Source organism: Dama dama, chromosome 16, assembly GCF_033118175.1.
Source record: "Dama dama isolate Ldn47 chromosome 16, ASM3311817v1, whole genome shotgun sequence".
In the NCBI taxonomy this organism is placed as follows: Eukaryota; Metazoa; Chordata; class Mammalia; order Artiodactyla; family Cervidae; genus Dama; species Dama dama.
Window position 1 is genome coordinate 29,602,581 of NC_083696.1, and position 563,265 is coordinate 30,165,845.

The following is a 563,265-nucleotide window of genomic DNA, read 5'->3' on the forward strand; positions in this document are numbered from 1 at the left end:
AAAATTCTCTCTACTCCCCAATTATGGGAGCTTTCGGTTTCTCAAAACCTAGATAGGTCTGCCCCCAGAAAAGACCAATTATGATTTATCGCTAGGCCTAGGAAACTTGCCACTGGATATCTAAAAACTGCTGAGGAGAGTGGGTGTAGGGTAGGCAAGTCAGCAGCAGCTGCTAAAACAAAACGAGATGCGTCATAATATAGACACTTCTTTTCCATTTAAGCCATACTTAAATGTTACCACTGAGTGTAAGCTGAATTGATGTGCACATTGTGTCCCCCCCTCAGTTTCTGAAGGAGAACGCATCTGACAGAACACAGCCCACCCTCCTGCTCACGCTGGTGTTTCAGACTCACAGTCCTCTCGCTCCGGCCTCCCCGGCTCCCTGGGCATCGGGAAGGAGGGACCCCACATGCGGCTCCCCTCCTCCTCAGAGCACATCCCCATGGCTCTCTCAGGATCTGGCTGCCCCCAGTTTTACCTCAAACAGCTTGCATCGGGCTTTCTGGACAATCACTCTGCTTCCTGATGTGGGGTACCAGGGGGCTCCTAGCATGTCCAGGAGGCACCTGAACCGCAGAGGGCATGTGGGGATGAGCCCCTGCCCGGGCGGTCCTGGGTGCCAGTTCTGTCTTCTATACCCGGCCCTGTTCTCCCTGCTGGGACAAAGGTACCAGACAGGATGAGAGGGGACAGCAGAAAGCTACATCTTCTGTCGAAGCAGGGGAGTGAAGAATAGGGATTGGAAAAGGATCCGGACCCGGGCAGTGGGCAGAAATTCAAGGCAAATTGATACCGAGCCTGTCCCTGTTATCCAGAGGGGCCTAGTGTTTGCACAGGAAGAACAAACCTGAGGAATGTTCTACCTTATTCAACAAGGAATCCAAATTGTGCTCTCCAGGGAGGAAGATAATGGACTTGACTGTGCCACGGTCCTTGCTTTTCTCTTCCTCTGCCAGCCCATCACCACCCCACCCACAGCCTGTGGTGCTGGGGATGATTTCCTTCCTCTGCCTGACACTGGGTTTGACATGGATTTCATACATTTTGTCAAACAATCCTGTTATTAATCATCACCAAACCATCTCATTCCTAAAGAAGTAAATTTAAGGCAAAATAAATATGTGTGTCTTAAAGCCTTCTTCTAAGATCCAGGTCCGCAGTTTGTTTATAGCATGGGTCCAGATCATATCCCTCATACACAGACTGATAATAACAAAGGACGGTTGTGGTGTAGGACTTCCTTTTCCCCCAATCCTTGATATAATTGTGCTAGCGAACCGTACTTGGTGTTTGGGGTAGGAAACTTGCATGCTTGGATCCTGAATTTCATACTTCTTAGATCTTCTGTAGAAGTAGAAAGTCTTTTAAATCACTACTGAAAATCTCAGCCTCTGGTTTTTCTCACAATGTGATGAATCCATGTGCATCAAGTTAGGATTCTTGTTGCAAGCAACAGAAGCAGACATAATGTTGAAGCAAAAGAGAAGTGATCCAAAGAGTACTTAAAAGCCCACAGAGGACTTCCCTGGTGGTCCAGTGGTTGAGAGTCCACCTGCCAATGCAGGGGACATGAGTTTGATCCCTGGTCTGGGAGGATTCAACATGCTTCAGGGCAACGGAGCCCACAAGCTACAACTACTGAGCTCATGGCCCGCAGCTGCTGAGACCCAAATGCCCTAGAGCCTGAGCTTGGCAACAAGAGAAGCCACCACAATGAGAAGCCTGCGCAGCAAAACGAGAGAGTAGACCCTCTTATCCATAACGAGAAACACACGTACAGCAACCGTGACCCAGCCAAAAAAACTTAAAAAAAAGAAGCCCACAGAACTGTGGAGCAGAGAAGGCTTAGCTCTACTCAGCCAGCAGCAGTGCCCAAAACCCAGGTTCAGAGTGGCCAGGGAAGGAAATTCCTGCTGTTGCCACTGAGTTCTGCAATTCAGGACCCTTGTATTAACAATTTGTCCTGCAAGCTCTGCTGCCTTCAGTAGGGAGACAGGCCCTGTCCCCCACATCTCTTAGGCTGTAAGAAGAGCTGGGGAAGGTGTCCAGCTGGTTTCACTTCTGTGACATTATTGGATGCCACCGACTGCATCCCCCATAGATGGGGGTGGGGCGGTCAGAACCTGGGCAGCTAAAGAGAATGACGAATGTCCACACACACTGTCTACTCTTTAAGACTCTTCTAGGGCATTGTGGAAGGATGAGCGCCATGAAACAGCCTAATACTAGCAGAAGATGGAGGAGGGCCCTTGGCAGAAAGCCGGTTTGCAGGCATCTGAGGCGGGGGTCATCAGTGTGGCACCATTAACCCTGGGGGACCCAGCAAGTCTCTGCAGTGGGGGCTTCATCCCACCCTCTCTGAACTAGGTGCCAACCCAGAGACGACAGCGGAAGCTTGGTCCACACGTTGCCAGACGGAGAACCACTGCTCTAACTGGTAGTTCTTTCCTCCCAGAAAGACCTCCTGAATAGAAACACAGTAACTACCTCAGAGAGTAAATTAGACTTAGAATCCTAATAGGAGAACTAGGTATCCTGACTCCACAAGAATTTTGGAGTCTATTCTTAAAAATAAACATTTTTCTGTACATCTGTGTCTCTTTTTCTGTTTTGCATATAGGGCTATTATCGTTACCATCTTTCTAAATTCCATATATATGCGTTAGTATACTGTATTGGTCTTTATCTTTCTGGCTTACTTCACTCTGTATGATGGGTTCCAGTTTCACCTATCTCATTAGAACTGATTCAAATGAATTCTTTTGGACTCTGTGGGAGAAGGCAAGGGTGGGATGTTTCGAGAGAACAGCATCAAAACATGTATATTATCTAGGGTGAAACAGATCACCAGCCCAGGCTGGATGCATGAGACAAGTGCTCAGGCCTGGTGCACTGGGAAGACCCAGAGGGATCAGGTGGAGAGGGAGGTGGGAGGGGGGATCGGGATGGGGAATACTTGTAAATCCATGGCTGATTCATGTCAATGTATGACAAAAACCACTGCAATATTGTAAACTAATTAGCCTCCAACTAATAAAAATAAATGAAAAAAAAAAAAACATTTTTAAGAAAAGCCAAGAAACAGGACTTCCCTGGCGGTCCAGTGGTTAAGACTTCACCTTCCAGCGCAGGGGGAGTGGGTTCAATCCCTGGCTGGGGAGCTAGGATCCCACATGCCTCTCGGCCAAAAAAACAAAACAAAAGGTACAGTCAAGAGAATCCTGAAAGTGAGGTGTTATATGCAGTATAATGACAAGCACGCATGTTGGCACATGTTCTTAAAGCCGAGTCACTACAACAGGTCGGTGGAACCCGAAAGAGGGACCCCCGGGGACTGTCCCTATCAGGGCGCCCTCCCCGGGGCCCCAGCCAGCCGTTCTTGGGCCTCCTACACCAGTCTGGGCGGCATCTGACCCAGTGAGTCTCTCTCCTCCCTGACAGCTTCCCTTGGCTGGTGGAACATTCCAGGGCCTTCCTCTGGCTGAGGGGGCTGGGCCCTGCCCAAGCCCTGACCTCCACTCGGCAGGCACCCTGGGCTCCGTCCTTAGGTCTCCACCCCGTGGCGCCTCACTCTGCTGGCCTTTCACAAGCCACCTCTGTGCAGAGGGACTACCTCCTCCCCGGACCACACACCTGAATACCCACGGCCCGCCAGCTATTTCCACTGGGTGGTCAGCAACAATGTCAAACTAACATGGGCTGATTCCACCAGCCCACCCACCCTGCACCAAAACCACAGTCTCCTCAAGTCAGTCGATGGTGGCTCCAACTATCCAGGGACTCAGGCCCAATTCTGTAAGCATTCTGCCCTGCTCTCCTCTCACCCCCATGTCTCCGTCACAAGGACGTCCCTGTCTCTGACCGCTCCTTGCTCCTTGCCCTCCTCTGAGACACCAGCATCGCCTACTCTCCCTGCTCCCACCCTCACCGACCAGCAGAGTTTCAGCAATCATTTCCAACTGCCTTCACGTCACACCCCTGTTCAGAGCATGGTGGAACCCAACATTCTTAAAACAGCGTTCAAGGCCCTACATAGGATGGACCCCAGGCAATCTACTTATATACTTGACTGTCTCCAATACAAGTGCCTGGAATAATTGCAGGTATACCATGGGTACCTGACAAGTATTTGTTGAATTAGTCTAAGGATTTATGATCTGCTGGATCAAAGAAAAAGCAAGAGAATTCCAAAAACACATCTACTTCTGCTTCATTGACTGTGACAAAGCCTTTGACTGGGTGGATCACAACAAAGTGTGGAAAATTCTTAGAGAGATGGGAGTACTAGACCACCTGACCTGTCTCCTGAGAAACCTGTATGCAGGACAAGAAGCGTTAGAACCAGACATGAAACAACGGACTGCTTCAAAATTGGGAAAGGAGTACGTCAAGGCTGTATACTGTCACCCTGCTTATTTAACTTCTATGCAGAGTACATCATGTGAAATGCTGGGCTGGATGACTCACAAGTTAGAATCAAGATTGCCAGGAGAAATATCAACAACCTCAGATATGCAGATGATACCATCCAAATGGCAGACAGCAAAGAGGAACTAAAGAGCCTCTTGATAAGGGTGAAAGAGGAGAGTGAAAAAGCTGGCTTAAAACTCAGCAATCAAAAAACTAAGATCACGGCATCCCGTCCAATGACTTTATGGCAAACAGAAGGGGAAGCAATGGAAACAGTGGCAGACTTTATCTCTTTGGGCTCTAAAATCACTGCAGATGGTGACTGCAGCCGTGAACTTAAAAGATGCTTGCTTCTTGGAAGGAGAGTTATTCTGCTCATATGAGGTACCTAGAATAGTCAAATTTGGAGAGAAAGAAAATAGGACAGTGGGTGCCATGGGCTGTGGGGACAGAATGGAAGGTTACTGTTCCATGGGTGAGTCTCACTTTGGGGTGATAACAAAATTCTGGAGGTGGATGGGTGGTGATGGGCACACAATGGCATGACTGTCCCTAACGCCGCTGAAATGTACATTTGAAAATGGTTAAAATGATAAATTTCACATATATGTTACTGCAGTAAAACATTAAATTAAAAAAATGTTGAATTATATATCCTTTTATCTAGTAACAAAAAGGCGGTTCTTCAGAGCTGCCTCCCCCCACTTCAGGTTGCGTGGACCCACCGTGAGCAAGTCCAGAAATTATCCCACAGATGCACTGCTACCTGTGTATACGCAGAATGCCCAGGGCACTGGAAACACTCACAGCTTCCTCGGTAGAGGGCCGGTTAAATAAACCAACCATCAAAGCGTAGCACATGACTTTACAGTTGATGCCAGGCCCTGTTATCAGGGCTTTACGTAAATTGATTTATGTAATTCTCACGACCACCTAATGATATTGTCCATGGCCTATAGATAAGGCAACCGAAGTCCAGAAGATTACACAGGTCACATCGAGCAGGGCTGGGATCTGAATAAACGGACCTAAGGAGACGACTCAGCCATGGGACATTCAGATGTCGCAGCCGTGGAAAGACCCGTGTGCACTCTGCCCCACACACGCGTAAGCCGGGGTCTGCATGTGTGCCGCGGAGTGCCTGCTCCGTCTCTGCCCTCACTCTGCTCACAGTGATGGCCCTGGAGGAGGAGATGGTCAAGAGGTGGAACAGTGCTTGCTCTTTGTTTACATGCTGTTTATATCTGTTTGCACATCTGATGTATGCAAAAAGAATTTACAGTCATCAGTATGTAAAGGAACGTTCGTTCTAAGAAAGGCTCACTGTTAAAGGATGCTGCAAAGGAAAGCAGGCCTCCATGCCCACCTGTAACTCAGAGAGGAGACCCCTGCTCTGGTGCACCTGCTCAGCCACCAGCTCGGCATCATCGTCACAGCTTATTTACAAATAAAGAGTTTTCTAGAAAGAAGTACACTGACCTAGAGGGAAGGTGGCCTGAGGACCAGGGCCTTGGTTCCCCCCAGTTGGGGCAGTTTGTGGGCCATGACTTCAACTTCCTTGATGTCAATCTGTCCATCTGCCCAGCTTCTGTGATTACTAATAACCTCTCCTGCTCTACAAAATGCCTCCTCAGCCCCCAGCTGCGGTGAAACCACAATTTCTGCAGTTCTCTCTTCCTTGACATAATCACTTAATTTATTAAAGCAGCTAAAAATCATAAAGCTACAATTCCTTTCCTTTACGTTATGTCTTTGCTTTATAACTCAACATAAATACACCCTTGTGCCTGTATCATCCCATGGGCAAACACTAAAATAGGCTCCTATCTAAATTGCTGATTTATCCCCCTAATTCACATTTTCTTGAGCCTCCCTCCTTAGGCGGGACTGATGTCCAAGTCCCAGGAGACGTAAATTTTGCCATGAGAACATGAAAACCCGAGTTATCACTCCTGCCTTTCCAATCTAACCAAGAGTGTTCTTGCTGGCCTTAAGAAACACATTCCACTTCCAAAGTTTGTCCTGCCAGAACTCATGTGACAAAGGTGGCCTATTAGTTGGAAAAGAACTTTCTGAACTTGAGACTCTAAGCAGTGTGGTCAGGTAGGCGGTTTCAGTAACTCCCACTCCACCCCACAGGCAAGAACACCTTCTGTGCTGGGCCTGCAGTGGTGGAACCATCGCCAAAGGCTCGGGCTGGAGGAAGCTATAGGCAGAAGGAGTACAAAGAAGGCTTAAGAAAACAGAAACCTGCGTGTGGACCCGATCCCTTCTGCTTCCCAGACAAAGCCACAGAGGAACTGTTTGGAAAGTGGCGCGAGGCTGCCCTGCGGGGTGGAGCTTTGCCCTCCAAGGTGGGCATCCCACGAGGGAGCCCTGGCCACCCCATCAGCTGCCCAGAAAAGGCCAGGGGCCTAGGCAGTGCTACTGGAGGCTGAGGACAGTCCCTGGAGCAGTTCGGCCCAATTCAGTCCTTGGGTCTAAGAAAGCAAACCCCTGAACTTACTTTATCTCAAACAACACTTTGAACGGACCAGATTAGTTTTATGGGAGCGGTCTGGAGAAGAGGAAAACATGCGGTCAGAGAAGTCTTTATCTGCATTTTTGCACTCTGATTCGTATTCCCAAACACGCACACGCAGACAGATAGGCAAGCATGGGGTTCCGGTACCGCCACCAGCCGCCCTTCTCAGGCCCAACCCTCACGAGCATGCTTTTTGGCTGGTCCTTGCACCAGGGTCGGGCCTGTTCTGCTCCGATGCTCCAATGCCAGGGTGCCTGGATGCCCACCCATCGTCCAGGCAGAACGGTAGTCCTGGGAACCACTGGGAACATCTGTGGTTTTATGGTAACTTCCTTCCGCCCCTAGGCTTAGCTGATAGCCTCCTCCCTCTTTTTCTCACACCCCCCAGTCATTGGACTGGAACAGAAATACCTCATTAGCCGGTCAATCTCCCAGACAGCACCAAAGAGTGGGAAAAGATCTATAAAACCTCACCCATGAATAGCCCCAGCCAGCTTTTCCTCCCTTCCACCTTGTAAACTCCCAGGGCCCAGCCAGGGAGGGCGAGGTCATTGTCCCACGACAGTAGCCTCAGGGCTTGAGTGTTCTCCTCATTGAGCTTGGCCTCTGGGCACTGCCCTGGGAGGTCCAGGCAGCCCTTTAAACCCCCAGGCGTCTCCAGCCCCAACCTTGGGCCATGGAGGTTCCAGGTGGTCAGGCTTGGGCTCAGCACCATCCTGGCACCTTGTATGGCATCTTTGCCACGGCTGGGCCCTGCACAGAGGGTGCCCCCCCACCTCTCTCTGCCCCCTGCGATGGTCCAGTCCAAGGTGTCCTGGGGAGAGGATGCTGCAAGGTACCATCTGACACGTGTTACCTGCTGGCAAAGTGCCAGAGGAAGCATTCCTCCCCACCACCCCCAACTTCTTGGGAATGGGGTGTGGTGAGCTTTCCACCCGAGGGAAGGCACAGGCTCGGGACACCCAGGGTTCTGTTTGGCAGAAGGCGCTGGGACACCATGCTCCTTGCAGGGCGGGTTGGCCTTGCTGAAGTTCTGGGCAGATTCCTTCTCAAATGCCTCATCCTCCCGCCCCCAGCTGGCTGCATCTATAGAATGAGGTGGCTGGCCTGGAGTGTAAGGCTCTAAGAAAAACCAGCTCTTCGTGAGGAGCCACTCAGCTTCTGCCTTCCAGCTGTCCGGAGGGTTACCGCTGCCCTCGTTGAGGCCGGCTGTGGCCGGGGCAAGCCGGTGTGGGCAGACCGCCCTGCAGAGGCCCAGCCGTCTAGATGGCACTGCCCAGGCCTTTGCCGAGTGCCTGTGGGGTCAGGCCAGTTGCAGAAACCTTTCTTTTAGAGGTCTTCCCTCCACTGAAAGCGGTGGGTTAAGGTTAGGGACGAGGTTTGCTATTTCAAGTCACTGCCCTTGGAGCACCAGGTTCTGCCCAATGTGACATTTCTGTATCTTGTTTGGGGTGGTGACTATTATTGCCATGTTTTGATGTGGAATTCCAATCAAAATAAGTGCTTTGAAACTCTTTACTGAAATAGAGCCCAAAAGGGAGACCTGAATCTCTTGACTTCTTCCCTGTCTCCTCTCCCACCTCTGGGTCCTGCATGGGTCCCACCAGGGCCCCCAGCCCTGGGTCCAGGCCCAGGGGTGGTGGAGAGGCCAAGTGGGTGGCTAGGGAGGGCAAGGGGCTCTCCAGGCCAGCCAGGGGGTGACGGCCAGGCCTGGGCCAGGGTGCAGTCCCCCCTGTGGGGCCCCGAGAACCAGGTCAACACGTGGGGAACTGAGGCAAGGGCTTGGATCCTGTGCTGGGTGGGGGAGCACCTCCATTTCAGGACAGTCACTTGGCAATTAACCACTTCACTTGCTCAGAGAACAAGACCACCTCTCCTCACTGGTTTAACCAGGTCTCAAACCAGCTGTCACCTCAGCATGGTTCTGGACCGAGGGCAATGCTAACGGGGCGAGCAGCCCAGTCCAGACTCCACAGCTCAGAAGTCCAGCACCGACGTACAGCTACTGCAGAAGGGGCCAGGGTTTCCTTGCTTCCCCGGACCAGGGAGCTGATGGAGCCTCCTGCTGGGTGTCCCCCTCTGGGTGGAGGTGTCGCCTGGTCAGTGACCACGCAGCTTCTTAGCGGCTCATTTCCTCATCTCAGCTGGAGGGCAGAGCTCATTCCATCCTGTCTGCTCACCCTGGGAACGTGATTGGAAACGCTGATGCTGGAAACATACCATTCCTGGGGTAGCAAAGATCAGAAACTGCCGCTAAATAAGCGACTCCCAGGCAGGCGAGTCCTGGGGACTTGTCCACGGGAACATAACTAGCAGATTCCAGCTTAGTGCTCACTTGGCCCCACCCAGGCCCATCCCGACAGCAAACTCGGTTAGGAAGACAGAGCTCTCATGTCTTCTGTTGACTGAATGACAAAACCGGGTGTCCCTAAGCATTTATTACCAAAGGGACGATCTACATCCTGAGATGAACTGTGGGGAGAGCCCCAGGCCAGGGGGTGCTGCTGGTGGTTGTTTAGTCGCTCAGTCGTGTCCGACTCTTTGCAACCCCATGGACTGCAGCACGCCAGGCTTCCCTGTCCTTCACTATCTCCCAGAGTTTGCTCAGACTCATGTCCATTGAGTCAATCATGCCATCCAACCATCTCATCCTCTGTCGTCCCCTTCTCCTCCTGCCCTCTATCTTTCCCAGCATCATGGTCTTTCTAATGAGTTGGCTTTTCACATCAGGGGGCCAAAGTATTGGAGCTTCAGCTTCGGGGTGAAGACAGGTGGACACACATTCAAATCCCGCCAGTCACTATGTGATCTTGGGGATCCCACTGTGCAGGCCTGACGCACAGGAGGATTCGGGAAGGGCAGGCTCCCATACCCTTGTCTCCCCGAGACCACCACCTTCTGTGCCTGGGGATCCTGGGTCCTCTGCGAACACTCACGCCTGGACTGAGGCATCCCTCCCAAGGTGCTCAGGTCCTGCTGATAAAGCAGCCTCGGTCCTAGGACCTGCCCCTTACCACAGAACTATTTTCACAGCACAAGCCACGTAAAAATGCAGTGTTAGTTCCACAGCCTGTGTCCTCGCTGACTGGTGGCCACTCTGGAGCCCAGCAGTCCCAGCAAGGCTCTGGCCTCTCAGGAGGTGTGGGGGGGAACCTGGACAACCACCCCAGGAGCTCAGAAGACGGGAACACCAGTGCGGCCGGAGGGCCACCCCCCCACCCCCCAAAGGCCCGTGCCCATAGATGCAAACTACCCACAGCCATGGCCAGTGAGGCTGTCACTCGGCATGGGTCTGAGCGCCCCTCCTGCTGCCGCACCTGTGCTCAGAACCAGCGCAGGGCAGCAGGCCACGGGGGCAAGGGGACCCGCTGTCTGGGGCAGAACTCCTCGCGGGGCAGCTCAGCCGTGCCTCAGTGGTTTCTAAAGAAAACAAACATGTGGTCAAACAAGACCAAACCACCAGGCTGACTGGTTGGCTGCAGCCAGACACCGGCTGTGCCCCAGGCTTGCTGCTCTGCCTCTCAGAGGGCCAACACATACCAACCACAGGGAGAGTCATTTATTTCACGTTTTCACAAATAACAGCATTTTGACACTTATTCCTATTTAAAAATCAGACTTTTATTATACCGACACGGTAAACAAAGCACACAGAAGCAACATATGCAAAGACATGTAAGAGCAGAGAATCAACCCTCAGGAAACTTTCTAAAACGACAGTCACTGTTACATAATTCTGAAGGTCAGGAGCGTCTAATGAAGGGCTGTGTTCAGCTGCCCATCGCCCCCAGGCTGGCCCCAGGCGCCAATGGCGCAGGCCGGTGGGTCCACTCCCGCTCAGCTGAGCCTCACGCCATCCATCACGTGCCTGCACCAACCACTGTGGCTTCTGGGGTGTTTTAAGGCCACCCTTCCCTTTGGGCAATCCCGGGAAGCTTAGTTTCTATTCTTAACTTCAAACATTTGTGGGAAAGAGAAGCACCATTAGCACAGGTTCCCGTGGCGTACGGCGATGCCTGACGGAGCCTTTATCAGGTGCAGGAGGCACACGCACCCCCCCGCCCCCTCCCGGAGTATCAGCACCACTTTGAACACTAGAGGAACCAGGGAGGTGAGAAGAGGAGGAGACAAGAATGCGGACACTACACCCTTTTCTCTTTTAAGTATTAAATTCAGAAGTAAACAGGAAGAAGGAAAAAAAAAAACATGAATCCATTATATTATCAACAAATCTTAAAGAATCTTTTCCTGCACTTCTACCAAAAGTTATTAAAACTTCTGAAAATCTAAATAATGGACTTATCAATGTAATTCTGAGTAGGTGGGCAGCAGCTCCTTGGGCCTAATAGACAAGCTCTGGTTTTCTCAGAGTGCGGAAATGCAGATCCACATGCTGAGGGATGGGTGGAGAAGGTGCAGTGAGTTTTCCCATGTGCCTCAGGGACCTTCCGTGTTTGGGTGGAAGAACTGACTTAACTCAAAGGGGAAACTGGGGAAACTCAATTAACATTCAGGATCTTGAAGTGGTTCATCCAGGATGGGCATGAAGGCATCACATGGCCCCACGGAGACTGCTGATGAGGGTCCGCCTCTTGACACAAGATCTGCGGCGAGGACCTTTGGGGGGGTCACCCCACAAGGCGCAGGCAGCCACTGACTGCCGGCTTCAGCAGCCCCATCGCTCTTCCTTTCATGTCCAGGGTCCATGCAAGCCTGGGCCCACCGGGGCTACGAGCAGATGCATGAATAAGATTCTCGCTGTGATCTTTCCTGCAAAGGAAACAGCAATAAAGTTTACTGCCGGGTCACAACGGAGGAATTCTTGTAAACAAGTAACCTTTGCTCTCAGCTTTGGAGAGAGGACCATGAGCAGAGAACAGGGAGAGACCAGGGCGCATCTCACAGCCCCGAGAATGGGCTTTAACAGCTGCACCGCGAGCCATTTGCTTCGCTCACACACGGCTGTGAAAGCCAGTGGCTGTAACTTGGGCTTCAGTCACAGGACAGATCCTAAAGAGGCGGCCTGTTTCAGGCCCGCAGTCACTCCGCCTGCTTTCTGGCCATGGTACACCATGACAGAGGTGGGCGCTGCCCACGTCACACGCATGGCGCTAATGGCATTCTGCCTTTTCGGGGGGAAGCTCATTTCTCTTGTGTCAACACAACTCTGACTCTACCGACCCCCACACACAGGACACATACAGAGGGGCCACCACCGCTGCCGGTCAGCTCTGCTGCGGACGCTCGGGCCGGTCTTCGCGCAGCTGCAGTCCCAGCTCCCAAGCCGCTGGGCACTTACAAACAGGAAGGCTTTGCTCTAGGGCTCGACTCCTGTTCCTGCTGAACTGAGCCAGTGTGTAAAATGAGAACTGATATCAGCTCAGTAGGCACCGGAGGGCGGGTCCAACTGCCCGGAGAAGCAGTGCCTCGGCTGGGAGCTCGCGCGGCCTCGTCCCACGGGCGCTGCAGGAGAGACGCAGACCTGGACTGCAAACACAAGAGAGAGTTCACCGCGCTCGGAAATCACAAGAGGAAGTCTCCTTTCAAAGTACCCAGCTCTACTCACATGCCATCTACCGCTGACAGTCTTACTGGACATCTGTAATTCATTTGCTTTTAGATTTTTAAAAGAATAATTTTGCAGCTTTCAATACATTTGAACTTTCAGACAGATGTTTACTTAGTGGATTTATATTTCTGTAGACTTTGGGACCAAAATGTTTGCATTCGTAACAGGACAAAGTGCATCCTTGGGGCCAGGCGGGCCCTTATCCTCCAGAATCCTGCTCGGCCCCGAGCTGACCGCTCAGCAGCGGCCTCTGCCTCAGCAGCTCCACCTTAACTGGCCCCATCTCACCTTCTCTTCAGGTGCAGAACTTAGCCACTGTGAACAAAGCGGAAACCAGTCACTGTTCACCAATCAGCTAAGCTCTGCACCTCGTCAGAGAGGTCGTCGCTGGGCATAAGGAAAGGGCCGGCGAGCATCTTCCGAGGCTGTCAGCTTCTTCTGCTTGCAGAGAGGAGCTACGAGATTGCATCTGTTCCCCGAACTGCAGAGAGCGCAACTACAGCTTCTGGAGCAGCAGTCAGGGTCATGGTTGCGTGGTAATCCCTGGCAATGTGATTTTAATCTTAAGTCACAAATCAGCATGCCAGGAACCCAAGCAGCCAGAGCACTCCAGGCGGCGGTGCCGCCCACATCGGACGCACCAGCTTCCTCAGACACAAGGCGACGACACCACCTCCAGGCCTGCCACGCTACCACCTGGGCCTTACTTCTGCTTGGTGTTTGACATCATTTTTAAAAATCAAAGGACTCACAGATGACCACACAAATGCCAGCGCAGCTTTGGGAGATGAAAAACGCACCAACCAGCTGGTCGGGGGTTGCCGTGCTCAATCGCTCAGCCCATCACCCCGTGGGGCGAAGGTTCTAAGTGTCAGGGGTGTCTGTGGGGACCCTCAAGGGGTGGGACGGATTCCCGACTGCTGGAGGGGGCAGCTCAGGGGGCAGCCCCGACACGGCCCTTCACCGAGCAGGCGGGGAGCGGGCAGAGGGCATGTGAGTGGCCCCTACGTTCATCCAGGAGTGCAGAGGGGTGGGGGGCTCCTGACCAGACTCCTCCTCTGCCTGCTTGGGGCAAAAAAAGCACAATGAAGAATCACCACGTGCGGTGGCCTTCCACCACTTGGAGCCAGGGAACATCAAAGGCACAGTCTGCACCACCGCAGTTTCACACACTTCCAGAAACACACACTGGGAAGTGACAAATCTAAAGAGAAATGCAATTTGTACTGATCACTGTATGAGGCTGGCAACACGTAACTGTGTAACCGCTCTGGCTTTTAAACTGGGCTGTCTCTGAACAGGCTCGCAAGCTGCCCGATTGGAGCGCTGGGGAAGCCTGCACACGGCTGCTTCGCTACGAGACACACAGTTGGGGCAACAATTCCCACTACTTCCCCCCTCCTGGCCAACACAGCTCTTCAACCCTCTTGGAAGAACCTCTTCAGTAGTAAGAATTCTCTCAGATAAATAAGGCAGTTAAACATATTAGACAGAAATGGCTTTTTATAAGAGCAAAACATCAGAAGCAAATTAAATGTCCAACAATATCAACATAAAATATTAAATATCCATTAAAATTATAGAAAATCTATACAACATGAAGAATGAAACCTGAAGTTAAAAAAAAAAAAGACACAAAATCAGACATGCCCTGTTATCATGTAAACCTTGAAGAAACCCGGAGAGTCATAGAAATGATAATGGTAAAGAAAAAAAATACTTTTAATTTATAAGTTTTACTTATAAAACCTACAAATCATTGCTAAATTACATTTAGAATGCATAAATTCAGTTAAAACTGCTCGAATGTAGATCTAACAGGTCAATTTCAAGCACAATTAACAGAGGAAGCAGTTTAAATCATTTAGGACTCCCACTCCGACTCTGCTCCAACATGAGGCAGTCTGCTGTGGACACGCTGTGTGGAGAGGTGCCCGGCACAGGCCACCCTGCCAGCCTCTCCTGCCGGGGGGACCACCCGGGGGTCCTCAAGTTCCCACACACCTCCTCACAGCTCAGGATGCCGGACAGCCCAGCAACACACCCCCACATTAGCCTTCACCCTGAAGACTGGGGAGGTAGGGTGGGGAGGTCATGCTCTCCAGCTCACCTTCTAACCTACTCAAGATGTTCTCCTGTGAATCCTGTTCCCCCAAATAACAAAACCTGAAGCGGTCAAACCAGCGCTGGGGAGGGGGCTGTTCCGCGAGGGTGGACGGCATGGGGTTTCGTGGCCGCTCAGCCAGATGAGATGCCACCTACCCCTCACTCAGGGCGGGAGCCCAGGACTAAAGCCGCCAGGGCTCTCGGCTCACCATTTGGCTTACTGACTCACTTGGCTCCTAGGAGGAATCTCAGCTAGAGCCGAAGAATGGAAAAGGGAGAGAGAGAGAGAGAATCACCTCTTTAAAATAACATCTCAGCCACCACCTCGGCTGAGGATCTGTCCATCTGCTCCCTGCTCAGCTCAAAGCACCTGTGGGCGAGATGCTGCTGCCTCGGATCCTCACTCAGCATCAGCTCCCCGTAGAGGTAGATGCCCATGGCCTGTGGGAGGCAGAGGCCAGAGAGCGTAAGGAAAAGGAATCACGTGTCCCCAGGCGCTCGAGTGCACAGTCTGTGTTTGCTTCACACAAACGTGCTGGGCTGGAAGTTACAAAGGCCCTAGAAAAGGCAGACAGCTGAAGAGCGGTGCTTCAGGAACCTGCAGTTTCCGATCCCCTTCTCCTCACTGAAACTCACCCAAGGAATTCTCGGCTATCAATTCCATCAACCCTGGTGGCTGAACTGAGGACAGAGGGGGACAGGGACAGGGAGGCTCCCAGGACGACTGACCCTAGGGGAACCCCTGCAGTTGCGAGGAGACCTGAGCGCTGTGTGTGTGACACAGACGTGGGCCTGCCTCCTGCCAAGCACAGCTGGGAAATGAAAACCACCTGTCACACGGGTGGGGGGGACCTCAGGCCGCCCTGGAAGACTCCTGCCGCCCCAGCCCAGCCCGCCTGCCCTCCTTCCACGGGCACACACTGGCTCTTCTGTCTCGAAAACAATGCTGTGAAAATCACATCTGTGTTTTTCCTACAGTTTTAAAAACGGTTATGTTCGCAAAGACCAAAAAGATCCCTTTGGTTCCGCCTTCGCTCTTGTTCCAAGCTTAGCTGTGCTATGCTATGTTCTGCTGGAGCAAGGGCTTCCAGCGACAGTGCAGAAACGAAAACTTGGTGGTGAGGAGCTCAAAAATCTCTTTCTGAAAAAGCTGATGGCAACCCTTATCTGGCAGAGATCATGGTTCCAAATACAGTGCAGTCAGTTTTGGTTTTCAGAACAGACTTTAAGTCGCTCTTAAATTTTGTCCCTCCATGTTTCCAAACACCTCTTGCTTCAACTGTGCAAATGTGACATTTCTTCTGGTACAAAGTCATGTCTTTTTCTTTGTGGGAATAACGAGCCCTTACTTGCTGGCTGCCCCCTGTATTCCATCCTCTCAAAAGAGCCTTTGTTTGCGCTGCCCCAACTCGCCACCCCAACAGAAACATGGCTCCGTTCTCTCAGCCCGCAGCGCTCTGCAGAAAGCTCACTCAGAGGCATGCGCGGGCCATGCCGAGGGAACGAGCCACAGCCGAGGGGACACGGCACGTGCAGCTCCACGGCCCACCAGGCGGGGGATGGGGCAGGGGCGGACCCCCACGCTGCGGCCCAGCGGAGGTGGCAGAGACGACATCTTCAAACAGGTTCACGGGCTCCTTGCAAGGTGGCCGCTCTCCTCGGTGAACAGTGAGCAAAGTCCTCACGGGAAGGCAGCTCAGCACAGGGGTCGGCCTGGCGTGGCAGGTGCAGACACAGACCAGACTGTCCCAGCCAGCCGGGGCGGGCCCGGTCTCATCCCGACACACACAGGCGCAGATACACACCATCGCATCACTGGGCCACAATCCCCACCTAACGAACCTGGGGTTCAAAGATGTAATGAGGTCTGCCCATGCTTTATTTGGTAACGGCAGTGGGCCACAGCTCCATCAAACCAGGGGAGCTTCTGAAAAAAGCTGGGTAGGTACGCTCCTTCCAACTCTTCAAAATCATTGCCAAGTGCTGAAGTATTTGTTATTTAAGTAGAGAAGGCAACAAACTGGGCCCCCATGTTAAGCATACTGCACAGTCAGGGACAGCATTTAAAGAATCCCCATCTGCTGAAAAATGAAACTTACCTGATCCTCCTGAAGGAACCTCTCCACGTCTCTGTACGCTTTTGTGTATTTGTGCTTAACAATGAGTTCACACCAGCGATGGCGAACCTTAAGAAAAGAGAGAAAATCCTATAAGCAACAAACTGGTAGGTTTCCGTGGCCTAACAAGTTTAATGATGGAGAACTTTTCCTGTTAGAAGAAATTACTCTGTTAACACTGTTGAGACTTTAAAATTTCATTTTAACGTCTTTTACAAAGAAAGGAATCATGCTCTTCGTTAAGAGCGCTGCCAGTCAACTTTACGGGAAGAAAGTGCATGTTTCACTTAGGTGTTCTGATGTTTTAAAATACAATTTTGCCATACAGTACATAAATGCAGAACGTAATTGGGGAATTAAACGCACGCCCCCAGCCAGGCAGGCTGGTGCTCTGCCCTGCAGGATGCTGTCCATGAAGGTTTCCTTCATAAACCACAACTACTTAATTTCCTGCAATAAGTGATTTGGTTCAATGCTGCTGATTGTAACAATACACCCAGTAAAAGGCAGAAGACACTGCTCTCCACATTCCTAAGAGGCAGGGAGCGCCTTCTGAGGAGCTTGGGGTATCTGCTGGAGGGGAGAGAAGAGCAGACCACCTTGATGCAGGCAGCTCTGGCTGCATGTTTTGCTGCTCAATCTACGGAAAACAGACAAGTTACATGTGTGTCCCTTTTAGTGAAGATGAGTGATGAAAGATTCACCAGCAGGAATTTGTCAGGAAGCCCTCCCCCAAATCCTACAGACAATATGGGAGTCTGATCCCCGCACTGGCTGCCTCTGCTGATAAGAGGCAGTCTCGCCACTCCCCCACCACCTCTTCATCTCTAGGCCACTTCAGACATGCTCTTTACATCAAGATTCTACCTAAATCCAGTCCTGGGCCATTGTCTACTGCAGTAAAGCCCTCTCAATTATGCTCAGTGAGCAGTCCACCGTTTTATATTCCATTATTGGTTCAACATTAGCTATACATGGAAGTGATTACATGCATTTAAAAAATAAAAAAGCCTCCTTCCATCACTCTTTGTTTTTACTGCCTTTGAAAGAGGAAGACCCTTTACAGCAATCCATTTGTGGCAATAGTAAAATGTAAGCAACTTCAACATTTTGGCTGGGGCCCCTGTAAATTATATCATTATGCACTGATGGCCGGATCTCTCCTTTAATCTACTATAAATAGATTTACACACAAACAATTAGGAACGAAGTAAAGAAACATTCTTTGGAAAGACTCCTTCCCCCAGGCCACAGCACACTCTGAGACACACGCTGGTGCCCTTTGCTTACAGGCAGCCAGGCCCTTTGAACTTCTAAGAACAGGATGCCAACGAACTTTTTACATCCACAAAGGAATTTCGGAGGTGCACGGAAATGAGCTAATAGCCTAGGATCATCACAACAAAAGGGAAGCAGGTTGGGCTGGACAGGTCTTGGAAATCTTTCCACCTTCAACAAACTGTTCTTTCCTATATGGCCAACAGAAAGGGACAGCATAAAGGGGAAAGGGTAGTGACCAAGATATTCTAAGCAGAATAACCACTGAACAGAGCCCAGACTGCACCAATCAGAGGAAGCTCCCAGAACAACCGGATCCCACTCTTGTGTTTTGGTTCGAGTACAGGACAGAACCAAAAGGGTCCCTTGGTCCATTTCTCTGGTTTCTTTCCCAACTCAGTGAAACCTAGATGCCTCAGGTACATCCATGCAGCACCGGAAATGCCATGTTCTTTGTTCATAAGCTCCGGTAAAGGAGAAGGCCTGGTGGGAGGGCCACCGTGCAGCGTGAGAGCAAGGGCACTGGGCCACCTGCTCTGGGGCCTTGCAAAAGAGCCTTACTTCTCGCAATTGCACTTGGGGACAGCCGTCCCACTTCTTAGCAGGGTCAAGTATAAGAGAGTCTGTCAGCTCCATCGTGAGCTAAGGACAGGCTTGTGCACCAAGCCTTTGACAAGGACAGCTGCTGATCATTCCAAAACTTGGGGACGTTATATTTTCTTAGACCTCATTCTGAGAATGGAGGTATTTATTACTGGCCTCCCATTCCCCCCCAACACCCCTGCTCTCCTTTATCTTATTTACACATACAGAAACAACAAAACACAAATTAGGGTTTGTTTCTTAGTAGGGTAAGTCCACTATGATTGGAAGAGGATCCAGGAGCTGGGCTGAGTGAGAGAGGCCTTCACAGTCAATATGAAATCAGCGTTGCCACTTCTCTTCCTGTTAAAAATCAGTGTATTGTCACAATTAATAAGAGATCTAGTCTTCTGACCCCTGAAAGCTAACATGGCATCCAGGAAGTACAGACCAACCCCTTTCCCCACCCTACAAAGAGCAGGAAAAACAACAGGCCTTTTCATTACAAGAGAATTAAATATATTGCAAAATTTCAATGACAGGATGTTTAAAAGACATCACAGAGACGCTGTGTGAGGCTGAGGGCCCACCAAATATTTCTCGCTTGTGGACAGGGTTTTTATTTCTCTTTGTATTTCTTTAAGAAACAAAGAAAATCTCTCTTAGCCGAGGACCCAAAATTTGCAAGGAAACTGGTCACCACTTGGAACGGAGATCTTCCTGAAAATGTGGCAGCAGGGTGACATTTGTCTCAATTTCTCCCAGCAGTTATTTCCACAGCGGGCACTCATGGACTATCTTCCTTTCTCCAGACCACTGAGAAGCTCAAAGAAATCCCTGACAGAGGCCCTCACACACTCATACCCAGCTTCCTCCCCTGTTGATAAGGGAGGAAAGTGAAGTTCTCAGTGCTGGGGAGCAGTAGAGAATTCAGAAGCGGAGGCAGGGCTCTACGAACAAAACCATCCACTCTGTAGACCTGCTCTTCTTTATTTTCTAATTAATTTATCATCAATGGGTCAGTGGTCACCTCGTCTTTCAACTTCTTCTGTGAGATGAAAAGTGAACACTGTATATACACCTATGGGAACGTCTGGCCCAGCCACAGTATCTGTGGCTTCTTGACTCTGTTCATTCAGCATCGGCATTCAACGGGTAGATACATACACCAAAACCGATCAATACTTACACTTTAAATATTCACATTATACCACAATGTCTCAAGAGAGATAAAAAACTTTTAATGACTTTTTCAACTGTGATTCAGATTCATAAAGTCACTCCAAACCCACACTAGGAATCACCTGAAAGCCTTCAGCCAGCCAACATCTTAGCCTGAATTCCAGCAACGCTGTCAGGCTACCAAAGGAAAGAGGCAAGGGTGAGGGAGGGGGGGAAACGGGTCAGGAAAAGAATAAGAAAGCTGAGAAAATCAGAAAAGGGATAGTTCAGGAGTGGGAAGAGGTGGAGCTGCCCGTGGTGGTGAAGAGCAGGGCTGGGGGACCCCTGTTCCAGGAGCTCCAGAGCGTGTCGTCTCACAGGGCCCTGGAAGCCCACCTTTTCCTGAGACTTCAGTGCAGACAGTGGCTGGTTCAGCCCAAATCCTGCTAGCTAGTGCCAGGGCAGGAGTGTGCCCACTGCCCAGGGCCAGGCTGCCGGTCCCATAACACAATGAAGCGTATCTGTGCTAACAGGCCCGAGCCACCTGAGAGACGTGAGCAGACATGGGCCAGAGATCCAAATCCTTTTCTGCAGAGGCTATGTATGCATGTGTATACACACACAGAGAAACAAACCTTTCTTTTTTAACAGTTTCCCTCACTATGGCAACTACTGGTAAGTTTCTGTTGCTCTTTTCTGTTTGATGATCTACTGAAGCGATCTCAGGACCCCTGGGTCCTGATCCGCAGAGCTGTCTCCCAGGCTGGGGGAGAGAACAGCCTCTGCTCGTGGGCTGCTGTGGGCGCCCACCCAGGTTGCCACAGCAAAAGCATTAGGACAGCGACCCTCATAGTCATTGCCTGTCTACTTCAAAAGTTCTATTTACTGAATTTATAAAAACGTGAGAGTATCAACTCCAAGGAAAAGTCTGTTAACTGCTGAAAACCAGAAGAGCAAAGTGCCTGTCAGGTGGGCAGTGAGGAGGGAAGGACTGGGATGGGGGGCGGGACCACACAGCAGCCCAGGAAGACGAGCCTGGACTCAGGACAGTGAGACAGCAGCCGAGCGGCCGGCGGGGAGGAAGCCTGCAGGAGGGTCCTCAAGCCTGGGGCAGCGGGCACTTCTCAGGCCACCCCTGGGAAGTACACCCAGGGGCCAGATGCCTGGGGACTTTGCAAACTGTTTGCAAAGACAGCCTGGCCCCAGCACCAGCCTGAGTTGCATGGCATTTCTACCATTTCAAGGACGTTATCGCTACCCAAGAGGCAAGCTGAATGACTTCTGGCTGGCTCCTCTGATATCCGGCACCTGCCTTGTATGGTCAAACCATGACTCAGATTCAGGGACAAGTCCCATGACCCAATGGGCACCTCTGTGATACAACCACTGCCTTGCTGGGGCTCCCTCCTGGAAAAGGAAAGAAAAACTACTGAAAGATAACTCCCCACCTGCCCACCTCTCCCCAAACTCTTTTCAATCTGAAAATTTTAATGTATCCAGAACTAACTGCTATTAAACTCTAGAACAGGGGTTGCCAACTTTTTCTGTCATGAGTCACAGTGAGCATCTATAGCTTCTCAGTCCATTTGCCCTGTATCACAGGAGCAGCCACAGGCAGTATGTCAATGAGAGGGCATGGCTATCTTCAGATAAACTTTTATTTTAAAAAACAAGCAGTGGGCTGGACAGCAGCAGTCTCAAGGCTGCTGACCCCTGATCTGCAAAGGAAGCCCATGCTGGTGAATGTTTAACACCGCCCCCCCCGCCCGCCCCCAATTCACCAGCATGTCGCCACAGAACACAGAGCCAGGCAGCCTTTGTGAGCCGGCTCCGGCCAGTGTCAGCCCGTCCTGCCAGGAAATCTAGGGTGTTCTTGACTGTGGGGCTTTTCTTTCCTCTGTGGGCCGAACTGCTTTGCACAGGAAACCTGCTCTGGCTTCCCTGGGAAACAGAGCACCTCTCAGCCTACAGCCAAGTGTGAACGCAAGGCGCCTGGCGTGGGTGTGTGGGGGATTGGACACTGAGGAAACACCAATTTTAGGAAGAATAATCCCCTGAACCAGCTCACTCCCAGTCCCCCACACTGACCAGATGCTTCTGTTTCCAACAACATAACCTAGACCCTGTGTTCATTAACACTTTACAGTTCTCAATGTTCTTTTATACCTTTTATCTTTTTTTTTTTTTGGTCTTCCAATTTTAACAAGCCATTTCAAAGAAATAAAAATTCTTATGAGAATGATCCCCTACAGGCTACTTACTATCTAATGGACTAATTTCCCAAAGTAGTTTTCAGACATTCCTTAAACCTAATTCTTATAATAATGTAACTTGGAACTCCAGTATATATACATATAGACAGATCAAGAAGGAAAAATATAAGTGAGTTCTTCAAGTGGTTTAAATCAGTCAGGTAGAAAACATCTTAAATACTCAACTCCTTTGGTTGGGGGTGGGAGGCTGGGTTCCTTGGAATGGAGTCTGAAAACCTGCCTCACACAGAAGAGTTACTGTGACTGAAGAGCCAATGGACTCAGAGGCTGAGCAGACATGCTGAAGGGGTGAGACAGAACGGGTCAGTTCCAACAGCTTGGCCAACACCCCTCAACTTGGTTCTGGAAGCCACGCGGCCACTGACCACACAGCCCAGGTCAGAAGCAGAAGATCGGCCTATCTTCTGTCACCACAAGCCCAGGGCTACAGCGTGTTTTGGCGCATCTCACAGCCATGCTTGAAAAAGCACCTGTGGCTCCTGTACCTGGCTGCTTCCCTGGCTTTATTATTGAGTATTAAAAGCTGTAAACTGGTAACTCAGCACATATAAACAACATAGACACATTATTTTATGTTTTTCCTTATTTTCCAGGTGTCACTGCCAGATTCACTAGCTTAGTGTGGTCCATATACTCTGATGCGACGACAAGCGTAGGATGCTTCCTCCTATTGATATACCACAGCTCCATTAGTCTTTCAGTCATCCGACGATGCCAGAAGTCCATTTCTAGTGTGTTCTAGAAAGTCCCGAAGTGTGTTACTAGCTTTTTACCAAGAAGCTACAAGGGTCTACGAGTCGACACAGGTCCAGAACAAGGACACCTGCTGTGACACTGGGCCACGGTGCTGGGGTCCCCCTCACTCAGCACACCCTAGGTTAGTCAGTGACCTGAAACTGATATGGCCGCACACCTTAACTCACCTCTTGAGCCCGGAATTCATAAACCCCACCTGCTTCCCCATGCCTGGGCCACTCTCCCGGAGCTGGGCTTACAGCTTTTCCAGCTCTCTGAAATTGCTGTTTCCTTACTCAGTAGTTTCTGTCTTGACCAACAATAAAATACAAGCTTGGTGACAGCTTGGGCCTGAGTGGCCCCGGGCCATCTCCAGGCCCAGTCTCAATGCCTGGCACATAAGTATCTGCTTAATAAATGTTTCTGAATGAACGTACCATTTTAAGAACTCAGACTGCTTTTCAGCTACTTTCAAATTACAATGCACGGCTGGAAGCTGTAAAATGCTTTGAAGAATGCCACCCAACCTATTTATGACAGGAAACATTCCTCTTTTTCAGTCCTTTTGATTCTAAAATTTACTGTTGAAGGGGGGAAAAAAATCTATCCAGGGAACATGATCTGGGCAGCACATTAAACCTCATTTTGAGTTCCATTTTAGATCTGCAAACAGAAAGACCAAGGCTCATGGCTTTTGTGAGTTGATAAGTCTAACACCGCAATAAACAAATCTACTCTTTCAATTTGTGTCCTTAAATTGGATTTATCATTGCTTTAAAGTGGGTTGACTGCTGCTGAGGGAAGCATGACGGCAGCTGGGGGGCGTGGGGAGACCTTTCCAGAGCGGCTCCGGGACAGATGGCCTTTCCAGCATTCCATTCCGGTGCATCTGGATGGTCTGGGATGTCTCTCATGCGGCACAGTCCGGTGGCGGGGGGGGGGGGGGCATGCCTGTCACACTGAGATTTCCGACACTTCCCTTCTCCTCTCTCTCACCTTATAGCTCCTTACTTTCAAAGGGCTGCGATCTTCACACTGTTTTAACTAAAGGGAATGCAAAGCTGCCCTGTGTGCTGCCCGGAGGCCAGGCCCTGAGTTAAGATAACATGCTCTCAGCTCTTTTTCCTAACCTTGCTGAGTCAGTCCCCAAAGCTCTCAGCTCTACGGTAACTGGTTATAGCCAGTAATACCAGATTTTACCAGCTATGACCAGAGCTATGGCAACGCGCAAAACAGGAATCATCCAAACCTGCTACGGGCATCATCACACTTGACATGCAAATGGAGTGTGACAGTGAGGGCCAAAGGTGATGCCAAACATCAAGTTTTACATGGTCTCTCAGGCAAGTTCCAACCTTTCTTCCTTCTCCTGTATATATACTGTTTCATTTAATGTCATCAATACTATTCAAGAAAGCTGGCTCCAAAAAGTAGAATTCAGGAGCCCATGATGAGTCCATCCTGAAGCACAGTACAGTGAGCCTTCCCACCCTATCAAAGTGAAAGTGAAAGTCACTCAGTCATGTCCGACTCTTTCAACCCCATGGACTATACAGTCCATGGGATTTTCCAGGCCAGAATACTAGAGTGGGTAGCCTTTCCCTTCTCCAGGGGATCTTCCCAACCCAGGGATTGAACCCAAGTCTCCCGCATTGCAGGCAGATTCTTTCCTAGCTGAGTCACAAGGGAAGCCCAAGAATACTGGAGTGGGTAGCCTATCCCTTCTCCACTGGATTGTCCTGACCCAGGAATCGAACCGTGGTCTCCTGCATTGCAGGCGGATTCTTTACTAGCTGAGCTATCAGGAAAGCTCAGAGCCTTCCCTCACTGAGCTTCCTCCCTATCAAAATGGGACACTAAATGGCAACATTCCAATGTGGAATTAGATTGTCAGGAAATCACACACTGCACCTCCTTTCCTCATTAGTATTTGACAAATGGCCTTTGCTAAAAAAAAAAAAAGAAAAAGAGAAAAGACTTTTACTGTTGGCAGAACAGTGACCATGGGTTACTGCCTCTGAGAAGCTCTGAAGGGACACATGTACCTTCTCTCCGTTTCCTCAGGGGCCAACGTGACCGACTCCAATGGGCCACAGCAAGTCTACCAAAAAGGTTTGGTCTCTCTTGAAGGGGTTTCCCTATAGCCTTAGTTATCCAATCACTTTATCGTGTCATATACTAGTCACTCTATTCCAGAACACTTGGAGATCCAGGAAACATCATTATCCAAAAGCTAGGTTTTGGGTATTAAGGATGCCCTGGTGAATAAAAGAGACAAGCTCCTGCCCTCTTAGAGCTTACGGTTCAGTATAAAGTCTAAGAAAAATTCAGTAAACTCATGTTAGTGACAAATGTCACAACAGGACATAACAGGGTTAAATGAGGGCAGTGGGGTGGCCCAGGGGTATAGACAGGAGACCCCCGAGAAGAGGCCACTCAGACGGAGAGGTAAAGGAGGAAAAGACACTAGTTGCTGAACGGGACAGCCTAAGCTCAGTGGGTTTCTAGCCCTACCACATGTTCCATGAAAAAATTCAACGCTCCCTTGCCCGCTTCTTCTTAATGGCTACTTCTTCCAATAGCTTCCTAATGGAAGTTAGAGAAATGGACTTATAAACCAGCAATTCCACTTCTTACGTATAAGACCCAAAAGAAGTGACAATTTATGTCTACACACAACACTGCACCCAAATGTTCATAGCAGCATTACATATAACAGCCAAAAAACCCAAATGTCTATCAACTGATGAATGGTTAAACAGATGTGACTTATCCATACCATCAAAAAATACTTGGTGATAGAAAGAAATGAAGTATCAATACATGCAAAACACAGGTGATTCCTGAAGACAGTATGCTACGTGAAAAGAAGCCATTTACAAAAGGTGTATGTGATCCCATTTACACGGAAGTCCCCAGTAAGCAAATCTGCAGACACAGAGAGACGAGTGTGGCTGCCAACGCCTGGAGTGGGGGGAGAGACGGGAATGCCAGCTAAAGGCTACAGGGTTTCTTTGGGGGATGACAGACATTCTACAACTCAGTGTAGTGATGGCTGTACAGCTCTGCGAATATACTAAAAACCACCGAACTGTGTATTTTGAAACAGGTGAATCGTATGTTAAGTGAATTATTTCTCAAAATATTTGCTATGAACAACCACCCCAGAGCCAAGCTGGGGAAGGCTGGCTCAGGAAACGGTACCGGAGGAAACTAGCTGCTCTCTGACAGAGGAGCCCGGGGGCAGGCCTGGCTCCAGGCTGCTCTCCCCACTGCCTGTGGACTTCCGATGCTCTAAGCCTGGGCATCTGCTTCTGCCCACCGACGGGCACCATCAGTTGGTGGATCGGACACAATCCACGTGGCTCACAGCAGCATGGCAACAGCAGACCAAGCAGCTTAAAGAGTCACGTTCGGTGCCACCCCATAAAGCTGCTTTTTAGAATTTCATACCCTGACAAACCAAAAATGCCTTCACACCACATCCGTGGAGGTGCTTCCACTTTTTACAAACAATGTGAATTCAGTACAATTGCTTTCTCTCTGCTGTCTGTTATCAGCACAAACATTCACCTCGAAGAGGCGTAAGCTGCCAGGGAACCCTGCAGGGTCTATGCAGCGCCACCTCCCTGCAGGGCAGGCTCGGAGACCACGCTCAGGAGGCTCCCACAAGCTGAGGAAGGGTGCATTCCATCTGCAGCCTGAAGGTTCCACAGTTCGAAGGCCAGAGAAATCCAACTTTCAAATCCTGGTGTACCACGGAACTAGAGAGCGAAGGGAGGTGCTTGGGAAAGGCCCCAGAGGGAAGAAGAGCAGTCTGGGAAGCCACTGTGGCAGCAGTGAGCCCTCTGTCCCGGGGCTTTTAAGGTGCGCTCCACGGGCCGACAGCTCCGTGCGTAACTGTGGAAGAGAACGGCAGTGCTCAGACAACTGTGCGCTTTCCGGAGGTGTGGATTTCACTACAGAAATCTAACGCAAACGTACACAAACCACTGACACAGGTATGAAGAACCTAGGGAAACCAATAAGACCCCACACATTGATTTTACTCTTAACACCATTAACAGGAACAGGAGCTGGGTTTGCAGTGCTATGGAAAGAAGAGCATCAGGGCAATGTTATTTATAACCCAGAAAATGTGTGCATCTCTGCCTCTGAGATCATCTGGACAGACTGGGGGGGGGGGGGGTGCGGGGGGGTGCGGTCACATACACAGACAGTAAGAGTAGATAATGACTCCTAAACCTTCAAATATCTATACAACAGGCCCTGTTGCTAAGTGGAAGAAGCAATGGCAACAAATTAAATGATCAGGAACTTTTTAAATAACAGTCTGGCTAAACCTACAGCTAAATATCCTCCTTTAAGTGTCCTTTTCCTCTTTTATGTACAGATAAATTCTAAATGTTATGACCGATTATAACTATTTAACAAAGGTTCATCTAGTCAAAGCTATGGTTTTTCCAGTGAGAGTTGGACTATAAAGAAAGCTGAGTGCTGAAGAATTGATGCTTTTGAACTGTGGTGTTGGAGAAGACTCTTGAGAGTCCCTTGGACAGCAAGGAGATCCAACCAGTCCATCCTAAAGGAAAGCAATCCTGAATATTCATTGGAAGGACTGATGCTGAAGCTGAAACTCCAATACTTTGGCTACCTGATGTGATGAACTAACTCATTTGAAAAGACCTTGACGCTGGGAAAGACTGAAGGTAGGGAGAAGGGGACGACAGAGGATGAGACGGTTGAATGGCATCACCGACTCGATGGACATGAGGCTGAGTAAGCTTTGGGAGTTGGTGATGGACAGGGAGGCCTGGTGTGTCCACGGGGTCACAAAGAGTCGGACACAATTGAGTGAACTGAACTGAAAGAAATATTAGGCAGATTATGCCAGTGGCTCTTTTTTCTTTAAATAACATCTCATTAGCCACAAAGTGTAAATAAGATGCAGGCTCTGGCCTCAGGAATAGGAGAGGAATACTAATCTTAAAAAAAAAAAAAAAAAAAATCAAACTTCTTTGTCATGTGAGATCAGTTTTCAAAAATCCTTTCATCACTGTATATAGCAACTGAGACCTGATTGGTTACAAGGTTTCCATGGAAAAATTCTAGGGGCACTGAATTGAAGAAGAAAGAAAACTCCAAGGAAGAAATATCTAGAGATATCTTCCTGACTTTGAAGACATGTTCTAAAACATTAAATGTCTCATAAACAAAATACAACAAAGAAAAAAACACACAAATATAACTAAAGAATTACGTAAGAGCTTTGTTTATTCTCACATTACAAAAGGCACATGGTTTAAAAATCTCGCTATGTCTGAAGTAACTAAGGAAAATCACCCCAGTCCCTTTTATCACCCATATCCTGCCCAGCTCTCCAAACCCACAAATTACAAAGCTGTGTCAAAAGGACAGCTGTGCCCCTCACCAGCACTGCTCTAGCATTTTAAAAAATATTAAGCCACAGTACTTCTAGCTCACATCTTAAAGTTCAGATCCATCAGTGTTTGACTCTCCGATGTATCAAAGAGCCGAGGAGCCAGACCCCTCGTCCCTGGGAAGAAACTGACAAACGGCCAGATGCTGGCTATGGCAGGTGTCAACCGCCTTTCCGGAAGCTCATTCCACCTGCCCCCTGTATCTGACCCTGGAAAACCACTTGGCTGACTGCACCACACCACTCGGGCCCTCCACAACGGTCTCCTTTCTATACCTTCACTCTGAGAACCTGCCTCCTGGGGCTCTGTTCCATGATGGCTGCCTCCTGACACTGCTGGGCGGTGACCTGGGGAGACCCCCAGCACAGACTCCGAAAGGGCAGGTGGGAGGAAGAGGCAGCCACCGAGGGGACTGGGCCAGCGCTCTGGCACGACTCCCAGAACAGCCCCGGGGCCTCGGCGACCCTGCAGAGCCCAGGGGTCCTACCGGGGCCGTGGCGCCAGCCCGGCAGGCTGCCCTCACACACCGCCGCGATCACAGGGCTGACGTCAGCAAGGCCGGGTTCTGCTTCTGTGCTACTAGATTCCGCATCGAGGCGGACCAAGGGGAAGGAGGCAGCAAGCCCGACACACGGCAGTTTACTCAATATAAACTGCTGAGCACCCTGAAGCGGCAACAGAGCCCACCAAGATCACATCGGATCTCTCCTCTGAACTTCCTGGCAGAACAAAATAGCAATGTTCTCTTTATTTTGGAGCCAGAATGCTATGGAAAAACCACCAGGGGAGAAGGGGAGAGCTGAGCTGCATGGTTGGGAATGGACCCCGAACACTGTGCAGAAGCCGGTCCCCGTGACCAGAAGAAATTTTAGTATAAAGGGAATGGGCAGAGTCATAGCTACTCATCAGGCTTAGATTTCAAACACATGATACTCACCTAACCTTTTTTTTAAAAAAACGTATTTATTTTAATTGGAGGCTAATTACTCTACAGTATTGTGGTGGCTTCTGCATTCATTGAATCAGTCACGGGTGTACATGTGTCCCCCATCCTGAGCCTCCCTCCCGCCTCCCTCACCATCCCATCCCTCAGCATCATCCCAGTGCACCCACTCTGAGTGCCCTGTTTCAGGCATCGAACTGGGACTGGGGTTTATTCTCTGCCCTTTTAGTATGCATCTCCAGAGATCTGTTGATCATGGAATGTTTTCAGTTCATAGAAACTACGCTTTTGGTCCAAATGAAATTCAGAAACGGGCATCAGAGCTGTCAAAATTTTGTGGGCCTTCAATCATACCTTCCACCTGTAGACTTCAAAGAAAGGCTGTAGTATTTTAAAATAAACAGTGAGTTCTCCTATTGATGAAGTATGAACATCCACGCCCTCCCTGCAAAGGGAGGTGGCCAGTTTACATGGTTTTCAAGGGCTCTTTCCCCAGGGGAAAGGCAGTGGTGGTGGAAGCGCCTGCAAGGTTGGGTGTTCTTCTGTTTGCAACCCACCTGGAAAGTGTAGATAGACAGATGCTGGCTTGGCTTTTTCTGGGCACTAGTGGTCAAACAGGTTTGTCCTCCCTCACTAACCTGCTTCTTCAGATTTACTTGCTACTACACTAGTTTGCAATCCCTTCTTTTTCTTCCATGTGAGACATCTCTGCTTTCACCTCCCCCAAGGTTACATTCTTTGGAGTCTTGAGAGAATACAGTTGGCTCAGGGCAGCCCCTAAACATAGTTAACCAACTTCAAGCTATTCCACTCTGTGTTGTAATTGTCAGGCACTTTGCTAGATGAGATGAAAAAACTGCCTTTTGTGGTCAGTTGCTTTAGAGCAATGATTCTTTAACCAGGATGACTGTATCTGCCAGATGATATTTGGCAACTTCTGGTGACATTTCTGATTTCCAAAACAGGGGTGGGGCAGGAAAGGAAGAGAACTGCCACTGGCATCTCAGGAAAAAGGGCTGGGGATGTGACACATTTTATAATGCACAGGACACCCCCCAACAGAGAACTATCCACTCCAAAGTATCTGTAATGCTAATGCTGAGAAACTGGTTTAGAGTAACCCCCTCCACCATTCCCGGATAGCTCAGCTGGCAAAGAATCCACCTGCAATGCAGAAGACCCCAGTTGGATTGCTGGGTTGGGAAGTTCCCCTGGAGAAGGGATAGGCTACCCACTCCAGTATTCTTAGGCTTCCCTGGTGGCTGAGACGGTAAAGAATCCATCTGCAATGTGAGAGACTTGGGTTCGATCCCTGGGTTAGGAAGATCCCCTGGAGGAGGGCATGGCAACCCACTCCTATATTCCGGCCTGGAGAATTCCTGCCTCCTTCATGGACAGAGGAGCCTGGCGGGCTACAATCTATGGGGCTGCAAAGAGTGTCAGACACAACTGAGTGACCTAGCACCTCCACCACAGAAAACGCTAACAAGCCCCCAGGTTAAGGATTCTGTGACCAGATGCTGCTCAGGGGCCCCTAACAGAGGGTAGATTCTACTTCTCTTCTCTTTCTCACGTCCCGTCCTAACAAATTAGAGACAATATATAGGTGGTTTGAGCTCAACAACAAAACTTGACCATTTCACAAGAGAATGTGAATCTTAACATGACTTCAAAACCTCTCATGTTGTTAACAATCCCATGAAGAGGGGACTTGTGGCTCCATATTAATCCTGAGGAGGCGGAGGCTCAGGAACCTTGGCCACAAGTCTTCAGGGAGGAGGCAAGAAAGCTGGTGAAGACTGTGAGATCGTCTTGTCTCTTGTTTTCTTAACTGTGGGCGGCAACTCATTTGTTGCTGTTCAGTCGCTCAGTCGTGTCTGACTCTTTGTGACCCCACAGACTGCAGCACACCAGCCAACCCTGTCCTCCACTATTTCCCAGAGTTTGCTCAAACTCATGCCCACTGAATCAGCGATGCAATCTGACCATCTCATCCCCCGCTGCCCTCTTCTTCTGACTTCCCAGCATCAGAGTCTTTGGAAAAGAATTGGCTCTTCACATCAGGAGGCCAAAGTATTGGCATTAGTGGGTCACAGAATCAATTTGTGCATCACAATGCACATGTTTAAAGAAAATGAAACAGGAAATAATAGCAAACATAAAAGTAGTTCTGTGACGCCCTTTTTTGCCAGTTAGTTGTGGTCAAAAAGGCTGACAGCCAGCAGACTAGTCCGGGTACTGCTGTGCAGATTAGGAAAACGGGGCCCAGGAGGATGGGTGATTTGCAGGTGGCCACCAGCCATTTGGGGACCTGTGGCCTCATCCAGCTTGTTGCTAAGATGTCTCTGCCAGTAGCAGGTACAGATCTGGGAGAGTGGTACCCCTGAACACAGGTTGGGGCCAGGGGCAGATGGAGATACGGCGCTCATTCCTTCCCACCCCAACCTAACCCAGGGGGCCTTTGCCTTTCAACAGTGTTTCCCCAAATACAATGAGGGGAAGACCTGGTGCTGATAATGACCTCTCCCAGAAAATTAATTTTCTAGCTCAGACTACAAATGATACATCAGAGCTGAGCATAGTACTGTGGGGGAACTTTCTAACACCCCACCACTCCCATCCAAGCCAGATGAAACAGTGAGTGGCTGTTTCTGAATTTTCTGAAAACTCACCCGAGGGGTGCCCCAGTTTTGAAGTGTTGAACTGTAGACTATGGAAATAAAGTTGCTTCAAGGTCAGCTGTGGGGCTCTTGGGGACAAAGGTCACACAGAACCAAGGTGCATGGAGCCTCACCTTGTTAACATGGAAAGGCTATTTTTAACAGCTGAGGAGACCTGCTAAAGCAGGCAGTAAATTATTTTAAAAGGAATCTTAGAAAATACCTTTTGTTTCAAGAATCAGTTGTGTATTTTAAAACCTTTATGGGGCTTCCCTGGTGGTTCGGTGGTAAAGAATCCACCTGCCAATGCAGGAGACATGGGTTTGATGCTGGATCAGGGATCCCACAGAACCATAACTAAGTCTGTGCGCCAAACTGTTGAGCATGTGCTCTAGAGCCTGGGAGCTGCGGCTCCTGAAGCCCGGGCTCCCTGGAGTCCGTGCTCCACATGAGAAGCTGCCGCAAAGAGAAGCCCGCGCACCACAGCTGGAGAGTAGCCCCCGCAGCAACGAAGACCCGGCACAGCCAGAAATAAATAACATTATCTAAAAACACAAAAACTTGATTGTTGTTTTTTAAAAAAAACCTTTATGGGTTCTTTGTTTGAACCAATATGCTCAGAAACTATAGACAATGCATTTCTATGAACTAAGTTCCCCTTTCAGTTCATTTTCTGACCTAGTTTAAAGCATATGGCTAGAGGTTTCTTTGATTGAGGAGGTAAAATACGGTAACTACTCCTGTAGCCAGTACTACTTTCTAGGCTAAGGAATGCAAACGTCCCCCCACCAATGCCCCACTTTTCAGAGGGCGGCAACAAGAGTGTCAAGGCAAGGCACACGTCACCGTGCCCGGCTTATTGCACGTGCCCTCATGCACGTCTCCTTTTAAGATTCTGAACACACGTGTCCCTCCCTGCAGGGCAGACCCGTGTACTCACACCACGTGACGCAGCACGCGGAGGACAGGAGGCACTAACATGGATGAGTGCGCCCTTGACAAGCCCACAGCTGGCAAAGAACATCAACCTGGCTGCCACACCCAGAAATCCTGACCAACAGACTGGACATTCCGTGGATACAACCGAAACAGAAGCAACAGAGCCAACACAAATACTGAGCGACACAAGGATCGTCATTAAAATAAACTTCCCGGGGAGACAGCACCAGCCCACCCACCCAAAGAAGCGGGGAGGGAAGGGACAAGTGGGCGTGACAGCAAAGAAGATAAACCAGCTACTGAACTGAGGGACTGGTGCACGGCAGCAGAGGCTTCTCACACAAGAGACGTCTGGTCCGTCAAGAACACGCTGCTCCACCAAGGAGAGAGTTTCGCAGCGTTAGGCAGGTAGGGGATTAAATGCGCTATGCAAAGAGCAGGCTCACCTTCTCAAAAAGTGACGTCACATCTATGCTTTCAGGAGAAATGCTAGTCCGAGGAGGAGTGGCGGGAGAGGGGGTGCGCTTTATGTACCTCCTGGAAATGTGAGCAAAAGCATTGCTGTCACGAGCACGCCCTGCTTCTGTGCGAGACATTCCCCAAGCCCACCCGGCCGGCCGGGCTGAAGCCTCCTGCACAGACACCTAACTCAGCACCATGGTCCCAGGGCCTGTGGCAGCGCCCTGAACAGTGTCAGCTCCATAACTCACATGCTTCCTTGCCAGGAAACTACCTTTGGAGCCATTTCCCATAGGGATGCTCCGCACACAACCTACCACACTCCAGCATCTTCAGCCACGTTTTGAAGGACTGCTCTGTATTCCACATTTAAAAGCCTTGATAATGACTGAAAGGAACTATATGCTTGGTCAAGGAGAAGCACCAAGAATAAAGTCAGAATCCTCACTCTTCCAGCAAATAATTCCTTCTCCCATGAAATGTCCTGTCACTTAAAGGCAGATGGTTAGTCAACAAAATTCCTGCTAATCAGTGTCACAATAAATCACACGTAACTAATGAAGTTTCTAGAAAACACCCTGGTTGGCCAATATCCTATTGCTTTCCTGGTTCTGAGTGACATTTCAAGGAAACCTCACAGTGAGACACACTGTCAGTGTAACTGACTAGATGCCAGGGCCCCAGAGGGCCTGGGAAGGGGGCAAGGCAGTGGTATGTTAGGCCTCAGGGCCCTACAGCCCTAATCCGGGCCCTATCCACCCCTGACCTCAAACCTACTGGCCCCAGGGCAGGGGTCAACAAATTTCAGGATGGCGCAGGCCAAACTAGCCCACAGCTAAGAGTGCTGTGGATGTTTTAGAATAGCTTTGAAAAGGAACAGTAACAGAAAGAATTATCTTAAGATGTGGTAATTATATGAAATTCAAGTTTCAGAGTCCATAAACAAGTTTAGTGAAACACAGGCACTTCTGTTTGCTGACATACTATGGCAGCGTTAACAGCAAAGTTCAATAGTTGTGACAGAAACTGTATGGCCTGAAATATTAAAATCTGCTCCTTTACAGAAAAAGTTTGCTGACCCCTATCCTAGCACAGGTCATGTTCACGCCTTTGCATGCTGTCAGCTCTGTATGGAAATCACTCCTGGACCCCCTGGCTTTGTATGGCTAACTCCTTCTTGCCCCCAGGTCCTGGCTTGACTGTCACCTTTTCTCGTGGCCTTTCCTGAACTCTATCCAGAGACACTGAGCTCATTTTCACCAGTAACCTCCTCTGTAGCTCTTATATCAAACTATCCTGCTCATTTACTCATGAGCTGTTTTTCCAAAGAATCCCAACCTGCTGAGGGTGACCCTTGCCATTGCTATATCCCTTGTGCCTGGCAGAGTGAGGATCTGTGAATTGCATGGACCATGCCAGTTACTTAAACCAATCAAAGCCTCCCCCCCAGGCTCCAGTCTCTCAACACCAAAGAGTCAAGCCTGAATAGACTGCTCTGGCTTTGGACATCACACTGCAGTCTGAGACACAAAATAAGCAGCCAAAATAAAACCGGCTATATTTCTCAAAGGTTTATGAAGTTACATATAACAACAAAGTTGATCTGTAAGTTAAGAACACAATGTGCTTTATGTTTATGCCAACAGGAACGGGGGAAAACAGGGTCTCCCACCTCCCAGCTTCTGGTGAGGAGTGACAGGTGCCCGGCACCTGCTTTGATCTTCCCGCCTTCGTCTGCCCACTACCCGTCACTGGGGCCTGGCATTTCAGTGGTATTCAGTCCTGATTAAAGCATAACCTCATGCCTATAAATAGAAACCTCTTTTAAACACTAATTAAAAATAACAGGCTGGCATTTGGAATCTCCTATAAACAAAAATATAAGAGCTGAAATAAACAGCAACAGTTGCATGTTTGATCTATGCTGAGATGGGTAAAAAGCTACATATGTTCCACTGGAGTTTTTCAATTAACTCCTGAATTTATGTGAGGGTTTTAAAATGTATAACAAATGCCGATCTTACTTTTTAATCTAATAATGAGAAGGCTTTTCTTGACTTACTCCATCTTAAGAATTGTGAAAATAATTTTAATAATATTTTATTTAATCCAACATGTCCAAAATATCATTCTGACACGGTAATCAATGAGAAGAAATTACTGAGACATTCTGCTTCTCCTGATACTATGTCTCCAGTACCCACATATTTCACACTTACAGCCCAACAGCCACATACCAAGCGCTCAACAGCTACATGGGCTGATGGCTACCATATTGGACTGCACAGCTTTCAAACGTTCATTTATTCTCAAATGAACACAAATCAAATCTGTTTGCTTTTTAAGAGTTTTATATAGGAGAATTTTTCTGTGTGTTTTTTTTAATTTAAGATGACTAAATACATTATTTATTATTTTATATATTAAATAAAAAAACAACCCTGGAACTCATCTTCGGATTCACATTGCATTCTTCATAATAAGCTAAAAGATATTAAGGACCACATCATATTGCTTTCCCACAAGCATCCAATTTTGCTTTTCAAACCACGGCTGTTAAGATTTAGTTTTCATTTCCTTTACACATGGCTCCCTTCCTGTCCTAACTGAGTGCAACCAAGAAGCTCTGGCACATCTGAGCCAAGTTTCCTTAATATGCAACAGGACGGCGCCACCAACATGCACACGATGATGCACCCGAGTTCAAAATTCAGAAAGCTTCCATCCGTCTGCTCATTCCTTTAGGAGACTTATGTCTGTCTTAACAATTTAAGAGGAAAGGGGGGAACACTCAGGACTTAAAAATACCGTGGTAATGACCATGATCAGAGGCCCCTACTGGAGCACACACAGCCAGGGAAGCAGTCCCCATAGTCCAGGACACACTGGGACCACCAATCTTCACCAGCAGTGAGGGCCCACGGTTTAAATTCTGAGGGTGTTCCTGTTACCTCGGCATCCTGCTCCGAGAGGTGGTACGTCCTCTCAAGGCTTTGCAGAGTTCGCGGAGTCACAGTCTTCTGCTCCAAGAGATGCTCCAGAAGTAAGACCAGCTGGTCTGGAAGAAGCTGAGGACAAAACCACACAGCCTGTGAAAATGCCATTCGGCTTACAAGAAATTAAACCCAAATGTTTAGACCAAAGCCAGCCAAACCAGGGTAACCTGGGCACTCGCACTGGCTGTCTGGAAGACTGGAGACCTGACTCTGGTAAAACCTCAAGGTTTACACTGCTTCTCCAAAGACACTGGATTCTGGCACCTGATCAAGTCCAACTTTCCATAGGTTTTCATGTTAGTTCTCTATTTAAGGGCAGATCAAAACTGTGTTTATCTTTTTTTTAGGTTGTACACCATGAATTTTTTTAAGACGTACAATGTGATGCCAATGTACATACACACCATGAATGATAAAAACTATGCTTATCTTAAAACATTACCATGGTTTTATAGATCTTTTTCTTTACAGGATGTATATGCCAAAAAATGTCATTTAGCCTAGACAAATACTCAAGAAACCATCTGATCATAGGTAAACACATGAAAGTTTAACAGAAATAAGAAGGAACTTTCCTATTTCTTTCTTTAGCACATCAATCTTGCAAATGTACACCAAGAAATAAAGAGCATGCAATGAAACTAGAGCCATGTCTCATAATCCATTATAAAAACTATAAGTTTACTATTTCATTAAAAAAAAGGTTGTTATGTATGATTATATACATACATACACCCACCCACCCCAACTACACAAGGTCACTCACATTCCTGAGTTTTCATATAGGGTAAGTAAAAATGGCATTACCATTTAAAGGCAAAAAGAGGAAGATGTTTTTATATATTAATAGTTCAAAAATAACACAAACTAATCTGTGAAGAAGCAATACTGGTGAAATCCAAGAACATATCTGTCTTACTGACTCTACCACAGTTCCTAGACCAGCCTCTAGCACACAGCAGAACTCAAACTATTGACAAAAGGAAAAAAAAAAAAAAATCAATTTAAGATGCATCTTGTAGGAACCAAAAAATATTTATTCTAAAATGAAGGTTTTAAAAGAATTACTATGAATTCCACTACTCTTGACATTTAGCTTTTCTCCATTCCTGCCTATGCCCAGACAATCCCTGTCAACTAACCCAAATTTACAGTTCTGAAAGTCAATTACTATAGCAACAGAATATTAACAAGAACACCTGGATTTTAATCTCTATTTTGTTCTCTAAAAGAAATTTTAAAAATTATTGGTTTCTGCCCCATCCTCTCTTTACCTTTCAGCCCCCAAGTGTGCACTCCGCCTCTGCCTCCCACCTCCATTCACACACACACACACTTTTCCAAAATGTGCTTGTAGGAAAACCCAGTAGAGACCGCATACATGACATTTACCACGTAATTCCACAAAGAAAGCATTTCCTATTATTTTCTCACCTCACTTTTCTAAGGTCTAATAAAACCCCCACTTCCCTCTAGACAGACGGACACAAAGGCACAACACTTGATTCTTGGGTATTTTCATTTCATAACATCACTCCATCCGCTGAAGACTCAGGCTGACAGAAAAAAGGTGCTTCAGCAAAAACAGGGTTACAACTCAGCACTGACCCTGTAAGGTTATACATAAGAACACTAATTTCCTTCCATTGAAACTATTGTGTTTGTAAGATGCTTTAAAGATATCAATTTACAACATAATGACTAGTACCAAAAAGCCAGTTTTCCATTTTCTACAGTTTCAGGCACATGAGGCTACTTTTAATATCTTGTTATTAAATCTGCTGTTTTATAAAACAGACCAAGTACAGAACCACAGCTTCTGGGAGCATCCATACCATTTACACCATTTACACCGTGAGCGCTGGGCAATCGGGCCCTCACGGCCCCGGGCAGAGGGAGGCCTCTCACCCAGCCCCTGGCATTGCTGACCAGGAAGCAGAGCTGAGACTCCGTGCTCCGTGCGCGCCCCAGCATCCAGGTTCCCTCACCCTTTCCCATCCACCTCCCTGCAGTCTCCCTTTCTGGACCTTCCAAGAGGGGCTGTTCTCTGGTGGAGGCTAACCCTCCAGCCCCAGCCCTGAGTATAACCCTCATTCCCCAGTAAGGCCACTCCCTGACCGCACGCCTGCACTGGAACTCTTCTCAGAGAGTCTGTTCTTTCTCCTCAAAATGGTCTGTCCCCACCCATGGCTACATCCCTTCCCAAAGCGGCTCCACGTGCCCCCCCCACCCTGCAGTGGCCTGGCTGGTGCCCGCCCAGCAGCAGCCCACCTGCCTGTTCAGGGGCAGGGTGGGGGGCGTCCCCAGGTCGGGTCAGAACGCTGGCCAGCCCTGCATCCCCACGGGCACTCTCAAAATTCATCAGCAGTGCTTCCACAGGCAGCCAATTCAGGGTAGCCACAGCTACGCAAGAAGACAGCTTCTAGGGAAAGGCCCAGCCTGATACAGCACAGAACACCCATCACCTGGGGGTGGGGGCCTCAATCACTAACTAAACACAGCAGGAACAAGCCCAGCCAATTTGCGGAATTACAGAGAAGGAAGGAGTAAAAAAAAAAGCATCTCCCTATTATACGCCTGAGCTTACAAGAGGCCTATTGTCAGTTGAGGATTTGGTTTAGACTACAGAGACCCAGGGAGGAAAGAAACCCTAGGTAAGATGACCAGTTTGGTCTTCAACTTACCCTAACTGGATTTAACCAATCAACTCCAGTTCAAAGTCAGAGTTACTAATATGTGATCCTATCAAAATATCTGGATTCACACTTACACCTCTCTTACAGTTTCCTTCGAAACAAAAAGTGCATACATACCTGCATAGAGAAACAGAACCAAGAGGATCACTGCAAGTTTTTGTCCTCTCCTAATTTTACACAATGGAAAATTACTTAAGACCAAGCCCCCTGACTTAAGATGGGCAGCCAAGATGGAAGGGAGGGGAGTCAAGCCTTGGTGGTTGTTTGTTAAGTTTAATTTACTTTAATTGGAGAAAGGTAAGGAGCAGGCATGCACACACCCCACCAGCTCTCCCTCCGTCACGAAGGCATCCCGTGACTGATGCAAGAACTGGCTTGTTCAGAGACAGGCAGAGGCACCAAGGACCCACAGAGAACGAGAACATTCCTCCATAATGTGCAGAATTCTTCAGAATGGACTTGTGCAAATGACTTTCGGTAAACAACGTGTAGCCATCTGGCTTTCAACTGTAACTCTTCTAATGGGGGGGGGGGTGTATTTCAAATCAGTGATCAAATGCTATTTCAGTACACAGAAAACAAAACTAATTCAGTATCCTTCACTCACAAATGAGTGAGTAAATATTACATAATTTTCACATAAGATTAAAGATGGAAGAGAGGATATTAAAGCAAAAATGTGGTAAGTCGCTCATTTTAATACAGCACGTTTCTCTTTGTAAAATAAACATTTACTCCCTATAAAGCCACCCTATAATGAAAAAGAAGAACTAAGTAATAAACTAAAATGTTTGCAAAGCAACTGAGAGATATTACACACGAGCAGTCACGCTCAGAGGCAGTGCAGGGTGCCATCCGCCCTGGCAGCTGGCACAGTGGCACTGGGAAATGCTGTGTGGGTCACTCCACTCCCACCCACGTAGAAATCAAATTAAATTTCACATGACTTCTAGGCCAACTGTGTTTAATACAGCAGTACGGAATGGGGTGGAGACAGACATGGCTGTAGTCACACCATGGAGTGATTAAGAAAAACAAAGCGCTTGCTTCAGCGCATTATCTCCTGAGAAAGCAGCCCCTTCTAACATGACAGAAAGAACCTGCCTTTATTTTTGAGGGTCTAGTAGTGCTCACACCCACAGTTCAACAGTGATAGGAATAGAAAGTTCTTTCCTTTGCACAAACAAGGAACTCATGACGAGGTTATTATTTTTTCCATATGAAATCAGCTTGGTATTTTTAAAATGCATCTGCCTCAGAAATTCAGACAAAACAGGTATGGGGTGCCAAAGTCATGTGGGTCCTTGAAATAGAGAACTTTACATCATTAGCAAACTTAACTCGAACACAGAAAATAAAACACCAAAGGAGGTCAAATCAATACAATGATATTTGTTAAGAATTTTAGAAGTCTGTATTCTTGCTCTAAACATGGAGGACTCCATGACTGCTAATTACCCAGAAATGCACAAAGAGAGAAGAAAAGTCTACCTTGTAATTTTTCCCAGTCAACCTAAGGGTTGAGGCAAGCCGCACAAGTCTGAACAGTTCTAAAGGGTTTCTACGCAGGCTCTTGGAAAGAAAACATGGATTTTCCAAATCCACCCTCCAAGTCTACAAGGAGCACAAAGAAAAGAAACCCTGACTCTTTCCGAAGCCTCGCAGCCTCTTGCTGCTGTCACGGGAGCATCACTCACTCCTGGCTCCCTGAAGACCACCCACACAACCGAGGCCCCTCCACCACTTCTTCGACAAGCAGGACTCTGAAAGGGCCAGCTAGCCTCGATCAGATACTGTTCCCAAACGCATCTCACTACTGACCTTCCACAGGCGGGACCAACACAAGAACCCGGGGCACAGAAATGTCCATGTCAACAGCTGCACCCCTCCAAAAGCGAAGGCGGGCACCTCCCCTCGCAGCCCAGCTGGCGAGCTGCAGCCGCACACGAAGGAAGTCTCAGAGAGGCTTCCAGACGGGGAGTGAGCCTGGGACTAATGCGGCCTCCCAAAGACAGTGGCGTGAGTTCTATTATTACCCCATTATCACTCTGGGATCTGTGCCTAAATGAAGCATGCTTCCTCCCTGATGCCATTTCCTTTTATCCTGGCTGGAGACTAAAAGCAGATCAATGGGGGCAATACATATGATGTCACTTCACTTTACAGCAACGGCCTCCCTCTCTTTCAGTTTGTCTGAAATACACAGAAAGATCAATTCTTCCCAAAAATGGTTAAAAAATGCTTAGGGAGCATTCTTCTTCCAGAAAAGCATTCTCTGCTATATTTGTCTATGTTACTACGGCAGGAACTGTTTACACTGAATAAAAACAGAAGAAATGGGGGAGGGAGGAAAAATCTCAAATTCTCCGGTAAGCTGGCTGAAATTCAACACAAGCAGAGTCCAAACCAGAATCAGGGTGGCTGACCTTTGAAAGTCACACGTTTTCTGGCATAGAGGCACAAAAGAGACAGCAGTTGTCCTTTGCCCCTTGGATTAAAAAGGTAATCCCGCAGATGTAAAAGGTCTTTTAAATAAGATGTCCCCCAAAGTCTTACAAACTTCTTTTTACTCCTCTCAGAAAACACACCCGCCATACTACACACTCTCAGGTGCCCCCAAAGTCCACAGGTGTGACAGCAAACTGTTTCCATTCAGATACTCTTCCTAAGGAACAATGAACTGACTAAAGGACACAAGACAGAACTTAAATAAATCATCTTTCGGATGCCGTTTCAAACTAAAATATGTGAAAATCTCTAACTGTATAAATTTTCATACAATGATTTTTGAAAATGGTGTACAATGAAGATAAAATCTACGAAGTTCCTCAAAACAAGAGTTCTTCCTCACGATCCAAAAAGAAACACAAAATCAAGAGTATCAGAACTCTGTTGAAGCTGACTCTGCCTGCTCCAAACACTGGCCAGGGCTGTGGCCCTCACATCATTGATCTTTCATCTGTCATTTTCTTAATGATAAACATTTTTAAGTGAGAAAAAATGAACTATTTAATAACATATACATAGGCAAGTGTCTGGCCAAGATCTGTTGTCAATGAGAATATCATGATAAAATGTTTTTAGTCTAAAATAACAACTTGTATAGCAGAAAAACCCAATTGATCTAAACTGCTCCTGAAAACAAAACTTACAAAAGAAAAACCATCCTCTCCATATTGAAGAAAAAGAATACATTTTAAAGAACTGCCAAATTTAAGAATAAAAGTCTCTGGTTCGTATTACTTTGGGGACAGAAATTTGATTTGCCAACCAATGAAAGCCACCAAATAAAATAGTTAAAAATGAAAATTTTCTTCAAAATCAATGAAGAGACATATTTATCCAGCATAATTAGTATTTCTGATTATCAAACATCTTTATAGACAGTATGTCTACAGACAAGTTTTAGGAAAACTCAAGCATATTTATAGAATCCATTTCACACACACAAAAAGTATATACTGTGTTTTGGGAAAAACAAGTCTAACAGCTGCAGCTGAAAAAGATTACGAAGTTTTTGAGCCATGGTTTTGTTACGGTGCTTCCAAAAGTGACACCACAGTGACCAAAATACACACCATTATTAGCAAAGAGTACCTGAAATAATTCACTGGCATATATCATTCTCAAATCTCACTCATGTCAGATTACAAAGGTCAAATTTTCATGCGCTAACACTTTCCTAACTTTTGTAAAAATATTAGCCAAACTGTATGCAATTTGATACAAAGCATATTATTTAAACTACATAAAATGCAATCCTCTTGTCAGCTCTTATAATCACGTACACTAATGGTTTCTGTCATAAGAGTTTGGAAAATAAATCTTTGTAAACATTCAAACTGAAAATTCCAAAATATTTTATAAGAGATGCTTGGTATCTTTGCGTCTGCTTTCCCTATTTAGGAACTTGCCAGACCAATAACCAAAGGGGCCAAAGGGATACCATTCCTGATCTGAATTTTATGCTTCTTAAGAAAACTACTGCTCACGAAGAAGAAACTATAAATTCCTAAATGATTCAGTCCATTCATCCTGTCAGGACAACACTCATGCTCCATGTAGGGCTTGTTTAAGGCTTTCTAAAGAATTTGGAACACTTGAAACACTCAGATACTTCTAACTTCTTGTATTCATAGGTTTTTTTTTTTTAATAGAAATCTGCTTCCTTTCTTTAGAATTAACGCTCTTATCTAAGTTAATACTGTATTTAATAATTTATCTTCCAAAAGAGTATACATTTATCTTAAATAAGAGTATTGATTTTTTTGAATCTGAATTCCTAAGTTATAAAGTGCTATTTTTTAATCCAAAACTGTTTGCATACCAACTAATTTATGACTTTCAAAAGCCCACCATATGAAAAGACCTTTATTGTGAAAACTGACGGTCAAAATCTGTGTGTCAAAATCGTGGTTATGGTATATTAACCATCATGCAACAGAATTTTTTCTTTTCATGCAACAGAATATTAAGCAGCTACTGAAAAGAATGAGATGTAACTGTTTCTGTAGAATGCTAAAATAGAAAGAAATGTTATTAAGTGGGTGATAAGTTAGGAAGAAAATGTAAATTATGGCTGATTTCTGTGAATAACCTTCTAAAGATACACAAAAAGAAATAAACTCTTTACATCAACTTCTTCCCTAGTAACCTACATGAGCTGCCTGGTCTTTTTTTTCTGCCTCTAGATCAAGCTGAACTATTTTTCTTAAATCATGTTAAAAATTTCCCAGTAATTTACTTATAGGAGAGAAGATCCACTTTATAAAGAAATTTAATACTGCAATTTCAGCACTGAAATGCGTAAATGATTAAAACATATGCTCCAGCAAAGTACTGAGCTAGAAACCTGGAAACCAGGGTCTTCTGTAAAGGAGTTCAAAGTAGATCCCCTAGCAGGAGCGTGCACCAAGAAATCTATCACGGTCTCTTTATTCTTAGTCATAACAACAGTATCTGAAAGCAACATAGATCTCAAAAGTTTTGATGTCACTACTTCTCTAAGCAGAGATGAATAACACCATTAAATCTAACACGTAAGTTGTGTGCAAGCAATGCTCAAATATTGAAAGAATTATAGAGCACTTCCCTTGCTGCAATCTATTCAAAGTCAGTCCTCAACACAAGGGTTTATAAGGTATAAAGAATAAAAAGGGAAAAAACAAAGAAATATAGAAAGAATTTAAAATTTTCCAAATGATTTGAAAATATACATAAAGCACTGCATCAGTCACGTGCTCAGATTTTTATGTTGTCATTTATAATACAAATGAACCATCAAATATTGTCAAGAGTTTTTTCCAAGGGAAAATCAGTAACTGTAATTTCACTCAAACCCAGAATTTCTTCCTTTCTTTAACTTATGCTATTACTCCCAATATGTCAAAATCAGATCATCTGTGAGGGATAATCTGTTATGAATTTAGTACTTCTAGAAAATAATTGCTTCAACATTAGGTTCTTTTAACATTCAGTTGAGTTTATTTTGTATAGCCCTATGTTCCTGGTCTATAGTGCACAAAATTAAGGTGCTCATATGCACAAATAGAGGCTTTCCCAGGTGGCTCGGGGTAAAAAAAAAAACCAAAAACCCCAAAAATCCATCCTTCTGCCAATGCAGGAGACCTAGGTTTGATCCCCAAGTCAGGAAGATCCTCTGGAGAAGGAAACGGCAATCCACTCCAGTATTCATGCCTGGGAAATGCCATGACATAGGAGCCTGGCAGGCTACAGTCCGTGGAGTTCCAGAGAGTCAGACATGACTTAAGAGACTAAACAATATTCCTAAGGATTAGGGATATTCAGTCTGAAAACAGTGGCTTCCTCCATTAATTACAGGTGATTAGCGGGGGGGAGGGGGGGGGGACAGGATTTACTGAAATTAAGCTCTTTAAAATTTTATGGATAAAAATAGAATCCTTCTCTTTTTAGTTTATACAAGTAAAGCTGAGTTCAAACAAAACCATATTTTAACCTCTATAAAAAGAATGTACCTTTTAAAGGCAACTCCTTAAGGGGTGGAACCCTATCTTGCTCATTTCATGTGTCACCTACTTCATGCCAAATACTCTTATCAAATTTAAATAAAGGACTTAACATCCAACATGGAAAGATGGAGTAACACAAAAAAATGCCTCCAAGAACAGCTGTCAAGCAACAGTTCACTGATTTAGGTTAAAACTCTACGGACAGAAAATTTACACAGCTACAGATGAAAATTCAAGCCACAAGTGATGCTCACTTCTAAAACAAAACAAGTCCCCAAAATACACAACTTAAATATATCAAAACTTTAAAAAATGTTCTGGAAACCTGTATTAATAACAGATTTTTACTTTAAAAGTTAACGGTAAAATAATTGAAATGCCTCCTCAACTGTAGTTGGAAGCAATCAACAAAATGATGGTTCTGCAGTGTATTTAAACAACTAATGAATAAGCTAGACTGCACTGCATGTAACAACCCATCTCGCACGAAGCGCAAGGATTCAACAGCAGGATCTCTCACAAAGACTGTCCCTTTGCTTTCCAGTCTCGTTAAAACTTGTTATTACAGGTTATGTTTTAAAAAATTATCAAAGTTAACATCTACAAAAAAGTAAGCCACAAAAACACTAACCAAAGTTGCAAGGTGAGGAAAAGCCAGAAAAAGAGGAGGGAGAAACCAACTCATACTCTGGTGCTCGGCTTAAGACGAACAACTGAAGAACAGATACACACATACACTCAAATTTTTAAGCAGAGAACATAATTCACAAACAAATTTCACTCGTGGGTATTTATTCTGGTGGAAAATACTAACATTCTATTACTCCTAGTTCCTGTCCTTTCTTCTTCATAGATGCATAGTCAAAACAACATAAGTTACCACTTTCGTTAAGATTTTAATTTCTAATATTCTTCTTATACTTTCTACCAAACTCAAACTAAACATAAGTATTAGTCACACGATGACAGTTTGTTGTGGTTTCTGTCATAAAGTCGACAGAGAAACATATTCTTAAAGATATGTACAACCAACCACAACTAAAAAGAAACGGGGGTGTGAGGTGGAAGAGGGTGAGGAGTCCAAATACAAAAATTACTGCTGTCAAAATAAAGGAATCAAGTTGTTTTTCCTTAATAAAAATGTGGTGAAAGGATTGTACAATTTACTATCCAAAGTCTCTGTTTTCTCTCACAGAATGACTTAACGTATATAAACCCTAGGAGTCAGATTTCACTCCAGTTCCATACACTTTCGGATTCTAGTCCAGACATTTTATATCCTGGATTAACTTTGAAAAGTTTTATTGAGGAATAGAGCAAAGAATTAACTTCTTAAGGGTCACTTAGACACAGAAATTCACATTACTGAAAAAAAACAACGGACTTAAAGAGCTTCAGGAAAAAGAAAGGCAGAGAACAAGTTTCACACACTTTCAAGAAATGCTTCCTTCATTTTTAACGCTTCCTTCTTTCCCTTCCACCTCAACCTCAATGCATGTGAAGGGAATAAAAGCTTTTAATGGGTCAGCATTTTGTGTGAGACAGAAATGGCTGTCTTACATGCACATCATGTGAGACGGTGAAAAAACAGGTGAATGGGAACCAGAACCATAAACTGAATGCACATGAATGACGCCAGCTTTGTTTACCTGAAGTTGCACGCTATGTACAAAGGACTGAATAATTCATAAATTAATGTACTTCCCATAAGAACTATTCCCAACAAGCAGACTGAAACAGTATTATAAAAATGTTCTTACTTTTATCAGAATTCAGACATTATATACACACACACACATATTTTTATATATATATATATATATATATAATATCATTCAGATAATCTTACGTCTACTGTGAGCTCCGACTTGGACTCGTGGTCCGGACCAGCCTGAAGCTGGTTACAGGAGCAGGAAATCTGAAATTCGGCCTTCTTTGCTGCCACAGAAAAATGCTCTCACATGAACTCAAATATGTCAAAGGCAATCAACAGAAGTAAGTCTTCAAAGATGCAAAAACAGACACATACTTATTAACCACTTATTAACCACGGACCTAAAATCCTAGCAGGTCTGAGACCTGCCAACACCTTTTCATATTTCCTGGTTGGCATGAAGATGAGTAAACATAATGTATGTTTACTAGTAGCAAGTAAACTACTAAAATCTAAAGTATTGCAAGTTATTCTTCAGACTCCTGAAGCAACTTCACACAAACAGTACTAAAGTTTTGGCATTCTTTTTATATCTGCCTTTATGTATGTATAACGTGCTCATAGAAGAAAAATTTAGTAGTATTTTATCAGCATAATTCATTTTAATAGCACAGAACTTTTGGAAATTACAAGAAATGTTAAGACATTTCTAAGTTTTTGAGTTGTTTATTCAATTTTAATGAAAAACAGTCAAGTCTGCAAAAAAGACAAACCTTCCCTCTTCTGAGTATCCAAGCTCATCTGCTTTATAAATTTAAGAATTTATGTTAAAAAAAAACAGAGGAACTGAAACTATTTTCTTTGTGTAGTTTTTAAGAGATTTTTTTCTTATATAGTTAAAACTAAAAGGAGAAACTTCAAAAAATGTTTTACTCTCTACATTTTAACAGAATTTCTGAAACTGCTTTTATGGAAGTTACGACATATCAATTATAATCTACACATTGTATTCCAGAGTGAAGCTGACTTACTTATAACAAATCAACTTGAAAAACCAGGGATCACAGACCTCCGCCAAAACAAAAAGGGAACACAGATTTTTAAATTTACTAAATGAAACTTCACAGATTGAAAACTATCTTCCTGCCGATTTTACAATGTAGGATCTCATCTCAGAACTTTACAAGTAGTAGTTACCTCTGAAACAAAACATGAACAGGCTGCTCCCTCTAGGACAATCCTAACGAAGTTTTCTAAACAGTCAAAGTTTAAAACTTGGGCTACGTTTCCAGCTAAGAATGTTTTCTAGGAATTGAGAGTAAAGACCCGAACCTTTACTATGCTGGCACACACCCCTTAACAAACAGCAAAGAGGACAGTGCTCTAGAGACTCAAGTTAACCTGTAGACACTTCTAAAGGTTCCAGTCTGAGCAGTAATCTGCTACACTTTTCCTTTAAGTAAGCAGCACTTCAGTATTTGTTTAACCGATCTGTCTTCCCTGAAGGCTTCGTAAATAAAATACACACAAAAAATTACAATACCAACGCCCATGTCCTTGAATGCACTCAAAGTTCAACATGTTTACAAGCACAACGGTGTGAAAACAAAGGCAAGAGCCCGTCAGAAGCACCATATAGTATTTTTGAAGGCAACTACAACTCCCATTCACGTCAAATGATACCCCCGTGGTAGTGGGAATGCAACCTCCCCAGAATGGACTGTTAGCTGTGAGCAAATAAGGACAGATTTACGAAGCAGAACGATCACGAGTGAACCAAACTTGGCTTTCTTTCTTGCTAAAACTAATTTGGTGGAAAGACTGAGGTTAAGAGGAGGAAAATGAGAAGGGATTTGGTAGACGGGGAAGAAACCACCTTAATTCTCCTAACGAACACCAGCTGACGGCCCCGGGCCCAACCTGGAAGGAGGCAAACTTCTTACTTACTGAGGCTCCCGTCGGGGCGCAGGCCGGAGCCCGGAGTCAGCCCGGAGTCCGCCCGGATCCGTCTCGGGCGCCGGTTGATATCGGCAGCGGCCGCCGCGCGCCGCCTCCTCCTCCCGGGCCAATCCCCGGAGAGGCCGCCGCCGCGCCCGCCCCGCCCCGCGGGCCAGCCGAGCCGGGTTCCCACCACGCGGCGCCCCTTCCCAGCCACACCCCTGGCCCCCACCCCGCCCCGCCAGTCCGCTCCCACCCAGTAATTACTCTAATTAGAAGTTTTAGTCTCAGCAGTTAAACAATGTACGAACCAGTCCCAACACAGCCTGCAATTCAAATGGCTTTGAGAACAAAGGCAATCATAGCTGTGGCAATTTTTCTTCTAATTTATAGAATGTGAAGACTTTCTCTCATTGCTCACTGTACTTAAAAAAAAAAAAAAAAAAAAAGCTTAGCCTCTAGTGTACATGCCACTTCACAAGGATATTAGCGTGTCTATGGAAAAACACCAGACCATGCCCTCCCGTTACAACAAAGACAAAAAAGAAAAAGAAAAAGAAAAAAATACCATTTCCAAAAAATGAATATTGAAATTGTGAGTGTGAGTTTAGTCCCTCCTGCAGAAGAACGTTCACAAATGTTCCTGGATCACCTGGTGCACACGTGAAAGATGTACAAAGATATGGGAGAGCTGTTTTCTCTCCAGTTTACAGATTATGTGAATAAAAGGGAAAACTACCCAGGGCATCTTTCTAGTAAACAATCTGCATAATTCTTAATTAGTCCTGGTGGAACTGATTAGGCCTATTTTCCCCAGAAATTGATAGTCCATTCACAGTTCTGAGTATTAATCTCTTCAGTCCAGTTTGACATGTACAGGGGATATTTCAGGATCAGGAAAATTATAACCATAAAACATGTGCTTAGAAAAATTAAAAATAAAAAACACCCCAGAAAAGCCTTTCTCTACTTCCTTTTCCAGTTCTAATCTTTAAAGCAATCTGCATCCATTTTAGAATTACTGAATAATCTAGAAATTAAGTTAATGTGAAAGATTACAGAAAAATAATAAAAACAACTGCCTCAAAAACATTGCATAAAATATGTTGTATGACCCATGTCTTCCCCTTTAAATATATATATTTCAAAAAACATTTTCATTTTTTCAAAATTTCAGGTAGCTATGGTTTTCAGTCCCACTCCATGCATTTACTAGATATGTCCTAAAATCTCTCCATTTTTAAATGAAGAAATCTTAATTACCACACTATGGAAAATTAATTTAGTACTTTATTTTGTTACAAAATGCTATGTTTGTTTAGCAGCTAAATTTGCCTCTCTAAATATTAATGGCAGGTATGTGAACACAACCCTGTAAAGTTTCACTGCAGTAACCACCTTGAAAGTTAATCTTTTAATAACAAAAGAAACTAATTTCAAGTTAAAACAAGCAGAAAATAAGAAAACCAAATGCAAACAAGGAAACAAAACCAAATGCAAACACTTTCAAATGCTAATGTGTCTATCTCACCTAAAACTTTAAAGCCCCGAAAGTAACAGGACATTCCTAAATACTTAAACCAAGAAATCCAGGTTCCTGGGAAGTAAAAACTTTAAAAAGGATTACCAAACACTTGTGCAGATGAAATAAAAACAGCAACTGAGGACACAAGGAGAAAGCTCCTTCAGGAAAGAGCTTATATTCTCCCAAATTTATCTTTTCCAAAATTCCCCACCAAGTCAAGATCTAAATCTTTAAATGCTTTAAAAGTTTTTTTTAGCTAAGTATGCATCTTGTGTGCAACACAGGGCACCGCTTTTTAAATGCTAGGAACATTAGTAAGTTTGAGGGATATTTTCAAATGTATCACAACATTAAAATTAGTCAATTTTTTAAAATGAATTTTTTCGGTTTGGAAAATGCATGATAGCCACCTTCAGATAATTAAATATTCTTCAGTAAGACAAGAATAAAAAAAAAGTTACAAAATATACCAAAATGTTCTTGCAAAAGTAAAACATCTAACAGGCAAGCACCATGACGCATTTTTTTTTTCCAGAATTTACCTTTAAAAGGAAAAAGCAGTAGCTGATTAATAAGCTGTTGGTCTGAATTCTGCTTTAAGTTCAAAAGGTAGAGAGCAAGAGATAAGATAAAAATCACATACCACATACTGTCCTCAGAGTATCTCCACCTGAGTTCTCACCATCATCAGATTTCAGTTCTCACTGATTCCAATACTATTTGTTCAAGCTCTTTTAATAAATACCATTCCTCCCTTTGCAAGCCAAATCAATAACCCTATCCCACGAAATTATTATTTTTTGAAAGAAACCCTATCTGGGAAACGTCCCCCCGCCCCCCACCTTTCCTAAGCACAGCACAGTCGTCTGCCGGCCAACACTGCTGGGGCCACCTGTGCCTCACACCCGCCTCCCAATGCCCTTCACCACGGAGGTGGGGGACTCCTTTCCAAGGCAAGTCCCCAAATGCCACTACCAACTCGGCCTGGCCGGCTGAGCGGCTGGACTTGCCCTAAATCCTTGCACTTCTTGCTCCCCGCTGCTCTCAACTAACTTTAATTACGGGGACTGACATCTGTCCTCGGAGCATGTTCCTCTCGCAAAGCAGGGAATGATCCAAATTAGAAGCATGACAATGGATTATTTATGAAAGAAACTAAAATCGAAGTATCCTGGTCTCAATGGAGCTGCGGCTGTGGTGCAGCAACCGTGGAACTCTCTTGGTTCCAGAGCCGAGGTCCCGGTGAGTGCGCGGGATCCCTCACTACAGACACAAGCCCTGAGTTCTCCGCCAGAGGACAGAACCACCAGCGTCCACCTGGAAGGAGCAGCAGCCTCCGCAGGGAAGAAACGGTGTGTGTTTGGGGGCGGGGGAGGGCGGTTTAGGGAATCTCATGTGACTCCAGCCCCAAAGCCCGGCTCCAGGAACGGTTTAACCACGCAAGGGGTTCTTCCTTCCCACTCTGGACACTCACCCGACACTGGCTGCGAGGACCCGGCTGAAGTCCGCCCCCCGTGACACTGTCCAGGGCGGCCTCGTGGCCTGAGCATCAGCCCACCGCGCGCGGAAGGCACCGCCAGGGCGAGACAGGGGTGGGGCGGGGCAGGGGGCGGGGCGGGGCAACCGCGGAGGGGGCGGGGCAACCGCGGAGGGGGCGGGGCAACCGCGGAGGGGGCGGGGCAACCGCGGAGGGGGCGGGGCAACCGCGGAGGGGGCGGGGCAACCGCGGAGGGGCATCCTGGCCCTATCCCGGCCCCGGCCTCCAGAGCTGCGGCCCGTGTGCCGGCCCCGCCTGGTGCTGGCAATGAAGCTATCCCTAATTAACCGTCCTTTCCCCCGAATGCCTCAACAGCGGGCACTGGGAGCACCTTTCCGCGGGTCACCTACAACACGGGTCTAAGCCCGCCGGGCTACTCACCCAGTGACCTTGGATGCAAGTTCTGCGACTTTTCTTCTCTCATCCATTAAAAACTCCACCCCTCTCTCAAGGGTGTCAGGAAAGGGTCAGGAAATCAGGAAACAACACCCCTGGCGCCCTCTCCCCATCTTTATAAAGACCCTCTACGCTGGCTCCGGGGCGTTAATCTACAAGGGCCCACTGTCCTCCCCAAAGCTCCTTAAAAGACCAACTGTGCAGACAAGTAGCAAAGGGTGAAGAATGCAACCAGTGACCCTACCAAATTAACCAGTCAATGTAAACCAGTTGCCCAAGAAGCTCCTCTCTCCTCCCCGGAGATTTCCAGGGTCTCCCCTAACCCCTTCATCAGGCCAGCACTGCTCTAAGAACTTGGATTATTACACCCACTTTGCCCACCACAGCCAGGCTGGAGGAGTTTCACTAATTTGCACAACTCTGAGCCCCGACTTACCATCTCTCTGTCCTCTGACTAAAACAATGACATGTGTGACCAAATGTGTCTGGTTCAATATGCTCATTTCCAGTTCCGATCCCAGTATGAACCGATATCCCCCCTGCCTGGAATTCTCTTGCACTCCCACACTATGTGAATCACTTTTCAAAGGGCTACCTTTTTCAAGAACCCTCCCAGAAACAATTTGTGCTTTTCCGGTTTTGTCTTGATTCATTCCCATGTAGGCAGTTCTATTAGGCCACGTAACACAATCATTAAGAGTGCTACTGTGCAGATGCTCAAATTTCTGAGTTCCTTGCAGGCCTGGGGTGTCTTCTTCCAATCTCCCCACCCCCCAGGACCCACCACAGTCAATTCTGAATTAATATGACCTGTCTTGTAGCAAGATCAAAGTTTCAATCTTGAGCCCATTAACACCAATTTTTAGCAACTAAATGAAGAAAATTTGTTAGAATCAGTTCAACCTTAGAAGAAAAATTTTAAGATAATAACTTAAAAAAAAATCTTACGCCATTAATTTAACAGGAAAAGAAAGCCTTTACAGGTAAATGGCATATCTATTTTCAGGGACATTTTCTACTAGGAAGCTGTTGACAGATTAACCAGAGCAGCTCTCGCTTTATGCAAATGCAGATGGCGCTTTTCTCCCAGGGAACTTCACACATTATCTCAGTTGACTTTGCCATGGCCTTGGGGTGGGAGTGAGGGGGGAGAAAGAACTCACTTCCCAAAATTTTAGGAGATGACGGAAAGGGAAAAGGTCTCCTGCACTGCAGGCACATTCTTTACCTTTGAGCCACCAAGGGGGCCCTAGCCACTTAACATACAAAGTGGTTAAAACTACATAAAATTTTAACAGATGTGCACACTAAACAGGATGTTTATAGTGTTAAAAATAGAGTATCATTTTTATTGGAGATTTTCCTTTGAAGCTATGTTAATAAAAACAAATTATAGCACAAAAACATTCACAAAACATAACTAAGTTAATGAAACTATAATACTTGTATCATTCTTTTGAATAGAGAAATGCCAATTTCCCCCAATCTAAAATTATAAATTATTTGGCTGTCACACTTAAAATTTCTTTTTATATTCAGCAGTGATATTGGATATTATAGTAAAATAAAACCCGACTTAAGCAAAAAATATAAATAACTTTTTTCCATTGTGTTATAGCATATATGTGTGTGTACAAGCATATGAAAGTGTTAGTCATTCAGTCCGACTTTGCAACCCCCAGAACTGTAGCCTGCCAGGCCCCTCTGTCCATGAGAATTCGCCTGCAAGAATACTGGAGGGGGTAGCCATTCCCTCCCCTAGGAGATCTTCCTGACCCTGGGATCAAACCCAGGTCTCCTGCATTGGTAGGCAGATTCTTTATTGTCTGAGCCACCAGGGAAGTGCACGCGTGCGCACGTGTGTGTGTGTAGCGTGTGTGTGTGTGAAGCATGTGTGTGTCTCTGTGTATGTGTAAGCATGTGTGTGTGTGAAGCGTGTATGTGTGTGTGAAGCCTGTGTGTGTCTCTGTGTATGTGTATTTTTCCTGATAGTAGTTATACAAAACTGTAAAAGAAGCTTTAAAAAACCATTTCTAGCACACCCTGTATTTGTCTTCTACCCAACCTTCTGAGCTCCCCAATTCACTTACCCTTTACATTATCAACATTCTCTGGGTTAGGAAGCAGGACACCGTGGGTGCATGTGCGTGTGTGCACACGCTAAGCTGTGTCCTACTCTTTTGTGATCCTATGGACTATGGTCAGCCAGGCTCCTCTGTCAATGCGTTTCTCCAAGCAAGAATACTGGAGCAGGTTGCCATTTCCTTCTCCAGGGGATATCCCTTCCTGACCCAGGGATGGAATTCATGTCTTCCGTGTTGGCAGGCGGAGTCTTTACCAACTGAGCCACCTGGGAAGCCAATCAGGATAGCAACCATGTCCGAATCCCTAGGACCTGTGACTATATTAGGTTACATGGCAAAAGGAAATTAACATTGTTAATCAATTGACCTAAAGATAGGGAATGATCCTGGATGGCCCAGGAGGGCCCAATACTATCACAAGGTCCCTGTACGTAAGGAAGGGAGGGAGGAAAGAGACAATCAGAGAGATGGCAGCATGAGAAGGACTCAGCCTAACCTTGCTAGTTTTGAAAGTGGAGGAATGCTGGGACCTCAAAACGCTGAAAAGCCAAGGAAATGAATTTTTCCCTAGCGCCTCCAGAAAGAAACAAAGGCCTGATGACAGCTGATGTTAACCGAGTGAAACTGATTTGGATGTCTGACCTCCAGATACTGTAAGACAATAAATCTGTGTTGTTTTAAGTCACTGGATTTGTGGTAATTTGTTATAGCAGAAATAGAAAACTAATACATCTGGGTTCCAAGTTCCTCTCATAATCAACCTCACTGCTTTTTAATGTTTGGCTCAACATGTGAGGAAAATGAAAGCAATCTTTAAAATCTCTTAGCTATACCTGAACTCTAATCTTCTAAGGGAGAAGATTTCTTCCAAGTTCCTCCTCTCACCTCTGCGCAAGTACACATCTTTATGGGGGGATTTCAGGCTCATTTCTAGTGGCTGCAAAGTCTGTGGGGCCATTGGGGTGGGATGAGAAAGCAGAAAGCTGGATGGGAGGTCTGAAAGCCCTTTTGGGCCTGGTTCCTAACTGCCTGGCTGCTTTTACAGTGCCACAGAGGCCAGGGCAGAGCATGTCAATGAAACAAAGGACAAACATGAAACAAAGCGCCATAAGCAACCACGTCTTGATCAAATCTAGGAGCGATTCAAGTTAATAAGTAACATAACCCCACCACCTTTTTCATGGCTTTAATTATTACAGCCAGTAAAAAATATTTAGGCCATCTCTGTTTAGAGATGTTTTATTTACCCCTAAAGGCTAAAGTCTTCATTAAATGCAGAAGAGTTGTGTTCAATTCAACACATATGGTGAGATCACAGGCCAGTTTACTCTAATTTTTAAAGTGTCATTCCCCCTTCCCCCAAACACAGACACACAAACACTATACACATGGACTCTGAATACACCAAACTGCAATTACAATCTGGCTGTATCAGATTTTACATTATTACATAACTGGTTTAAAAGTCAGTCTTATTTATGAATAGTTTTCCCTTATTTTCTGTTTCTGTAGAATGAAGCAATCTTTTCAGGAGGCCATCTCCTACACTGTTTAGGGGGCATGTTACTGCTGCTAACAGGGTCTTCCTTTGCCCCTAAGTGTTTCATTCACATAGGTTAAACCTGGTTAAGGTCCTAAATGGCAGAGGACCTTTTGATTTGAGGAGCTTGACAAAGTGTGTAAGTAGCAAAAGGAAAGGGAAAGAGGCTGGAACAACCCACACATTCTCAAGATCAACACCGGTATTCTTTTTCCATTGTGCAGAAACTTTGTCAGAGAACAGCCTGATTAGGATGTTTTCCAAAGTTCACACTGTTACCTTTTCCAAAGGAAAACCATTAAACAGCCTTATCTTTCCAGGTAAATTCACTGAGTAATTAAGTACAATTCCTTACTATGTCTTACATTAGAAAAGCCATTTTCCCCAATCATTCCTCACCCGGATGTGTTTTGTATCTTTCACTCTCGCCTGGCATTACTGCCTATGGAAATGAAATGGCATGAGAGAAGACGGGATCATTCAAAATTAAGTTACTGCACCCTTTCAAGAGGAGGCTGAGCTGAGGGTGGTTCTGTGATGCACAGACGGCCCCACCTCCACGAACATGCAAGCAGCAGAGGACAAGAAAGTCTGCAGCACCAACAGGCGTCTCTTGGAGCATGTGGTCAGAGACCAGTGAAGGAGACGGATGGGAGGAATACACCTCTGCTCTCCCCTTTAATCTCAGGAATGGAGATGGGATCTGGGGCAGGACTGGAAAATGTGGTGCTTCAGGCAATGGGAAGTAACCCCAGATGAAACACTGCTGGGCTTGCACTTCTGACCTTTTTCTCCTTTAGAAAAAGGTGCTTATCATGTGGCTTACAATGGTCTAAGGCTAGAAGCTAAACTTGACTTTGTATTTGATTGCCAATTTTAGTGGCAGAATTGCACATCATGATATATAGCCCTGTTTGGTCTCCAGTTCTCGGAAAACTATTTCTGGCAGCTATATTCTAAAGGGGGCGAAACAAATGCAGACTAAAGAGGCTGGGCATTAAATTTTTACAAAGGACAGGAAAGTAATGGCTGTTTGATTTCATACACTCCTATCAATGTAGATGCAAGCCTGTAGGAAGAGGCTTGGGGAAGCAGAGCCCACTGCTGAAGCTCTCAGTTCAAAGCCGCCTGACACTGTGCTCCTCGATCCCCTACTGAAGTCCCATACTCTCCTTCTAGTTCCTCCTACATGCCCCTAATGCTATTCTTATTATAATCTGAGAATTAAATTAAAATAGCATCTTTAACATGCTTTAGTTCTGTGGGAAAAGGAAATTATCAATCATGCAGTCACTATAAAAAAATTAACATCCTGAAAACTGTTTTTACAAAATCTGAATTAAAAAATGTCAACAATCTTATTTAATCTGCCATCACAAATCATTGTTCTTGACAATAAATAACGTCTGTGGCTATTTAAAAGATTTCTTAAAACCAGTAACACAAGAAATGAGTGAGTATATAAATGTTTATATATCTATAAACAAGCATGATGCCCATAGCAGGGACAAACGAATTAGCAAACTCCTAAGTTGCTTCTGTTTGTACAGCTTGCCCTGAAGCTTTTGAGAGAAGTATTTCTTAAGTAAAATGCTGTGTTTCGCTGGTAAGAGAGGACTTGCTTAAAACTGTGGTCTCATTTTTGGTGAAGCCATGAAAAATTAGCATTGAAGATAACCATGTAAAAGTACATGGACTTGTTTCTATTAGTAGCACAGTATATTATTGACTTATTATTCATAAAAGTATCATTCTTAAACCTGCCAATGTAATTACAGTCACTTAATTTTTGTGCTATGAAAGTGAAGAACAACTTGTGACCACCTCCTTTGAGCAGAGGAATAAAGGTAAAGATGGCAGGATGTCTGGCTTCCCCATTACAGGGGAGTTTCAAGCCCAGAGGCACTGAATCACTTGCCTGCAGGTACAGAGGTTAGAAGTCTGGTGCCGGCTCATCCCCAGAGCTCTGAACACTGCTATTACTAGACGGAACAAATCCAATTTTTAAAATCTTATCTCAAAGGGTTTTTTTATCCCCACAATATTTTTATTTGGACCTGTCTCAACTGATCCGCAACGTTCAAACTGCAGACTCCAGAAGCATATAAAGTGGCCTGCCTGATCCCCTCCTAGCCCTCCCTGCCACCACCTATTAAATGTTTAAAGGCACTGAACACATACCCACAGGTGTTCCATTTGACTGACTTCCGTCCATCCAGTAGATCCACAATAACTTCTCCATGTGAATTTAAACAGTGCCTAATTTAACAAGATCACTTAGACTGCTAAATTTACAGGCAACCATATTAAATCCACCTCTTCTATAAGCTAACCAAGGTTATCTTCAAGGTTAAATTTCCAACAGCAGTATTAAACCACCTGGACAGTGGGACTGCTCCTAACATCTCCCTTCTCATGGCAGGCGAGGCACTGGCGAGCACCTGTCCGTTCAGAACTGGATACTTAAAATATTTGAGTCCAAAGAGCTTCTACAGGAAAAAATGACTGTGGGACAGCAATGAAGTCAATATTCATCCAGTACCCCTTTAAGCACTGAGCACTCTGCTGGCTATAACAAGATCTATAACTTCTAAGAATTTTAATACAGGACTAATTAAAAAGTACCAGAAAAGAAATTCTCTTTCAGGGGATCTCAAAAGTAGAATACCCATGATTTGCTTGGACTGAAAAAAGAGCATTTCACAACAAACGGAGTTATTTACAGCTGCTTTGTCTTCATTTCCTAGGTTTAACTACCAGAATCTCTTAAATTGTCAGTTGCCTGGATTTATCTGCTGTAGTTGCAGAGAATTGTGGCCAACAGAGGTTATATCATTAAGCTGTCTATAATTTTATTTGTTTTCTGGGGGAAGAGTATATGTGTTTTATATTCAGATTTAAAATTTGTGTAAGTTGCCTAGAAACCAAAGCACAGAAGAAATCACAACCTGATGCACACTAAATGAAGCTGCTGGAAATGGTATGTTTCCCCAACTACACTCTAGGTTGGGTTTCTTCCCATCTAGCCTGTCATTCAAGGTTAATGATATCTAGTTTTCCAGAGAGTTTGGTTTAGTTACACCATTGCTTTGTATAAAACTGGAGAGAAATCAGTATGTCTTTCTGCTCTGCTTGAAGGCACTTCATCTTCAAGAAATGAGCGTCCTTCCTCCTCTACACCCCCACGATCAGGACAGTGTGTGTAGCTTCAGATTTGGGAGAACGAGGTCTAAGTAGTAAAGAGCTTGCTTTGCATGGAGCATGGATGGACAAATGGATGGATAAATAGATGGAAGGTTTCTCACTCTAGAGGCATCTCCCGCCCTGAGAAACTTCTATCCAAGGAGCACCACGCATTTGGTACACGTCTGACATGCCAACCTTCCCACCGTGTCAACACACGTCATGGTCACATTGTGTAAATGGGGGCTCAGTCAGAAAGTTGGTCAGGATTACTTTATCTGAGAGTGGACAGACACTGACCCTTAGGAATTTCTTAGCTTGACCTGCCAGGTAATAGGCCACACAATTTAAATAACTCACTTATAATGTTGCCATAGTTTTCAGGACTAATCGCTTCCTTTCTCCAGGAGTGTCCGAAAGCCTACAGAAAGCAGGTGGAGAGGAATGAACAGAGCTCATGGAGTTTCCTGTTCAGTTTAGTAAACTGGACAGTTAATTACTCCTAAAACATTCTTTATTCAGTTCTCCAGCAGTCTCCTAGAAGAAACTATGCCCAGAACAAAGGTTACGCTTTACTTACTCCACAAAATTAGGGGTGGAAGAGAAATGTGGCTACCTCAAGGGGAAAAATGCAAGCTAAACTCCTTGGAAAACACATGAGTTCATCAGGTTTTGGTGCTGAGACACTGTGTTTTGTTTTTTAATATCATCTCAAGCAATAAAACCCTGCACACACTTTATAACCAAACGAGGCAATACTTTGAGAATGACTTCAGGTGCCAAGGACAAAAATATTTTTCATGGGAATTTGTACAATCATTTTCTATTAGTGAACTCTAATCAGCTTTCTGGGTAAAATAACAAAAGAAGACTTCTGGTTAAAATAAACAATTCTTCAAGTGGTTAGAGGTTGTTAAAGAAAATTTCCCTCTTTTAAAAGCCACAATAAAGGCTAAAAGGTGGACAAAAAATGTTATTCCCAAAACATCATGAAACAGTTACCTCTACCCAAACTAAACTACCATCAGTGCTCTGAGGTCTTTTTGGTAAAATGCTTCAAAAGCCTCTATGGCTTCCCCTACAGTTTTCATGCCCACTCAGGACACCTCTTTCTTCTGTGATGTTCAAACTAAAAAGAAGCGTTATCTGCTGCAAATGAAACGTCTAACAGGTGCTACCACTCTCTGCAAGTGGCACATTGAGGAGGTACATCTTGCCAAATCGCAGTTAGCATCTGATCCCCTAATAGTTGAACAGGCAAGAGAAGACACTCAAGGCACTGATGCAAGGACAAGCTCGTGGTCAGGCTGGAAGAACAAGATCACAGGGCTCCAAAACCCACAGCCCCCACTCGGCTGACTTGCAAGCCTAGAATCTCGAGGTCAGACGTGGGACTCGTGGCGACAGCTTTCTTCCATCTGAGTTCTATCATGCCTGGTGACACTTGGAACCGACTACGATGTTTTCCCCACACTGAAAAATAATTCCCTACCATTCTGACATCTGCTGAAAAGAATGCAATGCCACACTTTTCTTTTTTAAGAGCAAGAAAATACATATTTTGTTTTATGGCCAATATTTAAGATAATTAAGGAGTAAGGAAAGCTTTTCAAAAAAAGATTAAATACCTTTATAAAGGATGAAAAACCTTTCCCCACCTTCCATTATGATTCTTGTCATTTTAAGAGTGCTACTCTTAGGAATTTATTTAAAATTTAGAATTTTTTTTCCATAGGCAAAGATTAAAAGAAAGTAGGACCTACCAGATAAATTCTATCTTTATAAATTATAACTTCAAAAATAAAATAAAAAGATTTTATTTTCATATTTTCAAATAGCTAAAATTTTTAAGTGTCCCTGGGTGGCTGAGGGGTAAGGAATCCACCTGCCAATGCAGGAGACTTGGGTTCGATCTCTGAGTCAGAAAGATCCCCTGGAGAAGGAAATGGTAATCTAGTCCAGTATTCTTGCCTGGGAAACCCCATGGACAGAGTTGCCTGACGGGATACAGTCCACCAGGTCACAAAAGAGTTGGACAGAACTTAGCGGCTAAACAACAAAAATCTGAGAAATTAGTGGTAAGATCTTGAAAAAGCAAGCAAGGTCACTGGGAGATGGCAACTGGGCTCAACCTTAGGCTTCAAGAGGTGCTCACACAGGATCATATATGTGTACATCCTCATAAAAGAACTCTTAAACACAGCAGGGATTCGTAAAGACATCTCAGTCAGTAGGTGGCAAAAATCTAGGGAGATTTAAAACACAAGTATTTGTATAATCCTTTGTATTCAAGAAAACTCAATGCGACCAGAGTTACCACAGGAGTAACTCTGTGGTTACCTAAAGGTCTACAATCAGGAGTCTCGCGCTCCTGTCCGAGGTGAAGCCTATGAAAGCGCAAGGGAGGAGGCAGCTGACAGCACAAATTAAGAGGGGCGGGTACCTGCTTATATTGACAGACAAGCTGCACCACGAGCAGCTTCTTTAAAAAACAGTCTCTGAATCTGGTGTCAAAGGAATTCGTACAGAGAAGAGCAAATCACCAACATAAAGGAGATTCCTTAGAGTTTCACTACTGCGTAGCTAATTCAAGATGTTCCGACTGTTCCTCAACTTCAGTCACACGGCTGACTCCGGGCACTGGCTGCTCCTAGGGGATGCAGAGCTGGAGCAGACTTTTCAAATATGCCAACAGTTGATGTCCACAGTTTCAGGAGAAAAGTGCTATGTGGTTATTGTTAAAAATGTTTTCCTTCCAAACTATTAAATGAAATGCTATGTGTACAGGGTGTCTTTCCACTTCAATCCCAGGTTGGTAACAATAAAACCAAATAGTACCACTCAATCCAACCCAGTCATGAAAGAGAATGGCAGCAGAGCCTGCCTGTCAAGCTCCTCTTTCTAGAGGTTCATATTACATCACTGAAACAGTATATCCTTTATCCCAGTGTGGTTCATGTCAAGTCAAAGATGGTCAGCTGATCAGAATTGAAAGCATTATTGTTCCAACCTTTCTCCATTAAAAACACAAGGATATTTACATCTTCCAAATAAGCACCTTTAGCTTTTGGCTCATAACAACTGATTCAGTGTGTGGCTTAAGGACAAAATTATTAATATCCACATAGGAAATCCCATGGACGGTGGGCTACAGTTCACAGGGTTGCAAAAAAGTGGGACGTAACTGAGCAACTAAACAAACAAAAAACAAAGACTTTCAAGCGGCCTTCCCTGGTAGTTTAGCGGCAAAGAATCTGCCTGTCAAGCCAGAGACCTGGGTTTGATCCCTGGGTCGGGAAGATCCTCTGGAGAAGCAAATGGCAATCTACTCCAGTATTCCTGACTGGGAAATCCCAGGGACAGAGGGTTCCTGATGGGCTGTGATCCATGGGGTCGCAGAGTCAGACACCAGACGTGACTTAGCGACTAAACAACAGCAAGAGACTCTCAAGACTAGCTCTTTACTTCCAAAGTGTTTCAACCTCAATCCTTATGCCATGTATGCCCCATTTAGAATTTCCAAGTCACAAGGAGCACAGTCTCAAATTCTCTTATGTCTGTGTCAGAGTACTTAATTTGCATTTACCAGCTTTTTCCTTGGATATCCTGAGGTTATTTCATCAAATACACCTATATAGTAAGAAAGGAGAAAATGGGGGAATAAAGTATGAAAGGACATATTTCTGTTTGTCAAAGATCCCCCTTATGAAGATACCTAAGCTACTATTCAAAAGTATAGTTAAGAATAAAGTTAAAATAATTGCTGCATGCATTTTGGCTTTCAGCATGAAATAAGAATATTGATTACATTTCACATGTATCTGAAAAATATAGCTTTCAAATACGTACCCTGCAGGACTCCAGACCAAACTTCTAATAGAGGACAAAGTGGGGACATGGCCTCAACATGTCATTTAGAAAGCAATTCTCTCACTTTTGATAGTTTCAATGCACTGACCCAGCTGACAGCAAAACAGGGGCAGAGAACAACATACAAAAATTTTAAAGCCTCCATTTGATTAAGCACATAATGTAATTTGATATGATAAATTTCTATTTACAGTATACAACATTTAATTGCTCACACATGAGATATCTGGCATTTAACTTCTGCCTACATGATATTGTTTCTGAAATGTCACAAAATAAAAACAAAAAAAGCAGTATTGTGATTTGCTGACTCTCACCAAAGACTCAATGCAAAGCTCATGTTTCTAAATGTCAAAAATTCCCGATGTGGTATTTTTGGTGAAAGGCATACTAACTAGATTTATTATTAACTATATTATCATATAATTAACCTAACATTTTATTTTCAAGAAGAGGGGCACTTTGAGTCAGAGAATTGTACCTTCAGTGAATCTCATTTAACATGAAGAGTCACTGACAAATGGGGAGAGGACCACACAGGTAAACCATCAATTCTCACAGCTCACCACAGCACCTATGGAAGAAAGACGAGCCAAAGTAACAAGGCCGGAAGGAGAGGAAAGCTGGACAAGGAGGTTCTGAAAGAGGGAAGGAGTCACTGTGTGAGCTGCTGCAGGGACCAAAGGCGAGAATGGAGACACAGGCTGGGCACTTGGCACCTGGAGGAGAGACTAGGAGCAGAATGAAGAACAAAGGTATCAAAAGAAGAGGTGAAATGAGGACACGCCGAGATGGCACCTCAACTGTGCCAGCCACCAGTGTCCACGATCCGGGCATAGAGAACTCCCTCAGAGATTAACAGCACCCAGGCATGGGGCTATTCTTAGCTATCTGAGTTGGCTGAAGTCAACCAAGTCAGGTGTGCCTCCAGCTGCAGTTTCCAATCTGCTGGGAAGTTATATGGGTACCCCCAAAATAGCAAAAATAACCATTCTAAAATGAACTCTAGTGTTCGAGCACTTGGCTCAATGTTAGAAAACCCTTCTCCACATTACACACAGGAGCACACACATACCCTACCCAGCGGACCTCTGACCGGTCCCACTGGACACCTAAGGTGAAGGTGAACCTTGCTGCCTTTCATCGCTCCCCCAAAGACACAGAAAAACACTTCTCAATTTCACCCTGCAGCTTCTGAGTCAATGGAAGCACCTTTGAACAGCAAAACTTACTTATATCAAACAAATCTGAGAGGCACGTTTTAAAGACAGTGTCGTAAAGCCTGCCTCATCTCCCCAGAAGCAAAGTCCTCTCTGGTCCTGAAGGGACAGGCCTCCTGATTGGCCACATGAGGTCAAACAGACCGCTAGGCCCAGAATGGCTCCCTTGCACCCGCCGGCCCCCGGTGCAGCGCTGGCCAGTCCCAGTACTCCGAGAGGGCCAGGAGGTGTAACCACAGCGCCAGGAGGCGCGGCCAAAAAGGACAGCACGCTACGAGCAGCTGGCCTCGGCGAGTCAGGGCCAGCAGTGTCTTCTTGGACACATGAGACAAAGGGCATCTTCAGGCCTGCTCCGAATCACACCAGAGGTTTCCCGGCCCCCTCACGTTAGTGTGAGATGCTGGAACATGTGCCTTCTGATCAGGCCACTTTCCACGTTATGCTTAATACAGCAGGATGAGAGGAACCGCAAAGCGTAGCAAACCACAGGGGACTCAGCAACTCACTCACGTCCCCCTGTAAACACTGGAAGAAGAGGTCTTCAGCACAAACACATGTAATCAAAAGAAGGGGTGGGGTCTGGAACATCAAAGCCCCTCGGCTGTGGCACACAGCTGACAAATGGGAGACCCTCCAGATACACGGGAACACGCTGAAAGACGGGAGCAGAGAGCGTTCACCTGCCTGAACGGAGGCACATTTTGAAAAGCGAACCTAAAGACATGATCCAGTGAGAGCGGAGGGAGTTTATGTAATAATTCTCCCACCCTTTGGAATTTGCGCTGAAAGAGGATGCAGAGTTGAGGTTCAGCAGCTCTCTGGTGCCTCGTGGGAGTAAGCCCCAAAGGTCCCTTTTCATCTTCAGGAGCACGCAGTTCAGACCTCAAGCTCCGCCTGTGGGCCACCATCAGGGCATCAGCACAGGCTGTGTTCCCGGCCTTTGATGGATGGTGAGGTATCAGTCAGGTATATGCTTCTACAAAAAGCTGCTCTGAGGAACATATTTCCTCCTCACGTTCAGGTGGAGACCTACCTGACACCACGTTCTGGTTCTCTGGGAACAGGTGGAGCAGGGCCAACATGTTCTGTTACTGGGTGTTGTGAGGGAAAGCAGCCTACTTAAGCTTCACGATGTTCTTCTTAAACTAAGAAGAGCAGATGCATGAAGAACAAATACAGAGAGAAGCACTGACTCCATTTCATTGAAGTCAATACAGGTAAATGAAGAGAAATGTATTGCCAAAACAATGACTGCTCCTCACCCACACAAACATGCATCTGCCATGTACCTGTGTGTGCTAACACTACTTCGCTTGTGCGTGCCCGCACAGAGATGAACTAGGCACTGCAAACACCACACTCCCCACCGGCCTGGAACCACACCTCACCAGGAGGGGTCTTCACCAATGTAGAGAGCAAGATGGGTCAGAAAAGCCAGCCTGGCCAGAAGATAAAACAAAAATACCAAAGAAGTAGCAAAACATCAGAGTAATAACCCCTTTCAGGATTCAATTATGCAACTTTGAAGTTAAGACTATTTGCATTAAAAAAAAAAAAAAGACTATTTGCATTTTAATAAAAGCCAGAAAGCAGGAGACCATTGTGTAACTGCATATTCCCTAGAAATAAGTCGAGAGTATCAATTTCACCATAACTCTGAAAGTAGAACAGAAATAGCCTCACAGTTAATTGCTGAACAGAGAGGCTCATCTTCCATAATTTCCATATTGTGACTACACACAAGTCACGAGGCGAGCTGGCAGCATACCCTCAGATCTTGAAACGGATGTCAGTTTGATTCACACTGAGAGAAGAAGAGGAAAAACAGGACTCTGCTGGCACTTTTAACATCGACTGTCAGACACAGAAAGTCAAAGGTAAATGGAGGCATCCACAGGCCCTCATCACCCAGTCCAACCGTCCATTCGGGAGATAGTCCTATCAGATTACAGTCTGCATTTACAAAAGTTTACTCCAGTACACTGGGGATTGTTTTCAAATGGATTTAATTAAGGTATACAAGTCCTAGACAAAGCCAGGACTATGGCTGCAGTTAAATGCTGATTCCAGTATTCGTCAATCAAGTCATCTTTTATGACAAGTAAAGATCTTTCCACACAGCATTTCAAAATCACTGAATTAAAACAACAAAACAAAACAGTAATCTGAATGAACCACCTTGGAAGTCACAAAGTAGAAGTGACAAATAAAAAAACATGCTCTCATTCTTTTTCAATAATTATTTCCACCAAAAGATTTAAAGCACAAATACCAAAATATTAAGAGTAAGTAGCTCTCTGGATAACTGGATTACCAGTAGTTTTCAATTTTCTTCTTTACACCTTCTTAGATTTCCTATATTTTCTCTAATAGTATCACTTTTATTATGAGAAAAAAAATTGTTAATTTCCTTGACTCATGGTTTGTTTGAAACTGGAAGGCCAGGCCTGAATACACCTAGCTGAAATAGAAAAACAGGAAAGGTGCCACACCAGAAAACAAAACTGAGTTATCCTGGGCAGAAACTGGAACACACCATGGCTGCAACAGTCAACTTGGCATTCAAACCAGATTTCCACAATCTGAGCAGTATGACCTGGTGGAACATGGAGGCCACCGAATCCTCCCCTATTGGGCATGCTGTAGTCCCTGCCAGCCTGAGGTGTCGCCCAGACTTTAGCAAGGGACTCTCTGAGGCACACGCTAAGGTTTAGTGGAAACTCAGCTTTTTATGTTAACAGGGGCTTGGTTATCACAAATAAAACCAAATTAAAGTTCATTCCAACCTCCTGCCCCTTTACTCCCTGAGTAAACCTTTCTCAATAGCTCCCAAGATATGGCTGAATTCACTTTTTCCCTCTTTACCATGTTCCCTGATAAGCTCCTGGAGGTGTTTATAATCACTGAAACATCCAAAATATCAATAACAGATACATGGAGGAGTAGAACATTCTTAGAAAAATTTACAAGCTGATCAGTGCCCAAACAGCCAGTAAGATGCTGGGTCTCTCAAACCCTGTGGTGAAGGAGTGGATGGCTTGAGACCAAGCTGCCTGGAGCAGTGATCGGAGGGTGGGCAGGCGTCCACGAGCTCGGGAGGGCACTGGGAGCTCAGGCGGGAGAAATGCAGAGCGCAGGGAGAAGGGCGCTCACGCCTGAGCGTGCCGACCAACTAGGGCACTGAGAAAACAGCCTGTGGAAGCTGTGGCTCTGGGGTGGGGGGTGGCGATGGGGCTCGGCTCCTGTCAGGCACACACACCTCCTAAAAGGCAAAGGCCAGGAAAATTGAGACTGGTAAAACGATCTGAGGTCTGAGTCTGTGCAACACCCCTAAGGAATTCAGTCATGTTATCATGAAGCCTGACAGCTTCATTCTTCACTCTCCTCTCTGCTCCACACCTCCCAACCACATCTCTTCCCAGAAGTATGTGGTTGGCCTCTTGATATCACCACTTCCCCACTTAGAGGACAGTGACAGGGATGACTCTGCATCGGGGAAGGCAGCAAGTACAGAAGGCTGCATCCTAGGGAATACCACAGGCCCATTAGAGAATCAGTGTACAGAAACGAGCACAGACCAAAGACACGCAAGCACCTCCCCCTTACCAGGACGCTTTGCTCCATGTGCACTGTCTGAGAGCAGCTGCTGCCCCGTCACCTCGGCCCCTTCCCTCCACACACACACAAACATTTAATATTTTGGTAATGTGGACCAAAAGCCTATCACAACTTGGAGCCCATGGCTCTCATGGTATCAGAAACAATGCCTCACTTTTAAAACTATCCTGAAATGAAATTCTGCGATACTGTAAGTCATATAACACATATGGGGAGACCTTAACAGAATGCCTCATCTCTGACACAAAGCAGAATCGAAAGGAAAGTCTGTCAGAATGCATTCATTCAGATTTCAGTATTTTCAAGCCTCAGTACCCTGTAAGGCATAGTGAAGCAATGAGAGGCCTGAGAAATCCCCATAAACGCAGCACTATTAACACAAACTAAGCAGGTGTGCGGTGTAGTTACTCAGATACAGAAGCATTCCCACTGATGGCAAGATTTTCTGAAATGGCAAACAACTCTTGGGAAAATTCAACAAAACACAATCTTCCCAGATTTACCTGGCACTTACATTCCTAGGTAATTCAGTAAATATTAAAGCTGTGTATATGAAAGAGCTTAAAGCTTAGACACAGATTTCTCACCTGCGTGACTCTCCAGCAGACACCTGGAGACTGTGGGAGGCAGCGTGACTCCCTGCCACACTGGAAACTGCTGGCATTGTACACGCAATGCTCCTGGACTGAACCCACTGAAGTCCAGGAGCCCCCCCAGTCCCTGTAACCCCCACATCATCCCCATGGGGGTGATTCTGCCCAGTGAGAACCACCCCCTTTCACCAAACTGCCCCCACAGTGATGAAGCACCTATGGAAGCCAGACCAATTCATGCAAATTGTATTCAGTTGAGGTTGTCTCTTCAGTGCCCAGATCATAAGAAAAGCATCTCTGCCACTATCTCCCTCCCACAGACTTCTGTCATTTGGGGGCCTCTCGTCTTTTCCTCTTGTGAGGTAAGGTGCCTGCCCTCCCTGAAGAGTATTACCTTTAACCTGGCCGTTGCTAAAAGCTACTTTGGATCATCACAAACTCAAAGGATAGATGGGCCTGTAACAAGCACTCTGAGGCTCCTGCTTCTGCTCACACGCAACAGTGGTCATGAACCTCACTCATGATGCAAGGGCTGTTTTACCAGAATGCTCAGTCATGACTGATGATACGACTTATTTAGAAAAATAAGTTTATTTGATAAGCTCACTGCCAGAATAAAACATACCTGCAAAACCTAGGATAAACAAAATAAGGAGCAACTTTCAACACTTGGTCTTGAAAGTGTACAGTAATCCCTGCTATGTCAAGTGATATGACAGATTCTTCCTGACAACTTTTGTGAGGTCTCTGGAAATAGCCCAGATTTATACAAACATCCTTTAGTTGCATTTTTAACAAAGAAACCTTAAAAGCTACCTAATTCTGTAAGCTAGAAACTTTACCATTTAATTATTTAAAGCACCATTAAAACATGATTCTATATATACATGTGTCTACCCTATATTAAAACAATGTATGTAATCAGAAATATAAACTTATAACCTTTGGTTTGAATAATAAGAGAAACTAAAAATAGAAAAGTACAAATATAAAATCCCTTCTAAAAGTAAACTAATTTTATATCAAGTTTATAAGAAAAACAAAACAAAATGGAAAGTTGTCAAACTATTACAACAAAGCCTGATGGTAGAATCTAGACATTAGAATCGAGTACCAAGGACTGTAATTTTAGTTAACATTTATTAAATATGTTTGAAAGATTGCAAAACCTGAAAATTGTTCCTAGCTTTCTTCTGTGCAGAAGAATATTTTTAAAATGGTCAAAGATTAAGGTTATTTCTTAAATATGGTTTGTGATTAAGGATGTGGAAAAAACAGAAGCCTCATACATCACTGGTAGGAATGTAATAGGGTGTAACCATTTTGGAAAACAATCCGGCGGGTTCATGAAACGTTAAACGTAAATTTACTGTATGACTTCTAGGTAACTACCCAAGAGGACTAAAAGCATATAGCCACCAAAAAAAAAAAAACCCCACCCAAAACATAATAAAAAACTTCACACATATCCACACAAAAACTTCTGTTGAGTCTTTAAGTTGAAAGTTTGAAGGTCAGTTGCACAGTTGAGTCTGACTCTTTGCAATCCCATGGACTGTAGCCTGCCAGGCTCCTCTGTCCATGGAACTCTTCAGGCAAGAGTACTGGAGTGGGTTGCAATTTCCTTTTCCAGGGTATCTTCCTGACCTGGGGATCGAACCCAGGTCTTCAGTGGTGCAGGCAGATTCTTTCACCACTGAGCAACTAGAGATAAAAACAGCCCCAAACCAGAAACAACCCCAAAGTCCATCACCTGTGAATAGACATACAAAAATGTGGTACATCCACATAACAGAATACTACTTAGGAATAAAAAGGGACCCACTACCGACACATGCACCTTCAAAAACACTACGTGAAAGGAGGCAAACACATAAAACCATATACTGTGCTATTCCACTGACATGAAATCCAGAAAAGGCAAACTTATAGTATAAAAACAGGAAGTAGATTACTGGTTGCCTGGTGCTTGGGAGACGGGGGGTGGGGGGGAACAAGGAGTGACTGCTAATTGCCACCAAGGATCTTCCGGAGATGATGGAAAATTTCTAAAACTAGATTCTGGTGCTGACTGCACAACTTGGCAAATTTTCTAAAAACCAGTGAATTGTACACTGAATTATATGGTATGTACATTACACCTTACACAAGCAGTTAACAACACATATATACACACAGAGAGTCTACAGTTGAAGCCCTGGACAGCTACAAAGTGTTAAATCTGTGTTTTGGTTGTCTCTCTTATTTTCTTGACTCCACAGTGGAAAAGATGACATCAGGCTATTAACATTATGAGAATGCAGAATCTTGCTATTCAATTTCCTCTTAAAGATAATAAAGGAGCATGAGGGGAGGGAGTCATGCAAGGGGAGCAAATAAATCTGCTCTTTCCTCATTATGTAGTTCAAACCGGGTCATGGCCCTATTAGCCAGTAACCACGAGTAGCTTACTTATTACTGGGCGCTGCCGGCGGGGGCAGTGCTGGGGCCTGGGAACAGAGTCCAGCCCCCTACAAACACAAGCAAGACCTTTGTAATGGGCAAAGCCAGGCCAGGCACTAGGCTATGCACGATAATAGACATCCAAAGCAATTAGGAAATGAGAAACTACAGAAATTCTTATGTATTAAAATCTTATGTTCATGTATTAAAATCTAACACAAGCCACTTACCTCGAAATTAGGTTTTGTTAAAATCGGTATCAACTTAGTAATTTCACATAATCAGAAAAACGTAATCTGGTAAATCACGTATACTATGCACAACACCCTAAGTCAACCTACGACGCCTGCACTCCCGTCTCTTAAAAGAGGCAACTTTCGCCAAGCAGCTACTAAATAAACTCGCTAGCTCTGCTTTGCAGACTCATGACGGACCATCTTTGCAACAGGACAAGAGACTAGATGGCATCTGGCACTGTTACTACCGAACCAGAACGGGCTCTGGGGCTAAGTCTGAGTGCCATGGGCTGACACGGCTCACAGACGGAAGGTTGGAAGGGCCAGGGTGACAAGCATACGGAACAGCCCCTGCTGGAAAAAGGGTCATGAAAGAAATAAGTGTGAGGATAAGCTAATCAGAGTCTCTGGAGTTTCCTGACCACCCATAGCCAGGCCAACAAGACTGCCCCTGCCATCTACTCACAGAAGGTCCCAGCCAGAAGACATGCATTTTAGGACCATCATATACATCCCTGTATAAAAGCTTCTGAATGAGGGGAGGAAAAAAAAAAGTACGTAAGTGGCTAAGAGGGCCAATCTGATAGAAACGGTGTGGAATTATTTTTAGTTGAAGTGGATAGCATCTTATGAAAATGAAATGTTGTGGAAAAGAATATTCAGGGAGGAAAAGGGAAATACTATATTTGTCCCCTGCTCTCCCACCGCTCTTAAGCATTTCCTCTACTCTGGGAAGAAAGCAGTAAAACTGTTCTCCCTCTGCTCAGAGACACAGTGACCAGCAGACCTACTGGCAGACCCCGTGCTTGGGCTTGGAGTACAGAAAAACACCACCTCACACTGCTGTGGCTCTCGGCTGAGAGGTGCCCCCGTGGCCTATAAAATCCCTCCAGGGGCTCTCACTGCTTTGCCTGGGAGGAAATGGGGAGACCGTCCCAGGGGGCCTCCTTAGGGGCCCACACCACGGGCCCCACACCACCCTGACTGCTTCTGAGCCTGCAGCTGAACAGCTCCCTGACTGCTCTCTGTCAACAGAGGTAAGAATATTCCAAGAATGTCAAGGAGGACTAACAAAAATGACCACAGTGTTTTCTCATGACTCATTCCCCTCATCCCATCCCACTTTCTCTCTCATTCCTTCATCTCTATTTAAAATACACTTCACAAGGGAAAAGGAGGGATTAGGTGAATAAAAGTGGCTACCTTCATAATCTGATGGAGCAAGCTGGCTAGTATAACATCTGACATGAAAATTACCCTACATTAAAAAAAAGTACTTTCCTTCCCATAAAAAATTTAAGCATGCTCATAATTTAGAGGGCACGTGGAGTTTAAATCATGAGCAATTAAAAAGCCAAAGTCAGTCCATAGAGTTTTGTCCAATGACCCTTTTAACTACTTGAAAATGAGATCTGATTATCAAGTACTGTTACGGCTTATCTATAAAGATTTCTTCCCCAAAAATACTGATCCTGGGTTTACATGAGCAAGGACATTCTGATAAGCCTTTTTAAAATCAGGTACAACCCACTACTCATAGTTGAGACAAACACTGGGCCCATTTCTTCTGTGTCTGGGTGGGTTTCTATTAGTAAGTCAGTACCTGGAGAAACTTACTACTCCAATCCAGGTCTACATAAGAATCGTATTACTGCAAACTCAGACCTCTGTAGCTATAGGATATGTGTATGTATCTCAACATTTGTTTTTAAAAGCTTCTTGGAAGCTCAGGACACCAACAAGCACTATATTTCTTGATGGCCACACTTTTTGCAAATTAAGATCACTTTAATTAAGACCTGAAGCCAAATCAACAACACAGCCCTGATGACGTCAACTAAAATTCTCTTTGGAGGATCCCAGTGGAAACTTCCAACAGAATGCGAGGCAGTGTTTCCCTGAGGCAGAGGCCCCAAACAGCAGATTCCTGGGTCAGCGTGGGAGACAGGTGCACCTTGATGTATGGCTGGGACCTGTCAGGGCAGGGATGAGGCTGCCTCCTTGGTCTTAACTATGGGGACACTTCAGCTGGTCCTACAGACACCAGCCTAATGCTCAAAACTCACACCCTTATGGCCATTTCTCCCATGGTTACATTCCTTGGTCTAGCTTACTGGTTCTCATGGTTCCTTCTGTTCTCATTAATATACCACCAATGGCAAATGACTTTATGCCCTGGTAAGAAAAAGCCCTTTATGCCCTGAGAAAGCCCATCACCAATAACATTAATAACTATTGTTGTTGAGCAGTGACACAGTGCCAGCTCTTTGCCAAGTGCTTTGCGGTAACTATTTTACAGATGAGAAAACTGAGGCTTACACAGGCTAGTTTATTCAAGATAAAAAAGCTAGTAAGAGGTGAATACAGGATTTCAATACCACGAAGGACTCTAGTGGGGAGGAAATGTACTTTATGATTTCAATTTACTTCTAAGAGTGCAGATGACCCACAAGGCATTAGCTGCGGCCATCTCCAAAGTTCTGTGGAGAGAGAAGTTAATGGAAACCACACATGTTCCGGGAAAAGAAGAAAAAAAGTGTCTGTTCACAACAGATTAACATTTCTCTTGCCAAGAAAACTAGAGTCGGGAAACTGCCTGGGAAGTAAACGTTCTTGACAACTGAACTCTTCTCTACTGAGCTCTTGTTAAAACGGAACTACTGTCAAACAGTATTTTATGGTTTACTTAATTTTGAATTATTTCTGATACTAAGATTTACTATAATGAGTTGTCATTTTAAAAAAGGAAGTAACTTTTAAATATGCTGTTAACAGTTTTTCACAGAAAAATTCCCACCGTGAGTGACAAAGAAACACTTTTCTTTTTAACCTTTATTTAAATATGTGTCTTTAACCTTTAATTAAATATGTGTCTCACCCTCCAAGATTATTGGAACATCATTTTAAAGACAATAAGAATATTGAAGGTCACATATATTTATAATACATCCCTCTCTCTTCTCTGTAACAGTGTATTATTGCAAAATAGGTCTGACATAAAAAATTAAAAATCGAGAAACAATGACTACATGTTCATGAACTATAACAATCACTTCCGGTGTTCTACTGGCTTCTCCTCCTCCTAGTCAAGAATTTGAAACCAGAGCAAGGAGTCTCATAGCAACAAGTCGAATTTCCTCTCTTCTTTTATCTTGAACTCCACTGGATTACAGCAGTTCCCCCAAAACCCAATGTGAAGTTGAGCAAAACCAAGCATAAAAGTATTTTTCACCTTCTGTTCTGGAGCCAGGTTTGTTTCACCTTCACTTTTTCCACTGAGCCTCTCCCTAGGATGGCTCATGATGACAGTGACTCTGCATTATGCACAGGGCAGTTCTAGGGAAGCATGAGTCAGAGTCAGACGCAGACGCAAACAGCGCCAGCTCTGGAAATAGCGGCTGCAGCCTTCCTCCAAGATGGGAGATAGTGGTCACAGAGCAGGCCTCGGCCCAAACCTCCCCAGCTCAGAGGTCAAGGGCCGGTGAAACGGGTAAACTGTGTGTGTTCGCACACACAGGCACCCAAGCCATACGTGCACAGTGGTACATCAGTGATCCTCTGTTGGAAGACAGTTCAGCATCCTTTAGATTTGTCTCATGATAACCCAGTGCTCTAAGATTAGGTAATGCTACTGTTAACCATGCCAGTGACTTAACGTTTAATAAGGACTCAAAGTACACCACGTGTTAGCAATACAGGAGTATCAACCAGCGCATTCTCTCCGGCACCTATCATTTTGCTGGGAAGGGTGCCTTCAACACGAATGGAACGGCTCGGCACCTGCCTTCTCTGTTCGCCTGTCTGGCTGGGAGCCTACCTACCAGCTGTGTTGCAAGGACACACAAGTGAGCTCCTTCCCTAAGCCATAATATTCCCATTCACTTTGTCCTGCCAGTAGCAGAGAGAGTTCTGGGGAGCTAAACCTTTCATAACCCAAGTCCAGCATTTATTGATACTGTTTTGGGGGTAGAGCTGGTGTCATCTGGCCCATAAGCAAACAGCCAAGTCAGAAAACTACAGAAAAACTTCACTTTAAATCTGTAAAGCATCAAGGGATGAATATATTTAAACATGGAAAGCAGTCTTGCATTTAGAAAAAATTATAATGCATACATTAAAAAATACGTGCAGAGGCTGAAGAAAAGGCATTTGTGAGAGAACCTTTCCTGCATTCCAAAATATAATGCCTTGTTATTGGGTCACACTGTTGTTGGATTAAAAACAGCAACAACATTTTTGATTTGTTGTTTGATTACACACAGCAAAAACTGGGATTTTCATGTCATAGTAGCTTGGTCCACGACAAATATCACAAAAACCTCAAATGATCTAGATCTTGTAAAGTTTACGACCTTAATATGAAAAGCTAGGTTTCACACCAACCCTTGCAGACACCAGACTGTCTCACCAGAGTCTTGCCCACTCTCTGGAAGGCCTGAGCTTTCAAAATCTGACCCAGTCCACACCTAGCCAAGCCAGCACTCGAGGGTGCTCCATGCAACGACCCCATTCTGGACGAGTTTCCAGGCCACACGGGGTGGCCTTGGAGGGGGCAGGCTGAGTCTCCCATGGAGTCCTTTCCACCCTCAGGTGTCCCTGCTCCATGACACAAGAGACCAGCTGCGCGGGTTTCTCCTCGGCCAGAACCCAAAGCTGCTCCCCCCTCCACAAGCCCACTTCAGGAGCTGTTCCAGCAGAAGGCTGAAAAGAGCACAGCGGGGCAGAGCTGGGCTGGTCCCAGGCCAGTGCTGCGGACCTCCAAGTTCTCACGTGTAAAACAAGGGTTGGAGTTAGAGAGGCCCGAAGGCCCTCCCCAGCCTAACAACTCCAGTCCCGTACGGCATCCCACAAAAAGTGCTGAAGTGAAGCGTGAGCTGTCGAGCTCTCCACCGGACGCGCTCCCAACCTCCGTGCACTCTTGTGGCCCGGCACACTCAAGTGTCAAGGACTTCAAGTAGCTTTCAGAACATTCTAGTCACTAGCGCACTCCTCCAGGTGCTCGATTTATAATTTTTCCAGTTATTTACGACAGCTCCTTGGTGGTGGTGATTTTAGTCTCTGAAGTTACCTCAACTTCTTAGTTCTTCCTGATATCCTGTGCCGCTGGACCACACGAAGATGAGATCTCCAGTTACAAAAACAATGTTCGGAACTATGTTAGAAACTCAACATGACCAAGAACCATTTTAGACAATACAAGCATTCCAAGACAACCACCTGTACGAAAATTCACTTTTTGTCATGAAATAAACACTGCAACCCTGCCTGGGGAAAGTTCTCTCCTTAGACCAGAAATGACTGCAAACGACAACAGAGGAGGAGGTGCGCCCAAGACTAAGTGTCATTCATTAGCTGGTATTTGTACAAGCTCCACCAGCCTTCAAAGGAACTTCAAATCAAAACAGTTTGAGAAGAAACAAAAGCGATGACTTGGGCACAAAAAATGATTATACACTCATTTAAAGCAGAGCTTTGCTAGAACAGAAATCTTATCAACAGCCTGAAGAGCACTTTTGAGAGCTTCCTGTTTGGAACAAGAACAATGACAATTTATTCTTCTATAGTGGACAAACTGAAGAGAGATGCAAATGAAACAGTAAGTAGATGAGTGCTGAGAAACAGGATTGGTCTTCTTGAACAAAGTCAAAAGATAAAGACAAAACGTAACAGACTTGTATGCCTATTATGCCTATATTTGCTGCAAACAGAAGAACAATTACAGGAAGAAATCAAGGCTGTTTAGGAGTGTATGGCTTTTTTTTTTTTGGTCTGTAAATAAATTTAAGAATGTCTTCCTGTCTCGTTATTGTGGAGAAGGGAAAAAACCCAAATGAATGGTGTCTATCCACATACCATTAGGTAGCAGTCTTTCACCACCTTATTTGAAGAGGCGCTCTAAAACACACTAAGTACTTAGTAAACGCTAGCTGTTTTAGATAAGACACCTCACTTAACTCCCCAAAGACTCTGGCAAGACACCGATCTCCCTCTGGATGCGAGGTGGTGGTGCAGTCAAAGGGGGCTACCGTGGGAGTCAGGCCCGAGCCACTCAAGGTCTAAGGCCACCCAAGGTCTGCACACTGCAGGGAGCAGAGTTACCTCTCCAAGACACCAGCACCCCTCTGCAGGAAACAACTGGATTTTATCAGTCAAAATCCCAGAGACACAAGAATGGATTACTCCACAAGAATCAAAAGAAAGCAACAGCTAACAAGGCTACGCGGACAAAGAGGACCAGAGTCACAGGGAGATAGAGTGGGAACAAAAGTAGGTCACTACAACTGACGCATGAGGACTCTAGGTTCAGTGACTCATTCGGGGAGCCTGGGTGAGACACTCAGATTTTCCACTGAATGCACTACTGCCTTCAGATCTGCAAAATGGAGGGCAAAACCTTATTAGGATTATTTGGACACATACAGATCCTCACCAGAAACAAAAGCCTTAAAGAGTTAAAAAAAAAAAACACATGGCTTAACACCCATAAGAATGGCTAACATAAAAAAATCTGATGATATCAACTGCTGATGAGCAGGCAGAGAAACTGGCTCCTGAGGACCATCACTGGTCCTCAAGACATTATTGATACATAAAAGCAGCCAGATCCAAAAGACTCAAGTGCACATGATTCCATTTATAAGACATTTTTAGAAAAGGCAAAGGTATTCAGACAGAAAACAGACTAGTAGCTGCACAGGGTTACCGACAGCGACTGACAATGAATGGACACAGGGGAACTTTTTGGGGACAGAAACCTGTTTTAACACTTAAGGTAGTGGTGGCTGTACAACTGTGTATGAGTGAGTTTCCTGGCATATCAAATATATACAACATATAATTCAATAAAGTTGTTAAGAGAGAGAATCAGAATCACTATCTTCTGTTGTCTATGAGAGCACTCAGCATCCTTTACGTTTAATGTCAGGAATAAATGTAAAAGTGCATCTTTCCAAACTTAAAACTAAAGCTTCTAAGTGTGACAGTTAAGGAGAAAACATCAGAAACCAATCCGTGTATGAATGTAGTCCAGCAGTATGTTCTGTTTCTCTTCTGGATTCTCTCTGTTGTTCTACTTGAACATCTCACGCTATTCATGAATATCACAAATTTTTCTTGGACACCAAACAAAAATTGCCCCAGAAAATTAACAGAATGAGTGTTACTACTTTCAGTTATACATGAAACCACACAAAATAACTACTGTTGCCTTTTCAGTGGATATGTCAGAAAAATCAAAACATATATCTGAGACCATTTCCCCCATTTTACATGGTTTCATTGGTATTAATTAGGAAAAGTTTAATTGCTTTCATAAAATCTGAATCTCCACAGATGTACGATTTAGATTTTAATACTCCAAAAAACCAATGCTTATTTGATTTATAGAAGGATACATAAAATGATCAATGATTTGGATATACACTTCATGTTATTTTTGTGGCCCACCTGACAAGTTTGTTTGTGCTCATCATCAAAAAATAAAAGGGGAAAAGTAAATAAATAAAAGGAGTGTATAACTGTCTTTAGAAATACTGTTAAAAAAAAAAAAAAGTCATCTGTGGTGCTGAAAACACATGGGATACTTTCTGAGTAAAATAACATCCAAAAACCAACAAGAGGGGGAAACTCTGAAGACCTCTGGAAGTCCCCACCTGTAATATTCTCATTTTGCCTTGAAACCACACGGGAACGAAAAGAATCCAAAACTGAAAGACACAAGTCAAGTTCAGAGGTAGCCTAAGTTTGCTGCAGCACTCTGACTTGACATTAGCGAGCCAAAGAGAAGTACAGCTTCCCCCTGAACAATGTGAGTTTCAACTGCATGTGGCCCACTTAGACGTGGAAATTTTTCATTAATGAATACTACAGGACTACATGATCCATAAGCAGCTGAATCCAGCGGTGTGGAGGAACCTCAGATATGGGGACTCACTGCAAGTTTTTCCTGGATTACCCTCCAAGCTGTTCAAGGGTCAACTCTACTGACTTCACAGTTTCAGTAGGTTCTCATGAAAACAACCTGAATTTGGGGTACAGAAATTATGACATCCTCAACTCTACAATGCATCAAGAGTTGAATGAACTGGAACCAATATTTGTATCGCTTCATTAGCCTGGACAAGGCTTGTGGATAATGCAAATAACCCAAAGTGATACAACTTCCTGTCCTTGTGAGATCCAAATCACTCTGTATATATACCTGATGTTACCTCTGAAATGAGTTTGATTCAATTCTGCTTTCTTTCCAGTTTTTTATATCTCAACAGTAAAATCTCTAAGGACTGTTTTCCATTCCCCTGTGCTCCCTACTCCTTACTAAGGGTTTTGCATGTTGTGGATATGCAATGAAGTTAGTAAATAAATTAAGTAAATACAGAATTTAATAAGGAATGCATTACACAGAATCAGAGACAGTATTGCATTTCTAGCCTTGAGTTTCCAAATCATCCTGATTCATAAGCGTCAGCAGAATTTCTATGATGGGTTCCAGCCTTACTTCCAGAACATGGATGCATTTATTTTTTAAAATCACATATTCAAATAAAGACACTAACACTATTTACATGTATGTCAATCAAACCCCTATCTGTGCTTACAAATCAGGTAAAAGCATTAAAATGGATTCAGTTAATTCAATTACCCAATTTCCCACCATAACTTCCAGCCTGCATGTGTAAAGGGTTGCTTTATCAAAACAAGGCCCAGGAATGGAAACCCTTGGTCCAGGATAGCCTCAAGTAAAACGCAACATATACATAGTCATGTCCTTGGTTTGTGCTACACTGGTTTGGATTTATCACATGCTATTTTGTAAATGATCTTTGATATGTTGTGTGTTTTATCTCCCATGGCCAGAAATGACATCTCCTGTTTCTTTGGTATTTTCCAGCAGCTTCTTACACAAGGCCTTATATACAACAAATCTAAGAAAATATGCTGACTGATTAGATTCATTTAAGGTTTTCAGCTCTCTGAAGAATAGAGTCCTTTTTTCCCTGTGTTGTTTTATGCACATACAAATGAAAATTACATAAATCCAGAGTTTTTTGTGGGAAACTAACATATGAGAGGAATATGATGGAATTTCTAAAGAGGTGTTTGCAAAAATAACAGTGCTTTTAGGCCAGTAGTTCTGCCCGAGTGGATCAGAGTGAGCTTATTTATCGCCACATACAGAAAGCAGACTTCGGAGTATCCACTTAAATTTCTCACAAATATAAAGCCAACTCAAATCCAACTTAATATAAAATTAAATTCTCTAAAATTTTAAAGTTCCTGACAACAAGGGGCTTTAAAGAGTAAGAAGTAAAATAAATTTAAAGCACTTTACATACAGTATCTCATTTAGTCTTCAAATCCACTCTCTGAGCAAGCAAAAACAGTTGCCATTCTTCTCATTTTACAGAGGAAGAAAATAAAGCTCAAAAGTGAGTGACAGTTGGGAAAATGGACCCACGATGAGATATATTAAATAAAAATTTTTGGAATTAAAAAAAAATATCTGGGCATCCAGGAGAAAAAGCAGGTCACTCTGATGAAAAGAAATGAGGCTAGTGTCAGACTTTATGCAAGACAATGAAGGAACATATTCAAGATACTTAACATATGAGCCAAGGATTTTATGTTTAGTTGAACTGACCTTCATGTACAAAGAGTATAAACTTATAAACATACAAGAGCTCAGGAAACACTGCTGCCCCAAGCTCTTCCTGAGAAATCCACTACAGAACTAGCTTCAAAAAACCAAAATGACTAAAGATCAATATAAGAGTAGATGATGAGCATTAAACAGACTTATTTGCAGAATTAAAGCTAAGTGATTTTATAAAGGATACAGTATAATATGTAATGGCTACATGCTCTGACATTGTAGATATAATACAGCTATCACAAAGGGTAAAGGGGGGGGATGGGAAAATTACATGAAAAATACATTAGTTTGTTGACTGTGTTACAGGTATTTATCTGGAAACTGAAAGATAAAACACTTCAAATCACAGGATGGAAGATAAAGAGGAGGGGGTGAGAAAAGGTAAATATCTAATTTTAGATATTAAATATTGCAGGAAATATTGCAGAGAAATCAATAAACACGAGCAAACAAGTGAACAAGAGGCAAAAATCTGTTATCATGCGAAAGTAACCATTAGAACAAAAACACAAGCCTTCCTAAATACCGAAAAAAGGACAACAGAAAAAAAATGTATCATAAAATGGTGAATATTAGTTTTATAATGAATACAAATTGGCTTAACTGGACAAAATACAAGGATTTTCAGATAAAAGCAAAACTCAAGTTGACAAACTTAAGGAGCACATAAGTAGGAGGCAGAGTTGGAGTCAGTGTCCATCTTCCTGGCTTTGAGATTTTTATAGAAAAGACGAAAAAGATGACCCACAACTGATAGTAAAGCTCTACCAAATGTGCTTTAATGAAAAACTCTGTCATTAAAATTTCTTAATGCAGAAGCCAGGTAAGACTTTATATAAAGGTACCATTAGTGAGATTCATGCATCTAATTGATTCAACAAATATTTGCTGGGGGTGTATATAATTAGGTCCTTTTCTAAGCACTGAAAACACAAGGCTTGAGTCTCATTTTTCCTTTGTGCAGAGACCCAAAAATATAAATGAAATATATGCTGGCTAGACTTAAAGACACATGCTAGCGTCGACCTCCTAAAATAGAAGATTAATGGAAACAGTGACAGGCCCTAAACTACACTGACACCGGTAGGTGCTACTAAAACAATGCATCTTATTAGTGCCAAATGATACCAGGCACAAACAGCAGTTCACTAAAATGCCTAATATGAGGAACGATTGCCAAGTAAAGCATTCTGTCACAGGAATGTAACTAATGCTTCCTATAAAACTAAAAGTCATGAAATTTTTCCCTGCCCGCCTTCCTTCTCTAGCCAAACTCTTATGTTTTATATTAAAATGGCTTTCATCTCTCACGGCTTATAAGAGTTGATGGCTGCTGGCATCAAATCTGCTAAAATCAACACCAGTGTAATTATCTGCACACTTTCAAGTGTTTTCAAAATACATGCTGGTTGAGATTTTCCTAACTTTGAAACGTATGCTTTAAATGTTGGTGGTCTAGGACTGTCAATAGCCTGGGTTAAAAAGAATTTTAAAATCTTGCCCAAAGCATTCTCTTCTACAGCAATTATTCGACTTGTTTATAATTCATCTACCTTCACAAAGCGCTTGACGTAGTCTACAACATCCTCATATCATATTGCTATTTTGTGAACTACTTTAACGGTACATTTACATGAACTGATACATGTGAAGCACTTAAAAGAGTGCTTGACACATGACAAGTGTCAGCTATTATTATATTAATAGTTCCATTCAAAGGTTCTTTTTAAAATATGTGAATAAGTGCGTGAGGGTAAATGGATAACAATACTTTAAATTTTTCCTATCATGTCAGCTGAAAATGGGAAGGAATTTCAGTACACTCGGAATTCTCACTTTTTTTTTTAAAGAACTGCAGTCTTAAAAAAAAATAAATCTATGAAATAGATGAAAATGTAACGATACAAAATTATACAGGTCAGAATTCCTTCGTGAGGCTATCAAAAACACATTTTTATCAGCAATTCTATCTTGATCCAGCCAAGGGGTAAAAAGAAAAACAACTAAGATCCTGGGAAACTAGGTCTAATCTGAGACCTGGGTACAGAATATTTCGTAAACTATGTAGGGATTTCTAGGGATTTACAGAGAAAAAAGGGAGACCCACGAAAAAGACTGAGTTTCAAATATTTCAGCAATATAACAAATTGCATATTAACAGCGTTGTAATTACCCTTTTGTTTGGTTTCTTTTTAATTATTTTTAATAAATTATTCTGCCTTCCCCCATCACTCAAGTAAGTTGTCATCCAAAGGCACAATCAGAGCAATGCAGGACACAAAGGCACTCACTGATAGGGAGGGCGTCAGGGAGGGGCGGCTGGTGCCTCCAGAGCTGTGACTCATTCGATCCTTAAAGCTTTTCTACGAGATCAAGTATCAATGAAGCTATTGTAAGAGATTACAGCTATATATATGTAGACTGGTTATGAATTCTCACAGGGCAAGAGCTTTTTTGAAAAAAGGAAAGGGCACCAATGCCTGGGAAACCACTCAGCATGAAGGCTGCCTCAATTACATAAGACTGGCTGCCGCACCTACCATTTTGCTAAATGTGAGTAGTTCCTATAAAGAAAAGAAGACCCTTTGGTTCGGCACTCCCTAAATTCATCTGGCACCATTCTGCCAAGCTTTGTATACTAAGAGCTCCAGAGTCAAGCCTAACACAGTTGCCATCTGCTGTTACAGATCCAAGAAAGAACCAGATAATTTTTATTAGTCTTAAATACTGTTTTCCAGAAATCATAAACCAAATAGAAAACAGATCTTGGTCACAAAAGACAAATAGCAGTAAAGGACTTTATTAGTTTAAAATTTGTACCTACCTTTATCATGTTGAATATTTCAGTATCAGAATTGTAATAAAAACATTCTCCTAGAATGTGTAAAATTTTAAAAAGACCAAGAAAAGTGGCAAAATGCCTAAACCAAGTTGGATTTAAAAAATGTTCGGTGAATTATTATCAAGTCTATCAAGGACTTCAGAATCAAGAGTGTGGAAAGAACAAGTGAAACAAAAGCAGAGTGAAAATGGTCCAGAATTTAGTATCACAAACAAAATAGTTCCAGTATTTTTTTCTGAAAGACTCAGAAAATCGAATTTATCATTTTTGGCTCCTACTAAAATGGCCACTGAATACTATAAACCCATTTTCATAACCATCTTCCTAGACTTTCATGTTTCACTCGCTATTTCAAGGAAAATTTCACTAAAATTTAAACAATATTATGCTCAAGGGTTATTATTTTTCAGGTTCTAGCAGAAAAGAATTAAGGTAACCTTACAGGATGCTTTAGTTGGAAACCATTTGTACCTAGTGCTTCTCATGACTACTCATAACAGAGACCAATCTCACCCTCACCAAGACTCTTATTTGGAAACAAACTCACAGGAAGGAGTGCTTGTTAATAACAACAGCAAAGCTTAGTATTGTTGAATTTCCAATGTTTTGAAAGTATGCCAGTGAATACTTCTGACATCATGACCAGAAATGAGTATCTTAAAATGTGTTCCCTCTGTTATCAGACGTGCATAAAGTAGGAAGCATGCTTCCTTCAAATATGAAAACTGGAATTTTCCTTCTCTAAAAAAAAAATCATTAACATCATTCAGGTATTTTCTACGAATATATGATTTCATAAATTATTATTCTACAGTATATCCTAATCCCTGAAATACTGATAAAAGAAGTATCAAAAACATTGTATTATTTTACACGTATATATTTATAAGAACTTTATATTAGTCCTCAATCTTTGAATACAATGGATAATTGGCATTTATCTTTGAATTAAAGATAAAAGCAGGAAAAAATGTGTGTTCTTTCAAAACCAATAGTCAACTGAATAAAATATATTAACATTATTTTAAAAAATATGCACTGTACAATTCACTGTTGGCATCACCATTGTTTAACCAGTCCTTTGCAGAGCAGGCTTATCCATTCATCCTAACTGTTCTTTGTATAGTTGTTCACGTCCCCTTGCCTTTCTGTTGCATAAATTATTCAAATTAAATAAAAGGAACTTGAAATAGTGAAAAAGGAAGAATATCAGAATGTTAAGGAGAAAAATACCTGAGGACTAAAAGCAAAAGAGAGGTGAGTTTTTAAACTGAAAATTAAGAAAACAAATAAACAAACAAAAATGTAAAGAAATTAAGGTACACCAGTGGAAAAAAAGAGCTAAAACATAAAGATAAAACGGAAACAAATGTCAGAGAACATAGGAGAAAATGCAGACAAAAAAAGCCTCATTTTCAGAAAGACAAGAAGTGAGAGCCTGTTAGCTGGCACAGAAGGACAGCAGAGCTACCTGGTGGGTGGGTGGGAAGGACGCGACGCAGCAGGACAGGCCAAGGGAGCATCTGAAATCACTTTTGCAGTGGTACCTCCCACTCAAGCAGCTTACTTTATTTCATTATTCGTTATTTTAACCCACAGTCGAGCACAGGGTAAGTTTGTTTTGCCTCTCCTTCTGAGTTCACTGCAAACCTCAATTAATATTTCAAGCTACACCAGCTTATGCCCACCACTTAGCACTTTCAAGATTTTAAGGAGGGAAATTAATTATTCCTATAAAATTACATTCTTTAATGTTTAACTCCAGCCAAATGCCCTTTTTTAAGACTCTGGCCTTGCACTGCTTTTTGTTTCCCTTCCTCAGGCAGGTCAGAAGACTGCTTTCCCCCAGTCAGTAAAAATCAGTGGAAAAATGCTATGACCTAGCATAGTTAAATACAGACCAGTCAACCCCCATGTTCATTCCTGGGGCTGAATCCTGCCTGAGGCCTGAAGATGCAAATAGAGACTTAGGGGATGGAGGAAAAGGGCAGCAGGAGGGAGAGAAAGGGGCCAAGACAAAGTAGGCAAATAAAAGCGATAGCTAGATTTTAAATGTCCAACCCACAGAAACAACTAAAACTCCTTCTTATTTTATGGTCACATAAAATAAATAAAAGGAGAAAAATTCTAATGTTATAGAAAAACAGTAAATGCATGAAAAAAAATTGACTAATATTGCTTCTACCTGTGGCATGGTGAACATTTTAAAAACATAGTTCAACTCCATGCTAAATTAACCACCTAGGTTCCAATGAGTAACAGGTTCAAATCCCAGCAAAAGGTTAACATAAGACCTAGGTTTGAATATTCAATACCACAGAATTTGATCTGTATTTTGGAATAGACGCTCAAGCGATCAGGGGACACACCTCGGCTACGAGCTGCTGGACAGCTTCTGCGCCTTTCGGAACTCGTTCTAACGCCCTTGGTGGCTAATCGCACCCCCTTTCTCCCTGTCCTTGAAAATATCACATGCTTTGTTTTGCCTCAGTGAGCTCCAAACTCTCTCCAAGATACAGCAGAGGCCAAACAGTGGGCAAAGGGCTGAGTCGCTGTGCGCAACCAGAAGGAAAAACTGGAGACATTGATAATTAATACTCTCTTGCACAATTCTTAAACTCCCCCCGTCCTGGCCCCCCTCCCCCCACCTCCACCCTCAAAGCTAGTCATCAGCTTTAAGCTTCATTCCTTGAAAGGAAGCTCGGCATGACAGTCTCAACCCACTTCATTTTCATGTCCTCCTCAAAACTACTGCCCACAATTTCTAAGAAAAGTCAGAAGCACGTCCTCCCCATAAGCTCCAACACAATAGCCTCTCTCAAGGAGAAATGCTCAGTGAAGAACTCCAATTTTCTTGGAAGGCAAACTCCTCAGTCCCTAGCCTTCTCATACTCAGAGGGCAGTGGTCAGGTCACAGATATGGTTACTTCAAATTCAGATTTCAGTAGTGATGGTACCTGGTAATCCACAAAGGGTTTCCCCTCTTTTTATGCAAGAAACATTGTGTGCTTGGATAATTTTACTTTGGGTTTAAAAAAATAATAGCTAAAAAATATTTTTTTAACCACTAAATGAGCCAATTTGTAGTTCTTTTTCCTTCTTTGGACATTTTATGATCTCATTCATCCATCACCTCACAAACATTTTTAAAAACACCTAGACCATGAAAAGTTAAACCAACACAACCTACCACAGCATGCTAAGGTACAGTCAGAAAACTCAAGCCAGTTCAAAACGGCCACTTTTTCTGTTACTGATTAACTGAAGTGACATGTATGACTCTTTGTTTAAAAAGGGAAGGGCTTTTCACACACTGAATGTCTCCTTACAAATGACCATACTCCTAGGCCAGTTCTTTTTGTATTTCTCGCAGAAGCTGCCCTCAGTATCCTTAAATGCACTCTGAAACTTTGGTATCACCTTCATTATGATCTGCTTTGTGCACATTCTCGGACGCTGCAATGCCCATACTAAGGCAACACATCACAGAAGTTGGCAGCAATGCTATCAGCAAGAATTTGGCTTCAGAGTCAGAAATGATTCATCATACATTCTAGCAGCAGAAAAACAACACACTGCTATTTTAATCCCTTGGTGCTTTCAAGAATCAAAAAACAGTAAAATAATTAAAGCAAAAGCAACAAAAATCCTATCTGCTGCAATGTTTGTAAAAACATTCACTTTTAAGAGTTTTCAACAAAAGCACTCAGGAAATAACAGACTACTTACCTTATTTCATAATATTAACTACAATGACAAATCAAGTTTTAACTTAATACAATTTCAGGACAAAACAGGTAGTCCAAACTTCTGCAAAGTAGCATACTGAAATTCTAAATACAGAAAAACAAATTTCTCATTTGCTTTAAGTAAACAAAATCCCTCCACTGTTTCAAAAATAATACACTTCTTTCATCTTCTCTCTCCATTTTTGAGAGTACTCTATAGTCTAAATTAACGAGTGTGAGTGGTCTCTCCCAGGATCAAACAGAGAAACCTTATACTGTGGGTCATTTATTCACAGCACTCCCTGGTTTTTAGAGATATTATATCATAATAATATAATACCGTATACCATAATAAATGTTACTGGTCTAATGTAATAATGTAATGGAACTGGCTTTTTGTCCTAATGCTCTATTTAAAGAGCATGAAAGAAATCTGCATCCTGGGTCGTTTTCACTTCCTGAGAACAAAGTACGTTGATAATCACTAGGATTATCAATCAGTATTTCTATAGAACTATACCTAGGTAAATCTTAAGGTTTACTGCAAATTAAATTAAAACTTAAAAAAAAAAAAAAAGATGCTACCCTATTGTTGTGACCAAGTGTTCGGGTGGCAGATGGGGAGACTGATCAATAACTCCATCCAGTGCTCTCTTTCGGGGACCCCTACCTTCTCAAACACTTCTCTGTCCTTTCGTTTCCGTTTTCGGGGTCTCCGGTTCACTCGGACCCATTTCGCGACCTGAAGTTCAAAAACCACAGGGCATTTTTACACACAGGACGACAGGTCCCCAGGGCCGCCCCTCAGCGAGAGAGAAGAAACGATCGACGGTCTCACGGCACAGCCTTCCTCGGCTTCACCTGGGGGAGCCACCGGCACCTTTAGGGCCTCCAGAGGCCGCCTCAACGCTGCGGGCCCTCGGGTCTGCGGCGAGCCGAGGCCGTGACCTTCGCCCCGGCCGCTCCCTCCGTCACTAGCCCGCTTGGCCGCCCCCGCACCGGTGCGCGCAAGAACCCCCTGCCGAGGGCCATCTTACCCACCGTGGTCGCGCGCCGCCGCCGCCGATCCCGGGCTCCGCGCCAGGGATGCAACGCGGGACCCACGGCCCGGGGAGGCAGGGGAGGGAGCGCGTGGACCGCGTCGCCCGCACTCACCTCGGCGCTCACTTGCTGCGCGAGCCCGCACTCCGCCCGGGCCTGGCGCTCCTTCTGCAGCGGCTGCGGGCGAAGGGGACAGAGTCAAGTTTATCTCGGGAGCCGCCCCAGCCCCCCTCCCCCGCGCCCCACCAACTCGGCGCACTGACCCCCTACCTCGCCCGCAGTAGGTGAGGGTGGGAGCCGGGCGGCGGAGCCCGCGCTCAGAGCCGTCCGCCCCGCCAGCCGGCGAAAAGCGGCGGGCGCTAGAGGCCCGCAACACCTAAGGCGCAGGGCGGGCGGCGGGCGGCGGGCGGCGCGGGGCCCGGGCGGCGGCGCGGGCGGCGGGCGGGCGCTGGGCGGGGGCGGGGCCTGCCTTAAAGGTATAGGCGGCCGCGCCACCCTCCCCGCAGGTCGCCTCCGCCCCCACCCCCGCCGGCGTGCCGGCTATTTTATTGTTCTCTTCGCAAACAGCTTTCTTCTCCGCGCGCGGGCCCGCGCCCTCGCTGGCGCTGGCCGACCCCGGCGCGCGCGCTTACCTTTCCAGTCCCCACCCATGCGGGACCTGGGGTACCCGCGAAGAGGCTTCTCGGCCGCGGTGGGAGCAGAAGTGCTACCCGCCGGCCGGCGAAAGGGCTTAGCAGGAGAAGCGCCCTCACCGCAGCGGTCAGCCTGAACTCGCTCTGCGGGTCAGAAACCCAAGTGTTCAGATGGCCTTCGCGGAGGGAGAGGAACTTTCCTAATGGAGTTTCCTCTGGGAATGAATTAGACGCCATTAAGTTGACGATTTTCAGTGACCCCTCCGGACTCCGGGGAGGAGGCAGGTGACCTCCTGGGGGAGAAGCCGCGAGCGCGTGAAAGGCAAACTCCGAGCCCTGCCCGCGCGTCGCGGGAGCTAATGCGCTCTCGTTGAGCGCGGCCGGCGGTGCACTCGCCCGGCCTTTGGACTCCCCCCCCCTCCCCCACAAAGCGACTAGTAGAATTTAAGAAGGGGACAATACCTTTTCAAAAATAGGGGTGAAGTTTCCACTTGGTTTATAAAAGTGTACGATACCCTCATTTTTTTCCGCCGACCCCCCAAAAGGCTTTCTTTCCATCCTCAGCAGCTGAGCCAGCCTGGGGGATTCAGTGCTTGGGGAAAACAGTCGGGTCGCACCCGCGTTTGCTGATCTTGGCCATTCCTTTAACTTTATCGCATTTCTCTAAAGAAAATCTCTCTTGCCCTCTCTTTATTGCTACGCCATCCTTCTTTCAAGATCAAAAGCTTTAGATCAAAGCCAAGATCAAACTCACTACTTTAAATAGAAGCAACTTTGCCATGGAGTATTTTACACAAAGGGGAGCTACTTAATGGAGACATCAGAGTAGAAAACTTCATTTTATCCCTTCATCCCATATTCATAACTGAACTACTTAAAATTACATTGATGATGCATTTCTGTTTCCTAAAACAAACAACAGTTCTGCTCAAATGGGAGATTCTTGACTTGTGTTTGTGTTTCCCGGAATTAAAAAAAAAAAAAAAAGAAAAGAAAAGCCTATAGAGCGTTAAATCGATATATTAACCATTATTGGCTAAGTGCTATGAAATGCATGCTCATTTGCTAAAGATTTTTCAAAGTGTTATCGAATCTTTTTATACATGATGTACAACCATCACATACAATTTTTGTACTGTAAAAGAAATGCATAAAAATAACAGCTTGCAAGTCTCAAATGCACATACATAGGCAGGTAAAAATTACAAATGATAAAGTGGATTATGTAATTGTAGAGCTGCTTAATTTTAAATGGAAGTAAAACTTTGAACTATGTAAGCTTTCATGCTACTAAAAACAGTTCCAGAATCAATAGAAATCTATCACCGACCGACATTTCCCTCTACCCAGTAGAAGTTTTTTCCTTGGGAATTCACTGTCCCTAAAAACCCTGATACAAGCAGTTCAATATTGATGTATGGTGCCATGCCTAAATGAACCTTTCTTAAGCGTCCTCTTGGTTGATTTAGCAACAATTAAAAAATATGCAGTCTTAGAAGAAACAAAGCCAAAGTAAATTCCAACAATTCAGCAGCAGGAAGAAAGGTAACTATTGCAAATTAAACCTCATACATACTTGTATAAAAATTTGCTGTTACAGCTGGGTAGTTAGTACTTAAAAGCCTTCTCCCCTTATAATTTTCATCTGGTTGTGGACTCAGATACATACATACATACATACACACACACACACACACACACACACGATCATTCCTCATTCTAAAAATCCCACGGAGCCACTGGAAAGATCTTAGGAACTGAGACCTGGGAACACCCGCTTGCTGCCATTGACAGTCTCCTTTAAACTTCCTAGCACCCAGATCACAGAGAACCTAACAGTTTCTTGCACAAGCTGAGCAAAAACAAACATCCTACTGATACTCTGCTCTCCTAGGACTTTGAGTGGGTAGCAACACTTTGTTCTCTTGCCCCCCAAACCCGATCCATCCTCAGCAAAGAAACCAGAATGATACTTACAAAGGTAGTTCAAATGGTATCTTCTTTGCCTGGCTGGCTCCTACTTATTCTCCAGGTCTAGGCTTAAGCAACACTTCTCCAGAAAGGTCTTTCCTTACTCCCCAATCCAAATTATGTCATCCTGCTATTTTTCTAATAGATCCTATTTATTTCCTTTAAAGTAATTCTCTTTTATAGATATTTAAAATTTTTTATTAAGAGACTTCATTTTTTAGGAAAATCAGAAAGATTTGTGCAGATGTCACAAAGTTCCTGTATGCAAACATAACTCACAATTTATTTTATTATTAGTATCTTACATCAGTGAGAGAATCTGTTACAGTTAATGAACCAATATTTGATACATTATTAAGTAAAGTCTAGGCAATGGCAATCCACTCCAGTATTCTTGCCTGGAGAATCCCATGGACAGAGGAGCCTGGCGGGCTACAGTTCATGGGGTCACAAAGAGTCGGACACGACTGAACGACTGACACTACTATAGTTTACATTAGAATTCACTCCTGTACCGTACAGTTCTATTATAACAATTTTTATTAATTTACTGAATGTCTGTTTCCCTGATTGGATTTCAATGTCCAGGAAGAAAGAGTTCTGTCTCTTCTATTACTGATCTTTATCTAGTCACTAAAAATACTGCCTGGCACATAGTAGAAAAATGCTCAATAAATGTATTAAGTGAATGGAAATTCTCCAGGCCAGAATACTGGAGTGGGTAGCCTTTCCCTCCTTCAGGGGATCTTCCCAACCCAGGAATCAAACCCAGGTTTCCCAAATTGCAGGCGAATTCTTTACCAACTGAGCTATCAAGGAAGTTCTACTACAGTTCTACTATAACGATTTCTACTAATTTATCAAACGTCTGTTTCCCTGATTGGATTTCAATGTCCAGTGTAAGAATAAATGACTGAATAAATGGCATATGAAATTTCATGGGGGAGAATCTTAAGATGAAGATCTTTCTAGTTAAGTCCTTTTTATTTCTCTACTAAAATATCTTATCTTGTAAAGAGCACAGAATTGTGCATTTTTAAAAAGGAGACACCATGGGATATCAATTACATTGCCAGGGTATTTCTAAAATGATGCTTTAAAAAAAATACAAATGGGAAATAAAAGTTTTGAATTCCCTCATATATTAATCACTAAAGTTGTATCCCAAAATGGAGGTAGGAACTGAATTTAATCTTGAATGAAATATTAACATATTTCATGATAGTGGAAAAATATTAATTCTTTTTGATCATATTTAATATAACCTCAACACATTTCTTCTTTTGTCCACCTAAAGCTAACTTGCTTCATGAGCAGGTCCTAGGGAAGGTAGGATGTGGAGAAACTTGAAGACTATTTTTTAAAAATTTAAATTCTTATAGTTGAGGAAGAATGCTCTAATAATTATCTTTGAAAATGTGGTGAAAGTACTTTAAAGCTATCTTTTAAAAACGAATGTTTTCTGTTTGAATTACATTTTTAAAGATTATTTGTCTAGTAGAGAAGCAAGTTTTGAAAAAACTTGTTTTCTGAAACTCTCTTGTCAAAGCAGTTTATAATAGCTGAAGACAATTTCAGAAGCTGAGAAAAATGCCATTGCTTTAAAATAAAAGCATTAGTTAACCTAGTGGCTGGGGATTACTTTCGGAAGGAAACCCTTTTTTGTTTTCTCCTTTTGTTTAGTTGAGAGGAAACGATTCCTTTCAATGGAAAATGACAGTGATAACGTTTCATGTCGTTATATGGACATGTGCTTCTGCCTTGTGAGGTGCAGTCCAGATGAATGAGGAGCAGCATGCCTTCCTAGGCAAGCAGAAGGCGGAGAGGGCAAACCAGGGGAGCCCTTTAATTAAATCAAATAGCTTCAGACTGCAGATTACACTCCCATGGGCACTACACTACACTCCCATCCACTAGAAGTCAAAGGGCCTTTTAGTACCAAACAAGGGAGAAAGGTCCAGAAGCTTTTGCTGGCTACAGAAGGACCCTACAGGTCAACATATACTCAGGGTAAATTAAAAGGTAAGAGACTACACATGTCTGGAAATAAAATCAAGGTTAGTTTAAGTTGCAAATAATGACAAGCAAGGATTAGGGGCTAAGTTATCCAATGTTTATGTCTTTAAATTTTGCTCTATCATTTTAAAATGTAACATTCCTTTATGATACCTTTTTTTTAATTTGACTGCTTGACTTTAGAAAAATTATAATTTGTATTATTGCCTGTTTTGTCCCTGTGTTAGAACGAATGCCTAATTTCTTTCTGAAGAGGACTGCCAAATGAACTTCTCAGTGGAAGTCCTTATAAAGCATAGTTTTCAAAAAAGGAAAGCTATCCCAAAAGTGCTTTGCAGTAACCTGGCTAACAGAATCTCTTCCTCTTAGTAACCATATTCCTGAATTCACTGTTGCTCAGAAGCTTCTACAAGCTTGCCTGAGGAAGCATACTCAGTTCTTCCATTTCTTGGTCCTCTCTAAATGAAGCATTAGCTATCAAGTATTGGCTTCCCAAAGGAAAATATACCACGGTGCACAGCCCCCTCCCAAACCACTGGTCAGGAGGTTCACAGAGTTGGCTGAAACCCAAACTCTGACCCAGGATGGTCTGAGATTTTCTTAGGTGAAGGCAGACCACCACACTGTTGGCATGGGATGCATCTTCCTGGTGCTGTGTGAAATTCCTCTTGCTGCACTGTGTTCTGGGAAGAAGCCATCAACCTTTATTGAGGTGCATTATAAAAAAAAGCCCGTAAAATCCATCACAGTGTTTATTGTAAGGATGGTTTTACAGGGTTGTTTATTACATTAAATGGTAATTTTCTGTGAGGACCCACAGGAAAAACTTCTCCGTAGTATCAACAACAGGAATAGTTGGACTTAGGCAACTGGTTTGGTTTACCTCATGAATACTGCAAATTTATCCCTTTCCCTTCTTCTAGAAAGCTCTGTGACCCAACTTTAAGGCAGGCAAAGGAACTTCAGGGGATATATATTGTATGCTAATATAAGTTCTGGCCCCCGTATTATTTTCCTAACATTATTTTCATCTTGCTTCAGTTTTCTTACTTTAACTTATTTTTATCATTTTATATTTTGCTTTCCAAGAGTTTGCTTACTTCTGTTTTGGACAAGAAGGAATATAAATAAATAAAATATTGGGGGGTTATTTTTATTTCTTTAACTTTCTTTTTTTTTTTTGGAGGGAGAAAGGGGGGTCTGAAAAAAATTTTATGGTTCTAATATTTTGCTCCATTAACAACATTTAGCAGTGAATTAAGTATAGAACGTAAGGACATATGATTAACCCTACTTATAAAAATTGAGGGAAAGAACTGTTAAAAAATAAAGCCAAAAATAAATATACTATACAAACATCATAGAGGACTGATATAAAAAATGTTAACCAACCAAGTATTTTATCACTTTTGACTGATATCAAAACCAGAGGAACATATAGACCGGTTAGTCATTTAACAAACATATGGAGTTTGCCTACTGCAAAACGTAACACTGGACTTTGTGAATGCAAAGATGAATAAGACTCCACCCTGTTCTCAGGAGACTAGTATGACCAGGCAATAAGGCGACATGGTATAAGCGCCCAGACAGCCTGTCTGGGTTTGAATCCAGACTCTGCCACATATTAGCTGTATGACCTCTTTAAGCCTCTTTCTCATAGAGTTGAGAAGATCAAATGACATGCAATGTGCTTACCAGAGGAGGCAGTTGTTACTTATCAAAGTCTAGATTACTGGAAGTAAGAAGCAACACAACATCACTAAAAGCTGGGGGAAAGTGACCTGAAGACAAAAAAAAGTGCTGAAGTATTACATGTACCAGAGACCACAGAACCTCAGATGGGGTAGAAAGAACCAGAGCAGTCAATTTTTTACAGGATTAAGTTTGCAAAGCGCTTCCACATAGAGATTGTTCTGTTTGTTTCTCACACTGTCCCATCTTCAGGATGAAGACAATGAGTCTTCAGGAAGTGTAATGCCTTTAGTATCTCACATTGTGTGGCCTTAGATCTCCTGCATGGAAATGTAGTGTTCTTTCTATGCCAGCAGGAGACCTCAGGGAACATCTTGCCTGACTTTAAGATATGTCCTTCTATATGTGTGCTTAGTCGCTCAGTTGTGTCTGACTCTTTGCAACCCCATGGACTGCAGCACTCCAGGTTCCTCTGTCCATGGGGATTCTCCAGGCAAAAATACTGGAGTGGGTTTGCCATGCCTTCCTCCCCGGGATCTTCCCAACCCAGGGATCGAACTCAGGTCTCCCACATTGCAGGCAGATTCTTTACCAGCTGAGCCACAAGGGAAGAGATCTGCTTATTAGAGAATAAACCACAAATAAAACATATAGATTAAAACACAGCCTGTAACATATAATCCTATTCCATAAAGGTCTCTTGGAACAGACATTATAGAAAACAGATATTAGTATATTGCCCTCAGTATACATGTATGACTGCAATTCTTTATAGGTGCTTAACATTCATGGCTGTGAGGATCACAATAAACTGTGGACAACTCTTCAAGAGATAGGAATACCAGACCACCTGATCTGCTTCCTGAGAAATATGTATGCAGGTCAAGAAGCAACAGAACTGGACATGGAACAACAGACTGGTTACAAATAGGAAAAGGAGTACGTCAAGGCTGTATATTGTCACCCTGCTTATTTAACTTATATGCAGAGTACATCATGAGAAACGCTGGGCTGGTTGAAGCACAAGCTGGAATCAAGATTGCCAGGAGAAATATCAATAACCTCAGATATGCAGATGACACCACCCTAACGGCAGAAAGTGAAGAAGAACTAAAGAGCCTCTTGATGAAAGTGAAAGAGGAGAGTGAAAAAGTTGGCTTAAAACTCAACATTCAGAAAACTAAGATCATGGCATCTGGTCCCATCACTTCATGGCAAATAGATGGGGAAACAGTGGAAACAGTAGCAGACTTTATTTTTTTGGGCTCCAAAATCACTGCAGATGGTGACTATAGCCATGATATTAAAAGACGCTTACTCCTTGGAAGGAAAGTTATGACCAATCTAGACAGCATATTAAAAAGCAAAGACATTACTTTGCCAACAAAGGTCCGTCTAGTCAAGGCTATGGTTTTTCCAGTAGTCATGTATGGATGTAACAGTTGGACTATAAAGAAAGCTGAGTACCGAAGAATTGATGCTTTTGGACTGTGGTGTTGGAGAAGACTCTTGATTGAGAGTTCCTTGGACTGCAAGGAGATCCAATCAGTCCATCCTAAAGGAAATCAGTCCTGAGTGTTCATTGGATGCTGAAGCTGAAACTCCAATACTTTGGCCACCTGATTCAAAGAGCTGACTCATTTGCAAAGACCCTGATGCTGGGAAAGATTGAAGGTGGGAGGAGAAGGGGACAACAGAGGATGAGATGGTTGGATGGCACTGCTGACTCAATGGACATGAGTTTGAGTAAACTCCAGAAGTTGGTGATGGACAGGGAGGCCTGGCATGCTGTAGTCCATAGGGTCGCAAAGAGTCGGACACGACTGAGCGACTGAACTGAACTAAACTGAACATTCTTGCACACAATAATCTTAAAGAGTTTCCCAGGTGAAATATAAAATTATGTAGGGGTGGTATCAGATCAATGTTTACCAACTCCTGACTGCTCATTAGAATCACCAGGACAGTTTACAAAGCCTAATGCGCAGGAGGCACTCCAGACCACTGTGAAAGTGGGCCCCCCGGTAGACAAGCCCCCCTCTCTCACCGGGATTCCAATGTGTAACCTATGTTGAGAACCACTAGTTTGGATCATTTTAATGATGACCCATCTCTAATAAGTTACCATGAAGAAATTCCAGGTGTTTGGGAGACATCTAAATTTCAAGGTCAATGCCACAGAAGATAGCCACCTATTGTGTTCTATTACAATAAGTCCCTTTGGGCAGATGGCAAACACATAGCTGGACAGGATGGGCTGTCTGGCTGACCCAGGGTAGCATTTCCTGTAGCTTACTCTTAGGGGTAAACTTCGGGGCAAGATTAGTTAAGCACATGTGCGCGTGCATGCGCGTGCGCGCGCGCACACACACACACACACACACAGAGTACACACAAGAATTAAAAAGAAGTAGAAGATCTCAACAGTACCCCAAAGAAAGGCAAAAATGGATGGATATTTGACATTTTAATTTTTTTCAGGTTCCTCGTTAATACGATTCTGGATCCTGACTGAAAACAGCATAGGTCCTCATCTTCAGGGACCTTGATTTCAGGGCTGACCTGGAATTCTGTACACATGAGGTGGTATGTTTCCCACACATCCCCTGTGAACAATGTTCTGATCATGTTGATGGCTGCCACCCATTCCCCTGAAATGTGTAAGTATTTGGAATATTGTTGCATAGGATTTGAGGATAGTGGAAAAGACCAGTGGAAGAGACCCTTTGCTGTGTGCAAAAGCTGTTTCACGCAGGAGGAAACCCAGGTAGCCTTCCTTGAGCCTTGGGCACCATGCTTTAACCAAATGGACTTCTGTGTTTAGGAAAGACACCCTACATTGATATTACAGGTAAACTATTCTGGAAAAATGCTTTATCGGTTATTATCTATTTAGGCTCTGCCACGTGGCTTATGGGATCTTACAGATCTTACAGCTCCTCAACCATGGATTGAACCCAGGCTCCAGCAGTCCAAGTGCCAAGTCCTAACCGTTGGAGGGCCAGGGAATTCCCATGATATCAGCTATTCATTTAAAACACAGACATATATGTTAATACTTCACTAGTTTGAAAAGCAAACACTCATGTCTAGGTCCCTTTGGCTAGTCCCTTAAATGGAATGGGTGTGGTATCTGTAAGTGCGTGCACCTGGAGTGCCATGCTTCTTGGACTCTGTGGCCCTTGGCATGTCTGTTTTTCTTTTGCCAATATTTCTATTTTTAAAAATCTTGCCCAACTAACTAATAAAAATGAAAAAAAAAAAAAGAAAGAAAAAAAAAATCTTGGCACTCAGACTGGGTTGCCTATCATCTGGCCTCCCAAAGGAACCCAATGAAGTCACAATTTGCAAATGACAGGAATGGGCCTAAATCATCCTACCTTTATTAAGAACTAGGAACACACACACACACACACACACACACACACACACACACACACGGGAGAGTAAAATCCATCACAATTTGGGAGGTGGGGTGCCTGTCCCAAATGTAAATAATACATGAGAAAAAGCTATTTTCCACAATGTTTGTTCACCAAACATTCAGATCCATCTAAGAGATGTTCCGGAAAAATAATGGGAGGGGCCAGAATTAATTGGCTGCTAATCTCTTTACTTTTTATAGGATGTTTCCTCCAGCGGTGGATTAAATCAATATTTAATGCTACACAGGCCCAGCTGTGTCCATATTAGGAAAGCCCGAGCTCACATCTCTCTCTGTCTTTCTCTCGCCCTCCCTCCCTGGGCTCTGCTTCCACCCCCTGCATGTAGGTGGGAGAGTAGGAGCCGGGGAATGTGAACTTGATCCAGCATTGATCAGCCAAGCAGCAAACTCGCATTGTTCTTTAGATACCAAACATAAATTCTTTCTAGTAGGGATAAACCCAGCTATTCTGCACACAACACAGCTTTTGTGCCCAGTAGTATGAGATGGAAAAGAACCACAAAGAACATTGGAGCTTTATTAGACTCATCATAAACATCTCCTAATACACAGAATTTAAAAATCCACCCAGCTCATTTATATTCATATTAATATTGGGTATGTTAGAATCTCTTAAACCTAACAATCTTGTGGTCATTTGATTGTTTTTATAATGGATTTCAATTTATAGTTTATTTTTTTTTTTCCAGTTTGCAATTTAAATACTATGGTCTATTTTAGCTTTGCCTTCTATTTGAGCACTTCTTATTTTACTGCCTTGCTCTCAGGTTCAAGGGCACTGGATCATGCAAATATACAACCAAATATGCTATTGCTATTTTTTGGTGCTGGCTTGTGAATGTGGCCTAAGTATTTCTGTACAAAGCCATGTGTAACGGGAAGTACACTGTTGAGAATTTAGACTCCTCCAATGGGTGCATCCATTCCTGCCATCTCTATGGCATACAGCCCCTATAAAACAGAGATAATGCCATCTGCCTTGCAGAGATATGTTGAGAACGCAATGAAATGGTGAAGTCAACAAATAGACCAGTTAACACTAATTCCTTCCCTCTTTCCCCCCAGAAATGAAAACTCGTCTGGTATTTTGAACCTAAGTGGTGGCTCAGTCAAGAATCCACCTGCAGTGTGGGAGACCTGGCTTTGATCCCTGGGTTGGGAAGATCCCCTGGAGGAGGGAAAGGCTACCCACTCCACTATTCTTGCCTGGAGAATCCCCATGGACAGAGGAGCCTGGGGGCTGCAGTCCATGGGGTCACAAAGAATCGGACATGACTAGCGACTAAGCACAGCACAGCACACAACCTTTCAGAGATCTCAACATAACCGAGTTCTGACAGCCTAGTAAAAAGGCTCCTTCGACCACCACACAGACACGATACTGCTGGACAGAGCCTGAGAGATGGGACCCATCTCAGCCACCGCAAACTAGGGCCTGTCCCTTCCCAAAGGACTGGTGGATGCGATGGAGCAAGTTCTCTTTCTCGTATGCCTGATTCTCCAGGAGATCATTCTGTTTCTGACCCCGCCTCACTTAAAACAATATGCTTGCTGTTGTTACAGGAAGACCGTAAAGTGAAATTTGATGTTTCTACATTCTTTTCTGAAGATACCAGCCTGACCAGGTGCTAGATGCGAAAACATCTTAAAATCCTAATAGCAGCGACATACATTTAAAACCAACAATAATGTGATAATTAAGATCTGGGCTTTTAAGTTAGACAGATTTCCTTTTCCTCACCCATAACGTGCGTGTAATAATGATGTCAACAAGTTTGACATCCAGTGAGAGAGCTATGACTAGAAGCATACAGCAATTGTATATACTATGTATAAGAAACTGAGCATCGTACTCAATAAAATGCACGGATTCAATAAAATGATAGCCCTTTTTTCATTCTGGATATTCTAATACATAAAATAATATACCCCAGTGTTCTGGGGGGAGGGGAGAAGGATTAAATAAAAAATACACTTCTACAGGGGGCTCAGACGGTAAAGAATCTGCCTGCAATGCGGGAGACCTGGGTTCGATCCCTGGGTTGGGAAGATTCCCTGGAGAAGGGAATGGCTACCCACTTCATTACTCTGGCCTGGAGAATTCCATGGACAGAGGAACCTGGCGGGCTACAGTCCATGGGGTCACAAAGAGTTGGATACGACTAAGCGACTTTCACTCTCACAGGGAGTTATACAAAACCTATATATTCTTTGATTTACCCACTTACAGTTTAATTCACTAAAAGTATTTATGCCAAAACCAGGAAGACATCTCTCAATCACAAAATCAATGCAGTAACAAAGAAATACAATTTGGGGAGGAGAGAACCAGTAAGAACTCAGGAGAAGTCAACTTTGTAATAAATACAACCAAGAAGAGTCTTAAAGAGAATGTGTCTATTGTTGGCCACATGGGATATGAACCTTCAGCATGCACAGCTGAGGGGAGAGGGAGCAAGCAGAGAGGCAAGAGGAGATGGAATCCCTGGAACAGAGGCGGAAGGAGCCCTGGACCTGGGGAGCGACTTCTCTGCAGGGCAGTGGGCAGCAGGGTTGAAGGGACTCTCTCCAGGCTGGCCTCATTGTCACTTGCTGCCCTGAAGTCTCTGTCCCCCATTCTGATGTCTTGATTCTGAACTACCTCCCATGCATTTTCATGCAAATAAAGTTGCTGAAATTAAGAACTGAATGGTGACTCTTTGCGGCATAAATAATGTCATCTTATAAAGCTAGGGCTAATAACAACCAGGATGCCCTTAACGCTTTTAAGAAAAACCATCTGATCTATGATGCCCTTGACGTGGTTTGAAATTTCCCTCGGCCTACAAAGGAAAATATTTTTAGCATGTAGCACAGTTTGAAACAGACATATAAATGCACTGAAAATATAATTTTAGGAAAGCATCTGGGTTTGATCATTTCTTGTTTTACCTCAACACTGAATAGGTTCTATTTTCTCAATATAAGAAACACGGCAACATTCCGCTAGAAACTATGTAGCAATCACTGTAGCAATTTCCCATAAATATTTCATTACTGGCTCTGTTTTTATTTTTAAAGTGGCAAATACTCTAATGGTTTAACTATAAAAGCAGCACAAAAATGAGGTGTGCCTTCTGGAGCATTTGCCCCAGTGTTTTTCCCTCCTTCAAAAAGCAACTGAGAACTCACTGGATGATTTTTCCCAAGATCAGTTGGACAATGAACATATATTTGGACAATGAACCAGTATTTATGTCTCAAAATGTATCCTAGAAATAGTTGCCATGGTCCAAGGTAAAACTCACTGCAATTTTTATTGATATGCAGGAATTTTAAGACATTAACAACCCTACCAAAATTGTTTTCATCTCCTGAGGGTCAAACAGGTTAATACCTGTGAATACTTGATTTTAATTATTAATAGAAGCAAATGCCTATCCTTCAATGATCAACCAGCATAAATGTTCTGGCAGACTGACTATTACTTAATTTCGTGTACATTTGTAAAGCACCACTCAGGACGAAACATATGAAAACTTTCCTGATATCACTCCAAACTAAGAGCAAGTTTTCAGTCTGAGGACAGTTCAACAGATTGCTGGAGAGGAAGGGAAGACACTTGGAGGAAAAGTTAATTCCAACTTCCTCCTTTCAGAGTTAACAAGAGCTGAAGCCTCAGCAAGGTATAGTGACATGAGGCTCAAAATGGCTCTGACCTTCACCTAGGGCTGTTCCCCTCTTTCCTCAAAGAAGCAGTGAGGACTCAGAGAAGGCAAGTGGTTCGCACACAGCCACACAGCTTGGTTATACAGGGCTCTCTCCATCTTAATGTGTCAGATGCCTCCTCCATCCAACATAGGACATAGCAGAAAACTTCACTGCTGCATGCTCTGTCGAAACAGCACATTGCATATAACACAATTGACTCTCCTCCTCTATCCAGCCTCCACTCTTGTTCACTAATCTCAGAATAATGCAGCCTGACATTTTATGCATCAAATTGTCTGAATCCCACTCAGAGTGTGATGGTAGCAGTTATAACTAGACAGGATCAGAAGCAGAAAATACTGAGCTTATAAAGGCTGGAGGCGGAGGATTAACCGGGAAGGATAGGGTTTTCGGCTGAATGAACTGAACACACTCATTACCAAACACCTATAAATCATGAACAACTGCCATTCAGAGATATGTGTGACATGAACGCTGCCCTTCTTTAAACACACATTTGGATTTGGACAATTTGACAACCATTGACTGTTACCCTGACCTGTGATACACTTGCTGGTTGGCCGCCACAGGGCTGTGCCCCTGGCATTCTCCTCCTCTGGCTCAGCAGAGGGGACAGAGGAGGGCAAAAGCCAGGGACTCTGGTTGGTGTTGGCTTGTGAACGCAAAGAACTGGACACAGGACTCGTCCCTTAAATGCTTTGGAAAATACATAAGGACACTTTTTGGTTCAGCCAATTGCTTTTTCTCATTTGTTGTTTTGATGACCTGGTATTTATAATCTAATTTAGTTTCCATCTCATGAGAGGAATAGTTGCATCTCTCAAAAGACAAAGACCTAAACTAATCTCTACGGCACATTCATTCACACACACACACACACACACACACACACACACACACACGCAGTTAACAACTGTTCAGTGCAATAAAGCCCATACTTTCTTTCTTCCTTTTTAAAATATTTATTTGGCTGAGTTGGGTCTTAGTTACAGCACACAGGCTCAGTGTGAGGGCTTATTTGCCCTGCAGCCTGTGGGATCTTAGTTCCCTGACCAAGAACTGAACTCACATCCCCTGCATTGCAAGGTGGAGTCTTAACTACTGGATCACCAGAGAAGTTCCTCATACTTTCTATGCAAACTATTCCATCAGACACACAGGGCTCCCATTTAGAAGCATCTAAATGGAAGAGGATTGTGTATGCCTGTGACAATATTTATGAAAAGCCCTGGATTGTGAGATTCACATTCCTGCACACGCAAAGTACATTTTTTTGGCCTTCTAAATAATAGAAATAAACATATTCAGGGAAGAGAGCAGTCATTAATTAAATTAAAAATCATCCTTGCTTGGGCTTTCTGCTGTATTTATTTACTATCTCTTTATAGGTCTAAGGCAAGAATGGGACTGAGTTAATTTGGATTAAAAGCAGTCCTGCAAAAAATGCAAAATGCCTTAATTGGGTAGACTGAGGACCCTCAGTCTAGACCCTAGTCTAGGGTCCTAGATTGAAGCCCTGGCTCTGCCATTAACTAGGGTTTGGAGCTTGGGCACATCAGTATGCATCCCCTGGGGTACAGCTACCCCATGGGTGAAAAGATGAGCTCTTCTCCAAGACTCATTCCTACCTAGGATTCTAAAGCAGACTGAAATTTGTGCAACGCCAGAAAAGCCTAAAATTTAGCCATGAAGCAATAGAGGCAATACCCAAAAGATATATACCATATAGATATTAAATACACATCCATTTTATACAACATAATGGTTCTCCACAAAAGAGAAGAAAAAAGCCCCCTGTTCTAAAAGCAGTCAAGTGTTCCTAATAGCTTTTCTTGTCAGCAGATATTCTGGCAGGCAGCAAACAAGGGTGGAAGTCCAGTGAGCGCTGTGAATGGCCACAGTAGGAGCTGCCGCCCACAGGCCTGGGATTCAGATCTGAGCATCTGCTTATGCAATGATGCTTTGTGATGTCAAAGAGTCAAAGAGGCCTGCATGTGTGTGCACTCATGTACACAACCCACTTCAAGGTTAGGTCTCAGGGCTTTCCCTGGGCGTGGGAAGGGCACGATGCAAATATAGAATAATGTGCCTTGGATGAGAACCGACCAGAGTATGTCTTCAGCCTAATAGAAGAGAGAATGGGAGCAGTTCCTCTTAAAAGTTTGAATTGGATGTTTTTCTATTGACAGAGGTTTGTAATCCAAAGCTGGTATCTTTGTCATAATTCTTTGAGTTTACCTGTTCCTTCTTTCTAAGATCTCTCTATATGAAACAGATAAAGCACTGCTCAAAGAAATTCTGTTAAATAGAATCACTCTTTACAAGAGCTACAATGTCCTTACTTAAGTGAATGTCTCTATGGGTGCGCAATATGTATGAACATGAAGAACAGGTAATGGCTGTATGTTCATGACCCACTGGAAACCCCACCTTGAGAACAATCACGTGGACTCTCCTGCACAATAAGCCGGACAACTTGTGACTAAGGGGGGGTGGGGGATGGGGGCAGTACAGCCGAGTCTCTAGTCTCCAAGCATGTTGTCTTCTAAAGGACTTGGCATCCTGGCTGAAATTGGCAAGTACAGAAGTCAACCTCTCCAGTTCCCCAGTTCAGATCAGTTCAGTTCAGTCGCTCAGTCACGTCCAGCTCTTGTGAGCCCATTGACTGCAGCATGCCAGGACTCCCTGTCCATCACCAACTTCTGGAGTTTACTTAAACTCATGTCCATTGAGTTGGTGATGCCAACCATCGCATCCTCTGTCATCCCCTTCTCCTCCCGCCTTCAATCTTTCCCAGCATCAGGGTCTTTTCCAATGAGTCAGTTCTTCATATCTGGTGGCCAAAGTATTGGTGTTTCAGCTTCAGCATCAGTCCTTCCAATGAATATTCCGGACAGATTTCCTTAAGGTGGACTGATTGGATCTCCTTGCTGTCCAAGGGACTCTCAAGAGTCCTCTCCAACGCCACAGTTCAAAAGCATCAATTCTTCGGCGCTCAGCTTTCTTTATAGATCAACTCAAACATCCATACATGACTAATGGAAAAACCATTACTTTGACTAGATGGACCTTTGTCGGCAAAGTAATGTCTTTGCTTTTTAATATGCTGCTAGGCTGGTCATAACTTTCCTTCCAAGGAATAAGCGTCTTTTAATTTCATGGCTGCAGTCACCATCCACAGTGATTTCGGAGCCCAAAAAAATAAAGTCTGTTACTGTTTCTCCACCTATTTGCCATGAAGGAATGGGACCAGATGCCATGATCTTGGTTTTCTGAATGTTGAATTTTAAGCCAATTTTTTCACTCTCCTCTTTCACTTTCATCAAGGGGCTCTTTAGTTCTTCGCTTTCTGCCATACGGGTGGTGTCATCTGCATATCTGAGGTTATTGATATTTCTCCGGCAATCTTGATTCCAGAATGTGCTTCATCCAGTCCAGTATTTCTCATGATGTACTCATTCCAATCCCAAAGAAAGCTAAAGTTTGAGCCAAAGAATGCTTAAACTACTGCACAATTGCACTCATCTCACACACTAGTAAAGTAATGCTCAAAATTCTCCAAGCCAGGCTTCAGCAATATGTGAAATATGAACTTCCAGATGTTCAACCTGGTTTTAGAAAAGGCAGAGGAGCCAGAGATCAAATTGCCAACATCAGCTGGATCACTGAAAAAGCAAGAGAGCTCCACAAAAACATCTATTTCTGCTTTGTTGATTATGCCAAAGCCTCTGACTGTGTGGATCACAATAAACTGTGGGAAATTCTGAAAGAGATGGGAATACCAGACAATCTGACCTGCCTCTTGAGAAACCTGTAGGCAGGTCAGGAAACAACAGTTAGAACTGGACATGGATCAACAGACTGGTTCCAAATAGGAAAAAGAGTACGTCAAGGCCGTATATCGTCACCCTGCTTATTTAACTTATATGCAGAGTACATCACGAGAAACGTTGGGCTGGATGAAGCACAAGCTGGAATCAAGATTGCCAGGAGAAATATCAATAACCTCAGATATGCAGATTACACCACCCTAATGGCAGAAAGTGAAGAACTACTAAAGAACCCCTTGATGAAAGTGAAAGAGGAGAGTGAAAAAGTTGGCTTAAAGTTCAACATTCAGAAAACTAAGATCATGGCATCTGGTCCCATCACTTCATGGCAAATAGATGGGGAAACCGTGGCTGACTTTATTTTCTGGGCTCCGAAATCACTGCGGATGGTGACTGCAGCCATGAAATTAAAAGACGCTTACTCCTTGGAAGGAAATTTATGACCGACCAAGATAGCATATTAAAAAGCAGAGACATTACTTTGCTGACAAAGGTCCGTCTAGTCAAGGCTATGGTTTTTCCAGTAGTCATGTATGGATGTGAGAGTTGGACTATAAAGAAAGCTGAGCACCGAAGAATTGATGCTTTTGAACTGTGGTGTTGGAGAAGACTCTTGAGAGTCCCTTGGACTGCAAGGAGATCCAGTCAGTCCATCCTGAAGGAGATCAATCCCGGGTGTTCATTGGAGGGACTGATGTTGAAGCTGAAACTCCAATATTTTGGCCACCTGATGCGAAGAGCTCACTCATTTGAAAAGACCCTGATGTTGGGAAAGACTGAAGGCAGGAGGAGAAGGGGACAACAGAGGATGAGATGGTTAAATGGCATCACAGACTCAAAGGACAGGAGTCTGGGTAAACTCCAGGAGTTGGTGATGGACAGGGAGGCCTGGCATGCTGCAATTTATGGGGTCACAAAGAGTCAGAGACGACTGAGTGACTGAACTGAACTGAACTCTGCATATAAGTTAAATAAGCAGGCTGACAACATACAGCCTTGACGTACTCCTTTCCCGATTTGGAAACAGTCTATTGTTCCATGTCCAGTTCTGTTGCTTCTTGACCTGCATACAGATTTCTCAGGAGGCGGGTCAGATTGTCTGGTATTCCCATCTCTTGAAGAATTTTCCAGTTTATTGTGATCCACACAGTCAAAGGCTTTGGCGTAGTCAATAAAGCAGAAATAGATGTTTTTCTGGAACTCTCTTGCTTTTTCTATGATCCAACGGATGTTGGCAATTTGATCTCTGGTTCTTCTGCCTTTTCTAAATCCAGCTTGAACATCTGGAAGTTCACGGTTCACGTATTGCTGAAGCCTGGCTTGGAGAATTTTGAGCATTTCTTTGCTAGTATGTGAGATGAATGCAATTGTGTGGTAGTTTGAACATTCTTTGGCATTGCCTTTCTTTCGGATTGGAATGAAAATTGACCTTTTCCAGTCCTGTGGCCAATGCTGAGTTTTCCAAATATGCTGGCATATTGAGTGCAGCACTTTCACAGCATCATCTTTCAGGATTTGAAATAGCTCAACTGGAATTTCATTACCTCCACTAGCTTTATTCATAGTGATGCTTCCTAAGGCCCACTTGACTTCACATTCTAGGATGTCTGGCTCTAGGTGAGTGATCACACCATGTAAATGAATAGCTTCTGGACATGAAAGTTCAAAAGTTGAAAACCAAGGAGCAAAAGTGTCTCTAACTGTTCCTTTCACTCCACGAGAGTCCCTAGTACCTGCGCAGAGGGGAAGGGTTTGGCTTTTCATCCAGGGAGTTTTCTTTCTAGCAAGGCTGCTGGCCCACCGGCCCAGATAGCTTACTGCCACTCAGTCACTAGCACTGTCTACAACCCTCTGGTGAATCTTGGGTAAACTTTTCCTTCTCACATTCAACCCTGTGCAGTCTAGCTGTGTCCTGCCTTACAATCAATCTGCTTCTCAGATCCTGTTCTCCAAGCAAAGCAGGCAACAATAAACTCCTTCCTAACAAGGATAACGGAGCAGGAAAGATCACTGCTTCAAATGGTGGTCAATATGCATTCACCAGATATATTTTATCATCATAAATTGCATTCACCTGTCTATTTTGGGGGGTGGAATGGTGGCAACCCACTCCAGTATTCTTGCTTGGAGAAGCCTAAGGACAGAAGAGCCCGGTGGGCTATAGTCCACAGGGTTGCAAAGAGCTGGACACGCCTATGGCCTTGATTAGAGTGTGGCAGAGGCTGAGGCCAGAGCAAGGGAGCTGAGAGTGAGGCTGGCCTGAGGCAGGGGTCGGGGGGACAGGGGGCCTTTCCTCCACCCCTCACACTGGGGAAGTTGCCTCCATTCCCCTTGTCCTGGGGCATTACCCACTGAGCATCACTCTGCTGTGACAAGCTAGTCACTCCACACTGCCCCCGCCCCCGTCACTGAGATCTGATTCTGCCTCATGCTGCTCATAAATGCACACTAAGTTTTCCCCACCAGACACTGAACATGTCACACCCCTTGCCTAAAATGACTTCTCCCTTTCCTGTCCTTCAAGGTTGACTTCAAATGGTAACTCAGTCCTTTCTGCTTCCACAAATGCAAAGTGACCTCTTTCTTCCCAACTCTAAAAGTTTGGTAGGGACTTCCCTGGTGCTGAAGCATGTATCTGCTGATGCTTTTTAAGTTGACCTGTCTTTATACTTAGAAAGTATAAATGTCTCTTAATAGTAGGCTTCTCCTGTGACTCAGATGGTAAAGGATTTGCCTGCAATGCTGGAGACCTGTGCTCGATCCCTGGGTCAGGAAGATCCCCTGGAAAAGGAAATGACAACTCACTCCAGTATTCTTGCCTGGAGAATTCTGTGCACAGAGGAGCCTGGCAGGCTATAGACCATGGGGTCACAAAGAATCGGACATGACTGAGCAACTATCACTCACTCACTCACTGCTGCTGCAGTGGATAAGAATCCACCTGCCAATGCAGGGGACATCGGTCAGATCCCTGGTCCAGGAAGATTCCATAGGGTGCAGAGCAACTAAGCTGGTGGGCCACAACTACTGAGCCGGAGCTCTAGATCCTGCAAGCTTCAACCACTGAGCCCATACCACTAGAGCCTGTGCTCTGTAAGAAGAGAAGCCACGGCAATAAGAGGCCCAAATACCACAATGAAGGGTAGTCCCCTCTCGCTGCAACTAGAGAAAGTCCATGTACAGCAAAGAAGATCCAGCATAGCCAAAACTACTTAAATCAATAAATTTCAAAAACTAAATAAATAAAAGTGAGCTAGTTTTACACCACTTATTGCTGTTTCCCATGGATCAGTTATTTGCGTATCTATTTTTCCTACTGAATTATTAACCATTCTGAGGGTAAAGCCTGTGTTTCTCTCATCTTTGAGTCATGCACAGTCCCTTGTGAAGGACAGATATACAGGCTATATTCCTAGAAAGAAGGGAAGGGGCGGGAAGGAAGGCACTTAGCTAGAGGGGTGATTTCAGATCCTGGAAGAAGCTTCCTCTGGCAAATCTCACGCATCTGGTCTGGGATGCTTGACAGTTCTGTCAAAGCCTAAGGTCTGATACAGTTATAAAGGAAATTTTCAAGGGAAAGGAAACACTTTTAATCCCTATTATTCACTCGGTGTCTAGTCTTAGATTACTGCGAATGAGATTCAAATTCTTTCTGGAAATCAGGTTTTGAAAGGGAGTGAAAAGAAGGAAGGCTGGGGAGCTTTCATTTGGGGCACCAAAGGAAAATGTCTCCTGTTTCTTCCCAGTGCCCTCTGCCGTGAAGAGGTCAACACATTTTCAGTTCAGTTCAGTTGCTCAGTTGTGTCCGACTCTTTGCGACCCCATGGATTGCAGCGTGCCAGGCTTCCCTGTCCATTACCAACTCCCAGAGCTTACTCAAACCCACTGAGTTTGTCCATTGAGTTGGTGATGCCATCCAACCATCTTATCCTCTGTCATCCCCTTCTCCTCCCGCCTTCAATCTTTCCCAGCATCAGGGTCTTTTCAAATGAGTCATTTGGACAGTGTCAAATCAGATGCCTGCAGTAATACACAACGCCTGGGACAGACCTTTAGTTTCCTACTTCTCTCTGGGAGGACGGATCTTTCCTTCCTACTCTCTCGTTTCATTAGAGACTTGAAAGTTTTGCAGACAGGATACTAAAATCATTTGGGGCCAAATAACTATGCCCAAAGCATATTCATTTATAAGGGAATAAAATATGTTAAGTTTGACTTGAGTGATTTTTATCAGCCACTTTGAAGGGATTCACAAGAAATGTGGAACTAATCAGAGAAATATTGGGAAACAGCATTACTACAGGCTAAATTTTTACCCCCCCCCCCAACTCACATATTGATGTCCTAGCCCCTAGTTCCACAGAATGTGACTATGTTGGAGATAGGAGCCAAAAAGAGGTGATTAAGGTAAAATGAAATTGCATGGGTGGGACCTCATCCAATCTGACTGATGTCCTTATAAGAACAGGAGATTAAGACAGAGATCTCTACACACACAGAAGAAAGACCACTGAGGACATAGCAAGAAGGTGGCCATGGGCAAACCAAGGAGAAAGGCCTTGGGAGAAACCAAACTTGCCCACACCTTGATCTTGGACTTTCAGCCTCCAAATGTCTGTTGCTTAAGCCACCTCATCTGGTATTTTGTTATGGCAGCCTGAACTAATTAATATGAGCATGATGCCACAGATGCCAGAAATAAAGAAAATAAGCTAAAAATGGACACATTTTAATAAAATCTCTCCTCATCTCCTGTGACTGCCAAGCATCATATAGGAGTTGCGGGAAGAAGGGCCATAGCTTTGATGAACAGTAAGTGAAAGAATGGTGACTCATCAACAATGCAGGCCTTGCCCCAGTGAGGCCAGAGGAAGTATCTCCATGGATCCCTGACAAAACATTTCAGTTCAGTTCAGTTCAGTCCCTCAGTAGTGTCCGACTCTTTGCGACCCCAGGAACCACAGCACACCAGGCCTCCCTGTCCGTCACCAACTCCCGGGGTTTACCCAAACTCATGTCCATTGAGCTGGTGATGCCATCCAAATATCTCATCCCCTGTCATCCACTTCTCCTGCCTTCAATCTTTCCCAACATCAGGGTCTTTTCAAATGAGTCAGCTCTTCGTATCAGGTGGCCAAAATATTGGAGTTTCAGCTTCAACATCAGTCCTTCCAATGAACACCCAGGACTGATCTCCTTTAGGATGGACTGGTTGGATCTCCTTGCAGTCCAAGGGACTCTCAAGAGTCTCCAACACCACAGTTTAAAAGCATCAATTCCTCAGCACTCAGCTTTCTTTATAGTCCAACTCTCACATCCATACATGACTACTGGAAAAACCATAGCCTTGACTAGACGGGACTTTGTTGACAAAGTAATGTCTCTGCTTTTTAATATGCTGTCTAGGTTGGTCATAACTTTCCTTCCAAGGAGTAAGCATCTTTTAATTTCATGGCTGCAATCACCATCTGCATTTAGTCACTTAGAAATTGTGAATCTAACCGCTGGACAAGAATGACAGCAAAATTACTAGGAGCTCAAAACACACACCACATTATGGCAACTGCTATTATTGATATAAAAAAACCATAATGTGCACATGGTTGCACAAAAGAACCAACATTTGCACATGCAAAGCACATATAATTTGAAAAATATAATTTCTCTGGAATTTGCAAAATAACCAATCTTGGTTTTTGTGAATGACCATTACATGTAGAATTTTTTATAGATACCACTAAGATTAAGTATCATAATAGGCCTTTAAATTATGTTGATAATAGTACATAATCTGTGCTAAAAGAAGCCTACATGTTATTCCCCTAATAAACCACCTGGCTTGCTCTGTGCTTAAAGCACATCATGGCTCCAATGACATGGAGTCTCTTGCATCATGTCTTATCAAGTTTCCCCAATTTTGTGAATGCAGGATTTTCTCCTATAAGACTTATGTTTTCCATCATTTGCTTGTGTGGCCTCTGGCAACTTGCAGGTGTTTGTTTGGAAAGGAGAGGCATTTTCCAAGATGACACAACAAGCTGATGTTCTAAATCCTGGGAGCTTGATTCCTGCCTGTTTCTGTTTCTAGGAGACTATATGATTGGCCATTAGCCATCTTCTCTATCCCCATCATTGCCACTGCTGCCTGTGACTTGGCCATTTAAGGCTGCTAAGCACTTTTCCCTAAAGAATAGCCTGAGCCATAGAAGGGCTGTGGGGTTCACTGGCGTTATTGTGTTACTTGTTGGTGCCTTGGAAAATGGGTCACCCGGGAGTTGAAATTAAGCACTAAAGAGAGGATGGTAATTCGTTCATACCCTTATGAACAACTGCGGTGAAAGCAGCGTTCAGCAGTGGATGATAATCATTCGTGGTTTCAGACCAGACTGAAGGGCGTCTATGGACTGACTAGCTCCAGCTTTAGCCATACATCTGACAAAACTACAGATGATTTCAAGTACATCAGTGGTGGATTTTAAGGTATTATGCACTCAGATTTTAATTCAGCTAACAGCTTTAAAGCATCACGATTCAGTATGAATATGTGCAAGCCACATTTGTCATTTAAAATGGTCTCATTGCTGGGAATTTCCCTGGAGGTCAGTGGTTAAGAATCTGCCTTTCAATGCAGGGGACATGGGTTCGATTACTGGTTGGGAAACTAAGATCCCACATGCATCTGGGCAACTGAGCTCAAAACCCAAAACTAGAGAGAAGCCTATGCACTGCAACTAAGACCCAATGCAGCCATAAATAAACAAAAAAATATATTTTAAAATGTTCTATTTGCCACAAATAAAAAGTAAGTTGTAGCAGCTAAAATTAATTTTAAAATATATTTTATTTTACAAAGTATCCAAAATACAATTATTTCAATACCTAAAAATATTTAAAACCTTTAATGAGATATTTTATCTTCACTTTTTTGTACTAAGTCTTCTAAATCTGATGTGTTTTCACAGTCTATCTCAATTGGATGCTAAGTTTTAATCAGAAATGCTTGGTCTGAAGTAGATTTCATAGAATTGACAGTTGAAAAAGTGGATTCATTTACAAACCTAAACTGGTCCAAGTGGATTCATTTACAAACCTAAATTGGTCCAAACCATGACTGTATTATTAGATTTTCAATTTAAATTTAGATTAAATTAAAATTCAGCTCATAACTATTTGGAGACTAATAATTATGATCCAGTATATGCCTAGGAGTGGTAGAAAATAAAGTTTAAAATGGTAGCTTGGGGCAGTTTACAGCTTCAAATGGCAGGCCAAAGAGTTTTTTCTAAATGGGGAAAAAGTTTCTCGTGAGGAGAGATGTAAACTGTGTTTGGGGGAAGATTCACGTAGCATTGATGTGGATGGTGGATGGAAAGGGGGACAAGTTGGAGGCTAAAAGGACAATTAGTTACTGCACTAGTCCAAGCAAAATATAATGAAAAAGTGAGGAAGATGCTAGGAAAGGAAATAAAATTATAAATTTAATACATATATATATAAAGATATCAGGAAATGTGGGCAGGAAATCAAAGAAAAGGAGGGGTCAGAGAGTTCTATGACAACTAAAATAAAGAAGTACAGAAGAAGGGCTGGAGGGAGAAGAGTTATTTCTACTACATTTGATATAAATGTTTTAAAAAAGATTGGAATATGTACATATGTTCTGGCGGGTGGGAGGAGACCTTTGGGCAGACATGAAAAGAAATCAAAATCTATTTATAGAATTGTCAAATTAGCAGAATGGGCAACTTTCTTAGAAGTACTGTATACTATTCCAACAGTTGGGAGTGTCTGATAAATTAAATTATGGTACCACTCTTTAGAAATTTATGCAGCTGTTAAAAATTACTGCTGTTGAATTATTTCAAGGGATGTGGGAAATTGCTTAAGATGTATTTTTAAATGAAACTTTTAAGTTTAGCTAATAAAAGTCCAATTTTTTAAGAAAGGATATGCACTTACATAACATATAGCACAGAAAAGGTATAGAAGGACACATACCAGGCATATATTATCTCTGCAGAGTAAGATTGAAAGGGGCAAGGGCTTTTATGTTTTTTTACTTTGGTTTTGCTTGAACTTGCTTCAGAGAACATATTATTTTTATTTTTGAAAAGGGAGACCAGAAAAATGACTAAACGGGTTTTCTGTCAAAAAATTAACTCCGGGGACTTCCCTGGTGGGCCAGTAGTTAAGATGCTACATTTCAACTGTAGGGGGTTCAGTCCCTGGTCAAGGAACTAAGATCCCACACGCCACACGGTGCAATAAAAAATAATTGAAATCAGTAAATGACTTACAGGATTATCTCTGGGCCATTTTAATTTTCTTATTACAAACTTTTTTATATTTCAGTATGTAATACTTTTATAATCAGAAAAAAGATCATAAAGGAAACAATCTGTAATATCAATGGTAAAATCAATTTTAAGTCTGTTAGCAAAGCCATAGGTTAGGGTTGGGTATTTCTTTAAACAGATTTGTATCCAATTTCCTTTACTTTTTTGGGGCTCACGATTACTTTTATAGCTGCTGAAGCTATTTCCACACATTAAAAAAAAAAAATGATTTCCATTCAATGTGTCCAAAAAGGAAAATGGAGGCCAACCCCAAAGCAAACATTCCTTAGAGAAGACAAAAAGCCTCTGTAACCTGTGGAATGAAAACTTCACCAGTAGAATGTGACTCTCTTGTCATGAATGACTTCAACTGCTGGTGGACAGAAATTTTTAATGAGAACAAAGAGCATTGGAATGATTTCAATGCTCTGGTTGTCATTCCAGGCCAAACACACCAGTAACTTTATATTATAATGATAGGGACAAAGAACAAGGTGTCCCATTCACTGTGAGGCTCCTGCAACAAGAGGGCGCAGAGTCTCACTGAAGTGGAAACGAGAGGGAACTTTCAAGGGGCGCGGAAACGGCTGTGAGCAGGTAAATCACCATTAGCCACATAAATAATGGCCGAAATGGGTGAAGAGATGAAAAGATGCCGTCTGATCATTCACCAATGTAAAGATGTGCACTAAATCAGGGTCTTTTCTGTCTGACGCTGTTGTTTTTACTGAACAGTTAAGCACCCAAGGAAATACCAGTTGGGTCTTAAAGACAATTTATAGCCGGGTTGGCCTCATTGCACCTGGCTGTGTTTTGACAGCAGGTTTCGTCAGTTTACGGCGGAGATTCTTGTCTATGCTATAAGCTGTCACTAATGCAACTAGACCTTTGGAAAAAATGTACCACTCAGAGGCAAATCTTTCCCTTCCATGGACCCCTCCCCCTTTTAATGAAAAGCAAAAGCTGGTGGCAAAGCCTCTTCTTCTTCAAGGGAAATTACAGAACCTCCTGGGAGCGAGCAGGTCAGCCCCAGTGTGATGGCGCTAGTCCGCTAGTCGGGTGCGCCTGCTTCTGGGCACTCGATTAAGGACTCTTTCTTTTCTCTTCCCTCGGGGCTAACTGCTGAACACAGCTGCCTTCTTGTTCTGGGCCAGGAAATGCAGGATTTTGCTCTTTGAGCTCCCAACTTTTCCCAGCTTCCAGCCCCCCCTAAGAATGTCTGGGAGCCTTGCAACAGCCTGGCCTGAGAACTCCAGGCAGCAGGCTTCAGGGGATACCCACCCCTCACCCCCGAAGAAAACAACAAGAGCAGGGTGTGGCTATTTGGGATCAGACAAACCTTAACTTTGTTCCCCGGGATTTTTGCACTCAGCTAGTGACCTGATTTGGAAGCATCCGTCTTGGAAATCACAGGAACTCATTACACGTGACATACACAAGTTGAAAGCACTGCCTCCCAGGACCAGGTGCTCCCGAACGTCTCACTTTGTTCTGCGTGTTTAGGACACAGCATTTTATTCTTTTTTGCTCCCAGAAGGACTGGGCCAAACAAATAAGTTTTAACAGGTGACACGCATTCCTGAACCGAAGGCCGTGCGTCCTTCCTCGGGAATGAGCTCCTGGTGGCTGGTGGCCGAAGTTGCCCCGTGTGTGGCAGAACAGGACAAAGACGAGAGGAGAGGGATGAAAAGGTAATGGAGAACAGCCCCTCCTGTTCCTTAATTTCATGGTTCACAGACATTCATTGACATTCAGACACTCCCAAGGGGAAGCTCATATAACCAGTCATGAAACCAGAAACGAGCAGGCTAACAGGCCGCTTGCCTGCGCCCCGGGCAGACTCTCTCCCCCACCGTGGGGTCCACTCCCAGACACTCGGGCCCACCGAGACGGGTCTGCAGCTGCTCTGGGGGTTGGAAGAGTTCCAGGCCCACCGGGTCCTCTGACCAGCCGCTTCCAGGCAGGGCCCAGGCTCTAGCTCGGGGCGGCCCTCGAGGCTCTTGGAAGCACAAGACCCGGGGAGAGGGCAGCGGGGAGAAGGCAGCGGGGAGGAGGCTTCAGGCCAGGTGATTTCCACGCAGTGAGGGCTGCCAGGGAATGTCTCCCTCAGAATCACCATGGGCTGAAAGGGGGAGCAGAGAAATAAACCTGAAGGAGAGGTAGGTCCCGGGCCCCCAGACAGAGAAATGAGTCTGAACTGCTTCTTCAGATGAGAAGAGCAGCTGGAGGCAGAGATGCAGAAGCAGAGGAGAAAGCATGGGCCAATGAGGGGGGAAGCTATGGGCATGCCGGGTCAGAGGAGAGTGACAGGCAGGCCAGTTCACTCGTCTGGCCGCATCCACGGAGCAGAGCTCGGGACGCCGGTGGCGCTGGACTGCTGCCTGGTGAGGCTGCCCAAAGTGTGCATCACGCTGTGGAAGACCTCTGAACACTCAGCTGAACACTCACTGAACACTCAGCTCAGAGTCAACCAGAACGTCCACCTCTCGCACCACAGTCACTAGGGGCAGAGGCCTGAGGCACGCTCCACCACGGCCGGCCGAACAGCGTGGGAGACATCGTCTTCCTGACTCAGGGACACTGCAGCTCAGCGAGCTGGTTACTGTTATGTGTGTTTAGGCCCCCAGTCAGGTCTGACTCTTTGCGACCCCAGGGACTGGAGCCCACCCGGCTCCTCAGTCCATGGGGATTCTCCAGGCAAGAACATAGGAGTGGGTTGCCAGGCCCTCCTCCAGGGGTTCTTCCCAACCCAGGGATCAAACCCAGGTCTCTCACGTTGCCGGCAGATTCTTTACCATCTGAGCCACCAGGGAAGTCCATGAATATTGGGATGGGTAGCCTATCCCTCCTCCAGGGGATCTTCCAGACCCAGGAATTGAACTGGGGTCTCGTACATTGCAGGCAGATTCTTTACCAACTGAGCTATCAGGGAAACCCGCTTACTTGTATAAGGATATATATATATATATAAAGAAACCACTGCCATAATTGATACACTAACTGATAAGCCTTACTGTTCTCCACAGAGTCTGGTGAGGCAGTTATCTGAAGCTCACCTGTGGAATTCCAGAACTCTCCAGCCAGTCTCGGAAGATGTTTCCAATGGACAGCTCAGGCCTTTAAAAATAAAACAAAAAAGTAAAGGATTAAAAAGTTACGGAGTGGACTTCCCTGGTGGCACAGTGGGTAGAAATCCACCTGCCGAAGCGGGGGACACGGGTTCAATCCCTGGTCTGGGAAGATTCCACATGCTGCGGAGCAACTAAGCCGGTGCAGCGCAACTACTGAGGCTGTGTGCGGCAACAACTGAAGCCCGTGCTCCAAAACAAAGAGTAGTCCTCCTCATCGCAAGTATAGAGAAAGCCTGAGCCCAGCAATGAAGACCCAGCAAGCCAAAAATAAATAAATAAATACATACATTTTTAAAAGTTACAGTGCACTTATTAATAACACAGAATGGTTCTAACTCTCGGGGCACATCACAGCATTGTTCTTCCAGAGAAATCTGGAGAAAGTGCAGTGCTGTCTCAGATTAGAGTGAGGAGGGGGCACGGTCACATTCAGTAGAGTGTCTCTCTAGTCCACAGGAGTGCACATGATGAGATCTAAGGAATCAAAGGGGCCCCACAGTAGGTCCTTGATGCCGTGAGAGGAAGTCTTCGTTGGGCGTGCCTATGCAGGGAGGAGGGGGCATGTTCATGGGACATGTCAGGCGTGACTGCTTCCTGGAGAGAGGTGGAGTAACATGAAATCCGAACCTCACAGCACTGAGTGCGTCAAAATGAAATGCCAACTTCACGGTGACGATGGGTGACAGCAAGCAAAAATGATACAACTCATCATGGGAACCCTGGGAGGCGCAGAGCCGTGGAGCACACGTGGCTTCTGCTGCCTGTTTTCAAGCAGGTCTTCATTCTGCTTTATTCAGAATGTTATGATTGCTTGTTTGTTCCAAAGTCAGCTGAAATCTTTTGGTTTCATGCCTGCTGATTTAAATACTCCTTTAAATGTACCCAGTGGCCAATATGTTTAGGGTCCACAAGCTTTAGGTCATGTCTTCCTGTCTTACTGAAGTTTAAGCAATTCCTCCCTGGCTTCGAGATAATTCCCGCTCACGCCCAGTCTCTCCAGCCACAGAGGCCTTCCTGGAATCCTCTTTCAGGCCGCGTACGTTACACCCACACGGGCCCTGTCTTCTGTGGCGCAGTATCCTGTCGCAGTCTGAGACTGCAATTTGTTTTGTTACTTGACTTGTAAATGTCTCCTCACTAGATCAAAGCTCTCTGAGACCAGGGTCGGTGTCTGTTTTACTCACTTCTCTTAACCCTGCACTTAAAACCGTTGTGGTGTAAGTATCCCCATAGATACTTTTTATTTGAATGAATGAAAACAGATTTCATTGTTGACTCAATAAAAATTATTCCTTTTTAAGTTAATGATCACCTTGCCCACTAAGATATGCCCAAGTCATTAAGGCCTGTATCTTTTTAAATTTTATGTATTATATACTCCATTACATGTATGAAATATTCCCTCCTCCCTCCCTTTGGAATTGTAAAGAGGTTGGGGAAAGATACAGTGCCGTCTGCATCAGTTAAGATGCTGAAGGCCAAGCGCTCCCCTCACGCCTGTACTGTTCTGCTGCAGGCTGGACGCAGTGAGAAGGGAAGAGCGGGCCTTAGGTGGCTTAGGGAAGGCAGGGTTGACTGATCTTGTCCTTCCTTTTCTTCTTCACTGAGAAGCAAGTCACTAGTGTGTCTTGGTCTTCCCTTGTTGTTGTTCAGTTGCCAAACTGTGTCTGACTCTTTGTGATCCCATGAACTGCAGCATGCCAGGCTTCCCTGTCCTTCACTGTCTCCCACAGTTTGCTCAAACTCATGTCCACTGAGTCAGTGATGTCATCCAACCATCTCATCCTCTGTCACTCCCTTCTCCTCTTGACCTCAACCTTTCCCAGCATCAGGGTCTTTTCATCAGGTGGCAGTTGGAGCTTCAACTTTAGCATCAGTCCTTGCAATGAATAGTCAGGGTTGATTTCCTTTAGGATTGACTGGTTTGATCTCCTTGCAGTCTAAGGGACTTTCAAGAGTCTTCTCCAGCACCACAGTTTGAAAGCATCAATTCTTCTGCACTCAAGTTTCTTTATGGTCCAACTCTCACATCCGTACATGACTACTGGAAAAGCCATAGCCTTGACTAGATGGACCTTTGTTGGCAAAGTAATGTCTCTGCTTTTTAATACATTGTCTATGTTTGTCATAGCTATTCTTCTAGGGAGCAAGTGTCTTATAATTTCATAACTGTAGTCACCATCCTTATTGATTTTGGAGCCCAAGAAAATGAAATCTGACACTGTTTCCACATTTCCCATCCATTTGCCATGAAGTGATAGGACCTGGGGAGGTCTTCTCTACCCAGGGCAAAAGCAAAGGTGGTTGAAGGGGGCAACTGTTGCTTTCAGCAAAGAGAAAATACACAGAGGGGAGAAAAACTAGTTTGGATTCATTTTCAAGATGATGCTCATCTGTGGGATGACCAGACAGGGAAGAGGCCAGAAGTGAATAAGGGGTAGGTGACCACTCTCCCAGGCTGTTTGTCCAGTTCCCAGGTCAGTGAAATTACTGGCTGTGTCTTGTATGAAAGGCCAGGAGCCACATTCCTGGGCTCTTTCCCACTGTTTCTTTGTCGTCATCTCAGTGCCCATGGCCAAGTCTCCTCTGCAGGCTGTGAGAGCGTGGAAGTGTGTGCTCATGTGTGTGCATGCACACGTGCCCTCAGATGCCTGTGTGTGTGCGCACACGCACATGCACGCGTGTGCACACGTGAGCACACTTGGAGTGGGGGTGGGATGACCAGAAGAGAGGAGGCATCTCGCAGCACATTAAGGTCATTATGATATCTTGGATTTGATTTATTTGTTTGGCTGTAGAAAGAGGCTCTGGAAATGCCCTCACCTGGCATAACTGATACGCCAGGAGGAAAGTGGTGTCAAAGGGCCACTTAGAGAAGCACCCAAGAGGACTTGAGGTTGTTTTACTTTCTAGTGACATGTGCCAGGCTGGAAGGTAAGACAGATTTGGTAACTTCCATTGAGGATGGTGTTCAGAAGAAGGTTCGTTCTTGTTTGGAACGAATGCAAACAGTTCCCACCTGGTCTGGCACCAGGGGGCAGTTCATCTGGTGTGTAGAGCTCCTGCCTGGGGCTTGAGCAGCTCTGGAGGCCCTGCTGGCGCTCTCAACTGTTTGTCCCAGTTTAGAAGCAAGGGTCCACTTTTATCCCCATCTATCCTTCATCGGTGCTTCTCTCTAAGTAGCCCATTCATCTTCTTCCTTTCCAGCCAAGGAGGGACAAAAGGTCTGGTTACCCATCCTTCAGGAGATACCCAGGAAGGCGGCAACACTCAGAACTGAGCTGCACTGTGTTGTGGAGTCTAGGAAAATGAGCATTCTTAAACCTGCCACAACTTAAGATGAAGAATTTAGAAAGGATTTAGAAGACAGCAGTAGTGATGATCAAAGGGGTAAGCACATTAGATCCACAAGGGAGGTCAAGGGAACTGGGATTAAGTAACCTGAAGAAGAGAAGTCTGGGAGTGACTACAGAGCCATTTGCAAGTGGTTTTACAAAAGATGGTGAACAGCTGTTGTGCATCCCCATGGAGGAGTGAGTAAGAGGACAGGGACATAAATTTCCTTTGGAGACTTTTAGCTGAAAGACGCTTCTTTAGGGGTGGCACGGTCAGGGGATGGCATGGTGGAGGGCAGGGGCTGGGAGGTGAGTCCTGGAGTGTTACTGACTGAGGACCACATCTTCACCAACGAAGACTGAGGACAGGCTAAAGCTTATCTATGTGGCAAACAATCAATGGATGCCTATCAGGTACAGGGTTCGAACAGGGTTCTGTACAAGACTAATACTATTATCCCCATCTTAGAGATGAGCAAATAAAGGTCCAAGAGGCTGAGGGTCTTGCTCAGGGTCTCCTAGACAGTGCTCACAGAGCTGGGACTCAGCTTTCTGTTGTCTGGCTCACTTTTCTTCCTATGTGGAATTCACAATACATTGTTCATGATTTATGGTGCAGACAAGCCTGCAAGGGGAGAAGGCCTGTGCTGGCTTCTGCCAATGCTGACTTCTTGGTCCTATCTCTCCTGCTGAAGGTGACCTGGCTGCTGCCGTGGCTGCCCTGTTTGTCTGCCCCCAATTACAGTTCAGAAGAGATAGGGGGACCCTTGGGAGGGGCAGGAGTGTGAGGACAGGAGAGTTCATTGTTCAGCTCCATCCAGGAGCAAAAGACACTCTCCTGTGAATGAAGAGAACCTGTGTTTCCAGATCACTTACCTCTGGAAAGGTTCAAAACACCTTATAACCATTATCACTTCATTCCTCATAATATCCTCGTGAAGTGGGTGTCAATTGTCGTGTGGCTTTTTAACAGGTGGAGAAACTGCAGCATAAGAAAACTGTTCAAAGTCAGCCCCGCTGCTGCTGCTAAGTCGCTGCAGTCGTGTCCGACTCTGTGCGACCCCATAGATGGCAGCCCACCAGGCTCCTCCGTCGATGGGATTTTCCAGGCAAGAACACTGGAGTGGGTTGCCATCGCCTTCTCCAAAAGTCACCCAGGCTAAAGGAAAGGGCTAGAGAAAAGACCTAGGTTTCTAGACTCCCAGTCTCAGTGCAGACATCAAACTGCACGGATGCCCACTTACAGATTTCTTATGTGTAATAAGATGCTAAATTCTGAGAGGAAGATCAAAGCATTAACTCCATCCACTAAAAACAAATGTAAACATTATAGAAGTAGCAGAAGTAGCCTTACCTCCCAAGGAAATTATGGGAGACGGTCTGAAAATGCTGAATTTTCAGGAATGAAGGGGCTCTATGTTTTATTTTTTTAAATGTACATAATTTTTCCTGTTTTGATCATAATTACGGAGATGATAGTACAGGTGAAGTTCAGTTCTGGACTTGGATATGTAGCAGTGGTAAAGCTGAAAGCTGACATTTTCAAATCAAGACACTCAGAGTCAAGGCCAATGGTGAGTTTTTCCCCTCTGAGATCATGGAGCTTAAATAATCACAACAGACAAGCAGAAGCATTTCCACTTCTCTGGGACCTAGGACTTACAGGAAATTACTCTTCTGCATGTCTGCTCACTATGGAAATTGATTTTATACAGATAACTAAAAGTACACAGACCCACGCCTGCATGCCCTCTGTCTCTGTACTAGTGAGCGGTGCTTCTGCCTCATTCCTGAGGCCTCCCGGGTATCCGGAACAGCCGGCTGTCTCACCCTCTGGCCGGAGAGCTCCCATGCTGTACACCCGTGTCCTGAAAGGCAGCTCTGAATGGGTCTCCAGACCCTGTGAGCTCTGAATGTAGTCACATGTAACTAATGCCACAACGGGGGGAAAGGGCTGGCCATCCTGCATGATGCTGGTTAGAAAAATAAGTCGTGTTTAAGGTCAGGAAAGTGACCAGTAGCTCTTCTCTTCTTAATGTTATAGTACACAGAAAGAAGACCCAGGCGTGGGATGAAAAGAGCATTTATATACTGTGTGTACGACATTGCTCGGTCAGTTGACTTCTGGCGGTGGCATGACAAGGGTAGGGTGCTGACTATTAGCCATATCTGCTGCTTGTGCCTATCAACTCAGTGCTGATCAGGAGAAAGGCCTTTATCACCCTTGGCTCTGTCTTCAGCCCCTTGAGATTCTAAAGATCACCTCCTATCTGCGCGCCTACAGGAAAGCACAAGGCCCGTGCTTCGGGAACAGAGTGAAGGTGCAGAGAACACGGGCAGTGCAGTTCTCCATGGACTCAGGCTTTGGGGGCTCCCACGTTTAGGGTCTGAAGCGGAAAATGTTCTTGTTCTGAAATGCAACTTACATTCTGTATGGGTTTTTAAATGTCAGTAATTTATGTTTTTGAGTTCCTTCCTACCTGGGGATACAAACAGTGTATGCCTCAACGCTTTATGCATGGTTACTTCTTTTCTTGATCAGAGCAAGTCATCTGTGCTTGGGTAGATAATGAATATTGCTGAGGTAACATTTACAAACAAGTACTCCCTAGCTTCAAGGGGGAGGAAGAGTACTGAATTAAAACAAACACGTGAATGTGCGCACACAAACATAATAACTGATGAGCAAAGAAAGAGCCGGCAGCTGTTGATACTGTTGGACTATCAGGTGGGGAAGGCACGCTGGATAGGCACTCCTAGCTGCTTCTTCTCTTGGTCTCATCAGCTTTTGGACAGAAACCACTCACTGAAGATGTCTAAAACACGGTTTCTCATCTCCCCTCTTCCACCTTCAAACACTTAGCCTTCCCTCCCTTTGCCCCATACTGATTCCTGAGACCAAACACCTGCCGCCTGGATTGCCAGGACTTCTATACTCCGCATGTAACTGAGTGGCAGAGAGAGAGAAAGGTCAGATCATGCAAGGACTCGTCCTTTCAGCTCAACCAATCAACCAACTTAACTGTGGCACTCCTGGGGTATTCCCGAGATCTGTTCAAAGCCCGCTGCCACCATCCACCCATGGTCCCAGCTCTGGATCTTGACTGAGCTGCCGTTCCTGTCTCTGGTTGGTCTCCTGATAGCTAGTTCCCTCCATCCTGTCTATCTCCCACGCTGACCACTCCCCAGATACCTTTCTAACCTGCGGATGGCACTCCCCTACCTGAAGCCTTCAGCAGTACCTCTGGCCTGAAGGCTTGAGCACAGGACTGCTGAGCCCTACCTCCGTGCTGAAGTTTACCAGAGAACTTCCTACCCTGAGTCATGACCTGTTTCATGTACATCTTTAGCAGCTGACTAGGAGCTCCCTGAGGGCTAAGCATAGACTTAATTTTTTATTTCCTAGTGTCCAGCCTAAAATCTGGTGAAGGAGGTACTCAATAGAGAATGTTAAAATTAATCGAAGCAAGAGAATGAAAGGCAGTATGACGTAGGCTGGCCCTAGGGCTTTAACTGGCTGGTCTAACCTAAAACATTTTGTCTTGTTCAGCACAGCTCACGTGCCTAACAGATGTGTCTGAAGATCAGCTTGCGATGGAGTCAAAGATTAGAGGCTCCGCGGGTAGGTGTGGGGCCTTCGGAGAGCTGGATAAAATTGGTACAACGTGCTGCACAGGTAAAAGAATGAACAGTCTGCTTTAAAAGCTGGATTAGATTCTGAGATTAGTGAGCAGGAAAGACAATGTCTGAGTTTCAAAATATATTCTAGTATACTTGCTGAAATACATTAATTGTAGCAATGAAGTCTCAACTCTTAAGGAAAATTTTTTTAAAAAGCTTAAGCCTGCTAATCAAAACGTGATGCTAACTGGGTGAGGCATCTTCTCGAAGGGCGAAGGTTGGTGGTCAGCGGGCACCTTTCAATGGAGATGCTGCTCTTAACATCCACAGTCACAACAAAAGTTACTTTGTGGGATCATAAAAAATATTCACAATGATAAAATCTAGGTGCCCCCAGAGTTAGAGGGCTTGGGCCATCCAAATGAACTCTATAACCTTATTAGGAAGGGGATGTGAAGAAAGAAGACCTCCAAAATGAAAAATGCACCTTGTTGCCTCCATGAAAATTGCTATATTTGTGCCCTGAGAAATTCTCCTGAAAGAATGTACAGTCATTACTCAGAAACAGACCTGGGTAAGAGCCTAAGGAGGTAATAAACCATGTCTATTAACTTTCTTTTTCTTTTTTCTAAATTAGTTCCTAAGGAAATTGCTCCGTTCTATTAGAAGACCTGAAAGGTTATTTCAGGGCAAGTATAAAAGAAAAGAGAAATTCTTACAGGTAACCTGTTGTTCTTGACCTTAGCAATAATGGACATATCTGATGTGATTTTTACATGAAGCAAACCTTACATGTTCATTTTAAAAATAAAAGGATGAAAATAAATAAATAAAAGGATGGCAAATCTGAAACATTTCAGACATTCCAAAACAAGTCACCCTAACTTTTAGAACTTGTCTCTCCTCCATTCTTTTTCATGGCAGCTGAGGCCATAGAGTGTCTCCAGCTGTTTGTGCTGGCTCCTAGAATTCACACTCCCGATATTTCTAGGTCCAATTGATCATCCCAGGACTCCTGCTGGCTGGACTAGGTCCCTCCTCTATTGACAGAGGAAGATTAAACTTCTAGGCTGCAATTTGCCAAACAATGGCAGAGTCATTTTTAACATTCAAAATAAAACTGGGCCCTTAATTCCTAAATTGGTCCTCACCTTTTTTCTTCTGGGATGTTCTCCAACAGCATTTGAAGGAAATCCTGGAAGAAGAAAAAAGCAAATCATTAAAGATGTCCATCAATAAATAACCCTGCCTGGAGTCATGCCAGAGACTGAGTGTTCCCAGCTGCTGACAACTCACCTGCTAGGGAAGGTAGGCTGACACTGAAATATTAGGCTATATATTCAATTTATTAATTTACTAGGGCTTCAGTCCAATCAGTTATAGAGATTTATTTTTGTAAAAACCACAAACAAATTGAAAAAAGTAATGTTTGCTATTCTGACCTAACCCAACAGTTTATTTCATTCCATGTTTAACTATTTTCAAAAGGCTAGCCGGAGCACATGGCACTGTCCCTCTGACTTAACCATGTCCTCCTCTTCACCAGCTTTCCCTAGAGATCCTGCTTGTTTGTGCTCAGTTTCTCCGCCATCTCCGACTCTTTTGCACACCCATGGACTGTAGCCCACCAGGCTCCTCTGTCCATGGGATTCTCCAGGCAAGAGTACTGGAGTGGGTTGCCATTTCCTCCTCGGGGGGATCTTCCCAACCCAGGGACTGAACCCATGCCTCCTGTGTCTCCTGCACCGGTAGGCAGGTTCTTTACCACTGAGCCACCAGAGATCCCGTTACATACTGAATAATCACAACTCTGAGAGGCTAGTAACTAACGGCTTTTTTGCATTGCTATATGGATAATAAAGACAAAAATCAAGACAATTAATACCCCAGTGGAGGAACAAAGATGTCACAATCCCAAAAATAGCTCACGGGCTCCTGCCTCCATCTGCAGCCTCTTCTGGTGCCACGGCGCAAATCCTCAATTGTTTGATTTAAGATGTTTCAAGAATAGATTTTTTTTTTTCTTTAATCTAAGGGCATGACTTACACACATACCCATTTTATCCTCTACTATGGAAAATGGAAAATTTCAGACACATTAAAAAGTAGCAAAGTGTAATTAACCTTCACATACCCAGTGTCCCATAGCCAATCTATGCCATCCACTCACTTGCCTCCTGCATTATTTAGAAGTAAATCCCAAATGTTAACATAATTTCACTAATCAATGTTTCAGTAAATACCTCCAAAAGCTAAGGATTATTTTAAAACATACCCATAATATCAGAAGACCTAAATAATATTCACATGAATATTCAAAATCACATTTATATTTGATCTGCATCTTGTGGTATTGTGACCAATCTTTTCAGTCCATCTTATTCTGGAATCTTGATTTGGTCTAAACTAGGTCTGTGAGATAAAACATAGGATACCCAGGTAAATTGAGGGCATACTTACATGAAAAAGTTCTTTGTTCTTAATCTGAAATTTTAATTTACATGGGGGTTGTACATTTTTATCTGCTAAGTGGGTAAGCCTAGTGTCAACCCTACCTCACCTGAAGGTTTGATAAGATACATTTTGGGTAAATATAGAACATGAAACAAACAAGAACAATATTTAACTTTCTAGGACTTAATATTGAGTGATAAGTAAGACCTGAACTTAAAGGTTTTCTTTTAATAAATTGGAAATCACCTTTTAAACGGGTCCTTAAAGAGGGCACATGTGTAAGTCCAGATGACAAAATATGACACTGCCATTAATAAATGAGCATCCCTTCAGATGGACGCCCCTACCACAACCTAGCCTGCAGACCCAGGGTCAGCACAGGGCTCTGATGAGATCCATGTAACTCAGAGTGTGAGATGCAAGCGGCAGTGCACACCATTGTATTACAAACAGATGGAATGACACGGGACTAGAAATCTGCAAACAATTTGTATGACAAGGTGTTCTTTTTCTATCATGGCATTAAGCATAGCCATCACTACACTGGTGGAGTCAGCTGTCCCTTCCTATGTGTTTATGGGTGGTTAGGTCCATTTCTTCCAGAGACAGAATTTCCCTATTCAGAGCACTGGTGAAAGATTTCTTTCTTGCAACCTCTGTCCTCCTTCTAAGACTCTACTTGCCTATTGCTGCTTCACCCAAAATACATAACACAGATACAACAAACCTAATATTAACATGTAGCAGTCTAAGTACCCTAATGTTCATAGTAGCACTATTTACAGTAACCAAGATATGGAAGCAACCTAAGTTAGCATCAACAGATGAATGGATGAAGAAGATATGATAGATACACAGACACACACACACACACACACATATGCACACAATAGAATATTACTCAGCCAGAAAAAAAGAATGAAAGAATGCCATTTTCAGCAACATTGAATGAACCTAGAGATTGTCATACTAAGTGAAGTAAGTCAGACAAAGACAAATATCATATGATATCACTTAAATATGGAATCTTAAAAAATGATACAAATGGACTTATTTACAAAACTGAAAGAGACTCACAGACATAGAAAACAAATTTATGGTTACCAAAGGGGAAGCGGGGAGGAATAAATTAGGAGTTTAGGATTAGCAGATACACACTATTATACTATACAACACTACATATAAAATAAACAACAAGGTCTTACTATACAGTGCAGGAAACTATATTCAATATCTTGTAGTAAATGATAATGGAAGGCAGTCTGAAAAAGAATGTATGAAACACTCTGTGGTACACCAGAAACTTACACAATGTTGTACACAAACTATACTTTGGTGAAAAAAAATTTACCAGTAAAAATGGAAGGGGACAATCCAAAATAGAATACAGTATAGTGTATACTGCAGTGGGTATATTGAGAAAAAAAAAAATCAAAGGAAACAAAAGCAATATTTAGAAAGCAAAGAAGTATTTTTGATTGAGGTTCTTAAAGTCATGATTTTATTATATTAATAACTATTTTGTAAAAAAGTTGAATCAGAAATTAATTTTTCATAATCTGATATATTATTAGATTACTTTGCAGATATTTCATTGGCTTAATGACAGAATTCTTGCTTCTTTAAAATGCAAGTACTGTAATTATAATTTCTTACTAATTTTACTGCATTATCTCCTTATAGTCCATATCAACTTATCCCATATTTGTCCAGTAATTTATGCTCAATTAAGTCGGGGGGAAATTACATTAACTCAATGGCAAGGGGGAGAATTTAATTGCATGAGAAGCAGGAAATCCAGAGTTAACCTTAATTCTGCCCTTTTGCATTTTCCAATTACAATTAGATCTTTCTTTACGAAATTACAGAACACAATGTTTCAGATTTTCTGTGAATACAATAAAAGTGTAGGAGGTCCCCAAGAAGCCTTGCTTTATTTTTTTAAAAAGGTAACTGTCCCACTTCTTAGCAGGTGGTCATCTGCCTCTTCCTGCTCAGAGCTGAGAACTGCAGGCCACATAGCTAGCTGAAGGCTGCCAATCAGTCCTGAGGAGGACAGGTCTAAGGGATCACAGTTCAGTTCAGTCACTCAGTCATGTCTAACTCTTTGCGACCCCATGGACTGCAGCATGCCAGGCTTCCCTGTCCATCACCAACTCCCTGAGTCCACCCAAACCCGTGTCCATTGAGTCAGTGAAGCCATCCAACCATCTCATCCTCTGTCATCCCCTTCTCCTCCTGCCCTCAATCTTTCCCAGTATCAGGGTCTTTTCCAATGAGTCAGCTCTTTGCATCAGGTGGCCAAAATATTGGAGTTTCAGCTTTAACATCAGCCTTCTAACGAATATTCAGGACTGATTTCCTTTAGGATGGCTGGTTGGATCTCCTTGCAGTCTAAGGGACTCTCAAGAGTCTTCTCGAAAACCACAGTTCAAAAGCATCAATTCTTCGGTGCTCAGCTTTCTTTACAGTCCAACTCTCACATCCATACATGACCACTGGAAAAACCATATCCTTGACTGGATGGACCTTTGTTGGCAAAGTAATGTCTGGGTCACACTGGATCACAAAAACTCAATACCTCAAGCATCCCTAAGACACGAAGCCTGTATCTCCACAGATGATGGGAATGTTTGTCTGCAGTGCTAGACATTCTCCCATCCTGTGCTCCATCCAACCCAAGAAGACACTTGGTCTCACCAGGGTAATCTCTGTACCACCAGTGGAATCAACTCAACTGGTCCTTCTTATTCCGTTCATACACATAATCTCACGGACATGAGTTTGAGTAAGCTCCGGGAGTTGGTGATGGACAGAGAAGCCTGGCGTGCTGCAGTTCATGTGGTTGCAGAGTCGGACCTGACTGAGCAACTGAACTGACACATGATCTTAACTACAAAATGCTCGTTTTCCTGGCTCCATTCAGAAATTGGCATACACACCTGGAGTGGACTCATCATAGAAGCCTTTCCCCATTTTCCACAACAGAATGTTTAAAAAAAAAAAGATGTCTCTTTTGAGTATTCCTTCCCTTACCACTTCTTTTCAATTCTTTCATCTGTCTTCACTCTTTACCTCAGCATGTTGGCATTTTTATAAAAAGCAACTTACAAATATCAATTGGACAAGGAGAGTTTTCCTTCAACACTGATTCTAGGATCATGAACAGGACTTAAGGCACTGACTTGATCTAGGCTCACTGACAAAGTCAGTTAGCAACAAATACTAGGGCCCTAGTTTCTTACCACTAGAGTATGCCTGAAAATATTAAAGCCAAAGACACAAAAATATCAACATTCCTGCCATTTGCACAGTGAGTTGGGGTGAAATTTTATCTAGATCCTTGACAACTGTTGCAAGCCAATACTCTAGTCAAAAAATGTATTCCTTGGGAAGTTTGTTTTTTAAATTTCTTATTCTCCTAATAATCTATATACTAATCAGGTAGCTAGATAGCTTATTTTGATTATCACCTAAAAACAGTAAATTAAGCATTAAAAAATTTTTTTAAATGACACCAATTTTGGCACATGGTTAATTTGGTAATTATTTTATAGTACTAGTGAAAGTTTTCAACAAAAAGCAGATGCATGTAGCTTCTCCTGGACAAACGGACTCTGGCTTGATATTTACACAGAAGTAGGAATTTCTGTCAGAGGTTTTATGAATAATTACTATGGTCATAGGGAGGGGACAGTAGGAGGGACAATACAAATAATCAAAATATTGAAATAAGGACAGTGCTGGCAGAATAAATGCTGAAAAGAAATGAAACGGTCAGGAATCAGTCATTGCTCAAGAGAGCAATTTTAGTTGAGAGGTGGAAAGATGATAATTCTGAAATACTGGGTAGATTAGGCATTCAGAAATGAAAGGATTCAAAAGTCAATTGGAAAAAGAAGAATTTGAAGATCTTCTTTGTATAGAAACTGAATCATGGCCTTCCTCATCAAAAACTAACTAGCAGTATAAACAAAACACAATCCATTTTCAAAAAGTTAGCAAAGATGTCACTAGCAGCAACCAAACAAGGAAAGAATACAGCCTGTGGCATAAACTTCAAAGAAAAAACTAAAGAAAGAAACATAACATTCCAAGACAGCTTCCAATCCTCCCTCTGCACCGCCCCCTCCATCATGCTTAACTATAGTCGTACTGGTAAAGTGCCCAAACCCCACAAGTTCTCACAAATACCCACACGCTTGGGAAAAAAAAAAGGAATATCTTTATTTTTCCTCTCTTTTTGTCTGGGGAGGGACTGAAAATGTTTGCTCAATTGAGATGAGCAAAACCTGAGAAATAAACAACTGAGGATGATACTCTTATGAACTGTATAGGTTCTAGGGCTCCAAGCTGAATTGGAAGAACGATATTAATTGGGAGAGTACCTGCAATGAAAAAAAGCAGCACCCGAATTAGGTGATGAGAATCTTGGCTGGGGAAACTTTAACAAAATTTCAAGAGTTGGTGGAGCCAAATTCTTACAACAAATGCTATACACAGCTCCAGTGGAGCTCTTCTCCTCCACCTCTCCATGCATAATATCCAAGCTTCAAACTAGAGCTCAGAGGGGAAGAAAAACATGTCTAGACAAATTGCAAAAGAAATCGAAGATAATGTTCCAATACATATGAGAATAAATACAGGGTCAGGACAGTGCAATTCATGCTGAGAATGAGCAAGAAAAAAGTATGGCAACTATGCAAACCAATACAGCAAAAACCCACATAAAGAGAGAGCTAGAAATAAGAAGCATAATGTAAAAGACAAAAAATCCAGTCGTGAAGAAAACGTAATCCAAGGCACAGAAGAAAATTCTCCACAAATGCTTTACACTAAAATATAAATTAAAAGAAAATAATAATAATGTGGCGCGGCACCAGAGTGGCCAAGAGGAGCTACCCCACATTCAAGGTCAGGAGCGGCAGCCGCGTTTTGGTGGACCAGCCATGAGGAGATACCCCAGGTCCAAGGTCAGAAAAACCCCAGTAAGACAGCAGGTGCTGAGAGAGGGCATCAAAGGACAGACAGACAGAAACCACAATCACAGAAAACTAACCAATCTAATCATATGGACCACAGCCTTGTCTAACTCAGCGAAACTGTAAGCCAGGCCGTGTAGGGCCACCCAAGACAGATGGGTCATGGTGGAGAGGTCTGACAAAATGTGGTCCACTGGAGAAGGGAATGGCAAACCACTTCAGTATTCTTGCCTTGAGAACCCCATGAACAGTATGAAAAGGCAAAAAGATAGGACGCTGAAAGATGAACTCCCCAGGTCAGTAGGTGCCTAATATGCTACTGGAGATCAGTGGAGAAATAACTACAGAAAGAATGAAGAGACGGAGCCAAAGCAAAGACAACACCCAGTTGTGGATGTGACTGGTGATGGAAGCAAGGTCCAATGCTACAATGAGCAATATTGCATAGGAACCTGGAATGTTAGGTGAAAGACCCTGATGCTGGGAAAGATTGAAGGCAGGAGGAGAAGAGGATGACAGAGGATGAGATGGTTGGATGGCATCACTGATTCAATGGACATGAGTTTGGGTAAACTCTGGGAGTTGGTGATGGACAGGGAAGCCTGGTGTGCTGCAGTCCATGGGGTCGCAAAGAGTTGGACATGACTGAGTGACTGAACTGAATAAGAACATAAATTCAATAAAATGAAAGCTCAAAGACAAGATGACAAAACGATAAAAGGAGAGGAAGAGATTTCAAAGCAAAGGGAATAAATTAGGGACCAAAATAATACCACCATAGGAACATTAATAAAATGGAAACATCAAGAAAAAGAATAGCCATTAAAGAAAAATAATAATACTGTTATAATAACATTAATAATAAAAATAATACTGCTTGAGATAAACATATTCTGTGAAGAACAAAAAGACAAAAGCAAATAACTAGAAAATAACATGTATGGAGGACAATGATGATATGACAAAGATAACCAGTAACCTTGAAATTCAGAATACTGTAAGGGAAAAAAAATGAATGTGTTCAAAGATACAATTAAGATAATTTACTGAAACAAGGAGGAATAGATGTTGAGTCTAAAGATGCAGTGTTTTCCAGGAAAAAAGCAAAACAAATCTGATGCAGACTCATGAACACCAAGTCACTGTGGATTAAATTAATAAACATCAAAGGTAAAGAATTCTTCTGTCATCTGAGTGGCATAAAGAGGATAAGACAGACTGATTTTAAAAGTTTCAACAGCAGTATTTAATGCCGGAAGGCAGTTGAGCAACAGCCACAATGTTCTGAGGAGATGAAAATATGACCCAAGAATATTATACCCAGCCAGTTTGTAATTCAAATATAAAGGCAACAGGCAAACATTCTCAAGCAACTTGAACTTCAACTTAACAACAAAATTTAGCCAAGAAAGTGTTGAATCAAAAGAAAGGATTCATAAATATAGAAGCAGGGTAAAATGACTGTTAGTGAATAATGAAATCCTTTAAATACAGAACTAGGACTATACAACTGTGAAAATTACAGTAAAATCACATACTATAAATGATATAAACATGAACTATGTAAAAATATTAATTAAGGAAAATCTAGAACCAGGGAAAAAGTAGTTGAAACATAACTACTGGTTTCCTCATCTTTTATATTAATGTTAATATATGAGAATAAATTGATACTTTCTAAAATTAAGATATATATCTAAAGAGGAAAAAACTAACAATTTCAACCCCTTAAAGATTTTTTGTAATTGTGTTTCTTAACTGTAGAAGAATCTCTTAGGAAATGATCTCTCATATTTATCTTAAGCTCAAGAAAGTCTTTTATATTCAATTTAGTTTCTTTTTCATGTGTTAAATTCAAGTAAAATAAAATTTAAAACATATTTTCATTAAAAGCACATAGTTTATTTTTATAAAACTATTTCTAAATATATCTATCTACCAATGTGTGTACGATCAGGCACGTAGGAAATGGCAACCCACTCCAGTATTCTTGTCTGGAAAAACCCCATGGACAGAGGAGCCTGGTAGGCTTAGTCCACGGGGTTGCAAAGAATTGGGCACTACTGAGCAACTGAACACACACAGACACACAGACACACACACAACATATATTTCTATATATGTTCTATATATGAAAGATAGAAATGGAGAAAAGAAATGCAACTTCTAGAATGATGTTCACCTACTCTTAATTTTAAGTATTTGTGGACGGTGAGATTTTGAATGATATCTACATTCATTGTACTTTTCTGTGTTGCTTATTAAATTTTTTATAATGAGTATGTGTCAGTTGAAAGAGCAATAATTTCCAAACTTACTGTGGGACTGGCAGAAGGACAGAAATAGAGATCAACAGAATTTAGAATTGAGAGACCAGAAATAAACTCTTACGTTTACTGATTTTCAACAAGGATGCCAAGACAATTCAATGGAGGGAAGGACTAGTGTTTTTAACAAAAATGGAAGGGAGACAGCTGGATATTCACACAAAAAACCATGAAGCTGAGCCATCCACCTTACACCATATACAAAAATTAACTCAAAATGGGTAGGAGACCTAACTATAAGAAATAGAATGACTAAGCTCTTAGAACAAACATAGGAGTAAATTTTTAATTAGGCAAGAAAATATTTTTAAGTCATATATCTGATAAGGAACTTGAATCTAGAATATATACTCATAACTCAATAATAAAAGACAACCCAAACAAAAAATCAGAAAAGGATCTCAATAGACATCCTAGGGCTTCCCAGGTGGTACTAGTGGGTAAAGAACCTGACTGCAAATGCAGGAGATGTAAGAGCCACAAGTTCAGTCCCTGGGTGGGGAAGATCCCCTGGAGGAGGGCATCGCAATCCACTGCATTATTCTTGCCTGGAGAATCCCACAGATAGAAGAGCCTGGTGGGCTACAGTGCATAGGGTTGCAAAGAGTCGGATACGACTGAAGCAACTTAGCATATATGCAGACATTTCTCCAAAAAAGATATACAAATGTCCCATAAGTCCATGAAAAAATCCTCAACATAGTACAATAAAAATGCAAATTAAAACCACAGTGTAATTCACATCCACCATGATGGCTATTATCAAAAAATAAAATGACAAGTGTCAGTAAGGATGTGGAGAAATTAGAACCCTTGTGCATTGCTGGTGAGAATGCAAAATAATGTAGCCCTTGTGGAAAAACAGTATGGCAGTTACTAAAAAAATTAAATCAGTGTATAATGTAGCAACTCCACTTCTAGGTATATTTTCAAAGGAACTGAAAGCAGGGACTCAAACAGATATTTGTACACTAATGTTCATAGCAACATTATTCACAAGAGCCAAGAGGGGTAATTATTGGATGAGAGGATAAACCAAATGTAGTATATGTATACTACGGAAATATTGATTCTTAAAAAGGAATTAAGGGAATTAATTCCCTGGCGATCCAATGGTGAGGACTCTGTGCTTTCACTGCCAAGGGCTCAGGTTCAGTCCGTGGTTGGAGAGCTAAGATCCCACAAGCTATGTGATGCGATCTAAATAAATAAAAACAAATAGGAAGAAAATTTCGAAACATGCTATACAACAGGGAGGAAACCGGAAGGCATTTTGTTAACTCAAATAATCCAGATATAAAAGGACAAATATTATATTATTCCATTTGCATGAGGTGTCTATAATAGTCAAACTCAGAGACAGAAAATAGAATGGTGGTTGCTAGGGGCTGGGGGGAGGGAAGAATGTGGAGTTATTTTTTAATGGATACAAGTTTCATTTGGGGAAGATTAAAATGTTCTGGAGATACATGATGGTGATAGTTGACAACAATGTGAACGTACTTAATGCATTAACTATACACTTAAAAATGGTTTAAATGATAATTTTCTTATGTATATTTCATCACAATTTAAGAGGTTAGAAAGTAAAATTAAAAAAAAGAAATGAAGTACTGATACATGCTACAACATGAACCTTGAAAATATGTTAAATGAAAGAAGCCAGTCACACAAGGCCACATATCATATAACTCCATTTATACGGAATGTCCAGAGCAGGCAAATCCGTAGAGACAGAAAGTGGGTGAGTGGTTGTGTACAACTTGGGGGGAGGTGGAAATTGGGCAGTGACTGCTAATAGGTGTTGTATTTCTTTTGGGGTGATAATAATGTTCTGGAATTAGATAGCAGTGATGGTTGTACAATGTTATAAATATGCTAAAAACCACTGACTGGTACACTTTAAAAGGGTGAATTTTATGGTATGTGAATTGTATCTCAATAACACTGTTATGAAAAAACAATAAAGCTATAATTCAAAAGAGTTAAACAAAAGTAAAATGGAAAGTTTGGTAGACGGAGCACCAACTGTTCCATGGAAAGCTGTTATGAGAATGGTCGTGGTAAACCTAACGCACTCCTTCAACTCTGTAGTATCTTGGTGAGAAGAGGTTTGGGTTGCTCAGTCCCCCAACCATATAAGACTCCTGAGCCAGTTTTCAAGCTCCCTTTCCTAGCACATCTTTAGAAATATGCCCCCATTATCTCAACCAAAGAAAACAGTGTGGAGACACGGAACAGCTATCTAGTCGTGTTACACTCAAGCTATTCCTTGCATGTGTGTTTGGCTTATACATGCACATCGTTTGTATCTAACATTGTGCACAATTTGACATCAAAACTGTATATGAGCACAACGTCACACACACACACACACACACAAACACAACCGTCTAATCTGTGCTGAGACTGCATCCTTGATTCTCCATCAGCCACGAGTGCTGTTTTCAGCGCCTCTGCCTCTTTGTTAACTTTCTCGCTATGTGCAGCTCGGCCTGACACCTGGCTAAACTGACAGAGTCTCTCTCTGATAGGCCAGGCTGTCTAAATATTTCAGTGTATCTTGTTTTTAATCTATTTAACAAATACATATGGTGCACATACTGTGTGTGAATCATATACTAAGGACCAGTGAAATGAAGAGCATGGTCTGGCCCCGTCGAGCTGACACACGAATGGAAGGGAGAGAAAAGAAATGAATCCGGAAAGGAAAATATAATTATGAGGAATGGTGATGGCAATGCAGACAATGAAAAAGGGCAGAGGGTAGAGAAGAACAGGGTGGACACATTTCTGTTCAGCAAGAGGGACTCTGGGATGGTGGTGTTGAAGCTAAGACAGAGGACGAGAAGGCGCCAACCTTGCAAAACTCATTCCAGGTGGAGGAGACAGTGGGAATCGCTTTGTTTTTGGTTTTCAAGTTCACTTCAGGTGCAACTACCCACAGCACTGTGCACATAGGACAGTTCTGGGTTACAGTATGTCCTAAAAGACCGGGTGATGACCCTCCCAGAAACACTCTGTGTCCACTTCATTAACTTCCTATTTTTCCTATTGCACTGAAACGTAAATCTTTTCCCTACTTTTTAATACACAATCTAGTTACCACATGCCACACCCTCTCCAGCTGTATATCATGGACTCAAGAGGACTCACTAATTACCTGAGAAAGAATCAGCTGCCCATGAAAAGTGTGCACAAACTTCCTTAAAAATGAAAAATAGGTGTCCTCTCCAAGTCTTTTGGCAAGGAACCGGAGAAGGAAATAGCCCTAGAAGAAAGGAAGGAGAAAAAAAGATGCCCATCACGGTTCATCAGAAAAATACTTACAAAATCAACTCTAAGTTACCCACCAGCACGTTATGTTCACCTAGAAAGTTTGGACTGCCCTGTCCCAGGCGCCCTTTGCATTGTTACTAGCAGGGCTGGGTTTGGAACTTAAGGATCAACTACTCTGTTTCAACTCATCTGCCACTGTCTCATTTACCTTCAGCTTACATGAGACCTGGATGTCTATTACGGGCCAATAGGGAAAAGGGGCCCAGCTCCTCTCTCCTTTAGCTATCAGAAAAGGATTTTACAAATTAAAATACTGGAAAAAAAAATCACTCCGGTCTTCTAGTGGGAACCTGACAGCAATTTTAAGATTCTGCTCTTCAAGGCTGACGTGAAGCAGGAAGAAGGGAGATCCAGGGAAGGGAACAGTTCACCTTCCTTTGATTCATGCTTCATGCTGGGCGTGAAATGCTTTAACTGGTGGACGATCAGAATCTGCTCAATCAAATGTCATTTACAATGTTGACGGTATGTTTGTTTTGCCCCAACCATGTTACTAACCTTCACTGTTCACATGTAAAATCTAAAAAGTCCTGCACCATAATAACTGGCTTCTGTCACTCAGAGACACTTACCTTTAAGTAATGAACCTGCATGAAGACCTTCTCCGGATTAAGCCCGTGTCTGATGACAGACGATCCTGAGTCACTCACATGGCCAGTTTTTTCTTTATTGGGTCTGAAATGATGCAGTAAAATTTTCTTTAAGTGTAGCATATTCTTAACTACTTGGACCACAATATTGCCTTATTTCTTCTTTACAGAGTTGCCCAACAGTGTCAATTCTATTCAATAGTGCCAGGTAGAATTTTAAATGGTTTATGTTATAAATTCATATACTGAACAAGGAGGGACTTATATTTTGGGTTGGCAACCCGAGGTTGGCTATTGGCAATATTTTACATCACCTTATCCAAGATTAAAGCTTGCCAGACCCTCAAGGAATCTAAGTTCCAATATGAATCATTTAAGAAACTATACACTTTTCTTTTGGTGGGAATGTTGGACTGGGAAATGCAGTGGAAAATGTAGCCTTGCTTGGAAGAGTAAAGAACTTATATATTCCAAAAAATTCTGAAAGCCCCAATGTTATCCACTTCTCTTGATTTGCATTTAGTAATTAAGGCTCCTTTCAGAAATATTTGTACTCTGAAGCCATTTTAGAATCACAAGAACAAAACAAGAAGAGGCATAGAGGCCCAGGTTTTTTGAACAGAGAGAGACATTAGTAATCACATACTTTAACCTCCTCATTTCACAAAGGACGGAAATGGGCACACAGCAATTAAGTCCGTATCCAAGGTCTCACAGCTTGTTTTGATTCATGGGGACATTAAGGATTGAAACCAGTCTTCTTATTATCCATCAGAGTGTTTTCCATTAAGCTCTATGGTTTTAAATATTCTAAAGAATTTCCTTAATAAAATATAATTGTGTTACAGTGACAATTCAACAACTAAATTCAAAGTAAGTGACAAAGCATTTACAGCTTTTAGCTGTTCGCCAACCAGTCTCTTATCGGACAAACTCTGAAGAGCATGTGCTGGGGCGAGGGGAAGGCAAGGGTTGACAAGAGGGCTGGCTCGTCAGAAAGGCAAGAGGTTATTTTTACTTTTAGTTATATATTTATTTTCTGTTGTTTTAAAATTTATTTTATCGACATAGAGTTGACTTATAATGTGTGTTAATGTCTGCTATATAGCAAAGTGATTCAGTTATACACATATATACATTTTTTTCATATTCTTTTCCACTATGGTTTATTACAGGATATTGAATATAGTTCCCTATGCTATACAACAGGACCTTGTTGTTTATCCATTCTATAGATAACAGTTTGCACTTACTGATCCCAAACTCCCAGTTCCTCCCTCCCTACTCTCCTTGGCAACCACAAGTCTGTTCTCTGTATCTGTGAGTCTTTCTGTTTCATAGATAAGTTCACTTGTGTCACACTTGAGATTCTGCATGTAAGTTATATTATATGGTATTTGTCTTTCTTTCTGACTTACCTCACTTAGTATAATAATCTCTAGTTGCATCCATGTTGCTGCAAATGGCATTATTATTTCATCTTTTATGGCTGAGTAGTATTTCACTGTATATATACAGAGGGGTTATTTTTAAAAGCTAGTTGATCTTACAAAGTGTACTGTCTTTGGAATCTGAAAGACTTAGTGTTGACTCTCAAACCTACTACTTACTACCTGTTACTTACTAGCAGGTAACTTAAATTCTCTAATCCTCAATTTATTGAGTTGCAAAAATGGGAACAACTTTACCTATCTCCCCAGTTTGGGATCAGTAGGTGCAAACTATTATCTATAGAATGGATAAACAACAAGGTCCTATGTGGGGAATAATTGAAATAATATATGAAAAGCCCTTCGTGAGGGCAAGGGATACAGAAATCACTCAATAACTTAATAAAACTTTCTAAAGTCATTAGCAGTAAATCTTGCTGAATTCAAGGTTGGTCATCGGACATTAGAGGCAGTAGATTCCAATGGTTCATCCCCTTAATCCTCTGTGCCCACCGACACAAACACGGAGGGGTGTTGGACCTGAACCGCAGTGCCTAAAGATGACCCAACTTGCCAAACTAGTCCCTTCGCAGTGTGCTCTAGCTGCCAAGCAAAGAACCCATGATTAAGTCTCTGCCGAATATTCTAATTCATTATCCCAGCAGACACAAGGCTCAGAACCAGCAGATGCCTAAAGAGAAACGATGATGACCAGCCACTAGAGCTAACGTGCATAGTTTGAATTTTTCTACTTGATTCCTAGACATGACCATACTTGCAGGAATAACTATTTAGTCCCTTTCATCTTCATTTAAGACTCCGCTGAAAAGCATTAGCTTTATTCCTGCTCTCAAGTTTGTCCTGGAGTTGAATGTTTATTCTGTAAAGATAGCCATGCTGGCTTTGCTAGGAAAGCCCACCAGTCAGAGCCTTGGGGGGAAGGAAGACTTCTCAGAGTCAGCCTGAATTCAAATCAGCTTTTCCAGCCCTGAGACAGACAGAGTTGTTTCTTTTGCCCTTGAGCCCTGAATGGAGACTGTTAGTAGGGGAGAACACTGGAAGACCAACCTAAATCTCTGCTCCAAAGGCTGGCTTCCAGGCTTAAGTTTCAAATGATGACTTTAGTTGGCACTTTTTTCCTTTGACTAAAAACGTCCTTTCAGGAAGCACTGCTCTCTTACTCTCCTCTTCCACCCTCTCCAAGTGTTCCAAGAAAATGCTTTTATGCTGAGAGCATCCAAGGCAAACGTACAAGTCCCCAAGAGATTCCTTTTAAAGTAGACATGGTGCTGGAGAGAGCCGTTCCCAGGCGAGCTTTGTGAGAAATCAAAGTGGGTGGATTTATGAGGAAAAGATACTCCACGAATGGAAAAGGGGTGACTTCCACGTCTGTGCTACCCTTGTTCTCATAATACCACTTACTCCAAGTCTGTGCAGGGAGACAAAGCAGACAGAGAGAGCAGGAAACAAATGAACTACCACGACCTACAGTAACACATGAGTCTCACAGATGAATGAAGCATCACGCCCCAAAAGACTATGGCCTGTAGCCTGCCAGGCTCCTCTGTCCATGAGATTCGACAGGCTACATACAAATGTACAACTCCAGTTAAGTGAAGTCAAAGAACATGTAAAACAGATCTATAAGGATACAGATCAGAATAATGGTTACCTTCGGGAGGGAGTATTAATAGAGTAGGGAAATTACAGAAAAGTTTCTGGGAATGTGGGAATATTCTATGTTAATCTGAGTGGGGCTTTAATGAAGATAAATAGCAAAAATCTACTGAGCCATCTAGAAACATCTGTGCACTCTAGTGTATATGTATTTCAATAAAAAAGTTAAGAAAAAAATAGATGCACATGAAATGGTACACATTTTGTGAAAATTAAATGGACTTAGCCCAGAAAAGAGACTTTGCTGTTCATGTGCCATGAACACATGATTCGGGTTAACTAAGCTCTCTACACCTAAGGACCAGTTAAACAAAAAAATTTTAATGACATTATAAGAGGCATTAAGAACTGTGGCAAATACAGTTGGCCTAATCTACTCCTATTCTCATCTATCTTCTTCACTGCCACTTGTATAATTAAGTCTGAAAAGTTAAACACTCACTTTCCAAGTGTCCTTGCAGTTACCGAGAATCAGAAGACACAGTTCAGGACATTGAGAAAAAAACCAATGTCTGCTGCGGTTGTAGTTAGGTTTTGGGAAAGCTTTTGCTTTCCTTACTAAAGGGGAAATATCCCCCAAACATGGTGGATGGAACTGCAGCTGCCACTTTGCAACCATGAGGCAGCAAATCAACATGCAGTGGAGGCTAGGATGGAATGAAAGAAGGTAAACAGTCTTTAATAGTATCATCCAGTTGCTAGCCAGCCCAAGACTACCTGCCTTCACACTTACTGTAAGAGAAAGGAACTCCCATTTGTTTGTAAGTCAACATTGCTTGACTATTCTATTAGTTGAAGCCAGATTCATTCCTAATGGATGGAGAATTGAACTAATACTAATAGCTACCATTCCTGTTTATCTCCTTGTGCTAGGTACTCTGCCAAGCTTTTTATGTATATGTACTTGTACCCTCACAAGAACATAATGGGGTAGGTACTGTGACGATGTCCATTTAAAAGTGGAGGAAAACAAGGCCTGGAGACAACCAAAGCTAGTAGTGGCAGAAGTGAGGCTGGAACCCAGGTCCATGGAACACCGAAGTCCTTGCTGCTTTCTGAGGCCCCCACCTCAATTGTGCCAAATACTAAGTGGAGAATCTTTGACAACATATTTCCTCTCCCTGAAGCTCAATTTTCTCACCTGTAAAGAGTGTGATGAGGCTCAGATAATGTAAAAGCACTTTGTAACATAAAAGTGTTAAGCATCTCTTCAACATTTTACACCAGTGTTTATTTCCTTGGCTGGAACACATGGAATGTGAGAGATCAAGTTACCAAGGTCGTTTGGGCTTAAATGCCCTTGGTTTCTGTTGTACCTGGCACCGAATGTAACAACCGAGATTGGCACGACCTTCCCCTGTCCACCTCCTTCCTTTTCCACTCACTCTCAGAAGCAATATGGACATTTAAAAAGCTGTCCGATGATGGTGATATTTGATACATGATTGGATTGGGAATCAAATCTCCTGAAGAAAGAACCAATTCTGCAGGACGATTGCCAATGGTGGGATTTGAGAAAAGGCCTCTGAAAGGTGCTCAAGCGTGTCAGCTTGGGTCTCAACACCTACTGCTCTGCCACAGCCCAGACAGGCCGTCTGCCAGCACTCTCCGTCTTGTACTTCTTGGCATGGAAGTGACAGCCACAACACAGCTTCATCTGTAAACCTGCTACTGCGGTGCTTCAGCCAGGGACGAAGCATCCCAGAATTGAGACAGAAAGGGGTTGATCAGCATCCCGACATCCCTGCTCCATCAGTGGCAGCTGCCCCACAGGTGCCTGATGGTCTGGTGGCAGGGCATCACTCACCCTGACGTAGTGGATGAAGTTAAATACCACCTTTGTGAAGACCCCTGGAGAATTCTGAGCCCCAAATACACACGTGACATCTCCCAGGGAAGCAGCTAATACACTGGTTAAGAATCTTGACTCTGCCACTTACATGCCATGTAATCTTGAGTGAGTCAGGCAACACCACGACTCACTTAAGCCCAGTTTCCATCTGTAAAAAGGGGGCAGTGATAGTGACTGTGGCTGCTGCAGTGTCTAAAAGCGCTTAGCCAGAGTGCCTGTTGGCATTTTGTAAGCCCAGTATGCATGCGTGCATGCTGTCGCTTCAGTCGTGTCCAACTCTTTGCGACCCTATGGACTGTAGCCAGCCAGGCTTCTCTGTCCATTGGATTCTCCAGGCAAGAATACTGGAGTGGGTTGCCATGACTTCCTCCAGGGGATCTTCCCGACCTAGGGATGGAACTCATGCCTCTTACGTCTCCTGCACTGGCACGTGGGTTCTTTACCACAATCATCACCTGGGAAGCCCAAGCACAATATAAATAAAGCTAAGGTGGCTCAGAGGTAAAGAATCTGTCTGCAATGCAGGAGCTGTAGGAGGTGTAGGTTCGATCTCTGGGTCGGGAAGCTCCCTTGGAGGAGGGCACAGCAACCCTCTCCAGTATTCTTGCCTGCAGAACCCCATGGACAGAGGAGTCTGGCGGGCTACAGTCCACGGGGTCGTAAAGAGTTGACATGACTGAAGTGACTTAGCACGCGTGCATAGTCTCATCATAGTGAATACTGATTGTGCCAGCTAAGCCTTCCTCTGACAGGCAAAGATATTAGAAAGACATCACCCTATAGTCACATGTGTACAACGCTATTATTGAGGGAAGCAGGGGAAAGGAAACACAGGAACTCTATTATTTTAGTAGTTATTCGCACATCTAAAATTATTTGAAAATAAAAATTAAAAAAGAATTGACAAGGCACATAAATGCAGTCCCACGCCTTCTCTTCATGTTAGTTAATCTTAGTTGCTCAGTCGTGTCTGACTCTTTGCAACCCTGTGGACTGTAGCCCACCAGGCTCCTCTGTCCATGGGATTCTCCAGGCAAGAATACTGGAGCGGGGTGCCATTTCCTTCTCCAGGGGATCTTCCCGATCCAAGGACTGAACTTGCATTTCTTATATCTCCTGCATTGGCGGGCAGGTTCTTTACCACTAGTGCCACCTGTGCAGACACCCCTGATTTGGAGTGTAAACCCTCCTGTGGCTGATCTGTAAGCCTGCTCCTTGCTGTATCATCATCAGAAAACAAACTGGGAAAAAAAATTCAAGTATTGCTTAAAATTCTAGTAAGCTAGGTCTGGGCATATTCCTGACACTCTCTGCCCCCCCACACCCACAACCCAGTACAGTCTATACCACTCTGTGAAGAGATTAATAAAATTCTGGGTGAAAAATGGCGGCAGAATGATTGAAAGTATAGGAATTAAATGGTCCTCTCATTTGTTTTTGCAACAATTTTTCCATCTATAAAATGTGCTGCATAATGAACGCTCGCTACTGCCTTGCCTTTGGACAGTGTTACCAAAGAGGATAGGACAAAAGTTTGTGCACACCTTTAACTAATGAAGTTGTACCGTGTCAAAGCTACTAGTGTTTGGCAAGTTTGATTATCTGTGTGTTTTTCACAGTGGATTTAACAGCTACCCAGCATGAAGGTTTTTTCCCATCAGGGACCATTATCCTATAGCAGACACAGCAGGCTACCACGCCAGTGTTGAAAAAGGCAATTGATAAAATGATTTAAGACAGAAAGAGGCACCTCTCCAGGGAGCCACAGGAAAGTGAAGAAGGTATATTCTGTCCCTTGAGGGTGAAAGAAGCCAGTGATTGGTACATAGAGCAGGAGAGGTCAGCTGCTGATGAGGGCGATGAGAAAAGACTCTGTAGTTAGCAGAACTGTGGAAAACACAAAAAACTCCACACATTTTGATAAGCAGGGCAGGGAAATGAAAGAAAAAACTTAGAAAAGCAGGAAGTAATGAGCATTAATAAAAAACCAAAATAGTCCTTGAGTTTTGAATGGCCATAAATCAGAAATTCCTTTCTAAGAATGAAATCCCCCGAATGGATTAATACAATTAGTCTGCGCAGTATATCATCATATTCAGCACACCAAGTGGTAATTTGCACTGTTTTCAAAGGAGACAAAGAAGCAAATGAGCAAAGTGTGCCCAGGATAAGGGGGTGTTGTAAGAGGGCATGTACAAAAGAGGAAAGGGGGGATGCTGGAGGATGCTATCTACAAGAGCTGGGAAGCTGGAAATTTGTTGCCAGAAAGGCAGACATTCCGAATGAGTTCGTGCTAAGGGAGAATCCCCAGGACAATAAAAAGGGCTTTTGCAGCAATGTTTAGAGCCTAAAGAAAACCAAGTGTTAAGAGGTGACAGGATGAATAGAACTACTTGACTCCCACTTTGCTTCAAACTTTCTGCCAGGAGAATAAATTACAAGCTATACATGGTAGAACAAGCATTGTTATGTGGGAACTAATGTTTCATATTTGAGAACTGATTCTTGGTGTCAGTGGACAGGGTGACTTCACCATTTACAGAAGTTCTGACTCCAGGCCAGGTGAGAGGCATGCCACAGCTCAGAAAGCTTTCCACCTGCAATCACAGGCCTCTGGAAGCATCAAATCATGGAGACAATGGGAAGGGGATGATGGAGATAGACAAATGTCATTCCGATTTTGCAAAGGAAGATGGAATAAGAGGAAGGGAAGCAAAGTCTGTGACTGTGTATCAAACAGATAGCTTGTGGGCAGTTAGAAAATGATGGGCTGCAAGGAGGTAGCATGGGATCTTGAGGGCAACTACCAGAAATTCACTGTGGGTATCAGCATCCTGACTACTCTAAGGCAGCTGGCAGGATGGAGGTAGTGGTGAGCACATGGTGGCTGTTTCAGAGCTTTGAAGAGGTTAAAAAACAGAACCTCAAGGCTGCTGATTAATTACTTGCTATAACTGGGAGGGAGTCCTTCCAAGGAATGATGACTTACTGGCTTAATAAATTTGCAAATGAGTTGAGTATGGAAGTCTAAGTGGTTGGCTGATAGCATCTACAGTAAAGAACAGAAACCACAGGCTGGAATGAAGATCCAAAATTAATAAAATACCAGTCAAGAAGGACAAAGAAGCTTTTAAAAATATTTAACTATGAAGAAGATTTGGTATATTAAATTGTCTATAAACTCAACAGGCAGCAAGAGGTGATGTGGCTTTCCAAAACAATAAACAAGTAATAGGTGAGATCAATAGGAGCAAGGAGAATTAACAGGGAGTCCTGCTAGGGATAGGGGCAGACAGCAGGGAGAGAGGACTCTGGAGCCAGACTCGCCTCTGCTTTCATCCTGGCTCCACCACTTCCTAGAGGTAGGAAGGTAGTCAGTTGCTATACTCATGCTGTTTCCTCACTCATCAAATGGGGAGGAAGACGGTACTGGTACCTAGAGCCATTTTGAGGACTAAATAAGTGTATGTAGAGTGCTTAGCATAGTGTTTAGCACATCAGAAGCACTCAATGAATGTAACTAAGGAAAAAAAAAAAGCATAGTGATTGGAATGGTAAGACTGCCCTGAGGTGTATAATACCAGGTTTAAAAATGGAATATGTTCAATACTTTGGCCACCTGATGCGAAGAGCTGACTCATTGGAAAAGACCCTAATGCTGGGAAAGATTGAAGGCAGGAGAAGAGGGCGACAGAGGATGAGATGGTTGGATGGCATCACTGATTCAATGGACATGAACTTGGGCAAACCCCCAGGAGACAGTGAGGGACAGGGAAGCCTGGCATGCTGCAGTCGATGGGGTCATGAAGAGTCGGACACAACTTGGTGACTGAACAACAACAAAAATGGTCTACATGTGAGTGCCTTCAACTAACTCTATTAATACCTGTCCTTTCTTTTCTGAGTTATCCAGATGAAGGGAAGCAATAATAGTTTCAGTGCACTCTTCACAGGTGTAACCTCAAATAGAGTGCGGTATTCAGCTCAGGTGTCCACTGGAGAAGGCCATTGTCAACAAAGAGAACAGCTAAGAACCACACTCAAGGAGGGAAGTGTTCTCCCAACCCTGTGACCTAGTGACGAGAAAAGGAAAGACCACGGCCTTCAGATACATGGATTGTTTGGGGGAGAATGGGCAAATCCTGTGCAACTCTGGAGATGAGGGCTAAGAGGACAGACTATATATGGAGGCAGGCTCCAGCTTAAGCTAAGGAAGGCTGTTCCAACACAAGCAGTTCCCACAGGAGCAGTGAGGACAGAATCCTCGGAATACTCAGGTAGAAGCTGGGTGGCTGTCAGGGAGATAGAAGGTTAGGCAAAAGCACTTCTAAGGTCCTTTCTGACCTAACAGTCTATGATTTTATGAGGTAAGAAAGCCCAGAGTATATTTAAGCTGCAGCATTTAGAAGTAAAACATTATTCCTCGAGTACAATGGAGTTAGTAGGTTTGCTAGGCAGCCTTGGTGGTGGTGGTGGTTTAGTCACTCAGTCATGTCCAACTCTTGTGACCCCATGGACTGTATCCCGCCAGGCTCCTCTGTCCATGGGATTCTCCAGGCAAGAATGCTGGAGTGGGTTGCCATTTTCTTCTCCAGGGAATCTTCCCAACTCAGGAATAGAACCCTGGTCTCCTGCCTTTTAGGCATATTCTTTACCCACTGAGCTATGAGGGAAGATCAATCGCTATGCAGCCTTAGCCTCACTAAATCCACGAAGGGTGATTTTGATGTAAAACAAACAAAAAAAACCCTAAATGAATTAAAGGAACCATAAGTGAATTTTATTCAACCACATATATTCCAGGCTAGGCTTAGCTAAAGAGCATAGTATCCAAGCAATACAAGGTTCTCGTTACTTTTTGTACACTTTTGAGAGGTGAATGCAACATACCTGAACTAGTATCCTCATAAGCCAGAATAAAAGGGGCCTCTCACTGTTCAGGGCTAAGGTGATCATAACAGAACACAGGCTGTCAGCCTGCTATACCCATTCAGAACACAGGAATACAGAGAACCTGAAAGTTCCAGGAAGCAAAAGTAGAAAGGGGAAAAAATGGAAAACTTTTTTTTTTTTTTTGGTAATGTCAGAACAAAACAAAAACTCCATGACTTTATCTCAGAAAGAGGCAAATGAAACACATATGACTTCATTTGACGAGGGGAGGTTAGAAGCACGCTTTGAACACTGACAAGCATGTGTGGAACCGTATGCTGAAATAATGGGCAGGATCGTCTCCTCTTATGACTCAGAGAGGAGCAGATGGTCTGTGGGAGCGGAGAAGGACTTTTCCCTCCTGGGTGGAGAATGGCACCGTGCTGAGGACTGGAGCTGGCAGGGGATGGAGGGCTCGCCTGAGTTTGCAGCCCAGCACACACCTGGACGTAAAACAGGACGAGTGGTTGGGAGAGCAGCTCTGTGTACGCTATGGAGGCCTTACATCGAATATGCTGTGCACTAATGCTAAGTGTAAGGTAAGACTAGTCCACACGGTGTGGTTTGTAAAAGCAAAAATCTAGGAATTATCAACATGTCCAAAGGGTAACAAACGGTTAGTCAGTCATGGGATAGTCATAACCTGGAATATTTTGGAGCAGTTAAAAAAAAAAAAAGGCTTTTTGTGTGTCAATAACAGCACAATCATCAGGATTACCCAGGGTGGAAAAAATTAACACACGCACTGGTGTGTATATACTTGTACTTGATGGATGGTTCCGTGGAAGTGAATCATCTCTGCGTGGGGTGTTATACCACAGACACCATGGCGACATCTTCCTGGCATCCAGCACTGGGAGTGGCTCCTTCGGTCGCATCTACAGCCTTGAGGACAGCAGCTGCCTCCTGCCTTAAGTTCTCCTTCTAGCTCTCTTTTGGAAAACCGCTGGTCAACCCTACTAAGGTTACAGGGATGTTATACAACATCCAGTGATTTCTATCAATCTCTCTCTTTTTTAAACAATTGAGAAAAGATGTAACTTGTGTATCATAAAATTCACCTTTTAAAAAATGTATAATTCGATGGTTTTTAGTATATTCACAAGGTTGTGAAAACACCACCAGTATCGAATTCCAGACATTTGCATGACCCCCCCAAAGAAACCCCATAAGCAGTCACTTTCCACTTTCTCCTTCTCCCTCAGACCCTGATAACCATTAGTCTACTTCTTGTGTCAATGTGCACGCATGCTCAGTTGCTTTAGCCATGTTTGACTTTTTGTGATCCTATGGACTGTAGCTTGCCAGGCTCCTCTGACCAGGGATTCTCCAGGCAAGAATACTGGAGTGGGTTGCCATGCATGCCCTCCTCCAAGGGATCTTCCCAACCCAGGAATCGAGCCCATGTCTCCTGAGCTTCCTGCATTGCAGGCAGTTTCTTTACTGCTGAGCCATCGGGGAAGCTCTCTTATCTCTATAGATTTGCCTATTCTGGATGTTTCAGATAAATGGAATCATACAACATTTCCTTTTATGTCTAGCTTCTTGCAGTTGGCATAGTGTTTTCAAGATTCATCCATTCATGTAGCAGGTGCCAGTGCTCCAGTTCCTTCTTATGGCTAATAAATATTCCATTGTATGAATATAACACATTTACCAATTCATCTGCTGATGGACAGGGGTTGCTTACACTTTTTGGTTATTAAGAATAATGCTACTATGAACATTCCTGTACGTGTTTTTGTATGAACTTATGTTTTCGTTTCTCATATAAACTTCAAAGTGAAATCTCTGGTTTGTATGGTAACTCTATGTTTAAACTTCTGAGGATCTGCTGGACTGCTTTCCAAAGGAACTGCATTGTTTTACATTCCCACCAACAGTGTAAGAGGGTTCTAATTTTTCCAAACCCTCATTGTCCTTTTCGATTATCTTTCCAGGTGGCCTAGTGGTAAAGAACCCTCCTGCCAATGCAAAAGACGTAAGACACTTGGGTTCGATCCCTGGGTCAGGAAGATACCGTGGAGGAGGACATGGCAGCCCACTCAGTATTCTTGCATAGAGAATCCCAGGGACAGAGGAGCCTGGGGTTACAAAGAGTTGGACACAACTGAAGCGATTCAGCACATTCTAGTAAGTATAAACTAATATTTCACTGAGGCTTTGATTTGCATTTCCCTGATGACTAATAATGTCAAGCATTGTATGTGCTTTTTGGCCATTGTATATCTCCTTTGGAGAAATGTCTATTCAGATCCTTTAATTATTTTTAAATTGAGTTATTTGTCTTTTTATTGAGTTGTAAGAGTTCTTTATACATCCTAGATACAAGTCCCTCAGAATTATAATTTGTTTTCTCTTATATTATATATATATAATAAAGTATATTATAATATACCTTCTCTCATTCTGTAGGTTGTCTTTTCACTTTCTTGATGGAATTCTTTGAAACACAAAAGTTTGAAATTTATAAAGTCCAATTTATTGATACTTTCTTTCTTCAATTTTTGACCCTCCGTAGGTGTCATATCTAAGAAACTGTTACTTAATCCAAGCTCATGAAGACTTATACCTATGGCTTTTCCCCCTAATAGTTTAATAGCTTTAACTTACATTTAGGTCTTTGATCTGTGTTGAGTCTGTTTTTGTATGTGATGTGAAGCAGACAGTCTGATTTCATTCTTCTGCATGGGGATATCCAGCTGTCCCATGCACATCTGTTGAAAAGAATATTCTTTCCCCCAATTAATAGTTCTGGCACCCTTGTCAGAAACCAACTGACTGGACTTCCCTAGCGGTACAGTGGGTAAGAACCCACCTGCCAATGCAGGAGACATGAGTTCGATCCCTGGTCCAAGAAGATTCCACATGCCAGGAAGCAGTTCAGCTCAACTACTGAGCCCGCATGTTGCAAGCAGAGAAGCCCGTGTGCGTAGAGCCTGTGCTCCACAAGGGAAAATACCGCATTGTGAAGCCTGGGCACCACAACAAAGAGTAGCCCCCAGCGAAAGCCCCTGGCGCAGCAACAAAGACCCAGTGCAACCAAAAAAAAAAAAAAACCAAAAAACTAACTGACCATGAATGACAGTGTTTGTTTCTAGATTCTCCATTTTATTCCATTGATCTACTTGTCTGTCCGCATGCCAGTACCATGCTGTCTTCATTCCTGTAACTTGGTTGTTGTCACGTCCAACTCTTGTGACATCATGAGCTGTAGCCCTCCAGGCTCCCCTGTCCATGGGATTTTCCAGGCAAGAATACTGGAATGGGTTGCCACTTCCTTCTCCAGGGGATCTTCCTGACCCAGGGATCGAACCAGAATCTCCTGCTTGGCAGGCAGGTTCTTTACCAGAGAGCCACCTTGGAGGTGCATTGTAACTTTGTAATAAGTATTAAAACTGAGAAGTATGAGTACCCTGCTTTTGTTCTTCAAGACTGTTTTGGCTGTTCTGGGTCTCTTGAATTTCCATATGAACTTTAGGATCAGCTTGTCCATTTTTGCGAAAAAAGAAAAGAAAGACTGCTGAAATTTTGGCAGGGATTATACTTAATCTGTAGATCAGTGTGGGGAGGATTGCATCTTAACAATCCTGTCTTTCAATTCATGAACACAAGATGATTTTCCATTTATTCAGTTCTTCTTCAATTTCTTTCAACAGAGTTTTATAGTTTTTAGTATGTTTTGCACTTCTTTTGTTAAACTTATTCCTAAGTATTTTATCATTTTTGATGTTACACATGAATTTGTCTTTTAATTTCCTTTTCAGATTATTATAACTAGTGTAAAGAAACACAACTGTCTTAATGAATAGGTAAAGAAGATGTGGTACATATATACAATGGAACATTACTCAGCCCTAAAAAAGAAAGATTGTTATTTTGCAGCAACATGGATGGGCCTAGAAATTAACATACTAAGTGAAGTAAATCAGACAGAGAAGGACTAATATTATATGATATCACTTATAATGTGGAATCTAAAAAGTAGTACAAATTAACTTATTTATAAAACAGAAACAGACTCATAGACATAGAAAACAAACTTAGGGTTATCAGAGGGGAAGTCCAGGAGAGAGATAAACTGGGAATTTGGGCTTAACAGATATACATTACCATATATAAAGAAGATAAACAATAGGATTTATTGTATAGCACAGGGAATTATAGTCAATATCTTGTAAACCACCTAAACGGAAAATAATGTGAAAACGATATCTATCTTTCTTAGGCTTAGCGGTAAAGAAACTGCCTGCCAGTGCAGGAGATGCAAGAGATGCCAGTTCAGTCCCTGGATCAGGAAGATCTCCTGGCAAAGGAAATGGCAACCAACTCCAGTATTCCTGCCTGGAAAATCCCATGGACAGAGGAGCCTGGTGGGCTAGAGTCCACGGCATTGCAAAGAGTTGGATGTGATTGAGCACACACATGAGCATAGCATCTCTCTCTCTCCATATATATATAAAAATATAAAATCACTGAATCACTTTGCTGTACATCTGAAACTAACACAATATTCAATTAAAACAGAAAGAAGCACAACTGTGTTTTATATACTGCTCTTGTATCTTGCAATCTTAATGAGCTTGTTTATTAGTTTTAACAGTGTTTGGGGGTGGATTCCTTAGAATTTTTCATATAGATTACGCCATCCACAAAAAGATAGTTTTACTTCTTCCTTTCCAATGTGAATGTCTTTTATTTTACTTTCTTAGCTAATTACTTTGACTACAGTACGTTGTCTTACAGTACAACGTTTAACAGAAATACAATCCCTCTTTTTTATCCCTTCTCTCTTCAACCATTGACTTGAAAAGATGAGGAGCCTCTATGAAATTGGGTTTTAATATGTAGTAAGATTTTTTTTTTTTTTTACTATTTGTTAATATTTTGGGCTATCCTCATAGCTCAGTCAGTAAAGAATCTGCCTGCAATGCGGGAGATCCAGGTTCGATTCCTGGGTCAGGAAGATCCCCTGGAGAAGGAAATGGCAACCCACTCCAGTACTCTTGCCTAAAGAATTCCATGGAGAGAGGAGTCTGGCTGGCTACAGTCCACATGTCGCAAGAGTTGGACCTGACTTAGTGACTAAACCACCACCAAGATATTTTTCTCTTGTGTCTCTGCAGCAGGTTCAAATAGTTGTACAGCTTTTGTCAGTCATTCTTGGTCAAAACAATTGGCCGAAACACAAACTAAATGCAGAGCACGAGGGAGACAAACGAGGAGTAAACAAATAATCTGTAGAAGAGAGTCAATTTAGGATTACATGAGATTACAGGCAAAAGTAGAGGTTCAGAGTTTTTCTGAATGGCAAATTAGTACTCATTAGCCAAGAATGTAATGTAGATAGTGCTAGAATTGGCTGAGGGCATGAGATATCCTCAGAGGATGAGCAAAATAGGAGTGAACTATTATAGAGTAGTTTATGTAATATAGGAATTATTTTTTAGGAAAATATTTCATAAGCAAATAGCGTTATAAAATCAGTACCCCACAGGGTTGTAATACAGGAAAATTATGCATATATGCTTATAAGCCTTATTTTCCAAAGGATTCACAAGACAATATGATTATCTTAGGGTGAGGACTACAGTGGTAGGGATGGAATTTTATACTTTTCTAACAAAGGTCCGTCTAGTCAAGGCTATGGTTTTTCCAGTGGTCATGTACAGATGTGAGAGTTGGACTATAAAGAAAGCTGAGCACAGAAGAATTGATGCTTTCAAATTGTGGTGTTGGAGAAGACTCTTGAGAGTCCAGGAAATCAGTCCTGAATATTCATTGGAAGGACTGATGCTAAAGCTGAAACTCCAATACTTTGGCCACCTGATGTGAAGAGCTGACTCATTTGAAAAGACCCTGATGCTGGGAAAGATTGAGGGCAGGAGGAGAAGGGGATGACAGAGGATGAGATGGTTGGATGGCATCACCGACTCAATGGACGTGGGTTTGGGTGGACTCCGGGTGTTGGTGACTAACAGGGAGGCCTGGCGTGCTGCGGTTCATGGGGTCGCAAAGAGTCGGACACGACTGAGTGAGTGAACTGAAAGTGAAACTGAGTTTTCTTTTTTTTAAACATGGTTAGGTTAACTAAGTAGTGCTTATGAACTACTTTATTTCTTCTTTATGTTTTTCTATATTTAAAAAGAATGTAGTCTACCAAATGCTATGGCAAAAAAGAAACACCAGGTACATTACATATGTAATTATGGGCCTGTCAAAGAGAATTCTACCCCTCCCTTAGAAATACTTGAGTGATGAGTAACCAGAGAATGGTCTGAAAAATGAAGAAGGAAGGGTTATTTGAGTCAACTCTTCAGGATGTGTCTGTCATCTTTGCTGGGTAAAAGAAGTGTGAGCTGAGGGTGTCCCTCCACCCTCAGGAACTGAGTGGGCAGCTCACGGGGGTGGAGCTGGCCTCTGAGACAGGAAAGGGCAGGGTGTGTTTCTGGTTGGCTGGGGGCCCCTCGAGTTTTTCAGAAAATGCTGGCACAGGTACAGCTGCCTCCTGTCACGAAAGGGGAGAAGCAGTCTATACAGCTAGCTGCCCAGCATGTGGGATTCAAACTAAAAACAACAACAAAGAACCAGAAACAATAAAGCAGACAGGGATAATGGGGTGGAGGGGGCCTTGAGCCTGAGTGATGGCGGGTGGAGGGCAGGAGTCCCAAGATACCTGGGACATCGAGAACCTCGCAGGCCAGTGCTAGTGGTCTGAGCCCGGGTTGGAACTCTTGAAGGCCATAGACCAAAGAATGTTCTTCTTCTCAAGGCTGTAGTCAGATTCTGCACAGAGGCCAGGGAAGCTGTACAGAGCAGATCCAGAGGGGACACCAGGGTGGCCCTCATGTAGAGATTAGACCAGAATAGGTTCCCAAGAGTCTTAGAAGCATTGCCAAGTTAATTCTTTCCTCAGGCTGTTCATTTGAGCATCTTTGTTTAATGTTCAGAGTTTGGGGGTGGGGGTGGGGGGTGGCGCGGCGTGCTTGCTTTTAATCTTACCCTTTCCGTTTGTAACCAGGCATTCTTCTACTTTTAAAAAAATGTTCTCTGGGGAATTCCCTGGCAGTCCAGTGGTTGAAGCTCTGAGCTTCCACTACAGGGGGTTCAGGTTCAATCCCTGGTTAGGGAACTAAGAACCCACATGCTGCGAGGGTGTGGACAATAACTAACTAACTTTAAAAAAAAAAAATTCTCTTAACTTCTTAGCAAAATGAACTTTGGAACATTCTAGCCAACTGGAAGTTTGTGAGGAGGAAAGGTAGGTGTTTCTAGGCTCTGCTTGGTAAACAGACAGGAGCAGGGTGCCTTCGTGGTCGCCAGCTGGAGGGTGGCAGTCATGAAAGAAGAGACGGAAACCAGAATAAACCAGGAGAGAATGAGGCTGGCCGAGGGGGCTGCGTCCTTGCGCCCCCTGTCTCTTGTTGAGCAAACATTTACCTGGTGCCAGAGGGTCTAGATGACAGTATGTAACATGGGTTGAGTATTTACTATAGGTTGAACCACAGAAAATTCACAATACTCAAGTCATTTTAAATGCATCGAAATGGCAATTTCCTGTGATTTAATCTAACACGTGTGTTCTAAATGATTTGCGTGTACTCATCACATTTATTGCTCACATTCACCTATAAAATGGAAACTGTGTTACTATTCCCATTCTACCGTGAGGAGCTAAGCTCAGTATGGTTGTGTATCTCGCTCAAGGTCACATAGCAATTAGTAGGGTCAGCACTGGACTCAAATCCAGGTGTTTGGCTTCGAGGCTGACTTAACCCTACGCTACTTTTCCTGGGTTGAGAACTGAACACTAACGAGCTCTGGAGAGAGTTTAGGTCTGCATCCTCAGACGACTTTTTTCTAAAAAGAGGCAGGGTAGACTAGGTCTTGGCCAAGAAGGCACTGGGACTGTTGCCCTTCACTCTGTTCAGGTGATAACAAACTTCACAAAGCTCATGTATTCAGTCAGTTCCTTTATTGGGTTGGTCCTTATCTGGGATCAGAGACAGCTTTACATCCTTTTATTAGAAGCCATCTTGAAGCTGTATGGACATTTCAATCAATTTTGAAAAACCCCAAATGAGTGACTCATTCAAAGCCTTAGACCATTTAAGAAGAGGGTCCCAAGCTCTTCAAATCTCAGGTCTGGGTTCCTGAAATAGCCATCTAATTCTATCTGGCCTCTCTACACTGTCTCTCTGATTGTACATTATCCCAAAGGCTGGGTAATCTTCCCAGAATTCCATTTTCACTATGTCATTCTTGGAACTGAAAAAAGTTTCCTACTGCCTAGACGGTCACATGCAAACTCTTGAATCTGGCATCAAAGGAACTCCATTACTCAGCCTGGTCCACCTTCAGTCTCATAGGTTCTTAACGGTTCTCCTAGTCAGGAAACCCATTTCTCATTTAATGGCTATGTCCATAATCAATTCATTGTTTATGCCTGCCAGGCGTTGCTCATTGAGTTCCTTTCCCTTAACTGCTTTAGTAGCGCCAATGCAATTCTCTCTTACCCTTCAAGCTCAAGCCTCACATCTTCTGAATGGCCCTTTCTAACTGAACTTACAAATATTAAACTCTTAGCTCTTTGAATTCTGAGGATGCAGCCTAGAATTTGTCTGTCTACTCTCTTGTGAACAATATTTCAACTCTCTGAATAATATACAAAGAAACTCAGACAGAGATCATGTTGTCTACAACATTCACTTCTTCAGCATTTATCAAGCACCCAGAATTTAGTATTCTTGCCTGGAGAACCGCTATGGACAGAAGAGCCTGGCGGGCTACAGGTAGAAAGAAAGAAGAAAAATGAAGATGTTAGTTGCTCAGTTGTGTCTGACTCTTTGCGATCTCATGGACTGTAGCCCAAGCTCCTCTGTCCATGAGGATTCTCCAGGCAAGAATACTAGAGTAGGTAACCATTCCCTTCGCCAGGGGATCTTCCCAACCCAGGGATCGAGCCTGGGTCTCCAGCATTGCAGGCAGATTCTTTACCATCTGAGCCACTAGGGAGAGATGGTGTCAAATGGACAGTTCAGCATCCACATCTGATCTTTAAGAGAGAGCTGGAGGTTTGGGAGCCTGCAGCACAGACAAGAGGTGTGGCCAGCTGTGCCCATGCCCCACTCATATCCCATGGGACCCTTTCATCATTTGTGTTCACATAAGCTCTTGGCATGTTCTCTGTGACTCTTTGTCAGATGTGGCCCTCAGGTTGCCTGAGTCTATTTTGCCTGTGAACACAAGAACCAGAAGCACCTGGAATGCATTTCTCTCTCAGCAATGATGACAGGTGCTGGGACATTCGCACTCTGGGCTCCTTGCCCCTGATGGGGACCACTCTGAAGCTGACCCACACTGCCTCCAGAGCACTTCTGTATAACCTGACTTGATATCATGGCACCCAGCTTGACTGTCCATTCTCCCTTCCATTTTTCCCTTCTGAGACTTCTTCCTAACAAATCTCTTTAACAAGAATTTCATCTGCTTCAGAGGAACCCCCACTAAAACAAAGTGTTTACATGAAACCACTCCAGGAGGATGAGCAGTCAGGAGGGGTCCCCTAGGGAAGGCCAGCTCTAAGTACAGGAAGATGAAGACTGTGAAGGAGATGGAAAGGGGATGGCAGAGGGGACCAAGGAGAACCAGAAGAGGGGCAGCCGTGAAAGTCAGGTGATAGAAATTTCTAGAAGGAAAGAGCTATTAACAGTACCAAACAAAGCAGAGCAGCCTAATATGGTAAGATTAAGAGGAGAGGAGCCTAATGAGTTAAGCCTAATAAGGTAAACTATGTTTACAGAATCTGGTGATCATAAGGGCACAGGGCCCTTAGGAACAATTTTCCCTAGACTTGTGACCCCGGTTCACATCCAAAGTGATGGGAACTTCTTCCTCCCTTGGTATGCTAATCTTCCTTCATGTCTCCCTTATAGGCAGAGGGGTCTAAAGCGCACTCATATATGTAGCTCTGTGATATGCATCAAGGCATACTCATTTCTAGTTCTGTTTCTGGAACCAGACATTTCTCTTTAGCTGTACTGAGACTGTCAGGTTGGCACTCAGACATCTGAGAGGTCAGGCTAGACATGGATGCTGCGGTGCTTACAGAATCAAAGGCTGGTGGCTGCAGTCTTCCCTTTGGGGCAGGAGCAAGAGAAGGAAGGGAGGGTGGGGAAGGTCTGGAATAGATACCAAAGGCAACACAGAAAGGAGCTGCCCAGGAGGAGCCAAGGGATTTATTCGTGCCCGCAGGGCCAGGGAAGACTGAAAGAAGAATTCCGGGGAGTGTTCGGGCTCAGGGCGGAGGAGCAGTGGTGAAGACTGACACTCTGGGCTGGAGTTTTTCCATGAGAAAGGCTTGTGTGGCTATGGATGGACACGTTCCCACATGTGGGTGGGAAAAGACTGCTGTGTTCTTGAAGGATTAGAAATAAGAATTTTGAAAAAAACTTTAAAGGTGAAGACTTCATGCATACTAGAGAAGGTTTATACATAGGCTTTTAAGGGAAAAATGGAAAACAGTGCTTAGGTATTGTGCAAATTCACAGGACTCCTGGCAGGAACATTCCATTTTGGCCATAGATAGAGTTACAGACTTGAAGGGTTTCCTCTTATCATGGCATGTCTTTGTAATGGGGCGGGGAGCAGCCAGGGATTCACGAGGAAGATAGAAAAAGAGCTCACATTTCCCTAGAACCGTATCAACTGTGGAGGCAGTAGCTAGAAAGAGCCACGTCAGACTCTGGGCTTGTCAGCACCTCTTCAACGTGATATATTTTAAGGTTTTCTCAGCACGAGCTTGACTTTTAACAATGAATCCAGAAAAGGGGGGAAGTGATAATAAATCACAAACAATAAAAACCAACAGAGATTTCTTCTGACCCTGCCACTGTAGCTCTTCCATCCCGCTGACCAGTCATGATGCGCTGACTGAACGCACTTAGAAGAGGCCGGATGCAGCTACACCCTGGAGACCAGAGGCACGGGAGCCTTTCAGAAGGCACCTTGCTTGTCAAGAGTCAGGGCTGCTGCACTGGACAACGGAGGGGCTTTTAGGCCGGGGGTTGGGGAAAGGAATAAGAGAGAGTAAAGCGGTGGCCGCCAGGCCGGGGAGAGTGGAACGGCAATAAGATCAGGCTTTGCAGGGTGAACGGTTCTGCCCAGAGTGGTGGAGAGGTGAGGGAGGGTCTGGAGACAGCCACTGGGGTCTCGTCTATGGGAAAGGCATTTTAATAATTAACAAATGAGAAAAGGCATGGAGCCAGTAGTAATGTGACCCTAGCCTTTTGAAACTATGCCTTAGGAGCCTGCAGGCACATTACAGGCTCCCCAGCCAGTGAAGGCTGAGAAAGCTAGGAAAACACAAGGAACTGCTGTAACCAAATAAAACTTACCACTAGGTCAATTTAAGACACATTTGATGAGAGCCGTAATTCAACACTGGGTATATGGAAGGCACGCATGGAACAGGTCTTATAAATTACTGAAATTAGCAAGTCAGAGACAAGCATAATTTTAATTTTTCTCTTCTCACTTTGTTAATACTCCTTTAATATCATCAACACAATATTGAATTTGCTGTTCCCCTATATTGACTGAAATAATCAGACACACTCTTATGTGTGAAAACACAAAGATGCTTTGGCCTAAGAATTCTTTTCTCAACACAACCTTCAGGTCCTTCCACAGTTCAGGATGCCTGGAGTTTTCTTTCTTTCTTTTTTTTTTTTAAACCGCAACTAAATGCTATATTGAGATCTTCAGAGGCAGGGAGATAGAGTAGGGAAAAGAGGATTATTTCAATCCCCACTCTGCCCTTAATCAGCTATATGATGTTGGACACCTTAACCAGTCTTTCGGAACCATGAGTCACCTAAGGGAAGATGCTAAATAGCCAGCAGGAGAGGTGAGGAAGGACCAGCAGTGAAGTAGAAGGTAATCAAGGAGAGTGTGACATAGAAGCCAAGAGAAGAAAGTGTTTTTAGAAAGAGTGGTCAACCATGTTGAAAGTTGTTGCAAAGGTAAGTTGAAGTTTCCGTTGCATCTGGCAATGTGAAACTAAGACTTCTAAATTGTTCTTGGTCCATTATTTCAAGGCCATGGGGTATCTTAAAAGAAAGGGAAAAAAGATAGCATCTTTGATTATGATTTTATGAGACTTCTTTCCCAAGGTCTTATTTGTGTATTAAAACAAAAATCTGAGAATAAATGTTTACAACCCTGGTTTTTCCTTTCACTTTCTGTCATTTCTAGGTTCTCTGTGCCCATTTAAGGGAGAACTCTAAGGGATGGGAGTAAACTAAACTGAGACTATACAATTCAGGGCAGGTTCAGAAACATTTCCTCTTCATTGTAAGTGCATCTGATAACAATATTTTCCATACTGATGTGCAACAAATCTTTCAAATGCACTCATTTCACGGTTAGCCTAAATTTAGGCAAACACAATTTCTGAATACTAAGAAAAACAAATGCCATAATAAGCCTTCTAGCACAAGGGTCTAAAAATAGTGTATTCCTTCTCCCAGCTCCACACACAAAGGAAAACTCTTGGACGTCAGAAGTTCCATGAACCTCCAAGACAAGGCTCTCTGCATGTGTGCTGACTTCCCAGTGGACATCTGTCTGTTTATATGTTGGGAACACATTTCATCGACTAACTTTAGTTATAATATCCTTACCCACTCGGATGGTCTGTGGTCATTCAGAACTGGAAGCATCAAAGGGACTTAGGGACTTGGAAAGTGGGGAAACTGAGTCTTGAGAGTCTTGACTCTTGGCGGGATTGGTGAAGTTACACAGCTCACACACCAGTCTGTTCCTGCATCAGCCGCCTTAAAACAAACCTCCCAGACGCTCACCTTGCTCCCCTCCCAGCACAGCTGCTCTCACGAAGTCCAGACTCAGGGTCTCTGCTTCCTGACCTCCCGTTCACTCTTTCCCACTTCAATCTGACTCCCTTCTCCACAGCTCATGAATAAATGCATGCATGTCAAGGTCACCAACATCTTTCATGTGATCCAAACAAAGGTCACTTTTCTCCATCCCTTTTACAACACCCCTCAGCAACATCTGACACCCCACTTCAGCTTCTTGACTCATTTTCTTTCCTGGCTTCCATGACTCCTGGCCTCTGGGTTTTCTCTACATTGATTTCCCCAGGTTCTCTGCTGACTCCTCATCTTCCTCCCAACCTCTTCTCTCACTTATTTTTTTTTCCTACCTGGTGATTTCAACGGGCTCAGAATTGTAAGTATCCATAGGGTGAATGGTTCAGTCTCTCCACTGAGCTTCTGACTTGTAAACCCCACTGCGTTCTCCATACTGAACGTCTATTTGGCACATCAAACTTAACAACATGCAAGACCGAAATCTTTATTCTTCCCTCCAAAGCCTGCTCCTCCCAAAGTCTTTACCATCTCACCAAATGGCATCACCATCTGTCTACCCAGCTGCTCAAGTCAAAAGCCTAGAAGTCATTCTGGACACTTTCATTTTCCTTTTCTCCATATTCAATAGACCAAAGACCTGCCAGTTCCACTGCCAAAGCATGTCTTAAACAGGTCTCTTCTTGTGTCTACCCCGCCGCCACCAGGACCTCTAGTGTGGACTACTGCAATCTGCTAACCCTTCTTGTTGCTTTTCGTCTGCTGCCTGCAGTCCATGCCATACAGCGGCCAGGGAAGCAGTGTAAAAACACCAGACAGATCGGATCCTCTGTCCTTAAGGCCCTGGAGCAACTCAGGACAAGGCCGGATGATCCAGCTCCCACCCGCCTCTCCCGCCCTTCCAACCGCACCACCATCCTTTCTTCCTCAACCCCAGCATGCCAGGCCCTTTCCTGCCTCCAGGCCTTGGTGCTCCTCCAAGAGGCACTGCCCAGCCTCCCTACTATAAATCTCCGGGTTCCCTTCGCATCAACTTCTCACTGCCTGTAACTAGCGGTGCACACAAGAGGGTCCCCGCTAAGTGGAAGTCCCGAGAGAGCCAGGACCCTATCCACAGTGGCCATGGGTGTTGCCAACCCGGCAGCTGAGGGAAAGGATGCTCACAGTGGCGCTGGGTGGGGAGGGCAGGCTCCTGGCTCCTGAACAATGGATGAGTCAGCTGACGCCGGTGGTTAGTGTGCGAGGGAAGACGTCTCCCTGGGAAGAGCGGCCACACCCAGCGCTGCTGCACAAAAGCACCGGCCAGCCTCGCCGGGGTCAGGCTGGACTCGGCATTTCCCTCAGACCTCGGCCTTAGTGAGCAGTCACTGAAGAGGGGGGTGTTTATTTAAAAACAAGTAGCAACAGAACCAGTCCAGGCAGGCTCCTACCCAGGCAGTAGACTGGCCCTGGGGGCTGCCATCTAAAATAAGGGGCGATTCCTGGATGGCCGCCTTCCCACCTGTCTGACTGCAGATTCCAAAGGCTTGGCTCCAGTCAACAGGGGGGCAGGAGGAAAGCTTCTGTTGCCATAGTAACCACAGTGCTCCTGGGGCCTAGGCTCAAGGTTTCAGATAAACAACTATTTAGAGAAGTGAAGAAAAGGAGAGGAGAGAAACCGCGCCCCCCCCAAATGGTGAAATGGCGAGAAGTAATCCTACAAGTACTGCAAGACACGCTCTGAAAATAAAACCAGGGAGCCAAGAGTAGAATCCTCCCACCGGCACGGGAGTGGCCTCCTGCCGGGGACCCAGCCGGAACAAAAGGCCCCATTGACACAAACATCTGTTACTACTAAACACTTAGGAATCAATATTTTCCTAAAGGCTTTTTTTTTTTTCTTTTCTCCTTTTGGCTTTAAAGGGTTACTGTCTGCCAGGCTACCAGATCCTCACCTTCTCCAAAGTCCACGGTCAACCATGTAAAGTGACTATTAGAACTTCAAATGAAGAATTTGATCCTGGAAATGGCCCTGTGCTAGTTTTTTTCCTGAACACAGACACCAGGAAAATGTCAGAAGGCAAATCCAAACCCACGCCCTGAAAGACTTAAAATGTTAACAATCACATCCCTGGGAGGATGAGTAATCTAGCCCAATTTAATTTCAAAAGGAAACCCAGCAGATTTAAGAGATGGCCTGGGTGTGCCTTGAAGGGAAGGAGGAGCGAGATGGGGAGGACGGGAAGGTGACAGGATCATGGGGACGTTACCTCAACACCTGCATTTCCTCCGGGGAGTTCTGCACCTCGTCCTGGAGGCGATGCCAGCGCAGGCAAGCCCTCAGCTCCTGCTGCTCCTGGGCCTCGTGGGGGGCCAGCTGCTTGGAGCACAGACACACAAACACACATGCACAAAACACAGTCACTGTTGTCCGCTGCAGTCTCGGCCGCCAATGGAGCGGCGGGCTTTGTTTCGGGGGGGAAGGCACAGACAGCCCCCACCGCGCCTTGTGCCCCACAGGGAAAGTCCAAGGGCCAAAGAGGCCTTTCAGGCCCTCAAACGAAGAACCGGCCCTCCCTCCCGCGCTGCCTGCTTGGGAGGTGCCCCCTGGTCCGACAGCCTCCCCGCCTCCCCCTGTCCGCCCCGCCCTGGAGAGAGCAGACCTCCCTAGGGGCCCGTTTCCACTCTGATTCCTTCCAGTCCTGTCTTGCCTTGTCTTTTCGCACAGGGTGGGAAAGGTCCCCTCCATTTACCTCCTATTTTTTCCCAGCCCCCAGTTTTGTTAAGGGCTGTTTACAGTGGAGCCTGCTAATGTAACCCAGATGACTCTGTTTGCATATAACCAGGAAGAGCGCAATGCCTGGACTCCCTCTCTGGCAGGAAGGCCATCACCCCTGCCCTACTGGTCAGAACTGGCTGCTGTCACCCGTGTGCTCACAAGGCCCCTCGGCTTTAAAAGTGGGGGGTGGGTGGGGTGGGCAGCAGGACATCCACTGGGGAGGGAACTGTCAGTGTCTACAGGCATTCCTGGAAACTGACAGATATTTACTGATTCTCTGCTAGGCCCTGGGGACATACTGGACACAGCTATGAACTTGAGGAGTCCAGGGAGACAGATGAGAATAGTAACCATTGGAGTCCAGTGATGGTAGGGGTTGAGGAAGGACTCCAGAGCCTCCCAGACAACCAGTGTGTTCAGAAGGTTTTCCTGTGGAGGGGATGAGGTTTGAACTGGTCCTCAGGGAAAGCAGGAGTCAGCCAGGAGAGAAGGAATTTCAGGAAGTGGGGAAGCATGTACAAAGCTTGTGGGGCCTGGAAAGAGTGTGAAATGTTTTAAAAATGGGGAACGGTTAGGGTTGGCCAGGGAGCAGGCTGCCATTCAGGGAGGAACAGAAGTGCCAAGTAGCTAGCAGTGGTGATATGCTCAACAAAACTTGTGTGTCCTGTTGTTATGGACTGAATTGTGTTCCCCCAGCAGAAATCCTATGTTGAAGACCTAGTCACTGGTGTGACTGTGTTTGGAGATAGGGGCCTCTAAGGAGGTAATTAAGGTTAAACGAGTTCAAAAGGATGAGGCCCTAATCCAATAGGGTTGGTGTCTTTGTAAGAAGAGGAAGAGATACTGAAACTCTCTCTCTGGGCCATGTGACAACATAGTGAGAGGATGGCCCTCATCAAGCCAGGGAAGAGAGGCCTCACCAGAAACCAAGCCTGTCAGCACCTCGATCTTGAACTTCGCCTGTTTAAGTCTCCTGGTCTGTGGTACTTTGTTATGGCAGCCTGAGCTGACTAAGACACCTGTAAAGAAGTCTAGACTTTCTCCAAGTTGATGACAAGTTATACGACTCAACTTGCCACTAATTCAATTCACTTCTCTCTGTGGAACGCCACTGAGAGGAGTGGAGGTTTCTATCTCCTTGTTCAGAGATCCCCCACTCCCCTTTGCTGTACTTGATAATGTGTGGTGCTGCAAAGTACAGTCTCCTGGGCAGAAAAGCAACATTGCACTCTCATGCCTTGTTCAGTGATGAAGCAACCTGTTGAGCGGGAGAGTCCCCTGAGGCCACCCACCCTTTTCTGCCCTGAGGAGCACTTTTCTCTGGCTGAGGAGGCTTGGCAGGGACCACCAGCAGCTCAGTCTTATACCTTCAAGGAAGGGATCAGAGCAAGCGATGAACCCTGGAAATGTTTCCAAACTTTGTGCTGATTCCAGAATGGACACTTCACTTCAGGGGGTGTCTGTGTTTTCACACATTGAGGATTTACTGCATGTACCTTAAAGGAAGATGAGGTGGACTGCCCCCTACTCCAGGTTAAGGGTAAAAGAGGGACAGAGAAACTTTAACCCCTATTTCCCTTTGAGGCTCATAAGAAGTCATCTCCTCCAAGAAGGCTTTCTGGATTTTCTCACATCCAGCCTCTTTCACCTTTGAACTCCCACACTACTTAGTGTTTACCTCTCTTTTCTAACTTATTTTCTTCTTCCTTCCACTATATTCTTTCCTTATCTTCAAAATTAGACTCTGACCTTTCTCAAAGCAGCGTGGTGGACTTAGCCTTTTATCTCTATGAATCTAGCAGAGAATGGACACATGGAAGGTTTATAGCTGTGAGATGCAGCCAGGCCAACTTTGTGCCTCTATCAGTACTGATAGATGCAGGGCAGAACAGCTAGAGGCAGGACCCAAGCAAAGAGATTCCAGGAGGTAGAGGCAAGAGGAAGGATAAAGGGGGAGTGCTCTTTGGGGATTCAGGACATAAAGGGCAGAGAGATGGTCATCAGACACCTGAAATACACTCATGATTACCCGAATAGCACAAATCTGATCGTCTCAGATGGAAGCACCTCAGGGGAGAGATGGTGAGAGAGGCACATTTACATTAAACCTATTCAATCCTTGCTGAATGCCTACTCCACGCAAGGTGGTGGCAAAAACAAAGATGAAGAGAACAAGAGGGACAACTGGTATTTCTTGCACACACTCCATGTGTCAGGCATGGTGCTAATAAGTTCATTCACACACCACCCCTTGCACTCTGCAAGGTTAAGCATTTTATAAATGAGGAAACTGAGCCTCAGGCAGGTGACTTAACCTCCTGACACTCACAAAGCTGGTAAACAGCACAGCTGGGATTCCAACCCGGGTCCTACTTCAAACCCAGCCTTTCTGCTCAAGAATCTGCCATGTGACCTTTCTTCACAGATTCTGCGTGGAGGGGGACACAGCTCTGCACACTGCTAGCTCAGTAGCCAAGGTGGGAAAGGGGGGTGGGAGGATGAGCAGGCCACTGTGCCACTGAGGAAGAGGTCATCGCCTATTCATGGGGATGGGAGGAAGAAGAAACAAGTGAGAAAAAAGAGGTAAGTACAACTGCAGTGGAAACTCAAAGTTTCTAGAAGAGCATTACTGCACTGTGAATGAGATGAAGAGCCTGGGCTATCAAAGGAAGGTGACCTTAAGCTGGCTAGTGAAAGATACACAGGATTTCAACAGGCAGAAGGAACTTGAACAAAATCATGCAGATATGTACGAACTTGCGAATTTCAGAAGAATTCAAATAGTCCAGTAAGCAGAGACGGTAGGGGAAAAGACGTGACCCAGATATTAGGAATTGGAAAACAAGCAGAAAGCAGGTTAGCTGCCATATCTTCCTTATTGCTGGTGCCTAATTCTTTAAAGTTGAGGTTGTAAACTAGGAGTGTGTTGACCAGGTCTGGCCTCGGTGTGTATTTAGTCTGCATATTTTTCACACTGATAAATTTCACATAAAAATCCAGAGTCATAGTTTCTTTTAAAACATTAGAAGTCCAGGCTCTACTGAGCCCTCCTTTCAACATGACAGCAATTGGCCAGGACTGAGGGGAAGCGGCCGGTGTACCACAGTCCTCCCCGTTCCCTAATCTGCAACACCAGCTGCTTCATTCCTCATTACTTGCAGCAGACATCTGAGATCATCACTCTGGATTTAAAATTTCATCCCATCACTTAACAAAGCAGAACATGGTTGATGTCAACACAGTCACAAGCATAAAGGAGTGCTTGCATACGCCACAGTACCACCTGTTCTGCAAGTCTCTGCTCAACGTCTCCTCATCAGAGACCTTCTCTAATAAGCATCTTCTAAAACAGCACTTCCTCCGCCCCTCTCTATCTGGCTTCATTTTCTTGACAGTAATCATCCCTACAAGTTGCAGATGCTGTTGTTTACCTACCTGGTCTCCCTGTCATCACTAGATTGCGAACCCCAGTGAACCCCACGGGGAGCAAGGTCTCTCCTCTCATTTACAAAGCAAACAGAACAAGTACCTAGGTGCATAATGAGCACTCAATACCTATCTGTTGAATGAGTGAATGACTCAGTTGAACTTGACTCTGGGTACTGAAATGCTTAGCGCACTTGAAACTTACCTGCTGTGCCTTGGCCCAGAACACATCTTCCAAGTGAGTGGCGAACCCTTCACTCAGCCACTCCTCTGTCCAGTCTCGAGCCCCAATCGCCAGGCCAAACCAGGCATGAGCAATTTCATGGCAGAGACGGGTCCCACAGAGCTGGCTCATTCCAGTCAGGGTGCTCTGAGAGAGGAAGACGATGTGTGGGCTGTGGATAATGGGGGAGAAAACACACAAGAGTCTTGTCAGGGCCTGTCCTTCTGACCGCCCCCCTGGGGCAGCTTTCTCAGCCCTGCCAGCCTGTTATTATCATGTGCATGCTAGATCACGACCGATAGGCTTGCAACTTAGATGCTTTTAGAAATAAATAAAGTGGCAGTTTGTGTTCCTGGCAGCGGTTCAGGCTGCCGTTTCTGCCAAGCAGTTGTCTCCGTCATCAAAAGGCTATTACCTGTAATAAGTAACCTGCACCGAGGTTTACACTGAAGAAATTACAAGGCGATGGAAGCGTTTACTCTGAAATCTGGACTGTAAAAGAAGAGCAGGTGTGGGAACGCGAAGCCCATGCTGTCAAGACAGTGATCAAAGAAGACCCTTCAGCCAAAAATCCGAGTAGCTTACAGACAAAGTGAGAAGTCACGCAGAAGGACAGGAAAAGCCGAGAAGAATGGAACCAAACATTTTCTATTTCAGGCCAGGGCTGGTTACAGAGGTAACAAACTCACAGGTGCCATGGATGGGTGAGGTTTCAAGAGACTCTGATAAAGCCTGAATCTCTGTAAGGCTGAGATTTTCAAAGGTATCTTTTCCTATGTACAGATGCTTATAATTCACATGACACAATGATAGGCAGAGAGAGAGAAGGAAGTCCACTCACTCAGGTGTGCAAATGGCCCCAGGGCTGGCACCAGCCAGGGAGATTTACTAATATCTAATCTCATTTCCCATACTTTGTTTTAAAACCCCAAACACCATGATTAGAGCTGCATTGATGAAATGGGAGGAAGGGAGGCTGAAGAGAGAAGTAAAGGGAATACACCTCCTGTGCTTCGGTATTTCTGATTTATCCAGGACTTGTTTACAGTCTTATGAATGAAGAATTTGCTTTGAAAAAAAAAAAAAAAAAACCTCTCCTCCATCAATTGAACACAAGTAGTTGTGAAACCTTCCAAATTAAGAAACTGTACACACTGGTTCCTTCCTTTAAAAGCCATGCATTTGCCATCATGTGCTCCGCACAAGCCAGAACTGCTCGCAGATTTGTCCTCCGCCCCCACGGCCACCAGTAGAGAAAACCCCACCTGTATTTCCCTTGCACAACCTCACCCATTCAGCTCAGGGAGCTCAACTGAAATCGCGGCAGTCATGTGTGCCAAAACAGACAGCTTTCATGTGCAATAATAACAGGGCAGGCACGCAAATGAGAAAGTGTCTGCCAGGATTTCAGCAGAGTCCACCAGAAACTCCGGGAAATAAAAGTGTAGCTGGGACATTTAGGATACAAGGGTGCAATGCAGCAGGCGCCAACAGTATTTCAGAGCACTAACTCAGAGAAAGAAAAAAAAAGGAAGCCAGGAAGGAACGCAGGAAGGACGGAGAGAAGGGTGAGAGGGACGGAGGAGGGTGGGAGGGAACCAAGAGGCACAGGAGCTAAACTTCCTCTTCCTGAGAAAGGCGCCCATGGAGAAGACAAACTGCGAAACCTGGCATTTTCAAGTAAATGACCCTTTGCTCTGGCATGTGCAGCGCTACAAAGAAAAGCCACAGAAATGTACCAAGTAAATAACATTCCAGACATACTGCTGGCAGCACTTCACCCTTCTGGCTAAAACAAAACAGAAGTAACTTCAGGCTTTGTAAACAGGCTCAAAGACAAGCCTGCATTGGAAAGGTCTGCTGGCCAGAGACCCAGACGGTGCACGCAGAGTTACAGACGTGGTGTGGCTGAGCCGACCCCTCGGCCCAGGAGGGGTACACACGCTGATGACTGTGAAATTGCAGACTGTTCATGAGGAAAAAGCCTGCCCTGTCCACGGCGACCTGCTGGCTGCTTTGTCCCAGGGTGGAAGTTGATCCAGGCCCTTTTATGCAAATATCAAAGTCTGAGAGCGCTGAAGGAATGCACAAAGCAGCTGTGTGGGGGTGGCATTTCATTTTCCTGTCCTGTAATTTTTCCCCTTCAATAGTCTTCGTTGTCTCCATCAGACCCGGTATTTTGGAGATACCACCCTGGCCTTGGTTGGGCTCAGGACAGACCCAGACATTGCTGGAATAGTGCCTAAATTCCCATTCCCTGTCCTCAATACTCTCTTCCTAGCCAGGGAGAAATGTGTTTCCTACTGTCTTCTCAGAAAACTGAAACTTAAACTTCCTTCTAGATTGGAAGGATGTGCGTTTCGCTTGATACAAATGACCCTATTATCAGTGGAAAACATGACCTTCTCCCTGAAAAGCAATTTTCCAGTTGAGAACCAGACCCCAGATTCTCCTGCAGCAGAGTTTTCTGTCTAAAGTTGGGTTTTACCTATGGATCATACCTCCCTATAAAGATGGCTTCTTTCTTAAACTAAATTAAAAACGCAGAGTAAGGTTTTGATAATCTTTCTCAAGGGTTGTTAACAAAATCCTGGACATAAAAGGACGAATAGAATTTTTTTTTCAAGTTAAGGAGAATTTACTCCTCTCCCTTTGAACTTAAATGTCAGGATTTTTCATGGTAACTAGAATTTTTAAACTGCTTTTTTTCAACAATGAATGAAGAACTGTATAATGCTCAAACTCACTTCAAGGAGTAATATTAAATATTCCTCTACCAACAGATAATTTCTTTCACACCCTTCTTCAAAACAGAATGAATGTTTAGAATTTTCTACTTAAACCTTTCACTTGATTTATAAGTTTCACCCCTGGGCTCTTCACATTTTTCCAAGTTGTCAGAATCGTATTCATGGTCCTAGTCAGTCAGCCGGGCATCAGTCTTCACTCTGACAGGCTCCATTTGAAAACGGGTTTTCTTTTTTCTTTTTTCCCTTGAAAGGGCCTGTGTCAACTGCCTCTACAAATGCCAAATTGTTGATTCATCATCATTACAGAGGGTGGAAGATAATCACTTCAATGACATCTTCATCCTAAAAAGTTTATTTAAAATTTTTTTTTTTTTCAAAATCACAGAGTTGATCATTTTTCCCAAATAAGAAATGGGTGGGAAAGTAATATTTTCAACTCTCAAAAAGCACAATCCCTCTTATTTGTATTCTCCCTCATAAATTCTCACTGCAAGTGATCCTGGGGCCAGTGGGGCAGGGCAGGGGGCGGGGCAGGGCAGGGGGCGGGCAGGGCCCCAGCAGGACACGTGTGCGCCTTCCTTCCCGGGAGACCACCAGCGGGGCTGCCTCCCGACAAAGGCCACGTGGTATTGTCTGTCTGCTGCCTCCCCCCTCAAGTTTAAAAATATCATTTCTGGTCTGAAAACAGTTTCTCAAGACTGTTCCTAAAAGCTCCCTCCCCACCCAGATTAGAAGGCTGTGTCCGTTAATTTAAAACATGCTTCTAGCAGAGGAGGAAGGAGTGCCTTCATTACTCTCAGGAGCCGCTCCAGTCCTTCGGGAGGAATTCAATTTGGAGAGGAAATGGAGAATTTCATCAGATCTTAAGCAGGGGCTGGCGTGTGATTTATTTCTGCTTTGTTCAGGGAGACGTGACCAGCGTGGCCCACCCTGCGGCTCATGGAGAGGTATAGCTCTGGGGGCCCCAGCCCAGCACCGCGGCCCCAGCCGGCCAGAGCAGGCGGCAGGCCGACCCAGAGGACAGGAAATTGCTTTTGCTTAGGGACAAGAAGAACCCTAGGGCACCCCACCATTATCCTGGAGCGGATCCAACACCCCTTAGGGGGAGCAGATTCACTTTTTATACAGGTCCTTGGGAAGTGCGTCCACGAAACAGACACATACTCACCAAGCTTGAACTTATGGGTTCAAAGTTTTTCACAGTCTCAACAACATGTGGAGCCCAACATTCCATTCCAGAGAGGAAAGAAAAATCAAGAAAGAGGGGAACTCTGAGTACTTCCAGAGTTAACCTGGATAGTTCTAAAAGGACCTCATGACGGTGTGAAAGCAACTTTTGCTTGCATGACTTAATAAGTTGCAAATATAATCTGGATAACTGAAAGGTTAAAGATTCGGAATGCTTCCCAGGTGGCTCAGTGGTAAAGAATCTGACTGCCAATGCAGGAGACACAGGAGACGTGGGTTCTATCCCTGGGTTCGGAAGATTCCCCTGGAGTATTCTTGCCTGGGAAACTTGATGGACAGAGGAGCCTGGTGGGCTACAGTCCATGGGGTCACAAAGAGTTGGATACAGTTGAGCATGCATACAGACTCAGGGTAACTAGCCTGGGGCAATGTGAAAGGGAGGACAAATAGGAGTTACCCATCCCTTGGTAACATTTCATGCAAAGATGGGCACAATAAAGGACAGAATGGTATGGACCTAACAGAAGCAGAAGATATTAAGAAGAGGTGGCAAGAATACACAGAACTGTACAAAAAAGATCTTCATGACCCAGGTAACACGATGGTGTGATCACTCACCTAGAGTCACACATCCTGGAATGTGAAGTCAAGTGGGCCTTAGGGAGCATCACTACGGACAAAACTAGTGGAGGTGATGAAATTCCAGTTGAGCTATTTCAAATCCTAAAAGATGATGCTGTGAAAGTGCTGCACTCAATATGTCAGCAAATTTGGAAAACTCAGCAGTGGCCACAGGACTGGAAAAGGTCAGTTTTCATTCCAATCCCAAAGAAAGGCAATGCCAAAGAATGTTCAAACTACCGCACAGTTGCACTCATCTCACACGCTAGCAAAGTAATGCTCAAAATTCTCCAAGCCAGGCTTCAACAGTACATGAACCATGAACTTCCAGATGTTCAAGCTGGAGTTAGAAAGGGCAGAGGAACCAGAGAGCAAGTTGCCAACATCCCTTGGATCATCGAAAAAGCTAGAGAGTTCAAGAAAAACACCTACTTTTTTATTGACTATGCCAAAGCCTTTGACTGTGTGGATCACAACAAACTGTGGAAAATTCTTCAAAAGGTGGAAACACCAGACCACCTTACTTGCCTCCTGAGAAATCTGTATGCAGGTCAAGAAGCAACAGTTAGAACCAGACATGAAACAATGGACTGGTTCCAAATTGGGAAAGGTATAGCACTGTCAAGGCTATATATTGTCACCCTGCTTATTTAATTTATATGCAGAGTATATCATGTGAAATGCCAGGCTGGATGAAGCACAAGCTGGAATCAAGATTGCCAGGAGAAATATCAATAGCCTCAGATACACACATGACACCACCCTTATGGCAGAGAGCGAAGATGAACTAAAGAGCCCCTTGATGAAAGTGAAAGAGGAGAATAAAAATGTTGGCTTAAAACAGCATTCAAAAAACTAAGATCATGGCATCCAGACCCATCACTTCATGGCAAATAGATGGGGAAACAGTGGAAACAGTGAGAGACTTTATTTTTTGGGGCCCCAAAATCACTGCAGATGGTGACTGTAGCCATGAAGTTAAAAGATGCTTGCTCCTTGGAAGAAAACCTATGAACAACCTAAAGAGCATATTAAAAAGCAGAGACATTACTTTGCCAACAAAGTCCATCTAGTCAAAGCTATGGTTTTTCCAGTAGTCATGTGTGGATGTAAGAGTTGAACTATAAAGAAAGCTGAGCACTTAAGAATTGATGGTTTTTTGAACTGTGGTGTTGGAGAAGACTCTTGAGAGTCCCTTGGACTGCAAGGAGATCCAACCAGTCCATCCTAAAGATCAGTCCTGGGTGTTCATTGGAAGGACTGATGTTGAAGCTGAAACCCCAATACTTTGGCCATCTGATGCAAAGAAGTGACCCATTAGAAAAGACCCTGATGCTGGGAAAGATTGAAGGCAAGAGGAGAAGGGGACAACAGAGGATAATACGCTTGAATGGCATCACTGACTCGATGGAAGTGAGTCTGAGCAAGCTCCGGGAATTGGTGACAGACAGGGAAGCCTGGCATGCTGCAGTCCACAGGGGTCACAATGAGTCAGACATGACTGAGCTACTGAACTGAACTGAATTCCTTGGTGCTGGAGAAGATCTTGAGAGTCCCTTGGACATCTAGGAGATCAAACCATTCAATCCTAAAGGAAATCAACCTTGAATATTCACTGGAAGGACTGCTGCTGAAAGCTGAAGGTCTAATACTTTGGCCACCCATGCAGAGAGCTGACTCACTGGAAAAGATGCCGGGAAAGACTGAAGGCAAAGAAGGGGGCGGCAGAGGGTGAGATGAGCAGGTAGCATTACCGACTCAATGGACATGAATTTGAACAAACTCTGTGAAGTAGTGGAGGATATAGGAGTCTGACATACCCCAGTCCATGGGTCGCAAAGAATCGGACACAACTTAGGGACTGAACAACAAACTCAGAACGTGCTTCCTCTTCCTCTGTCAGGTGTGATGTGGTTATGTGCCAGCATCTCACCTGGTACATTTACAAACCAAATGCTCAGTTCCGGCCCCTTCATCTCTACAGTGAAATCCCTCAGTCTCACTCCCAGATGCAGTCTAAGGTAGGGGACATATCTGTTGCCCCAAAGGAAAGAGATGGCCCAGATGGATCTGGAGGGCCCTTGCTTCCCTCTGGCTCTAGGACTGCTTCCTTCTGCTCCATCAGGCATTCCACTGTGGCCACATAGTATAGTCTAAGACTGGAGCCTTATGAGACATGGGGATGTGGCCCTTTCAGTAGCCGGAAGTGGAAACCAGATCTAAAAACTGTAGGAAAACTTACAGCATCTGACCAATACAAGGATTTAGGTTTGAGAGAAAAGGCTAAATTAGTATGTGTTTTCCTTTAAAAATGCTAAATAGCAAAGAGGCAAAAACATCTAGTCACTTATCTAAATGAATTTTGGCTCAAACTGCTAACATGACTGTAGCAGAGTGACTGAGTGGAATCCCCAGGGCCAGAGACTTCTACCAGAAACATCCTTCTTTTAAAGACTCAAGTGCTTGAGTATGTGTAGTGTGCTAGGCACTGTATTTTATATACATCATCTCATTTAATCTACCTCATGACCTCAAGAGACAGATTTTATCATCATCCCCATTTTAAAAATGATGAAAGTGAGGCACAGAGAGGTAAAGTGACTAGCTCAAGGTCACACGCCTGGTAAGTCATGGAGCTGGTATTCCTACTCACACATTCTTGACCCTGAAGCCCGACTCTGATTTACCCTGCCCAGGGTCACTGGGTTTAGACCTGTGACTTCAGGATCCCACTTCCTCTCTGCCATCTCAAGCCTAGTGGTGCAGTGATCACTGCTCTCCCTGGAACTCCATTTTCCGTGTTCACCCAAGAGGAGCCACCAGCCATGCCCTGCACCTCTCTCTGCTCCTTAAATTCATATCACAGTTAGAACTGACCGGAGGTTACCAGACCTTGTGATCAGCAGAGTTTCAGCCTCTTCCTGGGGAGAAGGAAGATAGGGAAGCAAAGGATAGGGGAAAAGAGAGGGGAGCATCAGTAACACAGCTGATGCTTGCCCCCTCCACACCCTCCCCCCACCCTCCAAGGGCTAAATTCCCTAGTGCAACATCCTCCTCCCTAACCTTGTCCTATGCCAGGTCCTGGTGGGCCACTGCAAGGAGATGCTTAGACAAGCAAGTGCGAGGGTGCATGGGTCAGTCCTTAGGGTATGATTTTAGGATCCCAGGCAGGACAACATGCCATTCTGCCTACTGCTCCTCCCCAGCCTCTGCCTCCCACCCACTTTTGTTTAGGCCTGACTTCTTTTTCCTAAATAGATGTTATTTATTTATTTATTTTTAGAGAAGTTTTAGGTTCACAGAGAAACTGAGCAGAAAGTACAAAAATTTCCCATATGCCTCTGCCTCCACATTCACACACAGCCTCCCCCACTATCAACATCCCCCATCAGAAGGTGCTTTTGTTATTAGAAATGACAGCTCTCTTGATGCATCACCACCCAGTGTCCGTAGTTTACATCAGGGTCCACTCTTGGTGTGGTGCATTCTGTGAATTTTGAACAAACCTATCATGACGTGTATCCACCATTATGGTATCGTACAGAATAGTTTCACTGCCAAGAAAATCTTCTGATTTTTCTTTTTTTCAAGAAGAGATGGTTTAAAGCAGGTCACAAACTCAAAGGACTGCAGGAGCCAAGAAGATGACAAAAAGAGGGAGGTGGATAACACAGTGGAGGGAGTAGGGTAACGGTGGGAAAGTAGACAGTGACATGGAGGAAGCAGACAAGGAGATGAGAGAGTAGAGAGAGAGAGATGGGGAAGTAGATGAGATGGGGGAAGCTGATAACAAAAGTAAGGAAGCAGACAACAATAGAGGGAAGTGGATAAGGAGATGGGGAAGTAGATAATGACAGGTGGGAAACAGATAAAATGAGGAAAGCAGATAACAAAAGGTAGGGAGTAGACAACAAGATGGGAAGTGGAGAACAAGATGAAGGAAGTAGATAACGAGATTCAGTTCAGTTCAGTTTAGTTCAGTCGCTCATTCATGTCCAACTCTCTGCAACCTCAGGAACCGCAGGACGCCAGGGCTCCTTGTCCGTCACCAACTCCTGGAGTTTACCCAAACTCATGTCCATTGAGTCGGTGATGCCATCTAACCATCTCAACTTCTGTCGTCCCCTTCTCCTCCTGCCCTCAATCTTTCCCAACATCAGGGTCTTTTCAAATGAATCAGTTCTTCGCATCAGGTGGCCAAAATATTGGAGTTTCAGCTTCAACATCAGTCCTTCCAATGAACACCCAGGACTGATTTCCTTTAGGATGGACTGCTTGGATCTCCTTGCATTCCAAGGGACTCTCAAGAGTCTTCTCCAACACTACAGTTCAAAAGCATCAATTCTTCTTTGCTCAGTTTTCTTTATAGTCCAACTCTCACATGACTACTGGAAAAACGATAGCCTTGACTAGACGGACCTTTGCTGATAAAGTAATGTCTCTGCTTTTTAATACGCTGTCTAGGGGCTTCCCTTGTAGTTCAGTCAGTAAAGAATCTGCCTGCAGTGCAGGAAACCTGGGTTCGATCCCTGAGTTGGGAAGATCCTCTGGAGAAGGAAATGGCAACCCACTCCAGGATTCTTGGCTGAGAAATCTCATGGACAGAAGAGCCTGATGGGCTGCAGTCCATGGGGTTGCAAAGAGTCGGGCATGACTGGGCAACTAACAGTTACTTACTTACTTAGGTTGGTCATAACTTTCCTTCCAAAGAGTAAGCGTCTTTTAATTTCATGGCTGCAGTCACCATCTGCAGTGATTTTGGAGCCCAAAAAAATACTCAGCCACTGTTTCCGCTGTTTCCCTATTTATTTGCCATGAAGTGATGGGACCGGATGCCACGATCTTAGTTTTCTGAATTTGAGCTTTAAGTCAACTTTTTCACTCTCCGCATTCACTTTCATCAAGAGGCTCTTAGTTCTTCTTCACTTTCTGCCATAAGGGTGGTGTCATCTGCATATCTGAGGTTAGTGATATTTCTCCCAGCAGTCTTGATTCCAGCTTGTGCTTCCTCCAGCCCAGCATTTCTCATGATGTTCTCTGCATATAAGTTAAATGAGCAGGGTGACAACATACAGCCTTGACGTACTCCTTCTCCTATTTGGAACCAGATAACGAGATTAGGGGAGTGATAATAATATAGGGAAACAGGAAACTACAGGAGGAAAGTAGAAAACAACAGGAAGAAGTAGACAAAATTTTAAAAATAACGCTGTGCCAGAGCAAACCAACCTATGGACAGGAGCTACAAGTTTATCATCTCTGTTTTACAGCGGTTATTTCAGGAGAAGTGCAGGGTTTCATTGTACGTGGAGGCGTTAACTCCTGGATCCCACCATGTTTCACATGGCTGCTCATGGAAGACAGGGTAAGGCCTGAAAGCTGATAAGAGCTGGGAGGAGAGGGGGCTCTTACTGAGGCACAAGGAGGGGGGAAGGGGTGCTTCTGGGGACAGGGTTGGGCTTGGCCAACTGCTAAGAGAAAATAATAGCATGATAATGACAAAACATGGAGACCACCTCTGACTCTTGAAAACAAAGATCGCCTCTGGCCAAAGACTGCAGAGCCATAGCAGAGTGGTGGACACTTCACTTCTGTGGGTGGGCATCGTCCCTAGTGCTGGTGTTTTGGACCTCAGCCCTGCATGCTAAGTGGAGGCAGCATTAGTGTTCTATGTTAGGAGTTGACTGCACCTAACTTGGGCTACTCTGTCTTGAGAAGGTGGTGGGGTTGGCATCTTGTGGTCATGCTCACCTAAAAAGCTAAATAAAGCTGCAAGTGACTATTTCAGGTTAGAAAGCTAAAGAATCAAGAGACAAAAACCAGTATATGACAGAATTTTACAATTCCTCTGTTTCTGAATCTTAAGGTACATGTTCAACCTAAGGAGGCTCCGGATTCTCATAGAGGAGAACAAAGGATTCACTTCTTCTTGAAGTTATTGAGCACTCTGGTGTTTTGGACACCAGGGGCATAGCCATACCCAAACTATATCAACAATATTTATTGTAGTTGAAGATGTCTTCTGAATCATCTCTAAGTGAGTTATGAACTGAGAGCTGTGTGTTTTCTGCAGGATCTGGAGAACTCTTCTGGTAAGTAATTACCAATTAAAACATGTTGGCAGCCTCCACTGGAGCACGTGGATGACCAAATGTGATTCTCTCCGCTCCCTTACCCCTTACTCCCGGCCTCCCCAGCCAGGGTGATGACGTTTGTTCCCATAAAGAGAGCTAATAAAATTAGCCTCTACCGTGATATAGGGAAAATCTTTATTTAATAACATAATGCATTGTGCTTCATTCCCAGAACAGCAATAACATGGCGCAGCTGAGAACCTGAATAGCTCATCCAGTTGGTTTTCTCTGCGTGGACAAGTCTGTCATTTGTGACCCTGTGGAAGCATGGAAAGCTGCTTCATGAAGGGGCACATTTAGGCAGCTTGCACCACCCTCAGTAAGAGCAGCGTGGTTATGAGTTTCCTTTGAAATACAGTGCAACAAAGACAGAAATATAGATCAATGGAACAGAATAGAAAGCCCAGAGATAAATCCACGAACCTATGGACACCTTATCTTTGACAAAGGAGGCAAGGATATACAATGGAAAAAAGACAACCTCTTTAACAAGTGGTGCTGGGAAAACTGGTCAACCACTTGTAAAAGAATGAAACTAGAACACTTTCTAACACCATACACAAAAATAAACTCAAAATGGATTAAAGATCTAAATGTAAGACCAGAAACTATAAAACTCCTAGAGGAGAACATAGGCAAAACACTCTCCGACATAAATCAAAGCAAGATCCTCTATGACCCACCTCCCAGAATATTGGAAATAAAAGCAAAACTAAACAAATGGGACCTAATGAAACTTAAAAGCTTTTGCACTACAAAGGAAACTATAAGTAAGGTGAAAAGACAGCCCTCAGATTGGGAGAAAATAATAGCAAATGAAGAAACAGACAAAGGATTAATCTCAAAAATATACAAGCAACTCCTGCAGCTCAATTCCAGAAAAATAAATGACCCAATCAAAAAATGGGCCAAAGAACTAAACAGACATTTCTCCAAAGAAGACATACAGATGGCTAACAAACACATGAAAAGATGCTCAACATCACTCATTATTAGAGAAATGCAAATCAAAACCACAATGAGGTACCATTACACGCCAGTCAGGATGGCTGCTATCCAAAAGTCTACAAGCAATAAATGCTGGAGAGGGTGTGGAGAAAAGGGAACCCTCTTACACTGTTGGTGGGAATGCAAACTAGTACAGCCGCTATGGAAAACAGTGTGGAGATTTCTTAAAAAACTGGAAATAGAACTGCCATATGACCCAGCAATCCCACTTCTGGGCATACACACTGAGGAAACCAGATCTGAAAGAGACACGTGCACCCCAATGTTCATCGCAGCACTGTTTATAATAGCCAGGACATGGAAGCAACCTAGATGCCCATCAGCAGATGAATGGATAAGGAAGCTGTGGTACATATACACCATGGAATATTACTCAGCCATTAAAAAGAATTCATTTGAACCAGTCCTAATGAGATGGATGAAGCTGGAGCCCATTATACAGAGTGAAGTAAGCCAGAAAGATAAAGAACATTACAGCATACTGACACATGTATATGGAATTTAGAAAGGTGATAACGATAACCCTATATGCAGAACAGAAAAAGAGACACAGAAATACAGAACAGACTTTTGAACTTTGTGGGAGAATGTGAGGGTGGGATATTTCAAAAGAACAGCATGTATACTATCTATGGTGAAACAGATCACCAGCCCAGGTGGGATGCACGAGACAAGTGCTCCGGCCTGGTGCACTGGGAAGACCCAGAGGAATCGGGTGGAGAGGGAGGTGGGAGGGGGGATCGGGATTGGGAATACATGTAAATCCATGGCTGATTCATATCAATGTATGACAAAACCCATTGGAAAAAAAAAATAATAATAATAAAACAAAACAAAACAAAACAAAAAATATATCAGTACAGGCGTAACCTGGAGGTGCTTTCAGACCACCACAATAAAGAAAATATCTCAATTAAAAAAAAAAAAAAAGTGAAATACAGTGCAAGCACTCTGGGTTTGCAAATCAAGTCTAGAGAAAGAAACGGTGGGGATTTCCCAAAGAGTACTCAGAAATTTAATCGGGAGGGGGCCACCAGTTTGCTTTCACAACTGCGAACAAGTATCCACGGCCCAGGCAGGCAATCTGGGGATCTGAAACTTCAAGATGTGGTCAGAAAGGTGGCGTCCTGGGGGCTGGTGAAGTAAAAAGGCTGATGGTTACAGACACAGGCCTCAGTACAGCACGGCATGCAGGCTGAGAGGTGAGCCCTGGAAGCAGTCACTGGTACACAGACAGCCACACCATTTTTCAGCTAGCTTTCAAAGCAAGAGGTTACTTTGTGTAAGAACAAGCACCAGGGCTACCTTAGGGCCTAGGGTGTAGAATCAGTTCTATCATGAAATCAAAGTTTGTTCTAGTATAAGAGAACTGAAGGAAGCTGTATTCAAGTATCCCCTGACAGTTGGAATGATGGTGGTGGAGAAAAAGGAAAGGAAAAATAAAGCACTGATGATGGTAAACTCTTAGATGTTGCTTACCCTTTCTCAGGCACCGTTCTAAGGACTTCCCATTCACTAACTCATTCAATTCTAACAATAACCCTGTGAGGGAGATATTATTATCCCCATTTTACACTCAAGTAAACTGAGTCATAGAGCAGTTACACGACTGCTCTGCCAAGATCCCACAGTTAGTATGTATCAAAGCTGATTCAGATATAGGCAGGTTGGCTCTCTTTTGCATGTTTCACTTGATCCACGTGAGATGTGTTTCAGAATCACCTAAAGATATAGTTGCTAGATAAATACCAAACACACAGTTAAATCTGAATTTCATATAAATTACTGATAACTTTTTAATGTGTGTTGCATGCAATATTTCTGAACCTGGCAGTCCATCTGAAGGGCTTGGTAAAACATCGTGGATCCACACCTTCAAAGAATCTGATTCACAGGCCTGGTGGGGCCTGAGATCTGCATTTTCTATGAAGTTTCCAGTGATACTGATATTGCTGATCCAGGGACCACACTTTGAGAGCCACTAATCTACACTGTGGTAGCTGCTTTTTAACTTAAAAAAAAAAATCAATTGCCAAAATTTATAAATGAGAATGTTTCACTAGAAATCCAAATTTTCTAATTTTATTTAAAATTTGTGACTACACTAGACTCACGTTCCTATGTAGTAACTGCAGCTGAATAGCAGCTGACCCTTTCCAAGGGGACGTGGGCTCACCAGCTCCTCACCACTGCCCCGTCTCCTCACCACTGGCTGACTCCACTCGTCATTTATAATTATATGTGATTACTTATGCTTCCCTCCACCTCTTTCTTATAACAGGATTAAGAGAAAAGTTAAATATTCCTTCTATCCATGTTTCCATCAAAGCAGGTAGAGAAGATCAAATACTTCTTAAAGGATGCTCTGCCCATGCATTTACTGCCTGACTCCTTATGGACATGCGGATTTAACCTCTTGTTTAGTTTTTCTTGTGAAAAAAATCTACTATCAGACTTGCTTATAGCTATAAAACAGTTCAGCAACTCTGGCTTTGTGAAGAGAGCAAAGACACAAACTTCAGCCTAGTTCAAGTCAGTCACTACAAATTCCATATTACTAAGAGCGGGATTAATTGGGTTTATTGTACTTTTTAAACCCAAACACAGTTTCAATTATTGCTAGCCACTAATGGCTTATAATGAAGGCAGAGCTTGTTAGCTAAGCAAACAACTGGCATGTTTGTTTAAAGTGTAAATAGAAGGAAAATTCATGAATTAAATGAATGAATTCACTGATTGTTCTCCCAGGGCTGTAAAGGAGCATTCAGCTGCCATAATATATATCACCACCTTTGTTAAAAGGATTAGCCTGCTCAGTTATCTTTATCCAGCCAGAGATCTTCTTAGTGGTTGCTTACAAAGTAAATGTCTCCCTGAATTTTTGAAAGTACTCATCCAAAGCAGTAAGTGCCATTAAGGATAGGGGATCATCTGATTCCTGGGGGTTCATAAATAACTGAGCTTTTAAGAACAATAGCCATATTTCCGAATCTCACTTTGTGACTCCACAAATAGATCAATGCAGCATACGCATGGAGATAAAGGGACAATATGCCTCATATTTTCCAGGGTGGTCCTAGAAAGTATGAAACAGATGGTCATGCTCAGAGGTACTGAACTTAACGGCATTTCCCTTAAAAAGGTAATAAACCTTACCAGAAACAAAAATAAACAAGTAAAAGCTTTTGCTAACATTTTCACTTAAAATTATGAGCACTGCATTTCTTCTCCAAACGTATCAGGTTTCCTGGCTATCTAGAGTTAAGTCCCATTTTCCTGGGATGGTTCCCCTAGAGGTGCTCACTTTACTGATAGTATGTTTATGGGGGGAGGGGGATCATAGGAATTCTTCACCATTGAAACAGTTCTTAGTGCCCATGACCCCTTTGGGATGCATTCAATTGCAAGTAACAGAAAAGACAACTAGTGCTGGCACACACAAGGAGAGGTTTTCTCCTTCCCTGTAACAAGAACCCTTGAGGAGGATGGTTGCTGGGTTGGTTCCATGACTCAGTAATGTGGTCAGAGAGAGACTCTTGATGAGGAGAGTGAAAAATCTGGCTTAAAGCTCAACATTCAAAAAACTAAGATCATGGCATCTGATCCCATCAGTGAAAGTGAAGTCGCTCAGTCATGTCCGACTCTTTGCAACCCTGTGGACTGTAGCCTACCAGGCTCTTCCGTCCATGGGATTCTCCAGGCAAGAACACTGGAGTGGGCTACCATTTCCTTCTCCATTACTTCATGGTAAATAGAAGGGGGAAAAAATGGCAACGATGACAGATTTTATTTTCTTGGGCTCCAAAATCACTGTAGATGGTGACTCCAGCCATGAAGTTAAAAGACGCTTGCTCCTTGGAAGAAAAGCTATGACGAACCTAGACATCTTATTAAAAAGCAGAGACATCACTTTGCTGACAAAGGTCTGTACAGTCAAAGTTATGTTTTTTCCCAGTGGTCACATATGGATGTGAGAATTGGACTATAAAGAAGGCTGAGCACCAAAGAACTGATGCTTTCAAACTCTGGTGCTAGAGAAGGCTCTTGAGAGTCCCTTGGACAGCAAGGAGATCAAACCAATTACTCCTAAAGGAAATCAACCCTGAATATTCATTGAAAGGACGGCTGCTTGAGCTGAAGCTCCAATACTTTGCCACCTGGTACAGAAAGCTGACTCACTGGAAAAGACCCTGATGTTGGGAAAGACTGAAGGCAAAGGAGAAGGGGGGCAGCAGAAGATGAGATGGTTGAATGGCATCACAGACTCAATGGACATGAGTTTGAGCAAACTCAGGGAGATAGTGAAGGACAGGGAAGACTGGCGTGCTGCCATTCATGGGGTCACAAAGAATCGGACGTAACTGAGCAACTGAAAAACAGCAGCCACACTCTGCCACCCTTACCATGTTCACTTTTATCTTCATGCTTGCCCCCTCATGGTCACAAGGTGGCCACCACAGCTGCAGGCATCACTTGCATGTTCACAAGAGGGAAAAGGGGACGGGGAGGTGCAGAGGAGGGCAGCTGTGCGAGCGACATCTATTCCTTTCATCAGAATCCTTCCTAGAAAGCCCACAGCATATTTCCACTCATCAGTAACCCAAGTTACAGGGCAGCATGGGTAAGCAGATTTTTGTTTTTTTCTGATTCTCTGGTAGAGGTAGACAGCAGGAAGGGGATTGCTTATGGGGTGTTGGGTTCACCAACCCACAGGGTCAGCTGCAGTACCCCAGTGGAGCCCTCTTTCTCATCAGTATTAGAGAGTCATTCCTTGGGTCTTTTAGAATGCAAATACTTTTGTTGTTGTTTAGTCCCTAAGTCATGTCTGATTCTTTGGTGACCCCATGGACTGTAGCTCACCAGGCTCCTCTGTCCATGGAATTTTTCAGGCAAGAATACTGGAGTGGGTTGTCATTTCCTTCTCTAGCAAATACTTTGGGAAAGGGTAATATAATAAATTAATCCACACTGAAGTGTTAGTAACATACCATATCACATTTTTCTAGACAGGAGGCATTCTGAACATGTGGATAGTGGAGTGGGCAAGTTGCATACTTCAAAGACACATTCCACCTATTTCCCAACTTCACTTGATGCTGGCAAAAATTTGACTTTTATTTACATTCTGATCCTCCACAGAGGGCCAAAACTCTACTAAAGCTGAAGGCAATATTATACCTGGTGGTGGGTTTTAAGAACTTAGGGTTTGGAGACAGAGCCCTGGCTTTGACTCGGGACTCTCCCATCTACCGTCACTGTATCAGCTTTCTCTGGCTGCTGTAACAAATAACCACAAACTTAGGGGCTTAAAAGAGCACAAATTTATCATTTTACAGTCCTCTGAGTCAGAAGTCTGACTGGGTCTCACTGGCAAAAACCTATGCTATTAGAAGTCAGGACACTGGTCCTGGTGTGTGTCAGGTGGGAGGTGACTGGAAGGGGGAAGACATAGAGGTCTTCTGGGGCACTGGTCAAATTCTGTTTCTTGATCAGGGTGCTTGTTACGGAGGTGTGTTCAGTTTGTGAACTTTCAATGAGCGGTACACTTAAGATGTATACTTTTCTGCATGTATTGTACTTCAGTGAAAAGCTAAAAAAACACACACACAAACAAATAGCTTGGGAGGTCTCCATTTTCTCCTTGGAGAATCAAGGCAAAGATTAAGCCAGAGTCTTGTCAGTAGGGGCAGAAATGAGATGGAGACTAGGCCTCCTGCCCCTCATCTTTCCAGATGAATGTATTCCAGGCCAGTTCCCAAAACTAATTATACATATATTTTAAATCTTTTGAGGAAAAGGGTATTTTTTTTTTAATTTGCTTTCGCCATAGAGTCACATTTCTATTGCAAGTAAAAGGTACATTGTATCCTTCAGACACACCTGTGAAAACAGAACTGATACTGTCATATATCTGCGTCTGCTTCATTTTCTTTCAGACATGGTGGAAAACACGACACAATAATAAACCCCTTTTCCATCCTGGCCAGCTGGAAAATTACGTTATGAATTACGTTATAAGTACTGAAATGACATCATTCAGCTACGACACCGAGCCAGCGGCTGCTCTGAGAAATCAGGGTGAGGCGGTGACAGCGTGGACGTGAACACCACTCGGCAATGGATCCCGCCCCTTATATTAGCAAATGGCTCTTTCATTGCCATGACATTGTGAAGATGAAACTGCAGCAGCCATATCATCGGAAGCCACTGATCACCCAACATCCCTTATCTCTGAAACTAACCACATTGGCTCAAATGAGACAACCATGGGAGTGGCAAGAAAGCAATTTTAAAATAACTAGTTCAAAGGCAGGAGACCAGGGGCCAGGGCCAAGGCTCATGGCTCCCAGAGGATGACTCAGTGTTCCCTCCGTCTCTAACAATTGTTGCTAAAGTGACTTCAAGTAGTAGCAGCAACAATAGTATCTACAATAACATTCTTTGATATGGAAGACTGATGTTCTTCTGTAATATAATATTCTAGGCAAATATAACATCAGGACAAGGCCTTGACCCTCCTTCATCTTTTCAGCTTCTAGGATGAACTGTATGAAATTGCTGATACTTGACATTTACAGCCTTCCCAAATGAGCAGTTTCACATGGCTCATCCTATAGACTGCCCTTCCATCACTCAAGACCCTTTTCTGCAGAAATGGTAAGACCTAAGGAAATTCCCATACTTTTCAAACAAAAGAATTAGAAACATTACTGCATCACACTGTGGAAAAGTATAGATGACAGGTCCCAGGCAATGACACTGTGCTGTCCTCAGAAACAGCTGGCCCCTGGTCACTGCCCCAGATCACTGACACCTCATTCCTTTGCCTGCTCAGTGTGAAGCCAGGTGCCTTAGGGTAGAAGTACATCTTCAAGTCCACAGGAGAAGAGGAAACTGGAGCAGCGGTGGCCCGCAAGACTTGAGGGAGGCTGAATGGATCTGCGTGGACCTGCAGCTGATGTGCCGCATCCTACAGGGCCACGCAAGACCCCCTTCTGCATCTGCACCCCAGGGCGAATAGGCTGGGACATCACTGCCGCGAAGCTGGAGTTCCGATTAGACAGTGTGATTTCATTCGGCCAGCCTTCCACAGGTGCCTCAGTCAGCCCCAGAGGATTAAGTATTGCCCTTAATCTGGGCCCACTGGAGAAAGAACACCGCTCCAGAGCCGCCAGCCCTAAGGTGATCATGTGTACCGTGCTCAGTTCCAACTGCCGGGAAGGCTCCAGGAGACAGAGTGAGTTCATTTTGACAGAGGGCTGGAGATGAGGAGAAAAGGTGGGCATATAGGGAGTACAAGCAAGGGGAAGGAATTAGTCCAGAAGGAATTAGGGGTGGGGTGGGAAGAAGAGCGCTCCTGGGGCAGGGACACACAGACTCAAAGGCCGAGGCAGAATCAGGCTCACCGGGGGTGAGACGAGCACACAGCGAAGAAGGTGGAGAAGGTATGAGCCACGCTCAGGAACGCTCAATGCAAAAGGCGCCTCCCCATCCGACACAGGGGAGAACCGAGACCCAGAGAGCCACAGCTGAGTCATGTCAGACCTGAATCTGCCAGACAGTTTATTCAAAACTGTTTCACAAAATCCCAGTCAGAGCAGAACCAAAGGAGATCCTTTGCCTGAAACTGGTGAGTCACTCAGGGTTAGGAGCTCATGGTGACGGAGCACAGGAGTGTGCCACCCTCGACAGCCACGTTCACACCAGGCTTCTGAGATGGTATGACACCACGGACCGGCAGCTACTTCCTGAATGTCTTCTCAGGCAACGTTTGGCCTTTTCTTCTGCTTACAGAGGATGACCTTTAAGGAAAGTTTCAACCACACAGGGTACCATGTCAGTTTGCTGTCCACCTCTTTCACTTGAGAGGAGAATAACAACAAACAAGAGAAAGAATACATTTCCCACTATTTTCTAAGTCTAACCAGGGACATATTTCTTACAGTTGTGTAACTATAATGATTTACCTAATTGTGTTCAATTTTTCTTTCTTTCTTTTTTTTTTTTTCAAGGCTCTGAAAATTCACCCTTGGGTTGAACCCATCTGTGAAATGAAAGCCTGGCCTAAAGAAAAACCAGTCTATGCTGGCGCGTCAATGCATGTAACCTTAACTACAGTGTTTGCTCCTGCAAACACTGTAATGTATGAAATAAAATATTAATAGCCATTACCTCAGTGCTTCTGAGAACAGACCTGAGTCACAGTTTTCGTGTGGCATGGTTTCCACACATGCACCTCACCGTGAACACTGCTCACAGTACCAAGCGATGGAAGCCTCAGAGCAGGCCTGACCAAGACGAGAGCGTGTTTTTATTCCATAATGTCATGGGCAATGTTGCTTATTTTGGCGACCAAGTTCAGGTCTCCTGAATTCCCCACCTAGCACACATTAGAAGACCAATCATCTAAACACATACTAGGAGGGTTGCAAAATAATTTTTAACTCAGAAAGGAAAATATTGGAGTAAGATGAACATCTCTGTTATTTATCAGCAGCTAGATCTGCAATCACTCAGCTGAACTCTCTGACATTTGCAAACACCAAGAGGGCAAAATATTTGTGTGAATAGATATCTTTCTAATGCCTCTTATTTGTGCACTGCAAATGGACATAGGTGGATTTTTAAACTGTGCGTGGATGGTGTTAAGAATGTTAGAGACATTCAGCTCCCCAGGGGCCTACAGTAGGTCTGGTTTCCCCTTCTCTCCCTCTGCTTGTCCACCATCTTCTTGATAAGCTTTGGGTTCTTAGTGACCTGAAAACCAACTGTTTGACAGTTTTGTGTCTGATCATTATACAGCTCAGTTAAAGAATGAAAGTCAAGTGCCCACCCTAGTACCCGGCAGACAATAAACACGCCACAAATGGAAGTGTCTCCCCTCCCCTGCAACATGCTCTGGCCAAGTGCTTTCAAGTCTGTGTTTAGAATTGATTCTTCAAATCCCCCATGAGATAGTGTAAAGTGAACATGCCGCTTTTATTGGCTGGAGGCCGGGAGGGGGAGGACGGCTAATTTACTCCTCAAGATGGGATCCTGGCATAGTCCGAGGCTGGCCCGAAACTACCTCTCTCAGCCGCAGCTTAGCGGCGGGGCTTCTGGACCCCGTTGCTTCTTTAGGTGGCCTGCCATGCCGAGGTGTGTTTTTTAAATCTGTGCAATAAAATTTGGTGTGGTTGGAGAGGCGGCGGACAGGAACCCACCCACAGGCAAATGACGTCAAGAAGCTAAAGGAAAACATTGGGCTTCTCTGTTCTCCAGAACCTTCTGCTATGTTAAGCAACCTCAGAAGGAAGCTGACTTTCCATTAAAAAAACAGCCGCTTTGGCAGTTGTCACAGACAGCCCGGGGTCTTACACTTCCCCTCTCAGGAAAAGTGGGGAAAATAATTTCCATAAGTTGGAAAGGAAGAAGCCTGGGGTTCAAAGAGTCTTAGGCACTCAGTGGTCATTAGACACAACCTCTACTTTCCGACAGCAGACAGGGAAACTGAGGCTCGGGGCAGACTGCAGCCTGAGCCTCAACCCCTGGATCTCCACACCACGCTGCCATCACAAAGCCAGCAGTCCGTGCCGTCCCATCTGCTCGCGGGAGAAACTGCCTTGTCTTTGGTTTACAGTGGGGCGGCTTCGGTACGAGTTCACGGGCGGCTGAGGGAGACTCGTCCTGACCCACCGAGCCCCTAGGGCCTCTGGAGGGGATGTGAGTATGAGTAAGGGTCACACACCCAGGCAGACCCTTCCTTCTTAGGCTTTTCTTTCCAGAAAACAACCTGATGTGCAGAGCTGAGCTCACTTTGCAGGGGACCCCGCACCCTGCAACTGTGGAGAGCCCCGCTGCACAGGGCCTGGGACCAACCCCTGGGTCTCTCGGTTCTTCAGCTTCCCCCTCACAGGAAGGGCCCGAGGTGACCGCTGGGGGACAGCTGAGCTGCAGCGCGCGGAAGTCAGAGAGCAGGGCTGTCCACGTGCTGCACGTGCGGCTGCGGGCTTCCTTCTGCCCTGTGCCTTGGGAGACCAGTAAACCCTGATCCTCAGTTCAGTTCAGTCTAGTCGCTCAGTCGTGTCCAACTCTTCGCGACCCCATGAACCGCAGCACGCCAGGCTTCCCTGTCCATCACCAACTCCCAGAGTCCACCCAAACCCACGCCCATTGAGTCGGTGATGCCATCCAACCATCTCATCCTCTGTCGTCCCCTTCTCCTCCTGCCCTCAATCTTTCCCGGCATCAGGGTCTTTTCAAATGAGTCAGCTCTTTGCATCAAGTGGCCAAAGTATTAAAATACCATTAAGTTGCTTATTATTTGTTATGCATATATCATTGATTATATTATTTATTATTATCGTCCTTTGTAAATTAACACTTTAATCGGTGACCTCTTAGAAGAAAAATCCCTCAATTAATACAGTGACTAATAATAGACTTACAGTTTTTAAAAACCTTTCACTTCCACCTTTTCTTTCTCTTTTTAATTGAATCTTGACAGCTTTGTGATGCTTGTGGATTTTTTCCCCTTTGGGTGAGGCAATGGAAGCTCAGAATGTGGAAAAGACTGCCCTCAAACAGCAAGCCTGTATGTGACAGAGCAGGAACTCAAGCCCGGCTCTTCTAACACCACTCTGAACACAGGCGCAGTGGGACCAGCTTTGGCTCCTGATTCACAAAGTAATTTCATTCCAAGAACAGAAGCTCTTGGTCCAAGACTAGATGGGACAAACTCTAGGACAGAGAAGACAGTCAGAAGGCAGACAGTGATGCTGAACCAGTCATTCATTCAGCAAATATTTACTGGGAGCCTACTAGCTGCCAGGCCCTGTGCTGGGTGCTTGGGATACATCCATGAACAGAAGGGACAGGATGGGATCTCATGGAGATCACATTCTAACTATGGGCGGGGGGACATGCAGAAAATGAGATTCCTTACTACTTTATTGAGTCATGCACTTCTCTTCCTCTCTTAGTTCCTGTGTTTTCACCTAGAAACTTCGGGTTGTATTTGGATCCTACCACCCTGGTTTATCTTTTGCTCACTGACGGCCTTTGTAGCCCCCTGCCCCCACATACAAGGCTGTGCTCTCCACTGCCGGCTGATATGACAGGGGTGATGGATGGTTCCGCACACTGACTGCTTTAGTCTGAGTGTTGGCAGTTGTTAGTGATGGGTGTTATTATCTGATCATTGATAAATTTCATTCATTGTTAGTAGCTTTCTATCATGGCTTTTACTCAAAGAGAGAGAGAGAGAGAGAGTGTGTGTGTGTGTGTGGGGGGGGGTATATTTTACAATAGGTTTTAATAGCATTGAGGCAAAAGTGTGAGGTGAACAGCTTTCCAACAGGCTCAATGGTATGTACAGGGATAGTATGTTTGGATGACAAGGCTGTTCTCCTAAATACTATAGAAAAGAAGTGACAAAACAACATGTATTTTTACTGTTTTAATTAAACTAGAATTTTAAATCAAATTTTATCTTTTTTCCTTTTATATATGCAACTCGTCATTTCTGACTCCTCCATGTTATCCCTTTGTTATCTGGGGATTCAGAAGAGTTATTTAATGCAATCCTTACACAATAACTGCTTTTATAATGTTTTAAACTACCTTTCTTAAACAATATGCAAATAGAGTATAAAGGAACCAATATTTTAAGTTTCTTAAAAGATCACTGATTGCTCTTGAGCATGTTATTGAGATGAATGAAACACATTCTTTGATCAGGGAAAAAAGAAAGAGAGGAAGAAGTCACATAAAAGCATAAGTAGCAACTCAAAAATTATTTTCTTGGTTTATTTTATGTTGCAGCTACACAAGCCATCCCTTTTTGTGTGTCCATCAATAAGATATCTGTTGTGCTTTTGTACAAAGAACAAAGATGCTTTTATCAATTCTCAAAAGTCTGTAGGACAAACCATTCATGCTGTCAAACCCCCTAAAACCCTTTCAGCAAATAATGAAATCCATCAGTGACAAATGTCAACATACTAATTTGTTAAATGCAAAACAAAAGCAACATTCAGACAAGGCTCTTCATTTCATGTTATATCAGCACTCTAATTTGTACCAAGTTTATGGCAACCCACGGATCATGCAACATTAAACAGGACTGTATTATAATGACAAAAACTGGAACAATAAACTCCCCTTAGCTAGAATGCTAATAGTGCGGCAGAAATACGTGCTATGATTCTAGAACATTCAACTTCTCCCAAACTACTAGAAATTCTATGAAGATACCTATCTCTAACAAATGGTGATGGTATAACCCAAATATATGGATTTCAGGTAGCTGAGAAAAGAAACTAAAACTCAGTCCAACAATACCAATCAGAACAAAATGAAATATTTTTTGTGTGGTCTCCAAATGTAACATTGGTAAACTGCTGTGTTAATCAGATTCTGACTTTTTCACACAAAATGAAATTCTTAAAGGTATACATTTACCAGGAAGTGTGTAATGAGAAGATCTTCCTGATTTTTGCTGTTGCTCATGATAAAAAGGATATTTTAATGTGGAATGAGATTATCACGTTCTACATTACTGTAAACTTTTAAAAAGCCTGAAGGAAACAAGAGGGTGGGTGATGCTAAGGCACAGTCTCTACCTGAGTGTCAGAGAGAGAAGCCTCTGAATAATGATTCACTGTGATTAAAAAAAAAGCTTCCAATGGAACCGAATGCCCTAGAGCAGTGGTCCCCAACATTTTTGGCACCAAGGACCGGTTTCATGGAAGACAGTTTTTCACAGATTGGGGGGTAGGGTTGGTTCAGGCAGTAATGTGAGCGATGGGGAGTGGCAGGTGATGCTCACTCGCTCATGGGCTGCTCACCCCCTGTGGTGCAGCCCAGTTCCTAACAGGCCCTGGACGGGTACCACTACATGGTCCGGGGTCTGGGGCCCCTGCCCTAGAGGATTCACGTACACTGTCGGAGACCTAGTGGGTCTGGCATGGGCTTTGAGGCCAGACGTACTTGAGTTCAAATCCTGGCTTGAGTGTGGCTTCAGGCCAAGCGCCCCGCCTCTCTGGGTCCCAGTCCTGTCTCTAAAATGAGCATCGCAAACGCTGCGCAGGGAAGCTATCAGGATTTCCAACGCCACGTACATTTCTGATACGTGAATATCTTGGCCACGCTTTCCTCAGGTCATTTGGTCTCACTTCCTTTACTTTTGGAGACATTAATTCAGCTAGATGTGTTGGTAGTTCAACTGAAGGTTCAGCATTTTGGACAAAGAGAAGGTTAAGTTGAGTAGCTATGGTGTGTAGCCAAATGGGTCAAATGGCAATCAGAAGTGTTTAATGACATTTTTAAACATGTATCTAGTGTGGATTTCCATGTATCTCCAACTTTCAGTTGACATAAAGAGAGGGTGAAGAGGATATCTGCTGTGTACCACTGCACATTCATGTGCTTCTATTTCCCCTTGTATGGAGGGGAGTGGGCTGGGGGAGAGGCGGCTGCTGCTGCCTTGTTGCAACCTTTAAAACAGAAACAACAAGCAGAGCTACTTCAAGGAAACTGAAATGCAAAGAAATATAGAAAATGAGCTTCCAATTTTCTTCTTTAAATGCCATACACACAAAACATATTCCTATCTAAGAAAACTCTAGGAAACTAAGGGCCAGAAAATGTACCAAAATTGTGGTAGAAGAGGTATATAAACTACCTTTGTAGAAGATAAGTCATCTAAGTCATACTGCTGATATCTTGGTAAATTCCCTACTGGGATATTGCTACCTGCCTGTCTAAAATGCCATTCCTTGTCATTTCCTTTTGATACAATATATTCCTACATTTCTAGTCCTAAGTGGAGGTGTGCTATTAAGGGAGACAATAAGCAGATGCTGGGTTTCACCCTCACAGTAACCCATATCTTAGTAGTGGACCCTACTCACTCTGCCCATGCTCTGGATCTGTTTGCTGATCCACACAGCACACAAAGCAAGATCCAGCCCGCTCCATTATTTTCCTTTCTCACCTTCTGAACATCATTCATACTGAACCCTATTAATTCTTCTTCACCTCTTTCTATATATATGTGTGTGAGAAATATTAAGCAACATATTCCCTGGAAAATTAAAATGTGTCTCTCCTTCATAAACACTCAGTTAATAGCACACATAAGTCAACTCTGAGTTCTTGATACTCAAAGTGTGGTCTAGGACCAGGGCCATGGGCATCTCCTGGGAGCTAACTTATTAGAAATTAAGACTCTTGGCCCCATTTCAGAACTGCCAAATCAGAATTTGCATTTTAACAAGATCCTCAGTTGATTCAAATGCATGTTAAAGTTTCAGAAATGTATGCACTGTAAGTAAAATAACTGAAGAATCGAGTTTTTCTTTTGTTTTTTCCTCTTGTGGATGGCAAAAGGTATGCAGGACACTGAGCAGCAGTGGAGAGTCCTAAGAACTCAAGTTTAATCCCACATTCAGGAGACAAACCCCACATTGAACATCAGGTGAACATCAACCATAGGTAGAACACTGGGCCAAATGGATGGGGACTAAGGATGAATAAATTCAGGGCCTGTCTTGGCATTTGAAACATTCACTATTCCCTCAACATAATGAAGTTCATATATGACAAGCCCAGAGCTAACATCATACTTTACTGAAAACTTTTCCTCTAAGATCAGGAAAAAGACAAGGATACCCATTATTACCACGTTTATTAACACAGAATTGGAGTTCCTAGCTGAAGCAATTAGGCAAGAAAAAGAATGAAAAGTGATCTAATTAGAAAGGAAGGAGTAAAACTGTCACTATTTGCAGATGACATGATATTATATGTTAAAAAAACCCTAAAGTAAAAAAAAAAACAAAAAAACCCTAAAGTGAAAGTGAAATTGCTCAGTAGTGTCCAACTCTTTGCGACCCCTTGGACTGTAGCCTACCAGGCTCCTCGGTCCACAGGATTTTCCAGGCAAGAATACTGGAATGAGTTGCCATTTCCTTCTCCAGGGGATCCTCCCGACCCAGGGATCAAACCAGGGTCTTCTGCATTGTAGGCAGATGCTTTACCATCTGAGCCACCAGGGAAGCCCCCCCAAAAGCCCTAAAGACTCTGACAAATAAGAGTTAGAACTAATAAATGAATCAGTAAATTTTCAGGATACAAAATCAATATACAAAAAAGCACTGCATTTCTATATACTAATAATGACTTATCAGGAAGAAAAATTAAGAAATGCAGAATTTATGACTGAATAAAAAACATATAGGAATAAATTTAATCATGGAAATGAAAGATCTCTACATAGAAAACTATAAGACACTGATATTGAAAAAGACACGAATAAATGGAAAGATATTTCATGCTCATGGATTGGGAGAATTAATACCGTTAAAAGATTCACATTATCCAAAGTGATCTACAGATTCAATGTAATCCCTACCAAAGTTCCAATAGCATTTTCCACAAAAATATAACAAACAATCTTAAAATTTGTATGAAAACACAAAAGACACTGAATAGCCAAAGCAATTTTGAGAGGAAGAACAAAGCTGGAGGTATCATGCGTCCTAATTTCAACCTTTGCCACAAAGCTATAGTAATCAGAACAGTACGGTATGGTACCGACATAAAAACAAACACATACATCAAGGGAAACAGAATAGAAAGCCTGGCATATATGGCCAATTAATTCACGACAAAGGAACCAAGAATATACAACAGGGAAATGATGGTCTCTTCAATAAATGTTGTTAAGGAAACCGAACGGCTACATCCAAAAGAATAAAATTGGGCCACTATCTTACATTGTACACAAAAGTTAACTCAAAATGGATTAAAGACTTGAATGTAAGATCTGAAAGCATAAAACTCCTAGAAGAAAACACAGGCAGTAAGCTCTTTGACATCAGTCTCAGTGATGATTTTCTGGATTTGACACCAAGAGCAAACACAACAAAAGGAAAAATAAACAAGTGGAACTGCATCAAACTAAAAGCTTCTGCACAACAGAGGAATCATTCACAAAATGAAAGGAAACTTACTGAGTAAGAAAACACATTTACAAATCATATTTCTTATAAGGGGTTAATATCTAAAATACATAACATGCTCATACAACCCAATAGCAAAAAAAAAAAAAAAAAAAAGCAAAAAACAAATAAAACCCAGAGGATTTAAAAAATCTGATTGAAAATGGGTAGAGTATCTGATTAGACAGTTTTCCAAGTAAGACATACAGATGGCCAACAGGTATATGAAAAGGCGCTCAACATCACTAATCATCAGGGAAATGCAAATCAAAACCACAAGGTATCACCTCACACCTGTCAGTATGGCTGTTATAAAGAAGACAAGAAATAACAAGTGTTGGTGAGAATGTAGCGGAAAAAAAAAAGAAAACAGTGTGTACTGTTAGAGGGAATGTAAATCTGTAATGTACATAAATTATGTAAATTGGTGCATCCACTATGAAAAACATGCAGGTTCCTCAAAAATTCTAGCAATTCCACTTCTAGGTATTTATCCTAAGGAAATGAAAACACTAACTCAAAAAGATATCTGTATTCCCATGTTTACTTACAGCATTATTTATAATAGCCAAGACACAGAAATAACTTAAGTGATGGATGAAGAAAATGTGGCGTATATATATATGTACATATATATGTATATCTGTTCTTTGTACATACATACACACACACATATATATACACACAATGGAATATTAGTCAGCCTTAAAAAGACAGAAATCCTGTCATTTACAACAACATGAATGGACCTTCAGGCCATCATGCTAAGTGAAATTAGGTCAGACAAAGACAAATATTTTATGATCTCACTTATATATAGTCTCTAAAAAACCCCCAAACTCACAGATACAGAGAACAAATTGGTCACTGCCAGAGGCAGGGGGTAGTGGGTAGGCAAAAATGGGTGAAGGGGATCAAAAGGTACAAACTTCCAGTTATAAAATACATAAGTCCTGGGAATGAAATATAGACCATGGTGACTAAAGTTAATAATACTGTATTGTCTACTTGAAGGTTGCTGTGAAAGTAAATCTTAAAAGTTCTCCACACAGGAAAAAAATGCATGACTATGTATGATGATAGATGTTAATTAGACTTACTACATTGATCATTTCACAATTTACTAAATACACATATAGGTTCATTATGTTGTACACCTGAAACTAATATAATGTTGCATGTCAGTTACATCTCATTTTTAAAGACAAACATTGACTGCACTACAGTAGGGCTTCTCTGGTGGCTCAGACGGTAAAGAATCTTCCTGCAATGCAGGAGACCTGGGTTCAATCCTTGGGTTGGGAAAATCCCCTGGAGGAGAGCATGGCAACCCACTCCAGTATTCTTGCTTGGAGAATCCCCATGGACAGAGGAGCCTGGTAGGAGCCTGGTAGTCCATGGGGTCGCAAAGAGTCAGACACAACCGAGTGACTAAGCACAGCACACAGTGGTATAGTATATTGCCTAACACTAGGTTAGATTATTAAAATTGCTACAATGAAAGAATGTATTGAGGGGCATGGGGCACAGAGGAGGAGGCAATCAATTCTTTTGTAATTTGAGCAAATCTGAACTCTGTTCTTTGTCTTCCCCAGTAAAAGATGGAAGGTGCCACAGATATATCAACTCCACAAAAGTCAGGGAAGATTATGAAATTTTGACTTCCTGTCTATTGACACTGAGTACCACATTCCATTAATACTTAATTGTTTTGATAATAACTCTCACCTAACCACTGACTGAAGTGATGTTTCATGTTATTTATCAACTGTGCATCCATTGGAAATAGAATGGTAGCTCTCTTCTGATATGAGGAAATACAGGAAAGGTCAGTTTTGCCAAAATCTGAGAAAAAATGGGTTAATCAAAGCATGAAGTTATTAGAGGAAAGACTTGAACAAGGTCTAAAAAATGGAGCATCTGGAAAATGTCCCACTTCACTCATGAGTCATATGTATCCTCACTGCAGAGTCGTGATTTTGTTTCAAGTCAGTTCCTGGAACCTCAGACATAACCAGAATTCAAAGCTAAGAAGAAAAAACACGTCTAAAGACAAATATAGATGACATTTGAATTATCTACACTCCCCCCCTCTCCTCAATCGGGGGAAACCTGAAAGTTGACTAAGATACAGATATGCAGAGAAAACTGTTTCAAAGAGTTATTAGTACTAACTACTCTTCCAGAGATGATAACTTGTTTCCCATAATATCTTTTACATGAGTACCATAGAACACTTTCCTAACACAATGTGAGGCAGGAGCAATAAGGAAGAAGAGGATAAAAATGCAAGAGAATCTCCTGGGAGACAGGAAGCACAGGAAAGGCTCAGAAAAGGTTAGAAAAAGTGGGTCTGCACTCACCACCCTGAGGGGTGAAGAACCACCGGCTCTCAATATCACATCATCAGGACCTGGGGATAATTTTGTTTTGGACCATGGGAATGCAATTTGAAGAACAATGTTTACGTTAGGTGTCTGAGGTGGTCGTCACAATCGCTTTGGTGGCATTGAAAGTTTACAGAGTGTAATGTTCAAAAACAGAATTTGATAGCTAGAAGGGTCTTTTGCCAGCATCAATCATTTCATTTTACACAGAAGAAAACTTGGCTCAAAAAGGGTAAGGAACTTGCTAAAGTCCCACAGCAAGCAAACTGTTGGCAGCCAGTAGATAGCATTGTCATTCATGTCCTAACTCCCCATCCAGTGCTCTTCATATTATAATAGTGGTTCCTAACCCAGGTTTCCATGATCCCTTCACATTCTCTAAATTCATGGGAATACATGAATTATGTTCAGTATTTCAAAAAGTTCAACTGGATCTATGCATTTGCTGGGGAATAAAAAGCAACACAGATTAACAGCATCACTGTTCAATGTTTATTATGAATCCTTTCAGAAAATATTTCCAGGTATATAAGGGAAATGCGAGATGGACACTGCATCTTGTTTCTTAACTTGATACCTACATCTTGGAGCTAGTCCCACATGAAGTTCCATCTCATTCTTTATAAAAATATTCACTGAATGGTGCAGCAGAATGCATCTATCCTGGCCCTGCTAATGGACACAGGTGATATCTAGAGTTTTTAAAAAAATATTTAGTTTTTTTATTGAAATATATTTGATTTGGGCTTCCCAGGTGGCACTAGTGGTAAAGAACCTGCCTGCCAGTGCAGGAGACATGAGACATGGGTTCAATCCCTGGGTCGGGAAGGTCATCTGGAAAAGGGCATCTGGAAAAGGGCATGGCAACCCACTCCAGTATTCTTGCTTAGAGAATCCCATGGACAGGAACTGGGTGAGTCACACAGAGTCGGACATGGCTGAAGAGACTTGGAACGATGGACACATGTTTGATTTACAAAGCTGTGTTAGTTCTAGGGGGCTTTCCTGGTGGCTCAGCTGGTAAAGAATCCGCCTGCAATGTGGGAGACCTGGGTTCGATCCCTGGGTTGGGAAGGTCGCCTGAAGAAGGGAACGGCTACTCACTCTAGTATTCTGGCCTGGGTTTTAGGTGTACAGCAAAGTGATTCAGTTTATACATTTTTTTTCCCATATAAGTTATTTCCCAGATTATTTTCCCATATAAGTTACTACAAGATATTGAGTATAGTTCCCTGTGCTATACAGTAGGTTCTTGTTGTTTATCTATTTTATATACAATAATGTAAACATTTTATCCCCAAATTCCTAATTTATCCCTCCTCCCCACCATTTCACTTTGGTAACTATAAATTGTTTTCTATGTCTGTGAGTCTGTTTGTTTTGTAAATAATTTCATTTATGTTATTTTTAGATTCCACATATAAGTGGTACCATATGACATTTGTCTTAGTCTGATTTTCTTGACATTTAGTATGATAATTTAGAGTTTTGTTTTTACCAACAGTGGTGAAGTGAACATTCTTGCCCATTTACACACCTATGCTTTAGTGAAATTCCCAGTGGTGCAAGTGCTGAGTTAAAGAGAATATGCTTTTCAAACTTTGGTAAATATTGCCAAGTTGCCCTCAAAAAAGTTCTCCCCCCACAAAAGAATAAGTGAGAATGCCAAGTTCATTTGCCCACTTTTGGGTTATATTATATTTTCATTTTTGGGGGGGAGATTTTTTGTTTTAATTGTTAAAATACTTTATAAAAAAAGGATTTTAGTTCCTTATTTGTCATGTGTTGTAAATATTTTCCCTCTTCCATTTGTTTTATTTTTTGATCTTGTTTGTGGAATTTCTTCAATAAAGAAGTTTAAAATTTTGATGTGAACATGTTTATTACTATTTCCCTTTATGGCTTGGGGTTTTATTGTCTGACTGTAAAAGGCTTCCCACATTTTAAAACCATAAATAAATTTATCCATGTTTGCTTACCACTATGGTTTGGTTTTTTAAATATTCAATGTTTGATCTGGATTTCTGTGAAAGAAATATGATACACAGCTAAATTTCCAAATTGCTTATCAGCTATTTCAATAACATTTATTAATCAATCCATCTTTTACTCATTGATGTGAAATACTACCTTTATCATATAAAAAAATCTTAAATGAATTTGTCTATTTCTGTGTTCCATTCTGTCACATTTCAAGTGTTTAGTTCCTTCTCAGTAAAAAATAATTCTAATATATTTTGTAACATTTATAACTGATATAACAAGAACCCTTTATTGATCTTAATTTTTTCCCATTCATCCTCACATTTACTTTTTGGATGACCTTTGGTATCTTTGTTTCTTTTCTGTCACTTTTCTAAAATACGTGTTTATATGTTTGTGATCCGGGAAATTTATTGAGGTCAGTCTATAAAACATACTTTACATTCACCTTTTGATTTTTTGTTTAAATAAATTTTTTACTTTAGAATAGTTTTGGATTTAGGGAAGAGTTGTTAAGATAGTATACCTCACATCCACTTTCTGCTATTGTTGTCTTACGTTAATGTGATACATTTGTCAAAAGGTACCACACTAGTAACATCATGAACCAATATTAATTACAGTATTATAAAGTCCACAGTTTATTCAGATTTCCTTAGTTTCAACCGACTGTCCCTTTCCTGACCCAAGATCTTTTCCAGGACCACATTACATTTAGTCTTCACATCTTAGCTTCCTCTTCGTTGTGACAGTTTCTCAAGACATGCCTTGTTTTTGATGAACTTGAAAGTTTTGAGGACTTTCACTGAGTCAGGTATTTTACAGAACATCTTTCAACTTGGGCTTGTGTTACACTTTTCTCATAGTTAGACAAGGGTTACAGGTGTGGGGGAGAAAGACCATAGACATAAAAGGCTAGTCACATCATATAACATCAAAGGACATGCTATGAACATGACTTACTACTGTTGATGCTGACCTTGACCACGGGGCTGCGGTCGAGCAGAGTTTGCCATGTCTCCACAGTAAAGTTATTTCTACTCCCTTTCCATGTTGAACCCTTTAGAAGGAAGTCACCACACCCAGACCACACTTAAGGTGTGTGGCATTATGATCCATCTCCTTAAGAGAGGGTCTCCACATAGAGGATTTGGAATTCTGCACAACAGAGTTGTCTATTCTTGCCCATTTATTTACTTATTCAATCACTTACTGATATCGGTATAAACTCTAATCTAACATGGCATTAGTTTATGCTCAAATGGTTCCAGGTTTGGTCATTGGGAACTCTTTCATTTGGCTTGTGCATCCCTTTGACGTATCCACATCATTGTCAGGGAGTTTTGTTGTTTTTAGGACTTAACTTTCTGACAATGTGGTTATCTTATGCTTACATTGTATATTCCTGCCCTAGTCCTAGAATCAGCCATTTCCCCTAGGAATTCAGATTCCTTTGATTGGAAAACAGAGGGTTTCCTATGTAGCTCAGTGGTAAAGAATCAGCCTGCCAATGCAGGAGATGCAGGAAACCCTGGCTTGGGAAGATCCCCTGCAGGAGGAAATGGCAGCCCATTCCAGAATTCTTGCCTGAAAAATCCTATGAACAGAAGGGTCTGGTGGGCTGCAAAGTTCATGGGGCTGCAAAGAGCCAGACACAACTGAGCAACTGAGCACGCACATGCATTAGAAACTAAGATCTTGATACCAGGTGTTATCTTTGCTGCTGGGGTTTCTTTGCTTTCAGGTCCTCTGAGTGGACAGAACATAGGTGCTAATATATATATACTAACCCTTGTATGAAGTGAAGTGAAAGATGCTCAGTTATGTCTGACTCTTTGCAACCCCATGGACTATACAGTCCATGGAATTCTCCAGGCCAGAATACTGGAGTGGGTAGCCTTTCCCTTCTCCAGGGGATCTTCCCAACCTAGGGATCGAACCCAGGTCTCCTGCAGGGAGAGTCTTTACCAGCTGAGCCACAAGGGAAGCCCAAGAATACTGGAGTGGGTAGCCTATCCCTTCTCCAGGGGATCTTCCCAACCCAGGAATTGAACCGGGGTCTCCTGCATTGCAGGTAGAGTCTTTACCAACTGAGCTATGAGGGAAGCCCCTCATACACACACACCTTTACGCTGTTCTTCAGTCACCGTCTCTATACATATTTTTATATGCATCTATCTGTATCTGTATTATTTAGTATCATTTTAAGTCACCCCTCTCCCATTAATTCTACCTATTTCTTACTGATATTTTAATTGGCATCACACTGAATTCATGGAGTATTTGAGGTTTTTCATTTTTGTAAGAGCTTAACGTAAAATAAGTAATAGACATATTTTTATAAGCCTATCATCTTTCTTCCATTATAATTCTCAAGAAAGTGTAGGTTTTTCTTCCTGTTTCTACACATATTTATTAGGTATAACCCAAGAAATATTTTTTTCTGTGTTTTTCTAAATGGGAGCTCTTCTTCTACTATCCTTTTATACTATTCATAAAACCGTCATCATCGTTCAGTTGCTCAGTCATGTCCGACTCTTTGCAACTCCATGGACTGCAGCACATCCGGCTTCCCTGTCCTTCACCATATCCTGGAGCTTACTCAAACCCACGTCCATTGAGTTAGTGATGCCATCCAACCGTTTCATCCTCTGTCATCCCCTTCTCTTGCCTTCAATCTTTCCCAGCATCAGGGTCTTTCCTAATGAGTCGGCTCTTCGCATCAGATGGCCAAAGTATTGTAGTTTCAGCTTTAGCAAGAGTCCTTCCAATGGATATTCAGGTTTGATTTCCTTTAGGATTGACTGGTTGGATCTCCTTGCAGTCCAGGGGGCTCTCAAAAGTCTTCACCAACACCACAGTTCAAAAGCATCAATTCTTTGGTGCTCAGCCTTCTTTATGGCCCAAATCTCACATCCATAAATGACTACTGGAAAAACCATACCTTTGACTATACAGACCTTTGTTGGCAAAGTAATCTCTGCTTTTTAATATGCTGCCTATATTTTTCATAGCTTTTCTTCCAAGGAGCAAGCATCTTTTAATTTCATGGCTGCAGTCACCATCTGCAGTGATTTTGGAGTCCCCCCAAAATAAAGTCTGTTACTGTTTCCATCATTTCCCCATCTATTTGCCATGAAGTGATGGGACTAGATGGCATGATGTTAGTTTTTTAAATGTTGAGCTTTAAGCCAGCTTTTTCACTCTCTTTTTCACCTTCATCAAGAGGCTCTGAAATAGAAAACATAATTTTTAAAGAACTTTATTTTGCAACCATCCATCTTGTTGAATTCTCCTATTGTTTCTGTTTTCTATACAATTGATTGTCTTGGTTTCTGATGTATCTTCTGTCCCTAATGATAATTTTGCTTCCTCTTTTTAATAATTGTATCTTTTATTCTTTGCCTTCTCTATTTGTACTGATTAGAACAGAGGTGGGCAAACTTTTTCTATAAAGAGCCAAACAGTAAATATTATGAACTTTATCACAAACAGCCTCTGCCAAAACTACTCAATTCTGCAACTGCAGCATGAAAGCAGACATAGACAGTATGTAAGTAAATGGGCAATTCTGTGTTCCATACAACTTTATTTACAAAAACAGGCATTTGGCCCACAGCAGTTTACTGACCACTGGCCTAGAATCCAAATTATGTTACCTAAGAATGGTGATGGTGAGTACCTTATCTTGTTTTAATCTTCGCTTTAAACAGAATGTTCTTGTGTTTCACTATTAAGTATAATACCAGCTTTCAATTACAAATATACATACATACACCCAGTTTAAACAATGTTAAAGAAATATTCATCTTTTTCTATTTTCTCTAAAAGTATTTGTTAGGAATATTGTTAAATTATGTTAACTGCCTTTTTTTTTTTTTTTACAAAGATTGAGCTTTGACATCTTTGACCTATATTAAGCTATGTTAATACATTTTTAAAGATGGAACCATTCTTATACTTTTGATATAAAATTCACTTGGTTTGGGTTTATCATGCTTTTGATGTATTATATATTACTGAATTATTTTTAATAATCTTTGTATGATTTTTACATTGATATCACAAATAAGAGTAGTTTGTAGTATGTTATTACTCTAATTCATCAGGTTGTGGTATAAGTAGTTTGTTAGCTTCATAAATATAACCTGAAAACCTTACCTTCTATGAAACTATTTTTATGGTTAGGATTTGCCTGTTTATTGAAGTGTTGAACAAATTGACCTATAAAAACCTCCTGGGCCTGGTGTTTTTCCAGGGAAAACTCTTCAATAACTTTTTCAATTTCTTCCATGGGTATTATTTATTTGGTTGTTTAATAATAGTTCTTCTGGTATTAATTTTCAGTGATTCACATGTTCTTAGAAAATCATTTATTTCACCCAGCTTGTCAAAACTATTTGCTGAAAAGTTCACAAAGGACTATTTATGATTCTTTTAATTTCCTCTGCATCTGTTGTTTGCCATTTTTCGTTTCTAATCTTCTGTATTAGCAAGTTCTTCCCTCTCCCCTCTTAATTAAGCTAGCCCATAGTTATCTCTGTTCTACTGGCTTTGGCAAAACATCAACTTTTGGATTATGAATTCTGGCTTTCTTTTTCATGTTTTCTAATTACCTCATGTTTGCTTTGATCTCTATTTTTTTCTGTGTTCCTTAGGTTGATTTCACTGTTGTTTTCTAACCTCTTAAAAAGTGATGTTGGTCTATGAATTTTTCATTAAAAACTATTCTATGTCACCATATAGATTGAACTATATGTGTTCAATTGGTGTTTTCATTTATGTTTTTTCTAGATATGTTGCAGTTTAGGTTTAATTTCTTCTTTGATGCAAAGGTTAAGAGAGAAGAGCTTTATTTTAGGGGGTATTTCTCTTTTATTATTTCTTAACTTTATTATTTTATTGCATTGGGATCAGACACAGTCTTACTTCCACTTTTGAGGAACAGAAAGACATTTTTAGTAAGTCCTCAGACATGATTAATTTCTATAAATGTTCTATGAACTGTATTTTTAAAAGCAATTACCCACTTTACATTTTTCTTTCCAAGAACCATACAAAGTTGTTTCTGCATTATTGTTTTCTTAAGAGCAACAGACCTATGCTACTCATGTTTGTATCTCTAATAGCTGGTACTGTGCTTGGTACATAATTACTATTCAGTAAATGGCTGATGAATGAATGAACGAATGCTGCCTATTCAGTGAGTTTATTTTTCTGAGGATAACTGCCTCTGGACAGTCTCTCCTCCCACCAGCACAAGACTGATTGGCTACTAAGCCATTCATTTCATAGGCTCTATGGTAAAATGATCAATGAAAAAGTTAAAACAGGATTTGATATGTAGGTTGTTAAAATCCTGATTTATACTCTCATATGCTCATTTTATACTCATTTTTTTTTTAAAGGTTGAAGATCCTACTCATCCATGCAATCAGGCTGAGGTCGTTGACTTTCTCCTTACTCTACTATTGTGACCATCATTGACTAGACTCATTTTAGCATGTGATCTAAACGGCCTTGCACGCTTACCCTGCTGTTTTATGCATCTTCTGTTTCCTTGGTAAAACTATAAACTCCTTGAGAATATTATTCCTTTCTATCCTACAATATACTCAGAAGAGTGCCCAAATAAATGCCATTGCATCAACAACAACAATGATGAAAAAGAAATGAATACCTTGCTTGACATTCTACCACATCTAGGTCTTGTGACCTTAGCTATGTCATTTCACTTCTGAGCCACAGTTTTCTATAAGGGCATACTAAGCCCACTCGGAGCTTAAGAAATGCAATAGGTTTTGTCATACATCTGATTCTACAAAGAAAGAGAGGCAACCGCATTAAGAAAATGGCATAAAATATATGTCCAGTTGGCCAAGTGACAATAGCACTGCTGGCCTACACAGAAGTAGCAGCTGCCCTGCTCCATGCCTTCTTTTTCCTGCATGCTTTAAATGTGGCCGCTATCAGCTCTCATTCCTCTTTCTTGCTCTACTTACTTAGAAAACATTGACATGTGTCTCTCAAATCTGCCCGCCTTCAGCCTACTTCTCTCAAGCAGCTATTCACAACCAACTATCTGTCAGACCCTGCACTTCTAGGTGTATAGTACTGGCTATTAACATTCAATTTACTGAAACTTTTATCTTGGCTCTCCTGCCCCCCAAACCCACAACCAATTCCTTCCCCTGACATTCCTACCAATGGCCCTGCCATCACCCTCAGAGTCATTTTTGGTCCCATCCTCTCCTGAACTCCAACATTCAATCAGTTGTCAAATCATCTAAAATCTACCTATCCATCATCTGAATCCATTCTTTCTTTTCTGTTCCTATTGTTACCCCCTTGCTGAGGCTTGTTCCACACTCTCAGGACCATTCTAACTGCCTCATTACTAACTAGTTTTTGTATGATCCAGTCTATACTATACAAGGTTGTTTGTTTAGTCACTCAGTCGTGTCCAACTCTTTTGAGACTCCAAGGACTGTAGCCCGCGAGGCTTCTCTGTTCATGGGATTTCCCAGGAAAGAATACTGGAGTGGGTTGCCTTTTCCTTCTCCAGGGTATCTTCTCAACACAGAGATTAAACCTGGGTCTCCTAAATTGGCAGGCGGATTCTTTACCACTGAGCCACCAGGGAAGCTCATCCTATACAATACAGTCAGATTACTCTTCTTACAGTACAGTTTGGTATTACAAGATTGATTAACTGCCTATCATGTCTCTATGGTGGATTAATTAACCAATCAACAACCAATCAATCATGTTTCTCCATGTTCTTACCTAACAGTTTGATATAGGACTTATTCATTAGAAACAGCAGCAGAATTGCCTTCAGAGCTGCTCTGGAGTGAAAATGGATTCATTTTCCACCTCTGAAATATACTACCAGTATCCTCGGGCAAATTAGTTAACCATTCTCAGTTTCTTCAAGTGGAAGAAAGAGGGGAGGGGGAAAAAGGACAAGAATAATAATGGCTAACACTTAATGAATATTTATTACATGCCAGGTACTGTGCTCAGTGATTTATATGTATTAAGCCATGCTGATCTTCAGCTATTCCTCTTGGGTAGATATTACCTTGATCCTTACTTTTGAGATGAGAAAACTAAGGCTCAGAGAGGTTAAATATCTTGCTCATTGGTAACACTGCTAGTAAATAGTGTAGCTGAGGCCTAGAACCCAGGTGTCTCTGACACTGGAGATACTTGGTGAGGGTTTTTGTTGTTGTTTTTTTTTTTAATTGAATTCAAAAAAAGTTGCATGTAAATTTTAATTCAATTAAAAAGAAAAACACCTTTTAAAATTTACTTGCAACAAGACTTCCCTGGTGGCTCAGACAGTAAAGCGTCTGCCTACAGTGCAGGAGACCTGGGCTCGATCCCTGGGTCGGGAAGATCCCCTGGAGAAGAAAATGGCAACCCACTCCAGTATTCTTGCCTGGAAAATCCCATGGACGGAGGAGCCTGGTGGGCTACAGTCCATGGCGTCACAAAGAGTCGGACACGACTGAGTGACTTCACTTTCTTTCTTTTCTTTACATGCAACAGAACGAACAGATCTTTAGGGGTTTTGACAGCTGAATAAACACAAATAGTCACCATTGATATCAGGAGATAGAACATTTCCATTAGCCAGGAAGTTCCTTCATGCCTTATTTCCATCGATTCCCATCCTCACCCCAAAGACAACTACTTTTTGGAGTTCTAAAACACATATTACTTTCGCATATTCTTGAGTTTCATCTGAATGGAAGCATTAGTGTGTACGCTTGTGTACCTGGCTTCTTTTACTGAACACAATGTTTTTGACATCCATGTTGCTGTGTCATAAAGTACTTTATCCCTTTTTATTGCTGGGTAGTATTTCATTATACTAATATGCTACAATTCATTTATTCTCCTGTTAGTACACATTTGGGTTGCTTCCAATTTGAGACTATTAAGAATCAGACTGCTCTAAATATTTTTGCACAAGACTTTTTGTGGATAATTTCTTTCGGATAAATTCTTCACAGTGAGATTGCTAGGTCACATGGGTGGGTGTATTTTTAACCTTATAAGAAACTACAAAAAAGTTTTTCAAAGTGGCTGTACCATTTTACACTTACACCAGCAACAGAGGACAGCTCCAGATGCTCCATACACTTGTTAATATTTGGTAAAACAAAATGTTTTATTTTAGCCAATCTTACCTATCAGACATTCTTGTACATATATAAGTGATATCTCAGATGGTTTGAATATTTGCTTTCTCCTGATGACTGGTGATTTTGTATACTTTTTCTTATGCTATTGACCATTTGCAAATCTATTTGGTATGTGTATGAGGTGACTACTCATGACTTTTACCATATTTTAGGTTGGTTTATTTGTCTTCTTTATATATTTGAAACATAAGCCCTTTAAATGTGAATATTTTGTCTCTGTCTATGGCTAATTTAATTTTCAAAACTTTATAATCAAAACTTTAAAATGTATTAATTTAATAATTTATGGTTACTGCTTTTTATGTGCTAAGAAATTCAAGTGTACTCCAAAGTCTTGAAAATATCTTAATATTTTCTTCTAGAAGAGTTACAGGGAATTCCCTGGTGGTTCAATCATTAGGATTCAGTGCTTTCCCTGCCAGGGCACAGGTTCAATAGCTGGTCAGGGATCTAAGATCCCACAAGCTGCATGGCATAACCAAAAAAAAAAAAAAAAAGAATTAGAAGAGTTACAGTTCTAGTTTTCACATCTATGTCTATGATTCATCTCAAATTAATTTTTGCTTATGAAGTAAGGTGGGGCTGAGGTTCACTTGCTTTCATAGTGATACATAGGTTTATCAGCTCCATTCCCTCCTCTGAGTTCCCTTGACATCCTTGTGAAAAACCAGTTGACCATGAGTGTATGGGTCAATTTCTAGATACCATTTTCTGCTGTAGTGGTCTTTTCCACCCTGCATTCAGCTTCCATTATTTCTGATTGCCATCATTGCCTGCCATTTTGTTCCTCAGAATGTAATGTGAGCTTTTAATTTGGCTGCACTTTAAAATTTTCTATTTATCACTGATATTTAGCATTTGACATGATATTCTTAGGTACCATTTTGTTTTAAATTTGTCATCCTGCTTGGGGTTTGTTGAGCATGTTAGATTTGTGGATTGATTTCTTTGATAAACTTTGTAAAATTCTTGGCCATTATCTCTTCAAATATTTTGTTTCTGCATTCTCTCTCATCTATTTCTGGGACCACAGCTACATATGTGTCAGAACATTTGATAACATGCTATAGTTCTAAGATGCTGTGTTCAATTTTTTCAACTTTTTTTTTCTCTTCATTTTATTTTTATTTCAGATAAATGTGCTTCACTTTATTTCTGATAAATTCAACTGATTTGTCTTTAAGTTCACTGATCCCTTCTTCTCTGCATCTACTCTGTTCTTTATCCCATTATGTAAATGTGTCATTTAATAGTTTTTCTTTTTTTGACTTTCCATGCAATTATTTCTGAGTTTCTTTTTTTCCTCCTGATATTCCCCATCTATTGTCTACCATTTCTGTTAGCTCCTTTAACATTAACATATTTATCATAGTTAGTTTAAAGTTCTTGTCTGCTAATTCCAACATCTGGGTTTTCAGTAGTCTGTTCCTTAATTATTAATTCTTTTCTTGATTTTAGGTCACATGTTCCTATTTCTTCACCTTTCTTTCTTTCATTTTCATTTTATTGTATACTCAGCTGTGGGTAAAAGAAAAGACTAAAGTAGATAATATTTACCCCATGCAAGGTCTTCCTTAGTGGCTCAGATGGTAACGAATCTGCCTGCAATGTGGGAGACCCAGGTTCAACTCCTAGCTCAGGAAGATCCCCTGGAGAAGGAAGTGGCAACCAACCTCAGTATTCTTGCCTGGAGAAATCCATGGACAGATGAGCCTGGTAGGCTACAGTACATGGGGTTGCAAAGAGTCAAAGAGTCAGATACGACTGAGCGACTAACACTTTCACTTTCATAAACTACAGGGCACCCAGGTCACTTTCACTTTCCGCCCATGAAAAGGTATGCTCTTTCCTTTGTCAGGCCAAGTCTGTATACCTCTAGGCAAACACTGGCTTGTTCTTATTGCAGTTTTGGTTCAATCAGTTAACCACTGGCTTCAAAAAGTTTTGAGGTTGGGATCATTAGTTTTCCTTCAGAATAGCCAATTCCAGGAAGAATCAGATACAGGAATTATTTCACAAAGTTTTTAAAGGTTCTCTAAAAAATGCTTAAACAAGCAATTAAAAATTGAAAGAAATAAGAAAATAGAAAAATTGAGTAAAGAAAAAGAAGTTATAAAAAGGAACCAAATGGAAATTATAAAGCTGAAAAATACAATCATTAAAGTAGAAACTCACTGGATGGACTTGGTAAGTAGAGTAGAGATAATGGAGAAGAGAATAAGTCAACTTGATGGCAGACCAATAAACTTGACTCAGTTTGAACAATAGCAAGAAAATAGATTGGAAAAAATAAGCAGAGCTTCAGGGTTCTGTGAGAAAATAACAGAAGGTCTGACATTTGTATCATCAAAATCTTCAAAGGAGAAGAGGGAGAATCTGGAACTGAAAAGGTATTCAAAGAAATAATGACTGAAAACTCCCCAAATTTGGCAAATTTGAAACCTATAGTTTCAACAAGTTGAGCAAATCCCATATAGGAACAACCCAAAGAAATCTACACCAAGACCCAGCACAGTTAAACTTCTGAAAAGCAGAGAAAAACAAAAAAATTTGAAAACTATCAGAAAGAAATGTCACATTATCCATAAAGGAATATCCATTCAAATGACAGTGGTTTTTCATCTGAAAATATGGAGGCCAAAAGTGGAACAATATTTTTCAAGTATTGAAAGAGATATCAACTCTGAATGTGATATATAATGAAACTCTCTTTCAGAAGTAAAGAATACATTCTCAGATGAAGGAAAATTAAGAGAATTTATTACTAGCAGATCTACTCTTAAAGGATGGAGAAAAGAAGTTCCTGTAACAAAAAGAAATTTTAAGAGAAGAAGATTGGGACATTCCCAAAGATAAGAAGAACAAAATGGATAAAAACAAAAGCAAATATAATGGGCTATTCTTCACCTCACAGGTTTCTTTAAACATATTTTATGATTGGAACAAAAGTTATATCGCTATGTAATGTGGTACTCAATGTATGTAGATGGTATACTTAAGATAAAACATTTTAAAACTGGGAAGAGTAAAGCGATCTAAATGTACGATTTCTACACTTCAGAAAGAGTAAAATGCCAACAACAATAGGCTGTGATAGCTTACATATGTAAATGGTATCACCTAGAGAAACTACTATGAAAACTATAAAAAATGATATACTCAAAAATGTAAATAATCAAAATGGAAGGAAGGAACAGAAAAATGCCAAACACAGAAGAATAAACCTAAAACTATAAAATGTTAGATTTAGGCCCTGATATGTCAGTACTTAGACATTAGCTATAAATGGTCTAAATATGCCAATTAAAAGACAAAATCCAACCCAACTACAAAAGCAACTGTCTACAAAAACTCACTTCAAGCATAGCATTGGTAGGTTGAAAGTATTAATAAAATAATTAAAAAAAAAGATATATCATGCAAACATGAATTCAAAGAGCAGAGGTGATCATATTAACATCAAATAAAGGAGACTTCAGAGCAAAGTACAAGAGACAAAGAGTATTAATTTACTAAGAAGATATAGCCATCCTAAATGTGTATGTACCAAACAACACAGCTTAAAATTAAAAGTACTGTGTGTGTGCCTAATTGCTCAGTCATGTCTGACTCTCAGAAGAACTATACACAAAAGATCTTCATGACCCAGATAACCACAATGGTGTGATCACTCACCTAGAGCCAGACATCCTGGAATGTGAAGTCAAGTAGACCTTAGGAAGCATCACTATGAACAAAGCTAATGGAGGTGATGGAATTCCAGTTGAGCTATTTCAGATCCTAAAAGATAATGCCATGTAAGTGCTGCGCTCAATATGCTAGCAAATTTGGAAAACTCAGCAGTGGCCACAGGACTGCAAAAGTTCAGTTTTCATTCCAATCCTAAAGAAAGGCAATGCCAAAGAATGTTCAAACTACCGCACAATTGCACTCATCTCATCTCATGCAAGTAAAGTAATGCTGAAAATTTTCCAAGCAAGGCTTCAACAGTACGTGAACCATGAACTTTCAGATGTTCAAGCTGGATTTAGAAAAGTCAGAGGAACCAGAGATCAAATTGCCAACATCCATCGGATCATTGAAAAAGCAAGATAGTTCCAGAAAAACACCTACTTCTTCTTTATTGACTATGCCAAAGCCTCTGTGTGGATCACAACAAACTGTGGAAAATTCTTCAAGAGATGGAAATACCAGACCACCTTACCTGCCTCCTGAGAAATCTGTATGCAGGTCAAGAAGCAACAGTTAGAACCGGACATGGAACAACGGACTGGTTCCAAATCGGGAAAGGAGTATGTCAAGGCTGTATACTGTCACCCTGCTTATTTAACTTATATGCAGAGCACATCATGTGAAATGCCAGGCTGGATGAAGCACAAGCTGGAATCAAGATTGCCAGGGGAAATATCAATAATCTTAGATATGCAGATGACACCACCCTGTGGCAGAAAGCAAAGAAGAACTAAAGAGCCTCTTGATGAAAGAGGAGAGTGAAAAAGTTGGCTTAAAACTCAACATTCAGAAAACTAAAATCATGGCATCCAGACCCATCACTTCATGGGAAATAGATGGGGAAACAATGGAAACAGTGAGAGACTTTATTTTGGGGGGCTCCAAAATCACTGCAGATGGTGACTGTAGCCATGAATTAAAAGATGCTTGCTCTTTGGAAGAAAAGCTATGACCAAACTAGAGAGCATATTAAAAAGCAGAGACATTACTTTGCCAACAAAGGTTCATCTAGTCAAAGATATGGTTTTTCTAGTAGTCATGTATAGATGTGAGAGTTGGACTATAAAGAAAGCTGAGTGCTGAAGAATTGATGCTTTTGAACTGTGGTGTTGGAGAAGACTCTTGGGAGCCCCTTGGACTGCAAGGAGATCCAACCAGTCAATCCTAAAGGAAATCAGTCCTGAATATTCTTTGGAAAGACTGACGCTGAAGCTGAAACTCCAATACTTTGACCACGTGATGCGAAGAAATGACTCTTTTGAAAAGACCCTGATGCTGGGAAAGACTGAAGGTGGGAGATTGAAGACTGAAGGGGACAACAGAGGATGAGATGGCTGAATGGCATCACCAACTCAAGGGACATGAATTTGGGTAAGCTCCAGGAGTTGGTGATGGACAGGGAAGCCTGGCATGTTGCAGTCCATAGGGTTGCAAATAGTTGTACACGACTGAGCGACTGAACTGAACTGAACAAAATGGAAAAAAGACATGCACAGACATTTCACTGGAGAGGATATGCAGGTGGCAAATAAGCACATGAAACAATATCATTAAGCATTAGAGGAATGCAAATTAAAATCACAATGCAATATCAACTACATACCTATCTGACTGGCTAAAAGAGAAAAGTGATGACACTAAATGCTGGAAGCAACGTGGGAAACCGAGATCACTTATATATTGCTGGCAAGACTGTAGAATGGTACAGCCTCTCTGGGAAATATTGGGTTGGCCAAGAAGTCCACACGGTTGGGTTTTGCCATAATATTGTATGGAAAAATCCAAACAAACTTTTTGGCCAACCTTATGGTTTGGCAGTTCCTTTTAAAACTAAGAATGGACTTACCATTTGATTCAGCCACAGCCTTATACATTTATCCAGAGAAATGAAACTTTATTTTCATACAGAAACTTGACATGAATGTTCACAAAAGCTTTATTGGTAATAGCCAGATAGTAGACGCTATCCAAATGTCCTTCAGTGGGGACTGTTTTAATAAACTGTGATACATCCAAACCATGGAATTCTACTCAGTCATAAAAAGGAATAAATTAATGATACACACAACAACTTGGATAAAACCAAAGGAAATTATACTGAGAATAAAAAGCTAATTGCAAAATGATACATATTGTATTATACAATTTATACAGTTTTGTGAAATTACATAAATATAGAAAAAGAGAACAGATTAGTGGTTGCCAGAGGTTAAGGATGGGGGAAAGGGTAGATATAGCTGGAAAGGTATAGTATGGGAGAGACTTGTGCTGGTATTATACTTAAGTGTCTTGACTGTGGTGGTGGTTACATGTGGTGTACTGTGATAAATACATGATAAAATTGTATATAGCTATACACACACACACATATATATAGAGAGAGAAAAAAATGTATGCATGTATAACTGATGAAATCTGAATAAACCCTGTGGATTATATCAATGTCAATTTCCTGGTTTTAACATTATACTATAGTTAAGCAAGATATTAACACTGGGGGAGGCTGGGTGATGGGTAAATGAGACCTCCCTGTACATTTCTTTGCAACTTCCTGGACTCTGTGATTGCTTTGAAATAAAAAGTAAACAGGCACATATAATACATGCATGGTCTCAATTTATTCTATGATAGATGAACGTTATATGAGCACTATGGCCAGAAATGTTTGAAGTCTCATTTTATGAAGAAGGGAATAAAATCCAAATTGATTGACACGTCACTTCAACTGTTATGATAGATTTTCTTGCTCATTTTCATTCTTCTTTTCCTGTCATTAAATTATCTGTGTACTAATATAATTTACATAATGCTGTCTCTAAGATGTACTATTAGGAAGAAGATGAAAATTTGGTGAACAGACGTATTTTCAATAGTCCGTTGAAGCAAACAATGGCCTTATAATTAGAAAACTTACAGCATGACAAATCTGTTGCCAACAATACTCCCTCAATGCCTACTGAGTGGAACTTTCAGTGTTTACATTGGATTTCTCAATGGGCTTATTTCACTTACACATGCACAGCATAGCTTCTCTCTGTAGAGGCTGAAGTTCATCTCATAATAAAAAAGCAGATTAAATAATTTAAGTAGTGCGATGAGACAACACTTGCATGTACATTTCATCATTGATTGTATGCTAGTCTATATTACATATTCATATTACATAATAGATTTATATAAACAAATCCACATACAGTATATTTGTGGGTACTTAAGAGGTTTTACTGCAGCTTTTGGGATTTTAGACTTATGAACTTAATTTAAAATGTTACATAAACCCTGTGTAAAACTGTCTCCACTGTCCCATAACAATTCAATAGTATTAAAGAACAAAGAACAATCAGCCTAAACCCCTATACTAAGAAAAATCTCGCATGATACACTCTTCTTTTTACTTTTCTTAACTCTAAAAGTAATATATTTATTACAATTTGAAAAGAAAAAAACCTTTTCTGTATGGCTCAGATATATAGGTATCTTTTCCAAAGCATTACAACTGGCGTTTTACAAATTTAGTTTGTGGCCATCTTCTCAGAAGTGTTTACACATCAAGAAAAGCACATCCGGCCCTTGGCTCTATTTTATTTGTGTACTTTAAAAAGTGCCAAGGAAAGTCCATTGTCCACCACCTGTCAGATGCAGGTTACTCCTACCTCTTCCTTGGGGGGCTTTTTCATCAGAGAATTTTTCATTGCTCTGACCCTTGTGTTCCATTCAGATCTCTCAATTTCCCCCAAAGCTTTGTGGTTTTAATTTTCACTAGCACTTTGGGGTTTCAAGTGTACTAACCTCGGTTGCATTGACACTGACCCTGGCTGTTGAGTGAATAGAGTGAATGTGGATTTTTATAATGATGGGTCAGTTGTTTATTACTGAACAGAGAATGTGTTTCACATCTCTTGGCACTGTCCTGATTTCACACAATGATACTCTGTTAAATAGAAGTCTTCAAACATACAACCACATTAATTCGATATATATGATTTTGTAAGATTTTTGATATAAAAGTCTGTCACAAATCAGAAAAAAAGTTTTTCAGGCCACATATAAAATGTTCAGTTAATAAAAAATAGGATCACTGCACATGTATTAATAGTTTACTCACTTGATCTCCTAAAAGAGAGAACATGTAGGAGATTCTCTGTGGTTTTAGGATTGTGACAGAGACTTTTGCTTAGCAAAATCTACATTCCCCTCTTGCTCCTGGCCTCCTGGTGTTAGGGTGTATTTTCTAGTTTCCTTTGCTGTTAGGTGTGGCCGTGTGACTGAGTTCTAGCCAACGGAATATGGGTAGGAGTGAGCAGGGCCAGGCCCAGCTCATTAAAACTTCCTATGAGTACTCCATCATGTTTTTTACCCTTTAATCATTTGGATGTCAGCAGGTAACTAATACAAAATATTTTTACATTTTTTAGCACACAATAATAATCAAAAAATTATCATCGCAGCAATTATTAATATAACATCCCCTTGGTTCTGGTCTCTGATTTAAGAGCTATCCATGCATTAAATCATTTCATCTGAAAAATCCTGTGAGATAGGTGACATAGTAATATTGTTTCCACTTTTCAGCTGAGGAAACTGAAGTGGAGCGATGTCAAGCAACTCCCCCAAGATCACATAGCAAACAAGTGGCAGGGTTGGGGTTAGCACCCTGCAGTCCCAATACCAGTATCTATGCTCTGTGCTATACTTCTTCCATTACTCTAATTCTTTACAGCTTAGGATCATGGCATCTGGTCCCATCATTTCACGGCAAATAGAAGGGGAAAAAGTGGAAGCAGTGGCAGACTTTATTTTCTTAGGTTCCAAAATCACTGCAGACGGTGACTGCAGCCACGAAATTAGAAGGTGCTTGCTCCTTGGAAGGAAAGCTAAGACAAACTTAAAAAGCAGAGACATCACTTTGCTGATAAAGGTTTGTATAGTCAAAGCTATGGTTTTTCCAGTAGTCATGTACAGGTGTGAGAGTTGGACCATAAAGAATGCTGAATGCCAAAGAACTGATGCTTTCAAATTGTGGGACTGGAGCAGACTCTTGAGAGTCCCTTGGACAGCAAGGAGATCAAACCAGTCAATCCTAAAGAAAAATCAACCCTGAATATTCATTGGAAGGACTGATGCTGAAGCTGAAGCTCCAATACTTTGGTTACCTGATGTGAAGAGCCGACTCAGTAGAAAAGACCTTGATTCCGGGAAAGACTGAAGGCAAAAGAAGAAGAGGGTGACAGAAGATGAGATGTTTAGATAGCATCAGGGACTCAATGGACATGAAACTGAGCAAACTCCGGAAGATACTAGAGGACAGAGGAGCCCGGCAAGCTGCATTCCATGGGGTCGCAAACAGTCAGACACAGCTCAATGACTGAACAGCAACAGGTTCAGTCAGAAAGTCCTTAGTAGTTCACAGAATTTTGTCTTCAGCTTTCCCAGCAGTTGAGTTGAGCTGCCATGCCCAATTCCTTATAAGTTCATTTTTCAGCTAGTAGAACAGCTTCTTGCGTTTGGATTGCAAAACCTCATTTAGTCATCCTTAGTTGTCTTTCATTAACAATTTCACCTACTAATACTTGGAGGCAATTTGAGACAAAGGAAGAAGTCAACAGCATCATTAAAAGGTATTTCATGGTTTCTTCCTCTCTGCATCTCTCTCTGTAACCAGAAGAGAAAGACTGCTTAGGCTTCTGGCTTACTTGGTGCTGATGAAGACAGAGGCTCACAGGGAAGATCCAGGCAACTCCTCGCCTTTCAAAGCAGATGAGCATGAGTTAGGGATGAACCTCATGGAAGTCTGGGTGGGGGCCACTCCATGAAGTGACTATCTTGGGGTATAGTCCTGAGGGATGAAGTAGCCAGAAGTCAGCCCCGAGCTCCAGCTTTCAGAAATTCTGTTTGGGATACAGGCCCCACAATACCATCATTCTATGAGGACTCTTCCTTCACCCTCTGCATACAGTCTTTTGTTGTTGTCCAGTTGGTAAGTCATGTCTGGCTCTTTGTGACCCCATGGACAGCGGCACGTCATGTTCCTCTGTCCTCCACTATCTCTAGGAATTTGCTTAATTTCATGTCCCTTGAGTCGGTGATGCTATCTAACCATCATCTGTCACCACCTCCTTTTGCCTTCAATCTTTCCCAGCATCAAGGTCTTTTCCAAGGAGTCATCTCTTTGCATCAGGTGACCAAAGTAATGGAATTTCAGCTTCAACATCAGTCCTTCCAATGAATATTCAGGGCTGATTTTCTTTAGGATTGACTTGTTTGATCTTGCAGTCCGAGGGACTCTCAAGAGTCTTCTCCAACACCACAGTTTAAAAGCATCAGTTCTTTGGCACTCAGCTTTCTTTATGGACCAACTCTCACCTCTGTACATTACTACTGGAAAAAACATAGCTTTGACTATATGGACCTTTATGAGAAAAGTGATGTCTCTGCTTTTTAGTACATTGTCTAGGTTTGTCATAGCTTTCCTTCCAAGGAGCAAGTATATTTTAGTTTCATGGCTGCGGTCATTGTCTGCAGTGATCTTGGGGCCCATGAAAATAAAATCTGTCACTGCTTTCCCTTTTTCCCCTTCTATTTGCCATGGAGCGATGGGACTGGATGCCATGATCTTAGTTTTTCTAATGTTGAGCTTCAAGCCAGCTTTTTTACTCTGCTCTTTAATCCACATCAAGAGGCTCTTTAGTTCCTCTTTGCTTTCAGCCATTAGAGTGATATCACCTGCACATCTGAGGAAGGTTAATATTCCTTCCAGTAATCTCAATTTCAGCTTGTAATTGATCTAGCCCAGCATTTCCCATGATGTACTCTGCATGGAAGTTAAATAAGCAGGGTAACAGTATACAGGTTCATTGTTCTACTTTCCCAGTTTGGAACCAGTCTGTGGTTCCATGTCCGGTTCTAACTGATGCTTGTTGACCTGCACAGAGGTTTCTCAGGAGACGGGTAAGGTGGTCTGGTTCTCCCCTCTCTTTAAGAATTTTCCACAGCTTATCGTGATCCACATAGTCAAAGATTTTAGCATAGTCAATGAAGCAGAATTAGAAGTTTTTCTGGAACTCCCTTGCTTTCTCCATGATCCAGTGGCTGTTGGCAATTTGATCTCTGGTTCCTCTGCCTTTTCTAAATAATGCTTGTACATCTGGAAGTTCTCACCTCATTTATGTTGAAGCCTAGCTTGAAGGATTTTGTGCATAACCTTGCTAGCATGTGAAATAAGTGCGACAATATGGTAGCTTGAACATTCTTTGGCATTGCCTTTCTTTGGAATTGGAATGAAAACTGACCTTTTCCAGTCCTGTGGCCACTGCTGAATTTTCCAAATTTGCTGACATATTGAGTGCAGCACTTTAACAACAATTTTAGGATTTGAAATAACTCAGCTGGAATTCTATCACCTCCACTAGCTTTGTTCATAGTGATGCTTTCTAAGACCCACTTGACTTCACACTCCAGAATGTACAGCTCTAGGTAAGTGACCACACCATCATGGTTATCCCAGTCATTAAGAAACTTTTTAATATAGTTCTTCTGTGTGTTCTTGCTACCTGTTAATAATCTCTTCTGCTTTTGTTAGGTCCTTATTGTTTTTGTCCTGTATCTTGCTTATCCTTGCATGAATTATTCCCTTGAAGTCTCCAGTTTTCTTGAAGAGATCTCTAGTTCTTCCATTCTATTATTTTCCTCTATTTCTTTGCACTGTTCATTTAAGAAAGCTTTCTCATCTCTCCTTGCTATTCTCTGGAACTCTGCATTCCATTGAGTTTATCTTTTTCTTTCTCCCTTGCCTTTTGCTCTCTTCTTTCTTTTGCTATTGGGAAAGCCTCTTCAGACAACCACTTTGCCTTCTTGCATTTCTTTTTCTTTGGGATGGTTTTGATCACTGCCTCTTGTACAATGTTATGAACCTCTGTCCTTAGTTCTTCAGGCACTCTGTCTACAGATCTAAGTCTTGAATCTATTTGTCATTTCTACCATATAATCATAAGGAATTTGATTTATGTCATACCTGAATGGCCTAGTGATTTTCTCTACTTTCTTCAATTTAAGGCTGAATTTTGCAATAAGGAGATGATGATCTGAGTCAGCTTCAGGTTTTGTTTTTGGTGACTGTATAGAGTTTCTCCATCTTCAAATGCAAAGAACATGGTGAATCTGATTTTGGTATTGACCATCTGGTGATGTCCATGTGTAGAGTTGTCTCTCGTGTTGTTGGAAGAGAGTGTTTGCTATGACCAGTGTGTTCTCTGGACAAAAGTCTGTTAGCCTTTGCCCTGCTCATTTTGTACTCCAAGGCCAAACTTGCCTGTTACTTCAGGTATCTCTTGAGTTCCTATGTTTAAAAGGACATTTAAAAAAAAAAAATGCTATTTCTAGAAGGTGTTATAGATCTTCACAGAAATGGTCAACTTCAGCTTCTTTGGCATCAGTGGTTGGGACATAGACTTGGATTACTATGATGTTGAATGGTTTGCCTTGGAAATGAACCAAGACCTTTCTGTCATTTTTGAGATTGCACCCAAGAACTGCATTTTGGACTCCTGTTGACTATGAGAGCTACTCCATTTTTTCTAAGGGATTCTTATCCATAGTAGTAGATATAATGGTCATCTGAATTAAATTCCCCCATTCCTGTCCCTTTGAATTTACTAATTCCTAAGATGTCAATGTTCAGTCTTGTCATCTCCTGCTTGAACACATCCATGTTACCTTGATTCATGGACCTAACTTTCCACGTTCCTATGCAGTATTGCTCTTTACAGCATCAGACTTTACTTTCACCATCAGACACATCCACAGCTGAGCATTGGTTCTGCTTTGACCCAGCCGCTTCATTCTTACTGGAACTTTTAGTAATTACTCTCCACTCTTCTCCAGTAGCATATTGGACATTTTCCAACCTAGGAGCTCATCTTCCAGTATCATATCTTTTCACCTTTTCATACTGTCCATGGAGTGGGTTGCCATTTCCTTCTCCAGTGGATCACGATTCGTCAGAATTCTTGACTATGACCAAGCCGTCTTGGGTGGCCCTGCATGGCATGACTCATAGCTTCATTGAGTTATGAAAGCCCCTTCACCATGACAAGGCTGTGATCCTTAAAGGGGATATGGTCTTCTGTTGTTGTTCAGTTGCTAAATCGTGTCCAATTCTTTGCAACTGCATGGACAACAGCACGCCAGGCTTCCCTGTCCTTCACTATCCCTTCAGATCCACGTCCATTGAGTCAGTCATGCTATCTAACCATCTTTTGCTCTGCCACCTCCTTCTCCTTTGCCTTCAATCTTTCCCAGCATCAGTGGTTTTTCTGAGTCAGCTCTTCGCACCAGTGGCCAAAGTATTGTAGCTTTAGCATCTGTCCTCCCAGTGAATATTCAGGGTTGATTTCCTTTAGTATTGATTGGCTTGATCTCTTTGCAGTCCAAGGGACTCTCAAGAGTCTTCTCCAGCAATGGTCTTTAGTATGTCACATAAAATTTCTCTGATCTCTGTTTCAATCCTTAACTCATATTTAACATTTTTACTAATATCTACTGCTATCAACTCAAATTATTTTAGATAGATGAAAGAAATACACTTTTCTGATACTTAGAGGTATTTTACTCCTATAACTTTCTTATTCTCATATGTAATGATCCATACTCGTAAACAGTATTCTCACACCATTCTTGAACTGGAAATGGAGTAATTAAAAAACATGTAAGTGAAAAAATATGATTTCTGAGTCGAATAATATCCTCCAACATAGCTCTCCACTTTAACCACTTGAAGGGTATCTAGATAGGCCACGAATTGTACCTATCAAAGGAAATAAGTCTATTTATTGTCTAATAAAGACTAAAACTTGAGACTATTAATCAATAAAATCTTAGTGGATACTTCATAAAACTTCTAATTACTGGCAGGCTATTTTTCTATCTTGGGCCTGGGAAATATTTATTTAATTCTTTAAATAATTATTTAATTCTTCAGCCAAGAATCCACCTTGATCCTCTTTCCCTACCTGGGTAAAAGGCATAAATCTACCATTGGCAGAAATACTATAAATAACATAGTTGTCCTGTTCAAGTTTTTTTAAAAAATACTGATTAAAACGCCAATTCGGCAAAGCAAGTCTGCGTCTATATCTTGGAATAATTTAGGGCTCAGAGTCTTCTGAATGTCTTTTTGGACCCTTCAAAATATGTAGGGATTTCCGTCTCTGGTTTTTAAGTTGTAGCATGTGTTATTGGGAATTTGAAGAGCTTTTCCATGACTCCTTCCTCATCACACTGAGTTTCTAGTGGGTTGGGACCAAGCCATATTTCTTCTGGCCTTTAACAAAGAAAAAGAAAAGAAGGAGGAAGAAGCAAAAAAGAAAAAAGAGAGAGCTCACATGTCTTTGGACCTTAGGATACATGATTTCTTTGAAACCAAACAGAGGGAGAATTACTGCCCCTCTTCTGTGTGTCATGGATTGATGAGTCAACATTTGAAAAGTCTTTGAAAGTTCTTAGATGAAAGACCACAGATCTGTATGAAGTATTATTATTATAAAAATAACTCAGTTTTCTTGTGGTTATTTTTTTTTTCCAAAAAGAATGTTCTTTTGTTTGCTGTTTGCAATCAATTAAAAAAAATTAAAACCACCAAAAGTAGAATATTTTTGCGGAAGAATATTAAATCATCAAGACTTTTCAGGATTAAAAAAGAGCAATGCCTTTGAGGATGCTTAAGGTGCTGCCTGGATGGTAATATTGGAGAACTGCATTAATAAAGTTTAAAACTTTTTATAATTATCTTTAATTAACTAGAGCAGAAAAATTTCTAATAACTATTTTTCGCTTTTTTTTTTCTATTCAGGTTTAAAGAGAAATCATACTTCTCCAGGATCACAAAATAAAATATAATTCTCTTGTATTCTTTACATACAACATACCCATTCCTTCTTCTTCTTTTTTTTTTTTTTTTGAAGAGAAGCAGCATTCCACATCCAGGCTGTACACAAGAAGGACTGTACTCAATCAACTACTCATAGTTTCCTCATCCTCCACGGAGAGTAGGACTTACAATCTTCTCACTTCACTGAGCACAGTGGCTGTGATTAGACTGAGTTATGTTGGGAATATATCATGTACTACCTAAATCTTTTTATAGCATGCTGATGAAACAGAGAATAAGACATTACTGTTTTAAAGAAGCTGTTTGAAAAAAAATACTAAGCATTTTCTCCTTTTTATTAAGTCAATAAATGTGTATGAAATATGTGAGTATAATAAATAGAATAGAGAAGATGGAATTTTTTCTTTATGGTCCACAGGTAACAGCTAGGATTCTTTAGGTTGATGAATTCTTGTGTACAAATCAGATAGAGAGGGAGAGAAAAGTGAAATGCACTGCAGTTTTTTTGTTCCTTCTTCCAACTTGGTCCAAGTCTGAGTTCCTTTTCAGAGCTATCTCCTAACCACCCAGGCAACTGTAATTTATTAAATTGTACTCTGGCTCCAAAGATGTCAGGTGTTTCCCAAAGTGATGAGCTAAAGACCACACCTCACATATGTTAATTCCAAAAAATTAGAATCAGAACTTTAAAATTATATTCTTGGTCAAATGTATAACACCTTCTTTCATATTCTTTCAAATTAAGAAATAAAGTAGAGGTTTGGGGAAAGTATTCAAGTATTTTAGCAGGGAGTTTTCTCCTTAGTTTCCTTTGGCCACTAAGCCAAAGCATTTTTTGACAGATAATTGGACTAGAAATAGTGTCCTTGGAAACCATCAGCCAGCATTCCCACCCATTAATTAGGTGATTCATTTTCATCTTTTTTCCCTCCCCAATTTTTCCCCCAGTTTCTTTTTCCCACCCTTTTCTTGTTTTTCTTTGCATCATCTAATACGTCTGCTCTCCTACTCTCTATCTGTGTTATAACTCACTGCCTCTGGGTATAGTTCCTATTCTTACTGCCTCTCACAGCCTCTGGGTACTTCTTTGACAGATCCTCCTGTCATAATACTTAACCTCCCTCTAAAAAACCTTAACCCTGTTGTAAGTGAGAAACCTCTCTGGAAGGCTCTCTGAACTGCTCCAACTGCCAGTGGTTTTTATTTTCCTTAAAGTTCTGTGGCATCAATGATTGGTACCTCACAATCAGTACTTTGTTGTTGTCTGTTGATCTCTCATGTCTTTTCTTTCCAATTAGTAGACACCTACTCAAGGACATGGAATATTGTATCTAAGTCTTGAAAAGCATACCATATAAACTGAACAAATAGTTACCGATTGAATAGAATGGTGGGCATATCTCATGGAGATAAGCTAGAGTTTCATTTGGGGGATAACAGGATTTGAGTATAAATGAGTTTTAGATATTTAAGCTCATTTACTCAAGAATATGGAGATACATGGGTTATAAAAAGCTAACCTAATGGAATACAGAACTTTCCCCTTTAAGAGGCATTTCTATTTATTCATCAGTTGGAAGTCAAAGTGTTAGTTGCTCAGTTGAGTCCAGCTCTTTGCTACCCTATGGACTGTAGCCCACCAGGTTCCTCTGTCCATGGGATTCTTCAGGCAAGAACACTGGAGTTGGTTGCCATGCCCTTCTCCAGGGGATCTTCCTGACCCAGGGATCGAACCTGGGTCTCCTGCAGTGCAGGCAGATTCTTCACTCTCTGAGCCACCAGGGAGGCCCCTTCATCAGTTAGTGACTCAACGGTATGTGCAAGTAAGTTTTCAAAATTCCTCCGAGAGATTCTGAGTATGAGCCATGGGTCTGAGACTACTTCTGCCGTAAACTGTCACGGATAGGTCAACCTTTTTTAGCTTTAGCTTCCTCCTCAGACAAATAAGGAGTTGGACAGATGACTTTTAAAAACCAAATAAGCAAAACAAAAATAAGACTAAAGAATTATTAGTACCCTCATTTAGATTTTTATCAGGAAGTGTGATTATTTACCCTGCCATAAATCTATTTTAAACATGAGACCTACCTGGAAAATGTCATTCAGATGAGACCCAGAGAAGAAAAAAAGAAAAATGGGAATTCTAAGTACTACTTTTATCGTCACCAGAATCATTTACTTCCTATAGATATTTTGTTGGACAATAAAAAACCTAGTATGAAAAATCTTCAACTTGTCATATTTCTTATTACTCTATAAGATACAAGGCAAGGAAGAAACTTAACTGATCTTTAGTGCCAGCAAATATCAGATAGGTAAAAGACTTTTAAGTCTGGTATGATAAGGTTAATAAAAGGTTTCAGAAATCCAAATGTGCTGGAATGCCAATTTGACACTCAAATGTTAGTAAAAACAGCACATGCCAGAGCTATTTTCTTAAATCAAGCAATCTCTGTGGTAAAGGAAAATGGATCAAAATATCAAGGCAAGCATGCCACTGGCTTGAGGTATGTGTCAGATTTATTGTGGCTGAGAAGATTAAAATCAGCCAGCATTAAGAAGGGTGTGTATGTGCTGCATTCAGATGTCAGGAAGTCTGAAAATTATGCCATTAACCCCAAGAGGTTCCTGGGTTGATGATAAATAAAGGACACGCTTAAAACAGAAAGGTTGAAAAGCAGCCAAGGCCTGAAGATAAAGTAATCACTTGAGTCGTGGCATTACCTGTGCCTATGGTTAAGAGAGCAAAGCTAAAGATAGCAAGATGAATCAAGGTCACATGAAACAACTATAATGAGAGTGAGGAGAAAGGTTGCTGACACAGGCTCAAAAATATGGTGTCAGGGTGGGGCATCAGAATGCACTCCAGGGTACCGACCTTTGTGGAGAATGGAATTGGGAGTTACACCCATGTTTCAGAGGGTAGAGGCAGAAGGCTGAGCAACAGATGGAGAGAAAGGGGAATGACCAACTTTGTGCACCGAGAAAGGACACTACTCAGCTGCAGAAGGAATGGACTCTGGCCGAGCCCAGCAGAGCAGAGAGGCGACCACCCTTCAGAAGGCCAGCCAGCCACAGACAAACCTCAAGCAGGGTAGTGATCCTCTGAGGCCAAAGGCAGGCCTGTAAAAACCCAAATCACGGTGACTTTTTAGTTTTGTTGGCTCTTCCTTAGAAACCACATAACCACTAACATTCTACTTCTTTTCCCACTGAGCTGACCCACATCCAATTTATGTATTCGCTATTCACAAAAGTCACAGCATACAGCCAGTCATCACCCTGTGCCCAGCACCAGGGACAATTCTCGTCTCAGGCAAGGCTGGGCCGCTGCTAAACTGTGGCACCAGCAAGCGTGGTTTGCTGGATCATGTAAAGAACCCTGCCTCTGTGGCCAGGTCGGGGTCCAATCCCAGCCCTCCCATTACCAATTGTGGGACCTTGGGGGAACTGTCTTAATGTCTTTGAATTTTTCTCATCTACAAAGTGATAAAAGCAACGTCTATTTTTCAGGGTTTTTGTGAGGACTGAATAGTATTTGAATATATGTAAAGCACTTGGCACTTGTTCAGCATGTGATTGGTATTCTAGAAATGGAAGTGATTCTTATTAATTCTCTGTACTCTTACCCTTAAAAAAAAATCATGCTTTGGCCATGCCTTCTCCCTTTAAAAATAAAAAAAATTCATGGCCTTAATCCCTTCCCCTGCCCAAGTGCCAAGTACCCTTACATTGCCCCATCTTTTCTTTTAGAGAAATAAATTTGATTATGTCACTCATATCAAAGGGTGACTCTAAAAAGCAAGGCATATAATGCATATAATGGGATTGGGCAATGATTATATAAAACAGTAATTTGTGGAGAGATATTCACAGGAGATAGGCTGTCTTCAAACTACATTTCTGTAGATGCGTACGTAATCATTCATTCTGCTTCTGGGTAAGATAAGCCTTATCTGGCTTGGAATCTACATCTCTACATGCTTCCCTTTATTCTAACTGAATCTAATTTGAAGGTAAAGAGTGTAACCAAAAAAAAAAAAAAAAAACAACTAAACATTACCCACTTCATTCTACATGGCTATGCCATCCCATAGCAAATGACTGCCAAGAGACACTAGTAAACTTTTCCAACACATATTTTGTCCAGACAATGGCTGAATGGAAACCCAATGTAACAGATAAGGGTTGATGACTCAAGTCTCCAAACAAGTTTTTAGTTAAATAAAGCTTCAAAGGCTAATCACTAGATAAAACCAACCCAAGCTAGAAATAGGGCATTCATTAACAACAAACAACTCTCTATAAGATTACAAACTTGGAACTTTGGAAACATAAAATTAAACTGGACACCAAGGCTACTGCCATAACAACATGGACAAATGTCAAAAACAAATAGTTGAGAGTGAAAAACAAGTTGCTGAACGTGTACTAAATGATACTGTTCACAGCAGGCTTTAAAAAAGAACAAGTAATACTAAATGCATGTTTTAGGAGTACATACGTACGAAGTAAAAAAATAAAGATATGCAGGAGAATAAAAAACAATAGTAGTTGCTGGAGGGAGGGGTAGGAAGAGGAATGAACTTGGGAAGGTAACACAGGGAACTTTCATTGTGTGTGTAACGCTTTAGGTCTGATTTGGATGATGGGTACTCAGATAAATGTAATTTTCTAAATCTCTTTATTTTTCTGTGATATTTTATATTAAAAATAAAAACCGTCCTTTGGCTCAAAATTGTTGACCTATGAGAGAGAAATCAAATCTGTTTGATAATACTGGTGAGCTGTTAGTAATAAGAAAATGGATCCTGTGCTGTGCTTCGCTGCTCAGTCTTGTCTGACTTTGTGACCCCATGGACTATGGCCCGCCAAGCTTCTCTGTCCAGGGGGATTCTCCAGGCAAGAACACTGGAGTGGGTTGCCATGCTCTCCTCCAGGGGGATCTTCCCAACCCAGGAATCAAACCCAGGTCTCCTGCTTGGCAGGCAGATTCTTTACCATCTGAGCCACTAGGAAAGCCCATGAATACTAGAGTGGGTAGTCTATCCCTTCTCCAGGGGATCTTCCAGACCCAGGGATCGAACTGGGGTCTCCTGCATTGCAGGTGGATTCTTTACCAGCTGAGCTACCAGGTAAGTCTCAAAATGGATCCTAGCAACCCTTATTTCTAGTTCACTGGGCTGAGTGGGGAGAGATTAGAGGAGGGCTAGGTAAGAGGGAGCTGAGTTAAAAGGGATAAGGTCCCCTTTTTCACAACTCTTTGATAAGGGCTGGAGGACAGAGCAAGGGCAGTCTGGATTGGGGGAGAAGCCTCAGCCTCTGGCTCACTCCTGCTCTCAAGATCTTCCCAGCAAGAAAAACTGGATGAGGCAGGGGAAGCTTGAAACCCTACACCTTTTAGAATCTTAGTCTACATAGGAGGTCAGCTAAGGTACAGGAGTACTCAGGGGTACTTCATGAGCATGTGACCTGGGTAGTCACACAAGTGTTTCTTGTGCTTGGTTTAAAATTCTTGAAATTCTCAATAATGTTGTCTTTGAAACTGTGTCATATAAGTGAAGACCAATGGAATAATGGAGTGCATGCATAAGCAGAGGAGCTATGAGCATTATGTGTATCTGTTACTGCTCCTTGCCACCCCACCCACATATAGCAGTCGCAGTGCCGGTGAACAAAGACTTCTGGTGGACCCACAATGTGTGGGAGGTCCAGTGAGACTCAAAGTGAGTGGAAGGGAGCTGTGTTATGTCTGAGGTTGAGTAAGTGGGACTGCTGACAGCCTGAGAGGCTCTGCTTTCCATTTGAACCAGAATTCTCTTCAAATGCAGAAAGAAAGTAATACTGTTCTAAGAAACACTAGCAACCAAAAAACCCTATCACATCATTTCTTATTCCTGCTATTTCTCTGTATTAGCCAACCACTTCTATTGCAAAAAGGCATGGAGGAAAAGGAAAGATAGGGCAACCTACAGTCCATTTCTTTTTAGTTTTTCTTTACTCATCAGTAAGACAAAAGTAGACAGTACAAGTATCAAGAAGTGAAACAAAAACTGAGAGTTAGTTTTGTGCAGTCTTTCCAATGTGATGGTTAAGGAAAAAAGAAAACATGTGAGTACAAGCTATGAAGAACTGTCTCATTTCAACGACTCTGCTTATGAGTTAAATATTCTTACATTTGCATTTAAAATTGACCGATAATATAGAGATGAGTTGTAAAATTCATGCTAATAATTAAATTTTTAAGTTTTTTCTTTACTTAAGAATAACAAATGACAAATCTGACTCTTTGTGACCCCATGGACTGTGGCCTGCCAGGCTCCTCTGTCCAAGGAATTCTCCGGGCAAGAATACTAGAATGGGTAGCCATCCTTTCTCGAGGGAATCTTCCCGACCCAGGGATTGAACCCAGGTCTCCTGCACTGCAAGCGAATTCTTTAGCATCTGAGCCACCGGGAAAGCAAATATAACACACTATGGGAAGTTGAGAGAGAGATTGAGGAAAAAAGGAAAAAACTCTCTATATTACTACCTTTTTCTCTGCCTTTAAGTAAGGGGTTCCACATTTCATTTTGCACAAAGCCCCACCAATAACATAGCCAGTCCAGAGAATACTTAACTACTAAGTTCTCTCCCAAAAGAAGCATGGCTTCTAACTGTCTGAAATGAGTGTTCAATTAATTGATAGTATCTTACTGAGCTGCATCTCCTGGACAGCATTTTAGGAAGCACAGGTTTTGAACCCATGCTTTGAAAGAAAGAAAAATTAAGTCTGCCATTTTGAAGAGAAAGAGGAACTCTAAGTGGAATATATACTTCCTAATGTTATTTAGCAATGCTTATCACAGTCTCTTCTGAAACCACCTTTCCCCCAAATATCAATAAGTAGATATGGTTATACTTTTTAGTGAAATATCTTGAACACTTTTGTGAGAAAGAGAGAAAAAGAGAGACAGGCAGTCTGTGTGTGTGTCTGTGTGTGTGTGGGTATGCTCAGCAGTGGATAGTCAACACAGTTCTGGGCTGTCAGTAACTCCCTGGGGCTCCTCTTCAAATTCCAGTTAGGAACTGGTTTTACCTTTACTTATCATACTTAAAGCATTTCACAAACATTGCTCAAATGGCTCAAAAGCTTAAGAGACATGTGATATATAGCTATAACACCTTAAAAAAAAAAAATCAATGTTTTGAAACGTATTTTCTCCAAGGTCAGAAAACTGATCCTCAAGATCAAGGGGACCCACAGATATTCTTAGCCCTGGCAAAGTGTCCTCCCCGCACTGGTGACCCAGGGTACATCTGGGGTATTTGGATCTGGAAAGAAGCAGTAGTCATCTGCAACCTCTGAACTGCTTTCCTGGGAAATGAGTGACCCAAGGCCTGCCTATCCTGGTTATTGTAATAATTAATGCTAATGGATATTGGGAATGACTGGTTTGGATCCACTGTTTTACCCAGAAGTGGCCTCATGTATTTGAGCTTTGCAATTTTCCTTAATAAATAACCAACAAATCTTTAGTTTGGTGGCCATTGTCTGTAGGCAAATCTCTAGAGTATTCTGACTGTCAAAATGTAAAACAGCCATGGGGCAAGGGTTGAGAAAACAGGAAGGATTTATATTATAAACATGTTACTGTCCACCCTCTCATTTTCCTGGCTGGTCTGATGTTATAGCTTTATTTGATACTTCGACATGGTTGAAATGAAAGGTAACTGGCTTAAATTACCTGGCTACAGGGAAGTCAATGTACTAGTACTTAAGAAGCAAGGTTCATTCATCAAGAGAATGTTCCTTGATGCTTTGAGTCTGAACAGATCCTATCAGAGTTGAGAGAACTCTGGTAAGGACAATAAGGGGTGCTGACCTAGTGCTATTCTTTACTATAGGACAAGATGATGGGAAGAAGAGCAGTCAGCTGTCCTGGCTAAACGACCAGATGCCTTCCAAGGCAGGAGAAGAGTCAAAATAGGAAACTGGACAGAAGAATAAACCCATTCTTCAGAATATGAGGTGAATTTCATTACTCCTTTAATGTAAAGTCAAAGAATTTAGACTAAGAAAAGAAAGTAGGGAGGATGCCTTGGATAAAATATTTTCTTTTACTTTGCCAGTGGCATGGAACAGGCAGACTTGTGTGCGGACTGCTGAGGTTGACACTGAAGTGACCTCTGAAAGCAAACACCCCAGTGAAACTGTTATGTAAACTGGAATGACTGGACATTCCAGGCCCACCGCAGCATAGGCAGGCTGTGCTAATGACAGTTCACCACCTGGAAGTAGCAAGTATTATTGAATAGAAATGGATGGATGCATACATCCTCTCTGATTTCACATTACAGATAAAATCTTACATTGGATAAAGTGTAAGTAATGGTGATCAAGTTCAAAATCTTAGAGAAAGGAAAGGCTTTATAAACTTGATAGGTAGTAATAGGAAGATTTTGCTGTTTCAAATCTAAATGGTAGATACTAAATTTAATCAAAACAGCAGACCACAGACTGAAAAGTATATAATATAATATGGACTAATGCGTTATTAGCTCATGTTCACTACAATGAGATTAACTTCCATCAGCAGCATAATTAGGTCTTGGTATTTTGCTGGCTTAGAGCTATGTCCAAAGGACATATAGCCAGAAATAAGCTTAATGCATTTCATATTAAAATTTTGACTTATTTAAGTTAAGTTGTTTTTAAAAAATCTTCACATTGTATAAACTGATTATGAATCATCAAACCCTTCAAAAGCCCTTACATAAACAGTCTTACAAAATCTTTTTCGAACAGTGGTTACATTGATGTTGCTTATATTTTTAAATAACCAATGAACTTTATTTGTGAAACCAAAGATTTGGTTTTAAAATGCCAGATATTTATTTGATGTGCTTCACACCAAAAATCTGCATATTCAAGTGAGCTGCTTTTAAAAAATCCTCAAATTCTAAAAACTGATTGTCATCATTAATCTCCTCTAAGGACTTTTTTTAAAGTCAACAATCTGAAATATTCTTTTTGAAAAGTGGCTTCACTGATGCTTGTTACATTTTTCATCCACCAATAAGCTTCATTTGTAAAATTCAAGACTTGGTTTACAAACGCCATGAGGCCTAAGCAGAATCATCAGAGAGGAGCTCTGCATTTCCTTTGTGCAAGAAAGTTAATAGGATTAAGGCTTGAAGAATTGAATAAAACCCTGAGCTGGTTAAGATGGATGTATCACATTTCAGGGTTCCCATTTCATAACCAGCATGCCCCACATTGCAGAAAATAAAACATGCTGGCGAGCTCATTTAAACGGTTCTTCAGGAATATGTTGATTTCAGAAACTTTAAAAGGAAACGCGTGTCCATTTCCTTGAACCATATGGCTTTTTGTGTATTCAGTCTGCCTGGTTTTTGGCTTGCTCCTGCTTCACAGTTAACAATTTTCTGCTACAGTCCAGTTACATGGAGAAGAGAGGACAGATTTCTGTGCTCAGAGAATTTCTGTATATGACTTAATACTTTCTGATTTTCACAATGATGCAATTTGCACTGGCCTTAATCATCTGTAAATATAGCAAATCTAAGTTAAAATGCCAAAGACCCGTTATCTTCCTCCAGATCATGTAATGGAACTGGGGATCTGCTGCTTTCTGCTATCAAGGTGGTTATTATCAAGTATAATTTGTGGTTGGAAATGTTTGGCATTCCTGTCTAGCAGTAGCCCAGAATGTTTAGAATAGATTTTTACATAGGAGTTCAAACATCTGTCCGTTTTAGGTCAGATTTCTGTGAGAACTTAAGCATATAGTATCTAAACAAATGCAGCTGTCCCAGATTAAATGGGAATGGTTTCTAGCATGACAATGGCAACAAAGGGTCAAGTTTAAAATTAAGAATATAAGAATAAGCCTAAGTAAGAATGGTAAGCAAAAGGTCTTCACCGTCTACAAAATGCCAGATAATGTTACCAATTAAGAGATGGGCTTAAAGGTTATTCAAGAACTATTCTGGCAAGTCAAGTGAAGTGAGGTGAAAGTCTCTCAGTCGTATCCGACTCTTTGTGACCCCATGGACTACACAGTCCTTGGAATTCTCCAGGCCAGAATACTGGAGTGGGTAGCCTTTCCCTTCTCCAGGGGATCTTCCCAACCCAGGAATCGAACCCAGGTCTCCCACATTGCACGTGGATTCTTTAACAGCTGGGCCACAGGGAAGCCCAAGAATACTGGAGTGGATAGTCTATCCCTTCTCCAGTGGATCTTCCCAACCCAGGAATCGAACCGGGGTCTCCTGCATTGCAGGTGGATTCTTTACCAACTGAGTTAAGGGGGAAGCCCCGAAAGACTCATTAATTAGCAGACTGTAACACCAATTTGTCTATGGACTAATATGTAGCATTACAATTTCATTATAGGTTCCTTTTGTTTGCAATTCCTCTATTACAAAAATCCAGTTTGACATGAACAGTGCTTATTAAATGAAAGCTGTATATAAAACTGCAAAGAAATATAACATCAAATTTTGGAAAGGAAGTTGAAAAAAAATTAAAACAAGCTGTGATGATCTTAACAAAGACACATAAAACCTGTTACTAGGAAGCGTTGTTTGGTCAAATTTCCTGTTTTTTCCTAAGTTCTGGTTTGTTTTAAACATGTCGTCAGTGCACAGTTTATTACCATTGATTAACATTTCTATGTGTAAAATCAAGAACTGTTCTCCAGGGCTTCTTATTTAAAAATAGTCTAAACAATATGAATTTTCTCTTTCTTGTCCAGATTGTGATCTTTACCCTAACTAAGAAATGATAGGCCGTGGATCAAAATAGCTGAAAATTAATATTGTAAACTAGAAAGTCAAACATGGGTTAATGAAAGAGTCATAAAATGAAAATTTCATAAAATATCTCTTTATCCCTAAGTGATTTTACTACAGGATTCCAGAAATCAACTTGGACTGCTTGCTACAAAAGACATCAAATCAAAGCAACACAAGTGTCGCTGATGGCTCTTTGTTATGCTCAGTCAAAAAACAAAACAAAACAAACTCTATGCAAAGACATATCTGACCCTAGTGGCAACATATTATAAAATTGAAAAAACAGAATCATACCATTGTGAGTGAAATGTAGGGAAATAAAAATTCCTCCTGGGGAAAAAGAGTATAAAACATTAACATTTTTCTAAGTATTTTATAAATTATGCAGTTTTATTAAACACATACCATTAGAAATCTCTTCTTTACTGACAACACTTTTCTTAATGGCCTTTACATGTTTAAATAAATGGCTCCTGAAAATGTGCATTTATATTATATAAATAAAACCTTAATTAATATAAACATACTCCAGATATAAACTTTTTAGAAATGTCAGCTTAAAACTTTCCAGTCTAAATAAATCCTCTTATAAGTGGTCCAACAAAGCAATTTTTAATGCATTTCCCCTCCCTAAAAAGCTCATAGAGATTTACAGGCACAATCCAAAAGAGAAATCAAAATAGATTTGAAGAAGACTGAATGTTTCATTCATGTAATAAACAACTCGAAGCATACCCAATAGATAGATAGTTTTTGAAACCAACCAAGGCAAGTGATTTTATTTTTGTTTTAGTGCTATTATCTCATGGTATCTTGTTTACATATTCATTCTCCTGCTTATTGTTGTCTCCCTCACGTGAAATGTAAGGTTTCTGAGAGTAAAGACATCTGTCCTGTTCTATCACTTAGTGTCATGCATATAATAGAGGCAAGCATGGCTCACTGAAAAATTCATGAATGGTTTGATGAGATAAAGCTAAAAAGACTCAGCTATTTCAGTGTACCTCACTTTATCCAATTGATCCTATGTGTTAGAGTCTCTGTTTTCCCTCTTCTTTCTTAGCATCCCTTAGTTTCCACTGAATATATGCCCCCATCCATGAACAAAGATTACATTTTCCAGCCTCCTTTGCAGCTAGGTGGTGGTGTTGTTCAGTCACTCAGTCATGCCTGACTCTTTGTGACCCCATGGATTGCAGCACACCAGGCTTCCCTGTCCTTCACCATCTCCCAGAGTTTCCTCAAACTCATGTCCATTGAGTTGGTGATGCCATCCAACCATCTCATCCTCTGTCATTCCCTTCTCCTCCTGCCTTCAATCTTTCAGGCTTTTTATGGTCCAACTCAGATAGGTGCACTAGATGTGAACTAATAAAATGTAAACAGAAACATTCAACAACAGCTTCTTGGAAAGCTCCTTGAAAGACAGCCTGTGTGAGGGGTTCCTTTGCCTCCTCTTCTTCCCCGCTGTCTTCTTCCTGCTGCCTAAGATGTGCATGTAATGGCTGGAACTCAAACAACCATTATGTACTATGAGTTGACCTTGAGAGTCTAGGAGTTGACCTTGAGAATGAAAATCATGTTAGTAAAGTACAGTAGCAAGAGAGAATGCTGGGTTCTTGTCCTGTGGAGTCCCACTCCACCCTGGCCCTACTTCTGCATTTTTTTTTTTTTAACATAGAGAAAGAAATAAATGTCTACCTTAACTGTAGTTGTTCAGTTGCTAAGTTGTGTCCAACTCTTTGTGACCCCATGGACTGTAGCATGTCAGGCTTCTCTGTTCTCCATTATCTCCCAGAATTTGCTCAAACTGATGTCCATTGAGTTAGTGATGCCATGCAACCATTTCATCCCCTGTCATCCCCTTCTCCTCCCACCTTCAATCTTTCCCAGCATCAGGATCTTTTCAAATGAGTCAGTTCTTGGAATCAGGTGGCCAAAACATTGGAGTTTCAGCTTCAACATCAGTCCTTCCAATGAACACTCAGGACTGATCTCCTTTAGGATTGACTGATTTGATTTCCCTGCAGGCCAAGGGACTCTCAAGAGTCTTCTCCAGCACCACAATTCAAAAGCATCAATTCTTCAGCTCAGCTTTCTTTGTGGTCCAACTCTTCTTCTACCTTAATTAAGTCATTATTATTGTGAGCTTCCTGTTACATGTAGCCAAATTGGATAGTGATATGATTTTGAAACTAATTCAAAAAACAGGCACAGGTAGGCTTACATGTGCCTTTTTGAAATCTATCATTTTGTAAACATACTGAGAACTGTTTCCAGTGAGTAGATAAGTACAGTCACTCCTCAGTACCCATGGACCACTAGTTCCAGGATGCTTGCCGATTCCAAAATGCATGGATGTTCAAGTTCCTCACATAAAGTGGTATAGTACACTTGGCCCTCCTCATCCACAGATAAGAATAGCTGACTGTATTTGTGAGCACATATTGTCTTTAGAATTAAACCTGACACTATAAGAGATGCTTTTGAACGGTTGGAGAAGTGTTAGAGAAGACTCTTGAGAGTCCCTTGGACTGCAAGGAGATCCAACCAGTCCATCCTAAAGGGGGTCAGTCCTGGGTGTTCATTGGTAGGACTGATTTTGAAGCTGAAACTCCAATACTTTGGTCACCTGATGTGAAGAGCTGACTCATTTGAAAAGACCCTGATGCTGGGAAAGATTGAGGGCAGGAGGAGACGGGGACGACAGAGGATGAGATGGTTGGATGGCATCACTGACTCAATGGACATGGGTTTGGGTGGACTCTGGGAGTTGGTGACGGACAGGGAGGACTGGCATGCTGCGGTTCACGGGGTCGCAAAGAGTTGGACATGACTGAGTGACTGAACGGAACTATAAGAGAATGTAAAGAAATTCAAGACCAGGTTTTCATCCTTAAGAAGTTAGTGATTTAGGCAATGGAAAGGAACATGCATGAACCGCCAATCTGCCCATTCCCAACACACCCGCCTAGAGGAAACAGCACACAGAGGCAAAGAACAAAGAGTGAAACGGTGAAGTGACAACAGACCTTAAAATAAAGAAGGTTACAAGAGATAAGGAAGGACACTACACAGTGATCAAGGGATCAATCCAAGAGGAGGATATAAGAGTTGTAAATATCTATGCACCCAACATAGGAGCACCTCAATACATAAGACAAACATTAACAGACGTGAAAGGAGAAATTGACAGTAACATAATAATAGAGATTTTAACACTCCACTCACACCAGTGGACAGATCATCAATACAGAAAATTAATAAGGAAACACAAGTCTTAAATCATACATTAGATGTGATGGATCTCATTGGTATCTTCAGGACATTCCATCCAAAAAAAAAAAAAAAAAAGAGAGATGGCCATCATGGAAGTATTTCAGAAGCCAAAGGGCCATGAGGACTGGGGTTCTTGGGGAAGGTTCCAGGCAGTACTAGCCCTTGAGGTGATCCTTGAAGGAGGGGCAGAACCTGGAGAGGCATTGGTAATGGTCTGGGTGTCCCCAGGGTGGGGACCAATAGCAGGGAAACCACTGTTTCAGTAATGAGCACAGCATGTTCAAGGAGACTGGAAGGAGGTCAACCAGATGTGTGGCCTCTGGAAAGAGGGCCCTCCCTTTTCTCAGAATGTGGTCTCTCTGCCTTGAAGAGAACCCTCGTAAAGGATGGCTTACCTCACCATTCACCCCATATTTAGGAGATGAATCTGTGCAGATTCTCCTGCCTTGCATATAACACACCCCTGCTTATGACTCCCCAAGACTGACGCAGTAGTGCCTCAGCCCTAGGCCCTTGCTTTTCTGTAGAGATCCTGATCAGACCTCAGCCCTGTGGTGACTTCTAGAGCAATGTGCTTCCCGCTACGCAGCAGGCACATACGAAATCCTGCCTACAACCTCTAATCGGGCGTTTTAAATTAAACTGTTAAGTAGTGGTAGCATGATCTGCCTCCTATGTTGGTGAAATAACAGTAAAGCCACAGGCTGACCAGTCATCACTTCCAAAGAAGAGGCCAGGGAATTCAATTACTCACAAGCTAACCACAATCACAGGATGAAGCAGCAACTTTCCTAATAAAGTTCCCTTTCAGCTACTCCTCATAAACAAAGCCATAGTTCATTTTCTTTTTTTAAAAAAATCAACTAATACCTTTGGGGGAAAGGGCACTGTCCAATCTAATGAAAGACCTGGGCACAGCCTTCAGTTGCAGAATGTGTTTCGGAAGAGTCGGTACTTGTTGTGACGACTGGGGAGCCCAGATGAGGTGAGTAGAATGGAGGATCCCTGTGGACTCAAGGCCCAGCTGGGTTTACTAGTGACTAACGAAGTGCCGACTGGGGAGAGGGCCCAAAGTGCAACCAGTCACACCAAGTGTTTTTCTATCTGGAGCTTTAGGAGGAGTAAGTAACCTTTCTGGGATCTAGTCTAAGGCAAATGAAACCAAACCTGACCCTTTTCCAAAATTCAGCCTAAATTTGCTCCCAAGAATCACTCCTGGCAGTCTAGTAGAGCAGAAGCACAGACCAGCTGTGAGGAGGCTTGAGTGTTGGTTCGGCTCTGCCGCAGTGGAAAACACTGGTGACCTTGGTTTCTTTCTCTGTAAGTGAAGGCAGTTGGACTGGAAATGATCTATCCCTGACACCCACTCAGGCTCCAACAATGACTCTAACTCACAACAGAGGCGTGCACAGCAAGCATGACTTTCTCTTCTCATCTTCTTTTCTGCCCATCACCATTTCTCCTATATGCCCCAAATCACATTAATTCACCAGTTAATCGACAGCTATCCCAGGTTGCAGTATCCTCCAAAGTGTGGTGAATTTCAGGCTCATTTGGTGACAGCAGCAGCTGCCGCTCTCCTCAAACCACATCCTTCCCCTTCGTCACGAGGCCTCCTCACTAGCCACAGTTTGCCTTGGCCGGAGCTCCCTCTGCGTCAGCTTCCACCAGAAACTGCCACCCATACGCACAGTTCTAGTGCATCAGCCTCTCTGAAGAGGATCCAGCTGGCCAGAGCAGCGTTCCAGGTGGTCAAGACCAAAGAATTTCATGGCACTGCAGGCATATTGAAGCTGAAAGGGAGCACAAAACGCATCGAGGTCGATAGACTCCCACTTAGAGATGAGGATGCTGAAGCCCAGATAGGTTTATGTATGTGAAGTGGCCTAGTCACAGCTAGAACCGAAGTCTATTGACTCAAAGGCCAGTTGTGATTTTGAAATGACTGACTGAAATAGAAGCAAGTACGTGTGGTGTGCTCCATGCCAGGCACTGTGCCAAGTGACATCTTAAAAGTTAACACATACAAACTTGAACTCAGGCTCTTTTCTCCAAAAGTGCTCTTCCTGTTCTCCCACCTTCAGCGGCACCCCCATCCATTTCGCTGCTTCTGCCAGGAACTTGGGACTCGAGTCCTTGACACCTCCCTCTTCTCACAACTCCCCCACATAAAACTTGCAAGTTCTGCCATTTCTCTAAAGCACATCTTGAATCTCTCCAATTTCCCCCACAATCACTATCTCCACACTGGTCCAAGCTACCTTTGCCTCTTACCTGGACTCTGCTCAAACTCTGCTCTGCCCAAACCTCTGCTCTCATATTCCACTACTACCATTCCCATCACTGTCAATTCATTCTCCAACCAGAATGCAGGGTAATTCTGTGAAAACACAAACCAGATCATGCCATGCCCACCCCATTCCCACTGTCACTGTGTTAAACTCACAGTCTTCCTTATACACTTTAAGATGAAGCTCAGATTTCTAGAAGGCCCTGCCTAGTCTGTGACATCTCCAATCTCATCTCTCCTCAATCCTCCACAACTCCCTAAGTCCTACCAACAATTCTTACAGGTCCTCCAGAGTTCCACATTCCTTCCAATTACAGGCTGTCCTCTGCATGAAATGCTCTTCCTTCTTCTTCTAGCCTGGCTAACTTCATACCATCTTTCAGATCTCAGCTGAAACACGACTTCCTCAGAGGAACCTACCCTAAGAGCTTGTCAGGAGCCACTTCTTCTGAGTAGCATTTACCAGTTTGTAACACTATATTTTTCAGATAATTTGTCTAATATGCAATTTCCCAACAAGACTATAAACCCCATGAGGACAGGGACCGTATCTGTTTGTTAACTATTGTAGTCACAGAATTTAGTGGCAGCCACATAGCAGGTCCTAAATAAATTAATTAGTTTGAATTAATATATTTATGCTCTTAACACTTATTAGATTATATCAGGACAAGGAGAAGATATAGGAGATATGGAAAATATAGGAGCCATAATGTTTAGTGAATTCATTTGGAGCAAATGGAAACTGTGATAATGTGCTGAAAAATGTCCCCCCAAAATATAGTTATGGCTTCCCAGGTGGTTCAGGAGTAAAGAATCCGTCTGCCAATGCAAGAGACACAGAAGACCCTGGTTTAATCCCTGGGTCGGAAAGATTCCCTGGAGAAGGACATGGCAACCCGCTCTACTATTCTTCCCTGGAAAATCCCATGGACAGAGGAGTCTGGTGGTCTACAGTCCATGGGGTCACAAAGAGTCAGACACATCTGAGCACACAAAAGATATCTATATCCTAATTCCTGAAACCTGTGAATGTCACTTCATATAGCAATCAATAAATAAGGAAAAAAGGGAGCAGGTCTTTAGAGAGGATTAAGTTAGGAATCTTGCGGTGGGGAGATTATTATCCTGGATTATCCAGGCCAGCCCTACATGCAATCACAAGTTTCAAAAAGAGAAAGGCTGAGGGAGATTTAACACACAGAAGAAACAGGGGATATGGTAACAGAACAGAAAGGTATTTGAAGACGCTGGTCTTGAATACTGGAGTGATGCAGCCACAAGTCAAAAAAAGTTGGCCACCAACAGAAAGTAAAAGAGGCAAGGAACAGATCGTCTCGTACAGCCTGAGGAGGCAATGTGGCTCTGCCAACACCTTGATTTCAGCCCAGTCACTCCGGTTTCAGACTTTCAGCCTCCAGAACTGTGAGAGGATCAATTTCCATTATTTTAAACCAACAACTTTGTGTTAATTTGTTATAGCAGGTATAGGAACCTAATACAGAGTCCATCACATTATTCTGCTACAACACCGTGGTTATACTGGAGGAAGTTCTCCTCTCTCCCTGTGCTCTCCATCTGAATTGCGCCATAGACTATTCAGCCACGGATAAAACATGGCACCTCCACTCTCAGCACCATCTCTACTCCATGTCCCCAAAGTCAAGAATTAGCGACAAGGAAAGAGAAAACGAAACAATGGACCACCAAGGATAAAAATGCTACAAAGCTCAGGACTTATGTCCAACCCAAAGTAAACAATGTCTTAATATTGCCTCCAAAATGTTTTCAGATCCACAGTGATTCTTCTGTTTTCACTTATACAATACACTAAATTATCTATAATAGTTAAACAACTACCTTCAAATACCTAAAGGATCATATTCCATGACATTTAAAGGCCTTGTACTTTCAAATCTATCTTTCAGCCTACCTGGGGTCATGGTTTTTGCCCCATATATTAAAGGTATGGATTTGGCAAAGTGATAGCATATATGCCCTGGTTCAAGACAATCTATAATTTTATAAGACAAGATGCTGAGAAATATACATTTTCAATGACTTATTTTAGCTCATTAGAAGTCAAACATTACTTATAAGGTGATGTGTACTGCGAAGAAATACATTTTAACATACTTGTAATATTCCCACTTATATGCAGAGTACATCAGGCCAAATGCCAGGCTGGATGAAGCCCAAGCTGGAAACAAGACTGTGAGGAAAAATATCAATAACCTCAGATACACAGATACCACCCTTATGGCAGAAAGTGAAGAAGAACTAAAGAGCCTCTTGATGAAAGTGAAAGAGAAGAGTGAAAAAGTTGGCTTAAAACTCAACATTCAGAAAACTAAGATCATCCAGTCCCATCACTTCATGGCAAATAGATGGGGAAACAGTGGAAACGGTGACAGACTTTATTTTTTTGGGCTAGAAAATCACTGCAGATGGTGATTGCAGTCATGAAATTAAAAGATGCTTGCTCCTTGGAAGAAAAGCGATGATCAACCTAGACAGCATATTAAAAAGCAGAAACATTACTTTGCCAGCAAAGGTCTGTCTAGTCAAAACTGTGGTTTTTTCAGTAGTCATGTATGGATGTGAGAGTTGGACTATAATGAAAGCTAAGTGCTAAAGAATTCATGCTTTTGAACTGTGGTGTTGGAGAAGACTCTTGAGACTCCCTTGGACTGCAAAGAGATACAACCAGTCCATCTTAAAGGAAATCAGTCCTGAATATTCTTGGAAGGACTGATGCTGAAGCAGAAACTCCAATACTTTGGCCACCTGATGCAAAGAACCGACTCATTGGAAAAGACCCTGATGTGGGAAAGATTGAAGGCGGAAGGAGAAGGGGATGACAGAGGATGAGATGGTTGGATGGCGTCACCGATGCAATGGACATGAGTTTGAGTAGGCTCTGGGAGTGGGTGCTGGACAGGGAGGCCTGGCATACTGCAGTCCATGGGTTGCAAAGAGTCAGACACGACTGAGCAACTGAACGGAACTGACTATTCCCACTCGGAGGACAGGGGTAATAGCTTGCTTGCTAGAGCAGCCATCTTACTATTATTTCATTCAGTGCCTCCAGATGAGAAAAGGATATTAAGTCATTGGAAATTAATCCTGCTAAAGGAAATCGGAAATTTTCAAAGCTGTTGTCAATATGGCTCTGTAGTTTAAGATGAACATACGTGAGGTGAATTTCACAGCAGTTAAAATCTGCTTGAAGAAATGACTATCATAAGAGCTGTGTAAGACAGCATAAAGAGAACTCTAGATGAAGAGGGGGAGAGAGACAATGTGGTTGAGGGAATTCAGTGAGGTAACTCAATGCTGCCCAATTTTGACAGAGGCAAGGCAGGAAGGTGAGGATATTTTAATGTAAGAAAATTTCCCAAGCAAAGGTGCTTCTCAGACAGTGCGGACATAACTGGGAATCAGTTAAAACTATTAAAAATATTTCACTTATCATAATATTTAGAGAGTAGGAAAGAATTTTGGAGATCACTTAGCTCAGCTGCCCCATTTTACAGATGAGAAACTGAAGCGAACACGGGCTAGGTCACTCTCCCAGGGACAAGTAGCTGTCGGGTGGCCAAGCTGGGATGCAGACTCAGGTCAGATGGGTGTGCAGACTGGGTCAGATGGGGATACAGACTCAGGTCAGATGGGTGTGCAGACTGGGTCAGATGGGTGTGCAGACTCAGGTCAGATGGGTGTGCAGACTGGGTCAGATGGGTGTGCAGACTCAGGTCAGATGGGTGTGCAGACTGGGTCAGATGGGGATGCAGACTCAGGTCCAGCACTCTGGGTGCTCTGCCTCTCACTTACTTCAGACGTTAGAGATGTGTCTACTAGCTTAAATAATGACAAATTGCCTACTGTTTCTTAGAGGCACATTAAGTGTTGAGTACTGTCAGCCTATTCTATTGATATAATGAGCTATTTCAAGCTGATTGCTTTTTACCAGTTCTCTTTAATAGGAACTTCAAACAGACATAGCACCCCATCATCTTCCTGCTCCTCCTTTACCCTTGGTGGTAGATAGCTAGTTGATCAAATGATCTGTTTCCGTTGAGACTATACTGGTTTCACAGCCGAGTCATCACCGGCCACAGTGAAGACTGCAGCCTGCCATGTGGCTGCACCTTTGCTGAGTGAGGGCAAGTGCATGCTGGCCCGTGGGCAAGGGGCCTCAGGAACACGCACCAGATGAGGTATGTGCCCAGCCATCACACTCAGGGGCTCTAACCTCTCTGCTGCTGTGCCCCCAGCCCAGAGGTGCTGGCCTGCCCAGTGAGGGCTGGCTTCCTGACTTGTGATAGACACAACTTAGGATGTGAGTGACCTGAAGCCATGAACCCTGTAGATGTCCCTTTTCTGAGTTCTTCTGCTCATGCTTCCTCAGTGGTGACTCATGGCCATCTGATGACGGCAGTGCACCTCTCCTTCACCATATATGCTTTCAGTCTCACTCCAGACTCCAAGACGAGGACACCTGTGACTTTGTATAATGGAGTTTTTATAAGAATAATTTGCAAATATATTTTGTCTATCTCTAGGCCATCATTTATCAAGCCCAGTGGGAATCTGATCCATACACCAACCACCAGTTTTAGGCAAATTAAAAATAAGATTCCTCACAATGAAGGATAAACTAAAACATGATACTAAAAAAATCATTATTTGGGACTTCCCTAGTGGTCCAATGGTTAAGAGTTTACCTGCCAAAGCAGGGGACATGGGTTCAGTCCCTGGTCCAGGAAGATTCCACATGCCTCTGAGCAGCAAAGCCCCTGCACCACAACTACTGAGCCCACACCCGAGAGACCACAGGCTGTGACTACAGAAACCTGTGCGCTCTGGGGCCTGTGCTCCATAGCAAGAGAAGCCACCACAACGAGGAGCCAGCACAATACAGTGAAGAGTAGCCCCCACTTGTCGCAACTAGAGGAAGCCCACACACGGCCCCCAGAGCCAAAGAATTGATGCTTTTGAACTGTGGTGTTGGGAAGACTCTTGAGAGTCCCTTGGACTGCAAGGAGATCCAACCAGTCCATCCTAAAGGAAATCAGTCCTGAATATTCATTGGAAGGACTGATACTGAAGCTGAAACTCCAATACTTTGGCCACCTGATGTGAAGAACTGACTCATTTGAAAAGACCCTGATGCTAGAAAAGATTGAAGGCAGGAGGAGAAAGGGATGACAGAGGATGAGATGGTTGGATGGCATCACCAACTCAATGGACATGAGTCTGAGTAAACTCCAGGAGTTGGTGATGGACAGGGAGGCCTGGCGTGCTGCAGTCCATGGGGTCACAAAGAGTAGGATGCGACTGAACTGAACTGAACACACAGCCCCCAGAGCAGCCAAAAATAAACAAACAAAAAGTTTAAAAATCTTTATTTAAAATATGTTCATATCAGTGAAAGGGATGATGTAGTTTATAGTCTTAGTTAATGTATGTCTGACATTATATCTATAATGATAAGTTATTTTGTTATTACATATAAAATGACAAATAGTTTGAGCTGTCTTCTATGTAGTTTCTTTTCTTATGTTTTGTTTCTACTAAATTAAAATGCTCACATGGAGAGATTGTCTGAAAGGGCCACAAGTGTTTGGAGGCTCTGTCATACATATTTGGATGTTCACATTCAATGTAGTCCTAGAAATTCTGGGAAGATTTCTCACCAAGGACTTCTTTCAGTGCTAGTAAACATAAACTGACAGGCACATTATATTCAAGAGGTAGAAGACTGGACTGAATATTCCATCAGGATTAAAGCAACAGATGCCTCATCTACCTTTCAGTTGCATTTGGCAAGCATGCTGCAGCATTTGTGTGTGGTTTTGGCTCAGCTGGTAAAGAATCCACCTGCAATGTGGTAGACATGGGTTTGATCCCTGGTTTGGGAAGATCCCCTGGAGAAGGGAAAGGCTACCCACTCCAGTATTCTGGCCTGGAGAATTCCGCGGACTACAGTCCATGGGGTCACAAAGAGTCAGACATGACTGAGTGACTTTCACTTTCACATTTTCATACTACAGCCTCAGTTCTTTCACTAATGACTGAAGATCCGTTCATTCAGCAAATATCTACTGAGCTACTGCAGACATAGCTAGGCATAGGGATACAGTGAGAGACAAGACTGGATCTCTGTCCTCACAGACTCATAAGATAACAGGATTGCTCATAAGCATTAAATATCTTCATGTTCAGGTCCAAAATAGCATTTCACTTGAAAAAGCAACCTAAATAATAGAAATGGCTTTTACAGACACTAAACAGCATCACAAAGATAAGTTTTTAACTCATTCCACATTCTAAAATCTTTTGTGAGGCACCTTCACCTCCACTAAGCTATTTGCTGCTCATTTTCTTCATATTGCGATAAATTGACACACTTTTCACTACTCCTTTCAACTACAGTCAGGATTAAGAGTCACCGTGCAGATCACCCACTGTTCTCTGAGAATGAAATAATGTTGTTATTCACATTCTACTACAATTTCTTTTATTCATGTAGCAATGTCCCTTCTCCTTACTTACCTGTCACTATTGATTCCAACATACCTTTTCATTCTCTTTCATGGCTCACAATATAATCACTGACCAAAACAAACAAAACATTCTTCCCTATGACAAAGGTTTTCACTGAACAGAAACTCATCAAGCAATTCTCTTCCATATGAGTACCGCACATGGATAAAGAGTTGATTCATAATCTGCACATCACTGGTTTTCCTCAAATGTAAAGTAAAAGATCTGGTAGCATGTACTATTGTATAACAGTAACTGCTTTTCCATACTTGTATCATGAATATTATGTAATACCCATTAGATAAAAGCATTTTGCCAAGTACCCTATTCTGCTTTCTCCGAGAATCACACTTGTCATTAACTTTGGAGTCAATCTTAATGAGATTTTCAACATAGTGCAATTTGTGCCTGGCTTTCTCTATGTGGAGTATAGGACTAGTGTTATCCTAGTAATTTTGACTTCTCTGATTTCATTATAAAATTCATAAATTTCATTTTGAAAATCATGATTTTGGATATGTTTTGGAAAAATTTAATAGATTTACCTCTGTTTTGTTAAAAATGACAGAAAAGCTTCAATGACATCATGGCACCATTCGAGAAAAGGGCACTGTGAAATGGTGTTGAATGGACTACCAGTTCAATAAAATGTAATTTCAGATATTCACCATTATTTTTTCCTCCTTTTCTGGCTGCTTATATTAAATCATGCTATTCAAGTAGTCATTTGTCACATCAGCTTACAAATGCATATTCTATCTCTGTACTGGTATCCTGTTCAATATTTACTGTTAACATCATTATGAGCACTAGTATTTACCTGACTCATTCCATTCTACTTTTGTTCTTTACCACTGAGCCTTTTTAAAAATTGGTATATAATGAATGTAAAAAATGAAAATTTATGTGAACAAAAATGGCAGATGATGTAAAAATATGTCAACTGAGATGAACTTCAGTTAGCTGACCAAGAAATAGCCAAAACAAGGTGATTGATAGTCTTTTCTAACATACACAATCTTTAAGAGTATAGAGATTATTAAGAACAAGAATACTGCAAAAATGATAATTTTATTTCTAATTTATGAAACATGTGTGAACAAAATGACCTTACTGATCTATTCTCTGAAACTGTCAAAGCACCCATAGACCACTTGTCAGAATGGGCTGGGATAGGAGAGAATCCATCTGGGCCACACAGTAATTGCTCTCAGCTTTCCAGCTTGATTTAGGTTTGTTTAACACTCAGTCAAATACCTGTCATGGATTTCAGACTCATTGTCAACTCAAACTTAATCTCATAAAGAAGTATTTATCTTCTCCTCTCATTCCTTACCCTATGTCCAACTTCTAGCCAGCCCTCCCATTACAGTTGGTCTACGCAAATTTCTCCTCAACATCACAAGTCAGGAAGCTTGGGATAATCTCTGTTCAGTTTCTAATATTAAAGTAGGGTCAAATTCTACTGCTATTCTTATAAAGACAGTAGTTCTCAATCTCCTTAGAATCACTCGGAGAACTTTAACAAAATTAAAATGAACCATTGCCTACACGCCACACCAGATCAATTTAATCAGAATCTCTGGATGGGGTTCAAATACTTATGTTTTTAAAAAGCCTCCCCAGTGATGCTAGCAGGTAATCCAGATGAGAATCACTTCCATAAGCCATCTCCCACAGTAGACCTTCAATTATTATGCCCACTGATCCTACCCACCTGTTGAGATCACTCTCTCTTATCAGGGCTACTGTGACAAGTTCCCTGCTGAATTCCCTGGATCCAATTCTGGATAACCCTATTGTTATCACGGTTCTTAAAATAGCCTTCAACATCTTTCCCTCTGGCTATGTCCTTCAGGACAATGGTCTCAACTTGACTAAACTCTGGAATCCACTGAGGCCTTTAAAACACCAACAGCCAGGCTGCACCCCACATTAAATAAATCATCACCTCTGGGAATGGGAACCAGGAATGTTAAAAATCAGCTAAGACAGAGCATCAGTACTCTAGGACTGCAGTATCTTTCGGTGACCACCACATCTAGGTTAATCTAGGTACCATGATTGAGCTTGGTTCTGGGCTTCCTGACAGCCATTCTCAACAAGGAATTTTTTTCTACTCAAGAGCTCACGCTCCACTGGCAGAGACAAACTTGAAAAACTAATCTTTAAATCACAGTGACATTAAGTGCTGTAACAGAAATATTAAGTCCTCTACAGGACACAAAGGAGGGAGCAGTGAGTAAACAGTCTACGATACTAGGGAAGGCTCCTCAGAGGAAATCATACTTTAATGGTATCTTAAGGGTCATCAGGCTCAAAGAGTATGCGGCAACAGATGTTTTCTCAGAAACATACATTTACCCGTTCACATATTTTAATTAAAATTTTTATTATTGACACACACTGATACATAATTTTTCTCTTAGGTGATTTTGATCAGTTAGTACAGTTTCAATCTGTTTTTTTCATTAATATTCTTAATTGTCACAACCATAGGTACATTTTTATCTTGTATTTTTCTGTGAGTTTACTTTGCTTTTTTTAATAGAAATTTTTTTCTATTTTTTAAAAGAAAATAATTTTTAAGCAATTTTAGGTTCAGAGCAACACTGAGCAGAAAGTAGATTTCCCATATATGCCCTGCTCCCACACATAGCCTTCCCCACTATCAGCATCCCCGACACCACAGGGATACATTTGTTCCAACTGATGAACCTAGCTAAGTTCCTTACATCCTTACCTCCCAGAGTCCATAGTTTACATCAAAGTTCACTCACTATACTTTGTCCAAACTCACAGAATGCTCAGTAAAGTTGTACATCCTATGAGTTTAGACATAGTGATATGTATCCACCAGTATAGTATCATACAGAGTAGTGATAGTTTCACTTCCCTAAAATCCTCTATGCTCTGCCTAGGATGGGTATCAGCTTCCTCTGTAGGCTGGTGGAAAACTGGCTGCCACAATGCTAGACATCACATCCAGACGTGATAAGATCAGGGAAAGAAGAGAGGTGACTTTTCCTGTGTGTCTATTTCTTTCAGTGAAGAAACCTTTCTCAGAAGCCCTTGGAAATCCTCAGATTTCCTCGACCAGAATCTTGTCACACATTGTCTTGCTTAGCCAGATTCTTGGGAAGGGGAAAAGGGACACCAAGTTTGATTTAGATGAGCCAGGACTGACTCATAGAAATGTGGACAGGATTCATCTTCTCTGAGACACATAGGGAGATGTAAACAACCAAACAAAATCAAAGATTTTCTAGCAAGGAAAAAAGTGGGATAAGGTTTTAGGCAGGCAACCAATAGGTTGGTTCAGGTTTGCATCATATTAGAAACAGGCTGTAGAGTGTAGTGGTCAAGGACATACACTCTGGAGTCACAGGCAGTGAGCTCATATTCCACTGAACCAATTGCTATCTAGTTCTCTGGGCTTCAGTTTTCTTCTTTCTGAGAAAAAGGAATAATTAGAGTTCCTAACTCAGAGGATTGCTGGGAGGATTAAATCTATAGTGCTTACAATACTCTAGCACACATTAAGGCTTAATACCTGTTACTGGCCATCTCCACAGCCTCTGTAATAGGCTATAATAGCTAACAAGCAGGGACATGCCCAATTAGGCATTCAATAAGTTCATTTTGTTTTTCGCATATTAATAGCTTAATTAAAAGGGCCATTTCTTCTTATTGGGCTTCCCTGGTGGCTTAGACGGTAAAGAATCTGCCTGCAGTGCAGGAGATCCTGGCTGGGGAAGATCCCCTGGAGAAGGAAATGGCTACCCACTCCAGTATTCTTGCCTGGAGAATTCCATGGACAGAGGAGTTTGGCAGGCTACAGTCCATGGGGGTCACAAACAGTCGGACAAGACTGAGCAACTTTCACTTTCTTCTCATTACTAGTATAAAGTTGTTACCGACTAAAAGTAATTACAGTTGGAAATACTTCAATAATCCATTGCTCCCTGGAAAATATATTAAGAGAAATATAATAATAATTATTATTATTTATAATGAATATTTATTGAGCCTTTGCTTACTGTGTGCTGGAGACTGCTGTAAATGTCTTACATGCATTATCTCATTTAAACTTAAAACTAATTTATGGAGTCAGGCTTATCAGTAAAACATTATTAAAGCTAACCTCAAGCTAAATATAGCTTTATCTTTAAAGTATAAGTGTTTTCACAGCATAATGTCAAATGAAAATTTGAGAGGCCTAATTTCTAGTTCTAATATATGTTTTTTCCCTTTCCTATGATCTCTACCCCTAGTTTAACATTGCTAAAATCAGGATTCATCTTACACTCTGTGCTTATGCTTACCACAATAACGTGTATGTGTCCCACTATTATTTACTTGGTGACATATTGATAAAAGGGAGGAAGCACAGCAGTTCCAGCCATCAGGGAGACAGGCTCCAGGTTTTACTCATTAACCCTCATTAACCATTAGATGCTCTCTTCCACAAAGGGCCTTAAAAGGGGAACTCAGTGACTAATTACAGTATTACATTCCCCCTGGAGCCAGTAGCCAAATAATTTCCACTTTAAGTGGTAGAAATTATGTGAAGCAGTTAGGGCTTGAACATTAAAGACTAAGTCGTATGTCCCCAATCCTGCAGGTGGTTCATGGTCAAGATTTACCACTTTGCTTCAGTTCAGGAACCAAGTAAAGCAGTGAAAATTCAAGGACACAATTTAAATTCTGTATCTATCATTAATTTGCTGGGTGCTACGGCAGTTACAGAAATGCCCTGGGCTCTCATTCTTCATCTGTTAAAGGATATCAACTGTCCCTACAGAACGTCTAAGGATATTAAGAGTAACTAATGAGATTGTTTTGGTTCCAACATAACTCAAATTTTCTCCCACTCATATCTGTTTCCTCTTTTACCACACACGAAGGCCCCAATGTCCCACTCCGTGAATGATTCAACCTATTAAGGAAATCAGCTGCTCGCCTGCAGCTAATAACATAGTTCTGCTTCATTACTTCTTGAATGAATTTCATTTTCTTCAATCTTCTATAAGACTCGATTCAATTTCAAAAAGGTAGGTATTAACAAGAAATCGACAGCACAAAGAATCAAAGAGAGGCGTCACCTGGTTGATGGCAATGGCCTCTGACGGTGGCTTTTGTGGGAAACAGAAGTAATCAACATGGAGCTCTTCTACCATCCAACCTGTACCCACTCCACACATGCCTTCTCTTCTGTGACAGTGAGGGAACCTTTTTTGTGCCCATCAAAGATTCACTACTCTTTTTTTTTTCTCAAGTTTACATACAATATAAACGCTTTATTAACAGATCATCCTGGTGGGCCACGGCGTCAACCCAGACATCCAGCACCCAGTCACAAGTTCACCGCAGCCTCCGAGCCTCTGGCTCTGACTCCAATGGGGTGAGCACGTCGCTCTCGCGCACGGGGCCTTTCACGTTTCGGATGATGGAGCGGCTCCTGTCGTCCATGAATTCTACGCGCACCTGTGTGCACTGTCCCTGCGAACCGGTCCTGCCCAACACCTTGGTGACCCTGGCAAGTTTGATGGGCTGTACACGGCTCGTGGCCATGATGGCGGCGCGGCGGCGGTCGGGGGAAGAGCTCACTACTCTTATTATAGAGCCCCCTTCCTTCTCACCACAATGACGCATATAGTTGCTGCCAACATCACCTGTCTTCTCATTCTCTCCTTCCTCATCAATTTCTTCCTCTTTACTCAGACTTCATCAGTCTACCAACATGCTCTGATAAAGTCTGTCCTTAAAACATCCCCTCTTGACTTCACATCCTTAACCATAAACTTCCCTATTCCTCTGCTCTCTTTACAGGACTCCTTCAAAGAGCCTCCTCACTAGATATCTCAACTTACTTTCTAACTCCCTCCCAATTCTCTCCCTAACTCTTGCCAATTAGACTTTCCTTCTCACAGTGTTATCACCATTGTTCTCTTTAAGGTTACTAGTGACCTCCACTGGACCAAATCCCATAGTCAATTCTCAGGGCATGTATATTTCATGTCCAGTGGCTGACACACTTGGTTATCATGTCTCAGTTCTCATCCCTCTTATCTTCCCTTTCTATCTCCTTCCACAATGTGCTTTTCAGTCCCATGACTTTAAATACCACCTGAATCCTGAAGAACCCCTCCAAATTCGTATCTCCAGCTATGAGCTTCCCTTTGAATTCCAGCTATATTTCCACTTACACATTTCAAATTCAATAAATTTAAAATCAATCCTGATTTTCCCTAACAACCTTATTCTTTCCCTGATATTTCCATCTCAATAAAAATAACACCACTGTTTTTTTTTTTCAGACCCTAAAACTTGAAGTTGTCCCTGATTCCTTTTTCTCTTACATCTTACATACAATTCACTCTAAAATTTCACTAACTTGATCTTCAAAATATCCCAAATTTGAACACTTCTCACCTCACCTACTGTTACCATCCTAGTCCAAACTACCATTATTTCTCACAGATTTCTCTATTAGCTTTCTAATTTGGATACCTGCTTCTGCTCTTACCTTTCCCTATCTCCCAAACACAAATAACAAGTATCTACCCAGAATCACATTTTCAAGGTACAAATCAAATCGTGTTACTTACTACATAAAACCTAAAGATGGTCCCCCCATATCACTCAGAACAAAAGACCGAGAAGGCCCTACAAAACTGTGTCCTCTGTAACTTCTCCAAAGCACCATCACTCTTTCCCTTCTTCATTCAACACCAGCTGCCTGGCTGTCTTTCAACATGCTAAGCATATTCTTACCTCAGGGACTCTGTCTCATCTGTCCTTCTGCCTTGCTTCGCTCAGGTCTGTGCTCAAATATCACATTATCAGAAAGTTTGATCTGAATCTGCCATCAGTTCAGTTCAGTCGCTCAGTCGTGTCCAACTCTTTGCAACCCCATGGACTGCAGCATGCCAGGCCTCCCTGTCCATCACCAACTCCTGGAGTTTACCCAAACTCACGTTGGATGAAATGCCACCCAACCATCTCATCCTCTGTCATCCCCATTCTCCTCCCACCTTCAATCTTTCCCAGCATCAGGGTCTTTTCAAATGATTTAGTTTTTCGCATCAGGTGGACAAAGTACTGAAGTTTCAGCTTCAACATCAGTCCTTCCAATAAACACTCAGGACTGATCTCCTTTAGGATGGACTGGCTGGATCTCCTTGCAGTCCAACGGACTCTCAAGAGTCTTCTCCAACACCACAGTTCAAAAGCATCAGTTCTTGGGTGCTTGGCTTTCCTTATAGTCCAACTCTCACATCCATACATGACTACTGGGAAAACCATAGCCTTGACTAGACAGACCTTTACTGACAAACTAATGTCTCTGCTTTTTAATATGCTGTCTAGGTTGATCATAACTTTCCTTCCAAGGAATAAGTGTCTTTTAATTTCATGGCTGCAGTCACCATCTGCAGTGATTTTGGAGCCTAAAAAATAAAGTCTGCTACTGTTTCCACTGTTTCCCTATCTATTTGCCATGAAGTGATGGGACTGGATGATCTTAGTTTTCTGAATGATGAGATTTAAGCCAACTTTTTCACTCTCCTCTTTCACTTTCACCAAGAGGCTCTTTAGTTCTTCTTTGCTTTCTGCCATAGGGTGGTGTCATCTGCATATCTGAGGTTATTGATATTTCTCCCAGCAATCTTGATTCCAGCTTGTGCTTCATTCAGCCCAGCGTTTCTCATGATGTACTCTGCATATCAGTTAAATAAGCAGGGTGACAATATACAGCCTTGATGTACTCCTTTCCCTATTTGGAACCAGTCTGCTGTTCCATGTCCAGTTCCAACTGTTGCTTCCTGACCTGCATACAGGTTTCTCAAGAGGCAGGTCAGGTGGTCTGGTATTTCCATCTCTTTCAGAATTTTCCACAGTTTATTGTGATCCACACAGTCAAAGGCTTTGGCATAGTCAATAAAGCAGAAATAGATGTTTTTCTGGAACTCTCTTGCTTTTTTGATGATTCAGTGAATGTTGGCAATTTGATCTCTGGTTCCTCTGCCTTTTCTAAAACCAGCTTGAACATCTGGAAGTTCATGGTTCATGTATTGCTGAAGCCTGGCTTGGAGAATTTTGAGCATTACTTTGCTAGTGTGTGAGATGAGTGCAATTGTGCAGTAGTTTGAGCATTCTTTGGCATTGTCTTTCTTTGGCATTGGAATGAAAACCGACCTCTTCCAGTCCTGTGGCCACTGCTGAGTTTTCCAAATTTGCTGACATATTGAGTGCAGCATTTTCACAGCATCATCTTTTAGGATTCAAAATAGCTCAACTAGAATTCCATCACGTCCAGTAGCTTTGTTTGTAGTGATGCTTCCTAAGGCCACTGGACTTCACATTCCAGGATGACTGGCTCTAGGTGAGTGATCACACCATTGTGATTATCTGGGTCATGAAGATCTTTTTTGTATAGTTCTTCTGTGTATTTTTGCCATCTCTTCTTAGCATCTTCTGCTTCTGTTAGGTCCCTACCATTTCTGTCCTTTATTGAGCCCATCTTTGCATGAAATGTTCCCCTGCTCTCTCTGATTTTCTTGAAGAGATCTCTAGTCTTTCTCATCCTATTCTTTTTCTTTATTTCTTTGCACTGATCACCGAGGAAGACTTTCTTATCTCTCCTTGCTATTCTTTGGAACTCTGCATTCAAATGGGTACATCTTTCCTTTTCTCCTTTGCTTTTCACTTCTCTTCTTTTCACAGCTATTTGTAAGGCCTCCTCAGACAGCCACTTTGCTTTTTTGCACTTCTTTTTCTTGGGGATGGTCTTGATCCCTATCTCCTATACAATGTCATGAACCTCTGCCCATAGTTCATCAGGCACTCTGTCTATCAGCTCTAGTCCCTTAAATCTATCTTTTACTCTCACTGTATAATCGTAAGGGATTTGATTTAGGTGATACCTGAATGGTCTAGTGGTTTCCCCTACTTTCTTCAATTTAAGTCTGAATTTGGCAATAAGTAGTTCATGATCTGAGCCACAGTCAGCTCCCATCTTGTTTTTGCTGACTGTATAGAGCTTCTCCATCCTTGGCTGCAAAGAATATAATCAGTCTGATTTCGGCGTTGACCATCTGGTGATGTCCATGTGTAGAGTCTTCTCTTGTGTTGTTGGAAGAGGGTGTTTGCTATGAGCAGTGTGTTCTCTTGGCAAAACTCTATTAGCCTTTGCCCTGCTTCATTCTGTACTCCAAGGCCAAATTTGCCTGTTACTCCAGGTGTTTCTTGACTTCCTACTTTTGCATTCCAGTCCCCAGTAATGAAAAGGACATCTTTTTCGGGTGTTAGTTCTAAAAGGTCTTGTAGTTCTTCATAGAACAGTTCAACTTCAGCTTCTTCAGCATTACTGGTCAGGGCATAGACCTGGATTACCATGATTTTGAATGGTTTGCCTTGGAAACCAGAACAGAACAGAGATCATTCTTTCATTTTTGAGATTGCATCCAAGCACTGAATTTAAGTGCTGAATTTGCCATAAAAAATAGCAAATTTCCTCACTCTCAGTCTCTTCACCATGCTTTATCCTACAGAGCACTTTCAATACCTGACCACACAGTACATCTTTATTTGTTTGTTTGTCTTCCGCAACAGAACTGCAGCTCTGTGATGGGATGGACTTTGTCTCTTCCGAGTCCCTGGAACAGTACTTGCTATATAGTAAGTGTTCAATAAATAGTTGTTAATTGACAGACTGAGTGAATGATTAAATTCTTGGGCTTTTTATTTCCCCTGAAAGGGACATCTTTTCATTGCTATATTGACTGGCTCAGGTAACGTACACCCTGGCCTAAAAGGCTGCACAATGAACTCCACTCCCATAGGTAGCCCCTTCAGGGCCTGCTCTGGCTCCAGAGACAGCCCTCAGAGTAGGTCCATCTGCCTCCTGAGACCCTGAGCTCTTCCAGGGCACAGCCTGTGGATTTATCTTTCATCCCTCGTGCTAAGGGTTTCTGGCACAAATTGTCTATTGAGTGTTTTCAGATTTAAATAATATGCTAGGTATGACTGAGCAACGCCATGGAGGAAAATAAATAACCCAGATATAGTGAGATGAAACAATAACTGTACCTAGGTCTATTGAAAAATTATCTTCATAGCATAAATCTTTTCCATAGCATAGGGCTCAACAATCAGACAGCAGTAATTGAAAGATAGTAACACTGAGACATATATAAAAAGACAGGAAGGTATATTGGAGGGAAACAAAAAGCCAAGTGCAAATAGTATAGTTCAGGTTATAAGAGAAAAAACTATGAGACAATATAATCACCTCCTTTCTGAAGAGTAATACAGTGTTCAAGAACCATAATTACTGCAGTAATACTTGACAAGACAAAAAGAGAGTCCTGGTCAAATTGAATGGATTTTGTCTTTAATTTCCATAAAAAGCTTTGTTTCAAAGGCTCATGGGCATTCTCTGCCTGGTGCCCAACCTATCCAGTAGGCTGAGAGAGCAAGAATGATGATGATCCAAACTAGACATTCATTCACTGCTTGAGTTTCTTCTAAATGCCAGACTGTGCTAGGCTCTGAGGACACAAATGTGAATAAGACACAGGAGACCATGAGCTCCTCGAACACTGTGGCTGAGAGAAGGAGGCATGGACACACACCATCACAACAGAGTACAAAAAGTGTAATAAGAAAAACACGGGGGTACATAATGAGAAAGAAGAAAGCCAGAATGAACTCACTCCAGGGGATCAAAGACGGATCCCTGAGGATGAAAGTCCTGAAATGGGTTTTCTGGGATAAGTAGAAGCTCACCAGGTGGCAAGGGAGGGAAGTGGGGAAACAGGGAGGGCAAGTTAGGCTAAGGAACAAGATGCAAAAGGGTGCAGAGGCACAAAACCCTTGGAGTGTGAAGGAATCTGGACAGGAGAGATCATTGTTTCTGTTGAGTGCTGTGTTGAGACATGGGCAGAGGCAGGCGGCAAAGGGCCTCGTGTAAGATGCTAAGGGGATAAGCAGCCAATTCTAGTTGCTTTTCAGGCAGGCTGGATGATTCTTACAGTGGCATAGAGAACTTGAGACGAGACAGGCCAGAGGCATGAGCATCCAAGAGGAGGCTTCCTCCAAAGCTCCAGTGAGATGTCAGGGGCTCTCATCAGGAAGCACCTGCAGAAGAGAGAGGAGAGGGCCCATTCCGAAGATACTTCGGAGGAAAAACAGGCAGCGCTTGGTGACTGATAGATGCAGCGAACAGGAGGTCAGTAAGAGTTCAGGCTGACTTGAAGGTTTGTGTCTTAAGTCACTGAATGGATGTCCCACTAACCAGGAGAGAAGAGGGAGGGGAAGCGGGGAGGGAGGAGGTTAAAGCTGTTAAAGAGATGGCTGTTCGTGCTTGTTCACTTGGCCGGGGGTGGCGGTGGGGCCTCCACTACACTCAGGTTGTTCTCCGGGGCTTCCAGAGCTGGCCTGAGGAGGAAATAAATATGTATGAGTGCCCTGGCCTCTGGCTTCTCGGAAGAGACATGATGTCACAGGGTCGGGGACACTGCTTCCCTGGCACGTGCCCCCACACTTGTTGTGCCATACAAAGGCCACATTAAATAAAGCTGAGGTGACACAGTCAACCCCATCTGCTGATAGAAACCGAAAAACCACCAGACTTGGCATTACACAGCTTTCAAACAATGCAGTAAGTTTATTGGCACATGAATAAGGCTTTGGAGGGTAAGCATGGAATTTTTGAAGACTTCAACATTTTCTTCTATGTTTGTTTCTTCTTAAGTATTATTACTTCCATGTAAGATAAACATTCCAGTTATTGTATGAAAATATTTTGAATTTTATTTAGTTTTCATAAATAAAAATGTATTAATAGGTTTTTATTTTCTAAACTATCACTATGATAATCAATGTCAATCAACTTTTATTAGTATCATTATAATGCAGACTATAAGAGAAAATGAAGACTACCATAAAGTCCTAGAAGGAAAATTCTTGGTTCATGAAGGGTAAACAAATGTTAATTAAAAGAATAAAGGTCCAGGGGAGTTATGTGTTCGAGTAGGATGAAATAAGCCCACTTCACCCTCTCCCTCCCAATGAATGCAAATCTTAAACACTGACAGAATGTATAGAGCAACTACCAGAAGACTCTGAAAAATAAATTGTAGCAGGAGATTTGCACATGAAGACCAGAATTTAAAATACTATTGAACCAGTGGTGAAATTCCTGTTTTTTTCTGCAGCATTCCTCAGATGAAACTCAAAGCAACCTGAAAACCACCAAGGCAAGGGCAGATAGAGCTCCAGGACAAATCCTCTAATTGAAAGGAGGAACAGGATATAGAGGAAGAACACCTAAAGCTAAAAGAGAGGCAAGAAGGGGAGAGACAGGGAAAGAAATCCCCTCCTTCCTCTTCTTTTCTTTCTTCTTTGCTCACATTCTACCCCGAGGCAATCCCGAGTGACTGGTGACGGGAAGCAGAGACTTTGGGGTGGAAAGCACCTACGGCTGAGGGTGGGAACCTCCCTTTACTTCTGGAGCACTGTGGTTCTGAGAGGGTAAGAGAAAACACCCACTGCTTTTTTTTTTTCTATGTCAATACTCTTGCTGCTTGGCCCTGGACAGGGGCAGAGTTGTGGGCAGCGTGTCAAAGCGGGGCAACCAAAGCCCCAGATTTCTGGCCAAAGCACCAAAAAAAGGAGGACCGGGTATCGAAAATACCAAGGAGAAATGCAGAGAGAGGAGGGGTCAGGGATCAACAACGTTGTTTATAAACTCCTGAGCTTACTCCCAAGCTGTGAATGTAGGGATCTGATCTTAAAAGCCATACCAAACACATAGAGAGCTGCACTAAGGGAAAGACCATCTCCCAGCACCCACTAGGACATGAGGGACAGCGCCAAGCAACACTGCAAAGACTTCTACAACACAGCAGACATTGAAACCATAACCTACAGAAGGCTGGTCAGGACTTCCTGCCTAAACCCAATTGTACCTGCTCTAAAAAAAGAAATTAACCTAATCCAGAGATTTTAAAAAGACCCCAAATCTCGTAATATTCAAAATGTCCAGGATACAATCTAAAATTACTTTGCATATCAAGAATCAAGAAAATCTCAGTCACGTGGGGAGAAGTCAACAGATGACAATGGGGTGATGACAGAGACGCTGAAACCACCTGACAAAATCTTTAAAGTAGTTATTGTAAAAATGTTCAGTGAAGTAAGGATGAACACACTTGAACAGAAAAAAGGAAAGTCTCAGCAAAGAGACAGAAGTCATGTGTAGCATTATTTAGCACAGCTAAATTATGGAAACAATCTAAGTGTCAATCAATGAATGAATGGACAAAGAAAATGTGATACACACACTCACATACACCATGATGGAATATTATTCAGCCATAAAAGAAAGAAATCCTTTATGCTAAGGTCAGACAGAGAAGACAAAATGACAAACAACTTATGATCTCACTTATATACGGAATCTTTAAAAAAACAAACAAACAAACCTCATACAGAGAATAGACTGGAAGTTGCCAGAGGTGAGGAGTGAAGGTCAAAAGGTACAAACTTCCAGTTATAAAATATATAAATCCTAGGATGTAATGTAATGTTCTGGGCTTTCCTGGCAGCTCAGATGGTAAAGAATCTGCCTGCAATGTGGGAGACCCGGGTTCAACCCCTGGTTTGGGAAGATCCCTTACAGAAAAGGAATGGCAACCCACTCCCGTATTATTGCCTGAAGAATTCCATGGACAGAGGAGCCTGGTGGGCTACAGTCCATGGGGTTGCAAAGAGTCAGACATGACTCAGCAACTAACACTACACTAGCAGGATATAACATTCAGCATGCTCACTATAGTTAAAAACACTGTATTGTACATTTGAAAGTTGCTAAGAGAGATCTTAAAAGTTCTCATCACAAGAAAAAAATTTTAACTATGTGTGATGATGGATGTTAACAGGACTTATCATGGTGACCATTTCATAATATATACAGATATCTAACCATTATGTTGTCTACCTGAAACTAATACAATGTTACATGTCAACTATATCCCAATTTTAAAAAAGAAAGAAATAGAAGGTATAGCAGAACCAAATGAAAGTTGTAAAACTGAAAAATATAATAACATTTTTAAAATTCACTTCACTGAATAGGCTCCATAGTAGATTAGAAGTGACGCAGGAAATAGTAAACTTGAAGATATAGTGATAGAATACTATATTATTCTGAATATTATTCAGAAGCTGAATAACAGAAAAATTTCTTTTAATGCTTAAAGCCTCAGGGACCTGCAGCTACTAAAAGGACTAATATTTGCTTTTATTAAAGTTCCAGAGAGGAATATTCAGTTCAGTTCAGTCGCTCAGTCGTGTCCGACTCTTTGCGACCCCATGAATCGCAGCACGCCAGGCCTCCCTGTCCGTCACCAACTCCTGGAGTTTACTCAAACTCATGTCCATCGAGTCGGTGATGCCATCCAGCCATCTTATTCTCTGTCATCCCCTTCTCCTCCTGTCCCCAATCCCTCCCAGTATCAGGGTCTCTTCCAATGAGTCAGCTCTTTGCATCAGGTGGCCAAAGTATTGGAGCTTCGGCTTCAGCATCAGTCGTTCCAATGGATATTCAGAGTTGGTTTCCTTTAGGATTGATTGGTTTGATCTTGCTGTCCAAGGGACTCTCAAGAGTCTTCCCTAGCACCAAAGTTCAAATGCATCAGTTCTTCAGTGCTCAGCCTTCTTTAAGGTCCAACTCTCACATCTGTACATGACTACTGGAAAAACTATAGCTTTGACTCTACAGACCATTGTCAGCAAAGTGATATCTCTGCTTTTTAATATGCTGTCTATGTTTGTCATAGCTTTTCTTCCAAGGAGCAAGTGTCTTTTAATTTCATGGCTGCACTCACCATCTGCAGTGATTTTGAAGCCCAAGAAAATAAAATCTGCCATTGTTTCCATTTTCCTCCCCTTCTATTTGCCATGAAATGATGGAACCTGAAGCTATGATCTTAGTTTTTGAATGTTGAGTTTTAAGCCAGCTTTTTCACTTTCCCCTTTCACCTTCCTCAAGAGGCTCTTTTGTTCCTTCAATTTCTGCCATTAGGGTGGTATCATCTGCATATCTGAGGTTGTTGATATTTCTCCCGACAGTCTTGATTCCAGCTTATGATTCATCCTGCCCAGCATTTCACATCTTGAGAACCCCATGAACAGTATGAAAAGGCAAATCAACTAAACTTCAAATTTTTAAAAAAGTACAGAAGAGAAAAATGGTGGTACAGAAAAAATATTTGAAGATATAATGTCTGACAACTCAACAAATTTAGCGGAAGACATACAGCTACAGATTCAAAAAGACGAGTAAAGCTTAAAGAAAACAGAAATCAACTTTGAGACAAATAATTATCAAACTGCTGATAACTAAAGACAAAGAAAACTCTTGAAAGCAGCCAGGGAAATCACTTATAACAGGACAATGATTTAAGTGACTATAGTATTATCATCAGAAACTATGGAGGCCAGAAGAAAGTGACATTTGTAAAGTGTCAAAAGAAAAGATCTACTCAGAATTCTGTTTCAAAATATGCTTTAATAATGAAAGTGAAATGACATTCTCAAATGAAGGTAAAGTAAGATAATTTGTCAGCATATAATTGCTAAAGGAAGTTCTTCAAACACAAAGAAAACAAAATCAGAAAAAAAAAAAAACAACAACCTTGGAATATCAGAAATGAAGGAAAAGCAAGAGAAAGGGTAAATGTCTATGTAGATATAATAGACTAATTTGCTCGTATTGAATTCTTTAAAATATGCTTAACAATTGAAAGTAAATATAACATTATCTGATGAAAGTAAAAACCTTAGAAAAAAGAATTGATATCACAAAAGATGTGATCTCTGACAATAGTAGAATTAACTGGAAATCAATAATAGAAAGCTAATAGGAGAATCTGTAAACAATTGGAAATTAAACAACACAATTCTAAATAACCCACTGGTCAAAGATAGAGTCTCAAAGGAAATCAGAAAATATTAAGGTCAGCAAAAATGAAAAAATAATATAGTGGAATACAGTTAAAACAGTGCTAGAGGGAAATTTATACTATTAAATGCTTATATTAGGGTTTCCCAGGGGGCACTAGTGGTAAAGAACCTGAGATGCAGGTTTGATCCCTGGATTGGGGAGATCCCCTGGAGGAGGGCATGGCAATTCACTCCAGTATTCTTGCCTGGAGAATCCTCATGGGCAGAGGTGCTTGGTGGGCTTCATTCCATGGGGTCGCAAAGAGTCAGACACAACGGAGCAGGTAGGCCCAGCACAGCACAGGTAGCATTGCATTTGGGACTTCCCTGGTGGCTCAGCAGTGAAAAATCTGCAATGAAGGAGACTCTAGTTCGACCCCTGGGTAGGGATGATTCCCTGAAGGAGAGCACGGTAACCCACTCCAGTATTCTTGCCTGGAGAATCCCAAGAACAAAGGAGACTGGAGTGCTATGGTACTTGGGCTTGCAAAGAGTCAGACACGACTTAAGCAACTGAGCACAACATAATATTTAATGGTGAAAGACTGAATGCTCTTCCTCAAGATTAGGAACAAGGCAAGGACATATACTTTATCCACTTCCATTCAACATCATACTGGAAGTCTTAAGAATGCAACAAGGCAGGAAAAAGAAAGAAAAGTCATACAGTTTAGAAAAGAGGAAATAAGCTATTCCATTTGTTGACATCTGGAACTAAGAAGTGAGAAATAAGATTACAACATGAAAAGTCAACCCACAAAAATGAATCATATGGCTACATACTAGCTATGAAAAGTGGAAACTGAAATTTAAAAATAATACCAGTTATAGTAATTTCAAAAAGGTGAAATGCTTATATTTTGATCTAATAAGACATGCATAGTGTCTTTATACTGTAAACTACAAAGCACTAATGAAAGAAATCCAAGGCCTAAACAAATGAAGAAACATACTATATTCACGATTGGAAGACTCAAAGTAAGGATTCAGTAAAGAGCAACTCTTTCCAAATTTATCTAGACTTAATTAAAATATTAAGTAATGAAATATTACTATAATGAAAATCCCAGAAAATTTTTTTAGTAGATATAGACCAGTTAATTCTAAAATTTATATCAAAAGACAAAAGAACTAGAAGATCTAAAACACTTTTTTAAAAGAGGAAAGCTGGAGAAATTAGACTACCTAATTTTAATAATTATTATAAATCTTCAGTAATCAAGATAGGTCCACTATTGGAGAAGAGTGAGATAGAGAGGTCAATGGAAAAGATTAGAAAGTCCAGAAATAAACCCATACAAAAATGGTCACAACTTTTTTTACAAAGGCAATTCAATGGAGAGAGAGTAATATTTCAACAAGTGAGGTTAAAACATCACTGGATATACAAAGACAAAAAAATGAACACTGACCTAACTATACACCTTATCAAAAAATTATCTCAAATTAATTGTAGACCAAAGCTGAAGCTCCAGTACTTTGGCCACCTGATGTGAAGAGCTGACTCAGTGGAACAGACCCTGGGCTGGTAAAGATTGAGGGTAGGAGAAGTGGGTGACAGGATAAGATGGTTGGATGGCATCATCAACTCAATGAACACGCTGCTGCTGCTGCTAAGTCACTTCAGTCATGTCTGACTCTGTGCGACCCCATAGACGGCAGCCCACCAGGCTCCATCGTCCCTGGGATTCTCCAGGCAAGAATACTGGAGTGAGTTGCCATTTCCTTCTCCAATGCGTGAAAGTGAAGTCGCTCAGTCGTGTCCGACTCTTAGTGACCCCATGGACTGCAGCCTACCAGGCTCTTCCGTCCATGGGATTTTCCAGGTGAGAGTCCTGGAATGGGTTGCCACTGCCTTCTCCACAATGGACATGAGCTTGAGCAAACTCTGAGAGATAGTGAAGGACAGGGAAGCCTGGCATGTTGCAGTCCACAGGGTCACAAAGAGTCCGACACAACTGAGCAATTGAACAACAACAACAAAAGCATACAGTTACAATTTTAAAAAAACATAGACAATATTTATGACCTGTAATTAGAAAAACAATTTTTATACATGATACCAAAAATAAAATCCATAAGAGAAAAGATTGATAAACTGGACTCCATCAAAATTAAAATCACTTGTTCTATGAAAGACACTGTTAAGGGAATAAAAACACAAAGTACAGACTGGGAGAAAATATTTGCAAATCACATTATCTGACAAAGGACTGGTATCCAAAATAAATAATAAACTTTCAAAACTCATCATAAGAAAACAAACAACCCAATTAATAATACACAAAATATCTGAACAGATACCACACCAAAGAAAATAAGCATATGAAAAGGGGTAATGAATTATAGGGAACTGCAATGAGAAACCATAACACGTCAACAGAATGATTAAAATGTTAATAATAGACAATACAAATGTTGACCAGTGTAAAGAGCAAGGGGTGTCTTGTTCATCACTGATTAAAATGTAATTGTGGAAAGCTACTTTGCAAAACAGGATGTTTTCCTATAAAGTTAAACATACACTAACCATATGACCCAGCAATCATCTCTTAGATGTTTACCATAGAGAAATGAAAACTTATGTTCATACAAAGACCGGTACGTGTTTATAGAAGTTCTGTGCATGTTTTAAGTTATGTGACAATTATATTTTCCTGAAAAAGGTGTGTGTGACTATGTGCACATGCAGATGCATGCACACACACACACAAACTAGCAGAAAAAAAAGTTAACCAAATGCAAATAATCTCATCAAGCCTCTTTCTCCAATAAACATACCCAGGTCCACACCCACTCCATGCACCACATCTCTGACCTCAAGATCCCTTGGTCTGGGACTGACTGATTTTCTAGGGGAAAAGAGATAGACAAAGAATGGTCGAAGAATCCAGAAAAAGCCTACTGAAACATCAGTCAAGTGATCAAAGGAGTCTTTGAACTCATTGCCTGGAAGAGACACTGGGACTATCCATAAATAAAGAATTGCTTTGGCCCTCTACTCTCTCCAGTCATCTACTCTTTGGAATTTTACAGATACTATTCTGACTGAAGCAAAAAGAAAATAAGTTCAAGCAGTTGCCTATAAACTCTGTGTTAAAGTCTTTTCTCTTGTCTGAGTTAAAAAGAAAGAAATAGAACAAAATTTTAATATGAACAGGAGTCTCAATATATTTCTTAGAGAGGCCTTGCATCTCTAATTCAAGTCACTGGGAAATGCAGGACACCAAGTTAGAGACACGACAGTAAGTTAGGCTTACTTTAAAGGAGGAAAAAAAAGGCTTATTTGATGACAGGAACTTTTCCATACCCTCTTCCATCATTCTCCAAATTCTCCCCTGTGCCACAGTTTTTCCTAGCAATGCACGTAACGAAGGAAAACACTGATCTAGTATGGGAAGGAACAGATCAAGGGGGTCCAACTCTTTGCTTCCCCATGAACTATAGCCTGCCAGACCCCTTTGTCCATAGAATTCTCCAGACAAGAATACCAGAGTGGGTTGCCATTTTCCACTCAAGGAAATCTTCCTGACCTGGGGATCAAACCCACCTTCTCTTGCATCTCGTGCATTGACAGGCAGGTTCTTTACCATCTGAGCCAACAGGGAAGCTCCTAAAGTATATATTGTAGGGGAAGAAAACCTCTCCTGTATGTCCTGTGGTGGCACTCCCCTAGTTGGACACTTGTCCATCTAATCTATTTTGCTCACTTGTACTTACATATAATAAAAAGCACTAGCTTAAAGGGTATATTTTGGTGAGTTTTAACAAATGTATATACCCAAGTAATCACTACAACAGTGATGAAGGCAAGATGTAGAATAGTTTCCATGTTGCCACTTATGTCCCATCTCAGCTAATCTAATCTGCTGTCAATAAAGATTTATCTTTTCTATAGTTTCATATGAATGGAGTTATACCACTCACTCTTTCATATCTGGCTTCTTTTAGCATAATGCTCCTGAGATTCAACCATGTTGCTGGCTGCATCACTTCTTTTAACAGGCATGTCTCATTTAATTGCACTTCACCTTATTGCCTGGAAAATCCCATGGACGGAGGAGCCTAGTAGGCTATAGTCAGTCCGTGGGGTCGCAAAGAGTAGGACACAACGGAGCGACTTCACTTTCACTTATTGCATTTTACAGGTATTGTATTTTTTATAAATTGAAAGTTTGTGGCAACTCTGCATATAGCACTTTTTTTTTTAGCAATAAAGAATTTTTAATTAAGGTATATACATTGTTTTTAACATATAATGATCTTGTACACTTAATAGAGTACAGTATAGTTTAAACATAAATTTTATATGTACTCAGACACCAAAAAATTAGTGTGACTTGCTTTATTGTGGTATTTGCTTTTATTGCAGTGGTCTGGAACAATATCTCCAAAGTTGCCTGCAATGCTGAGTAGAATTCAATTATATGGATAGTATGGATACGTGACAATTGTTTATGCATTAACCTAATGGTGGACATTTGGTTGCTTCTAGTTTAAGTGGCTGAACATTGGTGTATAAGTTTTTGTGTGGACATACATACAACTTTAATTTAGTTTTCATTTCTATTGGGAAACTATCTAAAAGTGGAATTGTTAAGTCATTTGGTAAGTGCAAGTTTAACTTATAAGCTGAAAAACTTTTCCAAAGCGTTTGTACCATTTTACATTCTCACTAGAAATGTATGAGTTGTTTAGTTGCTCCATATCCTTGTCAACACTTGCTACTATCAGTCTTTTTAATTTTAGCCATTCTCATGTGTAGAGGTCAATTTAGCTATCAGTGAGGCTCATTTTGTATTTCTTTGATGACCAATGATGTGGGGCACCATTTCAAGAATTTGTTAACCATTTATATACCTACTTTTCTAAAGTATCTGTTAAAAATATGTTTTAAAATTATAGTTGATTTACAATATTATATTAGTTTTAGGTACACAACACAGTAATTCTAAAACATCTTCCATCAATCATGTATTAGATTTTCTTCCTATTATTAAATTGTAAGTTATTTATTATGGATAAAAGTACCTTGTCAGATACATATATTGTGAATATTTTTTCCCAGTCTGTCTGCTTGCCTTTTCAATTTCTTAACTATGTCTTCCAAATTGCAGAAATTAAAAATTTTGATTAAGTCCAATTTATCAATGTTTTTCTTTTATGATTCATGTATATTGTATCCTAAGAAATCTTTTCCTACCCTAAGATCAAGAAGATTTTCTCTTACACTTTTTTATGGGAGATTTATGCTACCTTTTACTTTAAGTTTATGATCTATTTTGAGTAAGTTTTTGTGTGCTGCATAAAGTAAGGATTAATATTCATTTCTAATATGGCTATTTAGCTATTTTAGAACTATTTGTTGAAAAGACTGTCTTTTCACCCATGAACTAATCAGGTATTTTTGTTGAAAATGAATTGGCCACATGGGTCAGATTCTAGATTCTAGACTTTACTGTGCCTCTTCCTTCCTCAAGAATCTATAATGACTCCATACTGCCCATCTTATCAAGTATAAATTTCCCATTCTGACATCAAAGTGTTTAAATCCAGCAACTTTCTGGTTCAGCTAGACCTCCCTCAACATCCATTCCCATTTCCTGAATACACAATTATCATTGCTGCTCTATCACCCCATTCACTTTTCCTTATCAGCCTTGGATGCTCTCTCTACTACTCTCAAAACATTTCCTGTCCTTCTGCATTCCTTGATAACTGTACGCAACAAAGATCTCTTCTCTCACTGCCTACAGTTCGTATGATATTTATAATACATACAAATATCAGACACTTTCATTCTTAAATGTGATTCAATAGGTAGGCACTGGGGATACAGAAGTGAAAGCAAAGGATCATTGCCCAGAGACTCAGAGATCAGTGAGGAAAGAATCAAGTAAACACACTAAAATAATTCAATATACTGTTCACTATATCATGCTATCACTGTTTCATGAATGTACACCTTGTATCCCTCAAATATTTTAGTATGTAACCCTAAAGGACTCTTAAACAAAACAATAATACCAATATTATGCCTTCAATGCTGTAATAATTCCTTAATATTAACAATTCAGTCAGTTGTCAAATTTCCATGATAATCTCATAAATGTCTGTTTATAGCTGGCTTGTCCAAACTGTGATCCAAATAAGGCCCATGTAGTGGAATTGGTTGGTGTTTCTCTAAATTTCTTTCAGGTTCCTCTTCTGTCTTTCTTTCTCTCTCTCTCCTTGCAGTTTAGTTCTTGAATAAACCAGGCTGTTTGTCTTACAGAGCTTAAGATTGCCTAGATTTTGCTCACTGTACTCCCATAGTATCATTTAATTTGTTACTCTGTCATCCATATTTCCTGTAAATTGATGATCAGATTTAGAGGCTGGATCAAAGTCAGACTGGTTTTAGCTGGGGAAGAATATTTTAATGGAAGTGTGTTAAATATCCCTATGAAAAGGCACAAACAATCAGTACCTAGATCCATAATTAACTAGGTGCTGCAAAAACAGTAATATCACCTTCTATTGCTGTTGTTTGTTGACTAAAATACTGAAGAGTATATTTTATGCTTTTGCATAAAAGTGTTAGTTGCTCAGTCATGTCCGACTCTTTGCAACTCCGTGGACTGTAGCCCACCAGGCTCCTCTGTCCATGGGATTCTCCAGGCAAGAATACTGGAATGGGCACCCATTCCCTTCTGTAAGGATCTTCCTGACCCAGGGATCGAGCCTGGGTCTCCTGCATTGCAGGGAGATTCTTTACTGTCTGAGCTACCAGGGAAGCCTGCTTTTGCGTAAATCAGGTGACAAACATTTTAAAGCTTACCAAATACTGTCATAACACCTCTGGCTTGATCTATTTTTTTGTGTATGTGTTTACTGTTTTATTATTTTAGTTTATTATTATAATTTTACTTTTTTAAAAAAAATCTTAGTTTTTTATTGAAATATAGTTGATTTACAATATCATATGAGTTTCAGGTATTCAGCATAGTGATACAGTATACTCCATTAAAAGTTATTACAAGATAATGGCTATAATTCCTTGTGCTACACAGTACATCTTTGATGCTTCCCTATTTTATATATGGCAGCTTGTATCTCTTAATCCCGTACCTTTAATATGCCTCTTCCCCCTTCCCTCTCCCCACTGGTAACCACTACGTAGTTTGTTTTGCTATATACATTCATTTGTATTATTTTTCAGACTCTACATATAGGTGATATGTACAGTATTTGTTTTTCTCTGTCTGACTTATTTCACTAAGCATAATATTCTCTAAGTCCATCCACATTAGGCCACATTGCATCTTTTTTATCCATTCGTCTACTGATGAATAGATTATATTGTAAACAATGTAAACAATGTTGCTTAGAATAGCTATTGTAAACACTGTTGCTTAGAATAGCAAGTGTACCTTTTTGAATTAGTATTTTCACTTTTTCCAGATATATACCCAGGAGCAGAATTGCTGGATCATATAGTAGTTCTATCCTTAGTTTTTTGAGGAACCTCCATACTGTTTTCCACAGTGGCTGCACCAATTTACACTCCCACCAACAGTATACACAGGAGTTCCTTTTTCTCCAAAACCTTGCTAACATTTGTTATTTGTAGACTTTTTGATGATAGTCATTCTGACAGGTGTGAAGTGATATCTCATTGTGGTTTTGATTTGCATTTTTCTAATGATTAGCGATGTTGAACATCTTTTCATGTGTCTTTTAGCCATCTGTATATACCCTTTGGAAAAATGTCTGTTCAGGTCTTCTGCCTATTTTTTTGACTGGGTTGTTTGGTTTTTTGATATTGAGTTATATGAGCTGTTTATATATTTTGGATATTAACCCCTTGTCAGTGATATCATTTACAGATATCATCTCCCATTCTGTCAGTTGCTTTGTTGTTTTGTTGAAGTAGACAATGAGATTAGAACATTTCCTCACACCATATACAAAAATAAACTGAAAATAGATTAAAGACCTAAATGTAAGACCTGAAACCATAAAACTCCTAGAAGAGAACATAGAACACTCTTTGACATAAATTGTAGCAATATTTTTTTTGGATCTGTTTCCTGAGGCAAAAGCAATAAAAGTAAAAATAAACAAATGGGACCTAATTAAACTTAAAAGCTTTTGCACAGCAAAGGAAACCATTACTTCTTAATTTATTAGCTGAAATTCTTCTATAAAGAGAAACTCACTTTCTCAACAATTTGATTATGCTGAGATGCAGTGTTTGCAAGAAAGACAGGATAAATGCCTGATTCTTTTCCTTTATTTATTTCTTTTAAAAATAGTGAGTTAATTCTCCAGCATCCTTAAAAGGCAACCAATTATATGAATTTATTTTTTTTTTATTATGAACTCATGGATTTAAACGTGTTTGCTGTGTTTTAAACCACTGTAGTTTATTACTCTATTGATGCTCAAACTGTCCCAGTAAGAACTTCTTCAATTTGGTTCCTAAGTCTTTTGGCAATGGCTCTAGTTGTCTCTATAGTTTTTCGCTTTGTGGTAAGACAAGAAACTCCAGTTACACATTGCTGCTGCAAGTTATACACTGCCCCAGATTTGGAAATAACCATATCTATTAAGAGCCTTAATTCCTTTTAGCAAGAAAAGGGACTTAGACTCCACACACTATGTTCTTGGGATGTTCACTGCTACTGAGCTAGATACTATTCCTCAGCCTTTCAGCTGACAGGGATGGGAAATTTTTTTTTCTCATAATGAGTTCATACACACACTTCCAATTCACATTCATGACTATTAAGTTTTCACTCCACCTCATCAATTTTACACCTGGATCTGCTTTCTCCCATGCCTTAAATCTCAGTTATCAAAGACACCAACATAATTATTCATTTCCTTTACCCTACAATAGAAAAGTTTCAAAATAACAATATCATCACTAAAAATCATGCTAAATAGACCAGAGTCATTCCACTAGGAGTATTACTGGTACAGATCAAATCACCATACTTTAAAGTCACTTGGAATAGTTATTCTGTAAATACAGACAAGTTATTTGTTTCATTTGCTTTTAATCTTTAGAGATGGCTTGAAATAACTAGTTTTATAATTACATATAATATTTACTTAGTTTCAAAGTCAAATGCACAAAGCAAGTATAGTCAGCAGAAGTCTATCTATACTTGTCCTTGCCACCCTCTTCCCTTTCTTCTATCTTGGTAGTAGTTTAGTTGCTAGGTTATGTCCAACTCTTGCAACACCACGGACTGTTGCCTGCCAGGCTCCTCTGTCCATGGGATTTTTCAGGCAATACTGGAGTAGGTTGCCATTTCCTTTCCAGGGAATCTTCCTGACTCAGGGACTGGACCCACATCTCCTGCACTGGAGGTGATCTCCTATGTTGCAGGCGGATTCTTTACCAACTGAGCCACCAAAGAATCATTTATATTTCCACTGTTTTTGTTAAATACCAATGGAATTGATTTGGCTTCCCAGGTGGCATGAGTGGTAAAGAACCCGCCTGCCAATGCAGGAGGCATAAAAGATGAGGGTTCACACCCTGGTCAGGAAGATCCCCTGGAGGAGCACATGGCAACCCACTCCAGTATTCTTGCCTGGAGAATCCCCTGGACAGAGGAGCCTGGCGGGCTATAGCCCATGGGGTTGCAGAGAGTCAGACAGGACTGAAGCAACTGAGCGTGCAGCAGGCAGTGCGGCTGATGTTTAACATGCCATGCGCACAGTCTTACGTCTTGTTCTTTCCACCCAACAATACACCTAAAGATGGCGTTAGAAATAATCTTCATTTCTTTATACAGCTGGACAATGCTCCATTGTGTGTATGTACCGCAGTTTCTTTAAATAGGCCCAAACTGATGGGCATTTGGGTTGTTTTCAGTCTTTTGCTGTGCCAACAAATAACCACATACATAGGTATTTTCATATTTTCTTGCCAGTGCATCTTTCATATAATTTCCTGGAAACTGGACTGCTAAATCAAACACCTATCTAATTTTGCTAGATAACTATAAATTCCCCTCTACAGAAGTTAAACTATTTTGTATTTCTATCAGCAAACTAGATGGCCTGTTTCCCTGTGTTCCACTAACAGAGTATGTTGTCAAATTCTTGGAGCTTTGCGAGTCTGATAGGTAAGATAACTCAGAAGTTTTAGTTTGCATTTCTCCTATGTGAGCAAAGTTGGGCATCTTTTTCTAGGTTTCAGAGATATTTACATTTCTGTGAACTCTTTGTTTACATCTCTAGCTCACTTTTCTATATGGTTGTGGGGTGTTTTTCTATTCTGTTTTTAGAAGCTCATTATTTATTTGTCTGTGGCTTAAACTGCAGATTTTTTTCCCCAATGAATTATTGGCTTTTATTTTTTTCTTTACATGCAAATATATATTACAAAATATATTTATTAATCTTTCATTTTATTGGTTCTGGATTTTGAAGCCAGGATTTTTTTTTTCAACTTTCACATTAAAAAAGAAATTCATTCATAATTTTCTTCTAGGACTCAGTGTAACATTTCAAATGATCATCATCTTTCCCCTTTCTGTTCCTTAGAGAATGTACAAAAGCAGTCTTATAGTCAGTCAGTTCATATGCTGGAAGTAGTTCACTTCCCATTTTAAAAGTCAAACACTTGTTGTGGCTCATGCCGTCTTTTTCCTAACACTGCTCTTTCACACACACGAACCCTTAAGATTGTGCAGACAAAGTGAAGAAACACCTGTGCACGTGTCACTGTGTTTCTACTTTACAGAGCCCCCGTGTGCCACCTGCAGTCCTGAAGTCAGGTAGTATCCAAACCACCAAAGGCCCCAAACACCAAGAGAGAGCTAGCGTCAAGGCATTTTGTTCTTTCTCCACTCAGGGAATGAACAGCAAAGGAAATCTAGATATGAGAGGAGAATATTCTCCCTGGGGCCAACCAGCACTTGCCAAGCAGCCAGGGCGAGTATGGGGTATTCACACAGATGTTCTGTATGTGTGCTTAGGAAGAGAGAAGAATCTGGTAGAAAGAGCAGCCGCAGCCAGCTGCTCAGCGACACTCTGCCAAATGCCCTGGCATTGTGGATATGGCTTGTTTCATGAAGTGCATCCAATTCAGGAATGGGGAATCATTTTTTACTTTTCTTTCCAGAGATATATCAGATTTCCCATCTAAAATATTTCTTCACCAATAGGCTCTTGGAAGAATGACTTCCACAACTGCAGTCTGATATGTGGGTTAGACAATGGCCTCACTACTTTGGATCTTAAAATAAGGCCACAGAAAAGTCTGACTTCTTTCATGTTGAAAAATATAAATCAATGATATTCAGATTTTTTATAATAATCTAATAGGAAATAATAACCAGGCCTAGCTAGCTTTCAATATATAAAGCAGTGATTCTTATACCTGAGTTATGTAAGAATGATTTATATATATACTTATATATATAGTCAATCTGTTTGCTTTCTTAACAAGCAGTCCAGATAATTTTAATGCAGGTTTCCTTGTATTATACTGTAAAAATCTCTGCTCAAGAGTTGAAATCCTCTAAATCCTCTAATAGTCTACCTTACTTCCCAAGTTTCTTGAATTGCTTTTTTTAATACCCACATTCTGAGACATTCTGATACCACTGTTTTGTTGACATTTCTATCCCTGGCATCCAACACAACACCTAGCACACAATGTGTACATCATACATATTTGTTGAATTAAGGAATAAAAATCTGGGACAAATAGATATTCACAAAATATGCAAAAGGATGACGTTTTCAGATCACACCACTCAAAACAGATTAAAGACCTAAAGGAAAGAGCTAAAATTATAAAACTCTTCTAAGAAAACATAGGTATAAATCTTAATGGATTCTTAGATATGACACCAAAAGCACAAACCAAAGAAAAAGATAAACTGAATTTTTATCAAAAAGAAAAACTTTCGTGCTTCAAAGGACACTACCAAGAAATTGAGAAGACAACTCACAGAATTGGAAGCATCTGCCTCCATGCTTCCTATAGAAATATTCCCCTGTACCAACTCTAGAACTTTTGCTCTGCATCCCTCTCTCTTTTTTTGCGATCTGTCTCTGGTCTTTTCTTTTTCACTTCTCATCTTTTTTCTTTTCTTTTTGTTCCCACTGTGTTTCTCCATCTTTTTCTTATTCTGTGCCTAGGGAATCCAATTTAAAATTTTCTTTTTATAAATGAGATTCTGGCTTTTGGTTTTGTTTTGCTTCCCCCCCCCCCCCACCCCCATAAAGTCCCCAGGGAATTTATTTGAGGGTTAAAGAGCCTGGGTACCACAGAGTCTTTACTACCCTGCCAGTTGCCTACTTCTGTATACTTATCCAAGGCTCACGAACAGACACACACAAAGTAGGCCTTTGATCCTGAAAACCTAGGGATCCCACTGGGATGAGGATAAATATTTATCTCTATTTGCTTTTTTCTGTTGGGGCCTGGTTTCTGGCTTGCTCAATGTCCTATTTGGCCAAAGACCAGCCAGGTCAGGAAAAGATCACGCCACAGTTCCAGTCTTGAAAACATGTGGGAAGAGCCTCCAAACCATTCCCATATGGATTGTAAAAGGGTCATCTGAGTACACTATGAGTGTAAGGAAATATGTAGGGAGAAAAAGCATTCTTTGCCCTCACGCTAAGTTAGAGAAGAAAACCAAATATAGAATATTCTCTTTTGAATTTCTTCTCATACCTTTACCTAAGCAAAGACAAGAAACATTCTAGAAAGCCTTATGAGGGCTGAAATAGCTCTCTGGTGGCTGCAAAGGAGGAAGAAGTAGGAGTCACACAGATCATGGTTTTCAAATCTCAGTTTTGCTACCTATGAGCCAAGCCTCACTTTCCTAAATATGTAAAACCAAAATAATAAAAACCTACTCTACAGAGTAGTTGAATTTATAGTTGATTATGTATATAAACACTGAGCATGGTTCCTAGGACACAGCAGCAATTGGTAGACATACTAGATATGTCCCATTCTCTTCTAATGACTCTGATTCCTGGGCTTCAGGTCACTGTGTTCCTTGATCCTAACCTGGAAACCATACAAAGAAGATGGTCCGTTCTCTGACCGGAAAATGGAGACCTGCCTCTGAGAAAAGGCATGTACTCGTCTCTCCCACAAACCAATCTCATTGTTCAGTGGAACGCGAGGATCTACCAAAAGCTAGTTGTTAGCTCCACTGGGCATACTGTGTGTGGAGAAGGGACGACAAGCAGATTCCCTCAGCCACTGCGTCTGCAAGATGAAGAATGGCTTCTGCAGGCAGAAGCCTGTAGCCCCTGTGCTGCTGCTACCACCATCTGTGTCCTATCACTGTTGTTACTTCTGCATTTCCACTGTTGTCATTGCCGTTGACTACTATCATGGCCATCTCACATCCACTGGTAACATTATCAGCAGCATCATCATGACCAATTCTACCTTTCCTTCTTCCCCCATCGCAACTACTACTACCATCACTATCATCACATGTCATCAGTCAAGACCCTGGCGACCAGAAAAAGAATGGGTAAAAGTCAACCTGTCAAGCAGGATGCTTTAAAGGTGGTTCTATTTAGAGAAACTTTGAATCACCTGGACAAACTGTGCTACATCCAGCTCTCAGCATGTACACAAATGGCCCCACCTAAAGTCATGTGCCACAACAAATGCCACTGAATTGAAGAGAGACTCCTACAGAGGCACACTCCTTCCTCCCCTTCCCCACCTCGCGTGACACACAGCAAGGACTGGGGGAGGGCTCCCCAGGCCTCCAAGGGGGTCTCTAACTTGGCTTTGTGCCTAGACTCCTCACTGTGCTCCAACACGCAGAGCCCAGAAGGTTAGGGTGGAGTGGAGTAAGTGAGTAGCCATGGCCTCCTAGCTGGAAGGGCTGGCCATATTTCCATTTGTCAGGAAGGGCGCAACAGGAGTTTTGAACTTGAAGCCCACTGACAAAACAGCTTTGCCAGTAGTCCTATGGGAGGCTCATGTCTTGGGAGAATAAAAACGCCCTGCTGGTCATCATAAGGAAAACTAAAACAATATCCTTTTAAAACAAATTTTACAGAGATTTTGCTGTATTTTCCTTTGAAGATATAAAAAAATACATTACAACTCTGTCCATATTTTAAAAATAGATCACAAGTTTTTGCTAAAAAAAGAAGCTATTTTTATTTCCTTGCATCCTTATAACTTAATATTATAAACAACTAAACTGATTTTTTAATTATACTTTTAAAAGACTTTTTTTTTTTTAAAGTAAAGGTTATTCCTAGGCTGACACTGAATATGCCAGGTCTGTAGCTAGAAGCAAACTTTTATAGCTGGTTATTAAACCCCTGAATATGAGTTTATATTGGAAAAACTGAAGCGATCTTAACTCTAACTATGCCGATGGGCGCCACTTTAATTACAGTCCCAGAACTGAATAAAACACAGTCTCTCTCCTACAGTAGTAGCATCACAAAGAACCCCATTAACTCTCCAATTACTAAATGAGGAAACAACATTCTCTGGAACCCAGGCCAAGGGAAAAAGAGCTCCGCAAGTTCTAACTTAAAACCTTAAAACTGGGCTTCAAAGTTACAGGATACATAAGAAAGTGCTCCCCTGCACGTTAATGTTTACTTCACTTATTTAAAATGAGTGAGTGTCCTAGCCAAGGCTCACATAAGACTATTTGTTTAACAAATAGAGATGTGTGTTTCCTGGAGTGTTCTAATAGGGATCCAGATCCCACCTCCTAAGAAATCCTGGGCTTGGATACCTCCCGCAGGACGCATTTGACAGTGTGGGTATCCCATAGTGAGGGGAGTGGAGGATCTGGTGTTCATAAGGGAGCAAGCACATGGAAAAAACTATAGAACAAATGGTTTGTCTCCCACCAACGCATCCATCACGCTTTCAACAGGAAAGAAAAGTGGGGAAGGTCAAAATGATATCCAGTAGGATTTGTAAATTGAGCTATTCAGTAGGCAAGCAAACTTTAAAAATAGTAACTTGGGGGAGGCCAGTTTCCCTCATCTCCTCCATTCTCTCACTCCTCCCTCCCCAATCTGCCATGCTCTCCCTGCTGTCTTTGTAACAGCAGTTAAAGAGCCCTGTTTTCAAAGCCATGCTAACATATTGGGAAACACCAGGGCAAAATCAAAGATTCTTTGGCTGGGCGTGTAATATAAAACTTGAAGTTGTTCCTGTTAAATAAAAACAGCCATGTTAATTTTGGTGCCATTGAAAACACAGGAAAATGCTGTTGCCAAATGGAAAGGGAAAAAAATTGCTTACCAAATGGGAAGCAGTTGTATTTTCAAGACTTGAGAACAGTATTACAAAAACTAGAGAGCAAAACTGAAAGAGGAAAAAGAAATGAAAAGAAAAGCTGTTTTTTCTATTTAGTTTTCAGTCATCATTTTCCTCCATCAAGGTAAATGAATGCATCCATAATTCCCTGGAGGAGACATGGAATTCGAGCCTCAGGAGTTTCACTCCCTTGTGTTGTAAATAAAGAACCATTTTCTTGCTGGACCTTCAGCTCTTGGTTCCACTCCCTTCTGCAAATTCACTCAGGAACACATTCCCATGGTTTACAGACTAACTATGTGCACTATGCAGTCATCAGAAAAGGAAAAAAAAACTCCTGTACTCAAGATCCTGTTTTGAGCTGAATCTGACCATTGGTTGGAAAGAGCAAAATCACAGAGGTAGAAATGAAATTGTTTATTTTCTGGTTCTACCTGAAACTTAGGAACTATTCCCAACAGTGTTTCCAAGTGCCTCTGAGCTCGTAAATATAGCAGAGAGCAAGCTACATTTGTGATGATGGGTATGACTGCAAGGGATTCACGGGAGATCATCCTTGGCTGATTTTAACATCTTTGGGAAAGAAACCAGAAAAGGACAGAAGAAAAGAAATGCTAAAGACCAGAGACTCTTGAGATCCTCTTTTAAGGGGCTTGAGAAGATTCTGAAACACTGATTTTTGTTGTTGTTGTTGTTGTTGTTGTTATTCCTAAAAAGATGTGTTATGAGAGAATACTTTTCATTTTAATTTTCATTTTGGGTATTATTCTAACGGTAATTCCTGCCTTACTCTCCCCTGTTTAAGCTGATGTCCATACACTGGGAAAACCACACCAGACATCTTTGTCAAAAAGTGAAGTTTATTTCATCATCACTGCTACCCCTATAATACACATTCTTTCCCTCACTTTATAAATAGTAACTGAATGTCATCTACATGCCTGGTACTGCTGATTGTGATAAAATTTCAGCGTCAGGTGAATAGACAGTGTTTCTTCATTCTGAAGGCATGGCTTCCACAAACTGGCATGTTGGCAATGCCCCAGATTCTCAGTAAGAGCAATGAGTATTCGATAACTCTGTCCTTGAAACAAAATCCAAGTTAGCCCTCCCTAGTTCTGAAGTTACTGTGAAATTCCGGTGGGTCCCACAACTTTGAATAGGTAGCCAACACTGTCGCTTGCTCCACACATGATTCCATGCAGTCTGCCATGGAAACCCAGAGGACAGCCAGCGTAGTGTGGGGAATGACATCAGGAAGGAGACGGGACACTCAAGACTTGCTAAAAGGCATGCCAGTTACGAGACCTCATTAGGTCTTTCAGGGAATCAAGTTTAGAGGAGTTAACAGCCTCTTGAAGGACTGAATTGGAATCCAAAGAGAATCAAAGAACTTGGAAAAGTGGTTAAAGAAAATGGATTTCCAGGAATACATGCTGACCAGTCTGAAGTAAGGAATGACTAACCATGTGTTAATAAAGTAGTAAAGGGAGCTATAACGATATAAATGGAAAGAGGGTCAGCTGCCTAACACAGTTGTTAGAGTTAAATATAAGATTCTGGGGCTGGTGAGTGAAATCATGGCAACCAGGGAAAAGCGGTTCAGGCTATAGGCTCCACAGGCAGAGGCTGGGGTGGAATTTCGGCTGTCACCTGGGTGATGGGAAAGTCAGAGAACTACTTGTTTCTCAGTTTCTTCATCTACAAAATGCCAGTAATAGTAACCTCTACCCTGCAGAGGCTGTAAAGTCTTCAACAGGACAACACATGAAATTCCTCAGGACAATGCTGGACCTAGGGTTAAGAGCTCCATAAATGGACCCTGTGTTCACCGTGGAGACAATGTTGCAGCTTCCTGTATCTGGTTTTGGACTCTTCAACTTCTGAGTAATAAAGAGAACTAGAAAGTGATCCAGAAGAAAGCAACCGAGATGCTTAAAGAAAAGGAAAATAGAAACATAAAAAGGAACTCAAAACTGTTGGGATTATCTAGCTCAGAAAAGCAAAAGCTGGAAGGTTTAGGAGCAAAGCAAATAAGCAATAAAGCACCCCCTGATTCAGGAGGGGGTGACCAGCTCTTCTGCTGCTGGATTTAGCCTGTGGGAGAAGGGTGCTATTGCAGCAAGAGGAGCAAGGGTTAGCTACAAAAAAGAACTTCCCCCACAATTTTCTTTTTATGAAGAGTCATTTCCTTTGGCCTTAGAGGCCAGACAAGCACAAGTCTACTCATCAGATGAGGCATCCATTTCAAAATATAAGAAAAATGACCCTCCAGTTGCTGCTTTTTCGCTTCTAACAAGATGACCAAATCTGTAAAGGGGCTCAGGGTCCTGCCAGGTGGGGGAAGAGACACAAATGACCAGCAGCTCCAATCTCTACGCTCTCTGAACTTCGGAGCCCCTCTGTAACGGTTCTCTTTGTCTATTCCCCCTAAGTAATGACTGTCCTGCCAAACCAGTGTGGTGATCACTATATTCTGCGTGTGTGTCTACAGGAAATAACCACCAGAGAGGTCAATAGGCCGAGTGCTTGTGGTGTGTGCTTGCACACACACAGTGTAGAGGCCTACAGCTTATATTAATTTGGTATCCGCTAAAGTGGTTGCCCTTTAGAGATTTTAAAAAAAATAATCTGCTGTGCTGGTAAAACATTTTCCAAATTTGTTCTCTAGTGTCATGCCTTATTAAGGCTGAGATAAATCATGTCCACTGCTTGCCTCCCATTGATGTTACCGAAGAAATCAGATTATTCTGGCCAACATCAAACCATAATAGAGTAGCAGGCTAGGCCCTGCCTACTATTTCAAATTGAGTTTTGAGTGATATGCTCTAGAATTATGTCGGGGGTGGTGTATGGATGTTCAACTAAGCTTAAAAACTGTTTCAGCAACGCTGCCACAATTCAACCAATTCCTTGAAGAGCCTGGAAATTCGGACACATTTGGTTGTTTCCATAACCCACTACTTTCCACTTCCCTTCCTGGCATTTCATTCTGTGTTTTCTGTATTCAGATCATGCTTGGCCTTCCGCCTAAGTCTGAAGATTAAACCCATTAAAAATCTCTGTCTCCTCGACATCCTCCTATTTAAAAAAGAGATAGCATCCGTCTTCCCTTTCATTTTTTTTCTATGTGGTTAAAGAATATTTTCCCTTTTCCTCCTTTGAATGTTTTGACTTGAAACCTACACAAAGGCATGATTTCATTAGGCTGGTTGCTGGTCTGAGCTCGGTGCAGCCTCTCACTGGCCTAACTCTGGAGGAAAGGAAAGGCTCTGCTCTTAGAAGCCCGGCAACAGGTCCCCACACCAGCTAGTACGGCTCACTCAACGCCAGGGCGCAGCCCAAATAAAAAGCACCAGTGGCTCAAATTATATAAATAATATCCAGTTCTCTAACCTAGAAAAATAAATGGCACTTCTTAATGCTATTTAAAAATATAAAGTATGTGGGTTCATTATCTTTTAGGAAAAAAAAAAGGTTCCTAAATATGTGGATTCATTTTCTTAAAAAAAAGTTCCTGAAACTTCTAAAGTTACTGAGAATAGGAGGAACACAACTTCACAGTCATTAAAATTAATGAAATCTGAGGAATAAGACCATTACAAAACTACTGAAAAGGGGATCATCAGTGCTTCCACTTGGTTTATTAGATGAGGTGGTTGTTGTTTACTGCTAAGTCGTGTCCCACTCTTTTGTGATCCCATGGACTATAGCCCACCAGGCTCCTCTGTCCATGGGGTTTCCCAGACAAGAATACTGGAGTGTGTTGACATTTCCTTCTCCATTACTAGATGAGGACTTGGGCCTAAATAAGCAAGAGCTTCACAATGATACATTAGGTTTATTAATCTTATTTCCATTCCTGCTTTAGTGAAGTGCTGATATTCCATTGCTTAGGGAATCTCACAAAAATGTCACATGTTTTAACCTACAGTTATAGCCTTAGTGGGGGATAAATAAGATGCAGGCCCATTTCTACTTCCCACAAGATGGCAGGAATAGCAGCAGAATAACAGAATCTGTGCAATTTACTTCATTCAAATGCACCAAATGCTCCATGCAGCATTATTTTACAACAGCAAAATACTGGGAAAAGCTCAAAGATCCCTAATCTGGAAAAATAAATGGAGAACCTCCATAGAGTAGAATACCATGCAGTTAAATAAAGAAAAGAATGAGAAAACCCTCTAAGGCCTAAAAATAGACAGAAATCCAGGCTATCATGTGAAGTGATAAAAGCACAGTATAAGCAGGGTGTGTGCTCTGCCTTCATTTGTATAAAAGAAGAAGGAGGGATAATGATCTGTAGAGTTTTATTGGCTATTACTGCATCTGCATGAAGAGACCCCCTAAAAAAGAAACAACTGACCCCAAATGTTGTCACTTATGCTTAAACCCCACAGCAGCAGATCAGAACTCACCTAGCACAAGTGCAGTTTCAGCCTCTCCCAGGGGGAGAATTTTCAACCAAAGTCTGGAGTTTCCTAATCAACATTAGTGAGGTCATCTGCATGACAGAGATGCCTTTCCTCCAAAGGAAGGTGACTTCACCTGAAGCAACCCTTCCTCTTATTTTTGATTTCCCTGTTCACCCACTTTCTGCCTTTAAAAATCTTCCATTTTGTACAGCTTCCCAGAGTACCTTTCTGCTTGCTGTCCATTTCATGAATCACTGAATAAAGCCAATTAGATCTTCAATTATTTTCTTTTTTTGACTTTTGTTTTTCAACAAGACATGGGGGCTTATACAAAAAGCTAATGCCAGTATATACATAAATAAGTTCATTTGTATCATTTTTTAGATTCCTCTTATCATATAAGTGATATTGGGCTTCCCAGGTGGCTAAGTGGTAAAGAATTCATCTGCCAAGCAGGAGACACAGGTTTGATCCCTGGGTCTGGAAAATCCCCTGGGGGAGGAAGTGGCTACCCACTCCAGTATTCTTGCCTGGAGAATTCCATGAGCAGAGGAGCCTGGTGGGCTACGGACTATGGGGTGGCAAAAGAGTTGGATACAACTTAGTGACTGAATAACAACAACTAATGGAGGGATGGGCAGATGGGAAGAGAGGAGGGGAACAAACATAGAAAACACTTTTACCAGGGAAATTTAGTATTCAAAGGCTTTCTTGAGTTGATTCTTTTGGAGAAGTGTCGTGAGCCATTTTCATTCTGGTCTATGGGATTATCTCAGCCAACCAGGCAGTACTGTTTACTGAAGGCTGTGTGTGCTTCTGGGACAGGGACCTTGGAAGGGCTGTAGGGCGGGGCTGGTGTTCAAAGGAGAGCAGGGCAGGCATCCCCCACCTGCGGCTGCTCACCCCTCCATCCTGGCCTGACTTGCAACTCTGGGCCTCTGGCTCCATTCGGAAGCAGCAGATATGGCAACACAGTGTTCTTCTGGAAGTTTCCATCACATGGTCCTTTCAAACACAGGTCGGATAATGCCTCTGATACTGAGAACAGACCAGATAAACTGCTTTAGGGGTGGACTGGACTCGATCGATGATCCAAATGTGATGGGAAAAGAGGTCAAGGACCTCTTTTCATTAGGTCCTTTCATTAGTTCCCAGCTGGCACTAGTGGTAAACAACCCACCTGCTAAGGCGGCAGATAGAAGACACTTAGATTCAGTCCTTGTGTTCAGTCCTTGACTGTCAAGGTCAAAACACTGGTTGGGTCCAACCAGTGGACCCAAAGTCCCAGAGGAGCTTAGACAGTTGAGTCCAGGTGGGATCCCAAACCTCCAGAAGATAAGGATTTCTTTCAGTTTATTATTAGATATGGAAACAGATCTAAGAAATGCATTTGACCTAAACCAGAATGACCAGGGGTTTTATTCTGCTGCCTTTTTCAATTTCCTTTTGAGGGGAAGGAAAGTTAATACATATACTTAAACTACTAAAGTTCAAGCTACGTCCTTAAAGGAAGACCTAACAAGGAGCTACTCTAAAATTCTCCTTCGGTGAAATGAGAAATTCCACTTGTAGTTCTGTTTGAGTAATCTGGACTCAGGAACTCTTTGAAACAAACTTTTCATGTTTTCATACTACCATGGCAACTCATCACACCTATTTTTTCTTCTCCCTGCAGCTATTATTTCAGAGAATCTTGGACATTCTGAGTTGGTAGGGACCTTAAAGCTTGTGATTCACACTAATAAGCAATAAGTCTTAGATGTTTTTTGACCTAGAAAACTACCAAGTTTCTCCAAGCTGACTGAAACAAGGGCCGAGGGCATCTGACACATGATCTTATCTAGTGTGCCCAAGAGTCCTGGAGGTGAGTAGAGATTTCACAAACAAATCTCTGGGCCGGGTTTCGCAGCGGTCAACAGCACAGTTAAACTGGCACCTGGTCTTCTGACTGCAAGGTCAGAGCTCTCTTTCCATGATCTCAAACGGCATCCCGAGGGTTGCGGGGACAAACGTGGACTCGGAAGACACATGCAGTAACAGCAGCACAGCAGTAGATGCACTTAGTCACCTGGGACTTGCCCTGGCTTAGCTCACAACCCCTGTGTGGGCCAGTGGGTTTTTGTCACTCAGCTCAAGCATACAACCCATCATGAGGCTCCACTCGTCCTGCGCCTCAGACACAGAAGTCCAGGTCCTGATCCTGGCTGTCAGCACCTGCTGGGACTCATCACCCCACAAGATAAACTACTCAGCTGAGCAGAAAGTGGGTGAATCATGGGAGGGGTTGGGTAGAGAGGCCTCATCAGTAACAGGGCTCCCAGGTCTTAGACAGGCTGGGCAGAGCTGCCACAAAAGTAAGCTGTGGGGAACTTGCGACAGCTGGCCATGGAAGGGGACTGGGAGGATCAAATGAGAGAATGTGTGTATATATATACATATTAATAGATGTTGTATGTATATACATATACCTAAATGTGTGTGTGCATGCTAAGTGGCTTCAGTTGCAACTCTTTGTGACACTATGGACCACCAGGTTTCTCTGTCCATGGGACTCTCCAGGCAAGAATTTTGGAGTGGGTTGCCATGCCCTCCTCCTCCAGCAGATCTTCCCAACACAAGGACTGAACCCAAGTTTCTTATATCTTCTGCTTTAGCAGGTGGGTTCTTTACTACTAGTGCTACCTGGGAAGCCCATACCTGTATATATAGTCTCTCATTTGATCCTTACAAGCACACACATATGAAGACACTCTACAACCTATAGAGTCAGGTGAATCATTAAAGAATGAAGGCTTGAGGGGACAGGATCCAGAGCTGCTCAAAGCCATTGACTCCTTCTAATCCTAAGGTCTAAAGAGGCTTTTGTTTGTAGAGGCAAAAAAGAAGTAGCCCTTGGAACAGAATAGAAAGCCCAGAGATAAATCCACGAACCTATGGACACCTTATCTTTGACAAAGGAGGCAAGGATATACAATGGAAAAAAGACAACCTCTTTAACAAGTGGTGCTGGGAAAACTGGTCAACCACTTGTAAAAGAATGAAACTAGAACACTTTCTAACACCATACACAAAAATAAACTCAAAATGGATTAAAGATCTAAATGTAAGACCAGAAACTATAAAACTCCTAGAGGAGAACATAGGCAAAACACTCTCCGACATAAATCACAGCAAGATCCTCTATGACCCACCTCCCAGAATACTGGAAATAAAAGCAAAAATAAACAAATGGGACCTAATGAAACTTAAAAGCTTTTGCACTACAAAGGAAACTATAAGCAAGGTGAAAAGACAGCCCTAAGACTGGGAGAAAATAATAGCAAATGAAGAAACAGACAAAGGATTAATCTCAAAAATATACAAGCAACTCCTGCAGCTCAATTCCAGAAAAATAAATGACCCAATCAAAAAATGGGCCAAAGAACTAAACAGACATTTCTCCAAAGAAGACATACAGATGGCTAACAAACACATGAAAAGATGCTCAACATCACTCATTATCAGAGAAATGCAAATCAAAACCACAATGAGGTACCATTACACGCCAGTCAGGATGGCTGCTATCCAAAAGTCTACAAGCAATAAATGCTGGAGAGGGTGTGGAGAAAAGGGAACCCTCTTACACTGTTGGTGGGAATGCAAACTAGTATAGCCGCTATGGAAAACAGTGTGGAGATTTCTTAAAAAACTGGAAATAGAACTGCCATATGACCCAGCAATCCCACTTCTGGGCATACACACTGAGGAAACCAGATCTGAAAGAGACACGTGTACCCCAATGTTCATCGCAGCACTGTTTATAATAGCCAGGACATGGAAGCAACCTAGATGCCCATCAGCAGATGAATGGATAAGGAAGCTGTGGTACATATACACCATGGAATATTACTCAGCCATTAAAAAGAATTCATTTGAACCAGTCCTAATGAGATGGATGAAGCTGGAGCCCATTATACAGAGTGAAGTAAGCCAGAAAGATAAAGAACATTACAGCATACTGACACATGTATATGGAATTTAGAAAGGTGATAACGATAACCCTATATGCAGAACAGAAAAAGAGACACAGAAATACAAAACAGACTTTTGAACTTTGTGGGAGAATGTGAGGGTGGGATATTTCAAAAGAACAGCATGTATGCTATCTATGGTGAAACAGATCACCAGCCCAGGTGGGATGCACGAGACAAGTGCTCCGGCCTGGTGCACTGGGAAGACCCAGAGGAATTGGGTGGAGAGGGAGGTGGGAGGGGGGATCGGGATTGGGAATACATGTAAATCCATGGCTGATTCATATCAATGTATGACAAAACCCACTGGAAAAAAAAAAATAAAAAAAAAAAAATAAAAAAAATTTTCTATCTCTAGACAAATAAAAAAAAAAAAAAAAAAGAAGTAGCCCTTGTAAATTAGTCTGGGTTCTGGGTTGTAAATGTCAGAAACACAGCTCAACAGCCTTAGGCCAAAAACGATCACAGACCCATGGGAAGGGCAGGGCACACAAGTGAACACCAGTTATCTCTTATATTTCTGCTTCTCTTACTTTCTTTGAGACCCGGTTCCCCTGGTGGTTAGAAGCTTAGTCCAATTGTCCTCACACCAGACGCTTCTCACCCTACTCTACTCTTCATTCCAACTGGGAAATCCCAGGGAAGGACTTGTGCCAAAAGTTAAATAACAAGATCCCAACACAGATGGCCCCTAGGGCAGGGACTCTGAGAGGTACAGGTGTGCATCCCTGGAGGGAGATAGCGTGAGGTACTGCCTCGGCCTAGGAGGGTTTCTGAGGTCTGAGGACGATGGGTTGACTAGCACTGATCTTCCTCTCAGATCTAGAGCCTCATGTCAGGGGGCTATCTAGAGGACCAGCAGAGGCACCTCTGGGAGCTCAGTGAACACATGGCTGGTGCAGGCAGCATTGGAAAGGTAAATATCTAGCTGTGGGCCTGTTTCCTTTCAGATGCTGGAGGAAGTATTACAGGATAATAAGATGTACATTTGTTCCTGAGAACAAACACCCTCCCTCTCATCTCTACCTTTAGAAATATAGTACTGGTTAACTTCAACAACATTGGGCCTTAGACATGGAAGCCAAGGAAGAGGGATTCCCTGCATAAAGAGCCAGCATCTGTATCCTCAAATTGCCTGAAACTATCCAAGCACTGGTAGGCATGAGGCTGAATCCAATTGGATTCCTTCATCTGTCCATTCACTCTCCTCATCCCAACTTCCAGACACCATTATGTAGGGCCTCAGAAGGCCCAGGAAAAACTCAAAATTTAAAAAAGACAAAATTCAAACAGATGCCGCAGAGATGACCCTTGACCACACAGGAAAGGTCAGAATTGTTCCCAAAGAGGTCTGTCTCCCCAGATACCACTTGATCTGAAAAGTACTTTGCCCGCACCACCTGCCTCCCCACCCCAACCTCCAACCCTGGGGATCTGGTTACCAGAACAGGCACAGGGGCAGAGGGTCTGGAGACTGGCAGGTTTTCTGGGTCCCATTTCCTGTGGTGGCCTGGGGACCGGGGCCTGAGCCCCCCTACCAGGCAACGTGCCTTGCTGAGCTCTGGGGTCCATAATCTCCTGATTGCTTGCAGCTCTGCAAGGAGATATCAAAGCCAAGAAGTAATGGTTTGAAGCCAAGCAGAGGGGTTGAAAGAACAGGGAAGACAGACTGGGGGTGGAGGGAATCTGGAGGGGTTTGGGGGGAGGGCCTGAGGTGGGGAGGGTTAGGCCAAGGAAGAAGAGAAATTAGAATTAAACGAAAACAGCATTTGTAGCTGGGCCCCTCTCAGTAAAGTCCTGCCATGCATGCATTAACCTTCCACCGATGAAAACAAAATCCAGGGACCTGGTGCCTGCCTGCTGGGGCACATAAAGCTGAGGGGATATAATATCTTCCAGGTGGGTGTGCCCAGAAGCACACAAAGGTGCTTGACAGGTCGTTTAAAGCTGGCTGTCAAGGTCAAAACAACACCACCTGCAGGTTAAACTGAAACGTCTTCATCCATCCCCCACCTCTGGGTTCTCTGTTGTTGTTTGTTTTAAACCAAAGCACAGTTTGAGCAGCAGACAAGCCTGACAACTGTTCAAACATATGTATGTGCAACTTATTAGCTTGCAAATGGAGATATCTGGAGGCTAAAAACAAGGCTGGGTGGGTGGGAGGGGACAAGTTAGCTGCTAACTTTGAGGGGCCTGAGCGGTGAATTGCCAGGCTGAAGGCAGCAGGCCTTTTTCTGTGGAGCACACTCCTGATGCAATGCTTGGAAATGCTGTTTTGCATTGATGGTGCACAGAGCAGGGGCGGCTGTTATGAAAGGAAGAGGCCCCTGCCCTTGAGATCTGTTTATTTTGCAATTAACTAGAGGTAAGCGATGCCCCTTCTGAACCTCCTGCTTGCAGGCCTAACATTTAAACGCCTACTGCTGCCCAGGTGCCCAAGTACAAGAAAATTGCAGGCTTATGATCTAACTAGCCCTTACATCAAAAAGAAAATATACATGTATGTAAATTACTGAATGAAACTGAGTCACCCCCACTCCTGTTCAAAATAAAACTCAAACCTAATCAAATCAAAGAATGTTAAGAAAAAAAAAAAACAACAAAGAATGTTAAGGCTCTAAGCCCCTCTGCAGGCAATTCTAAATCAGGCCCTTACTTTTCCAGAGAAGAGAACTAGGCTAGGGAGTCCCAGTCACTTGCCAGGGATTCCGGCCTGTCACTGGGCCCAACTCCTGGGGAATACACCTTCCTTATGAGTAAGCAGCGGGCATCACCAAGGAATGTCCCCACCATCCTCTTTCCTCAGTCTAACATGCTCACCTGAGGGACAACAACAGGGTGGAGAGTCTGTGAAAGATTCCCAAGAGATACTTACCTGTCCAGAGTTCCTCAAAAATAACACCTGCAGCTGAATCACCTGGGCAGACATGTTAACATTCCAGATACCAAGATAGCACCCCAAACCCACTGACTCAAAGTTTCCGCGGTGGGGCCCAGGCAGCTGCAGAGATCCTAGGGCACTAGCCAACCCCACAGTGTGCAGGAAGAAATGTTAGAACGTCCTTTCATCAATGTTTTTTCCTCATCCTCTTAAACTTCCATTTTTGTATGTATTTTATAGTTGTCCTGTCACTAAGTTATGTTTTATAGTATATCCTATATATATATATATATATATATATATATATATATATATAAAATATATATATATATTTTATAGTATACCTAATATAGTGTGTGTGTGTGTGTATGTGAAGTTGCTCAGTTGTGTCTGACTCTTTGCAACCCCATGGACTGCAGCCTACCAGGTTCCTCCGTCCATGGGATTTTCCAGGCAAGAGTATGGGAGTGGGTTGCCATCTCCTTCTCCAACCTAATACAGTAACACTGTACTAAATGTATATGACTTATAAATAAATATCAATATATGGAAGGGGTGATTGTTCAAAAATCAATGCATAATCAGAAAGGTGTGGGACCCCCAGCATTAAGTGGTGAGCCCGTCTTCTTCACTGCCCTAAAGCAAGGCCTCAGCTGCCACTGACCACATGAAGGCTGGACTCTTCAGCCAGTCATGTCATGGGCTCCAAGATATTTCTTCCCCAGGAAGCACTTTCTAAAGTGTGTTTTGAGAAGGTGGTTTCCCTGAGACCCGAAACAGCCTGATGAAATGTGCACTGTACAGGGGGATACCTGAGCGAGGTTTTGGAGGAATATTGCATATTCTGGCCTGGTCTTTGAGAGGCATATACATGCCAGGATATTAAATCAGGATAATAAAGATATTAAAGGCTTTCTCAGAAGCCCTCCAGTAAAGACTCCCTTTTTACTTAGTTTAATCCACCCATTTCCTAAATTAATTAACCCACAGTTCCTCTTCCCACATTATTAACATTCCACAAAACTAGTCTTCTTGGAACCTAGGTAGAAAATCCTGATTTAGGCTAAAGATTTCATATTTCCTGGAGCCAGAGAATCGTCAGCATTCACCACACCTGTCCATTGACATGAGTCTGCTGAATGAATCCTTGGCTTTGCCCATCCATCCCTTTCCAACTGCCCGCTTTCAGTAAGATGTTCAGAAATCGCACATGGCTGATAAAAGCCAGAAACCGCGGCTGACTCAAGTCTGAGAGTAGGTGCTCGGGCTCTCAGAAGAGACTAACTTGAAAACTGTGCTGTGCCACGCTTAGTCTCTCAGTGGTGTCTGACTCTTTGCGACCCCAGGGACTGTCGCCCTCCAGGCTCCTCTGTCCACGGGGATTCTCCAGGCAAGAATACTGAAACAGTGTGCCATGCCCTCCTCCAGGGGATCTTCTCAACCCAGCAATCGAACTCTTGTCTCCCACACTGCAGACCGATTCTTTACCATCTGAGCCACCAGGGAAGCCCAAGAATACTGGAGTGGGTAGCCTATCCCTTTTCCAGGGGATCTTCCTGACTCAGGAATTGAACCGGGGTCTTCTGCATCGCAGGCGGATTCTTTATCAGCTGAGCTACCAGGGAAGCCCCACTCGAACCCTAGGGTGTTCTGCCAACCACAGTCCCCATATCTCAGCAGGCTGGCCTCTAAGAAACAAAGGCCTGGTGGTGGGTCATCTCCAGGCTCACAAGAGCACCCCCAGCTCCTTGGCCAACCTAAGTTTTGGCCGGGGAGCCCAAGTGTCACTCACACTATCATGAAATGGAATTCCAAGATTTCCATTTGATGGTAAAGAGGGGAGGTGGTCATTTTCAGCACGCTGACTGGGAACATGAGGGCAGATTTGGCATTCTGTCTTTCCGGAACAACGTCTAGACTATTTGAGGAGTCACCTCTATAAATAGCACAGTTAGTTAACCAAGAAATAAAACATTTGTACTTCAAGCTACTTCGAGCTCCACTCTGGGGTTAAATCAGGGTGGATTTTTGCAATGTACCCACAAATCCCACAAAGTAATCTTTTTTTTTTTTTTAAATAATACAGTTTTAAAGGAGAGCTTCCTCACATCTTTGGCCTTTTAAAGTTACTGCTACTTTTGAAGAAAAAGTAGCTGGGATATTCTTCCAATTACATTTTAGCAGGGAGTAAAGTGACAAGGACATCTCCCACCCGCTTTATGCAAACAGGCCTACAGAGCTTGGACACGGTGGGTTCCAGCTGCACAATGGCTCTAGTATGACATAGGCAATGTTCCCTTGAGCAGGACTATTCATATATTGTGCTTTACTTGAGAACTGTTTCCCGAGCTGGTGCTTTCCCCCAGAGGAGTCTAACCTTAAGAGAAATACAGACGCCGCTCCATGCCAAAGCACATGCACAACACAGTCCAGAGGCCGGGAGCATGTGCTCACTCTGTGGAGTGGTTTCAGGAGTGAGTACACACAAGACTGGGAATATTCCAACTCAGACAACTTTGCACATTCAATCCCGTGCTTCTTTTTCACCCAAGGAGTGTATGTTCTGTTCAGTAATGATGCTTCTGTAGAGAAATAGCCAAGGGGAGGGAAAAAACAGTACGAGCCTTTTCTTTGCCAAAGAAAAATGGAAAAGCCGGGCTTGACTGGCCATTTCAGGCTCAAGGGCTGGAAGAGATTAGGGGCCTATGATGACATCAATAGAGAGGGAAGATTACACATGTAGGTAGAGGGTGATTGTTTCAGGAAGGCCTTTCAAAGGCCTGACAACTTCTCTTGAAGGATGACCCCAGTGGTGCTCTCAGAGGTAAAGACTGTCAGTCTATGCGTGTGGAGGACAGTTCAAAGAAAACAAAACACTTAAGCATAATCTTTCAGAGGGTGAGGAATCATGGCATAATGATGATAAAATGCTACTTCTGGATCTGACAAGCTGCACAGCTGTTTGATGGCAAGAAGAAGATTCTGGCTAAGCCAAAAGCTGTGAGCTCGCTCTGCCTGTTGTTCCTCTCTAGAGAGAATCTGGCCCCAACATATGCACGTGATCCAGGAATTTGCCTGGTACCCAGATTCTAAGGTTGCCTCAAAACAAGCCCATAGTGAATGCTGATTTTCAAGTAGACTATAAGACACTGTGATTCTATAGGAGGACCTTGAAGCAAATACATAAATATATATATATGTGTGTGTGTGTGTATATATACACACATAGAGAGAGAGAGAGAGGGTTACCGATGAGTCTTGCCTCAGTCTGAACCCCAGGCTTTGAGAGCCACCCCAGGGTAAGGCCCTGTTACCTCTGTCTCTGATTTTTCAGCTCTAAGTGACTAGGGGACATCATATATGGTCCTGTACCTGCACTGTAAAGAATGGAGCATATGCACACCTTCTCCCTCCTGGCTTTTTCACTACAAACTGATTATGTCAAAACTAACCAGATAATCACAGTCAAGGGCTTCCAGAGTCCCAGAAGAACACTGTCTTAAGAATACCCATGTCTATTTCAAGAAAGAAAAATGAAAGAAACAGAACGCATTAGAAGGGGAAAGCCCTTCTCCATAAGGAAGGAGTAAAATAAAGTCAAACAATTTTCTCAAGAAGAAAAATAGAATTTCCATCCCACCTCCCAGGGGACATGTGTATACACGTGTATGGCTGATTCATGTTGTTCAGCAGAAAACAACACAACGATGTGAAGCAATTATCCTCCATTTAAAAATAAATTAATTAAAAATAGAAAAAAGGAAGAAGAAAAGTAGAAATAGAACACAAAGTGGAGAAATGAAGAAAGCAACAAAGGGAAAGCATTTGAGGGGGACTGAGCCCCCTTGTGTAGACCCATGGACCTTGCTACCCACGATACACTCTGTTCATTGCTCCAGCGAATGGCAGGGGTGCCAGTAAACAAAGGATTAAAATTTTATGGGAAGAAAGGAAGGTATGAGCTGCTTTCTATCATTCACACCCACTTGTTTGTAAAAGCAGAAGAGTTATACAGGAAGACGGGGGAAAGAAGTGCTCCTTCAAAATATTTTTTAAAACAATCCATGCAGAAGGAAGTTCAAGAATTTATTTAAGTCTGGGAAACAAATGAGGACAATAACAAAGAAATAAAACCCACACATAGGCCCCCAAATCCACAGCACATCAGAGAGAGCAGATGAGCTGGAAACCTTGGTGAACCAAAAGGTGCACTAATTTAGGGCTTGCAATTCAGTCCCCCAAGGAAAGAATCACTATGGTTGCATCCTGCCTTGAAATCAAGGGTCACAGGTCCCTGAAATTTATCGGAGGATTGTGTAAAAGTATGGCAGTTTTTAGTTTAGGGGATTCAAAAATTCAACTGGAAGCTAACAAAGAACAAGTAAAGAAAAATTCCCCAAACTGTGAAACCTTGCTACTTAAGATAATGACAAAAATTTATGACTGCTTCCTTCCCCAATAGAAAGGAGCACAATTAGAAGGCTGAAAACAACAGGCCCTTTGTACCAGCATGTTATGTTTGCTTCTTCTATTACACATTGGCTGGGAGATAAGAATAAACAGGACAACACCCTGTCTAACCCCAGGAGGAGCGGGCGGAGGGAGAGCCGGTTACATTCATTCTTGGGCATGTATGTGCACACCGTTTATTCGCAAATTGAGGTACTTAAGAAAATTGGGTATGCAAGAGTCAGGAACTAGTATAAGCATTCAGAAGCCTTTTATTGCACAATCAAATCTTTTAAGAACAAGCCACATGTAATAAGGAGCTTTATCATTTTTCTCTACTGTGAAGTGCACTGAAGATATTTCAGTAATTGATATTATTTCTCTGTGCTCTTTACTTATCAGTCCTATTTTTGTCCAGTCTTTGAAAACCTGAAAAATTAGGCTGAGGAAACATAAATAATACCTCCCTCCCTGTGACCTGTTTCGTCAAAAAAGAGCTTGCAAGGAATCAGCAAGCAGCCGCTGGGGCGAGTTGCCAGTCTGGGCGCTAAGTGCTCTGATGCCTTCTCTTTGGAGAATTCCGCTCAAGAACAGCAGGTACTAAACCAAGTCAGGTTCCAAGCAGTTGGTCATGAGCCGCCACAGCACCACTGGTCCCCAGAAAAGATGTGACCTCCCTGGCAACCCTCTCCCTGTACACACGACTGCCTGGAACCATCCATCTCTGCTCAGCCTCTGCCATTTCTGAGTGGCTCTTCCTCACGTTCCTCACATGGGTGTGCAGATGGCTCAGGTGACTGAAGCCCTGTAGGACCTGGCATTTCCTGGTGCCCAAAGTATGTCCAAGGGAAGCCATGCTAGCCACACTGGCCTCCTTTCTGCTCCTCCAGCCCATTACAACGCTTCCCAGCTTGGGGCCTTCGGACTTGAACATTCCTCAGTCTGAGTTGCTTTTCCACCAGATTATCACATGGCTGGCTCCTTACCATTCTTCAGTTTCACTCTTTAAAGAAGCTTTTGCCTCCTCACCCTAACAATGCTTCTGGTCCCCAGTTATTCTATCACTCATTTGGCTATATTTTCTTCATAATACACAACTTTAAAAAAAAAAGAGTGCTTTCATTTATTTGCATTGTCTTCAATTTCTTTCACCTTAAAAAAAATCTTTTTAATGTATTTATTTTTTAATAGAAGGATTTTTACAGAATTGTGTTTGTTTCTGCCGAACATCAACATGAATCAGCCATTGGTATACATATGTTCCCTTCCTCTTGCACAGTACACATCTTAATTATTTGTTTTTATGCATACTATTTTCTCCCCTGACTAGAATGTAACTCCCACGATGATGGAGATCTCATCAACCTTTTTCATGCTGGTAGCCTCAGCATCTTAAATCCTACCTGGCACACAGTATGTGCTTCATAGAACTTTAAGAATGAATAAATGAATAAACAAGCAAATGAACTCATGAACAAGACTATCTGGTATAGAGCCAGTGGGGAAAAGGTCAAAGCAGAATTTGTCACCTATCATCAACCACTCTGCTTCCATTTTTTTTTTTTTTTCTTTTTCATTATTTCAAGAGAGACTAGGGGTGAATGGTCTACATGTGAGTGGTAAAGTAGGGAAGTACAGCCTCTAGGAGATGGCTTTTTCATTTGATGCTCTAAACATAAAACCACTCTGAAATGATAAGCAGAAGATCCTTCAAAATCAAACAGAGGAGGGGAAAAAAAAGAACGTATTTGGATGTCAGCAAGGTAGTTCTGCCAAGCTAATTACAACCTGTGACATGTAATTGTGAACTGCTGAAAGACAAATGGTGAAGCTAAGCATTTATTATAAACATACACAGAGGTAAGACAGAGGTGTTAATTTTGAGGCAACTGTCATAAATCTGATTCCAGGATATTATTCCATTAACATTATTATTATTAAAACAAAGAGTGTAAGCAGGATGATGAGTTCCTTTCATGTATTTCTCAATACCTAGGAAATTAGGCTTACGAGTCAATACCCAGCTGAGACATTTGAGAAAACACGAGGTCCAATGAAAATGGCAGAATGCTAATTATACCAACAAGAAGAGAGTTGTTCTATACATTAGAGACTCATTTAAAATGCATTCTTATCTTCATTTAGACACCATATTACTCAACCCAAGAAAGGTACACTCCAGGGCTCCTTACATGGCAGATTCAGCCTTCATAGGAAAGCAAAAGTAAAATGAAACAAAACTGCAAGCCCACACTTTCTAAATGAGAAAAGAATGGGAATCTGACTGTCAATAGTGTCTTAAAGGCATACTAGTCATTTTTCTCAAAACCAGAATAACATGAAAGTATCTCTCCTCTGGAACAGTGATTCAGAAAAGGGGGAGGAGTTAATATGTTACAGGTCCTATTATATTAAACACTAATAAAAATCATGAAGTGCAGTACTGATAAATGTTCTAGTTTTACTGCTATGTTTGAAAAGCACTCCAAATTCTAAAATGTTGTGTATTATTTACTTCCATATAAATTGATTTGTCATTATCATACATTTAAATTATACAAATGTGTTTTTTTTTAAATCCATACTGAAATATCAAAATCAGGCTCAAAAACAGACTTAGAGAGGAAAATTTTATTCATACAAATTATGATATGTAATATATAAAATACAGTGAAATCATTATGGATATCATCCAAAAGTTTTAAACACTCTTTAAAATGGTTATTAATAATTTATTCATTTTAGTTCATGTGGGACTGTTTAAAGTCATCTAGCAAAAGAGAAAACTAAATTAGTATAAAATGTTATTCATTAAGATTAAGACTGAGTCACTAAAGAAGTCCAGAGGTATGGAATTTATGATCTTGCATACATGTTTATAAAATGTGGGCTCAGGGAAGAACCATTTAATTTACCAGAAATCCTTTGATCTCCAGTGCATTACAACTAATAGAACAATGGCAAATTTCAGCGGAGACGTCTTTTTGAATGGCTCCTACTAGACTTGAGATTTCTCTACTCCTATTTACGGTACAGAATTTACCTGCAAGACTGTCATTTTTGTTCCAGTTTGTTTTACACAGCCCCAAGCAAAGCCTTGATCGTAAATAAGGCAACGGGGCCCCAGGAGCCAGCTGAGTCATAAACCCTACTCAGTCGCATGTGGCTCAAGGTGTTGGGATCCCGAGAGAGTCAAGCCAAGCAAGTGGAATCAATTTAGGTCAGAGTTAGGAAAAACAGAGTGTCTCCCCACCCCCAACTGGCAGTGCAAGACACCACAATCCCCCCTCCACTGTTCAAATACAGGGAGTGGTAACTAAGCCCAGGAAAACATCTAGACCAGGGCAGACTATTTCCACAGTCTAAAAAGAAGGAAAAAAATGATATTTGACAACCAACCACAAATTTTTAAATGTACGGTTCTCCTGTTTTTGAGCATAAAAGCAGTCTTGTTCCTGCTCAGTTATTATCACCATCACAGCTTTTGACATTTGTGCCCAGTACCATTTGGCCATAGGATACTTAGGCTTATTACTTTAAAGAAACAGATTTAAGCATGTTTAAATCAATTTAATATTGCAAAAAGCAGCAAACACACAGCCTACCTGCCTGGGCAGGCAAACTTAAAAAGAAAAGCTTTATAGATTGGCCTACAGGTCAACAAATTCTGGTTTTGGCAGACTGATGTCAGGAAGGAGTTGTAGAAAATAAGTTTCTCTGTATGAAAACTACTTGGCCTCTGGTTCCCTCAGGTCAGAACTTGGAACTGTTGGCAAACATGCCCTCATAAAGTGCTAAAAACTTCCAAATAAATGCAGTCCCTCAAAACTGTGTACAAATAAGAAACATTTAATGAACAACCGTTCCTTTGCCAATAATTCCACTCAAATTAAGTCCAGCAGACTCTTCAAAGGGACCAAGGAAGCCCCCTTGTTAAGACAAATTCTATATATAGACAGCCGAGACAATTACATGAGGCACATAACCAAATATATATAATTATCCTAGTTTTTACATTCCCATTATCTTCATGAATATAGGGTAAAAATCAGTCTAAATGACCTTCTCAGACCTCCTCAAGGATTAAGACTAGCCGGTTAGCTTTTAAAAAGTATACGTGTATGGTACAGATCAAAGGCAAGTGTTCTGGTCAGTTCTTTTCTCCTCATGGGTTTTACTAAGAATGTGTGCAGCTTTCAGGGAAAACACCACAGATGACAGCTGCTCAAAAGCATGGAAATTAATTGGCAGCAGGAATTTCCTTGACTAATAGGGAAAAACTTAAAGTCACATGTTTTGATGAGCTTATTTTTCCCATCCTTAGTCAAGCGTATTCACTGTTAATGATTAAGATTTTGAAACAGAAATATAACCAAGAAAAGCCTGAGTACATAACCAAGTAAAATGCTGAGTGAAACATAGCTCCCTGTTACTGAATGAACAACAGCATTAATGAATGGATTTTAGGCATAAATTACACACAGGGAAAGGTTCAACTTGCAGGTCTTGATTTTCCATATGAACCAAATTGGGATGACAATAAGAATAATACAATATATTTATTATATTAAAAAATAGTAGCAAAACAAGTGACCCCCCTGAACCTCCCCTAGTAAGCCATCTGCTCTGAGCTGTTTTTCTAGCAGCGGTGATAGATTTACACTGATCCATCCACAGTCTCTCTGACACAGGGGCTCTCAAGTCGTTGCCCTTGTGACCAGTGGTGAGAATGGATGAGACAGCTGGACAGGATTATGCGGCAGCCTGTGCCCTAGAACCAAGTTGTGTTGACTCTGCCCAGAGCGATGACCTTGGGCTCATTAGCATCATGCTCTCACCGCCTAAGCTAACTAGCCACTGATTAGCCACGATCCAGCATACGCCACTCTGGGAGCTCAATGTGTTCTCAATCACAGCAACAATGTGCGCTGTTATTTTCAAGGCAACTGAGTTGAGCCCATGACATGCAAAGGCTCATGCATGGTGGAGTGTGCACACACTGTCCCTCAACGCAGCAATGAGATGGCCCTTCCAATCTATCAAATGACTGCTCTGACAGTTCAGAGAAAGCAAGAAATAGTCAAAGAATTTCCAGGAATCTCCCTGGTGGTCCAGTGGTTAAGACTCTGTGCTTCCATTGCAGGGGGTGTGGGTTCAATCCCTGGTCTGAGAACTAAGATCCTACATGCCACACATGCCAAAATTTAGAAGAAAAAAATTCCAAAGCACGTTCTCCAGGCACCAAAACAGAATAACATACCTGGCCATCCCCAGACTTGAAAAGTTGGCAGGCACAATGAGTATATCCAGCCTGGAGAATGGGTGTGTTCCCAGGACAGAGTGTGCTGCGGAGAGGCAAGGAGGGATGAGCGGCAGAAGGGTCTCCTGGCAGGCACTCTTCAGGCACACTGGAGCAAAGACCCGATGAGGAATGATCTTCTGGGTGGTGGCAGAAGCATTCTGGAAGCGGCAGGGGTATTCCATGTGACCACAAAAGCCAACATACCTGGGAGCAACACGAAATAAATAGATGCATTTTATGGTAAATTAGGTTTATTCCTCTTTCCATGGAGATGAGGTACTGACACAGACATAGACAATTTCCAGGAGACAGTGGTTCTAATGGACTGATAAGCAAAATAGTTTATTTGAGTTCTTGTCTTGTTTATTTCTATAGAGTGGTGAAAATATTACAGGTCAAAATACTTATCAAAGTGCTGAATTGATTATCTTCAATCTAAGCTAAGTGGAAGCAGTAAAATCTTGTTTTAGAATAAACAGGGAGAATCTCTAAGATTCAAAACAACAAAGCAATCCCCTAGTAAAATAAAAAGCAGTTCCTATCCTTAGAAATGTGTTTTTCAAATGTCACTATGGGAAAAATCTTCTCCAGTTCAGAATAATTTGCAACTTAGAAAGGAAGGAACAGAGCAACCAAGTTAAAGATCCCACTCTGAAATGTCATAGAATAAAAGATGTAGACTCAGTGATGTATCCTGTGAAACAGATCACAATGCCATTTCAAGCTTTTCAAAAGAATATAGTCCATTTTACTGAAAAGTAACCTACAATAGCTGTTCTTTATGAAGGCCCTCAAAAGTTTTGCTGTTGAGGATTACAGGAGCACTTTGACACAACACTTTCCCCAATCCACTTTCAATACAAATTTAACTGAATCAACCTTTTAAGGAAACAGATGAGAGCCCGGCCCACACAATCTGACCACTGCCAGTTATTCTGGCAAAGGTGGAGCCGGAAAAGAATTCCTAGAACCTGACTCAGAGGCCTCAAGAGAATGTATCTACCCAAAGAAACCAACATCAAAGGAAACTATTTTTTTTTTTACCTGCTAACACAGCCTTTATTCAAACAGAAAGGGAAGTCCCTCTAATTTGAAACTGCAAATTATAACTGTACATACTTCTTCACAATGAATACTGAAACACTTTAAAATGCTGGCACATCCCAATATGGGCAGACTACACCAATAACTCGTTTCCACGTGCTTAACATGCCGTTCACCCATCCAAGGCCAGCCCTGCCCAAGAAGATCCAAACCGCCATGGAGACAAGCCTCACCCTCTGCCAGGCTGGGGCACAGAACATAGCTTCCTGCACCAATGACATTTTACCACAGGTTAGGGTAAGAGAAGTGGGTGGAGACCCATAAAAACTTCTGACAGGATAAAGTGACAGGAAGAACATCATTATTGTCAATGAACATTAGTCAAAGTCTCTGGATTAATAACCTTGCTTTACAGAGAGAGTGAGTAGAAATGCCTCCTGGTAAACATCTAACTGAAAAGGCTGCAACTGTCCACCTAATAACAAATACTGTGTCCGTACATCAATTCAATCAAAAGTTAGAGAATAATTTGGGGTAGACAAAGGTACACACCAAAAAGCTACTTTGTTAAAAAAAAAAAAGGGGGTGAGTTAAATTTTCTCTGGACAGGAATGACACTAGCTAAAGTAATGAGGGTCATTCCAGTTGTGTGAATTACCACTGTTTTTCATAATCAAAGCCTGAGAGAATGTGCAGGACTTTAAGACAATCTAGCTATAATCAAACTAAGTGAGACGATAAGACTCCCAATAAAAATGGAAACAGCATCAGGGAAGCCACACATGTGTTCCTATTCGGGGGCGGGGGCACATCAGGAAACCTAGGCTTCAGAGGCTGGTCTCAGGTTGTCTAACTGACCTGAGTCAGGCAACTCAGTATCTGGGGCCTCTTCTTCGTAATCTCTAACATTCTCTCACCCAAGTGGCTGCTGGGGGAGGGGAGGAGTTGATTGGAAGGGGATGTGAGGAACTCAGGGGGTTGACAGAAGTTCTCTGTCTGGTTTAGGGCACATACAATCATCAAAAGCTCATCAGGCCAAACACTTAGAATCCGTACACTTTGTTGTATGGTAATTATGCTTTAATTAAAAACAAACAGAGAATCTAAAACAGTTTCTAAGATTTCTTCTGGCACTGCGATTCCATGACAACCCACCACAGGAGCCCCTTTCACGCAACCGCCATGTTCCTAAAGTGGTGAGGTAACACTGTACTTTTATAAGGTCATGAATAGTCTCCCACAAAAGCAATATTAACCCAAAGATGCCATATCTTCCTTTCACACTAACCTTCAGTTATTAATTTCTGTGTATGTGCCTGCTCCAATACATTCTCAATATGATCAACAATTCAAGCATTTGTAAATACCAGTTTCTTGCGTCCAGACTTGTATCAGAGTAAATATTTTAATAGTACATATTATTAATAATGCCTGATAGTTAATAAATAATCTGTAATACTAAGTAAGAATAATAAGCAATAGTAAGAACTACCGCAACTGCTATTAAACATTCACTAGGTGCCTAGCACTGTTCTGAACACTTTATATGCATTATCCCAACTAATGCACACAACATCCTGAAGGGTAAAAACTATTCTTTTCATCACACTGAGTCATCATAAGCTCCTCTCTGCTGACCCTCCTGCTCCACATACTTCATGATTCTTCTTGAGTAAATTAGGATCCTGGATTTTTCTCAAAGCTGAGCCCAGTTGGTCTGTGGTTCTCTGGCTTCCTGCTCCTCCTTGTATTGATAGTATTAGTGCCCATTAATGTTGCCAGGAGTGGGAAGAACTGGTGAAATATATGTTAGACTGGTAAATGATGGGAAGCTCATCACTGGTTCCCTCTCACACAATTGCTAGGCTAAAATTATTTTATAAGAGGTCTTTTCAGAGAGTAAGAATGACCATGTTTTACTCATAATCACAAGGGTGAAAACTGTCAAGAAGCTCTTCTTCAGCCCAATCTCTTGTTTCAAGAAGGTGCTGTACTAGAACCACTTGACACAAATGTTTTCCTACCACAGGTTCAAACGAATTGCTAGAAAATTCTCCCTTGGAAAGCACATCCTTTACTGCTCACAAACCCCTTCTTCAGTTCAACCTGACAACTTAGTAAATATTTCCAGCATCTTTGCTCTATTCAAGGCACCTCAAAGGACGCTGCCGTGTACACACGTATGAATAAATTTCCAACCCTATCTTTGAGGAGCTTACAGTTTTCTTGGAAGAAAATTTTTTTTTTAATTCTGAAAGGTACAGTGACATAGGTTACACAATTTATTAACATATTTTAGCAAGCAGCTTAGATGCTTGCTTACCATAAAAATCACAAGTGTTCAAAATGCCACCACCAGCCCCCAGTGAATTGTCGACAATGATGTTAATATAAACTGCGATGTGGGAGTGTCTAGAAGCTGGATGCACTTTCTCAGGGCATTTAGTGCACAGCAGAGAGAACTGAGATGTATACAGTAAGAGACAGAAAGCTGTCTTGAGAGAGCAAGGGCTGGAGAAATCAAACCAAGCCAGGAAGATATGAAAAGTTTTGCTCATAGTGAAGGATGTAATAGAAACTGGCATTTTTCCTATGATTTATATATGTTTATAATGTACATATTATCAATATATTATAATATATATATATGTGTGTGTGTGTGTGTGTGTGTGTATGTATGTAAGCTGCTTAGTCATGTCCGACTCTTTTGCGACCCCTTGGACTGTAGACCACCAGGCTCCTCTGTCCATTGAATTTTTCAGGCAAGGATACTGGAGGAGTTGCCATTTCCTTCTCCAGGGGATCTTCCTGACCCAGGGATCAAACCCAGATCTCCTGCATTGCAGGCAGATTCTTTACAGTCTGAGCTACTAGGGAGACCCTATATATATATATATATATATATACATATATATATATATATATAAATATATGTAATTCCCTCTTTTCCAGACTCTCCGAGAGATAAACAGGGTTTATCCTCCAAGGTCCACAAGGGAATTTTCATCACCTCTGCAGCTCTAAGAAGACCTCTTCCTGCACCAAGTTGTCCCTTCTCTCGGATGAACAACTTCAGTGCCTTTTCTTCTTCGTGTTGCCTGGCTTCCTTGCATTTAATCATTTTTGTTGAGTCCTCTGGACTTTATCCAAGTTTCCATGTTGTGCTTAAACTGAATGGCCCCCAAGTGAAGACAATATTCTAACAAAGGCCTTGAGAGGTTAAACATAACACAAAAATTCCCCTGTGGCTCAAGAAGGTTATACTGCAGCCAAATAAAATTGATAAACTTTCAGAAGTTTACCTAAGTGCTTTTTAACTAACGTATTTGCTCACCTAGAATGGGCTAGAGCATGCGTGGAGCTGGAGCTGGAAGAGGGAACATTCCTCACATAATTTAGGCCATATGAACAGTGATCAAAAGTTCAGTGACCAAAACTTTGGCTAAGTCTCTGAGACACAGATGAAACTTTCAGGCAAATGCAAGCCTGTGGTGTATAAAGCCCCTGTAAAAGTTACATTTACATGAGTTGAACTGGTGGTCTTGGGAAGGTTTGAAATAGAAAGGGTAGGGTGGGGGGTGGAGATGCTGAGGGAGGCAAGGGGACCAGATGTGAAGATAACCAAAAACACCACCGCAGTTGGCACTTGAGAGCACCTTTGCTGGCAAACTTAGCATGGAGCCAAAGACTGAATGGATAAAAACACAAAGCCACCCTTTGATGACTAAAGACAGCACACATGGAGCACACAGCCAGGGAAGGATTAAGCAAATGTAAGCTATTATTTTATCAGCAGTACATTTCTGATGGACAAGCACGGTGATAAATGGGGGGAAAACTTAGTCATAGCACGTCGGACACAGAGGGCGTGGGAGGGACTCCATCCCACAGGCCTGTGTCTCCATATGAGGACGTGCTTCCCCAGAGTGGCAACCCTGACCTCTCTCCACAGCTGATGGGGTTGGCTTGCCACTTAGGGCTTTCTCTTTTTCAATCTGCTTGCCCACAGAGGGGTTACTTTTTGGCTGTTAGGCAATCTGTGTGCATCTGTGTTGTGGAGACTGGCAGAGGTCCACCTGGGTGGGTAACTGGGTGGGTGAGTAAGTTTGTCTAATTTGGAAATGAAGTATTAGAATGTCCACTGAGAGTATGCACCTGAGCACTCACTCCCTCAGTCCAGCTTCGGTCAACAATAAAAGCTTTATTTTGCTTTTCTTCTGTCTGTTTCTCAATTGGTTCTAAATGCAGGAGGACAAAAGAGGAATCAAAATTACCCTTTCCCCTAAACCCCAAGAGGAATTTCAGATATAATCTCTTTCCAGAATCTCCACTTGATCTGTCCATAACCTGCTTCCATCACAACTATAGATGCAAGAAGAGTGAAAAGCCATTGCAGTTACTTCTGGGCAGCAGAGAGCAATGACCGCTGCCCACTCTCCTCCTGTGTGTCTCTGGGAATATGGCTAGAAGGACGAAATAACAAAGTTCTACCTTTGCTTTCTCCTCATTTCCTAAGGCACACATTTCCCAATGTACACCTCCCCTAAGAGTCAATGAGCCCTGTGGGTGTAGATGAAGAGCACAGTGCTTCTTCACCACAAAGAATCTGAGAACCCTGAACAAAGACCTTCTTCTACAGAGAAGGGAAGTATGGCCTGCCCAAAGAGACATAATCAATAGAAATGGCTCTTTCAGCCTTAAAGGCAATGCTTTCAACTTCTGTTTTCTGTTCTAACACGACAGATTCCAATCAACAACAGTGGGAAGGTAGATCAGACTCCAGGTGAGGTGTGGATGTTACATGTAGCCTTTAAAAGTCCCCAGGCAAGGTTCTGAATCACCTCTCTAGGGGGTCAAGCTGAGATGTGAATCCATGTGTTGTATGTAACTCAATAGGGATACGGACATGAACAAGTTGCTGTCTGAAGCTTCTGTATCTTTCTGTGAAAAAAGGAGATAATAAAGCCTATCAACCTAATAGGCTTATCATCATGACTAACTGAGATGACATTTAGATTAAGACCCGCTCTGACTGCAACACCCAGTGGCTTCTCTATCAGCTCAGGATAGGCTGAGATATGCTGCAGTAACAAATAACCCTGGTGTTTCAGTGCTTAATGGGAAAAAAAAGTTATTTGTCAGTCATACCAAGTGTGCTGTAAATCCAAGTAACTCTCCGGGGCACCTGTCCTCCTCGCTCAGAAATCTGGGCTTCATGAAACTGCAGAGTGAGGCCTACTCCGTGATCTCAGTAACAGAGGAAGAGAGGATCAGAGGGTAGCACAGGCAATTAAATGTTCCCATGTGAAAGTAAGATATGTCATTTCCATCCACAGTGTTCTTCCCTCAAGAGTACATAAATAAAACCCAATAAACAATCTAGGATCCTCTACAGAGCTCAGGACACACAGTCCTGACAGACAAGTTATTGAGCAGGAAGTAGAAATTTCTTCCCTTCCTCCAAAAAGCAAACGCGGGCAATAAGACATGCCTATGTTAATAGAGGCCTCAGTGGCTTTATCTCCTAAGGGTACCGACTCCTACTGACACTGTGGTAAGAATGAAAGCAACATAGCAAAATAAAACCAAAACAAGAAGAATTTCACTAAGAGCGTATCTTAGTTGGTTTTCAAGGATGAAATGAGCATCTGTATCATTGCTTTTCACTGAAAGGTACTGACTTACTTTGTGTCAATAGGACAAAAAGATTAAACTGAGGTGGGTGTCAAGGTCACCCTGGAACAAAGCATGATGCAACAATGTACAAGGAGCAAGCACACTTCTGTGCCTCTTATATGCATTCTCCTTCCTTTTGGCTCTGAAAACTAGATATAGCTGAATGCCCAGGGAGGAGGCTATAAGTGAATATCCAAAGGCCCACACTAATTTTTAAAAGCTTTGAATTTCTCTGATCCATCCTGAAAAAGAAGAAATTGCTACTGAAGTTAACAGAGCCCTGACCCAGCAAGATTCTCATAATCTAATGGCCTTCTGACAGCTTCCTCGTGTCCTGAGCTCCAAGGAGGCTGACTTGCCCCACTGAGGAGGGCAGCCCCCACAAGCGTACGGCTGATAACAGGCAAGGAATCAAAACAGCAAAGTGGCCCACAAAGTAATCCATCAGACAAGCACCTTCTCTCCACTCAGTTGTGCTTTTGAAAAAATAAGTACCGAAAACCAAAGTTAAAAGGTGTAGAAGGAGATAAAGTATTGAATCTGACGATTCTGTTGACTTAATGAAACACATGAAAATATTTCACCTGACTACACAGAGGATCTCATATATATTTCTTTTTCTTTCTGCATAAACAATATGCCCACATTTCTGCCTCTCAACTCTCTTTCACTCCCAGTAGGGTTTTTCCTGCTTTGATTAATCATATTTTGGTTTAGTTTCTCAGCAGGAATGACTCACATTCCCAGTGCTTGGAATAAATGCATCATACTGCTCCCTCAAGTGTTTGTTTTTCAGCAAGTTCCCAAGTACAAACCTGAAGTCAGCTTCAGAAGGTGAGGAGGATCTCTCTATTGCCAGATCATTTGGTGAGCAGATCTCCGGCTTCACTTCTGTCCAGGATCCCACTGCAATTGTGAAGGTGGAGGCTGGCATTGGCATGGTGACGTAGTAATACCAACTTGAGTAGCCTACAAACAGAAAGAGAAAAACATAATGTGACCAATGCATGGTCCTGGACTTTACTCTGCATTTTTTCTCTTTAGGCACTTGAAGAGCTTGTGTGCTAAGTTGAGATGAGCTAATTCTTGGAGGTGGAGCATTATTCTAGGTCTCAGCAAAAGAGAGATGATGGATTCAGGATGGCCAAGAAGATCTGGATCTCTTCCAGGGATCAGTTTGAAGCCCTTCAAGTGAGGCTACAAACAAAGGGTTGAGGCAGTCACTAATAGCTACGAACACAAAAGGACAGAGGTTGTATGCTACTATGGAGTCAAGAACATATCTTATCCATATTGCCAGCACAGTACTTGGCATAAAAAAGAAGATGCTATGTTGAATGAATGAATAAATGACCATTTCTGTGCTGCCTAACTACTTTATCTAAATTCAATTCAGGTCACTCTAAAATGGATATAGCAAAAAAAAAAAAGAAAGAAAGAAAATGAGACTAGGAAGGAAAGTATATGGGTTTTAGCACCAACCCTGAAACTTATTTATGGAAGTTCAGGTCTTATCGCTCATCCTTTTTATCTGTTAATATATTGGGGTAGTCCCATTTCCTCATCAAGCAGATGAAAACTAGAGCTTGAGAGGTTCAGGGGAGCCAAGGACTCCCAGTTAGTTTGTGACGGGGCTGGAATTTGCAGCTGGAGCTCCCTACCACGGCCACGTGTGTACCCCCTCCACTTAGTCCAAGCCACAGAGAAGGTTCTTACCAAAGGAGCAAATGATTGATAACATAAAATTATGCTTCTTCTCTTGTAAGATGAGGAAATGCTTTTAATGTTACTGAAATCTCAATGTATCAGTCAACCTGACTTTACGTAATATTTTTTTCTGAGCATGTGTTATAAGTTAGTGGTGTTATCTTTAGGGAATCTAGTATCACCTCGCATTATGGAACACATAATGTGTGTCACTCTTCATGTTCCCAGAGCGGGAGCTACCGCTAGAGTAACACTCCCAGCCTCTCTTTCGGCCCTTTACTAACTCCTTTCGAGGAGCCAGTCTTCTCTTTCTTATTTTAAGTTGCTGAGAGTTAAATACTCATAGAATGGCCTGCTGTTGTCCAATTTGGTCAATGAGTGGATAAAGTCAAATTCAGAGTCGAGATATTAACAGGTCTACATTGACCAGCAGACTTTTAATGACATTTTTTTCAAAATGCCTTACCAGTAAAAATCAGTAATAGGTTGGATTTTGCTCTCCAAATACTTGGATTTTTTTTAGTCTCAACTAATCTGAATTTTGGAAGATTGGAGGGGTCGTTATTTATTACCCTCTGAAATGAACAATTTAGATAGAAATACATTACAGAACTTCTCTGATAAAAATCAAAATTTTAAATAGGAAACAAAAAGTTAAACTTAGGACAAAATGAACATATCTCAAGTTTGAGTAAATAGAATATGCTATCAAGTTTGGAAGCCAATAGAAGAGATACCTGAAGTAGGAATACAGAAGGGCATGCTGCTGGAAACCCTTTACAGAGGCAGCCATTCTCTCAAACTTCCTTGTAAGTTTGATACTGGTTCTGCAAAAAGAGTGGCCACTCTTGAGATCACTTTCTCCTCAGCTGACTAAGAAGTTGAAGGCAGGCTCCTCTTTAAAGAGAACCAAATCCAGTGATGCTGGAGACAATCTGATGATATGCATAGCTTCTCCTGGGCTTGAAGAAAAACCACAACTTTAAAAAAAAAATGGCTGCTGTGATAACAGGCCAGTAAGAAGGTAGAGACAATCCCAGCAGTCTTGACAAAAGCCTGACATGGATCCGACATGACGTGCTGTACTGAGTCTACCTCCCTAATTTTTCTACTTTCCCATGACTGCTTCATTCTCTGCAACCTCATGCCTCCCCTACAGTTTGCTCCAGTGAAGAACTTCAATTTGCACTGGACAACACAATGAGAGTTGGCATAAGTTGGGGGGTGGGGAGGAGGAGATATGAGAAGAGGAAAGAAGGAATGGGAAAAGAGTGAAATATCCTAGATTTTGAATATCCTAGGTTTAAGAGAGAAATTTCAAAGAACAAGACTCTCTGGATCACAGGGCTGTGGTCTGGTCATTCTATCTCTGAAACCTATTTTGGGGTGTTGTTGAAAATGGGCTGTTGAACCTTTCTTTCAAAAACTTCAGCTCCTTGGTGGTGGGGGGAGAGGTTCAGTAAATAAATAGCAACAGTGAGGCTTGCAGGTAAAAATGGAAGGTTGAATACATATCTGATAAAGAGTTAATATCTAAAATATGTAAGGAACTCACACAACTCAATAGCAAAAAAACATACAATCCTTATTTAAAAACTGGGTAGTGGAACTAGGTTGCTTCCTCCTAAAATCCAATTAAAGGACAGTAAAAGGATTTTTTTAAAAGGCATAAACCAAAAAGAACAAGGAGAATAAAACAGGAGACTATTACCCACAAAGTACTGGAAGCCAGAATGCAGGTAGGAAAAGTGGAAAATGACATGGCAGCCCTGAATCCTAAGTCAGCTGGGAGAAAGACAAGATTCACCTCATTTTATCCCCCAGATCCTCTCAAACGGCTGTGAGTAGAGGCTAAACTAAGCAGGGTGGGCCGGGTGACTCAGAGGGGCTCAGATCCCTGGTGGCCAACCCTGCTCCTCACACCTGGGCTACCTGTCCACCCCCCTACACATACTCACAAACAGCTGGAGGTTTATCTTCCAGAGAGTAAAAGAGAGGGTCTCTGAGGGTAGACTAGTACAGCTGAAGGCAAATGAATGGGATTAAGTGAACGAACACACATCAGATGCTGAGACCACCAGCCTCAGGTGTGTGCGGTGCTCAGAGGCTCAGTCGCGTCTGACTCTCTGCAGCCCCACGGACTGTAGCCCACCAGGCTCCTCTGTCCATGGAAGTTTCCAGGCAAGAATACTGGAGTGCGTTGCAATCTCCTACTCCAGGGGATCTTCCTGACTCAGGGATCGAACCCGTGTCTCTTGCATCTCCTGCTTTGGCAAGCAGATTCTTTACCACTACCACCAGTCATTTCCCCTTATTTGGGAACCAAGTTTTTACCTCCAGGCAGAAAATGAAAAAACCTGACAAGCCCAAGAGAGACAACCAAGGATACTGAAATTGGAGGTTTCCTATGATTTGTCGATGATGAAACTTACAGAGGACAAGGCCTATGCATTCACTCAGTGCTCCAATTACATTTTAGTCCCCCACCCCCAAAGGCCTACAGACAAATCAAGGAACTTCAAGCATCTTTAGAAAGCCCCTAATGCAAAACAGAGAGACAAAACCAAAAAGAAGCAAGCAACTTGGAGGACAGTGACCATGCTAGGAGAAGAAAACTTCAAAAAACACCAAACAGATACATACTGAAAGTTCAGAGAATTTATTGCAGTGCTGAAACAAGAAGAGTACAACATGAAAAAAAGAGGACAGTAGAGAATTAAAAAAACATGAGAAGGAAAGAAAAACCCAATAATAGGAGTGAGATGGAATATAAAGCTGAAATCTCCCCAGAAATAAAAGAAGACAACTTAATATCCAAGTAACAGAAGCTCCAGGAAAAGATATCAGAGAAAATAGAAGGAAGAAAACCGCTGGTTAAAAAATTTGAGAAAATTTCCCCAAATTTAAGGGACCATGAGTTTTCAGACTGAAAGTGCACACAATAGCCAGAACACCAGGTACAAGTCCATCTACGTTATGATACATCATTATGAAATTTAGAACCCTGAGGATAAAGGCAAGATCTTACAAGCTTCCCAAAAGAGAGAAAAAACAAAAGTCACTTACAATAAGGACATATTCAGGCATGTAAAGTTTTTTTTAAAATTGCCTCCCACACATGCTGTTTTCTGGAAGCTACTAGAGTATGTAAATTATGCTTCAGAAGGAGGGAGTAAACCAGTAAGAGGAACATAGGTGATTGAACATAAGAGACACAAAGGGAACCTGTAGAATGATGGAGACAGGCATGCCCAGGAACCAGCTGTGCACCCAGTAGACAGTGTAACGTGCCCTGCAGGGCAGAGTGTATGGCCCCAGGAGAGGCTGCTGCAGGAAGATGAAACTGAAAGAAAATCTGATGTGTCTGAGCATCTGTAAAGATTTAAACAACTTTCAAAGAATCTTGGGGTTGGCAAATACGTAGAAAACCAAGCAAAAGAGAACAGACAATAAGGCTATTATTAATTCCATGAAAAACTAGCATGTAATATAGAAATAATAATATAATCGAAGTTGCACGAACAAACATAGGTATAATAATATGTGATGAATATTGACCTAATCAGAGTTATGAAGATTGTGAAGATAAAGTTTTGGGAAGGGAGCATGTGTGTGATGGAGCGGGTAGAGGGAGGGGAAGATTGCCAAATCCTTATCTGCCATAGTGTGAAAACCAGTGCTGAACAATCAAGCATCTTATTGAACATTATGAACATAAGTATCAAATAAATAAAAAAGAAGATAACTTCTGAAGTAAGAAAAATATGCTGGAAGAACTGAGGACTGCTATTTTGGGGAGGGAGTATAATAAGCACGATTGAACTACTTGATTCTTTAAATATGTGTATTTTTTTTTTTTAAATTTAAAATAACATAATCGGTCAATTAAAAGAGAATCTTATCAGAAAAAGAATAACATTTTTGTTTCTGAGATACTATTAAAATGATAAAATATAACTCAGAAGAGGCAGTTTAGCAATAAGGAGTAGGCACTATTCTACTAAGAAATCCTTTAAGGATAAAACATTAGTAATGATATTTTGATAGAAGACCAAAAGGATAAAGAAATAGGAGGAACTACATCAAGCTAAAAATGTTCTACATAGCAAAAGAAATCATCAGTGGAATGAAAGAGAAATCTACTGAATGAAAGTATTTGCAAACCACACATCTGATAAGAAGTTAGTATCTAAAATATGCAAGGAACTCATGCAACACAATAGCAAGAAGACATCTAACCCTACTTTTAAAATGGGTAAAAGACCTAAATAGACATTTTTTCAAAGAAGTAACTCAAATGGCCAAGAAGTAGACAAAAAGGTGTTCAACATCACCAATCATCAGGTAAATGCAAATCAAAACCACAGTGAGGTATCACCTCACCTATTAGAATAACTGTTTCCAAAAAGCCAAGAGATAAGTGCTGCCAAAGATGTGGAGAAAAAGGAATACTTGTGCATGTTGATGGGAATATAAACTGGTGTGGCCACTATGGAAAACATTATGGAGGTTCCCAAAAATTTTTTTAAAAAATAGAGTTCCTCATGATCCAGCAATGTCACCTCTGGGTATATACCTGAAGGATGAAATCACTCTCTCAAAAATATCTGCACCCCATGTTCATTACAGAATTATTCAGAATAGCCAATAGCCAATGTAGGGAAGCAACCTAAGCCCCAAATGGTAGATACACGGATAGAGAAAATGTGATACACACATACACACACACACACACACACACACACACACACACACACAGAATATTATTTATTCATAAGAAAAAAACCTGCCATTTGCAACAACATGGATGTACCTTGATGGCATTATGCTAAGTGAAATAAGTCAGACAGGAAAAGACAAATACTGTATGATCTCACTTACATGTGGAATCTAACAGAAAAAAAATTAATAGAAGTAGAAAGTGGATTGGTGGCTGCTAATGGTGGTGGGTAGAGGACAGTTGGGAGGAAGAATGGGTGAAGGTGCTCAAACGGTGCAAGCCTCTAGTTATACATAAGTTCTGAGGATGTAAGGTACAGCATGGTGACTATAGTTAACAATATTGTACATCTGAAAATTGATTAAGAGAGTAGATCTTAAAAGTCCTCACCACACATATGGTTATACAGTGTTCTATATATAAAACTATATAACCATATGACCTTATTTAATCATCATTTCACAATATATACATATATCAAACCATCACATTGACCATCTTAAACTTACATAATGTTACATGTCAATCATATCTCAATGAAGCCTGGAGGTGAAAGAATGAAATATTATACACAATAGGCTTTCTCCCTAGGTTCTGCATGGAACTTTTCAACTGGTTTTTTGTTGTCCTTCTGGTTCCTGTACCATTCATTTAGTACATGGACAAGATGAGACATGGAAATAGCAGAAACTGAAACTACTTGCAGAGAGAACACTGCTAATGGAGTAAGAGTATCTGTCAGATGCCTGCAGAGGGTCATGGAGAATCCACCCATCTCATCACGTCCCAGCATCTTCATGAGGATGTCTGTACCTTCAGGGTGATGTTGGGAGGGCACGGGAAGCCACAGAGGGGTGTGGCAGAGGGCTGGAATGAGATTAGCAGTTTTAAAGAGTCAGAAACCTTAAGCTGACCTAGAGTTTGGGAGTGAGGTAGCGAAAGTGATAACAGAACCTGAGTCAGGTCCAGTGAAAGTGTTTTCGATCGAACAGTCTTCTGTGAAGTTAAATAACAGAAAGAAAAGGACTCGAGGGGGAAATGTGTTGGAAACAACCCCCAAACCCATATTTTAAATGTTCAAGATGACTGTCTCCTAATCAGACCTCAAAACTTGCTATTATTATTATTTTTTTTTTTTTAGATTCCTCTACTTAGTGGAGCTCATGTGGAAGAAACTGTTTTACATTTCAGGCTTTTAAAGCAAAAGAGTTTTCTAGGCTACCAAGCGACCATCGAACAGGGGCAGATAACTAGTGTGGGCCACATAAGAACTGGCCAGGAACCAACTTCTCAAAAAGACCCTCGTTGGACTCTTCTCAGAAGCTTCCCAAAGGTCCAGTCATGGGCTTCTTGCACAACCCTGAGTAAATCTGGAACTGGTGCTACGACAACAGAATGCCTCAGTAGGGTTCACAGGGAGGCTCTCACTAGTTCATTACTATGAGGGCAGGTCTAGTAACCTCATTCGGTCGAAAACTCTCTTCTGGGTTGTCTGCTCATGGATTATTCCACTGAGCCCAGTCTTGCATAAAGACCACCCACTGCCACGGGGAGGTAGCTGCTCGGGAAATACCTGACCTCACTTTCAAACCATATTGCAAAGAAAAAAAAAAAAGCAAATAACAAGGGGAATACTGCCCCAGAAAGCAGAGCATGCATTCCAAAGACAAAGAGAAATAATTTCTGGATTATCTATCGTTTGGGATAAGCCTACCTTGGAAAGAGAATTGACAAGAGCTTATTTCTCTTAAATATGTCCAAAGACTGAGTTCTAGCTCTGGAATCTGATTGCAAAGGTTCAATTCTCTGATCCACACTTACCAGTTTGGGCACATTACTTAATCTCTGCATGCATCAGTTTCCTCATCTGTAACAAAGGAATAATCATAGTCTGCACCTCACAGCATTACGTAAGGATTAACGTAGGTAACACATACAGAAATCTCTAGGCATAGTAACTGGCGCATAGTAAGTGCTGAAGAAATGTTAACTGCTGTCGTCTTTACAGCTGCCTCCCCCTGTTGCTTGGGCTGACTTTCTGGCGGCAGAGACTAAGAATGTCGAAGGTATGGCTGCCACATGTGCACTGAAGCCTGTGGCCTGATGAGGCCCACAGATGGGGTTTAAGGTTGAATGGCATTAAAACACTGCGCACACAAAGCGATCCATTTAAAGGAGAATGACAGCCCAAAGGGGGCATCCTGTATGACTTCATATAGAACGGGCCATTTGGAGACTATTTAAATGGTGTTTACTTGAAATGGGCCATCCTCGATGAAATAGACAGTGAATGCCTTCATTTTCCTTTTTGATTCAATCCACTTGCCCTAAACTCCCTCACTACACCAGCTGCAAAACAAAGAGAACATGCTATACTTGAATTCACCCAGAGTTTTTCCTCTGCAGAGGCCAGAAGCCCATCATACCACTGGATGATTTCACGGCCAGGACGGGATTCATTAGTAAGACGTCCAGGGAGGGGGCCCATAGGAAGGAGCCCAGAGGAAGTGGTGCACCCTAACTGTGCAGGCTTGAGCAGTCACCCAGCTCACCTCCTTCCTGGGCCTCCCTGAAAAGCTTGCAGGCAAGCTGCTATGCCATCTAAAATCCTTATACTTTAATTGTCTCACTAGTATGCCAGCTATATCAGATACTGTTCTTAGAATTGTGCTAACAGCAGCTACAAGATACAAGCAAACACTTTCATCTTCAATTCAGGACTGAAATTTTCCTTAAACATGACTTTCCTATGATAAGAATTTGAGATGGGTAATTTTTCAAATTGTAAGCTTTGAAAATGATAACTAGAGAGTGTCAAAAAAATTACCTCAATTATTTCCTTCATATACTATTCTAAAAAACTGTCCTATGAATGGTTTTGAAGATTCTTTTAGGGTAAGAAAAGTGGGGAGGAAAAAAGGAAGAACATGACAGAGTATTTCGTTCACAGGAGGAGAGAGAACTTTTTTACGTTAAACCTGTGAAATACTTTGCTAATTATTTGAAGAAATTGTCCTTACAAAAAGAAAAAAGATTCAGGAAAAAAAATCAAGATACTGTAGTTATTTCTACACATCAATCATGCCGACTAATAATAAATTAAATACAAAATCTATGGAACATCAGTGTACTATTCTTAGAAGTCCTGGATATACTCACTCAACACACACCAAAGCCACAGCCACACCACACACAAACACTCTGCTTGCACAGAGGCAAAAGCTGATGATTTATGTTTGCGGAGTTATGCATTCACCAAATTACTTGTTCTTAAAGAGCTATTGTTTCACTGAAAATTAAAACAGGCACTTAAATTCTCCCTATTAAAAGCTTTTCCTTTATCTTTTAAACTTTTCCACTTTAAGTTAGACAAACAGCATGAAGCATTTGGAAACATCAAACTGATACATGCTTTTATTTACATATCATATTTCTTTACTCAGTTCTTCTGTGGCGCCTGCTTCTTTCCTACCTCAAGCTTGTTTCTTTCTCTACCCACCATTCTTAATTTCAGAACTTCCTGCCGGAACTAGTCCATGTGTCACATCTTTGTATTACAAATTTAAAATGCCTGATGGTATGAATAGGAACACATAATATACGAGTATGAGCTTATAAGTAGACATAGATACACTATATTTAAAGTTTCTACTACATATTTTTATATATTTACTATAATAAATATAACAGATACATAACAAAGTAGGTAAAGCTCCCAGTTTCTTGCGGCTTGTTTCTCTGGAGGCTTTCGGCAAACCCCAGCTTTTTTTCCTTTCACTACTTCTGAGATGCTGAGTCCACACGTTCTGGTTTTATGAGCCAGTGCCACCGTTCTGAATACCCATGGCGTGACTGTCTTTCGTTAGTTCTTTTCCGCTGTTGCTCAAGGGCGGGAACTGGCATCAGAACAAAGGAGACAGTAAGACGCCCTGGGCTGGTATGCAACCAGCACTGCCTGACCAGGGCCATGCGCCAGGTCATGCCACCCGGCAAGGCTTCGGGTTTCCTTTCCTGGCAGCACGGTACCGCCTACGGCACAGGAGACCCAGGAGAGAATGACCTTCAGGATCATCCCCGAGAGGCAGGCGGAAGAGCGCCCCCTGCTGAGCCCAGACCCAAAGCGCCGCCACCGGTGCTGAGGTTTTCCCTCGCGGCTGACGGAACACCGAAAGGAACACGTTCACCAGGCTCCTTAAGCCAAGTCTCACCCGCGCTCTGACCCGTGTGCGTAACCTAGTTCTCCTTAAACTTAAATACGAGGTGGCGGAGCAAACTGGTCACCAAGTCATTCCGTGCCAGAGGGTCACGAGTGTGCTTTAGTACTTTACTCACCTGAGAAAATTCATGAATGTCAAGCCTAAGACAAAAATTCACAGCAACAAGAACTGGTAGACACAGGCCCGCTGGAATCATGATTATCCACAAGGAATCACGATGACTTCCCTCTGTGTCAAATATGGTAAGTGCAACACTAGGAGGGCAAGTAAGAACTAGTCAAAAAGCAAGTCACAAACAAAAGAATGAACTGAGGTTTAGAAAGTGCAGGGCGTTATGTGGGCCCTTACAGGGGATGGAACGGAGCAGAACACAGTCCTCAATCAGCAGCAGCTTTCTAAAGAGAAAAGATGTGTTCACTCTGTACTCCTAGCCCTTGAAACACACGTATGCATACTAGCCCAGAATAAAGTTTCCTTAGTTCGAGAAACAAGGAGCTCTCTCTACTTTGCATTCTCTCTTTGTGAAAACACTTAATCATAACTATTTCTAAATGTCTTTTAATTCACCATTTCCTCATACGTAATTCTTGGTCTCATACTGTGGGAGCAGTCTAAATAGTAGTATTGCTCACTTTGAGCCATCAAAAGGAAAGAAAAGTTGGTTTTCAATGGCACACGGAGGGTCTGGACCCTGAAATCTTGGCTTTTCCCTGGAATTTCCCACACAAAATCAAGAGAGAGAATGTCAGGGAGCTGGTCTGTTGGGCACACCAGAGAGCAGCATTTTGCCTAGGATGAAGTAATGTCTACAGTCTCCTACTTTTGCGCAGAAAAATGAAATCAGATCTTAAGCGAGGGCACATATAGTTTTTTTTTTTAAACATCTTTCACTTGTTCATATGCTTTTTCTCCTACAGTTGGAGGAAGCTTCAGTTAGTCAGTCTTATTCATTTGCTTGTGGCTTCCCATGAAAAATATAACTGGAGTGCTTTTTTCTTTTTTAATTTCCTAGGAAGTAGACCCTGCAAAAATAAAACAAAATTAAATAACAACAACAAAATTACCAAGCAGGAGGAAACTAGAATGTACTACACCATTTTTTTTTTTCCTTTTACAATATACTGAACCTGGGGAAAAGGTATAAACTTATCAGAAGCAAAACTAAAGGAATGACCCTGAAATCATTTTTGTTACTATCAATAGTCATTTTGAATGCTTCTTCCATGAACCTATTACATCTGTCTGATTACAGAGAACACATTTATTCAACAAATAGGTATTGAGTACCTATTATATACAAAACACTGTACTGGGCATTGGGTCTCTGAGCTTAGTTCTTTAGCTACATTTTGGCAGGGAATGCAGGCTGACAATAATACATAGGCTAACATTTCTGTCTGCCCAAATGACATTATGCTGAGCAAGTTATATAATAAAGGAGCCAAAGGAGTCAAACTAAATCTATGGTTTTGACTTAGCCTTGTTGAGAAAAAGGATAGTGACTTCTCAGCTACTAAAATTCTTATGACAGTCATCACACTACCAACTAAACCATTAGCCTTCTTCTTTAAAACAGCCAGGAGGAACGATTTCCCCCATGTAGTAAGAACTCAGAGGCCCATCATCTGATTTCAGTCCCCTGCCCAAGGGTTGTTATCATTTCAGGCGCTGTTATCTGCCTCATTACACCATGCTGCTCCCAGGTGCTTGCTTCTTTCGGGAAATCAGCTGATGCCTGGCAAATGTACTAATCAGGTTGACGTGCTGCTGTGATGGAAACTGTGACTTGCGGGTTGGGTTTTGCTGCTCATGTTTTCAAGGATAGCTCATTGTTTTAAAGGGCATTGTGCACTACAGAGTGGAGGTCCTATGAGACCAATCCACCAATCTAGAAAACACGACTTGGAAAGGAAGTAATAGCATCTTGTGTCCACATATCCTTTATCTCCAAGGAGTACAGACACATTTGGAGATATTATTCCATCCTCAGAACAGCCATTTGGGGCAGAGGGTGTTGTGACCACACTTGCCTGGTTGTCCTCTGATAAACCCCAGCTGCTAGGCTGCAGGAGGCATGCAGTATGATGCAGAAAGTTCTTTCTCCTGGTCTAGCTCAATCCTCCCTCAGTTTGAACCAGTAAAGTCTACTCTGAGGTATTACATAAGGTGTAAGTTGTATATAAGCAAATCCCAGTTAGCATCTACTTAATTATAACTATGCCCTGATTAGTAATTCTGGAAAAAAAGAAAAAAGAAAGAAATCCACAGATATATTCTTGGTGGTATGAACATTTTCTATGAAAATGTTAAAAGTCAATTCTTGTTTTAATTTTTGATGATAACCTTCAAATAGATATTGAGAGAGTCAGAAGACTTTTTTCTGTAAAGGGCTATTTAGTAAATATTTTAGGCTTTGTAGGCCCTGTAATGCTCAAAATTCTCCAAGCCAGGCTTCAGCAATATGTGAACCGTGAACTTCCAGATATTCAAGCTGGTTTTAGAAAAGGCAGAAGAACCAGAGATCAAATTGCTGACATTCACTGGATCATCGAAAAAGCAAGAGAGTTCCAGAAAAATATCTATTTCTGCTTTATTGACTATGCCAAAGCCTTTGACTGTGTGGATCATAATAAACTGTGGGAAATTCTGAAAGAGATGGGAATACCAGACCACCTGACCTGCCTTTTGAGAAACCTGTATGCAGGTCAGGAAGCAACAGTTAGAACTGGACATGGAACAATAGGCTGGTTCCAAATAGGAAAAGGAGTACGTGAAGGCTGTATATTGTCACCCTGCTTATTTAACGTATATGCAGAGTACATCATGAGAAATGCTGGGCTGGAGGAAGTACAAGCTGGAATCAAGATTGCCGGGAGAAATATCAATAACCTCAGATATGCAGATGACACCACCCTTGTGGCAGAAAGTGAAGAGCCTCTTGATGAAAGTGAAAGAGGAGAGTGAAAAAATGTGCTTAAAGCTCAACATTCAGAAAACAAAGATCATGGCATCTGATCCCATCACTTTAATGGCAAAGAGATGGGGAAACAGTGGAAACAGTGTCAGACTTTATTTTTGGGGGCTCCAAAATCACTGCAGATGATGATTGCAGCCATGAAATTAAAAGACACTTGCTCCTTGGAAGGAAAGTTATGGCCAACCTAGCATATTAAAAAGCAGAGACATTACTTTGCCAACAAAGGTCTGTCTAGTCAAGGCTATGGTTTTTCCAGTAGTCATGTATGGACATGAGAGTTGGACTATAAAGAAAGCTGAATGCCGAAGAATTGATGCTTCTGAACTGTGGTGTTGGAGAAGACTCTTGAGAGTCCCTTGGACTGCAAGGAGATCCAACCAGTCCATCCTAAAGGAAATCAGTTCTGGGTGTTCATTGGAAAGACTGATGTTGAAACTCAAACTCCAATATTTTGGCCACCTAATGCGAGGAGCAGACTGATTTGAAAAGACCCTGATACTGGGAAAGATTGAAGGCAGGAGGAGAAGGGGATGACAGAGGATGAGATGGTTGGATGGCATCACCGACTCAATGGACATGAGTTTGGGTAAACTCCAGGAGTTGGTGATGGACAGGGAGGCCTGGCGTGCTGCGGTTCATGGGGTCCCCAAGAGTCAGACACGACTGAGTGACTGAACAGATACTGATACTGACTGAAGCACCAAAGCAGCCATAGACAATGGCCGTATTACAATAAAACTTTATTTACAAAAACAGGCAGGAGGCTGGGTTTGGCCAGTGGGCTGGATTATCCAGATACAAAGGAGTCCTGCCCAACAATTTCAGAGTTCACATCTGCAGTAGTGTATATGATTTCACACAGACTTGTAGCACTGCTTTAAATCCTGAGTGATTATGAGAAAAGAACACAAGAATGATGCTTTTGGTGGGTAAAGGTTAAATGACATCAGAGCATGCTGTGTAAGCAAAAGGTTTATAGCATATGGAAGAAAAGTGGTGAAGAATAAGATCATCATGTGACTCAGGGTAGAGCAAGAACAACGACCTCAAAAGAACCTTCACGGAGCTGCCAGCACCACATACATATTGTAAGGAGCATTTTCATTTCAGCAAAATAATAATCCTTACATTAAATTGAAGTTGTTTATTTGAATTTTACTGATTTAATAGTTTGGTCTGCATTTAATTTATATTTTATTTTGACATTATAGACATATAAGAGTTACAAGCTTACATTTATAGTTTTAAAAATATTATTCTAATACAAATAACTTCAGTCAACTCTGGTGAATCAGGAGAATTTTTTCCCTCTGAAAAGTAAAATAATGCTCAAATTTGAGAAACACTGCCAAACACAGCTTTCACATCTGAACTGCAAGGGCCAAATCATGAATGAGAAAGTATGTAGGCTTGTTGAGGTGGGAGTTGGGAGATGCAACTCCCAACACTGCATCTTGGGAAGTGTAGTTAGTTATCATCACAAGTAAGCCAGAAATGGAGGCTGGAGGAGTCCAGGTATGGATGCCTGCTTGAGACTTCCGTACAGTGGTGCATTTACTCAATCAGTTTAGCAAGTCAGGGAAACAAGCAGGGAGGGTAAAAATAGATGCTGTGTAAGTCCCAAAGAACTTCACTAGACAATTCACAAGAGGGGCTGTGTGCATAACTAACCTGTCATCTGTTGAACAGCGAGGGGATTTCAGGTAGCACAGAAGTGGACAGTGAATGGAGCTAAGGGAAATCCACACTTTATCCTGTCTGTTGAAACAGCTTAGAGAGGAAAACAAAGAGCATGATGGGGCAAAAATACTGCAGAATAAAAGTAAAAGTAAATATTGTTCTAAGGACTCAGAAGGAGAACAAGCCTCAGAAATGAATTTACTACAGGAAGGAAAACAAGTTTGGAAAACTGGCATCCCATTATGATACATGAAGATATAACTTCTATGAAAAAAGGTAAAAAGCCATGAGAAGCCTGGAGAAGGAACTGGCATTCCACTCCAGTATTCTTGCCTGGAAAAGTCCATGGACAGAGGAGCCTGGCGGACTGTAGTCCATGGGGTTACATGATTGAGCTCGTGTGCATGAGAGTGGAGGGAGATGGGCTGGTAGCAATAAATGGTAGAACTGAAAAAAAAAGAGCTGTGAGAAGACAACTGGCTAAAATAGATCAATAGAGTGAGATCAAAAGACAGCAAAGTAACCAAAATAAGTTTAAGGAAGAACTGCAAAGATTATTACAGTAACAATCTACAATGGAATTACTAAAGAATACAATGTCTCTATGGAAAATCAGTGGTATAAAGTGTAAATAAAAAATGAAAGGCAAACCATACAGTCTAAGAGAATATATTTGTGACACATATCTGACTAAAGGCCAGAATATCAAATATATAAGGAATATAAAATATATAAAGTTATAAATTCTCATAATCTAACAGAAAAACAACAAAATGACTTGGAAGAGACACTTTTTAAAGGCATATACAATAATCGCACAAAAGTTGCTCACCATTATTAGTTATCAGAGTAATGCAAACTAAAACAACATGATAGTATTTCACCCCAGTTTAGAGCTAAAATTAAAGGGGCTGACAACATCCAGTGTATGCAAAGATGCACAGCTATTGGACACTCATAAACTGCTGGTGGTATACAAAATAACTGAATCTCTTGGAAACAGTTTGCCAGATACAAAGTTAAAATATATTTCTATGATCCAGCAATTCCACTCTTAGTTATTCACCCAGGAGAAATTAAAACCTTTGTCCACAAAAAGACTTACACAGAAATATTCACAGAGTATGTTTCATAATGTACATGACAAATTCAAATGTCCATTAACTGGTGAGTGGATAAACAAACTAGTTTACTCATACAATGGATTATTACTCATCAACTATTTAAAAAGAATAACTATTGATAGCCACACAATGTGGGTCTGTCTCACAATCATGTCAAGTGAAAGAAGCCAGACACAAAAGAGTACACAGGAATGACTCAATTTACAAGAATGTTTTGGAGAGGTAAAACTAATTTATAGACAAAAGATCAGTGGTTGACTGGAGTGGGGTTAGGGAGGAATCACTCAAGTAGGGATGGCAAAGCCACAAGGGGATTTCTAGGTAATGGAAATGTTCCATATCTTCATAGGGGTGCTGATTAGATACATTTGTTGTTGGTCAGTCGCTAATTTGTGTCCAACTCTTTGTGACCCCATGGACTGCAACATGCCAGTCTTCCCTGTCTTTTACTATCTCATGGAGTTTGCTCAAATTCACATCCATTGAGTTGATGATACTATCTAACTACCTCATCCTCTGCCACCCTCTTCACCCTCTGCCTCCCTCTTCACCCTCTGCCTTCAGTCTTTCCCAGCATGAGTATCTTTTCTGATGAGTTGGCTCTTCCCATCAGGTGGCCAAAGTATTGAAGATTCAGCTTCAGCATCAGTTCTTCCAATGAATATTCTGGGTTGATTTCCTTTAGGATTGACTGGTTTGATCTTCTTGCTGTCCAAGGGAATCTCAAGAGTCTTCTCCAGCACAATTCAAGAGCATGAATTCTTCAGTGCTCAGCCTTCTTTATGGTCCAATTCTCACATCCATACATGACTCCTGGAAAAACCATAGCTTTGACTATATTTACCTTTGCCAGTAAAGTGATGTCTTTGCTTTTTAATACGCTATTTAGGTTTGTCATAGCTTTCCTTCCAAAGAGCAAACATCTTTAACTTCATAGTTGCATTCACCATCCACAGTGACTGATTTTGTGTTCTTGGAATCCAAGATAAAAAAATCTGTTACTGCTTCCACTTTTTCCCCTTCTATTTGCCATGAAGTGATGGGACCAGATGTCATGATCTTAGTTTCTTGAATGCTGAGTTTTAAGCCAGCTTTTCCACTCTCTTCTTGCACCCTCATCAAGAGGCTCTTCAGTTTCCTTTCACTTTCTGCCATTAGAGTGGTATCATTTGCATATCTGAGGTTCTTGATATTTCTCCTCACAATCTTGATTCCAGCTTGTGATTCATCCAGCCTGGCATTTCACATGATGTACTCTGCATATAAATTAGATAAGCAGGGTGACAATATACAGCCTTGACATACTCCTTTCCCAGTTTGCAACCAGTCCATTGCTCCATATCTGGTTCGAACTATTGCTTCTTGTCCTTCATGCAGGTTTCTTAGAAACAGGTAAGGTGGTCTGGCATTCCCATCTCTTTAAGAATTTTCGACAGTTTGTTGTGACCCACATAGTCAAAGGTTTTAGCATAGTTAATGAAACAGAAGTAGATGTTTTTCTGGAATTCACTTGCTGTCTCTATGAGACAACGAATGTTGGCAATTTGATCTCTGGTTCCTCTGCATTTTCTAAATCTAGCTTGTACATCTGGAAGTTCTCAGTTCATGTATTGTTGAAGCCAAACATGAAGGATTTTGAACATAACCTTACTAGCAAGCAAAATGAGTACAATTGTCTTAATCAGAAAATATAGCAATAGCCACCATTCTGCAGAAGAAAAAAAAATACTACAGACATTTCCCAGTTGACTAAGAGATGAATCAAACTTAAGAGATCAAGAGTAAAGAAAGTCTGAATACTTACTGCAAACATAATTTGAAACTGGATAAAAATGTACAACAGTGATTATAATTCCTTGAGAAGATATAAAATAAGAACAAAATACATAGATAATATGTCTCAAATTCCAAATTATATTAATTAAAACTGGAGAATGTGGGTGAGGGAAATTGATAGAAGTAAGTAAAAAGTGTTAGTCGCTCAGTTATGTCCACCTCTGCGAACCCATGGCCTGTAGCCCGCCTGGCTCCTCTATTCATGGACATCTCCAGGTAAAAATATCAGAATGGGTAGCCAATCCCTTCTCCAGGGGATCTTCCCAACCCAGGAATGACCATTAAATTCCTTATGTAACATAGAATAAAGTCAAGAGTTTTTGCTTAACTAAATTGTGAACAACCATTTATGGAACACTCCCTGGGCCAGAAAGATCCCCTGGAGAAGGAAATGGCAACCCACTCCAGTACTCTTGCCTGGAAAATCCCACGGATAGAGGAGCCTGGTAGGCTACACTCCATGGGGTCGCAGAGTCAGACACAACTAAGCGACTTTACTTATAGTACTAAAAATAATGAGGAAACTCTTTATGGTCAGATATGAAATTGTCTATAAGAACAGGTTATTCTAAAGGGGGGATCATAATACAAAAATGTGTACAGCATGTTATGTTTTGTGCAACAAAAGAGGAAAAAAATATACTCTATAAAGGAAGCTGGTGACCTTGGTTGCCTTGGGGAAGGGTTACTGGATAGTTGGGAATTAGACGTAAAAAGAAGACATCATAAAATTTTTTTTTAATCCTTTGCTTATTTGTAAATGAACCATGTAAATATGCCTTATTTTTTTAATTAAATTTTTAAATGTATAATTTGTTTTGACTTTGAGAATAAAGTAAACATTCATTGAAAACTTTGTTACATGTGTAAATCTAACTTATGATGAAGACACCACAAATCAGAAAAGATTCATTAAATGATCTTGGATAATTGGTTTTATATTTGAAAATAAAAATATTTAGTCCTTATTTCTGGAGAAGGAAATAGCAACCCACTCTCCAGGATTCTTGCCTGGAGAATTCCATGGACAGAGGAGCCTGGCAGGCTACAGTCCAGTCCAGTCCAGTTCAGTTCAGTCACTTATTCATGTCCAGTTCTTTGCAATCCCATGGACTGCAGCACTCCAGGCTTCCCTGTCCATCACCAACTCCCAGAGTTTACTCAAACTCATGTCCATTGAGTCGGTGATGCCAGCCAACCATCTCATCCTCTGTCACCCCCTTCTTCCCCCACCTTTAATCTTTCCCAGCATCAGGGTCTTTTCAAATGAGTCAGTTCTTTGCATCACATGGCCAAAGTATTGAAGTTTCTGCTTCAGCATCAGTCCTTCCAATGAATATTCAGGACTGATTTCCTTTAGGATGGACTGGTTGGATCTCCTTTCTGTTCAAGGGATTCTCAAGAATCTTCTCCAACACCACAGTTCAAAAGCATCAATTCTTCGGCACTCAGCTTTCTTTGTAGTCCAACTCTCACATCCATACATGACTACTGAAAAAACCATAGCTTTGACTAGATAGACCTTTGTTGGCAAAGTAATGTCTCTGCTTTTTAATATGCTGTCTAGGTTGGTCATAGCTTTTCTTCCAAGGAGCAAGCATCTTTTAATTTCATGGCTGCAGTCACCATCTGCAGTGATTTTGGAGCCCAAGAAAATAAAGTCTGTCACTGTTTCCATCGTTTCCCATCTATTTGCCATGAAGTGATGGGACCAGATGCCATGATCTTAGTTTTCTGAATGTTGAGTTTTAAGTCAACTTTTTCACTCTCTTCTTTCACTTTCATCAAGAGGTTCTTTAGTTCTTCTTTGCTTTCCTCCATAAGGGTGGTGTCATCTGCATATCTGAAGTTATTGATATTTCTCCCGGCAATCTTGATTCCAGCTTGTGCTTCGTCCAGCCCAGCGTTTCTCATGATGTACTCTGCATATAAGTTAAATAAGCAGGGTGACAATATACAGCCTTGATGTACTCCTTTTCCTATTTGGAACCAGTCTGTTGTTCCATGTCCAGTTCTAACTGTTGCTTCCTGACCTGCATACAGATTTCTCAAGAGGCAGGTCAGGTGGTCTGGTATTCCCATCTCTTTCAGAATTTCCCACAGTTTGTTGAAAATTGTTATCTGTTGAGACCATTCAGGTACGACCTATATCAAATCCCTTACGATTATGCAGTAGAAGTGACAAATAGATTCAAGGGATTAGATCTGATAGAAAGAGTGACTGAAGAACTATAGACAGAGGTTCATGACATTGTACAGGAGGCAGTCATCAAGGCCATCTCCAAGAAAAAGAAATGCAAAAAGGCAAAATGGTTGCCTGAGGAAGCCTTATAAATAGCTGTGAAAAGAAGAGAAGTGAAAGACAAAGGAGAAAATGAAAGATATACCCATTTGAATGAAGAGTTCCAAAGAATAGCAAGGAGAGATAAGCCTTCCTCAGCAATCAATGAAAAGAAATAGAGGAAAACAATCGATAGGGAAAGGCTAGAGATCTCTTCATGAAAATTAGAGATACCAAGGGAACATTTCAAGCAAAGGTGCCCACAGAAGGGGCTACAGTCCCTGGCATAGCAAAGACTCAGACATAAATTAGTGACTAAACAACAGTCCTTATTTCACAACACTGACCAGATTAAACTACAAATTATAGAGTGACGTTACTAAAAATAAATTAAAATTAGATAAAAATATTAGAATAAAACAGGTGAGTCTTAGCACAAAGAAAAATTTCCCAAGAGAAACCTGACATATCTGACTATGTAAAAATTAAAATCTCCTATAGATCAGAAATATTCTATAAAATTAAAAAGTATACTAAAAATTGAGAAAAATACACAAATATAAGAGATTATATCTCTATTTCATTTTATTTATTTTTTAAATGGGAGCACAGATTACAGATTTATGTAATAGAAGTTTTATATAACACAAGAGCCTCCATAACGAAATGAAGACCTAAAGAAACAGACCTATGCACTGGTCTGCTGGGTTTGATGACCAGTGGACAGTCAACTCAGGACCAGCCAGACAGAAAATTGCCCAGGGCAAGGTATGTGAGAAAGAGCATGGAACTTCCATGCCCTCTCCAGGGGTACCATTCTCCCCATGTCTCCATGTGGTCACTAACCAGGAAACCCCAATAACTATCCAATCAAACTAGAAGACAAAGCAAACTTTTGGAAACCTCACTAACATCTCAATATAAAAATGGGCAGAGGAAATTAACAGATAGGAAATGAAAACGGCTAAGGACATATGAAAGTTCATTGATCATCAAAATAACCCAAATTAAAAAGAAACCTTCTCTCGCCTGTCAGATGCGTGAAACTCCAAGGATGAGGGGGCCTTCATAACTACTGATGGATATGTAAAGTGTCACAACCTTTCTGAAAAACATCTTGAGATGAGTACCAACAGCCTTCAACAGATTCAAAGCTTCTCACTCAATAATTCTAAGTTTCTACAAACTATCTCCTCAGAAATATAATGTGACATTATTTATAATAAGAAAAAACCTTGGAACCAATACAATTGTCTGTAATATGGAAATGTAATAAAATCTGATGCTCTCATAAAATATTATGCAGACATTAAAATCATTAATTTAAAAAATACTTAACATCTGGAAAGACATACAAGATATACTGTAAGTGAAAATGGCTATAGGCTCTGCTGGCAACTTTGAAATGACAATATATACTATATACACAGATTTTAATTAGCAGAGGGAAATGCAACAAAATGTTAACAATCATTTTCTTTAAAATTAATTTTATTACTTTTACTTTTTGTAAATTTTAAAGTTTCTATAATAAATGGTAGAAGGAGACACCATATTTAGATGAAGAAATATTACAATTACAGAAACTTCACCTGGCATCAACAAGCTCCAGATCTCAACTGAAAGGGTCAATTACTACAACAAGCAGGAAACTCACAGAGAAAACCTTGATGATGCATGAGTACCTGCCTTTCATCTTTCTTACACACCTTTGACTCAAAACTTCATGGCCCAATAGAGTAAGGACAGAGCAATACCAGGACAACTCCAGTGGGCAGCCAACAGGAGAACTATCGCTCAGCATAATAAATAGCCTTGCACAGGCTCCGTGGCCAAAACACAAACAACTCAACTGTAATGGTGTTTCCACGACACACTTGGCTGCCCAGAAAGTCTTCAGCCAAGACCACCACTTAAGGTGAAAGGAACTGCCTTAATAATCTAAGAATTGATAACTCTGGCATGAAGAGCCCCACATGCCATGCGCAGGCTCCCAAGGGCCCTTCCCCATCCCCTGGTGTTTTCTCTGGCTGGATGTTTTATATCATGTTCAGTCCAACCCAGCTAATAAAGGAGCTCTTTTAAAGCTGAGAAAAACCCTGTGTATTGGGTTCCTGAGTCCAACATGTGTGCAATAAATAAAGAAGCACGGAACACATGTACAGTACCTTCCCGAAGCTGTGTTGGCTTTGCAGAATTCTCCCCGCTCATTAAAACAACAAAGGATGCAGCTGCTCGAACTGTAGCCTGCCATGTTGACATGGCAATGGGTGGCTCCTGGCATGGAAAAAGGGCCCTGTTGTTTATGGGAGATCCCACAGTATAAACACATGGCCTGCAGAAGAAAGACAAAGAAACAAAGGCAGAGAATCTTTAAAATGAGTTGTCACTTTCCTTACCACCATGGTAGCAAACGTTAAGTTGAACTTTCAAAGAGAAAATATTGAACTGACATCTGCTAAGGGTTATGTGAATAGCCGAGTGGTTATTTCTCCCAAATGAATTACTTAAATATGTAAAGAGAGCTTTTTTTTTTCCCCTAAGGGGAAAAATATTTTTTGGATAAAGTTTTAAATGCTAGTCTGCCAAGTTAAAATTTATATTACCTTGCCCTTCCCCTTAGGTTCTTAGGCCTTCAAAACAAGAAAGTTTTAGAGACATTCTTATAAAACTTTTGGAAAATATTCTGGAAAAGAAAATATGTTTAGTGATGCTGAGATATTAATACTTGGAAAAACAAGCTGGTGGTCTCAAATGCAGTGCTGGCGGGCAGATACCCCCAATCTTGGAAACCACCATCTCAAATGGAACCCTTGTGGGAATCCTTGTGCAGAGGCCAAGAACAGGGGTTGGCATATAAACAGGACTGTGGGTCACAACAACCAGGAGGCTTGTGATGGGAAGGCCAAGGGCAGAGTTGTTACCAAAGGAAATATAAGAAACCAGTGGCATGACATTGGGGCCCATTCTGCTACAATTAAAAAATACAAACCTACACACACCAAGAACAATCCCTTCCATGATAAGTCACAAAGAGAAATGGAAAAAAATCTCTAAGATCAAAGAAATCTATTCTTTTAACACCACTGAGTAGAAGGCACAGACTGACCCTTGGGAAGATGTCTTAGGAAAATGTTTCCACTTGTTGTTTTTCAAGAGTTATGGCAAATATGATATAGTTTTAATCAGCTTGATTGATGGAGAAAACGATAAGAGTGGAGTGCTACCTCTCTTGCATAAACTGGTTTTCCTTTTTAGAATAGTTAACACTATTATGACTGAAGATTTATTGTGTTCTTACAGTGAGTAAGAACACACAGAATGATGACCCCACTCCATCAGTCAGGGTCCAGGAGGGAAAACATAAACCAGTGTAGGTCTTAATAAACAGAGGTAATTTAATTTAGGGGATTGGTCCTAGAAGTAATAGAAGGACCGAGAAGCCAAACAGCAGACAGTGATGCTACCCAGAGATTAGCCACAGCGGCAAGGAGCTGTGACTCCATGGGTTGGAGGAGCTGCTGTTACTGAGTGTTCTGGGCTTACAGTAACAGGAGTCATTTAACAGAAGCCAGAATCACAGTGGAGAATGTCCAATGGGTGCAGGGACCAGGGAGACTCAGTCATTGCTAGAGGTGCTAAAATAAGCAGAAAGAGGAGAGGAAGTAGTTTGTGTGTGTGTGTGTGTGTGTGTGTGTGTGTGTGTGTGTGTGTGCGTGCGTGCGTGTGTGTGTGTGTGTGTGTGTGTGTGTGTGTGTCTCAGTATCCAGGCAAGAATACTAGAGTGGATAGCTATTCCCTTCTCCAGGGGGGTCTTCCCGACCCAGGGATCAAACCCAGGTCTCCTGCTTTGCAGGCAGATTCTTTACCATCTAAGCCACCAGAGAAGCCCAGGAAATTGTTTATTGCTTGCTAACTCCTGCTCTCAAAAGTGTTCCATCAATGCCCCGCACTGGCCAAACCTGACAGGAAGTCAGAAGACAAGGGAGCCTGGGAAATGAGGTTCCTTGTCATCAGGAGAAGATAGTAAGAGCAGAAAATGGACCTTAGAGCAAACAGGTAGTCTACCTTCTAGAAGTGTATATGCCATGATTACTCACAGATTTGACATGAGGCAGAGAAAGAAGACTAGACATTCAGAAGACTAGTCCTGGCTGGGTTACCAGTTCATTAAATGGCTATGGAAAAATCCATGACCTCTCTGAGTCACATGCAAAATGGGGATAAAGGGGCAGGTATGTGACTTCAGTTGTCTGTCTGTTCTGGTCCATAAACCCACAGTTGTGTCCCAGAATCACAGATCCGAGAACAAAGGCAAATTTTCATGGAAGGCCCAGAGTCTCCCATTGATTTCACAGAGTACTGAGCTCCCACCCCAGTGCTCTTGGATCCCTGGTTAATTGACTGAGCCTGAGTTAACTTCAGGCAGTTGAGGACCTAATGAAGTCCCCCTAAAACTACCTCCCCCTAGCTGGGACTGCTGGTTGTGGGTGCCTGGTGGGGGATGCTGTAGCAGCTTAAATAGCTCAGGTAGGTAGCATCAAGGCATGCCTAGTTCTGAAAATTCCACCTGTTTTTTTCCCCAAAAAGTCCATCATAGAGAAGGATCCCAAGAAAATAAGCATCATCAGTGAAACAGAGTATGTTGCCCCTGGCCAAATGGTAGGCATAACTCTTCCTCTGACAGTGACAGACACTGAGGATCAAGGCTTCCTTTCTTACTAAAGCAGAACAGACCCCACAATGTCTGTCAGCTCATGAGCTCTTGGAATCCACTTCCAATCTAAGCAGACTTGTGGAGATAAGCTTATTTGTGATGCTCACAGGGAAGTGGGAGACCCTGTCAAGAGATCGCCTAAGACTTTCTCTGGGGAGAGGAAGGGGGAGCTGACCCCATATTATGGTTTGAAGTCTTAGGGTACTTCGGGGAAGTATCTGTGCTTTATCTGTGCTCTCTTGTTCTTACACTCAGCACCTCACTTCCCTAGGGTGACTCTAGTGTTACAGGTCTTCCCTTGTCTGCACACGGAGCAAATTCTCCCCAAAAGACTGGCTTGCCAGGACGTTTGCCTTTCTTCTCCCTGTAAGTTTGGGTTGGAGGCCCCGCTGGCATGTTATTATGCATTCCACCAGTGCCATTAGGTATGAGGTCCCCAAGCCTTCCTCCACAGCCTCCATACCTCTTTCCAGAAGAAACTATCAGATTTGAGATGAGGTCACATGTGGCGCCAGTGGTAAAGAGTATGCCTGCCAATGCAGGAGACATAAGAGACACAGGTTTGATCCCTGGGTTGGGAAGAGCCCGTGGAGGAAGGCATGGCAACTCACTCCAGTATTCTTGCCTGAAGAATCCCACGGACAGAGGAGCCTGGGGGGCTACAGTCCATAGGGTCACAAAGAGTCAGACATGACTGAAGCAGCTTAGCACACACACACACACACACACACACGTAAGAAGACAGGGCAGAGGACGAATCAGAAAGACTCAGTGATTCACTGAAGAAGGAGAAGGAAGGGAAGGCCTCCCTGAGGTAGCCAGCTCCCAAGATGGCCCCAGTGACTCCCACCCCAGGTATCCACACCCCTGTGTAGTCCCCTCCCACACTGCATTGGGGTGTCCTGTGTGACCCAAATCACTACAACAAAAAGCCCACACACCCCAACTAGGGAAAAACGGCATGCAGCAACAAAGACATAGTGCAGCCAAAAGAAACATAAATAAATTATAAAAATAAACAGGAAGATAATCTTAGGCCAAATTTCTTGAAAATGTACATTCTCTTCATGCTCCCAGTCTACTTCCTTCTTGGTCTTTTCTTCTTTTTCTCAGCTCACTCCTCCCTCCCCAACACATCCAAAGCAAGAGCCAGTGACTTTTATAACTGATGGCTTTTTGAGCTTTCACAATCTGATATGCCTATACATGTCACACATCACAGTGCAAATGTCCAAAGCAATCTAAAGTCAAGTAACTACATTTTAAGAGGGATGAAAGCTTTAACTCCCGGGTAAAAGCCTAGTGGTGGAATTTTGGGCATCTGACAGAAAGTAGAGAATGGGTGGACAGGAGGTCTTCATGGAGTCTGAAAATCATACTTTGTGATGATTCTTGCCACACACACATGTTCCCCACCCTTCCTCTTCCCTACCCATTGTGTCCCAGGAGGGGATGAAAATCTATGTGCACTTATAAACATGCTCTGCAGTTATCTGGATGTGTGATCATTGAAATATATGCAGCTGTGTTTATTCAACATGCACAGCCTTGCATCTTGGCCATGTTGCTAAAATGCCTATGGGATAGATGTTTAGGCACAAGCCTGCAATTCTCTGATGTTTATAAACATCATTATTTCCCAAATGAACAATTCCTTCCAACATGAAAAGCAAAACTCTCCTACCAGGGTTCATCCCACATGCCCTGGGATATCCACCCGCAGGGAAGACCCCTTGGAGCCCAGATTAACTGCACAGGAGTTGCAGGAATGGGAGAAAGCAACTGAAAATGAGAAAGAAAACAGGGTAAGATAGCGGGTGACAGCCAGGCCATGGCTTGTTGTCATTAAAGAACTAAACTAAGAACCTGTCAGAATAACAATTATTTCAGCTTCTTGTCATATGTTTGTGTATTCGCAGAGCAGTCAAATGAAGATGAGATACACTATGCTGCTGGTCTGACTGTGTCTGTCCAAATTCATATGTTGAAATCTTAATGTCCAAAGTGTTGGTAATTAGGAGGTGAGGTCATTGGGAGGTGCTCAGGTCATGAGGGAGGAGCCCTCATGGATGAGATTGATGCCTTTATAAAAGAGGCCAGACAGAGCTTCCTGGCCCCTTCCACCAGGTAAGGCCACAGCCAGAAGTTGGCAGTCTGCAACACACAAGAGGGCCTTCACCAGGACCTGACCATGTTGGCACCCTAATCTCAGACTTTTAGCCTCCAGAACCATGATAAATTAAGTTCTGTTGCTTATAAACCATTCTCTCTACAGTATTTTGTTATAGCAGCCCAAATGGAAATGGACTATGATGTCAACTAAATATGTTTGCTTACCTTTTTTTGAGGGGAAGCCATCTTTACAACTTGTAGGGAATAGGCTCAACCCATACATTTTCTTTATTTTCAGTTGACTACTATATGAATTTTTCTTTTTGCAGTTGGAGTGAAAGGGGGTTATTTTTAGTTTAAAAATACTACTTTCCATAAAAATCACCCATTTTCAGAGACTTGATTATCACAGATCAACAACTGGGGAGAGGGTGGCTTCAATAGACAGTAGGAGGTGATGAGCCCGCTGTCACTGTGGATGTGGCTTGATACGATGTTTTTCCACACTGAGGCACTGATCTGGTCACTGGAGGCCAGGAGGCCACAGATATGACAGGTTGGTGGTTCAGATTCTTTCATATTTTCAAATATTTCAGATTCTTTGTAACTTCCCAGTTACAAAGTCTTCAGGACTCCTCTGATTCCTTTTTATCTGTTCTCCTTCCTGCACCCGACCTTTTTTTATGGTTCTATGTTCTCGTTAAAACTAAGTTACAGTTTCCGTTGTAGGTAAGCAACCGTCTTGCTTTCTGTGACATAAAAACCAAGAGCCAGACTACTAAAACAGGAAGTATCCACCAGAACTGCCCCCTCACCTCTCTCTCTCATCCCTACACACGCACACGCACCCAAACACCACACTCTCTCTCTCTCACACACACACATCCCTTCTCTGTTATCATTCTTCTTCATGGAGAGATCACCAAAACCAGGACTCACCAATCATAATGAACATACATGACGAGTCCAACGAGAATACTGCTTTGACTTGGTTAGATTCAGGTACAGTCAAAATGGACTGGACTGAAAGTGGCTTTGAGTCAGAAATTCACCTCTTCAACAGAGATGTTTTGGGTGCAAAACTAGCAAGCTGTTTGTAAAGGCAAAGACACTGCTTCTCATCTGGAAGCCCCTTATGAGGATAGGATTTAATGTACGGCAAACATTTGGAGATCCTCTCACGGAACTTTCTCATTTTACACATGAGAAAATTAAGCTCCAGAGATGTGAAATGACTTTTCTGAATCACACAGCTAATTGGCAGCCCACCTTTTGAGTACTCAGGTCTCTTGGCTCTCACTTTCTAGATTCTTTTCAACTCTCCACACTTTTAGTTATAGGTCATTTTTATTTGTTATTTTCTGTTGATGTTTGGTTATTCATGTCTTGTTGCTGTTGTTTGGTTGATTTTTGTTCATTACTTGTTTAATTTCCATTAAGACAGTTCATCTTTGTCTTTTCTCACAAAACTCAACTGGGTTTCTGAGAAATACAATTCTAGATGGTGCAGCAAGGGGATAAAGAACCCAAGAAAGAACACTTTCAAACATTTTCAAATTTGGTATTATCAATTCCTCCTCTGCAGTAATACAATGATATTATAGAATTAATGTGTATTTACCCTTTAGTTTTCCTGATTTTTATATTGGTTTCTTGAAGCAAATGGGGGAAAACAGGTATTAATTACAGAAATGTTCATTTTAGACCTGAAATCTCTTCTAAAATATCTTCTGTTCATTCTTTTAATTTTAAAACTTCATAGTGAGATACCACGAAAATGAAACTATTTTATTGTATGTGTGTGTGAGGGGGGCATGTATTAACATCTGATTTTGATGTTAAACTAAAAATATTGGTCCAATACCTGAACAATAAATATAATTTTAAAAAATTGTTCTCTCCTTAGTATTTTGCCCACATCATTCTGGCTTTATTAAAACAAAGCAACATCATAGTGAATTAGGAAATTTTTAATTTTAATATCACTTTAAGTTATAATGTATTTTCCTAGTCAGATATTTTTAACAAAGACCAAATAATTGTAGCTTCTATAATAAATTTCCTATATTTAACTGAATTTCCCCTCCATTCAACCCATTCAGTGATGTCATCAGCTTAAGCAAGATCTCCTAGACCACTTGGGTGGTTCCACAACTATCACAGTGATCCAAAAGGGAAAAGGAATGAGTTACCAGAAAGAATGTTTTGATTTTAGATAATATTTTATTCACTGAAATGGAAAAAATGCAGGAAACACATAAACTTTGAATAAAGATTTCCATTTTTTAAAGATTTTTTTTTTTTCTAAAGTATGCTGATGTTCTAGAATCAAAAGATATTGTCTTCTTCTTATCTGGCTTAGCAAGAATAATGGCCCCAGTTCTCATCTAAATATTTTTAAAGGGCACACATACTCATACACATACTCACACAAAAGTAAGCACTTTTTCCAAGAAGCATGTATCATATTGTTATGTATGTGTTTGTTTTATCAGTCATTTTTAAAGGTCATTTAAAATCTAGTATCTGAATGATGGAGGGAAGAAAGAGCAAGTAGATTCAAGAGAAGCCAGAACTCCAAAATGGTTGAAAGAAAGTAGGAAAATGTAGTTTTTATATTTCCAGCTATTTCATCTTAGAACTAGAATAATAATGAAGGAGAGTAAGTTGTTGACAATGACTGAAAAGAAATACTCTTTTACAGCGGCAAATATATTTTCAGTTCCCATCTAGAAAACATTGCTACTTGATAAAAAATGGGGTGACAGCTCTTAGGAAAGGGAAATTTCAGGGTGGAAAGAGGATTATTTTTTTCAAATTTGAAACTTTTTGATGACTTTTTTTTTTAATCAGTTTTAGATTTATTTTTAAATATTTATTTATTTTTGGCTGCTTCAGATCTCAGTTGCAGCATCTGAGATGTTTTGTTGGGGGTGTGCTGGCTTAGTTGCCCCATGGCATGTGGGATCTTAGTTCCCTGAACAGGGATCAAACCACATCCCCTGCATTGGAAGGCAGACTCTAAACCACTGGACCATCAGGAAGTCCCTAGATTTGTTTTTAAAAGTATAAAGATAAGACATAGACTTCCCATATATTCCATACTCAGTTTTCCCTACGACTTACATTAGTATATTTGTCACAGTTGACATATTATTATTAATTAAAGTTCAGATTTTACTCAGATTTCCTTAGTTCTCTCTTTAAAAAAAATCCTCTATACCCCTTTTCTATTCTAGAATACTACATTAATTTTAATTATCATGTCTCTTTAGGCTTATCTTGATTGTGACAGTTTCTGAAGACTTTATTTATGTTGGCCTTGAGCGTTTTCAGGAGTACTGGTCAGGTATTTTGTTAAAAGTCTGATTTATCTGATATTTTCTCTTGGTTAGATTGGAGCTGTGGGTTTTGAGGAGGAAGATCAAAGATGCCATTTTTATCACATACTATCAACGTGACGCATCGGTGTTGATGTCAGCTGTGATCTCCTTGCTGAGGTCATGTTTGTCAGGTTTCTCCAATGAAAATTTACTTTCTCCTCCTTTCCATACTGTCCTCTTTGGAAGGAAGTCATTATGAATAAATAGTCCTTACTTAAGGAGGGAGGAATTATGCTCTACCTCCCTGAGGGCAGAGTTTCTATGTAACTTGGACTTCTGCACCATGGATTTGGCGATTCTCCCCATTTGCTTATTTAAGTCAATCACTTTTTTATATTAGTGTGGACTCATGAATATTTATTTTAAACTTTGGGTTATCATCTAAAACTATTTTACTTTGTTGCTCAGTTTTGGTCACTAGGAGTTCTTTCAGATGAGTCCTTGGACTTCAACACACTCATGCAATTCCGGGTTCTTACTGCTGTTGTTAGAGCATTTCCTTGTTTTCTGGCACAATAGATGCTACAGCTTCATCTTGTATGTTTCCTGCTCTAGCCCCAGTCATTTCTCCAAGAACTCTGGTTCCTCCACTGGAGCATGATATTAGAAACCAAGATCTGGGCACTAGGGAGTACTCACTGCTTCTAAACCCACTCAGCTGAGAAACAAGGAAATACATGTGTGTATGCTAACTCTTGCAAACACCCCATATCTATAATTATTTCTATATGCAACCATCTGTATCTGTATTATGCTAACCGTGAGTTCATAGTGATGTCTCCCATTCTAATCCATTTCCACATGAATCATTCTATCCTCTTCCCCTTGCTCATCTGTAATCTCCCACTTCAACAGTGAGAAGCCTGGCTCCCATCATCTGCATCCATTTACTAAATTACTCAATTCCAGTATACACGTAGAGTGGTACCAGAATTGTTAACCTGTATTCCCATGGGAAACAACTCTATCAACTATAGTGCAGTAATTATGTACAGTTCCTTTTGCTTTCAGCCTTACAGATTCAGCTCATTTTTAAAGTTACTTAGGTCAGCACATTTTCCCCTCTACTCTCTTCAATGAGATTGTTTCATACATTTTTAATATAGCTAGATTGTTCCATCACATTTTATAATTTCCTCCTGGGATCCTCTGACCTCCTAAGTGATTATTTATTTACATATTATCAAACAAAATAACAAATTTTATTCTCAACCAACCAGTCAAACCTAAAGGAAATCAACCCTGAATATGCATTGGAAGAACTGATGCTGAAGCTCCAATACTTTGGCCACCTGATGCAAGGAGTTGACTCCTTGGAAAAGACCCTGATGCTCCGAAAGATTGAAGGCAGGAGGAAAAGGGGACAACAGAAGTTGAGGTGGTTAGATGGCATTACCAATTCAAAGGACATGAGTTTGAACAAACTCCAGGAGATAGTGAAGGACAGGGAAACCTGGTATGCTGCAGTCCATGGGGTCATAGAGTCCAAAATGACTAAGCGACTGAAAATTCTCTACAAGGTGTAGAATGAGAGTGGGAAGGGGAGAAGCCATTGTTGGAACTTGAAAGGACAGGTACAAGGTTAGAGTTTTTCTTAAATTTCTGTCTAGTATCTGCTTAAAAATGGAAAATTTTTGAAAGCTAATATAATTCATTTTTTAAAAATGTATTGAAATCTTTGCTTACAGTAAGGGACATGGTAAAAATCAAAAGTAAGAAACATAGCTCCTTTTCACAATTAAGACATGGATTTTTCCAGGAGCTTTCAGTAACTTTATAGAATATTCCTACTTGTAAAATGGGAATAAAAAGTTTCTCATCTACACTAAAAATTTATAGTAGGAATGTTGATAGTATTCTGCCATTCAATGGTAAAAATTTAACCACTACTTTTATTTGAAACCCTGGTGATTACTAACAAGAAATTATTTCTATCTAGCAACCTGGAATCCTTGGGCATTTAAGGTCCTTACAGTATCCAAACAGTTACCAGTATATACCTAGATTTATTCTTAAACACGTGGGAGAATTTAGTGACCATTCATGGAAGATTCATCGTGACTGTAATAAAATTCCCCCCAAAAAAGAAAAAAGAAGGGAGGAAAAATCTTTTAAGGTTTAAAAAACAAATTTATTATCTCTGTAAGACTCCATAAATGTCATTTATTTACTAACATATAATTACAGACTTCCAAGGATACAGCTTAAACTCTTGCTGGATCATGTATTTATTGAATATTCAGAAAAGGAGACATCAAGAGTAAATTCAAGTCAACCCTTCAGGAGCAAAATGTGCCCAAGGACCTTTTGAGAGTTTCTTTAAGGAAACCAGCATTTATCAACAACTCATTCCTACTCAACACTTCATATGTAATGTAATTCACAAGTCTAGCCTCTGTAGTAAACACTGAGAAGAAAGCTATGTTTGAGACCATGAATGAGTATTTCTTCCAAATACTGTCAATAGTTTCTTCTTCCCCGTTACTCTAATTCAAAAATGAAACATCTGGAAGTATGAAAACTAGAATTTCCTAGTTAATATAGTTAACTCTGAATATAGTTAAATATTCAGAGACAGCATATTGTTAAATCTTATTAAAAGCTCATCCTTAATAATTTCCAAAAAATTTAAAGATACAATAAGAACATCTATTTCTTTCCTTCACAGACTCCCAAGAATATTCAGTAAGTTATTCTATAAATAAATCACTATGCTTTTCTACTGATGTAAATTTTCACTACCCTGCACTGTCCCAAAGTCTGCCTCAGACTAGCAGAAATAAGACAGGAAGTGAACTCATTCTGAGCAGGGAGGGAGACCAGAGGAGGAGGTAAGACTGGAGGCAAGGAGCAGGATAATTAGAGCTCAAACTCAAGGTGATACTTTAAAAAACATAATCTAAAAGGTTTTTTTGAGGGGGGTGAGTTAGGGGAGAGATGTAAGCAATTTATCTATACCACTGCCTTCATTAAGAGAGTCCTCTGCTATAAAAGAAGGAGCTAAAAACAAGCTCACAGAGAGAAACGTTCTTCCAACCAAGCCCTTCCAACCAAGCCATAATTACTGTATTGACTCACAATACATTAGCACAAATAAATAGGTAAAATAATGAGGAATCAATAAAGTTTGATTTGAAAATTCTCAAATTCTAAAAACCCTAAAGTGCTGGAGGAGGAGAAGAAAAGAACTGCCTATATACTCCCCCGAACACTGATGTTTCATCAATTCTTCCTCTCCACACGAAAAATCAGGAGTCCCCTTGGTGTCAAATACCCAGAATCACAGCCAAAGAAGAAGCAAGTGTCAACTCAGCAGGACTGACTGTCACACTCCTCAGAAACAGATCTTCCCAGTGCTTTGAGGGTTCACATTATATAATAACTGACAAAGTCCACGGAGGCATAGCTGCCAAGAGATGGATACAGTAAGAAAGTCACAGAGCAGAGTTGGCTTTATTTGGAAGCACTTTGCCAGGATTCACACCAACCCAACACAGCAGCTATTTATTTATTCCCTCGGGGGAATATGAAGGAACTTTGGGAAAGTATTTGCTCAAAGACACTTATCGTTTCCATCTACAGTACTGGAAGTTGCTAGCAGAGATCTCAACAGAGAGCTAAGCTTGAGATTTAACCATTAAATCTGACTTTCAGTCTCCTAACTCAGAAATACAGGGGCTTAAGAAAGTAATCTTTTTCATTTTCAGGAAAGTAATCCTATTAAGAGTTCAGCATGCCTGGGAGTTTACCTGCTTCCCTGAGGGTCGAAGGATTTAAGGGTTAGATGGGTAATGCCACAGGATAAAGAGGAGCATCTTTGCAAAGGTTCATCTCCCAGTGTGTAAGATTAATGACCAGGGAACTGCGGAGTACCCAGATAACCTACCTGCCACTCTGGTCTGAGGTCCATGTGACTGATCGCCCCTGGGGTTTGGTTCTGTACCGTATCCTTATGGCATGAGGAAAGTCAGTAGCTGTCTGAGCCCCTGTCTTCCTGATCTGTAAGCTCCAAGGGTCACTGTCAAACAGGAGTTCCCCGCAGCCAGGGGCCTGGCTGCAGCGAGCATAACAGTCTAACTGCTCCCTCCAGCGATCTGCAGGCAGAGCCACGAGGTCATGTACAATCTGATTCCTGAGCTCGGGAGACCTCGTAAACTTTTCAATACCTGGCGCAGCAGCAACATCCACCTCCTCAACCTTCAGCACAGATAAGTCACAGCAGTCCAGCACTAGCAAGAACTCCTCACTCCCATGATTCCCTGTGTCACAGCAGTGCTTGGAGCTAGAAATCCCAGAAGCCTGTTCCTGGTTGCCATGGTTACCATCTTTCCCAGAAGTGTCTTTTCCACCTTTACCACAGATTACAAAATCATCATATCCTATTTTAGATGAGAAGGTCTTTGTACTTGTCACAGGAATCTGGCAGGGTTCAGGCATCCTAAATCGGCAGGCTTCGTTTGACTCTGATCGGCAGGCTACCTCGGTGGAACTACTCCATTTCTTGAATCTGTTTCCAGACTCGAAGAAAAGCACTATGGTGCCTTCAATGATTTGACTTTCGAAATCCACATCTAAATCCAGTACATAGTGTTTCACAAGTATGTGGCTGGTGTTGGCCATGAGAGGCAGGTCATCTCGAGAGGGATCCAGCTTTATGTCCATGGTAGTACTGTTCAAGAACTTTGGTAAAATCTCAGAAGGGGCTTCCTATCAGTCCCAATCTTCCAGAGTCATAAATGGCTGCTTCCCAAAAACACCTGATGTCACAAACTGGGATTCCACAACTTTCAGTCCCCTGGTTAAAGAAGAAAGACACAATTAGACAAAATCCCAAAGAAGATCTTTTGCTCCTGCAACTGCTGCTTCTGCAAGTTGATTACCTCCTTAAATAATTCCACGGTGTAGTAGGAGCTCATGGCTACAAGGCAGACTAATCTTTTTGACTGATATCAAACAAAACTACATTATGGGTTTCTAAAAATATTTCAGTTGTCAATGGAATAAAAGACGCCTCCACAAAATCAGAAGGATCATGTTCCTAACTATTATAGTAGAACAGTCCTTGTCTTAGAAAAGAATGATTGTTGGGCAAAAATGTAACCGAGCATCACTGTACCTCTTGTTTTAAAAGATATTAAATGTATCATTTCTAATTTTGTGCATCATAAGAAAAGTGATTGTTTTTCTACTGTGATTCTAAGTAACAGATGTGAATGAAGGCTAAATGGCCTCATACGTTTTATTCTTTGAGAATAATAATTTAATACATACAATGTAACTCCAGGGATTAATGTACTTTTCACATTAGGACTATTCTCACATCAGCACTTCCAGTAAATTACAGGAAAATGAGCCAATTTACCAGGAGTGCATTCGAAGTATTCCTTTGAGATTGTTCACAGAGATTTTTCAAATTTATAGTTAAATACTCAAGGTATATCATTACATCTTAATAGCTGAAAACCCATTAACATTCTGGGTAATAGCCTTCTTGTGGCAAACAAAAAGGTCTTCTCATTTGAAAAAAAAAAGTATGCAAATACCTATAAAAGGAAGGAGAGAAATTAAAATGTAGAAACAGATGTTGTAATAAAATACCCAAGTTCTTCGTAAAAGTTTTGAATCAAAATGTAGTCTTATTTTAAAACAGCAATCTAACTAAAAGAAAAATTATTTGAAATTATTTCAATCCCTGTTGTGTACCTAATTTCTTTCAACAGTTTTTTTAACCAAAAAGTGAAAAAAAAAAAAAAAAAAAAGGCAGAGGAAAAGAAATGAAAACTCTGACAAAGTAGATTTTTTTAAAAATCACTTTTGTATTTCTAAATATCAAGAGGTATTCTTTCATCAACTACAAAACATTACTTGCTTGACTTTTCAAGTAAAATTGAGCCCTCTCTTTTTATTAAGTCCTCCTCACTTTCCTTCTAACTTTATCTGCCAATCTCCTAGATTCTTATTTCCTTTCCTTCTAGAATCTTATTCCAACAATTAAAGCTATTGAATTTTCATTTTCTACCTCCCCACAGGCTATTTCCTCATCAAAATCTCACCTAGCCTTAAAAGGAGCTGGCTTCCAGCAGACTTGTACAGTCTGGTTTCAAGGTATTTTCCTTGTCATGGAGACCACACTCCCTTCAGATCCTTGTTCTCTAGTCAAAGGGCATACTCAGGACTTCTTTGGTGGTCCAGTGGTTATGACTCCAAGCTTCCATGCAGGGGCCTCTGGTTCGGTCCTTGGTCAGGTAACTAAGATTCCACAGGACTCATGGTGTGGCCAAAAAAAAAAGGCCTGCTCAATAGACTGCTCCCCAAAGATGACCTGACACCTTACCTCCATGCTTTTTGTACTACTGTGTCATACTTGAAGTGCTCCTGGCTCCCATCTTCCATATCTACCTGCCAAATTCTACTCTCCCTTCACATAGTTTAAGTGCAATTGACTCCTGAAACCCTTCCTGCTCCCTCTCTTCCTCCCTCCCCATCCCCCCACCAAACTGTGAGTGTTAATATACACTTTGACTTTTAGAATGATAAGAACTAAGAGTAATCAGGGATGTAAAAGAATAGTCTGAAAGCACTTTATGGAGAAGCTGGCACACACTTTGGGCTTCCCAGGTGCTGCTAGTGGTAAAAAACCCGTCTGCAATGCAGGAGACACAGAAGAAACAGTTTGATCCCTGGGTTTAGAAATCCCCTGGAGGAGGGAATGGCAACCCACTCCAGTATTCTTGCCTGGAGAATCCCATGGACAGAAGAGCCTTGCAGGCTACAGTCCATAGGGTCACAGAGAGTCAGACGTGACTGAAGCGACTTAGCACACATGCATGGCACACACTTTAGCCCTAGAAAAGTCAATGGGCAAAGGAAATAAGCTAGGGTATTTGCCGTTCGGTGTGAGAACTGAAATTGTCATATTATTTATAATAAACTTCAGTAAAGCTACTGTCAATACTTATGTAACCAGAAACAACAGATTGTTAAAACTTGACCCTGCTGGATTTTGGAGTTGCTATAACGTACTATTTTGTTGATTGGGCTATTAAAACATTGGTTTTTGTTTAATTAAAAAATACCTGGACACACATAAAGAAAACTCTGAATCATCTAAGAAAAGGGTTAACTTGGTGGCTGTCTAAACTATGAAATTTGAAAAAGAACACATTAGCATTTGTAATAATATAGATAAAACCATTTATTATCTAACCTTAATAGATTCCTAATGTGAAAGTTAATATAATTTAACAATAAAATATGTTGTGTAGAGTGGTTTTTACCACTTTTGTCCCTGGTGGCTATCCCCAGGCTACCTTAGAGCCCTGCCCATCCAAGACTGTTAATGCCACTTTGTCTGTCAACCTAACTGGAAATCTTTTGGTCCTCTTTATGAGATTTTTAAAAAATTGAAGTGTATTTGACTAAAAATATTATGTATAAGCTATAGGTGTATAACACAGTGATTCACAATTTCTAGAGGTTATACTCCATTTATAGTTATTATAAAATATTGGCTATATTCCTTATATTGTATAATATATCCTTGCAGATTATTTTATACAAAATAGTTTGTACCTTACTCCTTTACCCTTATGTGCCCCTTCCCCTTCCCTCTCCCCGCCCATAACCACCAATTTGTTCTCTATATCCATGAGTTTGCTTTTTTTCTGTTATATTTACTAGCTTTTGTTGATTTTCTTCAGATTCTACATATAAGTAACTCTCACGGTATTTGTCTTTCTCTGTCTGACATTTCACCTGGAATTATACTCTCAAAGTTCATTCATGTTGCTACAAATGACAAAATTTTTGTTCTTCTCTATTGCTGCATAGTACTCCATTGTGTACACACACACACACACACACACACACACACACACACACACACACACACACACACACACACACCACATTTCCTCCCATTCAGTAGACTGGCTTTTCATAGAGATAGATAGATAGATAGACAGACATACACACACACCACATCTATTCATCTGTTGATGGACATTTACATGGCTTCCATATCTTGGCAAGTGTAAGCAATGTTAATAAGAACACTGAAGTGCAAATATCTTTTCAAGTTAAGAGTTGTCTGTTTGGATATATACCCAGGAGTAGAATTGCTATGGTTGTCCTATTTTCAGAATTTTGAGAAACTTACATACAGTTTTCCACAGTGGCTACAACAATTTACACTCCCACCAACACTGTGCAAGAGTTTCCTTTTCTTCACATTACAGCCAATGCCATTTGTGTTCTTTCTGATGACAGCCATTCTGTTAGGTGTAAGGTGGTATTTCATTGTGGTTTTGATTTGCATTTCCCTGATGATGATGAGTGATATTAAGCATCTTCTCTTGTAATCACGTTGCTTGTTTTTTATGTTGAACCATATGAACTGTTTATATATTTTGAATATTAATGCTTTATTGGTCACATCGTTTGTAAACATTTTCTCCAGTTCAGTAGGTTGTCTTTTCATTTTGTTGATGGCTTACTTTTCTATTTAAAAGCTTTTAAGTTAAATTAGGTCCCATATATTTATTTTTGCTTTTACTTCCTTTGTTTGGGAGATAGAGCCAAAAAAAATATTGCTATGATTTATGTCAAAGGGTGTTTTGCCATGTTATTTCTTCTGGAAGTTTCATGATTTTAGGTCTTACATTTAGGTCTTTAATCCATTTTATTTTTTTGAATAGTGTTAAAGAAGGTTCTAATTTCATTCTTTAACATGTAAATGTTCAGTTTTCCCAGCACAATTTATTGAAGAGACTCTTTTCTCCCTTGTATATTCTTGCCTCTTTTGTCATTGACTAATTGAATATAAGGGCATTACTTTAGTTCTGGGCCTTCTATCCTGTTTCATTGGTCTATATTTTGCTTTTGGGCCAATACCACTGTTTTAATTACTGTAGCTTTGTAGTATAGTCTGAACTCAGAGTGTGGTTCCTCCATCTCTGTTTTTCTTTCTCAAGATTGCTTTGGCTATTTGGGATCTTTTGTGTTCCCATACAAATGTAAAAATGTTTTGTTCTAATTTTGTGAAAAATACCATTGATATTTTGATAAGGATTGCATTAAACCTGTAGATTGCCTTGGATAGTATGTCATTTTAATAATATTGATTTTTCCAATCCACAAACATCTGCTTGTGTCATCTTCAATTTCTTTCAGCATAGGATTTTCTATGAACAGTATCACGTAACCTGAAAACAGTGACAGTTTACATTTTTTCAATTTGTTGATGTAATGTATTACACTGATTGATTTGTGGATATTGAAAAATCCTTGCATCCTTGGGGGTAAATCCCACTTGATCAGGGTGTATGATCCTTTTAAAGTATTGCTGGATTTGGTCTGCAAATATTTTCCTGAGGATTTCTGCATCTATGTTCCTCAGTGATATCAGTCTGTAATTTTCTTTCTGTGTGTGTGCATGCTTAATCACTCAGTCTTATGTGACTCCTTTGAGATCCCATGGACCTGCCAGGCTCCTCTCTCCATGGGATTCCCCAGGCAAGAGAATACTGGAACGGGTTGCCATCTCCTCCTCCAAGGGATCTTCCTGACCCAGGGATTGAAACCATGTCTTCTGTGACTCCTGCACTGCAGGTGGATTCCTTACCTGGTAACTCAGCTGGTAAAGAATTCACCTGCAATGCAGGAGACTCTGATTCAATTCCTGGGTTGGGAAGATCTGCTGGAGAAGGGATAGGCTACCCACTCCAGTATTCTTGGGCTTCCCTGGTGGCTCAGATGGTAAAGAATCCACCTGCAATGCAGGAGACCTAGGTTCAATCCCTGGGTTGAGAAGATACCATGGAGAAGGGAATGGCTACCCACTCCAGTATTCTAGCCTGGAGAATTCCATGGACAGAGCAGCCTGGTAGGCTATAGTCCATGGAGTCACAAGAGTCAGACATGACTGAGAAACTTTCACTTTCACTTTTCCTTATCTGTTAAGTATTTGGGTGTGTGATATCTTTATCTGGTATCAAGGCAATGCTGCTTTCATAGGATGAATTTGGAAGTGTTCTTTCCTCCACAATATTTTGAGAAGGATAGGTGTTAACTCCTCTCTAAATATTTGGTAGAATTCACCTGTGAAGCCATTTGGTCCTAGACTTTCTTTGCCAGAAGTTTTAAAATTACTAATTCAATTTCATTGCTAGGAATTGGTTGATTCATATTTTCGTTTCTTCTGGTTCAGTCTGAGGAGACTATATTTCTAAGAATTTGTCCATTTCTTCTAGTTTATCCAGGTTATTGGCATAGAGATGGTCACAGTAGTCTCATGATCTTTCCTCTGGTGTCAACTGTAAGTTCTTTTGCATTTCTGGTTTTATTAATTTGGGGCCTCTCTTTTTCTTGATAGGTCTAGTTTATCAATTTTGTTTATCTTTTCACAGAACGAGCTTCTAGTTTCATTGATCTTTTCAATTGTTTTAGCTTCTATTTCATTTATTTCTGCTCTCATTTTCATTTCTTTCCTTCACTATCTTTGGGTTTTATTTGTTCTTCTTTCCCTAGTTCCTTTAGGTGTAGGGTTAGGGTTTTATTTTGTTTTATTTTTCCTATAAGTTATGATATAATTTTCCCCAGGTTCATTGAGATATAATTCATCTACATTTTATTTTTTCCTTTCTTTTTTCTTTCCTGAAGTATAATTGATCTACAATGTCATGTTACTTCCTACAACACAGCAAAGTGATTCAGTGTGTGTATATATATATACACACACACACATATACACACACACACTTTTATATTCTTTTCTTTATATATACACACACACACACATATACACACACACTTTTATATTCTTTTCTTTATGGTTTACCATAGGATATTGAACATAGTTCTTCTGAACTATATTGAATATAGTGCTATACAGTAGGTCTTTGTTGTTCATCCATTCTATATATAAAAGTTTACATCTGTTATAGGGATAGGTTGTTTATTTGAGATTTTACTATTGCCTGAGGTAAGCTTGTATCATTATACAGTGCCCTCTGAGAACTGCTTTTGTTATGTCCTATAGGTTTTGGATAGTCATGTCTTCATGCTCTTTTGTCTCTAGGTTTTTCTTTTTTTAATTTCCTCTTTTATTTCTTCAGTGAGCCACTGGTTGTTCAGCAACATATATATAAAATTGTTTTAAGTTGCTGATCTCTTAATTTCAAAGGAATTTTAATAACCCAACATTTGTATTCTTCTCCCCTCATGATTACTATTTTTGATTATCATTGTGCTTAGTTGCTCAGTTGTGTCTGACTCTTTATGACCACATGAACTGTAGCCCACCAGGTTCCTCTGTCCAGGGAATTCTCAAGACAAAAACACTGGAATGAATAGCCATTCCCTTCTCCAGTGGATCTTCCCAACCCAGGGATCAAACCTGGGTCACCTGCATTGCAGGCAGATTCTTTACCATTTAAGCCACCAGGATAAGCCCATTTTTTTTATATCATGTTTTAAATCTAATTGTTTTGTGTTTCCTTAACTGCTTATTGTAGACATAGATGATTTTACTAGTTTTGTCTTTTAACTTTCCTAGTAGCTTTGTGCATGGATGATTTCCTACCTTTATAGTATGTTTGCCTTTATTGATGAGTTTTTCATTTTGTAATTTTACTTGTTTCTAGTTGTGGCCTTTTCTTTCTCATCTAGAGAAGTTCCTTTAACATTTGTTATAAAGCTGATTTGGTGGTGCTGAATCCTTTTAGAGTATGCTTGCCTGTAAATGTTCTGATTTCTCCATAAAATCTGAATGAGAGTCTTGCTGGGTAGAGTATTCTTGGTTGTAGGTTTTTCCCTTTCATCACTTTAAATATATCCTATCATTCTCTTCTGGCTGCGGAGTTTCTGCTGAAAAGTCAGTGACAGCCTTATGGAAGTTCCCTTGTATATTATTTGCTGCTTTTCACTTGCTACTTTTAATATTCTCTACTCTTAAATTTTATCATTTTAGTTACAGTGTGTCCTGGTGTGTTTCCCTTTGGGTTACTCCTATATGGAACTCTCTTGGCTTCCTGATGACTGTTCCCTTTCTCAGGTTAGTCTTCAGCTATTATGTATTCAAATATGTTCTCAGCCTCTTTCTCTTTTCCTTCTGAGACCCCTATAATACAAATATTAGTGCACTTGATCTCAGAGGTCTCTTTAACTGTCTTCATTTTTTCTTTTTCTTTTATCTGCTCAATGTCAGTGATTTCTGCTACACTGTCTTCCATCTTGTTGATCCCATCCTCTGTATCATTTAATCTACTGTTGACTGCTTCTAGTATATTTTTCTTTATATTTCTCTTTGTTAAACACGTCTAACTTCTCACTTTGTAAATCCATTCTTCTTTCAAGTTCTTTGATCATATTTGTGATGATTATGCTGAACTCTTTCATGGTTAGATTACCAATCTGGAGACTTCACTGAGTTTTTCTTGAGTTTTATCTTATTCCTTTGTCTGGAATATGTTTCTCAGATTCCTCATTTTGCCTAAGTTGCTGTCTATATTTTTACTTATAAGGTTAATTATGTTTCTTGACCCCAAAAAAAGTGGCCTTCTGTAGGAGCAGTCCTGTATCCCAGTAGTGCATCCTCCTCTCATCATCCAAGTTGTGTGTTCTAGGGGTTGCCCCATGAGGGCTGTGTGGGTCCTTCTGTTGTGGTAGGCTATGTGGGTGGTCTGGTAGTCTTGGTTGGCCCTAATCCACTTGGTTGCCAGGCCCTGTGCTTGTGTGGAGGCTTCTGGCAGATGGTTGGCTGGGCATGGTCACAAAATGACTGACTGCAGAACCCCAGGGGACTCTGGGGAGAGTGCAGAGTCAGGGTTCAGAAGATTCCAGTGCTGTTAATTCCCTACTGATGGATACAGCCAGGTTCTGGGATTAGTGTTGGACTACTGGCTCACAGAGCTGGGTCCTGGAGTTTGCCTACATGGCCCAGGGATCCCAGAGCTGGTGTCAGATCACTGGTGGGGAACGGCTGGTTCTTAACACAGTGCGTATGGTGTATGGGATGTTCCAAAGCTAGTGTTTATGTGCCAATAGCAGGGACAGGACCCAGCTGGTTTCAGGGCAGAGTCTGGCCTGCTCTAGGCAGGCTGGGTCCATAGGCTGTGAGATCATAGCTTTCTTGTATCTGGTGGATGGAGCTGGGTCCTGGCCTCTGGTGGGCAGGACAATGCCTAGAGGCACGTACAAAGGTGACTGTGGGCTCAGGAGGCCTTCAGGCAGTCCATCTGCTGAGAAGTGGGCCTGTATTCTAAACCAGTTCATTGCGTCACCTGAGATGTTCCATCACAGGTGCCTACAAACTGTTGGGTGGAGTCAGGCCTAGCAGCTGATGAGCTAGAGGAAGGGTTCCACAATGTTGCCTACCAGCACCAGTATCCACACAATAGCAGCTCCCCAGTATGACTGCCACTGGTGTCTAATGTCCCCAGGGTCAGCTGCAGCTACCCCTGCTTCTCCGAGAGACCTCCAAAACCATGGGTACATCTGGTCCAGGCTTCTATCAAATTACTGCTTTTCTGCTGGGTTCCAGAGCATATGAGATTTTGTGTAGTAAATACTTTAAGAGTGAAGTCTGTTTCCCACTAGTCCTTTGGGACTCCTGAAATTAAGTCCCACTGGTCCTCAATGCCAAACGCTCTGGAGGCTTGCCTTCCTGGTGCAGGAACCCCAAGCTGGAGAGCCCATCATGGGTCTCAGAACACTCACTCCTGTGGAAGATCCTCTGCACTACAATTATTCTCCAGTCTGTGGTTATAGGAGTTGATTATATTATGAATCTGCCCCTCCTATGCATCTCATTGTGGGTCCTTCTTTAGATCTTAAGTTATAGAAGATCTTCTCTGATAGGGTCTGATCTTTTCCACTGATGATTGTTCTGAAAATAGTTGTAATTTTGGTGTGGTCATGACAGGAGGTGAGCTCAGGGTCTTTCTACTCCTTCATCTTGGCCCCCATCTGTAAACATCTTTCAGTGGATTCTTGAGTATACTCCATAGACAGGCAATTCTAAACCTTTTCTTCTTTTAAGTTTCCAAATCCATGCCTGATGACTCATTCTCAGTTGATTAATTTGTTCTCCTACCTAACTGTGATGATTTTGAATCCCTGAAACTCCATTATACCTCAAGGATTTCCAGTTCTCTATAATTAGTGCCCTCTTCCTGATTCAGAGGAAATATAATGTCTTCTCTAGATTCAGAGAAAACATAATAATCCCTTCTCCCCAAAGCCAGTTCTTTCCCCCTGCATTCTAGCTTTTGGAGTCTGAGAGAGAGAAATAAACAGAACTCTTCTTGCGAATCCAAATTCTGAACATACTGAGAAATAAGATAGGGTATGGCAAAGGGAGACCAGAATATCACATTATTGATGAAAACTAAACTGAATGATATGACTTGGTGTGGAAGTCAAAGGTACCTAAAAACCAAATCCTCAAGTTAGATTGGTCACAGGCAATGATGGATCAGGTCAAAGCTCCCAAGAGAGCAGGTATCCTCAACAGGTAAGACTCAGGGCCTGGAGACATAAGAAAAACAGTCCTTTGTGGTCAGAGCTGCTGCCCAAAAGCAAAAGGGAGGAACTGAGCTGAGCAGAGCACACCTAGTTGCTTCTTTCAAAATTTAGCAGAATAAGTCACTCCACCTACCTTAAAGGAGAAGTAAAATGACCAGGAATGTTACAGTGATTAAGCTCCCTCCACAAGAAAGGAAACCTCAGAAATGGAGAAGTATTTTTCCCAGCACCGTCCCCTTTCACTAACTTGGAATGTTGTTTCATTCGACATTTTCTGTTGCCAACATTTGTTCCTCCCCATGCCTCCATCCTATTACCAAGGTTTCAAACACCTCCAAGGCCACCACTTTTTGAAACAGAGCATTGCAACATACACAGATATCAAAGTATTATACACCTTATACATCCTGAAGTAATACAATGTTATATGTCAATTAAATCTCAATGAAACTGGAAAGAAAATACGCAAGCAAAAACCACATCTCGTCCTGCTGTCCATTTTAACTAGTCTACTTCATGGAATTCTCAAGCTGAAAAATTCCTTAAGGTTCTAATACTCTAATTTTACAAATGAAGACAATGACGTCCAGAGAGTAAAGCAATTTGCCCAAGGTCAATTTCTGATGCTTTTTCACTTACTGATACTTTTTCTTGAAATTCTCATCCTCCAGCTCTCATGACCATTTCCTTTATACTGTACAAGTCATAAATCAAATGCTAAGACTCTCTTCCATACCCCCACTCTATCTTTTTTAAAAAATTATTTTCTTTCAGGTTTGTGGAATAGAATCAATACAGAACATAATAGCTTTGAGGGGGAAAGGAGAATTTTTAAGCAAACCCATAAGATTCAAAAGATCACCATTACCTTTGCATGGTTTCTAGCCTAAGTTACATATAATGTATAAGTCTACTAAAACCCTGTTGCTTATTACACTTATTTCCTACTTGCCTTGGATTTATGAATCATCTAAATATTCCTCTGCAAGTAAATAACTCTCACTGGCATCAATCAGGGTCACAGTTCCACATTTAGGGAAGAACTGAACTGACTGTGGTTGCACACGCATATATCTGGCCACCTCGAAAGGCCTCTCTCAGCAAATAGTAACCATATTTCTAAGCAGTTCGTTGACTTCAGCACTTTTTGCTATTATTGTGTTTCAATTTTAAATGCCAGTCCATCTCACTAAAGCATTTTTCCATTCTCTGTCATAAGCCATAACATAAAATTCCCCCCTTTATCAAACCCAAAGGTTAGTTTCCAGTGGCTAACCACTGCTGCCTCTAAAATGAATGTACTATGTGGTCTGTGTTTTAAATGCTTAAATGATTGTCTCAGCAACACCATTAGAGGCTTTGAAAGATTTAATGTACAGCAATATTTTTCTTAAGCAAGGTGGGGTGGTGGGGAGTAAATAGGAGAGGATTAAATACTAATAAATAGAGCTATGGCACAGCAAAGAAACTGTCTTATCACCCTTAATCACCAAAACAGAAATGAGCACATTTACAGATGTATGAAACAGATTCCATTCTGGAACCCTCCAAAGCCGCATTCTCCTTTCAAGCTACAAAGCCCTCTGTACCACTCTCACGGCCCTTAACTTATCCTGCCTCGCTTTATAGTTACCCCTATCCTCCAGCCATCCTCCAAAGGTCTATAAAGAATCTGGGACTCCTGATCTCTGTGTTCATGACCATGTTAAGTAAAATACCCTGGATATAGTAGGTTCTCAACAAATATCTGTGGAATTTGACATCTGAGGACATTCAAGGTCTAGTTATTTACAGAACATGAATTCTGGTTTGCATACATTCTAGAAGAAAGTTATTGCTCAAACATCATCTTCCAGATAGCTCTCATCTCTCCTCAGGATATATCTGTACTTCTTTCTGCCACATCTCTTTTCTTGTAGGCAACTCAGGGGAAAAAGAGAGATTTTTACATATGTGCTTACTATGTAGCACTGGGCATACTGGGAATGGTTACAAAGTACTTAACTCTACAGACTACTTGTTCAGAGGAAGACAGTTTTCTTCTACTGCCAGTGTGTTCATTCTTTAGGATACAGTGATTATTCTTAATGACAGTTAGGAATTAAGTTACTGAAGTATATTGTTTCTGGGGATGGTTCCTCAGACAGTCAAATGCATATAGTAATAGGAACACAGCTTATTGATGTGAAATTTGCTAATTTTAGAAATAGAAGGAATCTCAGAAGTATAAGATTCATTATTTATGAAGTACATTATATGAGGTATAATTCATTACTTATGAAGTACAGAGCTACATTATAGGGGACTGGAATGCAAAAGTAGGAAGTCAAGAGATACCTGGAATAACAGGCAAATTTGGCCTTGGCATACAAAATAAATCAGGTCAAAGGCTAACAGAGTTTTGCCAAGAGAATGCACTGCTCATAGCAAACACCCTCTTCCTCAACACAACAGAAGACTCTACACACAGACATCACCAGATGGTCAATACCAAAATCAGATTGATTATATTCTTTGCAGCCAAAGATGGAGAAGCTCTATACAGTCAGCAAAAACAAGACCAGGAGCTGACTGTGGCTCAGATCATGAAATCCTTATTGCCAAATTCAGACTTAGATTGAAGAAAGTAGGGAAAACCACTAGACCATTCAGGTATGACCTACATCAAATCCCTTATGATTATACAGTGGAAGTGAGAAATAGATTCAAGGGATTAGATCTGATAGACAGAGTGCCTGAAGAATTACCTATGGAGGTTCGTGACATTGTACAGGAGGCAAGACCATCCTCAAAAAGAAGAAATGAAAAACGGCAAAATGGTTGTCTTTGGAGGCCTTACAAATAGCTATGAAAAGAAGAGAAGCAAAAGGCAAAGGAGAAAACGAAAGATATACCCATTTGAATGCAGCGTTCCAAAGAATAGCAAGGAGAGATAAGAAAGCCTTTCTCAGCAATCAATGCAAAAAAATAGAGGAAAACAATAGAATGGGAAAGACTAGAGAGTTCTTCAAGAAAACTAGAGATACCAGGGAACATTTCATGCAAAGATGGGCACAATAAAGGACAAATGGTATGGACCTAACAGAAGCAGAAGCTATTAAGAATAGGTGGCAAGAACACACTGAAGAATTAAAAAAGATCTTCACAACCCAGATAATCATGATGGTGTGATCACTCACCTAGAGCCAGACATCCTGGAATGCAAAGCCAAGGTGGCCTTAGGAAGCATCACTACAAACAAAGCTAGTGGAGGTGATAGAATTCCAGTTGAGCTATTTCAAATCCTAAAAGATGATGCTGTGAAGGTGCTGCACTCAATATGACAGCAAATTTGGAAAACTCAGCAGTGGCCACAGGACTTGAAAAGTTCAGTTTTCATTCCAATCCCAAAGAAAGGCAATGCCAAAGAATGCTCAAATTTACCACACAATTGCACTCATCTCACACGCTAGCAAAGTAATGCTCAAAATTCTCTAAGCCAGGCTTCAACAGTACATGTTTGTGAACTTCCAGATGTTCAAGCTGGATTTAGAAAAGGCAGAGGAACCATAGATCAAATTGCCAACATCCACTGGATCATCAAAAAAGCAAGAGAGTTCCAGAGAAACACCTACTTCTGCTTTATTGACTACCTCAAAGCCTTTGACTGTGGATTGTGCAACAAACTGTGGAAAATTCCTCAAGAGATGGGAATATCAGACCACCTGACCTGCCTCCTGAGAAATCTGTATGCAGGTCAAGAAGCAACAGTAAAACTGGACATGGAACAACAGACTAGCTCCAAAAAGGGAAATGAGTACGTGAAGGCTGTATATTGTCACCCTGCTTATTTAACTTACATGCAGAGTACATCATGAGAAATGCTGGTCTGGAGGAAGCACAAGCTGGAATCAAGATTGCCGGGAGAAATATCAATAACCTCAGACATGCAGATGACACTACCCTTATGGCAGAAAGTAAAGAAGAACTAAAGAGCCTCTTGATGAAAGTGAAAGAGAGTGAAAAAGTTGGCTTAAAACTCAACATTCAGAAAACTAAGATCATGGCATCTGGCCCCATCACTTCATGGCAAATAGATGTGGAAACAATGACAGATTTTATTTTGGGGGGGCTCCGAAATCACTGCAGATGGTGACTGCAGCCCTGAAATTAAAAAAGACACTTGCTCCTTGGAAGAAAAGTTATGGCCAAACTAGACAGCAGAGACATTAGTTTGCTAATAAAGGTCTGTCTAGTCAAAGCTATGGTTTTTCCAGTAGTCATGTGTGGATGTGAGAGTTGGACTAAAAAGAAAGCTGAGTGCTGAAGAATCAATGCTTTTGAACTGTGGTGTTGGAGAAGACTCTTGAGAGTCCCTTGGACTGCAAGGAGATCCAACCAGTCAATCCTAAGGGAAATCAGTCCTGAATATTCTTTGGAAGGACTGATGCTATAGCAGAAACTCCAATACTTTGGCCACCTGATGGGAAGAACTGACTCATCTGAAAAGACCCTCATGCTGGGAAAGATTAAGGGCGGGAGGAGAAGGGGACGACAGAGGATGAGATGGTCGGATGGCATCACCAGCTTGATGGACATGAGTCTGAGTAAGTTCCAGGAGTTGGTGATGGATGGACAGGGAAGCGTGGTGTGATGCAGTCTGTGAGGATGCAAAGAGTCGGACATGACTGAGCAACTGAACTGAACTAGAAGTACAAATGTATTATGTTTGAAATGTCATGCTAAGATATTATTTTTGCAACTTATTTCTTTCATTCAATAGTTGTGAAATATAGCCATGCAAATGGGAATAAATCTAGCCTAGTTAATTGCTGTTTGCCATTCCTATTATGAATACTCCACAATTTATCCATACATTTCCATACAGATAGATATTTAAGTTCTTTTAAATTTTTTATTATCACAATGTTGCATTGAACATCCTTGTACATGACTCCTGGTACACACATGCAAGTGTTTCCTGGGCAAAGCACCAAAAATTTCATTTTGCCTAATATCAATACTGTTTTACCTGAATTTAAACAAAAAAATTTTTTTCCTGACACACTGATATATCTTCTCCATTCTTTTATTTTTAACTTCTCTGAGTTGTTTTGCCATGAGTATCTTTTTTAAGCAATGTTGGGCTGTATTTTTAAAAATACACAGTCATTTTTGACAACTGAAATTAATTTTGCATTTATCATGATTATAATAGCAGTAATCGCAACCAACTTATTTTGTGTTTTCTATTTAACATGATTTTATTTCTTAGCTTTTACTTTTCTACTTGTTGAATTTTTCTGAATTCTCTTTTTCTCTCTACTGTTCATAGCTTATACAATCTATTTCTCTTCTTGAATATGTAAATAATCCACATGCAATGCAGGAGACCCAGGTTTGTTCTCTGGGTTGGGAAGATCCCCTGGAGAAGGGAATGGCAACCCACTCCAGTATTCTTGCCTGGACAGAGGAGCCTGATGGGCTACAGTCCATAGGGTGGAAAATAGTCAGACACTACTGAGTGACTAACAGTTTCTCTTCTTGAATATGACTACGTGAAGTCAATCTCTGAAAAATAAAAGGACCCTAGAAAGTCTTATCCTGATTCCTTCCTCTTCCCTACTCTATTTCAGCTTCCGTATTATTGTTCCTAATATCTTACTATGACATTGTTTTTAACCCTCATCCAACTTAGGAAAAAGTCAATACTTCTTTGTTCATAAGTTTCCTAGCCATGATGGATTCCTACATTTCACCCCTCTTTCAGGGTTCAATTTTACTCCAGTTACTACTGCTACATGACAAATTAACCCAAAATTTTATGCCTCAAATAGCAACCATTTTATTATATTCTTTATAAATATAAAATATATTTACTTACACCATATATATTACTCAGGCCATTTTTCTGAATATTATGAATTTGACTATGGCACTCAGTGGAGAATAGACTTGTCTGGGAGGTCTAATGATCAGTGTGGTTACAAAATATCTATCATGAAAATCTCAGAATAGTCAGAAAACTTACATGGCAGCTGGCAGCCTCCAGAGCCAATGTCCCAAAGAACCAGTTGAAAGCTGAATGTATTTTCTGATCTAGCCTCAAAAGTTAGTGTGGTATTATTTCCACCACATGCTATTCGTTTTTTTTTTTTTTTTTCCATTTATTTTTATTAGTTGGAGGCTATTTGCTATCGGTTTTAAAAAAGTGTCATATGGCCAGTCCACAGTCAAGAAGTGGGAATTCAGCTCCATCTCTTGATGTGGGGAGTGGTTAGGTCACATTGGAGAAGAGCATGTAAAATGGAAGATCCTGTTATGACCCCTTTTAGAAAATACAATTTGCCATAATTTCCTTTTTACTTCAGTATACCTTTAGTAATTCTTTCAGGACAAGTCTGGGAGTAGTAAAGTCTTTCAACACTTGTATGTTTGAAAATGTCTTTAACATATCCTCACTATTATATGATCATTTAAGTGTAGACTTTCAGGTTGACAGTTATTTTCACTTAGTACTTTAACTATATTACTCTACTATATTCTGACATCTTTTTTCTGATAAGAAGTTTGTAATTAATCTGCATTTCTTGATATGTGTCTGTTTTTCCTCCCTAGAAGCTTTCATATCCTTTAATTATCTTTGGGTTTCTACAGCTTCCTTCAATGTATCTAAATGTGGATTTATTTTTACTTGGCTTGCACGAGATAGATACAGTGTGCTCCTTTAGTTGGAGGACTCAGGAATTCTTCCCATATATGGGAAGTAGACAGCAGATTTCCTTGCCTCTTTTGGAACAGTGTAACAGAACTTTCTTTCTCCACCAAATATAAGGATCTCCCTATCATAGCTTCTGGCTTTAGGCAAATAATTCAGTTTTAATTCTCCACATATACTGAGTCCATGGCTGGGTATCCCTTCCTTGGTGGAGATCAGGCTCCCCCACTCCTTACACCCTCCCCCCACACATCCAGCTAGCTATTAAGGCCTATATCTATTCTCCTGTGAGAGTATCTTAGGTTAGGCTCCTATTCATCTATTCATCATACTGACTTTATATTTTCTCTCCATTTTGGTCAACTAAGATAACTTTCTTGGTTTTGAATTTTCATTTGTGTGTGTCTGTGTACACGTGTATGTTATTATTTTCACCCAGAATATCTAAACACCTGATATTGGGAGGGAGGCTTCCTTTTAACTTGTGAATGATATGAACCAGAAGGCCATGGACTCAGCTATACCACTTAAATAGTCCATACCCACAAGTCCTTTGTCTCAAGAAGTTTCCATGAAGGACATGGTTCACTGAATAATACTAAAAGCACTAAATTACAGATACCCATTAATCATCACAGAAGCCTGGAAAGATGATTAAAGATTGAGAGGATAAAAATATGTGCAAAGACAGGGAATTCTACTCAATACTCTGTAATGGTCTATATGGGGAAAAGAAAAAATCTTAAAAAACATTGGATAGGCACTTTCCTGGTGATCTAGCAGTTAAGACTTCACTTTTCAATGCAGAGGATACAAGCTGGATCCCTGATCGGGGAGTTAAGATCCCACAAGCCTTGGGGTCAAAAACCAAAACAAAAAACAGAAGCAATATTGCAATGAATTCAATAAAGACTTTAAGAAATAAAATTTTTAAAAATTAAAGAAGAGTGGATATATATATAAACATAACTGATTTCCTTTGCTGTACATATGAAAATAACACAACATTGTAAATCAACTATATTCCAATAAAAATTTTTTAAAAAGAATATGTGCAAAGAAAGAAGCCAAGATGCAGAGAAAGCTGGGTTATAAATTTATTCATTCAATAAATATGTGGAATCATCTTCAATATTTTCTTTGTGTAAGTAACTCTCTCATTTTTCCTACATCTTTCCTTATCTCACTGATTAAGTCAAATTCCCCTATTATTAAATCTCATGGCACTGTGCACTTCTTCACAGCACAAGAGAAGTTCTAGCTTTATATCTGTTTGTGTGATTATTTAATTATTCTTCCTCCTAAATGAAGGGGAATGCCACTTCTGATAAAAGTGGAGTAGCTTATATCAGACAATCCTCCCATAGACAACAACAACAAAAAATCTAAAGGCACATGTGACTGGGAATCCCCAGGGAATCTGACTTTGAAGGTCAGTGGGATTTGATTACAGAATTTCCACAGGACTGGGGAAACAGAGACTCTAGGAGGGCACAAACAAAATCTTGTGTGCACCAGGACTCAGGAGAAAGGATCAGTGACCCCATAAGAGACTGAGCCAGACTTTGGCTGAGAGCGTTTGGGAGTCTCTGGTGGAGGCATGGGTCAACAGTGGGCTGCCATGGGGTCAGGGCACTGGAAGTAGCATTCCTAGGAGGTGCAACATATTGAAATAAGTCCTCCTGGAGAAGGTCACCACTAGGCCAAACATAGAGACTGCAGGCTCCAGGATGGGCTGTCTCAGGCCAGACTACATGGAGGGAGCACAGGCCCACCCATCAGCAGGTAACTGGATAAAAGATTTACTGATCACGGCCCTGCCCATCAGAGCAAGACCCAGCTTTCCATACAGCCAGTCCCTGCCATTAGGAAACTTGCACAAGCCTCTTATCCACATCCATTATAAGGCAGACAGAATGAAAACCACACAGAAAGCTAACCAAACTGATTATACGATCATAGACTCGTGTAACTCAATGAAACTATAAGCCATGCCATGCGGGCCACCCAAGACGGATGGGTCATGAGGGAGAGTTCTGACAAAAGGTCATCCACTGGAGAAGGGAATGGCAAACTACTTCAGCGTTCTTGCATTGAAAACCCCATGAACAGTATGAAAAGGTAAAAAGATATGACACTGAAAGATGAACCTCCCAGGTCAGTAGATGTCCAATATGCTACTGGAGAATACTGGAGAAATAGCTCCAGAAAGAATGAAAAGTCTGAGCCAAAGTGGAAACAACACCCAGTTCTGAATGTGTATGGAGGTGAAAGTAAAGTCCGATGCTACAAAGAACAACGTTGCATAGGAGCCTGGAATGTTAGATCCATGAATCAAGGTAAATTGGAAGTGGTCAAACAGGAGATGGCAATAATGAACATTGACATTTTTGGAATCAGTGAACTAAAATGGATGGGAGTGGGTGAATTTAATTCAGAGGACCATTACATCTACTACAGTGTGCAAGAAATCTCTTTGAAGAAATGGAGTAGCCCTCATAGTCAACAAAACAGTCCAAAATGCAGTACTTGGGTGCAATCTCAAAAACGACAGAATGATTTTGGTTCATTTCCAAGGTAAACCATTCAACATCACAGTAATCCAAGTCTATGTCCCAACCACTAATGCCAGAGAAGATAAAGTTGAATGGTTCTGTGAAGACACATAGGACCTTCTAGAAGTAACACCTAAAAAAGACATCCTTTTCATCATAGGGGACTGGAATGCAAAAGCAGGAAGTCAAGAAACACCTGGAGTAACAGGCAAGTTTGGCCTTGGAGTACAAAATGAAGCAGGGCAAAGGCTAACAGAGTTTTGCCAAGAGAATGCACTGTTCATATTAAACACCCTCTTCCAACATCACAAGAGATGACTCTACACATGGACATCACCAGATGGTCAATACCAAAATCAGACTGATTATATTCTTTGCAGCCAGAGATGGCAATGCTCTACACAGTCAGCAAAACTGTGACTGTGCTGACTGTAGCTCAGACCAGGAGTTCCTTATTGCAAAATTCAGACTTAAATTGAAGTAGAGAAAACCATTAGGCCATTCAGGTATGATCTAAATCAAATCCCATATGATTATACAGTGGAAGTGACAAACAGATTCAAGGGATTAGATCTAATAGAGAGTGACTGAAGAAATATGGATAGAGGTTTGTAACACTGTGAAGGAAGTAGTGACCAAAACCATTCCTAAGAAAAAGAAATGCAACAAGGCAAAATGGTTGTCTGAAGAGGCCTTACAAATAGCTGAGAGAAGAAGAGAAGTGAAAGGCAAAGAAGAAAAGGAAAGATATATCCACCTGAATGCAGAGTTCCAAAGAATCACAAGGAGAGATAAGAAAGCCTTCTTAAGTGAACAATGCAAAGAAACAGAGGAAAACAATAGAATAGGAAAGACTAGAGATCTATTCAAGAAAATTAGAAATACCAAGGGAACATTTCATGCAAAGATGGACACAATAAAGAATAGAAACAGCATGGACCTAACAGAAGCAGAAGCTATTAAGAAGTGGTGGCAAGAATACACAGAAGAACTATACAAAAAAAGGTCTTAATAACCAAAATAACCACAATGGTGTGGTCACTCACATAGAGCCAGACATTCTGGAGTGGGGAGTCAAGTGGGCCTTAGGAAGCACTCCTACAAACAAAGGTAGTAGAGATGTCAGAATTCCAGCTGAGCTATTTACAATCCTAAATAATGATGCTGTGAAAGTGCTGCACTCAATATGTCAGCAAATTTGGAAAACTCAGCACTGGCCACAGGACTGAAAAATGTCAGTTTTCATTCCAATCCCAAAGAAGGGCAATGTCCAAGAATGTTCAAACTACTGAACAATTACACTCATTTCACATGCTAGCAGAGTAATATTCAAAATCCTTCAAGGTAGGCTTCAATAGTACGTGAACTGAGAACTTCCAGATATACAAGCTGGATTTAGAAAAGGCAGAGAAATCCACTGGATCATAGAAAATGCAACAGAAGTCCAGAAAAACATCTACTTCTGCTTCATTGACTATGCTAAAGCCTTCGACCATGTGGATCACAATGAACTGTGGAAAATTCTTAAAGAGATGGGAATACCAGACCACCTTAGCTGCCTCCTGAGAAACCTGTATGCAGGTCAAGAAGCAACAGTTAGAACCAGATATAAAACAATGGACTGGTTCAAAATTGGGAAAGGAGTACGTCAAGGCTGTATGTTGTCATCCTGCTTATTTAACTTATATGCAGAGTACATCATGAGAAATGCTGGACTGGATATAGCACAAGCTGGAATTAAGACTTCTGGAAGAAATATCAACAACCTCAGATATGCAAATGACAGCACCCTAATGGTAGAAAGCAAAGAGGAAATAAAGAGCCTCTTGATGAGGGTGAAAGAGGAGAGTGAAAAGGCTGGCTTAAAACTCAACATTCAAAAAACTAAGATCATGGCATCTAGTTCCATCACTTTATGGCAAATAGATGGGAGAAAAAATGAAAATAGTGACAGACTTTGTTTTCTTGGGCTCTAAAATAACTGTGGATGGAGACTGCAGCCAGGAAATCAAAAGACACTTGCTCCTTGGAAGGAAAGCTATGACAAATGTAGAAAGAGTACTAAAAAGTAAAGACATCACTTTATGGACAAAGGTCTGTACAGTCAGAGCTATGGTTTTTCCAGTATTCACATATGGATGTGAGTGTTGAACCATAAAGAAGGTAGAGTGCTGAAAAATTGATGGTGCTGGAGAAGACTCTTGAGAGTCCCTTGGACAGCGAGGAGATCAGACCAGCCAATCCTAAAGGAAATCAGTCCTAAATATTCACTGGAAGGACTGATGCTGAAGCTGAAGGTCCAATAGTTTGGCCACCTAATGTGACGAGCCGACTCATTGGAAAAGACCTTGATGCTGGGAAAGATTGAAGGCAGAAGGAGAAGGGGATGACAGAGGATGAGATGGTTGGATGGCAGCACCAACTCAATGGACATGAGTTTGAGCAAACTCCGGGAGACAGTAAAGGGCAGGGAAGCCTGGTGTGTGTTGCAAACAATTGTACATGACTGAGCAACTGAACAACACAACAACACGGGAATAAGCAAAAAGCTGACAGGAGCTGTAGGGAATACACCTGGGAGAAGAGAATGGCACTGAGTTTCCTGTTTCAGTTTTTCATCAGGCAGTAGGCCCTACTTGGTGATAGGCAGAGCAACTAACACTCAAACTGAACTCCACAGTCTGACTGGTTTAAGAATCAGAGGACAGAATTCAGAAATGACTCAGCAGCTTGAAAATAAAGAAGGAAAACGTCAGGAAAGATGAGAGCCTTATAGTGTACATATAAACTGCCCAATTTTCTAAATGACCCTATGTTTGGAGCAAACCAAACATTCCCCTTATGCTAAATGAACTGAACTAAACAGATTTCTACTGCCGCCTATTGCAGGGAAAATAAGGTCAGAAGTCAGAGTTCAGCCAAGTTAACTGTGCTAAAATAAAACATTTAATACTGCTTAGAGGAACATAAGAAATCCAGAGTTTCTATAAAATATCAACACAATGTCCAAGTTGAAATCCAATATTATCAGGCATATAAAGACAAAGAAACAAGAAACTATGACCCAAATTCAAAGAAAAAGCAATCAAGGAAAACTGACTTGAGTGGACCAAAATATTAGAATTAGCAGACAAGGGCCTGAAAGCAGCTATTAAGAATTATAATTAGGACATAAATATTGTAATAACTAAACTAAAAGGAAAACTCAGCAAAGATAAACAAAATTTACAAACTTTAGCTAGATTCACCAAAAGAAAAAGAAAGTTCATATAAATAAAATCAGAAATGAAAGAGAAGTTACAACTGATACCACAGAAATACAAAGGCTCATAAGAGACTTGATATAAACAACTATATACCAACAAACTGGAGAACATAAAAAATATATATAAATTCCTAGAAACATACAATCTTCCAACACTGAATCATGAAGAAATGAAAAACCTGAATAGACCAATTACTATTGAGGTAACTGAAGCAGTAAACAAAAATCTCCCAACAAACAGTCCAGAACCAGATGGCATCAATGGTGAATTCTACCAAACATTCAAAGAAGATTTAATCATCTTTCTCAAAGTTGTTCCAGAAAACTCAAGAGGAAGGAACACTTCCAAATTCATTTTATGAGGCCAGCATTACCCTGATACCAAAACCAGACAAGGACACAAGGAAAAGAAAAGAAAATTATATAGGCTAATATCCCCAGTGAACATAGATGCAAAAATCCTCAGCAAAATATTAACAACCTAAGTCTAACAATACATCAAAAAGACATTACACTATCATCAAGTGGGATTTATTCCAGAGAGCCAAGGATGATTCAACATAGCAAATCAAAAGAATATATCAATTAACAAAATTAAATATAAAAATCATACACTCATCCTAATAAATGCAGAAAATCATCTGACAAAATTAAGCATCCATTTAGGATTAAAAACTCTCAACAAAATGGGGATAGAAGATACACACCTCAACATAATAAAGGTCATATAGGACAAATGCACAGTTAATATCATACTTAACAATGAAAACCTGAAAGCTGTTCCTCTAAGATCAGGAACAACAAAAGGATGCCTACTTTTGCAACTTTTATTCAACTTAGTATTAGTCCTAGCAATTAGGCAGGGAAAAAAAAGAAAGACATCCAAATAAGACGTAAAACTGTCACTATTTGCAGATGACATACTCCATATAGAAAAAACCCAAAAGACTCCACCAAAAGACTTTCAGAAGTACAAATGAACTCAATAAAGTTGCAGGATACAAAATTAATATACAGAAATGTGTGGCCTTTCTATACAGTAATAACAAACTATCAGAAAGAGAAGAACACAATTCCACTTATAACTGCATCAAAAAGAAAAAAAAGGGAATAAATTTGATCAAGGAGGTGAAAAACCTAAACACTATGAACTAGAAGATTCTGATTAAAGAAACAGAAGTCATAAACAAATGGAAAGATATTCCATACTCAAGGATTGAAATAATTTTGCTAACGTACCCATACCACCCAAAACAATCTAAGAATTCAATGCAACCGCTATCAAAATTGCACTTTTTGGTTTTAGAAAAGGCAGAGGAACCATAGTTCAAATTGCCAACATCCGCTGGATCATTAAAAGAGCAAGAGAGTTCCAGAAAAACATCTATTTCTGCTTTATTGACTATGCCAAAGCCTTTGACTGTGTGGATCACAAGAAACTGTGGAGAATTCTTCAAGAGATGGAAAGACCAGACCACCTGATCTGCCTCCTGAGAAATCTGTATGTAGGTCAAGAAGCAGCAGTTAGACTGGACATGGAACAAAAGACTGGTTCCAAATAGGAAGAGGAGTACATCAAGGCTGTATATTGTCACTCTGCTTATTTAACTTATATGCAGAGTACATCATGAGAAATCTTGGACTGGATGAAGCACAAGCTGGAATCAAGATTGCGGGGAGAAATATCAATAACCTCAGATATGCAGATGACACCACCCTTATGGCAGAAAGTGAAGAAGAACTAAAGAGCCTTTTGATGAAAGTGAAAGAGGAGAGTGAAAAAGTTGGCCTAAAGCTCAACATTCAGAAAACAAAGATCATGGCATCCGGTCCCATCACTTCATGGCAAATAGATGGGGAAACACTGGAAACAGTGGCAGACTTCATTTTGGGGGGCTCCAAAATCACTGCAGATGGTGACTGCAGCCATGAAATTAAAAGACGCTTACTCCTTGGAAGAAAGGTTATCACCAACCTAGACAGCATATTAAAAAACAGAGATGTTACTTTGCCAGCAAAGGTCCATCTAGTCAAGGCTATCATTTTTCCAGTAGTCATGTATGGATGTGAGAGTTGGACTGTGAAGAAAGCTGAGCGCCAAAGAATTGATGCCTTTGAACTGTGGTGTTGCAGAAGACTCTTGAGAGTCCCTTGGACTGCAAGGAGATCCAATGAGTCCATCCTAAAGGAAATCAGTCCTGAATGTTCATTGGAAGGACTAATGTTGAAGCTGAAACTCCAATACTCTGGCCACCTGATGCGAAGAGCTGACTCATTTGAAAAGATCCTGATGCTGGGAAGGATTGAAGGCGGGAGGAGAAGGGGACGACAGAGGATGAGATGGTTGGATGGCATCATCAACTCAATGGACATGAGTTTGAGTAAGCTCAAGGAGTTGGTGATGGACAGGTAGGCCTGGAGTGCTGCAGTCCATGGGGTCACAAAGAGTTGGACATGACTGAGTGACTGAACTGAACTGAGAACATGTAATTCTAAAATTTATGGAACTACAAAAGACCCTGAATAGCTAAAGCAATCTTGAGAAAAAATAACAAAACTGGAAGTACCATGCTTCCTGATTTCAAACTATACTACAAAGCTATAATAATCAAAACAGTATAATACAGGCATAGAAACAGAAACATAGATCAATGGGAGAGACTAAATAGTCCAGAAAAAAGCCCACACATATGGTAATTTATGACAAAGGAGCTAGGAGTATACAACATACATATAATACAAAAGCACTGAAAATACTTTTCCATAAATGGTATTAGGAAAACTGGACAGTCACATGCCAAAGAAAGAAACTGGACCATTACCTTATACCATATACAAAAAATTAACTCAAAACAGATTAAAGACTTAATGTAAGTTGAGAAAGCACAGAAGTCTGAAAAGAAAACACAAGTGGTAAGCTCCTTGGCATCATTCTTCGAAATTTTTTTAAAAATTTGACTCCAAAGCAAAAATAAACGAATGGGACTACAGGAAACTAAAAATTTCTGCAGAGCAAAGGAAACCACCAGTAAAACAAAAAGGCAACCTACTGTATGGCAGAACTTATTTGTAAATCATATACCCAACAAAGGGCTAATATTCAAAATATATAAAGAACTCATCTAACTCAGTAACACCAAACTGGTGATCAAAAATTGGACAGGGCATCTGTAGACATTTATCAAAAAAAGACAGGTAGATGGTCAAAAAGCAGATGGAAACATGCTCAACATCACCAGTTCAAGCAAATCCAAATAAAAGCCACAGTGAAGTATGGTCTTATACCTGTCAGAATGACTATTATCAAAATAACAAGGAATAACAAGTGTTTCTGAAGAGGTTGTGGAGAAGTGGGATCTTTCCTACACTGTTAGTGGGAATGTAAATCAGTACTAGCACTATGAAAAACAGTATGGAGTTCCTCAAAAAATTTAGAATTACCATATGATCCAGGTATTCCAGTTCTGGGTACTTATGCAAAGAAAACAAAAACACTAATTTGAAAAGATATATGCAACCCCCCACATTCACTGCACCATTATATATGTTAGCCAAGATATAGAAACAACCTACGTGCCCAGTGATGGATAAACAGATAAAGAGGATGTGAATTATATATATCTAAAACAGGATAAATGCAAAGAAAACCACACCTGAGCATAGTTGAACTGCTGAGAACCAAAAAATTAAAAAACTGAAAGAGGCCAGACCAAAATAATATGACATTCAGGGGGACAATAACACAAACGATAGCTGGCCTCCCATCAGAATGTCACCTGACTTATCAGAAACAATGGAGGCCCAGAAAACAACAGAATTGTACCTTCTAAGTGCTCCATGAATTGAAGGAAAAGCACATTTGCCTCAACCACATTAGTCTTAAAAATCTTGTAATTTGTTAGGAAGTCCTTATTTTTATACTTTGCAAAATGGCAGCCCATTTCTGTTTAAATTATCTAAAAATCTGAATGAGTGGGGCTTGAGTTAATTTCTATTTTATTCAAAATTGGTATTTCCCCTCATTTGTCTTTTTAAAAATTCTATTTCAAAACAAATATATTCTAAAAGAATAACCTTTCCTCCAAAATATCTAGCTCTTTCCTTCATCAAGTATAAATTCTTATGAATACTGGACAAATGGGCATAGCATGGAACTGGTTTTCTACTCAAAGGTTTGAGCAGCTATTAAATTATCTACTCCCTCAGAACTTTTATTTCAGCTCCTTATTGTCATGTCTCCTCAATTTAATAGAAATCACTTGTTCTTAAGCAGTTAATAAACTTTTAAAGTAGAAGCAATTTTTAAGCAGCTGAACCAGCCAATCAAAAGATCACTATTCTCTCTGGTACAATTTTTTAACTTTTGCTTGTCTGAAAAGCTTTTTATTTCTCCACCAGTTTTGAATGAGATTCTTGCTGGGTACAGTAATCTTGATTGTAGATTTTTCCCTTTCAGTAGTTTAAATACATCCTGCCATTCCCTTCTGGCCTGCAGTTTCTGCTGAAAGATCAGCTGTTAAATGTATGAGGTTTCCCTTGTATGTTACTTGTTGCTTCTCCCTTGCTGCTTTTAACATTCTTTTTATTTGTGCTTAGTCTTTGTTAGTTTGATTAGCATGTGTCTTGGCGTGTTTCTCCTTGGGTTTATCCTGTATGGGACTCGCTGTGCCTTTTGAACTCGATTGACTATTTCCTTTTCCATGTTGGGGAAATTTTCAACTATACTCTCTTCACAAATTTTCTCATACCCGTTCTTTTTGTCTTCTTCTTCTGGGACCCCTATAATTCAAATGTTGGTGCATTTGATATTATCCCAGAGGTCTCTGAGACTATCCTCAGGTCTTTTCATTCTTTTTACTTTATTCTGCTCTTCAGACGTTATTCCCACCATTTTATCTTCCAGCTCACTGATCCAATCTTCTGCTTCAGATATTCTGCTATTGATTCCTTCCAGAGTATTTTTAATTTCAGTAATTGGATTGTTTGTCTCTAAATTTATTCTTTAATTCTTCTAGGTCTTTGTTAACTGATTCTTGCATTTTCTCCATTCTGTTTGCAAGGTTTTTGATCGTCTCATTTTTATCATATCATTCTTCTGAATCCTTTTTCAGGCGGTTTGCCTATTTCCTCTTCATTTATTTGGACTTCTGTGTTTCTAAGCTTGTTCCTTCATTTGTGTAGTATTTCTCTGACTTTCATTACTATTTTTTTTTTAACTTCTTGTGTTTGAGATCTCCTTTTCCCAGGCTTCAAGGTTGAATTCTTTCTTCCTTTTGGTTTCTGCCCTAAGGTTGGTCCCTTGGTTTGTGTAAGCTTCATATAGAGTGAGTTTGTGCTAAGTTTTTGTTTGTTTGTTTTTTCTCTGATGAGCAAGGCTGAGTGAGGTGGTAGTCCTGTCTGCTGATGATTGGGTTTGTATGTTTGTTTTGTTTGTTGTTTAGATGAGGCATCCTGCACAGGGTGCTTCTGGTGGTTGGGTGATGCTGGGTCTTGTATTCAAGTGGTTTCCTTTGTGTGAGTTCTCACTGTTTGATACCACGTAGGGTTAGTTCTCTGGTAGTCTAGGGTCTTGGAGTCAGTGCTCCACTCCAAAGGCTCAGAGCTTAATCTCTGGTCAGGAATGAAGATTCCATAAGTGGTTTCTTATGGCATTAAGTGAGATTAAAATAAATACCCCAAAACGAGAAACCAAAGATGAACCCCACACAAATGGCAGTTATAAAATCAAGCAAATAATAATTAAAATAGTGGAATATACACATATACATATACACCCATAAGCAAAATCAAAAGTCCAACAGAAATAAAGTACAATAGATTGACTCAGCAAACAAAGGAGACCAAAAATTATATCTACCAGTGAAGAACACAACTAAGAAAAGCACAAACTGGAAAACAAAAGTAAAGCAAGGTGCCAAGTGGGGAAGAAAGCAATGAAACCAAAACTAACAAATATGTTGAGGGGAAAGGAAGAAAAGAAAGGAAAAATAGATATGCAAAGTTAAATAGAGATAGATAAGGAAGATTTATATACATTAAAGAGTAACTGTAAGGGGAAAAGAACAGTGGGAAAAGTAAACAAAGGAATAAATGTAGAAAAAATAATAATAGATTTAAAAAAATTAAAAATTAAAATTAAAAAAAGAGAGAGAAAAAAAAAGAACTGCAAAAGTTCAACATACAGGCAGAAGTTTATAACAACAATGAAAAGTGTGAATGGAAAAAAAAGCTCAAAAGCTTAGATTTCATAGGGCTAATAAAATTAACAACTACAACAGGAGAAAAAAAGTGAAAAAAAAAAAAAAAGAAAAAAATTCAAAAGCATCTAAGAAACAAGTCAAAACATAACATTAATAAATGTTTTTCTTGAGTCACTGCTGTCAGAGTCCTTTTCCTCGCCGAGAGTCACAGTCCACCTCACCTCCCTAGGATGCCCTCTGACACTGTGCTGGTGTCTGGACCTGCTGTGGGGGCCGCTCAGATTCTAATCTGGTCCTGCTCCTGTGTGTTCTTGCCTCCAATGTCCACAGCTATCAGATCTAGTGCACTGTCTTTTGTGGGAGCTCTCAATGTCCTTTTATATATTCCATAGACACAGAGTCTGCCTATTGGATTGTGTGGATTTAATCTGCAGCTTGTACAGGTGGTGGGAAGGTTTTGGGTCTTCTTCCTCAGCCACACTGCCCTTGGGTTTCAATTGTGGTTTTATTTCCACCTCTGCACTGGGGTTTGCTCCTGAGGCCGCCCTGGAGGACTTGGGTCTGCCCCAGTGAGGGCCAGGTGTGGAGGTGGTGCAGCTGCTGGGGTCTCAGGGGTTCTGGCAGCACCAGGTACTCAGGGGGGTTGGTAGCTAGGGCAGCAGGAAATATAGTGCTCTAGAAGGGTATGGCAACCAGCATTGGCCAATACAATCTAGTATTCTTGCCTGGAGAAGCCCCCTGACAGAGAAGCTTGGCAGGCCACAGTCCACAGGGTCACAAAGAGTTGGACATGACCGAAGCAACTCTGCATGCATAGATACAAGACTGTTTTTTAGCCTGAGGCAGCTCTGCCCCAGTGAGGGTTGAGCGTGAATGTGGCACAGCCGCTTGGGTTGCAGGGACCCTGGCGGCGCCAAGTGCGCAGAGAGGCGAACTGCCTCCGCCACAGAAGTTATGGCCCTATCAGAGGCTTTTTTCGAGCCTCTTGTAGCTGGTGCAGGTCCAGTCCTACTAACACTCCTGTTTTCCCCCCTAGTTCCTTCATCCTACCAAGTTTTGCATGGTTCTATATATCCTTTTCCACTGGTCAGGTACTCCTGTCCACTCTTAGCGGGTGTTCTGCATGCACTTCTGTGTCTGAAGGTGTATTCCTGATGCATCCATGGAGAGAGATGCATTCCACGTCCACCTACTCCCCCACCATCTTGTTCTCCTCCCTGGTACAATTTTAATCTTTGCGTTTTGGATATGCTGACATGCCTTCAGTCATTTTATCTGGTTTCCAGCATTTTAATTTTCAGTTTTGCCCCTTTGTTCATTCCTTTTTTTTTTTTTTTAACTTAAAAATGCAGTGTTAAAAACAACATTAACCTATATGTTTTAACTGAACAAGTACCAGGATATTCAGAGTTTAAATTCCCTCTGAAACCATAACTCTTAACAACCTGCCCACCCCCCCCCACCCCATATAAATACATGCTACAATGGGGTCTTTCACTGCAAAACTCATTTCATTGCAAAACACGAGGCAACGTCATTTATCACTGAGTAAATAATGAAAGATAACATAATGAAATGGGGATTTTGCTTTATTCCCTTAACTATAAATAAAAATACGCAGCACTTTGCAGGATTACCACATGTGGTATGATATTAACTTAAATACCAATCTTTAAGCCAAACTATAAATAAGATAAACTGTGCTCTCTGGTCTCAAGTTTTAATAGTATCTTTTCTTTAAACTTAATGCTTTTATGAAGCATACAAGAGTGACTGCATATAACCTGTGATCATGTAATGAAAGACCCTATTGTGATAAGCATACGTCAAAAAAACACACACACACACACAAAAAACTCAAAAACTAGAGTCAAGGTTGTTGCGGGAATTATAAAAAGTTTGTGATGAAGATCAATGCAGTGAAGCCAAGTCAGAATCAGAGGAAAAGACCTTTTCCTGGATAAAGAAAGCAAATCACTGTCAGCAGTGGCTTGATTTATATATTATAACAAACCAGTCAAGGGGCGAGGGAGACAGAGGTCTAAAATGTGAACACTGAAAACAAAAACTGACTTTACTCACATCAGTATATGACTACACTTAATTATGCTTCAACATGATGTGGTATGATGGAATTCAGCTTCCCTCATGGCAGCTTGAGTTTATTCTGGCTGTTCTGATCACATCTTAGCATCCAGATGCCATTCCTCTTTGGTGCCTAATGTGTTTATGCTCACATTATCAGCAGGCATTGGGTTGCAAAGATCATATTGGAAGTGATTTCACTCCATTTTCAAAGAGGAAAGTATTTATCCCTTTGAATGCTACTTGCTTGCAAAGTACAGCTTGTTTCAGTTTTCTAAAAAAGTGCCACTTAACCTAAATTATAGCAGAGTGATTGGAAAAGGATTCCTAGGAGAACTTATTACAGTTCTAGAGAAAGGAAGATTTCACTCTTCCACTCCTTTTACAAAAAAGTCATACTTGCCCATGGAGGCTGGCCAGACAATGTGGTAGAAAGGTTACTTAACTTCTGAACTTCATATCTGATTCTTCCTTAGGAGATATGTCTTCATCAACACTGGCAACTGTTTTGGGACTACCAACAATTTAAGATTTAAAATGAAACAAATAAATCTTAAAATTAGAAAATAAGCTTTCTGTGTCAAAAGTATTAAAGACATATCAATGGAACACAACAAAGAATGAATCAATCAGAGCACAGTCTGTTGTAGGTACACCTCTTACTAAGTTGTCCATGTTCTCCTATAATCCTTTATTCTTCCATCTTCCCTTGGCCTTTGTCATCTTGCTCAGGGAACAAGACTCTAGATATCCAGGCAATTTTCCACTATCCAGGGGCAAATAATCTGGATTTGTCAGTTTTTTTTTTAAGTGCACTTATGAAAAACTTGAAACTAGTGAAAGGAGTGAAAACATCTATTAGAGAGTAGCTGTTTAGAAGAAATAGTTAATATTTATTTAATTCTTACTACGTATCTGCCACTCCTACTCTTTTGGCAATCCTTTTTTACTCTTAATATCCCCTTTTGAAGATGAGGAAATTATCCTCAGACAGGTTAAGTGTCCAAGATTACCAACATATGAACTCATGCAGCTGGACTCCAGAGTGTCCTTAATCACTATATACATGGTCTCTACTGCTGAGCAATCCTCCAGACTAACCAGGCCATTTGGAAAACAAGACGGAGGCCCATCACAGAAAACAGCCATGGTGGGAGGCTTCCTGAGGGCTGCATTCAAGGCTGTGAAGGGAGAATGAACTGGTCTGGGAAGGGAGAAGTGGGTACAAACAACAGACATTACATCTTTGCCCAGCTTTTGTCCCACTCTAACACTTAAAAGAAGAGAGAATTCAATGAAAATGAGAGATAATAGATTAGTCTGTCAGGCAGAAATTTTTAGGCACTTTTCAAATTTTACAATGTTTAATGCACTTCACATTTTTTCACACTTCAGATGAATAATGACTGTTTCTAAATATTCAGTTCAGTTCAGTCGCTCAGTCGTGTATGACTCTTTGCGACCCCATGAATCGCAGCATGCCAGGCCTCCCTGTCCATCACCAACTCCTGGAGTTTACTCAAACTCATGTCCATCGAGTCGGTGATGCCATCCAGCCATCTCATCCTCTGTCGTCCCCTTCTCCTGCCCCCAATCCCTCCCAGCATCAGGGTCTTTCCAATTCTAAATATTAGCTATAAGTTTAATTAAATGATTTTATCCTAAATCAATTTTGTAACATTTTTTTATTTTGCTTTTAATCATTACTGGGGATTAAGTAACCCAACTTTATTCTTCCCCCCATTACATTATTTAATACTCCTATTTACTGAGTCAATAGGAATTGATTACAGTAAGAAGCTGAATTTCCTAGGCTGAACCCAGAGTCACAATTTTGAGCCATTTCATGAATACTCTCACAAGAGCTTCTGAGTCCCTGCTTTCTTAACTGTGACCACCTCCACTGTATCACTGCTTGACCACAGTAATGCCCACCTTGTATTTTCCTGTTTTAATCTGCTGAGATTTGCAAATTCCATTCCCATGCTTGCTCCTTAACCACCCTGAGTTTGCTACCTACCAGTAGCTATCTAGCTTCTGCACCATTCCTCTTCACCCCATCCTCATCTCTACTCCCAGGTTCACTCCCATGGCCTCTGTTCTCCACTCCTACTCCTGGCCACAGACCACTTCCTCCTTCCCACATCAACTTTCGCACCTCTGGCTGACAGGAGCCTTTAAAGTTGCTCAGGTTTTCCTGCTGGGGGGAAAAAAAATAACAAAAATGCTCTTTCCCTTTCTTGGCCCAGTAACTACCATTCTAGTCTTTGCTTCTGTTTTGCCATCAAGCTTTTGCAACTGATAGTTTATACCTCTTCCACTGTATGATCACACATTTCTTACTACTGTTGAAATCTGGCATCTGACCAAAGCACTTCACTAAAAGTTTACTTTCAAACACTCACAGTGACTTGTGCTGTGCCAGGCTAAGTCACTTCAGTCGTGTCTGACTCTTTGCAGCCCTATGGCCTGTAGCCTGCCAGGCTCCTCTGTCCATGGGATTCTCCGGGTAAGAATATTGGATTGGATTGCTGTGCCCTCCTCCAGGAGATCTTCCTGACTCAGGGACTGAACCATGTCTCCTGCGGCTACTGCATTGTAGGCAGATTCTTTACCGCTGAGCTACCAGGGAAGCCCTCCAATGACTTTCATCTTAACAAATCTAGCTTGATCTCAGTTCTGATTTTCCTTGACTCTCTGTGGCATTTGATACTATCACCCTCCAAATGATTCCTAAGACTTTGTACTGTCTACATTTCTTCATAACTCTGCCCACAGAACACTGGGTGCTCCCCAAGGCTCAGTCCTGGGCCCTCTTCCATTCTGGAGTCTTCCTTTTGCTCACATCTCAGATACTCAACTAATCATTCTATGGAAAGGACTCAGTACCTTATCAACAGCTCTGATCTTCAATTTCCTATCACCTAACTCCAAAGCAATGTTTCCCAGACTATCTGGAGTGTAGGGCTACACATTGTCCCCCCTGTTATAGGTCAATACTTCTGTAAACATAATAAAATCAAATCACAAAAAAATTAAAAAGACATACAAAACACAAGCCCCCTTTAAAAGTATTAGCTTTAACATAAACATAATCAGAGCAAACCCCAGCACTGCAAGAATGTGTGCACCCAGTGGCTTCAGTTGTATCTGACTCTGTGAACTTCCGGACTGCAGCCCACCAGACTCCTCTGTCCATGGGATTCTCCAGGCAAGAATACTGGAGTGGGTTGCCAAGCCCTCTTACAGGGGATCTTCCCAACCCAGGGATTGAACCCAAGTCTCCTGCGTCTCCTGCACTGCAGGCAGATTCTTTATCGCTGAGCCACTGACAAAGTCCAAGAATTACTATCATGATTACTCTTTGTTTCTGTACTTATCTGCTTGCAGACCAACTAGAGTTTGAGGGTAGGCACTGGTTGGTGGAGTATACTTCAAGAAGCACAACTCTAGAAGCCTGCAGGACAACCACCGATCATCCTGCAACTCACTTCACATATACCACCTTCCATGTTTCTGTCTGTTATGGCAGCATCACCTTCCACTGAATCTAAAAGTTTTGCCTCTTCCTGACTCCTCTTTCCTTTGTAATTCTATAAAATCAATTACCAATTTTTAAATTTTAATTCTTTCTCCAATCTGACTTCTCCACATTGATGGCAACAACCCTAATTCTAAAGCTAAGACCACTTACTTGAACTATCATATGACAACCTTCTAAATGACGAGTCATGTATGGTGAAGGGTCATTACTGCTATATACAAATATTTTCTGTTTTACCTCCTTGGCCCCTCCTCTCAAACAGAGAATACTACAATTTCTGGAACCCTTGTGGTTGGTTACTACCATGTGACTAGTTGTACCTGATGGTTGTAAACGGAAGTGTGAGTATCCTTTCCAGGTCTAGTATTTAATTGCTGGGATGCGACCCTCCAGAGTGTTCTTTTCCCTCTCTTAAGGCAAACAAAATATGAGATATTAGCTGTTCTATCTCTGAATGACTGTGCTAAGAGCCTTGAATTGAGCTGTGAAGGGTATCAGCATGAGCTAGAAACATGTCTTTATATTTTCAAAGCACAAAGATTTTAAAGTTGTTTGCTTCTACTGCTAACTCATAGTTTCTCTTGCTAACTCTCCAAAACCACACCAACAAGATGAAAGTCCCTGAAGCACTAATTTAATGTCATGTCCCTGCTTTTAAAAAAATAAAGTAAAACAGCATGCCTCAAATGAATTTCTATGGTGTAAAGGAAAAGAAACAAAAACACAGACTCCTTAGGATCAAAGCTTTCATCAACCTATTTTTTTAAGCTTATCCTACCAAACCAACCTCTTTTACCTGAATCTGCCAGACTCAGTTCCAGCCACCACCCCGTATCCTCTCCTACCCAAACAAAGGAATAATTCCTCTCTCTCTCCTGCTTAAAGATCAATTCTATCCACTCCACTAAACTTCCTCCACAGCCCTAATATCAGCCAACATTAACCGAATACTTACTAAGTGCTAGGTCTTGTTCTAAAGTTAGTACTTTCAATGTCTCACAATGACTCTATGAAGCAGGTATCATTAAACTCATTTTATAGATGAGGAAACTAAAATACAGGGATTAAACAACATGCTTAGGGAAAACCCCATGGACAGAGGAGCCTGGTAAGCTACAGTCCATGGGGTCTCAAAGAGTCGGACACGACCAAGCGGCTTCACTTACACTTTCAAGATTATATGATTAATAAATAATGAAGCCAGATGAACCCAGCATTCTGACTCCAAAGACTGTCCTCTTAACCACTGCCCTATATTGTTTTAGGACATTCTGATCTCCCCTTTCACTGAACTTCCATTACAATGTGTGGAACTTTCTAGCACAGAAAGTTGTGCCTTGCATGACTAGTTACAGTTTCATGTGTGCAGACTTTATCCACTAAGGTAGACTGTAAACCCTGGGGATACAGGGAGCCACTTTACCATTCTTTGTTATCATTCAATATGAAAATGTCCCCAAAAGAATCACTCTATGATAAGCACAGTTCTACTGGAAAGAGTATGTGCTAGTCATTTTTTTTTCCTGTATTTTATAATACTTTGAGGTCTTGAGGGCTTACTGATCCTAGAGAGACAGCCCCTTCCAGGGCTAGCTAATATGCAAACCAACCAATCCAGAGTCCATACCCTCAACCACCTCCTTTATCTAACTCACACATCAAATCAATATTCCTCCCAGTCTAACTCACTTAAGGTAAGATACCAGACAACTAGGGTCCACCCTTGCAGCTCAGAACCCTCTGAAACAATTCAAACTAGCTGATCCTAAGTCTGAGGACCCTGCCCGGCCTTGCCTTTCCCCCAGAAACCACAATAAAGGCTCATGCTCATGCTTTCCTCTCACTCCTCCTGCCTCCTGATCAACCTCTGTGCCTCCAGCTGTGGCCCTGCATGGCCGACTCCCTTCTCTTGGAACTGTAAATAATAAACTCTTGTTTCAAAGGCAGTTTGTCTACATGTCTGTCATCTTATAATACTTGGTTAAAACAAAGTCCCAGGTATTTTTTAAAACCGAGTAGCATCATATCACCTTGGAAATACAAACTGCACACTTGAGACAGGGGGAATTTTATCTCCTCTGGTACTGGAAAGATGGATTTTCAGTGGGCACAGAAAGAGGTGTGGTACATGGAACAGAATTGGTTTGGGGGGCTTCCTGCTTAGCAAGAGGAAAGAAGCCCATCTTATCTTCCAATTCCAATTTTAGCAGTTAATATCTTAGCACTAAATTGGTAATTTCAATTGTAAAAACCTCCAAATCTTTAAACAATCCTACATATGTTAGTCTTTTCCTATTTTTTCCATCAGGATTAGCAAGAAAATCCCTAATGTTAAAAGAGTCTGAAGACAACCATAGGGCCAACAAAGAAAGGTTGAAGAGTGGATAGAGGCGATTCTGGGAAGAGAGAAAACCAGGATGCGACCCTGCAACCCGCCACAGGAAAAGCGCATAATAAAGAGATCCCAGTATGGATCTGAAAAGCAGTCTTAGTGATGAAATCCAACATTTTCTAACATACTCTCTCCTAGACAAGACTAAGTGGTATGCATAAATGCTTAATAGACACTTGTTGAATGGATATCTCAATCATACAACTTTGAATAGTTTTATGATACTCATGAGGGCTTCCCAGGTGGCACTAGTGGTAAAGAACTCACCTGCCAATGTAGGAGACACAGGAGATGTGGTTCGATCCCTGGGTCGGGAAGATTCCCTGGGTTGGGAAGATTCCCTGGAGGAGGATGTGGTAACCCACTCCAGTATTCATGCCTGGAGAATCCCACGGACAGAGGAGCCTGGCAGGCTATGGTCCATAGGGTTGCAAAGAGTCAGACATGACTGAAGAGGCTGGGCATGCTAAGTACTCATGGAGATTTAGATGTAGTCCACTTTGCCCCCTATCCCCATCAATTAAAAATCTTTTTAATTTTTAAAAAATTTCTTGCTCTTTTCTATATCTCCCCTGAGACAAAGGTACTTCTCTTCTCCTACAAGGCAGGAAAAGATCTAGACTATGGCAGGCCAGGAGAATCTCATTCACCCAAAAACTTCCCTAGAATGTATTGGTCCCAAGCTAGCAAAATGAATCTAGAGTGACTTAGAGAAATCAGGCAGACCAGAGTCTTTCACCTTTAGGAAGTGAGTCAGTTCAGAACTCCTCTGGACTACTGCCTCTCAGAAATCTTTGAGAAGGCACCTGACCTCTGCAAAGTAGTATTAACAATTAGCAACTGCATCTAACAACTGCTTGCTATAAGAAGTCTAGACACATTAAGTACATGATCGCCATTTATTCCTCCCTATGTGATGAAGTTTTTCATCTCCATTCTAAAGATGAGTAATTAAGGCTCAAAGAGCTGAAGATACTTCCCTAAGTTCACAGCTATTAGATGGCCGAGCTGAAATTTAGATTTATATGGTCTGACTTCAGATCACAGACCCTTAAAACTACACTTTGCCTGAAAGCAGAGTCCAACTCTAGATCAAAAATGCCCAGTTAAAGTACAGGAAGTGAATCAGAGCCTAAACCCTTAAGATGAAAGAGAAAGGCAATACTGCAACAGGTCAAAAGCTATTCTTATATTCCTATGGCTGTTCACCATCAACAGTCTTCCTACCACTCACAAACACCACCACACTCTATTCTCTATTGCTTATTGGCAAGGCAATTTATACTGTGTCGCAGGTTCTGCAATTTATATTATGTTACAGGCTCCATATTTTAAGGAGTGATAAAATCTTAACATACACATCAACTGAAAGGTATATTTTAATCCTGACCTAAAAAAAGTTAACTATATAAAATTGTATAATACCAAATAATACTTTACACACTTATATTTTATTTATTAAAGCTAAAATAATGTATTAATGATGATTCAATAATATAACATTCTATATATCCCTGAATAAGCAACATACTATCCAAAAACCATTCTTACCACGAGACACTGGACTAGACAATCTAGGGATTAGAAGACAGTGGAAATGCAAATAAGGATGGAAAATTAGAACATAAACTCATGATTTAGGTCTACTTTTAGGCTGCGAGGAGTTCTAGCCTTATTGACATATGCTTCCTTCAATCAAATTTCTCCCCGTCACTCTCCAAAAGAACAAGACTTTTACAGACAAGCTCTGAATGACTGGAGGACTGTCACGTCACTGCCTGAATACTCTCTTCAAAAATGGGACATCAATTCTTTCACCTGATTCTCACATGACAGTTTCTAAAACCCTCATAATCATCTCAGGTCACACTGGAGGCTACTCACTGTCTTCAACGCATTGAGTATTGAGGACAACAGTTGAAATAAGGTATGACTATGCAAGAATGCATCCTTACTACTCAGCTGTGTCTGATTTAGCAACCCTTTGGACTGTAGCCCACCACGTTTCTCTGTCCTTGGTATTTTTCAGGCAAGAATATTGGAGTAGGTTGTCATTTTCCTCCTCCAGCGTATCTTCCTGACCCTGGGATTGAACCCTTATTGCCTGTGTCTCCTGCCTTGCAAACAGATTTTTACCTGCTGAGACATCAGGGAAGCCCCAATGTATAATTAAAGCAGATGCAAAAGTAACGGGTATTATTCCACCAAGAGGTTAGGATACCACAGGCCCAAGATAAATAACTATTGAACACTTTTGTGGATATAATTCAACAATATACCCTTTAAAAATAAAAAGAATTGGCTCAATGTCTAACATTTAATGATGAAAGCATTATCAGACCACCCAGGAATTTTTGTTATGCTATGATAAAAATTAACAAAACTTTTAAAATTCTATTAGGAGAAGTAATATAATTTATTATGTCCATAAATATTCATGTACTGGAAATAGGACCTAGATTAATAGAACTGGGTTACAAGGTTCAGTAGGGTAAAAATAAAGAAATTGGATAAGAAAGTACAGAGAAAAATACTAGCTTTTAAAGTAAGATTTCCTCTTCCAGAAATGTTGAAAAGCACTGTTTTTAATCGAAGCTATTTTTGAAATTTTGGCCTTAAAGAAATAAAGTGAATTTTTTTTTTAAGTCACTCAGTCGTGTCCGACTGTCTGAGACCCCATGGGCTATAGCCTACAGGGCTCCTCTGTCCATTGGATTTTCCAGGCAAGGATACTGGAGTGGGTTACCATTTCCTTCTCCAGGGGATCTTCCCAACTCAGGGATCAAACCCAGGCCTCCTGCATTGCAGACAGACACTTTACCATCTGAGCCACCAGGGAAGCCCTAAACAATGTGAAAGTAGTTTTTTAATAACGAATGTTCTGCTACAGTGGAGAAGGAAATGGCAACCCACTCCAGCATTCTTGTCTGGAGAATCCCAGGGACGGGGGAGCCTGGTGGGCTGCCGTCTATGGGGTCGTACAGAGTCGGACATGACTGAAGCGACTTAGCAGCAGCAGCAGCAGTTCTGCTATCGAGGGAAATTCACTGCTTGAGATCATGGAAGAATCTATTTATTAGCATAAAGAGATTACAGATACAGACTCCTTGAATTCATGATCACAGGAGTAAGATATCCAGTTCCCACTCACAGCATGAAACCCCTCTAGAACACACCTGCAGTCATCCAGTGACTATCTCAAAAACCCCAGGTATTTTTAATACTGTTGAAAGAAAAGCAGCAAAACAATCCAAATGCCAATCAAGTGATGAATGGAAAACAAAATGTGGTACAGCCATACAATGGAATATTTCAGCCATAAAAAGGAATAACACACTGATACATACCAAAAAAAGATGAAGCTTGAAAAAACTATGCTAAGTGAAAAGAAGACACAAAAGGCCATATATTGTATGATTCCATTTATATGAACTGTCCAGAATAGGCATAACCACTGAGACAGAAAGTAGATTAGTGGTTGCCAGGGGCTGGGTAAAGGCAAAACGGGGACAGATTACTAATGGATAAAGAGGTCCTTTTTGGAGTGATGACAAAACCCTTTTTAGGATATTTTAGTTTTCTAAATGGTGGTGAGGGCTACAGAACTCTGTGAATATACTAAAAACCACTGAATTGTACACTTTTAAAGGGTAAATTTTACGGTATATGAGTTACATTTAAATAAAGCTATTATTTTAAAAGTGGGAGGAAAAGAAAAGCAAACTATTTTAACAAAGTTTTACAGTGGTCTTAAGTGTCCTACAGAAGATAAAAAATCTTATATAGTCTAGATTAAAAGGCTCAATAAAAACATGTAAATGATAATAGCGAGGATTATTATAAGCTTGATATTTTAAAGGGACTATTTTTTATTTATTTTAATAACTTTATCTATTCATTTTCGGCTGTGCTGGGTCTTCATTGCTGTGCAGGCGTCTCTCTAGCTGTGGCAAGCGGGGGCTACTCTCTAGTTGTGGTGCGCAGGCGTCTCATTGCAGCGGCTTCTCCTGTTGGGGAGCAAGGGCTCTAGGGCACATGGGCTTCGGTAGTTTTAGCATCTGGGCTCTAGACCACAGGCTCAATAGCTGTGGTACACAGGCTTAGTTGTTTCGCTGCATGTGGGATCCTCCTGGATCGAACCCGTTTCTCCCACACTGGCAGGCAGATTCTTTACAACTGAGCCACCAGGGAAGCCCTAAAGGGACTATTTTTAAAAGATACACATTGATTTCAACAGGAATTTACAACTAAAGAATTATGCCATGCTGAGTACATGTCTGCTTTCAACATGGCATAGCATTTCAATCTTGGAACTTATTTTGAAGACAATTTCAAAAAACATTAGCCCTGAGTATTTGTTTAAAGCAGTAATTCCCAAGCTTTAGTCACCTATCTAGGTGGCTTTAGTCACCTAGTCGTCTTTGAGTATTTTTGCCATCCTCATACCAACCCACACAGACCCTGATGCTGGGAAAGATCGAAGGCAGGAGGAGAAGGGGATGACAGAGGATGAGATGGTTGGATGGCGTCACTGACTCAATGGACATGAGTTTGAGCAAGCTCCAGGAGACAGCAAAGGGCAGGGAAGCCTGGCACGTTGCGGTCCATGGGGTCGCAAAGAGTCAGACACGACTGAGTGACTGAACACCACCATCACTCCAACTGTATTTACTATTTTCCTTCAATCCACTTCACCATTGATTCACCTCCTCTAATAACCACGAAATCATGGGTTTTCTACCACATACTAAAATTCGAACTATGCCTATGCTTGTACCATTTTAAATCATCTTGGATACAATTCAAGAAAACACTGGTTGGGAAAAAAAACAAACAGCTTTGCCTGGTAACATACCTATACTTTAAAAAGTGACAGGGAAACTACATGTTCAGAAAACCACTTTTAGGATGTTTCTTTTTTATAAAGTAAGGCACATGGTCAGGAGCAACAGGGCTGGCGCTGAGCCAAGAGAAAGTCTCTGGAGAACAGTATGGGGTGTGACGGGGGTGGGGGTGGGGGAATGTACAGGAAAATGGTGGGCAGCAGGCCTCCACGAGGGAAGCAGCTGAAAGAACAGGGATGCCAGGCCTTCTCTAGAAGTTCTTAGACACACTGTGATATTAGTGCTACTGCCACATTCGGCTTGCCAAGCAGAGCTGAATTTGGCAGAAGGACGACTGTCTGATGATCAGATGCGGATTTTTCCTGAACCTGCTTCTTTCCTGTCGACACCAGTCCTAGAGGTTACAGCTGCTGCTGCTGCTAAGTCGCTTCAGTTGTGTCCGACTCTGTGCGACCCCATAGATGGCAGCCCACCAGGCTCCTCTGTCCCTGGGATTCTCCAGGCAAGAATACTGGAGTGGGTTGCCATTTCCTTATCCCCTCAAGAGGTTACAGAGGGGCCCACAATTAAAGTAGTGACTCCAGGGCAGAGAGGAGGCTGGGCTCTGCTACACCTGTTCCTCTTGCATAAAGAAAATAAGTAACATTTCATTTTGAAATATTAGTACCATTGCTGGCTTGAAACAGATTCCAAAGAGGAGCTTATTCCCATTCCTGATGGGGGGATGTCACCATACCACCTCTCCTCAAAAACACTCACACTGAAGACACTAGAATTTTTGATCATTTTCTTTTTATTCCCTTTACCCACCGCAGAGGGAGGAACTCTGTTGACAGTTATCCACCCTAAGTAGGTGAATCAAGAACATGCCACTTTCTTTACTCTCATTCATTTAAGAAGCCCTAACTGAATTCTGGAATAGTGAAGTGAAGTGAAAGTCACTCAGTCGTGTCCAATTCTTTGCAACTCCATGGACTATACAGTTCATGGAATTCTCCAGGCCAGAATACTGGAGTGGGTAGCCTTTCCCTTCTCCAGGGGATCTTCCCAACTAAGGGATCAAACCCATGTCTCCCACATTGAAGGTGGATTTGTTACCAGCTGAATCACAGGGGAAGCCCCTGGAATAGTGAGGTATACAGAAAGATAGTAACTGAAGGCTCTCTCCAAAGAGAACAGAAAAAAAAAAGCTTCCTGCTCCATTTTTTATTCATTGATCATTTTCCTGAAAGCTAGATATAACAACTTTGAAAAATAATTCAATGCAAGAAAAATATAAATCTATTTACTCCTGACCCTGACAGTGACCTTAGGGTTCTGGCCAGTAGACTCACTGACATATTATTTCTTAACACTCTTGATGCCAGTTAGGTTTGAGCACATGGCTTAGGGACTGGAAAGATATACTTGCCTCATATTTTCTCAAGCTAATACATTCTTTGACTGTGTGAAGCTTTGATATGTAGCCCCATACCTATAAAGACAGGCTTTCTAAAGATCATTCAGAGAATATATAAGAGTACAAAACATTTAAGTCTGATTGGTTTTGTGTTATAGTATTACACTGTCAAAGTGGTCTTTGGGAGCATTTTGACTGAGGAAGACTAGTTACGATTTCTCAAAGAATTGCATCCCAAGCATCAAATTCCAGTGAGCATTACACATTCAGTAGCTTCATTACTAGCAATTCTGACTCACATCTGTAAATATCCTCAGAAACGCATGAGAACACTTGTTTTACAGCCAGATAAACTGCAGCTCTTCTCAGAGATCTATCACAGTGTTTCTCAAAGCGTGATCTGAGAATCACAGGCACTAGAATCAAATGGGGAGGTACAGGCTGGTGGGAGTAGTGCTTGTTAAAAATACACATTCTTCTAAAATATGACACAAAGGAACTTATTTATGAAACAGAGAAAGACTCACAGGCATAGAACACAAACTTATGGTTACCAGAGGGAAAAGGGAGTGAGGGAGGATAAGTCAGGAGTTTGGCGTTAGCAGCTACAAACCACTATGTATAAAGCAGATAAACAAGGTCCTACTGTAGCACAGGGAACTATATTCAATATCCTGTAATAAACCATAATGGAAAAGAATATGAAAATTTATATCTATATATATGAACTGAGTCACTTTCCTATATACCAGAAACTAACACAACATTGTAAATCAACTATTACTTCAACTTAAAAAAACCAGATTCCTAGACACTATGTCAGACTTATTAAATCAAAATCTCCAGGGATACCAGCCAGTAATCCACATTTTAAACAAGATGACCAGGTAATTCTTATGGACCCTAATGCTTCTGAACTACTTAAGCTATTTGAACCAACTCTTGCCATCACGAAACCACAAAAACAGGATTCTCACAAGTCATTGCATATATAAAGTATATATTTTAAAAGACTCGGAATAAATATTGAAATGGAAAAGAAGGCAAAGTGAACAGTAAGTATTTTCTACCTATAAAACAAGTGTTATTGTTATTCCATTATCTATAGTGAAGATATCAGTATCTCTTCTGTCTCTCTGTCTGAAATAAATGCCATACTTACATAATGATTAAAGGATGCTCCAACACTCAGTCACACCTTCACTCATTCTTTTTCAACACTGTGACATGGCCACCACAATTAGGCAAAATGGTTCTCAACCACTTAGAATTCCCTGGGCCAGTGGTTTTCAAACTTGACATACATCTAAAATCATCTGAAGATCTTGTTAAAACACAGACTACCATTTGTGTTTACAAGTTCCAGGTAATACTGATACTGCTGGTCCAAAGACCAGATTGGAGAATCACTGGCTTAACCTAACTCTGGTCTCCTCCATTAAGTTCAATGATACTAAAAAAAAAAAAAAAAAAATCACTCCATCTGGCATATGCTCTAAACACCAGTCACAGGCCTTCTTGTGTAGGACTTGCTGCTCAGTATCTTCAGGAAGTTCCCATTATTCAAAATTTGTAGTATGAGCAATAAGCGTGTCCTTTCTTGGCAGCTCCAGCAATAAACACCCTTCCTATTCCTTCCCCAATCCCTGGCCTGTCTGACCCTACTTCCTACCCTAAAACTGCGCTTCTTACGCAGGATAGCTGTAGAAAGGACAAGAGGTGCATCTGTTCCTGTCTGTGGGGAACTACACTTCCTTTAGCTGGAAATCAAGACAGGCTCCCTCCATTTAGTGATTTATCTGATGACTGTCACAAGACTACAACTGTACAAACTCAGGAAAAAGTACAGCATCTGGAGGCACAATCAATCAAGTATAAACTCAAAAAATTGTCTAGAAATATGAACACTCAGATCTCAATTATTTACATGCTGGTCCTTCTTAAGAATAAATACATAACACAGATTTCTCCATTCAGACACAGGTCCAGAATTTATACAGTACAAGTGGGTGGGGTGCCCCATTCTCTCTAAAGCTTTCAAATTCATCTCATCAAGATTTAAAATGTATTCCCAGCATTAAGTCTAAGTGGTGAATTACATATGTATATCTTTCCCAAGAAAAGATATTTTGATAACCTCCTAGAAAATGAAAAGCATTTGGGAGCAAGGTAAGCACTGATATAGCTTAAATATCTTTAGAAGGTCTTCAGGAGCTCATTTATTTTTTCAATTTGAACATATAACTAACAGCTTGGGGACCATGTTAAAATTAATTAGGAAGTTTTACAGGTAAGGCTAAACAGTTTATTTTTCTTTGAGATGCTGAAGATACATGCTTAAGAAAAAAGTAAACCTGGAGAACAAATATACCATTAGGGAAAGATACTTTTAAAGTGCTGGCCGTAAGCTAGTTAAATATTGCAAATACTGTACAACATTAATAATTTACTATGTATGATAAAAATATACAATTTCCTTAATCACTATAAGAAAATGACTAAATACAACATATACTATAACCATGGCATTTCCAAAACCCAGAACACTCGCTTTACTAAGAAAAGAGGTTAAGCCAATGCTCTGAATCAAAGAGATTTCCTATAAATAAGAGTCTAAATCCTCAGAGATCAAGTTGCTCCAGTGTAACCAATGAAGTATCTTAGATTTTTCCAAGTACTGAATATGGGTGCAAACTGAGCACACAAATGGTTTAATGTAATCTGCCACTAGAGAGTAACTGATGGATGTAATGTTGCTGCTTTTTTACCACCAACTTCTTTGACAAACTGTTGTCTTCTGGCATGCTCTTGTATTTAGCATAACATCCATTTTCATGGCTTGGAGAAAGCAACCCATTTTTCCTTTGAGGTACTAGATCCTAAACACCAAAACAAATCAGATCCATATGATATGAAGAACAACTGGTTACCATTCTTTTCCTTTGTTTTTTGGCTATGCTGGGTCTTTGTTGCTGCGTGCAGGCTTTTCTCTCATTGCAGTGAACAGGGGCAACGCTTCATCGTACGCAGGCTTCTCATCATGCTGGCTTCTGCTGCAGAGCACAGGCTCTAGGCACACAGCCTCAGCAGTTGCGGCACACAGCCTCAGCAGCTGTGGCTCAAAGGGCCCTAGCACATGCAGGCTTCAGTAGCTGTGGCAAATGGGCATGCAGGATCTTCCCAGAGCAGGGATTGAACCCATGTCCCATGCATTGGCAGGCAGATTCTTAATCACTGGACCACCAAGAAAGTCAACGATTATTATTGAGGTAATTAATCTTAGAAATTCCCACACTTAAGTATGGAAATAAGGTCATAAAATATTGTTAATGACCAGCAGAGGATTTAACTATTATAGGCTATTCCTTGCTAGAAAGTGATTTTTATACTTTGGGTTGGCCAAAAAGTTCATTCAGGGTTTTCCATAAATGCTTACAGGTAAACCTGAAGGAACTTCTTGGGCAACCAAACATATCAAATAGATCAGCTTCCATGAAAAATAATTTGTACCACATCCCCCTGCCATGGGGATAGCCACATGGCGACCTGGTCCTGCTCCCTAGCAGGTCAGCAGCAGACTCACACCACCGCCCCCCAACCTCTGAGCAGCCAACCACATCAGAAGCCTACCCAGCCTCCAGCAGACCTGCAGCCACCACAGGAGGTGGATGTGCCTACCCCCCTGCTCATAGCGGTCTGCCTCACCACAGCAGAAGGGCATGCAGAGCTCACATGGGGCACCCCTAGAGCACACAGCTCTGGTAACCAGAGGGGAGTGCACTTCTGGATCCCATAGGATGTCTCCTACATTGAGGCCACTTCCCCAAGATCAGGAGACATAACTGAACTATCTAATACATAGAAATAAACAACAGAATTGGGCAAAATAAGGTGACAAACATGTGTTCCAAGTAAAGAAATAAGACATAACCTGAGGGAAAAAAGTGGAGATAAGCAATCTACCCAAAATGAGTTCAAGGTAATGATCGTAAAGGTGCTCAATGAGGTCAGGAGAAGAATGGATGAACACTGTGAGAATTTCAACAGAGTTAGAAAATAAAAGAAAGAACCAAACAAAGCTGAAGAATACAACAATAAAAAATACATTAGGAATCAACAACAGATTAGATGATAGAGAAATGGATTAGCAATCTAGAAGACAGAGTAGTGAAAATGAACCATGCTGAACAGAAAAAAGAATTTTAAAAATGAGGACAGTTTAACTGACCACTGGGAAAATGTCAAGCAAACTAACATTCATATTGTAAGGTTCCAGAAGAAAAAGAGAGAAATCAGCAGAGAACTTATTTGAAGAAGTAATAGCTGAAAACTTCCCTAACCTACGGAAAGAAACAGACGAGCATCTTAAACCAGATAAACCCAAAGAGGTCCATTATACATACAATGGCAAAAATTAAAGAGAGAATTTTAAAAGCAGCAATAAAAAAAAAGCAACTACTTATGTACAAGGAAGCTCCTATAAGACTATCAGCTGACTTTTCAGAAGAAACTTTCCTAGGCCAGAAGAGAGTGGCAAGGTACATTCAAAGTGATGAAAGGGGAAAAAACTAAAACCAAGAATACTCTACCCGGCAAGGTAATCATTCAGATTTGAAGGAGAGAGTTTTACAGATACAAAAAAGCTGGAAGAGTTCAGTACCACTAAAGCAGATTTACAAGAAAAGTTATAGGGTCTTTTCTAAGTGGAAAAGAAAAGGCCACAACTAGAAATATGATCACAAATTATAAAAGAGAAAATCTCATGAGTAAAGGGAAACATACAGCAAAAGTAGTAAATAGACTACATATAAAGCTAGTAGGAAGGTTAAAAGACAAAAGTAGTAAAATCACCTATATTCACAACAAGTAGTTAAGAAATATATGAAACAAAAAATATAAAAATGTAACATCAAAAACATTAAACTTGGTCGGGGGAATGAGCAAAAATGTAGGATGGTTAAAACACATTTAAATTTAAGAGATCATCAACAAATATATATATATAGATAAAGATATAGACATAGACATAGATATATGTGTCGTTATATAGGAACCTTATGTTAATCACAAACCAAAAACCTCTAATGAATATATACACAAAAAAGGAACAAGAATCCAAATATAACACTAATAATAGTCATAAAATCACAAAAGAAGACAACAGAAGAAATGAACAATAACAACAAAACTACAAAAGCAAAAAGAAAATAATTAACAAAATACCAATAAGTACATATCTATTGATAACTGTTCAATTATCAAAAACCCTCAACAAAATACTAGCAAACTGACTCCAACAATAAATACATTAAAAGGATCATACACTATGACCAAGTGGGATTTATCTCAGATGCAAGGATTTTTTTTAATATTTGCAAATTAATCAACATAATACCATTTTAACAAATTGAAAAGTAAAAACTATATGATCATCTCAATAGATGCAGAAAAAGCTTTTGATAAGATCAAATATCATTTATAATAAAAACTTCAGAAAGTTGGGCATAGAGGGAACATACTTCAACATAATAAACGCCATATATGACAAACCCACAGATAACATGATACTCAACAGTGAAAAGCTGAAAGCGTTTCCTCTAAGATCAGGAACAAGACAAGGATGCCCACTCACCCCACTTTTATTCAACATAGTATTAAAAGTCCTAGTCACAGCAATTGGAAAAGGAAAAGAAACAAAAGGAATCCAAATTGAAAAAGAAGAAGTAAAATTGTTACTGCTTGCAGATGACATGATACTATTCACAGAAAATCCTAAAGATACCACCAGGAAACTACTAGAGCTCATCTATGAATTTGGTAAAGTTGCAGGATATAAAATTAACATACAGAAATCTGTTACATTTCTGTATACTAACAACTATCAGAAAGAGAAACTACGTAAACAATCCTATTTACTATTACATCAAAAGGAATAAGATACCTAGAAATAAATCTCCTTAGGGAGACAAAAAACTTGTACTCTGAAAACTATAGATGGTGAGGAAAGAAACTGAAGATGACACAAACATGGAAAGATATACCATGTTCTTGGATTGGAAGAATCAATACTGTTAAAATGACCATACTATCCAAGGCGATTTACAGGTTTAATGCAATCCTTGTTAAATTACGAATGGCATTTTTCACAGAACAAGAACAAAAAATTTTTACACTTATATGGAAATACAAAATACCCCGAATAGCCAAAACAATCTTGAGAAAAGAGAACGGAGCTGGAGGAATCACACTTCAGATTATACTACAAAGCTACAGTATTCAAAACAGAATGATACTGGCACAAAAACAGACACATATGCCAATGGAACAGAACAGAAATCCCAGAAATAAACCCACACACTTAGGGTCAATTAATCTACACCAAAGGAGACTAGAATATAAATGGAGAAAAGGCAGTCTCTTCAATAAGTGATGCTGAGGAAACAGGGCAGCTACATGAAAAAGAATGAAATTAGAACATTCTTCAGCACCATACACAAAAATAAACTCAAAATGGATTAAAGACCTAAATGTAAAACCAGATATTATAAAATCCTAGAGGAAAACACAGGTAGAACATTTTTTTGACAAATTCCAGCCATAATTTTTGGGTCCATCTCCTAGCATAATGGAAATAAAAACAAAATTAAACAAATGGGGCCTAATTAAACTAAAAAGCTTTTGCACTGCAAAGAAAACCATAAACATACCAAAAAGATAACTTACAAATTGGGGGGAAATATTTGCAAATAATGCTACCAAAAAGGGACTGAAGTGAAGTCATGTCTGACTCTTTGCAACCCTATGGACTGTAGCCCACCAGGCTCCTCCATCCATGAGATTTTCCAGGCAAGAATGCTGGAGTGGGTTGCTATTTCCTTTTCCAGGGGATCTTCCCAACCCAGGGACTGAACCTGGGTCTCCCACATTGCAGGCAGACTCTTTACCATCTGAGCCACCAGGGAATCCCAATAAGGGATTAATTTCCAAAATATATGAACAGCCCATACAGTGTAATATCAAACACCCAATCAAACAATGAGTAGAAAACCTAAATAGACATTTCTCCAAAGAAGACATACAGATAGCCAACAGGCATGTGAAAAGATGCTCATTATTAGAAAAATGCAAATCAAAACTACAATGAGGTATCATCTCACATTAGTCAGAATGGCCATCATTTTAAAAAGTCTAAAAATAATAAATGCTACAGAGTGTGTGGAGAAAAGAGAACCCTCCTACACTGCTAGAGGAAATGTAAAATGTACAGCCACTATGGAGAGTAAGGAGGTTCCTTAAAAATTAAAAATAGACCTACCATATGATCCAGCAATCCCATTCCTGGGCATATATTTCAAGAAAACTCTCATTTGAAAAGATATGTGCACCCAAAGACTCACAGTAGCACTATTTACAACAGTCAAGATATGGAAGTAGCATAAATGTCCATTGGTAGATAAACAGATAAAGAAGATGTGGTATATGCAGGTGTGTGTGTGTATGTGTGTGTGTGTCTGTGTATGTGTGTGTGTGTATATATATATATATATATATATAAAATACTAGTCATAAAAAGAATCACTTTGTTGTATACTTGAAATAAACATAGCATTGCAAATTAACTATACTTTAATTAAAAAATACTTGAAATGTAAATGGACTAAATATTCCAATCAAAAGGTCAAGGCTTTTAATGTCACCTACTTACTTCTTATTTTGCAATGACAACACTTACAATAAGAAAGCCTAAGGCAAAAATACAAATTCCACTGAGGTCTGGATTTATCAAACAGAAAAAAAGCATATTTGAAGGCATATTCTATTAGGAATTTTTATTTTGCTTACTGAGACCACTGTAATTACCTCTCAATCAATATTATAGATACATAATTATATGTTCTAAATAAACATGAAACAATAAAGAGCAAGTGGGAGAAGAAAGGGGAAAAGAACACTTCTAAGAGGCTGCAAGATTTAAGGATAAGTTGACATTACTTCAGACAAAGACTGAGATGTTCAAACACAAAAGAAATGTCCTGAAATTCAGTCACATAGCACAGAACCAAGAGCTGTTTGAAAAGTGGTATACTTAGAGGTAAATGATCACAAAATCAGATCGGGAAATACTGAAAAACAAACAAAAAGGAACTACTCATCTAAAAAACACTGCAAAAATAAATAAGCTGGATGAATTCCATGACTTTTTATTTTATTCATTTATTTTTAAAGATTATTTTTATGTGGATCATTTTTAAAGTCTTTATTGAATTTGTTAAAATATTGTTTCTGTTTTCTGTTTTGTTTTGGTTTTTTTTTGACCACAAGCCATGTGGGGATCTTAGCTCCCTGGCCAGGAATTGAACCCACACCCCTTGCATTGGAAAGTGATGTCTTAACCACTGGACTGTCAGGGAAGTACACCATAAGTTCAGTTCAGTTCAGTTCAGTCGCTCAGTCATGTCCGACTCTTTGCAACACCATGAACCGCAGCACGCCAGGCCTCCCTGTCCATCACCAACTCCCAGAGTTTACTCAAACCCATGTCCATAGAGTCAGTGATGCCATCCAACCATCTCATCCTCTGTCATCCTCTTCTCCTGCCCTCAACCTTTCCCAGCATCAGGGTCTTTCCCAATGAGTCAGCTCTTTACATCAGGTGGCCATGACTTATTTATTTATTTATTATGGCTGTGCTGGATCTTGGTTGCACCACACAGGGACTTCAGTGCTGCCTATGAGCTTTTTCTACTCGTGGAGAGTGGGAGCTTCTCTCTAGTTTGTGGTATGCAGGCCTCTCACTGCAGTGGCTTCTCTTGTTTCAGAGCGCAGGCTCAGGGCACGTGAGCTTCAGTAACTGCAGCACAGGGGCTCAGTTGTTGTGGCACATGGGCTTAGTTGCCCCTTGGCATGTGGAATCTTAGCTCCCAGACGAGGGATAGAATCTGTGGCCCCCACTTTGGCAGGTGGATTCTAAACCACTGGGCCACCACAGAAGTTTCCCCCTCAGTGACTTTTTAAAGCACTGCAGCATGGAGGTACAAGGTCAGGAAACTGACAATGTTAGAAAAAGACTTGAGTAACATTTATTGGATAGAGTAAGAAAACAAACATCTAGAAAATCTTAATTCTGATCTTATTTCAGAAACTCTCAGGCTGTCTTATGGCTGCTTTTCCAACCTGCTCTGACTACGTTCTCTCTCCCAAAATTACCTACTCAGTGCCAACAATCTTCACCTTCACTGCACTCAGCAAACCAATAGTCCATTCTTGAAATTTTTATTATTTGGAATAGCTCTATCTCTGAAATATATAATTTCCATAATTTTATCTCAAAACATGACCTCCTATTCTCCCTACTCTTTCTCTACCTTACTTGCCAATTCTTTTACTTATTGCATTGAGACCTCAGTCCCTCAGTTAAGTTCAGTTCAGTCACTCAGTCATGTCCAACTCTCTGTGACGCCATGGACTGCAGCACACCAGGCCTCCCTGTCCATCACTAACTCCCAAAGCCTGCTCAAACTCATGTCCATCAAGTCAGTGATGCCATCCAACCATCTCATGCTCTGTCATCCCCTTTTCCTGCTGCCTTCAATTTTTCTCAACATCAGGGTCTTTTCAAATGAGTCAGTTCTTCACATCAGGTGGCCAAAGTATTGGCGTTTCAGCTTCAACTTCAGTCCTTCCAATGAATACCCAGGACTGATTTCCTTTAGGATGGACTTGTTGGATCTCCTTGCAGTCCAAGGGACTCTCAAGAGTCTTCTCCAACACCACAGTTCAAAAGCATCAACTCTTCAGCGCACAGCTGTTTTTATGGTCCAACTCTGACATCCATACATGACTAATGGAAAAAACCATAGCTTTGACTAGACAGACCTTTGTCAGCAAAGTCAGTCCCTCAGCCTTCTGAGTATTTCCAATCCATCTGCTCCTCTGACTGTAAGGTAGTGGTTCTAAATGGAGGTGATTTTGCCCCTTGGAGGGCAACTGACAATGTTTGGAGACACTTTTAGTTGTCACAACTGCAGGGGGCTGTTACTGGCATCTAGTAAGTAGATGTCAGGGATGCTGACCATCCCACAATGCACAAGACAGCCCCTACAACAGAAAATTATGTTTCTCAAGTTGAGAATCCCTGCTCTGTGGTCCTCTTTAGATAACTGGTCCATTTCCTCAATCACTCTTAGAACATTTTAACCTCAATTCTCTTGCCTTTTCATCCTTCTGACACACTTGTTTTATAAAAACATAACCCTCAACCAATTAAATTCTCAAAATTTTCTACTTCTAAACTTGGTGCACTGTGCTCAACAAAAGCAAAACAAACAAACATGTTACATAATCTTAAAAGTAGCTGACACTATGTATTGAGATTCAACCTCAGCAAAATGCTCAGCATTAGCAGGAAGGCAGTCCTTCTTATCTCTCCCTAGTTACCTCTTTACTCACTTTTTTCCTTCTATGACTATTTTAAACTCTATCTGTCCCATCAATCCCTCATTCTCCTCCAAATCAAACACTCAATATCAACAACTTCAGCTGTTTCACTAAGGAAAATGAAAAACAAAGGAGGAAAGGAAAGATACACCCATCTGAATGCAGAGTTCCAAAGAATAGCAAGGAGAGATAAGATAGCCTTCCTCAGTGAAAGAAATAGAGAAAAACAATAGAATGGGGAAGACAAGAGATCTTTGCAAGAAAATTAGAGATACCAAGGGAACATGCCACGCAAAGATGGGCACAATAAAGGACAGAAACAGTATGGACCTAACAGAAGCAGAAGATATTAAGAAGAGGTGGCAAGAATACATAGAACTATACAAAGAATATCTTAATGACCCAGATAATCAAAATGGTGTGATCACTCACCTAGAGCCAGACATCCTGGGGTGTGAAGTCAAGTGGGCCTTAGGAAGCATTCCTACAAACAAAGTTAGTGGAGGTGATGGAATTCCAGCTGAGCTATTACAAATCCTAAAAGATGCTGCTGCTAAAGTGCTGCACTCAATACGTCAGCGAATTTGGAAAACTCAGCGGTGGCCACAGAACTGCAAAAAGTCAGTTTTCATTCCAATCCCAAAGAAGGAAGTGCCAAAGAATGGTCAAACTACCACACAATTGCACTCATTTCACATGGTAGCAAGGTAATGCTCAAAAGCTAGGCTTCAAGCTAGGCTTCAACAGTACCTGAACCAAGAACTTCCTGATGTACAAACTGGATTTAGAAAAGGCAGAGAAACCAGAGATCAAATTGCCAAAAACCACTGAATCATAGAAAAAGCAAGGGAATTAAAAAAAAAAAACCATCTACTGCTTCGTTGACTATGCTAAAGCCTTTGTATGGATCACCAACCTGTGGAATATTCTTAAAGAGATAGGCCTAAGGAACCTGTACACTGGTCAAGAAGCAACAGTTAGAACCAGACATGGAACAATGAACTGGTTCCAAATTGGGAAAGGAGTATGTCTAGGCTGTATACTGTCACCCTGCTTATTTAATTTATATGCAGAGTACATCATGCGATATGCAGGGCTAGATGAAGCTCAAGCTGGAATCAAGATTGCCAGGAAATATATTAATAACCTCAGATATGCAGATGATACCACCCTTACAACAGAAAGTGAAGAGGAACTAAAGAGCCTCTCACTGAAAGTGAAAGAGGAGAGTGACAAAGCTGGCTTAAAACTCATTCAAAAAACTAAGATCACGGCAAAAAACTTCATTCAAATCTCATTCAAAAAACTAAGATCATGGCATCTGGTCCCATCACTTCATGGCAAATAGATGGGGAAACAATGGAAATAGTGACAGACTCTATTTTCTTGGGCTCCAAAATCACTGCAGATGGTGACTACCGCCACGAAATCAAAAGATGCTTGCTCCTTGGAAGAAAAGCTATGACAAACCTAGACAGAGTACTAAAAAATGGAGACATCACTTTGTCAACCAAGTTCCATATAGTCAGAGCTATTGTTTTTCCAGTAGGCATGTATGGATGTGAGAGTTGGACACTAAAAAAGGCTGAGCACTGAAGAACTGAGGCTTTCGAACTGTGGTGCTAGAGAAGACTCTTGAGAAACCCTCAAGACTCTTGAGACTCTCGAACAAACCACTCATTCCTAAAGGAAATCAACCCTGAATATTCATTGGAAGCACTGATGCTGAAGCTCCGATACTTTGGCCACCTGATGTGAAGAGCCGACTCACTGGAAAAGACCCTGATACTAGGAAAGATTGAGGGCAGGAAGAGAAGTGGGTGACAGAGGATGCGGTGGCTGAATGGCATCGTTGACTCAACAGACACTAGTTTGAGGAAACTCTGGGAGACAGTGAAGGACGGGGAAACCTGGCATGCTGCAGTATTGGGTCACAAACAGTTGGACATGACTGAGCAACTGAACAACAACAGACAAGAACTTCCACATATTTCTTCCCCACCCTATGGGGGAATTATTTACATCTATCCCTATCCTTCTCCCCATTCTCTTAGGAAAATGGAAGAAGTGTCCATCCTGTTCCAGCAAACACTGGATACCATGTCTCCTCCTTAACCCTACTACAACAATTACCTAACTCCCTAAATCATCTACCTCAACTCCATCCTCTTTCCCAGCCCTTTCACTTGATAAATAAGTGATTATTTCTATCCTTTCTTGGGGGGGGGGGGAGTACAAATAAACAAACACTTTTCCTTCCATATCTCTCTCTTCTCACAGCTAAATTCCTTAAAAGAACTGGCTTCAGTCCTGTCCCTATTATTCTATCTCCCTTTCAGTCTACTACTCCCTGCTTACATTCCTACCATGCCACCAAACTCCACAGTGGAGACAAACGACTTCCTGTATCAATTTCAGCGGGTTCTTTCAGCCCTTAATTTTGGAGCGTTAACACAAATTACCACACCCTCCTTAAAATGTCCTCCTGTTTTGGTGTTTGCAATACCACTCTCTCCTCTGTGGTCTTTCCTTTTCCCACCTCCTAGAAGTTGGTATGTCCTGTAGTTCTGGCTTCCATCTTTCTCATTTGTGCAATGCATGCTCTAGTAACTTCAAGTCATACATCCAGCCCTGATTTTCTCTCAGTTTTCTTAGTGAATGACATCACCATCTACTCGGTTACCCACCCTAGAATCCTAGAGGTCACCCTAGATTTCTTACTCTCACCTACACATAAACAATTGCAAAGTTCTATCAATTTAATCTAAGTATCTCTTGGATCCATCATGTTAGTTCATACTCTGCAGCCTGTCCAATTCAGGTCATTATCTCTCACCCAGACATATTATTAAAAGAAAAGTCATAATTAAGGGTATATGAGTAAAACACTGGGGAGTGCCTTGGCTCAGCTGGTAAAGAATCCACCTGCAATGCGGGAGACCTGGGTTCGATCTCTGAGTTAGGAAGATCCCCTGGAGAAGGGAACAGCTACCGACTCCAGTATTCTGGCCTGCAGAATTCCATGGACTGTATAGTCAATGGGGTTGCAAACAGTCGGACATGACTGAGCAACTTTCACTTTCTTTCACTTTTCTTTCTTTTACAAGTAAGAATATTACACAAATACAATGAGGTATGATTCAAAAGAACACAGAACACTTATCAGTGTTAAGTTAGAAAAAAGAAAACAGTTTAAAAATGGATTCTAATACTGTATGCACGTGTGTGTGGCTAAGTAGCTTCAGTCATGTCTGATTCTTTGCATCCCTATGGACTGTAGCCACCAGGTTCCTCTGTCCATGTAAATTCTCTAGGCAAGAATACTAGAGTGGGTTGCCATGCCCTCCTCCAGGGGATCTTCCCAACCCAAGGATCGAAACTGTGTCTCCTGCATTGCAGGTAGCTTCTTTATCACTGAGCCATTGGGAAAGCCCTATTACTGTATAAATACAGGGAAATCATTCAATCATCTCAGGCTTCAGATTCCCAACTGCTGAATAAAGGGGTAAAAAAGATATATCTAAGGACCTTTGTGCCCTGAGCATTCATTCTACAATTCTATTTCTACCAGACAGTACTCAGACAGTTCCTACCTCCAAATATGCACCATACTTGCTACATATGCAAGATATTATTGGTGCCAAAAGAAACAGGCTACTTTGTCCTCTTTGATGCCAAAATATATCAAGCATATCCTGACTAAATTAAAGGATAAAAAGAAAACCAAAACCTTCAATTCCAAGTGTCAAAGAAATAAAATGTAAGCAAAAGCCAAGAAAAAAAGTATAATGGAACTGATTATATACAGAAAAATGCTATCTCAAAATAATTTCTTCAGGAATCAAGCAACACAGAGTAATGAGTTAGCAATAAAATGAATGCACTATAAACCACTGTGACAGTCAATAACAACATTATGAATATAAAGCTCTCTTTACCCATAGTACAGCAGTGTGGGAATTGTACAATATCTAAAGTCAAACACCAACACAATATATATGCAATATGAGATCATAAAAAGTTTTAGGATCTGCTTTTCAAAGACAAGGCTCTTAGAAAAAGATAATACAAACTAAGCTGTGAAAATGCAGTCTAAATTTCATTAAAATGCTATCACCCCATTCAAATGAGAAGCACCTGTTAACCTTTTGACAGTTGACAGTTTGGGTTCAGTTGCTCTTCCATTTCCTACTAAGCTCAAAAGTAATGTTCTGTTTTAAAGATTATATAAAAGATGAAGGTAGAGAAAGAGTGTGGTAGGCAAAACAATTTACACTGCAAAGTTGATAATGACTTAATGGTTGGTCAGCTCAAAATTTAGGATAGAGCAACTCTAGAGCAAACTTCACCACCTAACAGCCTTGTAATTTTAACAATTCATTTAATTTCTCTGTGCCTCAGTTTCTTCTTTGGCAAAACAGAACAATGATAGTACCTACTTCATAAGCAAAGTGCTTGAAACAATGCCTGGCATACTATAGACACTATAGAAATACTAAGCAAGTTATGATCAATATTTTCCTTACTATTTTTGACTAAATATTAGGTGAGAAGAAAAACAACACTATAATGTATACTCTTATAAAAGGCTCTTGAGAGTCCTTTGGACTGCAAGGAGATCAAACCAGTCAATCCTCAAGGAAATCAACCCTGAATATTCATTGGAAGGACTGATGCTGAAGCTGAAGCTCTGATACTTCGGCCACCTGATAGAAAGAACCAACTCATTGGAAAAGACCCTGATGCTGGGGAAGACTGAAGGCAGGAGGAGAAAGGGGAGACAGAGGGTGAGATGATTAGATGGCATCACCAACTCATGAGTATGAGCAAACACTGGGAGAAAGAGAAGGATAGGGAAGCCTGGAGTGCTGCAGTTCATGGGGTCACAAAGAGTAGGACACGACTTGGCGACTGAACAGCAACAACATAATGTATACTCAAGCTCCAGTTTAACACTGTCACAAAGAATTTTGTTCAAAGTTCAATAACAATGTTATTTCAGTTGATATCGCCAATCCTGATCCTCGAGGAACTCATAATCAAATCAAATTATCAAGTGTTAAGTTCATACCACAGGAAATGAGAGGTATAAAGAGGCATAATTCACACACACACATACACACAAAACAGACACATAATCAACTGAACAGAATAGAGAACCTAAAAATAAACCCATGCAGGTATGGTTAATTAATTTATGACAAAGGTGTCTACGGCCATACCACTCTGAATGCGCCAGATCTCATCTGATCTCAGAAGCTAAGCAGGGTCAGGCCTGGTTAGTACTTGGATGGGAGACAGAGGAGCCAAGAATATACAATGAGGAAAAGAAAATTTCTTCAACAAATGGTGTTGGGAAAATTGGACGACCACATACAAAAGAATGAAACTTCACCACTATTTTACATCTACAAAATCAACTCAAGACAGATTAGAGACTTGAATATAAGATCTGAAGTCATAAAACTCCTAAAGAATATATAGGTGATAAACTCCTTGACAGGGGCTTCCCTAGTGGCTCAGATGGTAAAGAATCTGCATGCAATGTGGGAGACACGGGTTCAATTCCTGGGTCGGGAAGTTCCCCTGCAGAAGGGCATGGCAACCCACTCCAGTATTCTTGCTTGGAGAATCCCATGGACAGAAGAGCCTGGCGGGCTACAGTGTACGGGGTCACAAAGAATCAGACACAACTGAGCAACTAACATGAACGAATGAATGAATGAACAAAGCTCCTTGACATCAGTCTTTGTTACAAGTTTTTGCATCTGACACCAAAAGCAAAAGCAACAGAAGCAAAAATAAACAATCTGGAGCACATGAAACTAAGAAGTTTCTGCAAAGTGAAGAAACCATCAACAAAATGAAAAGGCAACCTACCGAATGGGAGAAGATAATTGCAAATCATATACCTGATAAAAGGCTGATATCCAAAATATATAGAGGATTCATACAGCTCAGTAACAACAAAATCCAATTGAAAAATGGATAGAGCATCTGAATAGCCATTTGTCTAAAGAAGATATACAGATGGCCAACAGGTACTTGATATCACTAATTATCAGGTGCTTTATATCACTAATTATCAGGGAAATGCCAATCAAAACCACACTGAGATATCATCTCACACCTATCAGAATGCCTATTTTCAAAAAGGCTAAAAATATCAAATGTGTGCAAGGATGTAGAGAAAAGGGAACCCCTGTGCACTATTAGTGAGAACTGGTCCAGTCACTATGGGAAATAGGATAGAGATTACTCAAAAAATTAAAAATAATAAAACTACCATAAGATCCAGCTATTCCACTTCTGGGTATTTACCCAAACAAACAAAAATACTAACTCAAAAAGATATGTGCTAAGTTGCTTCAGTCATGTCCAACTCTTTGTGACCCTATGGACTGTAGCCCGTCAGGCTCCTCTGTCCATGGGATTCTCCAGGCAAGAATATTGGAATGAGTTGCCAAGCCCTCCTACACAGGATCTTCCTGACCCAGGGACTGAACCCAAATCTCTTATGTCTCCTGTATTGGGAGGTGGGTTCTTTACCACTAATGCCACCTGGGAATAAGCACCCTCATGTTCACTGCAGCATTATTTAAAATAACCAAGATAAGGAAGCAACCTAAGTTTCCATCAGTGGATAAACAGATAAAGAAATTATGGTATATACACATAATGGAATATTATTCAATCATAAGAAAGAACAAAATCCTGCCCTTTGTGACAGTGTGGATGACCCATGAGGGCATTATGCTAGGTGAAATAAGTCAGACAGAAAAAAATACTGTCTGATCTCTTACATGTGGAATCAATCAGTAACCAAGGTGGGAGATGAGAGAAACTGGTGACCTATTTTTGCTTTTGTTTTTTTCAGTTTAAATAAGTTAAAAATAAAATAAATTAAAAGATTGAAAATTTTTAAAACTTTTAAAGAAGCAAAATTCAATATGCATCAAAAGTACAGCATGTGGTAGGTAATACAATGGAATATTATTCAGCTATAAAAGGAATGAAATTCTGATATATGCTATAACTTGGATAAACCTTACAAACATGCCAAATGAACCAATCCAGACACAAAAGGAAAAATGGTGTATGGTTCCACCTGTGTAAGGAACCTAGAATAGGCAAATTCATAGAGACAGAAAGTAGAATAACAGGAGCTGAGCAGGATGGTGTAGGAAGTGAGGGGGATGAGGAGCTGTTGTTTAACGAGTACAGAATTTCTGTTTGGAAATATAAAAATTTCTGAAAATAGATAGCAACGATAATTAAACAACACTCTGTATGTGCTTAATGCCAATGAACTGCACACTAAAAAATTTCATGTTATGTACATTTAACCATCTTTAAGAAAACTTTAAAAAATATAGCCTATATTTTCAACAAGAAGTTTTAAAATGATTAGCAGCCTTAATAGTATTAAAATAAAGGATAGATAATTTATGTTCAAGTTCCTAACTATGGACATCAAAGGAGGCAATATCAACTCTTAGCTGGTCTTGGTTTAAAGCACACATCTGAAAATGGGTACATACCTTGCAAAGTTTTTAAGGAACATTATTTCACCTTGTTGATACAGTCAGTTTTTTTTTAATAGCTCCTTGAAAGGTGCAAGAAGAACTATACTGAGGAGATACCTTATATGAGACCAATACATAATGGTGGTTTTATAAGGATGTACTTATTCAAAAAGAAGCATGATAACATGAGTGCAATAGTATACCTGTGTAGGGCACCATAAATGGAAGTGTAAATCAACTGATATTCAATTCAAGAGTAGAAACTATTTAAATTAAACCATACTTCAAAACACTAAAAGCGAAAGTGAAGTGGCTCAGTTGTGTCTGACTCTTTGTGACCCCACAGACTATAGAATACAAGGTTCCTCCGCCTGTGAAATATTTCCCAAATACTTTAATTTCAAACAGAAATTAAAACTCCATTATTTTAAAGGATACATGCACCCCAATCTTCACTGCAGCACTGTTTACAACAACCAAGACATGAAAGCAGACTAAATGTCCATTGACAGAACAGATAAAGAAGATGTGGTACATATGTACGATTGAATATTACTCAGCCATTAAAAAGAATGAAATAATGCTATTTGCAGCAACATTGAGGGACCTAGGGAGTGTCAGACTGAGTGAAGTAAGCCAGACAGAAAAGGAGAAATATGGTATGACATCCCTTATATATGGAATTTAAATAGAAATGATACAAATGAACTTATAAAACAGAAAAAGACTCACAGACTTAGAAAACGAACTTATGGTTGTCATGGGGAAGAGACAGTTAGGAAGTTTGGGTAGGTCATATACACACTACTATATTCAAAATGGATAATCAACAAGGACATATTACATAGCACATGGAATGTTATGTACCAGCCTGGAAGGGAAGGAGGTTTGGGAGAGAATGGATACATGTATATGTACGGTTGAGTCCCTTCACTGCTCACCTGAAACTACCACAACATTGTTAACTGGCTATACACCAATACAAAAGAAAAAGTTTAAAGTTTGGAAAAATAAAAAAATACTATTCAAAGAATAGTATTTCTCACTGGAAAAGACCTTGATGCTGGGAAAGATGGAAGGCAGGAGGAGGAGGTGGAGACAGGATGAAATGGTTGGATGGCATCATCGACTCAATGGACATGAGTTTGAACAAGTTCCATAGAGAAACGCAAATCAAAACTACAATAAGGTATCACCTCACGCCAGTCAAAATGGCCATCTTTAAAATATCTACAAATAATAAATGCTGGAAAGAGTACAGAGAAAAAGGAACCCTCCTACATTGTTGTGGGAATATAAATTGGTGCAGCCACTATGGAGAACAGCATGGAGGTCCCTTAAAAACTTAAAAATAGAATTACCATGTGATCCTGCAATCCCACTCCTGGGCAAAAACTCTAATTTAAAAAGATACATATAGAACCCCGATGTTCACAGCAGCATCACTTACAATACCCAAGATACGAAAGCAACCTAATGGTTCATCAACAGATGAATTGATAAAGAAGATATGGTGTGTGTATACATGTATATATACATATATTCATACAATGGAATATTACTCAGTCATACAAAAGAATGAAATCATGCCATTTGCAGTAATATGGATGGTCCTAGGTATTACCATACTAGGTGAAATAGGTCAGACAGAGAAAGACAATGCCATATAATATCATTAGTGGAAACTAAAAATACAATACAAATAAACTTATTCACAAAACAGATATAGACTCACAGACACAGAAAACAAATTTATGGTTACCAAAGAGGAAAGTGGGGGGATGGACAAATTAGGAGTTTGAGATTAACAAATACACACTACTACATATAAAACAAATAAACAAGGACAAGGAACTATATTCAATGTTTTGTAATAATCTATAATAGAAAATAATCTGAAAAAGAATATATATATATGTATATATATGTATAACTGAATCATTTGCTGTACACTCAAAACTAACACAACACTGTAAATCTACTATACCTAAATTTTTAAAAAAAAATGTTTTTCAGAGAACTATAATAAAATATTCAAGGAACCAAAGGCCAAAATCTGACTAATATTAGCAAACATTTATATGGCTCTTACAGTATGCCTGGTGTCCTATAACCTCTTTATATGTACTACTAACTCATATTACCCTAACAACAATCTCAGACAACAAGTATTCTTATTATTCCCATTTTACAAATGAGGAGGTCAACTATCTTGTCTGGGCTCACTGTCCTACTAGTAAGTGACACAGCAAGGACTGGAATCCTGGAAGTATGGTTTCTGGGGCCTTATTTTTAATTGCTATGGTTTAAAATTTCTTGCTGATCCTAAGGAATGGACTACAAAAAGTATAGGAAAACTCAAAATGCAAGGTAGTTTGAGTGGCCAATTATAACAAAAATCACCAAATCACAACATAACAATAAATGAAATTCATAATGACTGCTCTGAGACATAAGGCAAAGTTAAAATATGTTCAGCATACTTACTGTTCAAGAAGGCAAAGAATTATTTAGTGCATTCAAAAATTTTCCACCAAAAACAGTCAGTATGATTTTTATTTCTAAAGAGGTAAACATTTCAACTGTCCAAAATTACTTATTCTGCAAGAGTTCCAAACAGAAAGATCCTCAGCAATCTTATTTGCCAATTACCCCATTCTTAAAGAAAAGTATGTGTGTGTGCGTGTGTGTATGTATGGGGATCACAAATAAATTAAACTTTTCAGGGGTTTTGATTCTAGGTATATGAGAACTTAATACTAAAGATATTAGAAAATGTCAAATCATTTGGATAGATGAGTGAATAAGCTCACAGAATTATGCATTATTATTGTAAAAAGCCTAGAATTTTATCATAGTACAATTATAATTTTTTTTAAAGTACAGGCTTTCAAGTCATCCATAGACCTGAACTTCAAGCTTGTCTCCACCAGTATAGTTACTGTTAATTTTTGGCAAGTTATTTTCACATAACTGGGCCAAAATTTCCATTTGTATAAGTTGAGGATACTAATTCCTAACTCACAAGGTTCTTGTGTGAGCTCAGGAAAAAACACATGCAAAGTGCTGAACACAGCCGCTGTGATATAGCAGATGGTCAACATGAGCAACTACTATTATTCTCTAACCTTTTTCTACCTGTTCCCCAAATATAAGAAACTAATCCTTACCAATTATCAAGTCATCATAGGCGTCTCAGAAAGACAGTAAGTACCACATGCCCTATTCAAAAAATTTAGACATACTAAAAGTACAAGAAAATACAAAAACAAACCATGAATGAGACAAAAAAAAAGTCGGACTCCTGTTTCTCCTCTATGTCAACTCTGGTTGGTTTTGTAATAACCTGTATTTCCGTATCAAAAATACGAAATTCTATTATTTTGGGGGAAGTCTAAACATTTCCAGTTAGGTACTGTTGCTTATTTATTTTGACAGCTACCTTTGTGAGGGTAACTGTCATCTTTGCTTGAAAACCAAAAAAAAAAAAAAAAAAACAAACCAGGGATAGGAGCATTTTAATGAAATGCTGTTTCATCTATCTTGACAGCTGATTGGATGCCATGTAGATCATTTATTGCTGCAATAAATTTTCACATTACTGCGCCACCCCCTTACCCAACAAATATTATACATGCTTTAATGAACAGAACTCCTTAATGACAGTGAACGAATGCTCTAAAGGGACACAAAAACTCAAAACTTGGTGCTCTCAGTAAGGATCCGAGGGGAGATGGCTGGGTGTCGCTGCAAGAGGAAATGAACAGAATCGGAAGCCGTTCTGTCTCCGTAAACAAGACTGGAGATAAGCCCTATATAGGGGGTAGGAGCGGAGAGAAGCGGGTGAGGTGGGCCTGGAGACAGCTGAGGAAGGCGGTGGCAGCTGCAGTCTGAGGAAACGTCTGTGCCACCGGAGAGAGGATCGTCGGAGCCCATCGCCACGCCGAGAGCGGAGGCGGAGAGAAGTGGCACGCTCAGGCCAGTCCCCAGAACGGGTTCAGCCTCCGGATTCTGGGAGGACAGACGGAATGGGCACCCCACTGATTAAGAAAGATGAGGGCAGAGGCGGGCTCCCAGCCGCCTTCAAAACGGGACGCTGCCGGCCCCGCCGCCATCCCGGTGCCGTTGGAGATGAAGGCAGGGACCCAACAGGGAGCGAACAGGTTACCTGTCTCAGCCGCCTGCCCGCGGGTCTCCACTTCCTCAGACTGGGTGCTACCACAGGCTACCCGGGCACGCGCCGAGTGATGTCATCTTCGCGCGCCCAAGCAGAGGTCTGGCTAGCCCCGTCCCCCTTGATTAGAGGGGTGGGGCAGTAGAGTCTGCGCAGGCGCGATGCTGCCTCGGGCATGGAAAGGCGAGAAAAAGGCTTGGTTTGGGTTGTGTGCGGTTGCCCTCACCCAACTACTCTTGCAAAATCTTATAGACACTTCCAAAAAAAAAAAAAAGTTATTTGAATACAGGCATAGACTTTTTATTCTTTATTCTGCTCTTCTTCTTCTGTATATCAGTCAGTTCAGTTCAGTTTAGTCGTTCTGTGGTGTCCGACTCTTTGCGACCCTATGAACCATAGCACGCCAGGGCACCCTGTCCATCACCAACTCCCGGAGTTTACTCAAACTCAAGTCCATCGAGTCCGCGATGCCATCCAGCCATCTCATCCTCTGTCGTCCCCTTCTCCTTCTGCCCCCAATCCCTCCCAGCATCAGGGTCTTTTCCAATGAGTCAACTCTTCTGTACATAACCCTTGTTTGAAAACTCACTCATTCAACCGCAATTAATTAAAGTCCACCTATGTTCCAGGCACGGAGAAGGCAATGGCAACCCACTCCGGTACTCTTGCCTGGAAAATCCTATGGATGGAGGAGCCTGGTGGGCTGCAGTCCATGGGGTCGCTAGGAGTCGGACACGGCTGAACGACTTCACTTTCACTTTTCGCTTTCATGCATTGGAGAAGGAAATGGCAACCCACTCCAGTGTTCTTGCCTGGAGAATCCCAGCGACGGCGGAGCCTGTTGGGCTGCTGTCTATGGGGTCGCACAGAGTCGGACACGACTGAAGTGACTTACCATACCATACCATGTTCCAGGCAAGCACTGCTACAGAATCGGGGATATGGCAATGACAAAACAGACAGAATGCCTAACCTCATGGAGATTACTTTCTAATTAAGAAAGTGAACATTGAATAACTCTGCAAAGATCTTTTAGGCATATGTCATTTTATTGCACTTCACTTTAGGTCACTGGGCAACTCTACCATTGTCAGATAATGGTTAACATTTTTTAGCATTAATTATTTTGATTAAGATATGTATTTTTGACATAATACTATTGCACATTTAATAGACTATAACATAGTGTAAATGTAACGTTTATTTTGACTGAAAAACCAAAAAATTTATGTGAATTACCCAAAATCTATAGGAGGGATGTAAAGAAGGGCCCAATAAAGAGGCTCCTTAAACCGAGAAGGGAAAAAAACCAGCTCAGTGAAGATCTGGAGTAAGAACAAACAAGAAAAGGATGGAAAACTATGGGTAGAGGACAGAATGTAGTGCTGTCCTTAAGTGAGAAAATAGGCCAGGGCAAGAATATGGTGTGCTGTGCTGTGTTTAGTTGCTCAGTCCTGTCTGACCCTTTGCGACTCCCCATGGACAGAGGAGCCTCGCAGGCTACAGCCCATGGGGATTCTACAGGCAAGGGTACTGGAATAGGTTGCCATACCCTCCTCTAGTGGATCGTCCTAACCCAGGGATCAAGCCCAGGTATCTCGCATTGCCGCGGATTCTTTACCATCTGAGCCACCCGGGAAGCCCAGGGGAAGAATGGAAGATGAGATTATCAAGGCAAGGAGTGTTCTGATCTTGCAGAGCCTTGTTTTTTTTAGGAGATGTGGATTTTATTTTAAATATAGTGGGAAGTCAGTGAAGAGTTTTAAACGTGCAAGTGACAGGATCTGGTTTTATAAGATCATCCTGCCTGTGTGTAACAATAAATGGTTTAGAGGCAAGAAAGGATGCAGAGAGAACAGTTGATTTTGCAATAATCGGATGAGAAATGATGGAAAGGAAAGAAATGGACAAATTTAAGGAATAATTTGGAGGTAGATTTGATGACTTGAAGATGGATTATATAAGGCTATATGGAAAAGAAAGGTCAAAAATGACTCCTATATTTTTGACTTGCTCAGATAGTTGAAAAATACAGGTAAGACAATTTCTAATGTTGTTGTTCAGTAGTAAGTCGTGTCTGACTCTTTATGACCCCATGGACTGCAGCACACCAGGTTTCCCTGTCCTTTGCCATCTCCTAGAGTTTGCTCAAATTCATGTCTATTGAGTCAGTGATGATTTTGAAACATCTCATCCTCTGCTGCCCCCTTATTCTTTTGCCTTCAATCTTTCTCAGCATCAGGGTCTTTTCCAGTGTGTTGGCTGTTCCCAAGAGGTGGCCAAAGTATTCGAACTTCAGCCTCAGCAACAGTTCTTCCATTGAATAGTCAGGGTTGATTTTCTTTAGGATTGACTGGCTTGATTCCTTACTATCCAAGAGACTCTAAAAAGTCTTTTCCAGTACCACAATTCAAAAATATCAATTTTTCCATGCTCAGCCTTCTTTATGATCCAACTCTCACATCCATACATGACTACTGCTAAAACCACAGCTTTGACTATGTGGACCTCTGTCAGAAAAGTGATGTCTTTGCATTTTAATATGCTGTGTGGTTTGTCATAGCTTTCCTTCCAAGGAACAAGTGTCTTTTAATTTCATGGCTTTAGATACCATCCGCAGTGGGATTTTGGAGCCCAAGAAAATAGAGTCTGTCACTGTTTCTGTTGTTTCCCCATCTATTTGTCATGAAGTGATGGGACCGGATGCCATGATCTTAGTTTTTATTGAATGCTGAGTTTTAAGCCAGCTTTTTCACTCTCCTCTTTCACTTTCATCAAGAGGCTCTTTAGTTCCTCTTCACTTTCTGCCATAAGGCTGGTGTCATCTGCATATCTGAGGTTATTGATATTTCTCCCGACAATCTTGATTCCAGCTTGTGCTTCATCCAGTCTGGCATTTTGCATGATGTACTCTGTATATAAGGCAAATAAGCAATGTGACAATATGCAACCTTGACATACTCCTTTTCCAATTTTGAACCAGTCAGTTGTTCAGTGTAAGTTTTTAGTTCTTGCTTCTTGACCCACATACAGATTTCTCAGGAGACAGGTAAGGTGATTTGGCTGCAGTCACCATCTGCAGTGATTTTGAAGCCCCCCCCCCCCCCCCCCCGCAAATAAACCTTGACAGCATATGAAAAAGCAGAGACATTACTTTGCCAACAAAGGTCCATCTAGTCAAAGCTAGCTGTGGTTTTTCCAGTGGTCACAAATGGATGTGAGAGTTGGACTATAAAGAAACCTGAGCACCGAAGAACTGATGCTTTTGAACTGTGGTGTTGGAGAAGAGTCTTGAGAGTCCCTTGGACAGCAAAGAGATCCAACCAGTCCATCCTAAAGGAAATCAGTCTTGAATATTCATTGCAAGGACTGATGCTGAAGCAGAAAATCCAATACTCTGGCCACCTGATGCGAAGAACCAACTCATTGAAAAGACCTTGATGCTGGGAAAGATTGAAGATGGGAGAAGGGGATGACAGAGCATGAGATGGTTGGATGGCATCACTGACTCAATGGACATGAGTTTGAGTAAACTCCAGGAGTTGGTGATGGACAGGGAAGCCTGGTGTGCTGCAGTCCATGGGGTCACAAAGAGCCAGACATGACTGAGTGACTGAACTGAATTGACCTTGGCTGTTAAAGCACCGAATCCTAACCACTAGACTACCAGGAAATTCTCCAGTCTGGCTATTTTACACCAAGTATATTGTGATGAAGTTGACAGGAGAAACTGGAGTTGATAAAAATAATCAATACAAAGTGAAAATTAACAATGACCAAAACTGTACACAATTTTATTATAGAATAAAGACTGGCTGGAACAGAACTACTGATTGGTGATGTTGAAAACTGGAAAGCTGGAAAAAAACAGGCAAGGTGAAATTTGTTGTTTAGTAAAAGTTGATGTGAATATCTTGAATGGTCTAGTGGTTTTCCCTACTTTCTTCAATTTAAGTCTGAATTGCACAATAAGGAGTTCATGATCTGAGCCACAGTCAACTCCCAGTCTTGTTTTTGCTGACTGTATAGAGCTTCTCCATCTTTGGCTGCAAAGAATGTAATCAATCTGATTTTGGTATTGACCATCTGGTGATGTCCATGTGTAGAGTCTTCCCTTGTATTGTTGGAAGAGGGTGTTTGCTATGACCAGTGCGTTCTCTTGGCAAAACTCTATTCGCCGTTGCCCTGCCTCATTCTGTACTTCAAGGTCAAATTTGCCTGTTACTCCAGGTGTTTCTTGACTTCCTACTTTTGCGTTCCAGTCCCCTATAATGTAAAGGACATCTTTTTTGGGTGTTAGTTCTAAAAGGTCTTGTAGGTCTTCATAGAACCGTTCAACTTTAGCTTCTTCAGTGTTACTGGTCAGAGCATAGATTTGGATTACAGTGATATTGAATGGTTTGCCTTATAAACTAACAGAAATCATTCTGTCATTTTTGAAATTGCATCCAAGTACTGCATTTCAGACTCTTTTGTTGACTATGATGGCTACTCCATTTCTTCTCAGGGATTCTTGTCCACAGTAGTAGACATAATGACCATCTGAGTTAAATTCACTCATTCCAGTCCATTTCAATTGCTGATTCCTAAAATGTCGACGTTCACTCTTGCCATCTCCTATTTGACCGCTTCCAATTTGCCTTGTTTCATGGACCTAACATTCCAGGTTCCTATGCAATATTGCTTTTTACAGCATTGGACCTTGCTTCTATCACCAGTCACATCCACAAGTGGGTGTTGTTTTGCTTTGGCTCCATCTCTTTATTCCTTCTGGAGTTATTTCTCCACTGATCTCCAGTAGCATGATGGGCACCTACCGACCTGGGGAGTTCATCTTTCAGAGTCTTATCTTTTTACCTTTTCATACTGTTCATGGGGTAAGAATACTGGAGTGGTTTGCCATTCCCTTCTCCAGTGGACCACATTTTGTCAGAACTCTCCACCATGACCCATCTGTCTTGGGTGGCCCTACATGGCATGGCTCAAAGTTTCATTGAGTTAGACAAAGTTGTGGTCCATGTGATTCAACTGGTTAGTTTTCTGTGATTGTGATTTTCAGTCTGTTTGCCCTCTAATAGAGAATGATAAGAGGCTTATGGAAACTTCCTGGGAGAGACTGACTGAGGGGAAAATTGGGTCTTGTTCTGATGGGCGGGGCCACGCTCAGTTAATCCAATTTTCTGTTGATGGGTGGAGCCGTGTTCCCTCCCTGCTATTTACCTGGGGCCAAACTATGGTGGAGATAATGAAAATAATGGTGACCTCCCTCAAAAGATCCCATGCATATACTGCTACACTCAGTGCCCCCAACCCTGAAGCAGGCCACTCCTGACCCACACCTCTGCTGGAGACTGCCGGACACCCACAGGCAAGTCTGGGGCAGTCTCCTGTGGGGTCACTGCTCCTTTTTCTGGGTCCTGGTGCACCAGGTTCTGTTGTGCCCCCCAAGAGTCTATTTCCCAGTCCTGTGTAAGTTCTGGCAGCTCTATGATGGGATTAATGGCGACCTCCTCCAAGAGGTCTTATGCCATACCCAAGTCTGCTGCACCCAGGGCCTCTGTCCCTGCAGCAAACAACTGCTGACCCATACCCCCACAGGAAATGCTCAAACACAGTTCTTACAAATAGCCATGAAAAGAAGAGAAGCAAAAGGCTAAGAAGAAAAGGAAAGACATTCCCATTTGAATGCAGAGTTCCAAAGAATAGCAAGGAGAGATAAGAAAGCCTTCCTCGGTGATCAATGCAAAGAAATAGAGGAAAACAATAGAATGCGAAAGACTAAAGAGTGCTTCAAGAAAGTTAGAGATATCAAGGGAAGATTTCATGCAAAGATGGGCTCAATAAAGGACAGAAATGGCATGGACCTAACAGAAGCAGAAGATATTAAGAACAGGTGGCAAGAATACACAGGAGAACCATACAAAAAAAGATCTTCATGACCCAGATAATCACGATGGTGTGATCACTCACCTGGAGACACACATCCTGGAAAATAAAGTAAAGTGAGCCTTAGGAAGCATCACTACAAACAAAGCTAGTGGATGGTGATGGAATTCCAGTTGAGCTATTTCAAATCCTAAAAGATGATGTTGTGAAAGTGCTGCACTCAATATGCCAGCAAATTTGGAAAACTCAGCAGTGGCCACAGGACTGGAGAAGGTCAGTTTTCATTCCAGTCCCAAAGAAAGGCAATGCCAAAGAATGCTCAAACTACCGCACAGTTGCATTCATCTCACAAGCTAGTAAAGCTCAAAATTCTCCAAGCCAGGCTTCAACAATATGTGAACTGTGAACTTTCAGTTGTTCAAACTGGATTTAGAAAAGGCAGAGGAAAGTGAAAGTGAATTCGCTCAGTCGTGTCCGACTCTTTGTGATCCCCGTGGACTGCAGCCCACTGGGCTCTTCCGTCCATGGGATTCTCCAGGCAATGGCAACTCACTCCAGTATTCTTGCCTGGAGAAAAGGCAGAGGAACCAGAGATCAAATTGCCAACATCTGCTGGACCATTAAAAAGGCAAGGGAGTTCCAGAAAAAGATCTATTTCTGCTTTATTGATTATGCCAAAGCCTTTGACTGTGTGGATCACAATAAACTATGGAAAATTCTGAAAGAGATGGGAATACCCGACCACCTGACCTGCCTCTTGAGAAACCTGTATGCAGGTCAGGAAGCAGCAGTTAGAACTGGACATGGAACAACAGACTGTTTCTAAATAGGAAAAGGAGTGTGTCAAGGCTGTATATTGTCACCTTGCTTATTTAATTTCCATGCAGAGTACATCAAGCGAAATGCCAGGCTGGATGAAGCACAATTTGGAATCAAGATTGCCAGGAGAAATATCAATAATTTCAGATACACACATGACACCACCCTTATGGCAGAAAGTGAAGAACTAAAGAGCCTCTTGATGAAAGTGAAAGAGGAGAGTGAAAAAGTTGGCTTAAAGCTCAACATTCAGAAAACAAAGATCATGGCATCCAGTCCCATCGCTTCATGGCAAATAGATGGAAAAACAGTGGAAACAGTGGCAAACTTTATTGTGGGGTGCTCCAAAATCACTGCAGCCCTGAAATTAAGAGACACTTACTCCTTGGAAGGAATGTTATGACCAACCTAGACAGCATATTAAAAAGCAGAGATGTTACTTTGCCCACAAAGGTCCATCTAGTCAAGGCTATGGTTTTCCCAGTAGTCATGTTGGATGTGAGAGTTGGACTATAAAGAAACTTGAGCACCGAAGAATTGATGCTTTTGAACTATGGTGTTGGAGAAGACTCTTGAGAGTCCCTTGGACTGCAAGGAGATCCAACCAGTCAATCCTAAAGGAAATTAGTCTTGAATATTCATTGGAAGGACTGATGTTGAAGATGAAACTCCAATGCTTTGGCCACCTGATGTGAAGAGCTGATTCATTTGAAAAGACCCTGATGTTGGGAAAGATTGAAGGTGGGAGGAGAAGGGGATGACAGAGCATGAGATGGCTGGATGGCATCACTGACTCAATGGTCATGAGTTTGAGTAAACTCTGGGAGTTGGTGATGGACAGGGAGGCCTGGAGTGCTGCAGTCCATGGGGTCACAAAGAGTCGGACATGACTGAACAAGTGAACTGAACTGAACTGATGTAAATATCAAATATTCTTGTCTAAATTTAGATCTACAAAGTTTGTGTAGAAAAAAATTAACCTTTGTTAATTAACCGCAAATGAAAGTTTATAATGTCATAAGCTCCAATGACTGTTATATTCATGAAGAGAAAAAATAATGGTAAATTATAATTTTAAAATTTTCACATAAAAGAACTGGGATTGATTCTACCTAAAATGATTTTAATAAAAATGGAAAACCAAGACAATTTAACTGTAATATAAAATTGATCATGGCATTACATTGGCATAATGAAATTACTCCAGAAAATACTCTGTTTTACGTTAAAGATTTCAAACAGAATTTTAAAACTTGTATTGAAGTCAAGAGCTTGGTCATTTCTGATATTAACAAGTTATAAAAAGTTGGTTTAGAGGCAGAAGTTTTCTCATTTTGGTGATTCAGGGTAAAAAGAACACAGAAAACTGCACTTAAAGCTCTGTATGTGGCATTTAGAAGAAACAACAGAGCCAAGACAACAAACCACTTGATATGAGCTATGTTATTTTTTTCTGAGTCATTCATATAGCACTACTCATGATCATGCTTCAAATGACAATTTATATTATTATGTTTATATTTACAAGAGTAAAGATTTGCTTCCTTTGTCTTTTTTCCTTTCTACCTGTTTCTCATGATTATGTAGGAAAAGTTAGATTTTACAAAGAAAATTATTATGAAAAAATGTAATCTTTTCTTCAAAAGAAATCAACTTCTAAAACCTGGTTTGTGGTTTATGTAAAATATGGTGTATGTCCTGTGAAGGTTTTTTGTATCATAGTTAAAATTATAATAAGTGACATTTTTCCTACAGAGGAGATACTCAAAATCTTGATTCTTTAATGTCAGTTTCTTATGTACCAAAATACAAAGAAAAAGGTAAATATAAGTCATTTTATATTCTTTTTTTTTATAGAACCAGGGTCTCCTGCATTGCAGGCGGATTCTTTACCAACTGAGCCATCAGGGAAACCCCCATTTTATATTCTTGATACATAAGCACAGTCATAAATGTTTCATTTTTAAACATGAGTTGGTTAAAGTCAGCAAACTTTCACTCTTTATATGAAAATAAGTTAAGATGAAGATTTAAAGAATCTTCTTTAAGAAACTCATTGTTTCTTTAAAAAAACTCATTTTTTTTTATTTTACTCTCTGTCTCTAGTTCTGCTTTTGTATTTTCAGTCTTCACACATTTTTAAATATAGTATTTATATTTAGATAGAAAAGACCCCATCAAATAGTAAATGTAAAATATTCAGCCCAGCAAACTGAAGGGAAAGTCTACCTCAGCGCCACTTTGGCTTACCTTACTTTCATATTACTTCTTAAAGCTAAAACTCGAAAGTCTATCAAAAATTTTCTCATAAATTGCTCACAAAAGTAGTTTGATTGGGTCCAAGAGTGTTCAGGGACTTTTATTTATAATGCTGCCATGATTCATTTAAAAAATAGTTTTCTAGAGAATATTTTTGATGAAAATCAATGCTTCACAGAATCAAGGTGACAGAGTTAACATCTTATATTCATCCAATGGTTACTAATTGGTCTTTCAGTTCTAAAACTCATATCTATGACTATTCATTCATGCCACAAGCAGTTGTATTTTTGTAAGGTCTGCATAATTGGAGCGCATATAGCCTAGTTTCAAATATGTTTGTCATTAATGACTATTTTTCCCTCTTATGCTATCAGCTCATATTTCCACTGAGATTAAGTGAATTGGATTTAATTTTGAAAGAATTTCTGGCTTGCCTCACAGGAACTAAATACAATAGAGGAAGGGAAGACAGAGACTGCTGGCTGTTCCTTAATATCCAGTCTCTTTTCCTCACAGAAATAGAATTTCTTACATTTTAGATAAGAGAATATCCTATCTTAGCTGGACACATGACCATTCAGAATAAAGACAGTATTGTCCAGTCTCCCTTACAGCTAGACTGGCCTTGTGAGTAAGGGCTAGTTAATTGACAGTAAGAGTAAGTATAATGTAGCACACTCCCATAAAACAGAGAGAACAGAAGTTTGTCTTCTTCCTATTGTCCTTTCTGTTGACTGGAATACAGAGGTGTTGGCAACTCTAGGAGTAGCCATTTTGGGCTATAAATTTAACCTTCAGAGCCTTGTGGGGAAGCAAAACAGAAAGAGTCTGTATCCCTGAGGGCTTTGTGGCCAGAACTATTGTACCAGCTCTGAACTACCTATCACTGCACTTGTACCAAGAGAAATAACCCACTATCTCTCTCTTTTAAATTTTATTGAGTATAGTTGATTTACAATGTTGTGTTAATTTCTGCTGTACAAAGTGATTAAGATATATATTGACATATATATGGCTTCCCCAGGGGCTCAGTGGTAAAGAATCTGCCTGCAATGTACAACACACAGGAGACACTGGTTCAATCCCTGGGTCTGAAAGATCCCCTGGAAGAGGGCATGGCAACCCACTCCAGTATTCTTGCCTGGAGAATCCCATGGACAAAAGAGCCTGATGGGCTACAGTCCATAGCGTCGCAAAGAGTCAGACACGACCAAAGCAACTGAGCACGCACACACACATTGACGTGTATGTGTGTGTGTGTGTGTGTGTGTGTGTGTGTGTGTGTGTGTGTGTGTATATATATATATATATTCTATATGTAGAATATATACATTCCATATGTATTCTTAATCATATTCTTTTCCATTATGGTTTATCACAGAGTATTGAATATAGTTCCCTGTGCCATACAGTCAGACCATATGGTTTATCCATCCTATATATTCTAGTTTGCATCTGCTAATTCCAAACTCCTAATCCTTCCCTCCACCGACCCATGTTCACCCACCCACCCACTCCCCCATGTTCTCTATGTTTGTGAGTCTGTTTCTGTTTCACAGATACATTCATTTGTGTCATATTTTATATTTCACAAAAAAGTGATATCATATGGTATTTGTCTTTCTCTTTTTGACTTCACTTAGTATGATAATCTCTGGGTCCATCCAGGTTGCTGCAAATGGCATTATTTCATTCATTTTTATGGCTGAGTAATACTCCATAATATACCACATCTTCTTTATCTATTCATCTGTCAATGGACACTTAGTTTGCTTCTACATCCTGGCTGTTGCAAATAGCACAGCTGTGTATATAGGAGCGCACACACATATCTTTACGTATTATGGTTTTGTTCAGGTATATGCCCAGGAATAGGATTGTTGGATCGTTTGTTTGTTTTTGACCCCACCACACAATATGCAAGATCTTAGTTCCCCAACCAAGGCTCAAACTCATGTCCCCTGCAGTGGAAGCACAGACTCTTAACCACTGGACTGCCAGGGAAGTCCCCACTGTCTTTATAAAGTCACTTTATTTGGGGCCTATTTCTCCCATCATACCTAATTGATGTAAGGACTAGGATTCAAAAGAAAAATACACAGTTAAGGCATTTTCAAACTTCATGCAGACCCGAACAGCAAAAATGGAAAGTCTCTCAGAGGAAGTTCAGTCTTGCTTTAGTAACTCCAAACCATGGAGATCAGAGAAAAATAAAAGGCCTGTAAGAGACATTGTCTAAAGACAGTGCTCCTAAATTCAGTTCCTCCTTAAAGCAAGTACTTCATGGTTATAGCTTTACTTGTATTCTACCTAATATCCTGCCTTTCCCTTACTATCAGAACCCTAATTTTGTGGAAGAAAATCCATTGACCTCAGAGAAAATAGGCCCCTCCACCACCCCAGCAGATGAAAAGTTATAAATCTAAGCCACATTATAAATCTAATGTGGAATCCCATTCCTTTCTGCCCATCATTCATGGGCCCAAATTTCCTTACAGCTAAGAGTGGGCATATTTGCTGAGTCTGGCCAGTGAGATGAACAGCTAAGAGTGCCTGGGACAGATTTTACCTCCTTATAAAAAGATAGGGCTTCCCAGGTGGTGCAGTGGTAAAGAATCTTCCCACCAATGCAAGAGATGCAAGGGACACAGGTTCAATCCCTGAGTCAGGAAGATCCCCAGAGTAGGAAATGGCAATCCACTCCAGTATCCCTGCCTGGAAAATTCCATGGACAGAGGAGCCTGGTGGGCTACAGTCCATGGAGTCATAAAGAGTCAGGCATGATTGAGAACACATACATATGTGCGCATGTGCACGTGCGCACGTGTGCACACACACACACACACAAACACAAAGATAGCCATAAAAGGAGAGCTAGCTGCATTTTTTCAAATTGTTTTTATTACTAGTGATGCCCATGTAAGGGGAGAAATGCTTGGTGTTCCCAGCAGTCATCTTGACCATAGGTGGTAAGTGTAAGGATGGAATGTCGACATACTGAGGAAGGAGAGGGAGAAAGTGTGTGAGAGCTTGAGTCATTGCTGACCCTGCTGAGCTGCTGACCAGGCCTCGATAGCTTCCTCTGGTGTCTTAGGAAACAATTCTGCATCTGGTTTTAGTCTTTAGTATAAGTTTTGTTGTTTTTGTTATTGTTGCTGCTTGCAATTAATTTTTATTGTTTGCAATTCTTAAAAGAAAAAGAACATCAGCATTTTTTTGTGTTACAGGTTTCTCTCTTGACTCTTTCCATAAAGCCTTGTGTTTGTGCTTATGTGGTACTCAGTGCCGATGCTTCCACTGTTACTCCTGTTTTTCTTGCTTCTGTTGCTGCTATCATCTTCCCCTTTTGAATGTGCTAAAGAAACCCTTCTACATGATTTGTTCCACTGTACACTGGATTTAAATTATCTTTTTGCCTAGCTCTAATACCAATTGAACACCAGTTTTTGGTTTCTCACTGTTTCAAGTTGAACTGTAAAGGGTTCAGAAAGGAAATGGGTCCGTTTGTTCAATAGAAGATAAAAGTTGTGCCTTTTTACAAGAGACCCCAGTATTTCTGGACATTATCAGTCCACTAAATCCAGACTCACTAAAGGAGAATCCATAATTATTCCTGATTCTGTCACTGTCTACTCATTCAACTTCTCTGAGCTTGCTTTGTTCTCATCTGTATATTAGAGAATGTCACTAAATAATTTTGCTTTTTTTATTTCAAATTTCTTCTTTTCCAACTTCACCTAGATACAAAATGTAGTTATATAGCCTGCAAGTTCTTAATAGGATTTCCTTAGGGATAAGGAAATTGAATTCAGCATTCATTTATGATTAAAACTCTTCAAAAAATGGGCGTAGAAGGAACCTATCTCAACATAGTAAAGGCCATATATGATAAGCCTACAGCAAACATTATTCTCAATGGTGAAAACATGAAAGCATTCCCTCTAAGATGAAGAACAAGACAAGAGTGTCCACTTTAACCACTATTATTCAACCTAGTTCTGAAAGTCCTAGCTACAGCAATCAGAGAAGAAAAAGAGATAAAAGGAATCCAGATTGGAAAAGAAGTAAAGCTCTCATTGTTTGCAGATAACATGATACTGTACATAGAAAACCCTAAAGGTAGTATCAGAAAATTACTAGAGCTAATCAAAGCTGCAGGATACAAAATCAATACACAGAGATCACTTGCATTTCTATATATTAACAATGAAAAATCAGAAAGAGAAATTAAGGAATCAATCCCATTCACCATTGCAATGAAAAGAATTAAATATCTAGGAATAAACTTACTGAAGGAGACAAAAGAACTGTACACAGAAAATCATAAGACACTAATGAAAGAAATCAAAGATGACATAAACAGATGGAGAGATAATCCATGTTCCTGAGTAGGAAGGATCAATATTGTGAAAATGATGATACTACCAAATGCAATCTACAGATTCAATGCAATCCCTATCAAATTACCACTGGCATTTTTCACAGAACTAGAACAAAAAATTTCACAATTCATATGGAAACACAAAAGACCTTGAATAGCCAAAGCAGTCTTAAGAAAGAAGAATGGAGCTGGAGGAATCAACCTTCCTGACTTTAGATTATATTACAAAGCTACAGTCATCAAGACAGTATGGCACTGGCACAGAAACAGAAATATAGCCCAGTGGAACAAGATAGAAAGCCCAGAAATAAACCCATGCACCTATGAGTACCTTACTTTTAACAAAGGAGGCAAGACCATACAATGGGGCAAAGACAGCCTCTTCAATAAATGGTGCTGGGAAAACTGGACAGCCACATGTAAAAGGATGAAATTAGAATACTTCCTAATACCATACACAAAGATAAACTCAAAATGGATTAAAGACCTAAATGTAAGACCAGAAACTATAAAACTCTTAGAGGAAAACATAGGCAGACCACTCGATGACATAAATCAAAGCAAGATCCTCTTGACCCACCTCCTAGAGTAATGAAAATAAAAACAAAAGTAAACAAGTGGGACTTGATCAAACTTACAAGTTTTTGCACAGCAAAGGAAACTATAAGCAAGGTGAAAAGACAACCCTCAGAGTGGGAGAAAATAATAGCAAATGAAACAACCGACAGAAGATTAATTTCCAAAATATACAAGCAGCTCATACAACTCAATACCAGAAAAACAAACAACCCAATCTAAAAGTGGGAAAAAGACCTAAACAGACATTTCTCCAAAGAAGACAGACAGGTGGCTAACAAACACATGAAACGATGCTCAACATCACTCATTATTCAGTTCAGTTCAGTTCAGTCACTCAGTCGTGTCCAACTCTTTACAATGCCATGAATTGCAGTACGCCAGGCCTCCCTGTCCATCACAAACTCCCGGAGTTTATTCAAACTCATGCCCATCAAGTCGGTGATGCCATCCAGCCATCTCATCCTCTGTCATCCCCTTCTCCTCCTGCCCCCAATCCCTCCAAGCATCAGGGTCTTTTCCAATGAGTCAACTCTTTGCATGAAGTGGCCAAAGTATTGGAGTTTCAGCTTCAGCATCAGTCCTTCCAATGAACACCCAGGACTGACCTCCTTTAGGATGGACTGGTTGGATCTCCTTGCAGTCCAAGGGACTCTCAAGAGTCTTCTCCAACACCACAGTTCAAAAGCATCAATTTTTCGGTGCTCAGCTTTCTTCACAGTCCAACTCTCACATCCATACATGGCCACTGGAATTTTTAGACAAATGCAAATCAAAACTACAGTGAGATATCACCTCACACCAGTCAGAATGGCCCTCATCAAAAAGTCTACAAACGGTAAATGCAGGAGAGGGTATGGAGAAAAGGGAACGCTCTTGCACTGTTGGTGGGAATGTAAATTGATACAGCCACTATGGAAGATGGTATAGAAATTCCTTAAAAAATTAGGAATAAAACCACCATTTAGTTCAGTTCAGTCACTCAGTCGTGTCCGACTCTTTGAGACCCCATGAATTGCAGCTCGCCAGGCCTCCCTGTCCATCACCAACTCCCAGAGTTTACCCAATCTCATGTCCATTGAGTTGGTGATGCCATCCAGCCATCTCAGCCATCTCTTTCTGTCTTCCCCTTCTCCTCCTGCCTTCAATCTTTCACAGCATCAGGGTATTTTCAAATGAGTCAGCTCTTCGCATCAGGTGGCCAAAATATTGGAGTTTCAGCTTCAACATCAGTCCTTCTGATGAACACCCAGGACTGATCTCCTTTAGGATGGACTGGTTGGATCTCCTTGTAGTCCAAGGGACTCTCAAGAGTCTTCTCCAACACCACAGTTCAAAAGCATCAATTCTTCAGCGCTCAGCTTTCTTTATAGTCCAACTCTCACATCCATACATGACTACTGGAAAAACCATAGCCTTGACTAGATGGACCTTTGTTGGCAAAGTAATGTCTCTGCTTTTTAATATGCTGTCTAGGTTGGTCATAACTTCCCTTCCAAGGAGTAAGCGTCTTTTAATTTCATGGCTGCAATCACCATCTGCAGTAATTTTGGAGCCCCCCAAAAATAAAGTCAGCCACTGTTTCCACTGTTTCCCCATCTATCTGCCATGAAGTGATGGGACTGGATGCCATGATCTTAGTTCTTAGTTTTCTGAATGTTGAGCTTTAAGCCAACTTTTTCACTCTCCTCTTTCACTTTCATCAAGAGGCTCTTTAGTTCTTCTTCACTTTCTGCCATAAGGTGGTGTCATCTGCATTTCTGAGGTTATTGATATTTCTCCCAGCAATCTTGATTCCAGCTTGTGCTTCTTCCAGCCCAGCATTTCTCATGATGTACTCTTCATATAAGTTAAACAAGCAGGGTGACAATATACACCACCATATGACCCCGCAATCCCATTCCAGGCATGTACCCTGAGGAAACCAAAATGGAAAAAGACATATATATCTCATTGTTCATTGAAGCACTGTTTACAATAGCTAGAGCATGGAAGCAACCTAGGTGTCCATTGACAGATGAATGGATAAAGAACTTGTGGTACATATACACAATGGAATATTACTTAGCCATGAAAAGGAACACATTTGAGTCAGTTCTATTGAAGCAGATGAAACTAGAACCTATTATACAGAGTGAAATGAGTCAGAAAGAGAAAGATAAATATCATATTCTAACACATATATACGGAATCTAGAAGAATGGTACTGAAGAATTTATTTATAGGGCAGCAATGGAGAAACAGACATAGAGAATAGACTTATGGACATGGGGAGAGGGGAGGAGAGGGTGAGATGTATGGAAAGAGTAACATGGAAACTTCCATTACCATGTGTAAAAGAGATAGCCAATGGGAATTTGCTGTGTGGCTCAGAAAATTCAAACAGGGGCTCTGTATCAACCTAGAGGGGTGGGATGGGGAGGGAGATGGGAGGGAGGTTCAAAAGGGAGGAGGAGATATATGTATACCTATGGCTAATTCATGTTGAGGTTTGACAGAAAACAAAAAAATTCTGTAAAGTAATTATCCTTCAATAAAATAATAAATTAAAAAAACATTTAAAAAAAAGAATAAGAAAATTGGCATAAAGCCTGTCTTCCATGTCTCTGGCCCATTTATTGTCACCATAATCCACCCACACATCACACCAAAGGGAATGCGCGTGATAGACTCAGTTTGGGTTTGCATGTCATCATCTCCTAAGGCAGGAACTGTGAGAAAAAATAATTCTAACATTCACTGTGGGTTGATGAGAGACCGGTGGAATGAATGTGTCAAAATATAAATGCAGGATTTGAAATATTTGTAAGTTTCCAGGAGAAAAATCATATTAGAGTGGGATGGCTGGTAAATGAAAGTTGAATATAATGAGTGGTCTGACAGCCATGAGCTGAAAGTCATCTCAGTAACTTGGTTAATATGAGTCAAAGAGTTTACTATAGGTTTTATATAGAGAGAAGTTTGGACCATAAACCTACAGAGAGAGCATTAGTGGCTGAAGCCAGAAGTAAACAAAGAGAAGAGTCTGTGACTTGAAGGGACAAGGTACTTCAGAGACACTAAGTCTGAAAATAAAACTCTTTTTACTAAAAAAAAAAAAGAAAAGAAAAATAAGAGGCTCAGGGAGGAATCAAGGTAATGTTGCCAAAAAGGATGAAATATGGTGACTCCTAGAAAGAGAGAGAGTGGCATTCATGATGCAATTTCATTTTTGTTGGAGAAGGAGACAACAGTTTACAAAGAATTCCAGTGAAAGTAAACACGAAAGTGGTTCAGCATGGGTGACACAGAGCCTCTGACTTCTAAATCCCTCTACCCCCTCTCTGGTTTCTTTTCTCCTCTAATGTTGGAGCACATTCAAAGGAAAAGCAGTGTGTGAGACTTGGCATTGATATATTCCTGCTAATTGATTGTGTCATAGCCACATTCATTTTTTCCTTTCAGTAATATATCCTGAGTGCTGCCATGTACATTTTTCAGCTCTGAGGATACAAAGAGGAAAAAATAAATCCCTGCCATCAAGCCCATGTTACTCTGGAGGGAAAAAAAAAATGGTTTATTACATTAGAGGCCAGAGCCCTGGACACGTGTCCTGGATGGATTCTAAATAGCAAAGCCATTATGGCAAGAAAAGACAGACCAAGAAATGGGTATGGAATTGGGTAGGGGAGCAAGATATTGAAAAATGAAGAAAGCTGAAGACAAAGTAGAACAGAAGAAGTAAAAAAGAGCTGGTTTGGGGTATCCCTAGGATGGTCATATAGTTGACAGAATGAGGGACGGCTAAGTGGATTGCCAACCCCAGGCTAATGTGGGCAGCGGGTCTCAACACCTAGTAATACTGGCCTCAGGAAGGTACTCAGCACATATTTATTTACTGAAAGAATAGCTGAATGAAAGGTAATACTCTTCTATGATTTTTGTGCCCATGTGTTTGGGAGGCCAGAAAACAGGCACATGAAAAGATAAATATTCTTTATGGATGGGATTGGAGGTAAGCATATTCTGTCTACAGCCAGACACTGAGCCAACACAGCACAAGTAATACTTCACCTTCATACAAACTCAATGGCATAACTTTGGAAAGACACCAGCAAAGCTCTCTCTGCTGAGCCCCTGACAGGGACTGGGTCCTGGCAACCCAGGCAGTCACCACATAGGAGGGCTCTTCCCACCAGTCCTGCTTAGGCAGATGGAAGCAAGTTGCTGTGATCACCAATGGCAGTGTTGGAAACAACCAGAATGGCAGTCCATTTGCCTACAAAAAACAAACAAACAAACAATGATTTTAAAAGCAGTAGCAAAAATTGCTATTTTTCCCAATCTGGAGAGATGGACTTCTAAGAATCTGTGGGATTCAACTTAACTGGAGGTTTTTCAAAAGTCACAGTATGTCTCTCATTTCATCCCTGCCAGTAATAACAATGTCTTGAAGATTCTGATTTTAGAACCCACTTAAAACACAAACACTTCCATAAAAGGATTGATAAACACTAATCTCTTATCTCCTAACAAAAGGTTACCAGTGGCTGAATGCTTGTATTCTGGTTGGGTCAACCCAATGCTTGGGTCTCTGGTTTTAAGTATCATGTAAGGAATTTTTTAAATAAAAATATGGTAGTGACTCACAGAACTTAAGGACAGGATTGCAACTGGGTCAGAGGAAGCATGAGAAGCTTGCAGAACTCTCTCTTCTCCCTTCTCTCTTTTGTTCTCAAGCACTTCTTCACTTTTTCTCTCTTCCTAGATCTACTTTCTCTGAATCTCTAGCCAGACCAAGGGCAAAGATGGTCATCCCACAACATCTTCGTTTATATCACCTCTTCCTAAGAGATACCACATCTGTTCATTCCAATTTCAAATTACTGAGAGAAGGAATGTGATTAAAACCATTTTAAGGTGAACTGTCCTCCTCTAATCCAGTCACTCCAGCCAGGGGGCAAGTTACATGACATAAACATGGCTGCTGATATCCTTCTGTGGAAGGGGGTAGGGAAAGATGATTCCCAAGTCTGATATTTTATTGCCAGACCCAGCAAATGAAGCAAATTCCTATGCTAATCATGCAAAAATTTCCAGACACCTGGCTCTGGGTAATTGTTGTCCTATCGTATGGTAATAGGAGAATGCTGGCTTACAGAGAGGATAAAGATAAATCTTGGCAGCTTAATGATATTGCTGCATCCTACCTTCCTCTATATCCTTGGAAAAAATTAAAATCTGCAGATTACTGGATGAGATCCTAAAGTTAAATGCCTGCATACTCCTTGGATGTGATGTTTGTAGTAAGTAAGAATGACTAGAGCAAAAATGTTTCAGTAAGGTTTCTTGCACTGAGCACTATTTTACTACTGTTGCCAGAAAACCGATGTGATTAATTACATCATGAAGATCCATGGAGATTATACAGCCAGGGCTATTTTGATGTTCTTTCTCATGAACTTCAATCTCCTTTAAGCTAGTAAGACACAATTTGAGGGAAAGCATTTTTTTCATCCTTAAGAACTGAAAAGATAGATGCAGTTAAAAAGAATCATAGCAATTCTTTCTCTTTCTAAATCTACCTTTAGTCTTTTCAAAAGAAAGAGCACTATGATAAAGTTGCATGTGGCACAGAACATTTGTCAACATTTTTTATCACCGGTGTTTATATATATCTCTTAAATTAATTTATTTATTTGACTGTGCTGGGTCTTTGTTGCTGCATGGGATTTCTCTAGATTTGGTGAGTGGGGTATAGTGTAGTGTGTAGTCTTTGTAGTGTGTAGTCTTCTCATTGAGGGGGCTTCTCTTGATGCAAAACATGAGCTCTAGGGCATTCGGGCTTCAGTAGTTGCGGCCTGTGGGCTCTAGAGAGCTGGCTCAGTATTGTGGTGCAGGGGTTGAGTTTCTCTGTGGCACGTGGAATCTTTCCAGACCAGGGATCAAACCTGTGTTCCCTGCATTGGCAGGTGGATTCTTAAACACTGGACCATCAGGGAAGTCCTATGCGTGTATTTTTTAAAATCATGTAGTTCCTTATTGCCCACTGAGTTTCAACAGGAAGCTGGCAGTGAAGTCACACTGCAGAAGCTCTTGGGAAATTCTTTTGACCACAGAAAAAAAGTTAAAGTGTCAGCCATAATATGTCTCCTGTTCCCCATCAGTATTTGTTTCCATTATTCAGAGAAACTGATAGCTCAATATATTTTCCTGGGTGAATTTAAAAAGGAACAGATATTAGCAAATAGTTTTACTGATTGAAATGTACTCAGAAAAATCTCATGATCAATGAACTGTGGAATTTTTCACTGAAGGTAAGTATAGGAATATTTTGCAAAGATAAAACATATATAGGAGGAATTCCAAGCACTACACAATTTTCTTCCTATGTTAATAATGAATGAATAAGAAATGAAACTGGCTTCTTTAAAATTTCAATTAATTTATTTATTTTAATTGGAGGCTAATTACTTTACAATATTGTAGTGGTTTTTGCCATGCATTGACATGAATCAGCCATGGGTGTACATGTGTCCCCATCCTGAACCCCCCTCCCATGTCCCTCCCCATCCCATCCTTCAGGGTCATCCCAGTGCACCGTCTTTGAGTGCCCTGTCAAAACTGACTTTTGATGAGATACTTATGGCAAAATATTAATTTGTGGTTTGTTCTTAGTGCTGTAGGAGTGAATAAGGAGGAGTTGTCTTTTCCCATCTCAAGAAGTCTTTGTGTTCTGCCTTTTACCTCCCTGACCTAAGAATGGCTTTTGTGTTGGGAAATTGAAGTTTAAAGCAACTGGAAATCAGCTCCCTAACAGCTAGGGAGGATAATGGGTGATGGGAGAAAAGGTGTAGTAGTGACGTGGAGGCAGAACTGGCCCAAGCAATAAGAAGCATGGGAGTCTTACCCTAAAAGGGGGGATCTCAGGGACAGAAGGTCAGGTTAGCCTGTGGATGTGAGGGCTGAGGAATATTCCAGAAGGAACAGCATATGCAAAGATCCTGTGGCAGACAGATACATAGTACATCCAAGGAACCTAGAGAAGAGAGGAGGAGCAAAGTGGGAAGGCAGCTCTGAGTGACAGGGAGGGGCCAGGGTCTTGTACTTGTGTTAAGAGATTTTGGTCTTTTTCCTGAGAGCAATGGAAAACCATTGAAGAGTTTTAAGCAGGGGAGTAATGCAATCACCTCGGTAGTATGACCAACCTAGATATTATATTAAAAAGCAGAGACATTACTCTACCAACAAAGGTCCATCTAGTCAAAGCTATGGTTTTTCTAGTAGTCATGTATTGATGTGAGCGTTGGAGTATAAAGAAAGCTGAGCGCCAAAGAATTGATGTTTTTGAATTGTGGTGTTGGAGAAGTCTCTTGAGAGTCCCTTGGACTGCAAGGAAATCCAACCTGTCAATCCTAAAGGAAATCAGTCCTGAATATTCTTTGGAAGGACTGATGCTGAAGCTAAAACTCCAATACTTTGGTCACCTGATGTGAAGAACCAGCTCACTGGAAAAGACCCTGATGCTGGGAAAGATTGAAAGCGGGAGGAAAAGGGGACGACAGAGGATGAGATGGTTAGATGACATCACCGATGCAAAGGACATGAATTTGAGTAGGCTCTGGGAGTTGGTGATGGACAGGGAAGCCTGGCTTGCTGCAGTCCATGGGGTTGCAAAGAGTCGAACATGACTGAGTAACTGAACTGAACTGAATGCAATCACATTTGCCTTAGAGGCATTTTATGCTTACACCTGTGCTAAAAGGTAAACACAATGGTAGCCTCATGGAGCTAGCTTGAGGGAAGTTGAGCAACCCTGAATTCTCCATCAACCACCCCACATAAACATGCATTCTTATTAGACAAAAACAAAACAAACAAAACAGCAAACTTACTGTGGAAATGCAACTTCTAGACAGTCCTTAAGCTCTCCTTCCTAGCACCATTAGACCTGGAACTGCTACTACATATGTGCTATTATTATCATTCTCCAAGATGAAGAGATCAAAGATTACACAGATTAGCTACCTTGTCCAAGACCAAACAGCTAGCCAATTTCAGAGTGAGGATGGGAATCAAATCTGACCAGAGTTCTTGCAGCAATTGTGGTTCATGCTCCCCCTGTATCTCCTCAGCCCACCTGGCAGAACACCTGTAGATAGCCCCCCACATGCCCACTTGGATGGTCCCCTGCAGACAGTTTCCTCAGATGTCCAAAGACATCTTGCATATCTCTGCATGAGGGCCTTCTCTGGCCAGGAAATTCAGTTGACCTGTGCACAGAAATTTAACCTCCTAGAAGTGACTGTCAGTGAGGACAAGAGCTGGGGAAAAACATGCCCAGCTTCCTTATCCTCCCTCAAATCCTTTTGAGGTCTGCTTCACAAGTATCACAGAGGATCCCCAGCAGCTCACAGAGGTAACTGGAGCTTTAATTTACCCTTTGTTGGCGTCCCTCCCTTCCCTAACTCTCCCTCAGTGCCCGCTGGAATCAACTTCTATATAAGTTACTTGCACCTAACTCCTTGTCTCAGGGTCTGCTTTGGGGGGAACCCAAACTAAGACAGATTTTAACCAATGCAGTCTACTGCATCTCTTAATCTTGTTTGGAGGATTTTCCCCCAATTTCCTTATTATGAGATCATTTTAATGAGCATTTAATGGGTACATGGCCCTGTACCAAAGGGTACAAAGGAACCATTATGACAACTATTTTGTTCATTGCTTTGGGCAGAAGGTGACAACTCTAAAGAGGGAATGAGTAAATGATGCAAAGAGAAAGATGACAGTTTTGTGTGTAGTTGGCTCTATACGGGGGTGTGATAGAGCAATAGCACTCGCTTTCTAATATATTGCTCTACACTCTGGTTCCAGGATATTAAATGTCTCCATCAGGGAAAGTAATGTCATGCCATTAAGAATTAATAATATACACTCTTGGGCGACATTACCCTATTAATTCTGATTCTATCTCAGTTGAACACAAATGCTGTTCAGTGTTTGGATGATTTATCAAGATATGAAGTAAAGCTTGCCAAATCTCTAGCTACAGTCATAAATAATTGCACCATCTTTTAGTTCACATTTTCTGTTTAAAAGGCCATATATTGGCAAACCAGTCATGGATGGAGTTTATGCCTCAAATTCTATTTAGGGCACAAACTCTAATCTTTAAAAATAGCATACATTTCATGACTTTTCTAAAAGTATAAGTCCAATGACATGATATAGAACCCTACATGAATCTTTCATAAGAGTTGCAAATCTATTTTTCTTTTCTAACCATCCTAAGAGAAAATGCCAGATGGCTTGGCATTAGCCATGCCAGTTTTCAGAAAGGAGTAGAGTTTACTTCACAATTGATTGAAGACACTGACTATTCCAGTCCTGGATTTCCACTGGTTTCTGAGCTTTGTTGAAACAAGGCCCATGGCTTTAATTAGAATAGAATTTGTGTAATTCTGTGATGAACACACAGAACTCTAGAATGTCCCAGCATATTGCCACCATTCCTCATGTGCTGAGGTCCTAGGGTTCTGAGAGGTTCCCATGCATGCCAAGGAGTTCAACTCACTAGAGTTCTCTGGACATGGGGACAGGATCTTGGAGGCAGCTGGAAGTGGAAGAAAATGGTTGTCAACTCAAACTGCTCCTGAATAGCAATGGTAAGAGAGTCTCTGAAATATGTAGTGTTCTGTGCACACTTGGATTACTTGCAAGCATATTGGGGAGACTTCCATGATCATGTTATACTCTAGCCAGGTCGAAGTCATGACAAAGTCATTGTGTGAAAGGCGGGCTAAGACAAAGGCACCAAGTCACAGATTCAGTGGTTGGGAATCAAGTCTGTGCTGTGCACACATGTTCACTCGTGTCCAACTCTTTGTGACCTCAGGAACTGTAGGCTCCTCTGTCCATGGAATTCTCCAGGCAAGAATACTGAAGTGGGTTGCCATTTCCTTCTCCAGGGGATCTTCCTGACCCAGGGATCAAACCTGTATCTCCTGCACTGGCAGGCAGATGCTTACCACTCAGCCACCTGGGAAGCCTATCAGTGTATCTAACCTCTCCTAAATATGCCTAAACATTTGAGGCAAGAAGCAGTGATGGAAAGAAGAGGGACAGAGACAATTCATGGGGATGCTTGAGCTATAGATGGATTGAAAGGAAAAACTATCTGTTGATATCATATTCAACTGATCGACATTTCCAAGAAAGAAACTACAACTGATCATGGCTCAAATTTCAAAACAACTGAAGAAGAATATAAAGCTGTCCTGGGTGATGAAAAACCAAGTAGGTGACAAAATGCACCAGCAAATGAATATGAAAGGAGGAGTGGGGCCTCCCCTGGCAGTCCGGTGGTTCAGACTTGGCCCTCCGAAGGCAGAGGATACGGGTTCAATCCCTGGTTGGGGACTAAGATGCCGCATGTCACAGGGTGTGGCCAAAAAAAGAGAGAGAAAGAGGAAAAGGAGGAGTGGAATAGGGCTTGGATAGGCAGTAGGACTGTCACCTCTAACTGAACACACAAATAGCTCTGTCTTGATGAACAACTAATAATTTTTACATTGTTGCAGACCCCCCAGATTAGCAAGTAACATAGCTCAACTTACATTACCCTTACCATGAACTTCTTTTGATATTTTCTTGATAATATCCTCAAGCTTCCAATAGTCACAAAAATAATCTCCCCTCCTTTGTGAAGCTGCCTGAGAAGCAACATTCCCCCACCTTTCCTCTCAACCTACATGACGTCACAATTATCGTTTGCTAATTTTTTAACAGCTTTATCAAGGGAGAATTGGCATATAATAAACTGCACATATTTAAAGTGGAAACTTTGACATTTTTGACCTTATGTCCACCTGTGACATTATATTATTTCCCTGAAATTTTTTTCCTTGTCCTTTGTAATTCTTTTATCACGCTCTTCACTCTCCCTAGGCAACCACTGATCTTTTTCTGTCACTATAGGTTTTAGTGTACATTTTCTAGAATGTCATTAAGTGAAATCCTGCAATATGCACTTGGCCTGGCTTCTTTGACCACATAATTATTTTGAGATTCATCCATGTTGTAGTGTGTATCAGTAGTTCATTCCATTTTAACTGCTTAGTAAAATCCCACTGTGTGGATATACCACAATCTGCTTATCTATTCACCTGTTGATAGACATTTAGATTGTTTCTAGTTTTGGTTACTAAAGATGAAGTTGTTACAAATATTTATGTGAAAGTCTTTGTGTGGACATAAGCTTTTTATTTCTCTTGGGTAAATACCTAGGAATGGAATGCCAGGATCATATTTTAACTTTTTAAGGAATTGCTCAATTGTTTTCTAAAGTGGTTTATACCATATTAAATGCCACCAAAAGTGCATGTGTATAAGAGTTCTAGTTCCTCCACATCCTTGTCAACACTTGGTATGGTCAGTCTTTCTAATTTTAGCCATTTCAGTAAATTAGTAGTGGTATCATGTTGTGATTTTAATTTACATTTCCCTAATGACATTGAACACCTTTTCATGTGCTTATTTTCTCTCTGTGTATGTTCACTGGTGAAGTATCTGTTCAAATCTTTTGCCCATTTTCTATTTGGTTGTTTTCTTATTACTGAGTTTTCAGAATTCTTTATATATTCTGTGTGTAAGCCTTTATCATATATATGCATTAAAAATAGTTCTCTAGTATATGACTTGTTTTTTCTTTATTTAAAGTATTTTTCTTACAGCATAACTTCTTAATTGTAGTAAAGTCCAATTTGTCAAAGTTTTCCTTTATGGATCCTTCTTCTGAGGTTGTATCTAGGAAATCTTTGTTTAGCCCATGGTCACAAAGATTTTTTTCAATATGTCTTCTTCTGGGAGCTTTATAATTTCAGGTTTTACATTTCGGTCTATGATACCTGGGAAGTTAATTTTTGTAAAGAGTGTGAGATATGAATTGAAATTCTTTTTCTTTTTTTCTCATTTGGATATTCAACTGTTCCAGCATTTTAAATAAATTCCTGAGTGATCTTGATTCTGTTGATCTGTGGGGCCATACTTTGAATTGCACTTTGAATATGCAAATGAAAAAAAGAGGAAATTCTTTTAAAAATATTTATTTATTTATTTATTTATCTGGCTCTTCCAGGTCTTGGAAGCTGCATGTGGGATTTTTAGTTGAAGCATTTGAAGTTGTAGTTGCAGCATGTGGTATCTAGTTCCCCAACCAGAGATTGAACCTTAGATGGCTTGCATCGGGAGCTTGGAGTCTTGGCCATTGCACCACCAAGGGAAGTCCTGAAATTCTTAATTCTTTAAAAAAAAAAAAAATTAAAAGAAAGAAATTCCAATCATAATATATTACTTGGCTCTGCAGTGAGTATACACACAGTTGTATTAATATTAAGCTACTCAGGTGTTACTGGGTGGTTTTAAGCAACAGTTCTGCAGGCTGACAAATCCAAGAACCAGGGAAGATAGAAAGGAGAACTGTGGTCTCTCTTTCTCCTCTTATAAGGGCATTAATCTCATTAGGAGAACCTCACCCTCATGGCTTCAGCTAAAACTAATTACTTCCCTGAAGTCCCATTTCCCTCAGTGATATTATCATTGAGGATTAAGGTTTTAACATATCAACTTATGGGGTAGGAGGGAGAGGAAATTCAGTCCTTGGCAGTGGGTCATAATGATGGATGCATTTGATTATTGATTTCTCTAAAAGTACTAATAAAAGTAGAAAGGGAGAATGAAAATAGTGGGGGAAAAAATAAATATGTATCAATAGAAGCTCAATACATAATGCCAAAAATCGATAACTCAAAAAATAACAGTATAAGGCTATTTTAATGATATGAAGCTTAGCTGCCCTCTAACTACTGTTGGTTTTAAAGAGTGAGTAGATCTATGGTTCAGGAGAGGGTGTGGCAGAAGACCGTCATTTTTCATCATCAGCTTTTTAGTATTATTTTATTCTAAAATAAAATATGTGCTAATTTTGCTTAAAGTGAAAATTAGATTTGAAAATACAAGCATTCTTTACAGAATTTGATGTTTTTGAATAAACTTAGACCTTTTTAATGTTCTAGTGAAGAGCAGAGCTGAATAAGGCTTTTCAGGATACTTAAACCAACTAAATATGGAAAATAGGCCTTTAATTAATTATTAACGAATCTAACTATTGGAATTATAAGCACCACATAGACCCAAGGATAAGGCTGCCAGGTTTAGCAAATAAAAATAAGTATGATAATTGATGCTTTTGAACTGTTGTGATGGAGAAGACTCTTGAGAGGCCCTTGGACTGCAAGGAGATCAAACCAGTCAATTCTAAAGGAAATCAACCCTGAATATTCATTGGAAGGACTGATGCTGAAGCTGAAGCTGCAATACTTAGGTCACCTGGTGCAAAGACTCATTAGAAAAGATTCTGATGCTGGGAAATATTGAAGGCAGGAGAAGGGGACGACAGAGGACGAGATGGTTGGATGGCATCACCGACTCAATGGACATGAGTTTGAGCAAACTCCAGAAGATGGTGGAGGACAAGGGAAGCCTGGCATGTTTCAGTCTATGGGGTTGCAAAGAGTCAGACACAACTGAGTGACTGAACAGCAATAAATGTCCCATGCAGTGTTTGAGACATACTTATCCTAAAGTCTTACTTGTTTATCTGAAATTCAAATTTCCCTTGGCTTCTTACATTTTATCTAACAACTCTATCCAAGAGACACATGATTCATAAAAATTGCTAGAATGGAGCACACTGGGGGTGGGAGGTGGGAGATTTTTCATTTACTCACCCTGCATTGGGGCAGCCCAGTGTTGATTCCAGCGTATTTCTGGGGTGAGAGCCTGTTATTGCACTACTTTTTTTTTTTTTTAATCCACTCAAGTCCTCTGAGTCTGCATAGCCAGTTATAGCACTTGCGTGTGCTCAGTCATATCTGACTCTTTGCAACCCCATGGACTCTAGCCTGCCAGGCTCCTCTGTCCATGGGATTCTCTAAGCAAGAAAACTGGAGTGGGTTACCATTTCCTCCTCCAGGGGATCTTCCCAACTCAGGGATCAAACCTGTGTCTCCTGCATTGGCAGGTAGATTCTTTCCTACTAAGCTACCTGGGAAGCCCTATGCAAATGCAAAACTTACATAGCATATGCACTTGTAACAGGAAATGGTTGAGTCAAAGTCCTTAAAAATGAATGTTAGCCCCTGGAAAGATAACAGTTTCTGAGGGCTAAGAAAGAAGGTGGTTAGAAATGAAGCAAGTGTACGTTTCTCTTACTTTTTACTTTTTCTGAAATGTGCAGTGTTATGGGCATTCAAAGCAGGAGAAACTTAGGTCTATGGTTTCACATTTAATATCTAGTCATGATGTTGTGCTGGATTCTCCTCTTCTGTAAATGTAAAAAATTTAGAAGTTATTATGAGAAATTTTAAATATATACAGAAATGAAGAAAATGAACCTCCAGGCATTCCATCACCCCAACAATGATAACTCATGGCTGACCTTCGTTTGTCTCATTCCTATTCTTTATCCCTCTCTAGTTATTGTGAAGCAAACTCCAGACATCATCTAATTCCATCTCTAAATATTTCAGGACATATTTCTGATATACATGGACTCTCCCTTACAAACATAACCACAATACCCTCATCTCACACACACTCCTAAATCAATGAAAATTCTGAAAAAGACATTTAAAATAATATTTGCTAGATGAAACAGAAATGATCTCACAGGATTTTAGCCAACAGACACCTTTCTGGTATTAATTAAACAATGTGGACAAGTTTAAATGCCATTCAGGTACCACTTCAGAGGAGGTAAATTCAAACACTCCAATCAGGTATTAAAGTAGCTTGTCTTTTTAATATTCAAAGAAATATACTATTGTTCAATCACTCCTTGATCCAACAGATATCCATTGAATACCTATTGTGCTAAACACAGGACACAAAATCAACACGTTTGCCCTGAGGCATTGTGGAACATGCAAGTTTATATATAAGCACGTGTGATACAAAGCAGAAGGAATTAGCGACAAATAAAGGTACAAGGCAGAATTAGCTGTTGAAAAGGGTTCTAAAAGATGTGTGTGCTTATTCCAAAGTAGGAATGAGGCTTTTCAGAGGTCGTCTTTTCACTGGAGGAATCAGCAGGAAGAAAAGCATAAAGAAGACAAAAATCTCCTAAATTATTCATTCTTTAAGAACAAAGACTGGGTCTTACACATCTTTGCAAATCCCCTGCCCTGGCCTGTGACACCTAGCACAGTGCCCGACATGCATGGACATTTATTAAAGAGATGAATGTAAAATTCACTTTTTACCCTAGTGATTAATAATATTAATTCTCAGTTGGTCCTAAAATGCCTGTGTTATACTGTGTTATACAGAAGACCATGCCACAGAACCTCTTCCACCCCCAAGAGGAAGAGGTAAGCTTTGCATTATTTTATGAGGGCAAACGTTTAATTGCCCTGAATGTTTTCAGAAAGATGCTGCCTCCCTTTACGTGCTAGTTTCTTTCATGTGCCCAAGCATATCATGGTTGAATTCTTGCTGATCTCCTTTATTAGTTTAAAAGATGATTGAACCATCTGTGGGTCTCCCCCTCCCCCCACCCTGTTATTGTGACCTGCCCATTAGCCTTCTAATGAGCAGATATGAAATTTGCTTTACTGACCATTTTCTCTGAAAATAAAAGCCAGAATGAAGCTTTGCTAACCACATGATTGAAATTTATTGCCACTGAAAGGATTGTGTGTAGGCGGGGAGGAGGGGGTTTGGATTGGGCTCTAAATTAAAACTTAAAGAGCTCTCTGTAATCATTACAAGGACTGTAGTATCCTGAGTAAAATTTAATCCTATCTATTCCATAGGAGAGAAGGTCTTCATATTTACCAGCTGGCCAGCAGTGCAGTAAATTTATACTGAGTTATTTTCCATATCATTTTGTTTATTTATATAGACCCGATTAGACCCTTTCAAAGGCTTAACTTAGTGTGGCTGCTGCAGACAGCTAGCTTACACCAAGCCTTTCTTGGCAAGACTTGAAAGCAAACTGTAAATGGTGTAAACAATTGTATGTGATTATACACTGCCAAATAATGTGCATCTGGGAAGACAAACAAAACTTATTAAACAGACAACAAATAGTCGAGGTAAATATCAAATATGTTAACTCTACAAAACACAGGGCTGGATCTCGTCAAAGTCTTATTAACTCAGCACAGCTGGATTAAAATAAAAAGCACCATTTAGACTTAAAAGCAGGGGATCCCCAAGTTAGAAAGTCTGGATTCTGTTCCTGTCTCCATCACTAATTCACTAAGTGACATTGATTATTGCTTTGATTTTTGTTTGAGTTTTCTCAACAATGGCAAAGGGATTTCAGGGCTTCTCCTGAGAGCATAGGAGAATGTTCACCATATGACTTCCCTGGAAGGGACTCAAGAGAATTGCTGTCTGGTCACCTCCTAATATCCTGCGATCTCCAGGAGTTCTGTGTCCCCTTGGAAAGTAAGTCAGTCTAAGTAAAAATTGGTGAAAGAGATGACGTTCTCAAGTTAGGTCACTTCTGCGGCCATGGCAGGCTTTGGAGGTAGGCAGCAGAGTGCGCGTGCTAAGTCACTTCAGTCGTGTCCAACTCTTTGTGACCCTACGGACTGTAACCCACCAGGATCCTCTGACCTTGGGATTTTCCAGACAAGAATACTGGAGTAGGTTGCCATGCCCTCCTCCAGGGCATATTCCTGACCCAGGGATCGAACCTGTGTCCCTTGCATCTCCTGTATTGATGGGCAGATTTTTTACCACTGCACCATCTGGGAAGCTCTATCTTTTTATAAGGAGGCAAAATCTGTCCCAGGAGCAATAAGCAGCTACCCATCCATCTCACTGCCAGACTCGGCAGTATGTCTGCCCTTTCATTCCTTTCTGCCTCCCATGAATGAGGGGCAGAAAGGAATGGGATTCCACAACTGGCTTAGATTTATAACCTTTCATCTATTGGGGTAGTGGAGGTGCTTCCTTTCTAAGGGCGATGGAGAGGGAGGTGTAAACAGGAAAAGACCATGCCAACCCCAGAGTTGGTAATCATGTAGGACACTTGTTCCAACCGCTGTAGTATCAGAGGTGTTTGGAACCATATATGTTTATGATTGATGTTTGGTATCTTTGGGTGTTTTTAATAGAACTTGCTTTAAAAGCAAAGCATTGTCAGTGACTTTTTCGACCTCATTTTATCTACCCGTGTTCCTTTCTTGTTTCATGTCCTGAAACGTTGTTTATCTCACAACCCAGGGTTCCCACTATTCTCTAGATCAGAAATGTTCAACTCAGCTGCACATTAAAGTGAAAAGAAAGTGTTGCTCAACTGTGTGCACAAACTGACTCTTTGTGACTCCATAGACTGTAGCCCATCAGGCTCCTCTATTCATGGAATTCTCCAAGCAAGAATACTGGAGTGGATAGACATTTCCTTTTTCCAAGGGATCTTCCCAATCCAGGAATAGAACCTGGGTCCCCTGCATTGCAGGAGGATTCTTGATAATCTAAGCCACTCCGGAAGCCCATAAGAATCATCTAAAGAGATTTTTTAGAATCCTGCTCTCCAGGCTTGCACTCCTAGGATCTCTGAGGGTGGAACAGACACATCAGTATTTTTTAAGTCCCTTAGGTGCACCCACACAGAGAGGCACTGAACTAATATTCCAAATGGCTGATCATAATTTAAAGTAGTGGTGCTCCTTTATCTTGGAGATGCACTTGAGTCACCTGTGGTGATTTTAAGTCTCACATTTGCCTAGGTTACATAATCTAAATATATCTTAAATGTAACTCTCTTCTTCTCTACTGCTTCTATCTTAATTCATGCCACTAGCATCTCTATCTTCTACTTTTGCAACAATATCTCTGTTTCCATGGCACCTAGAGTGAGCTTCTGGAGCTTAAATTTTATCATTTATCATCCTGCTGGAAATCCTTAATGCTTAGAATAAAATCCAAGGTTCTGACTATGGCCAGTCAGCCCTAAGTGACTAGCCCCTACCTCTTCCTCCCCAGCCTCCTTGTCTCCCATTGTATGATTTACTTCCCAGCCTCGTACTGTGTTTCTGACATGCGCAGCTGGGTCTCACCTCTGGGCCTGTGCCCTTGCTGCTCCCTCTGTCTAGCATCCTTCCTCCCAGATATACACATGGCTCTTCTCCCTTCATTCAGGATTTTATTCCTCATGGAATACCTTTCCTTTACTATATGTATCTCAAATAACGCCTCCCTTCGTTTTGTCTCCTTACCCTGCTATATTCTCTTTCATAGCTTTTGCCGCTACCAGAAACCAAATTGCTTGCTTTTGTTTATTTATCCAGTGCCCAATTTCTTATAGAAAACAAAATCTTAGGGGTGGAATTTTGTTTGGTTTGAGTATAATCCAATGTCTGGAATAGTGCCTGGAATATAACATGTAGTCAATATACAGTGAATGAATGAATGGATTAGTAAATATCCCTTACTTTAATTTTATTCTCATTATCAAATGTATCACAATTATGAAGCTATCACAGAAAAAGCCTATTGAGATCACTCAGGTTTCTCAAATAAAGCAACACATATATGCATTTTTGGTTTCTTTTATTTGACTTCCTTTAATTTGAAACCTGAGTTTCTCACCAGCTCAGAAAGTATTGGATCACATAAAACATCAATAAGATTTATTGTTATTGGAAAAGGTGACTGTTCCAAGTTAGGGCTGTCTGATTTAGCAACTAAAAATATAAGTAGTCAAGTTAAATTTGAATTTCAGATAAACAAAAAGTAATTTTTTAGTATCAGTATGTCCCATGCAATTGGGACATACACTAAAAAATTACTTGTTTGCTTATCAGAAATTTTAATCTGACTGGGTGCTCCATAGTTTATGAAAGTGAAAGTGCTAGTTGCTCAGTGGTGTCTGACTCTGCAATCCCATGGACGGTAGCAGATTCTTTACCATCTGAGCTACCAGGGAAGCTCATCCTGTATTTTATCTGACAACCTAAATCCAAACTGCAGTGGAATTTGTTTTAATACAGGAGCAAGTATGAAGTCAGATGGCCTGGTTTTGAATCAGAGCTCAGCCACTTATTGAGTATGTGAGCTTGTGTTGTCGCTCAGTCGTTTCAGTCGTGTCAGACTCTTTGCAACCTGTGGACTGTAGCCTGCCAGGCTCCTCTGTCCATGGGATTTTCCCTGGCAAGAATACTGGAGCAGGTTGCCATTTCCTCCTCCAGGGGATCTTCCCAACCCAGAGATCAAACCCACATCTCCTGTGGCTCCTGTGTTGGCAGGTGGATTCTTTACTACTGGCCACCTGGGAAACACTATGTGAATTTGGAAAGGTTATTTAAATTTGTCAAGCTGTAGTTTTTCCATATCTAAAATGGTGATAATAATATTTATTTTATGTGATTATTTGAAGATTAAATTTTAAAGCTATCTAAATCACTTAGTTTAGCACCTGGCCTACTATGATCACAAATGATATTACTATCATCACTGTTATCATATGTAAAGTCATCAATTATCTGAGATTTATCCAGGGCTGAGGGCTTTTCCCAGTTGCAGGACTCTCGGTGATAAAACTTGAAAAGTTCCAAGAAAAGTGGGAAATTTGGTCATCTTGGTAGCTACTTAGAAAAACTTTAGTACAGCTATCTTAGTGCACTTACTTTAAGCTTTAAGTAATACACAAGGATTATTTTCTATCCATTAACAAAAGAAGGTCTGGTTGCAATGGAAAAATTTTAAGGTTCTATTTCAAAAAGCAAATTTGTTCTTTTATTCTAGACACATTTAGATCTCCATTACTGGAAAGAAGTGTGTTTGAGTTGTATATATTTAGAAAACCACTTAAGTGGCACTGTTAAGATTGATTAATACACTTTTAAAACATTAACAATCAAAATGGGACCTTTGACTGCCAAACAGTTCTGTGCATTTATAGTTCAGTCTGTACTCTGCATCAAAAAAGGCTGTTAAGAAACAACTTGTTTCACAGATGAGATGGTGCTAATTTATGCAAATGTTCAATACAAAAATTGAAGCAACAAAGTTCAAAAAGGTTATATCTTAAACCTCTTAGGCAAGGGAAGTGACTAGGATACAATCTAAAACTCTTTGTGGGCTTCCCAGGTGGCTCAGTGGTAAAGAACCCACCTGCCAATGCAAGAGATGTGGGTTTGGTCCCTGGGTCAGGGAGACACCCTGCCAAAGGAAATGGCAACCCGCTCCAGTATTCTTGCCTCCAGTATTCTCTTTTGCGACCCCAAGGACTACAGCCTGTCCAACTACAAAAGAGTTGGACATGACTTAACAACTAAACAGCACCACCACCACCACTACCAAACCCCTCTGTAATGGTTAAGTCTCTCAAATAGGTGCTTTCTGTGAGCTGTTACTTGATAATACAGTTGAATTAGGAGAGGAATGCCTCCCCTTGACAGTGACCAAGAGTAACAGTATGTATTGAATTTCCTCTTTTAAAGTGAGTTTTATTAGACAAAGCACAAAAGACTTAGTTAAGGATCAGACATCTCCAAGAAAAAGAAATGCAAAAAAGGCAAAATGATTGTCTCAGGAGGCCTTACAAATAGCTGAGAAAAGAAAAGAAGCTAAAGGCAAAGAAGAAAAGGAAAGATATATCCATTTGAATGCAGAGTTCCAAAAAAAATAGCAAGGAGAGATAAGAAAGCCTTCCTCAGTGATCAATGCAAAGAAATAAAGGAAACAATAGAATGGGAGAGACTAGAGATCTCTTCAAGAAATTTAGAGATACCAAGGGAACATTTCATGCAAAGATGGACACAATAAAGGACAGAAACATCATGGACCTAACAGAAGCAGAAGATATTAAGAAGAGGTGGCAAGAATACACAGAAGAACTATACAAAAAAGATCTTAATGACTCGGATAACCATGACGGTGTGATCATTCACCTAGAGCCAGACATCCTGGAATGTGAAGTCAAGTGTGCCTTAGGAAGCATCACTATGAACAAAGCTAGTGGATGGTGATGGAATTCCAGTTGAGCTATTTCAAATCCTGAAAGATGCTGCTGCTAAGGGCTGCACTCAATATGCCAGAAAATTTGGAAAACTTGGCAGTAGCCATAGGACAGGAAAAGGTCAGTTTTCATTCCAGTCCCAAAGAAAGGCAATGCCAAAGAATGCTCAAACTACTGCACAATTACACTCATCTCACACACTAGCAAAGTTGTGCTCAAAATTCTCCAAGCAAGGCTTCAACAGTACGTGAACCAAGAACTTCCAGGTGTAAAAGCTGGATTTAAAAAAGGCAGAGGAAGCAAAGATCAAATTGCCAGCATCTGTTGGATCATAGAAAAGGCAAGAGAGTTCCAGAACAACATCAATTTCTGTTTTGAGTATGCCAAAGCCTTTGACTGTGTGAATCACAACAAACTGTGGAAAATTCTTCAAGAGATGGGATTACCAGACCCCCTGACCTGCCTCTTGAGAAACCTGTATGCAGGTCAAGAAGCAACAGTTAGAACTGGTTCAAAACAGGAAAAGGAGTATGTCAAGGCTGTATATTGTCACCTTGCTTATTTAACTTATATGCAGAGTCCATCTTGCAAAATGCCAGAATGGACGAAGGTCAAGCTGGAATCAAGATTGCCAGGAAAAATATCAATAACCTCAGATATGCAGATGACACAACCCTTATGGCATAAAGAGAAGAGAAACTAAAGAGCCTCTTGATGAAAGTGAAAGAGGAGAGTGAAAAAAGCTGGCTTAAAACTCAGCATTCAAAAAACTAAGATCATGGTATTCCATCCCATCACTTCATGGCAAATAGATGGAGAAACAATGGAAATAGTGACAGACTTTTTTTTTTTTTTGGCTCCAAAATCACTGCAAATGGTGACTGTGTCTATGAAGTTAAAGGACACTCTTTGGAAGAAAAGCTAGACAGCTTTTCTTGACCAACCTAGACAGCATATTAAAAAGCAGGGACATTACTTTGCCAACAAAGGTTTGTCTAGTCAAAGGTATGATTTTTCCAGTAGTCATGTATGGATGTGAGAGTTGGACCATAAAGTTGAGCAGAGCACCTAAGAATTGGTGCTTTGAACTGTGATGTTGGAGAAGACTCTTGAGAGTCCCTTGGACTGCAAGGAGATCAAACCAGTCAATCCTACAGCAAACCAGTCCTGACTACTCATTGGAAGGACTGATGCTGAAGCTGAAGCTTCAACACTTTGGCCATCTGATGTGAAAAAACTGATTCATTGGAAAAGACCCTGATGCTGGGAAAGATTGAAGGCAGGAGGAGAAGGGGATGACAGAGGAAGAGATGGTGGGATGGCATCACACTGACTCAATGGACATGAGTTTGAGCAGGCTCAGGGAGTTGGTGATGGTCAGGGAAGGCTGGCATGCTGCAGTCAATGGGGTTGTAAAGAGTTGGACATGACTGAGAAACTGAACTGAAGGATTAGACATTACCTTAATGATGTAGTGGTAAGGGTTTTATCAACAGAAGGTGGGGAGCAGGAAGAAGGGGAGAAAGGAAGAGACAAGCCCCAAATAAGCAACAGCCTCATCTTATAGTGGGGGGAGTTGCTGGAAGAGAAACTAGAGATTCAAGCATATGATTCATTTTATAGTAATATTTGAGTATATTATTTATAATAATAAAGATTAGAAGATTAGAAGAACTAATAATTATCATCTAACACTCGAGCAAGAAGTGGAAGAGATGGGATAAACAAAAGCAAGCTAAGACATCATCTTTCCTACCAGATGTAGTAAATAGACCAGAGTTGAGTCAAGAAATTGAGAAACAGGAATAAAAGATAGCAATGAGGTAGAAACCACTAGAAGAACTAAACAGAGAAATTTTATTGTTTTTAATGATACAACGAGTCAGGAGAGCTGAAGACGGCTGAAGACAACTGATTTCATTGGGAGCTGCCCTGCTTGACTTACTATAACGTGCACAGAGCATCTTGATAAAGAAAAAATCAATATAAAATGGTACTATTGTGGTACAAAGGTATGTTCATATTGTTCCCTTTTGGCAAAAATATGCAGTATTTTCAGTATTGTTTGCTTGGTGAGCTTTCAAACAATTGAGTTGGAATTGTTTACACTTACTTAGTGCCTGAGGGGCCTTAGAAACTGTTGCAGGAAGGGGACCCCTTCCAGGGCCCAAAACTGGGCTCTTGTCTAACACTTGGAAATGAATTGTCTGAGGAGACACATTTGCTGACAAAGCAAGAGATTTTATTGGGAAAGGGCACCCGGGAAGAGAGCAGGGGGTAAGGGAACCCAGGAGAACTGCTCTGTCACGTGGCTTGTAGTCTTGGGTTTTATGGTGATGGGATTAGTTTCCAGGTTGTCTTTGGCCAATCATTCTGACTCAGAGTCCTTCCCAGTGGTGCACGCCTTGTTCAGCCAAGATGGATGCCAGAGAGAAGGATTCTGGGAGGTGGTGGGACATGTGGTGTCTCCTTTTGACCTTTCCCAAACTCTTCTGGTTGGTGGAAGCTTATTCTGTGTTCCTTACCAGAACCTCCTGTCGTAAAACAACTCATGCAAATGGTTACTATGGTGCCTGGCCAGGGTGGCCGGTTTTAGTCAGTGTGCTTCCCCTAACAACTCCCCTGGAGGACTTCATACTCAAGATAGTTCTTGGGAATTGGGGCGGAGGTCTCTTCCTTCTGTAACTTCTTCCTGCTGTGCATGGGCATAGGCCTGCCTAGCAGAGCAGAAGTCTCTCTCTACCTGATCTAAGTCAAGGTATATTTTGCCTGAAACCAGCATTCACTCTTGTAATAACAGCAATTTACTTCGAAACTGTTGGCTCCTCTCAGAGGTGAAATAGATAGGGGCCAAACAGGAGACCTAACAGGATGGTCATCACTTGTCCCCAGAAACAGGAGGCAACATTTGGGGTGAGGGCTGCACGGCTTGTGACTTTTTTTTTTTTTTTTGATTGGTTGGTGGTGAGGCAGCAGAGCTGTGCTCCAGGAATCTTGTGTTTAGTCTGAAGTTACCATCTTCCACCTGGGTGGGGGCTCCGGTTCTTTAGATGAACTCAAAGACACTGTTATGCATATTTCTTTGAGTAGGAACCAGGACCCTGTCTGGAGGCTGTACCACCATTTGATTGTTTCTCCTCTTTCTGTTTCCCCTCCCTTCCCTGATTAGCAATTGTTTGAATCCACTCTTTGGAACTCAGGGAAGGTCAAGGAGGCTGAATGAAGCTTATATCCAACAGACAAGAAATGGAGAACACAGAACAGATCTGTACTCCAGAGCCCTACAGAGCCCTGCTCAGTTTTAATTTAGGGAACTAGGCAACTATGACTGTGATAACTTCCTATCAAAATGGGGCATAGGACTGCCTCAGCTTGGAGAATAGACACTGAATTGGAAGTATTCCTGAGTTCTAAATCCTAGATCTGAGTCTTGTATGGTTAAAATCTCAATCCCTTGGTCTGCCATTTTGGTGTAACAGACCCAATTAGAAGAGGTTGGAGTAGTGATAACTGGAAATTTAATAGACTAAATAAATCTCATTTCTTTTTTAGAAGAATAGGCCTGAAACCCAGTCTGGACCTTGCACTTTGGGGAGACTTGTAGCCAGGTAGCCAGTTGCCTAGTTTTATAAAAAGTAAGGTTGCAGTTACTGGCTTCCAACAGACATTGTTTTGAGAATGGTGGCATCCGAATCTGACATGACTCAGAAAACTCTGACTCAAGTGTTAAACAAGCCTTGTCAGCAAGGCTAAACACTTGCCTCAAGTGTTTAGCAATACAAGGTCTAGTCTGAAATTATACCCATAGTATCACCTAGTTATTTCCCAGGATGTCTGAACCATAGCTACTCTATTTTGACATTTAATTATAAAATTTTCTTTAATAGCCAAAGCAGATGTCACCATTAATGATGTCAGTGTTTCTCTAGGTATGAGAAGATGCAAGAATTGGAACTCATAAAATCTTCTCCTGAAAAGATCTAACTATCTGAAGGCCTGTTCTGCCAGTTTTTCCCAGAGCACAGAGTGCCTCATTCCTGATTTTCACCCTGAACTCCTTTCAGGGGAGTTGAAAGTCAGCAGTTGTGGTGGCCATGATTTAATCTTTGTAGATGTAGATGGCAAGTGTCAGTTTTCAGTTGGCAGAGCCCCTTTTTGCTCATAAACTTGACCGTGATTTTGAGGGGAGTATTTTGTGACCATTTTATCACATGGTGCTGAGAATGTCCATTCTCAGGTTTGGCAAAGATTTTGTTGACAGGCCACTCAATGTTCTGTTACTGGAATAGGCCATAAAACAGTGTCCAAAATTCTCTGGACCACCTGTCTTACTAGCCTCTTGGTCCAAAAAAGAACATTCCCTCTTGTTGCCTCTTCCCATATCTAGAGTTATACCGTTACCATCATCAATCTCATATGGAACTATGTATTATTCTATCGGAGGCCTCAGACACGCATTTGGCACTGTAAGAAACAGCAATTTTGAAAAACAGGTGAAATACAAAGAACGTAGCCAGAAGTATTAGTAAGTCACAAGTAAGACTTAAGTTAAGAGCTCCCATTAGATGTAGCCCAGTATATCCCAGATCATCTGACTTAATCTACTCTGTAGAATCTTTATCTTCCAGGGAAATTATATATTGGCACTGTCTATAAGGCACATAGCCCCGTTTTCTAGTGTTACCAGACTGATTATCCTCAGTACAATTTAATTGTTTCCAACACAGAGGAGACTTTAAACCTAAAGTACCATAGCCTGGTGCTATCTATATAAATCCATCCCAAAATTCTGGGAGATTTTTTCCTCCTTTGCTAAAACTTTGCCTGTTGCTCTGATTGAGCTTGAGTAATAGAAGAAAGTTCAAATTTATGGCCAGAGTCAGAGCAGACATTATTAACTGGCCCGGTGAGGGGATCCCAAGTAGTAATATCACAGTGACCTGAGTATGACTACAATTTTGTTTAAAGTAAATTTTCTCAGGGCCAACCAGTTAGAGCCTTAGAGTAGTAGAGAAATTTACCAAGGTAACCCAGAACTAGACACAGGTAATTGGCCACAAACCCAACAATTGGATTGCTTTCAAAACTAGCATAGGACCAGACCTATGACAGAAAAGCATTGGATTTATACGCAAAGGTCTAAGAAGTCAAGAAAACATGATAAATGATCATATGAATCCAGGTCCAGCATCTTGGGCAAGCTGTCTACCTCTGATGTCGTCGTCTTCTCATCCTGGTGTAGTGTAACTTCTCCTCTAAGCATCATTTTAAGGTGAGATCAGGTCAGTTGTCTCCTCTATAGACCAATCCACTGTAGGGGCCTTTGGAAGTGGGTATTAATCTAAGTGTTAGTTTCCCTTCAGCTTCATTGTGCATGAGCTAGTTAAGAGTACCTGATAAAAAAAAGTCCTTCCATCCAGGTTGGAGACAGTCCCTTAAATTATGTCTTTTTCCAGTCCTGGTTGGAGGTCATGAGGCATCTGATCTTCATCCAAAGATAGATTACTGAGATAAGCTTCAGAAACAAACTTAGGGTGTTCTTTAAGAATTCAACTACATTTTACATTAATATCACATAACAGCAAAGAACTATCCAAGAAATGAGTCTTACTAGATGCAGACCTCCATTAAGAAACTGGGATTTAACATTTATTGAAACATCTTTTTCTCCCTAGAATTACCCTCATTTTTATCAAATATAACCAAGTTAAGGCTAGTTTGTTTGCAAAATAGGTCTGTTCTCACTAATTTTGGTCTGATGATTTATATAACAATAATTGATCATAGACTTTTTATTTTGCAGAAACATTTATAGAGTCTCAGACTGAACTTTTAAAATAAAACTGGGCTGGGAAACTCACACCAAAGGCTTATCACAGATTTTGCCTAACAAACCTAAATGAATTCTTCCCTTTTTAAGGTCTCAAAAATTCCTTGAGAATTTTGTACCTGTTAGTGAGATAACATTCGTAACTCATTTCATAAATTTACTGGAAACCTAAGAGTTTCCAGTTTCTTGAGGAGTCAGATAGAGAGAAAATATCAGTTTTGTTTATAATGTATAATTTTACCAAAGTATTGTCATAATTAATTTGAGAGGAAGGTTTTCCCTACTCCCAGAAATTTTTCAGATAGAAACCCATAATTTTTCAGATAGAAACCATAAAAGTTATAAACATATTCGCTGGTTCATTCAGCCCTTTTTTTAACTTTTGTGAAGTCATCAGGTTTTCCATTAGAATACCAGGACATATCAGAACGTCAAGAACTCCATATAATTTCTAGCATATCTATATTAGTAATTTTACCATACATCATAACATGAGAGGATTTATTACTCATTTGATACTATTTTCATGCAATTTAACCAACCAAATAAAGACAATTAGTTTAATACCTCTCTTTGGGATATTTCAGGGGCCCTCTGAAGCACCCCAAAGTTAGCTAGAAGTCAAAGGAACTTCAAAAGAATTCAATTTAGGAAGTTCTGTCAAAAAATATTTAAAAGGGTTTAGAACATTTGGTCAGATTTAGTCAATGATGATGGGTGTATCATTTAGCTTGTTGATATGTCACAATAGGGGTAAATACTGAGGCTCAAGTTCTAGTGAAAGTTGACTCAGCCATCTTGGACATAGTTGGCTCTAACCAGTTTTCCTATGGCTGTGTCATTCCTAACAAAATCCATTTATCTAACTAATTGCAATCCAATTTTAGAAAATCCTGATCATGCATAACTGTTTGTAGTATTTTTTCGTACCGTTTCTTTTTTTACTGAAAACACACTTCCTACCTTTCTTTAGGAACCAAGAACTAACTTTTATATTAGCATTTTATAGATTGGTGAGCATAAATACCAGTGACAATTTCTAAAATCCTTGCTTTCTTAGGACATTTTAGGATGGCACCAAACATTATTCATTTATAGTCTCAAATCTCTTTGTTTCTCTGTAAAAGGAACTTAGTGTTTAGTAGTAAATGTTTCAAAATCTTATTTTATTTGGAAATTACCTAACTATTCAATAGACTCCAACACTTCGTTTAGCACAACCCTTAGAAATTCAAGTTACACCAGTCTGGAGGGACTATTTTAGACAGATATTTCTAAAGAATAATTATTCTTAATAGAGTTTATCCAAAAGCTCATATCTCATTTACATATTTTTTAGAAGTTTCTTCACTGGAGGCAATTTCCTTGTTGACAAATTTGTAACAGATATGATAATATTTAACTTATATTAAACCTAGGTACAATGAAAATATTCTACTTAATGTTAATTACTCTAAGACATGTCTATATTAGACAAGTCAACAAACAAACATTAATATCAAGTATTTAATACTGAATATTTCCCAGTTCACATGAACCTGGAATTCATTGTTTAATTTAGAATTATTTGATTTGTAAGCACTTACTTTTCTTTAAGCCAATTAAATAGAGCTCATTTACAAACTAACCTCAAAAATATTACCCAGAGACAAAGACATACCAAGACATATTTAGACAGACACAGCACAAGATCTAGCTTCATTTTCTAAGCTTAGTCACGAATTAGATATTACAGCATAAAATTTACTAGTCTATAAAAAACAGTTGGAATAAATAAAACTTTTAAAGGCTTTTCCCCATTTTTCCTCAGTCTCAGGAGTTAGAGATTGTCTAGATAAGTGTTCCTGAGAACAGAGCCAGAGCCCTGGTCTCAAGGCACAGAGAAAGAAAATCAAATTCTAACAAAATGGCGGCAGGTCCAAACCAAATGGTGGCCAGACAAAGCAAAATGGCTATCAAAAATCACAACACAGAACACAGAGTTAAAACACGCATATAAACCTGGCAGTCCTCATCAGACACTCCCTTAAATACAAGAATACAGTCTCTCAGAAGTTCTGTGAGAACCAACTTCAGATCCAAGTACTAACAGAGTAAAGGAAAATATCTCAGTTCTTCAAAGATTTCAAAGGGAGGAAAGGAAGCCAGGTTGAAATAAGGGGGAGGAGGCGGGAAAGGGGGGCAAAATGGGTGGCCTTACAGACCTCTCCTGCCACCTGCAGATACCCAGGCAATACAGGACTTTACCCTGGGCCTCCAGAGAAGGGAGGACTGGAACTCGGCCCTACCAGAAATCAGACCAACACAGAACCAGAATTCTAGCTCTTTGCTAAGAGGAGGTGATCAGTCTCCAATCCTCAGCTCAGGCTGAGGCCCTTCGGCCAGATTCCTGTGTCCAGGACTGGGGGACAAGAAAAAAAGGGCAAGGATAGGAAGGGTTAAGGAGAGGAAAGAGAGAGGGAAGGGGAGAGAGGTCAATAAAGTCTCTTGTTCCTCACCAGTTGGGGCACTCTGGCCAGTTGTCCACATCAGGAGGAAACCAGGGACAAAAGGGTCCCAGTTGCAGCCACTGGGTCTGGTCCATTAGCAGGCAAGCTGGCCCCTGAGTACCCCGAGTGGTCAGGATGTCAGTTGCAGTGAAGAAGAGTCCCCACCAGAGTCGCCATTTGTGGCAGGAAGGGGGACCTCTTCCAGGGCTGGGCTCTTGTCTAACACTCGGAAATGAATTGTCTGAGGAGACACATGTGCTGACAAAGCAAGAGATTGTATTGGGAAAGGGCACCGGGTGGAGAGCAGGAGGGTAAGGGAACCCAGGAGAACAGCTCTGTCACAATGGCTTGCAGTCTCAGGTTTTATGGTGATGGGATTAATTTCTGGGTTGTCTTCAGCCAGTCATTCTGACTCAGAGTTCTTCCCAGCGGTGCATGCCTTGTTCAGCCAAGATGGATGCCAGACAGAAGGATTCTGGGAGGTGGTCGGACATGTGGTGTTTCCTTTTGACCTTTCCTGAACTCTTCCGGTTGATGGAGGTTTATTAGTTCCGTGTTCCTTACCAGAACCTCCTGTTGTAAAACAACTCATGCAAATGGTTAATATGGTGCCTGACCAGGGTGGGCAGTTTCAGTGTGCTTCTCCTAACAAAACTACTTGCCAAAGAAACATTTTAGAAGAGAGAATGAGAGGATGAGTGAGAAGAAAGGAAAAGAAGTCAAAGACCACTTCCTTTATGCCATCAGTAGCAGACATAGCACTCACCAGCTTTGAATGTGAAGAACCATAATACTGTTGAAACTTGGACAACACAGGTTTGAATTGTATAGGTTCACTTACATAGAGATTATTATTTGTTTTTACAGTACTACGCAATTCTTTTTTTTTTTTTTTTTAATGCAATTCAATGTTGGTTCAATCTGGGGGTGTGGAATGTGAATACTACTGAGGAACTGTGTGTACAGTATAAGGAGGATTGACTATAAATGATATGCAAATTTCAACTGCACAGAGAGTCAGTGCTCTGTTCTGCCCTAAGCACTAGTTACATGTGGAGAAAAATATCCCATCACCACTCACACCCATCCCTGTCCCCCTGGCTTCCTCTGGTTCTCTGCCTCTCTCTACCTTTGACACTAAGCAATTATAATTTTTCATTTCTCTTCACTCTCCACTTGTTTTAAATTTTTTTCAGACCTGCAATATTATCTTCATTTGTCGGCTGCTGTATTTACAAAGGGTGTGCCATTTGCGTGAGGCAGGTGATTTTTTTTTAAACCCAGAGCCTTCAGTCTTAGCAGCAAATCAACATTACTCATTTTGAGCAAGTTCGCTGCCAGAGAGGATAAGAGTAAATCCCTGTCAATCCAACTCTTCATGGACTACAAATAAACACAAACTGGGAGTGGAAGGCTTCTGCTTTGCTCTTTGTTTTCCTTTCTGACTTGAACTTGCATTTTCTTTCCCAATCAAGGGTTCTTATGGCCCAACCCGCTTGTGTGAATTAAAAGCCTTCCAAGCATAAAGGAATCCTTCTTAGGGTTAGAGAATCATGTCAAGCTCAGATGCACTTTACAAGGGTCACATCTCCAATCACTGTCAAATCGTCTCCTTTTGAATTCTCTGTCCTTCTTCCAGCCAGCTATTCTTATTCAAGGGTTTCCTCCCATCTTTGCTGGGTTTCACACCATCCCAGCTTACATTCAAAGTCTCTGGCCCAGGGACAGAGTAGTAAGGGTCGGGGTGGGGGGAGAATATGTGCCTTCAATGTAGGAAGCTAGGTGGGGGACACCTGTCTCTCTCTTCAGGCTCTAGAGACTTTGAGCAGTACAGACACGAATCCCTCACAATTGATGCTGTGGCATTGAACTGTGGTGGCAATGACAGTTGTGACTTCATTGAAGAAAACAAAACAGCTGGTGAGGCCTGGTGGGTGTGCTTCTCGTGTGTGCACAGATAGCTTTGTTGTAGTTCACAATGGGTTCCGGCCCTCAGTGACTGGAGCCAGACAAAAAAGTGCCCTTCTATTGAAAATGTGGCTTCCTCCTCCCTATTGAAGTCAATGTCAGAATTTGCTTTTGTGAAGGCCGAAGGGTTGAGCCCAACAGTTTTAAAAAAGCGACACACACACACACACACACACACACACACACACACACACACACAAAGGCAGTTTTCAAGGCTGACCACACTTTTCTCATGAATTCTGAATGCCTACTGCCTTCTCTTGGCTGGTCATTGTGCTTACAGATGAGATTTCTGAAAAATGCTGGCATCTCTAAAAACATAATCCCTTTATTTCCAAATGAAAATTTAAGAATTCTTTGCATTTGAGAAATCACCCCGGGGTCTCTGTGGAGCAAGACTGGCACCTTTCTAAGACTTAGTGAAGTAAAAGGACCAAGGTGTGTGCACATAGGGCCAGGTGGAGGTGAGGCAAATACCTGGATACTTAGCTCATGCCTCTTCAATCACATTGGTCTTGACTATCATATAACCCTTCTTTTATCGTGTTTTTCCTTCTGGTGGACACTTGTCACTTTTTGGCCACCCAGTGGCCATTATCCCTTCTTAGCATTACTTGGTGATTCCTTCAGGGAATCTCTTTTCCTTCTCAGCGGTGTGTCTGGGGAGGCATTGACCCCCATTTTGCACTCTAGGCTTAACTCTGCTTGGCTTAAACCAGTCAGCATTTCCCATTTACTTACTCAACTTCTCCACTGGTTCCCAGATAAGCTAATCATCAGGTCTATCGAGACACAAAGAGACATTTGAGACCTCTGAGAAAAGCAAGTGCCCCCTGTCTTCCATAGATGCTACCAGAAGGGATGCTCATTCTTCCTCTGGAAGGTATGGAAGGGAATCTGAGGTCTGGAGTGACTGCAGCATTTCTGCTGCCACAAGTGGAGAGTTTGGAGCTGCCTTTGAGGAGGAGGGGATGGGAAAGATGGTCAATATGGTGTCTGAGGATGAAGCTGACATGGAAGAGAATCAGCCCCTGGTGTCCTTATTGGAACTGCTAGACCATGCAAGCCTTCCCTGAGGCCAGTGTCCCCTGTGGACATTTCCATGGTATAAGCCAAGAAGCTCATTTTATTATTTAAACTAGGTCAAGTTGGCGTCTCTGTTGCTCATGATAAGTGAAAGTGTTAGTCTGTCCATGGAATTCTCCAGGCAAGAATACTGGAGTGGGTTGCCATTTCCTTCTCCAGGGGATCTTCCTGACCCAGGGATCGAACCTGGTCTCCTGCATTGCTGGCTGAGTCTTTACCACCTGAGCCACCAGGGAAGCTCATTGCTCACGATAAAATAGTTCCAAATGATGTAAGTCCCTCGTTAAGGGACTTATCTACCTGTTGCATCTGTGGAATAAAGAGGACACTTGTTTCTCTCAGAGGTCTCAAAGATCTCTGTATCTCCCTATCATGTATAAAAATGAGCTTAAACTTCTTAGTTCAGTATTTGAGATAGTCCATAAGTGGAACAGAACCAACTTTTTTGTTCTGGTCAAATTGGTTTTATAACAGTTCCCACTGTATTCCTTTTCTCTGCTTGGGCTTAGTTGCTCAGTCATGTCTGACTCTTTGTGACCCCATGGACTGTTGCTCACCAGGCTCCTCTGTCCCTGAGGATTCTCTAGGCAAGAATATACTGGAGTGGGTTGCCATGTTCTCTTCCAGGGGATCTTCCCAACCCAGGGATCAAATGCAGGTCTCCCACATTATAGGCAGATTCTTTACCATCTGAGCCACAAGGGAAACCCTGGGGGCTTATCCCTCCTTAAAAGTCACTACCCTTGCATTTTTATATCTTCCCTGATCTTCCTAAACCATATTGTCTCTCTTGATCTGTGTTTCTCATCACATTCTTCCAATCACTACTTAAACGGCCTTGTTTTCGTCACCCTTTGTGTAGGCTCTCTTATGTTAACCATTTTAATGTGTGTTTAGCTTATCTTCTTGAGAGCAGATATTATAGCTTTTCTGATAAATGTCTATCTCCCAGTACCTAGAACCGTGTGCTACACATATTAGGTACTAGTTACATGCTGGATAGTTAGTAATAGTCATATTTTTTGATCAGCATCAACCCATATGATTATGTCTGAGTAAGATGAAGGACTCAAATACTACTTAGATACATAAGAACAAGAAAACCAGAAGAGTTTGGTTAAATATTGTCACTTGAGAATAAAATGGGGCTACTTCATTTTAAGAAAACCATTTAGATGAAACAAACTTGATTGGTGGACTATAACCTAACTCTCAACTCTTTAAATCACAGGGCTCACGGAAACAAATGAGGTAAACTGATTTGACTAATACATCTTTGTTATGAAAACCCACTGGAGCTTGCTCAATTATAAGCAGGTATCAAATGGCCATATAATATAGTCCTATAACTCAAGAGCTGCCTGTGGTTAAATATATCTGCCAAGAAGGTGTGCAATTTGGTGGTCCCAATTCCCAGTTCTATGTAAAACCTCTGCAAGGTGACCAGTCATTCAAGAGGCCCCAGACCCAAAAGTCTGCAGAATGGCTCTGTGATGCTGTTCATTTCATCATTTCCTACATTGCTCCCCACTGACGCTCCCTTTGGCTTCCTGGAGTCTATTTATAAAGAAAAGGCCCATATTCTGTTTGGCCTCCATGCTGGTTTTATTGTATGTCTTTAAAGCTTTATGACATTCTGGGGTATATTTCCCTGGCATTCCAGCATGACCCACAGTACAGTGGAAACAAGCTGTCCTTAGCATTTCATAGCCTGACCGTTTAATGACATCACTCTCAGAGGTGAAGGAAAAGCTATAAGGAAAATCCAATTTGGCCTGTTCGAGCCACAGTTGCCTTAATTAGCCTCCATTTTTAATGCAATAAAAGGAATAAGCCTAAAGATGGCCGGCTAGGAAAATTATGAGCTTTCAGGTGTGCTTGATTACTGTAATTTTTCTGCCGGTAGAAAACATTGTTAGGCCAGAGATTTGCTCTCTATCTTGAGAATACAGACTAAAAGGAGAAAGAAAGGTACATATATAAATTTTTAAAAAGACATTAGCTATGCTATCTGCTACCATCACCATCTTGGCATTTTATTCTTCCCAGAAAGCATAAGCGCTTTCTCTCTGTATTGGTTCCTCCCTAGTGCTGTTAGCCTTATAATTCTGTGCAATATAAATATGTAATATTGAGCTGGATTGGATCCCCCTTTCACTATAAAGCTGCATGGTCTCTGTTGGCATCCCTTTGGAGTAATCTTTAAGCAAAAAAGCATTTGGAATATGAGACAGAATAAGGCACATTTTCTTCTAAGTGTGGGTTTTCTCTTCTCCTGAGTAAACAGATACTTCAAAACAGCCAAGTCTCCATTTGGTGTATCCGAGTGGGCATTTGGTATTTGCACTGAGAAATATTGGATTCTTAGAACACCAAGAGGTGATTCAAGAATTTTCTCCAAGCCAGACTTTAATCAATTATTTGCACATTCGTGAGCAAATATATTTCTTTAGTACACTCTAAGTCTGAGGAAAAAGAGCATCAGCAATCAACTCTATTTTTTCAATGGACATGTCATATGATACACAAAAATCTTAGATGATACGGTATTTAAAAAAAAAAAGCAAATTAAAAGGTCCTCAGGGTGACTAACTATCCAAACCTGTGATATCTGTGAAATTAGCACAGTCACAGCCTTGCTAGAGTCTCTAATACATTGTGATTGAGAATTTGAATCATACCCAGTAAGTCAGAATGTTACTTGCTGGTTGGTGAGTCCCTCCAGTCACCAGCATCTACTCCCAAAGCAAATTTATTGCCCTCTTCCTCAGGTAGGATACGTGGTAACTCTGATGACTTGTTACAAGTGTTTAAGGGCAACTTCTGTCCTCTCTCACCTCCTGGCTCCCCAAAAAACAGTGAATGTTGCCAATGGAAATGAAGAGGAAGTGAGAGGTTTAACAAAGGAATCAATTCTTCTTGAATGTCAAGGTCACTGTGATTGTGTGTCCTTGGGCAAGGCACTATGATCTCTCTAAGCCTTATTCTTTCCTTCTCTTTCTTATTCCTCCATCCCCTCATTTATTCAACATTTATATTTATTTACTGTGTGTCAGGAACTGTAGGCAGTGGGGACATAATGGTGAAATAAACAAAGTCACTGCCCTCACAGAGCTTATATTTTGATGGGGGTTGTGGGAGGGCAACAGAACGCAGTCAAAAAGCCGAAACACCTGATTGTTTATGGTCAGTTCACTGGGGTAAATGAAACAATTCTATTCTGATTCTATGGATAAGATTTTATATTTAATTATTTTAAAATAGAGACTCTACCTTTTAATTAATCTTTATAACCTCTTCTGAAGGGCTGCTTCTGCAGCTTTGCTTGGGACAGCATTCAACACGAACTGGAGGGAGCAAAGGCAGAGAGGCAAGGCCTCCTGCACTTACTCACTGCAAGACTTGCAAGATTGACTTAATCTCGTCAATAGTTCAATGTGGTAATAATGCCCTCCCCAGCCACCTGCTGTGTTAATCTAAGAACCAACTTGGGGTGAGCTCTGGGACACAGCACTAAGAAATACATAGGCTGATCCTGGGATGCTGACTAGGGTGCAGTGATGTCACCATGATAAGAAACGAAGAGGAGACACAGGAGGCCATTTCTCTCCAGGTTTCTCTCTAGCATCTAAGGGGGTCCATTTTCCACCTAACAGGGCACCAATGACAGTTCCAGAAAATGTGCCATGCGCTTGCCTAACCGTGTATCTAAACACACAGATTGGTGACAGACACCGTTCCCTCTGGGTTTGTTCATTTCCTTGTAGGGCATGTCACCTCCAACAACGAGCATCATCAAACCAAACTGACCAGTCTGAAGAAACACCACCTTGCTGGCTCCTCCACAGGAATTCTGACTCAATTTGGGCTCTGAATGCTGCATTGTCTTCTGTTCTTTAGTGTCAACATTAATATTTAAAGATATATAAGTGAATGCTCTTAGTAGAAATTGAATAGACTATTGGTGATATAAAACTGTGGATAGGATATATCTTTCTTCATTTTCAATCTGTTTTGGATTGAGGTCAAGAAAAGACCATATTAGCAAAAGAAAAACTGGCCTAAATGTGAGAACAGTTGGCTTTAAAAAATATATATCGTTAAGTATTCACAGAATGGCAAGAAGCCAGGAAAGCACTCAGTGGAGCTTTCCATTCCACTCCTCACATCTTGTTTGCAAAGTGTGTATTTTTTTGTCTTAAAGCGCCCTGCTCCCAAGTTGAGCAAGGTAGTCTTTCTTGTTCCTATGTAAATAAGACAGTTAAATGTGGAACAAGCAGAATCTTGATTTGAAGAACAGATAAGTAGATTAATACATATTAAGCTAACAGAACCCTTTCTCCCTTGAAGACCTTGTCCTTGTTAGGGATGACAGTCTGGTTCTAACCCAAAGCAGCTGGAAGCTGATTGACTATAATTCCCCAAGCACGAAAGTGAGGTTGGGAAAGCCCAGAATGGAATTGAGGCTGGACATGAAATGGTTCTATGTTGCTTCTGCTAAAGTGTGATATGAGCTGCAGATACAAGCAACAACAAGGCTACATATCAAAAGAAGACACAAAAGAGCATGTACCGTATGATTCCATTCACATGAAGCTCAAGAGGCAAAACTAATTTATGAAGAGTTCAGAACAGTGACTGCCTCTGAAAGGCGGTTATTGACTGGAAAGGGGGTATGAGAGAACTTTCTGAGGGTGAAGGGAACATCCTATATCTTCACTTGGGTGGTAGTTAGAGAGATGTGTACCCTTAAGATCTTGGGCACTTCACTGCAGGTAAGCTATATCTCATTAAAAAAAAAAAAAATCACACTTAGGAGGACCATGATACATTTATAACATTTGCCAGTCGACAAAAGATTTTCATATCCATCATTTCTCTTGATTCTTTAAAAAAATTTCATTTAATTGGAGGATAATTACTTTACAATATTGTGATTGTTTTCTGCCACACATCAGCATGAATCAGTCATGGGTATACATGTGTTCCCCCATCCTGAGCTCCCCTTGCCATCTTCCTCCCCACCCTACCCCTCTGGGTTGTCCCAGAGCACCAGCTTTGGGTACCCTGCTTCATGCATCGAACTCGCACTGGTCATCTCTTTTACACATGGTAATATACATATTTCAATGCTATTCTCTCAAATCATCCCACCCTCACCTTTTCCCAGAGTTCAGAAGTCTGTTTTTCACATCTCTGTTTCTTTTGCTGCCCCGCAGGTAGGCTCGTCGTTACTGTCTTTCCAAATCTCTTGATTCTTACGAGCATCTTCGAGATTAGATGAGGAAGGTGAGGTGCATCAGAGTTAAAACTAACGAGGATGTCCCAGGGACACCAGCATGCCTTAGTCACAGTGCATCTCAATGGGGCGCTGATGGTTTTTGGGTTAGGACTTGTCTTGACTGTGTGTGTCTGTTCCACAGATTGCGTAACATGTACCATCTCTGGCAGACACCCTTCCCTAAAGGCCAATGGGATGACCAAAATACCTCTGTGTATTTTCAGATGCTCCCAGAAGCACACTATGAATCCTGGTTGAGAACCACCATGCTCACTGCACCCGTGGATAATGGGGATTGAGTACCAGTTAATCAAGTCATAGAAGAACTGGAACCCTGATCATGAGAGGGCTTTTGTTTGGCAATGATGGAAAATGGGGTGCTGGCTGCGTCCTCTGCTTGAGCTGCTGTTTCTACACTGGCTTTAGGCCTGTCACATGGGTCCCTTCACTTTATCATGGGCCCAACAGCGCACATCCATAAATGTGCTGCTGGGATGGGACTCAGGCTCACAGTCTGTACCCTAGAAGGCCCGTCCTGTGACCATGTTCTTTTCCTCTGCTGCTCCATTAGAATCATGTATCTGGAACTCCCTTCAGCCTGGACCATAGGAGGTTAGCTAGGATCCCTAACCCTGACCCACCCTCTCAGAAGTGAAGCGTCTATTGTTGGTAGAATCTCCAGCAGGATCTTGTGCAAAGAGATTGGTCAAGGTCACATGAAAATAAGTAATCCAGTGAGGGCTTGAGCCCAGCTCTCTTTACCTCAAAGCTTGCTTTCAATCAGCTATACCCTTGGTTGGCAAACAATGTCCCATGGTCCAAATCTGGCTCCCCTGCCTGCCAGTTCAAGGACATTCTGTTTTAAATGCTTCAATGGGGATTTCCATTGAAGTTATAGGGTTATATAGGGACTTCCCTGGTAGTCCAGTGGTTAAGACTCTGTGCTTCTACTGCAGGAAGCATGGGTTCAATCCTTGGTCCAGGAACTAAGATCCTGCAAGCTGCATGGTGTAACCAAAAAAAGAAAATTATATTATGTAAGTGTTTACACTGACTGTCCTCAATTTTGCCTCTTGGCTCACAAAGTCTAAAATATTTACTATCTGTCTCTTTATAGAAAAAATTTTCCTGACCCTTGCACTGTCATGATGCTTTCTTCCAGTGTATATCCAGCAGGACTCTGATAGGGTTTATGAACAAAAGTACCTCTTTAGGGGGTAATCATGACTTCTCTAATACTGCCAGAAGAGGACAAGGGGCAAGAAAGAGATCAATTTTATTAGTCACCAACCAAGCCTATTAGGGTGCTTACCTGGTGGCTCATATGGTAAAAAATCTGCCTGCGATGTGGGATACCTGGGTTCAAGAAGATCCCCTGGAGAAGTGCATGGCAACCCACTCCAGTATTCTTGCCTGGAGAATTCCATGGACAGAGGAGACTGGGGGGGCTATGGTCCATGGGGGTCACAAAGGGTCAGACACAGCTGAAGCAATTTAGCACAGCACACACGTATTCCCCATTAGGGAACAAGAGCTAGATGTTAAATGGTTTAGGGCCAATCAGTCACGTACACTGTCCCATCATTTTAAATCAAGTAGTCTCATTTGATCTTCTCAGCTGTGTCCTGCCCCTCTTCCCAAGACGGCTTGATGACCAGCTCCCACAGTGAGCTGGTTGACATTAAAAAAAAAAAAAAAATCACTCAAGAAATGGCAGAAGAACCCCAATGTAAAATGTTAGTAATCTGCTTAATTTATTGGATTTTTGCCTTGGAGATCTTAGGACCACAGAACATTCATCCATCAACAGACATGAGGATAGAGAAGAGGAGAGAAAGGTCTCCTCTCCAATGTCCTTCCTGACAAGCACACAGATGTCTACCGTGTAGTGGAGGCGAGAATAAGAGGAGAGGCCTGCGCCCTTGCTGGAATGGAGAATGTGAAGCCCAGGTGAGTTCACCTGCCAGGTGAGCAAAAATAACGGACAATGGCATTCTAGGCAGAGAAGAGGGTGGATACCTACTGTGTACAGTTTTACAGTGCATATATATATAACATAAAGGAAATAAAGGCCTAGAAGCAAGATGGAGCACAGGGTGTTAGAAAACAGTAAGGAACCTGACATAAGAGGCACCCAAAGTGAATGGAAGGACAAGAGAGGCCCCTGGAGGTGGGCAGGGCCAGGCCCTGAAGGTTCCTGTAGGCCTTTGTCTCGGGTGGGCTCCCCTACAGTCAGCCCCCTAAGACAAGGTGAGTGGACTAGGGACAGCCACACCTCCTTGCTAGGGCTCCCACTGAGAAGTGGAATCTTGTTCCTGACCCCTTGAATCTGGGCTGAACTGCATGACCTGCTGACCAATAGAAGGCAGCAGAAGTGACATTATGGGACTTCTGAGACTAAATCACAAGAGGCCTTGTGGCTTCTGCCTGAGTCTCTTGGAGCCCCCTCTCTGGGAGCCCTGACCTGCCACGTAAGAGCTCCGTGAACCCTAACACTACTGTGTTGGCAAGACCATGGTAGTCTGTCCTGGCTGAGTCTAGCTTTTCAGCAGTCCCTGAAATCCCTGCCAGAACCCAGCAGGTGAACAAAGCTGTCCCAGACACTCTGGATTTTCCCAATTTTTCATTGAATACCAATGAGTAACCTCAACCGACACCACATGGAACAGAGGACAGGCCCCCTTGAGCCCTGCCCAAATTCCTGACCCAGAAAGTTGTGAGAGAAAAGAAAACAGTTGTCATGTTTATCACTGTTTTGAGGCAGTTATTATGCATAGCAATAGAGAACTGCATTCATTTCTCAGGGTTCCCATAACAAAGTACCAAACACTGGGTGACTTAAAACTGTAGACCTTTACTGCTTCACAGTTCTAGAGGTCAGAAGTTTAAAACCAAGGTGTTGGCAGGGTCAGGCCCTTTCTGAAGGTCCTAGAGAAGAATCTGTTCCATGCTTTTCTCTTAGCCTGTGGTGTTGCTGGCAAACCTTGGAATTCCTCGGCTTGTACACGCATCACTCCAGTCTCTGCCTCTGCCATTATATGATGTTCTCCCATGTGTCTCTGCGCGTGGCTTTCCCCTCCCTGCGTGTCTCTCTCCTCCTCTTATTAGGGAAAAGTCTTTTTTTTAATTTTGGCTTCATGGCAAGGCTTGTGGGATATTAGTTCCCAACCAGGGATCAGACCTGTGTACCCTGCAGTGGAAGCTCCAAGTCCTAACTACTGGCTTACCAGAGAATTCCCTATAAGACACAAATCTTATTGATTAGGGCTCACTCCCATAGAGTCTGACCTCATCTCAACTTAATTACATCTGCAAAATCTTTCTAAATAAGGTCATGTGAACAGGTAACCGAGGGTTAGGAATTCAACATACATTTGGCTGGGACACAGTTCAACCACAGTGATAACCAAAACACAAAGATGTGAGTACAAGTCATTTATCTGGGGGACAATTCTAGGAAGCATTGGTGGAGAACTGGGAAAGTAAGACAGAGGAGGAAAGGAAGCCAAAATAGTGTGCATTACAGAGAGGATGCTGCTGTGGGCAATTGGAGTCAATTCCTCTGGGAACATCTGGGAGATAGCATGGAAAAGACTTCAAAGTTATTCTCTTTCTTCCTCTCCACCCCCCTGCCCCAGGGGCCAGGAAGATGGAGAATTTATCCTTCAATTCCCATCCATCACTGGCTGAGGGCTGTTCCTTGGGAGCATTAATTTCCTGACACTTATTGCTCACAACTAAGAGAAATCCCTGAAGTGAAGAGAAGCAGGCTGTTATCATAGAATGCTACGGGCACTTCCTGGAATAGCAAGTGCTAGGGGATATGAGTGGGGCATGGACAAACTTTGCTACAGCCATGCTGAGGAATTCCATTCTTCAGGTTATGGAAGCTGGAGAAAGTAGGAAGTTGAACTATTTAGTGAAGCAGAGTGAAGTGTTCAGATTTGAATTATGAATCACTCTAATGGGAGCTGAAGGGGGCTGGACTCTCCAGTTAGGAAGCTGTGTCCGTAATCCAGGGGGAAAATCACAAATACACAGAGAAATGCAATGGTAGGTCAGATAAAGAGGAAGGGACCAATTCAATATACATTAGGGAGGTAGAACCAACAGGCAATACAAAAGGAAGGAATTTCGAGACCCTAGAGGAGACCCTAGAGGGAGACCCTAGAGAACCCTAGAGGAGAGTCTGCCTGCCAAGCAGGAAACACAGTTTTGATTCCTGGGCCGAGAAGATTCCTTAGAGAGGGAAATAGTAATTTACTCCAGTATTCTTGTCTGGGGAATCCCAGGGACAGAGGAACCTGGTGGGCTACAGTCCATGGGATCTCAAGAGAGTCGGACATGGCTTAGTGACTAAACAACAACAAAGAACTCTTCACATTGAGCTAAGCTAAAAGTGGAATCTCATCTTTCATTCAGACAGGATACAGATGTGACCGCACCCTGCTTTAGGGCCTTTGCACAAGCTGTTTCCTCTGCCTGCAACATCTTCCCCCACAGTCACAGGACCCACTCTTAGCCATATTACAAATCTTTGCTACCATGGCCCCTTTTCAAAGCAGCCTTTCCTGACTCCATAATTAACAGTGCAAGCTACCTCCCCCTTGTTGTTTCTCCCTATCGCCCTATCCTGATTTATCTTTCTCCACTTGTCACATTCTGACATCCTTTCATTTTAATTCTGCATTTGCTTATTGCTTGTTTCTTCCCACTGCAATACGGGCTCCAGAAAGGTGGGGTTTTTGTCTCTTGTGGCTGTGCAGCAGCATCTAGAATGGGACCTGGCCCATTGAGGGATGTCAACACTTGTTGAATGACAACATTTAAAATGATGTTGAACACAAACAAACAATAGCTCCTCCTGCCTTCTAAGGAGGAGGGGGTGATGGTAATACAATTTACAGTACAGGAGAAATAGGATTTCTGTATCCCTCCCTTTCCTCTGCAAAGATGAGAAGATGAAGGGGAGATGCCTGGAGGTGGCACCTTGTCTGCACAAAGCGTAGGGAGCACTTTTAAATATACAAGAGGAGGCCTGTTGTTGGCTGAGGGTGTAGCATAAGGAGAGAAAGAGTGCAGACATTGTTGGTTCCGAGGAGGAAACAGACTAAAGAAAGCAGCCAGGGGACCTCAGCTGGTAGAATGGCTGGAGGTTTTCAGAGCAGGTGAGTCTTGGACTCCGTTTTATGATGTTTGAAGCTTCTGCCATGTAAACCCACTCTGTCTCCTCCAAAACACCAGTAAAGTCCATTACAGACACAGGTCTTGTGTGAAGATTCGGGGGCAAACAAGGAATGGGCCCGAATTTCATCTCTGGGTTGATACATTACAGAGCATGACAGCAAGTAGAGATCCTGAGAAGACACAGAAATGGGATTCAGAGGGGGCAGAAGTTTGGAACCAGGCATGACCTTGAGAGCTGGGGCTCTGAGAATTTGTGGAAAATTTGGGAAATGCTTTGAAGTGAAGACAATCACTAATCAGGGTAATCACTTGGACTGCCATGGTAGCGTCCGTTCTTATGGAACTTTATAATTCACAAAACGTTTTTGTAGCCATTATGTCATTTTTATTTTCACCCTGCACAACAGAGAGTTTCGGTAATTTGCCCAAGTCCGCCTGAGTGTCAGAGCTGGAGCTGGACTTCACATCTTTGTATTGGAAGTCAAATGCCCGGCTATATCACTCCTAGATTTTGCAGACTCAATATTTGAGCTTTCAGCTAGTTGAGTTCAGATGATGCAGTATCTTGATACTTTTTCTGTGGCACAGCTCGAATCCTCTGTTCTGGGAAGCTCACGTCTGTAGGAGGGAGCCCTGAGCTAGTGAGTGAGTCTGGTCACTTGTCCAGTAACTATGGCCCACCTTGGCTCTGTGGCTCTAGCCTATGGTACCTGGTGGACAGTTTGTAGGGCTGGAAGGTCTTGGGAGCTATCTCTTGCAAGGGACAAAGGGCTGAAACTTTTCTCGTCCAACATGTTTTCAGGAGAGGAACTTAGAAGGTGCTTAAAAAATAGTTACATTTTCTTATTTTCAATTTTTAAAGTATTTGGGTCTTGCATGGTTAAAAGCATGAATGGAGCATAAGTCTGGGTTTGAAAAATTTGAAGAGATATATTTTCACAATCCTTTCTCAGTTTAAGCTGTTGCTATGCTATCTTACCCAAAGTATCCTGACTCTTTTCCCAAGAGATTGCTCTTCTGGGAAAAAATGCAATGATAAGTTAAAAATGGAGCCTGCCACAAATTACTCTTAATGCCGCTTCTTTTGGTGGAGGAAGGGAGGCATTTGTAGTTCTGATTAAAACTGGAGCAAAAATATTTTATATGAACACTGGCTAAAATGAGGGAGAAATGCCACTTAAAAATTTTCTTTAACATAAAGGCTTATGAAGCAGGTTTGTGGGACAGGAAATAAGCACACCTATTTTTTAATTAAAAAAAAAAAAAGTCCCCAAATAGAACCCAGGATGGCAGTGGAATAAAATTTTTTACTCAGATCAATTACAACTGTTTTCTCCTCCTTTCTGTGAATGGCATTAATGTGCCCTGAACCCCAAAGGTACATTTGTAGAAAATTAGCACTAAATCTATTTCTGGTTAGTGAGGCTGAGTAAGCAATTCCTTGTTTTCCACCTTGTACTTTATTGCTTGATTTTAAAAATTTTAAGTGTGTAGTATTAAATTTCAGGACAACAAAGCTATTACAAATTAAATTGTTAGCATTTCATCAGGTGCAACCGGGAAGGCAGAATCACTATGAATTACGGGACTCAGGATCGATTATAAAAAGCAGACATTACACCATGGCGGGAGGTGCTGGGCAAGGAAAGAATTGAAAGGAGGACCAGGGCTTGGAAGACTTAGCGTCTGCTCAACCCTAGAAAGCAAGCACATCCCATCCCTGAGGTGGGATCACCAAGAAGAGGCTGGGAGGAAGAAGAGGTTGTCTTTGTGGTTCCACAGCCAGGCAACTGGTGATGGGTCAGAAGTCAGAAGGCAGATACGGAGAGAACAAGCTGGAAACCTCCAGGAATGCCTGTCATGGTGTCTATGATGACCATTCAAGTCAAGGCTATTTGTTACTTCACTTCCTCATATAAATCCCTCTCTGGAGAGCTCTAACCTGGGAGAATCACCCAGGGAGGAGATTCTGGGAAACAAGTTTCCACCTTAACCAAGTTGACACCCAAAATCAGAGATACCATGAAGCATCACATGTATTTGATTCTGAGCAAGGTCCTTAATTAAGTGAAGTTGAGCATAAGAAATCCAATATATAATCAGTTTACCCCATTCTTTATAAATTCAGACCTCTGGCACAGCCTCCTGTGCACATCCATCATGTCACTACCTGTCTTGTCACAACTAGAAGGAGCTAGTTACTGGAGAGTGGCTGTTTGGATGGTGGAAATAGCAGTATTTTCCATGCATTGTGTGTAGATGAGGAAAATCTAAACTGACATACTCATGTTTTTACCATCTTAATGTTACAGAGTCAAGATCTTATGAACTATAAAGCTGTTTCTGTGCTGTTCATACATCATCTACTAATCAGTGTCAGATCACAGAAATTTCCTTGTAAGATGTACAGCATGAGCAGCCAGAAAAATGTCTAAATATTGCTTTACTTTCATTCTAGTGTTTAGCACAGTGGTTACCCAACTGTCTGATAAAATGATACAAAGACTTTCAATATCACTTATTTTTTCCCATGTTTATTAAGCTTTTACTAGAGAAGACCCTGATGCTGGGAAAGATTGAGGGCAGGAGGAGAAGGGGATGACAGAGGATGAGATGGTTGGATGGCATCACCGACTCAATGGACATGGGTTTGGGTGGACTCTGGGAGTTGGTGATGGACAGGGCGGCCTGGCGTGCTGCAGTTCTTGGGATCTCAAAGAGTCGGACATGACTGAGTGACTGAACTGAACTGAACTGAGTTTCCATGCAAGTCTGTGCATTTAAGATTCAGCAACTCATGATAAGGAAAAGCTTTTAACAATGATACCAGAGCATAAAAGAGAAAACCCCAAATATTCAACTTGATTGTGTGTAAAAGTCATTCCCATCACTGTCACTTGAGAATAACCAATCTTTAAGACTATGCCACTCTATGATATGATTGGGAGTGTAAATAATATGTACCAGATTAATTTGGATCATGTTTGTTTAGTTTCCCATTTATCCTTACTTTGTGCTTTATCTACTCATGTATAGGAAGTATTGCTGCATGCTTAGGATTTTTTAAAAATTTAGGGAATCTATGTGTTTCCACAAAAAGGGATTGACTTTTGTTCATTGCTCTATAAAGAGTCTTATTTTATAATTACATAATGAGTTCTTGGAACATTCTCTTTAAAAGGACAGATGCAGGATTGCAAGAAAATAATGTTATTAAAATTTGATTGCCTGAAAACAGCCATTTGTGGTTCTTTTAGTACTTAGGGTTCCTTCAAGATAGTACTTGCTACTCTCTTAAAGTGCATTATTTATGACTCTAAAGGAAGAGTAAAGAATTATAAGTTATTAAGAGAAATGTTGACCAGTACAATAAAAACAGTGTGATTGCTTATGGCTTCCCCTAAGTTAACCCTTTTTTTAGCCCCATAATATGGTGAAAGGAGAATAAGCATTGGAGTCCACAAGATCTGGGTCCAAAATATTCTACTCTATGATATTTTTTAACCAATGACTGATGGCAGGTTATTTCTCCACTCTGAGACTCAGATTCTCTATAATATAGGGATAATAATTTTTAGTTTGAGCCAAATGATATTGCTGCTACTCAACCATTTCTGACTTATAAAAATGACAATTCAATGTGGTTCAGTCTAGAATATTTATTACATGTCAGTGGGGAATTAAATATTCTTAAAGATGAAGCACTTAGCTCACCACCACCAACACTGTCAGAGTTCAATGGATGCTGATTCTATTAGTGCTGCCTTTTAACTGGGTGGATTTCAGTTCAGTTCAGTTCAGCTGCTCAGTCGTGTCCGACTCTTTGCGACCCCGTGAATTGTAGCACACCAGACCTCCCTGTCTATCACCAACTCTCGGAGTCCACCCAAACCCATGTCCACTGAGTTGGTGATGCCATCCAACATCTTATCCTCTGTCGTCCCCTTCTCCTCCCACCCTCACTCTTTCCCAGCATCAGGGTCTTTTCAAATGAGTCAGCTCTTCACATGAGGGGGCCAAAGTATTGGAATTTCAGCTTCAGCATCAGTCCTTCCAATGAACACCCAGGACTGATCTCCTTTAGGATGGACTGGTTGGGTCTCCTTGCAGTCCAAGGGACTCTCAAGAGTCTTCTCCAACACCACAGTTCAAAAGCATCAATTTTTTGGTGCTCAGCTTTCTTCACAGTCCAACACTCACATCCATACATGACCACTGGAAAAACCATAGCCTTGACTAGATGGACCTTTGTTGACAAAGTAACGTCCCTGCTTTTTAATATGCTATCTAGGTTGATCATAACTTTCCTTCCAAGGAGTGTTTTTTAATTTCATGGCTGCAATCACCATCTGCAGTGATTTTGCAGCCCCCCAAAATAAAGTCTGACACTGTTTCCACTGTTTCCCCATCTATTTGCCATGAAGTGATGGGACCAGATGCCATGATCTTCGTTTTCTGAATGTTGAACTTTAAGCCAACTTTTTCACTCTCCTCTTTCACTTTCATCAAGAGGCTCTTTAGTTCCTCTTCACTTTCTGCCATAAGGGTGGTGTCATCTGCATTTCTGAGGTTACTGATATTTCTCTCGGCAATCTTGATTCCAGCTTGTGCTTCTTCCAGCCCAGCGTTTCTCATGATGTACTCCGCATATAAGTTAAATAAGCAGGGTGATAATATACAGCCTTGATGTACTCCTTTTCCTATTTGGAACCAGTCTGTTGTTCCAAGTCCAGTTCTAACTGTTGCTTGCTGACCTGCATATACGTTTCTCAAGAGGCAGGTCAGATGGTCTGGTATGCCCAACTCTTTCAGAATTTTCCACAGTTTATTGTGATCCACACAGTCAAAGGCTTTGACATAGTCAATAAAGCAGAAATAGATGTTTTTCTGGAACTCTCTTGCTTTTTCGATGATCCAGCAGATGTTGGCAATTTGATCTCTGGTTCCTCTGCCTTTTCTAAAACCAGCTTGAACATCTGGAAGTTCACAATTCATGTATTGCTGAAGCCTGGCTTGGAGAATTTTGAGCATTACTTTACTAGTGTGTGAAATGAGTGCAATTATGTGGTAGTTTGAGCATTCTTTGGCATTGCCTTTCTTTGGGATTGGGGAGCATTTATTTGGGTGTCCATATCTGTTTTCTTTACTTTTCCTTTGCTGAGCTTCTGGCTTCTCTGAGCCTTGCTTTGCCATCTTCCTTGTCTATTAGGCTCTTGATGCAGAACTTTAATCCTCTTTAACCTTTTAGTCATCATCATGAACCACCTTTTCTAAACTTATGATCGTTTCATCCCCAAACCCAAATTACAAGTTATAGCATCAGATAAAAACAGAATGTCAAACTGGGGAGAATAGCTACACAGTCTTGACCTCAGAGTGTGTAAAGCATCCTAGAAGCTGTAGAAACACTGGTGAAATCTAAACAGAGCAAATCCTACCACCAGCTCTGCATGGGAATTGAAACATTTAATTGTGTAGATTGCAGGCCATCAGCAAAGTGAGAGTCTTCTGTGCAAGATGGGGGCCGCTTACCAGTCCTCACTCATCCTCCCATTCATTCTGTCTGGGTGCAGTGTCAGCATGGGGCTCACTCCCCAGTGTCCTGGAGAAACCCCAGGCAGGGAATCTGGCCCAGGCGCGGAGATCTGGGCCCCCAGTGGTCACCTGTTACTCACCCAGCTGAGGGAGGGGACCTTGAATTCCACATCTGTAAGGTACTGGGAGTTGGAGCATCTCTTAGCCCTTCTTGTTGTTAACGTCTTTGGTTCTATAATTTTAAGCTCATCAGCATTGGTTAACTCCTGATTGAATTCTTCTAGTGAGCAAGTATTGGGGGTCTCTTCTTAAATGCCTAGGTAGTGTCGTTCATGATGGTTAGTGTGTGTTTTGCTTGAACAGTGCAGCAGTCCTCACAGTACTTTGTGAACTCATGAGTGGTCGGGAAAGGCAGGGCGCTGTCAGCATTTACCCGTTGATTCAACGAAACGTCTATGTACCTGTTATTTGCCAGTCACTGTTTTGTGGACACATGTACATGAACAAAACTCCCTGATCTTTCTATTTTGGGGGGATAGAGAGAAAGATAGACAGTAAGAAATAAACCTAATAGCAAGCGGGAAATATATTAGAAGGTATTGGTAGAGTGGTGAAAATAAATCAGGGTAAGATGCTAGAAAGCCCGTAGTAATCCGGACTCCTCTGACCACTTCTTGTAGTTCCCAAGGCACATGTTGGTCCTCACTGATTCCACTGTGTGTTTACCAGCCACCAGTTCCTGACGGCAGCCATGGCGAGTATACTATCTCAGGCCCCATAAGGCAGAAAACAGTTACTCCTGCAAACTTACACCCATTGGAAATGACAGGATCCTTAACTTACATATTTGGCTACATCTAGGCATTGAGCACACCCATACACAGGATAAACACTAGGAAAGCATTTCCTAACTTTTTGGAAACAATTTCCTTAATTTTATGTTAAAAAGTAGCCTCAGAAATTCCAACAAATGTAAGAGGCCTCAGAAGTACCAAATACTCTTACCCTTGCTATAGCCAGTGGCTCTCCAAGTGTCCTCCTAGCAAGTAGCATCAGTATCACCTGGGAATTTGTTTGGGCTGCAAATTCTCTGGATCACGCCAGGCTAACTGAACCAGAAATTCTGGGATAGGGCCCAGGAATCTGTGGTTTAATAAACCCTTCATGTGATTCTGATCCAAGATTGTGTCTGAGAATCACTGCTAGACCATACTTATAAAAATAATTGATAATAAAAATAATGTTTTATAGTTTTAATAGTCATTTTCTAACTTGAACTATGCTACAACAGAGCAGAATCAGCATAGCAGACATGCACATGAAAAAAATAAAAATAAAACAAATGAGGCTACTTAGGCAGAGAGGTTAAGTGAGTACCCCAGGATCACACAGCTAGCAAGCGTTGAAGAAGCAGTGTTCTGGTGTTCTGTTTTCCTGCTCCTTCTGAGCTCTCTCATTTCATTCTTTCTCAGCTCTTCCTTCTTTACCTGCAATTTATGTACACTGGAACTGAGATGCCTGCCTTATACCCTCAGATCAGCAGGGGACAGAAAATAGAGATTATAGTTAATTGGCAAAATACTGTTGACAAAAATCTCCAGTGTCTGAACTGTAAGTTACTTCAGGGGAGGGGCTTAGCTTCGTAGTTCAATGTTTCTCTAACAAGAAGAAAAGGTCTTGCAACGTTGGAAAATATCGTCTGCAAGTAGCCTCTCAGGCTAGTTAGTGGTCTGACTGCTGTTCCCAGAATCTTTCACAAAGGTCTCTGAGCCCCAAACTTGCCATTATACCAGCAGGATCCACAGGCTGGTAGGGACCTGTCCCTGTGGGTGGTGTGGTTTTGTGATCCACGCTGCCACCTGCTGGGGATCTCACCCATAGCCAGCTGTTCCACTGAGAGCTGATGTCCCAAATCAAAGATGAGTCCACTTATCTCCACTGGACTTATTTCAGTGAGCTGAAAAGACAGCAATGATGATGACAATAAAATACAGAGGATGTTGCAGTTTTCTCAAGTTCTCGCTGTTTTAAAAGCGCGTCCTGTAAAAAACAAAGACAACAGCTGATCAAACAAGAAGAGAGAAGAAAATACAATACATATGAGGGTTGTACTACTATTTTTAAGAGGCAGAAGTGGATGGAACGGCCATGGGGAAAAAGTGAAGAAACCTTGAAAACATATGATCCACAATGATAGGCTTTGGAACGTGGGATTATGAACACTTCGTAAATTTTCTTTGTTTTCCAAAATGTTTGCAGTAAATAGCTTGTAGGGTGTATCATGGGGTCTATTAGTTTGCTAGGGCTGCCGTAACAAAACAGCACACAGTGGATGCCTGAAAACAACAGAAATGTATTCTCTCACATTCTGGAGACCAGAAGACGTCGGGGCAGGGGCGGGGGAAGGCGTCAAGGAGAGCCAGGCTTTCTCAGGAACTCCAGGGGAGAACCTGTTCCATGTCCTTCTCTCAGTTTCTGGTGTCACTGGCAGTCCTCATCACCCCAAACTCTGCCTCTTCTGTCCTCACGTGCCGTTTGTTCTCCTTGAGTCTTTTCTCCTCCTATTAGGACACCAGTCATATTGGATTAGGGCCCACCTTACTCCTCTATGAGCTCATTTTAACTAATTACCTTTGCAGTAACCCTAGTTCCAAAGTCACATTCTGAGGTCCTGGAAAGTGCAGGAATTGTGGGGACGTGATCCAACCCAGCACATGGTCATTGGGTTCAGACAACAGCTCGGCTACTAATGAGCTGTTTCACCTTGAGAAGCTGCTGACTTTCTGAGCATCCGTTTTCTCACCTATAAAGTGAAGCCAAGAATACCAACCCCACAGGCCCTTTGAAAGAATGAATGTAAAGGATTTAGCATATGCCTGGAGCAGAGTAAGTTCTCAGCAGGAGACAGCTATTTCACTTAAAAAACAACAACAACAACAACAACAACAAAACCCCAAAAAACAACAACATAACAAATTTAAAGAGACGGGGGAAGAGGGACAACCTCTGGACCAAAACACGCCATTTAAATCAAGAGATCTTTGGAGAAAACAGCTTCTACCTTTCTCTCACATTATGTTTGGTACTTACTAAAAAAAAGCAAAATATTGAATTTAGCTCAGGAGATACTGGGTTGCAGGGTAACATTTAGGTCTATTTCAGTCTCATGTGAGAGGACCCCATGGACTGCAGCCTGCCAGGCTCCTCTGTCCATGGGATTCTCCAGGCAAGAATACTGGATTGGGTTGCCATTTCCTCCTCTAGCGAATCTTCCCATACCCAGGGATCAAACCCTGGTTTCCTGCATGGCAAGCAGATTTTTTACTATCTGAGCCACCAGGGAAGCCCCAGAAGGGAGACACTGTATAAAATCTGTGTACCTACTTCTCCCTTTCCTGTTCCCATCCCCACTCCAGGCCTCTAACTCTGTGCATGCCTGACTCTCCACACCTAGGCTCATTCCAACTTAACTCCAGGAATGTCCAAGATCTCTGATATCAATAGAAGGGAGCTGTAAGGTCCACTTGGCAGAAAGTAGCCCCTCGTCAATCTGATTAAAAGTCTCTTCACTAAAGTCAGGGATTGGGGATTTAGAGGTAGGTTATCTGGGAAGACCATGATATTGACTTACTAGAAATTATTACTACTTCAGGAAGCAATTGTTTTCCAATAAATTAGAAGCTCAAGAGACTAGGACATTCTCAGAGAATAAGAAACTTGAACAAATTCCAGAGGCTGACTTGTGACAAGGGTCCTTGTTTACCTGAGGAAAGGTAGTAACTGAGAAAAAAAGACCTGAGGCATTAACTGTGGTGTTTACATGTGCAAAATGTTTCACGGCTCCTCTAAAAATGCCCATGTGGCTCTCTGTCTACATATGTTTACAGAATGTGTAAATAAATATGAGTAGAATATGAAACACATGTGCCTGTGTTTATAAAATACACATCCACTTATGCTAATGAAATTACTTCCATCTGAAGATAAATGGTCATTGTCTGCATAAGAACTAGGAATTACAGAGATTCCTGGAATTTTTATCCTCACATTTGGAGAAACTGAGTCACTATTGTGATGTTTTTGTCATGAAAGGCAGGAAATGTGGCTTATGTCAAATATTGAAAACTTTAATGTTTAAAGAGCAAGTAAAGTTGGAAAGAAAGCTATTCTCAGAAATCCTATTTTCATAACAGAGGAAATTTAAACTCAAATTTATTACAGTAAGCATCCCGTGTAGTCATATATCCACTTTTAGCAGACTTCTCCAGGCATCCCAACAATGTGATGTGCATAAAAATCTCTGAGTACTTTGTTTAAAATGTGCATTTTTGTCAATTGTATCAATCATGTAGTAGATTATGTTCGTAGTATTTGTTTATCTTATAACTGAAAGTATGTACATTTTGACTATCTTAATCCACTTTATATACTGGACATATCCAATATATAATCAACATTGCTGTATATTATATATGGGACTTCCCTGGTGGCTCAGTCAGTAAAGAATCCACCTACAATGCAGGAGACTACCTGAAATGCAGGAGACTCAGATTCAATCCTTGGATTGGGAAGATCCCCTGGAGAAGGAAATGGAAACCCACTTTAGTATTCTTGCCTGGGAAATCCCATGGACAGAAGAGCCTGATACAGGATACAGTCCATGGAGTCGCAAGAGTCAAACATGATTTAGCAACTAAACCACCACCACGCATATTATATATGAAAGTTGTTAACAGAGTAAATCCTAAGAGTTTTCATCACAAGGAAAAAAATTTTTTTCTTTTTGTTTTATTTTGTAGCTACATGAGATGTTGGATGTTCACTAAAAGTATTGGGATAATCATTTCATGATGTATGTAAGTCAAATAATTATGATGTGCACCTTAAAATCATACTGTGCTGGAGGTCAATTATATCTTAATAAAACTAGAAGGAAAACGACGTTAATTTATTAAGAAAAATAAAATGCATATTTCTGAATACTTCCAAAAAATCTAATTAAGCCTCAGTAGTAACAGGGGTTTCCCGCAATGATTCAGCGGTAAAGCAACTGTCTGCGATGCAGGAGACACAGGACTTGGGTTCGATCCCTGATCCAGGAAGATCCCCTGGAGAAGGAAATGGCAACCCACTCCAGTATTCTTGCCTGGAAAATCTCATGGACAGAGGAGCCTGGTGGGCCAGAGTCCAAAGGGTCACAAGGAGTCAGACACTAAACAACTGAGCACACACACACACACACAGTACCAGGACTCTGCATTCTTAGCATGTGAGGCAGTGGACTGGTGACCATGCTTTCAGAAACATGGCTCTAATTTCTGGTAGAATGGTGGTGTAATGGTAGAGTGGTGGAATGATGAACAATTCTTTTTTCGTAATAGGAGGTGGGTAGGTAGGAGCATTTATTTAGAAGATGATGCTCAAAATAAATAAATAAATAAATAAATGGAACAAAAGCCTGTCGACTCAATGAAACACTGGAACCAACTCCACTGGTGGCTAATATGAGTTAAAGTTGTAGGTTTTCCAGCTGCTCAAACACAAGTCTGGACAGGTTGATTCCCCTCTTCAGATAAATCAGCTAGTGTAGCTTTCAGTTCAGTTCAGTCGCTCAGTCGTGTCCGACTGTTTGCAACCCCATAAACTGCAGCACGCCAGGCCTCCCTATCCAACACCAACTCCCGGAGTTTACCCAAACTTGCGTCCATCGAGTCGATGATGCCATCCAACCATCTCATCCTCTGTCGTCCCCTGCTCCTCCTGCCCCAAATCCCTTCCAGCATCAGGGTCTTTTCCAATGAGTCAACTCTTCACATGAGGTGGCCAAAGTATTGGAGTTTCTGCTTCAGCATCAGTTCTTCCAATGAACACCCAGGACTGATCTCCTTTGATGGACTGGTTGGGTCTCCTTGCAGTCCAAGGGACTCTCAAGAGTCTTCTCCAACACCGTAGTTCAAAAGCATCAATTTTTTGGCGCTCAGCTTTCTTCACAGTCCAACTCTCACATCCATACGTGACCACTGGAAAAACCATAGCCTTGACTAGATGGACCTTTGTTGGCAAAGTAATGTCTCTGCTTTTTAATATGCTGTCTAAGTTGGTCATAACTTTCCTTCCAAGGAGTAAGCGTCTTTTAATTTCGTGGCTGCAATCACCATCTGCAGTGATTTTGGAGCCCTCAAAAATAAAGTCTGACACTGTTTCCACTGTCTCCCCATCTATTTGCCATGAGGTGATGGGACCAGGTGCCACGATCTTAGTTTTCTGAATGTTGAGCTTTAATCCAACCTTTTCACTCTCCTCTTTCACTTTCAGCAAGAGGCTTTTTATTTATTTATTTATTTTTTTATCAAGAGGCTTTTTAGTTCCTCTTCACTGTCTGCCATAAGGGTGGTGTCATCTGCATTTCTGAGGTTATTGATATTTCTCTCAGCAATCTTGATTCCAGCTTGTGCTTCTTCCAGCCCAGCATTTCTCATGATGTACTCTGCATATAAGTTAAATAAGCAGGGTGACAATATACAGCCTTGATGTACTCCTTTTCCTATTTGGAACCAGTCTGTTGTTCCATGTCCAGTTCTAACTGTTGCTTCCTGACCGGCATACAGGTTTCTCAAGAGATAGGTCAGGTGGTCTGATATTCCCATCTCTTTCAGAATTTTCCACAGTTTTTTGTGATCCACACAGTCAAAGGCTTTGGCATAGTCAATAAAGCAGAAATAGATGTTTTCCTGGAACTTCCTTGCTTTTTTGATGATCCAGTGGATGTTGGCAATTTGATCTCTGGTTCCTCTGCCTTTTCTAAAACCAGCTTGAGTATCTGTAAGTTCACAGTTCATGTATTGCTGAAGCCTGGCTTGGAGAATTTTGAGCATTACTTTACTAGCGTGTGAGATGAGTGCAATTATGTGGTAGTTTGAGCATTCTTTGGCATTGCCTTTCTTTGGGATTGGGATGAAAACTGACCTTTTCCAGTCCTGTGGCCACTGCTGAGTTTTCCAAATTTGCTGACATATTGAGTGCAGCACTTTCACAGCATCATCTTTCAGGATTTGAAATAGCTCAATTGGAATTCCCTCACCTCCACTAGCTTTGTTCGTAGTGATGCTTTCTAAGGCCCACTTGATTTCCCGTTCCAGGATGTCTGGCTCTAGGTGAGTGATCACACCATCGTGATTATCTGGGTCATGAAGATCTTTTTTGTATAGTTCTTCTGTGTATTCTTGCCACCTCTTCTTAATATCTTCTGCTTCTGTTAGGTCTATACCATTTCTGTCCTTTATTGAAAACATCTTTGCATGAAATGTTCCCTTGGTATCACTAATTTTCTTGAAGAGATCTCTAGTCTTTCCCATTCTGTTGTTTTCCTCTATTTCTTTGCATTGATTGCTGAGGAAGGCTTTCTTATCTCTCCTTGCTATTCTTTGGAACTCTGCATCCAAATGGGAATATCCTTCCTTTCCTCCTTTGCTTTTCGCTTCTCTTCATGAACAGAGATCATTCTGTTGTTTTTGAGATTGCATCCAAGTACCGCATTCCAGTCCCCTATAATGAAAAGGACGTCTTCTTGGGGTGTTAGTTCTAGAAGGTCTTGTAGGTCATCATAGAACCATTCAACTTCAGCTTCTTCAGCATTACTGGTCGGTGCATAGACTTAGATTACTGTGATATTGAATGGCTTGCCTTGGAAACGAACAGAGATCATTCTGTCGTTCTTGAGAGTGCATCCAAGTACTGCATTTTGGACTCTTTTGTTGACTATGATGGCTACTCCATTTCTTCTAAGGGATTCCTGCCCACAGTAGTAGATATAATGGTCATCTGAGTTAATATCACCCATTCTGGTCCATTTAAGTTCGCTGATTCCTAGAATGTTGACATTCACTCTTGCCATCTCCTGTTTGACCACTTCCAATTTGCCTTGATTCATGGACCTAACATTCCAGGTTCCTATGCAACATTGCTCTTTACAGCATTGGACTTTACTTCCATCACCAGTCACATCAACAACTGGGTGTTGTTTTTGCTTTGGCTCCATCCCATCATTCTTTCTGAAGTTATTTCTCCAGTGATCTCCAGTAACATATAGGGCACCTACCGACCTGGGGAGTTCATCTTTCAGTATCCTATCATTTTGCCTTTTCATATTGTTCATGGGGTTCTCAAGGCAAGAATACTGAAGTGGTTTGCCATTCCCTTCTCCAGTGGACCACATTCTGTCAGACCTCTCCACCATGACCCGTCCGTCTTGGGTGGCCCCATAAGGCATGGACTAGTTTCATTGAGTTAGACAAGGCTGTGGTCCGTGTGATCAGATTGGCTAGTTTTCTGTGATTGTGGTTTCAATCTGTCTGCCCTCTGATGCCCTCTCTCAGCGCTTACCGTCTTACTTGGGTTTCTCTTACCTTGGACGTGGGGTCTCTCTTCATGGCTGCTCCAGCAAGGCGCAGCCGCTGCTCCTTACCTTGGACATGGGTTATCTCCTCTCTGCCGCTTGCGGCTCCTGCACCGCCCCATCGCCTCTAGCCGCTCCTGCACCCCGCAGCTGCCGCTATTTGTATCCACCTAAATTGACTTAGAAATAGCACGTAAGTAGAAGTGTATCCATATCCTTATATAAAGAATAAAAGTTGATGTAAATATCTTGAATGGTCTAGTGGTCTTCCCTACTTTCTTCACTTTAAGTCTGAATTTGGCAATAAGGAGTTCTTGAGCTGAGCCACAGTCAGCTCCTTGTCTTGTTTTTGCTGACTGTATAGAGCTTCTCCATCTTTGGCGGCAAGGAATATAATCAATCTGATTTCGGTGTTGACCATCTGGTGATGTCCATGTGTAGAGTCTTCCCTTGTGTTGTGGGAAGAGGGTGTTTGCTATGACCAGTGCATTCTCTTGGCAAAGCTCTATTTGCCTTTGCCCTGCTTCATTCTGTACTCCAAGGTCAAATTTGCCTGTTACTCCAGGTGTTTCTTGACTTCCTACTTTTGCATTCCAGTCCTCTATAACAAAAAGGACATCTTTTTGGGTGTTAGTTCTAAAAGGTCTTGTAGATCTTTATAGAACCATTCAACTTCAGCTTCTTCAGTGTTACTGGTTGGGCCATAGGCTTGGATTACCGTGATATTGAATGGTTTGCCTTGGAAATGAACAGAGATCATTCTGTCGTTCTTGAGATTGCATCCAAGTACCTCATTTCAGACTCTTGTTGACCATGATGGTTACTCCATTTCTTCTAAGGGATTCCTTCTCACAGTAGTAGATATAATGGTCATCTGCGTTAAATTCACCCATTCCAGTACATTTTAGTTCGCTGATTCCTAGAATGTCGACATTCACTCTTGCCATCTCCTGTTTGACCACTTCCAATTTGCCTTGATTCATGGACCTAACATTCCAGGTTCCTATGCAACATTGCTCTTTACAGCATTGGACTTTACTTCCATCACCAGTCACATCCACAACTGGGTGTTGTTTTTGCTTTGGCTCCATCCTGTCATTCTTTCTGGAGTTATTTCTCCACTGATCTCCAGCAGCATGATGGGCACCTACCGACCTGGGGAGTTCATCTTTCAGTGTCCTATCATTTTGCCTTTTCATAACTGTTCATGGGGTTCTCAAGGCAAGAATACTGAAGTGGTTTGCCATTCCCTTCTCCAGTGGACCACACTGCTTGCTAATCCAATGTCCACCCTTGGAGAAACAGGGCTTATATGGGTTGTGATCTCATGACATCAATGCTGTGGGTCTTGAGCAATATTTTAGAAACTTTTATTTTGAAATAATTAGAGAAACACAAGAAGTTGAAAAAATAGTTCAGAGAGGTCTCATGTGCCCATCATTCAGCCTCTGTAAAGGCAATGTCTTATCATCCATAGCACCTCATCAAAAGCAGGAAATCAACGTTGGCATAACACACTCACTATTATAGATTACTGACCTCACTCAGATTTCACCATTTTTTACATGTACACCTTTGTGTCTCACGTGTTGATTTGTATAACCACCACCACTGTAATCAAGATACAGAACTCTCTCTCATCTGAAACTTATGTCACCCTTTTATAGTCACCCTATCTCCTAGCCATAATTCCTGGAAAACACTGATCTGTTCTCCATTTGAGCAATATTTTAAAAAATAGAATAGAACAAATGGAAAATAACAGAAGAGAATGGAAAATAAGAGAAGAGAAAATAGTTGAGGGCATTTCAAAGGGGAGGGGCAAGCATTGATTTGGGAACCTGTTGTTTCTTTTACATGCATATAAGTATGTATTGGGCTATGTTAGAAAATACAGATCTTATGGAGAGTTGTGAACAAGAAAAAAATATTGAGAAATGCTGTGATATTAGACAGCTTGCATCATCAGCAAAAGCTTCCTGCCTGCTGAGATCACAGTGACCTTTTCTGTTGGCTGATAGCTGCTGCTTCACATTTGGATGGAAGTCCACCATCTGGACCTTAAGTGTTGGGGTATTTTTGCTCAGACCTGAAGACCGGAGACAAAGTGAATCAGAGACAGGTAATTGACTATAGGGGCTCAAGGACCATGCAAGTTCCAGGCTTCCCTCCCCACCCCAACACCCCCGGCCCCAGCCCAGCCTCCCTTAGGGCCTAGAAGATAACAGAAGCCAAAAGATAATCTCCTCGACACTATAGACTTTGGAAGACAGTTCAAGAGAGCAGCTAAGGGAGTTCCTGGAACTTTTTTTTTTTTTTTTTCATTTATAAGCCAATTTGTGATGTGTGGTTCATACTTAGACAATTTCAGGAAAACTTAAAAGGTTCATCACAATTTTAAATAAAAATATGTATTAACCTTTTAAATAATATATTTCATATTATTGATAGGGATAATATTCCACCAAAAAAAAAATATATATATATATATAACTGGCTAGAAAGTAAATGGATTGATGTGGCATGGCAACCCCCTCCAGAATTCTTGCCTGGAGAATCCCATGGAGAGAAGAGCCTGGAAGGCTGCAGTCCATGGGGTCACAAAGAATTAGACATGACTGAAGTGACTTAGCATGCACATATACGTGAAGTTCCCCACTTAATCCCCACAAAGAATGAGAGGTTGCTACTTCAAAGGCATGCTGCTGCTGCTAAGTCACTTCAGTTGTGTCCAACTCCGTGTGACCCCATAGACAGCAGCCCACCAGGTTCCCCCGTCCCTGGGATTCTCCAGGCAAGAACACTGCAGTGGGTTGCCATTTCCTTCTCCAATGCATGAAAGTGAAAAGTGAAAGTGAAGTCGCCCAGTCGTGTCCTACTCTTAGCGACCCCATGGACTGCAGCCTACTAGAGCTCCTCTGTCCATGGGATTTTCCAGGCAAGGGTACTGGAGTGGGGTGCCATTGCCTTCTCCCTTCAAAGGCATAGGTCATTGCAAATGGCACATGTTTGGTGTCTTTGTCAAACACATTCAGAAACTAGGGAGTGGTTTTTCTGTAGGTTGCCTCTTTGTGCCTGGCAGTTGTGATGTAGACAGGTTATCCTGCCTAAAAACTGAAAGAATGTTTCTGCTTGGGAGACAGTGATGAATAGTTGGTGCCAAATCTATTCTTGGGTTACAGAGATCCTGGGAAATAATTCTGTCATATTCTGTTGCAACATTTGAGTTTTTAAGCACATCCAAACTTATGCCATCTGTCTATTTCACCAATGAGTGAAGGAAATCACCTACAGTAAGGAAGATTCCAGCTCTCAGGGACTGAGACACTTGCAATACAGCTTACGGAGTCTGGCTAGCCTGTTCTCAAATCTAAGAACTTGTATAATTTGGGCTTGAAATGACTGACTCAGGTATTTCAAGATACTGAAAATTTCATTGCCAGGTGTCACTTGAACAAACCTTCTGAAATCACAGAAGCAATCTTTAACTAAAATTATCACGCTTCACTTCAAAACCTCATGTGAGCATTCTTTTCTTTGATGGCTGTTATTTCACTTCAGAAAAGCAATGTCTCATGTTTTACTGTCATTTCTTGCCACAACTTTCTTTTTTTTTCCAGTACCTGCATTTGGATTACAGGTGCAATTTTCTCCATTTTCTAAAATACTAACTCAGGATCAGAAGCATGATATTGACCATTGGCTATTCTCTGGGGATAACCCTGAGTGTGGATCCACATTCAGATGTAACCTCTTTACCTGGAAATGCCCCTTCTCCTGAACAAAGGCTGATACCCCTCAGCAGCAACCTCATGGCAGCTTTTCCAGGTCACATCACAGCTCCCAGGTTATTTAACCAAACGGCCCTATGCATCATTTCCCCGTAGCTTGGGTCCTCATTGGTTATCAGCAATGACAAATTCTTCATTTATTCTTCTCCCTCATGCAAACACTATGACAGGGACCATGGGTTTTTTGTCCCTGCGCTGCTTCCTCCTTGCTTTTCTCAGTGTAGCATTTCCAGGCCATGGTATTTAGGAGCTGATGTGCCTCCTCCATCTCTTTCCTGCCACAGCGATCTTGGAAGACCCTTGTTCTACATGGCCCACCTGCAATACACAAGGAGGGTCCCAGCTGCATCAGACTTTAGAGAGGCACAGTTTCAGGGTTTATTTGTTGTCCCATGTCATCCAGCCTAACTTAACTTTACATAGGCCAACAGTTGATTCATTCTTTGGACATGAACGTATTTATCCAGCTGTAAAGTAAACTATCTGCTCTACACATATGATAGCAATGACTTTTCCACATTTTTATGCCATTGAATTTTATGTGACATCTACAGAGATACTTTATACAGGAATTTTGTGAATAAATTACTCTGCTTCTTCTCTGGGCACAACATTTACAAATTTGGGACTGATTTTATAAGATTCTTAGCAGCAAAGTAAACTACTTGTTCTTAGTAAAAGAAGTAGAAGTTGAATGATGTCTTTATGTTTTGGGTCTCTTCTTTGACCTTAGCAACAAAATTGAATACCTTAAAATATTACTTTTTGTTTGTCTTAGAAAAACTTAACTCTTCTAAAAGACAATTCAGGACATTTTGTGTGAAAAAAAAAAAAAAAAGAAAAGAAAGCAAGAGTTTGACAAAGTTTCAAAGAAAGTGTATCCTCAATTTGATTTTTCTGTTTCTCATGTGAAATAATCGCTTGTTTGATCTACACGGACTCATACTCCTTATGTATAAGAAATTCCAATCCACTGTTACATTTGCTATGCTTTTCTGAATTGTAGTTTATGTTACTATGCTCATTACTCTTTTCATGCCTCAGTGAACCATTTTAAAACCAGTAACCCAATTTTGTAAATTGCGAATTTAAAATAATTGCTTAACCAAGGTTCTCAGGAAAGCAGAGCCTGAGACGCAGGTTAGAGTGCTGATAATTTATTTGGAATGTGCAGACTTTGGGCAGTCAGGGTGAGGGAAAAGGGGGTCTGTGAAGCAAAGGAAGATGTGAATGAATGCGATGTAACACATGACTGCATTGGCCCTGGCAGCACAATGAGCCACAAACTGAGACACCAGACTGGACCACAGGCACGCCCACCTCCCTAGGGCTTCTCTGGAAGTGTTCTAACTCAAAGGAGGAGAGGGAATCTATTTGCCCAACTCCTTCCTGTCCCAGTGGTCAGTGTATACCTCCGGATGGCTTAATGCCTGTCACTTCTGCCTTGTGCCATCCAGCCCATTGGCAGCTTCTAAGTCTCATTTCTGTCCTCTGTCAAATGAAGACAATTATATCACCTCCTTATGAGATGTTCTGAGGATTAAATAGGGCAAAGAATTTAAAACCTTAACAACTGTAGGCATTCAAACAAATGACTGCTAAGGAAAAGATGACAGGAACTCCTAGATGCTCAGCCGTTGATCAGAGTTCCTATTCATCTGTTAAATGATGAGGAACTTGCAATCAGCCAGACGTAAAGGAACAGTGGAGACAGCTGGGTGTGGTGACAGACTTGAAACTTGGTCCAACAGGGATGTGCAGCTGTTTTGACCAAATTCATTAGAGTAGAGGGAAAGGATGGGTTCCAGAAATGTTTCAGCAAGAATGATAATAAGCAAAAATTATATAACTTTGGAAGGAAAAGACTTGCTCTGTTGTGTCCAAACACAATAATTTATAATGGCTTCCTAAGAAAAATGTCTATTTCAACACTGTTCCAGGAATTCAGAGAATGCTGGAAGTCATTTATTTGCCCTGTTTCTACCGTCTGCCTTTTTTTTTTTTTTTTCTTATCTTTTTTTGTAAATATCATGTAGACCAAGAGCAAAAGTTTACATCTCCATCTGTTATCTCACTGGGTCAGAGTTGTTCCTTTAAATCTGGGAGGTAAGAAATCAAAGTTCCCAGAGTTGGCTCTATTCACCACACAAAATTCATTTATTTTGAATGGCATAGTTACAGGTTTCACTACAGAGTGGCAACCCCACTGCATTTCAGCCAAGAAACTCATGTTTAGAAAAAATATTCTAAGCTCTGCTGAAAACAGATCCAGTGCTAACACAGCCAGATTAAACACTGAAGTCAAGACATTTAAAATCAGTATTCTCATGTTGCTTGTTACTTCTTTACATGGCATACAACTGAATACCTTAATTTTCTGTTGAGTTTTGTTAAGGACATGACTTTTCATTCAGCAAATACTCCTTGAGATTCAGTGTAGGGCTATGGACTTTACCAAGTGTGCATGCATGGTTAGTCACTTCAATTGTGTCTGTGTCTTTGTAAGCCCTTGGGCTGTAGCCCACCAGGCTCTTCTGCCCAGGGGATTCTCCAGTCAAGAATACTGGAGTGGGTTGCCATGCTCTCCTCCAGGGGATCTTCCGGACCCAGGGATTGAACCCAAGTCTTTTATGTCTCTTGATTGGCAGGCAGGTTCTTTACCACTAGCACCACATGGGAAACCCCCATTAAGAAGCAAACATTGCATTTTATATGAAATCTGTACAATTTAGTTGAAAATATGTGACAATGAACTAAAACAGTAGTGAAAAGGATATCATAAGGCAGTATGAGTGATAAAGATAGCTAACTCTGGTGCTGAAAACTGGGTCTCTGTATACCGGTGCTGAACTGAATCTCGGAGACACAGTTTTGTGTGAAGCAGAAAAGAATAGCTTAATTGCTTTGCCAGGCAAAGGGGAACACAGTAGGTTTGTGCCCCTCAAAACTGTATTTTCCAACCTGGGAGGATTTAGTGGGGAGTTTTATAGCAATGGTTCAAGGGCAGGATTTCTGATAAGGATTAGGGTGTGAGTAGGGTTGGACTTCTTTAATCTTGTCTCAGGTAGTTTCTTAGCTGCTCCTCTGACTCTTCTTGGAGTCTGCTCCCTATGAGCCCTAAATGGGGGACAGAAAGGCTTCTGTGTCCAGGAGCCCCACAGGCTTTTACTCACATCATCTTACATACTCATCAGAAGTGTATGAGGACTCCAAATTCTCAACATCCTTGTCAACACTTATTGTCAGTCCTTTAAAAATTATATTTATTCTAATACAAATGACATGGTATCTCACTGTGATTACAATTTGCCATTTCCCTAGTAAGGAATGATGAGAATTTTTTCTTGTGCATATTGGTCATTTGTATATCTTCTTTGGTAAAGTATCTTTCAAGTTTGTCTATTTTAAATTGGGGTTATTTGCTTTTTCTACTGCATTTTAAGGATTTTTTTATATACTCTGAGATAAGTCCCTTATTCAATATATGACTTGCAAATATTTTCTCCCATTTTGTGCATTGTTTTTCACTTTTAAATAATGTCATTACAGCAGAAAAGTTTAAAATTTTTGACGAAGTCTAATTTATCTTATCTGCTGCAGTCCATGGGGTTGCAAAGAGCTGGATACGACTTAGCGACTGAACAAAAACAACAATTTATCTTTTCTTTAAAAATTTCTTGTGCCTTGGTGTAATAGCTAAGAAATCATTGCCCAATTTAAAATCATGAAAATTTACACCTATATTTCCTAAGGGCTTTATAGCTTTAGCTCTTGCATTCAGATCTTTGATCCATTTTGAATTAGTTGTCATATGTGCTGTGAAGTAGGCATCCAACTTCATTCTTTTCCATGCAGATCTCTGGTTGCTCCAACATTGCTTGTTGAAAAGACCATTCTTTCTTAACTTATTTGATTGTCTCTTGTCAAAAATCAATTGGCTATAAATACAGTGGTTTATTTTTGGACTCTCAGTTTTATTCCATTGATCTATAAGTCTGTCCTTATACCAGTACCATACTGTCTTTACTACTATAGCTTCATAGTGGAAGTGTGAGATCCTCTACTTTTTTTTCAGGCTTGTTTTGGCTATTCTAGATCTCTCGAATTTTTATATGACTTTTAGGATCAACTTCTCAATTTCTGCAAAAGGGTAACTGAGGTTTTGAAGGGAATTATATTGCAACTGTAGAATAATTTGAGGAGAACTAACAATATTAAGTCTTTTAATTCACAAATCCAGGATGTCCTATTAATTTAGGTCTTCTTTAGTTTTTTTTCAATAGTATTTTATAGTTTTCAGTACATAAATGTTGCACTTGTTTTGTTAAATTTATTCCCAAATATTTTATTCTTTGTGAGGTTGGTATAAATTGAATCATTTTCTTAATTTCATTTTTGGATTGTTCATTACTAATGTTTACAAATACACTAAAAATAGTGTTTGATTTTTGTTCATTGATCCTATTCCTGCAAACTTGCTGTACTTGTTTATTAGTTCTAATAAGTTTTGTTTTTCCTTTTTTTTTTAAAGTTTGTGTGTTCTTTAGCATTTTTTCATACAAAATCATATCATCTGCGAATAACTTATTCCTTCCCAATCTGGATGCCTTTTATTTCTTTTACTTGTCTAATTGCCCTGAATTCACTTTGTTTTGAAATAACTTCCCCTTAAGTTCTTGCTCCGCCAAGCCTTGGAATCATAATTATCAGTCAATTCAGATCTGCCCTTCATTTTCTGGGCTCCTATGTAATTTCCTAGGGGGTTCACACAGAACCAAGTCATCAGTGGGAGTAGGCACTGTCTGGTCCTGGGTGTGTTGTCATTCTTATTTTCATCTATTTCAGCCACTTAGCCACATATTTCAGCATGCAGACTATTGTTATGTTCTTTTTGCCCCAAGCTGATGGACCCCTCAGATCTCTAGTTCTCTGTGCTGTGTTGTCACAGCCCTAGGGTGCTCAAAAAACATTTAGTAGCTCCCAGATTTCTTTGGGTTGCAGGAAACTCTGTTGGGGCTGTCTTGGATCTGTCTGCCTGAATATAGCATCATTCTTCTGGCCTGATGGGCAGGAATTCATGTACTCAGGGATCTCCCCATGCACAGAGAACATGGGTTTCTTCTGCTTGGAATACTCACCCAGCATGGAGCTTTGCTCATTTGACTCTGAATCCCAGGGTTTGATCATGGACTAGGTGTCTTCTATGGAGCCTGTGATAGAGTTTCAATAACATTCTGGATTGTTACAACAAGGAATGGAGTGGGTGCTACTGTCATCCAGCAGATAGAGGCCAGTGATGCTGTGAAACATCTTACAATGCACAGGATAGTTCTCACATCAAAGAATTATCTGGACCAAAAGGTCAACAGGGTCAAGGCAGAGACATCTTGTGATGAATCTATTGTTCATCTTCATCCTTGAGGATCTGGGCTTTGAAATAATAATAGTAAAGCATTTTAATCTGATTTTCTGCTGCTGCATTGCCATCCCTGGGGCACTGGAGACAGAAGGTCTATTTGATCAGGAAAGATAGGGAGCAGGAGGAAGTAACAACAATAACGAAATGTTAGCTGGATATCATAGAGCAATGAAAATGAATGACCCATAGACACAGGAAACACAACAAAATAATGTTGAATAAAAGAATACATACAGGGACCTCCCTGGCAGTCCAGTGGTTCAGACTCCATACTTCCACTACAGGGGTACTCGTTCAATCTCTGGTTGGGGAACTAAGATCCCACAAGCCTCGGCATGGTCAAATATATATATACACTATGATTCCATGTACATAAAGTCCAAAAACAGGCAAAGCTGCTATATTGAGATATCCACAGCTGGACTGGATGGTAACACTATAAAGAAAAGCAAGGATGTAATGGCCATAAAAGTCATTTTCTTTTACTCCATTATCTCTGGAATAGGCAGGTGGAAGGAAATTATGATGAAAAAAGGACACAAGATTACATTCCTGGTGGTGTTCTACTTCTTGTTTCCTTTAACCAGTACATTTATGTTTTATAAATGTCTTTATATGCTTCATAATAAAAAAGTTAAAAAACACATTAGTCAAAATTCAAAAATCTTACCCTCTTGAAACAAATAAAGTACATAAATAGAAAAAATAAGTGAATTTCAAATAAGATCTGAGGTGTGGTTAATAATGTACCAGGGTTAATCTCATAGTTTTGATGCATGTTCTAAGATATAGAAGCTGTTAACAAGGAAACTGGGTGAGGGATATATGGGGTCTCTCTGAACTTTGTAATTTTTCTGTAAGTGTGAAATGAGTTCAAAACAAAATATTTACTTAAGACAAATATCATCCTAACATTTATAAATGTTTTCTCCAATCTTTCATCTTTTTCTAAATTTTTACTTGTTTTTTTTCTTTTTTGGTAATATGGGCAACATCTATGGAAATAACCACAGATAATACTTGCAAAGCACTTATTTTGTGCAAGGCACTGCTCTAAGTGCTTAATAAATAGGCACTCATTGCATCCTAACAGAATTCCAAGGGTTAGAGGTGATTATTATCCCCATTTTACTGCTGGTGAAATAGAGGCACAGAGAGTTGGGTGTGATGACTAGCCTAGCTGGCAGGTGGCGGGGAGTGGCAACAGTCTGGCTCCAAGGTCTGTGCTCATAATATACTGTCATTACTGGGAGTCTGGGAAGTACAGAAAAGTATGAAGGAACAGAAACAAAAAGCCAGTCAGATGCAACTACTATTTTTTATTGCAGCATGTTCCCTTCCAGCCTTTTTTCCTCTGTGTGTTTCAATTTGGTAGACATGAATTTGTAGCCAGATTTCCTTTTGACTCTAAACATCATGTCATAAGCATTTTTCATGCCACTAAAAATCTAAACAAAGCATTAAAGGCTACATGATATTTTGTGTATGGAGTTGCTACGCTTTGCATACCTGTATCTAGAATGCTGTGTGTTTAGATGTTTCCAATTTCTTTGCTATTATATATAAAGCTGCCATGAATATCCTCATTCTTAATTCATGTTTCCTTTCTGAGTATTTGTTTAATTTCTACCTTTTTGTCACTTAACTTTTTTTCTCCGCTTTTCTGACCATAACTTACTATACAAGCAGTTCTATAAATGCACAGTATACCATTTTAGTAGTAATATAAATATTTACAAGTTTTAAAAATTCTCTATCTTATACCATTCAGTATTCCCCCTTGCCATTCAAGAGTGAATGGCAGATTTTCCATGCTTCAGAAATGAGGTGAGTAATGTCTCTCTTCACACCTGATAGAAGGAAGGTTCCAAAGTGAAATGAGATGGAGGCAAGGATGGCGGTAACTAAGGATGAGGATACATGTAACAGCTCAGAGCTTCTGGTGATGTAGCAAGTGCTCTTGTGGTATGCTGTGTCTCTTACTCCCCTAACCAGTACCATAGTGAGATGTTGCTATCCCCACTTTACAGATGGGAAACCTCAGGTCCAAACCCAGCGAGCTAGTTTCAGAAGGAGTGGGCATGGAAATAGAGATGATATGGGAGGAGGAGAAACTGCAGACCAGACCCCCTTGGGATACGTGTCTCTGAGCACTTATGCCAGATTAATATTGAATATTTACAGGAAAACACACACATATACACAAATCCCATCAGGTTTGGAATCTTCAATTTAGGACATTCTAACACAAATATTTGTCTTAATTCAATCTAATTAGTCTGGGGTGTGAGTGTGATACATGGAAACCTAGCACCTGAGTTTGTCAGACACATGGAATCTCAGAACCCACTGCAGACCCGCTGACTCAGGATCTGCATTTTAACAAGGTCTGTGTGTACATCTAAGTCTGAGAAGCACTGCTTTAAGAGTTTATTAGGAAGGATTTTCTTCAGGTGTCTTTGAGCTCGATGTAGCACCTACAAGCCATTAAACACGTTTTCTAGGTATGTTCACCAAGTGGCTCAAGGAATGCTGACTGACATCAGAGGCTGTCTAGGGACTCTTGGAAGTGCAGATGTGGGATCACAGAACTTCAGCTCTGCCAATTGTCTTCTGCCCTCTTCCTACCTCTAACTGCAACTAATCGCATTGTGCACTAAAGCTCCAAGGTGGAATGGGCTGGAGGGCATCTGGCAGAGTCCTACAAACAGAAAACAGCTGAGACCCAGCTGCTACTAGGATAAGCTTCCCTTCGAGACCCAGCTGCTACTAGGATAAGCTTCCCAAGAAGGGCAATCACCACGAAGACAAAACAATGTTACTTCTGGGAGGTAAGGGGTGGTGGAATGATCTCTCCTTATGCTTTTTACAGAAGTGAAAAGAACTGACAAGGTGCTTAGAGATGGCATCTTCCAACCTCCTTGTTTTACACGTGAAAGCACCAAGAGCTTTTACTGTGATCACATAGCTGCTAGCAAGGGGCAGAGTTGGTGTTCCCCTTTGGTTCCTTGGCTTCCAAGCCCAGTCCTGCCCCGCAGCATGGGTGGTGCTAGAATGGGTTGGTACTTAGCCTCCATTTCCAGCACCTTCTGGCATACCTCCTTTCAGAAGTAAGAAACCTCCTTTCTAGACTCTCCTATGGTTGCACTGTGGATGTGATTTGGGTTCCTTGGATTACACGCACCCCAAAGACATCTGAAGGTGAATTAGCACAACACATCTTTCTGTTCTTTCTGCCAGCACACTCAGCAATGGAGGTGGATTATTTGCAGCACAGCTGCCTGGGGGTGAGGAGACATGGAAGGATACTTGCTTTAGCCAGTGTAGATCTAGGACAAGATATGTGACTCTGAGGGAACAACTGAGACCACAAGGCTTTCTGATCCCTGACTTGCATCAAAAGTACTCCCAAGACAATAGTCCCAGGTAACTTCTTGATTCCCCACCTTTCTGACAATGGTCAGGCATCGGCTCCTGGAGGGGTGTTCCTCCAACCCCTCCGATGGTTTCATGAGCACAGTATTAAATCCCCTTTTGCTTTAAGTGCCTAGGGCTTTTCTATTTTCTGCTGCTGAATCCTGACTGAAGTATGTACTCTCTTAAGTGTGAGGCATAAATTCACAGTAAATTATATTAGGAAGGAGCTCTGCAAAGACCCATTTTTTCCTTCTCTCTCTGATTACTAACGCACAGTATTTGAAACACAAATGTCTTTCACAATGCACTCTTTTTGGAATTTATATGATGTCATCACCCAAACTTCCTAGAACGTTAGGATATTGAAATATAAACTTTGTCATACATCAAAACTCTAGGTGTCAGGAAAAATGTCAGAGGTATCATTTAATTTGCAATGGTAGTGCTTGCTGACAGAACAAACAAACTTAACAAGAGTTACTGGAGAACTTCCCTGGCGGTACAGTGGATAAGAATCTGCCTGCCGATGCAGAGGACACAGGTTCGATCCCTGATCGGGGAAGATTCCGCATGCCACAGAGCAACTAAGCCCAAGAGTCACAACTACTGAGTCCACGAGCTGCAACTACTGAAGCCCGTGCAACCGGAGCCTGTTGCTCGGCAACAAGAGAAGCCACCGCAGTGAGAAACTGCGCACCACGATTATAGAGTAGCCCCTGCTCACAGCAACTAGAGCAACTCCTGGCACAACAATGAAGACACAGCACAAACAAAAATAGAATTAAAAAATGAGTTACTGGAGGATAGGAAAATTTTAATTTTTCTTCTGAACATTCGTATGCAACCTTTCTAATGCTGAGACGTTCTTATTTTGTCACTGTGCAGCTTGCATTCATTCATAGAGCACACATTTGGCCCAGAAGGTGGTCCACAGTAAAGACCATACAAAGTTTGAAATGAATCATTCAGATAAAACATTCATTTCAAAATTCTAGCTTATTTTAATAATAATAATAACTGCTAATTTCTGAGATCTTTCTATGCTCTAGTCACTGTGCTACGGGCCTTCTATCTTGTGGGCGTTATTGTGTTGAATGGTCCCATAAAGTTGTTGTTTGTCGTTTAGTCACTAAGTCATGTCTGACTCTTTTGCCATCCTGTGGACTCTAACCCGCCAGGGTCCTCTGTCCATAAGATTTCCCAGGCAAGAATACTAGAGCGCGTTGCCATTTCCTTCTCCAGGGAATCTTCCCAACCTAGGGATCAAGCTTTGGTCTCCTGCATTGGCAGGTGGCTTCTTTACCTCTGAGCCACCAGAGAAGTCCTCCCACAAAGTAGATGTTATTATTTCTACTTTACAGATGATGAAACTGAGATTCAGTGAGATGAAGCATCTTGCTCAAGGATACACAACTTGTAATTGACATTTGAACAAAAGCTGGCATTTGAACCTAGTCCTTTTTTGACTCAAAAGCTCATAACCATTCTACCATCATCTCCCCAAATAGTACCTGCCTGAGAGAATAGGACCTGTAACGCTTCATATAGCTTTAAGAAGTTCAGGATGTCTGCTGTAAGTTCTAATGTAACTAAAGGATACTAAAGGAATGACTTAAAAAAAAACTTATTCTCTTTCCTGGTGAGAATTTTGGTCATGAAAAAATTTATATATGTGTTAATTCATGGAGTTCTAGGGAAAGGGATTAGTGGTGTGTAGTCACGAGAGGTAAACTAGATCAGGTGGGAGGGCAGGAAATTCTCCTTTTTGTTTCTCCCCTTTTACTGCTTGAGGGTTCTGTGCCATCTATATTTTGGCAAAGGTTTGTAAGGATCTGATGCTGGCTGGATTTCCCTCCTGGTGTGAAAAGGACACACACAGAGGTGTATGGTGCAAGTTCATTAGTCATCAGGAAAAGCCCTCCTCCTCACCGCTACTCCCCAAAGTAGCTCTGAGCATATGTCTGCAACATCCCTTGTTCTTGGTGCTGTGCTAAGAAGCAAGCCCTTATCTGTAGAGAAATGACCATTCCTGTTTGCTCAACATTTATGACAACAGGAGCGTGGGGAAACAAACTGCCACCCACAACAAAGCACCTGGACGTTGGGGTGCAGATTTTGGCTACTGGGCACTGGAAGATCCAGCAGTTACGTGGCTGCAAACAAATGCTGGCTGCCCTTCCCTGAGCACAGACGTCAAGCGGGGTCAGGTCCCAGTGGTTCAATGATTGCATCATTGGCTTTTCTCAAGAATAGCTGACACTAACAGCTATCTCCCCAAGTGCAGGCTCAAGGCCCCCAAAGCCCACAGTGCCTCCAGAAGCTCCCCTTACATCTGGACCTTGTGCTCCAAATCAAATACCGCCCACACCACGGCAAGAAAGAGCTGATTCAGCTTTCGGTGACTCTTCAGTCTCGACCTTTCTCCTATAATCACTAAGCTTGTTTTTAATCAATGTTTAACTTCTTGATTAATTTCCTTGATTTCTAAGGGCAGTTTTTCACAACTGAGATAATGTGTTCTAAATGCTCGCTGAGCTGTTGGTGCACTGGAAACTGTAAACACTTCAGACTGCTTTTTGTCTCCCTAATGCTCTCCCTTATTATGTGGGCTTGCGGCGCCTATGAAATTTAGTCTTTATTCTCTCTGCCATCTGCATAATAGCCACTGTTTAAAGAAGCTCGCTTCTCCCTTTCTTTGCCACTGGGAAAAGAATTGTTTGTTCAGCCTTCACTAAATTAGTATTTTTCAGGCTTCTTATCTCTCATGTCTTGAAGAGTGGTATGTAATTAACTCTGAAATTTTGATGGTTTTCACATTACTCACTGCCTTCTCGTTGGCAATTCACCTGCTTTCTACTTTCTTTCTCTCAGATCTATTTATCTTGGGGAGGGGGAGGACTTCTCACTCACATCTTTATTCCATTTGCTTTTTAAAAGGCTTTGTGGTTCTTTGGAGGAAGAGAATGTCATCTGCTGCCATAGAGCCTAACTGCCGGCTCCTTTGTCTTTTCGCCTGTGCTCCCTGGGCTACATCCCCCGTCCTTGGGATGCAGGTATTGGACTTGGAGGCGCCGGGTAATCCCATAATGGAACCACACTTAAAAGCCGGACAGCTTCCTCAAAGTTCTATTGCTCTAATACATTTCCATTACTGGCATTTATCAATATGGGACTGAGACAGCAAAGCTATGGGGAGGATATTTGAAAATGGGAGAAAAGACCAGGTTGATATGAATCTTGGCAGATTTTTTCCCAGTGTTTCTTTGCCCTCCTGCCATACCCCCAAACTGATTTCCTTATTTTACTTTTTATTTACTTTCTGCTCTCTGTCCTTATTATATTCTCTTTTCTTATAATAGCAAGTGATTTAAACTAGAGGCTCTGTAATAGGATTTTCCAATCACTCATACACACTGGTTTTTAAACACAAATTGAAAAATGCTATACATACTGTTGTATGTCTTTCTTTTTTCACTTACACCTTTAACTTGAAGATTATTCCAGTCCTTCCCCTGCTCTTTTGTTTTGCAAAAAAATAATATCAGATAGTGCATTACCATTTTCCCTTAGCAATGTACAGCAATCCTGTTTTCTTGCTTAAAAATATCTCCTTTAACCTGATGTTCCTAATTTCCCATTTTAGGATCCTATCTTGAGTATCAGTAACTCCCCTTCTGTAGTGACTAGGTGCTCCATAACTATCTATGGACTGAACTTGAGCTGATGCATTTTATGCAGAAAGGTAAATAATAGATTTGAGTAGTCAGAGGCGGGGTTTAAAAAGACTAGATTCTAAGCACCCAAAGGTTCTCAAGGTTTTTTCAGAGTCTCATTCTTCCTGTTAACCAGAATTATTTTCAAACCTCCCATCAGAGTGGTGGTGAGTGTTCTCATCACATCAGGGTAGATGGGAGGGAAACCGATCCTTTGGGTCAGCACTGACATATAATTTAGATTTTTTCTCTCTGAAATGATTTAGGTATAGACTTGACAGGAAGCTGCAGGTTGGACTAAATGCTCTCTTGAGGCCTTTGCCAACCATATGGTTTTATAATTCATGGTAAAATGTTAGAATGACTAATTCACACTTACTTTAAAATAAAGTCAGCGAACAATGGAGATATGAAAGGAAGTTACACTGTGACCCTAAGTGCTTACAATCAGACTTTCTTTCACAAGTGGATAAGACTACCCCTTGAGTATCATGTTATTTTAATAGCTCTGAGGTAATAATTTTTGAAGTGTGAATCAGATCCTGTTACTCCCCATTTATAATGCTCCAGAGGCTTCTGCTTGCAAATCTCCTTTTCCATCCAAACCCTTATTGTGGCTCTACATTTGCACTTCTTCACCACCCAGGATTCTGTTCACCCTGGTCTACATCTCACTCACCTTCAGCGGCATCATAGGATTTCCTAAAGCAGTTGCTCTTTAGGATCGTGCCTTAAAATCACCTGGACTCATGTTTGAAAATCTGATTCCTCCCTGCCCTTCCACTCCTCCACCTTCTGAAAAAGAACTTTTGTGGGGGTAGGATCCCAGAGCAGGTATAATATTTTGAAACTTCCCTGGGATTCTGATACACACCCATATTTAGGACTTCTGCCTCATAGGGAAGTCCTAGCTGCTGGCCTGCCACCACATGGCATCCCCCCATTATCCCCTCATCATCCTGCCATCCCCCCATCATCCAGGAATGCTGACAACTGGGCTGACTCCTTAAAGTTCAGACCAAGGAAAATCCAGACTGATGGAAGATTGGATTCCCTCTCCAGTCTCCCTGGAGTCTGCCATTTGACTTTCTGCTTCCTGTCTCAGGATTGCCTCTCTACCCAACATTCAGTAGATACACACTCATCTTCAGGAGAGATCTCCTCCCCACCCACAACGTGGCCACTAGGTGATAAACACAACCCAGTGCACTCAGCTCCCCCCAACAAGGTCTGAGTACCTGAGGCTTATTCCAAATTTCTACAGAACCTGTTGGTTTTTGGTGTTTTACTGCCTCTTTTGTTATACATATTAAGTATCCCCATCTGCACAGCTCCCTTCAAACCAAGCCCTTCAGGTGCCCCTTGGGCGTGGCCGGTTTTCACAGTAATTATGGAAACTCTCCCCTCACTCAAGTCTGGCAACAAGTTAAGTGCCAACACCTGGTCTCTTTTATTTCAAGACCCTGTCATCCCCACTGTGCTCATCCAGCCTGATTCTGTGACTTCCTCTCCTACCCTTCACCCTGCCTTGCAAAGGTGACTACATCTAATGACTTAGTGATGCTGGAGTCTCCTCCCCAGTCCCTTCCTGCTCTGAAGGGTGTGCCCCCAGGACCTGCTGCTAGGGGCTCTCAGGGCCTCACAATCACTCTACACCCACCTTCCCTGCCTTTTAGTGGAAATTTTAAAGTAAACAATTCAGTAGAATTTAGCTCATTCATGATGTTGTGCAATCTCTTCTATCTAGTTCCAAAGCATTTTTATCACTCATAAGAGATCCCGTAACCCTAAGCAGTCACTCCTGCTCCCCACTCCCCACAGCCCGTGGCAACCACCAATCTGATTTCTGTCTCTATGGATTACCCTCCTCTGGACTTTTCATGAGAGCACAGGAATTGCAATGGCCCAGCTTCGACACTGCTTTTGTAGGAGACCATACCTTGCTAAGTTTACTTGAATCAGTCTGAGGTTGACTTTTAGTTATGTGCACCCTGAACCAATAAACTGTGGCTGGGTGGGTGGGAGGCAGGGTCACCGGGCCTCCTAGGCAGGAGGGGCTGTTGACTGTGTTTCTTTTGGAAGTAAGGGTAAGAAAGCATGCCAAGGTGATATCCTTAAAACAACACTTGAACATAATTTGCAAAAGTCTGCTTTGCTGGGGAAAGAACTGAGAAACCTAAGAGCCTGAGTAGAGAAAACACAAAGAACAGGAATACTGAAGGGAGAAGTTTTACAACTTCATAATTTTTCAAGTGCTGAGCTGGGTGGTCCACAAGAATTCTCTACAGTGGAGACTTCTAAATTTTGGTACACATCAGAATCTCCTGTATAGAGGCTTGAAACACTCTGCAGATTTCCTGGGTTCTGATTCGTTGGGTGGGAGGAAGAGGGTGTTGAGAATCTGTATTTAAAAAATATACTCCTCTGATGATCCTGATGTACCCAGAATTTGAGAAAAAACTACCCTATGGGAACTTTTAGTAAGAGGAGAATTAAAACAATAGAAAATCAAGCCTTATTCTTGGTCTGAAAATTCCTTCTAAGCAGCCTGCCATCTGCCATGGCTCTAGGGGGTTATTACAGCAAATGAGAAATTAGAATGCATTTTAAAGTTTAATAATGATAATTGTAATAATAATAATAATAATAATATACTAAAGAGGCAGTCAGGTGCTATGACAGAAAAGGATACAATTATGTAGGAGAAGAAAGGAATCTGAATTTTAATCAGGAATTTTCACAGAATGTTGGGACTTCCAAGGCAACAGGAAGTCACAGGGACTAGGTGTATCCTTGCACCTGAAACACATGGGAAAAATCTGGACAAAATAACAAGGTGGTGAGATCAATCATATACATTGATCAATAACAAGATTAATATAAACCCCCAGTCTTTTGTTTTTACTAACTACAGTCAGTCAGAGGTTGACATTAAAACAAAACAAAACAATGCTATTTATTATAGTGTCAAAAATTATGAAGTAATGAGGATAAAATCTGACAAAGGATAAGCAAAACAGGTACATTCAAAAAATATAAAACATTGCTGAGAGAAATTAAACAATCTCTACTAAATTGAGAGTTATACTGTAATTGTAGGTCAAAACACCTATCACAATTCTTGCAGGATTTGTAGGAACTGGCAAACTGAATTGAAGATTCATATAGAATTGCAAGAACTTAGCCTAGCCAAAACAACTTTCTTTTTTAAATTTATTTTTTACTTGGAGGAAAATTGCTTACCATATTGTGTTGGTTTCCAAAACAACTTTATTTATTTATTTATTTTTATAGATAGGTCTCTTTTTTATTTTTATTTTTTCCATTTATTTTTATTAGTTGGAGGCTAATTACTTTACAATATTGTAGTGGTTTTTGTCATACATTGACATGAATCAGCCATGGATTTACATGCATTCCCCATTCCAATCCCCCCTCCCACCTCCCTCTCCACCCGATCCCTCTGGGTCTTCCCAGTGCACCAGGCCCGAGCACTTGTCTCATGCATCCAACCTGGGCTGGTGATCTGTTCACCCTAGGTAATATACATGTTTCGATGCTGTTCTCTCGAAACATCCCACCCTCGCCTTCTCCCACAGAGTTCAAAAGTCTGTTCTGTACTTCTGTGTCTCTTTTTCTGTTTTGCATATAGGGTTATCGTTACCATCTTTCTAAATTCCATATATATGTGTTAGTATACTGTATTGGTCTTTTTCTTTCTGGCTTACTTCACTCTGTATAATGGGCTCCAGTTTCATCCATCTCATTAGAACTGATTCAAATGAATTCTTTTTAATGGCTGAGTAATATTCCATGGTGTATATGTACCACAGCTTCCTTATCCATTCATCTGCTGATGGGCATCTAGGTTGCTTCCATGTCCTGGCTATTATAAACAGTGCTGTGATGAACATTGGGGTGCATGTGTCTCTTTCAGATCTGGATTCCTCGGTGTGTATGTCCAGAAGTAGGATTGCTGGGTCATATGGCAGTTCTATTTCCAGTTTTTTAAGAAATCTCCACACTGTTCTCCATAGCGGCTGTACTAGTTAGCATTCCCACCAACAGTGTAAGAGGGTTCCCTTTTCTCCACACCCTCTCCAGCATTTATTGCTTGTAGACTTTTGGATAGCAGCCATCCTGACTGGCGTGTAATGGTACCTCATTGTGGTTTTGATTTGCATTTCTCTGATAATGAGTGATGTTGAGCATCTTTTCATGTGTTTGTTAGCCTCTGTATGTTTTCTTTGGAGAAATGTCTGTTTAGTTCTTTGGACCATTTTTTGATTGGGTCACTTATTTTTCTGGAATTGAGCTGCAGGAGTTGCTTATATATTTTTGAGATTAATTCTTTGTCTGTTTCTTCATTTGCTATTATTTTCTCTCAATCTGAGGGCTGTCTTTTCACCTTACTTATAGTTTCCTTTGTTGTGCAAAAGCTTTTAAGTTTAATTAGGTCCCATTTGTTTATTTTTGCTTTTATTTCCAATATTCTGGGAGGTGGGTCATAGAGGATCCTGCTGTGATTTATGTCAGACAGTGTTTTGCTTATGTTCTCCTCTAAGAGTTTTATAGTTTCTGGTCTTACATTTAGATCTTTAATCCATTTTGAGTTTATTTTTGTGTATGGTGTTAGAAAGTGTTCTAGTTTCATATTTTCACAAGTGGTTGACCAGTTTTCCCAGCACCACTTGTTAAAGAGGTTGTCTTTTTTCCATTGTATATTCTTGTCTCCTTTGTCGAAGATAAGGTGTCCATAGGTGGGTGGATTTATCTCTGGGTTTTCTATTCTATTCCATTGATCTATATTTCTGTCTTTGTGCCAGTACCATACTGTCTTGATGACTGTGGCTTTGTAGTATAGCCTGAAGTCAGGCAGGTTGATTCCTCCAGTTCCATTCTTCTTTCTCAAGATTACTTTGGCTATTTGAGGTTTTTTGTATTTCCATACAAATTGTGAAATTATTTGTTCTAGTTCTGTGAAAAATACCGTTGGTAGCTTGATAGGGATTGCATTGAGTCCACAGATTGCTTTGGGTAGTATAGTCATTTTGACAATATTGATTCTTCCAATCCATGAACATGGTATATTTCTCCATCTGTTTATGTCCTCTTTGATTTCTTTCAGCAGTGTTTTATAGTTTTCTATGTATAGGTCTTTCGTTTCTTTAGGTAAATATACTCCTAAGTATTTTATTCTTTTTGTCGCAGTGGTGAATGGTATTGTTTCCTTAATTTCCCTTTCTGTTTTCTCATTGTTAGTGTATAGGAATGCAAGGGATTTCTGTGTGTTAATTTTGTATCCTGCAACTTTACTATATTTGTTGATTAGCTCTAGTAATTTTCTAGTGGAGTCTTTAGGGTTTTCTATGTAGAGGATCATGTCATCTGCAAACAGCGAGAGTTTCACTTCTTCTTTTCCTATCTGGATTCCTTTTACTTCTTTTTCTGCTCTGATTGCTGTGGCCAAAACTTCCAAAACTATGTTGAATAGTAGTGGTGAGAGTGGGCACCCTTGTCTTGTTCCTGATTTCAGGGGAAATGCTTTCAATTTTTTACCATTGAGGGTAATGCTTGCTGTGGCTTTGTCATATATAGTTTTTATTATGTTGAGGTATGTTCCTTCTATTCCTGCTTTCTGGAGAGTTTTTATCATAAATGAATGTTGAATTTTGTCAAAGGCTTTTTCTGCATCTATTGAGATAATCATATGGTTTTTATTTTTCAATTTGTTAATGTGGTGTATTACATTGATTGATTTGCAGATATTAAAGAATCCTTGCATTCCTGGGATAAAGCCCACTTGGTCATGATGTATGATCTTTTTAATATGTTGTTGGATTCTGTTTGCTAGAATTTTGTTAAGGATTTTTGCATCTATGTTCATCAGTGATATTGGCCTGTAGTTTTCTTTTTTTGTGGCATCTTTGTCTGGTTTTGGAATTAAGGTGATGGTGGCCTCATAGAATGAGTTTGAGAGTTTACCTTCTTCTGCAATTTTCTGGAAGAGTTTGAGTAAGATAGGTGTTAGCTCTTCTCTAAATTTTTGGTAGAATTCAGCTGTGAAGCCATCTGGTCCTGGGCTTTTGTTTGCCTGAAGATTTCTGATTACAGTTTCGATTTCCTTGCTTGTGATGGATCTTTTAAGATTTTCTGTTTCTTCCTGGTTCAGTTTTGGAAAGTTATACTTTTCTAAGAATTTGTCCATTTCATCCAAGTTGTCCATTTTATTGGCATAGAGCTGCTGGTAGTAGTCTCTTATGATCCTTTGTATTTCAGTGTTGTTTGTTGTGATCTCTCCATTTTCACTTCTAATTTTGTTGATTTAATTCTTCTTCCTTTGTTTCTTGATGAGTCTTGTTAACGGTTTGTCAATTTTGTTTATCTTTTCAAAAAACCAGCTTTTAGCTTTGTTGATTTTTGCTATGGTCTCTTTTGTTTCTTTTGCATTTATTTCTGCCCTAATTTTTAAGATTTCCTTCCTTCTACTAACCCTGGGGTTCTTCATTTCTTCCTTCTCTAGTTGCTTTAGGTGTAGAGTTAGGTTATTTATTTGACTTTTTTCTTGTTTCTTGAGGTAAGCCTGTAATGCTATGAACCTTCCCCTTAGCACTGCTTTTACAGTGTCCCATAGGTTTTGGGTTGTTGTGTTTTGATTTTCATTTGTTTCTATGCATATTTTGATTTCTTTTTTGATTTCTTCTATGATTTGTTGGTTATTCAGAAGTGTGTTATTTAGCCTCCATATGTTTGAATTTTTAATAATTTTTTTCCTGTAATTGAGATCTAATCTTACTGCACTGTGGTCAGAAAAGATGAATAGGATGATTTCAATTTTTTTGAATTTACCAAGGCTAGATTTATGGCCCAGGATGTGATCTATTCTAGAGAAAGTTCCGTGTGCACTTGAGAAAAAGGTGAAGTTGATTGTTTTGGGGTGAAATGTCGTATAGATATCAATTAGGTCTAGCTGGTCCATTGTGTCATTTAAGGTTTGTGTTTCCTTGTTAATTTTCTGTTTAGTTGAACTATCCATAGTTGTGAGTGGGGTATTAAAGTCTCCCACTATTATTGTGTTACTATTAATTTCCTCTTTCATTCTCGTTAGCATTTGCTGTACATATTGCGGTGCTCCTATGTTGGGTGCATATATATTTATAATTGTTATATCTTCTTCTTGGATTGATCCTTTGATCATTATGTAGTGTCCTTCTTTGTCTCTTTTCACATCCTTTATCTTAAAGTATATTTTATCTGATATGAGTATTGAGACTCCTGCTTTCTTTTGGTCTCCGTTTGCGTGAAATATTTTTTTCCAGCCCTTCACTTTCAGTCTGTATGTGTCTCTTGTTTTGAGGTGGGTCTCTTGTAGACAGCATATACAGGGGTCTTGTTTTTGTATCCATTCAGCCAGTCTTTGTCTTTTGGTTGGGGCATTCAACCCATTTACATTTAAGGTAATTATTGATAGGTATGGTCCCATTGCCATTTACTTTGTTGTTTGGAGTTCGAGTATATACACCCTTTCTGTGTTTCCTGTCTAGAGAAGATCCTTTAGCATTTGTTGGAGAGCTGGTTTGGTGGTGCTGAATTCTCTCAGCTTTTGCTTGTCTGTAAAACTTGATTTCTCCTTCATATTTGAATGAGATCCTTGCTGGGTACAGTAATCTGAGTTGTAGGTTTTTCTCTTTTACCACTTTAAGTATGTCCTGCCATTCCCTTCTGGCCTGAAGAGTTTCTATTGAAATATCAGCTGTTATCCTTATGGGAATCCCCTTGTGTGTTATTTGTTGTTTTTCCCTTGCTGCTTTTAATATTTGTTCTTTGTGTTTGATCTTTGTTAATTTGATTAATATGTGTCTTGGGGTGTTTCTCCTTGGGTTTATCCTGTTTGTGACTCTCTGGGTTTCTTGAATCTGTGTAACTATTTCCTTCCCCATTTTAGGGAACTTTTCAGCTATTATCTCCTCGAGTATTTTCTCATGGCCTTTCTTTTTGTCTTCTTCTTCTGGGACTCCTATGATTTGAATGTTGGGGCATTTCACATTGTCCCAGAGGTCCCTGAGGTTGTCCTCATTTCTTTTGATTCTTTGTTCTTTTTTCCTCTCTGCTTCATTTATTTCCACCATTTTATCTTCTACCTCACTTATCTTATCTTCTGTCTCCGTTATTCTACTCTTGGTTCCCTCCAGAGTGTTTTTGATCTCATTTATTGCATTATTCATTTTTAATTGACTCTTTTTTATTTCTTCTAGGTCCTTATTAAACATTTCTTGCATCTTCTCAATCTTTGTCTCCAGGCTATTTATCTGTAACTCCATTTTGTTTTCAAGATTTTTGGATCATTTTTATTATCATTATTCTAAATTCTTTTTCAGGTAGATTCCCTATCTCCTCCTCTTTTGTTTGACTTGGTGGGCATTTATCATGTTCCTTTACCTGTTGGGTATTTCTCTGCCTTTTCATCTTGTTTAGATTGCTGTGTCTGGAGTGAGCTTTCTGTATTCTGGTGGTCTGTGGTTCCTTTTTATTGTGGAGGTTTCACCCAGTGGGTGGGGTTGGACGATTGGCTTGTCAAGGTTTCCTGGTTAGGGAAGCTTGCATCGGTGTTCTGGTATGTGGAACTGGATTTCTTCTCTCTGGAGTGCAATGGAGTGTCCAATAATGAGTTTTGAGATGGGTCTATGTGTTAGGCGTGACTTTGGGCAGCCTGTATGTTGACGTTCAGGGCTATGTTCCTGTGTTGCTGGAGAATTTGCATGGCATGTCTTGCTGTGGAACTTATTGGCAGGTGGTGGTTGGTTTCAGTGTAGGTATGGAGGCTTTTGGATGGTCTCTTATTACTTAATGTTCCCTGTAGTCAGGAGTTTCTGGTGTCCTCAGGTTTTGGGCTTAAGTCTCCTGCCTCTGGATTTCAGTTTTATTCTTCCAGTAGCCTCAAGACTTCTCCAACTATACAGCACTGATAATAAAACTTCTAGGTTAATGGTGAAAAGATTCTCCCTCATGAGGGACACCCAGAGAGGTTCACAGAGTTACATGAAGAAGAGGAGAGGGAGGAGGGAGATATAGATGAGCAGGAGGAGACAAAGGGGGACTCAAGAGGAGAGAGACAGATCTACACAGTTCTCTGTTCCCAAAGTGTTCTCCGTAGCCCAGACACCCACCGAGATCACAGAATTGGATTGGGAAGAGAAGGGGGAGGGAGGAAATAGAGGTGATCTGAGGTAGAAAACGGAGAGTCAAAAGTGGGAGAGATTAATCAACACACTCCTGAGTGAAAATGGGTACTGAATATTGGATTCTTAAATGTCCAAAATGGACATCAAATACTGAAAAACAAAGATTAAAAATCTAGAGTAGAGGCTAGACTCTTAAAAATACAATATTAAAAACAAAAACAAAAACACAAAAAATTTTAGAAATATATATGAAGTTCAGTTTAAAAATAGGGCTTCTTTTTTTTTTTTTGGCAAGGTTATAGTGAAATGAAAATGAAAATTAAAGAGTAGTAGAGGAGTAATAGAGGACTTTAAAAGAAAATAAGAGAAAAAATAAAAGAAGAAAAAAATTTTTTCCTAATTAAAAAAAATAGTAAAAATATATGAAAAAGAAAATGAAAATTAAGGAGTAATGGAGGCGTAATAGGGAATTTTAAAAGAAAATAAAAGAGAAAAAATAAAAAAGAAAAAAAAAGTAAAAATATATCTAGGAATTTCTCTGGAGCTGTTGCGGTCAGTGTGGGTTCGGTTCAGTTTCACATAGCTCCTCATTCCAGCTTACACTTCTTGATATCTACAGGCCCCTTCTGGTGTTGTCGGTGTTACCTACAGGGATTTTCATCTGTTGCACCGGTCACTTCTGAAGTGGTTTCCTTTGTTTATTTGGCTTCTGTTTGCTGGTCTCTTCAGTGTCTAATTTCCGCCCTGACACAGGCGGGCGGAGGTGGTCTCTTGTTCAGGTTCGCTTGTTCAGTCGTGCTGTGGGGAGGGAGGGGCGCTGCAGACAAATATCACTGGTGTGTGTGGGGAGCTCTCGCAGTGTTCTGGCCACACTGGGTTTGCCCCCGCTCACGGGTGTGTGCTTTCCCCGTCTACACTGCTCAGGCTCTGGGCTGCTCTATAGGGAGCGGGCCCTGTGTTGCGTGTGGTTCCAGTTTTCGGGTACTACAGAAAAGCGTGGACTCGGTTGGGCCTCCGTTTTGTGCCTTCCCCGCCCGAGCAGCTCAGGCCGCCAGGAGCTTGATAGGCGCACTCTCCCCGGGTGCGGTGCACCTTCTCCTCTCCGAGGTCCCAGCCTCAGTTTCTGAGCGCGCCAGTCGGGTGCGTGCGCCTTGTGTCTGTTTTTGGGAGCTGGCCTCTAGCTGCGACTCTCCCGGCCAATGTCGACCATCCAGAATCTCAGAAAGTCTTTGGTTAGAAACTGGAGGCCTGTTTGCAGTTTGGTAGGGGACACCATCTCTGGGGCCTAGTTTGCCCCTTTCCTCTCCCCCCTGCCTCCTGCCTCCGGCGGGGGATGGGCCGGTCCGCAGCCGGCTAGCTCTTCTCTGGAATTGCTCAGCTTCTCAGAATTGCTTTATTCTGAGAACAGCCATGTTCCAGCTGGTTGATTTTCTCTCTCTCTCTCTCTCTCTCGCCACCCCACAGTTTAAGTTGCTATCTCATGTTAGCACCCTCCGATTGCCCTCAGGGCATTCAGACCCGGTCCTTACCCTAAGCAATGCCACCCGCTCCTCTCCATTCCCTCCCCCCCCCCCCCACTTGCTGGTGGCGGATGTGAGCGTCTGGGGTACTTTTCTGCTGGGAGTTGCTTTTAGGCATGTAATCTGTGGTTTATTTATTTTTCCTCCCAGTTAGGTTGCCCTCCAAGATTCGAAAACTTCCCTCAGACCCGCCAGCGAGAGGGTTTCCTGGTGTTTGGAAACTTCCTCTGTTACGACTCCCTTCCCGGGATGGGTCTCCATCCCTTGCTCTTTCGTCTCTCTTTTTATCTTTTATATTTTGCCCTACATCCTTTCGAAGATGATGGGCTGCTTTTCTGGGTACCTGATGTCTTCTGCTAGCGGTCAGAAGTTGTTTTGTGAAGTTTGCTCAGCGTTCAAATATTTTTTTGATGAATTTGTAGGGGAGAAAGTGGTCTCCCCATCCTATTCCTCCGCTATCTTGGCTCCTCCCCTCCTAAACAACTTTAAAAAGAACAAAGTTGATCTACTAACACTAATTGATTTGAGGACTTATTTTAAAGCTACAAAAACAAAAATATAGGGTATTGATGTAAGATAGACAAATCGATCAATGGGGCAGAATAGGGAGTCAAGAAATTAGATGTACACATACATAGACAACAGAATTTTCAAAGGTTCAAAGGCAATTTAATGGAGAAAAGATGATGCTGAACAATTGGGTATCCATAGGCAACCAATTGAACTTGGATTTATGCTTTGCACCACATATAAGAATTAATTCAAAATGTATCTTAGACCTAAAGATAAACCAAAAAGTGTAAAATATCTGGAAGAAAACATAGAAGATAATCTTGTGGTACTGGGCTAGTAAAAGATTTGATTTAGATATAACAGTAAAATATAGTCCCTAACACATAAAATTGATAATAGGACTTTATCGAAACTAAAAACTTCAGCTCTTCAAAATGTTAGGGGAAACACTGACTGAAACCGCCTGCCCTGGTAATCATTTGTATGAGTTATTTTATGACCAGAGGTCCTGGTAAGGAGCATGGAACTAACAAGCCAACAGCAACTGGAAGAATTTGGGAAAGGTCAAAAGAAGACACCACACACCCTACCAACCTCCTGGAATCCTTGCTGGAATCCATCTTGGCCGAGTGATGTGAGTGCCACTAGGAAGGACCCTGAGTCACAGTGATTGGCCAGAGACAACTTGGAAACTAATCCCATCACCATCACCATAAAACCAGAGGCTGCAAGACCAATGGAAGATTGGATTCCCTCTCCAGTCTCCCTGGAGTCTGCCATTTGCCTTTCTGCTTCCTGTCTCAGGATTGCCTCTCTACTCATATTCAGTAGATACGGACTCGTCTTCAGGAGAGACCTCCTCCCCACCCACAACGTGGCCAGTAGGTAATGGGCTCAACAATGCAACACCACCAGCATGCAACAAAACACAACCCAGGCACCCCTTCCCAATGAAGTCTCTTGCTCTCTCAGCAACCTGTGTCTCTTCAGGCAATTCATTGCTGAGTGTTAGACAAGAGCCCACTCTCAGGTCTTGTAAGGGGTACTCCTTCCTGCAATAAAAAGACACTGTCAAGAGAATGAAAAGAGAAACCACAACCTGGGATAAAGTATTTGCAAATCATATATTTGATAAAAGGCTTGTATGTGGAATATTCAAAGAATGTTCATCAGAGAATGACAGTCAACCCAATTTAAAAAAAATGGGCAAAAATGTGAATGGACACTTAACTGAGAAAGGCATACAGTTGGCAAATAAACACATAAAAAGATGCTCAATGTCATTGTCATTACAGAAATGCTAGTTAAAATTACAATATATTTAATGTAACCGGTTAGAATGGCTGAAATTAAAATTATTAACCAAATGTTGGTGAGGAAGTAGATGAATGCAACTTTCATACATTTCTAGTGGGGACAAAATGGTACAATAGCTTAGGAAAACAGTTTGGCAATTTCTGAAAAATTAAATATGTACCTTCCATATGGTCCAGCCATCCCACCCCTAGATATTTTCCCAAGAGAAATGAAAACATTTGTGCTCAGAAATGTTTGTAGCAGTTTTATCTGTAACAGACTCAAACTGGGAACAGCCCATATTTCTCAACAGCTAAATAGTTTGATTATGGTATATCAGTACAATGGAATGCTACTTAGCAATAAAAAGAGACTATTGATACTAGCAACAACATAGATGAATCTCAAAATAATTATTACATGTAACAGAATAGAAGAAGGGTGCATACTGTATGATCCCATTCATATGAAATCCTAGAAAATACAGACTAATTAATCTAGAACAATGAAAAGCAAAGTGGTTGCCTGAATATGTGTGTGTTCTCTTGCATAGATTGTAAAGGTCATGAGGAAATTGGGGGGGGGGCAATGATATGTTTATTATTTTGATTGTGAAGTTATTTCTACACATGTCAAAGTTTATCAAATTGTGTGTTTTAAATGTATGCAATTTATTGTTTATTAAATATACCTCAACAAACTTTTTATGAAAGGAAGATCTTGTTAGGGTCCTGTGGTTCTCCAATAGCAGCAGGAAGAAGGGGTCTAGAGCAGAATCTGGTGACAAAGCAGCCCTGGGTCATTTGGCTGGTGGCACACATACCCCCCGGGAGCACCTCCCAGGGACCCAGTACCCTCCAGTGCCTGCTAAGGCAAGAAAATGTTCCAAAGGATGGCTCTGACTGTATTTGAATTATAATTAAAGTTGCAAATAACTCAAAATGAATAAAGACTTCCCAGCTAATGTGTCACTTCTAATTTGATCTAATTGGTTTCTGGATGAGAGCTTCAGCCTTTCTCAGAGGCAAAATTTGCCAAATGAAGTGACTTTAAACTGCTAAGTAATTGCAAACTGGGGGGCTTCATCACAAGAACAACTGTTATTGTTCCTTGATTACTTGCACAATTGGATTGTTTGCTCATTACCATTAGACCCCCTGGGACTCTGAGGTAGCGGCCCTTACACACATGAAATATTTTACAGGACCGACTGGAATGGAGAGTTCCCCACAGCAGATTGGCCCAAAACAGTTGATTTTCTGAGTTATCTTGATTTACCTTGATTTTCTGAATATTTGGAAAATCTTAAAGCCTATTTCAGGCTTCCCTGGTAGCTCAGTGGTAAAGAATCCACCTGCAGTGCAGGTGACAGGGGTTCAATCCCTGGGTTGGGAAGATCCTCTGGAGGAGGAAATTGCAACCCACTCCATATTCATGCCTGAGAAATCTCAAGGAAAGAGGAGCCTGATGGGCTACAGTCCATGGGGTCACAAAAGGAATCAGACATGACTTAGCGACTAAATAATAACAACAAAGCCCATTTGCTGAAGAAATGAACAGCCTATGCCACTCACTCAAATAACCTCCAACCTACTATCCTTATGTTTGGAAACATCAATCTTTACTTAGCCCGGGGATCTAGGTTATGAGCTCTGAGGTTGTCCCATGGAATCAGTATCTCGATTGTTCAATAGTTTTGAGGTGTAGCCAGTTATACCTGGGGAGGCTGCTGGAGCAGAAGTAAGTGGAAAAGAAGATTTCTATTTTAGACCATTTCTCATCAGCTGTGTGTGTGGACATGTGATTGGACCCCTCTGAGACACAGGCAGAGAGAACTGGTGGAAATACTATTCACCTGCTGCTCCAGTGCTCAGTGGCTCATTAGCAGGCACATCTTTGCACTGCTTTCATTTCCTCCTCTTGAGCAGTAACTGCTACTTCAGAGAGTTGCTATCATTACTGAACATGATCAGCTATGTGAAAACATTTCGTACTTGCTAAAAATGTTCTTTTTGTCATCTGTAAAGTGAAGGAATTTAATCAGAGGATTTGAACAGTCCCAGTATTAATTCCCTGTGTCCGCCATAACAAAGTACCATAAATTGGGTGACTTAAAAATACAGAAATGTATTCCCACACCTTTCTGGAGGTTAAATCTGAAATCAGGGTGTTGGCAGGGCTGTGGTTCCTTTGATGGCTCTAGGGGAGAAACCCTCTTTGACACTTAGCAATTGTGGGGGGTCCCAAGTGCTCTTTGGCTTCTGGCTAAATCACTCTAGCCTCTGCCTCCATATTCAGAATGGGAAGTGACAGGAACACTCATATATTGCTGGCAGGAATGCAAAATGGTACAGCCTCTCTGGAATGCAGTCTGCAGGTTTCTTACAAAACTAACATACTCTTGTCATACAAACCAGCAATCATGGCCTTTCGTATTTACTTAAAGGAGCTGAAAAGTTATGTCCACACAAAAACCTGCAGAATGATGTTTAGAGCCACTTCAGTCATTATTGCCAAAACTTGGAAGCAACCAAGAATGGTTAAATAAACTGTGGTTCTTCCAGATAATGGGATATTATTCAGCACTAAAAAGAAAAGAGCTATCAAGCCATGAAAAGACATGGAAAAAACTTGAATGAATATTATTAAGTGAAAAAAGCTAATCTGAGAAAGCCACACTGTGTATGATTCCAATTATGACGTTTGGGAAAGGGCAAGACTATGTAGACAAGAGATCAGTGGTTGCCAGTGGCAAGGTTGTGGGGAGAAATAAATCAGAAGAACAGAGAGGATTTTTAGGGCAATGAAAATATTCTGCATGACATTATAATGATGAGTACATGTCATTATACATTTGTCCAAACCCATTGAATGTACAACACTAAGTGTGAACCCTAATGTGAACTATGGATTTTGAATGATGATGTGTCAGTGTCGCTTCATTTTGGGAAAAAAAAAGCACCATTCTAGTAAGTGAGGCTATGTATGTGTGGGACAAAGGTATTTGGAAAAATTTCTATACCTTCCTCTCAGTTTTGTTGTAAACTTAAAACTTCTGTCTAAAAAAAATTTTTTTTTAAACATTTTTTATTTGGCTACACTGGGTCTTAGTTGCAGCACGAGATCTTTGATCTTCTTTGTGCTATGTGGGACCTTTAGTTGTGCCATGTGGGGTGTAGTTCCCTGACCAGGGATTGGGAGCAGAGAGTTTTAGCTCCTGGACCATCAGGGAAGTCTCCCCAAATAGAGTCTTCTTGAATATATGAAGTGATTGGGCATAGGAATCTGGAGCTTCAAGGGGTGATCTGGGACGGAGATTGGAGTTTAGAAGCTATTAGAAAATAGATGGTAATTAAAGCCATGGACTGGCCATGGGAGATACCCGAGAAGGTCCATGAAGAGCTCCAGAGGGGCAGAAGATAAAGCAGAAGGGTGTGTGACCAAAGAGCCAAGGGAGTGTTGCAAGAAAAAGGGTGCAGTCGACAATGTCTAATATTCCTGAGAAGTCAAGAGGAGAACTGAAAATGTACTCCGAGTTCAGCAACATGGAAAGTTATCAGTGACCCTGGCAAGGGTTCATTCAATGAGCAAGTGTGAACAAGTAGGCGTCAAAGTTAACCCACAGTAGGGTGTGAAAATGAAGCAAGTTTTTATACTCATTGAACTTTTTTTACATTTTCTCGAGACTTGACTGTGAAATGGTAGATGGAGAGAAGTAAGGGGGTTAAGGGAAGGATTTTGCTTGTTTTTCTTTTAAGATGTAGGGTTTGTATATGTTCATGGATAATGAGACATATCCTTTTGTGAGGAGGTAGCTGAATAGCAAGAAGGAGACACTCCACAGTGGGGCAGGGCTTGCTGAGAAGGGAGGCAGCTAGGCTTCAAGGCTCAGAGGCAGGATTGGGCTTTAGGAGGAAGGAAATAGGCAGAGGCAGATGTAGTTAGATTTCTCATTTGGGCAGGAGAAGTTGAAGAGCTCCTAACTGAAGCTTTTATTTAATCATTGAAGTTGGAGGTGAGGGGCTGGACATTTGAGAAAAGGTGAGTGAATTGATTGGAGAAATGTCCAACTGTGTGTGGATTTATGAACCTATGGTGTGACAGTTGGCATCACTCTCTCCAGCGGAGTGCCCAGAGGGGAGAGAGAGCAAGTAGCTGGGTTTATCCTGGCAGAGGTGATGAAAAGACTGGAAGGCAAGGAGATATGAGTATTGCCAAGAATGCCATTGAAATGATGCCTTGCAGGATCAGGGCTGGAAAAGGAAGGCTGGAATAAAAATGCTGGTGGAGTAGGGAAAAGTAGAGGATGATGACCAAACCCAAGTTCACCCCTCCCTTCCTCTGTGAATGCTTCCCCAGTTACCTCATGGAGAAATGAGTCTGGCTTCCTCTTGGTTCCTGAGGCATCCATGGGTGTATCGTCCCTCACCTGATATAATAGTTATTTGTATGTATGACACTCAACAAACATTTATTGCACCTACTATCTGCTGTCAAAGAATAATGCAAAGACCATCAGAACCATACACAAATAACAACAAGAAAATAATGCTGAGGTTTTTTTTTCTTGCAAGGGAAGTGAAGAAATTCACTGACATGTTTTCTGGGAGGAGAAAATTCAGATTTTTCACCTCAGAAATTAGGAAAAATAGGGTTTGTGGTGGTTATGCTAAATAAGGATGGATGCATGTACCCTGGAAAGGACATCTTAGAAAAATACAATACAATACAATCAACACAATACAATACAATACAATAATACAGAATACAATCAATACAAAATACAACCAATACAATAGAATAATATAAAATACAATCAATACAATGCAATAATACAAAAATACAATATAATACAATGCAATACAGAAAAATACAATACAATCCCCTGTGCATTGGTCCCAAAAGAGTCTCCAGTGAGTTCTACTATAGGTCTAGCATCCTGAGTCAGTTAGAACCAGTTGAGGTGAAGCAGCGTTCCATTGTCATCTCTCCTCAGCAAGTGCTGCTCTAAGTGAAAACATTATCCTTTTATAGCACCATGTGTTTTTCTGTGTCCTGGGTCAGCAAGGGCAGTTCCTGGCCTCCTTGGAGCTTGGAGCTTGGAACCCAGTGTGGAGGGCAGAAAAGGAACAGAACATAGTAATAAGTGGATGATGGAGGAGGTCCAAAGGGCAGTGTGGGCCCACAGGAGGGTAGCTGACCCAGCCCCTAGCGAGCTGGGCCTCAGAGACCTCTCTGGTGGCCAAGGATTACCAGGGCAAGTGAGAGAGGGGTGAACTGTTTCAGGCAGGAAAACAGCAGATGGCCCAGCATTGAGACTGGAAAGAGACAGGCCTCAGGCAAGACCTGAACTCCACAGATCCTGGAAGCCAGACAGTATACAGTAGACTCCTAAGGCACTTCCCCTGCTGCTTAGCTGTTTGACCTGGGGGAACTACTTAACATCTCCAAACCACAGTTTCCTCATTAAGTGGAATGAGTGAAATCATAGTTGCATTTATTCATAAGGGTGTGTGTGATCAAGTGAGACAAATTGTTTAAAACCATACTTTGCACAATGCTAGGCATAGAATGAGCACTCAACAAACATTAGCTATTACTACTACTCTGAGTCAAAGAATGTAAGAGAAGGAAGAAATTTTGCAAAAACTTTTAGTTTCACCTCCTTATTTTAGAAATAAGGAAGCTCTGTCTGAAGAGACTAAGTGACATTCATAATTAAGATCAGCTGGTTTTTAGCAGAGTTGGTCCTGGAATCTGAGTGTTCTCTTTCATGGTCTCATCCCATGAGATAGAATCATGTTTAGTGCTAGGGTTCAAATTCCAACTCTGCTACTTATTACTGTATGGAATTAGACAGAAGAGTAAATCTGTCTAAGCTTTACGTAAATGAGTTAAGAATCTCAGGAGATTGTCATAGGGATTAATCAGAGACAGGCCGTAGGGACACATTCAAGAAACCCAGCCCATGGATGTTTCATTATGCCCCTTTTCTGACCTTTCTGCTATTTTGCTAAAATGATGACAGTATCACTACTTGGGGCATAGATGTGTGCCCAGCTGGATGGTGAAATGGTCAAGACTTCCCTGTGCAGTCTTTGCTCCAGGACAGTGGCCTTGAAGAGTTTGTCAGGTTTAGTAGGTGCAAATTCATTGTCACAGAGGGAGCTCCAGGACCAAATGCACACAGAAGTGTGGGAGACTGTTTTGGGGAGTGAGACAGCTGGAGTGCGGGAGAGGGTGAAGGGAGGGTTTAATAATGTGCAGTGGTGGTCTTAAATGTCCTACTCAAGAGCTGACTTTTTCCCCTGCCAATAGGGAGCCTTGAGAGATTCTAGAGTGAAGGAGTGACAAGATCTGAGTATCTTCAAGAGCATTGACGCATTAAGGGTAGAGGATGAGAGGATGGGAACTGGCAAGAAGTGGGGAGATGGGAGAGCTGTTTCAGAAGCAGAATGATTGGGTGTGAGAGCCCAGAAATGCCAAGATTAACCCCAGGAGTTTGGATTCCTGGGCCACAGTCATCCTGAGATTACAGGCTTGCATGGTCAGAGAGCTGGCAGTGCCATCTTGCTTAAATAGTGCTCAGGGTCCTGGATTTATTCCCCATGGTGTCTGAAGTATGGGGGCCTCTGCATAGCTCAGCACCTACATACCTAATTCATTACATGTCCCCTTGGAAGCGTTTATGTGGTCAAGACCCTGGGAGTAGAAGGGGCTTGCATTCTCAGGAAACAAAATTACAGAATAAATGATACAAAACCATCTCAGGGAGCAAAGAATGCCAGGAAGTGCATGAAACAGGGCAAGGAGGTACAAACTGATCATAGGAAGATTTCTTAGGAAATGACCTTTGATTCAACTGCTGGGCTGCATGCACTCAGCTGTGTCTGACTTTTTGTGATCCCATGGACTGTAGCCTGCCAAGCTCCTCTGTTAATGGGTTTTTCCAAGGAAGAATACTGGAGTGGGTTGCCATTTCCTTCTCCAGGGGATCTTTCTGATCCAGGGGATTGAATGTATGTTTTCTGCTTTGGCAGGTGGACTTTTTGCCATTGAGCCACCAGGGAAGCCCCTTTGATTCAAGACTGAACAACAAAAGGAATGGGGCAAATGAAGAGCTTATAGAAGAATGTATAGAAGAATAAGCAAAGAGGGCAGCAGGTGTAACAAGGAACAGAACTTCCTAGATGGCAATAGTGGTAAAGAACCCACCTGCCAATGCAGGAGACGTAGGAGAGATGAATTCAATCCCTGGGTAGAGAAGGTTCCCTGGAGGAAAGCATGGCAACCCACTCCAGTATTCTTGCTTGGAGAATTCCAAAGACAGAGGAGCCTGGCAGGCTACAGTCCATAGGATCTCAAGGAGTCAGACACAACTGAAGTGACAGAGCACATACACTCACACATTCAGGGAACAGTCAGAAGGCCAGGGTGGCTAGAAGGGGTGGAGGGGGGAGGGATGGGGAAGAGCCATAGGAGATAAGGTTAGAAAGAGAAGCAACAGCCAGATGATGAAAGGCCTGAGAATAAACTGTAGGGGGTCAAGTTGAAAGCTGAAGGAGGTTGATTCAACCTCTGCTTGACTGCCTGTCAAACGTGTGAAGATTCTGTCATATTCCTCATAAATCTTTACTTTTCCACCACATATTTTTAGCTCCTTCTATTGTTCCTCATATTATATTTTCAGTTCCTCCAATGGCTCCTATATGGCAAGGCCCTGTAGCTCTTCATGTTCTTCTCTGACCTTCTGGCTCCATGAAACTCCTCCTACACCATGCTCCATTCTACAATTGCTTCTTCTCTCCTGTTCATCCCATGCCCTAGGGATCCATTCTCCTACCTAGAAATTAGCCTACTTTTCTTACCCCCGCTGATAGTAAATAGGCTAATGATTGCAACAGCAGGATGGAGCTCAAAGTGGAGGAGAGGGCTCAGCCAGCCCTGTGGGGACCTCTGAAGCTGGGTTGACCCGTCAGAGTAGTCTGAAGGTGGGGCAGGGGGGCCAGAACTTCTATCCCCCTGTCAACCTGTCATTGGCTCTGGGTTGCTATGGGAAAGGTCATGGCACAGGAGAAGTGGCTCTCTTGTGTCCAGGAAGTAGTTTCAGGAGCTGGAGAACAAGTTCTTTATCCTCAGTGAGGAACTGGTGACATACTATAGCATCCACTATCTTAACCAAGAAGACTAGGAACTGAGGTGAGGCAAGGGTCTCTATCTCTCAGCTTGCCTTCCCTCTCTGTGTCATCACTCAGACCCTCTCTTCCCTTGGAGGAAAGTGTATGACCAACGGTATTTCCAGACTTATGTTCTATCAGCTTAGATTTACCCACTGGTTCCAACAAAAATCCAATGTTGAAATCTTACTGGTCCAGATAAGTGATCACTCCGCAGGCAAAGATTGTCAGTACAGGGATAACACTGGATCTGCTCTAATTTATTTATTTACTTTAATACTTTTATTTATTTTTTATCTTTGATTGTGCTGGGTCTTCATTGCTGCGTGTGGGCGTTCTCTAGTTGTGAGCGGGGGCTACTCTTCATTGTGGTACACAGGCTTCTCATTGTCATGGCTTCTCTTGTTGCAGAGCACAGGTTCTAGGGCACACAGGCTCAGTAGTTACAGCTTCTGAGAACTAGAGCACAGGGCCATTAGTTGTGGCACACTGGCTTAGTTGCTCTGTGGCCTGTGGACTCTTCCCAGACCAGGGATCAAATCCATGTCCCCTTCATTGGCAGGCAGATTCTGAACCACTGGGTCATCTGGGAATCCCTCTAATTTATTTTGAAAATGCAAATAATTATGAACATTAGCACTTTGCCTGTTTACAGGTCGAATGAAATACATCAATAAAAGCAAAGCACATGAACATTAATAGATGGTCAATCTACTGCTATTGTTAGGATTTAGATAGTTATCAAGGGTTGGTATCCAGGATTGAACATTCTGGAGCCCAAAGGAACAAGAAATAGCATAAGAAAGTTGAGTTGAATTTGAGGGGCAGTGAGGCAATTACGTTCACAAGGTGGATGATTTTTTAAAAAATAATATTTGTTCATTTGGCTGCATCAGGTCTTAGTTGTGGCATACAGGCTTTTCTAGTTGTGGTATGTTGGCTTATTTGCTCTGCAGCATGTGGGATCTTAGCTCCTCCACCAGGGACTGAACCTGTGTCCGCTGTATCACAAGGCAGAATCTTAGCCATTAGACCACCAGGAAAGTCCCTAAGGAGGAGGGTTTTGATGGGAGAAGAATAGTCAGCAAGTCTGGAGAAGAGCATTTCATATAAAAGGACAAACACCAGTTAACTCTGCTCCTTGGGCAACTCTTCAGGAGAAATACTGCAGAATGCTAAAAGCAGGGGGAAGGGCCTTGGAAAAGAAATATTTCCTTAAATGCAAAACTTGAAGTATAAAGACTAATATTTTGGGCCTAGCAAAGGGTAATAGCAGCTCTATTTGTGTTTTTCCCCTTATGTGCCAGACATTTAGTCCCTTGGGATCTCAAATTTGCTGGGATGTAAAAGGCATCTAGTCCAGCCCAGCCCAGCCCTCCTGAAGTTTATTCCCTTGGAAACCCTCTCTAATAAGAGGTGAAATTCTCAGAACTGGGATGGGACAGGCCTGCTGGATTCTGAGTGCCAGCTCGCCCCAGCCTGGAGACCTTAACCAGTTACCCTATCTCACCAAACACATATTATTTGCCTGTAAAGTAAGATGGTTGTTTCAGTTCAGAGGGGTGTCATGATGGCAGAGTGCTCAACTCCCAGCTGGGCAGAGAGGACACACCAAGTACATGAAAGCTCATCTGTTGCTTCCTGTCACCCATGATGAAGGGAAGCCCACCACTGACAAAGGTAACCATCCCCTTAGATAGAGGCCACTTTGCATGGTGGTCAGGTACACAGACTCTGGAGCTAGATGGCCTGGGTCTAGAGGCCTATATAGGTTACTTACCTCACTGAGCAATATTTTGTTCATCTGTTAATTGGGGCTAATGATTGTAGCCACCTTATAAGATTATACAGTGATGCTGGTGCAGTGTTTAAGAGCCACCAAGTTCACCCTACAGTAAGTATCAATATGTGCTATGTAAGCTTTGTTATGTGAATAGTGACAGCGCTACTGACCTGAGGAAGACAATACTCAAGACAGTGTTGGTTGGAAAGAAGAGTTTGGTTTATTCAGGAGGCCAGCAACCTGGGGAAAAGGCAAACTCATATCCAAGGAACAACTCCAAAGATTCTGCTCTACCATGAAAGTTTTTAAAGGAAGAATCATTTAGGGAGGTGACCAGAGCCTTCATTATCCTCCACTGTGTGCAGGCTCCCTTTTGGTTGGTTGGTGGTGAGCTAACAGGGTGGTATTTCTGGAATCTTGGGCTTAGCCTGATGTTACCATCCTCCACCTAGGTAGGGGCCTTAATTCCTACAGAAGAACACTAAGATATTCTTGTGTATTTTACTTGAGGAGGATCCAGAACCTTGCCCCATGGCTGCACTATTATTTCTTGACTGCTCCTCCTTCGTTTCTGTGTTCCCTCCCTTTGTTGTTGTTCAGTCACTCAGTTGTGTCCAACTCTTTGTGACCCCATGAACTGCAGCACGTCAGGCTTCTCTATCCTTCACTATCTCCTGGAGTTTGCCCAGATTCATGTCCACTGAATCAGTGATGCTGTTCAACCATCTCATCCTCTGTCACCCCCTTCTCCTCTTGCCCTCAATCTTTCCTAGCACCAGGGTCTTTTCCAATGAGTCGGCACTTTACATCAGGTGGCCAAAGTACTGGAGCTTCAACTTCAGCATCAGTCCTCCCAATTACTATCCAGGGTTGATTTCCTTTTGGATTGACTGGCTTGATCTCCTTGCTGTCCAAGGGACTCTCAACAGTCTTCTCTAGCCCCACAGTTTGAAAGCATCAAATCTTCAGCGCTCAGCCTTCTTTACGGTCCAACTCTCACATCCATGACTTCTGGAAAAAACATAACTTTGACTGTACAGACCTTTGTCAGCAAAATAGTGCCTCTGCTTTTTAACACACTGTCTAGGTTTGTCAAAGCTATTGTTTCTTAACTGCTCCTCCTTTGTTTCTGCAATCCCTCCTTATTTGATTAACAACTATTTGAATCTGCCCTTTGGAATTCAGGGAAGGTCAAGGAGACTGACTGAAGCTTTCTTCCTACTAACAAGAAATGGAGGACATGAAAAGGATGTGTGCCCAGGAGGGCCCTACAGGGTCCTGTTCTGTTTCAACAGCTGTTGCTTTTATACAAAAGCAGAAGAAATTTCCCTTGTTATCAGTAAGGGGCTAAAAGGACATGGAAATGGAGATTCAGACTGTATTTGCCTGTTGCACAGTTACGTCCCATCCATCATGTTACTGACCGTGACTAGCTCTTTTCTGAGTCAGAGCACATAAACTCATCACCTGGGTGTTAGCCAGAGTTAGGAAGGTGCATGACCGGAGGACAGTGGGCACCTCCACAAACGGGATTTCTCCCTCCTGCCTCCACCTGTGCCCGGCAGAGCTGCTCCTTGCTGGCTGCAACAATTTTTCCTCCTTGATCATCACAAAACACGCTGACCTAACACAACACTGGATGTAAATGGCATGTGTGTGGCATTACCAACTTTGTTACAGTTCTTCTTCCTGTGAACAAGTAGTGATCACCGATCTCCTCACCCAACTTTGTGTCAGAGGCAGGATGTTGAGAAGTAACAATCTGGGTGATCACTTACCACCCCTGCCACCCATCTCCTGAAATGAAGGTACTTCTGCTTGTTCCCCCAAACCTCAAGGCAGCTAATGCAACAGGGAGGTGGCCTCCCATCTTGATAATCTATTTACAAAAACTTTTAAGCATCCTCCTTAGGTTTAAGAAATTCCTTAACCTCAGCTCTAAGACATGGAGGCCATTTCCCCGCCCCTGCGCCCTCAGAATCCAATTGTTTGGAAATAGTTGAATAGTCTCTTAAGGGGACCCAGAGTCTTAAGTAGGACTCCTAAAGCCTTTTTTTTTTTTTTTTTTAAGCTCTTTCTACTGGACCTAGAGCCCACAGAGCTGGGTTTACTTTCTGTAAGATTCTTGTTGTTCCATCACTAAGTCGTGCCAGATGCTTTGTGACCCCATGAACTGCAGCACACCACACTCGCTTCCCTGTCCTTCACTATCTCCTGAAGTTTGCTCAGATTCACGTCCATTAGTCAGTGATGCCATCCAACCATCTCATCCTCTGTTGCCCCCTTCTCCTCTTGCCCTCAATTTTTCCCAGTATCAGGATCTTTTCCAATGAGTCGACTCTTCACATCAGGTGGCCGAAGTATTGGAGCTTCAACTTCAGCATCAGTCCTTCCAGTGAATATTCAGGGTTGATTTCCTTTAGGAATGACTGGTTTGATCTCCTTGCTGTCCAAAGGACTCTCAAGATATGGGCCACTAAGGTTTTCAGGTTCTGTTATATCCTCTTCCAGGGCTAGTGAAAGCTGTGTTCCTCCCTCCTGAGATATATGCCCATTCATAATGAAACAAGAGGGAAGGGGTCAAGGCACGACTTTTGAAAGCCTGACATAGCCAAAGGACATGAAAAACAAAACAAAACAAAACAAAACTGGTTAGAACCAACTAGGTCCAAGATGGTGGAAGATTTGACTTCCAGTAGAGCTTGAGACTCGTTATATGCTTATTGTAATACATTAGCATGCTAAATGACATAGTAACCAGTGCCATGACTGTTCAGAAGCTAAGCACAAAAGACCAAAAAGTGTACAGTGGCCAAATTCCTGGAAAACTCTAACTCCTTCCCCAGGATTAGTTAGCATAATTCTCCCACTCATTAGCCTTTGAAGTTACTCAGCCCACAAAAATTAACCATGCCATATTCTGGCATGTTTTGCCTTCTGAGATGGCCCACACTCTGTCTGTGGAGTGTGTTTTTAATACACACTAAATAAATCCACTTCTTACCTCTCACTTTGTCTCGTATTAAATTCTTTCTGCAGTAGACATCAAGAACCTGAGCTCCATTAAGTCCTGAGATCAAGTGTGTGATCTAAATTTAAAAGAAGCCAGGTTCGAGTTTCAGCCTGTAGGTGGAAGTCCCAATCTGGCTTCCAGCCGGGTTTGAGTCCTGGCACACAGGTTCAAGTCCCAATCAATGTTGCATGGTTTCAGTTAGGTCAGAACTTATAGAGACTTTTACTTGAAGGGTCCCATTTCACATGCCAATGGTTCTCCTGTTAGATCTGCCCAATGCCCCTTTAACAGCACACTCCTGTTGGAACATTCTTCCTTTCAAGGTGGTCAAGGCTGAGCAGAAATGGCTTCAAGAACTATTAAAAATTCTACTTTTTCTTCTTCCACTTCTTAGACAACCCAGGGCTCCTCTGGGGAGATCGGGATTATATCCCAAGGAGCCAACTAGGGAGCCCCTAGGCCCTGTCAGTGCTCCTCTGCTTGTGGCCCCTTGCACTCTCCATGGCCCTCCTTCACAGAGGATGATTGGGGCATTCCCTTCTACTTACTGTCTTCCTTCTTGCTGAAGCACATTGACTGGGCCCGCACCTTGGTCCCTCAGCATCTTCACCTGCATTCATCCATCAGTGCCATGGGTTACTCAGTGTGACCTAGGGGGCAACAGCCAGGAGAGTGGCTTGTCTCTTTAGTGACTTGTCCTCCTTTTCTTCCTCAGCCAATATCTGGGTTATTGAACACTCCCAACAGAAATACTCACCAAGTGAGAGTTTGAGGGCATTTGGACCCACTGCTACTTTCTGCAACTTCCCTTAGATGTTGGGGGCCACTCTGAGGTACAAAGTATAACCACTGGGTCACTCTCAGGGGCATCTCTATAAAGAGTTGTATACTGTCAGAGGCATTCTCTACCTTCTCTAAGAATGTTGATGAATTTTCATTGCCTCCTGTTGAGTGTTTCTGACTTTTCCCATTTATAGGTCTCCAGCCAGCAGCCTTCATCCCTTTGAGTAGGAGACTTCGATAATGCTTAAGTCGGGCCCTGCCCAGACTCTATGGGATCCCATGTGGGTCAGTGGTGGGCACCACTCCTGTAGCTGGTCTCCAGATCTGGTGATTGGGCTGAGTTTGGTGTTGCTGTGGCCCCATAAGGCACTGTACTAATGGGCTCTTGTATCCACTTTTCTAACCTTTTGCAATAAAGATCCAACTGCAGGATGGTGTTACAATTTAGAGACCTATCTTCTGGCCACTTTTCTTGATTTTCTATTGAGTATTGGGGCCAGGCAACATTCCTGAGAAACGCCATCTGGTATTTTGCATGGGTCAATACCCAAAAGATTTCCAATTTACAATACATTCCAATGAACAATAGTTGGGAACAGAAAAGTTATTTTCCATTCTGATGAACCACAGGGAGACAGCCATTCTCAAAGGCTGACTAATGTGAGTTATAGATACCAGAGTTTGCTTGTCCTGAGCCTGAAGGTAGCTTTTCCTATGGTTGCTAAGGAGCTCAGTTTCAATTAATTTATTAACAGAAGACAGTCAGACATTGAAGATGAGACAAACAAGGCAAAAACATAAACTAGAACCCTATGACTCAAAACCAGGGTGAACCCAGACCAACAGCCAAAGCCTCAGAAGTCAAACCCCAGTTTAGTAGTCAGCTTCTGCCACCTGGAAGGGTGAGCTCAAGAACCCTATCCACCTGTGTGTTTCCTGCACCCAAAAGTCTCTTGTTTCTTATTAAAAAAGGGACTCAAATTGCCCCCCACCCCCATCACAGAAAAGGTGGCTTCTAAACCAGAGGTCTGCAGTTTCCGCCCCGGAAGGAATGCAACCTCCCACAGTAGTAGGAAGGGAGTTCTCATTCACAGAGACCTCTGGTTCCTTAGTGGCAGGAATGCAACCTCCCAGTGATAGAAATCAGAACCCGGTCTGGAACCCAGGGTGAAATCAGAAACCCAAGCCCAACTGAGTTCTTCTCAAATTCTGCTCTAAAAAGTGAGGCTATCCTGACATCCCCACCCATTGTAGCACTGATTCTGAATTCTACTCACCCTCTGAAGTCTACTGGCATTGAACAGAGTTGTGCAGGTGGCCACTTGGCTCACAGAGAATGAGCCAGCGAACAGTCTGAACCAGTAGACACCCAACAGAACAATGTCTGACAAAGAGGACCTGGACAATCTGGCCAAAACCAGAAGCAAATTAGTCCACTTTACTCCAGTGTGGCCAGCTCTCCTTGTCCCTGGCCAGGGCACATGTCCTACCAGAATTGCCAGAAATTGTACAGAATTCAATGGGTCCATCGTTTGGGATGCTTGTAAGGAGACAAGGGCTAGCTCTCAAAGCACGGTCTCGCTAATAGCAGATGCTCAATAAATGTTGTTCCATGAATAAGTGCCTTAGGACAGAAGCAATGTGCCTACAAAACCCTCAGGATGTGGCCTCGGAACCTCTGATCTCAGTGTGGTATCTAGGACACCCTTTCCTGGGTCTGTGAACATTTTCTCTGCAAAGTGCAGTTATTGGAAAGGAAGGTCTCCAGCACCAGCAAGACTCTCTGAGGCCCTCCCCCATATCAGCTCCTCTTTGAAGTACCTAGATAATATAGATAACAGTATTTGATGCAAGTTTCCTGAGTTGTTTTGTAGACATGAACCCAGCTCCCTCCACCCCTCCACCAAATGAAGAAACTGCCTTCTGCCCGCTGCGCCCGCCCCTCACCCCCAAATCTGCCCTTTAAAAATACTTTGCCAAAATCCTTTGAGGAGCTGGAGACTTTTCAGGGTATGAGCCAACTTGTTTCCTTGCATGGCCTTGCAACAAACCTTTCTCTGCTCCAAACTCAGACTGTTTCACTGTTTGGCCTTACTGTGGGTTTGGCACAGAAACTAGCATTAACAGGTCCCTTTATTTTTTTTTATTTTTATTTTTTCATTTATTTGTATTAGTTGGAGGCTAATTACTTTACAATATTGTAGTAGTTTTTGTCATACATTGACATGAATCAGGTCCCTTTAATAGCTCTCAGACTACAGGAATCTTGAGAACAGATCTGAATTAAGGATCCGAAACCAAGCCATCGGACAGCGAGGAACAGAGGAATCCAGTCTCTTGAAGTTGGTCAGAAGAATCAGACGACAGGACAAGCAAGGGTGGACAGAGGTCAGGGAGCAGATGGCAGATGACGACGGTGGGGGTGGGAAGCACAGCGGCTAGAGCCTGAACCCCGGAGCAGCTGGGCTGCAGCGCGGGCTTCTCACTCACTAGCCACGCTGCACTGAGATCCGCGCTTAACCTCCCCAGTCTTCTATCTTAGCGAGGGAGGGCGGGAATCAGGATTGCACCTCCGTGGCAAGGGCGTTGGGCGGACTGAAAAGGACCATGGCCCAGAGCAGCGCTCTAGCACGCTGGAGGCAGCTGGGCAGAGGCGTGGCGCGGCGACGGCGAGAGAGCGGAGGTGCGGCGGGGGCGGGGCACGGGGCGGGGGCACCCCGCGGGTCGGGGAGCGGAGCCGGGACGAGGATCCCGGACGTCACAGAGGGTCGGAGAGGGCGGGGCCGCAGCCGGAGGGGCGGGGCCCGTGGCGCGGAGGTGTTCCCGGGGGCGGAGGGCGGTGACCCGCGCCCATAGCCTACCCGGCCCCCGGGACTGGAACCCGGCCCGCTCCGGAGCCGCCGCGCTGAGACTCTCTGCAGCGCCCGCGTCCCACCGCGTCCCGCCGCCTGCACCTGTCGCCCAGCGAGCCGCAACCGGGCCCCAGCATGACGGACCAGGCGGCCTTCGACACCAATATCGTCACCCTGACCCGCTTCGTCATGGAAGAGGGCAGGAAGGCCCGCGGCACGGGCGAGATGACCCAACTGCTCAACTCGCTGTGCACCGCGGTCAAAGCCATCTCCACGGCCGTGCGCAAGGCGGGCATCGCGCACCTGTGAGTCAGGCCTCTGTACCCCCCAGCCACCACCCTGGCCGAGTCCCCTTTCTCTCTGGCTGGGGATCTACCAGGCAGTATGGTGTCTGGTCCTCTGCCCCGGCTGTCGGTCTTCTCTCTGATAGCTGGGATGCCCACACTGGCTCTCTGGTAGCGCCTCTGCAGAAGCTCAAACCACACTCAAGCCCTGGTTCCCCCCTCCCTTAAGCTTGTGGGCGCCCACCTGGGGGGGCCTGTCGCACAGTCCACACTTGCCTCCACCCTGCAACCGGCGCCCCTGGGCTGAGCATCCTTGGCACCTCTCTCGGCCTCCTCCTGGTGAAACTGACTGGCCCCATGGGCGCCTGGCCTGCCCACCACACCCAACCCTAGCCTCAAATGGGAAAGTCCTGGTCCCCATGCCTCCCTTTCCATTTTTTCTAACCTTTTACTTTCACTCCCTTTGAAATTGGGGGTCCCAAGGCAGGTTTCTAATTGAGTATCTCCTTGGCGCTGAACAAGTCTTGTTAAGCAGCAGCGGGGAAGCCGGGTTGGGAGGAGGCTGGGAGGAAGCCTGCAGGGTTTAGTGTCTTCAGGGCTTCAGTGCTGGTGTACATGGGGCTGCAGAAGGTCCGGGTGGGGCTTGAGATGCTGGATTTCTAAGTTCTGTGGTGGCAGGGCTGCTGGTCTGCAGATCACATTGTGCGTAGCAAAGGAATGACAGGACGCAGGGATTCAGAGGGTACCTTCTTGTGAGGCTTTTATGTTACTAAGACAAATACCCTTTGGTTTATTCTGGTGTGCACAAGTATTTTATGTTTAGACTGGTCCTCACTTTAACTGAAGGATACTTGAGTTTTCAGATTGCTCATACTCCTTCTTAGTATTTCTCAAACTTAGGAGCACTTCATAAGCATTGTACACAGTGCTCATAGCTGATCTGAAAAAGCCCAACCCCTGAAACCTGGATTCCTTCTCTTGTCGGTTCTTCACCTTTGGTTTTACAGTATGGCTTGGTAGAGCTAACTTAAAAAAATTTTTTTTAAATCTTATATTGAAGTATAGTTGGTTAACAATGTTCTGCTAGTTTCAGTTGTACAGTAAAGTGATTCAGTTGTACATATACATGTATCTTTTTCAAAAAATTTTCCCATTTAGGTTATTACAGAGTATTGGCAGAGTCCCCTGTGCTAGACAGTAGGTCCTTATTGGTTATTTATTTTAAATATAACAGTGTGTACATGTCAATCCCAAACTCCCAATCTATCCAAGCTGACTCTTAAGGAAAGAGACTATCATCATTTATTTGCAGATGTCAAGCAAAGTTGGGCCCTGATGGGAAAGGGATTGGGAAGTATGTTAGGAAGGTGGTGTCTCCATTACTATTTCACCTATGGACATTCTTAATACATGTCTAAGGAGACTTTGCTTTAGGAATCACATTCAATTAAATTCTTACTTTAAACATAACATACAGTAAGTAAAAGTGTCCTCACAGCTTTATCTGACTTTGAAAACCAGGGAGGCTTATTTAAAAAGTGAAGGGAAATGAAAGTAACTCAGTCATGTCCGATTCTTTGTGACCCCATGCACTGTAGCCCACCAGACTCCTCTATCCATAGGATTTCCTACTCTTTTAAAGAAGAGTGCTTGTCATTTTTGTATTATTTTAAAATGTGTCAGCATTCTTTCACAACCCCAAAGAGACTCAGAAACACAAGATCTGCTTTGGGGTGCATCTTTCCCCCCTTAGGGCTTCCCTGGTGGCTCAGATGGTAAAGCGTCTGCCTGCAATGAGGGAGACCTGGGTTCAATCCCTGGGTCAGGAAGATCCTCTGGAGAAGGAAATGGCAACCCACTCTAGTACTCTTGCCTGGAAAATTCCATGGACAGCAGAGCCTGGCAGGCTACAGTCCATGGGGTCGCAAAGACTCGGACATGACTTCACTTCTTTTTTTCCCACCTTATAAGTAACCTCAGATAGTGGGACCATAGGTAGTGGGATATTAGTAGAACCTGGACAAAGGGTGCCAATTTTGGCTGTATAAATTGTGTATATTTTTTAAGCTAGACACCTGTAAGCACTAGGTTAAAAAATAGTTTTTGCTATAGTTAAAATTCCTTTATATGTTGTGTGTGTGTGTGTGTGTGTGTGTGTGTGTTAGTCATTCAGTTGTGTCCAGCTCTTTGCAATTTCCAAGGCAAGAATACTGGAGTGGGTTGCTGTGCCTTCCTCCAGGGGATCTTCCTGACCCAGATATTGAACTTGGGTCTCTTGCATTGCAGGCAGATCCTTTCCATCTGAGTCACCAGAGAAACCCTTTATATGTTACTCAACAAAAATTCAAACCACTCAGAAGAACACAAAGGGAAAAGTGAGACCCACCTTTATCCATTCCCTGGGGTATCCACTATTCATAATTTACGGGGTTCCTTTTTTTTACTAGATACTTCTCTATATTCATATAAATTTATACATGGATAAGCATTTCTATGTGACTATTTGTAAACAGCAAACAAAATGGGATCACACTTGACATGCCTTTCTGCAGTTTGCTTTCTTTATTCAACTCTATATAATGAGCATCCTCCAATGTCAGGACATGTAAATTCACCTCCTCCCTTTTAACTGTTGCATAGTATTCACTAGGGCTTCCCAGGTGGCACTAGTGGTAAAGAACTTGCCTGTCAATGCAGGAGACTTTAGAAAACCAGGTTCGATCCCTGGGTCAGGAAGACCCCCTGGAGGAGGGCATGGCAACCCACTTCAGTATTTTTGCCTGAAGGATCCCATGGACAGAGGAGCCCAGCAGGCTATAGTTCATAGGTTTGAAAAGAGCTGGACACAACTGAAGTGACTTAGCACACACAGTGTGCTCTGAACAGTCGTATCATGAGCTATTTGACATTTCCCATAAATTTGGGCATGTCACTGGTCTTTCACTATTTCAGAGAGCATTGTACCCATGAAATGGGCATTTCACATGGTCATGTGGCTGGCTGACAGAGAAAGAGTAGAACCCGAACATTCAGTACTCCCGTGGGAAAGTAAGTTCGACTGTCTCTGTATCATATGTAGTTGGGGAAGGGGCAATAAGATAAGACCTCAACTTGGGCTCCAAATTATGCTTATTATAGGCTTTGATATCCTGGATGAAAAGGCTAGCGTACCTGCAAATAACTTGTTAGTGCTGCTGACTTGCCATAGTAGGGCATCTAGCCAGAGGGACAAGATGATTGCAGACTTGCAAGAACCTTGTGGGACCAGTTAATGGAGGTCAGCCCTGACTCCTCGTCAGGGACAGATCAGGAGTTTAAACATAGAGCCTGGAGCTCTCTCTCTCTCTAAGTTCTAGAAGTTACTGAGAGATGAGAAAGATACAGATCTTATGCTTTAGGGAAAATATTACATGTATACAGTTAGAATACAATAGAGAATCTTTTCAAAAGATATTTATTTGGCCACATAAGCTGAGTTTTAGAGGCTGGAGAAAGGTAGGAAGATGATTCCTGGCTTAGCTGCAGCACTTGGGATCTTGGTTCCTACCTGCGGGGGTCTTCTTTTCAGAATGAGGGATCTAGTTCCCTGACCAGGGATCCAACCTGGGCCCTTTGGATTGGGAGCACGGAGTCTTAACCCCTGAACCACCAGGAAAGTCCCAGCAATAGAGATTCTGAAAGATAACTTTTGTATAGTTGGCAAAAATATGTGGATGTGAAAGATGGTGGCCCATCAAGATGGGCATTGTAGTGGGCAGGCAAAGCTGGTCATAGGGTCTGATGGCTGGGCTGCCGTGTGAGGAGAGGTACAAGCTAGGAAGATATTTCTGGAAAAGGTGCTTATTTGGTTTGACTGAAACCTGGAGCCCTTCATGTAATGTAGTGATGGAGCATTTGTGGATGTTAAATTGTGGGTGCCTTGGGGGAACATTATGTGGCAAGGGTGAGTACTTTATTTTTGAGGGGGTGACCAAAGGGGAGAGGTATAGGTTTTTGAGTGGGGCAGTGGCATGATTGGAGATTCATCTGGGGCAGCTATGAGTGGAAGTACAGAGTTAGAAGAGGGAAAGTGAAGACATGGAAAACCAGCAGGATTCAGAGCTAGAGGATTAGAGGAGATGGGGGGACCTGGGAGAAGTCTGGATGGGGGCTAGGGGAGAAGGACAGTGAGGGAGGTTCTCAAAGAGCAGATCCTAGCAACTGAGACCAGGGCTGTGATGTTAAAAAACAAAACAGCGAAAATAAAACCAGAATTCCAAGGGAGGGGCTGAGTTTTAGAGGCTAGAGAAAGCTAGGAAGATGATTCCAACATTATGGAGATGCTGAACTTGAGGTGTGAGAGGGGCATCCTATTGGAGATGTCCAGCCTGCAGTTAGTGGCGACAGTCTGGAATTTGGGTATGAAGAAGTGACTTAAGATTAGGCCTCTGGGTTTTGACACATTCACCCTGAGATAGGCAGAGAAGAAAACCAGGACCTGATTTAGCAGAACAGAAACATGGGGGGCTTTAAGAGCATATTTTGGAGATAGATGGAGCTGGGCTCAGATTGGTGGCTCTGCTGTTTAATTTCTGTGAGGATTTGATACCATCCTATGAGCACATTTTGGGCTGGCATGAACTTAAGCCAACACTGGGGTTTGCAGCCTTTGAAGCTGCTCTGGTTGGCACCTTTTCTTCAAAGTACAGTTGTCCCTAGCTGTCCACGGGGGATTGGTTCCATGACACCCCACAGCTACCAAAATCCACGGATGCTCAAGTCCCTTAGATAAAATGTCTGAGTACAGTCTGCCCTAGGTAATCTTGGGTTCAATTAACCACAGGTGGAAATTCATGGATGCAAACCCCAGGATACCCAGGGTGGACTGTATTTCTGATCTGACCTTTGGACGTTCTGGGTTGGATGAATGGTTGGTCATTTACTTCAGAATCAATCAACAAGTCTGGTTACCTTCAGCTTTAGCGATAAGGATTAAATAATAATCTGCCTCCCTTTTTCTTGTGAAGATGAGCTCTTCCCTCTTGGCTCTGGTGCATGCTAACTCAAGAACTTTACATGGTCATGCTGACCTCAGAAGGAAAAGGTCTAGTTAGTTAGCAAATCAAGGAAGTCATTGAAAGTTCTGTAAGTGTGGCCCTGACTCCGGTCCTTGTATCTAGGGAGATGCTTCAGGAGTGTTAAAGGAGACTTTCCCAGACCATCAGTAATCATAGACTTTATGGCTGTAAAGCAGCTCTAGAAACTGTATGCAAATTTGAAAAAAGAAAAACATACTAATATTTAGTCCAAATTTCTAAGGATTTAAAAACACTGGTCAAATGAACCTATCCTTCTAAAGAGTTTCCCACCATGTAAATTAAAGTGACTTATAGCTGTTTCACATTTTCAGTGAGGTTTATATAGTAAGCATAAAGGAAGAGATATTACCTGCTGCATGGTGTAGCCAAAAAAAAGAGAGAGATATTACAGACAGCAGCTTCTCAAGTTAGATTTTTCTTCCCAAACTCCAGAGAGTTTTTTCTTCTCAAACTCAGAGAACTTTTGTGTCTCCAGGGATTTAAAAATGAACAGTCACAGGGACATAAACCTTGACAGAATGCTGTGCCACCCTGAACAACTTGGGCTGCAGGGCCAACTAATATGAATAAAATTGAGGTGACATGTCATAAGCGTCTCAAATGAAATAATATTCCCGGTTAGTCAAATGTGAACTTTGAGCACTTTCTTTTGCTTAGTTATCTGTGACACTGTTCTGCATTGGCTGTCTTCCCAGAAGCTGCCTGCAAAACTGGTTCAGAAGTAGTTTCCCCTCCCCCTCATCAGCCAACAGGTACTTTAGTGGATTCCTGTGGAACAGGCAGACACAGCACCACACATGGGGCTCCATTAAGAACGGTGATGGCTGCTATTGGCCTCTGTGAACCAGGTGCATCACGTGGGTTAGTCCTCATCCTTACAAAGCCTAGAAATGAACAATCAGGGAGCTGAGACAACCTGATGGAAATCATGTGATTATCAAGAGGAAAAGGCAGAATTTGAGCCCAGGTCCCTCTGGTGCTTCTCAGCAGGGTTGTATTCCTGCTGAGGGGTATTACGGGTGGGATTCTGTTTTCTGCTGACTTCCTCGTTGCCAGTCTCTGTTCCAAGTCCTTTACTGAGGTCAACCCATTTACACTCCTTCTCCACATACTGTGCCATAGATACACTAAATTCCGATTTTACCAAAGATCAGAGATGCTAAGAGATTGACACAGAATTGTTCAGCATGTGGCAGAGCTGGGATTTGAACCCTCATGGTCTAGAGCCCCAGCTTATGGAGGAAAGTCCATGATGCTATTGCTTTTCCCTGCTGCTGCTGCCTGTGGCCTTCAGGTTATATAGTGAAGGCTCTGTCCTTTGGGACCTTTGATGGAATGATGACTGATCAAAATGCAGAAGAGTATTGCTTTTAAGGAGCTTCCCAGGTGGCTCAGTGGTAAAGAATCCACCTGCCAAGCAGGAGACCCGGGTTTGATCCCTAGATAGGGAAGATCCCCCTGGAGAAGGAAATGGCAACCCACTCTAGTATTCTTGCCTGGAGAATCCCCATGGACAGAGCAGCCTGGTGGGCTATAGTCCATGGGGTCACAAAGACACGACTTAGCAACTAAACAGCAACAGCATGTTTCTAAAGGATTTTCTGAAAACTTATGAAGAAAATAAACTCTGTTCTTCAGCTTATTAGTTCCTTGAGGATTTTCTTAGGGCCTTTTTCTTCTGTCAAAGTTGCAGAAGCCTTGGGACTTCCCTGGCGGTCCAGGGAAGACTCTGCACTTCTAATGCAAGGGATTTGGGTTCCATCCCTGTTGGGGAACTAAGATCCCATATGCCAGGGGGGTGTGGCCAAAAAGTAAAAAAAGAAAAAAAAAAAATAAGTTGCAGAAGCCTTTCCTGCTTCTGACTTTTCATTGATCCATAGAATATGTACTGTCCAGGTCTTGCTTCCCTTCTGGGGAACCCTCATGAGGCATCTTGGGGGAAGCCTGACTGAGCATTTGCTTAGTCCTGGCTCATCATTCCTGGGCAGGATGATGCAGGGCCGTGTGAGATAAAGCTAACTTCACACACTGCTGCTGCTGCTGCTGCTAAGTCACTTCAGTCGTGTCTGACTCTGTGTGACCCCATAGACGGCAGCCCACCAGGCTCCGCCGTCCCTGGGATTCTCCAGGCAACAACACTGGAGTGGGCTGCCATTTCCTTCTCCAATGCATGAAAGTGAAAAGTGAAAGTGAAGTCTCCCAGTTGTGTCCAACTCTTCGCGACCCCGTGGACTGCAGCCTACCAGGCTCCTCAGCCCATGGGATTTTCCAGGCAAGAGTACTGGAGTGGGTTGCCATTGCCTTCTCCTAACTTCACGCGCTAAGGTGCACCATACAGAAACCAAGGTGATGGGGATATTGACTCAGATATCGTCACTACTGAGATGGCAGGAATTCTTCATTCATTGGAATTCTTCATTCTGAAGCCTGTTTCTACCTTAGAGTCACTTTCCTGATCCTTCTTGAAGACCTTCCTAACACAAGGTCTCACTAAGGGAAACCCTCCTACAAGATGTCCTAGAAAGTGCCTGAATCTTGACTTTAAGGGGCCCAGAATAATCTCTTTTCATTTTTTTTATGCTTCACAGGCAACTGGAGGAAAGATGGGGAAGGATCTTTCTGGTTAGAACAGAGGAGGGAGCTTCCACAGGGGTAAAGAGGAGGATGGAGAGGTGACCACCTGTCCAGGCAGGGAGGCAGGGCCATCACAGAGGTCTGCATGGTTTGGCCATGAAGATGGCCATTTGGGTTCTGGTTCTGGTGTGGTGAGTGTCCTCCACAGTGTTCATCCTGCAGCTGTTATATGGCCCCACCTGACTCCCCATGAGAGGAGGTGTGACCCCAGGGCAGGAGCCACCTTATAACCCTAGAACAGCAGTGTGGAACCTGGCTGGTGGTCCTGGCTGGATGAGCCAGCTGCCCTGAGGCTGACTACAGCCTCTTGTAACCCACAGCATGGGAAAGACTTTGAGGTATAAAAAATTACTTGTATAAATGTGCACAGAGCAACCCCTCCCATTTGGAAATATGTGAAAAACAAAGTCTTTGTTCCTTTGGATAAATTACTAACCCAGAGCTGTTCTTTGGAATCATTACTGGCTGGCTTATTTGAACTCTCTTAGGGCTTTGTCATAGCTTCATTTTGTAAAACATCCAAAGTTTCCTTCAGCTGGAATTGCTCCCTTGCAGTGAGATCTTCCTTGACCATCTTGACCCTTGCCCAGCCGTCCCCCAGCACCTTGTTTCCTTTTATTAAAATGAGGGCACCTGTCATTTTCTGACACTATCTTATTCATTCAGAAGTACGTATTGATTTCTTGTTTTCCTCACTCACTAAGCTCCATGAGGGTTAGATGCTGAATGGCACCTTGTTTAGCACTGTATCCCCAGCACTCAGTACAGTGGGGACAAAAAATATTTGCAGAATAAATAATCACTCACACAGGCCTCTGGGAAGATTTTGGGTGAGAGGGCTGAGGCCTGACTTCTCTTCACCCATCACACTGAGCCAGGTGCCTGAGCAGGTGGAACGTGGAAAGTAGGTATTTCCCACGCTTGCCTCGGTGGCTCATCGACCTGTCCCAGCCCCCCCAGGCCTCCCTGGAGCTGTCCCCATAGGCTAGTCCTTCTGGGGACTGTGCCAGAGGCTTCCTCCACACTCCAGGCTGTGGAGTGACCTTGAAGTCTATTGATTCCTACACTCATTTTTCAGGCTGGAGTTTCTGTTCTCTTCAGTGGATACTTTTTAACAAGTATTGCTTGAGGGCCTACTATGTGATGCAAGCTGAGACACAGTGGGGGAAAACATACCCCTCTGTCCTCATCCTCATGAAATTAAAAGTTAAACAATCATGGCAACACGATGATGGATGAAGCAAGGGGGATCTTGAGAACCCTCCCTTAGTACTGCAGATTCTTAATGAGTGCTGCCTTTAGTGGGCAAACAAGGGATTTAACATTGAGAGTCAAGGGCTGTGCTAAACCCTTTGTGTATATGTGATGTGTGTAATTCTCCAACAGCCCCATGAGGCATCATTGCCGTCCATGTTCATGAATGAAAAGGAGAGCTCAGAGAAAGCAAGGGGCTTGTAGAGCTGAGGGCTGAGCCAGGTCTCTGTCAGGAAGCCCACATTCTTTTCCATCAATGCTGTTTGCCCTTTTGAATTAGTGATGATTTTAATGGGGGAAATGTCAGGCTAGGAAGGAGAGCCAATTGGTGCCGGTAGGGCTGTTGAGGGAGATGGAGGCCACTGAGGGGTTGGGTCCAGCCAGGCCCCAGTTCAGCCCAGAATTTGACTGCCTTCCTTCTTCATCAACATCAGCCTCACAGTTGAAGTGAGAAAGAGAGTGTGTGGAAGGAGAAGCAAAATCTCAGCTGCAACTCTGATAGATCCCTTGGTCTTTCATTCATGAAATAGGAGTGACATAATGAAAAGAAAAGGGCTCAGAGGAGGGCTGGAGGGATGAGATGATGTTTCCAGGTGGGCGGGAGAATGAGGCTGAAAGAGACGACACTGGAGAATGGGCTCGGTGATAACTGGAGTTACTTCCTGTAGAGAGTCAGGCCAGATGAGCCATTTGGGTGCTGGCTCAGTTTTGGCCAGCCAGAGACTTCCAAGTTATGTGTAGAGAAAATGCATCTTCAGGAGTTGAAGCAGTGAATACCATGACAGTCAGTCCCCAGACAAGTGCTCCTAGCAATCTCAGCCAAGGTGCCCCCTAACACCCACTCCCAGCTGTTTGGCATTATCTTCAATGCTCTTACTCTTTCCCTCTCCACATCCAGCCTCTTCTCATGTTCTGTGCATCCTTCCTCAAAAACATTTCCCCTCCTTTCACTGTTCCTATTCAACCCCAGGCTATGACAACCCTTTTCTCCCCTCATTCTAACAAACTGAGTTCTACTTTGGACCAACTATTTGGTTTCTGGGAATTCCACAATTACTGATTTGCAGGTACCTTGAAGATAAAGTAAGGACTCCAGACTTCCCACTCCCTCCAGCCCCTAGGACTCCTGCTGGAGGTTGTGAGGTACCACCAGGAGGGGCCTGGCCTGGAAGTCAAAGTGAGCTTCTCACTTCTGCTGCTCCAGCTTACAGAAGGTGTTTTAGAGTGAGCTTCCTCTATAAAATGAGGTGGTGGGATCTGTCAGTATTTATTTTCTTTTAGGATCTTGTCGGCTATGAAACCATAGATCCCTTGGCTTAGTTCCCATCTCAGTCTCCCTCCGACACAGAAGGTTTCTTGGCTTGCTTTGTCTCTCACCTAACTCATTGTACATTAACTCATGCATTCAGGGGTAAAAATTGGTTATTGGTGGTGGTGAAAAAAACAGCCATTTTAGGTATGAAACATATGGACATATAGTGCATAAACAGATACACTCTTATCTGGAATATTAAATTTTCAGGGGAGTGTGTTAGAGGAAAAATAAAAAGCCTCCTTAGGGCCATAATGAGAAAAAGGCTGAGAAACATGAATTTAGCCACAAAGCTGTGCTGGTTATTATGCTAGGCATTGGACAGGTGAATGACAATATTGCCTTCCTTCCAGAAGCCACTCCAGATAGATGGTCATCCTTCTCATTCTGTTTCTCCCAAACCATGTGTTTCCTTTCATTTCTTCTAAATCTTACCAAATGCTCTCTTTTAGTGACTTTATAGATGCACTAACATTCTGGTGTTCATGGCTTATATTTTTGTGGCTTTTTTCCCCTCTAGCTATGGAATTGCTGGCTCTACCAATGTGACGGGAGATCAAGTGAAGAAGCTGGATGTCCTCTCCAATGACCTGGTTGTTAATGTGTTAAAGTCATCTTTTGCTACCTGTGTTCTTGTTTCAGAAGAAGATAAACATGCCATAATAGTAGAACCTGAGAAAAGGGTGGGTCTGCTCCTATGCTACTGAAGGTTTTAATGTAATCATTTTTCTTTCTGGCTTCATAAATGATTCCACTTGTTCAACCAAGCTGGGTTCTTAAGACTCACCCTAGATCCCTCCTGAACCACCAGTATCATTCACAGATTCCTCCTCACTGCCGTATCTCAAACTGTCCTCTCCTGTCCACACTTTCATCAGTCTATTCTGTTATCATCTCTCCTATGTGCTCATACACAGGAGAGACTCAAATATACTCATATTTATCTCCACTTCTTTTAACTGTCATGTTCAAAGCTATACAAAATCTCTCTTCTGTTAACTACATCCTTTGCTTCATCTCCATTCACCTAGTTTCCAATCCTCACAACCAATCTTCCTGCCAATCTAAACTGCTAGCAGTTCCTATCAGTGATTCATGCATTGGAATCCATTGGAATCTTATTAATCTTGTTACCAAACTTAGGTTGCTCAAGAATCAAATAATGAGAGACAAAAAGTAAAAGTGAAAGTTGCTCAGTCGTGTCCGACTCTTTGCAACCCCATGGACTGTGTAGTTTTCTGGGCCAGAGAACTAGGCCTGAATTCTCTAGGCCAGAATACTGGAGTGGGTAGTCTTTCCCTTCTACAGGAGATCTTCCCAACCCAGGGATAGAACCCAGGTCTCCTGCCATGCAGGCAGATTCTTTCCCAGCTGAGCCACAAGGGAAGCCCACTGAGAGACAAGTGTTGGCTAGAAGGAAAGATAGCTTTATTGAGGAAACCAGTAATCTTGGGGAGAAGGTGGACTCATGTCCCAAAGAACAAACTCCATGCTGCTGATCTAGGGGCAAGAGTTTTTAGAGGGGAGTTTCAGGGGGTTATAGGCAGAGGGAAGGAGCTGTATGCAGAACAGCACAGTCGGCTCTGACAGTCATCTTGAAATTGGTCATGTAGTGGTCTGATCAGTGTCATCTTGATTGTTTTAAGTACAGCTAATCTTCAACTCCGGGGTCAGTTTGTTCCCGTCTCCTTGAAGCTAGTTCTTAAAAATAATTGTGGAAGCTTAATGGTGAGTCTGGTTTTCATGTAGTTAACTTCTTCCACCTGGTGGGGGATTCAGTAGCTGCAAAACAGCTCAAAGGATATGGCTCAGAAGAGAGAATTGAAAGTTCTTGACTTTGTTTAGTTGGTCTTCCTTGATTGCTTTCCTTTGTTTTAGCATTTTCTCACTTCTGTGATTAAATTTATTCTTTGGCCAAAGTGTTTTTCTACAGACAAAAGGCAGGCAGAGCACGTGGGGTGGGGGAGAGGATCTCTCCTAAGAAAGCCCTACAGGGTCATGCTCCATTCCAGTGTGATTGCTTCTTGAGGGCAGAGAGCAGTTTCTATTCTTCTCTGTATCCCAGCATCTGGCACAACACCTGGTGCATTGTGGGGGATCAACAATAGATTATTGTTGAAAAAGTGAATGAAAGGTATACTCAGGTTTTATTGAAGAACAATCATATAATACTAATAATAACTTTGAGTGGAAAAATGCAGTTATATGGCTTACTATCTTTCCCTGTTTGATAATAACTTTGAGTGGAAAAATGCAGTTATATGGCTTACTATCTTTCCCTGTTTGAGATGAATTGAGGACATGAAAGAGCATGATGAGAAAAAAGCAACAGGAGGTCAATTTAAAGATACTGCCTGATATCCAGTCTGATCTTTATAAGAGGAGTGGAGAGTCACATCCTGTTTGATTGCTTTATGTCATTCCTAAAATACTACTAAAGTTCATATTGTTCTCTGCTGTGTTTCTAAAGGTACTTGTCAATTTTCAGCATGTTCATTTTAGGATTGAATTTGCTGTTTAATATTCTCTGTCAGCCCAACTTCTCTGATTACAATGTACTGTAGTGATAAGCATATTCCTGGTTTCCTGATGACAGTTTCTCCTGCATTGGCCAGGAGGATTTGTTAAGAGCAAGAAGCCAGGGAATCAGAAAATTGCCTTAATTTGATGCAAAAATTTAAAAACCACATATTAAAGTGGCTAACTTGGAGAGGGAAAACTTCCAGTGGTATGCTGGTAAACTGGCTCTCTATTAGAAAAAAAAAATCTTTTATTTGTAGCACTTGTCACTTGAAACTGAAATAGTGTCCCATAATTGATTTTAAGTTATCAACATGACATCACTGAAAATAGAGTTGGAAAGAGATGTGCATAATTGGCTCTTGAGAACCAATACTAATCAGCTCCAGAGTACCACTGAAAATCCTATCCATGGAATAAATCTTTGGTAGTTCCACTACAGTTGAGGGTTATTTCCTTTGGGAATTATAATAGGAATATGGGTGAGAACTCTGCACTGTAACCCCAAGTGTCATCTGTAGGAACTACATGAAAATTTTCTTATAGACCTTAATGTTGACTTTATTTCACATAAGTTATTACATTTGTGACTCAGACAGTAAAGAATCTGCCTGCAGTGCGGGAGACATGGTTTCGATCCCTGGGTCAGGAAGGTCCCTTGGAGAAAGGAATGGATACCCACTCCAGTATTCTTGCTTGGAGAATTCCATGGATGAATAGAGGAACCTGGCAAACTACAGTCCATGGGGTCACAAAGAGTCAGACACGACTGAGCAACTAATATTTCCCTTATGAATAAAGAGAATGAAGTGACTAATCTTGTTTCTCTTCTTCCTTGACTGGTTAGAGGAAACTCTAACCAAAATGATGATTCATTCAAATCAATGATATAGTAAATTATTATTTAATATTTGTATTTCTCACCTTAATCTAGGCCTCCTATTCTGTGTTTCTCTGCCTAATGATCTTTTGATATATATTTGTTATTGTTTTCACTCTGTGTACCATCTCATACTTTCTCTGACAGAGTATAAATAAACACATTTCTTGAATTTTCCCTTAGATTCCTTCTTTTAACCTCTTAGTGTATATTCATTTTAAAAGCAAAGTTGTATTAATATTTTCTTTCTTTTTTCTTCAGGGTAAATATGTGGTCTGTTTTGATCCCCTTGATGGATCATCCAACATTGACTGCCTTGTGTCCATTGGAACCATCTTTGGCATCTACAGAAAGGTAAAATGTAATGGATCGAGCACATGGTTTGGGATCAAAAGTAGAGTTAAGGTTGAACATCCAGTCCTCTTTCGCTGTTGGTGGCACAACCAGACTGTACATCATGAAACCCCATGAGGCTTGAAGTTGGGGGGTAGCCTATCCCTTTTTCAGTGGATCTTTCCAATCCAGGAATCGAACTGAGGTCTCCTGCATTGCAGGCAGATTCTTTACCAGCTGAGTAACCAGGGAAGCCCCAAAGTGAAAGTGTTAGTCACTCAGTTGTGTCCAACTCTTTGTGACCCTGTGGACTGCAGCCTGCCATACTCCTCTGTCCATGGAATTCTCTAGGCAAGAATACTGGAGTAAGTAGCCATTTCTTTCTCCAGGGGATCTTCCCAACCCAGGGATCAAACACAGGTCCCCCACAGCACAGACAGATTCTTTAGCACCTGAGCCACCAGGAAAAAAAAAACAAACCCTTATTTCTCAAGTTATGACTTTTCCCAGCATTAACTGAATAGTGAAAACCTATTAAGTTGTTAAAAGAAAATGTAGTAAGAGGTAGGTAGGAAGAGACGGTGCATAGCTGTAGTACTGATAACTGTGTGAATTGAGAATTGTGAGAATGTGACAACAATAGGGCTTATATCAAAACTGTCCTTTAACTTTTCTAAATCAAGTCTGCAAACTATGGTCTCCCTGGCCAAATCCAGCCCATTGCCTGATTGATATGGCCTGTGAACAAAAAATAACTCTTTGGCATTTTTGAATGGCTAAAAAGAAAACCTAAAGAATAATATTTCATGACCCATGACATTTATATGAAACTTAATTTTCAGTCTCCATAAATAAAGTTTTAATGGCATATGGTCAGCTCCCTTGTTTACATGTTGCCTTTGGCTGATTTTGCACTACACAGGCAGGGTTAAGTGGTTGTGATAAGGACTGTGACAGTAAAGCCTAGAATATTTACTATTTGTTGGTTTATGGGAGGATTTTGCTGACCCTAAACTCCTTTGCTATAAATTACAGAAAGCACACTGGTACAGCATAGGGATCCAGATTTCTGCCCTGTGTCTCTTCTACCCGCATGACCTGTGCAGGAACTCTACCTCTAAAGCCTCTCTTTCCTTCTTTTATTTTAAGTCTGTGTGTGGAGGGCTGGGGGTTGTATGTTGGTGGAAGAGAGTTCAAATATGCAGACAAATGATAAATAGATGAATACCCATGGGTTCATCATAAAACACAATGAAATCTAAAATGTGTCATCTTGTCTTCAGCCCTCTTGTTTATTTTAGAAATAAAACCTCACAGATGCCTTTGAGGCTGAGCCCTTTTCTTCATCTTAATGGACGAGGCGGCTAATTCAGCTGACCTCCGAGGTTCCTCCAACTCCCCCATTCTGGGATATAGAGGCCATAACTTAAGAACTGAGACCACAATTTGTGCTTTCCTTTTCAAAGTGACTTGTTGTCTAGTATTGCATATAATCTCCTTTCAAACATGGAAAGTAGGACCACCATGGGACAGTTTTCTTTCGTTACTGAAATAAATTTTGCATTTGTCTTAGCTGGGAGGCAGTGTAAGTAATTGAAGGTTCTAATACTCATACCAGAGAGACAAAGGCAGGAGTTAATCTATCTTTCAAGTCATACCATGAAATATTCCATTCTTGGTATAGATATGCAGGCATGTAATTTTACCTGCAAGCTTTCAGATCTAAATATTATAGTATAGCAAGAGACCTTTGTAGCAAAATTCTTCATATAGAGGTAGACTTTTGGTTAATGACTCAAACAAAGCTAAAGCAGCATTAACATTTGCCAGCCCCAGTTTCTGCCTCAACTCCCCTCCCCTAATAAAGACCCTTTTAAGGGAAAAGAAATTGGGAAACTGACACTATCAACTAAAAAAAATAAAAACAGCCTGCAACAGCAGCTTGAATTACAAATGCTAGAACAACTCAACAATGCATCTCCACACTCTTCTCAATAAACCCGAAGTGACTCTCTTAAAGACTGAGAGAGGTGACGAGTGTCACATTGCCTTTAAGTCATTTCAGTTTTCAAAAGCCTGATTGATTGTTTGAAGCCATTTGAAAGCTTACAGGGCATAAATACTGAAATGTCTGATGTTTTAAAGGAGACCTCTCCTGCTTTCTGCAGAGCTGGTTCTGGCCTGGAATTCAGCTCCCTGGTGTACCCACTCAGTGGCATAACATCAGTTGGTAACTGGAATCCGGCAACAGTGAGCTGGTCTTGCCCACAAGATGCCTGGAAACAGGCTCCAAAGGGATCTCTTAGGGCCTGTGGTCCAGTGTTTCTATGAAGTTCCTGCCATGGCACCTCCAGAAGTGTCACCCTGCCTCTGGCTGGAGACATCCAGAAGGGGTAGAATTTTCCTGAGGTGTTGAATGAGTGTTTGTCCAAATATTGAATCAAAATCTGCCTCCCTGTTGCTCATAATGGCCTTTTGTATCATTAGAAAATAAGATTCTTTTACATGCTTGGAAATGGCTTTTTTGCCCTCCTCTCTTTTTCTTTTGAAGCTTGCGAAGTCACTTTAGTTGTGTTCAACTCTTTGTGACCCTATGGACTGTAGCCCATCAGGGTCCTCTGCCCATGGAATCTCCAGGCAAGAATACTGGAGTGGGTTGCCATTTCCTTTTCCAGGGGATTTTCCTGACCCAGGGATCAAACCCAAGTCTCTTTAAGTCTCCTGTATTGGCAGGAGGGTTCTTTACCACTGGCACCACCTGGAAAGCCCTTTCCTTTAAATCTTAAGTTAATTATCTTTCATGTGAGATGATTTTTTGACCTCTCTCTAATGTGCTTACCCTCTGTTGGATACATTCTAATTTTCAATATCTGTTAAAAATATCCAGTCCCCACAACTAAAAGCAGAGCTTCAGAAGTGCTCTAGCAGCTTCAGAATCCAATTCACTTCCCTTAACTGGACACAGAGAGACTTCATAGCCGTATGGAATATGGCTTCCTGACATTGACACTTACTAGATTTGTGGGACCTTGGGCAATATAATCTCTTGTTTCCTTATCCATAAGGGGAAGATACTGAAAATTAAGCATAATAGCAATAAAAATAGTGCCTGACACATAAAAAATGCTCAATAAATGGTAGCCATTAATATTGCTTGTTTTTTCTATTAATATTCAACACACAGTTTCACAGCTCAAACCAACTTAAGGAAGGAAAGGAAGGAGGGAAGGGAAAGGAAAATGATTGGTGTATGTAAACTAGAAAGTCCACTGGGTAGTATAGCTGTTTTCAAGGACTCAGACACTCACATAACAGGACAATTTCTCTCTATCTCTGTAGCTCCCTCCTTTCTGGTAGAAGAATGGCTCCCAGTAGGTCTGGGCTCACATTCAATCCTTTCAGTGTCTCAAACAGAAGATGCAAAGCTTAGACTTCCCTGATGGTCCAGTGGTTAAGAATTCACATGCCAGTACAGGGGACATGGGTTCTATCCCTGGTCCCAGAAGATTCCACATGTACAGGGCAACTAAGCCCACGTACCACAACTACTTAGCCTGTACCCTAGAGCCCGGATGCCCTAGAGCCCACTGCACAGAGCCCACGTGCTGCAACTACTGAAGCCTATGCACCTATAGCCTGTGCTCATTAATGAGAGAAGCCACTGCAATGAGATGCCCATGCACCAGAAAAGAAGAGTAGCCTCCACTTGTTGCAACTAGAGAAAGCCCACATGTAGCAATGAAGCCCCATCACAGCCAAAAATAAATAGATAAATAAGTAAAAGAAGATGGAAACCTCTTTTCCAACAATTTCAACAGGGATTTCACCTCATCAGCCCTGCTTGGCTTGACTTAAGTCATGAGTCCATCTCTCAACCAGTCACTGTGGCCTAAGGCATGCAGTGATCTGACTGGTCAAGTCAGGGTCATGTGCCCACCATTGGAGCTAAGAGTGAGGGCGACGGTATCTTATGGAAGATTAAAGTTCAGTTGTCAGCAGAAGAGTGAAGCATTCTGGCCAGGCAAAATCAGCTGATGTTCACTCCTGATTATATCCCTTCTTAAGAGCAGCGACCTTGTTTTATATATATTTTTTGTGCACTAGGTTGGTACAGTGGTGAGTAATACTGGCTGAGTTACTGGAGATGCTGCCAAATGCCCTGTGAGAACTTCTAGGGAGGGTTGGGTTGTCCCTCTGTGGGAAGACTGTCTGATGACATGACAGCCCCACACCACTTCTGCCTGACTTTCTCCTCCACCACCTCAAGTCTCCAGAATCCATGGTTCTGTCATGCTTTATATGGAGTGGCATGGGTTAAAACAAAGCAATACCTGCACCAGGTGGTGGCCTGTGATAAGTAAAAAAAGGTAGGGTCCAGAGGCTTTCTAATTTTTGCCAAGCTTCATGCACATTGGTCTGTGAACCTCCACATGAGACTGTAATAGATTCTTTTTGAACAAAGGCATTCATTGTTGGTGGTTTGGAGGAGGCTGGGCATTAGAAAGGGGTTTGGGCTAGAAAAGAATTCCTCCAACTCTATGACTAGATGGAATTACTTTGTCTTTCTTTTGAGTATATGGATCATAGATAATGTTACCATTTCTTATTCCACGCAAGGAAGTTGAAGGGTTGAGATTATTTGGTGACAATATTTCAGGGAAAAATGGTTCATTCTTTTAAAATAATTTTTTTTAAAAAAATTTTTGGCTGTGCTGGGTCTTCATTGTTGCAAGAGGGCTTTCTCTAGTTGCAACAAGTAGAGGCTACTCTCTACTTGCGGTGCTCTTGCTTCTCATTGCAGTGATTTCTCTTGTGGCACATGGGCTTAGTTGCTCCGAGGTATATGGACTCTTCCCGAACCAGGAATTGAACCCATAGCCCCTTCATTGGCAGACAGATTCTTAACCAATGGACCATCTGGGAAATCCAAGTTTGTTCTTCCTTGTGCCACAGGCAGACATGGATGATTCTGGATGAGGTGTCTCTCTGAGGGAGTTTTCTTGGTAGAGAACTAACTACTCCAAGCCTCTAGGGGCTTCCAGTCAGCTTATCTGTTTACATACTGACTTTTTCTACTTTGTGCTACACTTGCAGGGCTAAGTAGTTATGATAGAGGAGATGTTTAGAGCCTGCCTGTTTTCTTCCCACTATATCACCGGTTTTGAAGGAAGTCGATTCCTCTTTCAAGGTTGTACACTGGCAAAATTTGGAGTTTGAGAAAACAACTCAAATATTTGATACTGTGTTTAGTCCGTGTTTAGCTGTACTGTACTACCCTGTGAATACAAACCAAACTAAATCAAATAACTTGGCCCAACCCAGCCAGCCAAGCAACCAACCAGCAATCTAGATCTATTAAACACAAGGCTTGGAGGTATGAGAAAAAAATGAAAGAGGTGGTTTTTTGTGACTCTTCCTTTTACATGGGTAGTTCTTAAGCTTCAGTGGGAGAGTCACCTAAGGTGCCTGGTAAAATGAGGATTCCCAGGGCCCACCTTAGAAAATCTGACTTAGTAAGTTTAGGTTGCAGGCCCAGAATTGCATTTTAAATAAACATCTCAAGTGATTCTGAGGGACATGGTCTCCGGGCCACACTTTCAAAAGTTATAGGAAAAATTACCAGGAATGTGTTTGCTGAGGTGACCTCCATCTCCAGTATCATGATGTGAATTCCCTTATTTATTCTCAGGCCCTAGAATCTGTGGTTGGGGAAGGGATAAATGAAATTTGCAGAAACTGCTCATTTTCATTTCTGTTTAAATTCAAGTAGAGAATTTTCAAGCAGAAAGATTTGTTTGAGGCTGTTTTGAGGACCATAGAAGCCAGTTGTTAAGATAATTATTAGTGACCACTGCTTAGGAGCCATGCCCTTAAGTTGTTCCTTTCCTTAGTATTAGGGAACAAACTGAGGCACTGTCCCAGTGGGCTGTGTTTTTAGTGAAAAACAAAGGTATCAGAGTAGATGTCATGTTCTAAGTGTAAGTATTGTTTTGTTAAATTTTTGTGGTTGTATTGGTGCTGGTTTGTGATATAAAATGTATCTTTTACTGTGGGTCATAGTTAAAAACATGGAGAGCATTGTCCTGCATGGTAATGACCCTGGAGAGATAGTCTCAGTGTCTGTATTTCTGAGAATTTCTTTGTGTGACTATGGAGCATGTTGCTTACTGGAGTATGTGCCACAACTGGCAGGCGCTCAGGAAATTGATTTCCTCACCAGACTGGTAGCCGTGCAGCCCAGTTTTAATTTGCTTAAATAAAGATAGAGTAGGCAAGGGAAAGACATTGATGCCTGTAATAAGATTAAATTAGCGGGCACTGGCATGGAGGCATACTATTTTTTTGAGAGTGATAATGGAGAAATGAAGGAATATCAAATTAGTAAGATTGAAGGAGGACTCAGATTGGAAAGATGGATCCAGATGCAGGAAATTTGGGTTTTGGTGGGAAGGTCGCTGTGGTAATATAATCAGGATATGACTGGTGTGTGGAGGAAGCCCTCCTCCCTGCCCCTGTGCCCGCCCGCCCCCTCCTCCCCCATCCAGGAAGATGCCCTATTTCATTAGGAGAGTACCTTGATAATGCATCTTGCTAAGGGAGGAACTGCAAAAAGAACCACAAAACAGAACAAAACAAAAATGTGTTTTGTTTTCTTTCTTGTCCTAGATTTCGAAAGATGACCCTTCTGAGAAGGACGCTCTGCAGCCAGGCCGGAACCTGGTGGCTGCGGGCTATGCGCTCTATGGCAGTGCCACCATGTTGGTCCTGGCCATGGCGAATGGAGTCAACTGCTTCATGCTGGACCCGGTGAGAGATCCCGGAGTGGGGGGCGGAGTTGGGTGCTTGGCTGATGGCTGTGAGTGTCTGTTGTGTGTGTGGCGGTGCGAGTCAATTCCTAAAGGTGGAAGATGAGGCCCATGGAGGGACAGAGATGATGGGGTGGGGAAGCGGGGTAGAGAGATGGATGGACCATATGTGTACATCATAAGAAGATTACTGAGGTGACAAATGGTGTCTGTCCAGAGCACAAGAGGGAGTCTTTGTTTCACAATGAATTCTTTAGGGTGGACATTACTGAGCTAACTCAGATGCCTGCTGGGCTGGGCAGGCCACACAAATGAGTGGAGTGTGCTGGGACAGGATGGCGAGTGCTGAGATGGGCAGTGGGGGGCAGCAGGAAACTGGGGAGGTCCAGTGGTTGTTACTCCTTGGGAATAGCGGCTCATTCTTCCATGGCTTCCAGTGTTTCAAGAAACACTGGAGTTTTAGAAAATGTTAGGTTTCTGGATGTGTAAAACACTGTGCTAGCCAACTAAAGCACGTTTATAGACCAGATGGGGCCTATAGATGGTCTGTTTGCCACCCACTCTCTCCATTACCAGTTTATTTTCCTGAGGTGAATGGGTATCCCAGCTGAAGCAGTAGACCACCTCATTTCTTCAAAATTAGCTCCCAGATTCATTGATGTGCATTGCAGCATCAAATGAAATGCAAGCTTCAGTGCACGCAAACCTTCAGTGAACCCTTGTGGTTTTGAAAGACTCTGATGAGTTCGAGGAAGTGAAAATAAGGAAATGAAGATAATTTCTTAGTCTACCTTATAGAGGAAACTCCCTCATGAAGAGGAGCCCAAGGTGCCATGAAAAATATTCATTAGCAATTTTAATTTGAGGATAATTTCTTCCATATGTCTATTAATTGGGCTTGTTTATTTACTCTGTTAGATGACAGTTTTAACAGAGCAGATAAACCAGGCAAAGAACTCTCTTTAAATACTTTGCCCAATTAAACTCACCTTTGATATGGACTCTATAGAATCATCTTCAGTAGGTATGCCTTTGGTCCAGTGTCCCAAGGGAAAAAGAATTGAGTTTATAAATACCTTACAGTTTTAGAAATGTCCTCAGATAACATTTAATGCACTTTATTTATTTGGTGCATTTTGCTGACAAAGTGAACACTAGGTACCTTTGCCTGCTGGAATCCTGTGAGGAGCAGGCTGCTGGTCGTGGTGGGGCTCAGGGTCTGTGGGTGGCAGATCATAGAAATTGGAACACAGGCTGCCTTTGTCCCCTGTGCTGTTGCACAACTGGCCTTTGGCTCCTTGGCATACTGGTACTTAACAAATAAACAAGGGTAGGGAAACAGCACTAGTTCAAGCCTCCAAAGGCTGTTATTTCAGGGGAAAACAGTGGCAGACCCAGAGCAAAGTTCACACTGACCCCAGGGATCCGCTTCCGAAATCACTGATGTTTGTGAATTTATTCTCCTGCTGGGCATTTACCTCTTCCCCAGACATTCTTCTGGTGACTTCTCTATTACCTTTGAACTGATGGAAACATTAAATCTCTTCTTGTTTCAAGATTGCAGACGTTATGTCCAGGAGTAAGTTTCTGTGTGTTTCCTAGTCTCTTGCTGTCCTCACGCCTAATGGCCACTCAGTGTTTGGAAGAACCATGCAGGCTGGCTACCCTCCTTCCTGCTGGCTCCCCTCCCCATCGCTGACAAAGCCTCTGCTCCCCATGCCTGAGGAGTGGGGGTTGGGGGGGGCGGCGAGCCTCTGATCAGCATAGCGCTTTCATTTCATTTTGGCTGACAGTTTCTGCTGAAGACTGCAACAGCTTTATGTGCCTCTCTAGCAAGCTTTAAAGTATGAAAGGCTTTTCAGTCTCTTTTCATGTACAAGAGACTCACCGCCTCCATGGGTAGGATGCTCTGGCCAGGTACCAGGGTGAAGTGTCTGCAAAGCATGGCTTCATGAGCATTTGTGCAATGGCTTCATTTTCTAGACTTTCACCAAAAAATTATAAAGAAAAAAAAAAAAAGAAACACTCACAATGGTACCTTTCAGTGACCACTGTTAATTCTCATCTCTTTTCTCTCCCTACACTCCTCTCTCCCTCCCTCACTTCCTCTCTAGTTCCAATGTGCTCCATATTGGCAGGAACCAAGCATTGCTGTGGGAATAAGTGGCTGGGGAGAGATGTGTCCATGGCAGGGCCTCCCTTCTTAACTCTCCTCTCTCTGGAGCAACTTCCTTCTCAGATGGGTAGAGCCTCAATCACTCTCTTATCGGGGACATGTAGAAGCCCCAAACAGTCCAGAGCTCCAGTAGTGATGTGACACTGTCTTCCCAAATTCAAATCTCCAAAATGGCAACCCACTCCAGTATTCTTGCTTGGAGAATCCTATGGACAGAGGAGCCTGGCAGGCTACAGTCCAGAGAGTCTCAAAGAGTCAGACATGACTGAAGTGACTTAACATTAACATTGAGAAATCTAAGCCCTAAAGGCATCAGCTTAGTGCTGGGACTTTGCAGAAGCTTGAGTTCTGAGAAACAGTCTTCAGATCAGTGAGCAAAGGCATCGGAAGTTATACATGCGTTGAGCTCAGGGTACTCGGGGAAAATGACATCAAGACAGAAACAAAAACCGGAAAGCTAAGATAAGAGCGGCCATGAACACTGGGTTCCCATCTCCTCTCCTGATATCCTAGCTCTAGCCTGCACCATCTTTTCTTCCCCCCAAAGGTACACCTGTCCTAGGCCAAGGATTTCCCTTGCTGGTAATCATTTCACAACATACACAAACATGGAAGTGTTATGTCATATACCTGAGACTAACATAATGTTATGTCAATTACACCTCAGTTGAAAAAACAAAATCCAAGCTCTTTGTACTGAAGCATGTGCTGAAGCACAGGTGTGATCTTAGGCCTCGAGCCCCCCATCCCCCCAACCCGATCTGCGACTCTTTCCTGTAGGCCTGGAGGAGACGTCCTCACCTCTCCACTTTCCTTTCTGTTTCACAGGCCATTGGAGAGTTCATCTTGGTGGACAGGGATGTGAAGATCAAAAAGAAAGGGAGCATCTACAGCCTCAATGAGGGCTATGCAAAGGACTTTGATCCTGCCCTCACCGAGTATGTCCAGAGGAAGAAGTTCCCCCCAGTAAGTGGGGGCTGGGGGTGGTGGTGGTGGGGATGGCCCCTGGACTTTGCAGAAATGTGTTGATTCATGATTTACCCTAGAGAGGAAAGGTGGGGGATGGGGCGGAAGTAAGTGAACTCCACTGTGCACTGACCCCTATGGTTAAGTTCCTACTCAGGTACTGGGGACTGGAAACCCCGTCCTGGGACATCACCCCTTTGTCACTTCCTCTTGACCGAAGAAAATCAGGACAATCATGTCAGCCAGGTGAATGACGTCATGGCAATAAAACATGTTCGCTTCTGGGGTTTGTGATGTCAGTTGGTAAAAACATGATTCTTGCACCCCAGGCCCCATCCCCATGGCACTGGATGGATTTCTGTCAGTCGTCTCTAGATTAAGCGTCCATTGTGGTAGCTCTCTAAAGAGGTTACAAATCCCTGAAAACGAAGAGAAGAAATGGCTGGTCGTATGTGGGGAAATCCAATTTTGTCCTATTCTAGCTTGATACCACTAGAGGCTGCTGTGTTCTGAGGAGGAAGCTCAAATGCTATTAGTATGGCACGTGGGGCCCTCGGAGCTGACTCCCAGACTCTCTCTCCTGCTTTATCATCTCTCCTTCCACCTCTCCCTAGAGATGCCCTCTGCCCCAGCGGCACCAGGCTCCTCCCCAGGCCCAAGGCAGACAGCTTCTCCTTTGCCTGAGCAGTTCCTGCTCCTGTGAGATGCAAAATTCACCTTTGTCCCTGCTGCTCAGCTCCACAGAATCCTTCTTCCCGCTAGATCCTGCTACCCGAATCAGCCCCATTCTCCTTGGGGCCTCCTTGGGTAAGCTGAGCTACTATGAGATGTAAGAGGCTGTCTCCATTATTCCCATTTTCTGCTTCTTGGGAACAGATTTTCATCACTAAATACACACCTCAGAAAAGGTGCTCTGTTTGATTGCTGAATCGAATAAGCATAGAGGACAGAAAGAAAACTCTCTTTTCTATAACCCTAATTATTGCTGGTCTTCACCTTATAGGACAACTCAGCCCCCTATGGAGCCAGGTACGTGGGCTCCATGGTAGCCGATGTACACCGCACCCTAGTCTACGGAGGGATCTTTATGTATCCAGCTAACAAGAAAAGCCCCAATGGAAAGGTAAATAAATCCCCTAAGAGTTGTGGAGCAGCGGTAGATTTCATTTGCAGCCTAGGGGATTTGACTGAGGAAGAAAGAAGGGTCATGGAAGTTGTTATGCTCTGCAGTAGGGTGCAAAGGATGTCTATGGCATATTCTTTTCTAGATTAAAGGCTGTCCTGGATAATGTCAGGTGGTATCAGGCAAAAACGATCTCTTGAGAGCCCTTCTGTTGCTAAAGATAAGTAAAGAGGTTATGGTCAGAGGGGACTGAAGCTGTTAGTGCTTCCAGTGGGTGTGTGGTTTGGCTTGGACAAAATGAATTCCATTCATAAAGTGAAATGAAACAGTCCAACCTCATTACCAAGGCAGCAAATCATATATGTATCCCACACAGAGGTTTTCTTTGATTGCTTTTTCAAAAGGCAGAAAATTGAAATAACTTAGTGAGCTGACATTTGCTGCTTGGAAAATGATACCTTTCTATAGAAGGAAAGAATCTCTGGGGACACCTAGAGCTTTCCGGTGAGCTGTTACTGATGCATTGGTCTTATGCCCACAGGCTTCCTGGAAGCCATGGGATGGGCTGTGCTTGCTCATGCTAGTGAAAGGATGTCCCACTTTTCTCCTACACAGAGGGTCAGTGTGTTTGCTTCTCAAGTAGTGTCCTTTTGTTTCCACTGCCACCCCCCACCCCTGCACTTTTGTTAATATGAGAGAAGGAACAACAATCCCCATAAGATAGTTATAAATTGATGTACTTCAGATACGATCAGATCTCTGTTTATGGCATGTGGCATCCACATCACTAAGGATGTTCTTATTTACTTAAAACACCACTCTTGTCATAGCCCCCTCTGAAATCCCAACCTATGTGATTAGCCTGCTTTATAGCACTTTTCTCTAATGCCTCAAAAAACTGTTCTTTAATGTAAATATTGAGGTCCCTCCCACGCCCCTTTTTATTTTCAGTTTTGCAGATCTGACCCTGACACCTGTATGGAAATAGAGTCAGGAAACACCTGCAAAAAGCTGTCTACTCAGTAGGCAGACTGCATGAAAATGCATACAATAAAAAGTTAATATTTAAAAGTAAATGCCAAGATGTATAGCATACTAAATCCCAACCCTCGAGCCTTAGGAGAATTGTAAAAGGAATGTGTACAGAGTTGCAAACAATATTATACTGTTTGGAGGAGCCTGTCTGCTTTCCAGATGTCTGCAGCCAGACACTGCCATGGACTTTAAATGCTTTTAGAATAGGCAAAGGTCCATCCAAAACACACACAGAATCACTCATTAGGTCCAGTCTCTGGGCTATAAAGAGAAGGGAACCATCGTTTCTGCCAAAATGTCATTCAGTCCTGAGTCCAGGTGGTCTGCCTCACATGCATCAGGCAATCTATTGCTGGCTCTTGATGGATGGCTTAACTTAACCAAATGATTAAATTAACCATTCAGTCTTAGACACAACCTCATGGGGGAGCTTTTACAACCTCACGGAAGGTAAGGGAAAGTATCAGTTACCTTGGATTGCCTCTGCACTACTTTGCTAAGGAACAAATTTCTTTTCTGTGTAATATGTTCTGGTGTGAGCATGCTGCTCTTGTTTTCCAGCTGAGACTACTGTATGAGTGTAACCCCATGGCCTATGTCATAGAGAAGGCAGGAGGAATGGCTACCACCGGGAAAGAAGCTGTGCTGGACATCGTTCCCACTGACATCCATCAGAGGGCGCCCATCATCTTGGGGTCTCCTGAAGATGTGACTGAGTTCCTGGAGATAAATAAGAAGCACGCTGCCAAATGAAGAGCGGGCCTTGCCCACACCAAATGGAATTGCCTTTTATCTGGACCTTTTATCTCACATAGTGTTACCACATTCCGACTGTTCACCATACATTCCTAGTCATAGAAGTAAAAAGTATGACTGTTTTCACCATTAAATGCTCTGTAATGCACTACCTAACCAAAATGCTAAATCAATAATGCTACAGATGGTCAAGATATATTCTGAATGGATAGAGAAGAAATAAACATGTTCTTCCTTTTTCTTAAAAAAAAAGTCTTGCTTTGTGCTAAATAATAGTAATAATAATAGTTAATGCCTATAACATTTGATAACTCATTTAATCTTCACAATGACTTTATGAATTAGGTACTATGAATAACCCATTTCACAGATTATGAGATAGAGGACCAAGTAAAGTGAAGTGAAATTTGCTCAGTCATGTCCAATTCTTTGTGATCCTGTGGACTATACAGTCCATGGAAATCTCCAGGCCAGAATACTGGAGTGGGTGGCCTTTCCCATCTGCAGGGGATCTTCCCAATCAAGGAGTCGACCCAGGTCTCCTGGATTGCAGGTAGATTCTTTACCAGCTGAGCCACAAGGAAAGCCCAAGAATACTGGAGTGGGTAGCCTATCCCTTCTCCAGCGGATCTTCCCGACCCAGGAATCAAACTAGTGTCTCCTGCATTGCAGGTGGATTCTTTACTAACTGAGCTATCAGGGAAGCCCAGAGGGCCGAGAGGTGAGGTCATCTGTCCAAGGTATCTAGCCAACAAGCAACTGAGCTAGGTTAGGAACAAGGAATCTGGACACTGATCTCGGAGTTACCACATCAGTTCTCCTATGTGTTCTTTTCTGGGTGTGCAGAACAAACCTGAGTAAGGTTGTTTAAGCCCTCCTTGGAACTGGAGAATTGATAAGTTAGTGGTGGTACCTAATGAGATCTAGGGCCTCTTGGCCTCCTGAATCTGGTGTAACATCCAAGTCACAAATGAAGGTTTATGTTATTACTCAGTGATAAGTTTTCTATAAAAACATAACACTTCACTGAATTAACATATGTAATAATTCCTAAGGTTTAATTCTGTAAACAAAAGGATTCATCATAAAAAGATTTAAAGAAATACAATTTGTTGCAAACAAATATGTTTCTGCTAGGCTTTCCATAAAAATAGTTCCTCCCTTAGCAGACCCTGGTTCTTTCTAGACTAGAATTCCAAGATTATAGCACATTATACCACATGTTAAATATCTGGACTTTCTTAAGCTCCATATTTATTAAGATTTTGCCATGGAATGTAGGTGGAAATAATGTATATTAATTCTAGTTTGAAAATCCAATGAATAGTTCTTCATCCACTCTTTTACCTTCCATACATTAAACTTCGTGTGTTTCAACGACAGTATGACAACAACAGGACAAAAGCCTCAGTGCCTGAGCCACTGTCAGAACAGTGTCTTTTCAAATGAGTCAGCTCTTCACATCAGGTGGCCAAAGTATTGGAGTTTCAGCTTCAGCATCAGTCCTTCCAATGGATAGTCAGGACTGATTTCCTTTAGGATTGACTGGTTGGATCTCCTTGCAGTCCAAGGGACTCTCAAGAGTCTTCTCCAACACCACAGTTCAAAAGCATCAATTCTTCGGTGCTCAGCTTTCTTTATAGTCCAACTCTCACATCCATACATGACTCCTGGAAAAACCATAGCTTTGACTAGATGAACCTTTGTTGGCAAAGTAATGTCTCTGTTTTTTAATATGCTGTCTAGGTTGGTCATAATTTTTCTTCCAAGGAGCAAGCATCTTTTAATTTCATGGCTGCAATCACCATCTGCAGTGATTTTGGAGCCCAAGAAAATAAAGTTTGCCACTCTCCATAACTATTTGCCATGAAGTGATGGGACCAGATGCCATGATCTTCGTTTTCTGAATGTTGAGTTTTAAGCCAGCTTTTTCACTCTCCTCTTTCACTTTCATCAAGAGGCTCTTTAGTTCTTCTTTGCTTTCTGCCATAAGGATGGTGTCATCTGCATACCAGAGGTTATTGATATTTCTCCTGGCAATCTTGATTCCAGCTGGTGCTTCATCTAGTCCAGCATTTCGCATGATGTACTCTGCATAGAAGTTAAATAAGCAAGGTGACAATATACAGTTTTGATGCACCCCTTTCCCAATTTGGAACAAGTTCTAACTGTTGCTTCTTGACCTGCATACAGATTTCTCAGGAGGCATGTAAAATTTACTGGTGAATTCTACCAAACATTTAAGGAAGAAATAATAGCAAGTCTTTGCAATCTCTTTCAGAGAACAGAAGAGGAGGAAACACTTCCTAACTCATTCAATGAGGACAGCATTCCTCTAGTACTAAAATCAGGCAAAGACATTACAAGAAAAGAAAACTATATACCCACACCTCCTGTAAACAAAGATGCAAAAATTCTTTTTAGTTTTATATTTGCAGAATTCTCATTTTTAATTTTTCTTAATTTTTTATTTTTTAAAAAATTTATTTATTTTAATTGGAGGCAAATTACTTTACAATATTGTAGTGTTTTTTTGGCATACATTGACATAAATCAGCCATGGGTGTACATGTGTTCCCCATCCTGAACTCCCCTTGTACCTCCCTCCCCATTCCATCCCTCTGAGTCATCCCAGTGCACCAGCCCTGAGCACCCTGTCTCATGCATTGAACCTGGACTGGTGATCTGTTTCACATATAATATACATGTTTCAATGCTATTCTCTCAAATCATCCCACCCTCGCTTTCTGCCACAGAGTCCAAAAGACTGTTCTATACATCTGTGTCTCTTTTGCTGTCTTGCATATAGGGTCATCGTTACCATCTTTCTAAGTTCCATATATATGTGTTAGTATACTGTATTGGGGTTTTTTCTTGCTGACTTAACTCTGAATAATAGACTCCAGTTTCATCCACCTCATTAGAACGGATTCAAATGTATTCTTTTTAATGGCTGAGTATTATTCCATTGTGTATATGTACCACAGCTTTCTTATCCATCTGTCTGCCGACGGACATTTAGGCTGCTTCCATGTCCTGGCTATTATAAACAGTGCTGCGATGAACATTGGGGTGCACGTGTCTCTTTCAGATCTGGTTTCCTCAGTGTGTATGCCCAGAAGTGGGATTGCTGGGTCATATGGCAGTTCTATTTCCAGTTTTTTAAGAAATCTCCACATTGTTCTCCATAGTGGCAGTACTATTTTGCGTTCCCACAGTGTAAGAGGGTTCCCTTTTCTCCACACCCTCTCCAGCATTTATTGTTTGTAGACCTTTGGATAGCCGCCATTCTGACTGGTGTGAGATGGTATATCATTGTGGTTTTGATTTGCATTTCTCTGATGAGTGATGTTGAACATCTTTTCATGTGTTTGTTAGCCATCTGTAGGTCTTCTTTGGAGAAATGTCTGTTTAGTTCTTTGGCCCATTTTTTAATTGGGTCACTTATTTTTCTGGAATTGAGCTGCAAGTGTTGCTTGTATATTTTTGAGATTAATTCTTTGTCAGTTGCTTCATTTGCTATTATTTTCTCCCAATCTGAGGGCTGTCTTTTCACCTTGCTTATAGTTTCTTTCATTGTGCAAAAGCTTTTAAGTTTCATTAGGTCCCATTTGTTTATTTTTGTTTTTATTTCCATTACTCTGAGAGGTGAGTCATAGAGGATCCTGCTGTGATTCATGTTGGAGAGTGTTTTGCCTATGTTTTCCTCTAGGAGTTTTATAGTTTCTGATCTTACATTTATATCTTTAATCCATTCTGAGTTTATTTTTGTGTATGGTGTTAAAAAGTGTTCTAGTTTCATATTTTTTACAAGTGGTTGACAAGTTTTCCCAGCACCACTTGTTAAAGAGATTGTCTTTTCTGCATTGTATATTCTTGCCTCCTTTGTCAAAGATAAGGTTTCTGTAGGTGCATGGATTTATCTCTGGGCTTTCTATTTTGTTCCATTGATCTATATTTCTGTCTTTGTGCCAGTACCATAGTGTCTTGATGACTGTAGCTTTGTAGTATAGCCTGAAGTCAGGCAGGTTGATTCCTCCAGTTCCATTCTTCTTTCTCAAGATTGCTTTGGATATTCTAGGTTTTTTGTATTTCCATACAAATTGTGAAATTATTTGTTCTAGTTCTGTGAAAAATACCATTGGTAGCTTGATAGGGATTGCATTGCATCTATAGATTGCTTTGGGGTAGTATACTCATTTTCACTATATTGATTCTTTCAATCCATGAACACGGTATGTTTCTCCATCTACTTGTGTCCTCTTTGATTTCTTTCATCAGTGTTTTATAGTTTTCTATATATAAGTCTTTTGTTTCTTTAGGTAGATATATTCCTAAGTATTTTATTCTTTTCGTTGCAATGGTGTATGGAATTATTTCCTTAATTTCTCTTTCTGTTTTCTCACTGTTAGTGTATAGGAATGCAAGTGATTTCTCTGTGTTAATTTTATATCCTCCAACTTTACTATATTCATTGATTAGCTTTAGTAATTTTCCGGTGGAGTCTTTACGATTTTCTATGTAGAGGATCATGTCATCTGCAAACAGTGAGAGTTTTACTTCTTCGTTTCCAATCTGGATTCTTTTTATTTCTTTTTCTTCTCTGATTGTTGTGGCTAAAACTTCCAAAACTATGTTGAATAGTAGTGGTGAGAGTGGGCACCCTTGTCTTATTCCTGACTTTAGGGGAAAGGCTTTCAATTTTTCATCATTGAGGATAATGTTTACTGTGGGTTTGTCATATATAGCTTTTATTATGTTGAGGTATGTTCCTTCCATTCCTGCTTTCTGGAGGTTTTTTTTTTTTTTTTTTTTAAATCATAAATGGATGTTGAATTTTGTCAAAGGCTTTCTCTGCATCTATTGAGATAATCATATGTTTTTTATCTTTCACTTTGTTAATGTGGTGTATTACATTGATTGATTTGTGGATATTAAAGAATCCTTGCATCCTGGGATAAAGCCCACTTGGTCATGATGTATGATCTTTTTAATATGTTGTTGGATTCTGTTTGTTAGAATTTTGTTAAGGATTTTTGCATCTATGCTCATCAGTGATATTGGCCTGTAGTTTTCTTTTTTGTGTGTGTGGCATCTTTGTCTGGTTTTGGTGTTAGGGTGATGGTGGCCTCATAGAATGAGTTTGGAAGTTTACTTTCTTCAATTGTCTGGAAGAGTTTGAGTAGGATAGGTGTTAGCTCTTCTCTAAATTTTTGGTAGAATTCAGCTGTGAAGCTGTCTGGTCCTGGGCTTTTGTTTGCTGGAAAATTTCTGATTACAGTTTTGATTTCTGTGCTTGTGATGGGTTTGTTAAGACTTTCTATTTCTTCCTGGTTCAGTTTTGGAAAGTTATACTTTTCTAAGAATTTGTCCATTTCTTCCAAGTTGTCCATTTTATTGGCATATAGTTGCTGATAGTCTCTTATGATCCTTTGTATTTCTGTGTTGTCTATTGTGATTTCTCCATTTTCATTTCTAATTTTGTTGATTTGATTCTTCTCCCTTTGTTTCTTGATGAATCTGGCTAATGGTTTGTCTATTTTATTTATCTTCTTAAAGAACCAGCTTTTAGCTTTGTTGATTTTTGCTATGGTCTCTTTTGTTTCTCTTCCATTTATTTCTGCCCTAATTTTTAAGATTTCTTTCCTTCTACTAACTCTGAGGTTCTTCATGTCTTCCTTTTCTAGTTGCTTTAGGTGTAGAGTTAGGTTATTTATTTGACCTTTTTCTTGTTTCTTGAGGTAAGCCTGTATTGCTATGAACCTTCCCCTTAGCACTGCTTTTACAGTGTTCCATAGGTTTTGGGTTATTTTGTCTTCATTTTCATTCATTTCTATGGATATTTTGATTTCTTTTTTTATTTCTTCTGTGATTTGCTGGTTATTCAGAAGTATATTGTTTACCCTCCATATGTTGGAATTTTAAATATTTTTTTCCCCTGTAATTGACATCTACTCTTACTGTATTGTGGTCAGAAAAAATGCTTGGAATGATTTCAATTTTTTTTGAATTTACCAAGGCTAGATTTATGGCTCAGGATGTGATCTATCCTGGAGAAGGTTCCATGGGCACTTGAGAAAAAGGTGAAGTTGATTGTTTTGGGGTGAAATGTCCTATAGATATAAATTAGGTCTAACTGGTTCATTGTAACATTTAAAGGTTGTGTTGCTCTTAATTTTCTGTTTAGTTGATCTATCAATAGGTGTGAGTGGGGGTATTAAAGACTCCCATTATTATTGTGCTATTGTTAATTTCCCCTTTCATACTTGTTAGCATTTGCCTTGCATGTTGCAGTGCTCCTATGTTGGGTGCATATATATTTATAATTGTTATATCTTTTTCTTGGATTGATCCTTTGATCATTATGTAGTGTCCTTCTTTGTCTCTTTTCACAGCCTTACTTTAAAGTCTATTTTATCTGATATGAGTATTGCTACTCCTGCTTTCTTTTGGTCTCCATTTGCGTGAAATATCTTTTTCCAGCCCTTTACTTTCAGTCTGTATGTGTCCCTTGTTTTGAGGTGGGTCTCTTGTAAACAGCGTATATAGGGGTCCTGTTTTTGTATCCATTCAGCCAGTCTTTGTCTTCTGGTTGGGGCATTACATTTAAGGTAATTATTGATAAGTATGATCCCATTGCCATTTACTTTGTTGTTTGGGGTTTGAGTTTATACATCTTTTCTGTGTTTCCTGTCTAGAGAAGATCCTTTAGCATTTGTTGGAGAGCTGGTTTGGTGGTGCTGAATTCTCTCAGCTTTTGCTTGTCTGTAAAACTTTTGATTTCTCCTTCATATTTGAATGAGATCCTTGCTGGGTACAGTAATCTGAGTTGTAGGTTTTTCTCTTTCACCACTTTAAGTATATCCTGCCATTCCCTTCTGGCCTGAAGAGTTTCTATTGAAATATCAGCTGTTATCCTTATGGGAATCCCCTTGTGTGTTATTTGTTGTTTTTCCCTTGCTGCTTTTAATATTTGTTCTTTGTGTTTGATCTTTGTTAATTTGATTAATATGTGTCTTGGGGTGTTTCTCCTTGGGTTTATCCTGTTTGTGACTCTCTGGGTTTCTTGGACCTGGGTGACTATTTCCTTCCCCATTTTAGGTAAGTTTTCAACTATTATCACCTCAAGTATTTTCTCATGGCCTTTCTTTTTGTCGTCTTCTTCTGGGACTCCTATGATTCGAATGTTGGGTTGTTTAACATTGTCCCAGAGGTCTCTGAGGTTGTCCTCGTTTCTTTTAATTCTTTTTTCCTCTCTGCTTCATTTATTTCTGCCATTCTATCTTTTACCTCACTTATCCTATTTTCTGCTTCCATTATTCTACTGTTGATTCCCTCCAGAATGTTTTTGATCTTATTTATTGCATTATTCATTATTGTTTGACTTTTTTTATTTCTTCTAGGTCCTTGTTAAACATTTCTTGCATCTTCTCAATCCTTGTGTCCAGGCTATTTACCTGTAACTCCATTTTGTTTTCAAGATTTTGGATCATTTTTACTATCATTATTCTGAATTCTTTTCCAGGTAGATTCCCTATCTCCTCCTCTTTGGTTTGGCGGGCATTCATCATGTTCCTTTACCTGCTGAGTATTTCTCTGCCTTTTTATCTTGTTTAGATTGCTGTGTTTGGGATGGCCTTTCTGTATCCTGGCAGTTTGTGGTTACTCATTATTATGGAGGTTCCTCCCTGTGGGTGGGGTTGGATGAGTGGCTTGTCAAGGTTTCCTGGTTAGGAAAGCTTGTGTTGGTGTTCTGGTGGGTGGAGCTGGATTTCTTCTCTCTGGAGTGCAATGAAGCATCCAGTAGTGAGTTTTGAGATATCTGTGGGTTTGGTGTGACTTTGGGCAGCCTGTATATTGAAGCTCAGGGCTATGTTCCTGCGTTGCTAGAGAATTTGGATGGTATGTCTTGCTCTGGAGCTTGTTGGCTCTTGGGTGGTGGTTGGTTTCAGTGTAGGTATGGAGGCTTTTAGATGAGCTCTTATCGATTAATGTTGCCTGAAGTCAGGAGTTCTCTGGTGTTCTCAGGCTTTGGACTTAAGCCTCCTGCCTTTGGTTTTCAGTCTTATTTTACAGTAGCCTCAAGACTTCTCCATCCATACAGCACCAATGATAAAACATCTAGGTTAATGGTGAAAAGATTCTCCACAGTGAGGGACACCCAGAGAGGTTCACAGAGTTACATGGAGAAGAGAAGAGGGAGGAGGGAGATAGAGGTGACCAGGAGAAGAGGGGGAATCAAAAGGGGAGAGAGCAATCTAGCCAGTAATCAATTCCCTATGTGCTCTACACAGTCTGGAACACTCAGAGAGGTTCACAGAGTTACATAGAGAAGAGAAGAGGGAGGAAGAAGATAGAGGTGACCAGGAGGAGAAAATGGGGAATAAAAGGAGAGAGACAGATCTAGCCAGTAATCAGTTCCCTAAGTGTTCTCCACAGCCCAGAACACACAAAGAGATTCACAGAGTTGAGTAGAGAAGATAAGGGGGAGGGAGGAGATAGAGGTAACCTGGGGGAGAAAAAGAGAGTCAGAAGGGGGAGAGAGTAATCAAGCCAGTAATCACACTCCTAAGTAAAAATGGGTACTGAAGATTGGATTCTAAAAGGTACAAAATTGATAACAAATACCAGAAAGGAAAGATTAAAAATCTAGAGTAGAGGTTAGACTCTCAAAAACACAATATTAAAAAAACAAAACAAAATCACAAAAATTATAAAAAATATATATGAAGTTTGCTTTAAAAATAGGGTCTTTTTTTGCAAGGTAATAGGTTATAAAAATGAAAATTAAAGGAGTAATAGAGGACTTAAAACTTTTAAAAATTTTAAAAAATTAAAAAAATGATAATAGTAAAAATACATCTAGGAATTTCTCTGGAGCTGTTGTGGGCAGTGTGGGGTCAGTTCAGTTTCAGATAGTTCCTTGTTCCAGCTTATAGTTCTCAAGATCTATAGGCCCCTTCCAATGTAGTTGGTGCTAACTACGGGTTTTTAATCTGTTGCACCTGTCACTTCCAAAGCGGTTCCCTCTGTTTATTTTGGCTTCTTCTATTCTCAGGTGTCTTCAGTGTCTAATTTCTGCCCTGACACAAGGGGGCGAAGGCGGTCACTTATTTAGGCTCACTTGTTCAGTCGTGCAGTGGGAGGGGGGAACACTGCAAGCAAATATCACTGGTGTGTGTGGGGAGTGCTTGTGTGGGGAGTGCTCGCAGTGTCTGGGCCACATTGGGTTTGCCCTGCTCACGGCGTGTGTGCTTTCCCAGTCTAGACTGCGCAGGCTCCCCGTTGCTCTGCAGGGGAACCATCTAAGGTGGGCCCTGGGTTGCGTGCACTTCCCAGGTCTAAGCTGCTCAGGTTCAGGTTCTCGGGTACTCCACAAAGGCACAGACTCAGTTGGGCCTGCGTTTTGTACCCTTTCCAGGTCCGAGCAGATCAGGCAACCAGGCGCTTGGAGAGTGCACTCTCCCCAGGTGGGCGGTGCGTCTTATCACCTCCCCCGTTCCAGCCGCCCGGTTTCCTGGGTGCACAGCAGGTGCGCCATCTCAGGTGTGCCATGTGTCTCTTCTGGGCAGCTGATCTCTGGCTGTGACCCTCCCGGCGGATGTCAACCGTCCAGAATCCCAGGAAGTCTTGGTTAGCAACTGGGAGCCTGCTCACAGTTTGGTAGAGGATGCTGTCTCTGGGGCCAAGATCGCCCCTTTCCGGCTTTGGCTGCCGCCCACCTGTCTTCCTGCCTCTGGCGGGGCATGGGCCGGTCTGCAACCGATTAGCTCTCTTCTGGTATTCGCTCAGTCCTTTGTTCTGTGAGCGAGCCAGCAGTGCCTTAGGTTAGAGCTTTGTGCAGGATAGTTCTCTCTCTCGCTCTTTTTTTCCTCTCTCTCTGACTATCCCACAGTTTGGGTTGCTATCTCACATTAGCTCCCTCAGATTGTCCTTAGGGCATTCAGGCCCGGTCCTTACCCTGAGCAATGCAACCCATGCCTCCCTGTTCAGCCCCCACTTGATGGTGGCAGATGTGAGCATCTGGGCTACTTCTCTGCTGGGAGTTGCCATAGGCACATAATCTGTGGATTTCATTTATTTATTTCCTTCCAGTTATGTTGCCCTCTGAGATTCCAAAACTCCCCACAGACCTGCCAGTGAGAGGGTTTCCTGGTGTTTGGAAACTTCTCCTTTTTTAAGACTCCCTTCCTGGGACAGGTCTCCATATCTAACTCTTTTTGTCTCTCTTTTTATCTTTCATATTTTGTCCTACCTCCTTTTGAAGACAATGGGCTGCCTTTCTGGGTGCCTGATGTCCTCTGCCAGCATTCAGAAGATGTTTTGTGGAATTTGCTCAGCATTCAAATGTTCTTTCAGTGAATTTGTCAGGGAGGAAGTGGTCTCCCCGTCCTATTCCTCTGCCATCTTAGGGCCACTCCAATGCAAAAATTCTTAACAAAATACTGGCAAATCAAATTAAAAAATTGTAAAAATAATTATATACCATGACCAAGTGGGACTTACACAGGTACGCAAGCCTGGCTCAACATTTGAAAATTAAGTAATGTAATCCATCACATAACAGACTAAGAAAGAAAAATCACATAATCATATCAATAGATGCACAAAAAGCATTTGACAAAACCCATTTAAGATAGAAATTCTCAGTAAACCAGGGATAGAAGGGAATTTTCTCAGTTGATAGAGATTATCTACAAAAACCCCACAGATAATATCATATTTAATGATGAGAAGCTGAAAGTTTTCCTGTTAAGATCAGGTATGAGGCAAGGATGTTCCCTCTCATATCTCTTTTTCAGTGTCATACTGGAATTTCTTGCTAATGCAATATGGCAAGAAAATAAAAGATACACAGATTGGGAAGGAAGATAGAAAAGTGCTTTTGTTCACAGATGACATTGTAGTCTATGTAGAAAATCCAAAAGAATTGATACACACACACAAAAAAAAACCCTCTTGGGACTATTGAACAATTATAGCAAGGTTGCAGGCTTCAAGGATATTATACAAAGGTAAACCATTTTCCTACATACCAATAATGAACAGGTAGAATTTGAAATTAGAAATATTTCTATTGATATTGACACCTTGAAAAATGAAACAGTGTAAGTCTAACAAACAAAACCTTAAAATTCTGATGAATGATATCATAGAACTAAATCAATGGATAGAAAGCCTCAATATTATCAAGATGTCATGTCTTTCCAACTTGTTCTATACATTCAATGCAATTCCAGTCAAAATCCAAACAAGTTATTTTATAAATATTGTCAAATTGATTCTAAAATTTATATGGAGAGACAGAATATTGAATGAGAAGAAAAAGCTGGAGGACTGATGCTACCTGACTTGAAGACTTAAGATAAAACTATAGTAATTAAGACAATGTGGTATTGGCAAAAGAATAGACAATGAAACAGAACAGAGAGATCAGAAATAGAACCCCACAAACACAGTCAACTGATCTTTGATAAAGATGAACAGGCAACAGCAACCAGGATGTCCTTCCATAGGTGAGTGAATAACTAAACTGTGGTACATCTAGACAATAAGAAATTATTCATTGCTGAAAGAAATGAGCTCTCAAGCAATGAAAAGACAGGAAGGGATCTTAAACACTGATTTCCAAATGAAAGCAGCCAGTCTGAAAAGGCTACCTTCTGTATGCTTCTAATTATTTGACATTCTGGAGAAAGCAAAACTATGGAGGCAATAAGAATATCAGTGGTTGCTAGGGGTAAGGTGGCAAGGAGAGATGAAAGGCAGAGCACATAGGGTTTTTAGGGCAGTGAAACTATTCTGTGTGACATATATCACATACTATAATATATCACATATATTATAATAATAGGCGTATGTCATTATACATTTGTTCAGACTCACAGAACCTACGCCAAGAGTGAACCTTAAGGTAGATTATGGTCTTTGAGTGATAACGCTGTGCTAATGTAGGTTCATTCTTTGTATATAAAAAAAAAGTGAACAAAATATCATACTATTCTGGTAAGTGATGTTGATAACATGGGAGACTATGCATGTGTGATTACAGTGGGAAATGAGGAATCTGAGTACCACCTCTCAATTTTGCTGTCAACCTAAACTACCCTAAAAAGTAAAGCCTTAAAATTTTTTTTAAAAAGCATAGTATCATGAGAATATAGGTAAATGGTGCAGTGGGTACCAAAGAATTAAAATATAAGCCCAGGGATTTCTCTGGTGTTCCAGTGGTTAAGGGGGCTTCCCAGGTGGCACCAGAGGTAAAGAATCCACTTGCCAATGCAGGAGATATAAGAGATGCAGACTCCATCCCTGTGTTGGGAGGATCCCCTGGAGGAGGGCATGGCAACCCACTCTGCATTCTGGCCTGAAGAATCCCATGGATAGAGGAGCCTGGAGGGCTACAGTCCACAGGGTCACAAAGAGTTGGAAATGACTGAAGCGACTTAGCATACATGCATATCAGCGGTTAAGAATCTGCCTTCCAATGCAGGGGACTCTGGTTTGATCCCTGGCTAGGGAGTTCACACATGCTGTAAAGCTGGTGTGCTGCAACTAGAAAAATCTGCAAACTGCAACTAAGACTCGATGCAGATATATAAGTAAATATTTTAAAAAAGAAAAGAAAAGAAAATATAGGTCCAACATATGCCAGTCCCACTTTAACTTCATTTTTGCATTTGAAGAATGTATACAGCACTTTCTTCATATTTTTATACATTGAAAGCTAGACTTGGTATTACTATGTTATAGTAAAGTTGAAATTGTATTCTTTACTTTTTATCTTTGTTTTCTGTTAACCTACAAAGCTGATGCTTAAGCATCAAGCTGATTTCACTGAGGCATGTGAAAAGGAAGATGTGGTCTCGCAAAGAAAGAGTCCCTATGTGAAGCAGTTTAGCACAGCATTCAATGGTCAGTGCTCAGGTATATAGTAAGTACTATAGTCCTATGGCAACAAGTGTGTAGATATTCTGACACATTTTGCCATAATTGCATAATTTTTTGCATTACAATTTTTTTTTTTTCCATTTTTACCTGATGGCCTTGTGATAGGGCTTCCCAGGCGGCACAGTGGTAAAGAATCCACCTGCCAATGCAGGAGATGCATGGAACGTGGGTTCAACCCCTGGGTCAGGAAGATTCCCTCCAGCAGGAAATGGCAATCCACTCTCATATTCTTGCCTGAAAAATTCCATGGACAAAGGAGCCTGGTGTATAGTCCATGGGGTTGCAAAGAGTCAGACACAACTGAGCAATTAAACACATGTTTTGTTATAATAAAATCTTCTCTGATTGAAAATTTCAAAAACAAAGTAAAATAAGAAACTATGTTGGGATTACATGAGACAGTATACATAAAGCATCTTAGCAGAGTTTTGCTGACAAAGAATAGTCCCTCAGTTGACAATCTAGAGTCACATTCTGGATCCCTGCCTTTGGGTGAAGGGCCCTGAGGCAGAAATGAGATCATCCCAGCTATCAGAAGGGTCTGCTTTTCTTTATTAGACTTAAGTCTGTGAGCATTTTTCACTAAACAGAGCAAGGCCAGAGATAGCTTTGTGGTCACCAGTGTATCCTTAGCACTGAAATGAATGTGATCTGGATGCTCTTCTCCCTTCCTCCAGGCTTTCACCATAGCTCCTAATGTGTTTCCACCCTGTCATGTGCCCTGAAAGAACTTTGGCATTTGCTGAAAGGTCATCAGCTGCAATCTTAGACCACTGGGTAACTCAAACTTCTGACATTTAAATGCAGTTGCAAAGGGGTGGGATTGCTGCTCCAGCCTAGCCCAGGCTGGAGGTTGGCAGCCCCTGCTTGGATCCCTTTATAAACGAGTGGTTGACTGCTTAGAGGTGACACCAGCCAATACTCTCCCTCCTATCCTCAAATTATCTACCCTGGGTGCCTGTGATAAAGCACTAGTCTGTTTGTTACTTTCATTTCCAATCTCTTGTGAACAAATACTTTCAGAAAACATAGTAAAGGGAAACTAGAAAGGCTAATAAGTACATGAAAAGATGCTGAGCATCACAAATCATTAGGGAAATGCCAAAGACACAATAAGATGCCATTTCATACCCATGAGGATGGCTGTTATTTAAAAATAAACAAACAAACACACATGGACATCCCTGGTGGTCCAGTGGTTAAGAATCCATCTGCTAATGCAGGAGACACAGATTCAACCCCTGGTCTGGGAAGATTTCACATGCCATAAGGCAACAAATCCTGTGCACCAAGACTACTAAAGCCCACGTGCTGTAGAGCCCATGCTCTGCAACAAGAGAAGCCTCTGCAATAAGAAGGCTGCATATCGCAACTAGAGAGTAGTCCCCACTCACCTCAACCAGAGAAAGCCTGCTTGCAGCAACAAAGACCCGGCACAGCCAAAAATAAAAACAAAGAAATAAATTAAAAAAAAAAATTCTTGGCAAAGATGTCTACACACTGGAACTCTCGTGCACTGCTGGCGGGAAAGTAAAATGGTGCAGCTTCTGTGGAAAATGGTACAGTGATTCTTCAAGAAGTTAAACACAGAGTTATCATATGACCCAGCAATTCTACTTCTGAGTATGTACTCTCAAAAAACTGAAAGCAGGGACTTGAACATGTTTTTGTCCTACAATGGACATGATAGCATTATTCATAGGAAAAGGTGGAAACAATCAAACTGTCCCTCAATGGATTAATGGGTAAACAAAATGTGATATATCCACCAGTGGAATATCATTCAGCCTTAAAAAGGAAGATTCAGACACATGCTACAACATGGATGAACCTTGAAAATATGATGCTGAGTGAAATAAGCCAGTCACAAAATGGGAAATATTATATGACTCCACTTATATAAAGTACTTAAATAATCAAATCTATAGAGACCAAAAGTACAATGCTGGTTGCCAGGGACTAGGGATTGCGGGGAAGAGAGAGGTATTGTTTAACAGGCATAGAGTTTCACTTTACAATAAAATAATGCTTTTTAAATGAATAGTTTTATGAATTTTGACATATGTATAGGTTCAAGTTGCCATCACCATAATCAGGATATAAAACAGTTTCATCAGCAAAGAATTCCCTGTTCCATCCTCCCTGGCCACACCAACTAACCTGGCAACAATGAAGTTGGTCTCTGACTATAGTTTTGTTTTTTTGAGAATATCATATAAACAGAATCATACAGCATATAGTCATTTAAGCTTGGTTTCCTTCCCCTGCATAATGTCTCTGAGATTCATCCCAGTGCCACATGCAGTTTGTACCAACAGTTTGTTCCTTTTCATTGCTGAATATTGTTCTATTTTGTGCATCTATTAATACCACAGTTTCTTTACCACCACTGAGGAGCATTTGGGTGTTAGCAGTTTCTGACAATTATAAATAGAGCTGTCATAAATATTTATGAATGGGTTTTGGCATGAACATACACATTCATTTCTCTAGAAGAGATGTGACAGTCCACTCTGAGTGGCATTGTTTTGTACAACCGTGGGGGAAACCCTCTTAATCAGATGACGACATTCAACTTCAAAGGAAACCTGGAAACCAAGCAACCAGGCCAGTCTCTTCAGTTACAGCCAACTGCTGACCCAGATAGCCTAATATCCAGCCACTGCCCTTTCTATAATTATGTCTGAAGAATTATGGTTGATCTCCTGTGTGAAGGACAAAACTGAATTACTTATGGATGGCAACATGATACATGAGGACCAAAGAAAGTTCCATTCTACAGTCCTCACAATTCCCAGAAACTATTGGGGAAGTAAAAGAAAGTTTTCTTATGTTCTTAAAGAAATTTAGATCCTGGTGATGTCAAAATTAAAATGCTCTGACACAGCAGTTCGTCTTCTCCAGCTGTATTTTACTGAAGCACTGGCACATAGGTAAGGAAGCTTGGTGCAGCACTGTTGGAAGAACAAACATTTAAAAAAAATCCAACTGTCCACACATGGGAGTGTGGTATGTCTCTGTGTATTGACACAAAGATGTTTTGCTGTGGTAGACACTTAAGACTGGATATTCAATATCAATGTCCAACTCTTGGAGCAAAGCATCACCCATCTGGCCAATGCTACATAAGTGGAAGGT

General features: G+C 41.6%; 3 protein-coding genes and 2 long non-coding RNA genes across 10 annotated transcripts; 2 read left to right on the forward strand and 3 right to left on the reverse strand.

Annotated features, from left to right (window-relative positions):
• Positions 1 to 10,533: 10,533 nt before the first annotated feature.
• AOPEP (aminopeptidase O (putative)) lies at positions 10,534 to 403,941 on the reverse strand. Of its 6 annotated transcripts, none has more exons than XM_061163690.1 (16): positions 403,847 to 403,941; positions 338,098 to 339,006; positions 326,168 to 326,334; positions 304,273 to 304,426; positions 296,696 to 296,941; positions 166,567 to 166,756; positions 162,427 to 162,536; positions 137,379 to 137,481; positions 136,631 to 136,738; positions 124,856 to 124,899; positions 116,674 to 116,734; positions 87,982 to 88,158; positions 36,152 to 36,268; positions 16,712 to 16,798; positions 14,909 to 15,053; positions 10,534 to 11,707 (listed from the first exon to the last, which is right to left on the reverse strand). In XM_061163690.1, the coding sequence occupies exons 2-15, from the start codon at positions 338,871 to 338,873 to the stop codon at positions 14,913 to 14,915; spliced, it is 2,481 nt and encodes an 826-aa protein (XP_061019673.1). In that variant the 5' UTR covers positions 338,874 to 339,006; positions 403,847 to 403,941; the 3' UTR covers positions 10,534 to 11,707; positions 14,909 to 14,912. The 6 variants fall into 6 exon arrangements, with proteins under 6 accessions (XP_061019673.1, XP_061019677.1, XP_061019676.1 ...); XM_061163694.1 differs by lacking the exon at positions 403,847 to 403,941 and adding an exon at positions 87,611 to 87,682 and having other exon boundaries at positions 88,096 to 88,158; positions 162,427 to 162,533; XM_061163693.1 differs by lacking the exon at positions 403,847 to 403,941 and adding an exon at positions 87,611 to 87,682 and having other exon boundaries at positions 88,096 to 88,158.
• Positions 147,439 to 153,625, forward strand: LOC133071429 (uncharacterized). Its single transcript, XR_009696421.1, has 3 exons — positions 147,439 to 147,826; positions 149,228 to 149,420; positions 151,516 to 153,625. It is a non-coding gene; the product is annotated as an uncharacterized LOC133071429 (long non-coding RNA).
• Positions 244,931 to 255,761, reverse strand: LOC133071212 (small ribosomal subunit protein eS28-like). The gene has a single exon (XM_061163697.1). It carries the CDS (start codon positions 250,039 to 250,041, stop codon positions 249,751 to 249,753), a length of 291 nt encoding a protein of 96 aa, XP_061019680.1. The 5' UTR covers positions 250,042 to 255,761; the 3' UTR covers positions 244,931 to 249,750.
• A 116,135-nt stretch (positions 403,942 to 520,076) lies between the features above and the next one.
• Positions 520,077 to 547,412, forward strand: FBP1 (fructose-bisphosphatase 1). The gene is made up of 7 exons (XM_061163700.1): positions 520,077 to 520,324; positions 531,102 to 531,264; positions 534,243 to 534,335; positions 540,981 to 541,121; positions 544,125 to 544,262; positions 545,266 to 545,385; positions 546,982 to 547,412. The coding sequence occupies exons 1-7, from the start codon at positions 520,155 to 520,157 to the stop codon at positions 547,171 to 547,173; spliced, it is 1,017 nt and encodes a 338-aa protein (XP_061019683.1). The 5' UTR covers positions 520,077 to 520,154; the 3' UTR covers positions 547,174 to 547,412.
• An 820-nt stretch (positions 547,413 to 548,232) lies between these two features.
• On the reverse strand, positions 548,233 to 561,592 carry LOC133071215 (uncharacterized). The gene is made up of 3 exons (XR_009696384.1): positions 561,522 to 561,592; positions 560,215 to 560,361; positions 548,233 to 549,267 (listed from the first exon to the last, which is right to left on the reverse strand). It is a non-coding gene; the product is annotated as an uncharacterized LOC133071215 (long non-coding RNA).
• Between the last annotated feature and the right edge of the window lie 1,673 nt (positions 561,593 to 563,265).

What these genes read in the sequence shown, in the direction of transcription:
- LOC133071212 (XM_061163697.1), bottom strand. Translation starts at nt 250,041, where the DNA reads ATGCGTCATTGTGGTGAGAAGGAAGGGGGCTCTATAATAAGAGTAGTG.
- FBP1 (XM_061163700.1), top strand. Translation starts at nt 520,155, where the DNA reads ATGACGGACCAGGCGGCCTTCGACACCAATATCGTCACCCTGACCCGC. An exon ending in TCTTTGGCATCTACAGAAAG is followed by an intron (nt 534,336 to 540,980) that starts GTAAAATGTAAT and finishes TTCTTGTCCTAG; the next exon opens with ATTTCGAAAGATGACCCTTC. An exon ending in AGAAAAGCCCCAATGGAAAG is followed by an intron (nt 545,386 to 546,981) that starts GTAAATAAATCC and finishes CTTGTTTTCCAG; the next exon opens with CTGAGACTACTGTATGAGTG.
- AOPEP (XM_061163690.1), bottom strand. Translation starts at nt 338,873, where the DNA reads ATGGACATAAAGCTGGATCCCTCTCGAGATGACCTGCCTCTCATGGCC. An exon ending in ACCTCAGACCAGAGTGGCAG is followed by an intron (nt 326,335 to 338,097) that starts GTAGGTTATCTG and finishes TTTCTTCTGCAG; the next exon opens with GCCATGTGTTTATACTGTGG. An exon ending in GCCAACACAGCTTCGGGAAG is followed by an intron (nt 304,427 to 326,167) that starts GTACTGTACATG and finishes TTCTGTTTGTAG; the next exon opens with GCTACTCAAGTTGGTATTAC.